A 548,648-nucleotide genomic window follows, 5' to 3' on the forward strand; every position below is an offset into this window, starting at 1 on the left:
GCCTTTAATGTATTCAAATGTGCAACGGCACTTCCCAAGAAAGGGACCAAACTAAATTTGATTCAACACTGAGCCACACAGTGAACTATTAGGACAGCTGATCAAAAGCTTGGTCAAAGAGGTGGATTTTAATAATTATTATTATTAATATTATTAGGGCGTATCTGAAGGCCAACTTCCTGTATTTCCAATTGATGCCAGTGTTTAGCTTCAAGATGACTTTTGTCTATGTTCGCAGTTCAGAATTACCGCAGTGTTACCCCATCGAAACTTTTGGGTTTCTGGCAGCAATGCAGGCATTAATCATTCACCACACCTTAATTTCATACACACACAGGCATTGAGTGGAGCACAGCTCCAGTCAGAATGGGAGAAAGGCAAGGACTGAACTCCACCCCACAAATAGGTTAAATTACTACTTGTGGGCTGCACGGTGGCGCAGTGGGTAGCACTGCTGCCTCACGGCGCCGAGGTTCCAGATTCCATCCCGGCTCTGCGTCACTGTCCGTGTGGAGTTTGCATATTCTCCCCGTGTCTGCATGGGTTTCGCCCCCACAATCCAAAGATGGATTGGCCACACTAAATTGCCCCTTCATTGGAAAAAATGAATTGGGTACTCTAAATTTATTTTTTTTAAATAAAAAAATACTGCTTGTGGGAAGCACTTGACAAACCCTGCCTTGACCCTTTTAGCAATATAACTCAATTTCTGAAATTAAGGCATGCAGAAGGAGTGAGACGGGTTTGAGGAGTGCAGACTCACATTCAGAGCCTCATCGTCCACATGAACTACCGTTCAAGAGTGGATTCCATTTGTGTGGTGTTAATTCCAAATAAATTCAGGTATCTTTTTTCAGGTTGAAAATCATTTTGAAATTCAGAGTGGGAGCTGAACATTAAACCTTTGATCAGGAATACTAAGCTTAGCCACAAATCAATAGGATCAAGGAGGTTCACAGCATTTGGCTCATTGTATGTGTTGCAGAGTCTTTGCCACGGTAATCTGAAACTACTGTCTCATTTTCTCTCCACAGCTCTGTATTCCACTCCAAATGTTTATCCGCTCTTCCCTTAAAACATGTAATCTTCTCTGTCTCGACCACTCCCTTGTTAACATGTTCCTTATTCCAACTAACAAAGAGCAATACAGCACAGGAACAGGTCCTGCGGCTCTCCGTGTGAAGAAATGTCTCCTATCCTGCTTCCCACTCTGACAACTTTTAACCCTCACATCAACAATTGTATTCATATAGCGCCTTTAACGTAACAAAATGGTAATAGAAGGATTAACCTGGGACTGAGTGCAGTACCACCCACTGGTGATGCAAGAAGACACTGGAGTAAGAGCTTAGATATCAATGTTGAGCTAGCTATCAACATATAAGGCAATGCTTGGAGTCCTCTCCATACTCGTATCCTCCACTATAAATATTTACATAGTTCAGTAATGTCAATAAAGACTTCTGTGTAACTTTACAAGAATGCTAATGGTGCTTAAGCAGTACACACCACAGGGAGCAACAACCCGACACAACAAATGTGCCCCAAGATGCTTCAGAGTAATTTCATCCTGTCCCACACCCTCACTCTATCCTATACCCGTAAACCCACCTAACTTGCATATCCTTGGACACTAAGGGGCAATTTTATCATTTCCAATCCACCTAATCTGCACATATTTGGACTGTGAGAGAAAACCCATGCAGACAAGTGGGGGGGGGGGATGTACAAACTCCACACAGTCACCCAAGGCCAGAATTGAACCCGGGTTCCTGGCATCTGTGGTGAATGTGTAACCACTATAATTCACATTACTGTACATTACTGTGTCCCTGTGGGCTCCATCTGTGAGCCGTTGCGCGGCTCTGCCCACAGGGGGAGATGAGGAGCATGTACAGGGCTCCGCCCTTGGCTCCGCACCTTCAGGAAGTATAAGTGCTGCGGTCCTGCGAGTCCGCCCTCAGTCCAGCACAGTCGCAGGCAGGCTCAGTTGTAAGCCGATTAAAGCCAGTTTACTCCAACTCGTGTCTCAGAGTGAATTGATGGTCGCATCAGCCCCATGAGGCCGTAGTGTTTTCTCAAACAATTTTGAACACCCAGTTCATTTTTTCCAATGAAGGGTCAATTTAGCGTGGCCAATCCACTTATCCTGCACATCTTTGGGTTGTGGGGGTGAGACCCACGCAAACACGGGGAGAATGTGCAAACTCCACACAGACAGTGATCCAGAGCCGGGATCGAACCTGAGACCTCAGCGCCGTGAGGCAGCAGGGTCAATCCACTGCACCACCGTGCTGCCCTGCTTCACAGTAACTTGACACCAAGCCACAGAAGGAGATATTATATCTAGTGACCACCAGCTTGATCAAGGAGGTAGTTTTTTGAATTAGTTTTAGAGTACCCAAGTTTTGTTTTCAATTAAGGGGCAATTTAGCGTGGCCAATCCACCAACCCTGCACACCTTTGGGTTTGTGGGGATGAGACCCACCCAGACACGGGGAGAATGCGCAAACTTCACATTGGCCCGGGGCTGGATTCAAACCCGGGTCCTCTGCGCCGAAGGACTGTTTTAAAGGAAGAAAGAGAAGCAGCGGGGTTTAGGAATTAAATTTCACAGTTTAAAGCTGAGGCAACCTAAGGCCCAGCCACCAATGGCTGTGCGATTCAAATCTGGCTTCCTCAAGAGGTCAGAATTAGAGGTGTGCGGATGTCATGGAGGGTTGTGGGGCTGGAAAAGATTACTGAGGTAGGGAGGGATGAGGTTATGTAGGGATTTGAAAACAAGGATGAAAATTCTATTTTTGAAGCATTGCCTGAGGAGGTCGGCAAGATCAGGGGTGATGGGTGGATGGGAGCTGGTGAAAGTTAGAACACGGGCAGCAGGATTTTGAATGACAGAAGGTAACCTGGGGGTGGGGGGGGGGGGGGGGAGACTGGGTCCTCTCCCAGCTTCAAGTACCCTGCCCAAAGGAGCCGTTGACAATTCCATTAGATTGGTCTATGTCAGGGCAGCACGGTGACACATTGGTTAGCACTGCTGCCTCACGGCGCCGAGATCCCAGGTTCGATCCCGGCTCTGGGTCACTGTCCGTGTGGAGTTTGCGCATTCTGCCCTTGTCTGCATGGGTTTCACCCCCACAACCCAAAGATGTGCAGGCTAGGTGGATTGGCCACGCTAAATTGCCCTTAATTGGAAAAAAATAATAATTGGGTACTCTAAATTTATTTTTTTTAAAGGAGTGGGCTGGAATAGTTTGGTGGGACTTTCCTCCCCTCCACAACATGCTTGGCAATAAGAACATAAGAACATAACAACTAGGAGCAGGAGTAGGCCATCTGGCCCTTGAGCCTGCCCCGCCATTCAATGAGATCATGGCTGATCTTTTGTGAACTCAGCTCAACTTTCCAGCCCGAACACTATGGGCGAGATTCTCCGCAAATGCGGAGAGTTATAAAGGCTGCCGTGAAACTGGCCGTGTTTCACGGCAGCCTTCACGCCTGTTCCCGGGGCCCGATTCTCCCCCCCCCCCCAATCGGGGCTAGGAGTGGGACCCCGGGAATCATGGCGTCGCGGCCTTAACGACCGGTGGTCGACTACAGAGTAAGGCCGACCGCCGGGATCTCTGGGTACTTATACCCCCGCCTCGGAGGCGGGGTCTACTTGCCTCTCGACCAATTGGTGAGCAGTCACATGACTAGTCCCAGCCAATCGGACGAGAGGCACATGACCAGCCAGAGCCAATGGGAAACCCATGCTCTGCACCAATGGCAGTGCTCACATTCATACCACCACAACGATACAAGGGCAAGGAGGGTATGATGAAACTTTATCTAACACTGGTTCAGCAATGATAATCAGGAGGCGGCCTGGACAGAGCAGACAGAGAGAAATTGTTCCCATTGGTGGAAAGATCAAGAACCAAAGGACACAGATTTATCCCAATTGGAGGGCGGCACGGTGGCGGAGTGGTTAGCACTGCTGCCTACGGTGCTGAGGTTCGATCCCAACCCCGGGTCACTGTCTGTCCTGAGTTTGCACGGCCTTCCCATGTCTGTATGGGTTTCACCTCCACAACCCAAAGATGTGCAGTTTAGCTGGATTGGTCATGCTAAATTGCCCCTTAATTGAAAAAAATTTAAATTGGGTACTCTAAATTTGATTTATATCGCTTTCGGCCTTTTGGCCAAGAGGAGCGTGAGGTCAGGTGCAATGCCTGGATTTGGTATGTCTCTCTTGTGGGGACCATGAATTGGATTCGATTTGAATTGAATTGGTGTTTGGAGCAGGCAAGGAGCTGGATTAGGGGTTTGCCCCGATCCACACTCAAGAGCTCCGGCATTGTAACTCTGATAAAGTAATAAAAGAGAAAAAAAAGATTTATCCTGATTGGCAAAGCAGCCAATGGTGACACAAGGGCACGGTGGCACCATGGGGCGGTATGGTGGCAGTGGTTAGCGCTGCTGCCTCACAGTGCCAGATGCCTCGGGTCACTGTCTGTGTGCTCACTGTCTCTGCGACTGCGTGGGTTTCCTCCGGGTGCTCCGGTTTCCTCCGACAGTCCAAAGATGTGCAGGTTAGGTGGGTTGGCCATGCTAAAATTGCCTTTAGGTGGCGGGGGAAGTAGGCCTAGGTAGGGTGCTCTTTCGGAGGGTCGGTGCAGACTCGCTGGTCTGAATGACCTCCTTCAGTACTGTAGGAATTCTATGGTTCTATGGAGTGTTAATGCGCTGCCTTAAAGAGTGTCTGAATAGATTCAGATCATGGCTTTCAAGCGGAAATGGGATAAACATCTAAAGGGTGAAGGAATGAGGCAAGCTGAGTTGCTATTGCAGTCAACACAGGCAAGATGGAACAAATGGCCTCTCTCTGACTATTCTATGATTCTATGGGTCTGTGATAACTCCCAGTGGCTCTTGTGCACCCTCTGCTGGTGGAACATAAATTTTTGTGTGCTCCAAATTGACTGGTCTTTCAGGAATTCGCTTAGGAATCCTTGACTGTACGCTGCAGGTTATCATGCTCCGACTAGTCCCAGATTTTTCAATCGGAGCTATCTATTCTCATCCAATTTTCCTCCTCTCTTCTAATTTGATACATTTCTGTAAGGTATCCAATTACATTTTAAATTGTTACAATAGTTTTTTTTGCCTCAATAGATACTTGGATTAAAGGCGGAGGCACAGTGGAGGAAGGCACAAGGGACAGTGTACGAACATGGTGAAAAGGCGAGTAGGATGCTGGCTCATCAGCTCCGCAAGCGGGATGCGGAAAAGGAAATTGCTGGAGTGAGAGACAAGAGTGGGAATGTGGTGCGGAAGGGGGTAGAGGTGAATGAGGTCTTCAAGGACTTTTACGGGGAACTGTACCGGTCGGAGCCAACGGAGGAGAGGGGGGGAATGAAGAGGTTTCTCGACGGGCTTTCTTTCCCGAAGGTGCAGGAGGAGCAGGTGGAAGGGTTGAGTGCGTCGATTGAGCTGGAGGAGCTAGTTAAGGGGATCAGGCAGATGCAGTCTGGGAAGGCGCCGGGGCCGGATGGGTTCCCGGTGGAATTTTATAAAAAGTTTGTGGACCTAGTGGGCCCCTTGCTGGTGCGGACACTTAATGAAGCATGGGAAGGGGGGACTTTGCCCCCGACGATGTCGCGGGCGCTAATCTCGTTAATCTTAAAGAGGGACAAGGACCCCCAGCAGTGTGGTTCATACAGGCCCATATCTCTCCTCAATGTAGATGCCAAGGTGCTGGCAAAAATCCTGGCCAGCATGATAGAGGACTGTGTGCCAGGGGTTGTACACGAGGACCAGACAGGTTTTGTGAAGGGAAGGCAGCTGAACACGAATGTGCGGAGATTGTTGAATGTCATCATGATGCCGGCGATTGAGGGGGAGGCAGAGATAGTGGTGGCGCTAGATGCGGAGAAAGCCTTCGATAGAGTGGAGTGGGGGTACTTATGGGAGGTGTTGGGGAGGTTTGGATTTGGTGAAGGGTTTATTAGATGGGTGAGGCTGCTATATGAGGCCCCGATTGGCGTGTGTGGCCACGAATGGGAGGAGGTCGGAGTACTTCCGGCTTTACCAAGGGACCAGGCAGGGTTGCCCCCTGTCCCCCTTGTTGTTTGCATTGGCAATCGAGCCGCTGGCAATGGCGTTGAGGGATTCAGAGAGGTGGAGAGGTTTGGTGCGAGGTGGGGAGGAACATAGGGTGTTGTTGTATGCCGATGACCTGTTACTGTATGTGGCGGACCCGGTGGGAGGGATGCCGGGGGTGATGGAGCTGCTAGCTGAGTTTGGGACCTTTTCAGGTTATAAACTAAATTTAGGCAAGAGTGAGGTGTTTGTGGTGCACCCTGGAGACCAGGAGGAAGGAATTGGTAGGCTCCCGCTTAGGAGGGCAGGGGAGGGTTTTAGGTACCTGGGGGTGCAGGTGGCCAGGGACTGGGTGACTCTTCGCAAACATAATTTCACCAGACTTGTAGATCAGATGGAGGAGGAGTTCAAGAGGTGGGACATGCTGCCATTGTCGTTGGCAGGGAGGGTGCAGTCCGTCAAAATGATGGTGCTTCCGAGGTTCTTGTTTCTCTTTCAGTGCCTGCCCGTCTTTATCCCCAGGGCCTTCTTTAGGAGAGTGACTAGCAGTATCTTGAGCTTTGTGTGGGCACATGGGACTCCGAGAGTGAAGAGGGTTTTCCTGGAGCGAGGGAGGGATAGAGGCGGGCTGGCGCTGCCCAACCTTTTGGGGGTACTATTGGGCGGCCAACGTGTCAATGGTGCGTAAAGGGTGATGGGGGCGGGGGGGGGGGGGGGGGGGGGGGAAGAATGGAGATGGCGTCATGTAGAGGTACGAGCCTGGGTGCCATGGTAACGGCGCCGTTGCCGCTCTCCCCTAAGAGGTTTATCACGGGCCCGGTGGTGGCGGCGACCCTAAGAATTTTGGGGACAGTGGAGACGGCATAGGGGGGAAACAGGGGGCTCGATGGAAGCTCCACTGGGTGGCAATCATCGGTTCATCCCGGGGAACACGGATGGGGGATTCAGGGGGTGGCAAAGGGCGGGCATCAGTAAATTGAGGGACCTGTTTATTGGCGGGAGGTTTGCGGGACTGGGGGAACTGGAAGATAAATTTGGGCTTCCCCAAGGGAACATGTTCAGATACTTGCAGGTAAAGGCGTTTGCTAGGCGACAGGTAGAGGGATTCCCTTTGCTGCCCTCGCGGGGGACAATGGACAGAGTGCTTTCGGGGCTGTGGGTCGGAGAGGGGAAGGTGTCTGATATCTATAAGGTAATGCAGGAGGTGGATGAGTCATCAGTGGAGGAGCTGAAGGCTAAATGGGAGGGGGAACTTGGGGAGCAGATAGAGGACGGGACTTGGGCGGATGCCTTGGAGAGAGTCAACTCTTCCTCTTCATGTGCGAGATTTAGTCTCATCCAATTTAAGGTGCTGCACGGGCCCACATGTCCGGGACTAGGATGAGTAGGTTCTTTGGGGGTGAGGACAGGTGCACCAGATGTTCGGGGAGTCCAGCGAACCACGCCCATATGTTCTGGGCATGCCCGGCACTGGAAGAATTCTGGAAGGGGGGTGGCGGGGGACGGTGTCGAGGGTGGTTGGATCCAGGGTCAAACCAGGGTAGGGACTCACGATTTTCAGAGTTGCGGTGGAGCCGGGAGTGCAGGAGGCGAAAGAGGCCGGTGTCCTGGCCTTTGCGTCCCTAGTAGCCCGGCGGAGGATCTTGCTGCAGTGAAAGGATGCGAGGCCCCCAAGTGTGGAGACCTGGATCAGTGACGTGGCGGGATTATAAAGTTGGAGAGGGTCAAATTTGCCCTGAGAGGATCAGTACAAGGGTTCTATAAACGGTGGCAGCCTTTTCTGGACTTCCTGGCTCAAAGATAGGTATCTTGGTCAATAGCAGCAGCAACCCGGGGGGAGGAGGGGGGGGGGGGGGGGGGGTTCCTTACTATAGTTTCTATATATTTTTTCGCTACGGTTATGTAACTTAACACTGGGTTAACTTAAGTTGTTGTTAATATGTTGGGTTGTTCATTGAGGAGGGGCGAAGGTTCATGATTGTTGTCATTACTGTTACCGTTGGTATTTTAGTGTGGTTTGATGTTGTTGTATAAATTCAAAATTTTTCAATAAAAATTATTTTTTTAAAATAGGTACTTGGATTAAGGAATTCCACACACAAATAACACTGGCAAACTGAATTGGAATTTTTTATATTAAAGCTACCATTACAATAGTTCTGAACAAATAACAGCAACAACAATTTGCATTTAATAATATAATAATCTTTATTGTCACAAGTAGACTTACATTAACACTGCAATGAAGTTACTGTGAAAAGCCCCGATATACCACATTCCGGCGCCTGTTCGGGTTCACGGAGGGAGAATTCAGAATGTCCAAATTACCTAACAGCACATCTTTTGGGACTTGTAGGAGGGAGGAAAGTGGAGTACCCGGAGGAAACCCACGCAGACACAGGGATTCTCTCACCCCAGGGCCGGGTCGGAGAATCGACGAGCTGGGTGCGATTCACGCGACGACGCCCTGACGCCGGTCTGCCGATTCCCCGGTGACCAGAGAATTGGCGCTATTGGCGCCGGTGCGGCGCCAGTCAGGGGCCGCTCTATGCAGCCTCCCCCGGCGATCATCCGCCCCAGATGGGCCGAGTGGCCGCCAAGAAAGCCGGAGTCCCGCTGGCGCCGTTCAAATGTGGTCTTACCCGGCGGGACCTGCGGGGGGGGCGGCCTGGTGGCGGGGGAGGGGGGTCCTCCATCATGGCCTGGCCCGCGATTGGGGCCTACCGATCGGCGGGCCGGTCTCTCCTGGTGAGGGCCTCTTTTACTCCACGCCAGCCCCTATAGCCCTACGCCACGTTGCGTCGGGGCCAGCGCGGAGAAGGAAGCTAACGCACATTCGCAAGTTTGCGCGGTCACAGCGCAAATGCACGCATTCGCAGGTTGCAGCGCGCATTTGCAGACCTGCAGCGCCCGTTGCACGCCGGTATCGGCAGCTGGAGGGGGTGAGTCGCTCCAGTGCCGTGCTGGCCTCCTGTCGGGCAGAGGATCGCTACACTTAGCGGTCCGATGACGCCGTTGTTAAACGCACCGGTTTTTATGATGGCGTCAGCACTCTGCTGTCAGAAGGGAGAATCCCGCCCAGGGAGAATGTGCAGGCTCTGCACAGACAGTAACCCAAGCTGGGAATCGAACCTGGGACCCTGGCACTGTGCATTTATTGTAGGAAACAATCCCATGAAGCATTACCAAACAAACTTTGGCACTGAGTCACGTAAGGGAAAATCAGGACAGGTGGAACAGTAAAACCTGGTCAAAGAGGTCGATTCTTTGACTCTAGATTTCCCCTGAGACTCCCAAGTCTCAGGGGGAAATCGACAATAGCGTTCTCATAGTCCTTCATGGGGTATGACTGTCCTTAAAAAAGAGGAGAGAGGAGCTAAAGAGGTAGATTTGGCACACAAGTGGTTAACCATCCATCACCTCAATCACCTCAAAACACCGACTGGTTATTACCTCCTCTGTCAAAACCAGCCATTATTTTCTGCTGGAGTGACAAGATAACCACTGGGAATCTTTCTCCTCACCAGCCATCTCCTTAAATCCTACTCCCCTGCACTTTCCACAATGCCCTTCCAAGGTGCAACGAGCTCAGGAACGTCTACAACCACTGTGTTGGAGACCATACTTTCAGCTGCTTCTGCTGCTTTCCCCTTTCTCCCGCCGAACTGATTCTGCCCCCCCCCCCCCCCCCCCCCCACCACTCCCACACCTAGACCGTCTCCTACCCTGGTTCTGAAAACAACCTCTCTCTGGATTCTTCCGCTCTCCAAACGCATCTTCTTACTCTCTCAATGCCGTCCAACTAAACTACTGAGCACCCGCTTCCCTTCCCGATCCCCATGTGAGCTAATACTGTAAATAGTTTCCCTCTCCGCAGGCACCGTCTCTTCCCTTTCCAAACCCTTCCTCACACCAGGACTGACTTATGGAAATGGTGGGCTGAGCGGAGATTGTGTTTTGGAACCTTTTCTTTCAATTGATCTAAGTGTGATATTAGTGAAAAGAAACCCTCTTCTAAGGTCTTCCTCGGTTTAAATACAACAGCAACCTGCCAATAGTTTGCATTATCGGCACATTTCACATGAGACTGGACAGTAAACACTCCCAGCTACCAGATAGTGAATATTAGCAAAACCACTTGAACAATGCTCTGTAAAACCTTCACCATTAAAAACACACACAGGTTCTCTTGTTACATTTTCTGGACTGATGGTTTATTTAGAAGCCTGTCCGGATTCACCCCAGTGCCCGACACCAACCTTGGCAACAATGGGTAAACCTGGTGGTCCTTTGCCACTCAGTGCTCCTCCACGTGTTCACCAGGGAAGAGGGTCTCCCTGCCCATCTCTGCGCTCCTCGCATAGCTGCTCCCAACTCCCATCTCCCAACTCGCACCAAGTCCGCATCTGGCCAACGACCTGTTCACTTACCTCGCTGATCTCGATTTCTTTTTTAAAATAAATTTAGAGTACCCAATTCATTTTTTCCAATTAAGGGGCAATTTAACACAGCCAATCCACCTAACCTGCACATATTTGGGTTGTGGGGCGAAACCCACGCAAACATGGGGAGAATGTGCAAACTCCACACGGACAGTGACCCAGAGCCGGGATCGAACCTGGGACCTTGGCGCCATGAGGCCGCAGTGCTAACCCACTGTGCCACCATGCTGCCCGAGACTGCAATGCTAACCACTGCGCCACCGTGCTGCCCCTTTGATCCAGATTTCTGACGGGAACCCTCGTTATTCCTGGTGCGAGTACAAAGACACGCACAGTTGCAAGGGTTTTGGATGAGAGGTGCGAGGGAATGTGAAAAATAATTTTTCTTGTGCAGCAATGGGTTAACGACTGGAACTTGCGAGGGTGGAGAAAGCGGGAGATGAGCAAGGATTCTGAAAGGAAATTGAACGGGCACCTGAAGGAAATAAACTTTCAGGAATATGAGGATAGAGAGAGGGAATGGGACTGACTGACTCCAAAATCAATAAAGATGTTCAGCCACGATGCATTTTCCTTCCTTACCCGGACACAGTTATCCATGTCATGTTGTTCCAACACCTGCTTTCTCTTCTTCAGCTCAATGGGACTGTCTTTTCTGGGTTCCACTCCAATAATGGCCTCTCTTCTCACCCACATATTCGGGAGTTGCCTATTGATACATTTTTAGCCGTCCCCTGTTCCTCATCTGGATGCTGTCCCTTGGTGAACTCATCCACAGACGAGTAGGCAGCTTCCATGTGTATGCTGATAGCTCTACCGGCCCACCTTTCCTCTTAACCCTAAACGATTTGAAGGAAAATGTAGCCGGTCTGATTAGTAAATTTGCGGATTACACCAAGTTTGGTGGAGTTGCAGATAGTGTTGAGGATTGCCAGACGATACAGCAGGACATAGATAGGTTGGAGACTTGGGCAGAGAAATGGCAAATGGTGTTTAATCCGGACAAATGTGAGGTAATGCATTTTGGTAGGTCTAACATAGAGGGATATATAAATGGCAAAACTCTTAGGAATATAGAAAGTCAAGAGATCTGGGCGTGCAGGTGCACAGATCTTTGAAGGTGGCAACACAAGTGGACAAAGTAGTCAAGAAAACATACGGAATGCTTGCCTTCATTGGACGGGGCTTCGAGTATAAAACTGGCAATCATGCTACGGTTGTATAGAACTTTGGTAAGGCCGCACTTGGATATTGCACACAATTCTGGTCGCCACACTACCAGGAGGTGGAGGCTTTGGAGATGCAGAGGAAGTTTACCAGGATGTTGTCTGGTGTGGAGGGTGTTAGCTATGTGGAGAGGCTGAATAGACTTGGACGTTTTCATTAGAAAGACGGAGGTGAGGGTGACCTGATAGATTATGACGGGCATGATAGAGTACATGGGCAGGCACTCTTTCCCAGAGTAGAGGGGTCAGTCACCAGGCAGCATGGGTTTAAGGTCCATGGGGCAAAGTTTAGAGAGATGTGCGAGGCAGGTTTTTTACGCAGAGGGTGGTGAGTGCCTGGAACGCTTTGCCAGAGGAGATGTGGAAGCAGATACATTAACGGCATTCAAAAGGCATCTTGACAAACTCATGGATGGGATTGATACAGAGGGATACGGCAGAAGGAAGTGCTGAGGGTTTTTGCAAAGGTTGGTATCATGACTGGTACAGGCTTGGAGGGCCAAAGGGCCTGTTCCTGTATTGTTCTTTGTTCTGTGCTTCTGGACAAGAGCAATTTCCTGCTGCCGCGCATCGGAAGGTTAAAACTGTTTTTCTTTTTGTCCTCCACTTCAAACTCCTTATCCTTGCCACTGACTTCCATTCCTCACCCTGGCCACTGTTGGAGCTGAGCCAACATGTTCTCAACGTTAGTGTCCTATTGAACGCTAAGCTAATGTCTGATCCCAAACCTACACCCCTATACACTGTCCATACCGCTGTCACTCTATACTCGACTGTTCCAATGCTGAAATAGCGGAGCTGACCCGAGGGGCCGAATAGCCTACGTATGCTCTTATGTCTTATGGTCTCCTGGCTGGTTCCTATCCACCCTCTCAGTAAGTGTGAGCTCATTTAAGGCTCTGCTGCCTGTATCCTAATTTCCTTTTTTTTTTATAATTTTTTATGAGATTTTCAAAAACGTATCAAAACAAAAGTACAACAAAAAAACAATATTACCAACAACAAAAAGAAAACACACGCCCCCAAACCACCCCCCCCCCCCCCCCCCCCCAGTAACTACAAAAAGAAGAAATAGATAAACACCCGGCATATTCAATAAACACATATACACATTTCTCCTTCCCCCGAACCACCCCCCCTCTCTCCCCCCTCCCCTCCCCCCCCCTCCCCCGCCCACTCCTTCCCTCCCCTCCTCTCCCTCCCCTCCCTCCCCCCCACCCCGGGTTGCTGCTGCTGCCGGCCTATTTTCATACCGTTCTGCCAGGAAGTCCAGGAAAGGCTGTCACCGCACCCTAAAGAACCCCTGTACTGATCCCTCAGGCAAATTTCACCTTCTCCAATTTGATGAACCCCACCATATCATTGATCCAGGCCTCCACGCTTGGGGCCTCGCATCCTTCCACTGAAGCAAGATCCTCCGCCGGGCTACTAGGGACGCAAAGGCCAGAACACCGGCCTCTTTCACCTCCTGCACTCCCGGCTCCACTGCAACCCCAAATATTGCGAGTCCCCAGCCTGGCTTGACCCTGGATCCCACCACCCTCGACACCGTCCTTGCTACCCCCTTCCAAAACTCCCCCAGCGCTGGGCATGCCCAGAACATATGGGCGTGGTTCGCTGGGCTCCCCGAGCACCTAGCACACCTGTCGTCGCCCCCGAAAAACCTACTCATCCTCGTCCCAGTCATGTGGGCCCTGTACAGCACCTTGAACTGTATGAGGCTAAGCCTCGCACCGGAAGAGGAGGAATTAACTCTTTCCAAGGCATCCACCCACGTCCCCTCCTCAATCTCCTCACCCAGCTCCTCCTCCCATTTACCCTTCAGCTCCTCTACCAAGGCCTCATCCACCTCCTGCATGACGTGGTACACGTCCAAAATCCTCCCCCCTCCAACCCACACCCCCGAGAGCACCCTGTCCCGTACCCCACGTGGGGGCAGCAGAGGGAACCCCTCCACCTGCCGCCTGGCAAACGCCCTAACCTGCATGTACCTAAACATGTTCCCCAGGGGGAGCCCAAACTTCCCCTCCAACTCACCCAGGCTCGCAAACCTCCCATCCACAAACAGGTCCCTCAACCTCCTAACCCCTGCCCTGTGCCAACTCAGGAACCCGCCGTTAATTCTCCCCGGGACAAACCGGTGGTTCCCCCGTATCGGGGACCCCATCGAGCCCCCCACCTCCCCCCTATGCCGTCTCCATTGCCCCCAAATTTTAAGGGTAGCCGCCACCACCGGTCTCGTGGTATACCTCGTTGGAGGGAGCGGCAACGGCGCCGTTACCAGCGCCTCCAGGCTCGTGTCCACGCAGGACGCCATCTCCATCCTCTTCCATGCTGCCCCTGCCCCGTCCATTACCCACTTACGCACCATCGCTGCGTTGGCAGCCCAGTAGTACCCACAGAGGTTGGACAACGCCAGCCCCCCCCCCCCCCCCCCCCCCCATCCCTGCCCCGCTCCAAAAACACCCTTCTCACCCTCGGAGTCCCATGCGCCCATACAAATCCCGTAATACTCCTGTTGACCCTCCTAAAAAAGGCCTTCGGGATAAGGATGGGGAGGCACTGGAACAGGAACAAAAACCTCGGGAGCACCGTCACCTTGACGGACTGCACCCTACCCGCCAGCGACAGCGGCAACATGTCCTATCTTTTAAACTCCTCCTCCATTTGCTCCACCAGCCTAGTGAGGTTAAGCTTGTGAAGGGCCCCCCAGCTCCTAGCCACCTGGACTCCCAGGTACCGAAAGCTCCTCCCCGCCCTTTTCAGCGGGAGCCTACCAATCCCCTCCTCTTGATCCCCGGGTGCACGATGAACAGCTCACTCTTACCCAGGTTGAGCCTGTACCCAGAAAAGCCCCAAATTCCCTAAGGATCTGCATCACCTCCGGCATTCCTCCCACTGGGTCCGCCACATGAAGCAACAAGTCATCTGCATATAATGACACTCGGTGCTCCTCCCCACCCCGCACCAGACCCCTCCAATTCCTCGACTCCCTCAACGCCATGGCCAGGGGCTCAATTGCCAACACAAAGAGCAACGGGGACAGGGGACACCCCTGCCTCGTCCCCCGGTACAACCAAAAGTACTCCGATCTCCTATTCGTGGCTACGCTCGCCATCTGGGCCTCATATAGCAGCCTCTCCCAACTGACAAACCCCTCCCCGAACCCAAACCTTTCCAGCACCTCCCACAAGTACCCCCACTCAACCCTATCAAAGGCCTTCTCCGCGTCTAATGCTACCACTATCTCCGCCTCCCCTTCTACCGCCGGCATCATTATAACATTCAGAAGCCTACGTATATTGGTGTTCAGCTGCCTTCCCTTCACAAACCCTGTCTGGTCCTCATGAATGACCCCCGGCACACAATCCTCTATCCTTGTGGCCAAGATCTTCGCCAACAGCTTGGCATCCACATTTAACAACGAGATCGGCCTCTATGATCCACACTGTAGGGGGTCCTTGTCCCGTTTAAGGATCAAGGAAATCAGCGCCCGTGACATAGTCGGGGGCAAAGCCCCCCCTCCCTTGCCTCATTAAAGGTCCTAACCAACAGGGGGCCCAACAGGTCCGCATACATTTTGTAAAATTCGACTGGAAACCCATCCGGCCCCGGCGCCTTCCCCGACTGCATGCTGCCTATCCCTTTGACCAGCTCCTCCAGCTCAATCTGCGCCCCCAGGCCCTCCACCTGTCCCTCCTCCACCTTCGGAAATCTGAGCCTATCCAAAAAGCGCCCCATCCCCCCCCCCCCCCCCCCCCCCCCCTCCTCCTCCACAGGGGGCTCGGACCGGTACAATTCCCCATAAAAGTCCCTGAAGACCCCATTAATGTCCACCCCCCTTCGCACCACATTGCCTCCCCTATCCGTCACTCCACCAATCTCCCTGGCCGCGTCTCGCTTACGTAGCTGATGCACCTGCATCCTACTCGCCTTCTCCCCATATTCGTACACACCGTTCCCTGTGCCTTCCTCCACTGAGCTTCCCGCCTTCCGTGGTCAGCAAGTCGAACTTGGCCTGAAGGTTACCTCGCTCCCCCAATAGTCCTCCTCCGGAGCCTCCGCGTATCTCCTGTCCACCCTCACCATCTCCCCCACCAACCTCTCTCTTTGCTCTCCCCTCTCCCTATGGGCTCGGATGGAAATCAACTCCCCTCTAATCACCGCCTTCAATGCCTCCCAAACCGTTCCCACCTGGACCTCCCCATTATCATTGGCCTCTAAGTACCTCTTGATACACCCCCGAACCCGCCCGCCCACCTTCTCATCCGCCAGCAGCCCCACCTCCAGGCGCCAGAGCAGGCGCTGGTCCCTCTCCTCCCCCAGCACAAGGTCTACCCAGTGCGGGGCATGGCCCGAAATGACTATGGCCGAATACTCAGCATCCTTCACCCTCGAAATCAGCCCCCTGCTCAGGACAAAAAAATCAACCCGGGAATAGGCTTTATGCACGTGGGAAAAAAATGAATACTCCCTGGCCCTCGGCCTCGCGAACCTACAAGGATCCACCCCTCCCATCATAAACCCCCTCAACACCTTAGCCTCTGCGGGCCCCCTGCCCGTCCTGGACATGGATCGATCCAATGGGGGATCCAGCACCATGTTAAAGTCCCCCCCCCCCAGTATCAGGCCCCCCGTCTCTAGATCCGGAATACGGCCCAGCATGCGCCGCATAAAACCCGCATCGTCCCAATTTAGGGCATAAACATTTACCAGCACCACCCGCTCCCCTTGCAACTTGCCGCTCATCATCACATACCTCCCTCCACTGTCAGCCACCACTTTTGATGCCTCAAACGACACCCTTTTTCCCACCAGAATCGCCATCCCCCGATTTTTTGCATCCAGCCCCGAATGAAACACCTGGCCTACCCAGCCCTTACTCAGTCTAACCTGGTCCGCCACCTTCAGGTGCGTCTCCTGGAGCATGGCCACGTCCGCCTTCAGCCCCTTCAGGTGCGTAAACACCTGGGCCCGTTTGACCGGCCCATTCAGCCCCCTCACATTCCAAGTTATCAGCCGGATCAGAGGGCTCCCTGCCCCTCTCCCCATAACCCATCCCCTGCCCACCCCAGGCCAGCGCCCCCCGCTCGGCCCGTTCCCCACGGCGGCAAACCCCCACCCCGGCCCCCCCTGCATACTCCAGCTCCTTCCTGGCCATTTCAGCAGCAACCCGGTAATCCCCCCCCCCATGCCCCCCCCCCCCCCCCCCCCCCCCAGGCTAGGACCCCTCCCAGCCGCATTACTCCCTCCGTAGCACTCCCGTGAGCCAGCTAACTTCTGCTGACCCGGCAACTCCCGCCACACCTCCGACCCCCCCCCCCCCAACGCGGGGCTACTCCTCTTCCCCCAGACCCATCAGCAGACCCTCCTCTTCCCCCTCCCGCTCGGGAAAAAAAGCCCACGCTTCTCAGCTCCGACCCCGCCCCCATCCACCCTCAGCGCGGGAAACAGAAGAAAAGCCCGCGCTTTTCCTCTGCCTGACCCCGCCCACGCAAAAAAGATAGCACCCTACCCGCCCAAGAACCAACACACAACCAGCTCAAAACAGCATAAAACAGCTTAAAACAACATGAAACAGAGACCCTTCTTTTTTAGACTGCGCATACGCGGCTTCCGGTTCCGGCGCATGCGCAGATGCAATTTGTAGTTTTTTGCTTGCCCGAGACTGCAAAATGTGCTCCGACGCCATTTTTTCGCGGATTTCAGCGTTTTTTTTTCCTAAAGTTGTAAGTTACCTTTTCTTTCCGATCTGGACTGGGTTTCAGCGTTTTGGCTTTGTGATAAATTCGTGTTATTTCTTCTTTTTGATCTGTACTTTTCATTCGCGATTTCTTGTTCTTTTCGTGATTTTTAAAGTTTTGCATCACTCAGTCTCTGTGCAGTTTGGCCTCTGAGCATGCCTTGCTGTTCAAATTCCTTACAGTACTCTTCGAATTTGTTTAGTATCGTTTGTAAGCTGTTTCTGTCTTCACCTTTTGAGTATTTAAATCCATTATAAACTTTCGTAGCTTCATGTCCTTCGATGAGAATTGCTATTTTAATTTCGTCTGAGGCTGCTTCTGCATCATATGCTATGATACCGAAATCGAACCATTGTTTAAACCTTTTCCAGACACTTCTTACATTTCCAGTCGTGTCCAGCAGAAGTGGGAATCCAAGGCACATCCTCCCATCAGCGATGTCTTCCCAAGTCGAATGTCCAGTAGGAGATTTCCATGCCATTTTGTTCTTTCTGTGTCTGCCACTGAGTTGTCCTGTAGTAAGCGTCTGAAGCCACTCCTGGGTACCATGTGTTGTTACTCGTGACTTAATAAAGCTCGTAGTCTCAAATGTGGAGAAGATGCTTTATTGTGAATTCGTTCTCTCTTCAGAGCTCTACCTACGGCTACCTCAAGTGCTACTAGCTGGTGTGTCTGTCCTGCTACAAGTTCTGCCTTCCGTGAAGTGTGTCCTCACTTCCTGTCCCGGTCTATTTATATGGTTCTCCCGTGCTCCCTCTAGTGTTTGCTCAGTTGTATTGCATCTAGTTAACTTGTGATCACCACACTTCCCACCAAAAGTTAACACAGTTATTTACAAACCCCCGACCCTCAGTCAGAGTCCAACTTCTCGGCCTGCACAAAGGCCCACGCCTCCTCCGGGGACTCAAAATAAAAGTGCCGGTCCTTGAAAGTGACCCACAGATGCGCCGGCTGTAACATGCCAAACTTCACACTCTTTCTGTGGAGCAGCGCCTTCGTCCGGTTGTACCCGGCTCTCCGCTTAGCCACCTCCGCACTCCAGTCCTGGTAGATCCGCACCACCGTGTTCTCCCACTTGCTGCTCCGCTCCTTCTTGGCCCACCTAAGCACGCACTCTCGGTTAGCGAACCGGTGGAACCGCACCAGCACCGCCCGTGGCGGCTCATTCAGCTTGGGCCTCCTGGCCAGTATTCTGTGGGCCCCCTCCAGCACCAGGGTGTTGCTCGTTCTGGGTGAGTGTGCTTAACACTCAATTTGGCTCTGTTTCGTTCCTTAGCTGTGGAGTCGCCAGGTATCGTCAAGATACCGTCACAAGTTTCAAGTTCAAGTTCAAATCAATAACTCCACACACCAGTTAGTAAGTTCAAACAAGACACGTTTATTATACTACAGTAATCTACTAATCATGCATATAAAACTATAAGATTAGGCTAATCCTACCACTAATAGGCCAAATACTTATCTGGATAAGGGGACTGCCAAATCAGGGAACAACGGCCTCTAGCTTTGTCCTGGGTCCACAGGCTTCCAGTAGTTATGGATAAAGGGGGTCAGGAGTGTCTACTCTCGTAGCGTGCGTTGTATGACACTTACGGGTTGGCGGCTACTGTCCAGACCTCTCCTCCTCAAGGTTCTTCTGCTGCAACGGTGTTCTGCTGGGAGGGCTGGCTGGTCAAGGAGAGGCTGGCAGAGAGAGAGAGCTGGGGTCGGGGTCTCTGTCTTATACCTCTCTCAGGGTCTGGGCGGACCCTCTATTCACTCGCAATCTATTGGGTCTCTTCCCAATCGATTGATTTGAATTCCTCAATAACAGGGCAGTTCCTTGATCCCTGGGCGGTTCTTGGGACTTATTGATTTGGACTTCTTTTGGCGCTGAGAAGTCTGGCCTTCCATTTAATGTATCGATTTGTGTTAACTTGTTTCCATTGTACCTGGGAATCACCCGGTATTACCTCATTAGTATGTTAACTTGTTCTTTGGACAGTGCTGTCTGGTTTCTGCAGCATTCAGAACTGGTTTCTGCAGTAGTCAGAATACACAAGCGCTTTGCAAGCTGCTTGCTTTTGCAACATGTCCATTTTCCCTGCATTCCTTGCAATCTTCCATTTTGTGTTGGGCAGTGGTCACCCCAGGTGGCTACACTCCCTCCTTGTGATCCTCATGAGAAATCATGAAGGATCACCCAAGTTCGGTGTCTTTGTGTTCCCTGATCTCAGCGAGTCCCATGGCCTCTACACTTTCCTCAATTATGGCACAAAATTTTTATCTAACAGTCTCTGGTTGGCGCTATGTCAAAGGGGGCATGCATTACTAGGCAACCTCTAACTATCCTTTGTAAACTACACTCCCTTACACATTGAAACATTCTATCTTCCTATCCTTAAAACATTATCATTACGTTCCATTTCTGGCTTGGCAGTCAAGCTCAGAATATTACAAAACATCAGAAAAGGTCTTTATTTACAACAACAATTCAAAAATTAAATCTGTCATTACACATCAAGGGGTTGGGGGGACTGTTGGAAGCCAAAAATAGGGGATTGTACTCTGTATATGGTCGTGGTGCAAGAGCGGGAGGCTCTTCTTCTCCACTTTCTTAACCTGAGTGTCTGTACTACGATGCAGAGAACTGCTATCGCCAAAAGTGATTCAACAACATGCGAAAGGGAGTACCAATTCATAAATATTGTGCACCAGGTCTGGTCATTGCTGTTCATTACTGGGCTTTGAGAAGTCGGTGTCTGGGAAACATTAACGGCGGGGGTCATAGGGGAAAAGGGTTTGCGTCCGCGCGCAAAAATACAAAAACAATAACTAAAAACATTCTTCATCGCGCTCTTCTTTCTTCTCTTCCTTCTCTCCTTTTGTATTGCTGATCTTGCTCTGATCCCTCCTTCGAACGTCCGAAAGCTATGGGATCAAGCATAGTATCTGTCAATGATTCGTTTAATACCTTTAATGTTAGTGTATCTGTCCTCTTATTCACGGTTAAGGGGGTGGTGTACGTGATCTCGGGTGCGCCTTCTGCGGTTGCTTTTCATTGGGTGGTGACTGGGTTCATAGGTGCGGGTGCTATCTGATCTGTGGGGGGTTGGGGCGCTTTCCTTTTCTGCTGCGCTGCTGGCACACATGTTCCCTGAACATATCGCTGCGCTGTTTCACTCAACTCCTGCCAACCTGGGGCATTTTCTTCTTCTAACTGTGTTCCAACGGTCTCTTGGAAGCCATTCTGCACAGAAAGCAGAGATTGCAGCTCCGCAATCTGCTTCCTACATTTAGCGTGGTCTACGGTGCTTTGCCTTTGCTCAGTGGTGGCAGCATGGAGTGCCCTTAAAGCTGCCTTTAGGTCGCTACACTGCTTTTTCAGTGTCTCTACCTGTTTTTCTGCTTCTTCTCTTATCAAGACTGCACGCTGCACATCTTGATAGGCTTTTTCGTACTGAACTTGAGAGCTGCTCAGATGGGCTAGACAAGACTGATGTGCCCTCTTGGCATCATCCACCTCTCTATCCTTATCTGCCAGTCGTTGTCTTAATCCTAAATTCTCTTTTTCGATGTCCCTGACATTCACTTTGCTCATTCTGTTTTTCTCCTCTAACTCTGCTCGGAGCGTCCTGACGACCTCCTCTGTGCCTCACAATTGTGCCAAGCAGGGCACAATTGCCATCGGCTTACGTGCTTTACTTAGACTTTTCTTGTGAATTTCAGACAGGTTCTCCCACCAAGTATGCCCTATACTCCAGGGACCTGTCTCCTCATTCAAACAAAACTCATTCCAAAGGGGCCATCCTTTCCCTTTGAGGTACTTCCTGAGTTCCAGCTCCCAAACGGGACACTGACCTACTCTGCTGCTGTTGGTCGCTGCGATCACGAACTGCTCTGGGTTCATGAGGCGTTCCATTGCCTGCATGGCCATTTCTTTTTCTCCTGTGCTCTCTTAAATTTGGAACGAGGGATTATAAGGTAATGCTTATAAAATACGGGTACGGCTTTCGCTATGTTCCGAATTATAAACTCCCGACAGTTTGTCGCAACAAAAATCTCTCGGTTTTACCTTACAAACCTGTTAGTTACGCATGCAAAAACACACTTCCGAATTATGAGGATTGATTTTAACTACTTGAACACTTGTGGTTTTTCCTGTTCCCAATTGGATTTCAAATTCAAATTTCTGGGTTCTCTCGGAGTGGAGGGGCCACTTCTAATCGAGTCCCGTCGGATGTCGCCACTAAATGTTGCTCGTTCTGGGTGAGTGTGCTTAACACTCAATTTGGCTCTGTTTCGTTCCTTAGCTTTGGAGTTGCCAGGTATCGTTAAGATAACACCACAAGTTTCAAGTTCAAGTTCAAAGCAATAAATCCACACACCAGTTAGTAACTTCAAACAAGACACGTTTATTATATTACAGTAATCTACTAATCATGCATATAAAACTATACGACTAGGCTAATCCTACCACTAATAGGCCAAATACTTATCTGGATAAGGGGACTGCCGGATCAGGGACCAACGGCCTCTAGCTTTGTCCTGGGTCCGCAGGCTTCCAGTAGTTATGGACTAAAGGGGGTCAGGAGTGTCTAGTCTCCTAGCGTGCGTTGTATGACACTTACGGGTTGGCGGCTACTGTCCAGACCTCTCCTCCTCAAGGTTCTTCTGCTGCAACGGTGTTCTGCTGGGAGGGCTGGCTGGTCAAGGAGAGGCTGGCAGAGAGAGAGATCTGGGGTCGGGGTCTCTGGCTTATACCTCTCTCAGGGTCTGGGCGGACCCTCTATTCACTCGCAATCGATTGGGTCTCTTCCCAATCGATTGATTTGAATTCCCCAATAACGGGGCAGTTCCTTGATCCCTGGGCGGTTCTTGAGACTTATTGTTTTGGACTTTTTTTGGCGCCGAGAAGTCTGGCCTTCCATTTAATGTATCGATTTGTGTTAACTTGTTTCCATTGTACCTGGGAATCACCCGGTATTGCCTCATTAGTATGTTAACTTGTTCTTTTCACAGTGCTGTCTGGTTTCTGCAGCATTCAGAACTGGTTTCTGCAGTAGTCAGAATACACAAGCGCTTTGCAAGCTGCTTGCTTTTGCAACATGTCCATTTTCCCTGCATTCCTTGCAATCTTCCATTTTGTGTTGGGCAGTGGTCACCGCAGGTGGCTACAAGGCGCCCCTGGAAGGACCCAGCTTCCATCAGCGAGTTCAACAAAACGACCACATATGCCCCCAGGTCTGACCCCTTGTATCCTAATTTCCATCGGTCCGTCACCCCTGTACTGCCATCGTAAGAATGGTACCCAAATTGCAAATGATTATTCCTGTGGCCTTGCCCTCCCTTAGAATATAACCACCCCCGGTACTACAGTGTTTCTAACTCTAATACCTTAGCAACCTACAGCACTAAGCATCCTCCCCTCCCTGCACCGCACAACCCCATCCTTTCCACTATGTCTTCAGTTACCAAGCTCCAAACTCCAGAGATCTCAGGCCGCTCTCCCTCACTCTCCTCCTATAAGATCCATCCTAAAGCAACCTCTTAGGCCAAGCTTTTGATCACCCCTCCCAATGTCCCATTTATTTTGATTGGAGCCCATGTTTTCTCCATGCTTCTGTCTTTTCCTGCATTAAATTTGCTGGAGAAAGGTGACAAAAGTTGCTGCCCCAGCAATTATTTGGGTCAGTCATTTGGTATAGAGAAGTTAACTGCCAAGTGTTTGTACAATTTCAAACCAGGCAGATTGACTCTGATTGGTCAAGGCATTGCGATGGGAATTAAGCAGAGAACAGCTGTTCTCCCAAGCTCTGTTTTATGCAATGAATGTTTTTGAAATGCACTGGCCAATGTTCCATGAATAAAGACATTTTGCAGATCCATTATTAAAGGCTTTGTGATAAGACCTTCTTTCAATTCGACAGGGGCAGGTTCAGTTGCAAATTTCTGTCTCATTCTGCCAAATGGCCAAGATGTTGTAACCTCCTTCCTCCTGCTGTCATGATGCACTCCTCTAACTGCACCCATTGACAAACTAGTACATTTCCACCTCCATGACTGGGCCAGAATTAACAGACAGCCGGCATCCAGCTTCCCGGAACTAAAATCCTTCAGATCTTAAACAGTCTTGAGTTTATAAGAGAGATCTTGGGGTCTATGTTCATAGATCTTTGAAAGTTGCCACTCAAGTGGATAGAGCTGTGAAGAAGGCCTATGGTGTGCTAGCGTTCATTAGCAGAGGGATTGAATTTAAGAGCCGTGAGGTGATGATGCAGCTGTACAAAACCTTGGTAAGGCCACATTTGGAGTACTGTGTGCAGTTCTGGTCGCCTCATTTTAGGAAGGATGTGGAAGCTTTGGAAAAGGTGCAAAGGAGATTTACCAGGATGTTGCCTGGAATGGAGTGTAGGTCTTACGAGGAAAGGTTGAGGGTGCTAGGCCTTTTCTCATTAGAACGGAGAAGGATGAGGGGCGACTTGATAGAGGTTTATAAGATGATCAGGGGAATAGATAGAGTAGACAGTCAGAGACTTTTTCCCTGGGTGGAACAAACCATTACAAGGGGACATAAATTTAAGGTAAATGGTGGAAAATATATGGGGGTTGTCAGAGGTAGGTTCTTTACCCAGAGAGTAGTGGGGGCATGGAATGCACTGCCTGTGGAAGTAGTTGAGTCAGAAACGTTAGGGACCTTCAAGCGGCTATTGGATAGGTACATGGATTATGGTAGAATAATGGAGTTTAGATTAATTTCTTCTTAAGGGCAGCACGGTAGCATTGTGGATAGCACAATTGCTTCACAGCTCCAGGGTCCCAAGTTCGATTTCGACTTGGGTCACTGTCTGTGTGGAGTCTGCACATCCTCCCCGTGTGTGCGTGGGTTTCCTCCGGGTACTCCGGTTTCCCCCACAGTCCAAAGATGTGCAGGTTGGGTGGATTGGCCACGATAAATTGCCCTTAGTGCCCAAAATTCTATGATTAACCTAGGACAATAGTTCGGCACAATATCGTGGGCCGAAGGGCCTGTTCTGTGCTGTATTTCTCTATAATCTATAATTATCTGACGTACAGTACTGCAACATGACACAATCGCCACCAGGTGGGGTGTAACACTGAAACACAGGCCACGAGGATCATTATGTATTTTAAAAAAATTTTTATAAATTTAGATTAGCCAATTATTTTTTCCAATTAAGGGGCAATTGAGCGTGGCCAATCCACCTACTCTGCACATTTTTGGGTTGTGGGGGCGAAACCCACGCAGACACGGGGAGAACGTGCAAATTCCACACGGACAGTGACCCAGAGCCGGGATCGAACCTGGGACCTCAGCGCCGTGAGGCGGTTGTGTTAACCACTAGGCCACCGTGCTGCCCTAGGATCATCATGTATAACAGTAAATCCCAAAATCTTTTCCAATAATCCCGTTTTCAGACTTGAAATTTTTAAAATGATAAATTTAGAGTATCATAGAACATAGAACATAGAACAGTACAGCACAGAACAGGCCCTTCGGCCCTCAATGTTGTGCCGAGCCATGATCACCCTACTCAAACCCACGTATCCACCCCATACCCGTAACCCAACAACCCCCCCCATTAACCTTACTTTTTTTTTAGGACACTAAGGGCAATTTAGCCTGGCCAATCCACCTAACCCGCACATCTTTGGACTGTGGGAGGAAACCGGAGCACCCGGAGGAAACCCACACACACAGGGGGAGGACGTGCAGACTCCACACAGACAGTGACCCAGCCGGGAATCGAACCTGGGACCCTGGAGCTGTGAAGCATTTATGCTAACCACCATGCTACCCTGCTGCCCCAATTATCCAATTATTTTTTTCCAATTAAGGGGCAATTTAGCTGGGCCAATCCACCTACCCTGCACATCTTTTTGGGTTGTGGGGGTGAGACCCACGCAGACACGGAGAGAATGTGCAAACTCCACACGGACAGTGACCCAGAGCCGGGATCGAACCCGGGTCCTCGGTGCCATGAGGCAGCAATGCTAACCACTGCGTCACTGCGTTCAGGCTTAAAAATTAATGCAACTCCAAGTACAGAGCGGTAAAGCAAAATAGTAACATTCAGTATAGAATTATTAAAGTATTACTGATCAACATGTCTGGGTATCTGAGACGACTGATTGGAATGCCGCCTCAGAACGTTGGGCAGGTCAGTTCACTTCCTCTTTTGCACTTCTTTTGATGGCTGAACAAGCCATCTCTAGAAAGGTAAAGCCTGCCACAAGTGCTGCCCATTGAGCTGTCCCTTGCCATTAGTGTGAGATTTGGTGTCACGATGTCACAGTGGTCAGCACTGCTGCCTCAACGCAGCAGGGACCCGTGTTCGATTCCAGGCTTTGGGTGACTGTCTGTACGGAGCCTGCACGTTCTCCCCGTGTCTGCCTGGGTTTCCACCGGGTGCTCCGGTTTCCTCACATAATCCAAAGACGCGCATGTTAGGTGGATCGGCCATGATCAAAGCACGGCGTCAGGGGGATGGGGCAGGGGAGTGGGCCTAGGTGGGGGCGCTCTTTCGGATAGTCAGTGCAGACCCGAATGGTCGAATGGCCTCCTTGTGTGCTGTGGGGATTCTATGATTCTATGATCTATGCTGACACCTTGTTTGCATCAATCACCAGATGGATTTCCCACTTGGCGTGATCAAAGTTGAAGATTTTCTTAACTCATTTGACAGCATCCTTGAATCAGAGCTTTGGGCGCCCTGCTGGTCTCTGGGCTCCCTCTACCTCCCTGTATGTTATATCATCGGGGATACGGCCATTTTCCATCCTGTGCACATATCCAAGCCAATCAAGTCTTCTTTACTTGATTAGTACCAGCACGTTTGGCACGTTTGCCCGACAAAGAAATCCTTCACTGGGGTCTTTTGTCTTTCCATGTGACAGCAAAGATGAAGCATGGACACCAGAGATGGAAACTATTGAAGAGCCTTGGTTTTTCTTGGTAGGTGTATGTTGCCCAGGTTTTGCTGCCATACAGCAATGTGCTGAGGATACAGGCCTTCTACATAAACGTATGTCGGTCCAGTTTGTTGTTCCTCCATGCTTGTTTTGTTAGTCAGCCACAGTTGGCGGCTGCCTTTCAAGCGGGTACGCTGAACTCTTCAGCAAGAGCCAGGTTGTCTGTCACTGCAGGTACAAGGAAGCTGAATTTGCTGACTGCTTCCCATGCTGTGTTGTTGAGTCTGATGATCGGCTGAGACACAACAACCTTCTTCCCCCCCCCCCCCCCCCCCCCCCCCCCCCCACCCCCCAGCCATAACGAAGTGTTTTCTTTTTTTTAATATAAATTTAGATTACCCAATTATTTGTTCAAGAAAGGGAATAGGAATAACCCTGGTAATTATAGGCCAGTTAGTCTTACTTCGATGGTCGGTACGTTAATGGAAAAGGTCCTGAAGGGTAGGATTAATGACCATTTGGAAAGATACAGCTTAATCCGGGATAGTCATCACAGATTCGTGAAGGGTAAGTCTTGCCTCACAAATTTGATTGAATTCTTTGAGGAGGTAACTAAGTGTGTAGATGAAGGTAGAGCAGTTGATGTCGTATACATGGATTTCAGTAAGGCATTTGATAAGGTTCCCCATGGTCGGCTCATGAAGAAAGTAAGGAGGTGTGGGATAGAGGGAAATTTGGCCAATTGGATAAGTAACTGGATTTCACATAGAAGACAGAGGGTGGTGGTGGATGAAAATTTTCAGACTGGAGACCAGTTACCAGCGGTGTACCACAGGGATCAGTGCTGGGTCCTCTGCTATTTGTGATTTTTATCAATGACTTGGAGGAGGGAGCTGAAGGGTGGGTCAGTAAATTTGCTGATGACACCAAGATTGGTGGAGTAGTGGATGAGGTGGAGGGCTGTTGTAGGCTGCAAAGAGACATTGATAGGATGCAGAGCTGGGCTGAAAAATGGCAGATGGAGTTTAACCCTGATAAGTGCGAGGTGATTCATTTTGGTAGAAAAAATTTGAATGCGGATTACAGGGTCAACGGCAGGATTCTGAGGAATTTGGAGGAACAGAGAGATCTTGGGGTTCATGTCCACAGATCTCTGAAGGTTGCCACTCAAGTGGATAGAGCCGTGAAGAAGGCCTATAGTGTGTTAGCGTTTATTAACAGCGGGTTTGAGTTTAAGAGCCGCGGGGTTATGCTGCAATTATACATGACCCTGTTGAGACCACATTTGGAATATTGTGTGCAGTTCTGGTCACTTGACTATAGGAGGGATGTGGAAGCATTGGAGAGGGTGAAAAGGAGATTTACCAGGATGCTGCCTGGTTTGGAGGATAGGTCTTATGAGGAAAGGTTGAGGGAGCTCGGGCTTTTCTCTTTGGAGCGGAGGAGGATGAGAGGCGACTTAATAGAGGTTTATAAGATGATGAGGGGGATAGATACAGTGGATGTTCAAAGACTATTTCCTCGGGTGGATGCAGCTGTTACAAGGGGCATAACTATAAGATTCAGGGTGGGAGATATAGGAAGGATGTCCGAGGTAGGTTATTTACTCGGAGAGTGGTTAGGGTGTGGAATGGACTGCATGCTGTGATAGTGGAGTTGGACACTTTAGGAACTTTCAAGGGGTTATTGGATAGGCACATGGAGCACGCCAGAATGACAGGGAGTGGGATAGCTTGATCTTGGTTTCGGACAATGCTGGGCACAACATCGAGGGCCTAAGGGCCTGTTCTGTGCTGTACTGTTCTATGCTCTATTTAACAGTACACCTGCTCTGTCTGTCTTCAGCTCCAACACTGAAAACAAACCTAAAACACGCCATGCAGCAAACAGCCTAAAACAAAAGTAAAAAGCTGACAGACAGCCCAGCACCACCCACACTCTGACATCACTGTAGTAATATGAGCAGCCAAACATTTCTTAAACACCCATTTCTTAAAGGTACTCTCACGTGACAGTCTCAACAGTCGTGAGCCTGGCGTGGTGGCTGTGGAGAGAGGGGGTGCGTACGGACAGTGTCCAGCACCGCCATACTTTGCCAACAGTTGTGTTGCTGGCCAAGGGGCTTCTGCCACGGCTGAGGGGAGTAGTGTGGGGTGGCCGGAAGGTGGACTGTGGGGTCGGGGTGGACGGGTACATGGTCAAGCACAACTGGCGCCATCTTTTCGAGCGTGATCGGTGCGTGTTTGGGTAGTATAAGTGTACACGCGGCTGTAGCTTGTCAATCCTGCGCGTGTCCAGCTGATTCTCCCATTCTTTGCGTGTTCCACGGGTGTTTCACGCACCGCTGTGCTAGCCCCTCACCGGTAGCGGAATTGGTGCGAGTCTGGCGCCGATTGTTCCATTGTGGAGCTCCATAGATCCTCGGTTGGTGTCAGCACTTAGCAACAGGAACGGAGAACCCAGCCCAAATGTATTTTCTATATCTTGTATGCCACAAGAGGATCAACTGAGAAACTTTTTGGTAGATGGCAATTATTTGTCTCTTTCTTTAAAGAGTTAATTGCTGTTGACTGTTAATTTTACTGTATAGTTTTTGTTGGGCTGTCTGTTTATTGGGGAGCAGGTAGCATTATAGTATTGTATTTTGCTTACCTGCTTCTTTCCTCTTTTGGAAGTCAATAAAAAGAATTAACAAAAAAAACATTGAGCTGTCTATTGAGTTTAAACCTTCACTAACCTGCCCAGGAGATCCGAGCTCATTCCACTTGTGGAGAAATATTTCCTGACTTCATCCGATGGTCCAGCACAATAAAGGTCCTTATGAAAGAAAGACTTGTGTGTGTGTATATATATAATATATAGCACACTTCCTGGCCTCATCAATTCCTACAGCTCTTTTTTACAGACAATAAAGACATTTTTTGCAGTGTAGTCAATGTGTAATCTGGAAAACATGTCAGCTAATAATTGCACAGCAAGCTCCTACAAACTTTTATTTTCTTTTTTTTATGAATTTAGAGTACCCAATAAATTTTTTCCAATTAAGGGGCATCTTTGGGTTGTGGGGGAGAAACCCACGCAAACACGGGGAGAATTTGCAAACTCCACATGGACAGTGACCCAGAGCAGGGATCGAACCTGGGACCTCAGCACCGTGAGGCAGCAGGGCTAACCCACCGCGCCACCGTGCTGCCCAGCTCCCACAAACTTGAATGTGATACTGACCAGTTCATTATTATTGAGATATTAATTGAGGGATGAATTTAAGCCAGCACCCAGGGAGAATGTCACTGTTCTTGAATATTGTTAAAATAAAAAGACAAGCTGTCGAAGTTTTCATCTTGCACTCATCAGGACTAACGCAAGAACACCAAATTTCTAAGAGAGCAACAATTTGTAGTGCATGGGAAAAGTGTGCTGATTGATATGACAAGTCAATTCTGATTGGTTTAGCTCTGCCATGGAGAACGGACCAGCGAACTATTGAGTCCCATGCTTTTGTTTAATTCCAAAAGATATTATGGCTGGACATGCTCCTTTTGCCTGCAGAGGACTGGTCCCTGTGGATGAATATATGAGGCATCTAGCAGTTTAAGTGACCCACATTGCAAGCCCCTGAAATTGGTTGTTAGCATAATTCTTAGCACACACGGGATTGTTCAGCAAGTCCTGCCCAATCGTGACTGACATCTGACAATAGGCATTATGTTCTAAGTTTTGCAAGGACAGACTGTTTGAGTACGATTAGTACTCTGCTTAATGTGAACAGCCAAAGGACATACTGTTTGAAATGGTCTGCTGGTTGTTTGGACTTGCAGCCTATGTATCTGGCATCACACAAGCATTGATATTCATATACCACACTACTGATTTATATAGTAAGCACAATGTATTTTTTTTTACACTGATGGTGAGGGAGAACATGACACAGGCATGGGACAGGTAATCCATGAGCCTTTGCAGTTCGTCTTCTGACTGGGCAACGAGAGTAGCATCACCAGCATACTGACATTCTCTAATCAGGACATGCCATACCTTTGTCGTGGTTTTCTGTCTTCATATGTTGAGGAGTTTTTTTAAAATCTGATTGTATGTCGAGTACACTCATTCCACGTCGGCAGAGAAGTCATTAATTTATGGGATGTAGGTGTCACTGGCTAGGACAGCATTTATTATCCATCCCTACTGCCCTTCAAAAGGTGATGGTGAGCTGCCTTCTTGAAGGTATAGTTATACCCACAGTACTGTTAGGGAAGGAGTTCCAGAATTTTGACCCAGTCACAGTGAAGGGACAGTGATATATTTTCAAGCCGGGCTGGTGAGTGACTTGGCGGGGAACCTCCAGGTGGTGGGGTTCCCAAGTATCTGCTGCTTTTTTCCTACTAGATGGTAGTGGTCGTGGATTTGGAAGGTGCTGCCTAAGGAACCTTGGTGAGTTCCTGCAGTGCATCTTGTAGATGGTACACACGGCTCCTACTGTTCATTGGTGGGGAGGGTTTGACTATTTGTGGAAGGGGTAGCAATCAAATGGGCTGCTTTGTCCTGGATGGTATTGAGCTTCTTGTGTGTTGTTGAGCTGCACTCATCAAGTGCCACTTGATCGCACTGTTGATGACTCCTTCCATCACTTTGCTGATAATGGGGAGTAGACTGATAGGGCGTTAACTGACTGGTTGGATTTATCCTGTTTCTTGTGTACAAGACACACCTGGGCAATTTTCCACATTGCCAGGTAGATGCCAGTGTTGTAGCTGTACTGGAACAGCTTGGCTAAGGGTGTGGCAAATTCTGGAGCACAAGTCTCAGTATTATTGTCGGAATATTGTCAGGGCCCATAGCTTTTGCAGTATCCAGTGCCTTCAGCTGTTTCTTGAGATCATGTGGAGTAAATCGTGATAGCTGAAGATTGATCTATGTGATGCTGGAGACCTTCAGAGGAGACCGAGATGAAACATCCACTTGGCACTTCTGGCTGATGATTGTTGCGCACATCGTCTTTTGCACTGATATGATGGGCTCCTCCGTCATTGAGGATGGGGATATTTGTGGAGCTGCCCCCTCCAGTGAGTTATTTAATTGTCCACCACCATTCATGGCTGGATATGGCAGGAAAGTAGAGATTGGATCTGATCCGTTTGTTGTGAAATCACTTAGTTCTGTTTACTTGCTGCTTATGCGGTTTGGCACACGAATAGTTCTGTGTTGTAGCTTCACCAGGTTGACACTACACTTTTAGGGATGTCTCGTGTTCCTCCTTGCTTGCGCGCCTGCACTCTTTCATTGAACCAGGGTTGATCCGCTGGCTTGGGGATAATGGTAGAGTGGGGGATGTGCTGGGCCATGAGATTGCTGATTGTGGTTGAGTACAATTCTGCTGCTGATGATGACCCACAGCACCTCATGGATGCCCAGTCTTGAGTTTCTAAATCTGTTTGAAGTCTATGTGATGGGCAGGACTTTCCAGAGTCTTGTCTGCCTCACAAACACCTGAGTTCAGAATTTCGCTCACGTTCATCGGGAACTTTCTTACAAACGGCGGGATATCCCACGACGACTATGGCAGGGCTTACACGAGATCACAGGCTACAGAGCAAAGCCAGCGGAATATCTGGGGTTGGAGCATCCCTCCCCGATGAACGGAACAAGTTCTATGCCCGCTTTGAGCAGTGAGCCTCTGCATCAGTGCCACCCATCCCAAGAGCCCTGGACACACCCATACCCACTATTACAGCCTCAGAGGTAAGAGCTGCCTTCTTGAAAGTGAATCCGTGGAAAGCGATGGGCCCCGATGGAGTCCCTGGGCGAGCACGAGTCTGCGCAGATCAGTTGGCGAGTGTATTTGGAGACATCTTCAAAACCTCACTCCTCCGCTTCGAGGTCCCCATCTCCTTCGAGAAGACCATCATAATACCAGTACCAAAGAAGAACAAGGTAGCCTGTCTCAACGACTACTGACCGGTGGCCCTGAAGTCTGTTATCATGAAATCTTTCAAGTGGCTAGTCATGAGACGGATCAACGGCAGCCTCCCAGACGGTCTCAATCCATTGCAGTTTGCCTTTTAACCTAACCAGTCCACAGCAGATGCTATCTCCCTGGCTCGAACACTTCGACAACAAGGACACCTACGTAAGACTGCTGTTCATAGCCTACAGCTCCGCCTTCAACACCATTATCCCAACAAGACTAATAACCAAACTCCACAATCTTGGACTTGACCCCTCCCTGTGCAGCTGGATCCTTGACTTCCTCACCAACAGACCGCAATCTGTCAGGATCGGCAACAGCATCTCCTCCACAATAGTCCTCAACACCGGAGCCCCGCAAGGATGTGTGCTCAGTCTTCTACTGTACTCCCTCTACACACACGATTGTGTGGCAAGATTTAACTCCAGCTCAATCTATAAGTTTGCGAATGATACAACTGTGATGAGTCATATCTCAAACGACGACGAATCAGACGACAGAAGGGAGATAAATCACTTTGTTACATGGTGTACAGAAAACAACCTCTCTTTAAATGCCGGAAAGACCAAGGAACTGATCATCGACTTCAGGAAGCGCAGCACGAAACCCCCCCACCCCCCCCACCCCCCCCCCCCCCCCACCCCGCCGGCTCCCCCCCAACCCCCCTCCCTGCATCAATGGCGCTGAAGTGAAGATCGGCGATAGCTTTAAGTTCCTGGGGGTCACCATCACCTGTCTGTCCTGGTCCACGTTGATGCAACAGTCAAAAAAGCCCAACAGCGTCTCTACTTCCTACGGAAGCTAAAGAAATTCGGCATGTCTGCATCGACTCTCACAAACCTCTACAGAAGTGCGATAGAGAGCATCCTATCCGGCTGCACCACAGCTTGGTATGGCAACTGCTCGGCTCATGATCGCAAGAAACTGCAGACTGTGGTGAACTCAGCCCAACGCATCACACAAGCTTGCCACCCTCTCATTGAGGCTGGTTTAGCTCACTCAGCTAAATCGCTGGCTTTTAAAGCAGACCAAGCAGGCCAGCAGCACGGTTCGATTCCCGTACCAGCCTCCCCGGACAGGCGCCGGAATGTGGCGACTAGGGGCTTTTCACAGTAACTTCATTGAAGCCTACTCGTGACAATAAGTGATTTTCATTTTCATTTTCATTTTCATTCTGTCTACACCTCTCGCTGCCTCAGGAAGGCAGACAGCATTATCAGAGACCCCTCCAACCCAGGCATTGCCTTCTTCCAGACCCTTCCATCAGGCAGAAGGTACAGAAGTCTGAAGAACCGCACATCCAGACACAGGAACAGCTTCTTCCCCACAGCTACAAGACTCCTCAACGACTCTCCCTCGGACTGATCTGTTCCTATAAGAACAGTATTCACGACACCCCATGTAGCTCTTGCTCATGTATTTGCTTTGTTTGACCCCTTGTTCCGCACTGTAACCAATCACTGTTTGTCGATGTACCATTTGTCAATGTTCTCTGTCGGTTATTCTTTTTTTGTCTACTATGTACACACTGTGTACATTCCTCGGCCGCAGAAAAATACTTTTCACTGTACTTTGGTACATGTGACAATCAAATCAAATCAAAATCAAATAGCTATCCTCGAACAGCTTCCACGTGGGTGCTCTCTATGTCAGGTGGATTCCAGAAAGGTGAACTTTAGGGAGAGAAGTTGCTGGCTGGTGGAGACTGAGTGAGGCAGCTGCATGGACTGGTGAATGGCCAGTGAGATGGAATACTGTCGAGTCAGTGCTAAGTTGACAGATTTCAAGCAAGACACTGGGAGGATCATCAGAATGGACCTCAGCACCTCTAGATTAGATGGGGAGGGGAGTGTGGGGGTGTAAATTAACCAGGGTCCTCACTCCCAATCACTCTGTCCTGACCTGGCTGGGAAAGTGCGAATGTTGGTTGAGGGCAAGATTGGGCTCAGCTGCGAAGACCCACATGGTCGAATAGCCGATCGAGACTGCACGCTGCGGCTCACACAGTGAATAATGAGCAGTTGGCCGAGGTGCTGACCATTCCGGTTATCCATAAACTATAGGAACGTCTGTGATAGAAACAGTGATCTGAAGACAACGGGACGTATTGGGGGGGAGGGGAGGGGGGGGGGAGTCAATGGAGTGAATGACTTGAAACATCCTTGCTGAAGCTGACCTCAAAAAAGTCACCAAGCTTGTAAACTCGCTGGCTGCCTGAGTCCGTCGCCCTCGTCACTGGAGTTCAAGCCGCTTGCTAAATAACCCAGGCTTTAAGACCCTGAGGAGTCCCTGAGTCAGGGGCAGGGGTTGGTGTGCTATCTGGAGTGTGTTTCAATCAGACTCTTACTCGGAGAGCAATTGGGGGAGTTCCAAGAAGCGGATCTGGTAAGAAAGATCAATATGTGCTGTGTGTTGTATGTATGTATGTAGTATGTATGTATGTGTGTGTGGGGCATCTTCAGTGCACCCCAAGTGCAGACCGACCACTAACTTCTGTCTAAACTTGTGTCCCTCTCTTTGTACTTTACCCTCTGATCACACCAATCTCCGACTTTAACCTCAAAAAAGGAACTGTCTTTCATATCTGCCTCCTGAATAAAGCAGAAGCTCCAGGGAGTTGTCCAAATTAAACTTTAAACGTGGAGGGAGTGGGGAAGTCAGACAGGAGGAAAGTGCGCTTTGTGCTAATTTTCTTTGTCCCAATTGGAGACGAGGCAGCAGTGAACCTGTGAGGTGTGAACTCCTGGCCTCACAAGTGCTGGACAAGTCTCACTAACTGCCCACCCAAAGCTATTTCAGCCGGCCTCGTGTAGACATTACTTTAGTGAAGTGTAGCTTTCCGAGTCGAATCAAATACTTGAGGAAAAAAAAGTTAAGTTCACTTGAAGAAGAATGCTTGAAAAAACAAACGGTCACTCAGAAGCCACGGTTCTTTGTTCTGGGCTCTTAAGAAGCCCTGGGTTGTATGTAGCTGGAGGTGGGGGAGGTGTGTGTGTGTGTGTGGATGGGGAGAGGGTTGGAGGATACAGAATAATTACACCCAGATGTGGGCTTCAGCAACTGCCAGAACACAGCAAGCCTCCTGCAGAGAAAGCTGAACTGTGAGGCTTCTAACTGACACAGAACTGGCTTGCTGCCCTGAAAGGCCCTGGAATCTCATCCAGGGATCTCCCACAGGATCAGCTAAATTTTAGCAATGGAGATGCTGCTTCTAAATCATGCCTAACGCGCATTGCCCATCATGCTGCCAACAACTGCCGTGGCACTTTTTGAGTGTAGTGAGGATGTCCCACGGTGCTTTGCAGGAGGGTTAATGAACAGCATTCGACCCCTAGTCACCTCAGGAGATATTGGGCCGGGTGACGAAAAGCTTGGTTGGTGAAGTGGGTTTTAAGAACCATTTTGTTGGAGGGTTTTAGGGAGGGAATTATAGAGCTTCGGGCAAAGGCGGCTGAAGGTCATGGCTGTCAATGGCGGATTGAAGGACACACCAGATACCAGAGATATGCACCTATCACTGCGTCAGTACTGGGTGGCACAGTGGTTAGCACTGCTGCCTCACAGCGCCAGGGACCTGGGTTCACTCCCCACCTTGGGTGACTGTGTGGAGTTTCCACTTTCTCCCCTTGTCTGTGCGGGTTTCCTCTGGGTGCTCCGTATTCCTCCCACAGTTCAAAGATGTGCAGGTTAGGTGGGGTTACGGAGATAGGGCATAGGTAGGATGCTCCTGAGCGGCACAGTGGCGCAGTGGTTAGCACTGCTGCCACACGGCGCTGAGGACCCGGGTTTGATCCCACCTCCAGGTCACTGCTCATGTGGAGTTTGCACATTCTCCCTATGTCTGCGTGGGCAGGGTAGGTGAATTGGCCATGCTAAATTGTCCCTTAATTGGGAAAAAAAAAGAATTGGGTACTTTAAATTTATAAAATAAAAGGTAGGGTGCTCTTTCAGAGAGTCGGTGCAGACTAAATGGGCCGAATGGCCTCCTGCACTGTAGCGATTCTATAATCTCCTAAACCATGCAGTTAAAATTTCACATTGATGACCTATCAAAAACAGGCACTAAAACCGGGTTAATAACAATTTTTTAAAAACAATTCTCTCATGGGATGTGGATGTTCCTGGCTGGGCCAAGCATTTATTGCCCATCCCTAATTGTCCTTGAGATGTGGCGAATCAACTTCTTGAACTGCTGCAGTCCATGTGGAGTAGGTACACCCACAGTGCTGTTAGGGAATTCCAGGAATGGTGCCAGAGGACTGGAGGATTGAGGATTGCAAAGGAAGGAGTGAAGGATAAGCCTGGCACTTATAGGCCAGTTAATGGCCATGGTGGGGAATCTTTGGGAAGCAATATTCTAGAAGAAAACAAACTGAGACTTGGACAAACAGGGACTACTGAAGGAGAGCCAGCGTGGAGCTGCAAAGCATGTCAGTCTTGATTAAAGTTGTTGATAAAGTAACAGAGAGCATGTCAAATTTTATAATGCTCTGTGAAGTGGCTTGGGGCATGAAAAGTGCTTTTTAAGTACAAATTTGATGTTGGGTGAGGGCAATGCATTTGACATTGTGCATATGGACTTGCGAAATATGTTTGATAAAACACCACAATAGAAGCTTGTTAACAAAATTGGAGTCAGTGGGATAAAAGGGATAGTGACAGCAAGGATAGAAAATTGACTAAAGGATAGAAAATAAAGTTGTTGCGAATGGGTGGGTGCTGGCTGCTTTTCAGAACCGTCAGGGTTCAGCACTGGGACGCTGCTGGCTTTGACACACATTAATGACTTGATCGTACAGAGTACTATTTTGAAACTTATAGATGTCACCAAAAAACAGGGGCGTGGAACGAAATTGAACTGCTCTTCCAAGGAGCTGCTGCAGACTCAATGGGCCAAATGGCCTGTGTGCTGTCCTACTTTGCGATCCAATGACAGATAGAGGCTTACTGAAGTGAGATGCTCTGCTGCTCTGCCACAGGATGAAGCATCACACTGTGCAGCCCCACACTGTGTGTTATTTACATCTGATACCTCTGGTTGTACGCAAGGCAGGTGGTGGTTCTGCCCAAGCCGCTGTAGCGCTTCTTCTGTGCTGTGGAGCCTGGTGCAGCTTCATTGTTGCCTGCAGCTGGTCTTGAACCATCCCTTATCCCACCCCTTCCTCGGGAATCACGTTGAACTGTTATCATGCCCGAGGCAATAGTATTCCTTGTTGATTTTGTGGTTCATTCCTTAGTAGAGTGTTCAGGAAGAAAGCAGCTTTCTTTACTTCTGAGGAAACGGGATGGTAAGCAATGGCCACAACTTGTCTTGGAGCTCCCACTCAGACAGTACAGGGGCCGTCCATAAGAAGCTTGTGGGATTTTATCGTCCAACTTGTTGGACACTGTCCGTCAGAATCCCGAAGTTGGAAAGTATAAAGGTGTAAAGTTTTCTGTGGCCACCTCTACCCTGACATAACCATGGGTAGATGTTGACTTTGTTAGGATTCAGTCCCATTGAACTGCCTTCCATCCTCACCAAAGTGTGAGATTAGACCAGAGTGTCATTGGGATTTTTAGCAGCCGTTCCTGATCAGCCAGATTTATCCACCTTCCCACAACCTCCACAAATGTGGATTTTCCAGTAGGTGTTGCTGAATAGTGATCAGGAGCAAAAACCCTGACTGATCTCACATTCCTCCCCACTCCCCTTTCAAACCTGGTATTGCTATCCTGACTGGGATTAGCTAATTCCAGCTCACTAGTTACGTCCTGTACACCAGACATACCTGTGATATCAGGGGAGCTGAAGGAGGTACCCAGAGCACCGATAATTGCGGAAATCCGGACTGTGTGCATGTGGCTGGAGAGTCAGCCAAAACATACAACCACCTCGCATAACTGGAGTAGCCTGCTGTAGAAACAGAAGCAACAACTGTGAGAGTCCAAAAAGAACCAATGCAATGAACAAGGACAGCGTAAATCCTTTCAGTTTAGAATATGAAGAAGACCAAAATACCAGAATATTGTGAAACTCTAAAAGGGTCAAATAAATTGACAATGTGCAACCCATATAAAGGGCGGCCCAGTGGGGCAGTGGTTAGCATTGATGCCTCACGGCGCCGAGGTCCCAGGTTCGATCGCAGCTCTGGGTCACTGTCCATGTGGAGTTTGCACATTCTCCCCGTGTCTGCGTGGGTTTCGCCCCCACAACCTAAGAGATGTGCAGGGTAGGTGGATTGGCCACGCTAAATTGCCCCTTAATTTGAAAAAATGAATTGGGTACTCTAAACTTATTTAAAAAAACATGGAAGGCTGTTTGTTCCCTGACCCAACCAGGTTGGCCATGAACAGGCCCGGGCAGCGGGTGGTCAAGGGACTGGTCAGACCCGATTGCCTGCTCCTCTACCACAGCTACATTCATGGCTGGGTGACCTTGGAGAGGGAATACACTCCTGGTGTCCACCGGTACACTTCAGGCCTTCTGCGACTGGTGAGCACTGCAGGGGTTGGGGTGCATCATCACCCCCAGGAATGACATTTTTGATTTAATTTACTAAGTTTTCTTTTTCTATTTCATTTTAATTACAGTGCCTCACCAGGGGCAGTCACCCCTGTAATTATTATTTAGTTTACTGATTATTATTTTCTTAAGAGTTTGATAGCCTGGGAGTACGAGGTCCAAAGATGACCTAATTCGGATTCTATTCACCAATAAGTTGCACTCAACATGCCAATTTTCTCAGTGGAAAAGAAAGATGGACACCTGGTGGAAAGGAACATTTCAAACAATGTGGGTTTGAAGAGAAAGGACTATCGTGAGTTTTTGAAAGCAGCAGTGAGGAGATAAGGTGTAAGAATTTTGCAAAGCAGTTCCAGAGAGCAAGTGGCATGTTAGCCTCTAATGACATAGCAGAGAAGAGGTTAACAACGGGAATGAGGATCAGGCTGAAGGGGTTTGCTGAGGAACAGAAGTTGGAAGTTATTTGGGACAAGAATGTTGGAGTTCATTGGTTGGGGTGCAGGGAGCCAGTAGAAACCAGTAAGAACTGGGCCAGTTGAAGGACAGGACAGAATCTTGGCACGAAAGGAGAGATCTGGTGGGGGCAGAATATGGAGCGTAGCTTGAAAATCCCAAATAGCTCTCCTTCCTCGGGAGTCTCTCTCATTCTCCCCCTATCTCTATCTTCCCCTTAAAACCCAGGGAAGGAGGCCAGGCTGTTGAGACTTCCTATGGAGATAGTACGATCAGTCTGGAAGCCCCCTGGTCTGGGTGAGGAAACTCCTTCCCCACCCCCCAACCTTATTCTTGCACAGAAAGAGGCCACTTGGTTCACTGTATTTGCAGTCATCCAGACTCAAAACATTAGCTCCGTTCTCTCTGCAGAGATGCTGTCAGACCTGCTGAGATTGTCCAGCATTGTCTGTTTTTGTTTCCGATTCCAGCATCCACAGTAATTTACTTTTATGATTGTATCTGCGCTGACTGATAAACAGGCCGCCCAGCCTATTCCCACTTTCCAACATTTGGCCTGCAGCCTGCAGGTGTCCAGGTGCATATCCTCTTACATACGTTGAGTCTTTCTGTCTCTACTCTCTTTTCAGACGGTGAAACCGTCACAACCCTCTGGGTAAAAATGCTTCTCCTCTTCTCCCCACTAGCCCTTCTATCAATCACTTTAAAGCTCTGCTCCCTTGTCACTGATCCCTCTGCTATTCCTTGCTGCAATAGTTCTGCATCAGGAAATTTCTTCTCACCTCCCTCTCTTTAGTGATATTTTTAAATTGGCGGACCCTTGCCGATGACTCACCAAGCAGTGGAAGTAGCTGTTGTATCCCTTCATATAAGCTTTTGGAGTGTGGGAATATATCATGGTTCTGCCACTGGACTAGTGCCATAGAATCAGAAAATCACTACAGGGCAGAAGGAGGCCATTCGGCCCATCGTGTCGACACCAACCCTCTGAAAGAGCACCCCACCCAGGTCCACCCCCCCCCCCCCCACCCCCCCGTAACCTAACCTGCACATCCCTGGACACTAATGGGCAATTTAGCATGGTCAACCCACCTAACTTGCACGTTCCTGAACTGTGGGAGGAAACCGGATCACTCAGAGGAAACCCACGCGGATACGGGGAGAACGCGCAAACTCCACATAGACAGTCACCCAAGGCTGGAATTGAACCCGGATCCTTGGCGCTGTGAGGCAGCAGTGCTTACCACTGTGCTACCGTGCTGCTGACTTGAGTAGACCATTCATCCCCTTGGGCTTGCTTTACTATTTAATCACTAATATCTCAGCGCGAGTTCCAATCCTGTACCAGCTTACCCGAACAGGTGCCAGAATGTGGCGACTAGGGGCTTTTCTCAGTAACTCCATACATGTGACAATAAAATATTATTATTATTATTATTAATATGGGGTGTTCGGGTTGGAAATGATTACCTTACCAGGGGTCCTTGTTGAGTACGAGCTTCCCCGCTAGGGGCAGGGGATCTCTATTAACCTTTGTATAAAAGGTCAGCCAGTAAGGCACCAAGCAGAACAGGAACTCAGTAGGGATCTATCGGGCAGAGTACATATTGTGTTGCAAATAAAACTACGTTTGTTTATTTTACTCGGTGTGGTCTCCTCTTGTCCTTATTAAAATCACCATATCAGAGGTTCGAAGTAACGATCAGGAGGCACAAAGTCAAACCCCAACATAGCAGCTGGAAAATTTTAATTCAGTTATTAAATTAGTTTTTATCTGGAAGAAAAAGCTCATCTGGGTAATGGTGACCTTGATACTAGTGTAAAAACTCATCTGGTTCGCTGAGACCTTTTAGGGAAGGAAATCTGCATCCTTACCTGCTCTGGTACTTACAGCAATGAAGTTGACTATTATCTGCCTTCTGTAATGGCCTAACAAGCCCCTCGGTTAAATCAAACCTTTACAACCAAATATAATCATCACAAAAACTCCAACGGTTCAAGAAAGTTGCTCAGCAGCATCTTATCGAGGACATGTAGGTTTGGACAATAAACATTGGCCTAGCCACTATGCCCACATCTTGTAAATTAATTTTAAAAAATAAATTAAAACTCTGTTCCATTGCTGCCTCATGATGCCGAGGATCCGGGTTCGATCCCGGCCCCAGGTCAATGTCTGTGTTGAGTTTGCACATTCTCCCCGTGTTTGTGTGGGTCTCGCCCCCACAACCCACAGATGTGCAGGATAGGTGGATTGGCCATGCTAAATTGCCCCTTAATTGGGAAAAAAAAAAGAATTGGGTACTCTAAATTTATTTTTAAAAATAAACTCTGTTCTAAATGTAATTTTCCTTGTTCCAGTGGCAGTAGTACCAATATCTTGAGTTGCTCCTGGTTACCAAAGCTTCTTAACCCTGCTGAATCTACACAACACACTTTCAATGGCTTTAATCCATATCTTATTGCACAGTACAAAGAACTTCATACAGGCACTGTAATTGTGGCCTTAGCCATTGAATGGTGCAAACTTATCATTATCGTTGCCATCCTGTTCCAAACTCCTAATTATAAAACTCAAAATATTATGTACCTTTAGATTTAGATTTAGAACAGTACAGCACAGAACAGGCCCTTCGGCCCTCGATGTTGTGCCGAGCAATGATCACCCTACTCAAACTCACATATCCACCCTATACCCGCAACCCAACAACTTCCCCCTTAACCTTACTTTTTAGGACACTACGGGCAATTTAGCATGGCCAATCCACCTAACCCGCACATCTTTGGACTGTGGGAGGAAACCGGAGCACCCGGAGGAAACCCACGCACACACGGGGAGGACGTGCAGACTCCGCACAGACAGTGACCCAGCCGGGAACCGAACCTGGGACCCTGGAGCTGTGAAGCATTGATGCTAACCACTATGCTACCGTGCTGCCCCTTTCTTATGGATTTATCTACATATACTTGGGCATATACAGCAGCACCTACAGTTCCAAAGTACTGGGCGGCACGGTAGCACAGTAGATAGCACAGTTGCTTCACAGCTCCAGGGTCCCAGGTTCGATTCCCAACTTGGGTCACTGTCTGTGTGTGGAGTCTCCACGTTCTCCCCATGTCTGCGTGGGTTTCCTCCGGGTGCTCCAGTTTCCTCCCACAGTCCAAAGATGTGCAGGTTAGGTGGGTTGGCCATGATAAAATTGCCCTTAGTGTCCAAAAAGGTGAGATGGGGTTACGGGGATAGGGTGATCTTTCCATGGGTCGGTGCAGACACGATGGGCAGAATGGCCTCATTCGGCATTGTAAATTCTATGTCTAAGTCTACTTCATCAGCTGTAAATCACTTTGAGATGTCCGGTGGTCAGGAAAAGTACAATAAACAAGTATTTTTTAAACAGTACCTGGTGTAAGCTGCAGGGCTAGGGACCATGTGCTGGAAGATGGGATTGGAAAAGGCATCTGGATGTCTATGGGTGGGCAAAAACAAGATGGACTGAAGACCCCTTCTGTGCTGTATCATTTCTATGGTACATGTATACCTGGGTTCACTGTGTGTATGTATCTAAATACAATTGTATGTACATGTCCTGTTGCTTAAAGTTCTGAAAAAGAGTCATATGAACTCAAAGCGTTAACTCTGTTCCTCTCTCCACAGATGCTGTCAGACCTGCTGAGTTTTTCCTGCATTTTCTGGTTTTATTTCAGATTTCCACCATCTCGCAGTATTTTTGTTTATTTTCTTGTTGGCAAGTCCTGTTGCACGTTCCCATGCGTTGACTTGTATGAAATTCTCCTCTACTTGTGCTGAGGACCTGGATTATTGTGTTCAGTGCAACAGGCCAGTTGGTGTGAGAGGCTCCTGTGCACCATGTACAACAGTTCCCTCGCATCGCGCGATATCCTTGTCCCTTGCATTATTTCATCGAATCGTTTAAATTCCGTAACCAAGTTCGGCCTCCCTGCCCACTGCCCCCACCCAAACCGTGACATTCCAACGATCCGAGGGCAAAAAAATGAGCTGCTTTGTGTGTAGGAAACAATTCCAGCTTCTGTTTGATGCTATTTCACAAGGGCATCGTTACACTGTGTGTATGGCAACAAAGAGGATTCGTATCCCCAGACTTGGGGGGGATGGCGGAACTTGAGCGATGAATCGTCTCCTGTAGGGGTGTTCTGTCTGCAGCTCCCTTGGTGGAGAGTTAAGCAAATCGTTCGCTTGTTTCTTTGTTGTGTTTCAACTGTAAACAGTGTGGGGGGCGGGGGGCTCACTGGGGAGCCCTCCTGTCTGATCTAATCTGTGGAACTCTCGGATATCTTCCTGCTCACGCCTCTCTATCTGTTCGTTCTCCCATGATAGTGTTCCTGGAATTCGAACAACCCCACAAACACATCTTGACTGCAGACATGGCTGCAAGAGCCGCCTGCCTCGTCTTCCTCTGTCTGCCCAGTGAGTACAAAAACATGAAGTCAAAAAGTACTTCAATGAACTGGAGTTTCTGCTGAATGCATTGCCTGTTTGCTTCCTTTAATCCTTGCCTTACTTTGCTGCTGTTAGGTGATCCTCGGTTGGCAGTACAATTGGCCTTGGGGAGTCCCAGGGTAGGTAATGAATAAGCAAGTCAATTCTGATCCAGATTCAGTGACCTGTACTCAAAAGTATGTGTGATGGGTCTAGGGCCAGGGCGGGAGCGTGTTCTACAGTAATGCCTCCTTGGTTGAACGGACGCTCCTAGATTAGGTTTATGCTTTTTTGGAGAGGGGGGGGGGGGGGGGGGGGGGCGGTGGGGAGAGCCACTGCACTGCTGGGAGTTACATGGGACTGTACCCCAAGAAGAAGTTAACATCCTCCGGAAGCAGTGATAGAACTGTTACAAATAAACTGCAACATAATATGTCAAAGGAAGTGACATTGCATGACATTCAATTACATTTCAGCTCTATCCCTTAGCTTGAAACAATCAGAGTGGTTTCCATTGTCTATTGTTCTTTGATTTGGGGCTGCAAAGCAATCAAACAAAGTTCTCTTTGCTGCATCCACATTTCCTCTTGGGAGAAGACCTCTTGACAAAGAATGTGAAGCACAGGGTTGGACCTGCAATACTCAGTCAAACAGTACAAAACCTGGGTCTTCCTAACTGGGAGAGGGGATTAAATTGGAGGAATAGCCTATGTTTTTTTTAAATAGAAAAATGCTTGATGTTAGCACACTCCTGACCAGGTGACAGGCACAGATCACCAGGATGTATCTGTGCAGTAATTTATCCGGCAGTGAACTTCATGGTCTGACTTCTGCTGCAACCGTGGCTCCATCACAGATAACATACACACACACACCAGGGAAACCAGCCTCCTCGCCTCGCACTGTGCTGCCTCTCCAGTCTGTTAGAAATTGAAGGGAGTACAAGCAGGCAGTATGGATCCAATCAGCACCCAAGGGGGAACCTTTAGTCCCGATGAGGACCTGAACATAAAGAGAATCAATGGACAGAGTGGATTCCAACGCATTCATATACAGGAAAGAGGAAGAGGCTTAGGATCAGGTATTCTGGTTTAGGATCTGGTATTCTGGTTTAAGATCAGGTATTCTGGTTTAGGATCAGGTATTCTGGTTTAGGATCAGGTATTCTGGTTTAGGGTCAGGTATTCTGGTTTAGGATCAGGTATTCTGGTCTAAGATCAGGTATTCTGGTTTAGGATCAGGTATTCTGGTCTAAGATCAGGTATTCTGGTTTAGGGTCAGGTATTCTGGTTTAGGGTCAGGTATTCTGGTTTAGGATCAGGTATTCTGGTTTAGGATCAGGTATTCTCGTTAGGATCAGGTATTCTGGTTTAGGATCAGGTATTCTGGTTTAGGATCAGGTATTCTGGTTTAGGATCAGGTATTCTGGTTTAGGGTCAGGTATTCTGGTTTAGGATCAGGTATTCTGGTTTAGGATCAGGTATTCTGGTTTAGGATCAGGTATTCTGGTCTAAGATCAGGTATTCTGGTTTAGGATCAGGTATTCTGGTTTAGGATCAGGTATTCTGGTTTAGGGTCAGGTATTCAGGTTTAGGATCAGGTATTCTGGTTTAGGATCAGGTATTCTCGTTAGGATCAGGTATTCTGGTTTAGGGTCAGGTATTCTGGTCTAGGATCAGGCATTCTGGTTTAGGATCAGGTATTCTGGTTTAGGATCAGGTATTCTGGTTTAGGATCAGGTATTCTGGTTTAGGGTCAGGTATTCTGGTTTAGGGTCAGGTATTCTGGTTTAGGATCAGGCATTCTGGTTTAGGATCAGGTATTCTGGTTTAGGATCAGGTATTCTGGTTTAGGGTCAGGTATTCTGGTTTAGGATCAGGTATTCTGGTTTAGGGTCAGGTATTCTGGTTTAGGGTCAGGTATTCTGGTTTAGGGTCAGGTATTCTGGTTTAGGGTCAGGTATTCTGGTTTAGGATCAGGTATTCTGGTTTAGGGTCAGGTATTCTGGTTTAGGATCAGGTATTCTGGTTTAGGATCAGGTATTCTCGTTAGGATCAGGTATTCTGGTTTAGGATCAGGTATTCTGGTTTAGGGTCAGGTATTCTGGTTTAGGGTCAGGTATTCTGGTTTAGGATCAGGTATTCTGGTTTAGGGTCAGGTATTCTGGTTTAGGATCAGGTACTCTGGTTTAGGATCAGGTATTCTCGTTAGGATCAGGTATTCTGGTTTAGGATCAGGTATTCTGGTTTAGGATCAGGTATTCTGGTTTAGGGTCAGGTATTCTGGTTTAGGATCAGGTATTCTGGTTTAGGGTCAGGTATTCTGGTTTAGGGTCAGGTATTCTGGTTTAGGATCAGGTATTCTGGTTTAGGGTCAGGTATTCTGGTTTAGGATCAGGTATTCTGGTTTAGGGTCAGGTATTCTGGTTTAGGGTCAGGTATTCTGGTTTAGGGTCAGGTATTCCCGGTTTAGGATCAGGTATTCTCGTTAGGATCAGGTATTCTGGTTTAGGGTCAGGTATTCTGGTTTAGGATCAGGTATTCTCGTTAGGATCAGGTATTCCGGTTTAGGGTCAGGTATTCCCGGTTTAGGATCAGGTATTCTGGTTTAGGGTCAGGTATTCCCGGTTTAGGATCAGGTATTCTCGTTAGGATCAGGTATTCCGGTTTAGGATCAGGTATTCTGGTTTAGGATCAGGTATTCTGGTTTAGGGTCAGGTATTCTGGTTTAGGGTCAGGTATTCTGGTTTAGGATCAGGTATTCTGGTTTAGGGTCAGGTATTCTGGTTTAGGGTCAGGTATTCTGGTTTAGGATCAGGTATTCTGGTTTAGGGTCAGGTATTCTGGTTTAGGATCAGGTATTCTGGTTTAGGGTCAGGTATTCTGGTTTAGGATCAGGTATTCTGGTTTAGGATCAGGTATTCTCGTTAGGATCAGGTATTCTGGTTTAGGATCAGGTATTCTGGTTTAGGATCAGGTATTCTCGTTAGGATCAGGTATTCTGGTTTAGGATCAGGTATTCTCGTTAGGATCAGGTATTCTGGTTTAGGGTCAGGTATTCTGGTTTAGGATCAGGTATTCTGGTTTAGGGTCAGGTATTCTGGTTTAGGATCAGGTATTCTGGTTTAGGATCAGGTATTCTCGTTAGGATCAGGTATTCTGGTTTAGGATCAGGTATTCTGGTTTAGGATCAGGTATTCCCGTTAGGATCAGGTATTCTGGTTTAGGATCAGGTATTCTGGTTTAGGATCAGGTATTCCGGTTTAGGATCAGGTATTCTGGTTTAGGATCAGGTATTCTGGTTTAAGATCAGGTATTCTGGTTTAGGATCAGGTATTCTGGTTTAGGATCAGGTATTCTGGTTTAGGATCAGGTATTCTGGTTTAGGATCAGGTATTCTGGTTTAGGATCAGGTATTCTGGTTTAGGATCAGGTATTCTGGTTTAGGATCAGGTATTCTGGTTTAGGATCAGGTATTCTGGTTTAGGATCAGGTATTCTGGTTTAGGATCAGGTATTCTGGTCTAAGATCAGGTATTCTGGTTTAGGGTCAGGTATTCTGGTTTAGGATCAGGTATTCTCGTTAGGATCAGGTATTCTGGTTTAGGATCAGGTATTCTGGTTTAGGATCAGGTATTCTGGTTTAGGATCAGGTATTCTGGTTTAGGATCAGGTATTCTGGTTTAGGGTCAGGTATTCTGGTTTAGCGTCACATATTCTGGTTTAGGATCAGGTATTCTGGTTTAGGATCAGGTATTCTGGTTTAGGATCAGGTATTCTGGTCTAGGATCAGGTATTCTGGTTTAGGATCAGGTATTCTGGTTTAGGGTCAGGTATTCTGGTTTAGGATCAGGTATTCTGGTTTAGGATCAGGTATTCTGGTTTAAGATCAGGTATTCTGGTTTAGGATCAGGTATTCTGGTTTAAGATCAGGTATTCTGGTTTAGGATCAGGTATTCTGGTTTAGGATCAGGTATTCTGGTTTAGGATCAGGTATTCTGGTTTAAGATCAGGTATTCTGGTTTAAGATCAGGTATTCTGGTTTAGGATCAGGTATTCTGGTTTAGGATCAGGTATTCTGGTTTAGGATCAGGTATTCTGGTTTAGGGTCAGGTATTCTGGTTTAGGATCAGGTATTCTGGTTTAGGGTCAGGTATTCTGGTTTAAGATCAGGTATTCTGGTTTAGGATCAGGTATTCTGGTTTAAGATCAGGTATTCTGGTCTCGGATCAGGTATTCTGGTTTAAGATCAGGTATTCTGGTTTAGGGTCAGGTATTCCCGGTTTAGGATCAGGTATTCTGGTTTAGGATCAGGTATTCTGGTTTAGGATCAGGTATTCTGGTTTAGGATCAGGTATTCTGGTTTAGGGTCAGGTATTCTGGTTTAGGGTCAGGTATTCTGGTTTAAGATCAGGTATTCTGGTTTAGGATCAGGTATTCTGGTTTAAGATCAGGTATTCTGGTTTAGGATCAGGTATTCTGGTTTAAGATCAGGTATTCTGGTCTCGGATCAGGTATTCTGGTTTAAGATCAGGTATTCTGGTTTAGGGTCAGGTATTCTGGTTTAGGGTCAGGTATTCTGGTTTAGGATCAGGTATTCTGGTTTAGGATCAGGTATTCTCGTTAGGATCAGGTATTCCCGGTTTAGGGTAGGTATTCTGGTTTAGGATCAGGTATTCTGGTTTAGGATCAGGCATTCTGGTTTAGGATCAGGTATTCTGGTTTAGGATCAGGTATTCTGGTTTAGGGTCAGGTATTCTGGTTTAGGATCAGGTATTCTGGTTTAGGATCAGGTATTCTGGTTTAGGGTCAGGTATTCTGGTCTAGGATCAGGTATTCTGGTTTAGGATCAGGTATTCTGGTTTAGGGTCAGGTATTCTGGTTTAGGGTCAGGTATTCTGGTTTAAGATCAGGTATTCTTATTTAGGGTCAGGTATTCTGGTTTAGGGTCAGGTATTCTGGTTTAGGGTCAGGTATTCCCGGTTTAGGGTCAGGTATTCTGGTTTAGGGTCAGGTATTCCCGGTTTAGGGTCAGGTATTCTGGTTTAGGGTCAGGTATTCCCGGCTTAGGGTCAGGTATTCTGGTTTAGGGTCAGGTATTCCCGGCTTAGGGTTGGGTATTCCAGTCTACGGTTAGAAAGTCTAGGATCAGGTATTCTGGTTTACATAGACATAGAACAGTACAGCACAGAACAGGCCCTTCGGCCCTCGATGTTGTGCCGAACAATGATCACCCTACTCAAACCCACGCTATACCCGTAACCCAACAACCCCCCCCCCCCCCCTTAACCTTACTTTTAAGGACACTACGGGCAATTTAGCATGGCCAATCCACCTAACCCCCACATCTTTGGACTGTGGGAGGAAACCAGAGCACCCGGAGGAAACCCACGCACACACGGGGAGGACGTGCAGACTCCGCACAGACAGTGACCCAGCCAGGAACCGAACCTGGGACCCTGGAGCTGTGAAGCATTTATGCTAACCACCATGCTACCGTGCTGCCCTTAGGATCAGGTATTCTGGTTTAGGATCAGTTATTCATTTAGGGTCAGGTATTCTGGTTTAGGATCAGGTATTCTGGTTTAGGGTCAGGTATTCCCGGTTTAGGGTCAGGTATTCTGGTTTAGGGTCAGGTATTCCCGGTTTAGGGTCAGGTATTCTGGTTTAGGGTCAGGTATTCCCGGCTTAGGGTTGGGTATTCCAGTCTACGGTTAGAAATTCTGGTTTAGGATCAGGTATTCTGGTTTAGGATCAGGTATTCTGGTTTAGGATCAGGTATTCTGGTTTAGGATCAGGTATTCCGGTTTAGGATCAGGTATTCTGGTTTAGGGTCAGGTATTCTGGTTTAGGGTCAGGTATTCTGGTTTAGGATCAGGTATTCTGGTTTAGGATCAGGTATTCTCGTTAGGATCAGGTATTCTGGTTTAGGATCAGGTATTCTGGTTTAGGATCAGGTATTCTGGTTTAGGATCAGGTATTCTGGTTTAGGATCAGGTATTCTGGTTTAGGGTCAGGTATTCTGGTTTAGGGTCAGGTATTCTGGTTTAGGGTCAGGTATTCTGGTTTAGGATCAGGTATTCTGGTCTCGGATCAGGTATTCTGGTTTAGGATCAGGTATTCTGGTCTCGGATCAGGTATTCTGGTTTAGGATCAGGTATTCTGGTTTAGGATCAGGTATTCTGGTTTAGGGTCAGGTATTCTGGTTTAGGGTCAGGTATTCTGGTTTAGGATCAGGTATTCTGGTTTAAGATCAGGTATTCTGGTTTAGGATCAGGTATTCTGGTTTAGGATCAGGTATTCTGGTTTAGGATCAGGTATTCTGGTTTAGGATCAGGTATTCCCGGCTTAGGGTCAGGTATTCTGGTTTAGGATCAGGTATTCTGGTTTAGGGTCTGGTATTCTGGTTTAGGATCAGGTATTCTGGTTTAGGATCAGGTATTCCCGGCTTAGGGTCAGGTATTCTGGTTTAGGATCAGGTATTCTGGTTTAGGATCAGGTATTCTGGTTTAGGATCAGGTATTCTGGTTTAGGATCAGGTATTCTGGTTTAGGGTCAGGTATTCTGGTTTAGGGTCAGGTATTCTGGTTTAGGATCAGGTATTCTGGTTTAGGATCAGGTATTCCCGGCTTAGGGTCAGGTATTCTGGTTTAGGATCAGGTATTCTGGTTTAGGGTCAGGTATTCTGGTTTAGAATCAGGTATTCCCGGCTTAGGGTCTGGTATTCTGGTTTAGGATCAGGTATTCTGGTTTAGGATCAGGTATTCTGGTTTAGGATCAGGTATTCTGGTTTAGGATCAGGTATTCTGGTTTAGGATCAGGTATTCTGGTTTAGGGTCAGGTATTCTGGTTTAGGGTCAGGTATTCTGGTTTAGGGTCAGGTATTCTGGTTTAGGGTCAGGTATTCTGGTTTAGGGTCTGGTATTCTGGTTTAAGATCAGGTATTCTGGTTTAAGATCAGGTATTCTGGTTTAAGATCAGGTATTCTGGTTTAGGATCAGGTATTCTGGTTTAGGGTCAGGTATTCTGGTTTAGGGTCAGGTATTCTGGTTTAGGGTCAGGTATTCTGGTTTAGGGTCAGGTATTCTGGTTTAGGGTCTGGTATTCTGGTTTAAGATCAGGTATTCTGGTTTAGGGTCAGGTATTCTGGTTTGAAAGAATGGTCAGCCCTCAGAATGTAAGCTTTAACTTTGCCTTGTTATGTAATTCCTGTGATCTCCATCTCACCATTTCTTTGCAGTTATGCTTCAGGGTCAGTATGATGATCTTCCAGAGACTCACCTGTACCCTCTACAGCCACAGTATGGACAATATGACACCCAGATAGGTAAGACTCTGCTCTCTTGTAGCTACAGTTTCTAAATGCTGACTGAACCTGAATATTGTAAGGTGAGGATATTCATGTTTTCACAAAGATGCAGGGTTTCTAATGAACTTGAAGCAGAGCTTCAGAGCAGCAGCATGGAGATTCCCAATCGCTGTCCCTAGAACATGGCTTTGTGACATCTCAGCTCCAATCCCTCACCACATCTGTAACTACACTGAATGTGCATCTCACTGTAACATCAGAGGGTAATGGGTTGAATCAGGTACTAGCCTAAGTCAGACTGCGTACAAATAGCCACAGAACCGGCCCAAAGCTTAGCTTCAAGTAGATATTTTCACAACTGGCCTAGAATGGAGCAGGGATAAATGCTTCCCAATACCGGAATGGGTGAGGCCTGGCTTTAACCTCAATATACTCAACAGGTCTGAATGTAAGGGCATGATTTTCCTAGACTGTTCTCAGCACATAAAAGGCACAGGAAGCTTTTTCAATCAGGCAAAACCTGTCTTGTTGCTTTCCTAATGGGTGGCACTTATCAGGTACGTGTACTCCAGCCTTCGCCTTTCTGTTGGACCTGAATGTGTAGCACTAGTGACCAATAGGAAGACTAATCTAATAGCAGTTACCAAATCTCGAGAGATAGAAGCGCCCAGTGTGGCTGCCATGATGTTGAATCTATTACACAGGGTGCTACCTAATCTCTCTCCTATTACCCACCACAGTAGAAGATGTAAGAGTCGCACCTAGCAGATGTTGTACATCCTCCAGGTTTAGCAGGGGGAGTTCAAACCGAGCTGGTCAAAAGAAAACCTCAATCCGAGTGGCCCCGGGGCCGGATGGGTTCTCCGTTGAGTTCTACAAGAAGTTCTCGGAGCTGTTGGGCCCGCTGAGAACGTTTAACGAGGCTAAGGAAAAGGGAATCCTTCCCCCGACGATGTCGCAGGCTTTGATCTCGCTTATCCTCAAGCGTGATAAGGACCCTTTGCAATGCAGCTCTTATAGGCCGATTTCGCTTCTCAATGTGGATGCCAAGCTCTTGGCCAAGATCCTGGCCACTAGGATTGAGGATTGTGTCCCAGGAGTGATTCATGAGGATCAGACGGGGTTTGTGAAGGGCAGGCAGCTGAATACGAATGTGCGGAGGCTCCTGAATATGATCATGATGCCCTCGGAGGAGGGGGGACGCAGAAGTGGTAGCAGCAATGGACGCGGAGAAGGCCTTTGGTCGGGTGGAGTGGGAGTACTTGTGGGAGGTGTTAGGCAGGTTTGGATTCGGGGAGGAATTCATAGGGTGCGTCAAGTTGTTGTACCAGGCCGCGGTAGCGAGTGTTTCGACGAACCGGTAGGGGTGCCCTTTGTCCCCCCTGCTGTTTGCCCTGGCGATTGAGCCGCTGGTCATAGCGTTGAGGGAGTCCAGAAACTGGAGGGGGTTGGTTTTGGGGGGGGGGGGGGGGGGGGCATCGTGTCTCACTATATGCGGATGACCTGCTTTTGTACATTGCGGATCCGGTGGAGGGGATGGGGGAGGTCTTGCAGATTCTTAGGGATTTTGGAAACTTCTCGGATACAAGCTAAATGTGGGGAAAAGAGAGCTTTTTGTGGTGCACGCGAGGGGCCAGGAAAAGAGGTTGGGGAAGCTACCGCTCAAAATGGTGGAAAGGAGCTTTCGGTACTTGGGTATCCAGGTGGCCTAGAGTTGGTGGGTCTTGCACACGCTCAATTTAGCACGGCTGGTGGATCAGATCAAGGAGGACTTTAGGAGGTGGGACTTGTTGCCACTCTCCCTGGTGGGCAGGGTGCAGTCCGTAAAGATGACGGTCCTCCCTAGGTTCCTGTTCGTCTTCTAGTGCCTGCCCATTCTCATCCCCAAGTCCTTCTTTAAGTTGGTAAACAGGAGTATTACGGGATTTGTGTGGGCAAATAAGACCCTGTGGGTTAAGAGACTGTTTCTGGAGCGCAATTGGGAGGGGGGGGGGGGGGGGGGGGGGTTGGCGCTGCCGAACTTGTGCAGCTATTACTGGGCAGCGAATGTATCCATGATTCGGAAATGGGTAATGGAGGGAGAGGGGGCGGCATGGAAACGGCTGGAAGCGGCGTCCTGTATAGATACTAGCTTGGGGGCACTGGTGACGGCACCGTTGCTGCTTCCGCCGACGCAGTATACACGAGCCCGGTGGTGGCGGCGACACTGAGGATTTGGGGGCAGTGGAGACGGCATAGGGGAGAGGTAGGGGCCTCAGTCTGGACCCCGATACGTAACGTGTGGGCGTGTGGGTAGGGGATGGCAGGATATCGGAAATATACTAGGAGCTGCAGGAGGCGGAGGAGGCCTCGGTGGAAGAGCTGAAGGGCAAGTGGGAGGAGGAGCTGGGTGAGGAGCTGGATGAGGGCCTGTGGGCTGACGCCCTGGGCATGGTCAATTCCTCCTCATCTTGCGTCAGGCTCAGCCTGATTCAGTTTAAAGTGGTGCATCGGGCGCATATGAAAGGGGCGAGAATGAGTAAGTTTTTTGGGGTAGAGGACAGGTGTGTGAGGTGTTCAGGGAGCCCAGCAAACCACGCCCATATGTTCTAGACATGCCCGGCACTTACGGAATTTTGGAAAGGCTTTGCAAAGGCCACGTCCAAGGTCTTGGACACTCGGGTAAAACCGAGTTGGGGGATAGCGATATTTGGGGTATCGGACGATCCGGGAGTGCAGGAGTCGAAAGAGGCCGGAGTTCTGGCCTTTTCCTCCTTGGTAGCCCGGAGAAGGCTCTTGTTAATGTGGAGGGACGCGAATCCCCCAAGCGTGGAGGCTTGGGTCAGTGACATGGCGGGGTTTCTCAGGTTGGAGAAGATAAAGTTTGCCTTGTGGGAGTCTTTGCAGGGGTTTTCCGGGCGGTGGCAATCGTTCCTTGACTTTCTCGGGGAACGTTAGGTAGAGGTCAGCAGCAGCAGCAACCCAGAAAAGTGGGGTGGGGTTGATTTCATGTTATTTGTAAGGGGTGGATGCCCCGTTTTGTTTGTTAAATTTTTTTAGTTGGTTAGAGGGTTGGGGAGAGAGCGGGTAAATGGAGTTGAAATCAACCATGATTGAATGGTGGAGTGGACTCGATGGGCCGAATGGCCTTACTTCCGCTCCTATGTCTTATGGTCTTATTGCTTTGTTCTATTTGCATTATTTTCTCTTTTGTAGTGTTTTGTAAAAATTATTGAAAAATCTGGAATAAAAACATTCTTTAAAAAAAAGGTACAGGAGGGAATTGGGGAAGGCCTGAGCAGGAACTCATGGGTGACCTTCAGTGCTCCACTGCCACCCTCATCCATCAGCATCCATCTCCTCCTCCTCATCAACATGAGACTTCACCAGAATGTCTTCAAGTCTGTACCTCCTTTTCACCTCCAGTGTTATCATCACCTTCCTCGTTGGCTCGCCATTACTCTGTTGGGTCTGCAGGGAATGAGGGTGCAAGCTGAGAATTATTTGAATATTACTACCCAGGGATTAAAGAGTTACAGGAAAGGTGTAGAATAGGGTAATTCCTGATTTCCCACTGTAACGTTCGCAGGAACCCCTGCTGAAAACGGCCAGTTCCGCCCCATTGGGATTTGGGATTTCCTCCAACATTTCAACAGCTCTTTGGGAATTCCCACCGGCTGCTGCGCGTTAAACAACAGGATTCAGTTCATATTTCACATCATTCCATCAGTGTTTTAAACAAGATCGAGGCCAATTGATAACCTGGCAATGATGACTTATTTTCTCTTTCCCTAGGTGGATCGGATTATAATCCAGATTTCGATTATACTGGTAAGGGTTGATGTTATACTTTGATCCAGATCATTTAAAAAAAAGACGTAGAGTACCCAATTCATTTTTTTTTCCAATTAAGGGGGAATTTAATGTGGCTAATCCACCTACCCTCCACATCTTTGGGTTGTGGGGCTGAGACCCACGCAGACACGGGGAGAATGTGCAAACTCCACACGGACAGTGACCCGGCTTTGATCCAGATCATGAAATAAGACAATGAACTTGGAATACTGTGCCTGTAAAAACATTCCACATATCTGACTTCCACACTCCAAACTCAATGCAGAGGTCAGGAGCAGCCTTGGGGCAAGGGGTACACTCCATAAATGTAGCTCATATAATTAATGATTTCTTTTGAAACACTTTTCTCAGCTGAATGTGGAAACCTCTGCCATGGTGGACTCATTGCCTTTGTGAAAAAATGCCTTTCTCCTTCATTCTCTCCCTTGAATGTAGGGGAGCAGTAGCAGCCATACCCAAAGGTGCGGTACCCACGTGCTGAGCAGCAGAAGCAGTATGCTATAGACAGGGCTAAGCGACCCCTGATTGGAACAAAGCATTGCAGTTCTGCCACAACCAATCGTGAATGGTGGCGAACAATTAAACAACTGACAAGAGGAGAAGGCTCCATGAATATTCCCGTCCCCAAAGATGTCAGAGCCTAGCTTGAAGGTGGAAAAAAAGACACGGCTGATGTGGTTTCCAAACATCCTCGTCCTGAAATCTCCACCATCACAGAAGCAAGATTTCAGTCAATTTGGTTCACTCCCCGTGATATCAAGAAGTGGCTGAGGTCACTGGATGTTGCAAATCTATGGGTCCTGATAACATCCAGATTGCAATGTGGAAAACGTGTGCTTTGGGACTAGCTGCACCTCTAGTCAAGCTGTTCCAGTACAGCTACAACACCAGAATCTACTCAAAAATGTGGAAAATTGCTCACAATTGCAGGCCGCAAAAAGCAGGACACATTCAACCCAGCTAGTTACCACCCCTCACCAATACTTCCAGTCATCTGCAAACTGATGAAAAATGTCAACGACAATTCAATCAAATCGCACTTACTCAGCAATAAACTGCTCACCAATACTCAGTTTGGGTGTCTGACAAAACCATTCAGATTTTGTTTACAGCCTTGATCTAAACAGGGGCCAAAGTGCTGAATTACAGAGGCAAGATAAGAGTGACTGCCCTCAACACCAACGCAACATTTCACCAAGTATGACATCAAGGAGCCCAAACTAAACTGGAGTCAATGGGGTGGGGGGGGGGAGAGATGACTCTCCATTGGTTGGCACAAAGGAAGATGGCTGTGGTTATTGGAGGCCAATCATCTCCGCCTTAAGGCATCACTGCAGAAGTTATTCAGTTTACTGCCCTAAGCTTAGTCACCTTCAGCTGTCTTCATCTATGGCCTTCCTTCCACTATAAGGTCAGAAATGGGGATGTAATTCCATTTGCGATTTGTTCTTGCCCTCCCTGAAGCAAGACCTCAATAACATTCAAACTTGGGCTGATACACGGCAAGTAACATTTGAACTACTCAAAATGCCGGGAAACGACTATCTCCCTTTGTCATTCAATGGCATTACCATCACTGGATTCTCCGTCACCAACATCCTGGGGTAGCGATTGTCATTTACCAGAAACCTAACTGGACCATCCACATAAAACTACAATAGCAGTCAGAGGCTGGGAATTTTCTGGTGTTTAAGCTCACTATCTGACACCCAAAATCATGTCCACCATCTACGAGGCACAAATCAGGGCTGTGATGGAATACTCTCTACTTGCCTGGACGAGTGCATCTCCAAAGAACAAAGAAAAGTACAGCACAGAAACAGGCCCTTCGGTCCTCCAAGCCTGCGCTGACCATGCTGCCCATCTAACCTAAAACCTTGTACACCTCCAGGGTCTGTATCCCGCTATTCCCATCCTATTCATATATTTGTCAAGACGCCCCTTAAATGTCACTATGGTACCTGCTTCCATCACCTCTTCCAGCAGCGAGTTCCAGACGTCCACTACCCTCTGTGTAAAAGAAACCTTGTACATCTCCTTTAAACTTTGCCCCTCGCACCTTAAACCTATATCCCCTGGTAATTGACTCTTCCATCCTGGGAAACAGCTTCTGACTACCCACTCTGCCATGCTCCTCATATATCTGTAGACCTCTATCAGGTCTTCCCTCAACCTCCGTCATTCCAGTGATAACAAACCGGGTTTATCCCACCTCTCCTCACAGCTAATGACCTCCATACCAGGAAACATCCTGATAAACCTCTTCTGTACCCTCTCCAAAACCTCCAAATTATTATGGTAGTGTTGCAACCAGAATTGAACATGTTTGTGGCCTAACTGAGGTTCTATACAGCTGCAGCATGACTTGCCAATTTTTATACTCAATGCCCCAGCCGATGAAGGCAAGTATGCCTTGTACCTTCTTGACTACCTTCTCCACCTGCGTTGCCACTTTCAGTAAACCCAGATCCCTCTGCCTGTCAATACTCTTTAAGGGTTCAGCCATTTACCGTATATTTCACACCTGTGTTCGACCTTCCAAAATGCATTACCTCATATTTGTCTGTATTAAACTCCATCTGCCATCTCTCCGCCCAAGTCTCCAACCGATCCGTATCCTCTGACAGTCCTCATCGCTATCCGCAATTCCAGCAACCTTTTGTCATCCGCAAACCTACTAATCAGACCAGTTATACTTTCCTCCAAATTGTTTATATATACTATAAACAGCAAAGGTCCCAGTACTGATCCCTGCGGAACACTACTAGTCACAGCCCTCCATTCAGAAAAGCACCCTTCCACTGCTACTCTCTGCCTTCTATGACCTAGCCAGTTCTGTATCCAACTTGCCAGCTCACCTCTGATTCTGTGTGACTTCAACTTCTGAACCAATCTGCCATGAGTGACCTTGTCAAAGACCTTACTGAAGTCAATGTAGACAACATCCACTACTCTACCTTCATCAATCATCTTTGGCAATTCCTCGAAAAACTCGATCAAGTTAGTGAGACACGACCTCCCATTCACAAACCATGCCACCTCGCGCTAATACGTCCAATTGCTTCCAAATAGGAGTAAACCCGACAAAGCAACCCACCTGATTGGCACCCCAACTACAACCTTACACATTCACTCCCTCCACCACCGGCACGTAGTGACAGCTCACATAGAACCATGTGCCACATGCAATACGCACTGCAGCAACTCACCTTTGACAGCACCTTCCAAACCCGCAGCCTCTGCCATCTAGAGGGACAAGGGCAGCAGACACACGGGAACACCATCACCTGCTTAAGGGCAACTAGGAATGGGCAATAAATGCTCCAGGTCAGATACCATCTTGACTTAGAACTCCATTGTAGCTGGGTCAGAATCTTGGTGCTCTCCCTAACAGCAGCGTGGGTGTACCAAGGCTGTGTGGACTTCAGCTTTTCAATAAGTCAGGTCACCACTACCTGTTTTTAAGGGCAATTAGGGATGGACAATAAATGATAGCCGTGCCAATAATACCCAATCCATGAATGCATCAGAAAATAAACTTTCCGAAGGTGCTAGACTCAAATTCCAACGCATTCACACATTTTTACTTATGAGACGAGGAATTATTAGGGCTTGTGCAGCTCCCGGTGTTTTAATAAAAATGGTACATTCCATTCCCCACTGACTGCACATCAAACAACACCAGGCAAAGAAATGAAGTAAAATTTTCAGAAACAAGGTCCAATTTTCGTACCTGTTTCCATAGTGACAAACTACTGGAGCTGGTTTTCAGCGGGCGTGTCGAAAGAACTTCTCAAAAGATGTTTTTCAAGTTGTTGGTTGGAAATCAGTGGGGGTGGGTGGGTGAAGAAGGGACACTGGGAAGGGGGGGGGGAGAAATGAGACTGGGAAATGGTAAATAGGGGAAAGCAGCGTTGGCTGATGAGGTAAGGAAAGCAGTGTGGTGGGGTAGTTACGTCCGAGACAAGAGGTGATGGGGGGGGGGGGGGGGGGGGGTGAGGGGGTGGGGGAGTTGGGGTTTGTTCGTGGGTGGAGAGTAGGAGAACTTGGGCCGAGGGGTGGAGGGGAACAATGAGAAAGGAGTGATCTCAGAGATTGAGAGGAACATTCTCGAGGAGCTGGGTATGTGCCAGCAGATAGAAGTGTGGTGCAATTGGGTCCAGCTGTTTCTGGGTTTGTATTGCTCTTTTTTTTTGTTGTTAATGGTTGTGGCATGGTCCGAGCTACATCTGGACAGCATCCCAGTTGTTTACACTATTGTCAAGCATTGCCCAGAGGAATCCTGTGTAAATGAGTGTGGAGCCTGCGGACAGACACAATGTCATGGAAAAACAGCATTAGCAATTCGCTGACCTGCCCATTGTGTGCCAATGGAACAGATTCCTGATAGGCCCACAAGGGTTGCCCCGCCTCCCCACCTTCCCTCACCCACCCCCCACCTCCTCCTATCCTGATGGAATTAAAAACACTCGGATTTTATCGTGTCTTTCACAATCTCAAGATACACCAGTGGAGTATTTTTTTGAAGCATAGTCAACGCTGTCTTGCTGGTGCGGTCTCCCTCATTGCACAATGCAGTTGAAAAAGCGGGGATAAAAATAGATGAGCTGAGCCTCGATTCTAATCGCAAAATAGAATGGAACCAGAATGTGATTCTCAACGAGAGCAACTGATGCTGGGACAATGAAGTAAGCCCACGGCCGCTTCCAATCCAGAAGAACAAAGGGAGCAGATGCACAGCAACACCACCTGCAAGTTCTCCTCCAAGCCATACACCATCCCAATTTGGATATATATCAGTGTTCCTTCACTGTCGCTGGGTGAAAATCCTGGAACTCCCTCCCAAACAGCACTGTGGGTGTACCTACACCACAGGGACTGCAGAGGTTCAAGAAGGCAGCTCACCCACTCCTTCTCAAGGGTAATTAAGGATGGATAATAAACCTTGCCCTAGCCAGGAGCCTACAACCCACAAAGAATTATAAAACAAATTCCAACAACACATTTGGGAAAGGGTGCAAGAAATGTGCCTTGAGATGGTTTGACAGGATAAACAAAAATTCAAATAGCATAAAATCTAGATTTAGACAATTTGAAGTGGAATCGTGCCTTTAAAGTTGCAAAACATCCCAAGCTGCATAATTAGACCTAAATTAGCAGTGCACCATATAGTGTTATGGGCCAGGGTTTAGAGAACCCCAAAGTGTATCATGGAATTCACCTGACCCACAACGTTTAATAGATTGTGGTTTGGGGAGCACACGGCCCACTCTACAGGTGTAGTACAGCAGAAATGGAAAAATACTTTTTAAAGCAAAACAATGTTTATTCTATGAAGTCAAGTTAACCTTTTTAAAACATACAGTGAACATCTTAGGAAGGACATCCGGTTAAAGTCACTACTGAGAGCAGTTATTAGTTTTAAATCAATAATTTAATCGTTGATCGATTTATAGTCTTTAGATTACAGAGAGAGAGACTCTAATACACCTTCTGGCTGTGACTGCAGCTATCCAGCTCTGAAAATGAAAGTAAAACACACCCTGCAGGAAGCAGCCTAAAACAAAAGTAAAAAGCTGCCAGACAGCCCAGCTCCACCCACACTCTGACACCATTGGTAAACACCCATTTCTTAAAGGTACTCTCACAAGACACCTCCCCCCAAGAAAAAAAAATAAACCATCAACTTCAAGATGGTTTCATTTTTCACCTTTTCACTTTCCTTTAAGAAATGCACACAGTAAATATACTTTTTCGTTTCAAAAAATAACAGTGGAGCAACCACGCTACAAAAACTTTTCACAAATGTCCGATCAAATCCACTCATGCCAAGAAATCGTATTATTTCCCGTTGTGTCAAGGATATCGAAAACTTCTCAAGGAAAGTGACTTGGGCTTTTCCAAATTCACTTTTGGCTAGGTTAATCACCAAACCTGCCTCCTGAAGTCGATCAAATAACTCCATAATAAGTTTTAACTGTTCTTTCCATGTCTGGCTGAAAATTACTAGATTGTCGATGTATACCACACAATTGGGTTATCCTGAAACTACTTTGTCAGTTAACTGTTGAAATCTGGCTGGGGCGTTTTTCATGCCAAATGGCATAACTTTGAATTGGTATATACCACCTGGAGTCACAAAAGCTAAAATCTCCTTCGCCCTTTCGGATAAAAGTACCTGCCCGTAATCTTTAAGTAAATCTAGTTTGGAAATAAAAGCTGATTGTCTCACTCAATGCAATTCTCCAAACATGGGATAGGATAAGAGTCAATTCTTGTAACTGCAATAACCTTTCTATAGTCCACACACAACTGTTGGGTATCGTCTGGTTTTGGTACCATCACTATGGGTGAGCTCCATTGGCTGCAACCCACTTCAATTATGCCATTTTTAAGCATACTCTCAATCTCTTTGTTAACCTGTGCCAATTTTAAAGGGTTAAGTCTGCATGGATGTTGTTTGATTGGAACAGCATTTCTCACATCAACATCATGCATAGCCATTTTAGTACTTCCCAATTTATCTCCACAAACTTGCCCATGTGATATTAATAACTCTTTCAGATCAGTTCGGTTTTCCTCTGGAGGGTAACTCAACAATTTATCCCAATTTTTAAGAACATCCTCATTTTCCAATTTAATTTGAGGTATGTCAAATTCACAGTCATCTGGATTTGGTTCATCACTTTGAGTTAGAATCATTAAAACCTCCTCCTTTTTCTCTCCTTCCCTTTCAAAGTACCCTTTAAGCCGATGAGACTCGGTGAGTCTTCCCTCTATCTGGTGTTTTTACCACATAATTCACCTCACTTAATTTCCTTTCAATCTGATAAGGTCCATAAAACCTTGTTTTTAAAGGTTCACCTACCACTGGTAACAATACTAAAACTTCATCTCCACTGGCAAAACTACGAACTTTGGATTTCTTGTCCGCGACACGTTTCATCACATTTTGTGCAAATTTCAAATGTTGTGTAGCCAATTCACCTACTCTATTTAATCGTTCCCTAAAATTTGACACGTAATCCAATAATGTAAGTTCCGATTTCTCACTCATCAATTTTTCCTTAATTTAAGTGGTCCTCTTACCTCATGACCAAAAATTAGTTCAAAAGGACTGAATTTAGTTGACTCATTCGGTGCATCCCTAATTGCAAACAGTACAAATGGAATTCCTTTATCCCAATCCTCTGGATAATCTTGACAATAAGCCATTGTCTTTAATATTTGATGCCACCTTTCTAGTGCTCCCTGTGATTCTGCATGGTACGCAGTTGATTTAAATAGTTTTATTCCTAAGCTATCCATAACTTCTTTGAATAACCTTGAGGTAAAATTTGATCCTTGATCTGATTGTATTTCTGTGGGTAGTCCATATCTAGTAAAGAATTGAAGTAACTTCTCCACAATCTTTTTAGCTGTAATATTGCGTACTGGAATGGCCTCTGGAAACCGAGTAGACAGATCCATTATCGTCAAAAGATATTGATTCCCACTTTTTTTTTAGGAAGCGGTCCTACGCAATCAATTAGGACCCTTGTAAAAGGTTCCTTGAATGCTGGAATGGGTATTAAGGGTGCTGGTTTTACCACTGCTTGAGGTTTCCCTATCACTTGACATGTGTGACATGATTGACAAAATTTAACTATATCTTTATGTAGTCCAGGCCAATAAAAATGTTTTTGGATTTTAGCTTGAGTTTTCCTTATCCCCAAATGACCTCCCACTGATACCTCATGTGCAACTCACAACATCTCCTTTCTATACCCAAACGGCAATACTACTTGATGAACTTCTGCCCACTTTTCATCCGCCTGCATATGCAAAGGTCTCCATTTTCTCATCAAGACATTACTTTTACGGTAATAACACTCTGGTATGCACGCAGATTCCTCTTCTGTGTATGCTTTCTGATACATCTGGTTTATTTCTACATCTTTCTGTTGTAACTTTGCTAATTTTCCTGAACTAAAAATATCCGCCTCATCCTCACCTGTTTTTGTTCTTTTTCAACCATCTGATCAAAAATCGTTTCTGATAATTGCACTTCAACGTCATCTTCATCTTTAATTTCTCCTCTTGTCTTAACCTGTGACTTTGCGACCTTGTTACTACACAATCCGGAAAACTCCCAGGATACTCGTCCTTCAACACTTCAGTTGTTTGATTTTCCACTGGCTTATCAACCACAGTAGGCATCACTCCCGCCTGCGATCCAGCTATATCATTACCGAAGATAAACTGCATTCCTGGACAAGATATTTTCTCCATTACTCTTACTTCCACTTCATCACTCTTCACTGGACTTTCCAACCTTACCTTATATAATGGAACACTACTCCTCTCACCCTGAATTCCACATATTACCACCTTTTATGGCAACATTCTTCCCAAACTACATAACTCCTCATCTCTTACCATTAAAGATTGACTAGCTCCCGTATCTCTTAAAATTGTGACTTATTTACCTGCTCCTCCTGGTGCACATGAGTAAACCGTGGGCAGCACGGTAGCATAGTAGTTAGCACAATTGCTTCACAGCTCCAGGGTCCCAGGTTCGATTCCCGGCTTGGGTCACTGTCTGTGTGGAGTCTGCACATTCTCCCCCTGTGTGCGTGGGCTTCCTCCGGGTTCTCCGGTTTCCTCCCACAGTCCAAAGATGTGCAGGTTAGGTGGGGTAACAGGGATAGGGCAGGGGAGTGGGCCTAGGCAGGCTGCTCTTTTGGAGGGCTGGTGCAGACTCGATGGGCTGAATGGCCTCCTTCGGCACTGTAGATATTCTTTGGAAAAAAAAATAATGTGGGTATTCCCATCAAAATACCCTCCATTTTTTCATCATTCTGTAGTACCTGCAGTGCCTGGAGCTCCCTGTTTAAGTGATTAATTGGTGGTCACTTGGATGTAGCTTTAATAGTATTCCTTTTTCACAATAGGTACAAATTTTGAAACAGAACCGACAGAGCCTGGTCCCCTTGGTGAGTAATGGAATGATTATACCTTCAGTGCTGTTCACTTTTAAGGAACTGTTGAATCTTTGTTACTTGTTCATCTCAATATATTGGGCAGCTTTGCTCTTCCCCAGACCCTTGTGGACACGGCTCACAGTTACACATCTCGGAACATGGACACTGTGTTGGCCAGTTGTGCAGGTTGCTGGTAGTAGATTTCACAATTTATAACAACATTGAAAACAATTCTGAGAAGATTTCCGCTGTTTGATATCTCAAAGGGTTGGTCTATGGCCTTTATTGCAAGGGGGATATTGTAGTCAATGAGGAGCCCCGAAAAGGTGAGTCAAAGGTAGTTTATTTCTACTCACTGGTTATAACAGATGAAGGAGGATAAAAATAGGGAGATCTTGCTGCAACTGTACAAGGCATTGGTCAGACCACACCCAGGCCAGAATCTTACGTTGGTCAGCGTGCGTGCACCTGACCTGGAAGCGCTTGAAACCGTACGAATAGACATTGGCCGCATACCCCGACATCACACCATCGCGCAATATTTAAGTTGGTGGGCGTGCCCGAGTTGGAACCGCATTCACCAACAATCAAGCAGGCAGCTTAGTCCATTACGAGCTAATTTAATGCAATTCTACGTGTCCCTCTGCTTTTACGGTCTGTGGGTGGGCCCATTAGCCAGGCGGCCTTTACGTTTCGCATTTATCCTCGATCCAGGTGCAGGTGAACTGTCAAGGATGCAATAAAATTTAAAACGTGTCTGGGGTCAGAGGCTTGTGTTTGAAAGTGCTGCCTCGAGACGCTTTTCTTCAGAAATCTTCTGCCGCTATTTATTTTCCCTGGGCCGGCAGCACCTCCACCCCCCCCCCCCCCTCTCCCTTCCCCACCGCTGAGGCAGCTCTGCACCCGCTGAGGGAGCAGAGTGGAAGTGCCGGCCCCCACAATCCCTTCTCTCTGTGCCTGCCCTCCCTGACAGTGCTCCGCCTTTCACAGAGCGCAGTTCACATTGCAAGGTTGTTAATGGCCAGCCAGCGTGAAATTGTGCTTAGGGGCAGACGGTGGCCAGGAACGCATTTCATGTCCACTTCCAGGCTGCCATGGGCCCAAAATTCAGGCCCTGGAGGACTGGGCTTAGTTTCCACTGAAGAAGGGGCCATCTTGCATTGGAGGCAATTCGGAAATGTTTCACCAGGCTGACTCTTGGGATGAAGGATTGTCTTGTGAGGAATGACTGATCATTTTGGGACCTACGTTCATTGGAGTTGAAAAGAATGCAGAATATTACCTGCATTTGGCAGAGTGCAACAGCGGGCGGGAAAAGCAGCGCTGTGTCAGCGGCTTTCTCCACAGTATCGTAAAACAAGGGGCCGGGCCCACAATGTCACGTTGATGGGCCGGTTTCTTATTCTCCTTGCCCTGCCAACAGCTTAGTAGATAGGGGCTACACCAGAGCCACCCCAGAGCTCAATGGTTCACCAGCAACTCTTCCATGCCCCCCCCAATTTGGCATAATGCATGCAGCTGTGGCCACCACAGTGACATAAAAGATACTGAAGCATTGGCGTAAGCATGGGATAGATTTACAAGGATGTTACCAGAATTATGAGGATAATTCACTCATGCAGTCACAATCAGGCACAAAGGGGGGTCTTGCAGACAGTATTGATAGACTTAAGGGAAATTTGGATGCTTCCTTGCAGGAGAAGGGATTTGAGGAAAACGAGAGTGAGAAAAGCCTAATTATAGTGGGCAAGACATGTGTGAAGTATAAACCATGGCATCAGGTCAAATGGCCAGTTTCTGTTTTGGGGATATGTAAGTGTATTTCCTGGTTAGAGACAGACTGGAAATGTGTTAGGGATGTACTGAGAGTGAAAGAACATTGATGTACTAAGGGTTAACTATTAGGAACAGGATGATGGTTAGGTGATAGTCATTGTTGATCTTTTGGGGATTGTTATGCTAGATAATTGGGTGGATAGGCCATTCTAAATTGTCCCTTAGTATCTAAATGTTAGGTGGGGTTACAGGGATAGGGAGGGCGAGTAGGCCCGGGTAGGGTGCTATTTCAAAGAGTTGCCTCCTTCTGCCCTGTAGGGATTCTATGATTCTTTGATATCTATGGTAATTTCTTTGACTTTGCCATCAGTGACATTACAACCCTTGTGAGACACAGAGGGTGGGGTTTCTAGCCCCTCCAGTCCCGCCGAAAGCTAAGGCCCGTAGGCTTTGGCGGGATGGGAGATCCCGCCGGTGGCCAATGTATCGCCACATCCACCACAGGGAAACCCGCTGCGCGTGGGGGGGGAGGGTTGGTGGGGGGAGGGTTGGTTGGGGGGTGGGGGCGCATGGAGGGAGGGTTGGGGGGGGCACCATTCTGCAAGTGTGGGGCAAGATGGGGGTCAGGCCAGGAGTGAACCCACACCATCGTGTCATTGTGCCTCACAATACAAACAGGAGGTTTCCATTAAATCTCAAATTCACTACTCCCATCTGAATCAGCAGGCACAGAAACTTGCCCTGCACAATCTCCAAATATTAAAACTGGTCCATGGAGCATCATTACTTCGGCAGCTGCATTCTGCTACAGAGTAAAGGGATTCGCTCCATTACTCTGTTGGTGACAGGCCCACTGCTGCTTCCATGCGTGACCACCAAATTCCTTTGAAGAAGTTTAAAAATGAGGAGCTTTTCATAACTATATTTGGGTAACTGGACACACACGGCCTTCAAAGCAACACTTGCCCAAACAAAGAAAGACACCAAGCAAATATTTGCCATAAACAGGCTGGTAGGATATATATAATTGAGTGTAAATATTTCACTCCCTTGATATATTCCAAACATTGGGTTGCAGGATGGGTCGCCATCCAAGCACAAGGCTATCTAATAATTTTGGCCAATAAGAAAGAACCTAGTATACAATCCGTCTTTTTTTTAAAGAAAGGTATAATCTTTTTGTCAAAATTGGATTTGATCAAACCCGAGCTGAGGAAATTGGTCATATGACACCATGAATATCTACGAGTTGGGTTTTGTTAATACTCAGTAAACTGGACAGTTTGATATCTTGCCCAAAAAGCCGACAGTTATGAAGAAAGTTACATCTAGCAGCACTGTTCTGATTAAATGGGACGTGTTTGAACATAGTATGACTATCGTTTTAACAACCGTTTGCCAAGAATCTTTGGAGCCATCCATTTAGACCCTTACATTTGTAATATTTGAACAGCTGCTTTCTATATTTTATCCCTTGCTAATAATTTGTATAATTTGGCTTCCTCGCTTTGGACCAAAGCCTCGTGTAAGAAAATGCTTTGTTTGGTGCTGGGAGTAAGAAGGTCCATTGGCAATGTTATTTCTGGCATTGCTGTTGGCTTGGCTTAGCTCTTATCTGATTGGAGAGTTCTGTATTGAGCCACTAGGTTGAAGTAGCACTCCTTCCTAACCCTTTAACTTATTGTTCGGACAACTATCTTGAAGGACTGAGAGTTGGCATTGTTCATCTCCTCCTGCCTCATTTTAAGCCACTATTGCCTGTCAAGATGCCACAGCAGAAAGATTAATGTCGACCCACTGTATTGTCCAATTCTACAACAGCAAGCCAACGATGATCATCACTGGTGCCTGGGTTGGACTTGTATCCAGGAGCCGCAATTCAAATTGAATTACATTATCAGTTCAAGGAAAGTGTAAAATAAATCAAAAAATGGTGAAGTAGTTGGCAGTTTTAATGTTCCCTTTGGACTAATGGCGTGTTCCAGTTCCTGCACTGAGTGACAAGCCAATCGACAAGCTGCACACTCCAGTCCATTTTTGTTGACCTCACACAGCTGTCAAAACGGCTCAGCCAGGAGCAACGTGGGAGAGCAGTTGTACCCATCTGAAGGCAGTTACAATTCACCCAAGCAGCTGAGATAAAGAGAGAAAAGTGGTGCAGGAAAGGAACCACTTCATAATTTGAATTATAAGACAGACAATAATGAATAGATTTATCGGAATGGAGTTTGCTGCGAAGGCAGAGGTGGATTTGGAGGCGGGTATGGTGGCAACTCCTTGCCTCTGGCTGGTGTGCCAGCCTGTCACCATGTCCCTGCTCCTGGCCGACTTGTCAGGGTGGCAGCTTCTGGGAGGTGGCGTCTACTTGCCTACCAGTGGTGCGTAGAAGCCTAATTCGGCCACTTAAGGTGCCAATTCAGGGCAGGTCACACACCGTTTAATTATCAAGACGTTGGACAGGCCGCGCCAACCTGATGGGTCTGCAGCCTGAGATGGTAACTGGTTCCCTCCATTCTGAGGGGGTTTGACAGGAAAGAGGCTGGGAGGGTGTTTCCCCTCATACCATGTAGCAGAGAACGTTCATTCCAGTCTGAGGTGAATTTGCTGATCAGTCAGGATTCTACTATCAGTTAGTCACAACATCCCCGTGCTGCATCGGGGGGGGGGGGGGGGGGGGGGGGGGGGAACAGCCCTGTTCCTACTGATCACTCCTGCATGACCCACGTTGGAAAATGTGTGCACACGTTCAGAAAGTGGGTGATGACAAACATTGGACTCTGTTGTGCTAGCCCATTGTGCAGGCTGTCCACTATCTACACACTACAAGTCAGGAGTGGAGAGTATTCTCCACTTGCCTGGATGAGTGCAGCTTCAGCAGCATTCAAAGAGCTTGATACCAGCCAGAAAAAAAACAGCCCACTCGATTGGTACCCCATCCACCGCCTTCAACATTCACTCCCTCCATCACTGACGCACAGTGGCAGCAGTGTGTACAAGATGCACTGCAGCAACTCACCAAGGCTCCTTCACCAGCGCATTCCAAACCCTGGGGCGGGGTACTCCGTTGCCCGACGCCGAAATCGGGAAATGTCATTAGCGGGCCTTCGATGGGCTGAGTTCCCAACGGCGCAGGCCACGTGTGGACTTAGTGGTTGAGAGCCTGGTGTGGTGGCTGCGGAGAGAGAGAGGTCATGCGGAAAGTATCCAACACCGCCATACTCCGCCGAGAGCCATGCCACTGGCCAGGGGCTTCTGCCAGGGCTGGAGGGAGTGGTGGGGGGGGGGGGGGGGGGGGGGGGAGGCAGGAGGTGGGGCTGTGGGGACAGGGTGGGTGGGTACGCAGTCCAGCACAGCCGGTGCCATCTTTTCTGGCACGATCAGTGGGTGTCTGGGGTGTGTATGCGTACGTGCGACCACAGCTGGTCAGCCCTGCACAAGTACAGCACGGACCCGCCGATCCTCTAACCGCCTTCCGCTGGTGTTCCACGCGGCACTGGTGCTAGCCCCTCACCTATAGCGGAATCGGTGCATATTTTGCGCCTATTTTTCCTTTGTGCAACACCAAGGATCCTCAGTTGGCGTCAGCACTTAGACGCAGGAATGGAGAACCCAGCCCGCGATCTCGGCAACCAAGAAGGACAAGGGCAGCAGATCCATGAGAACACACCACCTGGAAGGTCCCCTCCTGATCACAATCCATCCTGACTTGGAAATCTGCTGCTCCTTCACTGTCGCTGGGTCAAAATCCTGGACCTCTCGCCCCAACAGCACTGTGGGTGTACCTACACATCCTGAACTGCAGCGGTTCAAGCTGGCTCACCACCACCTTCTGAAGGGCAACTAGAGATGGGCAATAAATATGATGGCCTAGCCAGTGATTTCCATCCCCTCCCCCACATCCTGTGAAAGAATGAAAAGAGCTCCTATACATTACATTAAGAATGACGATTAGTGCGATTACTGAAGGCCACACCTCAACAAGTCTTCACCTTTAATGTTCAAGCAGCTCAATTCATTGTAATCTCTGAGTAACGAGTTCAATTCACACTGTAGGACTCAAGTGCTTAATCGAGCTTTAGTCCCGAGGGAGTGCTGCATTGCGAGAGGTGCAGTCCTTTGATTGACATGTTGTTCAGAGGTTCTGGCCAACATTCCTCCAGCAAGGAATAATAATAATCACTTATTGTCACAAGTAGGCTTCAATGAAGTTACTGTGAAAAGCCCCTAGTCACCACATTCCGCCTCCTGTTCGGGGAGGCCAGTACGGGAATTGAACCCGCGCTGCTGGCATTGTTCTGCATTGCAAGCCAGCCATTTAGCCCACTGTGCTAAACCAGCCCCACCTAAGAACACTTCCTGGGAACAATTGCTGTTTGAGATCCTACCCTGCAGCCAACGCATTTACTTGCATAACAACACTAACTGCATGTCAAAATAAATGTATTGCTAAAATGAGTTAAGGGTTTGAAGGTGTTTCTGCTGGAGGTGCGACGTTATATAAGTCTGCCTTCCTTCAGGAGAGTAAGGAGTTAAGTTTTATGTCACATTTTCTGCTCAATATCGTGGTGAAGTCTAGCTTTGTGTGGTTACTGTAGAGAGATAGTTTGATCTTTTGATTGTTTTGACGCTGGCATCAGTTCAGTCGCTGCAAGTTAATACCATCATTTATAAAATATGTGCTTTTAGTTGCACAGTCCATTTCCTCAAATGTGAATGAATCGCTGGACAAAGTCTGGATGGTGTGATTAGCCATTCACTATAATTTCAAAAGGGTTTTACATTGGACGGCTGGCTTTCCGTCAATTTAAACTTGATCTTTAGATGTTTAAAGATAAGCTTCTCAAGATTAAAGCAAAACTTATTTGACATTTTTTCACTCCCCCCCCCTATTTCTCCTTTCCTCTGCCTCGAGTCCTGACCTTTATTCGGCTATGATTCCAGAAGTTCTTTGCCAAACGCACTTTTCCATGTGTAAGTCAGACAGTGACGCACGCCCACATTGTAGAATCAGACCGCGCAGGAAGAGGCTTGTCTGGCCTGTCATGGTTCTGCCAGCTCTTTGGATGAGAAATCCAATTAGTCCCACTCCCCAGAGCTCTGCAACTGTTTTTTATCCAAGAATCTATCCAACTCCCTTTTGAAAGTTACTATTAATTACGGCCCCATCACCCTATTGGGCAGTGCATTCCAAATCATAAACAGGGTGCTACATAAAGAAAATTCTCATCCCTCCTCTTTTGCCAACAGTATACACTGGGTACCGACCCTCTCTTCTTACTCACCAGATATAATTTTGAACTTCCCGCATTCACCAGTTTTCAGTCAGTTTCATTCACTCCGGGGGTGGCACGGCGGTGCAGTGGTTAGCACTGCTACCTGCGGCGCTGAGGACCCGGGTTCGATCCTGGCCCCGGGACACTGGTCGTGTGGAGTTTGCACATTCTCCTCATGTCTGTGTGAGTCCCACCCCCACAACCCAAAGATGTGCAGTGTAACTTTCCCCTTAACTGGAAAAAAAAGTAATTGGGTACTTTAAAAATCTTTTTAAAATTTCATTCACTCCACGTGATATCAAGAAATGGCTGAAGACACTGCATGTACCCCAACAACATCCCCCAGCTGCAGTACTGGAGACGTGCTACAGTCCAGCTGCATCCCCTAGCACTGCTGCCTCACAGCTCCAGGGATCGAGGTTCGATTCTGTCCTTACATAACTGTCTGGAGTTTATACGTTCTCTTTGCCTGCGTGGGTTTCCTCTGGGTGCTCCGGTTTCCTCCCACTGTCCAAAGATGTGCAAGTTAGATAGATTGGCAATGATAAATTGCCTCTTAGTGTCCGAAGTTTAGACGGGGTTACAGGGATACGGGGATAGAACAGGGGAGAGGGCCTAGGTAGAGTGCACTTCACGCTTGATTTGGGCTCGATGGGCCCAATGGCCTCCTTCTGTACTGTAGAAATTCTATAGATTCTAATGTGAAACATTGCCTATATATATCCTGTACAGCCGGTTTAACCCAGTTGGCTGGACAGCTAGTTTGTGATGCAGAGCAAGGCCTACAGCGCGGGTTTAATTACTGTACCAGCTGAGGTTATTCATGAAGGCCCCATCTTGTCACTCTTGCCCCTCGTCTGAGATGTGGGACCCAGGTTCGATTCCGACCTTGGGTGACTGTGTAAAGTTTGCACTTTCTCCCTTTGTCTGCGTGGGGGTCCTCCGATTTCCTCCAACGGTCCGAATTGCAGGTTAGGTGGATTGTCCATGCTAAATTGCTCCTTGGTGTGTCCAATGGTTAGGTTGGGTTCCGGGAATGGGATGGGGGATTGGGCCTGGATAGGGTGCTCTTTCAGAGGGTCGGTGCAGACCCGATGTGTCGAATGGCCTCCTTCTGCACTGTAGGAATTCCATTCCATGTGGTGATCCTCAGATTAAATCACCACCAGTCAGCTCTCCCCCTTAAAAAAAAAAGGCAGGATAATTTCAACCCGGCCAATTACTGCCCCATCGGGCTGCTCCCCATCGTCGGCAAAGTGACGGAGGTGTCCTTGACAGTGCTATCAAGTGGCACTTAAACAACAGTAGCCTGGTCACTGAATACTCTGGGTTCCGTCAAAAGCAGTCCTCTTGTCCTCTTCACTGCTTTATTTCTGAGTTTCATGTCATCTTCAAACTTTGAACTTCTGTACATCCAAACCTAGGTCATCGAAGAGAGCAGTGGCCCCCAGAGCCAATCCCTTGGGGACATTATTGTACACTTCCCTCCAATCTGGAAAAACAACTGTTCACCACTACTCCCTGGTTTCTGTTCCTTAGTTATCCTTATATCCATGCAGACATTGCCCCATAGGCTTCAATTTTGCTAACAAGTCTATTATTTAATAGTTTATCAAATGCCTTTGAGAGACCAGACACAGAATAGCCACCACACTTCTGTCAACCCTCTCTGTTAATTCATCAATAAATTGAATCAACTTAAAGCTTTTGACTCCCTTATTGTGGAAGGAATTGGACACCTACTGACGCCTTGCTCTAGTAGCAAGTCCATGTGTGTGAATCTGGACCAGTAAGCATCACTGTGGGGCCATCATAAGTTGAGTCCAATCCTGTCCTCAGCTGTTAACTACATTTGTGCTCTGCCAACTGGGATTGCTGTAGAGCAACCAGGGTCAGGAACCCAGCCTTGGCTATTTGGTTTCTGTTTCCCCCATGTTGCTCCTGTTGTTTCAATTGGGAGTAGTTCATACAGCACAGGCCCAAGGATTGAGCAGGTCAGTGTGGTGAACCATTTGTACTTATTTCCGCTGGATCCACTTGCAACCATTAAAGCAATGTTCTCTGCCCATCAGATTGCCGGGAGGAGCAGTATCCATGCACCAGACTCTATTCTGTACACAGACCCTGCAAACAGTGCCTCAAGAGCCTTTGCTTTTACAGGTAAGCACACTTAGTCCTTGGCACCCACCTTTTTGGAACAGCTTAGTTTGGGTCTTAAATCTAATTCCCACTTCAACCTTACTTCTTAAGACTTTCTTACCATTGAGGCAAATTTGAATCTGCTGTAGATACCATCCCAAGATTGATGGCATCGAAGGGCAGCACGGTGGTGCAGTGGGTTAGCCCTGTTGCCTCATGGCGCCGAGGTCCCAGGTTCGATCCCTGCTTTGGGTCACTGTCCGTGCGGAGTTTGCACATTCTCCCCGTGTTCGCGTGGATTTCACCCCCACAACCCAAAGATGTGCAGGGTAGGTGGATTGGCCACGCTAAATTGCCCCTTAATTGGAAAAAATGAATTGGGCACAATAAAATTTATTTAAAAAAAGATTGATGGCATCAGACAAGGAGAAGTAGTAGGGCAGTGGGTCAGACTCATACAAGAGCGCAACTGCTTAGAATCATAGACCCATTCTCTTGTAGCCTCTGCCTGATGTTTCCATGTATAAAGCTGGGAGTGTAACGACAACAACATCCCCCTTTTCACCTATGTTGGGTACTTGTATCTCTATACGAATACTGCATCCATTCAGAGGGCAGAGAAAACAAACACTGGGTGAGACGAGGCTTGATGCAATAATTGAGCTGCTTATTTCACAGCCCGTGAACAGGCAGAGAAATAGTTACAATCAGGTTCCGTTCAATCAATCTGTGGAGTTTATGCTTGAGGAATGGGGCACAGTTCAAAGATGTGCAGGTTAGGTGAATTGGCCACGCTAAATTGCCCTTTAGTGTCCAAAAGGTTAGGTGGGGTTATGGGGATAGGGTGGGGGATTGGCCTAAGTAGGGGGCTCTTTCCTAGGATCAGTGCTGACTTGATGGGCCGAATGGCCTCCTTCTGCACTGTAATGATTTTATGATTCTTTCTGGCCCTCTTTGGATCTATAGGATGCAATAGTCACCTTCTCTCTGCCAGACCACATTGCGATGTGGAGCCTTGTGAGCTGCCCTTTGATGTCAGCTAATAGCGTGACGTCCTGGAAAATATGTTAAGACTTTTTTAAAATGGCTCTGCCCCTAACCTCAATATCAGCCCATGCTGCAGTAAGGGTCTGCTGTGGGTTATGAGTGGAAGAGTGTATGGCAATTGAATCAAAACTGAAAAGAGAGACTGTTCTGCAGAAAGGGCTTTCATTGGGAGAAACTGCTGTTGCTTGTCTTGGTTTCTGTACCCATCATTCATACTTCTCGCTCTGCAGCCTTCGCAGGGTCTATGTGGTTAACAAGGAGGTCTGTGTCCGCACTGTCTGCGCCCACGAGGAGCTACTGAGAGGTGAGTAGGAGGTCTCAGGACTACAACCAAACGGGGAGCTCCGCCGCGTTGCGGAGGTCTGGAGTCAGTATTTGTTATAATCAGAAAGTTGGAGCACCCATATTCACCACAGTGCTGCTGGCCTTGACAGGCACAGTTAGGAGTGTGAGAGGTGGGAGGTACTTTGAGGTCTCCTCGCTCTCGCTCTGCTGCAGCAGAGATCGGAACGGTCCGCGGCTCCTCTCCTCTCCAGTCTTCTTATGTTCATGTATGGCCTAAGTCTTATTTTGGCCATCACATTGGCCTTCAGTGTTTTCTAATGACACAAGAGAACAGAATGGAGTAGAAGTAGATATTTTCACAGGGAAACCGTGTGGCTTTAGAAGGGCAGTGCCAGGGAGATTGGTCTCGGCAGGGTTTTTTGTTGAAGAATCCGATTGCTGAAAATATTGTCCGATTCAGATATTGTGGTCAGTTGCTGGAAGAACATGGCTGGCAGAGAACTATTCCTCTCATTCGCTGATGCTAGCAACATTCTGGGATTTAAAAAAAAAGTCTACTGGCCCTTCCAGGGCAAGGGACGGGTGCCCAGGAGGCGGGAAGAGCAACAGTCCTTTCTGCAGGCATTTAGACGGTGCAGAGGTTTGGATCCAACATAATGTCCTGGAACGGTTGACGCTCAGTGGTACAGCTCAACGTTTGGGACACATATCCCGACTTGTATGTCTTGTGTATTTCGTAAAGAAAGAAACCGAGGGTGAAGTTCCCTGCCTTCCCTATTGCCTGTTTCTCAGTGGCGAGGGTGAAGTTCCCTGCCTTCCCTATTGCCTGTTTCTCAGTGGCGAGTGTGAAGTTCCCTGCCTTCCCTATTGCCTGTTTCTCAGTGGCGAGTGTGAAGTTCCCTGCCTTCCCTATTGCCTGTTTCTCAGTGGCGAGGGTGACGTTCCCTGCCTTCCCTATTGCCTGTTTCTCAGTGGCGAGGGTGAAGTTCCCTGGCTTCCCTATTGCCTGTTTCTCAGTGGCGAGGGTGACGTTCCCTGCCTTCCCTATTGCCTGTTTCTCAGTGGCGAGGTTGAAGTTCCCTGCCTTCCCTATTGCCTGTTTCTCAGTGGCGGACCACCTCCTGCCGCTGTCGATGGAATTTCCCATCGAATCCACTCATGCCGCCGGGAAACCTGCGGCGGGGTGCGCTGTCGGCGGTTCCAGAAGATCCCGCCAGCGTGACCAGCCGGAAGGTATCGCCCCAGTTTACTGAATGTTCACTATGGGTTCATATTCCCACATGACGAGCACCTAATCCATATCCTTTTGTTCCTCCTGTTCTCGCCGACTCCTCTTTTGCAGCTGACCTGTGCCGAGACAAGTACGCAAAGTGTGGGGTCATGGCCAACCGGGGGCTCTGCGGCCAAATGGCTTCATCGTGTGACAAGAGCTGTGGCTCCTGCTGAGAAGGACGAACAAACTGATGAACGGGCCACGCGTGGAGCCTTGGTCCAGGAGATAGAGGAATCTCCATATATATCAATAATAATACCTTAAGTAATTTAGAGGGATCATTTTCATATTTCTATAACTCTGATGGTGCTGGGAGATCTTTCATATTATCCTCTGTTCTTGATTGTGCACATAATGTCATAGGTTAATGCTGTTTGGTGGAGGGGACCACTACAATGCAGGTTACACGTGAAGCCTTGGGAATTCAGTCATTCCAGCTTTGTATCCATGTTGCCATGACGATTCGTGAACCAAAGGCCTTGCCATTCCTTCTTGGCTACACCGTGCCTGCCTGGGAGAAGGAAGGTGGATGGAGAGTACCTCGCACTGAACTTACTGTCCATCCTCAATCCATCGGCCATAGAAATACAGATTCCCTCCCTGCTACCTGTTGCTGACCTGCCTTTCGTGCTGTGTGGCTGGCCGGAACTTTCGGATTTTGTTTTTAAGTCTGGAGAAAAATTAGATATCGCGTGATGTCTCAGGGTTGGGAATGAATCAAAATCCATCCTGCAGCACAATTGTGTTTTAAAGGCTGCCTGAGCGATTCATACAGCAGCAATCAAACTCTCGAGTACACGTCACCCGTGAACATGCTTCACCTCTGGAGGGACAGTTTGTACCGCCTTTTGCATCTGGAAATTGATAAATTCTCATCTGGTCACTCTCACTATCCCTACTGTCAGGGCAAGGCAGGAGTGTGTGAACATGTCCCAAATCGATTCAAACTCACTGCACTGATTGCGCCGGCCAACTCCATTCTGACTCTTCCAAATGAGTGGCGCAGTTAGATCTTCGGCCTTGGAAGAACCGAACAAGTGTTTAAAGTGTTCTTTTTAAATCCCTTTGTCTGCTATTTGGAATAGTTTAATGCCTGTTAAAAATAACAAATGGCAAGACTTAGCAAAGCCTTTTCGGTGAGTTGTCACTTCATTTCTGGAGCCCTCCTTTCCCCTCTGCAGCCATCAGCTAACCAACCCCCCAGTCCCCCCACTGCCACTGCACCGGCACTTGGAAACACCAGACACCAACTGCTTCAGTGTGGTCCTTTCCTGGAGTGACCCAGCCACCTTTAGGGTCTCACATCCCCTCCCCTGCCCAGGAGGCCAGGTAATGTTACTGTTGGATATAATGTAAACCAATACCATGTCATTACCAGTGAGTGCACTGCGAATCACTCTTCTCTCTCTCAGTCACCACATCCAAAATAATAAAACTAGAAGCACAAAGCTGTAAACTTTGACAGAAGAAAACAGTGCAGGTTCCAGAGCATGTGACTTTAAGAGTGTGGTGCAGTGCCAGCGATTAAAATGGATCGCTTTTATAATGAGGCAATAACGGCTGGAAATGGAACCGAACATTCGGTCCATAAAATTCGCTCAATCTGTGCTATCTCTCCCTTTCCCCACCCATTTAACCTACTTCCACAGCCTGTTCCTTCACGAGCTCTCTTCCTCTCTCTCTCTCTCTCCCCCCCCCCCCCTCCCCCACCCCTCCCTTAACCTACTGAGGGTAAATTCTGTATTACCACTCGGTGATGCTCAAAGGCAATCAGACAAACACTAGAATATTCATCCAAGCTCATGTCCACATTACCTGGCCTCCTGCCCTCTCTGGACAATGTCGTTCTGCTCCTGCCCCCCCCCCCCCCCCACCTCTATATTCATGCATCCCATAGAACAATTGATAATCTCAATCTCTCCTACTCCTGTAACCTATCGTCCTGTCTAATTGGGTATTGATCTGGCTCATTTGGGAATGGTGTGAGCTTTGGTACTTATTGGAACGAAGGGGATCAGGGACAAAGATTTTGTTTTAAATAACACCACTTTCTACTGAGCATAATTAAATGTGTAAGCCGTTAGTACCTGTTCCATGTTGCAATATACATACCGCTATGTGCCACACATCTGAATCCCTTTATCCCAAACATATCTGAGTGATAATAATAGGCATATTATATGTATCATTATATAAGTGAGAGACTGTCCTCTAAGGGGTTCAATAGATGTTCACATACTGAATTTTCTGCTCATAGTTACGCTACTATTTGAATCCCTACCCATACCGGTCACCAGGCAGCCGTGTGATACACACCTGGGGCATCCCCCCTCAATCCTATAACACACTCCCAGATATTTATAACTCAATGAGCTTCACTCCTGCTGCTTTTTCAATCCTCGATATTTGTACAGCCTCATTACAGACACCTAGGCAGCTCTCTGTGTTTCAAACACATGAATCCTTCTCCGATCTAACTGGTGCGACTTCTATTCAGGGATTTATATCTATTGTAATTCCAGCCTAGACATGACTTTGGTGCAATGTTAACATTGGAATGCTTAACATGCTTATCTGATCTCCATCTGTTTGCCAATGGAGGACTAACCATGGCTGCTAAATTAGCTAAGGTGGTTCAAACAAACCTGTTCAGCATTCATATATTAATATCAGTCATTTCTCGGATGCCAAGATCCTGTTCACTGGACTAACACATTAACTAATCACTTGGTCACACTGAGACTACATGGGGTCGCTATATCTCTGTGCATTGCAATAGTTACTGTTGCACTATTGCTATGTGTGAATACAAATGTTTACTGTCAGCTGAAGCCTTCCTCTAACTCGTCTCAGGAGAGTAGCATATTAACATTCCAGACGCAGCAGTCTTTTGGGTGAAACTGCCTCAGCTAAAACTGGATCCAGAGACTTTTCCGAGGAGTTCAGGATTCCTTCAGTTTATAAAACTTGACTTTCTGGTGCATCCTATTCTTTTAAAATGGTGCTTAAATATCCCTAAACACGGGGATCACGTACAGGCAAGGTTTAAAAGTCGAAACATGCCTGTTCTGCTGTTTGTATGTTGTTGTTAAGAGGGCTGGTGAGGATGGCTCTCAGCACAGGCCTGGGAACTTTGCAGCGTCTCCTCTTCCAGTCTCATCAGTGTGCTGATTTGCCTCAACATTAATTGGCTAGCGGCCATATTCTGTGCTGCAACCAACAGCCTGGGATACACGAGGAACTATGCATCGGCAGAGTCGGAGGCTGGGGACTGGGATCCTTTACATCGCAATGTGACATTGTGGCGGGAATACCTCAGAAGCATTTTGTCAGAGTAGAACAGGATTACTTGTTTGCCGGCTTTTCCTCTCAACACTTCAATTGTTTCCCAGGACAAAATATTGCATCGGAGGTAATGAGATCCATTGGATTCAAACTAAATACAGCAGGCTTGAGGGCTCATGACCGGGGTCTAAATTCGAACCTAAAGGGTTTGCCACCTGTAGATTCCATTGTAGAATCTTAGGTCGATCCTATTTAGAGCAGATTGTCTGCTCTCGGAATCAGGGGCAGCTTAGCATCTCAAACTGGTTGGCGATTCAGATTCCTTTCCAGTAATCCAGGAAACAAAACGCTTTTTAAAAACCTGGTGGAGTAACCATGATCAGCCGCTAAGACTCTCACAGCATGCTTTTGGAAATATATATATAAAGTTACTGCATGTGTTACTGACATCCAGTGACCAAATCGATAGATATTTACTGTAATGACCCAGTTCATGCCTAATAAACGTTTTTCCTGTGAGGTTCATGTAGAACAGTCTATATTCGTTGAATCTGTTTAAACAGGAAACATTTTCAATTCTGTAGTGAAAGGACAAGGAGGTATAGCCATTGGACAGATTTTTCAGAGAACTGGCGAAGATGCGATGGGCTGAAAGGCCTCCTACCGCATGGGTCTTGGTCTTGGATTCTGACATCAGTAATCCATTGGGCACCTGGTCCAACAGTGACTAGATCAAATTAAAAAGGAAACGATAAGCGCCCCCACCCCCACCTTCCCCCTCAACAGTTCAGTTTCCATGGGCAGTATACCAGTGTGCAACTGAGATGTGCTGACCAGGAAGGTCCCCACTTCCATGTCTAAACTGTGTTGAGTTAGCCAATTCCAGCCAGGGTGATGGTAATGGGGCCACAATTGGTTTCAGCGCCTCTGGGTCGTGGAGAGGGGAAAAAGCAGCCTAGATTCAGACTCCCAACTGCAATACAGTGTAGCTCCTGCTGGAAGACCCACGTTCTGCAACATCATTGGATCGATGCCTGCCATGGTGGAATAGCTGCTGATACCTCATGACTCAGGCTGAGAAGTGAAGAATGGTCACTTGGGACAACATTCTGGAGAATGCCCAGGAGCCATGGAGCTGTAACCCAGCTGGGGGTTAGTGCCTTAAGTAGGAGGGGAGGGGGGGGGGGGGGGGGGTGAGGCAACATTTGGAGGGGAATTTTTAAAAATAAGCTGCCTCATCTCTGCTCCGATCGCCTGCAGTGAAAAAAACAAAACTTGAGACATGCTTGCTCAGAACTCCTTGGTATAAATGTTCTTGAAGTACCATTAGGAGGCGGTGCTGTATTATGTGCAATTGGGTGAGATATTTCTGTGTAATCTGATTCATACTATAACTGATATATCCCATTTTGTACAAAAATAAAGTCGCTTAAAGGAGTTGTGCTGTTCATGTTGTCCCTGTTCTTATTTCACAGGTCTCCCTTTTCATATTGTTATTCCAGTGCAAAGACTAATGGTCAGCAGTATGTTGGGTGCGACAGTCAGTCTCTCACTGAGACACTAGTCACATACAATCTGCATCTGGGCATTCCTAATGTCAGGTCGGTATTCTGAACCTTGATGTACAGTGGAGGCCAGATGTTGCCACACAGGGAGAGAACCCGCAAATGACCTGACCATTGCTTAGGACAGGGGGTTCCAAACACTGGGTCCTGATACCCTTTGTGGGATGAGATTGAAGGGGGGGGGGGGGGGGGGGGGGGGGGGGTGGACCTGAACTCCAAGCGAGCAATGGAGACCTTGAAGCTCAGACTGTTTTGACTGAATGCTCCTTTAAATAATTGTGTTACTTTTCTGTCAGTGGGCCATGGCTTGTCTATCCTCTTAAGGCCCGATTACTGCTACAACCACAACCTGTAAAAAGGTGCTTTTTTCCGCATTTATCAGGGCAAAGCCTAGCAGTTTTAACCCCCACTGCACCTTATCATCAACTCAAGAACTACCTCCCCCCATTTTTACTTGGGTGTGAGGTGGGGGGGAGGAGGTCATATGAAGTCTGGAGCCTTAAAATGGGGGTCACATCGGTTAAACGTTTGGGCGAGTTCTACTGTAATCAAACTTGGGTTTCAAATTAAAGTTTCAATATACAGCGCGACATATAATTTCTGTAGGAACTGGACTGCCAAAAAGAATGAATGAAAGCAACGACAAAAAAAATCCTCAAAGCATACAGGAGAATTGAATGTTCACTGTTTATTTTCTGAAACATCTAACACAATTCCCAAAGCAAAGTGCCCATCAGTATCTGTGGCACCCAATCCACTCCTGAAAGTGTGATAATAACGGGTTACAGTTAATGGACTCAAGGGATGGGACGGTGGTTAAAGCAATAAGACACCTACAAAAAGTAGCCACCTAATGCACTCAAAATTAGCACAAGGACATCACAGGTGTAGCAAAGGTTTTGGAAAAGCAGGGCCGGAGCCGGGTGTTGGTTTTCTGCAGTCTCTCTTGTGTGGCAAAAGATCTGCTGCATGATTGGAAAGTAAACATGCGATGGTGCGGGAGTGGCTGGGACTGCCTGCAGTGGGCCTTTGGTGGGTTTCGGCGACAATGTTGTTTCAAGGTGATCATCCCTCTGTGAAAACGATAGTCGCAACGTCCTGGATATGGCGCCGCATGTTTCTGTCCTTCAGGGATCACACCACCAGTCTGGATTCAGCTTAGTATTGGTCTGACTGACAGACATCTTTGATGCATTTTGCCCATCAGGAATGGTCCAGTACATTGGGGGGGGGGGGGGAGGATGCATTGGTCACAAATGGTTACAAGCTGGTAGATACAACACATCTTATGCATCTCTCTGCACAAGGAACAAGAAACCAGAAACAATTGGCTTTCTTGTTCAACTTTAAATGTTGATGCCGGATCCGACCGCACTAAGCTACTGGAAAACATCAGGGAAAAAAACTAGGAGACAGCGAATTGTTTTTAAAAAAAAGAACACACCAAAAAAATAGATATTTTAAGCATTTGTATCGATTTCTTCTTTAGATTATGAACAATAGATCTCCTGTGATTTTAAATCTATTTTCAGATAAAGTGATGCTTTAAAAAATTATGATACTCTAGCTACGTTTGAAAATCTATTCATCCAGGCAGATGGAGAACGGATCTGGATGAGACAATTCGCTCCAGTGAGCTCTGATAAAGTGTCTACGTTTCACTATCTACAGCATACCAAAGGTAAAGTCAAACAATTGGGGCTGGTGTATTTAGAATCCAGCGTTTCACATTCATTTCACAAACACAGTAATCCTAAATGTACAGCAATGTACAGCATCTCAAAATTCAGTGCTGGTTAATAGTTCAATTCTGGAGAACTGGTCTAAACACGGACTTGCAAAAATACATCCAGATGCATGCAAGGGGGTGAACATTAGCTGCCTCAAACAATCAGTGTTTGGTCTCGTCAACTGCTGGTTATTGCAATACTTTAGAGTAAATTTGCTTCGTGGACAGACATTCCAAGAGAAGCTGCTACAATAAATCCTCGGTAATTATAGAAAAAGAATGAGTTTTGAATAATGGGCAATTTATTCTCCTCAGACCAAATTTATCACACAAATCTAGTTGAACCTGGGTGAGCGCTTCTGTGCTACTGTCAGAGTCTCTGATTGTACAGCGACTCCTTGTGCGCCAGTGTCATACTGTGCCACAAAGTCCATGTGGGTGCCACATTAGAACATGGGTCAGAGTTGACTCATCTTAGTTGGTGAAGTGGCGAGTGAAAGCAGCCAGGCTTCCTGCTCCTGACCACTTACCATCAGCTCCTGCCACCCCATGCGCGCTGGTGTGGATTTGAACCAGAATCAGGCTCAGTTATGACGTCCTCCTCCCTCCTCATTCATATGAAAAGCCACTTGGGAAAATGACCAAAGGACTGTCAGAGGAGCAGAGCCTCCCTCGCCCAAGGACACCGAGGTCCCAATTAGCACCTGGCTGAGATCATACAACTCATCGCAAGTGAGGAACAAACCTGAGGCCTTCAAGTCTGAATGGCTCACTACCATTTTTACCCACGGAGGGCTCATGGGAAGCTCTAATATTGCGCAGGTAAAAACACTGGCTGCTTGTGAATGCAGTCTGACCTGTCAACAAAATCCTGTCGCAATTTTTTGATTTGAAAAATCCTTTCATTTCTTGAATAAAAATCGATCTCCTGGGCCTGTCTTCTCCTGCTAATCTGGAGCCAGGTTTCCCCACTTAGTGTAGCACCATTGTAACCTATACTCAAAATACAAACACAATCTATACGATCACTCAAAGAAATAGTCACTGCTGGCGAAGAGGCCAACATTGCATATTCCAGGGACGCTGTCAGAATAAAATGGCAAAGCAAAATGGGAGAAAAGCACAAAACAGAACCAAAATCTTCCTCTCCTTATTCCCCATCACATGTTGTGTTCTCATTAGCGGAACTTTACATTTTCCTGCAAATTGTCGGCATTTTCCTCCATCTTGATCCCATGACACGAGTTGGTCCAGGTTCCAGGGGCTTTTCCCCCCTCCCGGTACCTGGACCAACCTTCAACCCTTGGCCAAAAATGATGTGGTCATTGCCACCTTGCTGCGTGTGGGACCTTGCTGTGTGCAAATAGTCTGTCCTGTTACCTGCATTACATTGGTGACTCTATTTCAAAGGTACATTGGCTGTACAATGCCAAGGGAGGACCCGAGTTGGAAATGCAAGTCTTTCTTTCCTTCTTTGATGTAGATTCATTGGTGCCACGGACTCTCCCTCCGAGGCCCAGTGTGGTGTCCTGGCAACGTGGACCAGGAAAAGAAAACAAGCTGATTCATCGGTAGCACACAGCAGTTCCAAAAGTTTAGCCTCAGGCGAGTTTATTAAGATTGGCTCCTGTTGCCAGTCAAAAAAGATCAGTGGCAGAGAGTGAGGTTGGGGTTCCCTGTTGTGATGTTTGCCTTGCAGTTGATGAAAATACTTTGAAAACCTAAGTAACTACTATCAGCTCCACAGTGCGAGTCCCCACAGTGAAGAGATGTTTTAAAAATCCAGATTCAGTGGCCGTTTTACACCTCCACAGACTTGAATAGGGCAGTTACCACGGTGTTCATTACAGTACCCGTACGCAAACTGAACTCACAAATGATCCCATCTTCTGATCCCTACGACTTGCTTGGACATGAGGATTTTCTGTTTTGTGTCAGTACGATCTGTACCGCCAGCAGAATCTTTCTTTACATCTATCACCTGATGCGCTTAGCCAGTCAGAGGCTCCCATTATAAAATGCTGACAGATTGGCAAGCCTGGAAAGTCAGCAAGCCAAGCCTGGTGCAACAGGCTGTGGATGTGAAAAAGTGGTGAGCCAGGGTGCAAAAGTGGTGATTGTTGTTGGACGTGTTGTACGGGCCAGTGCTCTCAAATCACATGGAAAAGATGATACCCGCAGTCAATGATGAACAGAACATAAGAAGGATTGAGAGAGGTAAGCCGTTTGCAGCTAGCACAATTAGATGTGGAAAGGATCAGAGTTTGCCTAATCTGTAACTTATGGTTCAGGTTGGCACCGCAGAAGGTTCTCTAACTCATTCAGACAACCGCTTGGAGAAGGATTATTAAAAAAAAAAAAAATCCAATTAAGGGGCACTTTAGCATGGCCAACCCACCTACCCTGCACATCTTTGGGTTGTCAGACACTGGGAGAATGTGCAGACTCAACACGGACAGTGATCCAGGGCCAAACCCGTGTCCTCGCTGCCTTGAGGCAAGAAGGAGAGAGATTTAACCCTCGCAGACCTGTGCTTCAGACGCATGGGAAGTTTAACCTTTTGGGACCAATGTTCAGGAGTTTAACCATCTCCGATCAGCATGTCTAACCCTCTCGGGGCTGAGAATCGATTTAAAATTTTTTAAGTTTGTTGCCATTTTTGTTATTAAAATAGGAAGAGGGGGATACCTAAAAAGTATCCCTATGCTTATTTCAAATAGATTAGATTGGCCCAGATTCTCTCTAAAGGTGTCAAAGGCATTTTATGCTGACCATTTCCCCAGGCGCATTGGCAACTCATCCACACAGACCTTATAGAAGCTGCGAAAACCTGCATCTGGAACACAAGCGCTGGAGAAAGATAGGAATTGTACATGAAGCCTGTCCTGTAAAAATGTCAGAGTCTCTGCTGGCGATTCCTCCTAACATTGGATTTGGTTGTTGCGGTGATGATTTGGACCAGATGCTGCTGGTGTGTGGGGGGGGGGGGGGGGGGGGGGTGAGTAAAGGGTGTGCTATGACTCTGCTGTCATTAGAGGTTCTGTGCCTGTTGTGGTTGATCACTGTTTTACAAGGGAATGAAGGCTGCCACATAGACGCTGCCAAGTGCCAGCAATGGAATTAGTTTCCAGAGAGGATGGAGTGGGAATACTGAGGTTGGCGTCTCCGGAGTTCCTGCTGCAGTTGGTCCTTCAGTGTCGAAACCTGCAGCACATAACAAACAAAGACAGAGTAAAACCACAGGACAGAATACCAAGCGGAGCCAGATGCCGATTCAAGACCAAACAGCCCGAGGGAACTGGACCTGAATTCACCTCATGCAGGAGACTGGCTGAGATAAAATGCACCTGGGTGAATGGGATTTGCCCCACCAACTCCTGCCAACAATCATTCTCCCTCCCATGTGCCAAATGCCTCGCTATTAATGTATTAATTCCTACCCATCACGTACTCCCACCCCCTTTCAGACGATTCTGGAAACATTTAACACTTCCACAATGTGGGACAAAATGTTCCAGTCTGTACATTCGACTCGTTATCAATCTAGCCCTCCCTAGGCTCGAGTATTTAGAATTTCTGCCAGAAATAAACAGGCTCCCATAAAAACAGCCGGACGTGAAAACTTGAGGGAGGTCTATTCCTCAAATTTAAATAGAGAATTTAATTGTTAATTATCCAGGGTAAAATTAATCACAATTATGAAGCAGGTTTATTTACATACACACAACCAGCAATGTTGACTAAACAAATCCAGATGGGGTTGCCATCCATTACCCTTTGAGATGGTACACCACCCTGATGCAGCACGCCACACAGAGATCATAGAATGGATACAACAGAGAGGCCATTCGATCCATCGTGTTGGTGCCAGCTCAGCCTTTCTCCACCGAGCCCCATAAATTGTTTTCTCTTCAGATAATTATCCAAGTCACTGTTGTAAGCCGCCATTGAATCTGCCTCCACCTCACTCACAGGCACTGCATTGCAGATGCTAACCAATCGCCGCTTCACAACGTTTCTCCTCATTTCACTTTAAATCTGTGCCCTCGCGTTCTCAATCCTTCCACGAGCAGGAATAGTTTCTCCCCGTCTACTCTGTCCAGTTGCCTCATGATCTTGAACGTCCCTATCAAAACTCATCTCAACCTATCTCTTCTCTCAGGAGATCAGGCCCAACTCCTCCAATCTATCCCTCCCAGTCCCTCATCCCTGGAACCATTCTCACAGTACACTATCCCAGAATGGTACAATGTTGTAGCGAGATGGTACATTGTATTGATGTGGTATTCTATCAGAGGTGGTAGAGGTGTCCACTGTAATACAGTACCCTGACGGAATACGCATTCCTGATCGACGCTGTCCTGAGGTTGCACATTAGCTGTACGGACAGAAATTGATGCAATAGATTGCACTACGTCCCAAGGCCAACACAGCTGTTTACAGAGTGGCTGCCTTAAGTGGCAGAAGTATTCACTCACCAAGCTAATGTACAGCATGGTGTGGTGCCAAGCAATGTATAACCACCAGTCTCTACCCTGGTCTGATTCCTGCTCCTTCTGATCCTATACAATAGCTCCGGGTGAGTGTGAGTGAAGAATGTGGCTAGGACCAGGCTTGCCTGTGATCGACTAACAGGTCAATTTTTTTTTTTTTTTGCTAAACTCAACTGTTTATTAAATAAAATACAAATTAGGAAAGAGCCGGTGAAAACCTCAGCCTTTCCCATCTCAGACGTGGAGAAGCAAAAAACAAGAATGTTAGCAGGTGATGTGTACAATGGCCTTTCACTACGATACAGCGAGTCTTCAGATACTTTAACATAAGTTGGAACGCTTGTAACTGGAGAAAGTAAACGGATCTTTTTAATAAAAGGGGCTGGAGTTTGTCAAGTCTTTGCTATTTGAATAAACTCTTCAATTAGAGCTGATGAGAAGGGGGAAGCAGATTGGAGTGGAGTTCTGAAGACACTGCAGGGCTGCAGACTGATTCCTGCTCCTTCAATTCAGTGGCCATACTTCTGGAATTCCCACTCCCTGTTGTCCAGAGGGCAAACTTGTCTAGTCTTCAGCCAACATGAAATGCAGTGGAAATGGAAAGCATGATTACACCCCCCCCCCCCCCCCCCCCCCCCCCATGCGATAGTGTATTCCTCTGAAGTTGCGGAAGCTTGGTTTGCCTGACATTCTATACACAGGTCCATGATGTGAGTTCGGCAGATGGCGCGGTTATCTACCACAATGTCCCAGGCCCACAGGGCGACTGCATTCCACTTTTTAACCTCGAAGCGCTTCTTGCCGCCGGCGTGTTGGCGGAACTCGGGGCGTCCACATCCATCGCCGTCGCCATTTTGTTAGGTTGACTAACAGGTCAATTGCACGGAAAATGGCTACTTTAAAATAAAAAAAAAATTTAGATTACCCAATTATTTTTTCCAATTAAGGGGCAATTTAGCGTGGCCAATCCACCTACTCTGCACATTTTTGGGTTGTGGGGGTGAAAACCCACGCAGACACAGGGAGAATGTGCAAACTCCACACGGACAGTGACCCAGAGCCGGGATCGAACCTGGGACCTCAGCGCTGTGAGGCAGCTGTGCTAACCACTAGGCTACCGTGCTGCCCTGGAAAATGGCTACTTGACTGAGAAAGCAGAGGGTGATGCCTCCCATTGAATGAGACTCCAGTCACTTTGTTACTTTCAAGGAAGGAGGAGAGGAAACCTGATTTTTTTTACCTGTTCCTCAAGTCCTTTCACACGCTGTCGATGAGCCCGTTCCCGTGCTTCCAGCGTCCTCTCGGTCTGCGACTGAACCGTACGCAGTCGTTCCGTCTCTTTCTGGAGCTCCTGTCGGTGGCGGGCAGCAGCTTCGATCAGGCTTTGGGAGTGAGACTGCTCTATGTCCGAAAGCTGAGCCTGAAGAGGGAACAGCAGGAGTCAGGGAAGGTGGGGGATGAGAATTCAGCCAGGGGAAAAGGGGCAAAGATCTGCTCTCACCAAAGACCATCAACTATTAACAGTTTATGCGACCTGTGTGGGCACGAGCCTGGAGACGCTGGTAACGGCGCCGCTGCCGCTCCCTCCAACGAGGTATACCACAAGCCCGGTGGTGGCGGCTACCCTCAAAATTTGGGGGCAATAGAGACAGCACAGGGGGGAGGTGGGGGCCTCGATGGGGTCCCTGATACGGGGGAACCACCGGTTTGTCCCGGGGAGAATTGATGGCGGGTTCTTGAGTTGGCACAGGGCAGGTGTTAGGAGGTTGAGGGACCTGTTTGTAGACGGGAAGTTTGCGAGCCTGGGTGAGCTGGAAGGGAAGTTCGGGCTCCCCCGGGGAGCACCTTCAGGTATATGCAGGTAAGGGCGTTTGTCAGGCGGCAGGTGGCGGAGTCCCCTCTGTTGCCGCCGCGTGGGGTCCAGGACAGAGTGCTCTCGGGGGTGTGGGTTGGAGAGGGGAGGATCTCGGCAACGTACCAAGTGATGCAGGAGGTAGACGAGGCCTCGGTGGAGGAGCTGAAGGGTAAATGGGAGGAGGAGCTGGGTGAGGAGATTGAGGAGGGAACGTGGGCGGACGCCCTAGGAAGGGTGAACCCCTCCTCTTCTTGTGCGAGGCTTAGCCTCATACAGTTTATGGTGCTGCATAGGGCTCACATGACCGGGACAAGGATGAGCCGGTTCTTTGGGAGCGAGGACAGGTGTATTAGGTGCTCAGGGAGCCCAGCAAACCATGCCCATGAGGAAGTGAGCAAACGAATATGAGGGACAGTAGGACCCCGAGGTTAATGTGTTCACAGACAGAGAACAAAGAGGAGAGCAAAGCATGGCTCGGGGGATGGTAGCCTCGTGGAGAATAGTGAAAAGGATGCTGGGTTAAAAATGTGCCCAGGATAAAGAGAGCCAATTAGGATATAGGGCCAGGTCAGGAGGTGTGTAAAATGACCAATGGGAAGTTTGTATGCGAATCTTGATGTAATTTAAAGTATATCTCCAGAGTCCTTTTGTTTGAGAGTCTCTTAATCCTGGAGGCTGCAGAAGACAGTATGTGTGTCCTGTGGCTCTATGGATTAAGTCAGCCTTGCAAGTTAGTTATCATTAAATGACATGATACCTGCAAATCTATCTCAGATTTTATTGAATCTAGACTGACAGCAAATTAACCAGGAATTAACACCCATATGTTCTGGGCATGCCCAGCGCTGGGGGAATTTTGGAAGGGCGTAGCAAGGATGGTGCCGAGGATGATAGGATCCAGGGTCAAACCAGGCTGGGGGCTCACAATATTTGGGGTTGCAGTGGAGCCAGGAGTGCAGGCGGCGAAAGAGACCGGCATCCTGGCCTTTGCGTCCCTAGTAGCCCAGCGGAGGATTCTTCTTCAGTGGAAGGATGTGAGACCCCCAAGCGTGGAGGCCTGGGTCAACGATATGGCGGGGTTTATTAAATTGGAGAGGGTGAAATTTGCCCTAAGGGGATCAGTGCAGGGGTTCTTCAGGAGGTGGCAGCCTTTCCTAGATTTCCTGGCAGAACGGTAGAAATAAGGCCGGCAGCAGCAGCAACCCGGGGGGGGAGGGGAGGGGGTGGGAGTGGGAGGTGTCCCTTTGTTTTGGGCTGAAGGGACATGTATATTTGTTTTTTGCTAATGTCGGGCGTTAATTTATTTCTTCTTTTTTGTATACGGGGGGGGGTTGTTCTTTCTGTTCTTAGTATTTTCTATTATTGATATTTTGTGAAAATTTGAATAAAAATTTTTTAAAAACCAAAAAAACAGTTATGCGACATGCCTCTCAGCAAGTTCCAGCTCAAAGTCTGACCGTGTGCAAAACACAGGAAAAGGTTTTCTGCAGAGTCATTGCTGACCTGTGGCAGAACTGGGAGAACCATATGGAACTGTACAACACTCCATTCTCAACTCTCAGAATAACATGAAAATCACAACCCTGTCATTATTTTTCTTTCAGCTTTTAAGTGGCTCCGGAGTCGATTCATCACTGTCTATGATCGACCCTCTGGGCTCTCTTCATGGCTAAGCTCAGGGTGGATGGAGAGTGAGGAGGATGAAGCTGTCGCTTGTTCCAGGAGGTGCTGTGCCCTTGGGCGGCAATTTGGCCAACACCACCACGTGACAGAAACACTTCTTTAACCTTTAACCCGCATCCCTCTCGCCACTCAGAATCAAAGGGGTACAGTTTCTTACACAAGAGGTCAAACATTTACTGGAAAAGGTCATGTTATAAATTGTGCGCGGCATTTAACCACTGACAAGATGACTTGCAAAGGCTGGGTACTAATGGAGCTGGGTATTAGCCAGGCTGCTGTCTAGCAGATTATAATTCTGTCTAAATTCACTGATAGAGGTCCGCTCGGAGCAGCAGCAGGCATCGAATGGCAAAGCATGATCTTGGGTGCTGGTTCTGCTGTCATGCCATCATCTACCACAATAGGTTTGAAAATGATTTGTCAAAAGCCAAGCTAGGGGGTTCCCAACACAGACCTGAACTTGTTCATTTTACTTTTCTTGGATTATTCCCAAATCTTGCTTCTCCCTGGAAAAGCAGGCTTTTTCTTTTGACTTTGTGAAAGGTAAGAGAGACTCCTTCGGAGGTCCGTCATGCCAGAGATGGAGTAGGTGAGGGATGGGGGTGAGGACTGTCTGCATACCCGTAAGGGAGCCCACTAAAGACTGAATTCTGGTGCATGGTCAGCTAAGGTAAACCAGAGGCTCTAACAGGGAGATGGTGGCATAATGGTTATGTCACTGGGTCAGTAATCCAGGGGCCCCAGTCTAATTTTCTGGAGTTCAAATCCCACCATGGCAGCTGGTGTAATTTAAATTCAGTTAATAACATCTGGAATTGAAAGGTAGTCTCGGTAATAGAGGCCATGAAACTAGTTTAAAATTCCAACCGGTTCACTCTTGGCAATTCGGGAAGGGAATCTGCCATCCTTACCTGGTCTGGCCTACATGCGACTCTGGACCTACAGCAATGTGGGTGATTCTCAAATCCCCTCTGAAATGGCCGGGCAATAATCCAATCTCAGTTCAAGGGCAATTCAGGGCCTTACCCAACGATGCCCACATTCCATCAACATTTTTTAAAAAAAGGATGCAGGGAGGGTCACACTGGCTAGAAATTGAGAGGGGATGCAAGGCAGAAATATGCCCTGGATACCGATGCCCCCTGTAAATTAGATGTGTGCGAATGACCAAGCAACATGGAAGGCACCGTGCAGGCTGCACCCAAGCTGACCCCTTTAAGACTCAGGGCATGCACATCTGCGCAAAACCATGTGAAAATACTGGGCGCGATTCTCCGCAAATGCGGCGAGTCGTAAAGGCTGCTGTGAAACTGGCCGTGTTTCACGGCAGCCTCCGCGCCCCCTCCCGGGACCCGATTCTCCCCCCCCCGGGCGGGGCTAGCAGCGCGGCCCCGTGAAGCACGGCATCGCGGGCTTAGCGACCGTCGCTAAGCCCGCGCGCCAAGCGTCACGGCGGCTGACGCGCACGATGACGTCACCCTCGCATTCGCGGGTTGGACGGCTCCAACCCGCGCATGCGCGGATGACGTCATCACGCAGATGCGTCAAACCCGCGCATGCGCGGGCCGTCATGCCCCTCAGCCGCCCCACGGACTGATCCTGCGGGGCGGCGGAGGAACAAATAGTGCGCGGGTATCGGACCCGCTGCCCGTGATCGGTGCCCACCGATCGCAGGCCCATGCCACCCTTGGCACGGCCGTGCCAATCGGTGCCATGGTTGTCCGGGACGGCACTTTGCGGCCGTTTTCACGAACGGTGAGAGCAGGTGTGATTGCGTTCATGAAAACGGCCGTAAAGGCCTGGGAACTCGGCCCATCGGCCTGGGGAGAATCGCTGCTCGCCGTAAAAAACAGCGAGCAGCGATTCGTGTCGTGGGGCGGCCGTGGGGGGTGGGTGGGGGGAGAATAGCGGGAGGGCGGGAAAAATGTCAGGAAGGCCCTCCAGCTATTCTCCGACCCGTCGTGGGCAGCGGAGAATCGCGCCCACTGTGTACCAAAATAAATAGGTCGGACAACAACAACAGTTTAATGGGGGCATCATTGGCCACATAAAGATGACCAAAGTTTTGGGCAATATTTCAATGATACTGAAACTGTTTTGAATATGACTTGTGTATTTTTGGCTCCTCTATGGCTGAACCTTCAAATTCTTTAAGCTGTGACTCAAATTAAATAGGCAGAATCCAGGAACACCCATGCATACATCCACACAAGCTTGACTTTTGGGCATCAGGAATGAGAGATTTCTTTTTTTTATACTCACTCATATAATGTTGTCAAGGAAGGCATTTATTTCTCATTAAAAAAACATTTTTTTTTTAGGGTACTCAATTTGTTTTCTTTTCCAATTAAGGGGCAATTTAGCGTGGCCAATCCACCTAGCCTGCACATCTCTGGGTTGTGGGGGTGAAACCCACGCAGACACGGGGAGAATGTGCAAACTCCACACGGACAGTGACCCAGAGCCGGGATCGAACCCGGGTCTTAGACGCCCTATGTACTTAGGGAGAGAGTTTCCGATTCAGTGATGTTGAAGGAATGGCATCAGATTTGCAAGACACCATGGATTGTGACTTGAAGGGGAACTTGCAGGTTGTGGCGTTTCCATGCGTTTGTTGCCCTTGTCCTTCTCAGCGACAGAGGTTACGGGTTTGGCCCTTACCTAACGCCCTGCTGGCATGACAAGAACCTCAGCACAAAGAGAAGCCATGTTTGAGACATTGGCACTGTCTGTCAAGACAGAGTCTGTTCCAAACATGGCAGTCACACTTACCAGGCTATATAAAATCTTCTTCCTAATAATCTGTAAATCCATCTTCAACGATCAGCAGAGAGTGGAAAGAGAAAAACCGACTAGATAATATTTTAACATATTTCTCAATCAGCCCTTCACAGGCCACCACTGACAGACACTCGGACCTTCCATTCATCACTGCGACCATTTTCTCATTAAAAGCCAACATGCCCAACAAGACCAACCCCTTCTTTTACAGATTAACCACACCTCTCGTTATAACGCTTAACCTCGATTCTTAACAGAAACACATCCAGTCTTCTCTTAAACCCATTTGCAAGGCCCATCTCACAAACCCTTCCCCAGTAGCTTATTCTCTGACCAGCAGGCCTAGCACATCTCTCTGGCCGCACTCTTTGGAGTGGCTCATCCTGTATTGGTCCTCACCTACACCCAGATCTCATCTGTGGTTCCAAGTAGTCATTTGCAAGCGTCGGCAGCCATAACCTGGTGAACTGTTTCAATAGCCTGTCAAACCAGATAGGGTAACCATTGGGGCCCGTAGTGACTAAAGGACTGGTCTACCCTGACAGGTGAAGACCTATTCCGGCAGTCTGGGTGGATTGAGACTAATCTAAGTTCTAATGGTCTTGAAGGTGGGTCAGCACCATGTTGTGGAATATATAAGAGCTCGACAAAACTCAGAAGATGCCCTGGTCACCCTGTGCGTCTGGATCTATTTCAAGCCACCTTGACCTGTCTTGCCACTGGACCATGATAGGTCAAGACAAGAGAGTGAGGCCAACGATGCACAATTCTCCCTCACTATCATCCAACTCACACGAAAGTCACGTTCGTCTTCTTTCTATCATCTGTTAGCTATCATCGATCTGTGTGCAGCAATGGGTGAGTGACACAGCAGTAGGTGTGGATTCACTGGGAGCTGCACACAGGGCCCTTTTTCACTGGCAGGAAGCGGGTGGAACTCGGCAGTCGCCTGAGCGAGTGAACAGCCATTTTCTCACACTTCTCACCACCCCACTATCAGGAAGGGGCTAGAAAAGGTGGCTAAATGTAGTCCACTTCACCTTCCTGGTCAACAGACCACAGTTAGTAGGGGTCCCGTCAATGCGGCCGTATGTTAATCTCAAAAAAAGATAAAGGTGACACTGGTCACCATTGGCACATGGAATGTGTGGACCCTCATGAGTAATGTCACGGCCGTCAGAGCTGAGAGAAACTGTTTTTGTCAGTGGAGAACTGGTTAGGTCCAATCTAGCCATTTCAGCCAACTCCAGCATGATGCCACCACCAAGCATATCTTTCCTTCATCCCCCCAACAGCATTCATTCTGTAGTGAGTGTTCCCTTTGTGAAACCCTGGTCCACACCTCCATCACCCATAATTCCCCATGCTGATGTAGCACAGTGGGCTAAGACAGCTGGCTTGTAACGCAGAACAAGACCAGCAGCGCGGGTTCAATTCCCGTTCTAGCCTCCCGAACAGGCGCTGGAATGTGGCGACTAAGGGCTTTTCACAGTAACTTCACTGAAGCCTATTTGTGATAATAAGTGATTATTATTATTATGCAATCGCAAAAGATTGCCCCTTTAGTCTCTCCTCCCCCTCACCATCTAAGGCCACCGTCAAACACTCCTTTCAGGTGAAGACACTTGCACCTCCTTCAATCTGGTCCATTGTGTCCGCTGCTCCCTATACTGTCGCCTCTACCTTGGAGAGACTGAACACAGGCCGGGTGATCATTTTACGGAACACCTTTGTTCTGTTCGCAAGCATGACCCCGACCTTCTGTCACTTATCATTTCAACTCACCATCTTCCTCTCATGCCTATATGCTTGGCCTGCTGCAATGTTTCAGTGTAGCCCAATGCAAACTGGAGGAGTAGCCATTTTACAGCCTTCTGGGGGTTTTTTTAAATTATAAATTTAGAGTACCCAATTCATTTTTCAAATTAAAGAGCAATTTAGCGTGGCCAATCCACCTACCCTGCACATCTTTTGAGTTGTGGGGGCGAAACCCATCCAAACACGGGGAGAATGTGCAAACTCCACGCGGACAGTGACCCAGAGCCGGGATCGAACCTGGGACCTCGGCGCCGTGAGGCAGCAGGGCTAACCCACTGCGCCACCGTGCTGCCCACAGCCTTCTGGGTTTAACGTTGAATTCAACAACTTCAGACAACTTCCCTCCTTCATCCTGACCCTTTTTAAAATCCAACCCTTTGGATCACCTGCTAAGCCCCCCCCCCCAACTGGGTCATCGGTCATTGATCTTAACTTTTGCTTTCAGAGCGCTGCCCATTGTTCTGCTCTTAAAACATTCTCTCATCTTACCTTTGTGCCACTATCAGCACCTTCTTTAGTATTTAATACCAACATTAACACTCCCTTTATCTTGTGTTCCATGGCATCTTTGTTAAACTTCTCCTTAGCTCCCACCTATCCCTGACTTTCTATTTTGCTCCACCTTTTGCAAGCCCACTTAGCAGTAAAAGTCAAATTTCTCCCTCACTTTAGCTCTGAAGAATCAGACAGACTCAAAACGTTAACTTGGTTTCTCTCGGGCAGCACGGTGGCACAGTGGTTAGCATTGCTGCCTACGGCGCTGAGGACCCGGGTTCGAATCCCGGCCCTGGGTCACTGTCCGTGTGGAGTTTGCACATTCTCCCCGTGTCTGCGTGGGTTTCACCCCCACAACCCAAAGATGTGCAGGATAGGTGGATTGGCCACTCTAAATTGCCCCTTAATTGGAAAAAATAATTGGGTACTCTAAATTTAAAAAAAAACTTGGTTTCTCTCTCCACAGATGCTGCCCAGGCCTGCTGAGTTTCTCCAGCATTTTCTGTTTTATTTCAGATTTCCCAAACCCGCAGCATTTTGCTTCTGTACAACGTTCAGTTCGCTGCCCTCAGTGAGACTCGTCCACCTATAAGAGTTGTGACAGTAATGGTCTGTATTTGCTAAGATGTGGAGATGCCGGCGTTGGACTGGGGTGAGCACAGTAAGAAGTCTTACAACACCAGGTTAAAGTCCAACAGGTTTGTTTCAAACACGAGCTTTCGGAGCACGGCTCCTTCTTCAGGTGAATGGAAAGGCTTGTTCCAGAAATGTTTATATAGACACAGTCAGAGATGCCCCGGAATGCGAGCACCTGCAGGCAATCAAATCATCAAAGATGCAGAGAGAGAGGTAACTCCAGGTTAAAGAGGTGTGAATTGTCCCAAGCCAGTTCAGTCGGTAGGCCTCTGCAAGTCCAGGCTTGTTGGTGGGGGCCGAATGTAATGCGACATGAATCCCAGATCCCGGTTGAGTCCGCATTCATGCGTGCGGAACTTAGCTATAAGTTTTTGCTCAGCAATTTTGCGTTGTCGCGTCTCCTGAAGGCCTCCTTGTAGAATGCTGACCCGGAGATCAGAGGCTGAATGTCCTTGACTGCTGAAGTGTTCCCCAACTGGAAGGGAACAGTCCTGCCTGTTGATAGTCGCACGATGCCCGTTTATTCGTTGTCGCAGTGTCTGCATGGTCTCGCCAATGTACCACGCTTCGGGACATCCTTTCCTGCAGCGTATGAGGTAGACTACATTGGTCGAGTCGCACGAGTATGCGCCGCGTACCTGGTGGGTGGTGTTTCCACGTGTAATGGTGGTGTCCATGTCGATGATCTGGCATGTCTTGCAGAGATTACCCTGGCAGGGTTTTGTGGTGTTGTGGTTGCTGTTCTGAAGGCTGGGTAATTTGCTGCAAACAATGGTTTGTTTGAGGTTGCGCGGTTGTTTGAAGCTCGTGTTTGAAACAAACCTGTTGGACTTTAACCTGGTGTTGTAAGACTTCTTACTGTGCATTTGCTGAGGTTGTGCTGAACCTGGGCTCTCAATCACCAACACAGCTTTCCCTCTCCCTAATTCCGTCGAGGCATCTTTGGGTCTTTGTCTGCACCCCATTCTATGCCTTGTCACCACCACTCAGGACCGTAGAAAGGAGGAAGCATAGAATCCCTACAGTGCAGAAGGAGGCCATTCGACCCTCTGAAAGAGCACCCTAGCCTCAGCCCACTCCCCCGTCCTATTCCCGTAACCCCACCTAACCCTTGGGCACTAAGGGGAAATCCAGCATGGCTGTAATGAACTCCAATTGGCTTTATTGGTTGGCCAATTGGAGTATGAGCTCCCTCAATGATAGCTCATTGAGGGGGCCCATATAATCACCTGTGCAGGCTTTGTGAGCCAGTCTTAAGTTGACTGGACTGCTAGCAGCACTGTTTGGAGCTGCTCCTGTAATATCGTTATTGTAAATAAATATTGGTGTGGTGACGGAACTCCTGCCTCCCGTGGATTACTACAATGGCCAAGCCACCTAACCTGCACATCCTTGGATTTGTGGGCCGGGCCAGTTTCTAGCGAGATTTAGAACAAAAAGACGAGCACAAAAGATTGTGAGAACTCAACGTACGCTTAAAATTCCGCCATCTCTTGCACCGGATTAGCCAATTTGGGCACATTGCGCTGAGGGGAATAGCGCCGCCTGGTGGAAGATCCCGGCCATTGTCTTTTCTGACAGAATTTTCAAATCGGAGAGAAGCAGCCTCAACCACCGGTGCTGGTGCCGGAACTCATGAATTTGGAGTCGGTGAAAACGATCGAGAATTCGGAGCAACAAACTGAACCCAGCTGTCACAATCTAGGTTGACGAGCCAGCCAACGGCCAGTATGACGACTGGACTCGAGTCGAAATTAAATAACCGGTAAAGTACATGGAGTCTGGTGGATGGATTACATTGAGAAGTGAGATCGGAGAGCCCTATGGGCGAGGCAGACAGCTACCATAAACAAAGCACAGGAACCTCTTTCTGAGAACCGTCTGGCTCAGTGGAGGATTCCATTTAAATTAACTGTGATTCAGTCATTACTTACTTTGTCCAGGAGGCTTCAGTTTGAATTTCAAAGCTGCACATTGTCATCAATCATATAATTTATGGGCTTTGAGGATTGAGGTTAGAGTTAATATTGCGGTTGAACCCAGTTACAATGGCACTGACTGAATTATTACCACATCTGGATGAAATAATGTTCGTACCTCACTTCCCCACTTGGCAGAGACCCAGCCCAGCTCTCCAGAGACTCCGACTCCAGACACAACTTCCTTAGAGGCTCAAGTGGATGAAAATTCACCTCCTCAGGAACTCTTGGAAACAAGTAACAATCCCCGTACTCTTTCAGGCATTCAGACCATTAAACATTCACTCCAACACTGTCAGTGGCTTCACCCCGCCGACTCCAGCAGGTTTCCAGTTCTGTTTTAAAATGTGCAAATCCAAAGCTACAGTCTGGATGGACTGACCGGTGGGACAGATCCCTAGGTCATTATTAACTTTTAAGTTACCACAGTAGGATTGTTTACTGGGTTACACATGAAGGACTGAAGGCGTCTAACCAGGCTTCATCATCCTCTGGACTAGGGAGCCATAGATCGGCCAGGACCCCCCCCCCCCCCCCCCCCCCCCCGTCTCTGCATCACTCCCTGGGATAGGGCGTCAGGATCAGACAGGAATACACGGGGCAGCACTGTGGCACAGTGGTTAGCACTGCTGCCTCGCTGCGCCGAGGTCCCGGGTTCGATCCCGGCCCCGGGTCACTGTCCGTGTAGACTTTGCACATTCTCCCCGTGTCTGCGTGGGTTTCACCCGCACAACCCAAAGATGTGCAGAGTAGATGGATTGGCCACGCTAAATTGCCCCTTAATTGGAAAAAAATAATTGGGTATTCTAAATTTATTTATTTTTAAACAGGAATCCCCCCCCCCCCTTATCCACGATCCAGTGATTACTGATATAAAACGTGTGGGTGTCAGGTTATGTTTTGACATGATGCTCTCCTCAGTCTGGGCACAGAATGAAGAACGGCAATCTAGGGGAAGTTCTTGATAGGGGAGGGAAAGGTTGCCGATAGTAACCAGCAGGCTCGGAACCAAATCTCAAAATGACGTAATGCCTTCCAGAATGGAAGGGAGAGAAATTGGACCAGGGAAACACCAGCAAAAATCAAGTGTGTTGACGGTGGTGTATATGGAGTTAAGACCTGTGACAATGACAAAGATTTATTTCTGGCTTCACTCCCTTACCCATCAATTCCTCAAGGTGGAGCTTAATAGAACATGGTAACTGAGTGCTCCTAATTAAAGGTGCACTTCAGATTCAGACATGGGTCGTAGATGCTGGGGTTTTTTTTTCTGTACTGTCGTACACTGTCGAGATGCTGGCTCCAGTCTTTAGCCATGCCAATGTGATCCCCTGCTCCACATACTAGGCCTCTACCTGTGGTTCCTACCTGCAGTTGCTGGGTCTGTCTCTGAGCTTCCACAAGTTCCTGTTCCACTGTTGTGAGTGAACGATCCAGGCGGCCTTTCTCTGCAGACATGCGCATGCTATCCTCCTCCGACCGCAGTCTCTCACGCTCCACCTACAACCAATGGGATGAGACATTACGGCTGAAAACGCGATGTGCCGCAACACGTGATCAAAAACAGGAGGCAACATGAGGAACGCTAATTTTACACGGCAAGTTGTTCCAATCTGGAAATCTGAAAAGCATTGGTGGAAGCACATCGAGTAGAAAGCAACATTGGACAATTGCATAAATGCTTGCAAGGGAAAATATTTACGAATAATAATAATCTTTATTAGCGTCACAAGTAAGTTTTCATTAACACTGCAATGAAGTCACTGTGAAAATCCCCTAGTCGCCACACTCCGGCGCCTGTTCGGGTACATGGAGGGAGAATTCAGAATGTCCAATTCACCTAACAAGCACGTCTTTCGGGACTTGTGGCAGGAAAACGGAGCCCCAGGAGGAAACCCACGCAGATACGAGGAGAACGTACAGACTCCGCACAGACGGTGACCCAAGCTGGAAATCGTACCCGGGTCCCTGGCGCTGTGAAGCAGCACTGCTAACCACAGTGCTACCGTGCCACCCGTACAGTGCTATGGGGAAAGAGTAGGGGAGTTGGGGTAGTATAATGGGCTGAACGGCCTCTGTCTGTACTCTATTATTCCATGATTCTATGAACACCAGGCTGAAACCAATTAAAACACACATTGCTATTGCCAAGGCCCCATATGTACAGCTGAGCTGAGCAGATCAGTCTTATCGTTTGTAGGCTGGCTAGCTTAGAATTGTGAAAAAGATTTAAAGGGAAAATGCCCAGTTCATTGTGCCCACCTTCCTGTGTCAAGAAAATGTCGCAAAGCACGTCATACCATTAATCACAGTACCAGGACTTTTGCTACAAAGGGGGAAAGGGCAGCTATTCAGTGCCTGCAAAATCCCACGAGCAAGAAACAGGAATGACCAGAGAATCTGTTTTGATGTTTGTTGTGGGAAGAATGTTGTTCTGTATATCGGAGGTGGAATCTTTCACATCCGCGTAAACCACAGGAGCACAGGGCTTGCTCCATCTGTAAGGCCAGCACTGCTGAAAATGCAGCACAACAACAACAACAAAGATGCTGTATTTACATACCACCTTTAACACAATGTAATGTCCTAAGGTGCTTCACAGGAGTATGACAGAACAAAGTATGACACCGAACCACATAAGGAGGTTATTAGGTCAGGTGACAGAAAGCTTTGTGAAAGAGGAACGTTTTGAGAATACCTTAAAGGAGGTAAGCGAGGGAGAGAAGCAGAAAGCTGCAGGGAGGGCAGCATGCGGCGCAGTGGTTAGCACTGGGACTGCGGCGCTGAGGACCCAGGTTCGACTCCCGGCCATGGGTCACTGTCCGTGTGGAGTTTGCACATTCTCCCAGTGTCTGCGTGGGTTGGACCCCCACAACCCAAAGATGTCCAGGCTAGGTGGATTGGCCATGCTAAATTGCACCTTAATTGGAAAAAAAATAATTGGGCACTCTAAATTTATAAAAAAAGAAAGCTGCAGGGAGAGAATTCCAGAATTTGGGACCTCGGCAACGGAAGGCACGACCACCAATGGTGGAGCAACATTGATTGAAAAAGAGGTCAGAATTAGAGAAGCACAGATATCTCGGAGGGTTCGAGGAGATTAGAGAGATAGGCAGGAGCAAGGCCATGGGGGAATTGAGAATGGATGAGAATTTTAAAATCAAAACGTTGCTCAACTGGGAGCCAGTGGAGGTCAGTAAGCACATGTGTGATAGGGGAGTGGGACTTGTTCAGAGTTAGGGCATGGGCAGCTGTGTGACCTCAATTTTATGGCGGGTATAATGTGGGAGACCAGGCAGGAGAGCATTGGAATAGTTAAGCTGGATTTTCATTCTCGAGGCGGATAGCAGAAGATGGAAATGTTCTTCCACTTCAGTGCAAAGTGCCAGGCAAGGCAGAATTTTCACTGTTGTGCAGGAGGTGGGGGGGGGGGGGGGGGGGGGGGGGGGGGGGGGGGGGGGGGGGGAGGAGTGGCTACTGTGTGGGCTCCAGTTGGGTGAGTCAACCTGGGAAAGAGTTCAGAGGCAAGCCGGGTGCCAAGGTGAGCTGTTTAAAAGGCCTCACTGTGCATTCTTGGCTGAGAAGCAGGCATCAATTAGAATGTTGAAACACCTGAATCCAAGGGAGGGCAATGCTTGATTGACAGCTCTGATCTCTCCTGTCAATTACACACTGTGTACTTACACATGATACACGGTTTCATGTGCTTGCAGTTTCTGCTATTGGCACTTCAAAGGATCTGGATGATTGATACATTGGTTCTACAGTGTACCGTGTGTGAAAGGGGATGGGAGTGCTATACCTTGGCATGGGTCACATGGGGGCATCATGGGGCGGTGGATGCATACCTTGGCATGTAGGGCATGATCTTATCTTTCAAAAGGTTCCTTCATGCAGACTATGGTTCATGACACCACTGAGGTGTCGTAAACCATGGCTCTTTCAAAGGCTGGCCCAACAGCATGTAAATTGCAGAGGATTAGTATATGCCTATCCCCACAATGGAGCCAGCCAGGTCAGGAGTGCAGGATACAGGCTTGTGACCCAAGCCAGCCTGCAACCTTCAAAGGCACTCCTGATAACCGAAAAAACCTAGGAATGGGGGTCAGGAATCCTGGAATCAGGTGCCAGCTGCCATTTTCAGCCCTCCACAGAGTCTCTCTGACTCCATGGAAATCCAGCCCGTTGAGTCCAGAGATAACAAAATCATGAATGAGGGTCTCAGCATCAAATGAGATGAGACAAGGCGAACTCTGTCAGTATCTAATCTGTTCTGTTGTTGGATGTTAAATACCGAGTGGTTGAAGGTAATAAGGTGAACAGGAGTTGGGTTTTGGTTAATTCATTATACTCGGGTGTGTATATAAAGAAGCACTAGCCAGCACTGGAGGAGATTATATTAAGACTGGACAAGTAGGCTCTGCAATAAACAGCCTTCACCAAAGGATCCTAGTTTCAGTGTCTTCTTTGTGGCCAGACTTGGGATATCAGTCGATTAAACTCAAGTAATGTTAATGGAGGTGGAACTAGGTGATCGTAGAGATGGCATGAATGTGAATACAGCACTGGGGTTTAAACCAACAGAGTTTGAGTTCTGCACTAGGACATTTAGAAACCTGAAAATTCCAAAAGCCCAAGAAGGAAGTTAAATAATGGATCTCTGAATTCCTTCTTCCTTCCAACAACTTTCAGGCATTCTAAACCCAACTCTTTGTGCCCCGACGTCCTGATCACCTCTCCTACCTTCCCCAACTTTGGCATCTCCTTTGGTTTCTCAATTTAAAAGAAGCATTACCCGCGCCCCAAGGATACATTTCCACCCCGATGTCACTTGTCACCCGCTGTTTAATCGGGGCAGGTTCTGATTGTGTTTCAAAGCCCCGATATTTCAGACCCACCTTGTCCAGCGTCTTTTTCAGGGCGCTTTTATCCTTCTCCAGGCGGATTGATGACCGCTCCAGCTCGCGCTTCTCGTTCTCCAGCTGAGCGATGGCGCGTTGCAGGACAGTCAGCCGCTCCTGGAGAAGATGTTTCTCCTCCTGCAGTTTCTGAACACTCCGCAATGCCAGCTCGTCACCTTCCTGATGCTGCTGCAACATCTGAAGGCAGGACGGAGAACGGCAGGCAGTGTTTAATCTCCAATGAAGACAATGGGCGCGATCCAACGTCCCACGCTGTGCCCGAAAAGCAGTGCGCCGCAGCGCTGATAGAAGCCGGGAGACCCCGCGATCACGCGAGACTTTGCGTATGTAAATCCAGCCCACACACATTTTAACAAATCCCACTCCCCCACCCTAGCCCCGTAGCCCCACCTAACCTACACATGCCTGGACACTCAGGGACAATTTAGCGTGTCCAATCCACCTAACCTGCACATCTTTGGACTGTGGGAGGAAACCGGAGCACCCGGAGGAGACATGGGACGAAAGTGGAAATACCACACAGACAGTGACCCAAGGCTGGAATTGAACCCGGGTCCCTGGAGCCGCGAGACAGCAGTGCTAACCACTGTCTCACCGTGCCTGCATGGTAACCTTTTATGATTCATGTCGCAGGATACCCAGATCCTTCTGTGCCTCAACTCTGCAATCTCATTGCGCAAGAATAATATATTGCTAATATAGTACCTGTGTATCTGTGCTTGTACTAATACTGTACAAAATTCAACACTGAAAAGGAAAGTAGCACATTAGAGTACAAGGCTCTCACCTCCTGATGTTTGCGCAGTTGACATTCCAGCTCCACCTGCTGATGCTCCATGTCCTGCTGTTCATTCTGGAGGATCTGGACCCTGTCAGACAGTGAAGTTTTCTGTTTCTTTGTCTCGCTAACAGCCTGACGTGCTGCCTCCAGACGCTCCTGCCAAAAGACAATTCAACTCTCAGCGTCAGTCATACTCAGGGTCCATCCACAGGTTAGAAGTAAATTATTTTTTAAAAAAAATTTAGAGTACCCAATTCATTTTTTCCAATTAAGGGGCAATTTAGCGTGGCTAATCCACTACCACACACATCTTTGGGTTGTGGGGGTGAAACCCATGCAAACACGGGGAGAATATGCAAACTCCACACGGACAGTGACCCAGAGCTGGGATCGAACCTGGGACCTCGGCGCTGCGAGACAGCAATGCTAACCACTGTGCCACCGTGCTGCCCCAAGGTTGGAAGTAAATTAGATGGAGGTTTCCCAGGTATGAGATTCTTTGAGATGCCTGGCTCTCACTCTGTGCAGAACCCATCTGATACCCCAACAACGCCTGCTCCCATTAACTTTGCTTGATTTTCCCCCTCCCTCTGAGAAGAGTGGGGTGCAGGCCCACTGCACAGTCCACCTCTGATACCTGATCCAGGCGATTGTCGTATATGCTAGTGATGGGTAACCTAGGCTAGTGAGTGGGCCTCATGAGTGACCTCCTTATCTCAGTGGGCGGCAAGATTGAAATCAGACTTGTTCACTAACCACGACCCCATGAATAAGAGTAAATAGATTTAATACATGCCGAATATTTCATAATGAGTTATAGAAATGCTTACTTATTTATACAGTATTATTATATAGTTTTATTACTATTTATGTAGTAACAATCATCACTTCAAATGTGTAAAAACAAAATAGATATTTACAACGTTGGACACAGAGTCAGCGCACGGCTCTCACAGTCAATGTTGTGAGCAATCAGCACGCACCTCACTTCACTCGTCCTTGCTTTATGTGCGAATCACGTCAGTGATACCGGTAGAAAATAAACTATCAACCGCAAATCCACCCCCCCCGCTTACTTCTCGGTGCCTCAAGTCCAGCTGCGTTCAGGAGGGAAGAGATTGAAGACAGCACAGAAAAACAGGGAAATAAGGGAATCTCCAAAGATGGGACATTGTGCCAGAAACACTGTGTAGTCATCACCACAGGTGGCCACTACAGACAGCAACAGAACAGTCTCAAGTATATTCCACCTCCACAATGCCAGTGCAATGGCAGAGGGATGTCAACATCTCCTTGAATGGCAAGGGACTGAATTACAACAACATACCGTTTATCTTGGCGTTACCCTTGACTGAATGTTGACATACAGAAAACATGAAATGAAATGAAAATCGCTTATTGTCACAAGTAGGCTTCAAATGAAGTTACTGTGAAAAGCCAATTGTTGCCACATTCTGGCGCCTGTTCGGGGAGGCTGGTACGGGAATTGAACCGTGCTGCTGGCCTGCCTTGGTCTGCAGTAAAAGCCAGCTATTTAGCCCTGTGCGAGCAAGGCAGCAGCAGATCAAAAGGCGAAACAACCTCCTCGACAAACTTGCTGCCACTTTATGGGGTGCCAATGCTTTAGCACCTCAGCTTTTGCCAGTGTCTATCTGACTGCAGAGTACTGTGCACCAGTATGGTACTGCACATCCCACATCAGTCTCGCAGATCCCCAGCTTAACACAACAATGCGGATCATCTGGGGTATCCTCCGACCAACTCAACTGTCCCTGGCAGCCAGTCCTGAGCAACATTCTGTCCCCATCACCCAATGAGCGAGATTGCATACAAGGAAAGCTCCTGGATGAGGTTTACATCGACCCCAATCCTGCAGCTCCCACAAGGACCGTCCCAATCCCATCTGTTGCTCGCCTACTCCTCATCACCTAACCTGTATGGCTAAGACCACCGTGGCAGGGAATAATTGCCGAGGCCCTATGGCAGTAGGATCCAACGATGTTGCGGGTTAGGTGGATTGGCCATGCTTAATTGCCCGTAGTGTCCTAATAAAAGTAAGGTTAAGGGGGGTGTTGGGTTACGGGTTATAGGGTGGATACGTGGGTTTGAGTAGGGTTGATCATGGCTCGGCACACATTGAGGGCCGAAGGGCCTGTTCTGTGCTGTACTGTTCTATGTTCTATGAATGGAAGCAACCCACCACCATTCAAAACCACTTTCTATCACAGGTGCGCACCTAGCTTCAAGCAGTCACGCCAACATTGGGCATTCCTCAACCATTTCTGCAACTGGCCAAGGACTTTGTGCAGCAAATCGGCATAAGTGCGCGCCTTGCGGGAACCCGGACTGCAGCTATAATTGCAGCTATATTGGACCCCAAACAGTGACTCCACATCACTGAAAGAATGCCCCCCTGATAAAGTCAGCATAGAGAGCTCCATTTAGCCACTGCAAGAAGCCAATGCCTGGCTTGGTGATTACTGCACACACACTAAAAAAAAAAATCACAATAGGTGTAACTTTGTCTTGTAAACAACGTGGACCTCCCATTCAGTGGAGTCTCCGCCAGTCTCCCAATTGTACCTCCAGAGTAATCCCCTAAAAAATGGTTCCTGGGAGTTTCCGCAGCGACTAGTAAGAGGACGGAACTTCCATCAACCTTTTACAAGGCCAAATAAGAGACCAAAGTAGAACCAAGGTGGCGAGGAGGCTCTCAGTCCAGACAATTGCCCCAAAGACTTTTACCTAACATTGTACCAGATGGGCCCCTTGCTCACAGGACCAAAGGCTGGGGGTCAGATACTCGGGCAACGTGTGGGCACAGGGCAGGCACATGGCAGAGATGCACCAGTTGTGGCACCTCACACCCACCATGCTTATAAGGTATGCTCGCACTGATACTGAAAACTGGCAAGCAATTTCAGGGCAGTGCATTGTAGCAAATTGCGAAATTGTAGCAATAATGAGAACAGAGTATGTTACAAATACTGGAGGATTGGACATTTTGAAACTCTCCCAGTATCTTGTTTGCCTTAAGGGAAATTTAGATTTGAACCATTTTGCTCACTTGCGGCAATCCAACGTGAATCTTGATCGGACTGGGCATGTTGTATCAATTACCTTGGCTCAGTGGCACAGTCTCACCTCCGAATCAAAAGTGACTTGAACAGGTAATTGAGGCTGACATGTTGCAGGGCAGTACTGAGGGAGTGCTGCATTGGCAGATGCCCTGTCTTTCGGATAATATGTTAAACTGCTCTGCCACTGAATATAAAAGATCCCCTGGCATTGTTCAAAGAAAAGTAGAGGTGTCCCCAATGTCCGAACCAACATTCACCCCTTCAAGCAACACCTGAAAAAGATTAGCTGGTCATTTATCTTATTGTTGTTTGTGGGAGCTTGCTATGCATGAACTGGCTATCTTATTCTCTGAAATTACCGCAATGCCCACACACACTTCAAATGTAATTCATTGGCTTTGGAATTTCACGAGGCTGGGAAAGGTGCTATATAAATGCAAGTCCCGTCTTTCTTTCACAGGTCTGGAAAATATCTGTGTCCATTCTTGCTATAATGTTTGTTTGTTTCTGTTGTGAATTTCCCCGAAGGCCACCCACACACTGTTTCTAAAGACTAATGTGGAATGGCTGCATTAACTGGGATGAAATTAACAATCACTGCAATGGTGGAGGACCAGAAAGCCGGGGCAACCTCGTCGCAGACATTTCCGGGAACTCTGCTGTAATTCTATATACTTCAGGCAATTATCTGCCTGCCATCCGGCCTTCTGTTCCTTCAACGGCAGAGATCCCACCTCCAGGATCTGCTGGCCAATCGAGGAGCTGGCAGATCTTCAGTCCCAGCAGCGCCACTTGGAGCAAAGGCCACAGCTGGGATTGCGGTTGGGCAGGACCAGCAGCCATGAAAGAGTGGAGGTAAGGGCACTCCAGAGCCACTCCATGTGGGAGTGGGGCGGGGGCTTTCTGAGGGGGCCAGCTCTTACCACCAGGGGGCCTTGGCATGGCCACAGGGTGCAATCAGGAAGGTTCCCTCCCCTCCACCTACCTTAAGCCAACTTTTACTGGGCAGCCTCCACACTGTATGTCCACCCCACCTCTAATAGAATACCAGCCATGATGGGATGAGGCCCTTAAATGGCTCTTAATTAGCAACTTAAAGAGTTTTAATTAGCCCCTGGGTGGGAAGGCCATTTGCAAACCTTCCCATCCCTGAATTAATTTTGGGAAGTCAGGAAGGCGACACGTACTCCATCACCCACCTCCGTCCCCACCCGATTCTTTAGCCCATCCTGCTTCCCAGTCCCTTCCCAAGGGTGGAATTACACTCTGCCCACTGTGTTGCTTGGCCATCCTTTTGTTCCTTTCTCACTCCTCAGTTCTTCCTTGTTTAAATCAGCCTCCTTTACATTCCCAATCCCCTTATCTCTTACTCTCCCCATCTCCCTCACTCAGCTGCTCCCTTTCTTGCTCTATTGTCTCACATCCCATCCAACGTTCCCTCTTGGTTGCGGATCTGCAGCAACCTCCGGAAGCCATGGCACAGAGGCCATGCACAAGCTGTCCCATTTCAGAGGCTTTGTGTGCACAGCCGTTTTTCAAAGGCATCCTGCATCGAAATGAACAGACCATGGACAATGCAACAAAATAATTAGAGGGAATTTTGATTCCACCCCGTCCGTTTTTTTAATATGCGGGTGAGGTTTGCATTTGTAAAGATGCATCTGGCGAGGAACTCTCTGACATGCAGCTAACGAGGAAGCAGACACTGGAAGCTCACTGTGAAAAAAAAAATGAAATGAAATGAAAATCGCTTATTGTCACAAGTAAGCATTCAAATGAAGTTACTGTGAAAAGCCCCTATCGTCGCATTCCGGCGCCTGTTCAGGGAGGCTGGTATGGGAATTGAACCCGTGCTGCTGGGCTGCCTTGGTCTGCTTTCAAAGCCAGCGATTTAGCCCTGTGCTAAACCAGCACCCTGTGGTGGGTGCAGTTCAGTTTGTCTCTAATTACCACGGCCATTGTACTGACTGGGACATTAGAGTTTGACACACACACACACACACACATACATACACACACTCTAGCAATTCTCAGTTTTTACCCAACTGTCCGAAGTCCATCGAGTGTACCTCGGAATAACGTGAAACAGGTTTGGCCAGCCCCCAGCTTTCTCCTGGGCTCCCAGCCAGGCTGTGTGTTGTTACAGGCCAGGGTGAGAGGAAACACGTGTGTGACTAGCTGAGACATCGGCACACGTTCAGGGTGTAACAAGATTTAAGGGGTCAACAGTCATGAGAGGTAGTGTGAAGGAGAGGAGAACAAAAGCAGACATTGTGAGACCCAGCTGTTTGGAACTGCACATTCATCTCAACTATGGGGAAGAACGTCAGAAAATGAAATGAAGAATTTACCACACAGAAGGAGGCCTATGGCAGAGTTTATTCTCGATGTGATCTTCCTCCCACCCTGTTGCATCTAATCCTGTCTGCATATCCAACCAGATCCTTTTATTTGGCACCTTTCCTGATGTCCAATGTCTCACAGTCAACGATGGAATCTATTTTTAAATAAATTTAGAGTACCCAATTCATTTTTTCCAATTAAGGGGCAATTTAGCGTGGCCAATCCACCTACCTGCACATCTTTGGGTTGTGTGGGAGAAACCCACCCAAACACGGGGAGAATGTGCAAACTCCACACGGGAAGTGACCCAGAGCCGGGATCAAACCTGGAACCTCGGCGCTGTGAGGCCACAGTGCTAACCGCTGCGCCACTGTGCTGCCCTCATTGTGGAATCTTTTTTTTATAAACATTTTATTGAGGTATTTTTTGGTATTATAACAACAACACAATAAACAATGTACATGAAACTATAAACATGGTGCAAAAACCCTCTCCCTTCCTTACAGGTCCCACCTTTATTAACTCCCTACTCTAAGCTAAACTAACCCCCCCTTTTCTGATGACGATTAATTTTCCGCGAAGAAGTCGACGAACGGTTGCCACCTCCGGGCGAACCCTAACAGTGACCCTCTCAAGGCAAACTTGATTTTCTCCAAACAGAGAAAGCTAGCCATGTCCGATAGCCAGGTCTCCGACTTCGGGGGCTTTGAGTCCCTCCACGCTAAGAGTATCCGACTCCGGGCTACCAGGGAAGTAAAGGCCAGAATGTCTGCCTCTTCCTCCTCCTGGATTCCCGGATTTTCTGACACCCCGAAAATCGCCACCTCTGGACTCAGCGCCACCCTTGTTTTTAACACCATGGACATGACGTCCGCAAACCCCTGCCAAAATCCCCAAAGCTTCGGGCATGTCAGAACATGTGGACATGGTTCGCCGGTCCTCCCGCACATTTTGCACACCTGTCTTCCACCCAAAGAATCTGCTCATCCAGGCCACTGTCATGTGAGCCCAGTGAACAACCTTGAATTGTATCAGGCTGAGCCTGGCACATGTTGCGGACGTGTTGACTCTATTCAACGCGTCCACCCATAGACCATCTTCTATCTCACCCCCAGCTCCTCCTCCCACTTGTGCTTCAGTTCCTCGGTCTGCGTCTCCTCTGACCCCATAAGCTCCTTATAAATGTCCGAGACGCTCCCTTCTCCTACCCCTCTGGAAACTACCCTGTCCTGAATCCCCCTTAGCGGTAGGAGCGGGAAGGTGACACCTGTTTACTTAGGAATCCCGCACTTGCAGATGCCTCAATTTGTTTCCCTCCAACCCAACCCAAACTTCCCCTTCAGCGCCCTCAAACTCGGAAAGCTCCCTTCTATAAATATATCCCCATCCTCTCAATCCTGCTCTCCGCCATATCTGGAACCCCCATCCATACTTCCGGGGCAAACCGGTGATTATTACAGATTGGGGACCAGACCGATGCTCCCTCTGCTTCCACATGTGTCCTCCATTGCCCCAGACTCTCAGGGCCGCCACCACCACGGGGCTGGTGGAGTACCGTGCTGGCGGGAACGGCAGAGTCACAGTTACCAATGTCCCAAACTGGTGCCGTTGCATGAAGCCGCCTCCATACGCTCCCATGCCGCCCCCTCCCCCACCACCCACTTCCTGATCATGGCTATATTCGCCGCCCAGTAATAGTTACTGAAATTCGGCAGCGCCAGCCCGCCCTCTCCCCGACTCTGCTCAAGCATTACCTTCATTACCCGCGGGGTCTTGCCCGCCCAAACAAAGCCAGTGATCACTTTGTTGACCCGGTTAAAAAAGGACAGCGGAACAAAGATGGAGAGACACTGAAACACGAACATGAATCTCAGGAGGACCGTGATCTTCACCACCTGCACCCTCCCAGCTAATGACAACGGGAGCGCGTCCCATCTCTGAAAATCGTCCTTCATTTGGTCTACTAGCCGGGCCAGATTTAATTCATGCAGCCGGTCCCATTCCCACGCCACTGAATCCCTAGGTACCTAAAGCTTCCCCTACTAATCTAAACGGCAGCTCCCCCAATCGCCTCTCCTGCCCCCTCGCCTGGACCGCAAACGTCTCACTTTTCCCCATATTTAGCTTATACCCCGAAAACCGGCCAAATTCCCCCAGAATCCTCATGATTTCTTCCATCCCCTCTAATGGGTCCGATACATACAGAACCAGGTCGTCTGCATAGAGTGAGACTCTCGTGCTCAAACTGCGCCCCCCCCCCCCCCCCCCCCCCCCCCCCCCCCCCCCCCCCAGCAGCTCTATTGCCAGCAGCTCTAGAGCTAGCGCGAACAACAGTGGGGAGAGAGGGCATCCTTTCTCGTCCCCCGGTGCAGTCTAAAATAGTCCGATGTTGTCCTATTCGTCCGTACATTTGCCACAGGAGCCTGATACAGTAACCTGACCCAGTCAATAAAGCCCCGCCCAAATCCGAACTGTACCAGTACCTCCCACAGATAATCCCATTCTATCCGATCAAAAGCCTTTTCTGCATCCATTGCGACCACTACCTCCCCCTCCCTACCTTCCGGGGGCATCATGATCATATTTATCAACCTTCTTTCATTGGCCACCAACTGCCTACCCTTAACAAACCCAGTCTGGTCCTCCCCAATAACGTCCGGAACACAATCCTCGATCCTGGAGGACAAGATTTTGGACAGCAGTTTGCCGTCCACATTCAACAGAGATATTGGCCTGTAGGATCCACACAGCTCTGGGTTCTTGTCCAGCTTCAGAATCAGCAAAATCGTGGCCATGTGACATCGTCGGGGCAGCACCCCTCTTTCCCTTTGCCTCATTGAACATCCTCATCAACACTGGCCGCAATATCCCAGAGAGCTTTTCATAAAACTACAATGAGTACCCATCCGGCCCCGGGGCTTTACCCGCCTGCATGGCCTTCAGACCCTCCACTATCTCTTCCAACCCGGTCGGGGCCCCCAGCCCTTCTACCAGCTCTCCGTCCACCTTTGGGAAATTCAGTCCCCCCCAAGATGTGCCTCATCCCCTCCGGCCCGGTAGGGGGTTCCGACCTGTACAGCCTACTGTAGAAATCCCTATGGTCTGAGATTGTGGGATACAATCCCGGCATGGTCTGAGATTGTGATCGCCGAGTACCCCGTGTCCACCACTCCTGCCAGTAAGGCCCTGCTCAAAATGAAGAAGAATTGATCCGGGAGTACACTTTATGTGTGGTGTGAAGAAGGAGAACTTCTTTACCCTCGGCTGCCCAAATCTCCATTGTTCCACCCCCCCATTTGCTCCATGAAATTGCCATTGCTGGCACCCTGCCCGTTTTCGAGCTTGACCGGTCCAAGCCAGGGTCAATAACTGTTGAAGTCCCCTCCCATGACCAACCTGTGCGAGTCCAGGACGGTATCCTCCCCAGCATCCTCTTTATAAACTCCACATAATAATAATCATCCCAATTTGGCTCATACACATTTACTAATACCACCTATACCCCCTCCAGTTTCCCACTGACCATAATGTACTGACCTCCCACGTCTGAAACTATTCTACCCGTCTCAAACACCACCTTTTTATTGATCAGGATCGCGACCCCTCTAGTCTTTGAATCCAGTCCCGAGTGAAAGACCTGACTGACCCAGCCTTTCCTCAAACTAATCTGGTCAGTTACTCCATGATGCGTCTCCTGCTACATTACCACATCCGCCTTCAGTCCCCTAAGATGCACAAACACACGTGCCCTCTTGGCCAGCCCATTTAACCCTCGAACATTTCAGGTGATCAGCCTAGTTGGGGGGCTTACTGTTCCCCCCCCCCCTTCGCCGATCAGCCATCCCCTTTTTTGGACCCGCCTCTAGCCCATGCTCCATGCCTCCACCGGCCCTCACCCAGGCAGCCTCCGCCCCCAACCTCCTCTCAGTCCCTTGGCACAAGTCCTTCCCTCGTCAGCAGAACATTTTCCTCCCTCCCTCCCCTAGTAACAACACTGTAACCCAACCCCTTTGATAAACCGAACATATGCACACCCCCCACTGTGCTTCTGTGAGCTAGCCCGCCCAGCTAGCTTGGTGGCCCCCGTCCCTGGTGCTGAATAGTCTCACACCTATTGTTCCCGCTCCACCTCCCCACCACCCGCTCATACAAACATACTCCAACATCAAACAGTCGCCACACAATTGCCCGACAGAAAAACACCAAAATCTAAACAAGCACGCCTCCATCCCCCAACAGTGCAAATGAAAACCTTAACTCACTCAGCTCTGCCAGTGGTCCCAAATCAATACAGAAGGCATTACAAACAGCTTCCACAAAACAAAAAACGAGAAACTTTTTTTAAAGAACAGAGAAACAAAAAGAAAAAAAAACATGAACGTTGCAGCAAAGTTCAAAAGTTCTCAGTCCACCACCAGTCCCTTCCTTTTCACGAAGTCCAGCGTGTCCTCGGGCGACTCAAAATAAAAGTGCTGTTCCTCAGAGACGTGACCCAGAGACGGGCGGGTATAACAGTCCGAACTTCACCTTTTTCTTAAAAAGGATCTACCTGATCTGGTTGAAGCCTGCTCTTCCCCTGGCCACTTCTACACTCAGGTCTTGGTAGACCCGCAGGATGCTGTTGGCCCATTTACAGTTCCGTGTCTGCTTGGCCCGCTGTAGAATGTGCTCCTTATCCAAATACCTGTGGAATCTCACCACATTGCCCTCGGGGGGATCTCCCGTTCGTGGTTTCCTCGCACGTGCTCTGTGATGTGAGCCTTGTCCACCTCCAAGGGTCGGGAGAATGCCCCATCCCCCAGCAGCTTCTCAAACATTTCTGCTATATATGCCCCAGCGTCCGCTCCTTCGGACCCCTCTGGGAGCCCAACGATTATCGAGTTCTGCCGGCGGGGACTATTCTCCAGGTCCTCCACCTTCTCCAGGAGCTTCTTCTGCTGATCTCTCAGCATCCCCACCTCCAACTCCACAGCAGTTTAATGTTCCTCCTGCTCAGCCAGCGCCTTCTCAAAATGCATTTTGGAAGATCAAATTCAAGAGCGGACTATATGGTCAATGGAAGGGTCTTGGGGAAAATTGATGTGCAGAGAGATCTGGGAGTTCAGGTCCATTGTACCCTGAAGGTGGCAACGCAGGTTGATAGAGTGGTCAAGAAGGCATACAGCATGCTTGCCTTCATCAGACGGGGTATTGAGTACAAGGGTTGGCAGGTCATGTTACAGTTGTATAGGACTTTGGTTCGGCCACATTTGGAATACTGCGTGCAGTTCTGGTCGCCACATTACCAGAAGAATGTGGATGCCTTGGAGAGGGTGCAGAGGAGATTCACCAGGATGTTGCCTGGTATGGAGGGTGCTAGCTATGAAGAAAGGTTGAGTAGATTAGGATTGTTTTCGTTGGAAAGACGGAGGTTGAGGGGGGACCTGATTGAGGTCTACAAAATTATGAGGTATGGACAGGGTGGATAGCAACAAGCTTTTCCCAAGAGTGGGGGTGTCAGTTACAAGGGGTCACGATTTCAAGGTGAGAGGGGGAAAGTTTAAGGGAGATGTGCGTGGAAAGTTTTTTAAGCAGAGGGTGGTGGGTGGCTGGAACGCTTTACCAGCGGAGGTGGTAGAGGCGGGCACGATATCATCATTTAAGAAGCATCTAGACAGGTATTGAACGTGCGGGGAACAGAGGGAAGTAGACCTTGGAAAATAGGAGACAGGTTTAGATAAAGGATCTGGATCGGCGCAGGCTGAGAGGGCCGAAGGGCCTGTTCCTGTGCTGTAATTTTCTTTGTTCTCTTTGTTCTCCACCTTCTGGATAGCCTGATCTTGGGCGTCCAATCTAAGCTCCAGCCGCACAATCTACTCTTTTATCGGGTCCAAGCAGTCCCGTTTCTGCTTAGCAAAGCCTTCCTGAATAACTTGGATCAGCTGCTTCATTGACCGCTGGGTCGACAAACCAGAGGTCTGGTCCTCCGCCATGCTGCCTCCCGCTGCAGCTTCAGCCCAAGCCTTCTCTGTCTTTCTGTTTCTGCCTTTACGAGGACTTCTAGTCCTTCTCTCCATGCACCGATGTGGGAATTCAGTACACAATTGCCTCTGTCTTCAGTTTTACAGTCCAAGTCCGGTAGAAAATCAAGGGAAAAAGTCCAAAAGTCCGACCTGAGTGGGAGCCACCAAATGTGCGACTTACTCCTTCATAGCCGCCACTGGAAGACCCCTGCACACGTTGTTGCTTTGGAAGCAAACATGGTGACTAATTTGCATATGGTATGGTCCCAGAAATAGTAACTTTGATGAATCACTAGACAAACATTTTGTTGTTGGAATTCCTTGAAGAAGGGGTGCTTAACTAATTATTTTACATGCCCAATCAAAATATAAACAGCTACCGCCCCGCCACCCTGACTTTGTAGAGCCACAAAAGGTATGGAATCGGATAGAAGAGAAAAAGGAGGTGAGGATAAGATGGATAAAGACGATAATGATGGAGAGGGTGTTCACCATGGAGTAGGAAGGAGAGAATGGAGGGGGAAGAAAAGATGGAAAGGAAGAGAAGGGTTAGAGGGGAGAGAGAATAGATGGTGAAGAGAAGAAAGAAAAAGTGGGACAGTGTACAGTGGTTAAAGGGGATGGAAATGAAGAGATGAACTCATCAGGCACAGGAGAGTCTGGAAGGAAAGGTCTCTGAAACTTCCCCTTGAAATGGAAAAGAGGCTCCTTTATAAATAAATATTAAAGATCACAGCTAGTTCTGGAGCAGGTCAGACTGTCAGTGGGAACTCAGTGGGTTTATGTTAGCTGTAACATAACAGAGGTGTACCGAATGGTGTAAAGAGTGAGGATGCTGCCAGGCCGACACTCACATGAAGGATGCGACGGTCATGCTCACTGCTGGTCAAGGCTTTCTGCAGCTGGGCCATCCTCTCCTGCAGCGCAGAGACACCAGCCGTCCTGTCGGACAGCAACAGCGACAGGCTCTGCACTTTGTCCTTCAGCTGGCCCTCCCCCTCCTCCGACTTGGTAAGCGAGGAATTCAGCCGGTCCACCGTCAGCTGCAGGCTGTTGGCCTTGGCCTGGCTGTCCGACACCTGCCTCTGCAGCGTGTCGATCCGCTCCTGCAGCACCTGGATCTCAGTCTCCCGGTCACTGGCGACCAGCTTCATTCTCTGCAGCTCTCCCTCCAGCGAGCGGCGAGCGAGCTCCAGCTTCGTGGCACGGCTCTCGGAGGCGTCGAGGAACTCCTTCAGTTTACGCTTCTCGTTCTCCAGCTTGGCTTCATCTGCTTTCATTTTATTCAGTTTGTCCTGCAGTAGAAACAGAAGCAGTGAAGAGATTGATTGAAGGTGTTTTGGGGAGTGTGGGGGGGGTAACAGTACTGCTTTTGACCTCACTATGGTTCAATTGGTGTAACCCGGGGCTCAGTGGGCAGCACTCGCGTCAGGAGGCTGTGGGTTCAAGCCCCATCTCAGAGGTGAGAGCACAGAATCTAGGCCGACACTCCAACAGTGCAGGAATAAGAGGGTGCCGCCTTTCGAACGAGCCGTTTAAACCGAGGGTGGTGGTTATATAAAAAATATATCACAAAGCACGGGCTTCGAGGAACAGCAGAGAAAACTTTCTCCAGCGTCCTGGTCAAGAATTATCCCTCAACCAACGTCACCAAAGCAGATGATCCGGTCTTTAGCAATGTTTCCATGATCTTGCTCTGTATAAAATGACTGCCTCATTTCCTACACTACAACCATATCTACAATCCCCATTGGCTGTAAAGCACTGTGGCGACACAGAGTTAAAACGTTAACTCTGTTTCTCTCTCCACAGATGCTGCCAGACCTGCTGAGGTTTTCCAGCATTTTCTCTTTTTTGTTGCAGATTCCAGCACCCGCAGTATTTTGCTTTTATTGTGGGGCATCCTGAGGTCATTCAATATTCGTTATGATTGCACGGTCCGAAACCCCTTTCTGCCATGTTATGGGCTCAGTTAAGTGCAATGGGATAAAAGGGAGGTCCTCTGCTCCCTTACTCTATGTAAATTAAAGAATGGAATACCACAGGCAATGCATATGCATCGACTGAGGTTCACTTTCAGTGGGAATGGTTACAGCACTGGGAAAGCTGAGACTGAAAATTAGCCCCTAAACGTACTAAAGGAGGAGACTCTATTGGTGCCTCAGTTGGTAAACGCACTGCCTGGGATCGCATTGAGCCTTGGTGCTGGATTCTTGCAACATAGGAATATAGAACCATAGAATCCCTACGATGCAGAAGGAGCCCATTCAACCCATTGAGTCTGCATCAAACCTCTGAAAGGCTGCCCCGCTCTATACCCATAACCCCACCTAACCTACACATTTTTGTACACTAAGGGGCAATTTAGACTGACCAATCCACCAACCCCACACATCCCTGGACTGTGGGAGGAAACCGGAGCACCCGGAGGAAACCCACACAGACACGGGGAGAAAGTGCAAACTCCACACAGTCACCCGAGGCTGGAATTGAACCCGGGTCCCTGACGCTGTGAGGCAGCAGTGTTAACCATTGTGCCAGCGACATGAATAGACCATTCATTCCCTTGGACTTGTTCTGCTATTTAATCAGATTATGGTTGAGCTGCACCTCAACTCCATTCACCCACCATTGTTTGGTAGCCTTGATATCCTAGCCTAATAAAACACTCAGGGCGCATTACTGCCCGCATTACACCCAAATGGGAGCGAAACGCAGCCAGTAGGGCTTGCGAGATCTACCCAGATAGGTAGTCAAGAAGGCATACGGCATGCTTGCCTTCATTGGCTGGAGCATTGAGTATAAGAATTGGCAAGTCATGTTGCAGCTGTATAGAACCTTAGTTAGGCCACACTTGGAGTATAGTGTTTAATTCTGGTCGCCACACTACCAGAAGGATGTGGAGCTTTAGAGAGGGTGCGCAGAAGAGATTTACCAGGATGTTGCCTGGTATGGAGGGCATTAGCTATGAATAAACTCAGTTTGTTCTCACTGGAGCGACGGAGGTTGAGGGGCGACCTGATAGAGGTCTAAAAATTATGAGAGGCATAGACAGAGTGGATAGTCAGAGGCTTTTCCCCAGGGTAGAGGGGTCAATTACTAGGGGGCATAGGTTTACGGTGCGAGGGGCAACGTTTAGAGGAGATGTACGAGGCAAGTCATTAACACAGAGGGTAGTGGGTGCCTGGAACTCACTGCCGGAGGAGGTGGTGGAAGCAGGGACGATAGTGACGTTTAAGGGGCATCTGGACAAATACACGAATAGGATGGGAATAGAGGGACCCAGGAATTGTAGAAGATTTTAGTTTATACGGGCAGCATGGTCGGCACAGGCTTGGAGGGTCGAAGGGCCTGTTCCTGTGCTGTACTTTTCTTTGTTCTTTGGTTTTGTAGAGCTGGAGTGCTGGCAGTAACGCAGATTGGATTGTGATGGTGTGCACTATACTCCAAGTGTGGCCTAACTAAGGTTCTATGCAGCTGCAACATGACTTGCCACCACTCTGTGGAGTGCCAGGGTTACAGGTCAATGTGGAAGTGAGACTCAATGCGGAGGAACATGCATTTGGTTTTGAGGCAAAGGGCATTCAAATAGGGATGTTCCATGGACCTCTGACTAAAAAGGAACACAGTCAGGCTTCAGTAGTGCTGGGTTAGGAAGGCTAAGGGCAGTGGGGTGGGGGAGAGGAAAACGAGCCAGGGTGCCCGCTGATCTGGTACATCCAGCAGGAAACTACACAGGGAAGATAGGTGAGCGAGGACAGGGTCAATCAAATCAACAGGTCTCCAGCTCCTTTACCTCAAGCACAAACTGTGTACGTCAACATATTGTTCAGTGCAGGAGATTACAGCCTCTTTAAGCCATTCTAACACTCCACCTTAATGGAGTTATTGAGGCGGAACTGGGGCTGGCCCCACTGTATCCACATGCTCTACTAGTCCGACAAACACTCCATCTCCCAAGTCCCCATATTAAATGAAGCATAAACCAGACAAAGTAAAGCAGTCTGGATCCTAGCACTGTGAGAGCTAGTTTAAGGCAAAAAGCGTATGTGTTCCGATTTGGCAGGTTCAAGAGACTTGTTAATCAATGAAAAACTGTTTTCACTGGCTTTTATAAAATCCCAGTTAACGAGTTCAGGGTTTGATACTTCCTAGTGCAGTGTGGGGCAAGAGTGTGGTCGTTGTGGTTTCTGTGATCTCCTACCGGGTTGAACTCCACCGTGGCTCCGAAGGTCAGTGCATTTCCCAGTGTAGCACTGAGAGCCAGCCAGTTCAGGTTCCTGGTCTGATCCCAGCTTGGGCAACAGTAAGAATGTCACAGAACTAGGATCTGGGGAAGAGAAGTTAAGGGGGAAGGGGTTGGGATGTGGGACATTCAATCAAAACTTAACTCAAGTGATGCATGCTGAAAAAGTTGTGAAAAAAGTAAGGATGAAGTCGGACTCAGATGTGATTCCCTCCAGAGTCCAACAGCCACCCTACACTGTCCAGACTCACATACGAAGACTGGCCATTGTGCTAGCTGTTGTCGGCGGTACTACTCTTGCTTGACTCAGAGGTTATGGGTTACAGCCCTACTCCTGAGACTTGAGCATTGTGCTGTCGGAGGTGCCATCTTTTGGATGAGACATTAAACCAAGGCCCAACTGCAATCTGCATGGTGTCCAGCTGCTGTCACAGCTGGACAATCTCCATGCTGTACCAGCTGCTGTGTCAGCTGGACAATCTGCATGCTGTACCAGCTGCTGTCACAGCTGGACAATCTGCATGCTGTACCAGCTGCTCTCACAGCTGGACAATCTGCATGCTGTACCAGCTGCTGTGTCAGCTGGACAATCTCCATGCTGTACCAGCTGCTGTCAGAGCTGGACAATCTCCATGCTGTACCAGCTGCTCTCACAGCTGGACAATCTGCATGCTGTACCAGCTGCTGTCAGAGCTGGACAATCTCCATGCTGTACCAGCTGATGTCACAGCTGGACAATCTCCATGCTGTACCAGCTGCTGTCACAGCTGGACAATCTGCATGCTGTACCAGCTGCTCTCACAGCTGGACAATCTCCATGCTGTACCAGCTGCTCTCACAGCTGGACAATCTCCATGCTGTACCAGCTGCTGTCACAGCTGGACAATCTCCATGCTGTACCAGCTGCTGTCAGAGCTGGACAATCTCCATGCTGTACCAGCTGCTGTCACAGCTGGACAATCTCCATGCTGTACCAGCTGCTGTGTCAGCTGGACAATCTCCATGCTGTACCAGCTGCTGTCACAGCTGGACAATCTGCATGCTGTACCAGCTGCTGTCAGCTGGGACAATCTGCATGCTGTACCAGCTGCTTTCAAGCTGGACAATCTCCATGCTGTACCAGCTGCTTGTCACAGCTGGACAATCTCCATGCTGTACCAGCTGCTGTCACGCGGACAATCTCCATGCTGTACAGCTGCTGTCACAGCTGGGACAATCTGCATGCTGTACCAGCTGCTGTCACAGCTGGACAATCTGCATGCTGTACCAGCTGCTTTCACAGCTGGACAATCTCCATGCTGTACCAGCTGCTCGCACAGCTGACAATCTGCATGGTCTGTACAGCTGCTGTCACAGCTGGACAATCTGCCATGCTGTACCAGCTGCTGTCACAGCTGGACAATCTGCATGCTGTACCAGCTGCTGTCACAGCTGGATAATCTCCATGCTGTACCAGCTGCTCTCACAGCTGGACAATCTCCATGCTGTACCAGCTGCTCTCACAGCTGGACAATCTGCATGCTGTACCAGCTGCTGTCACAGCTGGACAATCTCCATGCTGTCCCAGCTGCTCTCACAGCTGGACAATCTCCATGCTGTACCAGCTGCTGTCACAGCTGGACAATCTGCATGCTGTACCAGCTGCTGTCACAGCTGGACAATCTGCATGCTGTACCAGCTGCTGTCACAGCTGGACAATCTGCATGCTGTACCAGCTGCTGTCACAGCTGGACAATCTGCATGCTGTACCAGCTGCTGTCAGAGCTGGACAATCTGCATGCTGTACCAGCTGCTGTCACAGCTGGACAATCTGCATGCTGTACCAGCTGCTGTGTCAGCTGGACAATCTGCATGCTGTACCAGCTGCTGTCACAGCTGGACAATCTCCATGCTGTACCAGCTGCTCTCACAGCTGGACAATCTGCATGCTGTACCAGCTGCTGTCACAGCTGGACAATCTGCATGCTGTACCAGCTGCTCTCACAGCTGGACAATCTCCATGCTGTACCAGCTGCTGTCAGAGCTGGACAATCTCCATGCTGTACCAGCTGCTGTCACAGCTGGACAATCTCCATGCTGTACCAGCTGCTCTCACAGCTGGACAATCTGCATGCTGTACCAGCTGCTGTCAGAGCTGGACAATCTGCATGGTGTACCAGCTGCTGTCAGCTGGACAATCTCCATGCTGTACCAGCTGCTGTCAGAGCTGGACAATCTGCATGCTGTACCAGCTGCTGTCACAGCTGGACAATCTCCATGGTGTACCAGCTGCTGTCACAGCTGGACAATCTCCATGCTGTACCAGCTGCTGTCACAGCTGGACAATCTCCATGCTGTACCAGCTGCTGTGTCAGCTGGACAATCTGCATGCTGTACCAGCTGCTGTCACAGCTGGACAATCTCCATGGTGTACCAGCTGCTGTCACAGCTGGACAATCTCCATGCTGTACCAGCTGCTGTCACAGCTGGACAATCTCCATGCTGTACCAGCTGCTGTCACAGCTGGACAATCTCCATGGTGTACCAGCTGCTGTCACAGCTAGGACAATCTCCATGCTGTACCAGCTGCTGTCACAGCTGGACAATCTGCATGCTGTACCAGCTGCTGTCACAGCTGGACAATCTGCATGGTGTACCAGCTGCTGTCACAGCTGGACAATCTCCATGCTGTACCAGCTGCTGTCACAGCTGGACAATCTCCATGCTGTACCAGCTGCTGTCACAGCTGGACAATCTGCATGCTGTACCAGCTGCTGTCACAGCTGGACAATCTGCATGCTGTACCAGCTGCTGTCACAGCTGGACAATCTGCATGCTGTACCAGCTGCTCTCACAGCTGGACAATCTCCATGCTGTACCAGCTGCTGTCACAGCTGGACAATCTGCATGCTGTACCAGCTGCTCTCACAGCTGGGACAATCTGCATGCTGTACCAAGTGCTGTCACAGCTGACAATCTGCATGCTGTACCAGCTGCTGGTCACCGCTGGACAATCTGCATGCTGTACCAGCTGCTGTCACAGCTGACAATCTGCATGCTGTACCAGCTGCTGTCACAGCTGGACATCCTCCATGCTGTACCAGCTGCTGGCAGCTGGACAATCTCCATGCTGTACCAGCTGCTGGTCACAGCTGGACAATCTCCATGCTGTACCAGCTGCTGTCACAGCTGGACATCTGCATGCTGTACAGCTGCTGTCACAGCTGGACAATCTGCATGCGTGTACCAGCTGCTCGTCACAGCTGGACAATCGCATGCTGTACCAGCTGCTGTCACAGCTGGACCATCTCCATTGCTGTACCAGCTGCTGTCACAGCGGACAATCTGCATGCTTGTACCAGCTGCGTGTCAAGCTGGACAATCTCATGCCTGTACCAGCTGCTGTCACAGCTGGACAATCTGCATGCTGTACCAGCTGCTGTCAACAGCTGGACAATCTGCATGCTGTACCAGCTGCTGTGTCAGCTGGACAATCTGCATGCTGTACCAGCTGCTGTCACAGCTGGACAATCTGCATGGTGTACCAGCTGCTGTCAGCTGGACAATCTGCATGCTGTACCAGCTGCTGTCAGAGCTGGACAATCTGCATGCTGTACCAGCTGCTGTCACAGCTGGACAATCTGCATGCTGTACCAGCTGCTGTCACAGCTGGACAATCTGCATGCTGTACCAGCTGCTGTCACAGCTGGACAATCTCCATGCTGTACCAGCTGCTGTCACAGCTGGACAATCTGCATGCTGTACCAGCTGCTGTCACAGCTGGACAATCTGCATGCTGTACCAGCTGCTGTCAGAGCTGGACAATCTGCATGCTGTACCAGCTGCTGTCACAGCTGGACAATCTGCATGCTGTACCAGCTGCTGTCACAGCTGGACAATCTGCCATGCTGTACCAGCTGCTGTCAGCAGCTGGACAATCTGCATGCTGTACCAGCTGCTGTCACAGCTGGACAATCTCCATGCTGTACCAGCTGCTGTCACAGCTGGACAATCTGCATGCTGTACCAGCTGCTGTCACAGCTGGACAATCTGCATGCTGTACCAGCTGCTGTCACGCTGGACAATCTGCCATGCTGTACCAGCTGCTGTCACAGCTGGACAATCTGCATGCTGTACCAGCTGCTGTCACAGCTGGACAATCTGCATGCTGTACCAGCTGCTGTCACAGCTGGACAATCTCCATGCTGTACCAGCTGCTGTCACAGCTGGACAATCTGCATGCTGTACCAGCTGCTGTCAGAGCTGGACAATCTGCATGCTGTACCAGCTGCTGTCACAGCTGGACAATCTGCATGCTGTACCAGCTGCTGTCACAGCTGGACAATCTGCATGCTGTACCAGCTGCTGTCAGCTGGACAATCTGCATGCTGTACCAGCTGCTGTCACAGCTGGACAATCTGCATGCTGTACCAGCTGCTGTCACAGCTGGACAATCTCCATGCTGTACCAGCTGCTGTCACAGCTGGACAATCTGCATGCTGTACCAGCTGCTGTCACAGCTGGACAATCTCCATGCTGTACCAGCTGCTGTCACAGCTGGACAATCTGCATGCTGTACCAGCTGCTGTCACAGCTGGACAATCTCCATGCTGTACCAGCTGCTGTCACAGCTGGACAATCTCCATGCTGTACCAGCTGCTGTCACAGCTGGACAATCTCCATGCTGTACCAGCTGCTCTCACAGCTGGACAATCTCCATGCTGTACCAGCTGCTGTGTCAGCTGGACAATCTGCATGGTGTACCAGCTGGACAATCTCCATGCTGTACCAGCTGGACAATCTCCATGCTGTACCAGCTGCTGTCACAGCTGGACAATCTGCATGCTGTACCAGCTGCTGTCAGAGCTGGACAATCTGCATGCTGTACCAGCTGCTGTCACAGCTGGACAATCTGCATGGTGTATCTGGTCAATATTAATCTCTCAAGCAACAGCATTAAAATAGATCATCTATTCTTTATCGCAGTGTTGTTTGCGGGAGCTTGCTGTATGTAAGTTGACTGCCGTATTTCTGATATTTCAATGGTGACTACACTTCAAAAAGTACATAATTGGCTGTAAAGAGTTCGGAGATGCCCTGAGGTTGTGAAAAGCCCTACATAAATGCAAGTCCTTCTTCCCTCAGAGGAGTCCGTATCCCAGCTATTAGCCAACACCTTCAGTAGAGGAGTGAAGAAAGAGCTGGAATCGGAAAGAAATGTGGTGTAGCCTGTGGGAAACAGGCGTTGGTAAACGGAATCGTTCATGGTCAGCCTTACCTGCATAGTTCGCTTGTCACCGTCACCTGACTGGATGGCTCTCTCCAGTGTTGCAATCTTATCAAGCAGCGCTTTGCGTTCTCGCTCATTGCGACGGATTGCCTCCTCCTGCAGCGTAAGTGCGGTTTGAGTGCTGGCCAGTCGCCCATCAACGCCCCGCTTCCCTAGAAACACAGGGCGTCATCCATGACCTCTCAAGTCTTTCACTCCTATTGATATCTTGGCTCAGTGAAGCAGAAACACGGGGCAGTGAACTATTATCTTGGTCATCTGCTCCTTGTCCGGCCTTTCAGGTTGGAAGGAACAGAGGAACGGGAGAAGGCCATTCAGCCCTTCAAGTCTGTTCTGCCATTCATACAGATCATGGTTGGTCTGCATCTTAACTCCATTTGCTCACCCGGGTTGAGTAAACTCCGAAAATGCTTTCCTAACCAAAATTTATTCGTTATAAAATCAAAAGGTGCTGCATCAGTGGAGAGAGGATCAGAGATAACATTGAGTCCAGGATGACACTTTGGAACCCTATCTATTAAACCTATTAATTTCATTTCAAATTTTTATACAGCATTTTGGCAATTTTCAGTCACGCTGGTGTCTAGAAATGCGTTCTGAAAGTCTGATTGGAGAATGGCTGTCTACAGTGCAGTGAGGAATAAGTCATCAGTTAACGTTCCTTATAATAGCCCAGGCTTAAGTTTACACTGGGGTGAATCAGGCTGCGACACTTAGAAGGGATGAGCGTTTCATACAATTTCAAGCCTGAAGCATTCCAAATTAATAATAATAATTATATAAATAATAATAATTATTATTATTCAATTAGAAAGTCAAAACCAAGTTGGAACCTTCAGGAAACCCCATAATCGTAGCTTCACTTTATTCTCAAGCAACTAAACTCTTTCAATTTGGCAACCAATCTCTTGACCTGGACAACCGTCAATACACTGGGATTTCAGCTCTGGGTTCAAATCCAGTCCCAGTTGACTCTCCTCTCTCCAGCTGCCTGTGATTCCCAGAAGCAATGAGGATGGGGCAGTCTCACCGAGCTCCCAACAGTGAAAGGGATCACAGCTCAGAACTGCCTCCTAATCGTCTCTCAATTGTCAGATTCAGAGGAGCCAAAGGATGGTGGCTGCAGGAATTGGAAAGTTTCACACTGGCTCAGGGTGGGGATATTCTTAGAAGGTCAGCGTAGACAGCTTTACTCTGTGTTTGGGAGCAGTGTGGTGGGTGTGTTGCCCCCTGGACTGCACACTGAGCCTTGGGAGTACTTGCTGCTACCACTGGGTACCTGAAGTTCCATTGCCCACTGCTGCCAGCCCTCACCAGGATAAACTCCTGGTCAGAATCTGCCCAGCCTATCACAAACTCCAGGTCCCACATCAAAGGTGCAGGCAACGTGAATTGGAGTTAATCTCCCTCCCAACCCCCAGAAAAACAACACAATAGGTGAGATTAACTAAGGACCGACCTTCCTCACACTCGGACAGTGATTTCTGGAGCTGCTGTAAGCGACTGTTGACACTGTCCCGATCAGCGTCCATCTCTCTCAGCTGTCTGCTCAGGTTTGAAACCTGAATGCGCGCTTCATCCTGTGGGGGAAAGATGGCATAATTAGCTTGAGAGGCCGCGTGCTGAGGGCAGCCCCTTGAGAAAGGGGAGCAAAGAATAGACAAATGATGATTGTGGTTGAATATTCTGATCAGTACAGTAACAGGAAATGCACAGCGGCCCGATTAGCTTCTGAAAGAAGGGTGAATGTTTCGGCTGTAGGTTGTCATGGCTCCTCTGACGCAGAGACATACTGATGACGAGTGTTACCCCACCTTTCCCTTTCACATATTGATGAAGTTTTGTGCGTTTTGTAAGGGGAGGATTTTCAGGGCTCCACCTGGCACACTGGGAGGGTTGCAGGTAAAAGTAAAGCCATAGTCCTGGTTGACCACAGGCTGCTTTCCCCCCTTTGAGGGGGAGAGCTGACTGGTGATGTTTTAACCTGAGGATCACCACACCTCCGGTGAGGGGTAAGGTTGAGAAGGCGGGACCTTCATGAATAACCTCTGTCCTCAGTGTGTGATTCTCCGCATGTACCTGCCATTCCGTGAGTTTCTGGCCTGGGCGTGAGGTCTCACAACATTTACCCTCGAGTAGTTTCTTTCCAAATTTCCAACATTAAGTGAAGCGCTGTCATTACAATTGGTCACCCACTAGGTCTCATGGGCTACAGGCTTGACTCACCTCTTTGTGGAGGTCCTGTATGTACTGCGTTGCTAGTATCTTCCTCACAACTTTACAATGCATTAATTTTAGATTTAGATTTATTGTCACTGAGGTACAGTGAAAAGTATTGTTACAGTCCAGGCAGATCGTTCTCTACACGAAAAACATAGGACGTACGATAAATACACAATGTGAATACGCAGACATCGGGTGAAGCATATGGGGTGTAGTACTACTCAGCAGAGAGGATGTGTGGAGAGATCAGTTCAGACCATAAGAGAGTCATTCAGGAGTCTGGTAACAGCTGTTTCTGAATCTGTTAGTGCGTGTCTCAGACTTTTGTATCTTCTGGAAGAGGTTGGAAGAGAGAATAACCCGGGTGAGAGGGGCTTTGATTATGCTGCCCGCTTTCCCGAGTAAGCGGGAGATGTAGGCAGAGTTAATGGATGGGAGGCGGGTTCGCATGATGGACTGGGTGTGTTCATGACTCTTTGCAGTTTCTTAGGTCTTGGGCCGAGCAGTTGCCATACCAGGCTGTGATGCAGCCCAACAGGATGCTTTCTGTGGTGCATCTATAAAAATTGGTTAGAGTCAATGTGGACATGCCGAATTTCCTGAGGAAGTATAGGCGCTGTCGTGCTCATGTCAGAATGATTTCCACACAATTCCATTTATCCCGATTTTGCCCCAAGGGTGACTGGATCTCTGGGTTTCAACTGGATTGTGTAGTTTTGGGGATGTCCGCCGAGACCTTCGATAATTAACAGTGGGACAGAGGATAGCTGATTTGGCATTACTGTATTTCGACAAACACAAAGTGCATAGGGCGAGCCACATTCAGAGATGCACAAGCAGCTTTCTGGTTCTGGTGATTGTTAAAGTCTAGTTGTCCAGGTTTGTTTATACTTGGGAATGAGTGGAGGCAGCAATTCCCCCCCAGTTAGCACTCACTGGCTGAGAGCAAGTTAGTGGTCAGCTCCCAGGTCTGTGTTGGTATTGCTCTTCAGAAGAACATGTTCAGAAAAAGGCCATTCAGCCCCTTGAGCTTGCTCCGCCATTCAGTAAGATCATGGCCAATTAGATTGTGGCTTTAACTCCATTTTCCTGCCTGCCCGCCCCTTCTCCCACCCGAATCCTTAATTCCCTTTTAGATCAAAAATCTATCTCAGCCTTGAATATATTTAATGACTCAGCTTCCACTACTCTCTGGGGAAAATAATTCCAAACACAAGCAACCCTCTGAGAGAAGAAGTTCCTCCTCATCTCTAATAAAGGAAGACCGTTGATTTTTAAACTGTGCACCCAGTTCTAAATGTCCCCAGGAGGGGTAACACCCTCTCAGCATCTACCCTGCCCTGCCGATTCAGAAGGGAGGTGACCTTCCTTCCAGCTCACACCGGAAAAACATAGGACGTACGATAAATGCACAATGTGAATACACAGACATCGGGTGAAGCATATGGGGTGTAGTACTACTCAGCAGAGAGGATGTGTGGAGAGATCAGTTCAGACCATAAGAGGGTCATTCAGGAGTCTGGTAACAGCTGTTTCTGAATCTGTTAGTGCGTGTCTCAGACTTTTGTATCTTCTGACCGATGGAAGAGGTTGGAAGAGAGAATAACCCGGGTGAGAGGGGCTTTGATTATGCTGCCCGCTTTCCCGAGGAAGCGGGAGATGTAGGCAGAGTTAATGGATGGGAGGCGGGTTCGCGTGATGGACTGGGTGTGTTCATGACTCTTTGCAGTTTCTTAGGTCTTGGGCCGAGCAGTTGCCATACCCAGGCTGTGATGCAGCCCAATAGGATGCTTTCTATGGTGCATCTGTAAAAATTGGTCAGAGTCAATGTGGACATGCCGAATTTCCTGAGGGGGCCTGTCCACCATCCCAAAAATCCTGACGGCCTTTGGAGTGCCCTCAATTGGCACCTTGAGTGACTTAAGTGGGTACCTGCAGCTACCCACTGCTGTTAGGCAGGTCAACGCCACCTCCCAGAAGCTGCCTCCCTGAGCGGATTGTGACTGACTCTCTAATTCCCTCATAATCTGAACAAAGAGGAATTGCACCAGATGATGGAACCCTTTGCAATATAACACATTGGCTCAGCAGGCAAAGTAACCAAAGGGTAAATGATGAAATATCTCCTCCACCATCATCACTGGTCATTGGGATGGAGCCCCATTTGAAATCAATCTTCCCATATGGTCCTTTAGTCAACTTGCAATGAATCTCACAGTATATATAAAAACATTCATAGAAAACAGAAGCAGGAGGAAGCCATTCAGCCCTTTGAGCCTGTTCCACGATTCATTATTGTCATGGCTGACCATCAAGTTCAAGACCCTGATCCCGCCTTCCCCCCAATTCCCTTGATCCCTTTAGCCCCAAGAGCTCTCTCTAATTCCTTCTTGAAATCACACAACATTCTGGCCTCAACTACTTTTTGTAATAATAGTAATAACCTTTTATTGTCACAAGTATGAAGTTACTGTGAAAAGCTCCTAGTCGCCACATTCCGAGTAGTGAATTCCACAGATTCACCACTCTCTGGGTGAAGACATTTCTCCTCACCTCAGTCCTAAAAGGTTTACCCTTATTGTCAAATTAGGACCACTAGTTCTGGACTCCTGCACCATCGGGAACATTCTTTCTGAATCTACCCGGTCTAACCCTGTTTGAATTTTATACATTTCTAGGAGATTCCCTCTCACTCTTCTAAACCCCAATAAATATAATCCTAACCGTCTTAGTCTCTCCTCATATGACAGTCCCGCCATCCCAGGAATCAACCTGGTAAACCTTCGCTGTCTCCCTCCATAGCAAGAACATCCTTCCTCTGATCTCACCAAAACTGAACACAATAGTCCAGGTGTGGCCTCACCAATGCCCTATACAATTGCAGTACAACATCTCTATTCCTACACTCAAAAATCCCTATGAAGGTCAACATGACCCTTGACAGCATGGGATTTAATTTAAGCATATTAAATGTGCTTAAAAGTGCCTTGTGGCATTATATTGAAAGTGTTTTGGAAATCAAGTAGATGTCAGCTATGGAATTGCCCATTCCACCATTTTAGTCATGTCAAATAACTGGATCAGGTTGTCAAACCTGACCACTGTTCACTGAAGCTGCACTGAATATGTCCACATTGACTCTTACCAACTTTTACAGCTGCACCATAGAAAGCATCCTATCGGGCTGCATCACAGCCTGGTACAGCAATTTCTCAGCCCATGACCGCAAGAAACTTCAGAGAGTCGTGAACAATGCCCAGTCCATCTCATGAACCCGCCTCCCATCCATTGACTCTGTCTACACCTTGCGCTGCCTTGGGAAAGTGGGCAGCATAATCAAAGGCCCCTCCCACCCGGCTTACTCACTCTTCCAACTTCTTCCATCGGGCAGGAGATATAAAAGTCTGAGAACACACACTAACAGATTCAAAATCAGCTTCTTCCCCGCTGTCACCAGACTCCTAATGACCCTCTTATGGACTGATCTGATCTCTTCATACATCTTTTCTACTGAGTAGTACTACACTCCTGTATGCTTCACCCGAGGCCTTATCTATGTATTTACATTGTGTATTTTATGTTTCCCCCATGTATTTCCTTTTCATGTACGGAATGATCTGTCTGAACTGTACGCAGAACAATACGTTTCACTGTACCTCGGTACACGTGACAATAAACAAATCCAATCCCTGTCAAGCCAGAATTCTAGCTATCATTAATAACTCCCTCATGAGGTTTTGCCCCAGTTTTTCCACTACAGATGTTAAAGCTCTATAAAATGGCAGAATATGTTTTTAAATTAATCTTTACAGGACGTGGGCTTCCCTGGCTAGGCCAGAACTTGTTGCATATCCATAATTGGCCGTGAGAAGGTGGTGGTGAGCTGCCTTCTTGAACCGCTGCAGCCTGAGGTGTAGGTACACCCACAGTGCTGTTAGGGAGGGAGTTCCAGGATTTTGACCCAGCAACAGTGAAGAAATGGTGATACAGCTCCAAATCAGGATGGCGAGTGACTTGGAGGGGAACTTCCAAGTGGTGATGTTCCCATGCATCTGCTGACCTTATCCTTCTAGATGGTAGCGGTTGTGGGTTTGGAAGGTGCTGCCTAAGGAACCTTGGTAGGTTACTGCAGTTCATCTTGTAGATGGTGCACACGGCTGCTACTGTTCATCGGTGGTAGAGGGGATGAATGTTTGTGGAAGGGGTGCCAGTCAAGCGGGCTGCTTTGTCCTGGATGGTGTTGAGCTTCTTGAGTGTTGTTGGAGCTGCACTCATCCAGGCAAGTGGAGAGTATTCCATCACATTCCTGACTTGTACCTTGTGGATGGTGGATAGGCTTTGGGGAGTAAGGAGGGGAGTTACTTGCCACATGATTCCTCGCCACTGCCCTGGTAACCACAGTATTTATATGGCTAGTCCAGTTCAGTTTCTGCTCAATGGTAACCCCCAGGCTGCTGATATCGGGAGATTCAGTGATGGTAATGCCATTGTGTGTCAAGGGGCAATGGTTTGACTCTCTCTCATTGGAGATGGTCATAGGTGGTCATTGCCTGACACTTGTGTGGCTTGAATGTTACTTGCCACTTGTCAGCCCAAGACTGGATATTGTCCAGGCCTTGCTGCATTTGCACGTGGACTGCTTCAGTATCTGAGGAGTTGTGAATGATACTGAACATTGTGCAATCATCAGCTAAAATCCCCCACCTCTGACCTTATGTCAGAAAGAAGATCATTGATGAAGCAGCTGAAGAGGGTTGGGCCTAGGACACTGCCCTGAAGGACTCCTGCAGCAATGTCCCAGGACTGAGATGACTGACCCCAACAACCACAACCACCTTCCTTTGTGCCAGATATGACTCCAACCAGTGAAGTGTTTTCCCTCTGATTCCCACTGAATCCAGTTTTGGAATGTCACACTCGGCCAAATGCTGCCTTGATGTCAAGGGCAGCCACTCTCACCTCACCTCTGGTCCATGTTTGAACCAAGGCTGTAATGAGGTCAGGAGCTGACTAATCCTGTTTTAAGTCCTTTTAAAAATGTACTTCTCTTTAATTACCCAGCTCTACTGTGGTACTCTGCAAAATATTAAAAATATTTATTACTAAAATTATTTACTTCCAACAACCATTTATTTCAGTGCCTTAGGCAAAATTAGACAATCCTGTACTTGTCCACCTCTAGCCCCTTTAATTTAGTTTGTACTGTTTCTCTGGAGATGTCTGAGCAACTCAGCTTAGATTCTGTTTTACCTGGTATGCCTGGTATGGCAACTGCTCGGCCCAGGACCGCAAGAAAGTCAGAGAGTCGTGAATACCGCCCAGTCCATCACACTAACCTGCATCCCATCCGTTGACTCCATCTACACCTCCCGCTGCCTGGAGAAAGCGGGCAGCATAGTCAAAGATCCCTCCCACCCAGCTTACTCACTCTTCCAACTTCTTCCATCGGGCAGGAGATACAGAAGTCTGAGAACACGCACAAACAGACTCAAAAACAACTTCTTCCCCGCTGTCACCAGACTCCTAAATGACCCTCGTATGGACTGACCTCATTAAAATACACCCTGTATGCTTCATCTGATGCCAGTGCTTATGTAGTTACATTGTATATCTTGTGTTACCCTATTATGTATTTTATTTTATTCCCTTTTCTTCCCATGTACTTAATGATCTGTTGAGCTGCTCGCAGAAAAATACTTTTTACTGTACCTCGGTACACGTGACAATAAACAAATCCAATACAATCCAATCGAACCTGCTTTACAGGGCCTAGCCCGCTCACAGCTAACTATATAGATACTGAGCATCTGTAATATTCTTTAACCGTGCCCTTGTCAGCATTCTTATATCCTCGGTCACTCTGCTATGGTCTTCTCTAGCTGACCTCTGACTCCGAATATAAACAAAAATGCTTTCCCCATTACATTGAGATTGCCATTACATCCCCAGAGTGCGGAAGGAGGTCATTTGGCCCATCGAGTCTGCACCAACCCTTCAAAAGAGCACCGTACCATGGACCACGCCATCGTCCCATCCCTGTAACACCACCCAACCTTTTGGACACTAAGGGGCAATTTATCATGACCAATCCACCAAAACACTAAACTGCACATCTTTGGACTGTGGGAGGAAATCGGAGCTCCCGGAGGAAACCCACGCAGACATGGTGAAGAAAGTGCAAACTCTACACAGACAGTCACCCAAGGTCAGAATTGAACCTGGGTCCCTGGCGCTGTGAGACAGCAGTGCTAACCACTGTGCCAATATGTTGCCCTTGAGCGAAGATGCGGATCTGGATCCGGATCTTGGAATTTATTTATTAAAGGATCTGTTAACCTTGGGAGTTAGGGTGACTTGACTTATTTTAAAATTGAGAATGTTGTTGGTTATTTTAATTTAGAATGTTGTTCATTATTTTAGAATGCTGTGGATAGTCTCAGCTGCAGTGGTGCAATTTGTCACAGCAGTGAAAATGTGAGCAGAGTTTTCGGAGCAGGTTGTTGGAGGTGGATTGGCCTGATGCCTCCTCGGTGAGATGGAAGATCGTAAAAAGATTTATTTTTGTGGCATTACAGTGACAAGGTATCAATCAGGCAGAGGAAAGCCTCAAGGAAGAGCTGCATAATTGTAATAATGTTGAGTCAACACAGCGTGGTAGAGGTATGCACTGTAATGAGGTATGTACTTGTCTCTTGTTCTTATTGGATTTATTAGTGATTAACTTATATTGCGTCCTCTAGTTTCTGACCTCCCTAGATATCTCTGTATCTACCCTATCAAATCTCTTCATAATTTAAAAAACTTCTATTGGCTCAACCTTCTCTTTTCTACAGCATAGAGCCCTGAGTTTTTTTTTCAGTCTTTCTTGATAGCTATAATCTATCTATTCTGGTATCATCCTTGTCCATCTTTATTTAACCTTCTCTGTCCCTCTAATCAAACACTGGTTCCATTCCATCCTTAACCAAACTCACTCACTCACTACCCATTTTACAGATCCCACCTCCCCATCCATGGCCCCTCTATTCCTCCTTGGTCTCGCTCAGTACCAGCGAAGATGATCCAATTTCCATCCTTACCCGGTCCCTCTGTGTGTCTCTCAGCTCCTGAAGGAAATCCCGCAGCGCTGCTCGAACCACTTCCGGGTCAATGTCGGTCACAAGTTGCTCATTGCGAGTCGGGGAGAAGGAGTGTTCAGGAGACGCAGAGCGGGATCTGATGCTGTGTTCAGGGGTCCCGGTCTGAGGAATGGGGCTGCCATGGCCCCCGTCCACTGCGGTAGTGAAGGTGCTGCCAAAACCTAAAATTCACACAAGATACAACAGGCGTCAGTCATGGTTCACTGGGTGGTTCGCTTGCCTCGGAGTCAGAAGGTTGTGGGTTTAATTCCCAGTCCAGAGGCTTGAGTACCTGACTCAATCTGGCACTCCAGTCTAGGGTTAAGGGAGTGCTACACTGTTGGAGGTGCCATCTTTTGGCTGAGGTGTTAAACTGAGGGCTGCCCTCTTAGGTGGCTGTAAAAGAGCTCGATAAAGAGCAGGGAAGTTTGCCGCAGCATCCTGGACAATAAACATTCCTTAACCAACATCACAAAATACAGATCAACTCCTCATTATCACATTGCTGTTTGTGGGTATTGAAACCCCAGGAGCTGTGTCAGAAATCCTTTCTGAAATATGTGCCTACCTTTTGTTGGAGACTGTGGTCTGTGGGGTGAGCTGCTGTGTCCACGGATGGCGGGACTCTGTGTGCGTCCAGTCCGGCTGATTCCCAGAGTGCGGCGGAGGGCAGAATGCAGACTCCCCAGCTTGAACTCCGTGTCCCGTTTCATCCCCTCCACCCGTGCTAACTCAGCCTCCAGTCCGGTTACTCGGCCCTCAGCGGCGCTCAGCTTCAGGCAGAGCTCGTGGATCTCACAGTGAGCTTTCTCCAGCTTCAGCTCCAGGTTGCGCGCGTTGTCCAGAAGCTTCTTCCCGTTTCCCTGGGCCTCCTCCAGACTGCCCATCAGCTCTTTCTCCCGGATGCGGAACTCCTGCTCGACCTCTGCCATCTTGCGCTGAAGGTTGGTCACCTGCAACGACAGGACACCTGCTGGAAATCCCAGTGCTGGCGTGACAGGAAAACCCTCCGAGGCTTCTAAACCCTGCTTGATTCTCCCCAAGCCCATTCACAGCACCTCAACAACACAACAACAGTCAGTTTGTTTCTGGTTGCAATGCAGTTGATAAACCAGATAGCATCAACAGTAAGCAAACAAACATGTTTGGAGGCTTCCTCCGATGAATAAGTTTGCTTATCTAGTGAGTGACAGAACCGTACATTTCAGGAAAATCCTTGTTCCCATTCCATTATTCCCTGGATGAACTCAAGTGAGTGGTTTGGACAGTGTAAATAGGGAATAACTGTTTCTACTGTCACGTGGGTCCGTAACGCGAGGACACCAATTAAAGGTAATTAAACAAAGAACCAAAGAAGAGATGGAGAGAAGTTATTTCTTGCAGCGAGTTGTTTGATCTAGAACGTACTGCCTGACGCAGTGTTGGAAGCAGATCCAATACCGACTTTGGAAAGGAAATTGGATTAAGAGGATTAAAGGGTTTACAGCAGGGGAAAGCGACTAACTGGGCACCTCCATCAAGGAGCTGGCACAGTCTCAATGGGCCAAAAGGCCTCTTTCTATTCTTTATCATTTCAACCTGGTTCAGTAGGTTTATTTTTTAAGATCCATTTCTTGTGCAGGATGTGGGCGTCGCTGATTAGATCAGCATTTATTGCCCATCCTTAATTGCTCTTTAGAACATGGTGGCGAGTTGCCTTCTTGAACCGCTGCAGTCCACGTGGTGTAGGTACATCCACAGTGCTGTTAGGGAGGGAGTTCCAGGAATTTAACCCAGCGACAGTGAAGGAACGGCGATATATTTCCAAGTCAGGATGGTGAGTGACTGGGAAGGGAACTTTCTGGTGGTGGTGTTCCCAGGTATCTGCTGCTCTTGTCCTTCTAGGTATTTCCGATATTGGGTTTGGAAGGTGCTGCCTAAGAAGTCTTGGTGAGTTCATTGGCTTTGGCGACCCTGAGCTTTGGGGGCTAAAGTTATTCCAGGTTCCGACCCCAAACCCCCCCCTGCTAGAAAATGCAAATTGGGATGTCAGGTGAAGATAGGTTGGATTTGGCTGCGATTTTGGCCACTTTCAGTAGATACAGGACCTGGTCCCCGAGGGAGGCAAGTGCCTTTGGGAGAAATGGCAAGAAAAGTGACAGAAAAGAGGGAAAGTGTAACCGGTTTTGCAACCTTTTCCCAATTTCCCACCTCTGTTCCAATCACGGCGACTGCCCCACAGGAACCAGAACCATCCACACAGGCACAGGATCTTTTCAAACCAGTCGGCTCAGTGCAACACAGAGCAACACCTGGACGCACAAGTGATTGGGGGAAACTGCACCCTGCTTTGTATGTGGGTCACAGCCTGGTAAGTGCTGAAGGTTAAGATAATTTCTTCACCTCTTTCCGAGCGGATTCGCGGCTGGATTCAATTTGCACTATTTTCTGTTTTAGTTCAAATGACTCGCGCCGGCTCTCCTCCTCTCGCTGCTCCTCCAGCGTGACGCGAGCCTGGAGCTCCAGAACCTCCTTACTCTTCTTTGTGTTTTCACTATCCAACATCTTCACCTGCAGAATCAAAGTGAGAATGGTTAAAGGGATAGAAATAAAATACACGCTACCTCACCGTATCCGAGTGCTGGGATGAAAGGACTGCGATGGAACGCAACAACCCTCAGGAATGGACAACAAAGTCTTACTGCAGTAAAGGGATACAGCACTGTTGTTATGGAGCGCAGGGTCCTCACTGCACTAAAGCAAAGGGACTTCTGTGGTTGTAAAGTGCTTCAGAAAGTCCTGAACTTCTGAATGGTGTGAGAGAAATGCATGCCGTTCTTCCGTTGGTCAGTTTTCAACACGGTAAACCATTTGTCTTATCTTCTTGTCTACTCTTTTCAAACGTGCTGGTGTCCTCCACTGTAGGCCCCTTCATCTGAATTTATCAGGACTAAAAAAGTATCAGCTGCCAAGCAGCTAGGTTAATTTAGTGGTCTCTGGCTCAGGTGTACCTCTGCCGGACGACAGACAAAATGTTAAGATAAACTGCGGGAGGAACAACGAGGCCCAGTTTAACAGGGCATCAAGTTGGCCTTCAATCTAGGCGGGATTGAACGGGGCACTGAGCTGTCGCCCATTCCAAGCGAGACTCAATGGGGCATTATGATGGCACTTAATCCTAGCTCAGGTAAACAGTTCATCGAGTTGGCATTCAACTGAAGCAATGGTTAACATGGCGTGGTGTACAATTCAACCTGAACAAGCAGAGAACCCACCAGCGAAGGACCACATTACAAGTAGCCTGAGACTCAGGGGGTGTGGAAATATTTGTGTCACAGGCTGGATTGTGGGCAGTGGGCTATGGTAGAAGGACTTTTAAGAAAACTAAAAAGTCATTGAAACCCAACAAGGTTGCCTCTGTTCCACAGATCAGCAACACCAACCCACATTACATCATATCCCTTAATCCCTTCCCTCTCTCAAGATGTGTCTTGAATCTATTTATACTACAGGCTTCAACATTCTTCTCTGGTTAATTATTCCACATTCCGATTATGCTTTGGGTGTAAATTTCCATCAATATTCTTAATCGGAACGTCCTCGTTTGTCTTTACTTTTGTCATGTGGTTTTTGAAACTTTCCCCCATCTTTGAGCTATTTGTCTTAGTCAATTTTATCAACTCCTTCCACAATCCTGAAACTTCAGTTCGGCCACTTCTTCTCAGAAGGAAAAAACAAAGTGGGTACCACTCTCAGCCCATGATGCTTAGAGAAGGTGGCTGGTTAGCTGGAACAATGCATACTCTTCTCATTTTAAATGCTCTCTCATACTGAGATTTGCAGGACCCCTGAAAACTCCATTAAACGTCTCCACATAGAAATTCCCGAAAGTTCCTAAATTCGCCTTGTTGAACCTCCCTTGACAATTGCTACCTGTCGACGCAAGTCCTGAAGCTCACGTCGCGCTTCTAGACGGGACTTCTCGACCTCTCGGAGACTCGCTCGAAGATCGGCCGACTCCTTCTCACCGTTCACCTTTGCCTCCTCCAGCACGGACAACCTCTGTTCCTTCTCCTCATTAGCTCGTTTCAAACTGAAAACACAACAGATTATAAGAAGTCGGTGGGAAAAGGTCCTCATTAACAGCTCCAGCAGCCGAAGCGCCATTATTGTTTGCGCCCCTCTCCTGAAGGTGCTTTCTCTTGTTGGGATAAAGCTCCAGTGACACCAGAAGCCCTCGGTCACCTTGGGTGAGCTATCAGAAGTCAATGGCATCCATGGGCCATCCCTATCCCAGGCACGAGCCAACAGCTTCGGGAGAGTAAGGGGATAACTGGAGCTGGAGGAAAATATATTTGCACTTCTTATTCAAACTCGGCAGGATCATTTGGTCCCGTCCGCCCCCGCACCTGATCCTTTCGCTCTCCGTTTTCTTGATGTTGCATCTCAGCTCCTGGTTGGATTGTTGAACAGCCTCCTTCTCCTTCACTTCGTCAGTAAGTGAACGCTTCAGGTCCACAATCTCTTTGCGCTGCACCTCCTGGGTCTCCTGCTGCTCTCGGATCTTACGGTGAGCTTCGATTAGGTCGCGCCGGATGCCATCACGGGCATCTTCAGCCACTCGAAGCTGCGTCTTTAGCTCCTCCACCTGCAAAAGAAAGTTGGCGTTTACTCCAGTGTGCAGGCACAACGGGCCAGTTAGACTATAAACCTGAGGGAAAAGGAGGTGAGCCTCAACTGCACTGTCCCCCTACCCCTGCTGTCCCGTGGTTGTGAGAACCGGGAACATTCAGGACTAGCTGATTGGGCGCAGCAGCGACTCATGGCCAATTACAACTTATGGTGTGGTGCGGAGCCAAGAGATGCTGGCAGGCGGGTCATGTGCGCAATCTCTAGTTTCTACTGAGTGAACTAATCTGAGTAAGGACAGAATTAGCCTCAGTGCCCTTGGGCGTGAGAGTGGAAAACAATCAGCCAGATCTCTCACTCTTCATCATGATCCAGCAGTTGCGAAGTGGAGAGGTTTAGCTATTGGGCAAGGTCAGGGTTGGCTTTAATTCTGATTCCTACCTAGTTCACTGAGCAGTTATCAGCTGACCACAAGTCCATCAAGCAGTGGTCGACACCAGGCATTGTCAAACTCGGGGGCGCGACGGCAGGTGTTGGGAGGGTCGTGGAGCCGACCGTCGTGGCTCTCCCGATCGCGCAAATCTGCGCGCAACAGCCGGCTGTTAAGAATGCCGGCTGCAAGCAGCCTTCAAAATGGCCGCGAACATGTAAATAAAATGCGGCCGCACTGTGCATGTGTGCCAGATCATCGGCGCGCATGCGCAAAACTATGCGCATGCCCGCCGATGATCGGGCAGGCATGCGCAGTGCGGCCGCTTTTTTTTTTAAACGGTCACAGCTTTTTGTTTTACAAGTTCGAAGAGGTTTTATTAATTTTATTTATTTATTTTATTCATGTAATTTTTATTTTTTTCATTTATTTTATTCATTTTTTTTTTACAAGTTCGGGGGGGGGGGTTTTATTTGATAAACTTTTACAGGAAGAAAATGCAGAACTTTGGACAGATGGAGACTCCATACTTTCCGACACCAGAAGGCTTCACCTCCATCCAACAGGTCCCATTGGAGGAGCGTGTACGAGGGCCAAAGGGACCCAAAATCATTACCTCCATTTTTGTCAGCAGCAAACAAGGTCAGAGAAAATGGTGGGTCGCGCAGGTCGGCCGGCGTGGGTCACAAAGGTCGGCCGGCGTGGGTCGCGAAGGTTGGCCGGGTTGGTAAAAATGGGTCCCTGGAAAAAAAGTTTGAAGAACACTGGTCTACACGAAACGTCCTCAAATCCCTGAGGGAAAAGGAAGTAGCGGCAGAGTGGGTTAGCACTACTGCAATACAGAGCCAGGGACCCTGGTTCAATTCCGGCCTTGGGTGACTGTGTGGAGTTTGTACTTTATCCCCATGTCTCCATGGGTTTCCTCCGGGTGCTCCGGTTTCCTCCCCCTGTCCGAAGATGTGCAGGTTAGGTGGACTGGCCTTGATCAATGAGCGGGGTTATGAGGATAAGGCAGGGGAGTAGGCCTAGGTAGAGTGCTCTTTCAGAGGGCCAGTGCAGGCTTGACAGGCCAACTGGCCTCCTTCTGCACTGTCAGATGGTTCCCTGAGCAGACTCTCAAAAGTTATTTGGCAGAATGCCTCATCACCAGAACCTTCAAAGAAGCACCAAGACCGAGCTTGGCTGGGGTGAGAATGGCACTCCCTGTCAGATCCTTCCATCTTTAAAAAAAATCTAGAGGGACGGCACGGTGGCGCAGTAGTTAGCATTGCTGCCTCACGGCGCCGAGGTCCAAGGTTAGATCAAGAGTAAGTCATAGATCTGGGAGATAACCAGCCCTGTGTCATTGATCGTGTGGAGTTTGCACATTCTCCCCGTGTTTACGTGGGTTTTGTCCCCACAACCCAAAGATGTGCAGAGTAGGTGGATTGGCCACGTTAAATTGCCCCTTAATTGGAAAAAAAAAATGAATTGGGTACTCTAAATTTTTTTTAAAAACTAGAGTACCCAATTATTTTTATCTCTTTCAGATATTTTATGAATAAAGTATATTTTAGCAAAAGAATATCTCCTGCTTTAGCTGAAAAAAACAGAATGGCTGCTCGGTGGAAAGGTTGGAGTCTGGATAATGGGACTGCCACTGCTCCCACTGTAAGAGTCAGAGCCTTGAGGAGAGCAGGGAAGAAGATAGTTTGAAAAGAAAGGGCTGATTGACAACAATAATGGAGAATCAAATCAGAGATCAAAAGAAAATTTGTCTGCAGTGGTTCAAAATTAAGAGGATTCGAATCGGGGAAATTTAGAAAAATTATTTCCACTGGTGGACGAATAAGTAATTAGAGGCCATAAATAAATTTTTTAAAAAGCGAAGGGAGAGCATTTTTTAGGCAGAATGTTGATGGAATGCAAACATCCCATCATTAACAGTGCTGGATTCAGAATCTATTAAAGTATTTAAAAATGTATAAATATAAAGGTTTTCTTCATTAAAGGTCATGGGGGCGAGCAAAGGAATAATAATCTTTCACAGAGCCAGACAAACACAATATGCCAATTGGTCCATCTTGTCTTGTAAAATTCTGCCATTCTATGTGGTGAGGACACAATGAGGAGAGCCTAGGTTGGGCCTTACCTGCTTTTCATGCCCCTTTCTTTTGATGCATGTAGGCATTGCTGGCTATTTCCCTTGAGAAGGTGGCGGTGACCACTGCTGTCCCTGTGGTGTAGGCACACCCACTGTGCTGTTAGGGAGGGTGTTCCAGGAACATTGACCCAGTGACAGTGAATGAACGCACTTGCCACTGTTCGTCGGTGGCGGTGGGAGTGAAAGGCTACCAGTCATAGCGGGGCAGCTTTGTCCTGGATGGTGTCGAGCTTCTTGAATGTTGTTGGAGGTGAGTGGAGAGTATTCCATCACACTCCTGGCTTGTACCTTGCAGAAGGACAGGCTTTGGGGAGTCAGAAGGTGAGCAGGATTCCTAGCCCCTGACCTGCTCTTGTCATCACAGTATTTATAAGGCTGGATGTCACTGTGTCACTACCTCTGCTGGGACATTATCTGTCAGGTATGATTCGGTGAGTATGACTATATCAGGCTGTTGCTTAACTAGTCTCCCAATGCAGTCCGTCAAGATGACGGTGCTCCTGAGGTTTTTGTTCCTGTTTAAGTGCCTTCCCATCCTTATCCCGAAGGCCGTTTTTAGGAGAGTTAACAGGAGTATTACAGGATTTGTATGGGCGCATGGGACTCCGAGGGTGAGAAGGGTGTTTTTGGAGCGGGGCAGGGATTGGGGAGGGGGGGGGTTTGGCGCTGCCCAACCTCTGTGGGTATTATTGGGCTGCCAACGCAGCGGTGGTGCATAAGTGGGTAATGGACGGGGAAGGGGCAGCATGGAAGAGGATGGAGATGGCATCCTGTGTGGGCACGAGCCTGGAGGCGCTGGTAACGGCGCCGTTGCCGCTCCCTCCAATGAGGTATACCACGAGCCCGGTGGTGGCGGCTACCCTCAAAATTTGGGGGCAATGGAGATGGCATGGGGGGAGCTTGATGGAGTCCCTGATACGGGGGAACCACCGGTTTGTTCCAGGGAGCATTGATGGTGGATTTCTGGGCTGGCACAGGGTAGGTATTGAGGAGGTTGAGGGACCTGTTTGTAGATGGGAGGTTCGTGAGCCTGGGTGAGTTAGAGGGGAAGTTTGGGCTCCCCCCAGGGAACATGTTTAGGTACATGCAGGTTAGGGCGTTTGCCAGGAAGCAGGTGGAGGAGTTCCCACTGTTGCCCCCACGTGGGGTACGGGACAGGGTGCTCTCGGGGTGTGGGTTGGAGGAGGGAGGATTTTGGACGTATACCACGTAATGCAGGAGGTAGACGAGGCCTTGGTTGAGGAGCTGAAGGGTAAATGGGAAGAGGAGCTGGGTGAGGAGATTGAGGAGGGGACGTGGGCGGATGCCCTGGAGAGAGTGAATTCCTCCTCTTCTTGTGCGAGGCTTAGCCTCATACAGTTCAAAGTGCTGCAGAGGGCTCATATGATCGGGACGAGGATGAGCAGGTTCTTTGGGGGCGAGGATAGGTGTACTAGGTGCTCGGGGAGCCCAGCGAACCATGCCCTCATGTTCTGGACATGTCCAGCGTTGGGGGACTTTTGGAAGGGGGTAGCAAGCACAGTGTCGAGGGTGGTAGGATCCAGGGTTGAGCCAGGCTGGGGACTCGCGATATTTGGGGTAGCAGCTGAGCCGGGAGTGCAGGAGGCGAAAGAGGCCGGTGTTCTGGCCTTTGCGTCCCTAGTTGCCCGGCGTAGGATTTTGCTTCAGTGGAAGGATGCGACGCCCCCAAGCGTGGAGGCCTGGATCAATGACATGGCGGGGTTCATTAAGTTGGAGAGGGTGAAATTCGCCCTGAGAGGGTCGGTGCAAGGGTTCTTTAGGCGGTGGCAACCTTTCCTGGACTTCCTGGCGGAAAGGTAGGGAAATAGGCCGGCAGCAGCAGCAACCAGGGTGGTGGGGGGGGGGGCATTTCAGAGGCATTGGAGAGCTAATCACATTGCTGTGGATTTGGAATCACATGTCGGCCACACCAGGTAGGGTCAACCAGATGGGTTTATGCAACAGTGGTTTCATGGACTTATAAGTCCACATTTTCATCTATTTCAAATTCAACCACCTGCCGCAGTGGGATTCGAACCCAGATCCCCGGGTCTCTGGACGACCAGTCCAGCTACAATACCACTGTGCCACCACCTTCCCTCCTTCCCTGGTTGATTATACCAACCTCGCGGAGTGCAGCCTCACGCTGTTTCAACAGCTCCTTGGCCTGCTCGCTCTGGGTCTTCATCTCCTGCTCATGAGCAGTGACAGCTTCTTCAAACCGGGCATGGAAATTCTTCAACTCCGATGTCAAATTATTAATTTGGTTCTGCAGGAAGCGAAAGACAGAATGGGTCACAGGTTGAGTGCAAAGGACGAAGCACAGGATAAAGATGAGGAATTCCACACGTGGCCTTCCCAGAGACACAGAATGATAAATGGAAAACACATTGAACAATCCACTCCTCCAGCATACATGAAGCATGAGTAAACTCCGGCAGTTTCACACACTTTCTGAGCTCAAAATAGACTAACCCACCACCACCTGCACCTCCTCACTCGTAATATTCAACAGCGTAGCTTTGCCTCATACATTGACAGAAATTCTGCAAGTCCCTTTCTATATGTTTGAATATTTTTAAGGCAGCTGTGGATAGATTCTTGGACAGCATGGGGGTGAAAAGTAATTGAGTGTGGGGGGATGCATATTTGAGGTTACCATCAGATCAGCCATGATCTTATTAAATGACGGAGCGGGTTTGAGGGGCTGAATGGTCGACTCCTGCTCCTTGCTCGTAGCTTAAGTTTGTTTGTGAGTGGGTGTCCATATCTGTCTGCTTGTTCCTGTGTCTGTCTGTTAAAGTGTTCATGTGTGTGTGATGAATATTTTTTTAAAAACAAATTTAGAGTACCCTATCCAATTAATTTTTTCCAATTAAGGAACAATTTAGCATGGCCAATCCACCTACCCTGCACATCTTTGGGTTGTGGGGCAGCATCACTGCTGCACAGTGGTTATCATTAACCACTGTGCCACCGTGCTACCCGTGTGAGTAAAAATATATGTGTGTCATGACCTGTGTGCATGGGTGTGTGTGTACCTGTGTGTGTGTGTCTGGACTTGTGTATGTGTGCGCATGTGTGTGTCTCTCTATCTGTGTGTGTATATGCATCTGCATGTGTCTCTAATTGTATCTATTTGTCTCTAGCTGTGTGTGTGTATCTCGATCTACGTGTGTGTGTATGTGTGTGTGTGTCTCTATCTGTGGGCATGTCTCTATCTATATGTGTGTGTGTGTTTATCTCTATCTATCTATGTGTGTGTCTCTATCTGTGTATGTCTCTATCTATGTGTGTATGTATCTGTGTCTCTATCTGTGTGTGTCTATGTATGTATGTGTGTGTCTCTATGTGTGTGTATATATCTGTGTGTCTGTATCTGTGTGTATGTATCTGTGTGTCTCTTTTTATGAATGTATGTATGTGTGTCTCTATCTATGCATGTGTGTGTGTATCTGTGTGTGTCTCTATCTATGTATGTCTGTGTCTCTATCTATGTATGTGTGTACGTATCTGTGTGTATCTACCTATGTATGTATATGTATGTATCTGTATGGCCTCTATGTATGTGTGTGTTTCTATCTGTGTGTGTACCTGTGTGTGCCTTTATCTATTAATGTGGGTGCGTACCTGTGTGTGTCTCTATCTATGTGTGTCTGTGTCTCTGTTTCTGTGTGTGTGTGTGTGTATCTCTATCTATATGTGTCTGTATCTGGGTGTGTCTCTATCTATGCGTATGTGCGTGTATCTGTGTGTCTCTATGTGTGTGTGTGTGTGTATTTGTGTGTCTCTATCTATATGTGTATGTATCTGTGTGTGTCTCTATGTGTGTGTATCTGTGTGTGTCTCTATCTATATGTGTCTGTACCTGTGTGTGTCTCTATCTATATGTGTCTGTATCTGTGTGTGTCTCTATCTACGTGTGTGTATCTATGTGTGTCTCTATCTATGTGTGTGTCTATCTGTGTATGTCTCTATGTATGCGTGTGTGTGTATGCATCTGAGTGTGTCTCTATCTATCCTTGTGTGTATGCATCTGTGTGTGTCTCTATCTATCCTTGTGTGTATGCATCTGTGTGTGTCTCTATCTATCCTTGTGTGTATGTATCTGTGTGTGCCTCTATCTTTCTGTGTCTCTATCTATGTGTGTATATCTGTGTGTGTGTGTGTGTGTGCACGGATGTGTGAAAATGTCCTCTCCCCACAGATGGTGGTTTTCTTTTGTACTCGTAACATTCACTCCTCAGTCCCTCAACTAATCTCAGCTCGGATATCCCGAGCCTGGTTCTGAGTTAAGTTCAACACTGCATGAAATCACTAGCTCTGCTGTCCTCAAAAGGCTCCGTTTCTGCATTAAGTTTATCTTTTCAGCAGCCAAGCGGATGGAGAAGACAATACGCACTCGGTCCTGCTCATGACGGCTGCCAGTGTCCCGTCTCAGCTGCTCCATATCCATTGACACGGTGCCAAGTTCCCTCTGTGTGTTGGTCAGCTTCTCGGAGAGAATTGCCTTCTCCGACTCCTTCAATGACAAGATCTGCAAGAGGGACTGAATGGTTAGGACTATGTGGCAGGAATGAATCTGGAGCAGCCACCACTCAGTCTGGGCCTCTCAATTAAATCAGCCCGAGGCCAAGGACTAGTGGACACAATGACTTTCAATTTGGGAGGCCAATGCTTAATGCCCTTTATATTTAAGAGGGCTGGAGTATAAGGACGCAGAAAGTATGCTGCAGCTTTACAAAACCCTGGTTAGACCCCACTTGGGAGTCACTGTGAGCAGATCTGGGCATCCCACCTGGGCACCTAGTGGTAATGTCACTGGCCGGGTAACCCAGGGACCCAGGCGAATGCTCTGGGGACACGGGTCCAAATCCCACCTAAGTGGAATTTAATGAATAAATCTGGAATTGAAAGCTAGTCACGGTGATAGTGACCACGAAATTATCATTGGTCATCCTTAAAACCCATCTGGTTCGCTCATGCCCTTTAGGGAAGGAAATCTGCCATCCTTACCCGGTCTGGCCTACATGTGACTCCAGAATCCACAAAGCAATGCGGTTGACTCTGAACTGCCTGCTGAAATGATCTAGCAACCAACCCAGTTAAAGGGCAAATAGGGATGGGCAATAAACGCTATCCCAGCCAGAGACCCCCACATCCCATGAAAGAATAAAAAAATATATTTAACACGTACCCATGACATGAGGCTTCAGACAAATCGAACCTGCACTGCCGTTGATTTTGAGTTCAAATTGAAAAGTTGAAATCGCTGAGAAACCATAGCCAATTTCCCCCAGTTCCTGGGACATCAACAGCCTGTGTTGTTAGTGATTGGCTCCAGTGAGAAGATGATAAAAATAATAAACATAGAGAAAAAGCCAGGGCCGGATTGAGCAATGGAACCGCAGACCATTACACCCTGACAGAGAGAATCCCAAACGGCCACTGCCAGTGACCACCCCAAACCCTTTACATTGAAAAGAATCCAAGAGGTGAGGGTGGGTTTGAGTGTGAGTGGATTGATTGATTTAGGCGTGGGGCCTTCTTTTCCATACCTGCTGCCTCTCGTTCTCAGCCAGCAACAGAGTCTCATCTCGCTCCTGCTGCAGGGCCGTGATCTCTTCATTTAATTCTTCCCTCTCAGCTTCAAACCGGGCGCTGAGTTCCTCGCGCTCCTGCTTCAGCTGATGGATGAGCTCCTGACGCTCCTCTTCCAGCCCCAAACGCAAGGTTTCCTGCAACAGTGAGACAGACACAGCCTCTCAGCTCAGGGCCCCCTTACATTGGCACAGTGTGTGACATTCCATGGCATTGGTTGACCTCTGGTGCTTCACCTAAGCGGTCATTCATCATGTGTGAGCCTGGGCTGGAGGTGCCAGAAGGCTATTTGACTGTAGAAGGCAGCATAGCAAAGCACAACCCTGTCCTCGTCCGCAGTTCCCCCACATGCACTTTGTACGAGCAGCAGCTGCTGCCGCTGATCAGTAGGGGGAGCCCTGGATGACCTTCCTCCACCAGCCCATGGGTCACAGCTAATTACAATGCCTCAGCTAACCTCTGGCTAGCTCAGAATTAGACAACAGATGGAACCACAGGTTGCCCTGGTCTGTGTCTGAGCATTTTCTAGTTTCTGCCTGGAGAGACCGGGGGAAGACGCTGGACAGGTCCGCCACAGGACCAGGCAGCGGCGATCGACAACCCTCCCGATCTCAGGAGGCCTCACAATACTCCCAACCACTGACCTCCCTGTTACCTTCTCTCGCTGCAGTCGATCCACATCCTCCTCATGGGCCGTCTGCTCGTTTTTCAGAGAGACGTGTGCTTCACGTTCAGTTTGGGAAAGTTTCTGCATGAGCAGCTCCTTGTCTCGCTCTGCATTGCTCCACTCGACCTGCATATCCTTCTGCAAGCGGTTACTCGCTCCTAAGGCACAAACAGAATCAATCGAGAATCACTACAGAGCACATTAGGATTCTCAGCATCCTGATGAACACAAGATGAACAACAACAACAACATGTCTCTCTTTTCAGCAATACTGAAGCTACTGATCCAGTTACCTCAGTGGGAATTTTTTTTTAAGTTCTCTCATACGATGTTGTCATCACTGGCTGTGCCAGCATTTGTTGCCCATCCCTAATTGCCCTTGCGGGCTGTTAAGATTCAACCACATAGCTGTGCATCTGGAGTCACATGTAGGTCACACCAGGTAAGGACGGCAGATTTCCTTCCCTAAAGGGAATTTGTAAATCGGATGGGTTTTTACCACAAGCAATGATTTTTTTTTTTTTAATTTAGATTACCCAATTATTTTTTCCAATTAAGGGGCAATTTAGCATGGCCAATCCACCTACTCTGCACATTTTTGGGTTGTGGGGGCGAAACCCACGCAGACACGGGGAGAATGTGCAAACTCCACACGGACAGTGACCCAGAGCCGGGATCGAACCTGGGACCTCAGCGCCGTGAGGCGGTTGTGCTAACCACTAGGCCACCGTGCTGCCCATCCACAAGCAATGATAGTTGTCATGGCCACCATTGAGACCAGCTTCACATTCCAGATTTTACTAAATCAACTTAAAATTCCACCAGGAGCTGCGCCGAGATTTTAACCCATGTCCACAAAGTCTGGATTTCTCGCCCAGTGTTACTATCACCAAGCCACCATCTCCCCTAGTGGAGAGTGTGGGCTATGGGGCATGAGCTGGTGGCAATGAGTCGGAGCCAGCAAGACTGGAACGCAGGATATAGGGCATTAGAGTGGCAAGAGCTAAACACGGAGCAGTGAGTCGGGTAAAATGCCTCAGGTCTTTCCCCTCTTCCCTGAATACACTGCTCTGTGTTTAGTAATAGGGAAGCGCTTGCCACTCTGACGCCCTATACCCTGCGTTCCAGTGTGCGTGAGGGGAGTGTGTGTGAGGGAATGTGCGTGAGGGGAGTGTGCGTGAGGGGAGTGTGCGTGAGGGGAGTGTGCGTGAGGGGGGTGTGCGTGAGGGAAGAGTGCGCGAGGGAAGAGTGCGCGAGGGAAGAGTGCGCGAGGGGAGTGTGCGTGAGGGGAGTGTGCGTGAGGGGAGTGTGCGTGAGGGGAGAGTGCGTGAGGGGAGAGTGCGTGAGGGGAGTGTGCGTGAGGGGAGTGTGCGTGAGGGGAGAGTGCGTGAGGGGAGAGTGCGTGAGGGGAGTGTGTGTGAGGGGGGTGTGCGTGAGGCAAGTGTACGTGGGGCAAGTGTGTGTGAGGGGAGTGTGCACGAGGGTAGTGTGCACGAGGGTAGTGTGTGTGAGGGGAGTGTGCACGAGGGTAGTGTGCACGAGGGTAGTGTGTGTGAGGGTAGTGTGCGCGAGGGTAGTTTGCGTGAGGCAAGTGTACGTGGGGCGAGTGTGCGTTAGGGGAGTGCGCATGAGGGCAGTGTGTGTGAGGCGAGTGTGTGTGAGGGAAGTGTGCGTGAGGGGAGTGTGCGTGAGGGGAGAGTGCGTGAGGGGAGAGTGCGTGAGGGGAGTGTGCGTGAGGGGAGTGTGCGTGAGGGGAGAGTGCGTGAGGGGAGAGTGCGTGAGGGGAGTGTGTGTGAGGGGGGTGTGCGTGAGGCAAGTGTACGTGGGGCAAGTGTGTGTGAGGGGAGTGTGCACGAGGGTAGTGTGCACGAGGGTAGTGTGTGTGAGGGTAGTGTGCGCGAGGGTAGTGTGCGTGAGGCAAGTGTACGTGGGGCGAGTGTGCGTTAGGGGAGTGCGCATGAGGGCAGTGTGTGTGAGGCGAGTGTGTGTGAGGGAAGTGTGCGTGAGGGGAGTGTGTGTGAGGGCAGTGTGTGTGAGGGAAGTATGCGCAAGGGGAGTGTGCGTGAGGCGAGTGTGCGTGAGGGGAGTGTGCGTGAGGCGAGTGTGCGTGAGGCGAGTGTACGTGAGGGGAGTGTACGTGAGGAGAGTGTGCATGAGGGCAGTGTGCGTGAGGCGAGTATGCGCGAGGGGAGTGTGCGCGAGGGTAGTGTGCGTGAGGCGAGTGTACGTGGGGCGAGTGTGCGTGAGGGGAGTGTGCATGAGGGGAGTGTGCATGAGGCGAGTGTACGTGAGGAGAGTGTGCATGAGGGTAGTGTGCATGAGGCGAGTGTACGTGGGGCGAGTGTACGTGAGGAGAGTGTGCATGAGGGTAGTGTGCGTGAGGCGAGTGTACGTGGGGCGAGTGTGCGTGAGGGGAGTGTGCGTGAGGCAAGTGTACGTGAGGGGACTATGCGTGAGGCGAGTGTATGTGAGGGGAGTGTATGTGAGGGGAGTGTGCGTGGGGGCAGAAGGTATCCATATGTCTGGCTCACTCTCAGTGTCAGGGTTCTCACTCACCTTTATCGACACACATCTTCGTGTAATCCCCTCCACTCTCTCACTGGCTGAGGGGGATTGAGTGAACATCCTGAGCCTGGGAGTGAGTCGGAAACTCACACTCTCCTCCTACTACAGTCTGTTACTCATCTTTATACATTACTCACGACCCCCCATGCCGGGCTGAATGGCCTCCTTCTGTCCTGTAACCGTTCTCGGATTATATTTAATTAGCCTAGTTTATATTGTGCTTCCGCTATTTCCTTCCTGTAATGGTGGTCTTACCTTGGAGAGCCTCCTTAGCCAGCAGCAAAGTCTGATTCTGTCCTTCAAGTTGCTCCTTCCGAGCTTCCAGCACAGCTAGCTGCTGCTGGGTGTCGAACAGTGCAGTCTCCAGGGCCTCCTTCTCAGACCTGACACAATAAAGATACAGTCAGAGAGGTGTGTGCGACCACCAGCGACTTAGCATTAAAGAGTGGGTTTCTTTTGCCTAATTAATCATACTCATGTTCATCGTAACCAAAACAAAACGCTGGAAAATCTCAACAGGTCTGGCAGCATCAGTGAAAGTTGGAAATATTTATACTGTGGAGTGAGAATGAAAGATGAGCCATAGCTACAGAAACCCAGGGAAACGGGGTGCAAAGGTAGTCAAGAAAGCATACGGAATGTTTGCCTTCATTGGACGGGGCATAAAGAATAAAAACTGGCAAGTCATGCTGCAGTTGTATAGAACCGTGGTAAGGCCGCACTTGGAATATTGCACACAATTCTGGTCGCCACACTACCAGAAGGAGGTGGATGCTTTGGAGAGGGTGCAGAGGAGGTTTACCAGGATGTTGCCTGGTCTGCAGGGTGTTAGCTATGTGGAGAGGCTGAATAGACTCAAACTGTTTTCATTAGAAAGACGGAGGTTGAGGGGTTATCTGATAGAGGTCTACAAGATTATGAGGGGCATGGATAGACACTCTTTCCCAGGGTGGAGGGGTCAGTCACCAGGGGGCATAGGTTTAAGGTCCGTGGGGCAAAGTTTAGAGGAGATGTGCGAGGCAGGTTTTTTTACGCAGAGGGTGGCGAGTGCCTAGAATGCGTTGCCAGGGGAGGTTGCGGAAACAGATACATTAATGGCGTTCAAAAGGCATCTTGACCAGTTCAAGGTAGTCCACAGGGCCCACATAACAGTAGCGCGGATGAGTAGGTTCTTCGAGGAGATGGAGGACAGATGTGGGTGGTGTGGGGGTAGCCCGGCCAACCATGTTCATATGTTTTGGGCATGTCCAAAACTGAGGGAAGTCTGGCAGGGATTTGCGGATGTTATAGAACATAGAACATAGAACGATACAGCGCAGTACAGGCCCTTCGGCCCTCGATGTTGCACCGACATGGAAAAAATCTAAAGGCCATCTAACCTACACTATGCCCTTATCATCCATATGCTTATCCAATAAATTTTTAAATGCCCTCAATGTTGGCGTGTTCACTACTGTTGCAGGTAGGGCATTCCACGGCCTCACCACTCTTTGCGTAAAAAACCCACCTCTGACCTCTGTCCTATATCTATTACCCCTCAATTTAAGGCTATGTCCCCTCGTGCTAGCCACCTCCATCCGCGGGAGAAGGCTCTCGCTGTCCACCCTATCTAACCCTCTGATCATTTTGTATGCCTCTATTAAGTCACCTCTTAACCTTCTTCTCTCTAACGAAAACAACCTCAAGTCCATCAGCCTTTCCTCATAAGATTTTCCCTCCATACCAGGCAACATCCTGGTAAATCTCCTCTGCACCCGTTCCAAAGCTTCCACGTCCTTCCTATAATGAGGCGACCAGAACTGTACGCAATACTCCAAATGCGGCCGTACTAGAGTTTTGTACAACTGCAACATGACCTCATGGCTCCGGAACTCAATCCCTCTACCAATAAAGGCCAACACACCATAGGCCTTCTTCACAACCCTATCAACCTGGGTGGCAACTTTCAGGGATCTATGTACATGGACACCGAGATCCCTCTGCTCATCCACACTACCAAGAATTTTACCATTAGCCAAATATTCCGCATTTCTGTTATTCTTTCCAAAGTGAATCACCTCACACTTCTCCACATTAAACTCCATTTGCCACCTCTCAGCCCAGCTCTGCAGCTTATCTATGTCCCTCTGTAACCTGCAACATCCTTCCGCACTGTCTACAACTCCACCGACTTTAGTGTCGTCTGCAAATTTACTCACCCATCCCTCTGCGCCCTCCTCTAGGTCATTTATAAAAATGACAAACAGCAACGGCCCCAGAACAGATCCTTGTGGTACGCCACTCGTAACTGAACTCCATTCTGAACATTTCCCATCAACTACCACTCTCTGGGGCAGCACGGTGGCCTAGTGGTTAGCACAACCGCTTCATGGCGCTGAGGTCCCAGGTTCGATCCCGGCTCTGGGTCACTGTCCGTGTGGAGTTTGCACATTCTCCCCGTGTCTGCGTGGGTTTCGCCCCCACAACCCAAAAATGTGCAGAGTAGGTGGATTGGCCATGCTAAAATTGCCCCTTAATTGGAAAAAATAATTGGGTAATCTAAATTTATAAAAAAAAACTACCACTCTCTGTCTTCTTTCAACTAGCCAATTTCTGATCCACATCTCTAAATCACCCTCAATCCCCAGCCTCCGTATTTTCTGCAATAGCCGACCGTGGGGAACCTTATCAAACGCTTTACTGAAATCCATATACACCACATCAACTGCTCTACCCTCGTCTACCTGTTCAGTCACCTTCTCAAAGAACTCGATAAGGTTTGTGAGGCATGACCTACCCTTCACAAAACCATGCTGACTGTCCCTAATCATATTATTCCTATCTAGATGATTATAAATCGTATCTTTTATAATCCTCTCCAAGACTTTACCCACCACAGACGTTAGGCTCACCGGCCTATAGTTACCGGGGTTATCTCTACTCCCCTTCTTGAACAAAGGGACCACATTTGCTATCCTCCAGTCCTCTGGCACTATTCCTGTAGCCAATGATGACCTAAAAATCAAAGCCAAAGGCTCAGCAATCTCTTCCCTGGCTTCCCAGAGAATCCTAGGATAAATCCCATCCGGCCCCGGGGACTTATCTATTTTCACCTTGTCCAGAATTGCCAACATTTCTTCCCTACGCACCTCAATGCCATATATTCTAATAGCCTGGGTCTCAGCATTCTCCTCCACAATATTATCTTTTTCTTGAGTGAATACTGAAGAAAAGTATTCATTTAGTATCTCGCTTATCTCCTCAGCCTCCACACACAACTTCCCACCATTGTCCTTGACTGGCCCTACTCTTACCCTAGTCATTCTTTTATTCCTGACATACCTATAGAAAGCTTTTGGGTTTTCCTTGATCCTACCTGCCAAAGACTTCTCATGTCCCCTCCTTGCTCATCTCAGCTCTCTCTTTAGATCCTTCCTCGCTTCCTTGTAACTATCAAGCGCCCCAACTGAAACTTCACGCCTCATCTTCACATAGGCCTCCTTCTTTCTCTTAACAAGAGATTCCACTTCTTTGGTAAACCACGGTTCCCTCGCTCGACCCCTTCCTCCCTGCCTGACTGGTACGTACTTATCAAGAACATGCAATAGCTGTTCCTTGAACAAGCTCCACATATCCAGTGTGCCCAACCCTTGCAGCCTACTTCTCCAACCAACACATCCTAAGTCATGTCTAATGGCATCATAATTGCCCTTCCCCCAGCTATAACTCTCGCCCTGCGGGGTATACTTATCCCTTTCCATCACTAACGTAAAGGTCACCGAATTGTGGTCACTGTTTCCAAAGTGCTCACCTACCTCCAGATCTAACACCTGGCCTGGTTCATTACCCAAAACCAAATCCAATGTGGCCTCGCCTCTTGTTGGCCTGTCAACATATTGTGTCAGGAAACCCTCCTGCACACATTGTACAAAGAATGACCCATCTAATGTACTCGAACTATATCTTTTCCAGTCAATATTTGGAAAGTTAAAGTCTCCCATAACAACTACCCTGTTACTTTCGCTCTTTTCCAGAATCATCTTCGCCATCCTTTCCTCTACATCCCTAGAACTATTAGGTGGCCTATAGAAAACTCCCAACAGGGTGACCTCTCCTTTCCTGTTTCTAACCTCAGCCCATACTACCTCAGAAGAAGAGTCCCCATCTAGCGTCCTTTCCGCCACCGTAATACTGTCCTTGACTAGCAGCGCCACACCTCCCCCTCTTTTGCCCCCTTCTCTGAGCTTACTAAAACACCTAAACCCCGGAACCTGCAACAACCATTCCTGTCCCTGCTCTATCCATGTCTCTGAAATGGCCACAACATCGAAGTCCCAGGTACCAACCCATGCTGCCAGTTCCCCTACCTTATTTCGTATACTCCTGGCATTGAAGTAGACACACTTCAAACCACCTACCTGAACACTGGCACCCTCCTGCGAAGTCAAATCTGTGCTCCTGACCTCTATATTCTCAATCTCCCGTACCCCAAAACTACAATCCAGGTTCCCATGCCCCTGCTGAATTAGTTTAAACCCCCCCAAAGAGCACTAACAAATCTCCCCCCCAGGATATTGGTGCCCCTCAGGTTCAGATGTAGACCATCCTGTCTATAGAGGTCCCACCTTCCCCAGAAAGAGCCCCAGTTATCCAGAAATCTGAATCCCTCCCGCCTGCACCATCCCTGTAGCCACGTGTTTAATTGCTCTCTCTCCCTATTCCTCATCTCACTATCACGTGGCACGGGCAACAACCCAGAGATAACAACTCTGTTTGTTCTCGCTCTGAGCTTCCATCCTAGCTCCCTAAAGGCCTGCCTGACATCCTTGTCCCCTTTCCTACCTATGTCGTTAGTGCCAATGTGGACTACGACTTGGGGCTGCTCCCCCTCCCCCTTAAGGACCCGGAAAACACGATCCGAGACATCACGTACCCTTGCACCTGGGAGGCAACATACCAAACGTGAGTCTCTCTCGCTCCCACAAAATCTCCTATCTGTGCCCCTGACTATTGAGTCCCCAATTACTAATGTTCTACTCCTTTCCCCCCTTCCCTTCTGAGCAACAGGGACAGACTCCGTGCCAGAGGCCCGTACCCCATGGCTTACCCCTGGTAAGTCGTCCCCCCCACAAGTATCCAAAACGGTATACTTGTTACTCAGGGGAACGACCGCAGGGGGTCACTGCACTGACTGCTTCTTCCCAGTCCCTCTTACAGTTACCCATCTATCTCCAGTCTTTGGTGTAACTACTTCCCTGAAGCTCCTATCTATGACCCCCTCTGCCTCCCGAATGATCCGAAGTTCATCCAGCTCAAGCTCCAGGTCCCTAACACGGTTTTTGAGGAGCTGGAGTTGGGTGCACTTCCCACAGATGAAATCAGCAGGGACACGGACGGCGTCCCTCACCTCAAACATTCTGCAGGAGGAGCATTGTACTGCCTTCCCTGACATCACCTCTAGATTTAAAAAAAAACAAGAAAAAGAAAAAGAAAGGAAGAGCTTACCTGATATTACCTCAAACCCTGCTCCCGCTGAAAGGTAAGCAAATTTAAAGGCACTCACTCACCTTCACGACAGGCCCCTGCTCCCGCTTCCCAACCACCGTGGGGTGGGGGGGTTGGTCAGAAGTCCTGGAAGGTAGGATAACTCCGAGTCCAGAATTGGCAATATTTGGGGTGTCGTAGGATCTGGGGGCAAAGGGGGAGATGGAGGCCGATATCCTGGTCTTCTCCTCCCTGGTAGCCCAGAGACGGATCTTGCTGAGATGGAGGGACTCGAAGGCCCCGAAGTCAGGAGTGTGGGTCAGCGATATAGTAGGGTTTCTCAGTCTGGAGAAAATCAAGTTCGCTCTGAGAGGATCAATACAGGGATTCGCCCGGAGTTGGCAACAGTTCATAGATTTCTATTTGTTGTTCTTTTAGGGGGTATTTTGTGCGTCGACCCGTGCGGTTGTTTTAGAAATGTCAACATGTTAAATTGTGAAAATTACAAATGCTTCAATAAAATATTTTCTTAAAAAAAAAGGCATCTTGACAAACTCATGGATGGGATGGGAATAGAGGGATACGGCACTGGGAAGTGCTGAGAGTTTTGGCAAAGTTTGGTATCATGACCGGTACAGGCTTGGAGGGCTGAAGGGCCTGTTGCTGTGCTCTATTGTTCTTTGTATAGGAGGGAGTTACAGCTAGGGTGTGAGTTATATGAGGGAGTTACAGTGAGGGGTGTGAGGTATATGAGGGAGTTACTGTGAAGGGTGTGAGTTATATGAGGGAGTTACAGTGAGGGGTGTGAGGTATCTGAGGGAGTTACAGTGAAGGGTTTGAGGTAAATGAGGGAGTTACAGTGAGGGGTGTGAGGTATATGAGGGAGTTACTGTGAAGGGTTTGAGGTAAATGAGGGAGTTACAGTGAGGGGTGTGAGGTATATGAGGGAGTTACTGTGAAGGGTTTGAGGTAAATGAGGGAGTTACAGTGAGGGGTGTGAGGTATATGAGGGATTAATGTGAAGGGTTTGAGGTAAATGAGGGAGTTACAGTGAGGGGTGTGAGGTATATGAGGGAGTTACTGTGAAGGGTTTGAGGTAAATGAGGGAGTTACAGTGAGGGGTGTGAGGTATATGAGGGAGTTACTGTGAAGGGTTTGAGGTAAATGAGGGAGTGTAACATCGAAGCTGCACATATCGCTGATGTAATCTATATGTTTTCTTTTGCATTGATGAATTTGGGGCAGCTTCTCTTTATCGCGAGCATCACGCGTATGTTTGCTCCCACCTGAGAGCTGCTCCTTCGTCTGCCAAGGCCCTGTTCTCTCGCTCGGATGCTGTGAGCTGAACCACAAGGTTCGCCTTCTCCCTGGTCAGTTCTTCCTTTTCTTTGGCCCCGCGGAACAGCAACTCACTGTTGCGCTCGACCTCACAGCGAGCCTCAACGAGCTCCTCGTTCAGAGTGTTCCTCTGCCGCGTCACCTGGGTGGAGAGAGATGCAAGATTCTCAGAATGTTGTCCCAAAGCCCACGCGTTGCATAATATGTGTCTGTTCATTCAGCAGGGAGAAGGGCGACTTGCTGGGTAACCGTGCGGAACTGCTGCTTGTTCAGTGGGGGTTAGGGCAGTTTCTCTACCTGTCCCAGCTGACCCTGCAGCTCTCCCTTTTCCCGCTGGTACGTCATCAGGTCCTGCTCTAGTCTCTCCCGGCTCTGCTCCACGATCTGCAGGGAGTGATCCAGGCCGTGGCGCTCAGTGTGCAGGTCCAGCTTCTCTTGTTCCAGCCGGACTAACTCATCACGGATCGAGGCCTTCTCCTGTTCGACTTCTTTCTTCTGACCCAGCAGCGTGGCCTTCTCATCCTCCAGCTACAAGACAGCAGAGAGTGAAGGAGCCTAAACAAGCATTGGCACGGATTAGCTTACACATCAGTCTGCAGTCTCACAGGGAAATGGCTGCATTGTGGGAATGCCACTGGGTGGGTAATCCAGAGGCCCGGGATCTGGGAAACACGGTTCAGATTCAAATTTAAATTAAACTGATTTTAAATTTGATTCATAAATCTGGAATTATAAAGCTAGTCTCAGTAATGGTGACCACAAAACTATCGTTGATTGTTGTAAAAACTCACCGGGTTCACTATTGGAAGTCTGCCATCATTGCCCAGCCTGGCCCACGGCAATATGGTTGACCCTTAAACTTCCCTCTGAAATGGCCTAGCAAGCCACTCAGGTCAAAGGCAATTGGGGAAGGGCAACAAATGCTGGTCGTGCCAGAGACGTCCACACCCCCATAGTAAAAAATGCAAGTTACTTGGACAACTTCCTGAAAGAGCTCCTCCAGTGGCTCAGTGACTAGCTGCACCCCTCACTGTGGAACTTAGGGAGGGGAAAATAAGCCGGGATCCCTGCTTCTGATCACTGTCCTGTGACCCTGCGGGGAGGACTTGCCTGGACAGAATGGAACTGGGCTGGGATGCTGACCACGATCGAGGAGCTCAGCATGAAGGCCGCACACCAGGAATGGTCAACTTGTTGAGGGTACTGCAGGGCTACCGGCTCCTCTGGAAGTGTATTCCAACAGGATTCAGCACGGGAGAGGGAGGGAGCGGGTGAGCGTGCAGAGGGGAAACTTGAGGCTCAGCTTTTCGCTTCCTTACCTCCAGGATGATTTTGTTCAGCTGCACTTTATCCTGGGCCAGGCCCTCATTGAAGGCGCTCATCTTGGACAAGGAATCCCGGAGAGAAGCTTGTTCCGTCCTCAACTTGTTGAGGATGAGCTCCATCTCGGCGTTTGCAGTCTCCACCTTGGGAAGGAACGAGCAGTCCCATCACTGTTCTGTCTGGTGAACCCCCCCACCCCACATCCCACCCCCCCCACCCCTCCACCCACACCCCACCCCCCAAAGCCAAATGTTCCCCACTTGATACTATCGCTTACTCGCTACAAAAGTGGCAAGCAGAGGGGAATATTCCATCTGCTCATCACAGGCGCAAATGTAGACAGGTGACGTCAGGGAACCATCTGGGCTCTGGGCGCGAGTTTGTTCCTCCTCTCTGTTTGGTGCCAGGTGTAGGTGTGGGGGCGAGTGGGACCCTGCTAACAACCTGCCTCTTTCTATCGTGTCCATTGTCACAGCCTCCTGGGGAGTGCACACTGTAGGAAGCTGCGCGAAAACAAACACGGACGATAAACATTTCTCGAAATGCTTCGCGGTGGGTTGGGCCCAAACATCGAGGAGGCTGGGAATATTCGTAGGAAATAGGGAATCACCAGAACAACGTTTGGAAATGTAAGACAAGCCACTGTACGTAGCCCTTCCCTCAACGTGACCATGACCCCCGGCGGACAGATGAGCAACATCTCTGCTTCCAGCATCATGGTTTGACTCCAGTACGTGGGAATGGTATTAGGACAGGAAAATCACAGACAGGAATGAAGATGCCGCAGTTTAGGAAGGACGTGTAACCATTAGAGACAGAGAGAGCAGAAAAGATTCATGAGAATGGTTCTGGGGATGAGGAAATACCATCACATACAAACATTCAAAATAGGAGCAGAAGCAGGCCATTCGGCCCCTCGGGCCTGCTGCGCAATTTGGCAAGATCAGGGCTGATCTGCTTACGCTTCAAGTTCTACATTCCTATGTAGCCCCCCCGGTAACCTTTGAACCGCTTGCCTAACGAGAATCTATCTTAGATACATCATGTAGATAGAAGGGAGAAGTTGGGACTGTTTGCCTCGAAGGAGAGAAGGTTGGCAGGACTATACAAAATTGTGATGGGGCTGGGCAGCGAAAACGGGGAGAAAAGGTTTTCATCGTTGAATGGACTGAGAACCAGGGCACGCACACACAACGGGCTGAATGGTCGGTCTCCCGCTGCACTGTGATAAACCTGTGGGAAAGTCTGAAAGCTCCCCCGGTGCTTTAGTTGGTAAACACTTTGTCACTCGGCGACATACAGAACCCGGGCAGATCCCAGAGTCAGTTCCTGGCTTGTGCTGTGTCACCAGATCTCGTCCAGGGTTTCGAGAAATGGGAACAGTAGCTCAGGGTTAGAAAGGGAAAAAAAATCAGCCAGGGTTCCTGCTCCTGTTCACCAGTGAATCACTCCTTCTACCAGACCAGGAGTGCGGATATTTGGTCGATGACACGATTGGGCGCCGGTCGGCACGGTGGTTGGCACTGCTGCCTCACGGTGCTGAGGACCCGGGTTCGATCTCGGCTCTGGGTCACTGTTCGTGTGGAGTTTGTACATTCTCCCCGTGTTTGTGTGGGTCTCAACCCCACAACCCAAAGATGTGCAGGGTAGGTGGATTGGCCACGCTCAATTAGAAAAAGAGAATTGGGTACTTGAAATTTAAAAAAAAGGATTGGGCTCCAATTGCGATGGCCCCCTCCCCTGTTCTGCTGTCCGGATACCCACCCCTTCCTCACCCCCCCTCTCTCCACTCAAATGTCCTGGCAACACTCATGGTCATCGGCCACACATGATGACCGGCTGTTTGGACAGGTTACCAAGGATACCCAGCGCCTGTGAAAATCCACTGTGACTTCAGTTGGCATCTTCTGGAGAGGTAGATGAAAACTGAAGTGGGAAAAAAATGTCACATTTCCTGCCCGGTTCTAGTCTAGCGGTGTGATTCTTCCTCGCTTTCCGGGTTTACCTTGTTGAGTGCCTCCTCAATTCCAGCCTTCTCATTCTCCAGTACCTCTCTGTCCAGTGCGGCCTTGCTCAAGGCTTCTTTGACTAGTATCAACTCCTTTTTCATGCTTGAATTCTTCACTTCCATCTGCTCGAGCATCTTGTGGCTGGTGGGGGGGGTGTGGGGGGGGGGGGGGGGGGGGGAAGAGAGCACACACATCATTCAGGAAGGTTAGGCTTCAAGGCAAGTTGCAGGCCTCACTTCAATCTTGAAGCGCCACCCCTCCCCTAGCCCCCACCGTCCCACTCACCCTCGCTCAATCTCTTTCTGCGCCCTCTCCTTATCCTTCAAGATGTCCTCCTTCTCGTCTTCCAGGTTGTCTCGCTGGCGCTGGAATTCCCCGTTGGCCAACTGCAGTTTCTCGTTCTCCTGCTGCAATGTCTCGATCTGTTGCTGGAGGGACTGAAGGGACTTCTCCAAGTTTGATTTCTCACTTTTAGAAAGAAAAAACAGAAGATGGACCAGACCAATTGGGGTGGGGCGGGGGGATCAGTTAAGGTATTAAATTAAACCATTGCCAAATTGCCAGTTCCATTTTTAGCACCCAAAAAGCAGAATAATAAATTGGGGTCTAAAGAAAGTTTGGTAGCTTAGAGTAAGCCATAAAATTTTTAAAAGGCAGTATTTATTTGGAAAGATTAAAACATTCACCTTCCTAGCAGGTCGGCAGAAGAGCGGAAACGGTTAGCGTCGCGCTTGGCATCATCCTTGGCTCGCACCGAGTCCTCGGTCTCCTCCCTGAGCTGGAGGTTCTGCTGCTCTAATGCCCGACGATCGTTCTCACTGTCGCCCAACTGCTTCTTCAGGCTGGCCAGCGAGTCCTGGGTTGCCTCGTACTTTGCACGGAGATCCTGTCGAGGGGAAGAAAGAAAACGCACAAAAACGCTTCAGGATTAACTGAGGATTGAACACGAAAATGGGGTTAATAGACAAAGGTCAGAGGGCGTGATCCCAGGCCACTACCTCTTCCTGGGTCACTAGAATGGGGGCCATTAGTTGGTAACATAAGCATTACAGAGCTGGGCCAGGATTCTCCCCTACACGGCGGGGTGGGGGGTCCTGGTGGGATGCAGTGACGTGAACCACTCCGGCGTCAGGCTGCCCCAAAGGTGTGGATTTCTCCGCACCTTTAGGGACCAAGCCCTAACCTTGAGGGGCTCGGCCCGCGCCGGAGTGGTTGGCGCTCCGCCGGCTGGCGGGAAAGGCCTTTGGCGCCACGCCAGCCGGGGCCGAAGGGACTTCGCCGGCTGGCGTAAGACCGCGCATGCGCCGGAGCGTCAGCCGCTGCTGACATCATCCCCGCTCATGCGCAGGGAGGGGGTCACTTCCGCATCCGCCATCGTGAAGGCTATGGTGAACGCGGAAGGAAAAGAGTGCACCCCCCGGGGCCAGATCGCCCCCCCCCCCCCCCCCCCCAGGACCCCGGAGCCCGCTCGCGCCGCCTGGTCCCGCCGGTAAGGTAGGTGGTTTGATTCCCGCCGGCGGGACCGGCATGACAGCAGCGGGACTTCGGCCCATCGCGCCCGGAGAATCGCTGGGGGGCGGGGCGCACCAATAGGTGCGGCGCGATTCCCGCCCCCGCCGAATCTCTGGTGCCGGAGACTTCGGGAGACGGCGGGGGCGGGCGGGATTCATGCTTTCCCCCAGCGATTCTCCGACCCGGCGGGGGGGGGGGGGGGGGGGGGGGGGCAGAGAATCCCACCCCTGAATAGCCATTGAGAGGGTCCAACGTGCCCAGGGCACAACACTGCACTGGGCCCCCAATGAGACACCAAATCCCAGACTTGATGGTCTCCTGAATTGAATTTCTCTCACAGTGCGCCACACGTGTAAAGATTAGAACACCAATAAAGTCTCAAATGAACCATCTGGAAACAGAATTACCAACTCTCGAGAGGCAGGTGGTCCCATTCCCACGTGTGTCAGCAAGACCCTAATGTAGGAAAAAGATGGCTAAGCAGGTCTTCAAACGCAATGCGCTGCTGTTCTATTGTCAGCACCATTGGTGATAACAGCACTTTCTGAGACCAACTAAACCAATTCCAGCTCTCACCTGTGCCGAGTTGGCTTTTCACGGCCAGGGTGGTACATGTACACATGGCCTTTATGTTCTGCAGGCACAGAGGGGGATTTGGACCGAGGTTCCTGCTCCTCAACCCTGCTGGGAAGTGCGCACCAGGATGGCGGGCAAGACAAGAGGAGGCTTAACCAGTGAATACTCACCGTCCAGGCTCAAATGGATATTTGGGTGAAATGTGGGGAAACGATCTGTGCCTCCAACAAGAGTTATAATCTCACTGAATAGCAGAACAGATGTGATGGGCCGAAGGGCCTACTTCTGCTGCTACATCTTATGGTGAACATCTCCAGGAGGCAAAATTGGGCACAATAAGCCAGAGGCAGCTGCTAAACGGAATTAAATTTATTTCAATCCTGCCATTTGTTGCTCTAAGGATATTTTCAGAGGGTGCTATTACTGCAAAGGTGGTCTTGTGGCTCAAGTGATAATGCTCCTGCTTCTGGATCAGAAGCTCCGGGTTCAAGTCCCATTTCCCCCCATTCATGAACTACACGCGAACGTGGGAGGTAAGATCAGTAGGTTGACGGATGACATGAAAATTGGCAGTGTGCTAAAGAGCGAGGAGGAAAGCCTTAGATTACAGAGTGTTATAGACGGGCTGGTCAGATGGGCAGAACAGTGGCAAATGGAACTTATCCCTGAGAAGTGTGAGGTGTTGCATTTTTGGGAGGACTAACAAGGCAAGGGAATATACAATGAACAGTGTGATGCTAGGAAGCACAGAGATCTTAGGGTGAAGGCAGCAGGACAGGTAGTTAAGATGGTTTTTAGCCGAGGCATCGAATACAAGAGCAGGGAGGTTGTGATGGGGCTATATAAGATGCTCGTTAGGCCGCAGCTAGAGTAACATGTGCAGTTCTGGTCGCCACACTATAGGAAAGATGTGATTGCACTAGAAATGGTGCAGATGACTTTCACCAGGGTGCGTTTCAGCTCTGAATAGAGGCAGGTTAGGCTGGAGTCGTTTTCCTTGGAGCAGAGAAGGCTGAGGGGGTGGGGGGACCTGATTGAGATGTACAAAATTCCAGAGGGTGGGGGGGGGGAATCTGGAACTTTCTGTCTGAAAGGGCGGTAGAGGAGGGAACCCTCACAATGTTTAAGAAGTGTTTAGATAAGGACTTGAAGTACCATAGTGTACAAATGGACCAAGTGTTGGAAATGGGATTAGGCTAGTTGGTGCTTGATGGCCAGTGCAGCCATGATGGGCCAAAAGGCCTCTTTCAGTGCTGTAAGGCTCCATGACTTTATGGTCATGGAAGGTGTATTTATAATGTGGCTGAACAGGTTGATTATTAGCCTGTAAATCCTTCCAATATGCCTGACGGCAGGTGAGAAAGAGCCAGAGAGTTTCCTAGGCAGCCAGAGTGCAGAAGGCAACGGCAAACCACTGCAGTATTTTGTCAATCACAATCATGGACCCAATCTGCTGGAAGCCTATAATTGCCAATGGCCTCTTAGGGTTGCCTCCTGAAGGAGGAGGCTGTTACTACAGCAGAGGGTCAATCTGTCTGGGACTCGTCATGGATCGGGGATGGCACGGTTGTACAGTGATTAGCACTGTTGCTTCACAGCGCCAGGGTCCCAGATTCGATTCCCACTTGGGTCACTATCTGTGCGGAGTCTGCACGTTCTCCCCGTGTCTGCATGGGTTTCCTCCGGGTGCTCCAGTTTCCTCCCACAGTCCAAAGATATGCAGGTCAAGTGGATTGGCCATGCTAAATTGCCCTTAGTGCCCAAAAAAAAAGGTACGGTGGGGTTACTGGGATAGGGTGGAGGTGTGGGCTTAGGTAGAGTTCCCTTTCCATGGGCCGGTGCAGACTTGACGGGCTGAATGGCCTCCTTCTGCACTGTAAATTCTCTGATTCTACGACCTCACAGTTTTCAGCGTCTCGCTACCTGAATCAGGAGTTGCCTCTTCTGCACAGCAACTTGAACAGCCGAGTATATGGAGTCGGAGAAGGCGGGCGAGAGGTGTCGCGGTGAATGACTGTGGCGCGGAGAGGTCCGTCGGCGTGGAGATGGCGTGCGCAGGCTAGACGGGATGCCCAAGGAGCTAAACAGAGAGGACTCAATTTCTGTGATGTCGCCAGTCCGTTCGGAGGCTGTGAACTGAGCTCCACTATCGGCATCAGAGAGAACAACCTATGAGGAGAAAGTTTGATGGCGCTGGTTACCATGGCCACTAACACCCAAGACAACCCTCTGACAATTCGGATTTTGCAAAGTATCACACCCACTATACAGATTAATAACTAATGGGCCACATTAAAGTACCCACCATAGAGTAACCAGGTTACACAGGTCTCCCCCATGGAGCGCTTACAATGGTGAAGGATTTTTTTACATTAAATTTCCCATGGGATGTGGGTATCGCTGGAAAATCTAACATTTTCTGCCCATCCCGATTCACCTGATGTAGCTTGTTGGGCCACTGCAGCGAGCAGCTAAGAATCTGTCGATAGACAGATATTATTATAGATCTGGAGTCATAGGTCAAGAAAGGACAGAGGATTTCCTTCTTTATTGGTGAAGCAGATTAATTTTTATGACAATTGAGGATAGTTTCCTGGTTTTCAATTCCAGATTTATTAGTTGAATTTAAATTCCACCAGCTGCCAGGGTGAGATTTGCGCCCCCCCCCCCCGGCCCCAGGGCATTAGCCTGGGCCTCTGCATTACAAGTCCAGTGACATTCCTATGGCAGCATCCCCCCTTGTTACAATTAACATTGAGAGAAGCAATCAACCAAACCCTCTCACAAATAATTACCTCCTCCCCTCATTTTCTGTAGGTAATGACCAGTGTTGATGCTTTCTAACTGAGGAGATGGCAAGTTTAATTGTAGCCACCCTATTACTGTCCTGACTGAGACAGGTTTTCAGCAGTTGACTCGATCGGCGGTACGTTTATTGACCGAGGCACTGGGGGAACTATGATGAGTGTTCTTAAAGTCACCACACAGCCTAGCCAGACCAAACCTGTACAAGCCGTGCCTGTCGGCTGCTCCAGCACCCTCACCTGTGTGATGTCTCTCAGTATTTGGTGCAAAGACTCCACTTCTACTTTCACGGACTCGATCCCGGCTCCGTCCTGCACATCCTGTGCCTCGGCTCGGCTGGACTCCTGCAACAACAAGGGACCCATCAACCAGCGCCAGGTAGGCACCCATCACTTGGTACCCGGATCCCAGGATGACTGCCTTAGCACGGCGCCCACTCAGAAACAAGAGTCCAATAAACCCTTGCTTCGGACCAACCAAATAGTGGACTTGGGATCGAGGGGCTGAATGGCCTGCTGCTGTTCCTGTGGACCAGGGTGCCACCTACCTGATTTTCGAGTGGGGCATCTGGACATGAAGATGAGGAATGGGCACGAAAGAAAAGTCTTGTAACACAAAAATCTTTCCCTTTTTCAAGTGAAACAATTATATGGAAATATTATTAACGCTTTTGGTATACATTTATCGGCAACTTTGAGGCTCAAATACCCACCCACCCCCCTCCCTCAAGCCATTTCCCATTGTTCACCCACCAGGTTCTCCACGGTCTGGCTCAGAGTGATGATGGTCTTCTCTTTCTCATGATTCTGGGCTGTCAAGCGTTCGACAGCCACCATCAGTTCCGTAATCCTGGAAGAAACATTTATATTCACATCATGTTTGACCAATAAGTCTCAAGGTGTTTTGCACACTAAAATTAATCTCTGGAGACACATTGAAATTAATTATATATGATGATTCCTACGCTGTGGCTGGGCCAAAGGCCTGGAAATTCTTTCCTAACAGCGCTGCGGGTGTACCTGCGCCAGACCGTCTGTGGTGGTTCAAGAAGACGGCTCACCACAACTTTCGCCAGCAATGCCCACCTCCCGTGAAAGAGTGAAAGGAAATAGCCGCCCCAAAGTTGGCGTTGGTGGGATACCTGGTGCCACTTGGCGAGCTGGGACTGGAGTCCAACTAAAATGGACCGTGGGATTCGAACATCCCGACATTCGGTCGGAGGGGTGGGGGGGGGGGCTACTTTAGCGAGTATCACACTTGGGGCTATCAGATATATCAGTGTTAAAAAGATTTTTTTTAAAAGGCTTGTATTTTTATCACAACACTCGGCACTTAAGGGTTTCCCAAAGTGCTTCACAGCCAATAAAGTACTTTCAAAGTGTCGTCAGTCACTGATGTAACGTAAGAAATGGAGTGAAGCAAGTATAATTTTGCCACCCAGTTTCATTATCCTCTGTGCTGCACCAGCGAGAAAATTGCCCCTCTGTGAGGAAGTCGCCCCATTTCCTAACCTGGTTTTAAGCAACTGCATTGGGCCTATGAGGCTGAGAGTGAGCGTCATACATTAGTTACCCTGGTGCCATGCTCAGTGAGGCCGCTTGACTGCTGCCTGCCCGACGGGAAGCCATGCCTGACAATCTGGCTGGTTTGTGGGCAGGAAACCTGTCAGGGCCAAAAGCTGCATTCTGGGGAGTTAAAATTCCCCATTGCACCAGAGGAAAGCTGGACTTCCGCACATCCCCATGGGCTACCAGATCTCTGCTCCCAGGCCATCAGCCAGTAAAACCTTCCCTCCTTAAACCTGTTTCTCTCTCCTCCAACACTGCCAGTGTTGCTGTTTCCCAGCATCTTACGTTGCTATTATTTCAAACTTCCAGCCTCCAGAGTGTTAGCTTTTATTTTTGTTGAGATTTTTTAGATCATTATAAAATAATCAATCTGGAAGACTGCCAGGATCATTCGAAGCCAAACCAGTGGCACTCAATAATCCACCCACACTCAGTCTGTCCGGACAGATCTGTTCCCTTCTCCAATATTCCCCTTTATTCTCTTGGGGATGCTGATTCTCACTGGGATATGGGACTCACCGACAACAACTACTCTCTTTGCTGCCCCAGCCAGGAAAATCTCCTTGTGGGACATAGACAAGTGCCAGCAAGAACCCCCCACCCCATTACAAGCATTGCTCCTCTCTCCGCCACAGCTACAGCACAAGCAACGGGCCCCTCCCCACCTCCCCCACACTGCCAACATCAGGCCACCCCCCTTTTGCAGGCGTCAGAGCGACCACCCCACCACCTCAGTCTCGGAGGCACTCTCCCACCTCACAGACATAAATCCTCCCGACACACACAAAGGGAACCATGGGGCTCCCAGAGGGCCCTACCCTGGCACTGTCCCCAGCAAGGATTGGCACTGCCAGATTGGCACTCAACCTGCCATATCTACCATGGCGTCCTCGGGGGGGAATCCCCTCCACTGTTTCCCGTCTTCACAATCCTGTTATAAGCCTCGCCACATATTGAGGGTGGATTGTGCGGCCGGGAGTTTGTTAATTACGTTAAAATGCATTTGAATGTATTACAATGAGGCTCTCACCCTTTGTGGGCCAGATCCACGTTACACATGGACGTAGGAAATCGCCAATGGGATCGCGTTTCCCGACTCTTGTGATATTTCTATCGCTGGCGGCTAACGTGGGCGCAGAAATCTGACCCTCAGACTGTCAGGGTGAAGTCACTCTTCAGCAATCTAAATCTGATGCTGATTTCCCTCTCCCAGCCTGGGACGGACTGTGATGATAGATTTGCAGCGGGTCTAACCTACGCTTGGGTTGACAGCAGCCAACTGAGTAACTAACACAGCATCTGGCACTTTCCTGGTCTGTCTGCCTCAGTGACAACCAGGACCACTGGGGAACCTAGGCAGGTTCTTTATTCACCTATTTTTTAAATCTTTTAAACTCGAGCCACTGTGATTGGTGGCCTAACAAATCTGGAGGAGCCCAAGGGGGCACAGCGCAAGGCAGAAATGAAGGGATGGTGCTGATTATTCCTTCCGAGTGAACAGACAGGGGCTGAATTTAGTGTTTCATTTGAAAGATAATGCAGCACTCCCCGAGTCTTACACTGAAGGTTTAGATATTACAATTAGAGAAAGGGGCGGTTCAGTGACACAGTAGTTAACACTGCTGCTTCATGGCGCTGAGAGTTCGACCCGAGCTCTGGGTCACTGTCCGTGTGGAGTTTGCACATTCTCCCCTTATCTGCGTGGGTCTCGCCCCCACAACCCAAAGATGTGCAGTGTAGGTGGGGATTGGCCACGCTAAATTGCCCCTTAATTGGGAAAATTAAAACAAAAAATTGCAGTGAGACAAATTTGTATATTAGAAAAGGATTAGGGGTACAGGGTATATTAGTGTAATATTGAGGGACTTAAGAGAGTGAGTGGCAGGGGCTATATGAGGGCGTTACACAGCAGCCGTGGGATGTATCAGTTATGCAGAGAATTGTATAAGAGAGAGTGTTACATAGAGGATTATATTATCAGAGAGTGTTATACCGAGTATTATATTATCAGAGTGTTACACTGAGGATTATATTATCAGAGAGAGTTACACTGAGGATTATATTATCAGAGAGTGTTACACTGAGGATTATATTATCAGAGAGTGTTACACTGAGGATTATATTATCAAAGAGTGTTACACTGAGGATTATATTATCAGAGAGTGTTACACCGAGGATGATATTATCAGAGAGTGTTACACTGAGGATGATATTATCAGAGAGTATTACATTGAGGATTATATTATCAGAGAGTGTTACACCGAGGATGATATTATCAGAGAGTGTTACACCGAGGATGATATTATCAGAGAGTGTTACACTGAGGATTATATTATCAGAGAGTGTTACATTGAGGATTATATTATCAGAGAGTGTTACACCGAGGATGATATTATCAGAGAGTGTTACACCGAGGATGATATTATCAGAGAGTGTTACACTGAGGATTATATTATCAGAGAGTGTTACATTGAGGATTATATTATCAGAGAGTGTTACATTGAGGATTATATTATCAGAGAGAGTTACACTGAGGATTATATTATCAGAGAGTGTTACATTGAGGATTATATTATCAGAGAGTGTTACACCGAGGATTATATTATCAGAGAGTGTTACACCGAGGATGATATTATCAGAGAGTGTTACATTGAGGATTATATTATCAGAGAGAGTTACACTGAGGATTATATTATCAGAGAGTGTTACACTGAGGATTATATTATCAGAGAGAGTTACACTGAGGATTATATTATCAGAGAGTGTTACACTGAGGATTATATTATCAGAGAGTGTTACACCGAGGATTATATTATCAGAGAGTGTTACATTGAGGATTATATTATCAGAGAGTGTTACACTGAGGATTATATTATCAGAGTGTTACATTGAGGATTATATTATCAGAGTGTTACATTGAGGATTATATTATCAGAGAGTGTTACACCGAGTATTATATTATCAGAGAGTGTTACATTGAGGATTATATTATCAGAGTGTTACACCGAGTATGATATTATCAGAGAGTGTTACACTGAGGATTATATTATCAGAGTGTTACACCGAGGATGATATTATCAGAGTTACACCGAATATTATATTATCAGAGTGTTACATTGAGGATTATATTATCAGAGAGAGTTACACTGAGGATTATATTATCAGAGAGTGTTACACTGAAGATTATATTATCAGAGAGAGTTACACTGAGGATTATATTATCAGAGAGTGTTACACTGAGGATTATATTATCAGAGAGTGTTACACCGAGTATTATATTATCAGAGAGTGTTACACCGAGTATTATATTATCAGAGAGTGTTACATTGAGGATTATATTATCAGAGAGTGTTACACCGAGTATTATATTATCAGAGAGTGTTACATTGAGGATTATATTATCAGAGTGTTACACCGAGTATGATATTATCAGAGAGTGTTACATTGAGGATTATATTATCAGAGTGTTACACCGAGGATGATATTATCAGAGTTACACCGAATATTATATTATCAGAGTGTTACATTGAGGATTATATTATCAGAGAGAGTTACACTGAGGATTATATTATCAGAGAGTGTTACACTGAGGGTTATATTATCAGAGTGTTACACCGAGTATGATATTATCAGAGTGTTACACCGAGTATGATATTATCAGAGAGTGTTACACTGAGGATTATATTATCAGAGAGTGTTACATTGAGGATTATATTATCAGAGTGTTACACCGAGTATGATATTATCAGAGAGTGTTACACTGAGGATTATATTATCAGAGAGTGTTACATTGAGGATTATATTATCAGAGAGTGTTACACCGAGTATGATATTATCAGAGAGTGTTACACCGAGGATGATATTATCAGAGTTACACCGAATATTATATTATCAGAGTGTTACATTGAGGATTATATTATCAGAGAGAGTTACACTGAGGATTATATTATCAGAGAGTGTTACACTGAGGATTATATTATCAGAGCGTTACACCGAGGATTATATTATCAGAGTGTTACACTGAGGATTATATTATCAGAGAGTGTTACACCGAGTATTATATTATCAGAGAGAGTTACACTGAGGATTATATTATCAGAGAGTGTTACACCGAGTATTATATTATCAGAGAGTGTTACACCGAGTATTATATTATCAGAGAGTGTTACACCGAGTATTATATTATCAGAGAGTGTTACACCGAGTATTATATTATCAGAGAGTGTTACATTGAGGATTATATTATCAGAGAGAGTTACACTGAGGATTATATTATCAGAGTGTTACACTGAGGATTATATTATCAGAGAGTGTTACACTGAGGATTATATTATCAGAGAGTGTTACACTGAGGATATTATCAGAGAGTGTTACACTGAGGATATTATCAGAGAGTGTTACACTGAGGATTATATTATCAGAGAGTTACACTGAGGATTATATCGAAGAGCGTTGCATTGAGGATTGTGTCGAAGAGTTTACACTGAGGATTATGTTGATGGGTTTACACTGAGGATTATGTTGAAGGGTTTACATTGAGGATTATATTGAAGAGTGTTACACTGAGGATTATGTTGAAGAGTTTACATTGAAGATTATGTTGAAGAGTTTACACTGAGGATTATATCGAAGAGCGTTGCATTTAGGATTATGTTGAAGAGTTTGCATTGAAGATTATGTTGAAGAGTTTACACTGAGGATTATATTGAAGAGTGTTGCATTGAGGATTTGTCGATGCACTTACATTGAGGATTATGTTGAAGAGTTTACACTGAGGATTATATCAAAGAGTTTACACTGAGGACTATGTTGAAGAGTTTACATTGAGGATTATATCGAATAGTTTACACTGAGGATTATGTTGAATAGTTTATATTGAGGATTATATCAAAGAGTTTACACTGAGGATTATGTTGAAGAGTTTACACTGAGGATTATATTGAAGAGTGTTGCTCTGAGGATTATGTTGAAGAGTTTACACTGAGGGTTATATTGAAGAGTGTTGCACTGAGGATTATGTTGAAGAGTATACATCGAGGATTATATTGACAAGTGTTGCATTGAGGATTATATCGGTGAATGTTACACCAAGGGTTACATCAGAGACTGTTGCACTGAGGGCAATGATGAATGCCACCTGCATGGGTTTCCTCCGGGTGCTTCGGTTTCCTCCCACAAGTCCCAAAGATGTGCTGTTAGGTAATTTGGACATTTTGAATTCTCCCTCTGAGTACCCAAACAGGCTCTGTAGTGTGGGACATGGGGCTTTTGACAATAACTTCACTGCAATGTTACTGTAAACCCACTTGTGACAATAAAGATTATTATTATAGTAGCCAACAAAATGAAAACTCCCATCATTCAGCTCACAGGAAGATGGAGCTGCCCAGATCAGTTAAAGCCAGTCTTTCGACGCCATCTGCTGCCATGTTTGATAACTGCAGCATCAAGTGCACGGATCAAAATCATTTTTAAGGTTGCATTTGTAGAACAAAATGCAGCATCCGGCAAAACTTGCTTTGCAGCCTCTAGCTATTGTGAATCTGTATACATAGTCAGGGCTCATCCTGAAGGGGACAGTTTCACTTCATTTTGCTTCAAAGTCAAGTTAGACCCTTAGCTTCGACAAACAACCGCACAGGTTTAATATTGGTGTCCGAATCAATGAATTGTGTAAATGCACCCTGAAAATTAAAGTGGTAGGACAACAAATGAATCTCGGAATCTGTACTTGCTCAGTGCAGTCGACTCAATAGGAGGAATTTATTAAAAGATTGTTAACTCCCCAACCTGGACCATACTTTATTTGACTATAAGGCCACCCCTCCTGGACAATATCCAGGTTTGGGAGCTATTGCCCTTTTAATTATTTCTCTCTCTCCTCTCATGGAAGGCTTCTTTACGGGATAAATCACGCACCTCCAATACCTCATCCATCAGGCCTGTTCATCCTGGGAGAGGTTCACCGATCAGCATCAACAAGTTATTCAACCATGGAAGGAATCATGGCTACATCCTCAGTCGACATCCTTGTCCACACACTTGCCAGCAGGGGTCACTGTATAGCACCCAAGCAGCAGGCAGCAACACTGAATGACTCAGAGCCACACTCTATGGTAAAACTACCCATTGAGAAATCAGGGGAGCATCAAGCTGACTTGGCATTTAAGTGTTTTTACCATATCCTGTGAGGCGAAGTGACTGACTCTTGAGGCAATTGTGCTGCACACACCTGACGTTCTGTTCGGCCTTTTCCCGGTCGTACTTGGCTTGATGCTGGATCATCTCCCGCACCTTGTCCCGGAGCTGCTCCTCCAGTTGTGCCAGCTGGCTCGACCGCCGCTCCAGCGCCACAGTTGAGCTGGTCTCCGACAGGCACAGGTGGCCGCTCAGGTTCAGGCACGAGGCGTGAATCGTGCGCGATGATTTCGCCAGGTCATTCCTCAGTTCGGAGAGATCCCTGGAAAGATCACAGACCGTTTCACCTCAGGCGAAAGAGCCCTCCCAAGCCGCCACTCTCCCCACCCCACAGGTCAGGCACAGGAATACATTTATTACCTTCGAGAGCATGGCCAACCTGCCCCCCCCCCCCCCCCAGTGCTTCCAAATTAAAGGCTCAATCTCAATACGCCAGCACACATTTCTTTTTCTTTTCCAATCAAGGGGCAATTTAACATGGCCAATCCACCTACCCTGCACATCTTTGGGTCGTGGGGGTGAGACCCAGGCAGACACGGGGAGAATGTGCAAACTCCACACGGACAGTGACCCAGGGCTGGGATCAAACCCGGGTCCTTGGTGCCGTGAGTCATCAGTGCTAACCACTGTGCCACCGTGATGTCCCCCCCTCCCCCCACAACAACACACATTTCAATCGCACCCAGTTATTTACAGCAGGATCAGATCCTCAGTTGAGCTTAAACAAGGTTGAAAGGATGAACTGATGCCCAACATTTGAGCCTGTCTTGGTAATTCTCCTTCCCCATGATTGTTCTGATTGACATTGGGCTCCAGAGTCTACAGGGAATAGCTGCTCATTGGTGTGTCACACAAATGGCCATTCCTCAGCTGTTAACCTTGGCAGAAACATTGTACGATATACTTCAGAAGGAGGCCATTGGGCCCATCCTGCCTGTGCTGGCATTGATAGTAGACATAGTTCTAATTCTGTCTCATATAGTTTCATCCCCATTTCTTCACGTGTCTATATAATAAGATCTCTGCTTCAACAACCAACTTTAATCAATGAGCTCATGGGGTTTACCAGCACATTCTGACAGCTGAATTTTGGAATAGAGTTTGGACTCTGCTAACATAACTATTCCCAATATATTTAATCTTCTGCAGCATCTTAACTCCATTTAGCCAACATGGCTTTGCAACACCCCATGCAATTACCCAATGAAAATCTATCAAATTCAATTTTAAACACTTCATTTAGATCACCTCTCAAGCACCCGCACTGTTGGTTCAGTACTCGACCAAGTGGGTGCATCCCGTTAAAGCTGGCCGTTTTGGACATCACACCGCACAGATTATTGAGAGAGTTGGTGGACAGTGATTGGGAGCATGAACTCGAGTTGACTTCCCGCCCCCCCCCTCCTTTAGATCTGCCAATTGTAGCCCCTTCCAACACAGGATGGAGTGGGATGATGTTATGAGTAGTATAAAATCCTGAGCTCCGCAGGACAAGGCCAAACGTCAGTAAACCCAAACCCGGAGAGTCTTCCGGCAACTCCCACCACCCGACCCCTCATCACCAAACGCTGTGTAAGCTACACCGCTGTGTCTCACCGTTCACTGGCCGATTTTATCTCGCAGAAGTGACGCCTGAAGCCCACGACCTGCCTCCAGAGAGTCAGCAGGCGGTTGTGTTCATTGCTGAAGTATGTGTTAAAGGACTACAAACAATCAAAGACACAGAAAGGTTAACGCACTGATTCACTGACTCAGGATCCCCGAGTGGCATTAAAGCCCACAAGGAATTCAGGTTGGTGGGGAAGGGTTATCAGAGAGTGATACAGTGAGAGGACTGGGGGGTGCAATGATGGGAATGGGATATATCAGAGCTTTACAATCAATTACATACAACAGTGATTACACTTCAGAAAGCAACAAAGCAAATGTGGCAGCTAATTTGAGCACAAAAGATCCCACAAACATATGATAATGATCCAAATTATGTTTTTATAATGTTGATTGCAGCGACACAGTAGCACAGTGGTTAGCACAGTTGCTTCACAGCTCCAGGGTCCCAGGTTCGATTCCTGGCTTGGGTCACTGCCTGTGCCGAGTCTGCACGTTCTCCCTGTGTCTGCGTGTGTTTCCGTGGGTGCTCCGGTCTCCTCCCAAAGTCCAAAGAAGTGCTGGTTAGGCGGATTGGCCATGCTAAATTGCCCTTAGGTTAGGAGGGATACTAGTTTACGGGGATAGGGTGGAGTGGTGGGCTTACGTGGGGTGCTCTTTCCAGGAGCCAGTGCAGACTCGATGGGCCAAATGGCCTCCTTCTGCACTACAAACTCTATGATTCTATGATAAAGGTTGGCCGGGGCACCATAGCTGACTCCTCAGTTCTTCTACAAAATAATGGCAAGGGATTTTTCAGATCGGATCAGAAATGGCATCACAGAGCAAAGACAGCACCCCTGACTGCCTGCCAGAGTGCAGTAAAGAATCAGTTCAGATTTACAGTGAGAAAAATGAGTATATTAGACAGTGCTACGTGAAGGAGTGTGGTGCATTTCATATTACAGTGAGGACCGGAGGGTATATTACAGAGGTAGTACTAACAGTTTATTTGTGCGTGTTAAACTGAGGGCTGTATCAGAGAGTTACACTGAGGGCTGTATCAGAGAGAGTTACACTGAGGGCTGTATCAGAGAGAGTTACACTGAGGGCTGTATCAGAGAGTTACATTGAGGGCTGTATCAGAGAGAGTTGCACTGAGGGCTGTAATAGAGAGAGTTACACTGAGGGCTGTAATAGAGAGAGTTACACTGAGGGCTGTATCAGAGAGTTACACTGAGGGCTGTATCAGAGAGAGTTACACTGAGGGCTGTATCAGAGAGAGTTACACTGAGGGCTGTATCAGAGAGAGTTACACTGAGGGCTGTATCAGAGAGTGTTACACTGAGGGCTGTATCAGAGAGAGTTACACTGTGGGCTGTATCAGAGAGAGTTACACTGGGGGCTGTATCAGAGAGAGTTACACTGTGGGCTGTATCAGAGAGAGTTACACTGGGGGCTGTATCAGAGAGAGTTACACTGAGGGCTGTATCAGAGAGAGTCACACTGAGGGCTGTATCAGACAGTTACACTGAGGGCTGTATCAGAGAGTTACACTGAGGGCTGTATCAGAGAGAGTTACACTGAGGGCTGTATCAGAGAGAGTTACACTGGGGGCTGTATCAGAGAGAGTTAAACTGAGGGCTGTAATAGAGAGAGTTACACTGAGGGCTGTATCAGAGAGAGTTACACTGAGGGCTGTATCAGAGAGAGTCACACTGAGGTCTGTATCAGAGAGAGTTACACTGAGGGCTGTATCAGAGAGAGTTACACTGGGGGCTGTAATAGAGAGTGTTACACTGAGGGCTGTATCAGAGAGAGTTACACTGAGGGCTGTATCAGAGAGAGTTACACTGAGGGCTGTATCAGAGAGAGTTACACTGAGGGCTGTATCAGAGAGAGTTACACTGAGGGCTGTATCAGAGAGAGTTACACTGAGGGCTGTATCAGAGAGAGAGTTACACTGAGGGCTGTATCAGAGAGAGTTACACTGAGGGCTGTAACAGAGAGAGTTACACTGAGGGCTGTATCAGAGAGAGTTACACTGTGGGCTGTATCAGAGAGAGTTACACTGAGGGCTGTATCAGAGAGAGTTACACTGAGGGCTGTATCAGAGAGAGTTACACTGAGGGCTGTATCAGAGAGAGTTACACTGAGGGCTGTATCAGAGTCTAACATGGCCCCGCCTAACTGGAGTGGAGTTTGCACATTCTCCCTGTGTCTGCGTGCGTCTCACCCCAACAACCCAAAGATGTGTAGGGTAGGTGGATTGGCCACACTAAAATTGCCGTAATTGGAAAAAAAATATATATAGATATTCATTGTTCCACATTAGGTCTGCCTTATATATGTGCCTTCTGGTCTCCTCTATATCTCACTGTTTCCCATATGCTTCCTCTGTAACCCACTTCCCCTGTTATTTATGTGATATTTTGAAGGCCTTGCAGTGCCCGGACAAGATCAGCAGCAGCCGGGTCTGACTGTCGTACTCAAATATTATAAATGCTTGGGAGTCATTGCACTGTAACTCAGTGTACCTCTTCTTCCTGTCTCCATTCCAGCTCCTTCTGCTCGAGTTCCTCCCGTGCCTTAGTCCAGTCGGCTGTCAGTTTGCGAATGTCCTCACTCAGGGCAAGGTTAGCTGAGTTTGCCTGGTCCAGCTGTTCCCGGAGCATGGAGTTCACTTGGGCCAGGCTGGCACTTCTGAAACCAGAGCACAGATACATCAAACTAAACCTGCCCACTCAGTGCTGCAAAAATACTAAACATAATTTCCGCAAGTGTTCGGAAAAACTTGACGGAAGGTCATCGACCTGAAACGTTAACTCTTGTTTCTCGCTTCACAGATGCTGTCCGACCTGCTGAGTATTTCCAGCATTTTCGTTTTTCATTTCAGGTGAAGTATCATCACTCCACAGGTATTACGAGGGCCCCTGGGATTGTAGGAATATTTACAGAGCATTCCTGAGATTGTGGGAATATATCTACAGGGCTTCCCTGGGATTCTGGGAATATATCTACAGGGCTTCCCTGGGATTATGAGAATATTATTTTTTCTTTATTCATTGATGGGATGTGGGCATCGCTGTCTCAGTCAGCATTTATTGCCCATCTCTAGTTGCCCTTCAGAAGGTGCTGAGCCGCCTTCTTGAACCGCTGCAGTCTCGTGGTGTAGGTACACCACAGTGCTGTTAGGGAGGGAGTTCCAGGAACATTTTAAAAATATAAATTTAGAGTACCCAATTCATTTTTTCCAATTAGGGGGCAATTTAGCGTGTTCAATCCACCTACCCTGCACATCTTTGGGTTGTGGGGGAGAAACCCACGCAGCCATGGGGAGAATGTGCAAACTCCACACGGACAGTGACCCAGAGCCGGGATCGAACCTGGGACCCCGGCACCGTGAGACTGCAGTGGAGTTCCAGGTTCTTGACCCAGCGACAGTGAAGGAAATGAATGAAATGAAAATCGCTTATTGTCACGAGTAGGTTTCAAATGAAGTTACTGTGAAAAGCCCCTAGTCACCACATTCCGGCGCCTGTTCGGGAAAGCTGTTACGGGAATCGAACCGTGCTGCTGGCCTGCTTGGTCTGCTTTCAAAGCCAGCGATTTAGCTCTGTGCTAAACAGCCCCGTGGGATACATTTCCAAGTCAGGGTGGCGAGTGACTTGGAGGTGAACCCCAGGTGATGGAGTTCCCAGATATCTGCTGCTCTTGTCTGTCGAGATGGTAGTGGTTGTGGGTTTGGAAGGTGCTGCCTAAGGAACCTTGGTGAGTTTCTGCAGTGCATCTGGCTGCCACTGTTCATCAGTGGTGGATGGATTGAATGTGTGGAAGGGGTAACAATCAAGCCGGCTGCTTTGTCCTGGATGGTGTTGAGCTTCTTGAGTGTTGTTGAGCTGCACTCATCCAGTCAAGTGGAGAGTATTCCATTACACTCCTGACTTGTGCCTTGTAGATGGTGGACAGGCTTTGGGGGGTCAGGAGGTGAGTTACCTGCCACAGGATTCCTAGCCTTTGACCTGCCCTTGTAGCCACAGTATTAATGTGGCTAGTCCAGTTCAGTTTTATGATCAATGGTAATCCCCAAGATGTTGATTGTGGGGTATTCAGTGATGGTAATGCCATTGAATGTAAGGGGCAATGGTTAGATCCTCGCTTGTAGGAGATGGTCATTGCCTCGCACTTCTGTGGTGTAAATGTTACTTGCCACTTGTCAGCCCAAGCCTGATATTGTCCAGGTCTTGCTGCATTGGGACATGGACTGCTTCATCACCTGAGGAGTCGCGAATGGTGCTGAACATTGTGCACTCATTTACGAACATCCTCACTTCTGACCTTATGATGGAAGGGAGGTCATTGATGGAGAAGTTGAAGGTGGTTGGGCCTAGGACACTACCCTGAGGAACTCCTGCAGTGATATCCTGGAGATGAGATGACTGATCTCCAGCCACCACAACCATCTTCCTTTGAGCCTGGTATGATTCCAACTAGCGGAGCGTCTCCCCCCCACCCCCAATTCCCATTGACTCCAGTTTTGATAGGGCTCCTTGATGCCATACTCGGTCAAATGTTACCTTGATATCAAGGGCAGTCACTCTCACCTCACCTCTGGCATTCAGCTCTTTTGTCCATGTTTGAACCAAGGCTGTAATGAGGTCAGGAGCTGAGTGACACTGGCAGAGCCCACACTGAGCATCCGTGAGCAGATTATTGCTGAGTGCTGCTTGATCGCACTGTTGAGGACTCCTTCCATCACTTTGCTGATGATGGAGAGCAGACTGATAGCCTTTCCAGTATCCAGTGCCTTCAGCCGTTTCTCACGCGCATTGAGTTAAATTGTCTGAAGACTGACATCTGTGATGCTGGGGACCTCCGAAGGAGACCGAGGTGGATCATCTACTCGGCACTTCTGGCTAAAGATTGTTGCGAATGTTTCAGCCTTGTCTTTTGCGCAGATGTGCTGGGCTCTTCCATCATTGAGGATGGGGATATTTGTGGAGCCTCCTCCTCCAATGAGTTATTTAATTGTCCACCACTCACTCGTCATGGGATTTTGTTGCAATTTGGTTGGATTGCGCCCAATACAAAGTTTACACCTGCTGTGGTGGGATCGGAACCCAGGTCCCCAGATCCCACTGTCACCAGACTCCTAAATGACCCTCTTATTGACTGACCTCATTAACACTACACTCTGTATGCTTCAACCGGTGTCAATGCTTGTGTAGTTACATTGTATATCTTGTGTTGCCCTATTATGTATTCTCATGTATTTTCTTGAATTTTGTTTAATTCCCTTTTCTTCCATGTACTGAATGATCTGTTGAGCTGCTTGCAGAAAAATACTTTTCACTGTACCTCAGTACACGTGACAATAAACAAATCCAATCCAATCCAATAGTCCAGCGGCAATATTACTACATCACCGCGTATATTTACAGGGCTTCCCTGAGATTGTAGGAATATTTACAGGGCTTTCCTGAGGTGGTGGGAATATTTCCACAAGTCCATGAGATTGGGATAATTATAAAGGAACCTGGTGTGGATCAACACACACACAAAATTTGAAACTCCTGGTTTAGGCAGGACCTGGGGTCAGTTCTGGAAAGAGGTGATGGTTGAGTATATGGTTCAATGTTTTTTTCATTGCAGGGGCAGTAATTCCCCCCCCCCCCCCCCCCCCCCCCCCCCCCCCCCACATTAGTCGAGGGTTGTGCGGAGTTTCTTCTGACAGACCTGCATAGAAAAATCCTAAATAGATTTCCAGGTAATAGGTTTAGCATTTTGCTACATGTGGGAAACCCCACTTCAAAATCCCCTGGGTCATATTAATGTTGTCCACCCACTTGCCTTTGCTGTTCTTCCTCCAGACGGATTAGGGTGTTTTCCAGTTCATTGCTCTGTTCCTCTTCAGACTGCCGCAGTCGTGACTCTGTGAGGTCCAACTGGCTCTGTGAGGAGAGTACCGCAGACTTTAATTAAAACCAAGCGCACAGAGACGTGGGATATGGGCTGCGCTTTATGTCATGTCATCGTACGGGGAATGCGCTCAGGGGGATTTCCTCTGTGTTTCTGCGCTTTGGATAGCAGCAGGAATGTCCAGCAGGGAAAAAAATCCATGAATACACTTGCTACTTTTCAAGCAAGGCAATTCATCCCCTCACAGTCTGATCTAGACCCCAGTTGGAAATTGGGAGTCAGGTGTGAGGTATCTGGGGGAACCAGGTAAAGAAGTGCTGCAGACGTTAGTAATCCTCACATTCCTTTGGATATCTGTGATGGAGTCAGATCCTAGAATCTAATCCCATTAAAAAAAAAAAAATGTGAACCTTCACTGTAGTGAGATTATTGCATCCCTGGGGTGTCAGGCTCGTTTGTTATATTTTAGAAAAGGAAAATAAAACACCAGAATGCTTATTTATTTTTTAACAATTAAAGGCACTTTTTGACAATTTAAAATCAGTGCCATTGCCCGCTGTCCTCAGGGTAGTTAGGGAAGAAACTGTCACCCCGTCTCCTTCTGGAATGGGTGTTTGCGTGCAGCAATGAAGTGTCGCTTGTCGAGGTTCATCTCGAGCAGCTCTGTAATCCTGCACCCTGGCCTTTAATGACAATTCCCAAGTATGCACACCGGGATAAACATCAACTAATGACTATTCCCATAAACATCAACTAAACATCAATGACTATTCCCATAAACATCAACTAAACATCAATGACTATTCCCATAAACATCAACTAATGACTATTTCCATAAACATCAACTAATGACTATTCCCAAGTATGCACACCGGGATAAACATCAACTCCTGCTGGAGGACCGTCAAGTCGGCGGAAGAAGCTCCTTTGCTCCACCCAATGCAACTTCAAGGACCAAGTCTTGTCGACAGGCATATTCCAAGGTCCAGGGTTACGTGCTGAACAATGCACAGAAACGCAGGACAGCTGTTGCAAAGGTTCAGTTTAGGGCCCTCCATCATACACACAGAGGGTCTGGAACCAGTGTAAAACCCCTTGAACTCATTTATCAGAATAATTTTAGTGCAATACTATTCTGATCACAGGGGTCCGGAGAAGGAACTAAAATCAATGGTTTGTTAAGTAAATGAATGCAAGGCCGCAACGCGGTGGACAGTACATCCAGTCCCAGCCGAAGATGCTGGTTCCCATCCAGGCTGACTTTTATCGGTCTGTTTTAACGAGCCCCGCTGTTAGGCCTCTGCCCCTCAGCGGGGGAGCTCATATTCCACAAGCCCCATGGGGAGATCAATTGGTTCGTCCCTGTGGGTCTCTTGTGGTTATTACAAATACAGTGCATTGGAACCCTGGAGTGCCACATGATGTATTTACCCAAAAGGACCTGTACCATGCTGTGTATACTTAGGACTCTTAAAATGTACTTTTACAAATACTTTTACATATACATTTTTGGATAAAAAAGTTCAATGTTTGATCTATATCTAAAAAGTTTTCATGTTAATGAAGTAGCAATGATACATTGATTGAAAACAATGGCCTGAATTCTCAGGATGGCAAGCAGTCGACATCTGGGCAGCACGGTAGCATAGTGGTTAGCATAAATGCTTCACAGCTCCAGGGTCCCAGGTTCGATTCCCGGCTGGGTCACGGTCTGTGTGGAGTCTGCACGTCCTCCCCGTGTGTGCGTGGGTTTCCTCCGGGTGCTCCGGTTTCCTCCCACATTCCAAAGATGTGCGGGTTAGGTGGATTGGCCATGCTAAATTGCCCGTAGTGTCCTAAAAAAGTAAGGTTGTTGGGGGGGGGGGGGGTTGTTGGGTTACGGGTATAGGGCGAATGTGTGGGTTTGAGTAGGGTGATCATTGCTCGGCACAACATCGAGGGCCGAAGGGCCTGTTCTGTGCTGTACTGTTCTATTCTATTCTATCTGCTCCCAGGTCCCTGAGGGGAGGGTTTCCCAAATCTGAAGAGACCTTTAAGTGGCCATTAAATGGCTACTGGACTCTATCGGGGCACGGGTGGGCTTCCTGTCTGAGGCCCTGTCTGTCCTACCATGAAATTATGTTTGGGTTCAAGTAGGTGGGACCCTGGAGAGAATCCCATCCATGCAATTTTACGCAGTTTAAAATTTTGGCCAATGACAATGTGCTTCTATATTGAATTATGGCAGACCAGGCTCAGGAAAAAACTTCCGTACAATGGATTAACTCAGATAGGTCCCATCACCATGGTAACCACCCATCTCTATTTAACAGGCTCATTCTATGGTAAGACAGCAGCATTGTAATAACACACAATGTCTTGGGTACTTTGCATAGTATTTTAGGGGGTGGGGGGAAACATTTAAAGGTGATTTAATTCATTGGAGCAACCTTTCCAGCATGCACTTACAGAGAGTCGGTGCTGTTCCAGCTCTGTGGCCTTTTCAATCAGTTGCTGCTCCGCCTCGCCACATTTCTTCTTGTACTGAAGCACCTGCCGTTTGAAGCAGCACAGTCAGTCCCACAATGCACAGGTACCACTCCTTAATGCACCAACTCAATCCCATAATGCACACTGCCAACCCACAATGCACAGCAGCACCACCACCCTTCCCTTTCATGAGCAGAAACTCACAAGGACAAAATAGACCTGGTTGAAGAAGGTCATTTGGCAAACCTACACCCATCTATCTCAAAAGGCTGTACAGTCACTCCCAATATACCATTCTTTGTGTCAGTAACCTCTCGATATCCATCTTAAATTTGCTTTTCCTGGCTTGAAAATGTTTTCCTGTGAAAGTAGCAATGCTAGCTGAATTAGAGTAATAGGTCACTGACTGAGAAAAGTGTTCAAATACCTGCCGTTACAAATTTCAGTCAAAATTACCCCCCTTTCGTACACACCCTTCAATTGATCCCTGATTACTATGTGATCAAATGCGGTTAGCATCAATTGGAAATCACAGGAAGCTCTCCATGCTTGAAAGAAGGGTTGAGACAGACAAGTCAAGCTTATAGACACACCCTGACAGCTGTATCTCTTTACCTTAGACTGAAGCTTCTGAACCAGTTGGGCCTGTCGCTGCTGGCCCTCCTGGTAAGCCTGAAGCTTACGTTTATAGGACGCCTGTTCCTCCTCCAGTCGCCGGCGTAGCTCGATGTTCTGCTGCGCCAGGCTCTTGTTTTCCAGACTTTCGCGCTCTCTCTCCCCTGTTTCTAGCTTCAGGGCCTGCTCCAGCTGTGGAGGGAGAGAGAAGAGAGCAGGCTGGAGCCATCAGTCAAGGCTGGAACATGTACACATCGGACTGTTCCATTTTCTACTTACAGACAGATCTGGTTCAACAAGATTGCTTACTGGTCCGTTATGTCCCGTTGGTCGAGTATTAAAGCATCCTCTGCAAGGTGGTGACTCTGGGACGAGGTACGGTGCCACAGGTCCCACCTGCCCTCTGCTGCCTTGCCTAAGTCACCAGATCTTCCTGCCTGGGTCTGGACAGCAAATGCTGGCTTGCTGCTCATGTGTGGGACAAAACGGATAAACCCAATCCTGATCCTCGCCTAATGCCCACTTTCCACCCGACGTCCGCCCCCGCTGCTGCCCATGCTGGAGATCAGCTAATTCTGCACAAAACGGTCCCTAGGGCCATAAACCACCAAACTACATGCGGCCCTAATCAGAGGCACAAACTCAAGACAATCAGAAAAGAGAATAAGAGAGCAACAACTGAAAAATTCTTGGCAAAGATGATTAGAATCTGGAATTCCCTGCCCTGCTGGTGTTTGAAACAAGAGTCCGTAAATCCCTTTAAAGGGATTAGAAAACAACTTGAAGAAAAATAAATAGAGGTGAGCGACCAGGAGACCGGGGTGAGACGGTGCTTAATACAGAGAAAAACACTGATTTTCTTTTTTATAAATTTAGTGTATCCAATTAATATTTTTCCAATTAAGGGGCAATTTAGCGTGGCTAATCCACCTACCCTGCACATCTTTGGGTTGTGGGGGTGAAACCCACGCAAACACAGGGAAAATGTGCAAACTCCACACAGACAGTGACCCAGAGCCGGGATCGAACCTGGGACCTCGGCGCCGTGAGGCAGCAGGGCTAACCCACTGCGCCACCGGTTGCCCCTGAGAGAAAAACATTGGTGTTGAATTAATGGACCAAATAAACTGTATGCGGCTTCAACATTCGAAAATTCTAAAACAAGAACTCCATTCAGGGAACTGGAAGGTCATAAGGTCATCTGGTGAAATATTGTGTCTACTATAGACTCATTAGTGTCAGTATAGTGTCTACGACTATGAAAACAAAGCATCTATAACAGTATTACTGCTAGTGTTTGCTTGATGTTGGTGAAAGCATCCACAGCTAATGCATGTGCCGGGATTCTCCGGTCCGCCAATCCCGGGGGGTGGGAGTATCCGGCTGAATTCTGCAGATGATTCCCGGTGAAGCCCCCTTGCAGGTCAAACATTGCACAAACTATGGGGTCGCCACACTCAGGAACTCTCCCTGCTGGTGAAATATGCCTTATTATGAAGGTTGAGATAATCCCCCCCCCCTCCAAGGACTCATGCTAGGGTCCTTGAGGGAGGAGTATTTGGTAAAACAGGATTTTGGAATATCTGATATTCAAAAGCAGGCTCCGTCCTCTTAGAGTTTCGCTTTAAGCTTAAATTCAAGGGGAAAGAAGCCGATCTCTGCCTGATGTTCACACGCTTCCAAGTTGGAATTATACTGCACCATCAGGGATAGTTGCTGAAGATATTTCTGGCAGTCCAAACTGCAAAGTATATTGTACTAAAAAGTCTGGGCGGGATTCTCCCAGTCCCGCGCCGGGCCGGAGAATCCCCGCAACCGTGCCATGCCGCCCCGATGCCGGCACGCAATTCTCTGGGCTGGACGGGCCGAGCGGCCGTTCTAAAAAGGCAGAGTCCCGCCGACGCCATCCACACCTGGTCGCAGCCGGCGGGAACTCTGCACGCAGAGTCGGGGGGGGCTACGACCCCGAGGGGTGCCTCCGATGGGGCCTGGCCCGCGATCGGTAGGCTGGCCTCTCGCTCCCCGGGCCTATTTTCTTACGCCCCTGAACTCCCATGTTGCGTCGGGCCCAGCACATTGAGGGAGGCCACGTCGCATGCGCGGGTTGGCGCGGCGCACAGGTCGCGCCGGGATGGGAGCCTGGAGAGCCGTGAACCGCTCCAGTGCCGTGCTGGCCCCCTGCAGGACCAGAATTGGTACTCCCAGCGGCACGTTCACTCTTCCGCCGAATGGGAGAATCCCGCCCTCTAAGTCCAACAGTGAGGATGTGAGGGCAGGAGCGGCTGCGTTTCCGCGGGCTTCAGTTCTGCTCATCTTTTAATCCGTCTTTTCATCCTTGTGCACATTTCTTTTTTGTCTTCTCTTGGTTTAGAGTTTATATTATGTCTGTTGAACTGTTGGTTGGTGTCTCTGCGTGATAGAGCCGAGGTGGAATGTTTAAATCCTTGCTTGCTCCTGGTGGTTGGAAGGAGCTGGGTTGGGGCCCTGCCTTAAGTGGCGCAGTTGCTTTTGAGCACGTTCCCGGCCGGCCAGGCAGTGTGGCGTGCACCGACGGATGATGGCTGCCTACAAAGAAGCTGTTTTGGCCAGAGATCTGAGCTCTGAGGTTGTTGGGGCCCAATTTTACGAATCGAGGGATGCTTTGTGGAGGCCATGAAGATGAAGCACGAGGAGGTTCGTGCAATGGAGAGAGCACTGTCCCAGGTGGGAGCCCACCTCCGCTCAGTTAAGTTCCTGCTACACGGCCTGCTGTTCATCCTAAAGGAGTCGGGAGAGAAAGAGAGGGGAAACAGGAGAGGAGTGCAGTTCAGCCCAGTCCTCGAGGTGAGGCAGTGGAAATTCAGAGCGGAGTTTGAGAACTGGGTGCCATATTTTGGGAATCTCGATCTGGAGGCTGGGCAAATTAGGTTCGATGGAGCACATCTCATCCTGTCTACGAGGCCCGATGTTCCAGCCACTTGTCCTGTGTTGTCCGGTTCTGTATGTCGGTCATGAGGGGTTGGAGGTGGCTGAGCTGATCGAGTCATAGAACTCACAGTGCAGAAGGAGGCCATTCGGCCAATCGAGTCTGCACCAGCCCTTGAAAAGAGCACCCCACATCAGCCTATGCCTCCACCCTATCCCCGTAACCGCGTAACACAGTAACCCCACCCAACCTTTTATTTGGACACGAAGGGCAATTTATCATGGCTAATCCACCTGACCTGCACATCTTTGAACTGTGGGAGGAAACTGGAGCACCCGGAGAAAACCCACGCAGACACGGGGAGAATGTGCAGACTCCGCACAGACAGTGACCCAAGCCGGGAATCGAACCTGGGAGCCTGGAGCTGTGAAGCAACTGTGCTAACAACGGTGCTACCGTACTGCCCCACTCTTTCGGAGGGTTGGTGCAGACTTGATGGCCTCCTTCTGCACTGTAGAGATTCTATGAATTTAAATCCTTTGCTTGACCTGTTCGCCATCTCTCCTAGCCCCTGTCAAACCCTCCGTTGTTGCAACATCAATTATCTAACTTTTAACATCTAAAGGCACAGGAGAGGTACCCACATTCGGGGCCATTGTGCCTCTTTGCTCTTCAAGCGCAAAGGCTTCTCCAGGGCTGTGACAGAAACAATGAAAACAGCAAAGTACTGACACCTCACATGTACCTCGACAAGAGTACAATCATCGAACATGCATTTTCAAGCTCTTTAATGACTCTAAGCTAAAGTAACTGCCTGCCCCCTTCCCAACCACAGCTTCACTAATGTTCTTCGGGGAAGGAAATCTGCCATCCTTACCTGGTCTGTCCTACATGTGACTCCAGATCTACAGCAATGTGGTTGACTCTTAATTGCCCCTCGAAATGGCCTAGCAAGCATTCAGTTTAAGGGCAATTAGGGATGGGCAATAAATGCTGGCCTAGCCAGCGACATCCATATCCCCTGAATGAATTATGTTTAAAAGGGGAGTAAGATTCACTCCACCATGTGAACATAATTCAGTCGGTTTCTCAACCAGCAACACAGTCAGGTTTCAACCTGTACTCAACCAAAGTTCCCACATGAACGTTCTGACAAGGGTTAAGGAACCAGAAAGAGGATTGGTTACCTAGGCAGATTGCTCGTCTTCCTAACCCAGAAGGGCAGATGTTAAGCCACTATTTAATTATAGGGATTTTTAAAAATTCCTTCATGGGATATGGGCATTGCTGGCTGGGTCCGTATTCAATGCCCGTCCCTAATTGCCTTTGAATGGAGTGGCTTGCTAAGCCATTTCGAAGGGCATTTAAGAGTCAACCACATTGCTATGGATCTGGAGTCACATGTAGGCCAGACCGGGTAAGGATGGCAGATTTCCTTCCCTAAAGGGCATTAGTGAATCAAATGGGTTTTTACGACGATCGACAATCACAGTCATCATCAGGCTTTTAATTCCAGACTTTATTGGATTCAAATTTCACCATCTGCCATGGTGGGATTCGAACCCAGAGCATTATCCAGGGTCTCTGGATTACTAGTCCAGTGATAATACCCACATCACTGCCTACCCTGTTCTGGTTTGTATGGTTCCACATCACATTACAAGAGCCAACGCTTTAACCAACTGAGCCACTGGAATTGTAACCCCCCTCCCCAAGTCTCAGGACTAACAAACACCGCACTGAGCTTCGTAACCTTGCCACCCCTTAGCCAGCATATCAATCCGAGGTCTGGGAATGGCCCAGGTAATAGTCCGTTTGCCAGGAAACTTCACAGTAAAGCACAGGGGTAACAGTCAGATAGGGCCAAATAATTGGGAGCCACATGGAGATCAGAGACAATGCACAAGAAAAAGACACTGCAAGCAAGGCTATGGAAGGAAGGGTAACTGGAAATTAATACTAAAGGACAAACAGATATTTTAAAATTAAACCGATTGTCAACACAGTTTCGGACGGGATTGATGGGTCACTTTAGAATAAAGCTCTGCAAATCAAGTTCCATTGTTAGGTGTCGGGCTAGATTGTTGTGTGGTGGTTGGGGCCACATTACTCGAGGACTCTCTCTTTACACTGATACACCGCCAATCACAGGCCGACCCTTTAATCACTGCCAGACTCATGCTGACATGGGATGTAATCCAGTAAACTCGGTTTCCGTAGCAACGCCCAGCACCAAATTCTCCATTTCAGACCCACCTCCTTGCCTGCATAACCCTCTTCTTTTAAAAGAAATATTCATTAGCACCAGAATTTATTGCCCCTCCCTGGGGGCATCCACGCGTGAACCACATTGCTGTAGGTTTGGAGTTACACGTAGGCCAGACCCAGTAAGGATGCCACATTTTACTCCCTAAAGGACATTAGTGAACTGGATGTTTTTTTTACAACAATGGTTTCATGATCATTATTAATTACAGATTTGTTTTCTCCCCATTGAATTCAAATTTCACCAGCTGCCATGATGGGATTCGAACCCGGGTCCCCAGAGCATTGCCCTGGGTCTCTGGATTACTAGTACAGTGACAATACCACTAGGCCACTGCCTCTGCACCTTCACATGCAGGCCGAGGGTGCACAGACATTCAGATGGTGTCGGGGGTTCAGGCTGCTCCTGGGCGAGTGAGGGGGATTCAGACATACTTACAAAGCTGCAGCGTAGCTCTCTTGTCTCTATGGTAACTGCTTAGGCAGGCAGTCCCTTGGTGTTGCTCTCAGAGCTCTAATTGTAAACAAGCTGACAAATTTAACCTTCCAGCTGCTACCTCACCAAGCTCGAGACTACTCCGACGGTACTCGGCCCAGTCCTTGTCCAACTCAGTTACTGAGCGAGACAGCACTAACACACCACTGGAAAAATGTTAAAGTCTTCAATGACAAACATTCTTCCTTTCCCCCTGCTGCAGGTATTGTTTTCTGTGGTGTTTAAGGTTCTCCAGACACCATGTTGGGGGACAAAGTGGCGCAGTGGTAATGTCGCCGGACTAATAATGCAGAGGCCCAGACTAATGCTCTGGAGATGTGGGTTCAAATCCCACCATGGCAGGGTATAGAATTTAAATTCTGTTACTAAAACTGGAAATGAAAAGTAGTCTCAGTAATAGTGACCTTATAACTATCATCAATTGTTGTAAAAAAGCTATCTGGTTCACTCATGTCCATGAGGGAAGAAAATCTGCCACCTTACCCCGTCTGGCCCACATAAGACTCTGGACTCCATAACAATGTGGTTGACTCGTAACTGCTCCCAAAGGCAATTAGGGGTGTGCAATTAATGTTGGCCGTGCCAGTTTCCAGCTATGCCCACATTCCCTGAAAGAATAAATAAAACCCAAGTGACCATTCTTCGGTTCTCCAGAAAGGTGCCATTTTTCTTTTTTTGAAATGAATCTAGAGTATTAAGGGGCAATTTAGCGTGAGGCGCTCTGTCGCGGGGCTCACTTGTGCCTGACACTGTGTCACCCATCTGGAGGACTCCCGGAATCTGGCACATCATAATCAAAGGTTCTTTTGTTTTTCTGTCTCTGTCGATAGTTCAGGCAGTGCCCTATTGCCCCCCCCTCCCCCCCAACACTCCGACTCCCGCCCTCCCCGCCCACCCTCCTTTCCCCTCTCTCCCCACCACCCCCCTTCCTTTCCCTTCTGTTGGTACAGAGGCGAGGGTATGGGGTCTCTCCAGGGCAAAGTTTAGTGCTTGTCCCATTTGTTTTTTTTTGTACATATGTGTTATGAACTGTTTTAATAATCAGAGTATCCACACACCCCTCCTCCCCGTACATTGGTACTGAGGGGAGGGTACCCTGCTTCTCCAACACAAAATTAGTGTTTGTACCATTTGGCCTTGTATATATTTTTTTATTGTTTTCATAAAAAGATATGGCCAATTCATCTACCCTGTGGGTGTGAGACCCACACAGACACGGGGAGAATGTGCAAACTCCAATGGACAGTGACCCGGGGCTGGGATCGAACCAGGGCCCTCGGCCTCACGAGGCAGCAGTGCTAATCACTGCATGACTTTCGCCCACCCACCCCTGTCATTTTTCAGCAGTTGTGTAACAGCCAAGGCTGGAAACATGTGTAGGTCCACCTGATTCCGCTTACTGTTTCTGAAAGGAGAGTCAGGTGGCATAAAATGTGCCCGCCCATATGCGAATGACCTTGGACAAATGACACGCCAGTGAGGGAAAATGGGGGTGTTTCCTGCCGTTTGTCTGGCTTGGGAGCTTGGGAGCTAGACTCAGGGAGCTGCTTGGCACTGTTCAGGTTTCATTCATTAGCAGAGGAAGCCTTGAAAGATATCACTGTGGAGGGGCTTATGTAAGGATTCACAGATGGCAGCCGTGAACAAACTCTAGCAGGAGAAATTAAAACAATGTTATTTTCCTCAGCACCTGTCTCCCAGTCTGGCTCCAATCCCTTGAAGGATCCCCCCCTTCCAGCTTTGCAAATGATCCTGGAACCCGAGAGATGGTTCGTTTCCGTGGCACAGAGAAGTCACAGTCCAACATGGAGTTGCCCCTATGTGGATACCCTAGGCTGGAGGCCAGTAACACATCACAGTGGAGCCTACTCCAGGTCCCACACACTGATTCCCACGGCGGCGGTGGGGATTACGGAATCACAATGCGGACTAAATACCTTGCCAATTTTCCCGTCCCTCAGCCAGGCCAGGATTTTCCGGTCCTGCCGTGCCGGGGACCGCCACAGGCGATGTGGCAGGCCAGCCGAAGGCCCACTGACGTTCTGCGGGCCGACGAAACCCCTGCCCCAACACACCGAGGTTGACAGCCAACACCGATGTCAGCAGATTAATAGCCTCTGAGCAAATACCCACAAGGGCCAAACCTTTTTAAAAATAAATTTAGAGTACCCAATTCATTTTTTCCAATTAAGGGGCAGTTTAGCATGGCCAATCCACCTACCCTGTACATTTTTGGGCTGTGGGGGCGAAACCCACGCAAACACAGGGGAGTGCCCAAACTCCACACGGACAGTGACCCAGAACTGGGATGGAACTTGGGACCTCGTCGCCATGAGGCAGCAACGCTAACCACTGCGCCACCGTGCTGTCCACACAAGGGCCAAACCTGAGACCTTCCTGGTCCATTTGGTTCAAGTTACTCACTGGGTAAAACTCGATGAGCCACTGCAAAGGGGACAATATTAATACTTATTTGTTCTCGTTGCCACTCGATTCTCTCATTTTCTTGTCCTTACTCCCTTTAGGTCTCTCCTGTTAATCTTCCTCTTCAAGGCACTGGAGTTTGGTTGCACAGGCAGTGCAGTGGCTTAATATCCAGGCATCAGGGAAATCCGTGCCACGTCCCTCAAAGTTGAATAGGAGCTCCCCATGTAAGAGGCGGAGATACACCACCTGGGGCTCGTCAGACTAGAGGATAAAAGCAGGCTGCAGTCAGGTCTGTCCTCCTAGTAGGGTCTACACTGGGAGTGAGGTGCAAGAATAACATCTAACTGGCGATGAGGGCCCGGGTTCGATCCCGACCCCAGGTCACTGTCCGTGTGGTGTTTGCACATTCTCCCCGTGTCTGCGTGGGTCTCACCCCCACAACCCAAAGATGTACAGGGTAGGTGAATTGGCCACGGTAAATTGGCCCTTAATTGGAAAAATGAGAATTGGGTACACTAAATTTTAAAAAAAAAAATTTTTTTTAATTTAAAAGAAAGAATAAATTGTAACTTGTATATATGTAAATAAATCTAGTTACTGGGGCAGCACGGTGGCGCAGTGGTTAACACTGCTGCTTCACGCCACCAAAGACCCGGATTCGATCCCAGCTCCGGGTCAGTGACCGTGTGGAGTTTGCACATTCTCCCCGTGTCTGCGTGGGCCTCAGCCTCACAACACAAAAAGATGTGCAGGGTAGGTGAATTGGCCACGCTAAATTGGCCCAGACACGTTACGGTTAAACTGTTAACATATGCTGCAATCTGTTAGAAATTCAAGATCTGACTTTGCCAAATGCCACAGAAACAACAAAACCATGGGTTCCCGCAGACTGTGCTGGGGGATGTGTGGGGGGGGAGGAGGAGGCGTGGATAGATTCATAGTTATTTTTGTCAACTCATTCCCCTCCCGTCTCTGCAGGCCCAGATGGTCCGCTCTTTCAATATTGCTGTCTTCTAGAAATTTCCATAGCAATAAGACTCCGCCATTCACTGGAACGTCAGTGGCCTCCCCGAGTGGCTGCCGCCATGGCAACTAAGCTAAGAATTGTGTTGTTCTCGTCAATGTGAATAGTCTGGGGTGGTGGTTGGGGGTGGGGGGAGGCACGCTTGCGCGGCTGCTGTAGGAACTGGAAGGAAGTCAACTGATTGCTGGGAAATACCAACAAAGCCGGGATAAAGCAAAGGGCTTGCAGCTTTCTGCCAGCCCCGAGGGAAGGGATTAGAGGGAATTAATATCCTGAAACTCAGTGTCTCCCAGGCTGGATCAAGCAGAGACAAAGAAACAATCAAATATTTTCTTCAAATGAGGGAAACAAATGTACAGAGCTGTGGGGAGTGAGTGGGGCAACCCCCATAGTCCTAGATTGCTCTGTGGAGAGCCAGCCTGGATTTGATGGGCTGAACGGTCTCCTATGCTGCAATGACTCTGCGCCCAGTTTCCATCAGTAAAATACAACTTGCTTTATCTCCCCCTCGAAGCACACTGAACTCAAACTCTATTGTGGGGAGCGGGTTAATGTCATTGTTGCGCGCAGCTCGAAATGTCTCGTGAGACGTCGTGATCTGGATCGCGCTCTCACTGGGCGAGATCCGGATCAGCATATTTAAATGAGCCTAATGCATTCACCGGATTCTCCCGCCACCCGGGACCCAAGGGCCTTGCTTGGGAGGCCGCACCAGGACACATTTAATACATAACAGCACCTGGGGGGGGGGGGGGGGGGGGGGGGGGGCTTCCAGGCCATTGGAGACCCTTGGGCGGTCAGACACAGAGCAGGGTGGCACCCTGACACTCCCCTGGACCTTGGCACTGCCATCCTTGGCACTTCCAGGCTGGCAGGGGCATTCCATGGGGTCATGGTGGCGCTGCCAAGGGTCAGAGCCTGAGGGGGGGGGGGGGGGTGAGCCATACCCATTAAAGGGGTCGTTGAGATGTTTTAAAAGGGGGAGGGCCTCAGCAACCCCATGGCGGTGTGCCTCACTTGGGGGGTGGGGGGGGAATGCCCATGTGTATGGGTGTGACATTTCCCATGAGTGGGGGTAGCTCACTTAGAGATTGGGGCACCCCTTCAAAGTAGCGGCCCGATCTCCGAGGAGCCAGTCTAGCTGTCGGGTTAAGCTCCCCAGTGATGAAAAGTTTCTAAGTGTGGGCTCCCGGAGAGAAACTTCCCAAGGCCCCCAAAAAAATGTCTGAAGTGTGGGTGAACACTGGTGTAGATCTCACCCAAAAAAGCTGCCAGGGAAAACCCGCCAAACCCAGCCGAAATGACACTTAGAAATGTTTTGGTTGATTTCTGCATCTTTTCAGGGTCTTTGTTTTTTTTTGCACGGTCCAAGTTTCTTCCCTCCACTGCTGAAAGTGAAAATCGTCAGCTTCACAGGCACCAGCCACCCTCTGGTACCCAACCCACTGGCCCTTCTCCAGGTGCTTCTTTGCATGAACCAAATAAACAAAATCAAGAAGCTGTGGAATAAATATAAAATGCAGTTCCTCAAAGGGATACTGCATCAAAGGAAACAAAATCTCCAAGGAAACTTAAAACATCAAAATAGAATGCGATTAAAGAGGTCGATAATACACCCCCACTCCCGGTGGTGCGCAGAGGATATGGAAAGCCTCGATGGTGCCGCCAGACACCGCGTGCTCCCTTTCCAGCTACACCTGGCATCAAATATAGCTGCGGAAGAGAGGCAGACTGGCGGATCAGGCGACCCCTTCAACCACCCGCTGCCTGGGCCTATTAATGGCCAGCTTGGATAGGCCCAGGAGCTGGCCCACAAGGAGGTCTTCCTCCCTCCATGCCAAGTGCTATTCTCCTTGTGTGTGTGCACTGACTGTAACAGTGGATGGGATGTTAGACCAAAACATTCCTTACGGTGAAGCCCCAATCCTGGTCTCACTCGATGCCCCCGTGGAGGTACTTCCTAGCTAAAGTTCTGAGATAGTTAGCAGGTGCAGGAGCTGGGCTGATTTCCCCTTCTCCCTAATCAATCCACATGCAGAGGCTCATTGGAGCATGGTATGTTTTTGCTGAGGCAGATTGCATTTTTTAAGGGAAAACTGGATATATATTTGAAACAGAGGTTAATACAGGGCTGAGAGGGCAGCACGGTGGCCTAGTGGTTAGCACTGCACCCCCACGGCGCCAGGTCCCAGGTTCGATCCCGGCTTTGGGTCACTGTCCGTGTCGAATTTGCACATTCTCCCTGTGTTTGCGTGGGTTTCACCCCACAACACAAAGATGTGCAGAGTAGGTGGATTGGCCATGCTATATTACCCCTTAATTGGAAAAAATTAATTGGGTACTCTAAATTTAAAAAAAATACAGGGCTGAGGGGCGAGAGTAAGGCAGCAGGATTAAGCATGGCTCCAGTGAAGCATTTTATCACAGATATGATGGGCTGAATGGTCTTCTATGCTGAAAATTGCTGTGGTTCAGCCTCAGATTAAACGAGGCGGCAAAGTGGCACAGTGGTTAGCACTGCTGCCTCTCGCGCCAAGGACGCGGATTCAATTCCGGGTTTGGGTGAATGTCTGTGTGGAGTTTGCCCATTCTCCCCGTGTCCGCGTGGGTTTCCTCCGGGTGCTCCAGTTTCCTCCCACAGTCCAAAGATGTGCAGGTTAGGTGAATTGGCCGAGATGAATCGCCCCTCGGTGTCCAGGGATGTGCTGGTTAGGTTGGGTAGTGGGGCTACAGGGATAAGGCAGGGGAGTGGGCCCAGGGAGGGAGCTCTTCCAGAGGGTTGGTGCACACTCAATGGGCCAAATGGCCTCCTTCTGCACTGTAGGGATTCTATGGTTCCATGGTTTTTTTAAACGGACATAAAGTCTAACTTTGTGCTAAAGTATTTAAGAACAAATGCATGCTTGCTCAAATCAGAACCACTTGGCCAGCACGGTGGCGCTGCAGTTCGCCTCACAGCGCCGACGTCCCAGGTTCGATCGCGGCTCTGGGCCACTGTCCGTGTGGAGTTTGCTGATTCTCCCCGTGTTTGCGTGGGTTTCGCCCCCACAACCCAAAGATGTGCAGGTTAGGTGGATTAGCCACGCTAAATTGCCCCTGAATTGGAAATAATGAATTGGGTTGTCTAAATTTAAAAAACAAAATCAAGGAAACACCTCAGGTTTTCGGGAAATATTTTATGGCTTGGGCTCTCTGACTATGTCGGCAACAATCTTGTGATCCAGAGGTTTGTGAGAAGTCTTAAATTCCACCGCATCAGCCGGGACTCTCTGAATATGTACGGCTCAACACCCCGCTGTTTAATGCAGCGGCCAACTGAGCTCAATGGGAAACCCGAAAGTGAAACCTAAAGTTTATAAGCAGTCAGGCCTTTAACGCACGGCAGCAGCTTGGAATGTGAGTGTGTGGCTTTAAATTGGTAATAATCAGCAATGCTGACTCTCGGGTCTAATCTACGGCGTGTTTAGACATGCCAATGAGTTACTCAAAAGGAAAGGCAAGCCCGGGCAGGTTGACTGCTGCTGAGCCACTGCCTCCACTCGCCAAGGCTGTGAAACCCAAGCACATTCCTCACAGGAGATGAATCCGTGGCAGCCGCATAAACACACCCGTCAATCCCAAACAAGGTGTCTGTGCCAAGTCATGGGGCAGCCACACCAGTGGGAGCACAACCAGTTACTTTCTACAATGAGCCCTCGAGTCAGCAGAACGAAAATCAGGCTGAAGGGTCAGAAATACATTTCTCGAGTTTGGTTATCATATTTGGAGGGGAGAAAAATTCAATTATTCAGCACCTTTCTGGAGCTCATGATGTCCGAAAGCGCTTTAGTTTACAGCCAATGAAGCACTTTTGGAAATGTAACCACTTGTTGTAATACATTATAACAAGCCCGGCAGCCAATTTGTGCACAGCAAGCTCCCACAAACAGCAATGTGATGCTGACCAGATAATGGCTCGTTTTGTTTGGTCGAGCGATAAATATTGGCCAGAGCACTGGGGAATAAGGTCCCTCGCTCTTCTTTGAAATTGTGCCATAGGGTTTTCACGTCCACCCCCTTGAGCAGACATGACCTCGGTCTAAAATAGCTGCCAAAGGACAGCACCTCCAACAGTTCAGCACGCCCTCGGTATTGCACCAAGATGTCATTCTAAATATCCTGAAGTGGGGTGTGAACCGTGTTCTTCTGACTTAGAGGCGAGAGGGAAACACACTGAGCCACATCTGACAGTGTATACCATCCCCGGGACACGATGCAGCAACTTTCCAAGGCTTCTTTGGCAGCACCTTACAAATGCATGCCCTTCACCACCGTGAAGGGCAAGGATGGCACCATCTCCTGATCCCCCTCCAGGTCTCACACTGATCTTAGACACATAATCACACTGCCGCTGGGTCAAAATCATGGAACTCCCATACCAAAGAGCACTATGGATTCCTTCCCCACATGGATTACACTAGAAGGTGATCCACCACCAACTAAAAGACAGCATGAGCCCGTTGCTTAGTGCTACCATGAACCAGTCAGATAAATGCCTTGACTACAGCAGGTCAGAGGCTTGGTATTCTTTGCGCTGAATATTTTGAAATCACACTGCCTAACTCGCCTCCGGTACAAAGTTGTTTCTTTCAGGCTGCGTCAACCCACAGGTGCTTTTGGTTCACTCACCCGCTCGCTGATGGCGTTGTATTTAATTGCCAGCTCATCTCGCTCTGCTCGGCTCTGAGCCAGGAGATCCTCAACACGGGATAACTCCTGCTGCAAGATACGATTCTCCTCTTGAAGAGGCAGCACAGACGTCATCTCCAGCGGCGATGCTACAGCACAGGGAACCAAGAAAACATCAAATCCTGCTAAACGTCAACTGGCTACTTCGAACGATTCCTGGGGATGTTGAACACAGATTGGTTATCCAATGTGTAACTGTGGTTAAGGATAACTCACCACGCTACTGTACAGAGTTATTGTTAATAGTGGAATAAGGCTCACTCCCTATATAACATATAATGTTATTGTTTAGTCAGCAGTGCACGGATCACCCCTCCTGTTACTGTGCATTCAGTGGGGCAAGGATCACTCCCGGAGTTACTGTATATTCAGCAGGGTAAGGATCACACACTGAGTTGCTGTGCATTTAGCAGGGTAAGGATCACTCATAGAAGTTACAGTGCAAAAGGAGGCCATTCGGCCCACTGAGTCTGCACTGATCCTTGTAAACAGCACCCTACTTAAGCCCATGCCTCCACCCTATCCCCGTAACCCAACCTAACCTTTTGGGCCCAAGGGGCAATTTAGCATGGACAATCCACCTAACCTGCTCACCTTTGGACTGTGGGAGGAAACCGCAGCACCCGGAGGAAACCCACGCAGAGACGGAAAGTGCAAACTCCACACAGACAGTGACCCAATGCCGGAATTGAACCCCGGATGCTGGAGCTGTGAGGCAACAGCGCTATCCACTGTGCCATCATGCTGCACCCACTCACGGAGTTGCTGTGTATTCAGCAGGTAAGGATCGGCCCTCCAGTTACTGTGTATTCAGCAGGGTAAGGCCCAGTCCCTGAGTTGCTTTGTATTCAGCAGGGTAAGGATCACTCCTCCAGTTACTGTGTATTCAGCAGGGTAAGGCCCAGTCCCTGAGTTGCTGTGTATTCAGCAGGGTAAGGCCCAGTCCCTGAGTTGCTGTGTATTCAGCAGGGTAAGGCCCAGTCCCTGAGTTGCTGTGTATTCAGCAGGGTAAGGCCCAGTCCCTGAGTTGCTGTGTATTCAGCAGGGTAAGGCCCAGTCCCTGAGTTGCTGTGTATTCAGCAGGGTAAGGCCCAGTCCCTGAGTTGCTGTGTATTCAGCAGGGTAAGGCCCAGTCCCTGAGTTGCTGTGTATTCAGCAGGGTAAGGATCACTCCTCCAGTTGCTGTGTATTCAGCAGGGTAAGGACCAGTTCTCAAGGCAAACTTTATCTTTTCCAGCCTGAGAAACTCTGCCAGGTCACTCACCTACACCCCCGGTTTCGACTACCCCCGCCCCCACCGAGTCCCTCTATTCTTTTTTTTTTAATAAACAATTTTATTGAGGTAGTTTTTGGCTTTATAAACAGTTACAGACACCATCAGAAAGGAAGCAAAAAAGGCAAAAATGTGCAAACATCCACGTACTTTCAATACTTCCATCGTAACATATTGCACAAGCCCGCTCCCCTCCCACCGGTACTACCCGCCATATTTTCCCTCCTACTCTACTCTACCCCCCCCCCCCCCCCCCCCGAGTCCCTCTATTCTGACAATATCCGTCTCCAGACTACCAGGGAGGCAAAGGCCAAAACATCGTCCTCTCCCACACCCTGGTATTCCGGGTCTTCTGACACTCCAAAGATTGCCATTTCTGGACTGGGGACTACCTTCACCTTCAGGACCTCTGATATAATGTCGGCAATCCCCTGCCAGAATCCCCCAAGCTTTGGACAGGCCCAAAACATATGGACATGATTCACAGGCCCACCCGCGCACTGTCTACACCTATCCTCCACCCCTTCAAAAACCCTGCTCATCCTGGCCATCGTCATGGATGCCCTGTGGACCACCTTAAACTGAATAAGGCTAAGCCTAGCGCATGACGAGGATTCATTAACTCTCCTCAGAGCCTCCTCCTACAGCCCAGCCTCCAACTCCCTACCCAAATCTTCCTCCCACTTACGCTTCACTACCCCTATTGGGGCCCCCTCCCAATCCATCAGCTCCTTGTAAATTTTTGACACATTACCCTCCCCTACCCCTGTTCTTGACACCACCTTTTCCTGCAGCCTCTGGGGCAGCAGGTGAGGAAAGGACGGTACCTGCTTCCGGGCAAAATCCCCCACCTGCAAATACCGGAACCCATTCCCGGTGAGCAAGTCAAACTCCTCCACCAACCCCTCCAAGAACTCAAACTCCTCCATCAACTCCTCCAAGCTTCTGTCCCTACCTAATTTCTCCTCCAGCGTTAGGTTTTTGGTAACAATTTCGCGTATTTTGGCAGGAAGACAAGTCAGGGGTGAATCCTCAGTATTTCCTCGAAATAAAAATCCTTTCCCGTTCTCTGCACTCTGCACTGTGCTCTGTAATGTCTGCGAAAGAGATGGGAAGAAACATGTCAAAGTGACGCACTAGAGAGACCCCGAGGTTAACGCACAGTGAGTCTGGAACTTCAGCCCTCCTTAAAGTTGTTGCTAAATCCGACATGGGGCTAATACTCAGGGTTAATTTCCTCCATGCAACCGAGTTCCTATATCATAGAATCCCTACATTGCAGAAGGAGGCCATTCGGCCCATCGAGTCTGCACCGACCATCTGAAAAAGCACCCAACCCATGCCCACTCCCTTAGCACCGCAACCCCACTTCACCTGCACATCCCTGGACACTAAGGGGCAATTTAGCATGACCCAGTCCACCTAACCTGTACATCTTTGGACTGTGGGAGGAAACCGGAGCATCCGGAGGCAACCCACACAGACACGGGGAGAAAGTGTAAACTCCACACAGACAGTCATCCAAGTCTGGAATTGAACCCGGGTCGCTGGCGCTGTGAAGCAGCAATGCTAACCACCGTGCCACCCTAATAGGATCCAAGCAAATACCAACTGTGCTTCCCCCGACTACACAATTTGGTACATTTATCTTTTGTGTAACATGGAATAGACCCCGATATCACAGGTTTGCTTCTGGTCTGTGCTGGCTTAGCAGATCTGGACGGGGTGTCAGGGAAATAGACCAGGGTTCCAGCTCCTGATAGCTACATGGTGCCTTGTTATGGAAAGTCTTGTCAACGTACGAGACTTGATTGTCATCACCCTCCAGTTGGAGTCTCTTGGTACTCACTTTGGGGGCTTACATGATGAAAAGTCACTTGCGCGAGATTTATAAAAAATATCTGACTGGAAAATCCCGAGGGCCAATCTAACAGGCTCCAGTGTCCAGGATACATCATGTTGCATGATATCCCTCCATTCATTTTCCCTCTAAAATCATGTATTTATCTAACTTTCCTCCCTCTTGAATGAGCGAATAATATCATCCCCAATGAGTCCGTATAATAATCTCTATTGTCACAAGTAGGCTTACATTAACACTGCAATGAAGTTACTGCGAAATGCCCCTAGTTGCCACACTGCGGCACCTGTTCAGGTACACTGAGGGAGAATTCAGGATGTCCAAATTACCTAACAGCATGTCTTTTGAAAATTGTGGGAAGAAACCCATGCAGACACGGGGAGAACGTGCAGACTCCGCACAGACAGTGACCCAAGCCGGGAATCGAACCTGGGACCCTGGCAGTGTTTCACCTATTCATCATCAAGCCCCCGGTCCACCCACGTTTATGGCTATGTCCTCTTGTCGGACCTGTGGAGCTGCATTAAACAGGCTGGTGGATTTCATCTCTGTATTTTAAAATCTTGATGGTTTCTATAGAAGTTGGGAGCCGGTGTAGCTCAGTTGGCTGGACAGCTGGTTCACAATGCAGAGCGAGGCCGACAGCGCGGGTTCAATTCCCGTACCGGCTGAGGTTGTTCATGAAACACCCCCCCCCCCCCCCCCCCCTTCCCAACCCTGCCCCTTGCCTGCGGTGTGACGATCCTCAGGTTAAATCACCACCAGTCAGCTCTCCCACCCCTCAAAGGGGGAAAGGACTGTGCAAGTAGCTGATGTAAGGTCAACCTGAGTCTTCCTCCCCCAACCTGTGTAATTACCTCGTGGTCGGACCATAACCAGGAGAAGCTGTGGAGTCAGGGAGAGGAGGCAGGGAGAAACTGGGCTGACAGAGGATCAAGCCAGTCCCTGCCCCGTGCTGGGCCACCCAGTTGGCATCAGCTAACTCACCACAGGCCAGGGACGTCTCATTCCTTTCAACTGACCGACGGCAAAACTCCAAAAGGGCGGGAGAAGAAAATGGAATGGAAAGCAGACCTGGATCACCGTTTCCAGCTTCTCCTCGGCTACAAAGTCTCCTCCACATGAGCTCATCGGGAGGTGAGGATCGCACTGAAGAGAAACTTTCCCAGCGCGGAGCTTCCAATCTGCAGCCTGGAGAACAGCTCAGGGGGGTGGGGGAGGGAAGTGGGACTCGATCAGCCCCCTCCCAAGAACCGATCACAATATATCTGCCGGAAGGTTGCAGACTCTCCTTCCATTCATTCTTCCCCAGGCTTTTGTCCTTCCCTCTCTCTCATCAACTACTCGCTCACTCTCTGCAAACACCTTTCAGAGGCTCAGATGCCTCCTCCTTGTGTGTTTATCATTAGACGGCATCCTCAGAGCTGTTGTTCCTTTTTATTCCCGCCCCCTCGGGCTCACAGCAGTCAGACCCGGGATTAATTTAAATTCCCTCAACCCCCCCACCCCAAACACAGGGTCCATGTGACAGACACTGTGTGAGTGACAAGGTTCATCCGCCTGGAGCCCGCGAGGTCCTAGTGTCTGAGTCGGTATGGGCATTGATTGAATCACTGAGGAACATTCAGGTGCTTTGCCAATTGTACAAGGGGAAAGTTCAGCAATGATCTGACCCAAGCACAGATTGGGGTGACCTGTGACTGTGCTTGAACCTGACCGGGCACAGACCATTCGGTGTGACCACCCAGTCTCTTTCACGCCATCAACATTCCCCCCCACCCCACTCACAGGAATGTTAAACAACATTTCACACCGAGGCAATGGACTAGATGTAGACATCAAGCCCCTCCCCTCCTCCTCCACCCCTCCCCAAGCCCCCAGTACCACAACCGAGATCACCACAGATCGTTCAGCGAGGCAATGCTGCATTGGCACTGTTGCCTTGGCTTGGATGAGATGCTAAACCGAGACACTGTTTTTGCCCTCCCAGGGTGATACGAAAGATTCCATGGCAGTATTTCATAGATGAGTGGGGGGGGGGGGGGGGGTTATGCTATCACCAGTGTCCTCAGTCAATATTTATCTCTGTCAACATCACAATAACAGATTGCCCATTATCACATTCCTGTTTGTGGGAGCTTGCTGTGCACAAATTGATTGCCATGTTTCTTACATCACAACAGTGACAGTACTTCAGAAAAGTACATCATGGACTGTAAAGCATTCTGGGACATCCTGTGGTTATGAAAGTCACTAAATAAATGCAAGGCGTTCTTTCTCACTGCACAGTCTGCTCTTCTTAGGCAGTCCCTTCGTATTAAGGATTACTTGATCCCACTCTGGTTCTCAGATGGCTGGTAAATTGAATGTGCGATCGGCAGACCCTGTCACATGAGGTGGTGCTTTAAGGGTCAGGTAGACGAGTCCTTTGGAGGTTTGTGTGCTCTCTTCGATGTCTCGACATTGCCTCTTCATGCTCCCGATGAAGTTGCTTGACCCGATCTGTGCCTTCCCAAATAAATCTTCTCCATTTTGATCAGTCACAAGCCAGAGACTTGCATGAGTTAGTGGGGTATATTTGATCTATTCAGTGATTTCTATTCTATTCTTTGAGGACATCCCTAAAGCCTCTGTCCTCCTGACAGTCTCCTGCAGGGAAGTAGAACAGTTACTTTGGGAGACTGGTGCCAGGCTCGCGAACACCATGTCCTGCCCAGCAGAACTGGTTTTCCGTGATTAGTGACTGGATGCCGGATATGTTGACTTGGGAGAGGATGTTGCTGTTGGATTGCTTTCCTTACCACTGATTTGGTAGAAGTCTAGACACATGCTGAGACATACATAACAGGTCTTGAACAAAGCATTTGCCCCACATGCGCAACTGCATCTTTTGAATTGAATGCAGATCACAACATGCCTTACCTATTCTATGACGCAGTTGATAATGCTTCATTCCTTTGGTACTGAGCGATGCAGAGCAGAGAGATTTCATCCCTTGTTTGTGCTGAGTTAACTGGCAACTGCAAATGACTTTAACGCCCAGGGTTAGAGATGGAACAAATCCACCATTGGCATTGTCTAATGATGTCTGCTGGAAGGTGTGGGCCTGGATGCAGGGTGAGCACTTGATCAATTTTAGCTGTGTTGCCCCCACGGTTGAATATCCAACTAATATTGCTCTGGCTCCCATCTAGCTACTTGTGTGGTATGCTAGTGGGTCCCTGGAATCTCTGGAACCTGGACTCCTGGTTCGAGAAAGCAATATGTCCAGGGGTTGAGGGGGCGAGTTGGTGAAAACAAAAATGTGCAAAAAGAGGGAGTTAGAACCATAAAATAATGACATGCAGAAAGGCAGGAATATAATTGACAGCAGAACAGAGCAACGGGGGATGCAATGCAGTGTAGTTCTGTGCAGAGTCTGCACGTTCTCCCCATGTCTGCGTGGGTTTCCTCTGGGTGCTCCGGTTTCCCCCCACAAGTCCCCAAAGACGTGCTTGTTAGGTGAACTGGACATTCTGAACTTTCCCACTGTGTACCCAAACGGGCGCCAGAGTGTGGCGACTAGGGGCTTTTCACAGTAACTTCATTGCAGTGTTAATGTAAGCCTACTTGTGACATTAATAAAGGTTATTATTATTAACAGGGTCTCTGAAACGAGGGATAGCTAGAGCCACCTGTGAGCTGCGTTCAGCCTTCACCAGCATCTTGAAGGTTCTAGGACCCAGCAGACACTCTGCAGGCGAGGATGCTTTAATTTCCTCCTAGCAACTGCATGCGTCTGTCTCCGTGGTAACTGTACGCCAAATGTTGTTTGCTTCCTGCCACCTGCAACACTTGCTGTGACCATCAGGTGGCCTGGACTGCCTTTGGAGACTTCATATGGCACCATGTTTACATAATACAATATTAATATTGTGTCCCTGTTCTGTAATTGTCACTTGGTGACTACACTGTGCCCTTGACAGGACCCTTCCCCACAGCAGCGGCAACATAACTGTCCACTTCTAGCAGCAAAGCTGCCTGGCGCAGGTGAAGTAGGGGTGATTACAAATTCAGAGACACAGTTTGCAGCAGTTATTGGGTTTACACCGGACATAAAAATCCTACTTTCCTCTCTCTTCTACCTTGGAAGAAAGAACTTGCATTTGTACAGCTCCTTTCAGGGCCCAATAAACAAACACCTGTAATTATCGGAAGAGGGGGCTGCGTGATTTGTTTCCATCGCAGGTTTGCCACAGGTGTAGGGGGCCATCGGTGGCACTCATGTGGCTCTATGCTCCTCGTGGCATCAGGGAGTCCTGTCTTTTAACAGGAAGGGGTTCCACTCACTTAATGTGCAGCTGGTGTGTGACCACCAAATGTGTGCATGTTTCCCAGGGAACGTGCATGAATGCTTCATCCTTGGGCAGTCTCAAACTCTTGGGGTCACCCCATGCTGCAGGGATGGTCCGTTAGGGATAAGGGATACCCGTTGAGGCCTTGGCTGAGGATACCTGTGCGGTAGCCTGAGGCTGAGTCCCGTTATAACGAGGCTCACAGTGCCACCCGGTCTGTGGTAGAACAGTGCATCAGGCCACTGAAGCAGAGCCGCTGCGGAGCCATGACTCAGAGATTAGTCCCTGAAGACCATGGCTGAGGGCTTCGAGATCATGGTGCAGACAATGGCGGGCCTCCAGGACTTGAGGTTTCTGGTGGTCTTGCCTCAGCAGGTCTGGTGGAGTCCTGCAGTACAGTCCCCAGAAAGCCTCCAGCATCGCTGTTGTCTGCTAAGCCCTCCATAACTTAGCACAGCAACAGGGCAGCACGACAACGCAGTGCTGCCTCACGGTGCCGAGGCCTCGGGTTCGATCCTGGCCCTGGGTCACTGTCCGTGTGGAGTTTGCACATTCTCCCCATGTCTGCGTGGGTCTCACCCCCCACAACCCGAAAAGATGTGAAGGGTAGGTGGATTTGCCTGGCTAAATTGACCCTTAAATTGGGGAAAAAAAAGAATTGGATACTCTAAGTTTAGATATTTTTAAAATAACAACTTAGCGCAGCAATGGGGCGACGTCCTCGATGAAGAAGACGAGGAGGAGTGGAATGTTCACTCTGATGAGGAGGAAGCCCAAGAGGTGGTGGAGGGAAAGGTCGAAGATGAGTCGGAGGATGGAGGCCAGGCAGGTGTGAGGGTTCCCATCGATAGGAAGACCAGGGTCGTCGTGGTCACTTCCCGGTTCGCAAACTAAGGCCATCATGTTGGCCGGCAGCTCCAGAATCACCCCTCTCGACCTCGTGACCTCCTCCACCACCATGGGTGGGCCTGGGGAGCCCTTGTGCATGCTTAGCATGTCAATGGAGGAGGATGGTGATGACTTGCAGTGGGGAAAGCTCTGATGCTGGTCAGCTTCTGCTTATATCGGACTCCTATCTGTCTGTTGCCAGCACGCTGACTCCCTGGCTAATCCCTTTGTCCTATTGCTCTCGGGGGGGGGGGGGGGGGGGGGGGGGGGGGGCTAAGAGGCTCGGGTCCCAGGTTCACTGAATAATTGGAGAGTCCGTCCAGGATGTATGTTACTCTTTGAGTGACCCTCACCATTTCCCTCACTTAAGTTACTGCGGGAAAAGCTGTGTCCAGATGGGGTGAGGACATATCCCAGTGGGAGGAGAGTCAAAGAGAGTGAGGCTTTAATGTTGTGAACAACAAGAGGTTTTAATAAGACAACAAGTGCAATTGTGCCAATGATTATAATCCACACCCATCAGGCCTAACTTTACCCACTCTGTGCCCCTAAAACTCCTTCATCTTGCGAACCCTCCCACGACATCTAGGTGTATTTCCAAGGTGCACATCAGAAGCGGGCCTTCCACGCCCTGTCACTGGAGATGCCATTGGCGGGTGTCCTCTGGAGAGTCTGGAACTGGAGGGCCCCAGGTGAGTTTCAGCTGGCACTAATGCTATTGCGTCATCCTGTTCTGCCCATTGCCCCTGTGAAGGGCTGGTATCAGGACTGGGGGATTCAGAAGACCTGGTCACTCCAAGGATCTCGTGGGTGAAAGGTCCAGGATGTGCTCTAGCACCTCCTCCTCCCTCCAGATGCCCGTGGGCTCCTGGATTATTCCACAGGATGGAGTGGCAGCTGGAATGGGCTCCAGAAACCTCAAGTCTGGAAGCCCGCCATTGTCTGCACCATGATCTCGAAGCCCTCAGCCATGGTCTTCAGGGACTAATCTCTGAGTCATGGCTCCGACGTCCAGCCCCTGGCTTTCCATTGTGTCCACCATCGATGCAGTGTTGGTCTGGGTGCCATGCAACACTGCCAACATTGCCTGGGGTTGAAGACTTTGGGACTCCTCCATGTGGCTTTGCAGTCACAAAAATATTGCTGACAACCGCTCCTGGTATTCCCGGCTCACCTTTGCTTCTCCAGCAGCTGAGGGATGAATGTGCCCAAAGGCATGGCTCTTGGCTGGGGCCAAGCAGGCCTCAGACTGTCCGATCCCTGGGATGCTCCTATTTTCGCCTGATGTGCATCAGATGCAGTGTGGTGCTCACCAGAAGGTAACCCAGATGCCTAGCTGCTAAGGTCACCCACCAACGTGCTTGTATCTGGGATGGTGCGGGTAATAGCTGTGGCGCGTCATCCGTGTCCTCCTCGGAGATCACCTCTGAAGTTCTGTCAAGGGTAACTGGTGGGGCACTGCTTGTTGATGGGCCAGGCTCTTCAGTTGCTGTTCCTATAAGGCAATGGACATAGTTTCAATACATGACATGGTCAAATGTCTCACTTGAGACTGGCCATCTGGATGAGTGTTGACTGGCACCCCGCTGTTTTGTCACAGGCCAAATTCAGTGTCTGTGCAGGCCCACTTCTAATTTTCTTCTGCGTGCTCCATGGACCTCTCTTCAAAAAGAATCAAGATCCTTATCTTGGACATTCCTCCACCCATCTTCTCTCCCTCTCTCTGGTCATGGGCTACCTTCTCCTGCACAAAAGGGAATATTGTTAGTTGCATGCCTGGGGGGGGGTCAGAGTTTGAGGATAACAGGCATGTGTGGGCACTGCACTGAAGCAGGGAGGGGTTCTGATGAAGAATGTCAGGGGGAGGGTTTGAGGATGATGCTGGAAGGTCGGGTGTTGGGAGCCTTCGAGGTGGTGGCACGTGGGTTCAAGGTGAATGCCGGGGGTTGACGGAAGTGTTGATTTCTAAGAGGAGATAAGAGGACCTTGCCTTGCAGATCGTAGGTGGTCATTCAGCATTTTTTCTGCACTGAACTCCATGCCCTCTTGGTCAGGTTGCTGGAACTGACCAGTGCTGTCACTGTTCCCCTGGCAGGATTGGTGACCTCGCTGAAGGGCCTCTTGCCAACCCATGGGTAGATTCCGGCCTGCCTCTCCTCCTCAGAATCCAGCAATCAAGTGAGGGCCCACTCTTAAAATCTGAGAGTTGGTCTTCTAGTTTTCATCCTCCTGTCATGAATGGGGGGTGAATGGTGTGCAGCCGTCTAAATGCATTGCCCTCTTCATTGAAGCTCCCAGATGATCCTCAGGTGCGGCATTTTTCATGTGGGGAAAACATTTCCCCCCCCCCCCCCCCCCCCAAGTGGATTCGAATTAATTTCCGTGCCAAAAATGTCACTTTAATATTTTGCCAGAAAATTTTGCCCAGCATTTCCGACAGCGCAGTCCTGTCACTGCTGCACTGTGGTTTGTGCTCAAGTCTTTGAAGTGGGACTTGAATACATAATCTCCAGAGAGCTGCACACTGACTGACCAGTTGTGAAACCTCCACGTCCCCTTTTTAATCTTGGCTTCATGTCAAGACATGTAGCATTGTGATTATGTTGCTGGATGAATAATCCAGAGATCGGATCCCAGCGTTACAACTGGGGATTTTAAATTTAGTTAATAAATAAATCTGAATGAAAAGCTAGCAAGAATAATCCTGACCACGTCACTACTGAATTAATTAAAAAATACATGCCTGGTTCACTAAAGCCCTTTGGGCTGGAGATCTGCCCTTCTTCTACTGGTTTGGCCTGTATGTGATTCAAGATGCACAAGGTGGTTCACTCAGCGGTTCAAGAATGCAGCTCACCAGCATTTTCTGAAGGGCAATTAGGGATGGACAATAAGAGCAGCACAGTGCCGCAGTGGGTTAGCCCTGCTGCCTCATGGCGCCGAGGTCCCAGGTTCGAATCCCAGCTCTGGGTCGCTGGCTGTATGGAGTTTGCACATTCTCCCCGTGTTTGCGTGGGTTTTGCCCCCACAACCCAAAGATGTGCAGGGTAGGTGGATTGACCACGCTAAAAGTGGTTCTGAATGAAATCCCACAAAATCGACATTCTGGACAGATTTCAATGTCATGCAAGAGGCTTCAGACTCTGCCAGATATCCCACACACCCAACAAAGCAGTGCACAACAGCAGAAAGATTATCAACCGAAGTCACAGCAGGCACCCTATATCAGGAATCTCCTTCTCCTTCTCTCTTCCCCCCCCCCCCCCCCCCCCCCCCCCCCGGTTTACTCCTCTCCATTAACCCTTGCTGAGTTAAAGAACGTCGGAAAAATGACAGAATTTTGTCCCCGTCCCTAACTCAAGAGGTGCGGAGGCCAATTGTGGCTGAGCACAGACGCAGGATAAAGGTGGGACCTTCTGATCTGTATGCCTTGATGCTAGACTGAAGGGCTGCATTTCTACAGCACCTTGCGTGCCTTCAGCACATCTCAAAGCACTTTATACGTATTGAAGGGAAGTTAATGTGAGGATTAGTTGCCCGCTTAGAGAATACATTAACATTAGTGGCTGTTAAAGAAAAGGCACTTGCTAAAGCTTGAGGGGAATGCTTGACTATATTTTGACACTGCTTTTGAACAAAACTTAGAAGGTCGGGTAAGGTAAAACAAATACTGCTCAGAAACAGTATTTTGGACTTGGTCTTATTATGATGACGAGTTGTTTTCGCAAGGGCAAAAAATACAGACTAGATAATGAACCAAGAGCATTCTCAAGATGTGTTTAACATAAACACAGCCAGGGCAGCACGGTGGTGCAGTGGGTTAGCCCTGCTGTCTCACAGGGCCGAGGTCCCAGGTTCGATCCTGGCTCTGGGTCACTGTCCGTGTGGAGTTTGCACATTTTTCCTGTGTTTGCATGGGTTTCGCCCCCACAACCCAAACAAGTGCAAGGTAGGTGGATTGGCTATGCTAAATTGCCCCTTAATTGGAAAAAAATTAATTGGGTACACTAAATTTATTTTAAAGAATAAACACAGCCAGCCAGATGCGGTTTACTTCTTTAGTTGTTTATTTCAGACTATAACGATATGGTTTCTGCTGGGTAAGTTCAGAGTGCTGTGAAGTGGCTATTTGGCTACTGCAGCCTCTCCACGATATTGTGTTAATAAAATCCTAAAACGAAGCTCGAAGCCTCTGTCTAATCATTACTTCCACGACAATAGGCAACAAAGTACTTGAATTGCAGACAGACATTGTTGTAACCTCGGAGCCTTTGGCGAATACAGGGATTTTTATCTGAACTCTATTTGATGATGTTGCTCTCCTAACCATTTTAAAACAAGATTTCCATAGATGGTTAAACCAGATCAGCTGAATGGCTTCCCTCATATTTGTGTGATGTTAGAATCCTACAGCACATCAGGAGGCTATGTGGCCACCCTCTCATTGAAAGAGCTATCCAAATAGTCCCCAATCCTCATTTATTTCCCCATCGCCCTGCAAAATATAATGGTCAAATATATAACCAATTCCCTTTTGCAAGGTCCTATTGAATCTGCAACCTCCACCTTTTCAGGCAGTACATTTCAGATCATAATTCACCACATAAAAACTGGTAAATTTTGAAATGCATTGAGGCGACCAGCAGGATGTTATGCGACAGACAGTTGCTCCTAATTTATGCTCCAAAGGCCGATGAATGTTATCAATAAAACTCAGGGTGACCTTGCCCTGTGATATCATGCATTACCCAGACTTTCACCTATGTCAGCAGAGCAAAAACACAGTCTCAATAATGGTTTAATTTTTGACAGAGCAACAACAATCTCGATAATAATTCAAATCCTACAGTTACCTTATCTCAGGCAGAATGGTGAGCTGGACTACAGTTAGCCTCGCAAAGAAAGACTTGCGTTTATGTAGCACCGTTAACACCGTCAGGATGTCACAAAGCCCTTTACAGTCAATTAAATACTTTTGAAACGCGGTGTAATTCAGGAAACGTAGCAGTCAATTTGCCCAAATCAAGCTTCCATAAACAACGATGTGAGAATGACCAGATAAATCTATTTTTGTGATGTTGATTGAGGGATAAGCATTAATAAGGACACAGGGAATCTCTCCCCTGCTCTATAGTACCAGGAGATTTTGTAAATCCACCTGAAAGGCAGACGGAGCCTCAGTTTTAACATCTCAGTCAAAGACAACACCTGCAACAATCCTTCATTATTGATCTGGAACGTCAGCCTTGATTTTTATGCTCAGGTCCTGGAGCGGGACTTGAACACACAGCCTTCTGACTGAGGTACAATCACTGGGGCACAATTGACACCGTGAGTCCACACGTTGCCCGGGGGGGGGGGGGGGGGGGGGGGGGGGGGGGAAGAGGTGAGGCAAAGAAGAAATGTTGAGCAAACATGGGGCTGGGGTTAGCTGTGAAGGGTCAATAATCCATTATCAGCCATTATCTGTCTGATTGCTCGGTGGTGAATCTTACCGAGTTGGAGGTCGGCAGCGCCGACGGGGGTCTTGGCGTGGCTGGGGGATTTGTATGAATTTTTTTAATTGGAGACGATCAAGTTCACTCTCATGGGGTTGGTATGGGGGGTTTTATTTTCGGTGGAGGCTTTTTCTATCCTTATTTGAAGCATGGTAGCATCGTGGTTAGCACTGTTGCTTCACAGCTCCAGGGACACAGGTTCGATTCCTGGCTTGGGCCACTGTCTGTGCGGAGTCTGCAAGTTCTTCCTGTGTCTGCGTGGATTTCCTCCGGGTGCTCCGGTTTCCAACCCACAAACCCCAAAAGACGTGCTGTTAGGTGAATTGGACATTCTGAATTCACCCTCAGTGTACCCGAATAGGCAACGGAGCGTGGCGATTAGGGGATTTTCACAGTAACTTCATTGCAGTGTTAATGCAAGCCTACCTGTGACACTAATGAAAATGATCTATTTGTCACCAGCGGATGGGGGTCGGAGTGGGGGTGGTGTTGGGAGTAGTTTAGGGGAGAAAAAAATGAGTAAAGTGACAAACTGCTCAAATCATATTTATATGGGGATATTTTTATTAATTTTTTTACGTAGAATTTACAGTGCAGAAGGAGACCATTCGGCCCATTGAGTCTGCACCGGCTCTTGGAAAGAGCATCCTACCCAAGGTCAACACCTCCACCCTATCCCCATAACCCAGTAACCCCACCCAACACTAAGGGCAATTTTGGACACTAAGGGCAATTTAGCGTGGCCAATCCACCTAACCTGCACATCTTTGGACTGTGGGAGAAAACCCGGAGTACCCGGAGGAAACCCACACACACACGGGGAGGATGTGCAGACTCCGCACAGACAGTGACCCAAGCCGGGAATCGAACCTAGGACCCTGGAGCTGTGAAGCGATTGTGCTATCCACAATGCTACCGTGCTGCCCCGTGTTTGTTACTGATTGAGTTTGGAATAAAATATTTTTTAAAAACACTCATTATCTGGGCATGTCTACTTTGATGAGATGACAGAGGCAGACAGAACAAAGTCTAGCAACAGTCAGTTTGTGAGAAGGGAAAAGGGATGCGGGTGGGGGTTGGGGGGTTAATTTCTGGGGAGGATTAAAACGCCTGTTGCTCTGAATGAGGTCCTAGTGATTGGTAAACCACATGCTCATATCAAAGATCTTACACACAACCAGTTTTCAGCCACAACCATCCAAACAAATATCAAAAGGACCTGAAGGGCTGCAACCATTTCAGGGAGCAGTGAAACAGATACCATCAGTGAAAGCTGCAACTGCTTCAGACAGCAAATCAAATCAAACAAAGTGGGGTCAAGAGGTAGGGTGGGCCACTAGAGAAGGCAAAATAACAACAGATTCTTTAAAAACTGGAATATTCAGTGTACAACACCAGAAAACCCCATCTCCAGGTCAGAGCACGCAGCAACATGAGTAGAGTATTGAAAGAAAATTGCACCATCCTCGTCGCCAAACTTCCAATTTCACATCATCGTGGGCTACAGTATCATTATCTGCGTGATTGATATTATTGTTTGGTTGCTTACATTGACGTGAGATGAATAATGTAATTTTCCCTTGTTTTGGATTCCAGACCACACTTAATAGTAATCTCTGAAGTCCCATTATTCAATCAGGAAAGAGCTGCCCAAACAAAAATGGGAGTTCAAAATACTCTCCACCCCACCCACCCAATATTCTTCCATGAGGAAAGGAAATCTTAGGAACAGGAGCAGGTCATTTGGCCCATTGAGCCTGCTGCCCCATTCAAACAGATCATGGCTGATCATCTTAGGCCATTTTTCCAACGGGAAACAAAAACTTAAGGCATGATAAAGACCCAGTCTCTACATTTAAGATACCAGGCCAGCCCCCAACCTTTGTTAGGATATCGGACAAGAAACTCCAAACAATTTTCAATTTGTAAAACTTTAAGGAAAGGATACTTCACCCAGGGGTGATGACTCTGACCAATAGGCATCTTTGATGTTAAAACAAACTTTAATTTAAACACAGAATTAACGACATTAACATCAAAGAAATGGCTTTACAATTAACAGTTAAACAGTTCTGAAATAAAAGGGAAAACCTTATTTTATTATCCACACCTGACACTACATTCCAGCCAAGCAACACCAATACGTTCAAATTCCACTTATAAATAAGGTTAACAAAATAAGTTTACTTGTGGGCCTCTGTCAAGGCTTTTGGAGAAAGAGATCCTTTCAGGAACAACCTGAAAACCCTTCTGACTTGTCAGACTCTTTCTGCCCAACCCAACAGCTTTTGGCAAAACGGCAAATTACTGGCTGACCTGGCTCCTCCCATTCATCACATAATCTGTATCCTGCTAAAACACCCCATCACCTGCTTAGCTAGGACTAAATACAACCCCACATAAATTATCTCCTCTCCAGGGAATCTCCAGCAATCAAAACAATATCCCATGAGCCAACTCTCAGTAAACACGTAAATGGTTAAAATCAATCATTGTGGTTAAAATCAATCAGTACCTCACTTTTTATGACTCCTTAATTACAGCTTTAGTAGACACACTACCTATATGTATTTTAACCAGGATTTGTATATCACATTGCTGCAACAGATATAAGTTATAATATATAATAATTCCTACATTTATCACACAACCCACTGAACGGAGCAATGACAAAACTGGCCTCAGTTTAGGGCAGCATGTGCACATCTGAATTTAGAAAAAGTCGAAACTAATGTTGGTGCAGTTTTAGACGGCGGGCCTAAAATCTAGGGCTTTATTGATCCTGACATGCAGCTGGAGACAAACATTTGCACATCCATGACTTGAAGTACAAGGAGATAGCTGTGGAATGGGGTTGAAGAGGTGAGGAGGTAGAGCCAGGTGTAATCCGCATGCATGTGGAAGTCCTCTGGACCCCCTCTGATCGGAAGGGACAACCATTGACACCAAACTGGCTGCTTTTCTGAGAAGGGCCAATGTTCCACCAGAAAAGGCTGGGAGCCATTGCAGGATTAGAGCACTGGCTACTCTGTATCAGTCACCACTCCTAAATCAGTGCAAGTCAAAAAGGACCTGCAAAGATGGAACACACTCCCACTCTCCCCGCGGGGGAGTCCAGACGATCAAAATGAACGTACTGCCCAGGTTCCTCTTCCTGTTTAGATCCATTCCGATCTACATCCCCAAGGCCTTTTTCAAAGCGCTGGACAAACTAATCATGGCGTTTGTATGGGGGGGGGGGGGAAGGGGGGGGGGGGTAAAAATGCTAGGATCCCAAAGAATGTCCTACAAAAAACAAAATCCAGGTGGGAGCTAGCCCTCCCAAACCTACAATTCTACCACTGGGCGGCAACAGCCAAGCGAGTAAGGGGATGGATCCAGGAGCCAGAGGCCGAGTGGGTGCGTGCGGAGGAGGCCTCCTGCATGGGGACCTCCCTCCGGGCCCTCGCCATGGCAGCACCCCCATCCCCACCCAAAAAACACTCCAGCAGCCCAGTGGTGACAGCCACCCTCCATACCTGGAACCAACTGCGGCAGCAATTTGGCCTGACCAAAATGTCGGACAAGGCTCCCATCTGCAACAACCATAGGTTCACACCAGCACTGACTGACGCCACCTTCAAAAGGTGGAGGCAGCATGGAGGGACGCTGACAGTCAGGGACCTATACACGGACGGCAGGATCGCAACACTGGACGAACTGACAGAGAAATTTCGGCTAGCCGGGGGAACGAGCTACGGTATCTGCAGCTCAAAAACTTCTTACGAAAGGAGACATGGACGTACCCACAACCGCCACTACTGGAAGACCTACTGGACGCAAGTATCCTAGATAAAGGGAACTGTAGCAACACGTATGACCGACTGGTAGAAAGGGCCGACACCGTACTGGACGCAACAAGAAAGAAATGGGAGGATGACCTGGGGATTGAGATAGGGTGGGGACTCTGGGGCGAAGCACTGCATAGGGTCAACTCCACCTCCACGTGCGCAAGGCTCAGCCTGACGCAACTAAAAGTGGTACATAGAGCCCACTTAACAAGAAACCGTATGAGTAGGTTCTTCCCGGAGGTGGAGGACCGATGTGAACGGTGCCAAAGAGGCCCGGCCAACCACGCCCACATGTTCTGGTCTTGCCCCAGACTTGTGGAGTACTGGACAGCCTTCTTCGAAGTTATGTCCAAAGTAGTGGGGGTGAGGGTGGAGCCATGCCCGATAGTGACGGTCTTCGGGGTTTCAGACCAGCCAGATCTATTCCTGGGGAGGAGGGCGGACGCCCTTGCCTTTGCCTCCCTGATCGCCCGCCGTAGAATCCTGTTTGGCTGACGGTCAGCAGCACCACCCAGAGCTGCAGACTGGCTGTCCGACCTCTCGGAATCTCTCCAAATGGAGAAAATCAAATTCGCCATCCGAGGGTCAGACGACGGCTTCCACAGAACGTGGGAGCCATTCATGCAATTGTTCCGGAACCTGTTTGTGGCCAACGAACAAGAGGAAGAATAGTCGGGTGGCCAAGAATCAGGGGGAAATGGACGGGAATCGGGGGAAGATAGCGGGGGGGGGGGGGGGGGGGGGAGGGCTACGGGTTTGTTATGGGGTTTTGTTCTCATGGTTTTATGCTTATTTCTTTTTCTTGTTAATTTATTGTTTTTGTATTGGAGGGGAGGAGTTACTGTTTTTCTCTGTTGTGATAAAATTTGTTGTTGAAAACTTGAATAAAAATTATTCCAAAAAAAAAGGAAGGACAAAGCCGCAAGTGATAGTCTGATGGCAAGCTAAGGCCCAAAACCAAATTGTAAATAAATGCCTATAAACATGTGCTTCGGCCATATTGGGGAATGTAAAATATGTATGCCGGTTAAAGGGGGCGGCCACAGTTGTTATTATGAAGATGCTTACCTGTAAATATACATGTTAATTTTTGCGTGTTTTTTTTCTAATAATTTGTAATTTGTTGGATATAAAATATGAAAACTCAATAAAAAACATTTCCAAAAAAAAAAAATCAGTGCAAGTCTTAAACTTGCATACACCTTTAGACCAAAACAAATATTGAAAATAAAATAAAACAGAAAATGCTGGAAACGTACAGCAGGGCACCCCACAATCATAACCTGCAATTTGCAATTTTAACCTGCGATTTTGCTGGCATTTATTTGGCATCCATATTGTGGTGTCCCAAATCGGGAAGAAGTTGAATTAGCAACAACAAAAAGCACATGTTCCGAGACCCGTGTGGCAAACAACAAAAACGCGCGATCCACAAGGACTAAGATTTCTCTAAAATTGCTATTGTAATGTTCGCCCAAGCTGTTGGTCAGTTTGAGCTGGTCTCCTGGTTACCGTTTCCAGGTCACACAATAATCTGCATTAAATTCCGTCTTCCACCTTTCCTGCTTCTTGTTCTTTGTGCTGTGAAGTCGCCTCCTACCCGCCTCCCGGGCACTGCTGCTCTCCTACCCGGAGGGTCAAGCGCTGTTTCCGGGCTGCTGTCTTCAATCTCAGCCGCTTCCTCCTCCGATCCCGAGTACCGGTTGCTGCTCTCTCCGGAGCCGGTCAGAAGCAGAGCGGTTCACTGCAACCGAAACTGGGTCGAGGCTTAGCTTAATTTGCGTGCGATGCAAGACATACCCGGGTTAAACCTGCAGCGTATGCATAAGGTCTGGCATGGGCTAAATCTCCCTGGAGTATACAAGGTCTGCCCCAAGCTAAATCCCCCTGCGATACACAAGATCTGACCCAGGCTGAATCTCCCTGGGATACACATGGTCTGACTCAGGTTAAATCTCCCTGGAGTATACAAGGTATGTCCTAGGTTAAATCCTGCAGTATATAAGATCTGACATGGGCTACATCTCCATGGAGTACACAAGGTCCGACCCAGGCTAAATCTACCCCGGGTACAGAAGAATCCCTACCGTGCAGAAGGAGGTCATTCTGCCCATCGAGTCTGCACCGACCGTTTAAAAGGGCACTCTACCTGGGCCCAACTCCCCTGCCCTATCCTCATGCATTGATCATGGTCAATCCACCCAACCTGCACATTTTTGGACTGTGGGATGAAACCACAGCACCCGGAGGAAACCCGTGCAGACACCAGAACGTGCAAACTCCACGCAATCACCCAAGACCTGAAATGAACTTGGGTCCCTGGCTCTTGTGAGGCAGCAGTGCTAAACACTGCAATCCAGGACTGACCCAAATCTGCCTGGGGTAGATAAAGACAGTGCCAGGCTGAATGGGCAGTGTGTACATGCCGACACAGATTTAAATTCGTACTGATCCAGGTTAAAATTGCAAATGGCAGTCACTGATCCGGTTAAGCCTCGGCTGTGCACACAGGTCACTGACCCCGACCAAACTTACAACCATGCATGCGCAGATTAAACTGATAACTCCATTCTGAAAATAAAACAGTAGCACCTGGTCTGAAATCGTAAAGAATCGTAGAGGAAAATTACCAGTGCTCCAGAATAAATGCGATGAAGTTGAAAACATGAAAAATTCCGATCGGCATCAGAACAATGTAGGAGGGGAAATGACATCGGCTTAGAAACGTGAATATTATTTTTTAAATACAGCTTTTTTCGGTTAAAGTGAACTGCAGCATGTTTAGAGTTTGTACTGTGCTGTCTTTAAACCCGTGTCAGAGTTCAAACGGCATTAAATGCTGCAGGGTTCAACAGGGTATCAAGGGCAGGGACTAGTATCAGGCATAGCAGTCTTACTCCCACTGCTCAGAGCGCCCTCCCCCTGCTGTCTGCCTGTTAAATGTTTGGAGGGAATTTTCCCAACCCACGTGTTGTCAGAGATTGTTAGCATTGGCCGAGAAACTGCCCCTTTACAGCTGGAACTTCCAGATATGTTTCCGTTTTAAGCAGCTCTCACATTTCCCCTTTTGCCATCTCGTACACTGTAACCTCCCGGTTTAAACAGCACACAGAGGCCAAGTTTCTCCAGGCATTCTTCACATCTCTGCCCTCACGCTCAGGATCAGTCTCCCGCCCCTTTGCTGTACCAACTTGCGGAACTTGATTTTCTGCTGTATATCTCAATCCTGTTGCAGCCTGCAGCCGTGAATACCTTCAGCACGGGGTCAATGGGTGGAACTGCTCTGCCATTTAATAGGATCATGGCTGATCTGATTGTAACCTCAACTCCACATTCCTGCCTCACCCCCTATAACTTTATCTACCACTGCCTTAAGAATATTCAACGAACCTGCCTCCACTGCCCTCCGCAGAAGAGTTCCAAAGACTCACAACCCTCGAGAGAAAAAAATCCTCTGCGTCTGTTTTAAATGATGTGGAGATGCCAGTGTTGGACTGGGGCGAGTACAGTAAGTTTTCTTACAACACCAGGTTAACGTCCAACAGGTTTGTTTCAAACTCAAGCTTTCGGAGCACTGCTCCTTCCTCAGGTGAATGATCAATCCATTCACCTGAGGAAGGAGCAGTGCTCCGAAAGCTCATGTTTGAAACAAACCTGTTGGACTTTCACCTGGTGTTGTAAGTCCGTTTTAAATGGGAGACTCCTTCCTTTTAAAACTAACCCCCAGTTCTAGTCTCTCCCACAAGGGTTAACGTTCTTGCAGCATACACCCTGTTGTGTCCCCTCAGGATCTTATGTTTCCATAAGATCACCTCCCATCCTTCTAAACTCCAATGGGTACAGGCTGAACCTGGCCAACATTTTCTCATAAAATATATAACCCCTTCATCCCAGATACAGTCGTCAACTTTCTCTAAACTGCAGGTTCACAAATAGCAAAAGTTATTGAGGTATAAATGTTATCCAGGGCACCAGAACTCCTCTGCTCTTTGTTGAATAGTGCTGTGGGATTTACACCCACCTACCTCTTCGGAGTGCTAGCACCAAAAACAGCACAACACTCCTTCTGTATTCCAAGTAAAATCTAGATTATGTACTCTGAAGACTGGGCGGCACAGTGGTTATCACTGCTGCCTCTGGCACTGAAGACCCGAGTTTGATCCCGGGTCACGTCCATGTGGAGTTTGCACATTCTCCCCATGTCTGCGTGGGTTTCACCCCCACAATCCAAAGATGTGGTTAGGTGGGTACTCTAAATTTATTATTTTAATTTTTTTAATTTTTTTTAAACGTACTCGACGGAAGTCTCAGGTATAGGGATTTGTGCGGGGTTGAAATACACAACTGTCTGACTCTCAGGCAACAATATTACCACCCGTCAGTCATGGGTGATCAGTTCTTGCTTGACTGATAATGGCTGAGAATAAGGAGTTCCTTTTTTTTGGAAAATATATATATTTTTTTACAAGGGATAATTTAGCGTGGCCAATCCACCTACCCTGCACATCTTTGGGTTGTGGGGGTGAGACCCACGCAGACACGGGGAGAATGTGCAAACTCCACAGTGACAGTGACCCATCGCGCCAACCCACAAGGAGAGTTCCTAACACAAGTATAACGCCCCACGAATCAATCTCATGCAGTTCTGCAACATAACGTTTTTCCAGATGTGATTGTGAACCACAGCAAACCATAGAGTTAAGCTGATAAATGCACTGTGCAGTTCCATAAGGAGACAGAAAAGTGACAGGTTCCATCACTCACATCAGCTGGGGCAGCAGAAAGGAAGATGTAACTGGGCAAGAGAAATCAATTTCAAAATGTTCCTGGACAGTGGGTGAGGCTGATTAAGAAACCCTCCTCTCTCTATGCTTACTGCCTAAATTCACAGATGATAAATTAAAGATGGCACTCAAAAAGTCAATATAACTCTATCCCTGCAAATAAAAAAGGCGCTAGGTAGGGGTGGCACAGAAAACTGAAAGGAGATACCGTTTATAAACTGGGCAAGCAATTTGGACGGCTTGGTCTAAAGTGTGAGAAGTTATTTTACATTCAAAACTGTTCTTATACACAATTTTAAAAAGAGTCAACGGTTCTGAAATAAATACCAGTCAAGCTTTCACAGCAGCTCACAAGTGAAGAAAAGTTCAAACCATTCGCCAGATACGTATCAATTTGTTTGCCATACCCTGGCCTCAGGAATAAATGGACACACCAGCAAGTGCAATCTTTTTATAATCTTTAGGATTTGGAGATGATTCAGACTGAAGACTTCTGCTTGAAATCATTTAGGAATTCAGCCAGTTTGATGGTTAGCTATTTCAAACCCCCAAATATTTCTGCTTTTGTATGTAAAGTATGAAAACAAACTGTTTGTTAAATCCTACAGTAGCCATCACAAGTTAATCATTAATCAGGAATAGTCAGTACTTACAACATCAGCAGTCAGGCAAACAGTGGGCGATCCCTAGCTGAGCTGTTGTAGTCAATGTTAGGTGAGATTTCACTTTTAGCGTCCCTGGGGCGGGGCTTGTTGTAGAATTGCTCTCTTTTATTTAAACTGGTTATCTGAGCCAGTGCGGGGGGGCAGACCTGGCCAGAGACAGAGTCTTTGTTCTGGAGTTGTGGTGGCAGGTAACCAATAGCAAACTCCTCCCCTAGACGCTAACAAACCATAATTCAGCTTCTGCTTAAACACTTGAGATTTAGGAACAATATGTTTTAATATGCACCTCTTCAGTATACTAGTAAACAAATGCTTCAGTAACAGGCGCGTCACCAAGGTAATAGCGGAATTCCTCCTTTCACTGGTGTGTAGATTATTGTACCTTTTTTCATTAATGAAATCAGAGGGGTCATCTGTTCCTTTGAAGTACTGCTTTTCTTATGTTGGCCTGGCTCAATTAGGAACACATTTGGCTTGGAGTTTCTGATTTTGAGCACAATCTAGGCTGACCCGCCACTGTAGTAGTGATGGCAGTGCTGCATTTCTGAAGGTGCAGCCTTCTGGAGCTTGCTATTCCACCGGGCACAAAAGGTCCCATGATGCCATCCGACGAGGAACATGGAGCTCGCCAGATGTCCTGGCCAAAGTTCCTTCCCGCAACCAAACAGTCCAAAAAAAAGTTGTTGGTCATTAAACTCGTTCCTCCTTGTGGAATCCACACACGTGCAAATCAGCAGAAAAACTCAAACATTTCCAAATAGAAATAATTTCAATAAACATTTTTTATTTAGAACAAAGAAATTCCCTGATTTTAACCCAGAGTTAACATTATCAGCTCCCAATTTTCCAACTCCCCCCCCCCCCCCCCCCTCCCCCCCCCCCCCCCCCCCCCCCCCCCCCCCCCCCCCCCCCCCCCCCCCCCCCCCCCCCCCCCCCCCCCCCCCCCCCCCCCCCCCCCCAACAATTGCAGATTGCAGGATTTCGTCCCTCCAATCTGTATAAATACTGAAATAGACAAACTCTTATTTACAGACACAAATAGTTCACAGGTCAGCCCAAAACTGGCCAAAGCAGACAAATATTGTGGAAAAGAAAAGCAGATAGTATTTAGAGGCCTAGTCTTCAGCTACCATATATCACGTCCATCACCACCCACATCAATCTGTCACTGATTACAAATCCACCACTTGGAAGGAACGTGCTGCACGCCTGTTTCCTCGTGTGATTCAGTGAATCATAGTGCTTTGCTCTTTAAGTACAAATCAGTCCTTCACAGTACCCACCCCCCCCCCCTCACCCCACTAGCTGTTACAATGGAAGATTATCACACATGGAATGGAAATCTACTGAACACAGTGCTTGTGTGAAACGATGTGATGTGTTTAAGGAACGCTTCAGAGTTAAGACCATTATTACACACAACTCTCGTATAAAAAAAAAATCAAAAACTTGGTAATTCCTTTTTGATATACATTTGTGTCCCATCGGCCTTTTATGAAATGGGAGTCCAATCACTTTTGAAGCAAAAGCACTTCTACATGGGCTCTTGCGAACACCGTGGTTACAAGGATGGGACTGATGTTTTGGTAGAGATGCACTATTAATGGAAATGAAAATTCCAAGGCGGCAGCCTGAGCGTCCAGAATCCAGTTTGCTCTGGCACCACGAACCCCCAGTTACTTCCATCTCCAAAAATCCATTCAAAAAAGAAGTGTCAATCATGGTCTCAATCAAGGAGAAGGGTGCCCCATGTCAAAACTGAACCCAATTGGTGCTCTGGGCGACTTGGTTTGTAGAAGAGCTGAAGAACAAGAAAGTTAAAAATTATCAGAAGATATTTTGTACAAATTTAAATAAACATTAAAAAAATCTTTTTTTGAAAATTCCAATTAAGGGGCAATTTAGCTTGGCCGATCCACCTACTCTGCACGTCTTTGGGTTGTGAAGGTTAGACCCATGCAGACACAGGGAGAATTTGTAAACTCCACACAGACAGTGACCCGGGATAGGATCAAAGCCGGGTCCTCAGCGCTGTGAGGCACCGTGCCACCATGCGGCCCCTTTAGAAAACTTATGACGGTGTCAATTCCTGTATTGTCCCAGTGGCAAAGAAAACTTTCACCTAAAGTCTGTGATAGGTTCAGACCCAGGTTCCAGAGTGAAAGGACAAAATCCAAACAACTCATTCAACATCAGAATCCTGGAATCAGAGCAGCACGGTGGCGCAGTGGTTAGCATTGCGGCCTCACGGCGCTGAGGTCCAAGGTTCAATCCCGGCTCTGGGTCACTGTCAGTGTAGATTTTGCACATTCTCCCTGTATTTACATGGGTTTCGCCCCCACAACCCAAAGATGCGCAGGATAGGTGGATTGGTCAAACTAAATTGCCCCTTAATTGGAAAAATGAATTGGGTACTCTAAATTTATTTTAAAAAAAGAATCCTGAAATTTATTCTATAGAAATTATTTTAAATCTAGAACAAGAAGCTGATTTCATCCAGAATCCATGCATTCGATCACTTTCTCTCTCTGCCACACTTATATTTCATAGAATTTCATAGAATTTAGTGTGAAGGAGGCCATTCGGCCCATCGTATCCATACTGGCACTTTGAAAGAGCACCCTACCCAAGCCCACATCTCCACCCTATCCCCATGACCTAGTAACCCCACCCAACACCACGGGCAATTTTGAACACGAAGGGCAATTTAGCATGGCCAATCCACCTAACCTGCACATCTTTGGACTGTGGGAGGAAACCGGAGCACTCTGAGGAAACCCATGCACACACGTGCAGACTCCGCACAGACAGTGAACCAAGCCGGGAATCGAACCTCGGACCCTGGAGCTGTGAAGCAATTGTGCTAACCACCATGCTACCCGTACTTCCTAACCACCATGCTACCGTGCTGCCTGTACTTCTTAACCACCAACAAAAATTTCAAAATCACACTGTTCATTTTTCTTTGAAACCTTTCCCCCCTCTTTAATATAATCGATCCAAATCTTTTGAGAAGTAAAGATTCACCCCTTTTGTGCATGTCCACAGTCTTTTAGAAACAAAAGTTTTGCCTAATCTTTCATCTCCCTCAATTGATTTTCAAAAACTTGCAGTAGCTATTTAGCACAATGTGTAAAACCTTTCGAAAAGTGCAACTAAAATATAAACAAGAGGGTGGCATGGTGGCTGGCATCGCTGCCTCACGGCACCGAGGACCCGGGTTCGATCCCAGCCCGGGGCACTGTCCGTGTGGAGTTTGCACATTGTCCCCATGTCTGCGTGGGTCTCACCCCCACAACCGAAAGATGTGCAGGATAGGTGGATTGGCCTGGCTAAATTGCCCCTTAATTGGAAAAAGAAAATGAGTTGGATACTTTAAAAGTAATGTTAAAAAATGTAAATAATTAATTTAATAAAAATAGGCTGGTCTAACAGCTTTGACTCACACTTACACAGTAACAGGTCTATTCTCATTTTAGAATGGTTCTCTACCAATATTGTATCCTGACTCCCCAGCAATTACCTTATTAATTATTTAATGTAAAACCCGTGGTAACTGCTGGTTATATCATGCACTAAGTAAACACAACCATAGTTGTTTTGATTTTGCAAACATTATGCACATTCCGTACACCTATCCCTCACATAGTATGGCAGTGTTCCTGAAAAAAACACACGCTAAATAAAAATATGCCCTTCACAAGTGATTTTTCCATAATAAAACATACAATAAGGGTGGGTTACATTCCTAACCTGTAAATTTTAGGTTAATCTTTGAGCAGAGCCCGTTGGACACTAGGATCTTCTGTCTGTTCGCTTGGTCGTAGAGAGTGGTAAATGGTCGATAAGTTACTGCACCTCAGCCCTGGCAACATGCTGCTGAATGGCGGTTACACGGATGCAGAAACAGGGAGGACTGAGCACCAGACTGATTGGAGACCTAGATCACTACCAGGCCCAGAATTCCAACATCAAGCAAAGTTCCAGGAAAGTTGGACGCTCAGCTCTGGCTGAAGTTACAGCTGGTATAGTCCAGGGCGGCTGCAGGTACAGCCCAAGCCAGGGGACAGGAACAGAAAGATCCTTCCCCACTGGTAGAGGCCAGAAGCTGGTCCCTTTCCCATCAGGATAGCCAGGGAATCATTCCCGTTCATCTAGCAGAGACTGGGAATGCATCTTTGTCCCATCATCAGAGGTTAGGGGGATGAGTCACCATTCACCAGAAGTTGAAATATTTGACTGTCCACCAAGACAGACTGGAACATAGATATATAAGTAACAAGAGCAGTCCAATCAGTCCCTTCAGATTTACCAACTGTGCTAAACTGAAAATTGAGCTTGTAGCTGGGAGCCCTATGTGAAAAGATTCCCTTATTTGAAAACTGGTCCAGAACAAAAAATGGTTTTAAACAGGGGATTAATAGAATTTGTTTTTAACCATTTTATCTGTACTGATATCAGGTTTAAAGTGGATATGTCACAAACCTGGTTGCCGTTGCAAAGTCTCCCCAAACATCAGTTGCAGCAGTATGAGAAGCCAAAGCGGGAGATGGTTTTGGGGCATCAAAGTCTCCTAGTATTTCTGCAGAAATTATAGAGCAAATGAATAAATGAACCAACTAATCCATGAAATCTGTATTCACAGAGGCAGTGCGCACCAAAGAGATCAGGATGAATCCAACAAGACCACGACTGCAAAACTAAACAAATTGCAAATTGGGCATTTGCAACACAACTGTCTCCATCTTCTGAATATAAGCACTACAATTATAGACTTTAATGCATCTGTAATGTTCAACTGCTAATACAGAACTGCGCTGAACCTGGGTTATTTCTTTAAAGCTAATGCTCAAGCAATCTCTTTGAGGAAGTGATCTAATAAACAAATCTAAGCAATTCTAGCTGTGTATAAACTCAGAGGTCAATTACAGCTACTCAGATTATACCTTCAAGTGAACAGAACCCAGCATGAAATATCCAGGTCTTTCCCTTTCAGATTATTTTACCCAGAGAGAAAATGAGTATCATCCAGGTTAAAGTTATAGTTGCCATAGTCCCAGATGACCATAGGCTGTTTTCCCCTTTGAGGGGGAGAGCCGACTGGTGGTGATTTAACCCGAGGATCATCATACCTCCGGCAAGGGGCAAGGTTGAGAAGCCTGGTCTTCATGAATGACCTCAGCCAGTATGAGAATTGAATCCGTGCTGCTGGCCTCGCTCTGCATCACAAAACCATCTCTCTAACCAACTGAGCTAAACTGGTCCCCATCCAGGATTCCGGTTAACAAGACCGCAGTGAAACTCTCAGTTTTCTGCTGGAGTACTATACCTGTGGAAGATGTCTGTGTAGGCTCTTGCATCGTGCCCTGTGACCCTGGTGGTGGCAGCAGGAGTGGCATTTTAGCCCCTGGAGGTGGTGGGAGTAGGCCTATTCCAGTACCTGGTAAACGAGGCTTAGTTGATGAGTTTTCCTTCCGTACATTCTGAAAATGTGTTGGAAATGGTTTTGATTAAGCTAAAATTACATAAACAGCAAACAAACATGAAAGATGGCAAGTTCCAATTTTTTTCCTTCACCCTGCAAGCAGATGCTGGCTTAAACTGCAGTATTGTCCCATGGTTGCCAGATGTCTCTTTATTCTTGGCCCTTACAAGCAATGTAGACTATTTGTCCAATTCTGTCCTCATTGACATTGATATATGTACTTTCCAGAAATCTCTTTGAACAGTAATCAGGATCACTGATTAATGTTTCTTTTCCTTAGCTCAAGGTCAGTGTAGTACCCCTATTGATATCCCCATTAATAGCAGTTAACTCAGCACGGACAAGGTATTGAATCTAGTACGTTCCTTATTTATTGAAAGCTTTTAGGAGGTGCGCATTTGCTCCTCACCCCCATTCTCCTCACCTCAAGTGAAAACAGATCATATTGTTGTACATTTTATACTTGCAGTTATCGCCAACCGTACCACAGAAATATTTTGTCTGAATTCTACTTACAAAACTCTCTGCCCTATCATATTACTGTGACATAACTTGTGCATACTAAAGTTCTTACTTGTGTTAAAACCACAGTTTCTTGCTGCACGAGTTTTCTAATCTGCCCCTCCATACCACATTTTTCACCAAAACTAATCTGTCCCCCACACAAACACTCCCACTGAAGGATCGTCCACCCTATTCTTATTGTCTCACTGAAATGCATCTCCTCAATACTCAGACTTCCCACCGTCACCATTTCTTGAACTCTCCCTACTGAAGTCCCACCTCTCCAATATCCAAGTTTGTTCTGTATACTGAAATGTGGCAGGCCTGGTATCCTATAGAGTATCCAATTCATTTTTTCCAATTAAAGGGGCAATTTAGTGTGGCCAATGCACCTAGCCTGGACATCTTTGGGTGTGGGGGTGAAACCCACGCAAACACGGGGAGAATGTGCAAATTCCACACGGGCAGTGTCCCAGAGCCGGGGTCGAACATGGGACCTCGGCACTGTGAGGTATCCCATACATTTATCATATGTTGTGCGAAGAAGTTCCTTCTTGTATCCAATTCAAATTTATTTTATGGTGTTTAAATTTTTGACCTCTGGTCACATAATTGTTTTTAAATTTAAAGTACCCAATTCATTTTTTTTTCCAATTAAGGGGCAATTTAGCATGTACCATCCACCTACCCTGCACATCTTGTTGTGGGGGTGAGACCCACACAGACTCGGGGAGAATGTGCAAACTCCACACAGCATGTGACCCGGGGCCAGGATCGAACCTGGGTCCTTGGCGTCGTGAGGCAGCAGTGCTAACCACTGCACCACCACCCTCTGGCCACATAATTTTGTCTTATTTTAAATAATAGATGCTTCTGCTGTGCCTCACCCCAATGCTTAGCTTGATGGTCTGTCCCTCTTTAAATCCCAAGTCCAACTTGGGTCCGGAGTCTGGATTCTGAGCTTGTTTGGCGAGTTCACTCTGTTGCTTAACCCATCTACAAAAAAAACACAAAAATGCAGCATTTTGTTGGGAATAGTTGAAGCTATGTAAACCAGAATTTACAATAAAAATTAGATCTTTTAAAAAATAAATTTAGAGTACCCAATTCATTTTTTCCAATTAAGGGGAATTTATTGTGACCAATCCACCTACCGTGCACATTTTCTTTTGGGTTGTGGGGGCGAAACTCATGCAAACATGGGGAGAATGTGCAAACTCCACACGGACAGTGACCCAGAGCTGGGATCGAACCTGGGACCTTGGCGCCGTGAGGCAGCAGTGCTAACCACTGTGCTGCCCATAAAAATTAGATCTTAAACAAAAATAAGAAAAATAAATCAGGATATTTATTTAGTTACACTACCTTCATCAGTGACTTGAGACACAAAATTTGTTCCAGGGTGCCCAAGTGTTGGTCTATACATACTTTCAAGATTCCAAAATGGAACCATAAGATTGCTGTAGTTTCTGCCATTAAAGTTGAAACATGGGAATATGATCTTTCTTTAGTGATTAAGAATATATTACGGCAATTTGCTCCATGGACTTAAGACGGGACTTGCAATTCCTTGATCTAGACATTCAAACCATCTGTTCAGAAGTTGTTAATCAAAATTTGTCTGGACTACAATGCCAAGCAACTTACTTGAAGTGATCCTGGAGACCAACATTAAAATCAAAAGCATCGCCCCGGTCAACAAATCCAATGCCGATGAATGCGCGTCGCCCTGGAAAATGAAACAGCTTTTGTCAAACGATACATTTACAATTTCACATTTTACGCATCCTCTTTCCAGCCAGTAGAGTGGACATATCAATGTGATCAAGATACAATATTAAAGTACCAGTCATAACGTTTTGACTCATAAGAGACTAGTGAGCCATCCAGCCCCTCCAGTCTATTTCAGCTTTTAATTAGATCCTAGCTGATCAGTACTTTCAACTTCAATTACATGCCTTTGCTCCTGATTAACTGAACCAGAGTTTGAGAATTCAGATTCCCACCACCTTGTGAGAAAGTAGTTCCTGATTTCACTTCTTTTTGGCCGAGCACTAATTGTATGATTATGTTCTCTTAATCTGGATTCACTCATCAGAGGAAAGTTTCTATATATCAACCTACTTAATTCCTTAATCATTTTAAATATCTTGATTAGATCATCCAACTGTAGGAGCTTGCTGATATAAACCTGCAGCTTGCTGTTTTTGGGAGGTCACCAGTTATACAATACAAATTGAAGCGTATATGCAGATACAGGTTGTGTAATTGACAATAGCTCAGTATTTAATTTTCATATTTTATGTGTGCACGGGGGCTGCAAATTTCACAAATTTAAATTGCCCTAACCTAGTTACACATTGGGTTCCCTTCTGGCTTTGAGGGTAAAGTTACCTGCTGTAACTATCCACAGGTTAAATCTTTGGTGATTTTAGGCACCAAATCTGTTGATCATCGTCTGCAAGGGATGAAAGGGGGGGGGGGGGGGGGGGGGGGCAGGCAACGGTAATAGGAACACAATTGGCCTCAGTACCCCGAAGCTAGGGAAGGAAAAACAGAACTAGTGGATGGCAGATCTATTCACTGATATCTGAGAAAAGGATGGAAATGTGAAGTTATCTTGTTTTCCCCCTCACATCCATTACTCAAAGTAAAGTAACAGTTAAAGCTTCGTTTACAATGCCTTAAAATTACAACCTACAATCTAACTTAAAATTTCCATCGGAATCATAGAATTATAGAATCCCCATAGTGCTGAAGGAGGCCCATCAAGTCTACAGCTAACCTCCAAAAGAGCACCCAAAAGGCCCACTCCCTTGCCCTATCCCCGTAACCCCACCTAACCTGGGCACTAATGGGCAATTTAGCATGGCTAATCCACCTAACCCGCATACCTTTGGACTGAGGAAACCGGAGCACCTGGAGGAAACCCACACAGACATGGGGAGAACATGCAAACTCCACACAGAAAATCACCCACGGCCAGAATCGAACCAGTGTCCCTGGTGCTATGAGGCAGCAGTGCTAAGCACTATTAATATATTAGTTTTCTCCTCCCTTTGAAGTTTTCACATTAACTTGCAATGTTAATGTAAGCCTACTTGTGATACTAATAAAGATTATTATTATTACGGGTTTGTATCACACTCCAGGTCTTGAATACACATCCTAGGATAAGGTAGGGCTGCAGTACTGTAGAAACCACCCTTCAGTTGGGTGGTCGAGGTTCTTTCTGCCCATTCAGGTAGACATTAAGAAACCCATGGCACTATTCCAAAAAGTGCTGCAAGCTCCTGGACAACCAAGAGGCAAATCAGATTAGCCAATCTTACTATTTGAGGGATATATGTGCAAAACTGTTACTGTCTTCACATACAAATAGCTGCAGGAGTGCGCAATTGCAAACGAGTTACATCAGGGCCAAATTGGTAAAACCCTTTAATATGCAGGTTTGTGCAGACTCCCGGCGATTTAAAAGAGACTATGCGGTGCAACAAATAAGCTCCACAATGCGGAGGTTTAAAAAAAAATTTAGTGTACCCAATTGGTTTTTTTTTCCAATTAAGGGGTAATTTAGCATAGCCAATCCATCTACCCTGCACATCTTTTGGGTTGAGACCCACGCAGACACGGGAAGTATGTGCAAACTCTACACGGACAGTGATCCAGGCAGAGATTGAACCCTGGTCCAGTGCTAACCACTGCGCTACTGTGCTGTCCCAAATGGATGATTTTTAAATGCCCTAGGAAGTAATATTACTTTAAAGTTAATATAAATACAAGATGTTGTTATTGAAATTAGAGGGAACGTTGGTGCACATCAAGAAAGAAAGCAATTTATTGTGTGAATCATTCAGTGACGCTCAGGCATCAATAAGGCGCAATATAAATTCATTCTTTTATGCTTGAGCTCTTTATTGTTTATTGTGTGATTTCCCACATGTAATCACAAGTCATAATACAGACCATCTTATATTGGAGATAGAAGAATAAATTAATTGATATGTTGCTGAAGATGCCACGAATCATCTTCGGCAGCTGAAGCCACATAATGCAACAAAAGCATTCGCAAGTTACCTTGAATGCCAAAATCATGCAAAAATCCATGTCCTTTAGTACATTAGTGAAATGCTAAAGAGCTAAGAGCTTCAGACATCAGGCCTGAATAACCCCTGCCCGGTAAAATTACCGTTTCCATCTTCTATGCGAATTACAAAGTATCTGCTTGAATCGACAACACTTTCCACTGCAATCCCTGGAAACTGGTCCACTGGGGACTGTGCAAACAACTCTCCTGAGGAGAAAACAAGCCAAAACAAGGTTAAAATAAAAGCAAAATGCCACAGATGCTGGAAATCTGCAACAAAAACTGAAAATGCTGGGAAAATGCAGCTCGTCTGGCAGCATCTGTGGAAAGAGAAACAAAGTTAAGGTTTTGAGTCCTTATGATTGTTCTTCAGAGCTGATGAGAGGGAGAAATGTGTTGGCTTTTATACTGATGAAGAGAATATGACAACATAAAAAAAACACATTTCTACCTCTCTTCAGCTCTGAAGGACAGACATGAAAAGTTAACTGTTTCTCTTCACAAATGCTGCCAGACTTGCTGAGTTTTTCCAACATTTTCTGTTTTAATATAAGGTTAAACACCATTACAACCAGCATCTCAGCAACAACTGGTGTCACTCTCAAGTCAATTTTCTACAGCGGTTAGTGCGGTCTCCGATGCTCACCACAGAGATTGCTAAATACACGTTATCAAAACGCACCCATCAGGAAACAAGTACTTTCCCATACTGCTGGGCCAGGCAACTTTAAAAATTGCATTATAAAAAATATTTTGATGTCAGGAACATAGACATTACCATTTCATTTGAAGATATTATGGGGCAAGTACTACAATAGGAAGCACGATGCTCCCTTGCTGCATGTTTAAATCATGGTGATAGCAGCCTCTGCTCCTATTCAAATAATTTGATATCGACAGAGAGCGCACACCTTTATTGAGCTTACCTTCCTGAATGTAGCATGAACAGGGTGCTCCGTTTGGCCTGAACAGTATAATACTTATTTTTTTTAGGATGGTGGGAGAAGGCTTTCTGCAGAGGATTCAAAGTTTTAACTGGGCTCTCTGAACTGAACACTGATCATCTCACAGGCAATTTGAATGTCTGAGTTGCAGCGAATACCTGAAATCCTGTCTTCCAACTTAATGTAGGCAATATTTCCTTTGGCTGTTATCCGGAGTCTCCCAGTCCAGTCAGGTTGGTCCAACTTCCAATCTGCAGCTCTAAGCAGGAAAACGGGACAGTCTTACAACAAAGTTACTTAGAAACAAAACCCCCTCTGCACATCAGTGCTAACGTGTACCCCGACATACATTGAATGGCAGATAGCATCAACTCCAATCACATTCAGTGGTAATGCATTCACATTAGTCAGCCCTTCACATTTCTGGCACACAAGTGCACTCGTAGGTTTATCTCTCGACAACTGAATTTTTTTGGAACTTTAACATAAATGTAAATTGTTATTCTTAGGCATGTTGGAGTACGAGGCAATAAGCTGAGGCGAATGCCTGCACCACTAGTCAGGGTGAACTTAGGATGGAGTTCACAATAAAAGCACATCAATACTTTCTCCTACCACATAACGTGAGTTTTCAAAACAGTCAGACTGGCCCAGATATAACGGATATGTGTCGCATACATTGTGATGAAACGTCCTTGCAATTACATTTCATCCCTCTAAGGAAGAGGCATGTATGAGTCCTTCCTGCTTATTTTGTTTGCTCCCATTTCTTTTAATTTATTATTTGGTCCGTGGACCCATAATCAGAAGTGCCTTTAAGCAGAAGATTCAAAGTTGAGAGCCTGCTTGCCAGAAAAGAAGAAGCCAGACTCTTTGGCACCGAGTGGATCTTAGGAACCAGCTTTGGAGGGAATCAGTTTGATTGGTTAACCGGTGGGTTGGCTAGGGACAGTGTTCTGCCTGACAACGGTTAGTGATTGATTCCTGCGTGATGTTTTCTGAGAGAACTCAGCAGCAAGTGTTTAGACCCTGGAAGTGAAAGGAACTCTCTCTCTCTCCTGCTTGCTGAAGTAAAAGAACTACTCCATCGTTCTGAAAGCAGTGAGTGCCTGGCACATCCTTTGTTGTAAACCTGAAATAATATTGAGTCTGCAGAGAAAGTAGACCACCGTGCCAAATAAAACTTAGAAGGAAGAAGTACCAAAACAAAAGCCTGAACTTCAGAACGACATTGACTGGAAGTCATCCCAGTGCAGCAAAGATCCTTATCCTTTTATTCTTATCAATATTTTATTTCCATTTCCACCACCCTTTACCCTCTGTTTGTCAGTATAGAGTGGGGCGAGTTAGGAATGGGGGTGGTTTCAAAAGGGGTAGTAGATAGTCAGTTATATTTTCGGTCCGTTTAATTATAATACTGTACATAATAAAGGTTGCTTGTGTTTTAAAGTTACAAACCCAGTGACTGTAGATATTGGGCTCAACAAAGGTCCTCGGGTATTTTAAAATAAAATCTAATTTCACCAGTTGTGACTGCGGGTCAAGTGATGCTGGAACTGACCACGCACTAGCCTAGGGTGTTGTGACACTGTGTATAGAATTATTGACAGGCCTACATCTGAACACTTCAGCATTCCATTATGTCGTTCACGATCTTAAACAACACTATGGTTTCTGTTGGAGGTCAATTCACATTACAATGTTTCTCCCGCCCAAAACCTGTTTAAGAATAACTTCAAGTACTTGATGTGATCATCCAGAGCAAAACGCAGGAAAAGTTTGAACTTTCCAGTGTGAACATCCTCCATGATTGCATACTTATGATCTTGAGACACTGATTCATTGCTGCATCCTGTGCCACAGGCCCTGGCAGTCTCCAAATATCTCAGACAAGAGGTCATTATTCATATACAACTCTAAATAACATTGCCAGTTTATTCCAACAATGAAAGACATAACAGCCAAGTTTCACCCAGCCCTTCTCAAATGTCCACATGGGTGCATTTTCCAGGAACCTTCATTAGATACTAATCAGAAATCCTGGCTTCGTAGAGCTAGGGATGTCAAATTGCTGCCTTGACCCCGATCAGAGCACTAAGCAATGATTAGGATCAAACCTGGGACCTTGTGATTCATGTTTGGCTCAATTTCTTATGAAACGTGTATAACAAGAGTTTGAAAAATCCCATTGTTGCTTCTCCAAACAATGCAGTTCGGGTAATGTTCTTAGGACCCATGGATTTGTGTGCTTCGGTTACTGAAGACAAAGACAGAAACATAAGAAGGGTTGGCAGTGTGCCAGGTTGATTAATTTTCAGGAGCTTGCACTGTTAAACAATTGCCTTCACTCTGCAGAAATATCTCAAGGTGGAAGATCTTCAAGTGCTGGTTATGATTTTCTTTTGCCAGGTAATGAAGCTATGATCAGCAGTTCCTTTTCACCAAGTTGTATGGTGCACATGTAGCCTCATGTGGCTTTCCGATCTTTTTATCAAGATCTTATCATCTCTGGAACATGATTATATTCAGAAGAATCTTTTCTGTCAAAAGAAATGGCTAGCTTCGGTCAGCAGTCATGCCACAATCAACACCTCTGTGTAGCTCGCTTGAGCAACATATAGGTGATGGAACAGAATGCCCAGGCAGAAGCATGGCATAATGAATGATAGCGGAGTAAAAGTTTATGTCGCCTGAACCGTGATGTCCAGGTGCTGTACCCGAACTGTGTCAGGAGGTTTTTGGAGAGATCCTACCCGATTTGCACTCGGTTGGGTGAAGTTTCTCATTGGCGTGGCGCGAGGTGTCAAAACCTCATTCAGGTGCCGGTGCTCTACTACTTCAGCTACCTCAAGGAAACTACTCCATCTATTCCACAGGGGTTTCCTGTACAGGCTGTTCATGCACATTCTCCACTTCCTTACCATCTTTCTCCATCCAGGGATGTAATTTTTCTGACCAACAGCAGCCCCAATGAAGGACTTTTATTACAGGAATCCAATCATGCTCCAAGGGGGAATCTGGGGTGGAGTGTGTTACATGGAACAGTGACGTGCAACCATTTTGTTTAGAACACCTTCATAGATTCCAGGTAGTACTTGATTTTTGGTAGCTCAGGAGTCCATGGCCCAATGTGCATATCCTATTTGACAGATCACAGACCCTGTATAGTTTACCTTTAGGGGTTGCTCTTTAACCTTTAGTTACACTTCAAACCCCGCCCCGCCCACAACCCTCAATCTATGGTTGCGCTTTGCAGAATGATTAAGTTTTTAAAATAAGACCCAATCCAAAGAACTGTACTCAAAATCTGGACTGACATTCCAGTGCAGTAGAGAGGAAGTGCTGCACTGTTGGAGATACTGTCATTTGGATGACTACACTTCAACCGTACTTCGCTGGCTGTGCTCCAGGATATCCTGAGGGAATGAACGGTGCTTTTTTTTTTTTCTTTTAATATTTGCAGCTATTAAAAACCAATATCACTCCGGGCGGCATGGTGGTGCAGTGGTTAGCACTGTTGCCCCACGGCACTGAGGACCCGGGTTCGATCCCAGCCTCGGGTCACTGTCCGTGTGGCGTTTGCACATTCTCCCAGTGTCTGCCTGGGTCTCACCCCCACAACCCAGAGATGTGCAGGTAGGTGGATTGGCCACGCTAAATTGCCCCTTAATTGGGGACTCTAAATTTATTTTTAGAAACCAATACACAGACAGGCAATTCCTGCACCTTGTCACAAAAACCTCTACCCACAACTCGTGAGGATGCTGACTATGGTTCAATGCATTGCAATGTTGAGCTGCATAATTTTATATTAAAATCTCTCCTGAAGACAGTGATCCTTTCAAGATGGCCTCCAGGAGACTGTTTAGGCCTTCACTCTTCATGCATGAACCTGAACCAGTTATTTGACTGTAATGAAAGAGAACCAAGCCTAATCATCATGTCTACAAAAAGGAAGAATGAGTGGATTATAAACAGGAGCAGGATGTTTGGCTGATTTCTCCTTTCCCATCCAATTGTCACATACCTAACTTCCACATTGGCGGTGATCTATAACAGTGCCCCTCCCCTCCAATATATGCTTCAGGAAATGAAATGAAAATCGCTTATTGTCACGAGTAGGCTTCAATGAAGTTACTGTGAAAAGCCCCTAGTCGCCACATTCCGGCGCCTGTCCGGGGAGGCTGGTACGGGAATCGAACCGTGCTGCTGGCCTGCTTTAAAAGCCCGCGATTTAACCCAGTGAGCTAAACCAGCCCACAGACAACCTGCAGCAGGCACCACAAACCCATAGGAGAATGCAAAATTCTCCAAATCTGGCAGCAAGAAAGGCAGTCCAACAGCAGCGTCTTCTCCCAGGCCAACATATCCAAATTGCTAATCACTCAAAACAGCTCTGCTGGGCAGGACAAGGCATTTGTATGCCAGACAGCAGACTCCTGATGTTACTGTTACACTGGGAACTCAGTCACTTCAGGAGACTTCAAGGAAGACAACAGAAGTGCTTTAGGGATGTTCTCAAAGTATTGCTGAAATGTCATGGTTAGCCCATGGGTGTCCCTGGCCTGAGTGACCAAAAGCTTCATTCAGGAAGACACCAAACACAGAGGGCGAAATTCTCCCATCCGGAGACTAAGTGCCGACGCCGGAGTGAAAACCGGAGTGTTTCACTCCAGTGTCGGAGGCCGCTCCTCGCCCCCTATTCTCCCACCCCCAGGGGGCTAGGAGCGGCGCCGTGTCAATTACACGCGGCCAGCGCCGCTCAAATGACGTCACCCACGCATGCGCAGGTTAGCCGGCGCCGGCGCGGGGCGGCGGAGGAAAAGAGTGCGTCCTTTAGAGACGCCGGCCCGCCGTTCGGTGGGCACCGATCACGGGCCAGACCCCTACTGAGCGCCCCCCTGGTGCTCGATCCTCCCTCCCCCCCACAGACCGCACACGCAGCGTTCGCGCGCTGTTCACGCCGGTAGCGACCAGGTGTGGTTGGCGCCGGCGTGAACCCGTCGGATTGGGCAGGCCACTCGGCCCATTCGGGCCGGAGAATCGCCGCTCGCCTGCTACAAATGGGGAGCGGTGATTCTCCGAGCGGTGTGTCATGAAACGCGGCACGCCGTTTTTGAGGGGGGGGGGGGGGGGGGGGGAGGAGAAAGAGAGAGAGAGAGAGAATCGCGCGCGGGTGCCAGGGCGGCGTGGCGGGAATCGCCCCGCACTCCTCCCACCCGGCGTGGGGGTCGGAGAATTGCGCCCAGAGACTTTGTCGGAGAGACTAGAGGTGAACACACAAACCTCCCAACAACCAATCTTTTTGACCAACCAGGCAGCATCTGCTCCGCATGCGGCAGTCAACAGATCACATGTTGGACTACCAGCCATTTCAGAACTCATGGAACTAGAGTGGAAGCAAATCATCCTCAATCCTGAGGGACTGCTTAAGAGGAAGAAGAGAACCTGGAATTTCTGTGGTCTGTATGGCTCACTTCTATCTTGGAGACTGAATCGAGCAATTGAACCAGTGGTGAAATCATCAAGAAATGTCAACGGTAAATGCTTAGTTACAGTGACCCTTCAGACATGTTCTAATTGAATTGCAGAACAAGCTTTGGGTCTGAATGGTTATTTCCTGTTTCAATATCACTGTCCTGCATCCTAGAACAGAATAAAGAATTGTTTCACACAGCTTCCAGTCTGTGTCACGTATAATTATTGATGTTAACTGTGCAAATTATGGGGAGCCACGGTGGCGCACTGGTTAGCACTGCTGCCTCACAGCACCGAGGCCCTGGGTTCGATCCTGGCCCTGCGTCACCGTCTGTGTAGAGTTTGCACATTCTCCCCGTGTCTGTATGATCTCGCCCTCACAACCCAAAGATGTGCAGGGTAGGTGGATTGGCCTTGCTGAATTGCCCCTTAATTGGAATTTTTTTAAAAACAACTATGCTCAATTATTTATAACTAATATTTTTTAATTGATTTTTTCATTAAGTTGTTATCTTGTTCTGTTCCGGAGTTTACAAATTGCTTGCACACTCTACTTCTTGTTAGATATTTCCTTCCTGCATTTGTTCCAATTCTTCCTCTAGATCACAGTTCTCTGCTCATGTGAAACAGTTGGCACGCACCTCCAGCATGGTTCAGACGGATTTCACCTTTCTTGGTAAAACCACGTCAGCAAATAATCTCATAATTTATTTGCTATTCTAGACGGAGGCTAGATTCAGCAAATAAATTTGCAAAGTCGACATGCTTTAGGAAAACAAAGTGTCTAATAGCATAAATTCTACACCACCCAGTAAATGGACACTGCAAGTATGATACCGAACCATACGGACTAGGGTTAGCATCCTGGATGTGCAATTAACCCCAACATCTCTAAATTTGACTGGAGAGGGAGAAATGAAACCAGCCAAGGTTCTCGCTCCTGATTGTTATCCAGAGATCTCTGCACACACAAGGACATTAGGCAAGCACAACAATTTACATTTATGTAACTCCGTTAATACAGAACATAATTCCAAGAGCTGCAAGGTGGTGCAGTGGTTAGCACTGCTGCCTCAGAGTGCTGAGGACCCGTGTTCGATCCCTGCACCGGGTCACTGTCCATGTCAGAGTGAAGACTGCACATTCTCCCCATGTGTGCATGGGTCGCAGCTCCACAACCCCAAAAATATATGCTGGGTGGGTGAATTGGTGATGCCAAATTGCCCCTCAATTGGAAAAAAAATATTTAGGCAACTAAATTTTTTAAAAATAAATAATTCCAAAATGCATCACAAAGGTACAATTAGCCACAAATAGGTGCAGAGCCAAAGAATATATGCTGAAGAGTGGGCACAACGATTTTGCAGAGGCAAAGGTGATGACAGGGGAAATTTTACTAAAATACAAGCCGACATTTTTTCGAATGAAGGGGCTGGAAGCAAGATCGTTGTTGAATAAGCTGCCAAGTTGTGTGCAGTCTAGTTGAACAAAGACAGTAATCAGGGAAAAGACTAGAATCAGTGGCAAGGATACCAAATTTACAACAGGAGCTTCAAAAATGGTTTTGACCTTTCCAACATTTAATCAAAGGATTGAACAGGTCACTTAAACTGGACGTAGGACTGACGGTGCAAAAAGGCAATGAAGGGGTGAGAACACAGGTGGAACTAGGTGTTGTCAGTGTCCAAGGAGAAGCTGTTCCTACATCTTTAGATGATGTTGCAAAGGCAGCATATAATTAGAGGACATGGACAGGTTTTTAGGGAACCCAGAGATAACAGCGCAGCTGCCAGATGCTAAGCCCGGGCTAGACAGGCTGTGACTACCCCAACTCACTTCTTTGAGAGGGACACTATCCAGCCCAGATGTTGGGGCCCATGGGACAGTCAAGTGATTTCTGGACCAGCTACAGGGAGTGGGGGGCAAACCCCTATCACATTATTGGAGTCAAGACATACTGTATCATAGAGACACCGCTGAATCGACAATGGAGCAATTACAGGAAGAAAGGATTGATGCATCAGTTTGAATGATAAACAGAATTGAAACAAAGGAAAACATTAACAGTACATGTCCAGCAGCAGCAGCAGCGATGGCACAGAGTCTGGCCATCTCTCATGCGCCCAGAAACATATGCTCTGTGGTTTCACAGAGGGATCAACAGCGTGATTTAACCAGCTGGTGTGGCAAACCGTCTGTGAATTCAGCTGACAACTGTCACTTCCGATTAGTACAAAACTAATGGGATTCTGCACATCATATAATATTTGCCTATGTATAAACCAATCGCTTTATACATTTTTGAGACTATGTTTTTTGCCCATGGTATTTTTCTCACCCAGCAACATTCCCCAGCTGGGAGGATCAGTGGCTTGAGTGCAACTGAAGGCATAATGATGCCAGCAATGGAGATGGGGAAGCAGAAGCATAGTGTGAGGGATTAATGCAAGAGAGGTTTGAAGTCTCATCACAATAACCTATTAGAATATCTAGTTTGTAGTTGCCCAGACTACTTCCCCAATGTATTACCAATTGACAGAAGTACAGGAATGAAGGCAGTAACTGACATTTAATTTCAGCATGGCAAGAATTCTGTTTCCCTATAAAAGTGACGTATAGTGCAATTTGCCTCTTCAGTTAATTTGCACCAAGCATTTCACACACATGCAATTAGATAGCGTGCAATTCAGTAAATATTTTCAGCCACACAAAGCTTACAAATAAAACTCGCAGAGTCTAGCTGGGATTTCCAAATCTGGCACTGACTTCCTAAAACGCAATCAATTCCAGACCCTGTGTTTTATTGGAACCCATGCTGTTAAATTACTCCATGACAGACCTATTGTGAAAAACATAGTATCTTGTGTGGAAGTTGGTAGCTTTATAAAGAGAATCCTCATTTCATTGGAAACTTTATCTACTGAGGCTTGGAGGATCATATTCCTCAGTAGCAGGTCACGTGGCAAAACAAGTCAAACTGTATTTGCATCAAAATAAGAGTTTCTTTGCAGGTTTTCACAACCGTGACTATTTCAAGACACTCCTAGCTGCCCTTCCATTTTACACCCTCTACAAAATTATGAGAGGCATAGACAGGGCGGATAGTCAGAGGCATTTTCCAAGGGTGGAGGTGTCAATTACAAGGGGCACCGGTTCAAGGTGAGAGGGGGAAAGTTTAAGGGAGACGTGCAGAGAGTGGTAGGTGCCTGGAATGCACTGCAAGAGGAAATGGTGGAAGCAGGCACATTAGCAACATTTAAGAGGCATCTGAATGGGTACATGAATAGGGAGGAAAGAGGGAAATGGACCAAGTAAGTACAGATATTTTTTTAAAGTTAGGGCATCATGATCAGCACAGACTTGGAGAGCCGAAGGGCCTGTTCCTGCGCTGTACTTTTCTTTGTTCGCTTTGTAAACTGAAGCTCACATAAAATTCTACAGCCCGTATCCTAACTCATACCAAGTCCTGTATACCCATCCCCCTGTGCTCACTGACCTAAAATGGGCCACAGTTGAGCAACATCTCGATTTTAAAAAATTCATCCTTTCTGTCAAACCCCTCCATGGCCTCGCCTCATCACTTCCAGTCCTACAACACCTCCAATTCTGACTTCTGTTTTAAAATAAATGTAGAGTACCCAATTTATTTTTTTTCCAATTAAGGAGCAATTTAGCGTGGTCAACCCACCTACCCTGTACATCTTTGGGTTGTGGGGGCGAAACCCACACAAACATGGAGTGCCCTAATATCGCATTCAGTGCCTGGTGCCAAATTTGGTTTGACAAGATTGCTGTGAAGCACCTCGCTCGGGGTGCTTGTGTTAAAAAGGTAGAAAATAAATGCAAGTTATAGTTGCTAATACATAGTCTGAATCCAAACCCCATTCTTACACTTGTACTGAGCCGTTTCCTGTTGCACACCCTATGTTCTGAGTGATTATTGAACCCGCCGCCAGTGGGACTTTGCACAAAGTTCAAAATCCAGATTCTATAGTAGCAGCATCCTGTATGACAATGTGAAACATTTCCTCCAAGCACCACACTCAACAACAAGATCAAGGTCAGTTTCTGTGTACACCAACTGCTTTTTAAACAAGAAAAGGTACATTCTATTATCATTCTTTAGACCACAAGCACTCCTCCAATCCGGTAAATTCTGCACTGGCCTACTAACCTGGCAACAGCTATCTCCATCTACTGTTCCTTTTATGCTGCTGTCTAAGCTTCCCCAAAACCAATCAGTCCCATCTCCCTTTGCAGCATTTTTTAACTCTTGTACCACACCTATTTCTAATGCCCTGATGAGATTTTTTTCCTTTTAAATAACACAAAATTACAGAAAGAGTCGGGCAGTCATTTATAGCACAGATGGAGTCCATGCCGGTCATTGATATTACTGGAAAATGTTGGGGTTAAACAACCAATGATTATTGCCAGTATATGGAGGTAGTTTCTTGCCAGAAACCTGACAGTCTAAGGGTATATCTGGTTGAATGTACTTCAATTAATTTAATTGTTGAATGCTTACAATATAAACTGTTGAGATGTGATAGCCATTGAATCTACTAGCACAGGTAAAATAGGTCAGTATTTTTACATGCAATTTGGAAAATGCAGGCTGTTTTAACAAGCAGGCAGACCATAAATGCAAGATGTCATCAATATATGTTCCATTCTGCCAGTTTCTCAATACTGTCTGCACATTGTTCGTTGCCCTATTTACAATAGCACCTCCGTTTTGGACTTCTGTGGCATAAAACTAACTATTCAATGTCACTGCTGCAGCAATAATTCAACACAAGTAGTTCAGGTAGAAAAAACACTTTTAATAAGAGTTTCAGGGCAGCACGGTGGCACAGTGGCTAGCACTGTTGCCTCACTGCGCCAAGGACCCGGGTTCGAACCTGCCCCGGGTCACTGTCCACGTGGAGTTTGCACATTCTCCCTGTGTCTGCCACCCCCAAAACCGAAAGATGTGCAGGGTAGGTGGATTGCCACACTAAATTGCCACTTAATTGGGGGAAAAAAAGAATTGGACACGCATAAATATAAAAAAAAGACTAAACAAGAGTTTCAATGTGAACCTTGAATAAGGGGCACATAATCCAGAGCATCTGTCCACATCATTCCAAACACAACAGATTGATTCCAATGACTCAGGCTGGATATCATTTTGGCTTATTCACAGGGTCCTTCCTTATTCTTTGGCTGGTCATGATTCTGAATTTGCCATTCTTAGTGATCAACAAATAGATCATTTCCAACTAATGGTCAGAATCTTAGTAATGTTACTTTAACAATGACCAAAACAAGAAGAATATGAACCCCTTTAAGTCCCATATCTTATTCAGCAACGTTTTGTGGTACTGTGGATATTTTCGCAAAAGGGAGGCACTAATAATAATAATCGCTTATTGTCACAAGTAGACTTCAATGGTTACTGTGAAAAGCCCTTGGTCGCCACATTCTGCCTTCTGTTCGGGGAGGCCCGTACGGAAATTGAACCTGGCTGCTAGCGTTGTTGTGTACTACAAGCCAGCTGTTTAGCTCACTGTGCTAAACCCGCCCCCATTGTAACAGCTGTCAGAGCTGAGGCACAGCAGGGAAGAAAATGAAGCAAATCCTGCACCACACTATCTCGTGGGACATCCTGCCTCATGTACCCGAAGATCTGCGGATCGACAATCGGCCCTTTGAGCCACCCGAAGACCCACGGCAGAAACTGGCGACCCTGAAGTAGACATCATCGTCGAGTTGAACCCGACGACGACGTCTTCAGCTACGGAATTAACAACATTGTTCACTAACCATTCAATATGTGATTACGGCAGCAGCTATGTACAAAGTGATAATATTCTCCCAATTGTCAATGCTCCAGATTCCAGAGCATGTCAGTCCTTTCGCCCCCTCGGGATTGTACACATATCACACTCCCATGAGGATCCCTTGAGGTCCTCTACAACTCCCCCGCCCCGGTTTTCCATCTATCTTTTTCCTCATTCTTCGATCCTGACGTTATTCTGCTGTCTCTCTCCTCCCTCAGTCAAACTCTTACTCGGGTCTTACTTCCTTCATCGGAAACGGGAACTTCCACTATCACTTCGACCGGGGTTCATCACCAATGCCAGATGTCAGTCCGCATCTCCCGCGCAGCCCCGCCGTACCTGTAGCCTCGGTTCGTTGCCCTCGGCGGGATCCTGTAAACGTGAATCTCCGGCTTCACACAGAGCACCGACTCATAGTCACTTTCCGCCATCTTACTGCCCGCCGCACCACCGACCACAGGAGGACCCAATGCAGACGCACCCAACAATCGCGGGGCATCACGGGATATTGGAGGAGGCGCCGCCCGCTGCATCACGGGCTCTTGGAGGACGCCCGGCCATCGTCGGCTCCCGCGGCATCACGGGATACTGGAGGTGGCACGGTCTCAGTTTCCCGCGGCTCCTGCGAGAGAAGGGGATGAGGTTGTGGGCAGCCTGTGTGCAGACCAAAAGCCCCCAAGCGAACGTGTAAAGTGATGTTTTGTACGTTTCTCACATTAGGAAATTGATCTATCTCAGGTTATAAGAGATGTAGTAGAGCTACATCAACAGGAGCAAGATAACCTCACAATAAATAACAGATGCGGATTTTTTAAAAATTCGACCATCAACAATTTCAACACCCACAGAGCAATAGTACAGAACTTTCTTCAAGTTCAACTATAAGGTGGAGGATTTGAGTATAAGAAAATTAACGTCGCTTCCCCTGAAAAATTAAGGAAACACAGCATCTGTTTAAATGTTTTACTGGAGGTGGATATACACCTCAGACACACTATGTGATTTGTGCACAAGTACTGTCCAATTACACATTAAAGCCCACCAAATTAAAATTACCAAGCATGAAATCTGTAACAGACGAACATTCATGTAATAACACCCAATGGCCACCTGAGAGCAGGCCCCCCATAGAGCCCAGTGGGAGCCCCCCATAGAGCCCAGTGGGAGCCCCCCGCCCCCTCTCCCCTCCCCTCCCATAGAGCCCAGTGGGAGCCCCCTCCCAGAGAGCCCAGTGGGAGCCCCACCCCCCCTCCTATAGAGCCCAGTGGGAGCCCCCCCCCCATAGAGCCCAGTGGGTGCCCCCCCTCCCATAGAGCCCAGTGGGAGCGCCCCCCCCCTCCCATAGAGCCCAGTGGGAGCGCCCCCCCCTCCCATAGAGCCCAGTGGGAGCGCCCCCCCCCCCCATAGAGCCCAGTGGGAGCGCCCCCCCCCTCCCATAGAGCCCAGTGGGAGCGCCCCCCCCTCCCATAGAGCCCAGTGGGAGCGCCCCCCCCCCCCCTTCCATAGAGCCCAGTGGGAGCACCCCCCCCCTCCCATAGAGCCCAGTGGGAGCACCCCCCCTCCCAGAGAGCCCAGTGGGAGGGCCCCCGCCCTCCCATAGAGCCTAGTGGGAGCCCCCTCCCATAGAGCCCAGTGGGAGCCCCTCCCCCTCACATAGAGCCCAGTGGAGCCCCCTCCACCCCGGCCCCCAGATCACCCTCCACCCCGGCCCCCACCCTACCGGCTTTAGTTTAACATCTAATCCAAAAGATGGCACCTTCAGTAGTGCAGCACTCCCCAGTGTCAGCCGAGATTTTTCTGCTGGTGGGCCACACTAACTCAAACAACAAGTACTAGTCAGTACAGTACTATGCTAATAATGACATGCTCCACCATCTACTGGTAAAATGCTTGCAATCGCATCCTATTGATCAGGGCAGAAAATTGCTACAGCGAAAGTGAATATTTTACAATTACTGCAAAGTTGAAAATAAATGAACACATCAAAAAGGTAAGTGCCAATGTGTCATCATGTCATATGAGCAAAAATATTTGGAGCAAGAGTGGACTGCACAACACTTTTCCCACCCAAGTTGAGACCTCATCAAAAATAAAGATAAAATTCCACCCAATGTTACGGCTTTATACCATGCCAAGCAGGTAGATGCTACTAGATACATTGTGCATTTCCCACAGAACGGATTACTTAGGCCTGAAAGCTCTAGACGTTCTTCCTGAACCCCTTTCACCTCTCCCTCCTTTAAAACACTCCTTGAAAACATATTACCTGTCCTAATAGCTCTGAGCTGGAGTAAATTTTTGTTTGACTATTGCTACGAAGTACCTTGGACTTTTTACAATGGTTTGTACTGTTGCTTCACAGTACCAGGGTGCCAGGTTCAGTTCCCAGCTTGGGTTACTGTCTGTGTAGTCTGCACATTCTCCCTGTGTGGGTTTCCTCTGGGTGCTCCGGTTTCCTCCCACAGTAACTTTATTGCAGTGTTAATGTAAGCCTACTTGTGACAATAAAGATTCTTATAATTAAAAGCTGCTACTTAAATTGAGAACTGTTGTGTTGCTACATTATTGACACCTGGGAATAGATCTTACTCAAAAAGGAATGGGGAGAGCATTGAACTCAGAGAGATGTTTGGGGGGGGGCAAGAGTTTGGAAAAAAATTCAGAAAACAGGTTCCAAAAGCACATATATGGAAATGACAAAATGAGGCACATCTCATTTTTCTTTCCTGCCAAATGCATCCAAGCACAACAGCTGAACACATTATAACTACGCTCACTGGTAACGATCTTCCTTGTGGTAGTGGCTGGACCTTTGCTCATTTCTCCACGGCTTGCGTTTTCCTCTTCAATTCTTCGTAGGTGCTTTCCATTTTCAATTCTTTTTTTTCTCCTTTTGCAAATAGTATTTGGGATGCAGACCAAGTACTCCACTGAATTCAGACACGGCAACGCACAGTTGAAGTGGAAATGCTGGATATCAAATAGAGAATGCTCGAAATGTTTTCAGCATCAAAAAGACAAGCTACCATTTCAGACCGACCCATCAACAGAAAAATAAAGTGTTCAGAGTTCATGTTTATTCCCTTTTCATTCAACTGCATCAGACCTGATAAGAATTGAACCTATAAAGGCTTTAAACCAAGGAAGGAAATTAAATGATTGAATTATTCTGAAGGTCTAAAATATGAGAGAAAGAGCCTAACAAGTTAAATGTACTTTTCCTATTCCTACAGCCTTGGCTTCCTTATGAAATCTCTCACACTGTTCTACTGTCACAGAAAAATATACTGGAATCAGAGAACTTTGATGATTGACTTTAAGAACTAGGGCTGCACGGTGGCGCAGTGGCCTCCTCACAACATCAAGGACCTGGGTTACTGTCCGTGTGGAGTTTGCACATCTTCCCCATATCTGCGTGCGTCTCACCCCCACAACCCAAATATGTGCAGGGTAGGTGGATTGGCCACGCTAAATTGCCCCTTAATTGGAAAAAAAATTGGGCACTTCAAATTTAAAAAGAAATTACAAGATTTACTTTAAGAAGTCTACCTCAGATAAGACAAAGAGCAAAACACACCAAAAATCAGGCCAAACTGTTGAGGCTAAACTTATAAAATTTTACTCAAAATATAGTTAACTTTGCCAGTCAGTTATAAACAGAAGTTGTACAGATTATGTCCAGCACTCACAGACCAGAACTTTCCTTTGCTGAACACTAAGAAAATGCTGCTTCAAGAGATCCAGGTGATTTTGCAGGATAAAATATAAAATTATAAAAGGACAGTAGCAAGAGCATCTGTTTGTTGATAAAGATGTTAAACAGGCAATTAAAAACAATATTTGCACATCTTTCCCAGCCTTCATGCAAATGGAAAGGACTATAATAAATTCAACCAAACAGCAGCTGTTAACACTGAATCCTACAAACGTTACATTGTCAGTAAATAAAGACAAAATACAGTGATAGACATCTTACCCGACAGTAACCTGCTGGTCAACACATTCAAAGCATGAATTTACTTTAGATTGTGTGACTGGTATCTAGCAATTGTTTACATCGTTAACCATACGGCACACAAGCGTATGCCACTTTCATCGACTGAGTGCAACAGCATGCAAGAACCTGATGGACAATTTCACAAAGCATTATGCAAGCTTAAATAGGGGCAGTTTTTTCATGAAGTACTCCAAGAAACTGTCTTTGTTTGGTGACAGAGAATGGCCATTCTGATCAAGCATACCACTTGAAACATTTACTTTCTTTCAGATGTTGACTGACCAATTGTGCATTTCATTTAATGAGATGAGCATTTTTTTTTTGTTGGAACAAGGTCACAGATGAGCGACCTCAAAATATCTTTGCATCATATGCCCAAATAAACAACGCATTTTTCCCCCCCCAAAGAGAATATGCCCTTTAAGAAGTCCCAAACGATACTGTAGTTTATGAAATAAATTGAGGTTAAATAAATCTCAAGATCCACGTGAAGTTCCTACCACTCCTGCAATATACAACATTGTCTCACTGAAGTGCAAAGACAGCATCTTTTCAAAGTACTGATTTGCAACCGCAAGTGTGTAGCATAACCATCCACATGGACTCACCAAGACAATAAAACATTCAAAAAAGTCCAAATGAATGGACAGCATTTTTTTTTGTAAAAATCTATATATAAAGGTCAGGTCTGTTGCAGCTTTCACATAAACAAAAAATAACTGTGTCTGCATTTATAACTAAGGTGCAAACTTAATAATCAAACCACAAATCCATGCAAACCAAGCCTGGTTCCTAACTCTTCCTCTTGAATCAGGGCAACTCTTAAGATGTGTCATGTTCCCAGGTGTAGCAGCTGGACCTACTTGGAAATCTTCAAAGGGGAATTTGAGGGGAGGGGGGGGGGGGGGGGGGAAATCAGTGCTGACAGAAGGGTGATATTTTGCTAAAGTTATGAAAAAATAAACTGCATTGATAGCATTAAAGCTGCATACTCCCAGCATAATCCTCATTATACAAGCATAGCAACAAGCTTAAATGTAATTTGTGAATGTAACAGGCTTGACATACATCCTTTGTCCTTTTGCTGGCCTACACACTCAACTTTAAAGAACCACCATACATCAGGGAAACCTTTGTTTAAAGAGACAGATTTAGAACATTCAAGTTACTCTCAAGTTAAGACCAGACACTGATTGCGCTAAGCCAATAATATAAACCAGAATGAACTGTGCACAAAAGCGATTTTGTACATAAGTCAAGCCTCTCTACGTAACTCTAGAATTGCTCAGTGATCTATGCTAATATATCTGACTAGTTGGTAAATGTTTTCAGTTTGTTTTTCTGTCTCCCCCACCCCACCTCCATTTCCCTTTCTGTCCCCTGCCAAGTCAGGAGTACATAGTTCATACTTGGGCAAAAAGCACATTCTATGCAACACCTCAAATTGTTCCCCAGGATGTTTACTTGATTGATGAGAGGCTTCCTGGTAAGTTCCCATTTGCTCCGACAGATTGCATATGAGTGGCATGTGTCAGAGTTCAGATAACACGGGAATCCACGTCATGGGTCCAACAATTCAATGTCTCCGATACTAGGCTGATTTCTCCATGCAGCAAGATATGCAAACTACAGTGTAATGGAAATCATGACCCATTATTATTGCTTACAAACTGAACCTATCAAACAGAAGAGTGGAGAAGCTACTATCTACATGACCATCTGCCAGTGATAACCAGGACATTTGAAAATGGTCTACAAATCATCTTTACATTCAATAATCATCCGATAGACCCATTTCAGTTAAGGGGTGGTGTGGTTCTCGTTAGCCATTTTGCCATGCACTTTTTATGTAGTAGCCCAGTAGCAATATTAATACTGACAGCCAATTCTGTACAAATCCAAATTTCAGTCTACAGCATTCTCTGTAGAATTAAAAAAAGGTACGTCAAAGCACAATTCATAATTCAGTTCAAAAAGTCAACTGGCTGTATAGGCCCAACCTTCTGATTAGAGTCTAACATTGGTTTTGGGGGCAGGAGGGCAGTGAAAAGGGATATCAATGCCATTTTATATTTAAATTAGGTACACCTACATCTTCCCCAGAAAACATGGCAACTCATTGCTTCAAGTTACATTCTACCATACAATAGAAAAAGGGCAATGTGATTTTGTTTTCAAAAATTCCCGAGATACTTGGAAGCAGGTGAAAAGGTGCAATGTAACCAAGGAGTTTTAACGTTCTTTAAAAGTAACTTCCAAGTAATATACCTGTCACTTACAATCACTGTATTGTTCAAGCATCTGTAATGTCAACGATAATCACAGAAGGACATTTAGTGTCCCTCATGACATTATTGAAGAACCCCAAGCATTTTCACTAGTTTACAAATTCCACACATATCACATTCCATTATAACCACTGAAGCAAAGCGGTTTTCTGCTAACACCCATTTCACACAATTCAGATGCAAGTTGTCTTTAGATGCTATATAAATAACCTTTAAATCAACTTTGAGCACAAATTTCAACATCCCCGTTCACTTTGTTTTGCCATTTTGCTAAATTTACTTCTGAGCTTGCCAGTTTCCTAGAAAAGAAAGAAACTCTTGAACCAACTACTTCCAGAGTAAAGTCAAGTTTGTTGAGAGTGCTGGTATATCAGCAATATCTGGCTGTTGGTGATTAAAGTAAATTGCAATGGGAATTAAGATGAAGGTAACTAGCTTGCTGTTACACAAAAGAAAATGCATAAAGCGCAATCTCCAAATAACTGGTCAGAAAATCCAGTAATTGGACATGGCCAAAGATAAAATTCAGCTTATTCAGTAATGAAAGTGGCCCTCATTAAGATGCATTAATAAAAAGGCCCCACGACTCCGAAAGGTCTGGAACACAGTTCAGAGCACTTGGTGATCTCACAACGGAACTGGATTTTGTCACAAGGTTTGCAAAGTAACTGGACCATTTTTGCACCTCTGCAATAATTTCATGTTTTTTTTAATGATATCTGTGGCAGTGAACAGGTGCACTGAAATGACAGCTTACATTAGAGATCAGTATCTGAAAACTGACCCCTTACTCATTTATCATTATTGCTCGATATTTATCCTTTATCCACTAGCTGTCAAACCAGCCAAATAGGATTACAAACCAGCCCAGCGACCATACTATGCTCCAATCACCATCAATATTGCCGTAAATTGTTCACGTCACTGATTTTTATATACTCTTTCCTAAAGATTCCTGAAATTCTGCATGGTACTACAAGTTGGCAACTCTATCATGTACAGGTATGCGGCAATTGCAAACTTAATAAAAGCCTGATCTCAGCAAAGCTGTCTGAAAAAGGTAGAAGGGCAAGGGATAGTTAATAGCCCTATTGAGGGGAGGCAGCACCATCATTCTGTAGTCTCTGGATTAGCAGAAATCAAAATGTAAATAATTTTGCATAGCAGGACAATCTTTGTGCAGACTTATTTCATTAAAATGAGTTTCATTCAGCACTTTGACAAAGACTTTCTAACATGCAGACAACGGTAACAAGATTCCCATCTCTGTATAATCAAAAGTCTTATTTAGCTTTACTGAACATGCCATTTCCCCAACACACTCCCAGCTTTTTTTCTGCATCCCATCCACAACCAACACTAATCTATTATGGAGCTGAAACTGGTCTTCAGCCATTCATTGCCCGCTACCATTATGCCAAGTTGATCCGGATTTTATTTAGTATACCAAATTCGGTACCTGTGGCTATTTATCTTTTGTTGAATAATGGAAAGGGTGTACAATGTTCTTCAAGCACGTTTTAATTCATCCAGTCCAAACTGAACAGGGCAAATTGGCAACTATTCCACAGTCCTGTTCACAAGGCTAGTTTTGACACTGCTACTTTATTTCACTACAATACCAGTGTTTCAAACACATTTCCTCCTTGACAATGACTCTCAAGCCCAACAGGCCCCAAAATGCTGCACAATTTATGCCAGTGCTAGCTTTCAGCTGTAATCTACAAGTTTGCTCTATTTGTAAACTATTGCCATTTGGCTTACCATTAGATACAAGGGCTTTGAAATCACTAACTGCAAGAGGAAAAAAAAAGCTTGATTAAAAAAAAATAGTTGCCTGATTGTAATTCTGGCTGGGAAACAAAACAATTACTTGCTTGATTAACCCAACTGTGCTTTAGGTCCATAAATACTTATACTTTTGCCTTTGTAGAAATATAAATCCCCCAATCCAGTGATTACCTCAGATTTTCCACCTCCACCTTCCCTCTCCTGAAGGCATTTAACTCGGGCTTGGGTACAGTTCCACAGACAGTACCTCATCCAAGTGTGCGAGCTGAACAATGTGCATCGGTAGGTTATTTGATTGGAGTAGGGAGAAATGAGGGGAATCAAAAAGGAAAAGCAGCAGGACTAAAACTGAGCCTCTGCCCATTCTTAATAATTGCTGAATAACTACATAGAATGAAAAATCTGCCTAGATTTCCCCCCCCCCCCCCCCCCCCCACCCCCCCACCCTCCCAGAGCACAGAGGTCACTTGTAAGAGCCACCACTGGCTGGCTGATTTGAGATTAGATTAAAACCACGACCTTCCTGGTGGTACATACACCACATCACGCAGCATATTAACCCAAAGAACCAGCAGTGAGTCAGCTGTTTTATTGTTTACAGAACAAGTATATTCTGAAGAGTCTGAGGCAATTGTTCCAGTTGTGCCAAGTTCATAAACACCAGAGATCAGGTTGTGTCAGTCCACTGACCAAGTGAAATGCTAGGTAGTGCGAAAATAACTCACCAACTGACAACCCAAACCTGGGGACAAGATATGCAGGAAAATAAAAGATGACATTAACAATTGCTGGGGAAGCACTTTGAATATTATTCAATATAAAAGTTAAAAAATCTTCCAGGGCCTGACATTTTACAGTTTATCATCATGACCATGGACAGCATTTGAAACCCAATCAACCGCAGTACAAATCAATTCAGTCATGTTTTATGCCCCAGACAAATAATTTGATGGCTGGTGTATGGAGAGGCTGTGCTAGCAGCTGTACAGGAGTGAGGCGGCTAATATTATTTTCTCCCCCCCCCCCCCCCAAAAAAGCACTGATTGAAATTCACCAATCTTCATTAATTAAACTACACTCCACCCCATCCTCCCCACACAGAAGCAATATTTTGTTCGCAGGCAGACACATATACAGAACACACACGTACACAAACACATGCGCATTTGCGCAAGCACAAGACAGATGATTCATGTGTGAGCCACACAAAAAGAAATTACATCCATGCCCTTTTTAACATTAGATGGACCTAGAAACAGTTTTTTTTTGAGATTCTAGAAAACAAAGGCATTGCCTTGAAAAGTACTAAGAGTATGTACTAGTGATGGGCAGTAACTGGAAAACCTCGCTTTTGTGACAGACAGCAGGGCACAGAATGCACACAACCATCAGAAGGGAGACAAAAAACTGTACCAAAATCTCAGGCTCCACCACTTAGCCTCAAACCTTTCACCTTCTCGAAGCAACATATAATTTCATTGGAACCATTTTATTTCCCTTTTTATTTAAAAAAAAAATTACATTTCTTGTCCTTCTCTCTTCCTCTAACTTCTCCCCTTTGTAAAACTGGAAAAGTTCCAAATAGAACATGTTGAAAACCTTCCCAGTTTCGGAGAGCAATACTGCTCTGTACTGACCCACAATGGGAGCAGCATTAACTACAGACATGGCCTTTGCCGAAACATCCTCTTTTACAAAGAGATTTTCTACCACTGCAAGTTATACTTATCCTGCAGTTTATACCATCATGCACAAAGCATAGCTGGTGAATTTGAGCATAAGGCAGTGCTGGAATAAGATCACGGGACCACAGCATTATGCAGCTAGCACCTAAGTGCTACCCTAGTACGCCATTTAAAAAAAAAAATCCCACCACCGTATTAGTTTTTGATATAAAAAATAAAATCCTGGTGGTCAGCTGGGATTTGGCCAATGCAGCTAACCACATTCAGGTGGATGAGATACCGCAACATTCACGGCCACTTTTTGAGCTTCTCTCTTTTCCTACCCCACAGCGCTCCCGCCTCAACTAATTCTCCGGTAACCAACGGACCTGCTCGCTTCCTATGGATGGGAGGACAGGAATTGGTTGTACAACAGACCACTTGCACTACTGAACACAACCGCTGTGCGCCCCTTGGCTTGCTGTGCCAAATAGCCCAAGTATGGGCACCACATTCCTGTGGATCATTTCATGTTTTTGGCATCTTTCTCCAGATAAGATGTTTTGAAAACATTTATTTTAAATACAGCCTACAATAAATAGCTAAAGATGAGCCAAACTTAAAATGGGTGCATTTCTGATGGATATTTTGACGTTCTTCGCTTAGTAAGATAATTACCCTTGAAGGGCTATCTCATGGCATTGGGACAGGTGGGAAGAAACCAAAACAATCCTGTGAAGTGTGGGCTGAAAAAGGACAAACAGCATCCATCACTAATACATAGTCAAACTCTTTTCTGAAATTAAAAGATAAACTATCAAACATTCTTAAACAGTATTATTGCTGGAGCAAATTTCTAGTTAGAAATGGCACACAATGTATTCTTGGCCAGTCTGATTGCAAGAAACCTCCCCTTCACGGTTTCCTTGGAGAGCTCACAGCAGTGTGCCAACCACAGTGGGTGGAGCAGGGGTCACAGTGCGCAAGGAGAAAAGTCACAGTGGGCGGAGCAAAGGGGGATCACAGTGCAAGAGAAGCAGATCAGGTCCTCTGCTTGAGTCCGTTCTCTCTGTCCAACACTGCACGCTCGGTCCTGGAGAGTTCTGTTTTACAAAGCGCACTCGCTGGCCCACGTTTATCTGCGCTGTTTGAAGCCTGGTGTACCATCAGGGCCATGGGGCTGTCGAATTGCACAACTCTGCTGCCTGATCTCCTCTGACTGGGTGATTCTGGTCGGCCTGAAAAATAAAGACAATTAGCTTTTGCTGGAACCAGTACTGAGCTAGTGTTGAGAATGTCAAGTTCTTAATCATGCATATTGTTACAGATATTTACAAGATGGCATTTATCCCAAAATTATTGAGGGTTAGACGCTGCTATGTCCTGGAATGCTTCAAGTATGTTCTGTTCACAAATAAGTACGATTCTGTACACCCAAGTGTGATAGCAATGCATAATATACAAAAAATATGAAGTGTTCAACGTGAAGTTTTTCTTTATTATTATTATTGTCACAAGTAGGCCTACATTAACACTCCGGCACCTGTTCGGGTACACAGAAGGACAATTCAGAATGTCCAATTCACCTAACAGCACGTCTTTTGGGACTTGTGGGAGGAAACCGGAGTGCCTGCAAGAAACCTACACAGACAGTGACCCAAGGCAGGTACCGGAGCCAGAGTCGTGGAGCACAGAAAGAGGCTCTTCAGCCGATCATGTCTGCACCGGCTATCACACACCTATCTATTCTAATACCATGTTCCAGCACTTGGCCCACAGCTGTCCAGATGGCATGCCACTGGCTTCATCGTTCAAACTCAGATATCTAGGTGGGTTGAAAGACACATGATTCTTCTTTCTCTCAATCGACAAGCACCCCCAAGGAGTTTCATTTTCATGGAACAGGAAAATATTTGCTTTAATACGCCACAGTGAAAGAGAAGGCAATCTTAAAAAGGAGGCACTTTTGATGGAACATGAGCCAACCTCCTGAAGCAGACATGAAAACTGGAATATGAGCAATGTGTATTCAGAGCAAACAAAAGTTTTTCATTTGTGCCCAAAATGGCAAACACCAAAACAGAAAACAGCTAGAGGAAGGGGTGCAAGCTGTAACTTGATTATTACAAAACACTTTTAGCTAACAAGATGGTGTAAAAGGATAAATACAAATATATCCATTGTGATGAATGTAGGAAATTTTTATATTGTATTACATGTCTGTTGCAATAATGTTGTTAAAAGGACTTAGGTTAAGGTATCCAGGTTATATGTCTGCTAAACCCATAATTAAGGGGTTAACAGCTAGACAAGCTGTCATGTCACTCATGGGAGAGGCTGGTTCTATCCTTAGTTTCACTTTTAAGGTTCTGAGAAAAGTTGCGTTTCTCTGGCTGACTTCTAAAAGCTTCACTCCAAGGACTTTGTGAATAAATCTGTAAGCCACGAAGTGTTAACTGTACTAATAAGGGGCATTTGGCCTGATTGTGGATTTTGCTTAATTGAAATTTTAGAAGTAGATGGGAAAGTAAGCTCAAAGACCTGTATTTTTTCCGAACGGTTTAACTATTAATCAATAAGCTGCTTTTTCGACGGCACGGTGGTGCACTGGTTAGCACCGCTATCTCACGGCGCCGAGATCTCAGGTTTGATCCCGGTCCTGGGTCACTGTCCGTGTGGAGTTTGCACATTCTCCCGTGGATCTCACTCCCACAACGCAAAAGATGTGCAGGGTAGGTGCCCCTGTGCCCCTTATTGGAAAAAAATAATAATAATTGGGTACTCAATTTATTTTTTTTGAACTTTGCAAAAAGCCGCTTTTTCCTTGGATGTTAATGAGGTTAATCATCTGCTAATAATACAAAGAACAAAGAAAAGTACAGCACAGGAACAGGCCCTTCGGCCCTCCAAGCCCGTGCCGACCATGCTGCCCGACTAAACTACAATCTTCTACACTTCCTGGGTCCGTATCCCTCTATTCCCATCCTATTCATGTATTTGTCAAGATGCCCCTTAAATGTCACTATCACCCCTGCTTCCACCACCTCCTCCGGCAGAGAGTACCAGGCATCCACTACCCTTTGTGTAAAAAAACTTGCCTCGTACATCTACTCTAAACCTTGCCCCTCGCACCTTAAACCTATGCCCCCGAGTAATTGACCCCTCTGCCCTGGGGAAAAGCCTCTGACTATCCATTCTGTCTATGCCCCTCATAATTTTGTAGACCTCTATCAGATCGCCCGTCAACCTCCATCGCTCCAGTGAGAACAAACCGAGTTTATTTAACCGTTCCTCGTAGCTAATGCCCTCCATACCAGGCAACATCCTGGTAAATCTCTCCTGTATCCTCTCTAAAGCCTCCACATCCTTCTGGTAGTGGCGACCAGAATTGAACACTATACTCCAAGTGTGGCCGAACTAAGGTTCTATACAACTGCAACATGACTTGCCAATTCTTATACTTATGCCCCGGCCAATGAAGGCAAGCATGCCGTATGCCTTCTTGACTACCTTGTGTTGCCCCTTTCAGTGACCTGTGCACCTGTACACCTAGATCTCTCTGACTTTCAATACTCTCGAGGGTTCTACCATTCACTGGATATTCCCTACCTGCATTAGACCTTCCAAAATGCATTACCTCACATTTGTCCGGATTAAACTCCATCTGCCATCTCTCCGCTCAAGTTTCCAAACAATCTAAATCCTGCTGTATCCTCTGACAGTCCTCATCGCTATCTGCAATTCCATCAACCTTTGTGCCGTCTGCAAACTTATTAATCAGACCCGTTATATTTTCCTCCAAATCATTTATATATACTACGAACAGCAAAGGTCCCACCACTGATCCCTGCGGAACACCACTAGTCACAGCCCTCCAATTAGAAAAGCACCCTTCCATTGCTACTCTCTGCCTATGACCTAGCCAGTTCTGTATCCACCTTGCCAGCTCACCCCTGATCGAGTGTGACTTCACCTTTTGTACCAGTCTACCATGAGGGACCTTGTCAAAGGCCTTACTGAAGTCCATATAGACAATATCCACTGCCCTACCTGCATCAATCATCTTTGTGACCTCTTATTAAGTTAGTGAGACACGCCCTCCCCTTCACAAAACCATGCTGCCTCTCACTAATACGTCCATTTGCTTCCAAATGGGAGTAGATCCTGTCTCAAAGAATTCTCTCCAGTAATTTTCCTACCACTGACGTAAGGCTCACCGGCCTGTAGTTCCCTGGATTATCCTTGCTACCCTTCTTAAACAAAGGGACAACATTGGCTATTCTCCAGTCCTCCATGACATCACCTGAAGACAGTGAGGATCCAAAGATTTTTGTCAAGGCCTCAGCAATTTCCTCTCTAGCCTCCTTCAGTATTCTGGGGTAGATCCCATCAGGCCCTGGGGACTTATCTACCGTAATATTTTTCAAGACGCCCAACACCTCGCCTTTTTGGATCTCAATGTGACCCAGGCTATCTACACACCCTTCTCTAGACTCAACATCCACCAATTCCTTCTCTTTGGTGAATACTGATGCAAAGTATTCATTTAGTACCTCGCCCATTTCCTCTGGCTCCACACATAGATTCCCTTGCCTATCCTTCAGTGGGCCAACCCTTTCCCTGGCTACCTTCTTGCTTTTTATGTACGTGTAAAAAGCCTTGGTATTTTCCTTAACCCTATTTGCCAATGACTTTTCGCGACCCCTTCTAGCCCTCCTGACCCCTTGCTTAAGCTCCTTCCTACTTTCCTTATATGTTGTTTCTATACAACAATCCTTATTTGTTAGTGGAGTCATTCCTGGGAACGGGTGAAGTACCCTTTCCTCAGTTTAAAAATTGAAACATTGTTGGGGTTTCTCATCCAGTTTCCTAATATTTATTAGGGGTCTCTTCCAGTATCATAGCACCATCTTGAAGGGTCTTATTCATTGAGACATGGTGCTCCCTACATACAAAACAATTCTAATCTAGCAACACACAAGTTTGGTTTTAGTCTGGTTGAAAATAGACAACATCCTGTCCAATTGCTGCCCATTTAAATATATATTAAGCTTAGAAGAACAACTTTCAATATGGCATAGATTTTCTGTAAGCAAGCAAATAACGCAAGTGCATTTACTTTATAATTTAGCCATTTTCCATTTGTAAGCAGTACACTCTGGTATAGGTGTTTTATAAAGAAAAAATTCACAACTTTACAAACTGACTGGTTCTATCAACATGAGGATCTTCTACCCAACACAACTGGTATCCCATTTCTGACCAATAAAGCATCAGGATATAAAGATGGAGTAGTGATTGCCTGTGATAGGTGCAAATTAGCCAAATGTATCATGGGCTCTTGCCATGGGAGTGTCTATAGCAAACAATTCACCCGGGGTTACAGCTACTTGTAAAAATTAATTCATGAAATACAGGTGGATGTCACTGGCTAGCCAGCATTTATTGCCCATCTTTAATTGCCCTCGAGAAGATCCTGGACTGCCTTCTTGAACCACTGCAGTCCCTCGGTGTAGGTACACCCACAGTGCTGTTAGGGAGGAAGTTCCAAGATTTTGACCCAGTGACAGTGATATATTTCCAAGTCAGGGTGGTGAGGGGCTTGGAGGCTAACGTCCAAGAGGTGGTGTTTCCATGTATCTGCTGCCCTTGTGCTTTAGATAATAATGGTTGTAGTCACTGGCTGTCATCCTGAAAAATACCCCTTTATCCCCCCACTGCCTTCTGCCAATCAGCCAATCCTCTATCCATGCCAGTATCTTATCCATAACACCATGGACTCTCCCTTTTAGTATTTTATGTACCTCAATCAGTTCCCCTCATCCTTCTAAACTCCAGTGAGTAGAAGCCCAATGCTTTAATCTCTCCTTAGGAGGTCCCCAAAAGACTCCCTACTTGGTCGGACCCACAAGTAAACACCTCGCAGACCAGACTCCCTTAAGTTTAACTATAAAAATTCAGTATAATGGTAAAGGTACGGTAAAGTCGCCATAGTCCCAGATGACCATAGGCTGCTTTCCCCTTTGAGGGGGAGAGCTGACTGGTGGTGAAAAATCCAATATAATTACCCACGGTAGGGTAGCACGGTGGTGCAGTGGTTAGCACTGGGACTACAGCATTGAGGACCCAGGTTTGAATCCCGGCTCTGGGTCACTGTCTGTGTGGAGTTTGCACATTCTCCCCATGTCTGCCTGGGTTTCACCCCCATAACCCAAAGATGTGCTGGTTAGATGGATTGGCCACGCTAAATTGCCCCCGAATTGAAAAAAATAATTGGGTAATCTAAATTTAAAAAATAAAATTACCCAAGGCAAAGCTGCCACCACTTGAATAAGGTATACCACATGACGTCTCCAACTCTTACTGCTGTGGAAAACCAGGAAACCTTCAGAAACAAGTCTGCTTTTTTTGCAACCCAGGACTTTTCTGGTTTGACTGGGTGGATGATGTAACTTACTTCTCCCGGCCCAGAGCTGCTTCCAGATCTTCCCTGTGTAGCCACCTGGGTTGGCCACTTACCGACTTTAAAATGGAGATTCGCTAAGAACGCAGGGAAAAATGGACAGGTACAGGGAAGGAAGCAGAATGCCAAGGTTCCTGTATATTAGACTCGCAGAAAAGCAGACAGCACTGAAACTGACGACCATCTGCATATTGATGAGCGATCCCCGGGAACAATAGCAACAGTTAAGATAGTCAAGGCAAAGCCAGACTCCTCGGCGCCAGCAGGAGCCAACACAAAAGAAGCCAACGGACGCTTAGGAACCTCCCAGCAATCAGGGATCGGCCCCAGTATTGGGGAAATCAAACCAATCGATTGGAACATGGTCCAATCAATTGGAACCAGGTACGGGGTCCGTCCAAAAGGGCGCGAAGCCCCTGGGGACTATAAATTAAAGTTCCCAAGTTCAATTCGGTCTTCTTGGCAGGGTCTCCCAGCAGCTCGAAACAACCCTTGACAGAGACCTGCCTAGCAGCTGCACCAACAAGTAAGTGTCCAGTCAACGCACGCTACGAGATAGGCGCTCCTAACCCTTAGTCCACACCAGCTGGAAGCCTGCAGCCACAGGATCGAACGAGAGGCCATTGTTCCCTGACCCAGTGGGTTCCTTTTCCAAAGATAAGTATTGGCCTGTAGTGGTAGAAATAGTCTAGTTCTGTAGTATTTTATGCATGAGTAGCGATTGACTGTGTATATAATAAATGTGTTTGGATTTGAACCTTACTAACTGGTGTATTGAGTTATTGATCAGCACTTGAACTTGAACCTCGTGGTGGTATCATAAAGATACCTGGCGACTCTAGAGCAAGGTTATAAAACAGAGCCAATTAAGTGTAAAGCACACTTAGCAAAACGAGCAACACCTGCACAACCAACAAATAAGCTCTCCACCGTAACTCGAAAATACCGTTCCTCCCTTTCATCTCATTGTTCTCATACCTCAAACTCACATTTTTCCAAAGATAACATTTTTCATGTTTCAAATGTATTTCTGCTTTCAGGGCAACAAAAATATAATATACTCTCTTCTGTTTACTCATGGAAGTAGTGTAGATTGCAAAATGCTTATCGATACCTCTGGCTTAACTTTGATTTTCAAAAGAACTCAACTTATCAAAAATTGCAAATGTTAGATCCAGCCTATTTACTTGCTCCAGAAACCCACCAACTGTACTCGTTGGAATTTAGAAGGATGCGGGGGGTTCTTATAGAAACATAAAATTATGAAGGGAATAGATAGGATATATGTGGGGAGGTTGTTTCCACTGGCGGGTGAAAGCAGAACTAGGGGGCATAGCCTCAAAATAAGGGGAAGTAGATTTAGGACTGAGCTTAGGAGGAACGTCTTCACCCAAAGGGTTGTGAATCTATGGAATTCCCTGCCCAGTGAAGCAATTGAGGCTCCTTCATTAAATGTTTTAAAGATAAAGAGAGATAGTTTTTTGAGGAATAAAGAAATAAAGGGTTATTGTGCAGCCGAGTCCACAAAAGATCAGCCATGATCTCATTGAGCAGGCTCGAAGGGCCAGATGACCTACTCCTGCTCCTAGTTTTCATGTTCTTATAATATCTGATTAAAAATTCACAAACCAAGGCAACATCATGGCGCCGAGGACCCGGGTTCGATCCTGGCCCTGGGTCACTGTCTCTGTGGAACATAGAACAGTACAGCACAGAACAGGCCCTTCGGCCCTCGATGTTGTGCCGAGCAATGATCATCCTACTCAAACCCACGTATCCACCCTATACCCGTAACCCAACAACCCCCCCCTCTCCCTCTTAACCTTACTTTTTAGGACACTACGGGCAATTTAGCATGGCCAATCCACCTAACCCGCACATCTTTGGACTGTGGGAGGAAACCGGAGCACCCGGAGGAAACCCACGCACACACGGGGAGGACGTGCAGACTCCACACAGCCGGGAATCGAACCTGGGACCCTGGAGCTGTGAAGCATTTATGCTAACCACCATGCTACCGTGCTGGAGTTTGCACATTCTCACCATGTCTGTGTGGGTATCACCCCCACAACTCAAAGATGTGCAGGGTAGGTGGATTGGCCAAGCTATATTGTCCCTTAATAGGAAAAAAAATGAATTGGGTATTTAAAATTTTTTTTTAAATGCACAAACCCAACACCTCTTTCCTTTTATGTCTTAAACCTCCCAGACAACTTGTCTCTTGTAATCTTTCCCCAGCTTAATTATTTACACAAAACATGAACCTGTTAAATTAACCTGTTGGAACTGGTCCATTAGAAAGCTTTGAAATCAGGTAATTAACACAAAGATAGTGATGAAGAAAGATTTCGCAAACTAATAAAACTTAAAAGAAATTTGCTAGAGTGTGCCCCTTGCAGTCACACTAGGATATTTATCCATGGTTTCAATCCGCGGAGAAATGCATTTATTGAAGCAACATGAAACTTCAGCAAAATCCTATTGTGTGGATGAAATTTGCCACTTCGAAGCAAGGATCCTGGGGCAGCAAGGTGGCGCAGGGGATAGCATTGCCACCTCATGACGCTGAGGACCTGGGCTCGATCCCGGCCCCGAGTCCCCGTGAGTCTCTCTGTGTCTGCGCGAGTCTCAACCCACAACCCAAAGATGTGCAGAGTAGGTGGATTGGCCACGCTAAATTGCCCCTTAATTTTGGGGGGGGGGGGGGGGGGGGGGGGGGGGGGGAGAGGAGAGAGAGAATTGGGTACTCAAAATTTATAAAGTAAAATAAAAAGGCAAGGGTGGTTCAAGTTTGTCTCAATCAACATCTTCAAAATGTGACTGCCAAAAATGAATTAAAATCTACCTCTGCAGTCAAGTTCAGCAGTACTGGCCAGGGTTAGATAGGTCTCAGAGCTGGGATGTCTTCTTGAATAATGAAGCAACAGGTTATTTAAAGTAATAAATCCTTCCATTGGAAATTGAATTCCACTGCTCAGTTTCTTTGTTGGGACCTTTATTGGTTCCATTGGCTAAAACGGATAGAAACGGTTCCCTACTGAGTTACTTTTGAGAGATGGGACAAGTGGCATCATAGAACAGTACAGCACAGAACAGGCCCATCGCCCCTCGATGTTGTGCCAAGCTTGTCCGAAACCAAGATCAAGCTATCCCACTCCCTGTCATTCTGGTGTGCTCCATGTGCCTATCTAATAACCGCTTGAAAGTTCCTAAAGTGTCCGACTCCACTATCACAGCAGGCAGTCCATTCCACACCCTAACCAGTCTCCGAGTAAATAACCTACCTCGGACATCCCTCCTATATCTCCCACTCTGAACCTTATTGTTATGCCTCCTTGTAACAGCTTCATCCACCTGAGGAAATAGTCTATGAACGTCCACTCTATCTATCCCCCTCACCATCTTATAAACCTCTATTAAGTCACCTTTCATCCTCCTCCGCTCCAAAGAGAAAAGCCCTAGCTCCCTGAACCTTTCCTAAGACCTATCCTCCAAACCAGGCAGCATCCTGGTACATCTCCTTTGCACCCTTTCCAATGCTTCCACATCCTTCCGATAGTGAGGTGACCAGAACTGCACACAATACTCCAAATGTGGTCTCACCAGAGTCATGTACAGTTGCAGCATAACCCCACGGCTCTTAAACTCAAGCCCCCTGTTAATAAACGCTAACACACTGTACTATAGGCCTTCTTCATGGCTCTATCCACTGGAGTGGCAACCTTCAGAGATCTGTTTGTTTCTAAATTGGGTCATTTATGTACAATAAACTGGTCAGAAATTACTGCCAGGATTCAAATATCTGGGAATGAGTAGAACCACAGGTACTGGCAGGCTGTTTGACTATACAGCATTACAGGCAGATCTAATTCTGTTTACGTTCAGTATTCAGGTAAGTACACTTTCCTTCAGAAATTACAAGTTTCACTTATCCTACGTTTCAGTGGCACTGGTCACTCCCATTGGTGGCCTTGGGTTCAGATACAAAGACTATCCAGTATACAAATCATGCAATTGTATATTTAGGACAGCACAGTGGTGCAGTGCTTAGCACTGCTGCCTCACGGTGCCGAGGACCCAGGTTCGATCCTGGCCCCGGGTCACTGTCTGTGTAGAGTTTGCATATTCTACCAGTGTCTGTGTGGGTCTCACCTATGTGCAGAATAGGTGGAATGAACACGCTAAATTGCCCCTTAATTGGAAAAAAAGAATTGCGTACTTTAAATTTCAAAAAAACTTCCAATTGTATATTTGGAACAAATCTAGAATACATAAAAGTTATCTTCTTAAAGGAGACCTGCCAGTCTACCTCTCTGCAGACCTCACCAACTAACTGACTAACTATATACAGGGTCTTTGCCATAACATTTTTGTTACGTCTGACCATGTGGGAAGGCTCTCCCCGAAAAGCATTCCTTCGATTCAACAGTCAACCAGGTTACTTTCCCTCCCATTATTATGTTTTTTTGAGCCGAGCATGTGATGCCTGCTTTATGAAAAGATGATAAAGTGTTAAAAATATTTTAAAATAAATTGAAAATATGAATATTTGTAGGAAGTATGAGGCAAGACAATGGATTAGCTAACAATAAAAAAAAGAAAGGCACTGCAGAAACTGGAAATCTGAAATAAGAACAGAAAATATTGGGAACGTTCCAGTGGTGGCCATGGTGTGAGTGGTCGCGCATTTGGCAGCTCCCGCTCCAGGCTGTTTGTTTGGCAGGCGGGAACTGAGCGGATTGGGAGCCTGTTTGTGCAGGACATCTTTTTGAGCTTGGAGGGGTTGTTCGAGGAGTATGAACTGCCCAGCGGGAATAGGTTCTGGTAATTACAGGTTTGGGACTATGTGAGGAAACAGGTGCCGTCCTGTCCGGAGCTGCCGCCCCCAGGGATGCAGGACAAGGTAGTGTTGAAAACAGGGGTTGCTGAGGGCAGGGTGTCAGAGATTTATAAAGAATTAATGGACTGGGAGGGCTCCCCGATAGAAGACGTTAAGCGGAAGAGGGAGGAAGAGCTGGGGAGGGTGCTGGAGGCTGGGTTTTGGGAGGGGTCTCGGAGGAGGGCGAGTGCATCCTCTGTGTCCTAGGCTTAGCTTCATTCAATTTAAAGTAGTTCACTAGGTACATATGACGGTGGCCAGAATGAGCAAGTTTTTTGAGGGAGTGGAGGATAGGTGTGGGCGGTGCACCGGGGGGAGGGGGGCCGCGGCGGCACAAATCATGTCCACATGTTTTGGGCCCGTCCGAAGCTGGAGGGATTCTGGCGGGGATTCGCTGATGTGATGTCGGAGGTATTGAAGATGGTCCAGAGTCCAGAAGTAGCAATTTCTGGAGTGTCGGAAGTCCCGGGAGCCCAGGGGGCGAGAGGCGCTGCATTTTGGCCTTTGCCTCTTTGACAGGCCGCAGCCAGATCTTGTTGGGATGGAGGGATGCCGAACCCAGGGATGTGAGTGAGCAACCTCGCGGAATTCCTTAGGTGGAAACAATCAAGTTCGCCTTGAGACTGTCTGTGGAGGGGTTTGCCCGGAGATGGAATTTCTTCAATGACAGGCTTAATAAAAACATTTTGGAAAAAAAAAATATTGAGAACAACTCTGTATCAGGTAGCATTTGCGGACAGTGCATGGACGAGCACAAGATTTGAGTTAAAGTCTCAACCTTCTCTCAGAACTGCAAACGGTGAGCATGGTGGTAGAGTGGTTAGCACTGCTGCCTCACGGCGCAGAGGACCCGGGTTCAATCCCGGCCTCGGGTCACTGTCCGTGCGGAGTTTGCACATTCTCCTCGTGTCTCACCCCCACGACCCAAAATGACGTGCAGGGTAGGTTAACTGGCCATGCAAAACTGCCCCTTAATTGGAAAAAGAATTGGGCACTCTAAAATGTTTTAAAAAGAGAACTGGCAAATATCAAGAGTTGTAACTGCTTTTAAGTACAAGGGCAGGGAGAACAAAATCGTGATGGAGTGGAAGGCAGAGGATATTAAATGTCAAAAGAGATGATGGTGCAAGCTAAGAGGAGATGATGGGACAATTAAATGGAAAAAAAAGATGGTCTGGAGGAGGTGTAAATGAGATATCCTATCACCAACAATTGCCACTGAATCAATTACAGTAGGTACAGTTTAGTGCGAAATTGGTAAACCCATACCCGGTGAATGACTAAATGGCTGCTACTCTCAACTGGAGTCAGTTACTGTAAAGGAACATAATATAACGATGGTAGTCCAATCCTTTGTCCTGTCATTTACCTTTCTGTATTAGTTTTATCTTCTTCTTCAGGACTTGCACTCCCCAGGATACGTTTCCGTGCTTCTGCGTATTCTGCCTCTCTCTGGGCGAGTGACTTGACCTGTGGAGGTGGTCTTGTCGCAGAGTTCGGTGTGCTGACCACTCCGTTACTCGTCGGTCTTTTCAAAATGCGAATCTGTGGGGTGCAGGGTGTTGGATGGAGATCATCCTGTATGACGATGGGAAGTTTAGGCGGCAGCTTTGATTTCCTGTTTAAATACAAAAACATTATGACAGACTTTCTGGAATGCCATTCTCCCCAAATGCTGTGCCAAACACAAAATCATGCGACAGCATCCAACTGGACACCTGATCAGGAAGGGATTATGGCAGAACTTGAACAAGAATGTGCTGAGGAAAAATGGGAGTGTACCTCAGAGTCGTAAAGTAAAAACTCGGCTGGTTTAGCACACGGCTAAATCGCTGACTTTGAAAGCAGACCAAGGCAGGCCAGCAGCACGGTTCAATTCCTGTACCAGCCTTTCTGAACAGGCGCTGGAATGTGGCGACTAGGGGCTTTTCACAGTAACTTCATTTGAAGCCTACTTGTGACAATAAGCGATTTTCATTTATACAGGGCTGGTTTAGCACACTGGGCTAAATCGCTGACTTTTAAAGCAGACCAAGGCAGGCCAGCAGCACGGTTCAATTCACATACCAGCCTCCCGAACAGGCGCCGGAATGTGGCGACTAGGGACTTTTCACAGTAACTTCATTGAAGCCTACTTGGTGCAATAAGTGATTTTCATTTCATTTTCATTCATAAAGGGAGGGCGTAGTGCACTGCTGGCTTTTCACAAGCGTGTGTGGCACCCTTCTTGGCAGGCTACGCTGACAAAGGGGACTGATTTATTTTTAAAACTTCCATAACAAAATAGGCAGGCCTCTTCAACAGCTCACTTGACGCACAGATTCAGAAGGTCTACGCTGAGCCAGCCATCTAGTACTGCAACGTAATCTTTCTGTTGTGACTTCCCAAAGTCGAAGTGAAATGGCAGCTTCCAGACCACATTTAATACACCGTGAACCTTGATTACTGGCATTTGTTAATTTTCACTATTACAAACAATGACGGACAGGGAACGATGCTCTGCTCCATGCAGCCTGTCCCATTAAACGGACACAGCTTGTGAATCTTAGAAAATACACTCCCCACCCAAAACCATGTGATCTAAAGTAATTATCTCAATTGTCGGCAGCAATCATTTGTCGGTAGCAGTCATTAAATGTACGGCAGCAGAGATAGAGGAAGGGAGTGGAATCAAAAGCGATCAATCACTTGTTGCAACTGGTTACAGACTTTTGGTAAAACGTTTATGATGAAAAATAGTTTTCTACTAGGGAACAAACAGATTTTACCTTGCAATTCAGGATGAGATGGACAATACACTATTATAAAGGACAGGACTTGGAATTTGCACATTCTCCCCGTTTCTGAGAGTTTCACCCTCACAACCAAAAATGTGCAGGGTAGGTGGATTGGACATGGGATTTGGGTACTCTAAATTAAAAATAAATAAATAAAATGAAATAAAGGACAGGCTGCCACACCGCAAAATTTCATGCCATAGAACGGAAATAATGTTTTTTGGATTCAATGCACAAGCACCATTTTGTAAACATGGGGTGAGATCAAAGTTTAATTTCTCTTTGTGCTGCAGAATCCCAACATGCTTTTAATTGCTCTTGGATTTTTAATTTATCTTGTATTACTGGCATTCTGGTTCTTCTATCATTCAAGATATATTTGATCGATGGACGAATATAGAGTGCAAATAACTGCACTGATCAGTAATACATAACATTCTATTTAGGTCACTATCCTTATTTGGTGGCCCCATTCAGTGACTCACTTGCAGTTGTACACTTCTACTCCAAAAGTGCAAGAGTTACCAACCTCAGGTCATGGCATGGCATAGCATTTACGTGAACACTTTCAGCACAAAGCATTCCAGATCCTTGGACACATGATCTCGTCATCTTTTCCTTCAATTTCTCTGCCCAATCCTCCCACCTCTAGAGTTACTGGAAATTCATACTTTGCTAAACCCTCCAGCAGCTAAGCAAAACGTCATTGTTCATGAACAGGTATAACAACAAAACTAAGCAGGTTGTTCCCTCTCTCCCCACGTCCCTGCGCTGCACCGCACCCCCCCCCCCCCCCCCCAAAGAGCCAAGTCCAACTGAGTCTCCTGTCCCATTCCTAGAATACATTTTCAATCAGATATATGTCCATCTGTCAGATTTCTTTATGTACTTTATGTTCCTATGTATCAATAATAATTACCTGCAGTTGTACAGAACTATTTTCTTTTCGACATCATTTGGAAGTGGGAACAGAAATCTTGTCAATATTGGAAAGCTATCCTCTGAACAGACGAGCTTGAAAAGCACTCGTTCATAGCAGATCTGGGACTTGTGGTGGTAACATGCAGATAAAGGTCACACATTAGGTGGCTCCTGCTAGAGATCTGGTTTTTGGACTTTTATGCTCGGTTTCAGGGGTAGTATGTGAATGAGTTAGTATGGGAAGTCATAGGAGGCCGAGAATTAGAACATAGAACAGTACAGCACAGAATAGGCCCTTCGGCCCTCGATGTTGTGCCGAGCCATGATCACCCTACTCAAACCCACGTAACCACCCTATACCCGTAACCCAATAACCCCCCCCCCTAACCCTACCCTATTAGGACACTATGGGCAATTTAGCATGGCCAATCCACCTAACCCGCACATCTTTGGACTGTGGGAGGAAACCGGAGCACCCGGAGGAAACCCACGCACACACGGGGAGGACGTGCAGACTCCACACAGACAGTGACCCAGCCGGGAATCGAACCTGGGACCCTGGAGCTGTGAAGCATTTATGCTAACCACCATGCTGAAGACATGAATGTTGAAGACCCAGAAGAAGGGTGCTGGAAAGAAGGAAGAGGGTGGGTGAGTGAAAGTCTGCATCGAGTGAGGTTGAGAGTCCTGCAGGAAGATGGCGGGTGCAAGTTCAATGGGTGGGGCCGCTCCCCTCACGGTGGAAACTCTTTTTTAAAAACAAATTTAGAGTACCCAATTAATTTTTTCCAATTAAGGGGCAATATAGCATGGCCAATCCACCTACCCGACACATCTTTGGGTCGTGGGGGCAAAACCCACGGAAAGACGGGGAGAATGTGCAACCTTCACACAGAGAGTAACCCAGAGCCAGGATTGAACCTGGGACCCTGGCGCCGTGAGGCAGCAATGCTAACCACTGCGCCACCGTGCTGCCCTCTCATGGTGGAGATTCTGACCACGGTGATGTTGGTGGAGTTCGGGAGGCTGTTTTCCAAGCACATGGAGGTGCTTCGAAGGGAGATGACGATTGCGATGAAAGAGTGGGTGGAGGAGGCAATTGCCCCGGTAAAGGTGATGATGATGAAGACGTCAGTCGAGGTGCAGGAGCAAGGAGAGAAGTTGAAGGGGGTGGAGGAGGCATTGCTAAAACACAGCAACCAGGAGGTGCGGAGGGTGGCGGAGGCCAACAAAGGACTCAGAGACAAGGTGGAGGGGAGCGCGAGAACAAGTCGAGGAGGCAAAGCTGAGAATCTGTGGGTCTGCCTGAGGGGGTGGAGGGCCTGAGTACTTTGTAAAGATATTTGTGGAGTTGATTGGGGGGGGGAAAGAACCCTCCTGCTATAGTTGGACAGGGCCTAAAGCGAGAATGAGCCACCAAGGGTGATTACAGTCTGCTTTCACAGTTACCAAGTGAAGGAGAGGGTTTTGTGCTGGTGAAGCAGAGACGAGAGGTGAGGTGGGAAGGGGTTGGTATACGTACATACTAAGACCTGACAGTGGAACTGGCGAGAAGGCAGGCAGCCTTTGGACGGGTGAAGGCAGCATTGTATAGCTGCGGAGTGAGATTTGGAATGGTCTACCCAGCGAAGTTGAGTGTGACTCACAATTCGAGGGATTTTTATTTCAAGATGGTGGAAGCGTTCATTAAATCTGAACTACTGGGACTGAGGTAAGAGTTGGGAATTGGACTTGGTTGATGGGGATGGGGATGTTTTTCTTCTGGAGGGTTTTCTATTTGATTGAGGTTTTGCTTTTCTATTTCTTGAATGGGGGTTGTGTACATGTATTTTGGGCTTTAGTTTTCATTTTTTCCTTATGGGTGCATTTCGTATTGTTCTTGCACTGGCAAACGTAGGTTGGCTAGTGAACGGGAGTGTGTGTGTGTGTGTGTGGGGGTGACGATACTGGATGAGGTGTCTGCAAGAGAAACTGGATGGGTGATGCTGGGATGGGGTGTCGACGATGACAAAAGGATGGGGAGGGCCTGGCCGGATGGGCAGGTGATGGCAGGAAGGGTGAGAACCCCGATCAGAATAGTGACATGGAACCCGATGGGGTTGGGGGACCGGTGATGAGACTGAGTGTTTTTGTGCACTTCAGTTTAAAAGTTGATGCAGTGATGCTGCAGGAGACCCATTTGAGGGTGAAGGATCAGGCTTAAGGACAGTTGAAGGAATCAGGTGTTTCATTCGGGGTTCGAGAGTAGGACTCGGGGGCGGCGCAATCTTGGTGAGCAAGAGTGTGAGGTTTCAGATGGAGACAGTGGCGTTTGATCAGGGGGTTAGGCACATGATAGCGAAGGGTGTGTTGGAGGGGAGGTTGGTGGCGCTGGTGAGCATATATGGCCCCAATTGGGATTATGCGGGGTTCATGAAGAGAGCATTGGGTGCCGTCCCACATCTGGATGTTAGTGTGTGGGGGGGAGCTGGCTGGGCTCATGACAGAGGTGGGGGAGTGGAGATTTCTACACCGAAGGGATTGAGTATTCGCTTTTCTCCCTGGTTCACAAGGTGTTTGAGGATTCACTCTTTTGTGGTGGGAAAGGCTCTGTTGGCCGGAGTTAAGAGGTCGGAGTACTCAACAATTGTGATCTCTGATCACGCTCCACATTGGATGGAAATGGTTTTGGAGAAGGGGGCAGCCCAGAGGACGGGATGGAGAGTGGGTGTGGGATTTTGGCACAGGGTCATCTGGACTCAAAATGTTAGCTCTCATCTCTCCCTACAGATGCTGTCAGTCCTGCTGAGATTTTCCAGAATTTTCTCTTTTGGTTTCAGATTCCAGCAATTTGCTTCAATCCAGTGAATGTGGGGTCACTGGCAGATTGGAGCTTCTGTGACAAGGTAGGGAGGTGATTGAGGAATATGTGGGGTTTAATTGCATGGGGGAGGTTTCAGGGTAGGTGATATTTAAGGATAGGCTGGTGCCGCTGATGGTGAGAATGGTTGAGGGCGCGACGGTTAGGGGTGCCTTGCCGCAAACAATGGAGCAGACCTCCATCTCGCTCTTGCGAAAGAAGGACAAGGATCCGGTGTAGTATGGGTCATATAGGCCTTTATTGCTGCAGAATGTAGACGGCAAGATATTGGCAAAGGTGTTGCGTTTAAGGTTGGAAGGGTGCCTCCCAAAGGTGATTGAGGAGCATTAGACAGGGTTCGTAAAGGGAAGACAGTCATCCTTGGATGAGGAGGTTGTTGAACGTGGTGCTTTCTCCGGCAGAGGGGACGGAGACGAAGGTGGTGGTGGTGTTGGATGTGGAGAAGGCGTTCAATCGGGTGGAGTGGAGTTATTTGATGGCAGTATTGGAGAAATTTGGGATTGGGCAGAAGTTTGTGGGTACAGCTTCTATACAACGAGCCGATGGCAAGCGTGTGCACAAACAGTATGAACTCAGGATATTTTGCATTCCCGGAGTACGAGGCCCCATGTCCCCCCCCCCTTCTATTTGGATTGGGTATAAAACCCTTGGTTATTGAGCTTCGGAGCTTCGGGTTGTGGAACGGATAGTTTTTTTTGGGGGGGGGGGGGGGGGGGGTTGTCCATGAAGCGGTTACGGTGAAGTGGGAGGAAGAGTTGGGAGTGGTGCTGCGGAGGGCAAATGCCTCGACTTTGTGCGCGAGGCTGATACAGCTGAAGGTAGTGTCCAGGGCGCACCTTACAAAGTCTAGGATGAGCTGGCTGTTTGAAGGGGTTGAGGATGCATGTGAGCGATGTTGGAGGGGCCCTGCGAATCATGTAGATTCATGTAGTTTTTGTCCTGCCTGAAGCTGGAAAGGTTTTGGAGGACGGTGTTCAGCACCATTTTGGGGGTTTTACATGTGGACGTAGAGCCCAGTCCCCTGGAAGCCATATTTGGGGTGTCAGATTGGCTGGAGCTGCAGGCCGGTGTGGGGGCAGATGATTTTGCCTTTGCCTCGCTGATTGCTCGTAGGTGGGTATTGTTGGGGTGGAGGTCAGCTTCGCCACTCTGTGCCTCGGCATGACAGGGGGAGCTGCTGGAGTGTCTGACCCCGGGAATGGCGAAATTTGCTCTGAGGGAGGCGAGTGATGGTTTCTACAATTTTAGGGGGTTTGTTCATCAAGCATTTCCGGGAGTTGGTTAGCATTAACAGTTGGGAGGGGATGGGGGTGTGGGGGGGGGGGGGGGGGGGGTTTAGGTTGTTTTGTATTCTAAAATTGTTGAAAATTTGTTGAATATAAATACTTTCAAAAAAAAACATTCAAAGCAGATGTGGGGCAGGTTGTTGGATAACGAACATGATTATAAATCCCCAGCAAGTTTTTTGATCTCTGAAACAGAAATTCCCCCGTTCTCATGGTTGTTCTGAAGTCAGAAGTTCTCTTACAATACAGTGGCTCCTGTTTTGCCATGCACTTTCACATTCTATCAGAAAGAGAGTCCAACTCAGTTTACAAGGCATTGTAAGGATGCAAGCATTACTACCTCCCCATGTCACTGGCTGCAATGTTACTTCAAAAAAATTTGATTCTTCTAACCTAATTTATACGTGTGCTGCTAGATACCAAGTCTACAATATACCTTGCACCACAAGGTCCATGTTTGTTACTCAGTACATCAGCACACCCCTCAAATAATATCTGCACTTACACAGTGCTTCATCACCTCAGACCTTTCAAATTATTTTACACAATTACTTTTGTAGACATTGGGTGAAAGCAGCAGCCAATTTGTCTGCAGGACCCCCCCCCCCCCCCCCCCCCCCCCCCCCCCCCCCCGCCCCCGTAACTGCGATAAGTGCCTTATTCACAGTTTTTTGGTTGGATTGACTGGAGATGTTGGTCCAGATAATGGAAGACAACATTGCTGCCTCTACAACACTCCCTAACTTCCAGTTTGGGAAAAATAAAGATGCCTGTTTTCCTCAACCTTAGTCAAATTGAAGAACATTTTTCCATACAATTTCCACCCCCTTCCTTCAAATGTGGTGACAAATGCTGAGTTGCAGAAATCAAACTCAGGCAATCATTCTTAATCTGCAAGTATCAAAAGCCATACTGGAAGAAACATTTCACCTGAGCGTAATCTCATCATTAATGTTGATCTACACATTCCAGCAGGAACCATGAGATAAATGATTAAAAAGTACTAACTTGGTCTGATTTCCCTCGCACCATTCCCAAGCGCAATTCACTGCTGCCGCATTTCATTTTTTTCCCCCAATTAAGGGGCAATTTAGCGTGGCCAATCCATCTAACCTGCACATCTTTGGGTTGTGGGGGTGCAACCCACGCAGACACAGGGAGAATGTGTAAACTCCACACAGACAGTGAGCGGGGGCCGGGATCGAATCCGGGTCCTCAGCGCTGTAGGCAGCAGTGCTAACCACTGCGCCACCGTGTCGCCCTTGCTGCCACATTTCAGATTAATAACCCACAAACTAATGATATAAAAGAAAATCATAGGATGGTTACAGCACAGTGCATTGGTTCACTGACTCCCAAGATGCCAGTCCATTTTGCGGCCTTGTGGATTCCGTGGATCATGCCTATGTAGTTTGTTTTAGACTGCACCCCCTTTTCAGTTACTTAAAAAAACCTTTTTGAAGTTTTGTTTACACGCTCCTGATCTAAGGGCACGTGGTGCAGAGAGGAGTAGGGAAAGAGGAGGACCTCCCTGCGAGCCTGCTCCAGGGCCTGACCAAACCTATCAACTGGTACAGGCAGAGGGCAATCGAAGGGATTGCAAACAAAGCAATCGACAGACCTGACTGTCTGCCCCTCTGCCGTGGATACAATCACGGTCAGGTGTCCCTGGAAATGGAGCATGCAGTGTCTACTGGCAACGTTGAGACCTTCCGTGCCATTGGGGTGCTTTATTGGCCCCTCTAATCACATATTGGTTTGGTGTTTTAAGTCTCATTTGTGATTTGCTCTTTGTCCCTTTAATTTGTCCCTCAGTTTATTTGATTTAGTTTACATGGTTATTTATGATCAAAATAGTTGGAGATCATTCAGCCCAGTGTGTCTGTGCCAACTCTCCAAAAGCAACTCAGCTAGTCCAACTCCCTGCCTTTTCCCTGTGGGGCCCGTCAAATTTATTTTTTAGAAAATCACAATTCTTTCTTAAAAGCTTCAATTGAACCTGCCTTTACCTGGACAATATCCATCCTTGGGTTGACAAGTGGCCAACAACATTCATGTCACACAAGTGCCAGGCAATGACCATCTCCAACAAGAGAGAATCAAACCATTGCCCCATGACATTCAATGGCATTACCATCGCCAAGTCCCCCATTATCAATACCCTGGAGATTCCCATTGACCTTACTGAACTGGAATAGCCATATAAATACTCTGGCTACAAGAGCAGGTCAAAGGCTAGGAATCCTGCAGTGAGTAACTTACCTCTCAACTCACCAAAGTCTCATCATCATCTACAAGGCACAAGTCATGAATGTGACAGAATACTCTCCACTAGCCTCAATGAGTGCAGCTATAACACCTCAAGAAGATTGACACAAAGCAGTCAACCTGATTGGCTTCCCATCCAGACATCCACACCCTGCACCACTGACCCACCATGGCAGCAATGTGTGCCATCTACAAGATTCACTACAGCAACACACCAAGGCTGTTTCCTTCCAAACAACTACCATCTAGAAGGATAAGGGCAGCAAATTTATGGGAACAGCACCTACAAGTTCACCTCCAAGCCACTCACCATCCTGACTTGCAAATTTATCATGCTTCCTACACTGTGGCTAGGTCAAAATCCTTGAACGCTCCTAACAGCACCGTGGATGTACCTACACAGACTGCAGTGGTTCATCACGGCAGCCCACTACCTTATCAAAGGAAATTAGGGATGGGCAATAAATGCTGGCCTAGCCTTTGAATGAATTCCCCATTATATTATCAAGTATTTTAAAAGAGGGCAGAACTATACTTTGCAGTACCTTATAAAAGGCCTTTGAAAGTCCACCAGATTACTATGACTTTCACCAAATTAACTTTGTCTACTTTTACTTCTTAAAAGAATTCAATGAAGTTGGTTAAGCATGGCCTTCCTTTCTGAAAACTTTGTGAACTGGGATTAGAATAAATAGGGGTTTGATGGCCAGCATAGACACGATGGGCCATAGGGTCTCTTTTTGTACTGTAAACTTCCATGACTCTATAACTGATCCAAGTCCCTGGATTTGTTTGATCTTCCTTTTTTGAAAATTGAAACATCAGCTGTCTTGCAGCCCTTCAGTGTGTCTCCTCTCTCTTGCTTAGTGTAATCCCCTTAGACTCTCAGTTTTAGTCGCTCTAAGTTTAGTTTATCAACTATCATTTAAAATGTCTTGATATTAGAAAAAAGATAAAAAAGGTCATGTTCCTTCCAAAATCTGTGACAAACAACACAAAGAAATTGGGAGCATTTTAAGTATAATTGTAGGGCTAAAGTTAGTCAAATTGCGCCAGCTTCACCTATAGTTAGCCGTGTCATTCTGCTGTGCTCCATGTGCCTATCCAATAACCGCTTGAAAGTTCCTAAAGTGTCCGACTCCACTATCACAGCAGGCAGTCCATTCCATACATAACCACTCTCTGAGTAAAGAACCTATCTCGGACATCCCTCCTATATCTCCCACCTTGAACCTTAGTTATGCCCCCTTGTAACAGCTTCATCCACCTGAGGAAATAGTCTATGAACGTCCATTCTATCTATCCCCCTCACCATCTTATAAACCTCTATTAAGTCGCCTCTCATCTTCCTCCATTCCAAAGAGAAAAGCCCTAGCTCCCTCAAGCTTTCCTCGTAAGACCTATCCTCCAAACCAGGCAGCATCCTGGTACATCTCCTTTGCACCCTTTCCAATGCTTCCACATCCTTCCTAGTCAGGTGACCAGAACTGCACACAATACTCCAAATGTGGTCTCACCAGGGTCATGTACAGTTGTAGCATAACCCCACGGCTCTTAAACCCAAGCCCCCTGTTAATAAACGCTAACACACTATAGGCCTTCTTCACGGCTCTACTCGAGTGGCAACCTTCAGAGATGTGTGGACATGAACCCCAAGATTTCTCTGTTCCTCCACATTCTTCAGAATCCTGCCGTTGACCCTGTAATCCGCATTCAAATTTTTCCTACCAAAATGAATCACCTCGCACTTATCAGGGTTAAACTCCATCTGCCATTTTGTGGCCACGCTCTGCATCCTATCAATGTCTCTTTGCAGCCTACAACAGCCCTCCACCTCATCCACTACTCCACCAATCTTGGTATCATCAGCAAATTTACTGACCCACCCTTCAGCCCCCTCCTCCAAGTCATTGATAAAAATCACAAATAGCAGAGGACCCTGTGGTACACCGCTGGTAACTGGTCTCCAGCCTGAAAATTTTCCATCCACCACCACTCTCTGTCTTCTATGTGATAGCCAGTTACTCATCCAATTGGCCAAAATTCCCCCTATCTCACACCTCCTTATTTTCTTCATGAGCCGACCATGGGGAACCTTATCAAACGCCTTACTAAAATCATCAACTGCTCTACCATCATCTACACTCCCAGTAACCTCCTCAAAGAATTCAATCAAATTTGTGAGGCAAAACATACCCTTCATAAATCCGTGTTGACTATCCCGGATTAAGCTGCATCTTTCCAAATGGTCATAAATCCTATCCTTCAGGACCTTTTCCATTAACTTACCGACCACCGATGGAAGACTAACCGGCCTATAATTACCAGGGTCATTCCTATTCCCTTTCTTGCACAGAGGAACGACATTGGCCACTCTCCAGTCCTCTGGCACTATCCCCGTGGACAGTGAGGACCCAAAGATCAAAGCCAAAGGCTTTGCAATCTCATCCCTTGCCTCCCAAAGAATCCTTGGATATATTCCACCTGGCCCAGGGGACTTGTCGACCCTAAGGTTTTTCAAAATTGCCAATACATCCTTCCTCAGAATATCTACCTCCTCCAGCCTACCCACCTGTATCACACACTCATCCTCAGAAACATGGCCTCGCTCCTTGGTGAAGAAAAGTATTCATTCAACGCCTCTATCTCTTCTGACTCCATACACAAGTTCCTACTACTGTCCTTGACCAACCCTAACCTCACCCTGGTCATTCTTTTATTTCTCACATGAGTAAAAAGCCTTGGGGTCTTCCTTGATCCGACCCGCCAAGGACTTCTCATGCTCTCTCCTAGCTCTCCTAAGCCCTTTTTTTTAAGCTCATTCCTTGCTACCTTGTAACCCTCAAATGACCCAACTGAACCCTGTTTTCTCATCCTTACATACGCTTCCTTTTTCTTCTTGGCAAGGCATTCACCCTCTTTTGTGAACCATGGTTCCCTCATACGGCAATTTCCTCCCTGCCTGACAGGGACATACCTATCAAGGACACGCAGTATTTGTTCCTTGAACAAGCTCCACTTTTCATTTGTGCCTTTCCCTGACAAGTTTCTGTTCCTAACTTATGCTCCTAATTCTTGCCTAATCGCATCATAATTACCCCTCCCCCAATTATAAACCTTGCCCTGCCGTATGGCCCAATCCCTCTCCATTGCAATAGTGAAAGACACCTAATTGTGGTCACTATCTCCAAAGTGCTCTCCCACAAACAAATCTAACACATGGCCAGGTTCATTACCCAGTACCAAATCCAATGTGGCCCCACCTCGTCGGCCTATCCACATATTGTGTCAGGAAACCCTCCTGCACACGCTGTACAAAAACTGCCCCATCTGAACTGTTCGACCTATAGAGGTTCCAATCAATATTTGGAAAGTTAAAGTCACCCATGACAACTACCCTGGGACCTCCACACCTATCCATAATCTGTTTTGCAATTTCTTCCTCCACATCTCTACAGTAGTCCCCCTTTATAACGCGGGTGTTGGGGTCCAAGACAGCCACCCGCGTTGCAACCGAGCCGCGGATATCCACGATGGGGGTTTTAAATTTATTTTAAAATCTATGCTAGCGCTTCCCATTGAGAGTCTATGGGGGGGCGGGGGGAGAGGTCAGACCCCCGTAGACTCACAATGGGAAGCGCTAGCATAGATTTTTAAATAAATTTAAAACCCCCATCGTGGATCTAATTAAAACAGTGTCAATTTCAGCGGCCGGCTCACTTTGATCCGGAGAGGGAAGCTGCTCTCTCACTGAAACAATCAGCCGGCCGCTGAAATTGACACTGCCCGCTGCTCTCTCCCTCCAATCCAACTTTTAAGTTTTAATGTTTCTGATTGGAGGGAGAGAGCAGCCGGCAGTGTCAATTTCAGCGGCCGGCTGATTGTTTCAGTGAGAGAGCAGCTTCCCTCTCCGGATCAAAGTGAGCCGGCCGCTGAAATTGACACAACTGACAGTTGGGGTCCATAAGCCCCCCTTGATTAACAATGCTACTCCTCCACCTCTTTTACCACCTTCCCTACTCTTACTGAAACATCTATTCCCCGGAACTTCCAACAACCATTCCTATCCCTGTTCTAACCATGTCTCTAATGCCCACATCGTAGTCCCAGGTACCAATCCACGCTCCACGTTTACCGACCTTATTCCGGATGCTCCTTGCATTGAAGTAGACACACTTCAACCCACCTTCCTGTCTACCGGTACACGCCTGCGAACTTGATGCCCTCCTCAATAACTCACTACTCTCAACACTGGCTTCTGGACAACAGCTCGTTTTCCCATCCCCCTGACAAATTAGTTTAAACCCCTTCAAAGAGTCGTAGCAAATTTCCCTCCCAGGATATTGGTGCCCCTCTGGTTCAGGTGCAAACCGTCCTGTCTGTACCTTCCCCAGAATGTGCTCCAATTATACACATAACTGAAACCCTCCCCCCTACACCATCCCTGCAGCCACGTGTTTATCTGCACTCTCTCCCTGTTCTTCACCTCGCTAACATGTGGCACCAGCAACAAACCAGAGATGACAACATGGTTTGTCCTGGCTCTCAGCTTCCACCGTAGCTCCCTAAATTCCTGTTTTAAATCCCCGTCCCTTCTCTTACCGATGTGTACCATGACTTGTGACTGTTCCTCCTCCCCCTTAAGGATTCTGAAAACACGGTCTGAGACTTCGTGGACCCTGGCACCCGGGAGGCAACATACCATCCGTGAGTCTCTTTCGTTGCCACAGAACCGTCTATCTGTCCCTCTAATCGAGTCCCCAATAACTATTGCTCTCCTTCCTTCCCTTCTGAGCCACAGAGACGGACTCAGTGCTGGAGATCCGTTCACTGTGGCTTACCCCTGGTAGGTCTTCCCCTCAACAGTATCCAAAGCGGTATACTTTGGACACTACAAGGGGCAGCATGGTAGCATAGTGGTTAGCATCAATGCTTCACAGCTCCAGGGTCCCAGGTTCGATTCCCGGCTGGGTCACTGTCTGTGTGGAGTCTGCATGTCCTCCCCGTGTGTGCGTGGGTTTCCTCCGGGTGCTCCGGTTTCCTCCCACAGTCCAAAGATGTGCGGGTTAGGTGGATTGGCCATGCTAAATTGCCCGTAGTGTCCTAAAAAAAAGTAAGGTTAAGGGGGAGTTGTTGGGTTACGGGTATAGGGTGGATACGTGAGTTTGAGTGGGGTGATCATTGCTCGGCACAACATCGAGGGCCGAAGGGCCTGTTCTGTGCTGTACTGTTCTACTTGTTACTGAGGGGAACGACCACAGAGGATCCCTGCACTGACTGCTTCCTCCCAGCCCCTCTCACCGTCACCCATCTATCTTGATTCTTCAGAGTAACTACATCCCTGAAGCTACTATCTAGGACCACCTCTGCCTCCCGAATGATCCGAAGTTCATCCAGCTCCAGTTCCCTAACGTGGTTTCTGAGGAGCTGGAGATGGGTGCACTTCCCACAGGTGAAATCAGCAGGGACACTGACGGCATCCCTCACCTCAAACATTCTGCAGGAGGAACATTGCACTGCCTTCCCTGCCATCCCCTCTCGATAACGAAAGAACTTACCTGATATTCGCTCAATCCCTTAGGTTAGAGGAGGTGGAAGGGTGGGGGACACTACAAGTGTAGTGTCTCAGGTGTAGGAACTGCCCAACTTAAATACAGATAAAAATAAAACACTTAACCAGCAACCACTGCACCCTGCACGATAACAGCAATCAGCTGTTATGGGCCCATGCAAAGAATTTAAATCTTTACTCCTTACCCAGCAGTCACTTTGTCTTCACTCCGACCGCATTCAGCTGGAAACCGCCAACAGTAAGTTTTTGAAAAATTCATTCCCCTTAGCAAGCACTCACTCATCAACCACTGCGCCCCGCACGATTGCTTACATTACAACACAGTCCTGGAGTTGGGAGCTACCTTATGTCGTCGACTATATTAGGGCTATCGCGGTACCTAGGTGGGATGTACCTTATACTGTAGTACGAGTGGAAGAACCTGCCTGCTGGTTCCGCCCAGCAAGCGGAGCATAAGAATCTGTGTTTCACCCACAGCAGTCATTCTGTACCGGAGCTGTTGGGGTAACTATTTGTTCATTAAAGCCTTCAATTGGACTACAGTCTCGCTTCAGTAGTGATTGATCGTGCATCAATTTAATGAACAAAATTGAAGAATGGCTGCTCTCCACATCAAGCCAGAGAGTGTCTACAAATCAACCCCCAAGCGGCAAATGCAGCAACTTTTAAACATTGGCTGGCATGTTTCAACAGGTACATCAGGACTGCCCCGACTACCCCCACGGAGGAACAAAAAATACAAGTCCTCCACTCAAGTGTGAGCCCAGAAATCTACACCCTTATCGAAGACGTGGACGTTTTAGAGGACGCAATTACTTTGTTAAAAGAGCACCATGTCCGTGAATCAGGTATACGCTCGGCATCTTAAAGCTACCAGACGGCAGATCCCAGGGGAATCACTGGACGATTTTTACCACGCATTGTTAGTGTTAGGTAGAAACTGTAACTGTCCACAAGTCTCAGCCAATGACCACATCAAACTCTTAATACGGGATGCTTTTGTTGCGGGCATGCTGTCCTCTAAAATCCACCCACGACTGCTGGAAAACGACACCCTAGGGCTTAAAGAGGCACGGAAATTTGCGCACTCCCTAGATGTAGCCTCCTGCAATGCCCAGGCCCACGTTCCCGACCATGCGATACCTGCATGGACAGGGTAGACCCCACCCGCAGCCGATTCCAAAGCACCACTAAATTCCCCACAAGCTTGTGCAGTGCGGCAGCCAGGAAACCCCGGAAGGGGGGCCCGATGCTATTTTTGCGGGCGAAACAAACATCCCCGGCAATGCTGCCCGGCCCGATCGCATTTGCAAGGGCGGCGGGAAGAAGGGGCACCTCGTGGCAGTATGCCAGGCCCGGTCGGCCGCCGCTGTCTCCACAGGTGAACCAGGCCCGCTGCCATTCCTCTCCTCACAGGCCATGTGCTATTCATGGGGGCAGCCATCTTGGATGAAATCTCAGGACCCCAACTCGGCTGGCCATGTATCGCCTGATGAGATCGCCCAGCCGGCCATGTGCGATTCATGGGGGCAGCCATCTTGGATGACATCTCAGGACCCCGACTCGGGTGGCTGTGTATCGCCCGACGGGATCTCTCAGCTTCAGCCACAACTTGCCTCAGTGACACTGGACCAGTCTCGGCCCCGAACGCTTTCAACCGCTACGACGTCAGTACTCATCAATGGGCACGAGACATCCTGCTTGATCGACTCTGGGAGCACGGAGAGCTTCATCCATCCCAATACGGTAAGACACTGCTCCCTCGCTGTACACCCGATTCAACAAAAGATCTCCCTGGCCTCTGGGTCCCACTCTGTGGAGATCCGGGGGTACTGCATAGCCAACCTCACGGTCCAGGGCGTGGAGTTCAATAACTTCCGACTCTACGTTCTCCCCCATCTCTGCGCTGCCACACTCCTGGGACTGGACTTCCAGTGTAACCTGCAAAGTTTAACGTTCAAATTCGGCAGCCCCATACTGTCTGCGGCCTCGCAACCCTCAAGGTCGACCCGCCTTCCCTGTTTGCAAACCTGCAAACACATCGCCACCCGGAGCAGACGGTACAGGTTTAGCTCACTGGGCTAAATCGCTGGCTTTAAAGCAGACCAAACAGGCCAGCAGCACGGTTCGATTCCCGTAACAGCCTCCCCGGACAGGCGCCGGAATGTGGCGACTAGGGGCTTTTCACAGTAACTTAATTGAAGCCTACTCGTGACAATAAGCGATTTTCATTTTTCATACAGTGCCCAGGACCGGACCTTCAATAGGTCGGAAGTCCAACGGTTACTAAAGGAAGGCATTATCGAGGCCAGCAACAGCCCCTGGAGAGCTCAAGTGGTGGCTGTATATACCGGGGAGAAGCATAGGATGGTCATAGACTACAGTCAGACCATCAACAGGTATCACAGCTCGACGTGTACCCTCTCGCCCGCATATATGAAATGGTCAACCAGATAGCGTAATACAAGGTTTTCTCCACAGTAGACCTTAAATCAGCCTACCACTAGCTCCCCATTCGCCCGGAAGACTGCAAGTACACTGCATTCAAAGCAGATGGGCGTCACTACCACTTTCTAATGGTTCCCTTTGGTGTCACAAATAGGGTCTCGGTCTTCCAACAGGAGATGGACCGAATGGCTGACCGTTACAGTCTGGGGGCCACGCTCCCGTACCTCGACAATGTCACCAACTGCGGCCACGACCAGCAGGACCACGACACCAACCTCCGCAAATTCCTCCATACCGCAAAAATCCTTAACTTAACCTATAACAAGGATAAATGCGTGTTCAGCACCGATCGCCTAGCCATCCTCGGCTACGTAGTGCATGATGGAGTCATAGACCCAGATCCCAAACGCATGCGCCCCCTCATGGAGTTTCCCCTCCCCCACTGCCCAAGGCCCTGAAACGTTGCCTGGGCTTCTTTTCTTATTACGCCCAGTGGGTCCCCAATTATGTGGACAAGGCCCGCCCACTAATCCAGTCCACGATTTTTCCCCTATCGGCAGAGGCCCGCCAGGCTTTCAGTCGCATCAATGCAGACATTGCCAGGGAGACGATGCACGCAATCGATGAGTCCCTCCAATTCCAAGTCAAGAGCAACGCATCAGATGTAGCACTGGCTGCCACCCTCAATCAGGCGGGCAGACCCGTGGCCTTCTTTTCATGCACCCTCCACGCCTCAGAAATCCACCATTCCTCCGTCGAGAAGAAGGCCCAAGCCATCATCGAAGCTGTGCGGCATTGGAGGCATTACCTGGCCGGCACTCTCCTCACTGACCAACGGTAAGTAGCCTTCATGATTGACAATGCACAGCGGGGCAAAATTAAGAATAAGATCTTAAACAGTGGAGGATCAAGCTCTCCACCTATAATTACGAGATCTTGTATCATCCCGGGAAGCTCAACGAGCCTCCTGATGCCCTGTCCCGCGGCACTTGTGCCAGTGTAGAAGTAGACCGACTCCGGACCCTCCACGACAACCTCTGCCACCCGGGGGTCACCTGGTTCGTCCACTTTGTTAAAACTCGCAATCTGCCCTACTCCATCGAGGAGGTCAGGGCCGTAACCAGAAACTGCCAAATCTGCGTGGAGTCAAGCCGCACTTCTACAGGCCAGAGAAAGCGCACCTGGTGAAGGCTACCCGCCCCTTTCAACGCCTCACGTGGATTTCAATGGGCCCCATCCCTCCACTAACCGCAACACGTATTCCTTATACGTGATTGATGAGTACTCCCGGTTCCCTTTCACCATCCCCTGTCCCGACATGACGGCTGCCACCGTCATTAAAGCCCTCCACAGCATCTCTACCCAGTTCGGTTTCCCCACCTACATCCATAACGATAGGGGGTCCTCCTTCATGAATGACGAGTTCCGTCAATTCCTGCTCAGCAAGGGCATTTATTCCAGCAGGACGACCAGTTACAACCCCCGGGGAAACGGGCAGTTAGAGAGGAAGAACGGGACGGTCTGGAAGGCCGTCCTACTGGTCAGTAAGTCCAAGAATCTCCCAGTGTCCCGATGGCAGGAGGTCCTCCCCGATGCACTTCACTCCATCCGATCACTACTGTGCACTACTACCAACGAAACACCTCATGAACGTCTCCTTGCCTTCCCTAGGAAGTCCTCCTCGGGGACCTCGCTCCCAAAATGGCTGGCAGCCCCCGGACCCGTCCTACTCCGCAAACACGTATGGGCCCACAAGTCGGACCTACTGGTCAAGAGGGTACATCTCCTCCATGCTAACCCCCAGTACACCTATGTGGCGTACCCCGACGGCCGACAAGACACGGTCTCCGGCCCCCGCTGACCCCCTCCACCAACCTCAACCATTTTTTCACCGGCGCACACCACTGCAGCCCTCTTCCCAGGAGGATCCGTCCTCCCTTTGGCCCCATCCAGATGCGATGAAGCTGAAGACGACACACTCCCAGAACCACGGACGCCCGAGCCGACGCCAGCATCACCGTCGGGACTGCGACGATCGCAGAGGACGACCAGGGCCCCCGACCGGCTGATAGTTTCATTGTAAAATGAACTTGCAATACACATATTTACAGACAATTATTTACATGTAAAGGCACCGAAGGGTACCGCTATAACCTCTACCACTGTAAAAGCAAGGCGACCACCCCCGCCGGACTCTTTTAAACAGGGGGTGAATGTAGTAGGCTATATTAGGGGTATCGCGGTACCTAGGTGGGATGTACCTTATACTGTAGTATGAGTGGTAGAACCTGCCTGCTGGTTCCGCCTAGCAAGCGGAGCATAAGAATCTGTGTTTCAGCCACAGTAGTCATTCTGTACCGGAGCTGCTGGGATAACTACTTGTTCATTAAAGCCTTCAATTGGACGACAGTCTCGCTTCAGTAGTGATTGATCATGCATCAGTCTTCCCTCCTAATAAGCATCAATTCTAATTCCTGGATTGTCCAATTCTTGGGAGGGTTGATGCAGACTCGATGGACCGAATGGCCTCCTTCTGCACTTTTAAGGATTCTATGATTCTCAGGCATTTCCATTTCCATTAGAATCAGAACGTTCTTTCAGGAAACCACCTTTGGAAAATCATGAGTCTTTCTAAAGCATTTTCCTTTCCCCAATGTCTGCTAGTGGGCTACAGTTCCATTGGCAACATCCACCCTGCGACGCAAGTGTTGACAGTTATAAAGTTACAACCACAGTTGTAAAGACCACCACAGCCAAGCTGATCGTAGCCTCTCCACACGGTACATGTGGTCATTGAAAGCGATCAGGCACCCGAACCGCGATCAGCCAGTTAAAAGGGAACAATGAAACCCAGTACTTCAAAAGTTAGGGAGCTCAGCCCAAGGACTAAATTATGAAAAAACATTTAGGAAGAACAACTTTAATTAAAAGATGGATAAATGTCTGGAATAATCTTCTAGAGGAGGCCGTCATAGCAACGCCACATTTGGATTCAAGTTGGCTGTGATGGAAGATTTGGGAAATTGGTGGGATGAACTTTGAAAAGCTAAAATGGTGATTTCTCACTCCTGAATGTATTATGACAGTATGGAATCGGGACTTCCTTCAATTCTACAGAGTGGGGTGCATGCCAATCAATCAAGTCATTAAGCAGAGCCAAAAACAAACCATTAAAAATTTTTTTTGGAGTACCCAATTCTTTCTTTTCCCAATTAAGGGGCAATCTAGTGTGACCAATTCACCTACCCTGCACATATTTTCATGTTGTGGGGGGGGGGGGGGGAGACCCACACAGACACCGGGAGAATGAATGAACAATTTTTAGATCTTACTTTTCTTTTTGTTGGATCTTCAGTTTTGCCTCCAGTCGTCGATCAATTTCCTGTAAGAAAGGAAACACAAATACATAACAGTACATGCACAGATCCTCTATGAAACAATATTCAAGCCATGTGCAAGGTAATGATTAACCCAAGTAGATTAGCTGGATTGCAAATACATTAAGCGGTCTGGTAAATAGGATGGCAGAGCGAAAGCAATCAAAATAAATTTCACCAAATAAAATTGGAAAAAACAGAATAGGCAAATGCTAGTTCAGTGCACCACAAATCATGTATTAATTGAAACTGAAACCTCACAAAGTAGGATTTAGAAATATGGCAGATGTGACAGAAGGCACATTGCCTTTTGAATTATGGTCATTTTAAAATAGAAAATGAAAGGCATTGGGGCGGCAAGGATGATGCAACATTAGCTGTATCACTAGGATTGGTAAAACGCTGTAGGCTTCCTTTCGGGGACAATAATTCCCGTACCAGCCTCCCCGGACAGGCGCTGGAATGTGGCGACTAGGGGCTTTTCACAGTAACTTCATTGAAGCCTACTCGTGACAATAAGCAATTTTTTTTTTTTTTATTTCTCTCCCAGAAAGGCATTTGGCTGGATGTGCATTCACACTTCACAACACCACTTTTAAACTTGCAAAATGATAGGTGATGTAAAATCAGATTCCTAAGTGAGGTGGAGTGGGACTCCTAGGATTTGCACTTTGCTTAGTTTTAGAATTAGCTCATATACAGCACGTACAGTAACTACTGCCTCACAGCAACACTGCAAAGTGCATATGTTCCCTAAAAATATGTTATTATTATGGCAGTCACAGCAAGACACTAAAAAAGTAACTTTGAAGTATAAAATATCAGATGCCAGTAAACCATTTAGAAGCAAATTCACTAATGCATCAACAATCCATCTGCATCTCGCCAGTTATTCAGTTGGGGTTTGCCAAGTTAAACCTAATTCTTCCCTTGCTCAATATCTGCACATGCATTGCCCTCTTCAGATCCCAGAGGCTCAAAGGCAAATCAAGTGTTTCCTTACATGCAAGGACGCTGCAAGTCATCGAAGAGTTTCGATTTCAAATCTATCGTGCACATTACCATTACGTTTAATATTTAAACTGCATGGGTCTGATCTATGCTGAAGCAAAACTATTAAACAGTATTGAATTTGGAGTTTTGGATAAAAACAGACAAATCTGTCTTAACCAAAACCAGTTATCCTGAACTAGCCTGCTGTCAAGAAGGCCTCCCTTCCTGGTAATACCCAGGCATTAACACTACTGTATCATACAGTACAAATCTTTTGGCAACTTAAGTTTCCTTCCCTTGCTTGGGTGCAGTCCCAAGGGGGCAGCACGGTAGTATTGTGGATAGCACAAATGCTTCACAGCTCCAGGGTCCCAGGTTCGAATCCCAGCTTGGGTCACTGTCTGTGTGGAGTCTGCACGTTCTCCACGTGTATGCGTGGGTTTCCTCCGGGTGCTCCGGTTTCCTCCCACAGTCCAAAGATGTGCAGGTTAGGTTGATTGGCCATGATAAATTGCCCTTAGGGTCCAAATTGCCCTTAGTGTTAGGTGGGGTTACTGGGTTATGGGGATAGGGTGGAGGTATGGGTTTGGGTAGGGTGCTCTTTCCAAGAGCCGGTGCAGACTCGATGGGCCGAATGGCCTCCTTCTGCACTGTAAATTCTATGAAACACGGATAACCCCCTCTTACCTTCTTAACCTATTTTTGCCATGTATTCTCAGCTGTCTGGTAGCAGAGGATACAGTACTGTCATACTTTTGCTACTGAACTTTTAATCCAGAGGACTGGACCAATGATCCAGAGTCCAATTCCCCAAAAGCCAATATCAATAATGGTGACCATCCAATGAGGTTGCCATAAAAAATAATTCAATGATGTCCTTTAGGGAAGGAAATCAGCTGTTCTTACCTGGTCAAACTTATAGTATGTGACTCCAGATCCACATCAATGTAGTCAACTCAACAGCTTTCTAAAACGGTCAAGCAAGATGTAGGAACATACAAAATAGGAGAAGTAGGCTATTCAGTAAGATTGTGGCTGATCTGTTTTGTGTTTATTAGAGTTCCACAAAACCCATCAATGTTCCTCCACCCCACCTCCCCTCCTCCAAAATCTTTGATTGCCTTGCCCAATAAAAGGCGATCAACCTCCATATTCCGAGGCAGGGTAGGGAGTTCCAAACTTGCACAACCCTCTGTGGTTAAAGGCTTCTCCTCATCCCAGTCTTTTAAGGGTGACCCTTAATTTTAAAATAGTCTCCCCCCCCCACTAATTCTGGACTTGCCCACAAGGGGAAACATCCTTTCCACATCCACCTTGTCAATTGTCAGGATGTTATATACTTAAAGTTACCATTCCCTCTTCTAAACTCTAATGGAACCAAGCCGAGCCTTTCTATCCATCCTCGTGAGACAACCCGATCATTCCAACAAGGGGCTGGTTTAGCACAGTGGCAAAACAGCTGGCTTGTAATGCAGAACAATGCCAGCAGCGCGGGTTCAGTTCCCGTACCGGCCTCCCCAAACATGCGCCGGAATGTGGTGACTAGGGGCTTTTCACAGTGACTTCATTGAAGCCTACTCATTACAATAAGCGATTATTGTTCTTAATTATCTAGCAAACCTCTTCAGAACCTGCTTCCAATGCATAAAAATGAGACCAAAACTGCACACAGTATTCAAGTTGTCTCGCCAATGCCTTGTATAACTGAAGCACAACATTCTTACTTTTATGTTCAATTCCTCTCATAGCAAGATACTCAAGGCAACAATTCAACACCACCTTCCCAACAGCAACCAGGAATGGGCAACAAATGCTGGCTTTGCAGTGATGTCCATGTCCTGCATACAAAATTATTATATTATTATTAAATTGAAAAAAGTTTCACTACGTGTTCACTTTCTCCTTTCCATTAACCCAATTTCACAAGGACTCTTATCAGTCTCTTCCAAGCATCATGCAACCTTATCCATTCTTCTGTTAATTCTGCTCTACATTCCATTTCTTGCTTATTTCAATTGTTAAGACACAGTTTCTGCATGTCTATTGCAAGTTTAACAGCAGCTTTCATCTGTTCACACTCTAGGTCTCATTAGCTTGCAAAGCCCCAAAGAGTCGCCCCTATGGAAAAATAAACACATCAGGGCAGACGTAGGCAAAATAATGTGAATGCTGAAAATCAGAAATAAAAACCATAAATACTCAGCAAGTCTGGCAGCCCCTCCGCAAATACAGAATAAATATTTCAAGCTGATGACCTTTAATCAGAATTGACAGTTCGCCAGTTGTGTTGAAAGATCATTGACCTGAAACATTAACTCCACAGATACAAGGCCAGAGTATTTCCAGCATTTCCTGTTTTTAATCAGGGCAAACCTTGTGGACTAAACAGACAGTTTTTATGTGATCGCCTTTTCTGCTGATGCGTTTTCCAAATAATTTGGTCACAACTTTCATGCCAAACTCCTTTGCTGTCAACAGCTCTTTAGTACCAACTTGATTCAACAGGCGCACTCGCCACAGATTCATAAGCTTGGAAGTTCAAGGCCCACTCCAGAACTCGAGCGTACCTAGTACTGATTTGCTGACACAGCAGTGAAGGAGAAGCTGCACTGTTTGAGATGCTGTCCTTCAGTGAAAGCATTAAACCAAGAGCAGCAAGCTGTCGGTATCCTGGCCAACATCATTCCCTCAACCAACATCGCCAAAAGTAGATTAACCATCTACTCATCCAATTCAATTATCCCTTCTCCCCCCCCCCCCCCCCCCCCCCCCCCCGCCCCGCCCCCCCAGGGGTCACTGTGCAGAGTCTGCACGTTCTCCCTGTGTCTGTGTGGGTTTCCAGAAAATACTGGCATCACTAACTTAATCAGCATCTCTGGAAAGAGAATTTACTGTTTCAGAAGTGCAACCTTAATAGTTGTCAATCAGTCCAGAATATTTCCAGCATTCAATTTTTATTTTATAATCAGCTGCCATCTTCTGCAGACATTGCACTCTCGGGGTTTCACCAGTGTAACTGAAAATCAAACTATTTAATCTTCCAGAGTCCAGGTAACACAGAGCTCTACATTCCAGGTACAAGTAATAGGAATACAACTGGATAACTTGTATATTAAATCAACTTGTAGGAAATCATGGTGCCATATTCGCTTTGTATCGACCTTGTTATGTCTATGGTGGAACCTCAATTATCTGCTACACTGAGCAAATCACTCAAGCAGATAATCAAGAATGTTGAAAATTAGGTAGACCGCTTTGGCACGTCCTTGCCTATCCACACAAGTTAGACCACGCCAACAGAACTTAGCTCCTGACAGGATTCTTTGCAGCAATGGCTAATTATCCAGCTCCACTTCCTAATGCACTCAGTAACACCATCAACTCTCGGACGCGAAATCAAAAACATTCCTCCAAAATAAAACATTGGTTCTCCTCCCCAGCTACAGGAATAATTTTAAAAGCAGCATATACTCATGCTGGCAGCCACTACAGTACCATTCTCAGCAAAGCTGCCAACTTTAAAACCCATATGGAGCAATCTCGGGAGTACATTTAATCAAGCAGACTCTGTATTGATTTTAAAGCTGGCAGCTCTACAGAGATCTTGCTGGCAAGATCACCGAAGGTGAACACATACTCCTGTTAGCACTGGGCTTAGTAACTGGGGCACCACGACTGCTGTTCGGAGAACAAGATCAGCCATCATACTCTAGTTGATGTGTTTGGCAAATTTTATTGCTCTCTCTAGAAATGTGAAAGAAAATACTCATGAATAATCAATGTGACATTGCACATTAAAACACAATCTGGCATATTTAGCCCAAATATTTTCTTCCGGGGTCTCATAACTTGGAACTTTGTACCTCCTGTTCTTTCCCTTTTTATAAATTCTAGCCTCTGCGCGATGAGCCTTCAGCCTTAATCTGGGCTTCTCAATTCAGAAAAAGCATTAGCCACTGATAGCATTAAATGGGCCTTCCATAATATTCTTTGGACTGGACTAATAACACAGGCTGATGAGAGGGATCTCAAGGAGTGCCCTGTACTAGAAAATAATTCTGCTGTATTTTTATTTTAATGCTACAAGATAGAATGATATCCAGATAAGTTTAGAACTTTCAAATAATTGTGACCACCACACAATATTCTTAAGCTATATTTTGGTTTAAAATTGGTAGCGTAACTATCTCAAAATATTACTTTAAAAATCTTTAATTTGCCAATTTGTCGGGTCATTGACGTCAGAATTCAAGTCTATGACTAGAAAGAGGCTTGTGAATTTCTTGGTTCAGTTACCTTTCTGTCATTTGAAGAATGTATAAGTTTTGATCAATATTTAAATAGGTGCACGGTGGTACAATGGTTAGCACTGCTATCTCACAGCACCAGGGACCTTGGTTCAATTCCGGCCACTGACTGCATCGATTTCCTCTGGGTGCTCCAGTTTCCTCCCTCAGTACCCAGCAATGTGCAGATTAGATGGGGTTATTGGGATAGGGCAGGGAGTGGGCTACGGGAAGGTTCTCCTTCAGAGGCCTAGTGTAGAATTGATGGGCCAAATGGCCTCCTTTTGCATTGCAGGGATTCTATGAACTATATTCTATGATCTTCGACAAGGGTTTTTTTTTAAAAAAAACTGAACTGGAAAATCTGAAGGGTCATAAACTTTGTGCAACATCACTTGGCAATGGGTGCAAATTATTTCAAAATAGGAAAGTCTGCATTATGAAAAGTTCAATTTCTAGGCTCCCAGTGCTAAAATATTGGCCTCTTCTGGAGGCTGCTGGGTAGAATTTTGACAGTGTCAACAATAATTACTTTTTTGGGATGTTGAAGCAGGGGCTGATTTCATTGACTTGCCCCCCCCCCCCCCCCCCCCCAAAACAGTGCTTACAAATAAGACATTTTTCTGTACTCTCATCCCACTGCAGAAACACAATTACTGTTCCATTTGAAAAACCATGCCAGAAAACTTAGGTCAGGAAATAATGTTGAGAGGGGAACGGGTAAAATAAACTTTGCGGGAGGTACTTGGTTTGGAATTCAGAGAGCAGAGAATGCTGACTTCAACCAAGTGAACCACAGGTTGTTCCACTATGCCCCAATTTTAAAAATATCCCAAAGCCCACTCTTTTGAAATTTGGGGCTCAAAGGCCAAATGGAACAAGAATGGTGTTCCTGCGGTAGGAAGAGTGTACCAAAAGAATGACTCATTTGCAAGCACATTTGGAAAGAAATCAATGTTAGCAGTCTATGCTTTATCCAGAAGTATTTATTTCTCTTCCAATCATTTTCATTGGAAAAGTCATCAACAGTGTCCACCCCCCCAAATGAGGTGAGAGATCAGCCTGTCCACTTCAGAGAGTTGGCAAAGACTGCACCTCTCCTTGGTAGTGGATATATTACCTCTGTCGCTCTGGAATCCGCATCACTCACTCCCAATGCCTTTTCTGGTCATGTTAGAGTATTTAGTCTCCCTCCTGCTGCCAGCACCGACTCCTACGTAGAGTGTGTCTGTTCTAAGTTACTCTAGACCTAGGCCTTGCCCTGCTCTCTTGCCCTCTCTCTCATGCCGCTCCCTTGCTGCCTAACCCCACACTTGTGGCCGATACTCACTGTGAACCCTTTAACTGTTGCACACTCCACTCCTGCTTAACTCTCGGACCTTGCCAAAGCTATTTAGCCGCGTCGACAGACCACGAGGCCTGTTTTGGAGAAGCCCCAGCCTCTCCGTGGCTTCATCCGCCGCACCTTACCCCACTATCGGCCGCTTCCTCCCAGTTATCCGCGATTTCCTCATCTTCCATTTTAGCTTCTCGGCTCACTCGCCCCCCCGGCGGCCGCAAGGCGCACGCGTACAATCCTCTGCACGCAGGCGCAGGACGCCGCCGGCAAGAAGCGCGCAGGCGCCCGTCGCGGCACCAGGGTGCCGGGGGGACCGCGGAGTCGCGCATGCACGGCGTGGCGGCCCGGCTCCGCGGCGCACGCGCCCTGGTGGGTGCGGGAAGCCCCGGCTATAGCAATCGATCTGAGAGTGAAAAGATGGCGGCGGCAGGGCCCAACTAGCCCGAAGCAGCGGCACGGCGAGCGCCACAAACCTCGATAGCAGGCCCAAGAGAGGGCGGGGAAATCGAGCCTGGACCCAGCAACCGCCCGCGGGGAGAGAAAGGTGAGGTTTAGACTGGAGCGGGGAACTGGCAGCGCGCCTCAGAGAGTAACTGAAGGAAAGGGCGCTGTGAGGCAGAGCGGTCGATGGAGGCCGCGGACTCGCCTCCCGCCGCCATCATGGAGACGAGGCAGGGTCCGCCAGGCGCGCTCAAACAATGCATGGATCAATAGATACAGAGAGGGTTAATGGAGCCCAGAGACGTCAATACACTGATCAATTGATAGACAGCCAATAAACAGAGGGGCAATAATGGAGCAACACCAGGTTACCTCTGCAGGAACGAAAGAACAGATGATCAATGATCAGCGAAACACCAGGGGAAGGAGTGACAATAAGGAAACATCAGGGCTGTGTGTCGATAGACAGGGAAATATTTGGATAGAGTTCGGTAAATAGACCGGCATGAGGGTGGGGCGAGCCTATAATCGGGATGCCCTGGAAGATCAGGGACAATTAAGAGAAACACCAGGGCAGACAGGGAGGGAGGATAATATACAGGGAGGTACCAGCAGAGGGAAAATTAATAAACACTAGCGAAGAGAGAATGATAGATGTGATTAATGGACATACATTTGGAGAGAGAGGGCAATAACAGACAGACGAGAAGAGGAGAGGAGGCTAAATATACGAAGGTACTGATCTGTGAGCTGCTATATCTAGGACCATTAGTATTGAGATAACAAGTATGTTATGAAAACTTGAGCCTTTAGTTAGGAGTGGTTAAGAAGAAACTGCCATCTCCAACCTGACATTATATGTACTGAGGAAAAACTTTCATCAGAGTCCACAGCAAAGAATAGACCAGCAAAAATATTCCTGGCCACAGCAGATGAGTTTTCCGCATTGAAATAAAATATCCTGCCGTCAACAGTAGGTTATGGTTATTGCAGGTCAATCATCTCAGTCCAAGACATCACTGCAAGTGTTCCTTAGGGTAATATCCTATGCCTAACCATCTTCAGTTGCTTCATCAATACCTTTCCTCCATCATAAGGTCAGAAGTGGGGATGATTGCACAATGTTCAGCACCATTCACAACTTCTCAGATACTGAAGCATTATCCATATGCAGTAAGACCTGGACAACATTGGGCTGATAAGTGGCAAGTTACATTTGTGCCACATGTACCAGGCAATGACCATCTCCAACAAAAGAAAATTCAACCATCGCCCCTTGGCATTCAATGGCATTGCAATTGCTGAATGCCTCACTATCCACTGCCTGGGGTTGTCATTGACCAGAAACTGAACTGGTCCAGCCATATAAATACTCTGGTCACAAGGGCAAGTCAGAGACTGGGGGATTTGTGGCAAGTAACTCTCCTGACTCCCCAAAGTCTGTCAACTATCTACAAGGCACAATTCAGAAGTTTGATTACTCCATTTGGCTGACGGAGCACAGCTCCATCAAAACTCATCATGTGAAATATTTTTTTTAAAATAGGAGATTCTGTTTTTTTGCCAAGGCCTGAGCTAGACTTAGGGCAGGGCACAGCTACAATGTTTGTTGCTGATGAAAATTCATTGAAGATCTCAGTAATCTCTGATCTATACTGACATACAAAAGCAAATGGGGAAAATGTATTTTTAGTGTGATTTTAATGTTTTAAAAACTTGAAACGGGCCTCACACCACACCATGTATTGTGAAAAGTTTTAACACTGAAAAGTGAATATCCTAGGCATTGTTATTCCTGAGTGTTATAAGAGCTTTGTCTAGGTTGAAGTTGACATCAGATCATGATATGAGTCAATAGTAGAAATAGATATTCTTGTATCTACCAGTCACTGTCTTTGAAATTCCCACTTCACTCCCACTGCCACCATTTTTTTTTTAATTCATGGGATGTGGGCCAGCATTTATTGCCCATCCCTAAATCAACCACATTGTTGTTGGTCTCGAGTCATAATGTAGGCCAGACTGGGTAAGGATGGCAGATTTCCTTCTCTAATGACATTAGTGAACCAGATGGATTTTTAGGCCAATTGGCAATGGTCATCATTGGACTATTAATTTCAGATTTAAAAAAAACATTGAATTCAAATTTCACCAACTGCTGTGGTGGGATTCAAACCCAGGAGCATTACCCTGGATTTATCCTGGGTCTGGATTACTAGTCCAGTGACAATACCACTATGCCACCACCTCCCTCTCATCACACTGATTAGACCATTGTTTAAAATGGTGGTTATAACATCTGATAAATGCATTAACAACATATTTAAGAAGAAGAGCATGGCAATATCATCAGAAATGTTTGCAACATGCACTCCAAATAAAGAGATCAATTAGGATGATTGACAGTGGACACCTTTGCCTCTTGCAAGGGAGGTAGCTTTGCATGAATGTTGTAGCCAGTGTAAACATCCAAGATTGATTATAGGCTTCTCCTTTGTTTCCAGCTTCTTCACATGGGTTATTAGGTTGAAATCTTTTGAAAATCATAGGAAGTGAATTGCCCCTAAACCTTTAAATATTTTTATTTATTTATAAATTTAGAGTACCCAATTATTTATTTTCCAATTAAGGGGCAATTTAGTGTGGTCGATCCACCTACCCTGAACATATTTTGCGTTTTGGCGATGAGACCCATGCAGACACGGGGAGAATGTGCAAACTCCACACGGACATGATCTGGGGTTTGGATCGAACCTAGTCCTCAGAGCTGTGAGGCAACAGTGCTAACCACTGCAGCACCATGTCTCCCTTAGATATGTTTATTTAAAGCAGAGTATACATAAACATGAACACAATCTTTCAAAAACATACCAAAATATCCTCAGGTTGACATTTTTTTCCTTTTTTCTCCCCTTAACCCCACCCCTGCCCCATTCAAGCCTGCCTGCCGCTTCGGCTCCAATGCCTTGGTATATTCTGATCCGCTAGCCCTTCTAACTGCAATCTCTCATCATCCTCGCCCACCTCAAGTCCTCTCCCTCATCTGGAATTAATGCATTCTTACCATCATTGCCCCCGGCGGCTCCCTTGCTCTCGGCCTCTGTCTTAATTTTATCTTTAACTTTAGAGTACCCAATTCTTTTTTTCCAATTCGGCAGCAATTTAGCGTGGCCAATCCACCTACCCTGCACATTTTTTGGGGTGTTGGGTTGAGACCTACACAGACACGGGGAGAATGTACAAACTCCACATGGACAGTGACCCAAGGCCAGGATCGAAAGCGGGCCCTTGGTGCCATGAAGCAGCAGTGCTAACCACAGCGCCACCGTACGACTCCTGACCTCTGTCTTAATTAGCGATGTGCCCGGTCCACCTCTGGGACCATCTCACCCACCAACTTTGACAACATCTTCGAGACATAGGCCATGGCACTCATTCCTTCCACCCCCTCCGGCAGGCCTACAATGGGTAAATTCAGCTCCTTGCAGACAGCTTCCAACATCGCCACCTCCCTCCAATTCCACAGTTCAATCACTGTGGTCCGTGACCGACATTTCCACCTCTTGGATCGTCGCACCATGCGACTCCAGGCGCTTCTCCACCCGCTCCATGGCTCCCGCACGAAGAAGGGCTACTGTTCCCTCATCCTCCTTCAACCAGTCCTCTTGCATCTATAGCTGATGCTACCAAAGCTCTCCCATAATCAACCCCATCAGCTGCTCCACTGGCAATGGGGCCGATGACAACGACGCTCCTGCCATTGCCATGCCTTCTGTTACTGCATCACGCAGATTCTCCATCTCTGGAGCCATCGACTTCTGCCAGGTGCAGGAAGCCGCTGACATTCCACCTCAGAGGAGAATTCAATTCCCACCACTTATTTCAAACAATTTCCAACCAAATAGCCCATTAGTCAGGCAGAAACGGCCAAAATCAAAGCCTTCAAGCAGGAGCCATCCTTTGTTCGACCGATCAGCGCATGGCGGCAACCGTATGTTTGAATTGCCCCTAACTCTGACAACTTGCTATGATCATGAATAAAGATGTCACTTGTGCTTTGCAGCCCTCAAATATTTAATATACATGGTGTGTGATAACCCTGAGAGCTATTGATGTCACTGAGATTCCTTAATGATTTTCAGGTTTGTTACATCACACTTGTTCTGGTACATTGTGGGCATGTCCTCAAACAGAATCACTCATTCACCCACTTCAGAAGGGCAACTCCAAAGTGAGTTGGTGGTTCTAGTATGAGAACACCTGCTGAATGTCAACATTTAAAGGAACCTAGGAAGTTAGCGTGCAGGTACAACAAGCAATCAGTAATGCAAATGGCATGTTGACATTCATTGACAGAGGATTGTAATATAATGAAAATGAAAAAATGAAAATCGCTTTATTGTCAGGAGTAGGCTTCAAAGAAGTTACTGTGAAAAGCCCCTAGTCGCCACATTCCGGCACCTGTCCGGGGAGGCTGGTACAGGAATCGAACCGTGCTGCTGGCCTGCTTGGTCTGCTTTAAAAGCCAGCAATTTAGCCCAGTGAGCTAAACCAGCCCCTGATGATAAGAATAAGAATGTCTAACTGCAATTGTGCAGGGCTTTGGAAAAAACAGATTGTGTGCAGCTTTGGTCTTTCCATTTGTAAGAAAGAATATACTTGCATTGGAAACAGTAGAGTAAAGGTTCATTAGATTGATCTCTGGTATGAGAGTGTTGCTATGCTGAAAGACATATTGGATCTATATTTCAATCTTCAGCCCAAAGTGAATAATCTCAGACTTACTAACATTGTACTCCATCTGCCACCTTCATGTGCACTCACTTAACCGGTCTCTATTTCTCTGCAACTTCTTTATGTCCTCCTCACAGCTTGCATTCCCACCTAACTTTGATTCAACAGCAAGCCTAAATACATTATTCTCTGTCTCTTCATCTAAGTCATAATATAGATTGTAAATAGCTGAAGGCCCGATTTCAGTGGCCATGCTCTTGGATGCGGCGGCTAAAGAATTTAACATACAATTTAATATATACTTTCAGAGGCAGTGGAAGTTGGTCTCAGAGAGATTATGCAAGTCGATTGAGGAAACATTGGGCCCGGTCCGGTCCCACAGTTGCTTCAAAGTGCCAGGGTCCCAGATTCGATTCCCAGCTTGGGTCACTGTCTGTGTGGAGTCTGCACGTTCTCCCCGTGTCTGTGTGGGTTTCTTCCGGGTGCTCCGGTTTCCTCCCACAGTCCAAAGATGTGCAGGTTAGGTGGATTGGCCATGCTAAATTGCTCTTAGTGTCCCAAAACGTTGGGTGGGGTTACCGGGATGGGGTGGAGGTGCGGGTTTGGGTAGGATGCTCTTTCCAGGGGCCGGTGCAGACTCAATGGACCGAATGGCCTCCTTCTGCACTGTAAATTCTATGATTCAATGAACTTGATAAAGCTGTCGTGGCACTGAAAAAACATGGTGAGATTCTGCAAGGTGTTGGGGGAGGTGCTCACAAGGCATGATAAGGAGCTTGTGTCGTTAGAGGCCGAGATCAGTGGTGGTCTCTGGAAAGAGCACCCTACCCAAGTTGAAGGTGAATGTCAACGACCTGGAAAATTGTTTAAGGAGGCAGAACGTCCAATTTGCGGGGTTGCCGGAGGGGGTGGAGGGCCCGAATTCCACCGAACATTGGGCCCGGATGGAGGCAAGTTCGTGTAAGGGAAAAAGTCTCTGGACTCTAGTGACGGCGCCCCTCCCATTCTCTCCAATGAAGTATACCTCGAACCCTGTGGTGATTTCTACTTTGAAGATATGGAGGCAGCTGAGTGCCATGTCATTATTGGCCCCTGTGTAGCGGTAACAATGTGTTTGCGCCATTGGGTTTGGATTCGACTTTTACGGTATGGGAAGAGAAGGGTGTTAGATTGCCTTAGACCTGTTAATGTAGGTACGGTTTGCCAAATGATAAGGGGTTTTGGCAAAATTCCAACTATCTTTCAATCTAACACACCTCTTCCGATACTTTCCATTGCATGATGTAGTTCGTGTAGCTTGCCCTGCTTTCCCCTTAGGACCACAGCCCTCTGTGCTGGAGTAAATCTTACAGTTGGCGAGGGTTCGGGGGCATGGGGGGGGGGGGAGAGAAGACTTTGAATATCTATCCATGAACAGACCATCTCATCGGAATCTGCGCCACTTGATCGAATGAAGGCGAAATGGGAGGAGGAGTTGGGACCCGTCCTCGATGAGGATGTGTGAATGAGGCCCTTGGTAGGGTGAATTCCACCTCTTGTGCACGGCTCAGCCTGATCCAACTCAAAGTGGTACACGGAGATCATCAAAGCGGGTTCTTTGCTGAGGTGGAGGACAGGTGTGAGCGGTGCTCTCTCGTGGGCCCGCCAATCATACCCACATGTTCTGGTCATGTCCAAAGATGGTAAGCTTTTGGGTCTCCTTCTTTAGCAGCGTATCAGCTGTTCTTATCATCGATCTGGAGCCTTGTCTGTCGGTGGCCATTTTTGGGGTATCGAACTTGCCGGTGCTGTGGAAGGGGTAAAGTCGGATGCTCCACTAATAGCCCGGAGGTAAGTTCTGCTGGGATGGAGAGCTTCTGCTCTGCCTAGTGCCTCAGTCTTGTTGGGTGACCGTATGGACTTTTTATACCTGGAAAAGGTCCATAGACCATAGAATTTACAGTGCAGAAGGAGGCCGTTTGGCCAATCAAGACTGGACTGGCCCTTGGAAAGAGCACCCCATGTAACCCAACACTTCCACTCTATCCCATAACCCATCTAACCTTTTTTGGACACTTAAGTGCAGTTTAGCATGGCCAATCCAACAAACCTGCACATCTTTGGACTGTGGGAGGAAACCAGAGCACCCGGAGGAAACCCACGCAGTCACGGGGAGAATGTGCAGACTCCACACAGACAATGACACAAGCCGGGAATCAAACCTGGGACCCTGGAGCTGTGAAGCAACTGTGCTAACCACTGCTACCGTGCTGCCCGTACATCGTTAGGGAATCGGTGGAGGGATTCTACCTGAGGTGGCAGCCATTTATCTCCTACTTCATAGAGTTAATAACCATAAGTGTACTTAGACATAGAATTTACAGTGCAGAAGGAGGCCATTCGGCCCATCGAGTCTGCACCGGCTCTTGGAAAGAGCATCCTACCCAAGGTCAACACCTCCACCCTCTCCCCATAACCCAGTAACCCCACCCACCACTAAGGGCAATTTTGGACACTAAGGGCAATTTATCATGGCCAATCCACCTAACCTGCACATCTTTGGACTGTGGGAGGAAACCGGAGCACCCGGAGGAAACCCACGCACACACGGGGAGGATGTGCAGACTCCGCACAGACAGTGACCCAAGCCGGAATCGAACCTGGGACCCTGGAGTTGTGAAGCGATTGTGCTATCCATAATGCTACCGTGCTGCCTACTTGGGACAATAATAAAGATTGTTATTATCTGCCTTCTCGACTGGACATAAAGATTTCATGGTAGTGTTCGAAGAAGACCTGAGGAATTCTTCCCGGTCTTCCCGTTAGCACTTTGGTTAACACTGTTGCTTTGCAGCACCAGGGACCCGGGTTCGATTCCTGGCTTGGGTGACTGTGCGGAGTCTGCATATTCTCCCCTTATCTGTGTGGGTTTCCTCCGGGTACTCCGGTTTCACCCACAGCCCAAAGATGTGCGGGTTAGGTGGATTGGCCGTGCTAAATTGCCTCGTAGTGTCCAAAGGTCCGTTGGTGTTACTGGGTTGCGGGGACAGGGTAGAGGTGTGGGCTTTGGTGGGGTGCTCTTTCCGGGGCCGATGCAGACTCGATGGGCTGAATGGTCAATATTTATTCCTCAACCAACGTTGTTAAATTGCTGAAAGCAGATTGGTTGATTGTTATCTCATTGTTATTTGTGAGATCTTGCTGTCTGCATATTGACTGCTATATTTCCTACATCACAACACTTCCTAATACATAATTGGCTGGAAATATCATTGAGATGTCCCAGCATGTAAAATGTTGCTATCTAAATGCAAGCCTTTGGTTTCTACAGAACAGAAAGAATATAGTCTCAGGGTCCATTTTTCTGTTGTTGGCAAGCCTTCACTGACAGCCTAACTCCAACTCCAACTTTCATATTTCCCCAGGGTGGCCATGTACCTTTATTGGGAAGGGCTGCCTTTGATCAATATACTCGCAGATTTGAGCTGTCCATCGAGAAGCAAACCATTTTAGAGAGCAACAGTTCCATTTACTCAGAGAGTGGTTAGGGTGTGGAATGGACTGCCTGCTGTGATAGTGGAGTCGGACACTTTCGGAACTTTCAAGTGGTTATTGGATAGGCACATGGAGCATACCAGAATGACGGAGTGGGATAGCTTGATCTTGGTTTCGGACAAGGCTCGGCACAACATCGAGGGCCGAATGGCCCGTTACGTGCTGTACTGTTCTATGTTGTATTTGTCCTGGGTTCCTATTCCCTCCCTCTCTCCTCTCCATTCCCTCTCTCTTCCTTTCTCACTGCCCCAATAGCATTGACATTTTGTGTGCCGATTTAGAAGGAGCACAATTCTGTTTCTATGTGCAGATTCTTAGCAGGTAAAATGCTGTGAAGAAATAGATTTTCCTGGTGCTGTGATTTTTTTTCAAAGCAAGGGATGTTGCTGAGGAATGGAATATTTTCCATTTTGGGCACCAATGACAGCATCAAGCACTTAAGTTAGCAACAAAGTCCCCGTGTTTACGTGGGTTTCAACCCCACAACCCAAAGATGTGCAGGGTTGATGGATTGATCACGCTAAATTGCCCCTTAATTGGAAAAAAATGAATTGGGTACTCTAAATTTTTTTTTAAAGTTAGCAACAAAGTAAAGCTCTCTCTACAGTGTCCCACCAAGCAGTTGTACATGAGCAAGGGATAGAAGCAGGGTAAAGATTGATTGGGCCCCACCTCAGAAGACAGTCCATTTCTTACATCATTCATTCAGTGGCCTCTCTTCGAGAAAGCCAATTTGATAAAAAATTAGGAATATTTTATTCTGTGGAACCTGTTCAAATTTGAAATGCAGTGAAAAAACCTGCCAATTGCATATATAATTCATCCAGTGAAAAAAATTCCAAATCCCTGTTGCAGACATGATCCTTGGTCAGCTGAAACATTTGCTGTCAGAAAATTGATTCATTCACTGCAAGCCAACCAGGTAGCCAGATGTGAGTGTCATGAACCAATCTAAGTATCCTGAATTGATGTAGATGTTTCTTGCTTTGTCTAAACTGGGACATTTCCTACAATCTTTTCAAAATCAGTACACTAGGATGGCACGGTAGCACATTGGTTAGCACTGCTGCCTCACAGCGCTGAGAACCAGGGTTCGATCCCAGCCCCGGGTCATTGTCTGTCTGGAGTTTGCGTAGTCTCCCTGTGTCTGCGTACATCTCACCCCCACAACCCAAAAGATGTGCAGGGTAGGGCAGCACGGTGGCGCAGTGGGTTAGCCCTGTTGCCTCGCGGCGCCGAGGTCCCAGGTTCAATCCCAGCTTTGGATCACTGTCCGTGTGGAGTTTGCACATTCTTCCCTTGTTTGCATGGGTTTCACCCCCACAACCCAAAGATGTGCTGGTTAGGTGGATTGGCCACGCTAAATTGCACCTTAATTGGATGAAATGAATTGGGTATTCTAAATCTATAAAACTAAACAAAAAAAAGAGATGTGCACGGGAGGTGAATTGGTCCTGCTAAATTGCCCCTTAATTGGAAAAATAGAATTGGGCAATTTGAATTTAAAAAAGAATCAATTCACTAATTAACCATGGTGGCATAACCCAAATGTCATGCCGTTCAACGGGACCTATTTTGTGACTCCAGCTGATTTTGATTTCTCCTTGTTTAGGGATGGATTTTCCACAGCACAGTGACCAGGTTTTGGAGCAATTGAATCATCAGAGGCACCTTGGGCTGCTCTGCGACTGCACATTTGTCGTGGACGGCATTGACTTTAAGGCGCACAAGGCGGTGCTGGCCGCGTGCAGCGAGTATTTCAGAACGTTATTCCTGGACCAGAAAGATGTGGTGCACCTGGACATCAGCAATGCAGCAGGTGAGAATCTGACAGGTGTGGGAGCTCGTGCTCACAGTGTAGAGGAGATGTAAAGCCATTAGCGTGAGCATGGATTAAAGCCAATATCACTTTCATAGATTTATCTAGAACATACAGAGCAGAAGGAGGCCATCCGGCCCATCGAGTCTGCACTGACCCACTTAAGCCCTCACTTCTATCTCATCCCCATAACCCAACAACCCCTCCCAACCCCTTTGGTCACTAAGGGCAATTTATCATGGCCAGTCCACCTAACCTGCACGTCTTTGGACTGTGGGAGGTAACCGGAGCACCCGGAGGAAACCCACGCAGACACGGGGAGAACGTGCAGACTCCGCACAGACAGTGACCCAGCGGGGAATCGAACCTGGGACCCTGGCGCTGTGAAGCCACAGTGCTATCCACGTGCTACCGTGCTGCCCTGTGCCTTAATTCACGTTGATCATTCTGAACCAGGGGTCTATTTAAATTCCCCTGTTCTACTTCCGGAAGGATGTTATGATTCTCTGAGTATATGCATGCTGAGACTGAGCTCCACAGGCTAGAAAAGAGAGTTAAAAAAAAATATAAACAGAATCTTTTATAAGCACAGAACATCCCAACGCTCTTCACAGCCAATTAATTCCTTTTCAAGTGTAGTCACTGTTGAAATGTAGGAACTGCAGAGCCAATGTTCACACAAAAATGCTGCACAAATACAAATTAAATAAATAACCAAGTGGTATGTCTTTGTGGTTGATTTAGGGATAAATATTGGCCAGGACATAAAAAATACTCCTCTGCTCTCCTTTGAGGAGTGTCATGGGATGTTTTCGCATTCATCTGAGAAAGCTGACAGGACATCAGCTGACTGTCTCATCCAAAATGCTGCACTCTCTCAGTAGTGCATGGACGTGGGGGCCTTGCATTATGGCCTCGTGTTTGATCCCATAATCTGACTGAAGTTGGCCAATCTCAACCCATGTGGGAGTGAGGATGCTGTATTTTGCCTCAAAAGCTCAGGTTAGGTTGGGGGGAAAATAACACCAGCCAGTTTCCTAACCCTGGTCACTATCCAGTCGGTCCCAATGAAAGTACCTACATTTGGGCGTCAGATAAGAACAAGATTTAGTTCTGCTTTGGTGTCTTCATAGATGAATGTCAAACCGTGTCATATATATATATATATATATATATAAATAATATATATATATATGTATGTGTGTGTGTGTGTATGATAAGCAATCACTCGGATGAGGAAAGCTGACACACTTGGAACTGTTCCCAATCAAGGGGGGAGGGGAGGGGAAGCGAGGGAAAATATCGAAAGTGAGATTGCATTTACGAAGTGTGCTGGCAGCAATGTGAAGAAAGAAAAGTTTATGTTGACGAGCTGGGCAGCCTGGGAGGTCTTCATGAGCTACCAGGGGTGGACTGAATTCCTCAGTGGTAATAGCGTGCAGTGATGTGAGATACTTTCTCATAGGTCTCGGCCAGGTGTTAGAATTCATGTACACGGCCAAGCTGAACCTAACCTCGACAAATGTTTTCGACGTACATTCAGTGGCTGGCTTCCTTCATATGCACAACATTGTCAGCACCTGTGCCTCTTTCATCGAAGGTAAGTCCTGCACGCCATCCCAGGCTATCACCAAAGAGGAGCCTTCTTTTTCAGCTAGTGGTATGTATGAAAGAGACAAAAAGGTCAGAGGCATTTTAAACCCTTATCCTGTTCATTCGTCGGGCACAAATTCTTAAAACTATTCAAAGAGCGAGTAGAAAAAATTTGTACCCGTCCTCTAACTGCACCAATCCTGTCTCACAAACAGGGCTAGAGACTCAGAGCAGTGATGGAAAACAGGAGAAATTGCAGGTCACAGAAAGCCCTGAAAAGGAAAAGAAGGACCCAGCTGATGAAGTGAGGGAGGAAGAGGCAGTGGAGTCAGAAGACGATGACACAACGATGGAGTATGAAGATGATGAAGACAAAGATTACAAGCCTGGTCAGTCAGTGCCCCCCTCCATAGGCTCGTACATTTACTGTGTTTCTCCTATCGCTGCCATGAACTTTTGACCCCAGGTAGTTCGAGGCTGTGGGTGGAAGTCTGTGATCAAAGTTCATGAGTATCTGCGAGAGAGATCTAGAATGATTCAGTAATGCTCTGCTGCACATGCTGAGTCTTCATGCTGTTCAGGTTCATGAGCTAACTGGCTTTGAGATCTCTGTCTCACTCACCTGAGACAAAAAATAAAACTAAATGGGGGCAAAAGCAGCTGTTTTAAATCTATATTGTATTAGAAATGAATATTAAACTTGCAGCTACACTAAATTATATTCTGCTGTCACTCAGTGTTGAAAAAGCCCATACAGAGCCTTGCTTCCCCACATTCCAGTAAACACTCTCTCTGCCATGCACCATTTATGGGTGGAGAGGTCTCTGCCAGGAGAGTGTTGTACGGTGCAGTCCCTTCAATTTCCTTGCTGTTCTTTCTCAATGCCCCTGCCCCATTAGCGCAAGAATGACTTGCATTTATACAGTGCTTTTCACAACTGCTGGACATCTCAAAGCACTTTACAGCTAATAAAGTACTTTTTAACATGTAATCAATGTTATAATGTAGGAGATGTGGCAGCCAATTTGCACTCAGCAAACGCCCATAAACTTCAATGTAATAACGATTAGATAAACTGTTTTTTCTGACATTGAGTTCAGGATAAATCTTGGCCAGATTACTGGGGATGGGTCCTCAGCTCTTAGTCAAAATATTGTCATGGGATCTTTTAGAAGAACCCAATCTGCCTCGGTTTAACATCCAAAAGACGGCCCCTTTAACACTGCGCCACTCCTTCAGGGCTGCACTGGAGTGTGAGCCTTTCTGTGTTCAGACTCCATAATGAAACTTGGACCCAGAACCTTGTGAAATGATTAGGCTGTGTCTCGGAGCCCAGCATCAAGGTTTGTAACACTCTGCACAGTTTAATGCATCAATGCCACTGTGCTGCCAGCCAGTCAAATTCATGTTTTTTTTGGCTTCTGCCATTTGCACTTCCAACTGATTTTCGCCTTGTTGAGGATGCGGCTGCATGTAGCTTACTTCTCTCTCTGTGACTCACCTCTGGTGATGTTTCCCAATAGGTGACATGGTGAAAGATGCCGTCTCAAAGATATATGGTAAACGGCGACATCTTCCTGCCAGGAAAAGCACTTCAAATGACACCAAAGAATGCAACACTTCAGAGAATCCTGAAGAAGGTATGGTCTTCGGTCTGTAATGCCAGCAGTTGCGTTCTAACCTTTTTGGATGGGCGCAGTGTCATTTTTTTTTTTTAAATGTGCCCTTTCGTACGATAACTCTCCCTGATCTGGACTACTCAGGTGAACACGATAAATCTGAGCTCTTGACTGTTCAGTGAGACCCTCTTGTCTGTCAATATTAGATTGGTATCAACCAGTTAGACATTCAATGATCGCCATGCTTACCCAACAATTAATCTGTTTCAATTTTTAAGAAAGAGTAGGTGGATGGCAGCACAGTGGCGCAGTGGTTAGCACTGCTTCCTCACGGCGCCAAGATCCCAGGTTCAATCCCGGCCCTGGGTCACTGTCCGTGTGGAGTTTGCACATTCTCCCCTTATTTGTGTGGGTTTCGCCCCCACAACCAAACATGTGGAGGGTAGGTGGATTGGACACGCTAAATTGCCCCTTAATTGGAAAAAATGAATTGGGTACTTTAAATATTTTTTAAAAAGAAAGGGTAAGAGGGAGATAAACAGTGAGCCAGTGCATGGAAGAGATGTCAACTTTACTTTTCTTTTTATTCCCAAGCAATGTCCCTGTTTCTCTCCTTGCTGATTCTTTCTGGCTTATAGTTACATAGGCACCTAATCTAACTGACCATTCTTTATATGAAAGCCTAAACAGTGCGTGTTGACAGATATCAAATGGTAGGTGGTGTTCAAGCCTGATTCTCTTCTTGCACAGCATATAAACACCCACACCTTCCAAAAGGAGTCACTGAATGGAGATCAGGGGTATGAACCAAATGTTTCCTTTCCCTGCCCCAAGGCAACTGAGGCAGATGAGATCAGCTAACATAACACAGACCAGGGGTATAACCTACAATTGTACGACTGGGCAGCTTATTTAAAGTGCTCAATTTTTTTTTCCAATTAAGGGGCAATTTAGTGTAACCAACTCACCTAGCCTGTACACCCATGGGTCGTGGGGGCGAGACCCACTCAGACACCGGGAGAATGTGCAAACTCCACACGGACAGTGACTTAGAGCCAAGATCGGGATCAAACCCGGTTCCTCGGCGCCGTGAGGCAGCAGTGCTAATCACTGCGCCACCATGCCGCCCTATTATCAATCAATTTGAAAGAATGTTGGTTGTTACCATGGTCTAATAAGGTTACCCTATTTGCGATAACGTGCCTCCTGGTTTTGTTTCTTTCCACAGAGGCAACAGAAGATGAGCTCAAGGAGGCAGATAAAGAGGAAGATGATGATGACACTGAGATAAAAGAGAATGGGGAAGTGATGGCAGACAGTCACAGAGACAGTAAGACACACTCTGAGCTCAGTGAGAAGCTAGATGCTCCCTCAGAGTCAGAATCAACATTGGAGGATCAGGATGGTGCTGAGGATACCAGACGTCGCCGCTTTGGACCGTACATCGACCGCACGGAATCCCGTCCTTATGGATCAATAACACACAAGTGCAAGGCAATGGTTCACTTTAGTTTGAAGTTCTAAGTTTCACTTGTGACTTGTTTTTGTTTAAGGCAGTATCCTTTTATGGGGCTGCCCCATTCATTTTTCCCTCAGTTTCCTTGATTTATTTTAATTGGTTTTAACCCAAAATAGGGTAATAGTTCACTGCGAGGTACTTACTTGTGCAGGTTGGGTTCTTTCCACCTTTAGAATACGTTTTACCATCTGGCCCCTTTATGTTGGAAGTCTTGTTGCAACCTCATCGACAGGACATGCCGGTTAACTGACTTCTTTAGTTTCCACTCGCCCTTTCCTCTCAACCACCACAGTCTGCTGAAGATGCTGAATCTTCTGCTCAGTCTTGTCGTTAACGATTACTTTCCTGCATCTGAAACAAGTAATGATTCTTTCAGGCTTATCCCCTGGGCGATGACACTCCATTTGGCCTGGGCAAGCATTGTGGCCAAGGCTGTTTTTAATAATATTTCAATAATCTTTATTGTCACAAGTAGGCTTACATTAACACTGCAATGACGTTACTGTGAAAAGCCCCTATTCGCCACATTCGAATACACAGAGGGAGAATTCGGGTTCGGGTACACAGAGGGAGAATTCAGAATGTCCAAATTACCTGACAGCACGTCTTTTGGGACTTGTGGGAAGAAACCGGAGCATCCGGAGGAAACCCACGCAGACACAGGGAGAACACGCAGACTCCTCACAGATAGTGACCCAAAGTGGGAATCGAACCTGGGACCCTGGCGCTTTGAAGCAACAGTGCTAGCCATTGTGCTGCCGTGCCACCCTATATGCTCACCTATTCATGTTCATGTGCTCACCTGACATGTACATACATATTCGCAGCCACTGTGTGCCGGGCAGCTTATAATCAATCATTTTGAAAACATATTGGTTGCTACAGTGGATGGATGACTACCCTATTTGGGATGTGTCTCCTGGTTTTGTTCCTTTCCACAGAGACAGCAGATGCATGACATACACACACTCAGTATTACAGCCTTGTTAACCCATTTGTGTCATCTTTCTTGTAGGACTGTGGGAAAGAGTTTACACACACAGGAAACTACAAGCGACACGTCCGCATCCACACTGGAGAGAAACCTTTCACCTGCAGGGAGTGCAATAAAGCATTCTCTGACCCTGCTGCCTGCAAAGCACATGAGAAAACACACAGGTATGAAAGAACCATGGCGACTCATAATCAATGGGAATAATTCCTGAGATGTTTAGACCTGGATGTTTATTAGATCAGAGGAACAGGAAGAGGCCATTTAGTCCCTCAAACCGGTTCAGTCATTCAGTGAGGTCATGGCTGATTTGCAACCTGACTCCACATACCCACCTTTGCCCCTTATTCCTTAATGCCATTAAATTACAAAAATCTATTAATCTCAGATCTAAAATATACAATTGATCTGGCATCAATAGTTGTTTTCAGAAGAGGATTCCAAACTTTTACTGCCCTTTGTGTAGAAGTATTTCTTAATTTCACTTCTGAAATATCTGGCTCTAAAATTTAGACAATGGCTCCTAGTCCGCAACTACCCAACTGGTGGAAATAGTTTACTTTTTTTCAGTGGCCGGGAGACACAGATATAAGGTAAATGGGAAAGGAACCAGAGATGACATGAGACATTTGAAATTGAGAATTCTGAAATGGATAAGCTGAGGAACAGAGAGCCAGTAAGGTTTGGCAGGAATGAAAATGAGGTGATAGGACATAGTTTGGGATGAAGTTGGATTTATGGAAAGAGGAGTTGCGGGGGGGGGGGGGGGGGGGGAACGGACACACATTTTCAGCTGTATAACACATGGCAGGTTACCACTCACTAAGGGCTGTAAACAATTGGACGAAATAAATGAAGGTGCAATTTTTGAACGTGTTTGCATCAGGGCATTGATTAAACTTCAGTGACAACAATGAAATTGTCGATGATTAAATACAATTCCCTATGAAGCCAAGAGCCAGTAACCATATAGTGTGCAGCCTGCACCTGGAGTCCTGTGCTGACTATATTTGCTCTCCACACAGTCCTGTTAAACCTCACTCCTGTGAGGAATGTGGGAAGAGCTATCGGCTGATCAGTTTGCTCAACCTGCATAAGAAGCGGCACACAGGTGAGGCCAAGTACACGTGCGACGACTGCAGGAAGACGTTCACCACCTCTGGCAATCTGAAACGCCACCAGCTGGTTCACAGTGGGGAGAAGCCTTACCAGTGCGACTACTGCGAGAGATCGTTCTCTGATCCCACTGCCAAAATGAGGCACCTGGAAATGCACGATGCTGACAAGGTTCACAAGTGCCCACACTGCGAGAAACGTTTTAATCAGGTAGGGCAGAATCCCCTTTCTCTTCCCCCTCCTCTGAGTAGGTATGGTGTCCTTGTTGGAGCACAGTTCCTATAGCCCTTGTCAATCTGTGTTACTTGGCCAGTGTAGATATCTAGTTATTGAGTGTCTGCAGGCTATTGGCCAATGAGGGGCATCACAGGAGATTCTGTGATATGAGTGCACCAATGTTTCTTTCAACAAGAGTCACTGGGCTGCGATTGGGAGTGGGGACCCTGACTGATTCTTTAACTCTTACATCCACCCCAATCCCTGGATCTATTGTAACAGTCCAACTACTGCCCTGGCTAAGTTCAGTGAACTCAGCCTAGAATGGGGCTGGTATCTAAATATGATCCCCAATCATGATACTAAGCAAGTAAGACCTTATTCCAGAGTCCTTGTCATGAAGCTACAAGATGAAGCTAAATTGGCACCTCAAGCCTGAAAGTGCATTTTCAAAAAAAAAAAATGATTTGGATTCTCAAATCTGTGTGGTGGTGAGAATACCATGGAGTGAATTGTTCTGAATGCTTACACAGCTGCTCAGTCACTACCACAATAAGCTGTCACATACCTGATGCCACGAGCAGCATCAAGAACACTTAAAAATGAGGTGTCCATCTGGTGAAGCCTCAACATAGGACGACTTGTGTGCCCAACAGCATAAGCAGCAAATAATATTCAAAGCTAAGCAATCCCAGAACCAACGGATCAGATCCAAGTTCTGCCATCCAGCTGTGAGTGGTGGTGGTGGACAATTGAACATCTCACGGGAGGAGGAGGCCCCATAAATATCCCCAAGCTCAATGATGTGGGAGCCCAGCACATCAGTGCAAAAGATAAGGCTGAAGCATTTGCTGCAGTCTTCAGCCAGAAGTGCCAAGTGGATGATCCATCTTTGCCTCCTCCAGAGGTCCCCAGCAGCACAGATGACAGTTTTTAGCCAATTTGATTTGCTCCAATTAATATCAAGAAACGGCTGAAGGCACTGGACACTGCAAAGACTGTAGGCACTGACTATTTCGACAATTGTACTGAACACTTGTGCTTCAAAAGTTGTCGGTGTTGGCGAAGATCTTGGCCACAAGGATAGAGGACTGTGTGCCGGGGGTCATTCATGAGGACCAGACGGGGTTTGTGAAGGGAAGGCAGCTGAACACCAATATACATAGGCTTCTGAATGTTATCATGATGCCGGCGGTAGAAGGGGAGGCGGAGATAGTGGTAGCATTAGACGCGGAGAAGGCCTTTGATAGGGTTGAGTGGGGGTACTTGTGGGAAGTGCTGGAAAGGTTTGGGTTCGGGGAGGGGTTTGTCAATTGGGTGAGGCTGTAATATGAGGCCCCGATGGCGAGCGTAGCCACGAATAGGAGATCGGAGTACTTTCAGTTGTACAGGGGGATGAGACAGGGGTGTCCCCTGTCCCCCTTGCTCTTTGCGTTGGCAATTGAGCCCCTGGCCATGGCGTTGAGGGAGTCGAGGACTTGGAGGGGTCTGGTGCGGGGTGGGGAGGAGCACCGAGTGTCATTATACGCAGATGACTTGTTGCTATATGTGGCGGACCCAGTGGGGGGAATGCCAGAGGTGATGAAGATCCTTAGGGAATTTGGGGGCTTTTCTGGGTACAGGCTCAACCTGGGTAAGAGTGAGCTGTTCATCGTGCACCCGGGGGATCAAGAAGAGGGGATTGGTAGGCTCCCACTGAAAAGGGCAGGGGGCAGCTTTCGGTACCTGGGAGTCCAGGTGGCTAGGAGCTGGGGGGCCCTTCACAAACTTAACCTCACTAGGCTGGTGGAGCAAATGGAGGAGGAGTTTAAGAGGTGGGACATGCTGTCGCTGGCGGGCAGGGTGCAGTCTGTCAAGATGACGGTGCTCCCGAGGTTTTTGTTCCTGTTCCAGTGCCTCCCCATCCTTATCCTGAAGGCCTTTTTTAGGAGGGTCAATAGGAGTATTACGGGATTTGTATGGGCGCATGGGACTCCGAGGGTGAGAAGGGTGTTTTTTGGAGCGGGGCAGGGATTGGGGGGGGCTGGCGTTGCCCAACCTCTGTGGGTACTATTGGGCTGCCAACGCAGCGATGGTGCGTAAGTGGGTAATGGACGGGGCAGGTGCAGCAGAATGGAAGAGGATGGAGATGGCGTCCTGCGTGGACACGAGCCTGGAGGCGCTGGTAACGGCGTTGTTGCCGCTCCCTCCAACGAGGTATACCACGAGCCCAGTGGTGGCGGCTACCCTTAAAATATGAGGGCAATGGAGACGGCATAGGGGGGAGGAGGGGGTTCAATGGAGTCCCCGATACGTGGGAACTACCGGTTTGTTCCAGGGTGCATCGATGGTGGGTTTCTTGGCTGGCATAGGATAGTTATTAGGAAGTTGAGGGACCTGTTTGTGGAGGGGAGGTTTGCGAGCCTGGGTGAGTTAGAGGGGAAGTTTGGGCTCCCCCCGGGGAACATGTTTAGGTACATGCAGGTTAGGGCGTTTGCCAGGCGGCAGGTGGAGGGGTTCCCTCTGCTGCCCCCACGTGGGGTACGGGACAGGGTGCTCTCGGTGGTGTGGGTTGGATGGGGGAGGATTTCGGACATATACCAAGTGTTGCAGGAGGTGGATGAGGCCTCGGTGAGGGAGTTGCAGGGTAAATGGGAAGAAGAGCTGGGTGAGGAGATTGAGGAGGGGACGTGGGCGGATGCCCTGGAAAGAGTGAATTCCTCCTATTCCTGTGCGAGGCTTAGCCTCATACAGTTCAAGGTGCTGCATAGGGCTCATATGACCGGGACGAGGATGAGTAGGTTTCTCGGGGGCGAAGATAGGTGTGCTAGGTGCTCGGGGAGCCCAGCGAACCACGCCCATATGTTTTGGGCATGCCCAGCGCTGGGAGAGTTCTGGAAGGGGGTAGCAAGGATGGTGTCGAGGGTGGTAGGATCCAGGGTCAAGCCAGGCTGGGGACTCACAATTTTTGGAGTTGCAGTGGAGTCGGGAGTGCAGGAGGCGAAAGAGGCCGGTGCTCTGGCCTTTATGTCCCTAGTAGCCTGGCGGAGGATTTTGCTTCAATGGAAAGATGCAAGGCCCCCAAGTGTGGAGGCCTGGATCAATGATATGGCGGGGTTCATCAAATTGGAGAAGGTGAAATTTGCCCTGAGGGGATCAGTACAGGGGTTTTTTAGGCGGTGGCAGCCTTTCCTTGACTTCCTGGCAGAACGGTAGGAAAATGGGCCGGCAGCAGCAGCAACCTGGAGGAAGGGGAGGGAGGGGAGGGAGGGGAGGGAGGGAGTGGGAGGGGGGGGGGGGGGGGGGGGGGGGGGTTTGTTGCGGGGGAAGGGAGAAATGTGTATATGTGTTTATTGAATATGCCGGGTGCTTATCTATTTCTTCTTGTGGTTTTTCTTTTTGTTGTTGTTACTACGGTTTTCTTGCTGTTATTTTATGTTTTTGATATGTTTTTGAAAATCCTAATAAAAATTATTTTTAACAAAAAAAGTTGTCGGGTGCCTCGCCAAGCTGTTCCAGTACAGCTACCACACTGGCATCTACCAAGCAATGTGGAACATTTCTCAGGTATGTTCTGTGCACAAGAAGCAGGACAAATCCAACCTGGCCAATTACCGCCCCATCAGTCTACTCCCAATCATCAGTAAAGTGATGCAAGGGGTCATCAACAGTGCTAACAAGAGGCACTTACTCCCTACAAGTTGTGGGCCCTGGAAAGTTGCCCAAGGATAGAGCAATCACCAACAGAGAGGTGAGGATCCAGTACCCTTTATCCACAAGACCTGTCTCAAGTGAGTTGTTCGTTTCAGACAAAATGATCCTTCCCTCTCATTGACCACATGTCCATTGTCTTGCAGGATCTCCATCTGATGAGGATGGGCCACCTGCGGTCATCCCTGCCCGGCATCCAAGAGACCACCTCGGAGGAGAGCTCCAAGGAGACCACTGGCGGGGCATCACTGCAATCACCTGAAACTTCCACCAGTGCAGAGGCACTCACTTTGGTGGGTGATATTAGTGGACAGGCATCTGATGAGCATAACACAGTTGCTGATGCACATCAGGTGGAAGCAGGAGCATCCAAGGGAGACAGCAGTCGAAGATCCGCTGGATCCCAGGACAAGCTGGGTGCTGGCCAGATGCTGGGCCTCTAAGTGAGTACATAGCTGATTGTAGAAGTCTCAAAGGCTTCAGGCGCAGGAGATGGTGTCACAATGCGTGGCACCGAGGCCAACACTGCGGGGGTAGTGACTGCAGTGGAAAACCTGGAGCACGACTTCCGCATGGCGTCCAAGGCATGGCTCAATATGTGGCAACCATGACTGAGGGCCTCAACATCATGTCCCAGTCACTGAGGGACATGTCTCAGAAGCAGGTGGACGCTCCGAGGCACTACAGAGCTTGGGCGAGTCATTGAGGACCATCGCTGAGATGGTCAGATCATGGAGGACACAGCAGACTACCACAAAGCGGGAGACCCTCTGGGGGGTGTACTGCAGGGCACCACAAGAGTCATCAAGGCATCAAAACCGCATTTTCAGCAGCCCGAAGCACCACTCGATGACAGCATGGGTGGCAACGTGGGCCGCATTGTATCGAGTCTCTGCCTCAGTCTCAGGCCTCTGCACAGTAGTCATCAGCTATGACCTCAGCGGGTATCCCTTTTCCCCCACGAGCCAACCCGTTATCCTGGGGTGATCCTCGAAGACACATTCGAAGTGCCCCAGGATGCAGCTGTCATGCACACTGCCAGGATAGCGGACACACATGTGCATGATTTGGAGGTGATGGCCGCACAGGATCTGTACATTCAGGGGGTGGAACCCCTTCTTGTTAATATAGGGCATTCCCTGATGCCCTGGCACTCGCAGGGCAACATGCATGCCATCGATTGCCCCCTGGACCTGGGGCACCCTGTGATGGTGGCAAATCCTGCAGCCTGGACATCTTGGGCCTGGTCCAGGTCAAAGGTGATTTAGTCTGATGCCCAGGTATACAGAGCATCAGTCAGCACACGGATGCGCCTGTGGGCGGAAGATTGGGAAATGCCACACAGGTACCCGCTCGAGCCCTGGCATGGCCTGGTGGCATAGAGGCTGAGGACTGCTGTGACCTTCATGGCCTCTGGGAGCGGGTAAACCTCCTTCACTGGGTGCCATGTTGGCAAGGACGTGGCACAGGTGTTGTACTGTCTCTGCAGAAATTGAGTCTTTTGCGGCATAAGGTGTCTGTCAGCTCATGGAATAACCAACGAAGCCTGTACACTTTGGGCCGTTGCTAGCCTCCCCTTCTGGCTCCCTCCTCAGCCTAATGGGTGGCCAGGTCTTCAGGGTGTGGGGCGGCCTTCTGTAGATAGGATGCCGCCTCCAGTCTGCGTTGTCACTGCTGACGTCTACTGCCTGCCTTGGTTGTCACATGCACAGCGAGGGCAGCCTCTGTGGAATCCACACCAGCAAACATTGTTTTATACGGAAGGAATTGGAGATGGAGAGACACCGAAATCCGTTGTGGCTTCCATCTGAAATCTGACCAAGCCTCCCACACCCTTACCATGACTGCCCTGCCTACTGTCGGAGTACCATCCAGTGAGCCAGTTGCGCTGGCAAATCTTGATTTACTCACTCAAACACCCCAACCAGATCAGGAGACCCCAGACCTCTGACGGGAACACTAGGGAGGCTGTGCTCAGCTGCCGTCCACTCATCCAGACACTACCTTTGGCCGAAAGATGATCCCCAGTGGTGAAGCCCTGCTCTTTACTATTTAATTGTTAGCAGCAGCCTCTATGGTGCTGACACTCCCAGAGTGCAGACACACTGTTCAGGCATCAAAGGTTACTGGACATGGAATACAGTAATCATCCTCTGAGACATGGCACCTGAAAGGTGAGAATATTTTGTTTATAAAATGATCAACAGTAACAAAGATTTGAAAATCAACTGCGTAACATTCCACATATCACACTAACCATTAAAAACCAAGGAAACATCACCATTCCATATTGTATCAATACAAAGCTATGTCACCTAATTTTCACAAAAAAAACAAACACGTGGTATCATTCTTCGCAGGTTCCTCAGTGGAAATGGAGGAAAAGCCTGAGAATGTGTTATCATGTCCCGAACCTTGTCGTAGGAATGATCTGTCCATCAATGTGTGACTTGTTCCACATGTCAGTGTCATTCTCCGTCCAGGAGCTGCAGCTGTGCAGGCCCACCCACACAGTCCAATCTCATCGGAACCAAATCCTGGCAGCGGCATATTCCACTGGTGCTCAAGGTGTAGTTGAGCATCCTTGACTTCCAGTGTATTTGACCGCGGTGATGTGCCAGTTACGTGCAGCACTCACCACAGCAACAACAAAAGCATCAGCAATCTGCAAAAGCATTTCTTCAGCGGCTTCATCAGGTGGCTCACTTGGATCAATGTCGTGCACCAGGTTCCGCAGCGTCTTCTTGCTTCAAACTGGATTGCCTTCTGGACACGTCCCTGTGAGCCCGGTGTTCCAGGACCCAGGTATCTTAGAAAAAATTGTCCTTTTTTCCGGCTACAGTGAAGGAAGGAAACAGCAACAGCAGCCTCCAGGCATCTGCAGCCACCAGCAGGAAACACAACCCGCTGCTGTGAAGTGCTCTCACAACTAACAAGGCTAATACCTCATTTAAAATAGCTTTCGGCTGTGAAGCTAGAGGCTGGTCACTGTCAAGGGGAGTTAAACTGACCGTCAGCGTATAACCAAGAACCGGGCTCTGTCCTGGAGGTTTTTATTAGGACAGACAAGCAGCAACTGTAATTGCCCGTTATCGATCTCCACAATATTTAAAGATGGCTTGAAGGTTTCACAGATGCAAAGCCCCCCCACCCAGGGGTGACCCCAGAGCTAGAATGCTTCAGCCCCTGAATCGAGCCCAATCCCCTGAGTACTGGGGCAGCAGCTCTGGTTCCCTTGAGCTACATGCCGGAAAATGGAAATGGCTACTCACCTCCTCACTTCCCCTCAGTAGCCAATGCGCCAGCTTCACGTTTTTGAAAAGGAGTACTAAACGACACCCGTGTGACTTCCCACTGGGGAGTCAGGTAATTCAATTGCATTCGACTTCAATCACGTTAATGAGATTGAAATGAATGCAAATGAGGATTAATGATATTCTCGCCATTTTTGGGCGAGATCCGGAACCTACCATCGTGAGTGAGCCGGATGAATTGCAAAATGGTTTGCGCCTGGCGTAAATCTCGATTTTGCCCTTTCCCGCTATTCACCTGCTGTACCCTGATCTGCGCTGGGCGCAACATGGTCAATGATCGCACCTTTAGTCCTTATCAGAACCTATTTTGCCCTGATCCCTTGCCTCCCAACCCTCAACTTGTTTATTTTATATTGTGCTCACGCTTTAGATTTCTCTCAGCAATATACGAAGGTTCTGCTGGTGAAATTACTGCTATTGGATTTGGTCATTTCTCATCTGGAAACTCCGCTTTCCTCTACCTGAGGCCAAAGTCAGAATTGGCCTGATGCTCAGGATCCAGGCCTACTTCAGTGTCGGTGGACTGTGCCAACAGGGGGCCATTTTATTCAGTTTCCAGATGGCAGGGAGGCATTAGAGCAGGAGTGTTGTCATCAATCGCACTTGTTGACTTGGGTGGTTTGTTCTGGACCCTGATTACTAATACTTGCTGCCAAAATCTTCAAAACCGCATTGGTTGGTAACAAGGTTTGTAGTCACTTTATCTGTTTTATAGCTGGGGAACCTGAAAGCCCACCTGAAGATTCACATCGTGGATGGACCCTTGAAGTGCAGGGAATGCGGGAAGCAGTTCACCACTTCAGGTGAGAACTGGGCTCGCTGTGACCGTACACCGACATTGTAAATGGTGTAATAAAACACTAGGAGTTCCCGAATGTCTTGGCCAGTTGCAGCTGTAAGTAGTCAAGTGATCAAGAAAGATGGTCAGTTCCATTTTTAGCTGAAAGCCAGGATGAGAAGGGTGGGGCTGCAAATTGACTTTTGTGTGCCTGGGTTGGAGAGTGACAAACTGGCTAAATTCCCTTTCAGTAGCGGCATTCTCCCTTCTTGAGTCAGGTGGCTCTTGGTTTAAGCCTCACCTGGGAGACTTGAGCACATACTTCAGGCTGACACTTCACAGTCGTGCTCAGTGAGTGCTGCACTTTCAAAGAGATTTTTGGAAGACATTAAGCCAGCAGCACTCTTAAGGTGGATGTAAAAGATCCATACACTATTCAAAGAGGATCAGAAGTGGTCTCCTGGTGACAAAAGCAAGTTACTGCGGATGCTGGAACCTGAGACAAAAACAGAAAATACTGTACAATCTCAGCAGGTCTGACAGCATCTGTGGAGAGAGAACGGAGCTAATTTGAAATATTAGCTACCTTCTCTCACCACAGATGATCTCCTGGTGTCCAGGCCAATATCCCCCCCCCAACTAACATCATTAAAACAAATTATGGTTATATTGCTGTTTGTGGGATCTTTCTTTTCTATTCCTGTCCACGGCTATGAGCTATACTGTATCTTTCCTGGATTTGCAACCTGCACTGTGCCTCTCTGGGTCTGCGATCTGCACTGTGACCCTCTCTGGGTCTGAATCTGCACTGTGCCCCTCTCTGGGTCTGAACCTGCACTGTGCCCCTCTCTGGGTCTGCGATCTGCACGGTGCCCCTCTCTGGGTCTGCGATCTGCACTGTGCCCCTCTCTGGGTCTGCGATCTGCACTGTGACCCTCTCTGGGTCTGAATCTGCACTGTGCTCCTCTCTGGGTCTGAACCTGCACTGTGCCCCTCTCTGGGTCTGCGATCTGCACGGTGCCCCTCTCTGGGTCTGCGATCTGCACTGTGCCCCTCTCTGGGTCTGCGATCTGCACTGTGACCCTCTCTGGGTCTGAATCTGCACTGTGCTCCTCTCTGGGTCTGAATCTGCACTGTGACCCTCTCTGGGTCTGAACCTGCACTGTACCCCTCTCTGGGTCTGCGATCTGCACTGTGCCCCTCTCTGGGTCTGCGATCTGCACTGTGCCCCTCTCTGGGTCTGCGATCTGCACTGTGCCCCTCTCTGGGTCTGCGATCTGCACTGTGACCCTCTCTGGGTCTGCGATCTGCACTGTGCCTCTCTCTGGGTCTGCGATCTACACTGTGCCCCTCTCTGGGTCTGAACCTGCACTGTACCCCTCTCTGGGTCTGCGATCTGCACTGTGCCCCTCTCTGGGTCTGCGATCTGCACTGTGCCCCTCTCTGGGTCTGCGATCTGCACTGTGCCCCTCTCTGGGTCTGCGATCTGCACTGTGACCCTCTCTGGGTCTGCGATCTGCACTGTGCCTCTCTCTGGGTCTGCGATCTACACTGTGCCCCTCTCTGGGTCTGAATCTGCACTGTGCCCCTCTCTGGGTCTGCGATCTGCACTGTGCCCCTCGCTGGGTCTGAACCTACACTGTGCCCCTCTCTGGGTCTGCGATCTGCACTGTGCCCCTCGCCGGGTCTGAACCTACACTGTGCCCCTCTCTGGGTCTGCGACCTGCACTGTGCCCCTCTCTGGGTCTGTGATCTGCACTGTGCCCCTCACTGGGTCTGAACCTACACTGCGCCCCTCTCTGGGTCTGCAATCTGCACTGTGCCCCTCTCTGGGTCTGCAACCTGCACTGAGCCCCTCTCTGGGTCTGCGATCTACACTGTGCCCCTCTCTGGGTCTGAACCTGCACTATGCCCCTCTCTGGGTCTCTGATCTGCACTGTGCCCCTCTCTGGGTCGGAACCTACACTGTGCCCCTCTCTGGGTCTGCGACCTACACTGTGCCCCTCTCTAGGTCTGTGATCTGCACTGTGCCCACTCTGGGTCTGAACCTGCACTGTGCCCCTCTCTGGGACTGAACCTGCACTGTGCCCCTCTCTGGGTCTGCGACCTACACTGTGCCCCTCTCTGGGTCTGTGATCTGCACTGTGCCCCTCTCTGGGTCTGAACCTGCACTGTGCCCCTCTCTGGGTCTGAACCTGCACTGTGCCCCTCTCTGGGTCTGCGATCTGCACTGTGCCCCTCTCTGGGTCTGAACCTACACTGTGCCCCTCTCTGGGTCTGAACCTGCACTGTGCCCCTCTCTGGGTCTGCGATCTACACTGTGCCCCTCTCTGGGTCTGAACCTGCACTGTGCCCCTCTCTGGGTCCGAACCTGCACTGTGCCCCTCTCTGGGTCTGAACCTGCACTGTGACCCTCTCTTGGTCTGCGACCTGCACTGTGCCCCTCTCTGGGTCTGAACCTGCACTGTGCCCCTCTCTGGGTCTGAACCTACACTGTGCCCCTCTCGGGATCTGCGACCTGCACTGTGCCCCTCACTGGGTCAGTGATCTGCACTGTGCCCCTCTCTGGGTCTGAACCTACACTGTGCCCCTCTCTGGGACTGAACCTGCACTGTGCCCCTCTCTGGGTCTGCGATCTGCACTGTGCCCCTCTCTGGGTCTGCGATCTACACTGTGGCCCTCTCTGGGTCTGTGACCTGCACTGTGCCCCTCTATGGGTCTGCGATCTGCACTGTGCCCCTCTCTGGGTCTGCGATCTGCACTGTGCCCCTCTCTGGGTCTGCGATCTGCACTGTGCCCCTCTCTGGGTCTGTGATCTGCACTGTACCCCTCTCTGGGTCTGTGATCTGCACTGTACCCCTCTCTGGGTCTGAACCTGCACTGTGCCCCTCTCTGGGTCTGCGATCTGCACTGTGCCCCTCTCTGGGTCTGCGATCTGCACTGTGCCCCTCTCTGGGTCTGAACCTGCACTGTGCTCCTCTCTGGGTCTGTGATCTGCACTGTGCCCCTCTCTGGGTCTGCGACCTGCACTCTGCCCCTCTCTGGGTCTGAACCTACACTGTGCCCCTCTCTGGGTCTGCGATCTGCACTGTGCCCCTCTCTGGGTCTGCGATCTGCACTATGCCCCTCTCTGGGTCTGAACCTACACTGTGCCCCTCTCTGGGTCTGTGATCTGCACTGTGCCCCTCTCTGGGTCTGCGATCTGCACTGTGCCCCTCTCTGGGTCTGAACCTACACTGTGCCCCTCTCTGGGCCTGTGATCTGCACTGTGCCCACTCTGGGTCTGAACCTGCACTGTGCCCCTCTCTGGGTCTGAACCTGCACTGTGCCCCTCTCTGGGTCTGCGATCTGCACTGTGCCCCTCTCTGGGTCTGCGATCTGCACTGTGCCCCTCTCTGGGTCTGCGATCTGCACTGTGCCCCTCTCTGGGTCTGCGATTTGCACTGTGCCCCTCTCTGGGTCTGTGATCTGCACTGTACCCCTCTCTGGGTCTGCGATCTGCACTGTGACCCTCTCTGGGTCTGAACCTGCATTGTGCCCCTCTCTGGGTCTGAACCTACACTGCGCCCCTCTCTGGGTCTGCGATCTGCACTGTGCCCCTCTCTGGGTCTGCGATCTGCACTGTGCCCCTCTCTGGGTCTGCGATCTGCACTGTGCCCCTCTCTGGGTCTGCGATCTGCACTGTGCCCCTCTCTGGGTCTGAACCTGCACTGTGCTCCTCTCTGGGTCTGTGATCTGCACTGTGCCCCTCTCTGGGTCTGCGATCTGCACTGTGCCCCTCTCTGGGTCTGCGATCTGCACTGTGCCCCTCTCTGGGTCTGCGATCTGCACTGTGCCCCTCTCTGGGTCTGAACCTGCACTGTGCTCCTCTCTGGGTCTGTGATCTGCACTGTGCCCCTCTCTGGGTCTGCGATCTGCACTGTGCCCCTCTCTGGGTCTGAACCTACACTGTGCCCCTCTCTGGGTCTGCGATCTGCACTGTGCCCCTCTCTGGGTCTGCGATCTGCACTGTGTCTCTCTCTAGGTCTGAACCTACACTGTGCCCCTCTCTGGGTCTGCGACCTGCACTGTGCCCCTCTCTGGGTCTGAACCTACACTGTGTCCCTCTCTGGGTCTGCGACCTGCACTGTGCCCCACTCTGGGTCTGAACCTACACTGCACCCCTCTCTGGGTCTGCGACCTGCACTGTGCCCGTCTCTTGGTCTGCGAACTGCACTGTGCCCCACTCTGTGTCTGAACCTACACTGTGCCCCTCTCTGGGTCTGCGACCTACACTGTGCCCCTCTCTGGGTCTGCGACCTACACTGTGCCCCTCTCTTGGTCTGCGATCTGCACTGTGCCCCTCTCTGGGTCTGCGATCTGCACTGTGCCCCTCTCTGGGTCTGAACCTGCACTGTGCCCCTCTCTGAGTCTGCGATCTGCACTGTGCCCCACTCTGGGTCTGCGATCTGCACTGTGCCCCTCTCCGGGTCTGCGGTCTGCACCTGCCCCTCGCTGGGTCTGCGATCTGCACTGTGCCCCTCTCTAGGTCTGAACCTGCACTGTGCCCCTCTCTGGGTCTGAACCTACACTGTGCCCCTCTCTGGGTCTGCGATCTGCACTGAGCCCCTCTCTGGGTCTGTGATCTGCACTGTGCTCCTCTCTGGGTCTGCGACCTGCACCGTGCCCCTCTCTGGGTCTGCGATCTGCACTGTGCCCCTCTCTGGGTCTGCGATCTGCACTGTGCCCCTCGCTGGGTCTGCGACCTGCACCGTGCCCCTCTCTGGGTCTGTGATCTGCACCGTGCCCCTCTCTGGGTCTGCGACCTGCACCGTGCCCCTCTCTGGGTCTGCGATCTGCACTGTGCCCCTCTCTGGGTCTGAACCTGCACTGTGCCCCTCTCTGGGTCTGAACCTGCACTGTGCCCCTCTCTGGGTCTGCGATCTGCACGGTGCCCCTCTCTGGGTCTGAATCTGCACTGTGCTCCTCTCTGGGTCTGCGATCTGCACCGTGCCCCTCTCTGGGTCTGCGATCTGCACTGTGCCCCTCTCTGGGTGTGAACCTGCACTGTGCCCCTCTCTGGGTCTGAACCTGCACTATCCCTCTCTCTGGGTCTACGAGCTGTAATGTGCCTCTCTCCACGGCTGTGAGCTGTAATCTGGGGTAGGTGATGACATAGTGGTATTGTCACTGGTCTAGAAACCCAGTGTAATGCTTTGGGTTCAAATCCCATGATGGCAGCTGGTGAAATTTGAATTCAATAAAGAATCAGGAATTCAAAGTCCAATAATGACCATGAAACAGTTGTTAATTGTTGTAAAAAAAACATCAGGTTCACTAAAATCCTTTTGGGAAGGAAATCAGCCACCCTTGCCTGGTCTGGCCTACATGTGTCTCCAGACCCGCAGCAATGTGGTTGACTCTCAAACGTTCTCTGTAATGACCTAGCAAAGCTCTCAGTCAAGGACAGTCGGGGGTGGGCAATACATGCTGGCCTAGCCAATGACACCCACACTCCATGAATGAATAATAGAAAAATGTAACTCCAACTGGGGCTGGGAGCCATAAAGTGCCTCTCTCCAGGCTGTGAGCGGCACTGTGACTTTCCTGGGGCTAGATCCCATTTGTCCTGCAGATTACTCAAGCTCTTCTTCACTAAATGTATCTACTTTACAGGAAACCTTAAACGTCACCTGAGGATCCACAGTGGGGAGAAGCCGTATATCTGCCCACATTGCCAGCGAGCGTTTTCCGATCCTGGAGCATTGCAACGTCACGTGCGTATTCACACAGGTAACAATCCGATATATCTGCACATGAGGATCATTGCTGTTCAGAAAGAATCCTCCTGTGCTCACGTGGTCAGCACCTCTATATTAAAAAAAAATAGGATTCAAAATCGAGCTTGAAACTTTTGTGGGAATTGCATTGTCTGTTAATGGTGCCTCTTGTTGACAGAGGCCTCAAAGGCTGACTGTTAATTGTCGGTGTACCAAAGCAGCATTTTGTGAATCATAGGAGGAGCTGCAATGCCAATTAGAGTATCGATGTAGTCGTATTCGAGGTTGCTCTTCCCTGGGGGCACAGGGAACGTTCCTTTGTGGTTATGTCAGGTCTCTGTGTCTGTTTTTTTACCCTGTGAACCTGTGCAGCTAGCTCTGGATCTATATCTGCCAAGTGTCAACTGTGGATTCTTTACTCTTGTTTTTCTTTTTAAATTGTTTCCCACCCCACCCTAAACCACAGTATCATTTTGGTGATTCTGGAATGTTTGCACAGTAATTAAAGACAGCACATGCATAGCTGCACCCAGATCCATTTAGGTCCCAGATTCAATCTCCGGAGTTGGCTGGAGTGGTTGCTGAGATGCTGCATTAGGCTCCGTGCCCCAGGGAGGGGATAAATCAGCCACATCTCTGCCCCCTAATCTCCTTGTCATGTGATCACTGCCAGAAAATGCTCGTGTGAACATCGGGCGAAGACAGGATCAGGATTGACTTGGTTGCCATCCGTGTTTGCCGTAATGTCTTAGCACTCACTGTCTCAACTCATGGGTGAGGGCCTGTGCCTCTCGGGAAGAACTGGCACTTCCTGGAGAGGAGGGTGGAAAATTGGTGGCTTGTTTGAAGGCCTGTGGTGGGAAAGTAGGGGAATGGGTGAGAAGCTGAATTGTCCCAGCACTGCTTTTGGTAAATTATATATCAGACTTTTCTCTGTGATTTCTTGGCTACATAAAATGGGATGTTTTGCAGGTGAGAAGCCTTGTATCTGCATCATATGTGGGAAAAGCTTCACTCAGGCGAGCTCTCTAATTGCTCATATCCGGCAACACACGGGGGAGAAACCATACGTCTGTGATCGCTGTGGGAAAAGGTCAGTAACAGAGATCAGCCGCTGTGAAGAATTATCTATTTGGATTACGATTGTGAAGTTTGAAAATTCTGGAAAAGTCCCAAGATCAATCAAGGACTGGCTGGTGACCAGACTGAAGGGAGCATTAAATGTTGTGATGACCAGGGTGAGGGGTTATATTGAATTAACCTGTATGAAGACTTATACAGAGGTGACCGGTTCTGAAGGTTTTTTAAAATAAAAAATACATTCTGCTCACTTTGTTCATGGAGTCTTTCTGTTCCCTCAGGTTTACCCAGTCCAGTCAGTTGGCCAATCACATTCGGCATCATGACAACATCCGGCCACACCAGTGCCATATCTGTAACAAGGCGTTCGTCAATGCCGGTGACCTCGCCAAACACGTCATCATCCATACCGGTGAGCAGTGGCGGCTTGCTCTGATCTCCACCTGTCTATGCTCAGGACTGGCAGATGTTAGTGGTTGAGATCTTTCAGGGAATTTAAGTGCTACGTGGAAGATTCCTCTTTATACCATCGATGCTGTCAGAATTACTATTTTCAATATTAATACTAAGATAATACCTTGCAAGTGAAATATCGATTCACAGCAATCGATTGGGCTGGGCAAAGTGATTTAGTGGTACTGATACTGGACTAGCAGCCAAGAGGTTGATAGCACCAGCATCAGGAGGAAAGAAATATAATGAAAGCTGTGAATTAGTGCAAAGGTCCAACTGGTTCCCTAATGTCTTTAAGTGAAAGGGGCAAACCCCTAACTACTCGTGCTGTCATGTGATTCCAGGCTGACGTTTTGTGGTTAATTAAAGGTAATCAGGGCACCATGTTGGCAATAAATAAATGTCAGCATTCCCCAAATCCAAACAATACATTCTTTTTAAGAACCAATGCAGTCAATCTGCAACTCCACTCTGGGACCGACATAAATCATGTACCTGACTCGGCCACGAGAGTAGGACTCGAGGCTAATCGTTTCATTTCTGGAACTGGAAAGAACTCCATAGATGTGTGGCCCTTATATGCCGAGATTGGATTAACCTCATTTGACAAAGTATTTTTTGGAGCTTGGCCCAGATATAATCTGGAGCCCGATTGATGAATGTCATGTATAATTTGAAGCCTGTTTGTGAAATATCGAGGATAGCCTGAGGCCTGGTTAATGCATGTTGGGTATAACCTGGCACTTGGTTTAAGTGTGCCAGGTACAATCTGGGTTTTGGTTAAAAATTGTTTGGTGTAATGCTTGATTAATGCATATTGGGTATAATGCAGAAGCTGGTTAAAGTTTGGCAAATGCAATGCGGGCCTTGTTAATGCTTGTTGGGGATGTACTGAGACCTGGGGCGCGATTCTCCACTCTCCACGCCGGGTGGGAGAATCGTGGGAGGGCCGGGCGACTCACGACACGCACCCCTGGCGCCCCCCGCGATTCTCCCACCCCCCGCTCGGAAGAATCGCCGCTCGCCGTTTTCCACGGCGACCGGTGATTCTCCGGCCCGGATGGGCCGAGCGGCCTGCCGTTCCCGACTGGTTCACGACGGCGGCAACCACACCTGGTCGCTGCCGTCGTGAACATGGGCGCCAAATGCTCGTTTGAAGCCTGTGGGGGGCAGAGAGGGGAGTGAGCACCACGGCCATGCTCGGATGGGGACTGGCCTGCGATCGGTGCCCACCGATCGTCAGGCCGGCGTCTCAAAGCGACGCACTCTTTCCCCTCCGCCGCCCCGCAAGATCAAGCCCGCCATGTCTTGCGGGGCAGCGGAGGGGAAGACGGCAACCGCGCATGCGCGGGCTGGAGCCGTCAGCCCTCGTGACATCAGCCGCGCATGCGCCCACGCATGTGCGGCTGACGTCACTTAGGCGCCGCCGTCGCGTCATTCTCGGCACGCTGCCTTGACGCAAGCGTCAAGGCCCGGCGGCCGAGAGTTACGGAGCGCCGCTCCTAGCCCCCCGGGTGGGGGTGAATAATGTGAGAGGACCGGCCTCTGAGGTCGTCGTGAAACTCGGCCGAGTTCACGACAGCCTTCTCGATTTTTCGCGGGAGCGGAGAATTCCGCCCCTGGTTAACATATGTCAGGTACGATCTGGGGCCTGGTGAAATAATCCAATGGCTAGTTTAGGTATGTTGAGTATAATCTGCAGCCTGCTGAATCTATTATGTGTTCAATGCTGGTTCTCTCACTTCCTACACAGGTGAAAAGCCCTATCTTTGTGACACATGTGGACGGGGCTTTAATCGCGTTGACAATCTGCGATCGCATGTTAAAACTGTCCATCAGGGAAAGATCGGCATTAAAAAAATCAAAACAAAAGATGAGGATGATGAAGAAGAAGAAGAAGAAGAAGAAGAAGAAGAAGAGGAAAGGAATATTGTCACTGTTACAACGGACACCATGGTTACCTTAGCAACTGAGGCACTGGCTGCTACTGCAGTGACCCAGCTGACAGGTGAGCACTGCTATTATTGTCACTGCCAGTCATGTGCAGAGCATATAACCAAAATAAAGGTAGATTTTAATTTATGTATTGCTCTTCACGACCTCGGGATGTTCCAAAGTGGCTTGGAGCCAATTAAGTACTTTTTGAAGCGTAGTCGCTGTTGTAGGAAACACGGCAACCAAATTGATCCCATAAACAGCAATATAATGATAACCCGTTTGTCTGTTTTTGTCATGTTGACTGAGATAAATATATTGGCCAGGGCTTAGAGGGGAACACCCCAGTTTTCCTTTGAAATTGTGCCGTGGGATCTTTTCTATCCATCTTGTGGAAAGCAAACAGGGTTTTGGTTTAACATCTCATCCAATAGTGCTGCATATTGCTGTGGAGTTTCGGACTAGATTTTTATACTCACATCTCTGGACTCAGAGGCAAGTGTGTTACTGCTGAGCCACTGCTGACACCCATTGTGCATGCACGCATCTATATAAATGTTCCTTTGAAACAATGCAGGCAGCAAACAAAATGTCAACGGGTGACTTGAACTGTTGAACAAACTGTGGCTTTACAATGAAGCGATGAATCATTTTACTGCATCCAACATGGCTGGTAAATCTAGAGCCAACACTTAAGTGAACATTGATCTAAAACAGCGATCAATATGGTTGAGTCATGTGGGTGTAAATGTCGGCAGTCTAGTTGCAGCCGTGTGTGCTCTAATGTCTGTGTCTTGATCAGCGAATGCCTTTTTGAGATCCACTTGTAATGTTGTCTCTGTATTCTCAGTGTCAACTGTTAGCTTTGTTTTGATTGCCATTTTATCTTGTTTTAGTGGTTCCTGTGGCAACAGCAGTGACTGCAGATGAAACTGAGGTCCTAAAAGCGGAGATTACGAAGGCGGTGGAACAGGTTCAGGAAGCAGGTGAGGATCACACTGACTATCACATGGGGCGATATGTAGTTTATTACTGGAACCTCAGCACAGAAGCTTCCTTGACATTGAGATCATGTTCTGCCAAGCAAACAATTTAACCTACAATGAAAGCAAATTACTGCGGGTGCTAGAATCTGAAACAAAAACAGAAAGTGCTGGAAAATCTCAGCAGGTCTTCCAGCATTGGTGGAGAGAGAATACAGCTAAGGTTTCGAGCTCGGATGACTGTTTGTCAGAATTAGAAAGAACTGGAAATAGGATGAGATTTATACTGATTGTGGGGGGAGGACGCTGACGGTGGAGTATCGGGCTGGATAGAGGGCCAGCGATAGGTGGAGGCTGGGGAGTGATTGACAGAGATGTTGTGGACAGACAGACAAAGGGAATGTAAATGGTGGTGATCATGGCTAAGAAGGGTGCCGATAGTGGCAAATGGTGAGATGAGAATGTTTTTTTTTAAATTTAGAGTACCCAAATCATTTTTCCAATTAAGGGGCAATTTAGCATCGCCAATCCACCTACCCTGCACATCTTTGGGTTGTGGGGGCGAAACCCACGCAGACACGGGGAGAATGTGCAAACTCCACACGGACAGACCCAGAGCCGGGATCGAACCTGGGACCTCAGCGCCGTGAGGCACAGGGCTAACCCACTGCGCCACCGTGCTGCCCTGAGATCAGAATGTTTTAATGGCAGAATAAAAGAAAGAGTGTGTCAAAGGCAAACATAACCTTCCAACCTAACTCAATATGTTCTTTGCTCTATCTCCTTTATATTGCCCTGCTCCCCACTTTGTCTTGCCCATATCTATGTGTCCTCCATTGTATCTTCTTTCTTTCCCAATCTTTATATCCATTTCTCATATTGTCTGCTTCATAGCCTACTTTTCTCTCCTGTCCCGTCTATGCCCTCTCCTAGCTGTTTTATGTCTGACTATACTTTCCACTCATTTAAGGAGTTCCCAATTTAAGTTGTCGATTTTAAGGAAGCTCTGAGATTGGAATACTCTCTTCCACCACTCAGGTCCCTGTTGTCCTTTAGCCAATCGGAAAATAACACATCACCATAAATAAAAACATACTTGTATTTATATAGTGCCTTTCATGACATTCTGAGTGCTTTACAGAACCTTTGAAGGGCAGTTACTATTGCAATGCAGAAAATGTATCAGCCAATTTGTGCACAGCAAGCTCCCACATACAACAACTAGAGAAAGACCAGAGAATCTATTTTGGCGATGTTGATTGATGGATAAATATTGGCCAGAAAACAGAGCATCCCCCATGCTCATCCATCCCCCATGCTCATCGTCCAAGTTGTGCCATGGGATCTTCTACATGGCCTGAGACAGAGAGCATTGGTTTAATGACTCATCTAAAAGATGGCATCTCTGAAATACCTTTTTTTAAATTTAGACTATCCAATTATTTTTTTTTTCACAATTAAAGGGAAATTTATCGTGTCCAATCCACCTACCCTGCACAAACTTTTTGGGCTGCGGGGGCGAGACTGGGCTGCGAGGGTGAGACCCACGCAGACACGGGGAGAATGTGCAAACTCCACTCAGACAGTGACCCAGGACCGTGATCAAACCCGGGTCCTCGGTGCCGTGAGACTGCATTGCTAACCATTGCGTCACTGTGCTGTCCTAGTACCTTTGAAAATTCAGTATTGAACTGAAGTGATGGCCTAGATATTTATGATTTATAGTTGCAAAATTGAATAATAAACACGTACAACTGAAAAAGAGCGATACTGTCAAAGGTTTATGTCTTGCACTCATCAGAATAGATGCAAGAATGCTAAATTTCAAGGGAAGCAACATTTTATACTGCATGACGAATGGATGCTGACTGGTTGGCAAGTCAACTAGTTGGGCTCACAATGTGGCTCACCTACACTTACTAGAAGCTACTATATCCGTAAGCAGGGACCTGGCCTCCACAAACAAAAGGAACATGTTCAGGAATTGCAATTTTTTGAAATTAAAAAAACGTATGGGGGGGAACAATAGTTTCCAGATGTGTTCTCCACGGCAACGCCTTAACCAATCAGCATCCTTTGTCATGCAGTATAAATTGTTTCTCCCTTTGAAATTTTGCATTCTTGCATCTGTCCTGATTAGTGCAAGATGGAAAGCTTTGAAATTGTGTCTTTTTTTTAGCAATACTCAAGTCTTGTACTACCGAACTATTAATAAACCTGTAATGTTGCAGGATGCGGGGATCATATCAACCATCCGACTTACTTAATTTAGTATTGGCAGCATTGGTTAATGGCATCTCTAACGGCTGCTTTCTCTTCTCAGATCCCAATGCACACATCCTGTATGCCTGCGATTCTTGTGGGGAGAAATTCCTGGATGCCAATAGCCTGGCACAGCACGTGCGCATCCACACAGCCCAGGCCCTGGTTATGTTCCAGGCCGATACAGACTTTTACCAGCAATACAGCAACGGCAGTTGGCAAACTGAGCATGTCATCCAACCAGGAGAACTCCTGTTCCGAACACGAGATGGGACAGATCTCCCGCCCGCTGTCGCCGAACAAACTCAAGTTGAGAGCTGCCAGAATCCCTCGCAGTGAGGGCATTATATACGCACGCCAGACACATTGTGCAAAGATATGTAGCATAATAACATAGAAATGCACTGCCGTTACATCAACCATGCTGAATGCAACCATTCAGCTGTGACTTGCTCATTAAAGAATAGGAAGCTGCAAGACTGACTCCGTAACTGACTCCACTACTACATTTGAAGAGATTGTGCATTTCTCAAATTGAAACACATTGTCAATCGAAAATTAACACGGGCAACAACGCAGAAAATTCACAGCTGGAGGACTGTGACAAAACAGGACGATTGAAACTGACAGCACTTGCTGTTCAGCTGGACAGGGTTGTCCTGTTACAAAAACCTCTGATTTTTCTTCACTTTCAATGCACTAGGTCCAGCCCAGTGAGGGTTGGTGGTGGAGGGAGGAATTTGAGGTTTCAATACTCCTTGGGGTTTGGACCCACAATTGTGAAGCTGAAGTCAACATTATGCACTACATAGATCAGTCTAATGTATTGAGATGAGTACTAGGTGAGAGTACATTGTGTTGGTCACTCCTACGACTGCCAGCTCCTACCAGAACTCCAGTCCCCTGGTTGCCTCACAGATTGTGCAATGTTCTCCTGTGCTGGAGGGCTGAGCCACATAATATGTGTCGGGAAAGAAGTGGTTCTGTATTGTGGGGCAGCCCAGCTGATGGCCCATTTTAAGAATAAAAAGAAAATGTGGAGAGCATACATTTGGCATCAGCTTCTCTTGCTGGTTTAAAACAAAGCTGTCCAGAATCCTCCTAAAGCACTTCAGTGATTGGAACCATGTTCTGCAAAGCAGATGTGCCATTGGCACAACTTACTTGTTTAAAGAAAGACACTACTCTCCAACAATTATCACTGGCTTGGTATGCCAGTGCTGCATCGGTGATGTTTCAATCTTGCAGTTGCAGTAAGCTCTTATGTGATCTTCAAAACAAGTTCTGTGCTGCTCTGAATCTGGGCCTGAAAGTTGACACCACCTGGTATTGGCTGCGGGCGGGCTGTTAAGTGTGGGAAGAAAGTTTGTTAGTGATTCCCTCCTGCCACCCACCTATCCCAGCCATCAAACCTCAAACCAGTTGTGAGTCACTGAAACTGGAGTGACTGCTTTTCAGCACGCTTCAAACTATGCTCCGATGTTAACGTTTTTAGTTAGCATTAGCGTTTATATTCTTGGAATATAAACTGCCTATCTCATTAAGAGACTTTTCCCTTCTAAGCCACGTGATTTTCTTTTCTTTGATCGCGCAGATGAACTGCCATCTTTCTTTTTTCCCACCTGTTGCTATCATTCACTGTGGTTTTCACACTGGTTGGAATTCTCTCACCTTTCCAGCACTTGGGCTCTCAAACCATTACTTATTTAACAATATCCGAGAGCATCATTAGACCCAAGTGTTTGAGGTTGCCTCAGTTTCAGAGGGTCATTTCTGTTGTATACCAAGTGTCTCTGTAATGTCTCTTGGCCTGAATGTTGACTATGAAGTGGTGGAGACGTTTGATGCTTCAGTGAATTACCACAGCTGAATCTGAACAATGCAGGGATTTAAATCATGGTTCATGGTTATGAGATCCCAAGTCATTAATTTCCTTCCATTTGCACACATTAATCAAGCAGAACAAAGGTTGGCATGGGCCGTGTGTTGATTCCACCGTAAAATTCCTATTCTTAGGGGGCCAAGGCTTCTGGAAAGACTCTCTCTGAATCTGCGGTGTTGGCTTACCTCAACTAGTCCCTGTGCCTGACTCTGTTGTACACCTGTCTGTTGTATGTTTCCTCACCAGTCTAAGCGATATGTAGGAATTTTAAGATCTCTTGTGGGTTGCATGCTGGTGTCTCTGGCAATCAAAATGTTGATTGTCATTGCCTAAACTTGGTGTAAATGCTGCAAGAAGGAATGAGATATGAATGGTATAAACACCCCTTAAAAGCCTTTAGGTAATTTCTCTCTCTCTTCCCCCACCCCACGTCATGCAGGTTGCAGTGACTCATGTACATGGTATTATATCAAACTTATTTGAAAACTGACAATTAACTCAAGATGAATATTCAGTTCTCCACTCGCTACCTGTCTTGAGCCTTTCCTCCCATCGGAATGGGCACTTCTGTTTCTGTAAATAATTTTTAAAAGTTTAGATCAATTCCAAAAATATATAATAGATAAAAGCGATGCAGTTTTGTGAGTGAAGGTGTCAGGGTGCATTTCCTTTTCTCAATTTCCAAACTTTCTGGCTGCCTTATTTCATGTTATGGTCATCGGTTTCCCAGAGGTACTGCAGTTCCAGCTCCAACAATGATTTTCCTCTGACTTTTCCAAGCTGTGTAATTTACTGGGCCCAAGTTCACAGTAACTTTAGTTGGTTAACCCTATTTTGAACAGGATTCCAAAAGAGTTTAACTGATTACTTCAGGACTCCTCATGTTGTCTCCCTCATGGTGTGGGCAACTTCATTTAGTATATTACCTAACAGGTGGGGCCTTTGGAATTTCTTGCGACTCACAGTGGATCTAATACAGATTCAATTATTGAATATGGATCCGAATTAAAACAGATAATTGTTGCTAGCACTGCTGCCTACAGTGGTGAGGACCCAGGTTCGATCCCGGCTCTGGGTCACTGTCCGTGTAGAGTTTGCACGTTATCCTCGTGTTTGCGTGGGTTTCGTCCCCACAACCCAAAAATGTGCAGGCTAGGTGGATTGGCCACGCTAAATTGCCCCTCAATTGGAAAAAATAAATTGGGTACTCAAAAAAAATTTTTAAAGGGACAATTTTGCAGGGCTATAAAGAGGAAAGTCAGAGCCAAATTGCCACCTTCTGTGTTGAATGATTGTGAACTTCTTCCAATCAAAATAGCTCAGTGGCCAGATGGTGGCACTGTTACACAGTATGGAAAAGGACACACCAAAACCTTTGGGAAGTTTCAGAAACTAGGAGCTTTGTAGATTTAATGATCAGATTATCCTTCGACTATGGGGTAGCTAAATTCATTTACAAGTCTTCTATCCCTGAAGGTAACACATCAGAAATTAGGCACTAAAAATGCCTAAAACAGGCTTTTAATTCTGGGCGTGTCTGATTACTACTCAAACTGTGGTGAACAGAAACAGGTATTTTCCAGCAGTGAAACACATCCCCGTACAGACAGGAGATATCCCACATAATGACTTAATCTGTTTTGTTTCTGTGCAGTTAATGTAGTCTGCTTGTGCTGTCCCTTTGTTGCCACTGGTAGATGCTGCAGGACAGGATTTCAATGCATTCTGAACTGGCAAACATCACACGCAGCCGGGGCTATGTAACAATTACAAGAATGAAATGCAGATGACACAAAAATTGGCCGTGTAATTGATAGTGAAGGGCATAGCTGTCAACCCCAGAATGATATCAATGGTTTGGTTGAATGGGTAGAGAAGTGAAAAGGGGAATTCAATCTGGAAAAACGTGAGGTATTGCATTCGGGGAGGGTAAACAAAGCAAGTGAATGAATACTCAATAAATGGGAGGATAGTGAATGGGGTTGAGGATGTGAGTGACCTTGAAGTGCATGTGCACAGGTCCCTGAAGGTGGCAGGACAGGTGGCCAAGAAAGCATATGGAACACTTTCCTTTATTGGGTGAGGCATTGAATACAAAAGCAGGGATGTAATGATGGAACTGTATAAAACGCCGGTTAGGCCACAGCTGGAGTTCAGTGTATGCTTCTGGTCACCATATTACAGGGCGGACATAATTACTCTGGAGAGAGTGCAGAGAAGATTTACAAGAATGTTGCCAGGGCTTGCAAAATTGCAGCTATGAGGAGAATGGATAGACTAGGGTTGTTTGCCTTGGAACAGAGGCTAAGACATGATCTAAATGAGGTGTACAAAATTGAGAGGCCTAGACAGGAAATAACTTGTTTCCCCTAACTGAGGGGTTAATTACCACTGGGCATAGATTTAAGTTGATTAGTAGGAAGATTAGAGGGGGCATGAGGAAAAGCTTTTTCTCCCAGAGAGTGGTGGGCGTCTGGAATTCACTGCCTAAGTTGGTGGTTGAGGCTGAAACACTCAATTCATTTAAAAGGTGCCTGGATCTGCGTTTGAAGTGCTGTAACATGCAACGCTGCAGACCAGGTGCTGGAAAATAGGATTAAAATAAATAAGCGGCTAGTTTCTTTTTTCTCATTTGGTGGGCACAGACATGGGCTGAATGACCTTTTTCTACACCATGACCTATCTATGGTTCAGAGGAGTTTACCACAGCAAGGCTTTTAAACCTAAATGCTGTTTCTACAGAAATCCAAGGACTATCAGACAGAGTGCTTTATTAACATTTTTCTAATCTTGGAGGACTGAGAACTTTACTGTCATTGGTCTCGGACACTGATGTTGAGAGTCTGTACACACACAGTTTATTCCTGTATACTTATTACTGGGAAGGGTTTCAATACGGAACAATACCTCTCATATTGGAGAGCTTTTATTGAAAACAATAGTGCTGCACCTGTGTTTGGTTTACATCTTTAGATTCATATCAAAGATTAGATGTGCTCTTACGTCAGTGATTTGGTGCATGTAGGTCTCAAATGGCGCAACAATTGGCTCATGCAACAGTTTGACAACTGACCTCAGATTGGTGGCATCTGCAGCAGGGTAGAGATGAAAAGCAAAACTGTAAATGTTAGATTTTTGCACAGCACGCCAACCCGCACCTTAAAGAGAAACGCAGGCCAGTTGCAGCTGGGGACCTTTCATCAGAACTGCAAAGGGAATAAATGTCAACAATAACATCAATTAAAAGAAAAATAAATTTTAATCTCATAACGGCCTTCTCTGGTGGCAAGTACTGGAAACGTTACCAGGCATGCGAAGGTGCTATTCTGGCCATAGAGATTCTGATGACTTATTTTAAACGAACCTTTAGAAATTCCCCATTGTATTATGTAACCTGATCCACGGTAGGTAAAGTCTTAAATACACGTAATGGCACTTAAAAAATTCAAACATTTTTGTCTGAATTAATAAATCAGTGTTTGCAGATATAATAGCCATAGTAAATCTGCCTCCTACCTAGTAATTGTTTCCCCCAGAATCAGGCAAATTATTCTGGCATCCCAAAGAGTAGCCAATGTCTGGGAATTTTTTTGGGGGGGGAATGAATCCCTTGCTTTCTTTTATTCGTACATTGCACGAACTGTGCAATTGATTGTTTGTAAGATCTCTAACTTGTCAATGTTTCAATCCAGTACTCATTTAGTTCATCGGCCAAACAAATGACTCATCAGTCTGCTCAGGACAGCAATGTGTTAAGAAGCCAAACAGTTCATCTTACACAACTATCTATACTGGTAAGAATCAGGATAATTGATGCAGTGGGTTATCTCTATTTACTATTACGGAGCTTTCAAAGCCAAGTGCAAAACTGATCAATTTAGTTATTCTTAAAACCGTGCAGGACCTGGATCTAGCCAAACTAATTTGGGCCCAAATTAATCTAATGCTTGGTGCTGACGATTTCTCTGAGCTAGTGTGAAAGTCTGACTTTATGTGATTAGATTGGATTGGATTTATTGTCACGTGTACAGAGGTATAGTGAAAAGTATTGATCTGCGTACAGTCCAGACAGATTGTATCGTACATGAAAAAACATAGGACATGCACAATGTAACTACACAGGCAATGGGTGAGCATACAGAGTGTTAGGGCAGCACGGTGACTCAGTGGTTAGCACTGCTGTTTCACGGCTCCAAGGACCTGGGTTCGATTTCAGCCCTGGGTCACTGCCCGTGAGGATTTTTCTTTATAAATTTAGAGTACCCAATTATTTTTTCCCAATTATGGGACAATTTAGCACATCAATCCACCTAACCTGCACATTTTTGGGTTGTGGGAATGAAACCCACGCAGACATGGGGTGAATGTGCAAACTCCACACGGACAGTGACCCAGAGCAGGGATCGAACCCGAGTCGTCAGTGCCATAGGCAACAGTGCTAACCACTGGGCCACCCTGCTGCCCCCTGCCCGTGTGGAGTTTGCACATTCTTCCCATGTCTGCATAGTTCTCACCCCCACAACCCAAAAAGATGTGCAGGGTAGGTCAATTGGCCATGCGAAATTGCCTCTTGAAGTGTGTACAGTAAATTAAAAAAAGATTGTCATGAGGTATTGCATGTAAAATCCTGTTTATTAGCGTGAAATTATATATTGTCCTCTTCATTTGTATTAGTTACTTCCTTGTTAACCTCTTCCCCCCACTCCCACACAGTGGTAAAAATGTGGTGCAATTTGCAGTCTTACAGACCAGGAAGCTCACCTGTTCAATGGAAGGTTATTGCTGTTGATTGATAGTCCAAGGAATACAAGAAGTGGTAAGATTGGTCTCTATACCTTGAGGCCACAACTTATTTTCCTGATCACCATTGAAGATCTTGCGTCTGATATGTCATGAAGGCAGCAGATGGTTTAACTAAAATGGCCTCCATTGAATTGCAGTACTAGCACTCACCACACAGGGATATAAATATGTATGGCTACGGTTGCAAAGATCCGCTGTCACATGGAGCAATGTGCCGGCACGTTCCTGTCTTCAGGAAACGATGTATAGGGAGGTACTTAAGAAAGAGAGGAGCGGAAAATACCCTTTTATTGGTCTGTGCGAACTCTGGATTGTTACTAGCCAGCTGCTCAAGATCAAGTTTGGTACCTGTTGATAAAGATCTTCCTACCCTGCCCTGTTCGAGTGATCTGTAATTGTGAATGGTAGAACTTATCATATCAAAAATTAGCTGAAGCTGGTGTTTCAGAATTAGGACTGACCAGCATGCCCCCTTCAGAGACTGCGTTATCTACCCCCACAGAGACTCTCAGACAATTAATTTCTTGAAAAAGTAAGTTCTTAACATTTTCTGGCACCAAATGTAATTACAAAAATCTATCTTATTTTGGGAAGGAGAGTAGGGAAGGAATCTGAACGGAATTCTGAACCCCTACAATGCATCAACGTGTTTTTGAAGGTTGCATGGTCAAAACTGCCCTCTGGAATTCTCCAAATGGTGCTGCTCTTGCCCTGGAGCACATCCAAGTAACCACTTTGCACACGTAAATCTAGACAATGAGATGCTGGCAATTTATGTCCCCAGCATGATATCCATAATTATGAGCTTTCTAGCAGGTGTCATTGGTGGTGATCAGGATGAACAGTGCATATTTCATTCCTTCTCTGCTTTCCAAGCCCAGCGACAACACCGAGGCCGACCGACCGGAACACTTCCACTCAAAGCAGCTTTCTACAGAAGTATGGACCAATACTTAGTCTTTCATGCTCCTTGTGACTAAGTAACACTAAGCCATGCCTTTACCTAATGAGCTAGCGAGGAAGCTCATAACAAGATCATATCAGAATATCATGAAGGCGGTAAGCAGACATCACCCATCAATCTGTAATCGTTGTCCTCCAGTGGCACCAAATTCACCAAAGCCTCGTTTTAAAACTGCCATCCTGGTGATCAAATCTCTTCATGTTCTCTGTCCTCCCAATCTCTCTAACCTCCTCCAGCCCGACAATCCTCCGAGAACTCTGCATTCCTCGAATTCTGACTTCTTTTGCAACATTCAGCTCACTTTTCCTACTACGAGTGACTCATGCTGTCATCAGTCTAGGCTCTGAAATTAACCACTTTACTCTCTTAACAAAGAACAATACAGAACAGGAACAGGCCCTTCAGCCCTCCAAGCCTGCGTCGACCATGGTACCTGCCTAAACTAAAACCGCATGCACTTATGGAGTCCGTATCCTTCCATTCCCACCCTATTCATATTTGTCTAGAGGCCCCTTAAATGTCACTATCGTACCTGCTCCATCACCTCCCCAGGCAACACGCTGCCAATATTTACCACCCTCTGTATAAAAGAAATTGCATCGCACATCTGTTCTAAACATTTCCCTACGCACTTTAAACCCATGTCCCCTAGTACTTGACTCTCCTACCCGAGGAAAGAGCATCTGACTATCCACTGTCCATGCCACTCAATCTTGTAGACCTCTATCAGGTCATCTGTCAACCTCTGTCATTCCAGTGAGAACGGACCAAGTTTATCTAACCTCTCCTCATAGCTAATGCCCTCCATACCAGGCAACATCCTAGTAAACCGCTTATTTCCCCTCCAAAGTATCCACATCCTTTTGGTAGTGTGGCGACCAGAATTGTGCACCATATTCCAAAAGAGACCTCACTAAGGTCCTGTACAGCTGCAACATGACTTGCTAATTTTTATATTCAATGCCCCAACTGATGAAGGCCAGCATGCCGTATGCCATCTTGACCACCTTATCCACATACGTTGCTACTTTCAGTGATCAGTGGACATGTATGCCCAGATCTCTCTGCCTGTCAGTACTCACAAGAGTTCTACCAGTTATTGTGTAATTCCTACATGCAATGGACCTTCCAAAGTGCATTACCTCACACCTGTCCATCTTCGACCAGCAACCAAGTTCCTAGGACCAAGACCAGGAATTCTGCCAAAGCTACTGAAATAATATTCATCAGACATTGACTTATTGGACTCGGTTTCCATTAAACCATCATTCTTATTTTTATAATGGTCTTAATAATGATAATATTTATTAGTGTCACAAGTAGGCTTACATTAACACGGCAATGAAGTTACTGTGAAAATCCCCTAGTCGCCACACTACAACACCTGTTCGGATACAGAGGGAGAATTCAGAATGTCCAATTCACCTAACAAGCACGTGTTTCGGGACTTGTGGGAGGAAACCGGAGCACCTAGAGGAAACCCACGCAGGCACTGGGAGAACATGCAGACTCTGCCCAGACAGTGACCCAAGCCGGGAATCGAACCTGGGACCCTGGTGCTGTGAAGCAACATTGACACATAAAACATACAGTGCAGAAGGAGACCATTCGGCCCATCAAGTCTGCACCGACCCACTTAAGTCCTCACTTCCACCCTATCCCTGTAACTCAATAACTCTTCCTAACCTTTTTGGTCACTAAGGGCAATTTATCATGGCCAATCCAGCTAACCTGCATGTCTTTGGACTGTGGCAGGAAACCGGAGCACCCGGAGGAAACCCACGCAGACACAGGGAGAAAGTGCACTCGGCACAGACAGTGACCCAGCGGTGAATCAAACCTGGGATCCTGGCGCTGTGAAGCCACAGTGCTCTCCACTTGTGCTACTGTGCTGTCAACAATGTTAACCACTGTGCCACTCCGCCTAAGGCACAGGTTAAAACATAATTGACAAAGATTTTGGTCACCTGTTCCAATATCATCACATCCTTGACTTGGTCAATGCCTCTACAGCAATGCAAGTTGACCACACTGTGGGAGTTGAGAATGCTGACCTGGATTTCCACAAACAGCAAAGGATCGCTACAACTTGTATTCTCACCTGTTGTACATCCTTAAAAAGAAACCTAAACATGGTTGTTTCACAGGTCAAGCTCTGAAAAATTAAGGAAATATTGTGCTCTGTTGGCCTTGTTGACAGTCACACTTGGTGAATGCCTGAGCCTCTGAAATTCAAAACCCTCTGTAATTCAAGCTTCAGTTTCTTGGCTGTTTGTGCAAAGTCTGAGTGACTGAAAGCACAGTGTACGCATTGTCTTCAGACCAATTACTGGCTTTCCGCCAAGAATCCCAGCTACACAGCATTCTTTGTACCAAAATGATTCCAGAGTGGATCCAGCTGTGGCATACAGTTCAACAGCCTTAAAGAGTCATCGTCACCCCATTAGGGAACAGGAAAACATGGTAACAGCTCAGACAGCAAATCAGCATAAGCCAGCACGATAGGAGATTCAAGCATTTCTCCTGGAATCTTTTCATTGAAACACCTTGAAATCCTGCTAAAAGTTAAAAGGATTCCATTGTTCAGAAAATGCTAGACATTGTGTGATTGAAAGACCCAGGTTGACGCTATACCAGATGCCATATTGAACAAGAAGGGAGATAATTGAAATTCAGAAATTTACAATAAACAAAACAATCCCCAGAACAATAATGATCCCATTATCCAGATATTTCTGCACAAAACTCCAAGTTGCTTCAGAAATACAGGACTTTTTTCTTTCTTTTAAATAAATGCTGAAACCATTAGCCTACCATTAAAGCAGGATAAAAACAACTGGACATGTACTTGAACAGGATTCATTTGCAGGGCTATGAGGAAAGATGCCATGAGAAAAATACACCATCTGTGGCTAACTAAGAAGTTAAGAATTGTATTAAATTGAAAGAATAAATGTACAAAAGATTAGCAGTAAGCCAGAAGGTTGGAATCATTTTAGAAACCAGAATATATCATAAACTAAAGAGGGACACGAGGCATCGAGCAAGAAATATAAAAACAGACAGAAAAAGCTTCTACAAGAATATGAAAAGAGAGTAATGAAAGTAATCACTAGTCCCTTAGCGACTGGGGATTGAATCATGGGAAACGAGGTAATGCAGAGACTTTGATCAAGTATTTGTATCTGTCTTCACAGTGGACGTCACAGGAAACATCTCAAAAATAGTAGACAAAGAAGAGGCCAAAGAGGGGAACTTAAAAACAAATTACTGACACTAGAGAGCAAGTACTATAAAAACTAATAGTTAAAGACTGAAAAATCCCCTGGACCTGATGGCCTGTATCCTGAGGTCTTAAAGAAATGGCTGCAGGTATAGTGGATGTATTGGGTTGTTCTTCCAAAATTCATTTTATTCTGTAAAGATCCAAGTGGATTGTAAAATGCCAATTCCAAAACCACTAGGGAGCCAGAAAGCAGTAAACTATAGACCCGTTTGTTTGATATCCGTTATTGGGGAAATGCTAGAATCGATTATTAAGGAGGTAGAATAGCAGATTAGAATACAATCAGGCAGTCAACAGTGTTTTGTGAAGGAAAAATTGTTTGACAAATTAGAGTTCCTGGAGGGTGTAATAAGCAGAATAGATAAAGGGGAAACAGTAGATGTAATGTATTTTTGATTTCCAAAAGCTCGTGATTCCAAATAAATCTGTTGGACTTTAACCTGGTGTTGTAAAACGTCTTACTGTGCCCACCCCAGTCCAACGCCACATCACAGGAGAGGTGCCAGAGGTCTGGAGGACAGCAAATGTGGTGCCATTATTCAAGAAGGGAAGTAGGAGTAAACCAGGAAATTACAGGCCAGTGAGCCTATTTGCAGTGGTAGGGAAACTACTGGAAAAAGGTCTGAGGGACAGAAGGTGTGGCGACGAGGGTAGTGCGGTTGATGAAGTCTACATGGACTTTAGTAAGGTTTTTGACAAGGTCCCACATGGGACAGTGATGAAGAAGGTCAGAGCCCATTGGTTCTAGGGCAATATGACAAACTGGATTCAAAACTAGCTTAGTGTCAGAAGGCAGAGGATGATGTTGAAGGTTGCTTTTGTGACTGGAAGCCTATGTCTAATGGTGTTCTGCAGGGATCGGTGCTGGGTTCCTTGTTTGTAGTATACATTAATGATCTGGGTGTGAATTTAGGAGGTATGATAAGTTTGCAGATGACACAGGAATTGGTGGTTTGGTAAATAGTGAGGAGCAAGGCCTCAAATTACAGGACAATATCGATAGGCTGGTTAGATGGGCAGAAGAGTGACAAATGGAATTTAACCATGAAAAGTGTGACATTATGCATTTTGGGAGGACTAACAAGGCAAAGGAATATACAATGAATGGTCAGACCCTAGGATGTACAGAGGGTCAAAGGGACCTTGGTGTGCATGTTCACAGATCTCTGAAGACAGCAGGGAGGTAGATAAGGTGGTTAAAGCCTATGGAATTCGTGCCTTTATTAACTGAGGCATTGAAGGCAAGATCAGGGAGGTTATGCTGGAGCTGTATAAAATGCTGGTTACACCCCAGATGGAGTACTGTGTGCAGTTCTGGTCACCACATTATAGAAAGGAAGTGATTGCACTGAAGACGGTGCAGAGGAGATTCATCAGGATGTTGCCTGGGTGGATCGTTTCAGCTATCAAGAGAGACTCCCTGGAGCAAAGGGGGTGGGGGGGGGGGGGGGGATGGCATGATTGAGGTGTATAAAATTATGAGGGACATAGATAGAGTATCATAGAATTTACAGTGCAGGAGGCCATTCGGCCCATCGAGTCTGCTCCGGTTCTTGGAAAGAGCACCCTACCCAAGGTCAATGCCTCCACCCTATCCCCATAACCCAGTAACCCCACCCAGCACTAAGGACAATTTTGGACACTAAGGGCAATTTATCATGGCCAATCCACCTAACCTGCACATCTTTGGACTGTGGGAGGAAACCGGAGCACCCGGAGTAAACCCACGCACACACGGGGAGAATGTGCAGACTCCGCACAGTGACCTGAGCCAGAATCGAACCTGGGACCCTGGAGCTGTGAAGCAATTGTGCTATCCACAATGCTACCGTGCTGCCCAAAGGTGGACAAGATAGGGTGGACAAGAGGTACATTTCCCCTTAGTGGAGGGATCAATAACTAGGGGCATAGATTTAAGGTAATAGGCAGGAGGGTGAGGAGCGGTGAGGAAAAACCTTTTCATCCAGAGGGTGCTGGGAATCTGGAACTCACTGCCTAAAAGGGTGGTAGATGTGGGAACCCTCACACTTTTAAGAAGTATTTAGATGAGCATTTGAAATGCCATTGCATAGAAGGCTACAGGCCAAGTGCTGGAAAATTGGATTAGGATAGGTTCTTGATGGTCGGCACAGATGCAATGGGCCAAAGGGCCTCTTTGCATGCTGTAAGACTCTATCAGGGATAACATCTTACCTGCATCTACCCTGTCTATCCCTTTAAATATTATGTAGGTTTCAATGAGATAACCTTGCATCCTTTGAAACTCTCCAGAATACAGGCCAGCTTCCCAATTTCTCTTCACAGGACAGACCTACCATCCCACGAACCTGTTTGTGAACCTTCATTGCAATCTATGAAAACATCCTTTCGAAAGGGACCAAATTTGCACACACTACTCCAGGTGCAGTCGAACCAAGGTTCTATATAACTGAAGCCAGTGTTTGCCATTCCTGTACTCAAGTCCCTGTGATAAAAGCTAACATACCATTAGCTTTCCTTAGTTGCTTGCTCCACCTACATTTTAGCGACTTATTGATGAGGACACCCAGTCCTTTTGTACATATACACTTTCTACTCTGTCACCATTTAAGAAATACCCCGTTTCACCTACCGAAGTGGATAACCACACATCTTTCCACATATGTACCATCTGCCATGTTAAATCTGGCAAAATTCCCTTGAAGCTGTTGTGCACCTTCCTCACAATACACATTCCAACCTAGCTTTGTGTCATCCAAACTTGGAAATATTACACTTGGTCGCCACATCCAAATCATTGACATACATTGTGAACAACTGGAACGCAAGTATTAATCCTTGCATACCCGACTAGTCACAGACTGAGAATGCAAGGATGACCAGTTTACTCATGCTCTCTGATTTCTGCCAGTTAACCAATCCTTAATCCATGGCAGTATATTATCTCAGATCCCATATGCTATAATTTTGCGGGCCAATCTCTAGTTTTCAAAAGCCTTGAAAATCCAGGCATATTATGTGCCCGTTATCAATTCTGTTAGTAACGTCCTCACAAAACTCCCCAAGAGATGTCAAGCATAATTTCCCATTCATAAATCCATGTTGACTATGCCCAATCAGATCATTATTATCCAAATGTCCATTCATCACATCCTTTAGAATAGATTCTGCCATTTTCCTCACTACTGATCTAAGACTAGTGAACTGTAGTTTCCTGTTTTCTCTCTTCCTCCTTTCTTAATAATGGGGTGACATTTTCTACCTTCTAATCTGCAGAAAGTGCTCTAGAATTTTGGAAAATGATCACCAATGGATCCACTATCTCCATAGGCTACCTCTTTCAATACTCTGAGATGTAGATGATCAAGTCCCAGGGACTTATCAACCTTCAGTCCCATTAATTTCTCCACTACAACCATGTAACTAATAATTTCCTCAATTCCCCATTTTCCCTAGTTCTTTCTGGGAGATTTCTTGCATGTTCCTCAGTGAAGACAGTCACAAAGTAAGCATTTAGGCTTCTTTCTCTATTCCCCATTATAAATTCTCCTGACTCTGCCTGTAATGGACCCACATTTGTCTTTTTATGTACCTATAGAAGCTTTTAGTTTGTTTTTATGTTTGTTGCTAGTTTACAATCATATTCTGTTCTCCCTTTATCGGTTTCCTGGTCCTCATTTGCTGTATTCTATAATTCCCCTAGTCCTCATGTTTACTACTATTTACAAACATTTGAAATAGGAGAAGTAGGCTATTTGGACCTTTAAGCCGGCTCTGCCATTTGATAAGATCATGACTGATCTGTTTGTGTTTCAAGTTCTACACCCCATCTATCCCCAATAACATTTGATTCCCTTGCTAAACCTCTTCATTAAAAACATTCAATAACCCCACCTCAACCACCTTCTGAGGCAGGGTTCCAAAGTTGCACAATTCTCAGAGAAAATAATTCTCGCCTCCGTACTAAACTTAATTTTCTGAACTCACCTACAAGAGGGAACATCCTTTCCACATCCATCTTGTGGATCATACAGAATCTTGTGTACTTCAATCAAGTCACCCCTATTTTAAACTCCAGTGTAAATGAACCCAGTCTTTCTAATGTTTCCTCATAAGACAACCCTCTGGCACTTTATAGACCTTTTCTTCTAACTTTACACAATCTTCAATTTACTTTGTTATCCACAGTTGACTGAGTTTACTTTTTGTGTTTTAGTGCCTTGAAGGGATGTATAGTTGCTGTAAACTGTGTAATAATCCTTTAAAGACCATCCATTGCCTTTCATACCATCATAATTTCCTTTGTTCAAATTAAACACCCTGGATTTAGATTGAACTACCTCATTTTCAAACATAACAAAATTCTATATCATGGTCACTCATCCCTGAAGGTTCTTTTACAACAAGATTATTAATTAACCCTTTCCCTTTACTAGATATAAAATAGCCTGTTCTAATAATAATATAATCGCTTATTGTCACGAGTAGGCTTCAATTAAGTTACTGTGAAAAGCCCCTAGTCGTCACATTCCGGCGCCTGTTCGGGGAGGCTGGTACGGTAATTGAACCCACGCTGCTGGCATTGTTCTGCATTACAAACCAGTGATTTAGCCCACTGTGCTAAACCAGCCCCTCATTGTTTCCTCAACATACTGCTCTATGAGAACATATCAAGTTTACCCAGTCTAAGGGCAGCACAGTGGCGCAAGTGGTTAGCATGGTTGCCTCACGGCGCCGAGGTCCCAGGTTCAATCCTGGCTCTGGGTCACTGTCCGTGTGGAGTTTGCACATTCTCCCAGTGTTTGCGTGGGTTTCATCCCCACAACCCAAAAGATGTGCAGGGTAGGTGGACTGGTCACACTAAATTGCCCCTTAATTGGAAAGAATGAATTGGATACTCTAAATTTATAAAATGTTTACCCAGTCTGTATGCAGATTGAAGTCACTCATGATTACTGTATTACCATGCTACATGCTTCTCCAACCACCTGATTAATACCATGCCACACACTACCACTACTGTTTGGTGGCCTAAAAACAAGGCCTACCGATGTTTGCTGCCCCTTGCTGTTTCTTCCAATCTATTCCTGCTCCTATTTCTTATGAAAAGGTTGGGGTGTCGGACTAAACTGGGTAGCTCTTTCATACAGGCATGGCAGGCCAAATTGGCTTCTTTCGGTGCTAGATATGACTCCAACCAGCGAAGAGTTTGCCCCGATTCATATTGACTTCAGTTTTGCTTAGAGTCCTTCATGCCACTCAGTTAAGTGCTGCATTGATTCAAGGGCAGTCATTCTCACCTCACCTCTGGCGTTCAGCTCTTTTGTCCATGTAGTGGTTATGTTAGTGGACCCCATGGTAATTTGACAATTTGAACTCAATGTTAAAATTTCTGAACAAGAAGCTGGTATCATTAATACCCCATATAGAACATAGAACAGTACAGCACAGAACAGGCCCTTCGGCCCTCAATGTTGTGCCGAGCCATGATCACCCTACTCAAACCCACATATCCACCCTATACCCGTAACCCAACAACCCCCCCCTTAACCTTACTTTTATTAGGACACTACGGGCAATTTAGCATGGCCAATCCACCTAACCCACACATCTTTGGACTGTGGGAGGAAACCGGAGCACCCGGAGGAAACCCACGCACACAGGGGGAGGACGTGCAGACTCCACACAGACAGTGACCCAGCCGGGAATCGAACCTGGGACCCTGGAGCTGTGAAGCATTTATGCTAACCACCATGCTACCCTGCTGCCCCTTAACTGCTGAATTGTCATAAAAACATAACTGGTTCATTAATGTCCTTTGGGAAGAAATCCTTACCCAGTCTGACCTATATGCAATTCCAGTCACACCCAATGTTGTTGGCGCCATTCAGTTGTATCAAATCAGCCTGTGGCTCTAGAGACCTAACCACCTTCTGAGGGCAACTAGGAATTCTCATTCACCCACATGAAGGATGACGTCTTTTAATAATTGGAATTCATTAGTCACAATATTGATAAGATGTTTCCATAAAATTGACACGTGTTCTGACTATTGGTTACGCGAGAATGCAGATTTCATTTTAGAAGGAACTAGTGCAGGGATACGGACGTGAGATTGCACAAATTAAGACAACTTCAGTGGCTGTTGATCTTTGGACTGATCACAAGGCTCCTGGCACTGCCTCACGGCATCAAGGACCCCGGGTTCGATCCCTGTCCCAGTCACTGTTCGTGTGGAGTTTGCATATTCTCCCAGTATCTGCGCGAGTCTCACCCCCACAACACAAAAAGATGTGCAAGGTAGGTGAATTGGCCATGCTAAATTGCCCCTTAATTGGAAAAATAATTGGGTACTCTAAATTTATATTTAAAAAAAGAGATTCCTGGCATTAATTAAAGCAAAACCATGTGATCTCAAATTCGATATGGAACGCATCAGGCTGAGAGGCAACAAGTGAAGGCAGTAAATAGGATAACCCCATTGCCAAATTTGTAAATGTATATGGGTTGGTGGAGGGCATTAAACTATCACAGCCCTAGTAAAAGAATGATGAGTTTTGCTGCCAGTATCACTTTAAGATAAGGGTAAAACAGCTAATGATTGTAATGGAATCTTTCACAGTACATCAAATAAAAAATAAATCAGGTCGAAATGTAAATATATCAGTTACAAAAACAGTGGTAAACCTTGGGCGATTTAGATGGAGAAAAAAAAGTGACAACATCCTGACATTACCAGGAACCAATAATCAGATCCTCTTACGATCCATTTGATTTCAATGTTTATCCCACAGATGTACTTCCTTCTTCATGGAAGTGTTAATATGGTTTGGTACAGTTCCACTGATACAGGCAGCCCTCCAGTATATTGCTCCAATGGCCAATCTTCATTGAGTCGAGTGTATTGAGAGGCTAGTCGACAATAATGGGCATCAATTGAGCTGCAATTAGCTAACTCAGCACAGACCACAGATCGCCCTCTGCTATCTCTTCCAAAGAGGTGTGAGTTCTGATAATGAGTGGCCGTAGGCTAAGCAGGGGCTTGCATAGTTAAGTCTTATCCAACATTTACACATTTGTACACATGCTTTTAAAATTCATTTTACGGGTTGACGGTTGTTGGGTAAACCAACATTTATTGCCCATCCTTAGTTGCCCTTAATGTGGTGCTGAGTTGCCTTCTTGAACTGCTGTAGTCCCTGAGGTGTAGGTACACTCACAGTGCTGTTAAGGAGGAAGTTCCAGTATTTTGACCCAATGACAGTGAAGGAGTACCGATATAATTACAAGTCAGGATGGTGAGTGGCTTAGAGGGGAACTTCCAGGTGGTGGTATTCCCAGGTATCTGCTGCTCTTGTCCTTAAAGATGGTAGTGGTCGTGGATTTAAAGGAACCTTGGTGAATTCCTGCAGTGCGTCATATAGATAACACACACGGCTGCCACTGTTCGTTGGTGATGGAGGGGTTGAATGTTTGTGGATGGGGTAGCAGTCAAATGGCTGCCTTCTCCTGGATGCTGATAAGCTTCGAGTGCTGTTAGAACTGCACTCATCCAGGCAAGTGGAGAGTATTCCATTACAGTCCTGGCGTGCGTCTTGTAGATGGTCGACAGGTTTTGGGGAGTCAGGGGGTGTTACTTTCCACAGGATTAAGCTTTGACCTGCTCTGGTAGCCACATTATTTATATGGCCGGTCCAGTTCAGTTTCTGGCCAATGGTAATCCCCCAAATTGCTGATTGTGGGGGCTTAGTGATGGTAATGCCATTGAATATCAAGGGATGATGGTTAGATCCTCTTGTTGGGGATTGTCGTTGCCTGGCACTTGTGTGGTATGAATGTTACTTTCCACTTGTCAGCCCAAGCCTGGATATTGTCCAGGTCTTGCTGCATTTGGAAATGAACTGCTTCGGTATTTGAGGAGTCCCGAATGGTGCTAAACATTATGCAGTTATCAGCGAACATGCACAACTTATGATAAAAAGAGGTCAGTGATGAAGCAGCTATCGATGGTTGGGCCTAGGAAACTACCCTGAGGAACTTCTGCAGCGATGTCCTGGAGCGGAGACTCTAATGACTCTAACCAGTGAAGAGTTTTCCCCGATTCCCATTGACTCCTGAGTTTTTCCTCAGGCTCCTTGATCCCACAGTCAAATGCTGCATTGATGTCAAGGGCAATCACTGTCACCACACCTCTGGCATTCAGCTCGTTGTCCATATTTGAACCACGGCTGCAATGAGATCAGGAGCAGAGTGACCCTGGTGGAACCAAAACTGAGCGTTCATGAACAGGTTATTGCTGAATAAGTGCTGCTTGATAGCACTGTTGATGATCCCTTGCATCGCTTTAGCAATGATCGAGAGTAGATTGATGCAGTGGTAATTGACCAGGTTGGATTTGTGCTGTTTCTTATGCACTGGAGGTAGCTGGACAGCTTTCCCATTGCAGGGTAGATGCCAGTATTGTAGCTGTACAGGAACAGCTTGGCTAGGGACACAGCAACCTCTGGAGCACAAGGCTTCAGTACTATTGCCGGAATATTGTTAGGGTATACCCTTTGCAGTGTCTGTTGCCTTCAGCCATTTCTTGAAATCACATGAAGTGAATCAAATTGTCTGAAAACGGACATCTGCGATACATGGGACCTCTGGAGGAGGCCGAGATCCACTCAGCACTTCTGGCTGAAGATTGGTACGAATGGTTCAGCCTTACCTTTTGCCTTGATGGAGGGTATCCTCAATGTGAAGATGAGGCCGTGTCTCCATAAGGACTGTATGGTGATCACGACTACCAGTACTGTCATGGGCAGATGCATCTGAGGCAGGCGCATCTGAGGCAGGCAGATTGGTGAGTATTAGGTGGAGTATGTTTTTCCCTCACCACCGGTCGCAGTCCCAGTGCAACAGCTATACCAATTAGGACCCGGCTTGCTCAGTCTATGGTGGTACTACCGAGCCACTCTTGGTTGTCGACACTGAAGTCCCCACCCAGAGTACATTCTGCACCCATGTCAGCCTCACTGCTTCCTCAAAATTGAGCTCAACAGGGAGGAGTACTGATTTATCAGTTGAGATGGGGATAGTACGTGGTAATCAGCAGGAGGTTTCCTTGGCCATGTTTGACCTTCTGCCCTGAGACTTCATGGGGTCCAGTCAATGTTGAGGACTCCCTAAGAAGCCCTCACCCCTGCCGGGTCTCTCCTGCCAGTGAGACAGGACATACCCCTGAATAGTGAGGATGATGCCTGGGACATTATCTGTAAGGTATGATACCGTAAGTATAACTGTGCTTGACTAGTCTGTGGGACATTTCTTCCAATTTTGGCAGAAGCCCCCAGATGTTGGAAGGAGGACTTTGCAGGGTCAACAGAGCTGGGTTTGATGTTGTCGTTTCAGGAGCCTCGGTCGATGTCAGGTGGTCCGTCCATTTCATTCCTTTTTGTTCCATTTGTAGTGGCTGAATACAACTGACTGACTTGCTAGACCATTTCAGAAAGCACTGAAGAGTCATCCACATTGTGAGAGTCTGGAATCATATGTAGGCCAGACCAGGTAAGGACAGCAGATTTCCTTCCCAGAGGACATTCGTAAACCTGCTTTCTATGGAGTAACTGAATAATAATCAGCAGTAGGAACCCTGGATGATTACCTTCTCTGAAACACAACTACTGAAGTCTATTGTACAGTTCTTACAATCGTCTCACTTGAGGTTAACTCAGCACTGATTAGAGACTGAAGATGGATCCCTTCCTGGATTATGTGGCTTGTTACTCAGAAATAAATCCACTGAACTATCAGGGAAACCCGCCTCCAACTTGTGTTTTGTTTTAAAAGTATCGTAATTTGATCCAAGGTAGGTTTATTTGCTAACTGATACCCAGTTTTATGGTACCCATCAAGAATTTAAACAAGACTTTAACGGAATTTGCGGAGGGTCACGGCCCCAGAACATGGTTCTATCTTGTAGAGGCCACATGATCTCAACATCCATTTATAAATTTAAAACGCCCTTGTTTATGGCTGTTCCTAGTAACTGTCTGTCAAACAAAGATATATACAGTACAAAATGTCCTGATGTTACAGGAGTACACATGGGCCGGCTGTTCCAGATTTGCAAAGATAATATGCATCTTCAAACACCAACTGTGTAAATTATTCAAGCACAAGTTTTTTTTCACAACTTTTTCTGAACAGAGATAACCATGTGTTTCTGAAGCTGCTGTGATGACTCAGCCCAGTAATAAGATAACCAGAAATATCTAATTCTTTCAGTTAGAGAGGTAAATAGACTTGACCTTTCTGAAACCCATTCAAGCTTAAACAATGATTTTATGACAATTGTAAATATGATAATAAACCAGAATTAGAGAAATGCATAAAGCACCTTGATTATTATAATTATTTAAATTAAATTTAAAAATTTAAGGGCAGCACAGTGGTCAGAACTGCTGCCTCATGGCGCCACGGTCCTAAGTTCGATCCCAGCTCTGGGTCACTGTCCGTGTGGAGTTTGCACATTCTTCCTGTGTCTGTGTGGATTTCACCCTCACAACTCAAAGATGTGCAGGTTAGGTGGATTGATCACGCTAAATTGCCCCTTAATTGGAAAAAATGAATTGGGTACTCTAAAAAATGTTAAATTTGGGTGATGTTCCATTTTAGGTTTTGGGGACTTCAAAAATTCAAATTAATTATTAGTTTTGTAAACTAGCGCGTTGCCCTAAATTCTCAATTTTAAAAAAACCCTGTTAAATTGCAAATTAAATTGTGAAATCATGTTGAACATGTAATGGTGCATTTGCTGATAACTTTTCATGATAAAGATAGCAGACTACCAGAGCAACCCCAATGAGGTGTTTCCACTCCTATATAAAAGGGAAAATGAATTAGTGGTTTCCTTGCCAATATATCCAATTAGAAGAAAAGGTAAGCAGTTAAAACCAGGAAAGAAACACATTTCTTCAATTAAGCAAATTAGTACTTCTTTCTCCTCTGGTTACTCTCAGTGCATTAACAATATAGTTATATAAGCACATCATAACATACAGCCATAATGTCAGAATTAACACATCCATTACTAGTTACACCTTGAAAAACCTTTAGAGGAATCAATGGTCACAAGGTCATTCTAGAAGGTGCGGTTACCACAGTTGTGTGGAGTATAAAGGCTAAACCAAGTGATGTTGACGAGACACTCATTTAAACATCTTAACAATTATCTATTCATCAAAAAGGTAATTATTCCTTTAAAGCCCACCTGAACAAGTTGGCCATCAAGGGACTAAACGTGGCCAGCTGGCGGACTATTTACATGCTCAGTACAGAGAGAATGCTGCCATAAATTCTATAATGTGCTAAGATTTTTATTCTGTGTATCAAAATTATAAGTGCCTTCAACATTACCATGAAAGAATTGAGTTTTACAAATATTTACAGCACTGTGTAACACGGTTCAAGTCTGGGGATTTGGGATTTCCTTTCTTTTTTACACAAGTTAATCAGATCAGACCAAAGCACAGAATTCCAAAAGTACTATGTACAAACGCCATTAAAAAGTACAAGGAGACTGCTTGCTGCCGGTAGGTAGTTACAGCATTCGTGGCTGGCTCAGACGGCGCAGCCTGTTTTCTTGGGAGTACCAGTCCCCTTGCATCCCCGTCCTATTAGGAGTAGGGGGGCTTGTTCACTGAGTACCAGTTTTTGCTGCGTATTGGAGACCATTTTTCACCACATTGGCTTAAATCAGACTCGGATCGCTCCAAACAACAAAGGATTAAAAAAACAAAGGAAAGACTGTGGAAAGAATTTATAAATTAATCAGACCGAACAGATGTCCTGACAAGCATAAAATACTCTCACATCTTGAAGGGCAGCGTTAGGGAGTAGTGAAGCGCACTTAAGAATGAATGAAAGTACAAAGTCCGCATATGAAAATAAGATTTCTCTGAAAATGCATTTTGGCACAGGTAAAATTGTATGTTTTTTCATCTCAGTAAAGTTTGAATTCATGGTTCCAAGGATTCAGCATTTCCCACCAGCTTCATTTCCCTTTTCAGCTTAAACTGTTCATCCCTCTTCTCTCAGCAATCAGCCCATTTGATTCCTTCTCGAAGAAAAGAGATTTACAAAAGGAAAAAGTTGATCATTACAACTGATGGTGGGGTTGAAAAGCATCCCAACTCTGGCCCTGCTGATACAGGAAGGGATTCTGAGGTCCTGCCTTCAAGTCCATCAGAGGGGATCCAGGATGCTACCATGATAAGATCCATAGCAATCTACTGCCATACAGTCACCAAGTCACTAATATAGTGCAATGGTAATCCCAATTCACATAAACAGGAATCGCCGAGAGTGCAGGATTACATAGAGGGGTTTCCACTCTGCCACTGGAGCCCACCAGTTCGCCCAGGGCTGGAAACATTGTAAACACGTAGCTGCCCATTGTCCAAATCGGGCCCTGCTTGGAAGAAGATTGGCAGTTGGCAGTGTAACGGAGTCCAAGAATAAAAAGGAGAGCAAACCAAATGCTCACACTGAAGCAATGACAATCATTAGGTGAGGGGAGATGTTGGAGATGCTGGCGAGCAAATCTGGGGCTAGACGGGACAGATGACTTTCAGAGAATTCACAGGGTGGGAATATCTGAAGAACATAAGCTGGCTGCAAAGAGAAAAGGTACAAGATCAGTGGGTGCAGCCTCCAAAACATAAAACACATTGGCAGGTTTTCTGTAGAATAACTACTAACACAAAAGGTTTCACTTTCAACATCACAGAATAATTCCCAACAAATTTCAAATAATGTTTCATTTTGAAATATAAAAAACAGGTTTACTAAGAAAGATTTAATTTTAATTACTTAGGGGCGTGCAACAACAGCTTTATTCAACCACTCACCCATATGCTGGAAACCTCAAAAAATGAAACCCTCTCCTTTGATCCATCAATATCCACAATTGCTACACTGACCAAATTCCTCTTCTGAAACTCAGTTCACTGGAAAAATCGTATGATGGGGGGGGGGGGAGGGGGGGAGGGGCCTTCAGTTCAAACTGTTCAAGAAAAGATGGCATATTTTAACAGAAAAAATGTAAAACTGCTAAATTTTCATGAGGGAAGCGAGTGAGGAAGGAAATAGTCACCTGTCTTTTGCTATGGAATGCCTCTGCCTGAAGCACACCATTTCTTACAGCATCCCACACCTATATGGAAATAGCCAATTCCTACAGCCCACTGGAACAGTTTACATTCCTGTGATGCTGCTTGGCTGCATTCCAGATTTATTTTCGCTTGCTGGGGACATCAGGGTATTTCCAGTTGCTGCAGTAAAGCTAATTCAATTTGATAGCATTGATACAACACACAAGACTAGGTCAGAGGGGAATAATCTGTCATTCCTAGGTGATGATATAACCTGTAACCTAACCTGTATTCATATCCTGTTCTGCCCTCATGATGTACAAAAAGCATGCAACTGAATTTTTGTTTGATCTGTTGTGGGCCAGGATTTAGAGAACCCCAAAGTGTATCATGGAGTTCACCTGACCCACAACTTTTAACAGATTGTGGTATGGGCAGCACACGGCCCACGCTACAGGTGTGGGGTACAGCAGAAATGGAAAAGTATTTTTTAAAAGCAAAACAATGTTTATTCTATGAACTCAAGTTAACCTTTTTAAAACATAGTGAACATCTTAGCAACCATTCATTCAAATACAACCCCCAAAGAATACAACTCCAAGTAATCCTTTAAGCTTTCCTTTTAACATCCATAAGACTTCAAACACCTTTCAACAGAAGCACATTAGGTTTACATTCACTACTGAGAACATTTATAATTCTGAATTCACCGAATGATCAAGAGATAGTAGTTTGGTGGCAGACAGAGCAGCAGTACACCTGCTTGGTCTGACTTCAGCTCCAACACTGAAAACTAAACTAAAACACATCCTGCAGCCTGCTCAAAAAGGAAAGTAAACAGCTGACAGACAGCCCAGTTCCACCACTCTCTGACATCACTGCAGTAGTAAACACCCATTTCTTAAAGGTACTCTCACAACAGATATTTATATACACAGTCATTTATAAACACCCATTCTGAATGGTACTCTCACATGACAGATCATATACCTGATTTGAGCCAGGATTTGGAACATTGATGATTCCAGCAGCTTGTTTGAGTTGTAGATAGCTAATAAAACCAGCCTTCAATGACTCTGTCTGACTTACTACATCCTCCTGATCACGACCACATGGTAAAGCCAACAATAGGCAGTAATCAGTTTCCACCTAGAAAACAGAAACAACCATTATTTCCAGCCAGTTCCTTCCCAAATTACAGCCATGATGTTTAAGACACTGTTTTTAAAAGATTAAGGCATTCACTGCCCTTCAGCAGGTCTACCCCTTATAAGGTCACTTACTGTCATTCTGCGTGCCACACCTTCCAGCTGTGTTGCCTCCAGCCGCATGCGCTGAGCAATTCTGAGAGGAGGCCCGCCCTCAGGTGCTGGAAGTGACCGATGGGCAAGCACATTGTTGCCAGACACAAAATGTAGTTGCACTGCAGCTGTGTCATTCTTCAGAGCTAGCAGCCCCTGCCACACAATAGGGTACTTCTAAAGGGATAAACATTTTAAAATGTAAATCACACTTAACCGTCCTTTAATCCTGCAGCATTTCAGTGCTATCCATGCAAATTCTCTAAAGCTGTGACATCTTCCCTTCCCAGAATTAATATAAAAGGGCGGCACAGTGGTTAGCACTGCTGCCTCACGGCATTGAGGACCTGGGTTCGATCCCAGCTCTGGATCACTGCTTGTGTGGAGTTTGCACATTCTCCCTGTGTCTGTGTGGGTCTCACCCCCAAAAACCCAAAGATGGGCAGAGTAGATGGATTGGCCACGCTAAATCGCCCCTTAATTGGAAAACAATAATTGGGTACTCTATTTATTTTTTTTAATGATGTGAAAGCCTATGAATATGATGGGCCTTTGATGAACTGTTATATGGACAGCACGAGTGAGAGAAACCATTGAAATGAGAGCAAATAGTTAAGGGGATATCCTTCAGCTACACATGACGGATTACTCACCTAGAATCTTCCTCAATGTTTCACAGAAGTTTTCAGTTAAAAGCAGTTTATTCCTCAAATTCAGTCACAAGTTAAAAGGAATAAAAATGTTTTGGAAACATACAAAATAAAAAAACTAGATGAACGTATGAAACCAAGTGGAGCAGATGAGAAGCAAAAGGATTATAAAAGTAAAGCCTGGTGTTAGAAGTAGATAAGGGACCAGTTCCAGCCAAGGGGAAACATGGCAGCACGGTAGCATTGTGGATAGCACAATTGCTTCACAGCTCCAGGGTCCCCGGTTCGATTACGGCTTCGGTCACTGTCTGTGCGTGTGCGGAGTGTGCACATCCTCCCCATGTGTGCGTAGGTTTCCTCCGGGTGCTCCGGTTTCCTCCCACAGTCCAAAGATGTGCAGGTTAGGTGGATTGGCCATGATAAATTAGCCTTAGTGTCCAAAATTGCCCTTAGTGTTGGGTGGGCTTACTGGGTTTTGGGGATAGGGTGGAGGTGTTGACCTTGGGTAGAGTGCTCTTTCCAAGAGCCAGTGCAGACTCGATGGGCCGAATGGTCTCCTTCTGCACTGTAAATTCTATGAAACAGACACTTAAGTCACTTTTAATCAACTCTATCGTCAAATTCGACATTTTACAAATGTTTTGACAACCTTGGGTTGATATAATTTAAACTTCTCTTTACATTGATAAATGCAAGCTAGTTTTTATAACTGATCCAATGGAGTTGATGCTTACTGTTAGAAGCTGCACCATGTCCACGGGTCTCTGTGAACCTGATGGCGGCTGTGGTTCCTGCTTTCCTGTAGTTTGAGGATCTGCCCTGGACATCACAGGTGGTGGGGCTGCTCCTGGTGTTGAGGATTGTGTGGTGATAAAAGATGGTTGTTTTGGAGTTGGGGGTTGATGTGGTGAGGATAGTTCATGTTTGATTGGCATAGACACTCCAGTTGGAGAAGGATAAGAAGATGGATTAGCTTCTGGTTGTACCCTCTCTCTCTGTAGGTGCTGCAGGTGAGGTGAGTGCAGTTCCATCTGCCCTGGTAGTCTGGTGATAGATACATGATGAGGATGCTCAGGAGCTGCCGATCCCTTGGTTTCCTGGGATATTTGTGGAGTTTTACTTCTCTGGCCGGGGTGTACATGTTCCCCTTCTGAAATACCCTATTAAATAAAAGGCAGTTTACACACATAGCATTGAACATATTCCTAAATCCATCCCCATTTTTTTTTTTAGATATACGTTAAGGTTGATAGGATTTATGACCAGGACCTCCAAATCAATCTGAAAAATGCTCTCAACAAAAATAAAGAGAATTTTCCGAATTCCTCAAATCATCTGAGATTTGTCTTTTCAGACTTAATTGTTTTGTGTGCACTATGTATAATAAGAATCTTTATTAGTGTCACAAGTAGGCTTACATTAACACTGCAACAAAGTTACTGTGAAAATCCCCTAGTCGCCACACTCGGCCGCCTGTTCAGGTACACAGAGAGAATTCAGATTGTTCAATTCACCTACACGAACAGGTGCCAGAGTGTGGCGACTAGGGGCTTTTCACAGTAACTTCATTGCAGTGTTAATGTAAGCCTATGAAGGCCTATAACACTAATGAAGATTATTATAAAGATTACTATGTTAAGAGATAGCTTCAATCGCACAGATCTTTGGCGCATCTGAGTTGGAGCATTCAAGAAGTATATTGTAATAATTTTACACTGTGTGGAAAAACTAGAATCAGATCTTTAATTGATAATTCCACAGAAATGCTTCAGAACAGACTGACATAAACTTGCAGATACCCAGACTGATCTGATGGTATTCTGTTACTGAGGATGGTATGCCATTTCAAGTTGTGACATGGCTTGCTGAGGTTAGGAGTATGGCAGGGGAAATTTTCAAAGAAAGAAATGTAGATGGCGACATCATCAAGGCTTTGAAAAGCCATTGCGGGTTCAGGGGACCTTCCAGCACAATATTTCTTACATATCTATCTATAAGACGGAATATAAAATATAAAAGCGCATGCTAAGAGAATGTGTCTATGCAAGAGTCACAAGACATTAGTGATTTGAAGTATTTAAGTCTTATTTGTTGAAGACCGATTTTGTTTGTGTTGAGGGTAAAACTTCAATGGAAGTAGATTGACAATGCTTCCATCAATCTTACATGTAATTCAGGGCAGCACGTGGCACAGTGGTTAGCACTGTTGCCTGCAGCGCTGAGGATCCGGGTTCGAATCCCGGCCCTGGGTCACTGTCCGTGTCGAGTTTGCACATTCTCCCCGTGTCTGCGTGGGTTTCGCCCCCACAACCCAAAAGATGTGCAGGATAGGTGGATTGGCCACACCAAATTGCACCTTAATTGGAAAAATAATTGGGTACTCTAAATTTATTTTTAAAAATTAAAAAAAAAATCTTACATGTAATTCAGCATAAATAAAACAACAAATACCCAAGATCCTCACAAGAATCCTGTGGTTGCAGCTTGACACGTATGAAGGAGATAGGGCAATGAACTACATCTTCAAGGGGTGAGGAACAGTACAAATAAAAAACACAGCATAAAAAGTAGGAAGAACATGTGGGAGATGAGGGAAGGTCTAATTTGCTCAGTTGTTTGCAGGAATATATATGCAATAGGATTTGTTCCAGAAAGGTGTAAAAGTTAATGTTTGTGAAAGTTCTCCAGCTTGGAATGTCTTACTTGGAATGTCAAAATTAGAGTGCGGACACAATTCTAATGGTCAATTTTAAATCTATTGGGGGCATGCTCCAATTAAAAAGAAGTTCTGGGGCAGCACGGTGGCCTAGTCGTTAGCACAACCGCCTCACGGCGCTGAGGTCCCAGGTTCGATCCCGGCTCTGGGTCACTGTCTGTGTGGAGTTTGCACATTCTCCCCGTGTCTGCGTGGGTTTCGCCCCCACAACCCAAAAATGTGCAGAGTAGGTGGATTGGCCACGCTAAATTGCCCCTTAATTGGAAAAAATAATTGGGTACTCTAAATTTTTTTTAAAAAAGAAGAAAAAAAAGAAGTTCTGCAGAGAAGCAGGCAAAAATACAGGCACGGATTTCTAATTGGAGCAAAAATAATAAAGCACTCCAGTAAATAAATTTGCTGATAAACATGCTCAAAGTCAAGACGACATTCAACCATTCTAAAAATCAGTTCATTCTAGGCCAATTTATTTTAAAATAGCTAGTCTTATAGGGAGATCAGAATTTAAAATACTACTGACAAGTGGAAGCTATATCTGAACGTCGTGGTGGGGGGAAGCAGATCACCTGACAAGACAATATCAAACTTTGATGGGATCATTATTTCAGCTCTCAGCTCCTTCCCTCCCCATCCTAGGTGAATTGACATCCCTATATCCAAGGGCAACTACAGATTCAATGAATGGGCAAGATGTTGTATTTTGACATTTAACTCAAGAACAAAACTGTTCACAATCGTCCCCACTTCGACACAATGACAGAATATGACAAATTCCAACTTGCTTGTATTTGTGTTCAGGGACAGAATTCAAAAACAGGATCTTCACAGTATCAGCCAAAAAATGCCTGGCAGTGGCAGAGATTTTAAAGATATGAGAAAAACATAAATTGATACAAATTAGTCATCAAAGCTACCTTCAATTCAATAACTTCCATCTACATAATCCTCTGGTCACGAGTAATCACAAAACACTCGATTTCCCCATGATGAGACATTACGCAACAGGGATTTACAGCGCTGCCAGCACTTAAGTGGCAGCTTTGGCTTACTGATAGCTCACGACTCCGAGTCAAAAGGCCATGGGCTCAAGATCCACCCTGAGACATGAGCACCTAAACCAGGCTCACAGTTTGATACACTATAGAGCAAGTGCGAAACTGCCAAAGGTGCCACCTTTCCAACGAGAAAAACTAAACCAAAGCCCTGTAACATCATCTCAAGTGAATGCGAACTATGCCAAGATTCTCTTCCAGGGACAGCGGGGGTCATCTCCCTGGTGTCTTGGTCAATTCTTATCTTATCCCTCAATCAACATCACTAAAACAAGGGCAGCGCAGTGGTTAGCACTGCTGCATCACGGCACTGAGGACCCAGGTTCGACCCTGACCCTGGTCACTGTGTGTGGAGTTTGCACATTCTCCCCGTGTCTGCGTGACGTGGGTCTCATCCCCACAACCCAAAGATGTGCAGGGTAGGTGGATTGGCCACGCTAAATTGCCCCTTAATTGGGAAAAAAAGAATTGGGTTGTTTAAATTTATTTTTTAAAACATCACTAAAACAGATTATCGATCATTATCTCATTGCTGTTTGGCGACGCTGCTGTGCAGCAATTGGCTTCTAGATTCCAAACATTACAACAGTGGCTACATTTGAAGAGTACTTCTATGGCTGTAAAGCACTTTGAGACCTCTGGTGGTTGTGAAGGTGCTATACAAATGCAAGTCTTTTGTTTCCAGACTGGGTGAAATATCGGGGCAGAGAGGGAGGAGAATTTGCCAAAGTGCATTGAGTACATTTCTTTTTTTAAAATAAATTTAGAGTACCCAATTAATTTTTTCCAATTAAGGGGCAATTTAGCGTGTTCAATCCACCTACCTTGCACATCTTTGGGTTGTGGGGGCGAAACCCACGCAAACACGGGGAGAATGTGCAAACTCCACACGGACAGTGACCCAGAGCCGGGATCGAACCTGGGACCTCAGCGCCGTGAGACTGCAGTGCTAACCTACTGAGCCACCGTGCTGCCCTTGAGTACATTTCTGACCCAATGAGAAAAGGGGCATTGCTGGATCTGATTCTGGGGAATAAGCAGGGTATAGGGGATAAAGTGACAGTTGGGGAACACCTAGGGAACGGTGAACACAGGTTTAGGCGAGGTAGTAAATGGTACTGAAACTTAGGAAGGAGGTTACGGCATTAGAAAGTGTGCGGAAAACATTGAGGAGAATGGTTCCAGAATGAGGGAATTTAGCTGCATGGATAGATTGGAGAAGCTGGGGATGTTCTCCTTAGAGCAGAGATCATTCAGAAGTAATTTAATAGAGGTTTTCAAAACAATGAGGGGTCTGGACAGAGCAAACAGGTCGACACTTTCTGTTGGTTGAAAGGTCGAGAACCAGGGATAGCGAGTTATGGTGAATAGCAAAAGCACCAACAGCGACGTGAGGAAAGATGTATTCATGCAGCGTGTGGTTAGGTTCTGGAGTGCACTTCCTGAGAGTCTGGTGGAGACAGAATCAATCATGGTTTTCAAAAGGTAATTAGATAATTATCATAAAACAATTGCAGGTCTATGAGAAATGGGGAAGGGAGTGGACTGAGTTGCTTTTTGAGAAGACCACCATGGTCACGACAGGCCAAATAGCCTGCTCCAGTGCTGTATCCATTCTATGCTTCTACAAAATTAGGGTTCAGCTTTAAGAAGATGTCGCCAAGAGACAGATGAGATATAAGATGGCCAAGCATAGATTTGGGGCATGGGGGCTCCAGGGGTAACAGTGTATGAGTTGGAAGTGAGGCATGGATCACAAAAACAATGAAGTTGTGCTGACTCATTTTAAATTATTAGTAGGTCCCAGCTGGGTTATCATGTCCAATTCTGCGCAACAAACTTTAGGAAGGATGTTAAGGCTTCTGAGAGAGTGCAGAGGGTTTAATCGAATGGCAGACTAAAGCAGCTGGAGTTCTCCTCTTTAAGGCAGAGAAGGTTATGTGAATATTTAATAAAGACATTCAAAGTCATGCAGAGGTTCGATACAGTAAACGTTCTGTTGGAAGAATGCTTGGTAATCAGGGGGACAAAGGTGTAACATAATTGGCAAAAGAGCCAGAGGTCAAATGAGAAAAAGTTATTTTAAGTAGTAAGTTATGATGATCTGGAATGTACTGTCTGGAAAGGGTAATGGAAGCATTGAATCCATTACCTTTATCAAACAGCACAGTCCAAATCATCATAACTAAACAAAGGGGAGAAATTGTAGTTATGGGGCAACAGCAGAGAACTGGAACTAATTGGATTGCTCTTTCGAAGAGCAGAACGACACAGGCACAATGAGCTAACTGGCTCCCTTCTGTATTTTACAATTCTAAAATTCTGTTGAAGTAAACTAGGCGCACGAACTCACACATCTTCTTAAAAACGTAATAAAAAAGTGGCAGTGGCAGAGTCCCAAAAGTTGGCTGACATTATGACTTTTCAACGGGGAATGATGAGCATGACGAGAACTGATGAATGTAGCCAGTTTAAGCAGTCATTGTTCTTTATGGATTATTTCACAAGTTGCATTGCATTCTGTCACACACTTCCCTCTCCAGCAAAGTACCACAAATAAGAGTTACTTCAAAACAAAAATGTTTCATGAGAGAAAGATGAGGGAAAATAAATTGCTGCATTTACCTGAGGTGTCATACTGCGTGACGGTAGGCTTATTCCTCCAAATTGTGGATGACTAAGGTGAGACGGGTGGAAGTTCCGCAGTTCTTGATACACACGTGGATAGTCATGGAAGGAGCTAGGGACTTGATGCATGAGTTGAACACCATGGGAGACCATTACAGACTGAGACATGGGCATTCCAGAGGGGACATTGATCAATCGGGCTTCATTGTGGGGTGATTTTGCCATTTTCACTTCAGATGCTTTCGGGGCTTCTTTTGCTGGCTGAGGGGTTTTACTAGCAGGAGGAGTTTTAACAGATCCGTCAGGGGTCCTTGCTTGTCTGCCCTCATTGTGGACATCACCTACAGCTGTCATAGGTGGGTACATCATTCGAACATCGCGCAGCAGCATCTCCTGGGGGACGTTGTATTGGTCCAGTCGCAAACCCCCGGGGTGAATTCTGTAGTCTGGCTGCATCACAAGGACATCAGGCTGTAATGGGCCTGATCCTCTTCTAAGTCCATGATAATGGAGTAATTCTTCCTCAGGTTGATGTTGATTGGATATCTGAGGCATACACAAGTCCCTGATAACTGTTGACTGTGGTGTGTTTGATCGCTGCGAACGAAGTTCCATCTGAGGTTGCAGAACAGCTCTAGGGGAGGGATGGTGAGTATCAGGCCTTATACCATATGGAATACCTGGTACTGAAGGCGCATTCATTCTTACATCACCCTGAGAAAGATGGCCTAAGGAGACCACCTGAGTCTGCGACACACTGTGAGGAGGCATAATGACTGACTGCTCCGGTAAATGGACACTGGGAACAAACTGTTTCATAGTGAGACCAGCATTCAGAACCATGTTAGCATTCATTGACTGGGAAACAGTTGAGTTGCTACTCGGCTGACATACTTTGGGAAATGGAGATGGCGAATGAACAGACGTGCGTGGAGAGTGGGGTTCCTGTTTAATGGAAATTGGCAGAGGCAGACCTCGCTCTGTTGGGGTGCCATGCCCAGAACTGATGTGGTTAGTGTCTGGTTGCATCTTACTTGACATAGCAGCATGATGAGAGCTTATTCCTGGGCTCAGGGTTGACTGCTGTGTTACTTTAGCACCTTCAATTTTGGGAACAACTGGCTCACCACCTTTTTTGTTAGTAGACATGATGTTCGACGCAATATTGTAGACAATTTTAACTCCTCCTGGCTGAGAGGCAGTTGGTGTACCAGAATGGATAGCAGATTCAGATTTTTCAAGGATTGGGTGCTCTTGTTTAACACTTGAAATCACAGGTGATGTGTTATAAGGCTGAGAACCGGCATGTCCGGCAAGTATGCTCGAGGAATGAGTTCCAATCACATTGCTGTAACCTGATGGAGTTTGTGAACTCTTTGTCACAGGTTGCAATTGTGAAACTGGCTCTGGTTTGGCTTGTGACTTGGACACAGATTGTTGAAATTCTATATCCACTGCACTAGCTGGTGGAATCTGGCTGATTGGAGCAGTTATTCTTTGAGGACCTTCTGTTTTCTGGCCTGAGTAACTCAATACCACAACCCCTTCAGAGGTATTTACTCTCAGGCGTGGACTTGATCCCTGGTTTAATGCAATATTGTCTACTGACCGAGATTCATCTCCAATGAATGCCACTGTCCCAAGCTTGTACCTGCTATTTTCAGTCAAGTTTGATCTATATTTCGGTTTGGTCAGTGACAGAGTTGGGAGACTCGGTGACTGAGAAGGAAGGTTGGCAGGGCCTCGGCTATTTGCTGTCACTTTTGTAATTTCCTCTTGGTCTGAACTTGGTGGCATTCTGCTTATGACAGAAGTGGCTTTGGGCGAGATCAAAGAACTTATAGGTTTTTCTTTCTCATTAAATGTTGATATTTCTGCCATTTGTTGCCCTCCAGTACTGCTAGGAGGAACTGCAGGCTTCTCATCCAAGACCAGCTTGTTAACTTCACCTGAAGGGAAGGCTTCTTCTGTCCGAACTGAAGTCAGTGGCTCATTTATAGCTGTAGTAACAAATGTGGTAGTAACACCTGTAGCCGACACATATTTTGGCTCCATGAGAATTTTCCTCAATGTACTGGAGTTGGTGTCAAGGTCAGAAGCTTTGGTATCTGGGGGAGGAGCAGGAGGGGGTGTGGAACAAGCATGAGATGCCTCATGCCTTGGCATCCAGTCTGGCACAGCCCCAGGACTAATATGTGTAGTTCCCAAAACAGTTGTGGGTGTTACTGAAATCTTTGCAGTAGTAGTAGTGGGGAAAGCATTAATAGCTACTCTTGACATGCTTTGTTTTGGTTGAGTTTCAGGTGCAAAGTCACCGGGGTGTTGCTTTAGTTTAAAATATGGAGGACTTTTGTTATCTTCATTACATGCTGAAGAATGCAGTGAATCATGTGGTGAAATAGCTTCAGTTGTTGAATCCTTATCTGATTCAGAGGCCTTCATACCACCTGGTTTACCCTCTTCTGATCTAGTCACGTTGTCTGTATCACTCTTGGAAACACAAAGGGGCTCCACCACTGATTTTTTTGTACATTTTTCTAAAATGGTTTCTGCGATAACACTGTTTTGTTTTATCTCAGTAGAAATGGGCACTGGTTCAGGCTCAGAGCTGTTGCCATCTGCTAGTTCCCCCCTTCTGCCAGCACTCCCTCGCCTATTACGCCGTGTCATTCTAGGTTTTGAACGGCCTCTACGACTTGAAGTCCGTGGGACCTCAGCAGGTTCTGGCAATGGAAGACTCTCTGTTTTCTGGGAGATATTTGCAGACTGTTGAAGACACACGTCATCATCCTTTGCTTCAGCCACTGTAGTCAATAAAGTAGATCTGGGGACTGAACTGACTGAAACTGCCGATTGACTGTCCACAGCTAGAGTTTTAGAAGCCAAACTGTCGGAGGACAGAGTTGGAGAAACATCGTCTGTTGAGATGGGATTTTCAGGAACCACGCTGTCTGTTGAGATTGGAACTTTAGATATCACACTCTCAGCTGAGACAGGAGCTTTAGATATCACACTCTCAGCTGAGACAGGAGCTTTAGATATCACACTCTCAATGGTAACAGGGGCTTTGGATATTACACTTTCCATTGAGACAGAAACTTTAGAAATCACACTCTCCAATGGGACTGGAGCTTTAGATATCACGCTGTCTGTTGAGGCAGAGTCGGCTGATGCAGACGTTTCAGAAACTGCATTGTTTGTTGAGGTAGGAGCTTTAGAAATCATGTTGTCTGTTGTGGTGGCAGCTTCAGAAACCATGTTTTCTACTGAAGAGGGAACTTCTGTAACCATACTCTCTGCTGAAACAGGAGATTTAGAAATTGAGCGGCCTGAAGCTGGGGCTTTAGAAACCAAACGACCCGAAGCTGGGCTCTTTGATACTAAGCGGTTTGACGGTGGAGCTTTTGCCATCAAGCGGCCTGAAGCACCAACATCTGTAGTGGACTCCAAAGTATTCACAACTGCCTGATCAGTTTCGGGTTGCAAAGTGTCTGGGGGTGTAGGAAGGGCTATTTGATCTTCAGGAATACCTGCCACAGTTTGATCAGCAGGGTATCTTGGAGCAGATGGGAAGCTATCTGGTTCTGCTGATTCATCTGCAATGATGGAGTCAATGGCTGCTGCAAGTTCAGTTTCACTAGCAAGATGGGCAGGCTTTTCAACTTCCTCCTCTGGTCTAACATCTGGCTCATCTGTAGTCTCTTTGTAAGGATGTACTGTTGGGATTTCTGTTAATTTAGCAATGTTCTCCACAGCTCTTTCAAGTTCTATCTGCTTAGCACGTTGTACAGCTTCTGGTGAACACTCAGGTTTTGCTATTTCTTTTTCAGGTGATTTGGGAGGTTCTGAAAATGGATCACTTGGTTCTTCTTTAATGAGCTTGGGTGACTGACTTTCATTTTTCAGTGGGTCTTTCTTTGTTGTCCCAGTCACCTCTCCATCACCTGACTGAAGAACACCTTTTACTTCTTCCGAACTAAGCCTTATTTCCAAATTTCGTAGACACATTTTGTCTTCACTAACTTTTGCATTTCTCCCTCTGCCACATTTTGACTTTGATCCTTTCTCTAAAGATCTTTTCTCTACCATCTCACCTGGATTGTTAGTTGAAGGACACTTCTCTAATGTACCATCATTTTTGTCAGGCTTTTGGTCACTTGTTACGTCATTTCCCTCAGGCAAGGCTTTGATGATATTCTCACTTGTTGAACTTTGCTCAACTGAGGGCTCTGCAACATCATCTTTATGTTCAGCACAAACTTCAGCTGTTCTTAGTTCTGTTTTTACTCCTTTTTTCCCAATGTGGCTTGGAGCAGCTGATGAGTGACTCAGTGCCGCTTTCTGTGATCGAGGTGACTTCCACCCTTCAACAGGTTTCGCGCTTTCAGTGCTGTCTTTAGTTTCTATTTCCTCAACCTCTTGTTTCATCTGGTCAGCTTTAAAGCATGGCACCTCTTCCCCAGGTCTGCGACGGGACTTTGGAGGTCTTCCCCGTCGTGGTGGAGTTTGTACATTTGGCGATTCCTGAATTTCCTTTTCAGCCCTTTTCCTTGTTGAACGCAATGTATCTGTTGAGTCTTTCATTAGGGATTGGCCATCATCAATGGTAGCATAAACTGACCGCACATTTCTGCGTCTTGTTCTACCTAAAGGAAGACTTGGCTCTGAGGTTTCTGACTCGGGGGCAGAACTTGGAGACTTTGCTGTGTTTTTGGAGACCTTTTCTACATCTAATTTCTGTTCCTGAAGTTTCTGAATATCGCCACGGGGTGATGATGATCGTTTTAGTTTTTCACGGTCTATCCTCTCACTTTTTCTGGTGACCGGCTTTTCTATAATGGTTGTGACTGCTTGAAGTGGAGTCTTTGTTCTTTTACTTTTTGATGTCTTTTTCTCTCTTAAAACTACAGGAGGCTCAATATCTATTTCATTGTCAGAAATCAGAGGATGGATCTCCGAATGCTCTTCTTTCTGGTTGATATCCAGTTCAGCACTGATAGGAGGACTCTTGTTATCTTTGTGCTCCTCTGGTACCACCTCTTTTGGGATAGTTTTGGAGGAGACTGCATTGACCTCTCGTACTTCAGGTTCTGCATTTGTGCAGATTTCTTGCAGATCAGCCCCCCCTGGAGTTGGTGGCTTGGTATCCAAATAAGAAGTATGCACTCTGACCATTGATTCTTCCTCAGTAGCCACTGGATCTGAAGTAACATTTGCATCTAACTTCTTGCCTACAAGAGGTTCAATTTCTTCACAGGGGCTCACATTAACAATGACAAGTTTTGGTGCATCAGCCACAGGTGCTGATTCTATACGATTCTCCCCTGAGCTGGACACGCCACTTTCTGCTACCAATGCATCAGTCACTATTTTATTATGAACAGTTTCTTGCTGTTCAGGTGGCACTGCCTGGAAATGTGTGGTAGGTGGTGGCAGCGGCGGTACTATAGTTCTAAATAGAGGCAATGTATTCTTCAAATCTGATTCTTTCAATTCAGATACAGGCTCTGGTGTTTTAGGTTGAACTTCTCTCTCAATTTCCCGTCGCTCAAGTTCCTTTGGTTTCTGATCTTTTTCTTTTTCCTTCTGTTGCATACGTGTCAATTCAATGAACCGACTGTGAAACAAGACCACAGGTTCCTGTATGAAATCTAGGGTATTACTGGAGCCATCTACAGAACCCTGTCTTCCAAATAATCTACCAGAAATTATATCCAGATCATCTTCCTTCCTTTCAAGGTGCTGTAGACGCTTCGAATCCTGCTCAAATATTGAGCTATGCAGAAAGCGAGATGCAAATAGTTCCTGTCTTTCCTGCTCATCTTCCTTATGATCGTCTTTCTTTTCATCTATTTTGCCTTCAGAATCTGTTCTAATTTTTTTCTTTTTCATGTACCAAGAAGGGATTGGCCTTGGTGCTGATTCAACCTTTTCCTTATCTTTGTCTTTCCTAAAGCTGGCAAACCTTGAATCCCGATCTAGAAATGACCAATTTTCTTCTCGGGATGAAGAGAGAGACTTTGCCCTTTCAAGCAAAGCCTTGGTGTCAGGGGTAATTGTTTTGTCAAGTGCAAATGAGTAGAACTTATTCCTTTCGAGCGAGCTAGAAAGCTTTAAATCTGATAGCTTATCTTCCCTATTTCGTAGGAATAACGGTACTCTAGAACTTTCAAAAGATGTTGAAGCTTTAGGTGAATGAGATTTATGTTCATTATCCTCATCAGAATCAGATGGTACCTCACCCGGTTCCAGCTCACGCACAGAACGCTTGCGAATGCTATCTCGCTTTATAATGCTACTGGGAAAGCTAACATCAGCCCTACTTGCATCTAGTTTTAGACGCGTTTCCCAACGAGGCGTTTCTTCTTCAGAGCTCTGAGACGTTATTTTAAATCTAGCTACATCCAGTATTTGTTCTCGCTTACTTGACTCATAAGCATTGCATTTTAAAGGCTCTTCTCTAACAGGAACCTGAAAGGTGGAGTCTAGTTTTGGAGAATCTTTAGGTTCTTTTGGTGTCGGTATCAATGTCTGATGTGGGAGATCGTTGTTATCATCCTCATCCTGATAGGACAGAATATGTCGAAATCCAGGGGAAAGGACAGTTTTCTCGGAATCTTCACTCAGCTGACGAGAACTTCTGTAATTTCGTTCTCGCTTCAAGCTAATTTCAAAGTCAAACTGATCAGTTTTTCTCCGTTTAACTGGAGGGGAGTCATCCGTGACATCCTGAGGTGGCTTCCCCACTTCATGGACCAAACTTCTTCTCTCAAATTCATCTGCATTTTCTTTCCTGGGGCTGTTATATTTTTCCGATTTTGCCATCTCCATTTCCTGTTGCTGTTTAAGCCTGCGGTTCTGTTCCATCTGTTTCCTATAACTCTGAGTGTAATCAATATCAATCCCAAGTTTCTCATCTACATCAGTGGTCTGTAATTTTTCATGGGTGGACTTATTGTCATTTGTGTCCTCAGGGGTACCACTGTATTTTCTTTTACGGTCCTCTCTTTTAATCTCTACATCCCCTGGAATCTCATCAAGGTGTGGGGGCAATGGATGCACAACTACCTTATTCGGAGGCTTTGCTGCATTCAGCTTTTTCAATCCAATTTCTTGAATTTCCACTGGTTCTTCAGATGGCTCGCTTAATCTGCACTGTGCTTCTATGCTGGGCCGCAAGCCAATCCCTACAGAAACACTGGCAGACTCCTGTCCTTCTCTGGGGCTGAATGCTGAAATTAGTTTTTCTTGCTTGACTTTTCTGTGATCCCTTTTCAGTAATTCTTTCCGTACAGGCCTTCGGTCCAAATCTCCTTCTTTACCCACTATTGGCAATTCTCTCCAAGCAGCCAGCTCAGGTTGCTTTCTTAAACCTAGGCGCAGTTCCTCTTCCTCTTGACTGCCTCGCTTAACCTCTAACTTCTGCCTGTCTGTTCTTAAAGCTGGATCTGCAAATCGCCTCTTCCTAGCCTCCAGTTTGTCGATATCCATTGCATTGGGTACTTCAGGACACGGTTCTGGTTTGAGGTTCTTTTTATGCTTAATTTTCACTTCCTTATCCACAACCTCTATTTGGCTGGCAAGTGGTTTCTCTTTTGGCACTTTTGGCCTGGCAGGTTCTAATTTTGACAGCTCTGTTTTTGTCTGGTCAAGTCTATTTAACTGTACTTTATTCTGTTCTGCAGACGGAGATTTGATAGCGTCATTCTCTGGCTTTCCTCTTGGTTTCTCTACGACCAAGGGCTCAATCACTTTTGCCTCTCTCTCCTTTACACGAGTTAACACCACGCAAGGAATTAAATCCAACCGATTTTTTGAAGCTCCTTCTTTCTCTGCTTTTTCTTTCCCTTGTTTTATTTTACTTTTTAGTCCATCAGGGTTTAGATCCCTATCCACTTCATGATCAGTTTCAGAAGACAGGGAACTTGGAGATGGAGGTTTTACCTTCCGTATTTTCAGCTTCTCAATTTTCTCCTTCTTATCCGGTTTCTCCACTTCAGATTTTTCAAATTTTTTTGTTCTTTCCAGTTTCTCTACCTTGTCTTTTCTTTGGGTCCGTTTGTCAGCTCTTTCAGGTTCAAACAGCCGGTCTTTCTCCTTTTCATTTTTGTCATAACGGTCTGGTCGTATTTTGTCTGGTTTCTCTGTTTTATCGTAGCGTGGTGGTGACAATGAGCTACAGCTACCACTACGGTCTGAGGACCGACTGTATATCCTGCGTTCAGAGTCCATGCTGTCACTCTGGTGCCTCTCAGACTGTGCTGGTGATGCACTGCAACTCTGAGCTCTTCTCGAGTGGGTTGGGCTTTGGCTTCGTTCACACGTTCGCCTTTCATGATCTCGTTCTCTATCAGATTCATATCGTTCTCTTTCTCGTTCCCTTTCTCGCTGTCTGTAACTGTACTCCCTTATGTCCTGTTCATACGGATCTCTATAGTCTCTATATTCCCGTGGATCTTCATAGTAGCGAGGATCATAATAATCACCTTGGTAAGGATCCCACTCAGTATAAAAATCTCTACTTCTTGCACGGTAGTCCCTACGAGGGTCTTCAGGAAATACAGCAGCCGGTCCTCTAACTGCATCAAAGTAAGCACGATCTGCAGTATACTCGTGATATGATCCTCTCCGGTCCTCCCTGTTAATAAAAGAAATAAAAAATGTAGTTTTTTCCTCCAACAAATCAATGGTTGCACAAAATAAATGTTGTATCTGTAAGAGTAAGAATGTGGGAAGCTGGTTCATTCAACTTTTTATTATAGATCGTGGGGAATTCCATTACCTGGGCACATAGTGAAATCAAAGATTCCAGATTTGATCCTTTTTTTTTTAAATTTAGATTAGCCAATTATTTTTTCCAATTAAGGGGCAATTTAGCGTGGCCAATCCACCTACCCTGCACATTTTTGGGTTGTGGGGGCGAAACCCACGCAGACACGGGGAGAATGTGCAAACTCCACACGGACAGTGACCCAGAGCCGGGATCGAACCTGGGACCTCAGCGCCGTGAGGCGGTTGTGCTAACCACTAGGCCACCGTGCTGCCCCTAGATTTGATCCTTGGTCTGTTCGCTAACATCAACTGAAGTAATAGCAGATGCTGAACAACTAAATCCCTTTAGTGATTTTGGCTTACATAAATATAACTTTGTCAAGTTAAGAGGTTTTCTTCCGCAGGGCTAGATGGAACAAATTTTAAATGGGATTGGAACGCGTAAAATAACTTTTGAGGTGTTGTTAATCCTCGCTTTAATCACTATTCCGTTTCCAAATGAGAACGTTTACCATATGGAAAAATATTGTTTGTTCGCTTGTAAACTTATACTACAAAAAGATATCGAAGATGCATTTTAGGCCCCACAAGTAGAAAACAAACCAATTCTACTAAAAATGGATCATCTTCCTTTCATCTTTGAATGATAAATTTGCCACCCGCCATAGAAGACAAATATTGCTTGACTGGCTCTGGGGATTGACATTTTTCTGAGTCTCATTAAACTGCACTGATAAATAGGATGGTTCCCCCCTTGGAAGAATCAAAATTATTTTGCATTTTCCCTGACTGAGTCAGGTGCTTTGCACAGGTGAATCATGAAAAATGGCTAACTGCAGGTGCCCGTGTTTATTGTGACCATGACTCAAAATACATGACTGCTAGTAACCTAGTGTTTCTTTTGCTGGTCCTGTTTCTCAATTTTGCCGTGAATAACATGAGTTACACGCTTTAGTTGCTCTTTTAGGGGCCAACATCAACAACTCACGGCAAATGTGACAGGCAGAGTGATATGTTCCATAATAGGCATTTATGTCCCAATTATGCTCATCAACAATGGTGAATGAGTAGTGCATTTCACAATTTATTTAAGACTTTTGACAGAGGTTGGTGTCGATATATTCTCCCAATGTGTGTGTTTTTTATGATGTAGGCAATACATATCATGGCTTACTGCTGCTAGACATACCAAATAATAGCCCAGTTTGAAGATGACAGTTAAAATTACAATTTTTACATCAACCCCCCTGACGTTTGTTTTGTTTTTGTTCATTTGTTTTTCCTGCTCTTTTGGCTCTCTCTGCAGCTAACTGAAAAGCTGGTAGCTTTTACCATATAATTTGAAACACTACTGCATGCAGCTAAATCTGTAAACTGGCATCAATTTGATATTTCCCCCCTAACTGTTTGAAATGGACAGCGGTGCTTCAGTGATATTTGCACTGGACAACCAGTAAATTCCCTATTCCAGGATAAGAATCTGAAATGGAAGAAAACAAGGACTCTGAAAACAGAATACACTTATAAACTACATTTAAAGAACTAGAAAGACTAGCCCTAATCTAATCTATGTGGCTCAAGGATCAAAGAACAAATCTTTTTAGTTGGGGAAATACAAAGTGTTTCAATGTTGACCTTTTATGGTTTTATATAACACAGGAATAAGGAGACAACATGGAACACTACCTCGCTACATCAAAATATCTTACATGAATGACAAGCACAAGGTTTTGCCAGAACCAAATAAGAAAGCCATATCTTAATGACAAACGCCTGAATCAGTACAACTCTTGAATAAACCAATTCCATGACAGCCCATGTCACGCTGACCATCTCGTAAGTGGTCAACATCGAAGCTAGGCAATCAAGTAATGCTCCACAGAACCTTAACCAGTCATTGTTGACTAAGGAAAGGAATGATTAAGCTACAAATCAAACCGGTCACTTTGAAATGTATTGGTTTAACTTATAATATGTCATTTTTAAATAACTTTAGAGACTGAACTACTTTTACACAGTTGTGGCTTCAAAATAGAGTCCCATCATTAGTAACTTTCTTCAAAGTTTCTGTCTTAACAGTAGAAGACTCTTAGTTTGATGGATACAGTTAGGATATTCATCAGGTAATTGGAGTAAGTTTATCTTTAAATCCCATTTGCTCTTAACTACATTATATCAGGTATGGCTGTAAAAGTTTAAAATGGTATTGTGTATGAGTGAGCGCAGTCAGAAACCCAGCTGAAAAAGGCTGTATGGAGTTTTTAGTTTTAGATAATGCTATTAGACAAAAGAAACAAGTTTATAATACAGAAAACATTTCTTTTCCTCAGACTGTATTGTATTTATCTTAATTTACAAGTCACAATTGCTTATTTGTTGCCAAAGTTAACTGACATTCCTGGATTAACCAGTTGTAACAAATCATTTAAACGTTACTGAATTCCATGTATTTAATTAATCTATTATAAAAAACTGACACCATGACATTACAGTTATCATTTGAGAAGCCGTTGTCTTAAAAAAAATATTTTTCACTTGCCTTCTCTCAGCAAAGATTTCATATAAATCTCTGATATCCTGCCCAGAGACTTCCATAGAACGATAAAACGCCAACTGACTCTCCCGATTTGCAAAATCCACCTACAAGGGAGAAGTCTCATTGTTAGATATGAAGAGATGAGGCAACGCTTACTAAACAAGGGAAAAACATACAATAACAACGGGATATTTGATTGCAAAGTTGAACTGGCAGCAAATGGTGTTTTTTTAAACATGCTTCTGATCCTTGCAAGGCATTAAACTGTTTTTCCAGTTTGCATGCCAACCACAATACACTTTGAACTGCAGGATGCCAATAAATGCTGCTTTTTAACATTGCAAAATGCTAATTTTAACTTGCTGGGTTTTTTCTTCAGATTTTAACTTTCCAATCCCCTTCAATACTTGCTACTATTTCATGCTCTGGTTTTACACAGAATGCATCTAGTCTTTTATCTCATGTAATGCCATGGAATTGGGGGAGGGGGTGGGAAGGGATGTGTGCCTGAGAAGATAGGGGATATTGCAATGTATATGTACCTGTGCAGAGAAAGAGTGTGAAAAAAAAGAAAAGGTATAGAAGAGTGATGAGAACAAGAAGTGCACTGTTAGTATCCCCATGAACTCTCTCATACTAACCTTTATTCTATTTCCTCCAATCTTCCTGCCCTTGGTCTCCTGCACCGCTGTTTGTGCGCATTCAATTTCATCGTACAACACCAGAGCCATTCCTTTCTGACGATCCAACACAATCTGTCCCAGGAGGTAAAGAAAGAAGTCAGCTAGTTCCCTGAATAGGAATGGCAAGTAACTGATAGATATACAGCAGAACCTTTCTAGAGCACTGTCTTGGGGATCCTTATAAATGAGTTATCATGAGAGGGATAAGTTACTAGATGGAGTTTGATATAATTTGCCTGTAAGCAAGAGAGACATAAATAGAGTGTGCTATCAGAGGTATTATCAATAGAGATGCTAGTGAAGGGTGTACTGTCAAAACCATTGCTTTATGCAGTTGGTGTATCATGAGGAACCTGTAATAAAATCTGTTATTAGAGAGGAAATGTATCAGAAAGTGATATAGAAAATGGCAGATCAATAGAAGGGTCATAGATGTAGAGAATGCTCTATTGTGTAGTTGGTCTTTTCAAACCTTTGAGCTGTTGATGTGAAAAATACATTTTTTGAATAAGACTCCCATGCTAGCTTTTCATTTCCAAATCCTTTTTATAAACTATTTAGGGTGATTATTGTTGTTCCAACAGTCAATTTTAAAACTTACAATGCTGACAGCCAAGACCAAAGAAGCCCTCTGACATTGCCCAACACAGATTAGAGCCTTAACAGCCTTCAGTTCCACATCCCCACTTCAAACTATGAAATGGACGGATGACAAGCAGCTTCACACTGCACAAGTTCATCTTCTAGGAGGACCTAGATTACTTTTTGGTAAAAACAGCAGAATTGTTGGAAACATACAATAGGTCAATCAGCATCCAAAATGGGAAACAGTCGCTCAATGCTTCAAGTGGGAGCCTTCATAAACATTGTGCTTTGAGGAAGAATCTGCACCCAAAACACTGAACTGCTGCATTTCCAATGTCTTCAGTTTTCATTTCAGATTTAGAGTATTTGAGCTGTCCTTTTTTGAAATGTGGAGGATAAAAAGATTAAGAAATAGGCTGTTTTGAGAGTGACATCACAGAGGTTGACGGATGTATCTGCTTTCAGCATTCTAATGTTTAAACTGCCTAAGGAAACACATATAATCTGAAAATGGAACTAAGTGTTTAAAACAGGAATTATAAAGTCATCCGAAGAGATCATATTCAAGTCCTAAGATTAAAATGCTATTTTTCACAGGAGGTTCTTCGTATATAAAGTTGAAAACTAACCAGATTAGTATGTTCATGGCTATGTACTGGATGCCATTTTGTCTCATCAGAACATGAAATGTATTGGAGTATTTTGGAGAGGAAAATTGAAATCATAAATCTTCTCAAAACCCTCTTAGCTGCTGAATTTTCAAAGATAAATTTGAAAATTATGAAATTTTTGCTGCCAGCTGTTAATAAAATGTGAAATATAAATGAATGTGTGCAACAAGGCACTTACTTTGAGCACAGGTCCATAACGGCAGAAATGCCTGGATAAGTATTGTTCAGTAATGTTTGAAGACAGACCATCCAGCCATACACAGTTAGTTGGCATGCTCTTTCCAAATCCCAGCTAGAGGAAGAGAGAGAGAGGGAGAAAATGGTGTATTTTAATTGCAACAAAACTCACTGACCTGAATGCAATAGAACTAAGAGGTATTAAAGATTTTCACATATGTTTAACAAAATCTACTAAACTGACTTAGGCCCCAAATTTCAAACTACTACTACTAGTCTTCGCAGAATAAACTAAATGAATATCTTCACAGGTGATAATTGGTACAGAAACATGATGCAATGCTGTACATAATTTATATTGTTCTTTCACCATCTTATTCACCTCACTTCCTTTCAGGTATCTTTGGATTATTCATTATTTAACAGCTGAAACAGAGCTCAGCTTTTCAACGTTCCTCTGGAACTGGTTTTTAGGAAGTGCATGAGTTGATTGGGAAAATATTCCAAATTTCCCTCATTCAATTTGGGGATGTGTTTTTCCGATCTACCAGAGCTGAAATAATTGCTCACGAAGTATTGACACAAACCCATGATCAATAACTCCAAGACATAATGTTCTGAAGCACTAACATGCAACAGTTTGATCTGAAAACATTTTTACATTTGTACAGAAGACCAATATAGTTCTAACAGGATAAATGGTAGATATTCACACAACTATAACAGTACTAAGAAGATTACTCAAATTGATTTTGTACTTGTAATTAATTCTTCTTTATATAAATTTAGAGTACCCAATTTTTTTTCCAATTAAGGGGCAATTTAATGTGGCCAAGCCACCTACCCGGCACATCTTTGGGTGGTGGGGGTGAGACCCACACAGACACGGGGAGAACGTGCAAACTCCACACGGACAGTGACCTGGGGCCGGGATCGAACCCGGGTCCTCCGCATCACGATGCAACAGTACTAACCACTGTGCCACCGTGTCGCTCCTGCTTGTAATTAATTTTCCTTCAAAAATTACATGATATCAAGTTCTGTTAAGTAATTGAATATCAGTAAATATTTTGGTCTATGCCTATCATGTGCCCTTGGTCTGACTGAAAATTAACTGATATTTTTATTAAGCAAGTGCTCAGTCTAGATTCCATATCAGCAGAATTATAGTCTAACTTGTAGTCACCTTCTGTATAAGATAATTCCATGACTAGACATTCTTACAATCTACCCTAACCCAGGTTCATCAGTTATAGAAATGCAAAATGTGCATCCCACTGATTAAATCTTTGCTTTCAATTGTAGTTGCAAAAATTCAAGAACGGTCACTGCACCATGTTGCAGGACATGGATTGTTTCTCCACAATTCTCCACATAGTGAATTCCCAATTTCAGCCAAACTGCCAGTTAAGGAAAAAAGCAATTTTCCAAATGGAAGTGAGAAACTGAAGCATGAATTTAGTGGGATCACTCTAGTACATCACGAATTATGTAGATGTTTCAATCGCAGATGCCTGGGAGAAATTAATTTGCCACGGTTGGCACATCAGCCGCAGGATGACCTGGGGTGAAACATAATCCGCAGGGGAGAGGAAATAGAGCAGACCAATCCTACAACCTAGATCAATTAATTCTCAATCAGAAGAGACCAGTTTCAGGTAACAATTGCACTTGGGCTTCTCCCAGGGCTCAGTTCAACTTTGCTTGTCTCAACCCCATCTGTGAGAAGAACAGTGATGCTTGCCTTCACACACTGCTCAAACACAGCCCAGGTTGGACGACCAAAAGTGGCACTGATCACATCCACAGAAACATCTCTGCAGGTTGGACATTCTATCTAACATGCCATGGAGAACAATATTAAACTTGGAGGGAGGAAAGAGAGAAGTAACTCAAGAAAACAGAGGGGAATATTACAAAAGTAAAGTTACAACAAAAAACAGTATACAAGAAATTGTTCAACAGAAAATTCTTACTAATATTTCACTGTGAATTCCTGATAAGTGAATATTCCTGATAAGCAAATGACTGTATTTCTCCTTCCTGACCTTGAGCCGATTATTTCCTAAGTACTCTCCGTCCATTTTCTTGATGGCTTTGCAGACACTTGCAATGTCACAGTACTGTAGGAAGGCGTATTGAGGAACCCCATTTACCTTCTTGATGTCAATATCCTGTCGTTTTAAATAAAAAAACAATAGCATGGACCTTTTGACTGTGCCTCACCACAAAAAACACTTGTCAATTTTTAAAGATTTCTATCTTAATTATTTTCTGCTTTCCCCATTTAAACAAATAGGGGAGCGAATGTAACATTTTAACTTTAGTTTAAACACCTTATATATATTTAAGTATCACATTAGTCCATAATCATTTCTAATTTCTGAGGGAGCAGAGAGAAAAATGAGACTGTTACTTGAGGAAATGCAGCTCTACACCTGAATCACAAGTGGGAATTATTTCCACGAGTATCGAGACATCTGCTTGGATAGTCACTGTGTATTTTCCCAACTGGTTGCTGTTCATTTGAGCAAGAATCAGCCTCATTACTTTTGGATGGTGGTGCTTTAACACATGTCAAAAACGTAGCACGAGTTAGGGCACAATATTAAACTAATTTAATTATTTGACCCATTTGGCATTTATGCTGTCATTTGGAAATAAATAATTTTATACTCTGGTGCAATTCAGTTTGCAAATTATGCTTCAAGTTTTCATGCAGCAAACTGTACCAGGTCAGTTGTCATTAGTAATAAAAACAAAGTGCTGGAAAAACTCAGCAGATCTGAAAGCATCTGCGGAGACAGAAACAGAATTAATGTTTTGAGTCCAAACTTCAGAACTAGAGAGATGTATAAGTGTGATAGGGGTTCTATGCTATTGAAAAAGGGGAGAGGACCAGGGGGAACTAAAGGTAGGTCAGAGATGGGTTCGAGGATGGGAGGATTAAATACCTAAGATACCCTGGAACAAACGATAAAGGGAATGGTAATGGTTGTGGTAAAGAAACAAAGTATATTTCTACAATAAGTGTGGATAGTAGAATAAAGGTCAGCTCAGCTTGAAAGCAAGCAAGATACAGAGTGGCACTTGGCAAAAACAAAATTTAAAATGGCGGACAAGGATCATGGTCCAAAGTTGTTTAACTCAATGTTGAGTCCAGAAAGCTGTAAAGTGCCTAATTGGAAGATGAGGTGTCATTCCTCCAGTGTGTGTTGGGCTTCACTGGAACACTGTAGCAGGCTGAGGGCAGAAACAAGAGCATGAGAGCAAGATAGTGAATTGAATTAGCAAGTGACTGGTAGGTCAGGGTCATGCTTGCTTTGCTGACTGAGTGGCGGAGTTCCGTAAAGCAGTCGTCCAGTCTGCATTTGGTCTCCCCAATGTAAAGGAGACCGCATTGTGAGCAGCGAACATTAATTGAAAGAAGTGCAACTAAGTTGCTGCTTGACTTGGAAGGAGTGTTTCGACAATGAGGAGCGAGGAGGTAAAGGTGTTACACCTCCTGCGATTGATTGAAAAGGTGCCTTGGGAAAGGCGGAGGTGTTGGGGGTGGTAAAGGAGTGAACCGGGGGGGCTCAGGAATGGAGTATTCCCTTTGGAATGCTGACAGAGCAGGCAACGGGAAGATGTGTTTGGTGGTGGCATCATGCTGGCGATGGCAGAAATGGTAAAAGATAATCATCTGAATATAAAGACTGGGGGGGTGGGGGGGGTGGAGTGTAAGGCACTGGTTTGGGAAGGGGGGGGGGTTTGGAGAATCCTCAGTTAAAGAGAAAGGAAGACACGTTGGAAGCAGAAGCACCATTGTTGATATAGCATCATCAAAACAGATACAAGAGAGCTGGGGAAACTATGAGAGTGGATGGAATCCTTACAGGAAGCAGGGTGAGAACAAGTGTAGTCTAGGTGGTTGTGGGAGACGGTGAGCTGGGAATGAATCTTCGAAGACTCTATATCCAGAAACGGAGAGCGAGAAGTCAAGGGAGGGAAGAGGAATATTAGAGATGTACCATGAAAGAAGGGTGGAGATTGGAAACAAAATTGATTAATTTTTCCAGTTCCGAAGAGAGCAGGAAACAACTCTGATGGTCATCCATGTACTAGAAAAGAGAGCTGTGGGAGGGGGCCTGAGTAGGTCTGAAATAAGCAATGTTTCACATGAACCACAAAAAGACAGCCATATGGAGGTACCCATAGCCACATCTTTTATTTGAAGGTATTGAGTCAAGTTAAAGAAGAAGTTGTTCAATGCCAGGCGGAGGAGCATGGTGGTGGACGGGGACTGTTCGGGCCTCTATTGAAGGAAGAGGTGGGGAGCCCGCAGATCAGCTTGCTGGGGTATGGAGGTGTAGTGGGATTGGATGTCCATAGTGAAGAGGTTGTGGTTAAGGACAGGAAACTGAAAATTGTTGAAATGATGTAGGGCACCAGAAGAATCATGCATGTAGATAATAATAATCTATATTATTGTCATAAGTAGGCTTACATTGACACACAATGAAGTTACTGTGAAAAACCCCTAGTCACTACACTCCGCCGCCTGTTCGGGTACACCGAGGGAGAATTCATATTGTCCAATTCACCTAAGAGCACGTCTTTTGGGCCTTGTGGTAGACATGGGGAGAACGTGCAGACTCCGCACAGTGACCCAAGCCAGGAATCAAACCTGGGCGCAGTGAAGCAACAATGCTAACCACTGTGCTGCTTCCCATGGGAAGAGAGTGGACAAGGGGAGATAAAAAATGAGTCAAGATCGGAAAAAATCAGTTCAGCGGGGCAGGTATAGGCTGAAACAATGGTCTGCTAGGACAGTTCGGTTTGTTGATTTTGGAAAGAAGGTGGAAATGTGCTGTTCGGGGTTGGGAGACTATAATGTGCAACGCTGTGGAGGGAGGACCTCTGGAGGCGATGAGGTCCATGATAGTTCTGATGGCTTGATGTGCGGCAGTGGAGTCATGGTCCAAGGCAAGGTATGAAGGTGTGTCTGAGAGTTAGTGTTCATTAGTATTTGGTAAAATCATTTAAGGGTGAAATAGATATCAACACAATCTCTTCAAAAAACTCTGCTGCCCATGTGTTTACCCACACCAAATCCTACTCCACTCATCAGTCTGCTCCCCGCTCAGCTCCATTGGTTCCTGGTCCCTTTGTGGTTAAATCCCTTCACGGCCTCAACTGTTCTATTTTTACCCTTCTAGATCCTATTAACAAATCAGGCTGTTTGAGAAATCCTCAACAATGCCCTGGAATATTGCTGACCTGCCTAGCTCAGGTATCTGGAGTCTGCCAGAGTTGACTGAGTTTCGTCCTTCCATCGTCAAGCACATCATCTCGACCCTGGTGATCACTTTTACCCACCCCCAGGGAGGAGTCACTAGGACGGTCATTAGATAATTAGAATGAAGACAAACACAAAATAAACAACAAATGCAGGTTATTCACCAAGAGAAAAAGAGATGAAATACAAATCAGTTGTGCAATAATGTAATATTTTACACAAGGCCTTGCGCTGCAAAAATTTTGAAAGATAACCAAGTTGAAGGATAACCAAAATGTGGGTAACAGATGTCTTTTTAAAATGTTCAGCTTTAAATCATTTATACTTTGAAGTGGAGGGATTCCTAGAAGGGATGAAATTCTGTCACCTCAATAATGACCAATCCAAGCAATGTACATACCACAATCTCCCCAAAGCGTTCAAAAATATTTCGAAGATCTCCATAGGTTGTGGTTTTCTCCAGATTCCCAATAAATAATGTTCTTGTGGCCTTGGGATGAAACTCATCTATTCGGTCATCCAGTGGTCGAAATTCATTCTCGCTTTCCGTTTCTGCAAGGGGTCCCAAACAAAAAAAAAATTCGAAAACATATTATGTCACCAGAACACTGCTCTGCTTATTTTTCAAACACTCTTCAATTTGACTCTATATTAAATACATATTTTAAAACTACTTTGGTATGGTCATGCAGTCACTGCGAACTCTTTCTCCAATCCGCAATCATTTCAACAACAAAGGGTCTAATTCACTAGATAATACTGTGCCATCCAATTATCAAATATATTGACCGATTCTAGTTTTACAGTAGATTTCAGGAAGTCAAATAAAGTTAACATTCACAGAAGTCATTCAGGTCACTGGTACTTGTAATATAACTTGTGGACCATTTGTAGGCCTGTCCCCTTCATCTGTGGTTCATGGCAGATCTTTTACTGTTTTGCATGTATCTGGACCACCATTAACATCCTCCCCCTGCTGTGAAATGTTGCTGGAGCAAAGACTCAGGCGCTACTTCCTACACTTTTTCTGTCAAGTATGAGAAAGTAAGGAAACGCATACTTGTTGCAGAATGCATAAGGCAAATGAAAATCGTTCAGAATAATAGATATCAGTTTAATCGAAGTACTGATTCCATGGCCGAAATTCTACAGCCATTTTCTGGCAGCAGGATTCACTGGTCCCACTGGCGGCACATCCCTGCCTGCGGGTTTTCCAGCACCGTGGGGTGCCTTCAATGGAGATTCCCATTGACAGCGGCGAGAGCAGAGAATCCTGCCGTCAGTGCATGGCACGCTGCCTCCCTCCGCTGTGAAACACACGGCTGGGAGGCCAGAGAATCCCGCCCCACATTTCTTCCACCCATCAAGTCCAAACAGTAATTTCTTATTAAGCCAGGATTGAAACCAGGAGCTCAATATGTAGGGAATTATGAACACTCATTCACAACTCATCACCCTGCGGTGCATTATCAGAATAGTCCTTCTGCAAGACACTCCCATGAGCTATAATAAGGCAGTTCATGCAAAACATTAGGGGCAGCACGGTAGAACATTGGTTAACACAACTGCTTCACAGCTCCAGGGTTCCAGGTTTGATTCCCGGCTTGGGTCACTGGCTGTGCAGAGACTGCACGTTTTCCCTGCGTCTGCGAGGGTTTCCTCCGGGTGTTCCGGATTCCTCCACAGTCACAAAGATGTGGTTAAGTGGATTGGCCATGCTAAATTGCCCTTAGTGTCCAAAACGATTAGGTGGAGTTACAGGGATAGGGTGGAGGTATGCGCTTAAGTAGGGTGCTCGTGCCAGGGACTGGTGCAGACTTGATGGGCCGAATGGCCTTCTTCTGCACTATAAATTCTATGATTAATCTTAAATCAATGCATTTCTCATCTCTTCAGCAAGACAGTAGACAATGTACAACTGCTGTGTAAATCTAAAAACTTTTGCAAGATATAATTAATTTAAAACACAGATATTCCTTATTTTTGTCAAACTTTTGCCATGATATGAATTGTAGTGCTACATCCTCACACTCAAAACTATGCCGCTGCTCAGTAAACACCTACCTGGGCCTGTCCACGCAGTAACTTCAATCTGCATACCAAAAAATAACTTTCCCTTTGACGCATTCATAGCCTTCTCTTGGTCTTCCTGTTGTCGAAAGAATACAAGACCATAGCGTTCTTCAGATGCACCATGGATTTGCACAGATGTTACTTTCCCATATTTCTTAAATTCATGGAAAAGACCATCCTTAAGGCTTGTGTCTAAAAGAAAAAAATGAAAGCTTTCAGTGCAAAGTATTCATGTGATGCAAGATATTTTTTCTCCAATTTCGTGAGTAATCAACAGTGATTTCCAATTTCAAGTACACTCTTCTGAAATGGTTTAGAAGGTTCTTCTCTTGGCTGTCGGGGATTGTAAACTGAGAGCTACCAAATTCTGAGAAAAGGATGAGCACTGGACATTGCTGCAGGCAACAGACAATGACAATCTCTGTGAAACTAATTGGGTGGGAAACTGACTGAGCTGTCCAAGAGATGATTTGATTTGCTACATGCGACCAATAATTATAACTGCTGGACTTCCCTCAATTTCAAGCCAGATCCCTTCTATTCTCTTCAATAAGGGTTAAAGAAAGTTGGAAGAGTTAAGAAATACAAAGAGTTCAAGTGTAGTGAGGATCCAGATCTCCAAAAAGAATTATGGCCAACTGTGATATTGTAAAAGGTGTTGTTCCGGGATTAAACAAAGCAGACAGCTCCCATTGAGTGCTCCTGTTGAAAAGAAGCAAAGATAAACTTTGTGAGCTCTTATCCTAACTTCTATACATGGACGTTGACCCAAATATTCGCAATTTAAATTCATTCACAAAATATTTATATCGCAGATAAATGTACGTCTTCCGTTTCTCAAAGCCTGTTTTTCTTAAATAAATTCTGGACTGTGAAATTAAAATAGAGTATTCAGCGAAATATTAACTGTCTTCGGGATAGAATTCTGGACTTTCAGCATTCACAGAAAATTCAACTCTAATCATTATATAATCTCACATCCCAAACTTTTGAGTTTAAGTTTGGCAGTTTCGCACTTTAGTTTTGTAAAATTGATAGTCCCGCTGAAATGCGTGTGAACAGGAAACAAAAAGTAATCAAATAGCAATTATTTTTAAAGTGTGCTATGCCTAAAGTATATGTACTATTTGTTCTTTCCACATTTCTTGCTAACTTTCTCCCCTCCACGGCAGAAAGTACTTATTCCTCACTGGGGTACAAGTCTATGGGTGACCTCTAGGACTTGAATAAATGGCCATTTTTCAAGTTCACCTCAGACAATGAATGCTGGCAGAACATTCAATAATGATAAGTATAGATGTAGATCAACTATGGCCACCCTAGCTAAGATCGACTAACAGAAACTGGGGACTGTGACCTCTATAATTTGCAACTGGCCTGACCTTCAGTGTGTTCCTGCCTAATGTATTCATAATGACACCTCCTAATAAACTGTTCTGGTGTCACTTTTGATTTTTCAGTGTATGCCTGTATCAATCAGAGAAAAGTTTGATGTATGAATCGGGAAATGTTTTAAAAATCAACCAATAATTAATTTTAATTTTTATTTTCATTTGTGTTGAGGGCACATTAGACAGGTTGAAATGCTTTTATTCAGATGGGTTTCCACATACAAACTGAAAAATCTATTTACTTCTTCACCCCCATCATTTCAATCAAATTTAGATAGCCTTATTTTTTTCTCAAGAAATGATATCCAAAGCAGTAGATTATCCAATTTTCACATGAAGGATTGAAGAAGTCACACTGAATAAAAATAGCAGAGAAGCTGCCATCTGTTAATTTAAATGGATTAATATGACAGATTTAAAAATTGAAAACCATCTCTGCCATGAAATTAAACTGAGGAAGGAGCAGTGCTCTGAAAGCATGTGTTTGAAACAAACCTGTTGGACTTTAACCTGGTGTTGTAAGACTTGTTACTGTGCTCACCCCAGTCCAACGCCGGCATCTCCACATCATGAAATTAAACTGTTATTAATGGCACATAATGAACTTCATGTATGTTAAATATTGCATACATGATTTCTAAATGGAACTTGCCAGCCTTTTTTCAAATTTGTCAGATGTATTCCAGAGACAGAGTCCCAAGTCTATCTGAACATAACTGGAAGAAACTTGGATTCCCAAACAGATCAAATCTCTTGATGCATTTACTCACCAGTAGAGCGGACAGGCAAATTTTGGACTTTGATTCCATAGCTCTTACGTGGTTCATCCTTTTCCACAGGTGTTAGGAGTTGGACCGGTGGTGCAGGGACTGCAGCAGATTGGACTGATCTTGCTGGAGATTCATCACTGGAACTGCTGCTAGAATCGCTACTATAGAACAAAAAGGCCACTGGTTAGAAGAATGAATTGACTGACTGCACCGCTTGATATCTCTAGAGTCATGAGCACAAGACAGGGGATCTCCTGTTTGTACACTGGAGGATAATTTGGTCATGTGTCATACAAAAACTGTATACTTGAGAATGTTTCTACCATCGCTGTAAAACAGATACCCTCCTTACAATCTCAATCCTGATGCTATGAGGAGCCCTGACATTGCCCTGGTGGTAACTTGCTGCAAATAAAAACTAATTTATCGCCTCTTACAGTCAAATTTTGAGTAGCACCAACAATGATCTATAAATAGGTTGCCTATCCACTCAGATACAAATGTTGCCTTATGCAGGAAGGTCACAGATGGGATAAGATGCGCCATGTAAGGGCGGCATGTGGCGCAGTGGATAGCACTGGGACTGCGGCGCTGAGGTTCCGGGTTCGCATCCTGGCTCTGGGTCACTGTCCATGTGGAGTTTGCACATTCTCCCCATGTCTGCGTGGGTTTCACCCCCCCCAACCCAAAGATGTGCAGGTTAGGTCGATTGGCCATGCTAAATTGCCCCTTAATTGGAATAAAAATGTATAATTGGGTACTCTAAAAAAAAATAAAATTTATTTTTAAAAGATGCACCATGTAACATTATTACATACGTACTGCACACATACATATGTATTGCTATCTTGAAATGTGGGTCCCACTCTCAAACGGTTTACCTCTAAAATAGGGGTTACAATAATCTTTCAAACTATGATACTTTATTCCAAGAGATCAATAAATAGTACCCATGAAATGAAGCTTGGTGGGTTTCACATCAATATTATTCAACTATTAGAATGGCTTTCCACAGTTAATACTCTAATAGTATGTAAATTCTACAACATACTATGGTGTACCTTCAAAAGTATGCAGCCCTTGTGTTTAAGGAATACAAAAAAATATATTGTGGCGCCCTTATGAATTGTCTTCGTGCAAACCATCCATGCACGCTGACTATATGAATCACATGCAACGTGGCGGTTCGAGCTTTGGGACTTTACAATTTATTCAAGTTAATAATTCTTAATACCTTGGTGACCAGCTAACAGTTTTTGTTTTAATTGCGCTTGGATTGGATGGTTAAAAAATGCTACCCAATGTAGTCAAAAAATAATTTAGAAGCTACACTCCAGTAAGTTTAACATTTTCAGTGAGGGAAATCTTCAAAAATGCTAAGAGGCACAGGCATGTAACTATGCGAGGGATGTTTAACCTATGCTGTCCATGTACAACTTGAGGGTACAGGATAAAAAATAATAAGCCACATATTCAAGTATTAGGCATATGAAACTCACTACCAACAAAAGCTGATGTTGTGTGAATCAGTTCCTTCAAAAAGGAGATGGACAAATATCTAGTTGGTAAGAGGATTGAAGGCTAGAGATAAATACCAGACTGAGATAATATTTTATGGCCACAACTGTTAAAATGGCACATAATTTGGAGAAGGGTACGGAGTTGAATAATACATATGGAAGACAGCAGAGCAGGGTTGAATAGCAAAGCTGTGTGATTGAATGCATGTTATGGAGATTTATATCTTTCAGGTTCAGGGAATACACATCGTGCACTCAGAATACAAAGAACGGAGCACAATTTACTTTGACTATGAAAAAGACAAGCCCAGAGGTGCCAAGAGCTTTTTGCTTAATGTTCTTGTTTTTTATATCTTATTTTTGGTGTTGTTTTAACATTGCAACAATAATTAGGGGTGAAGAAGAGATAGTTGGGCTCGAGGAACAATGGGGTCCAACAGTGTAATAGCCAAATATACTCAGCTAGAATAAGGTCACTGAAAAACTGCATCAATGACATAGTGTTGACGTTATTTCTCCTTCCAAAGAGCTCCCCAATGTCAGATGTATTTCTAACAGAAAAATCAGATTCGAGGAGGCGAATTCGTAAACAGGTGTCAACCTTCCCGCTCCTACTGCTAAGGGGGATTCAGGAGAGGGTAGTTTCCAGGGGATGGGTAGAAGGGAGCGTCTTGGACATTTATAAGGAGCCTATGGGGGTTGGAGGAGCGCAGACCGAGGAACTGGAGCGCAAGTGGGAGGAGCTGGGAGGCGAGATAGAGGATGGTCTATGGACAGACGTGTTGAGTAGAGTCAGCGCGTCTGCAACATGTGCCAGGCTCAGCCTGATACAATTTAAGGTTGTTCACCGGGCTCATATGACAGTGGCCCGGATGAGCAGATTCTTTGGGGTGGAGGACAGGTGCGCAAAATGTGCGGGAGGACCAGCGAACCATGACCACATGTTTTGGACATGTCCAAAGCTTAGGGGATTTTGGCAGGGGTTTGCGGACGTCATGTCCACGGTGTTAAAAACAAGGGTGGCGCTGAGTCCAGAGGTGGCTATTTTCGGGGTGTCAGAAGACCCGGGAATCCAGGAGGAGAAAGAGGCAGATGTTCTTGCCTTTGCTTCCCTGGTAGTCCAGAGACGGATACTATTAGCGTGGAGGGACTCAAAGCCCCTGAAGTCGGAGACCTGGCTATCGGACATGGCTAGCTTTCTGTTTGGAGAAAATAAAATTTGCCTTGAGAGGGTCACTGTACGGGTTCACCCGGAGGTGGCAACCGTTCGTCAACTTCTTTGCGGGAAATTAATCGTCAGCAAGACCAGGGGGGGTCAATACGGGTGGGACCTATACGAGAGGTAAATGGCTCTTGCACTGTGTTTATGGTTTCATGTATATTGTTTATTTTGTTGTTGTCAATATACCAAAAATACCTCAATAAAATGTTTATTAAAAAAAAAGAAAAATCAGATTCATGCACACTAAATGAAAACTACTGTACTCATATCATTTTGAGTCTCACACATTTTAACATTAATTTTGGCCCTTACTGTAAAATAACCTTAATTGTGCATGTATTAATCTGCATTCTAGAAGAACATTTGAGAGATGACTTTGGGATTCATTCAGTTAACTACAAAGCAAAATTGATCCAGTGACATTCTTAAGCAAAAGTAATTACTACAATCACATAGTCATGATGTGGAGATGCCGGCGTTGGACTGGGGTGAGCACATTAAGAAGTCTCACAACACCAGGTTAAAGTCCAACAGGTTTGTTTCAAATCACTAGCTTTCGGAGCACTGCTCCTTCCTCAGGTGATTCATCTGAGGAAGGAGCAGTGTTCCGAAAGCTAGTGATTTGAAACCAACCTGTTGGACTTTAACCTGGTGTTGTAAGGCTTCTTATTGTACAATCATACAGAGTGATACTTAAATCCTGGAACTCCTTCCCGAATAGCATTGTGGGTTCACATTCATCACATGGACTGCAGTGGTTCAAGAAGGGTGGCTCACCACCACCTTCTGAAGGATAATTCGGGATGGGCAATAAAAATGAAGGCATAACTAGAGACTCCCATGACCTGTGAAAAATAAAAATGATCTAGCATTGATGTAAACACAGAAATAATAAATGGAAGCGTATTTTTTCAAATGTTAACTATTGACTGGAATCTACACATATGATGTTTAATGGGTCAACTACGAGAAGCCTATGAAGGTTACTAGAGGCAAGGACATGCTGCTTAAAAATAGCTTTGGAGTGAATAGAAGATTTTCAATGTATCATCAGCAAGCAAGAAATGGAAACTAAAAGTCAACCACATTGCTGCTTGTGGAACGTAAGCAAGGAAATCATGCAGTATGTTCCTTGTAAACATGTGCCTGGCAATATTTACAAAAGAATAACGGACAATCTCAACAGTTGAACTTTTCAAACTGAAATCATATTCTTATTCAGTGGGAGCAAAATTAATTCAAATGAACTAAACCAGATTTTCTGTTTTACTTGCATTTCAATTCTATTCACAAATGTCCTTCATTGCATGGTCATGTATTGTAGGTTATGAAATATTATATATGTAATACAAAACAGCAGATACTGGCAGAACAAATAATAAATAAAAATAGCAAATTCTGGAAATCTGGAACAAAAATATAAATGCTGGAAATACACAAGTCAGTTGGCATCTGTAACAAGATGACAGGTTGATCCAGTTTCAATTCTGCCACTCAACACCTAAATACCCAAAGTGTTAAATATGTTCTCTTTACTGGCAGATCTGCTGTGTATTTCCAGAATTGTATTTCAGATGACAATCTTATGCATTTATTGTATTGTTCTTGTTTTATTGTCACGTGTACCGAGGTACAGTGAAAAAGTATTGTTCTGCATACAGTCCAGGCAGATCATTCCATACATTAAAAAAAAACATAGGGCATACAAAATTATACAATGTAAATACGTAGACACAGATATCGGGTGAAGCAGTACTACTCGGTAGAGAAGGTGTGTGAAGAGATCAGTCCGTAAGAGGGTCATTCAGGAGTCTGGTAACAGCTGTTTTTTAAATCTGTTAGTGCATGTTCTCAGACTTTTGTATCTCCTACCCAATGAAAGAAGTTGGAAGAGTGAATAACCAGGGTGGGAGGGGTCTTTGATTATGCTGCCCGCTTTCCCAAGGCAGTGGGAGGTGTAGACAGAGTCAATGGATGGGAGGTGGGTTCGCGTGATTGACTGGGCTGTGTCACAACTTAGTTTCTTACGGTCTTGGGCCGAGCCATTGCCATACCAGGCTGTGATGCAGCCAGATAGGATGGTTTCTATGGTGCATCTGTGAAAATTGTCAATGTGGACAGGGCTGAATTTCCTTAGTTTCCTGATAAAGTATTAGTGCTGTTGTGCTTTCTTTATCATAGCGTCGATGTGGGTGGACCAGGACAGATTGTTGGTGGTGTGCACACCGAGGAATTTGAAGCTGTCAACCATCTCCACCAATGATGCAGACAGGGGTGTGTACAATACTTTGCGTCCTGAAGTCAATGACAAGCTCTTTAGTTTTGCTGACATTTATTGTCCATTGTGTAAATTCAGACAACTTTCTTGTTGGTGAAATTTTGATCGAGTTATCGGTCAGAATTTTCTAGAATCATGTCCTCAAAGGTGCTGTTTGACCAGTATCAATTAGAATAAATGCATTCCAAACGAAGGAGTCTCTCATGTGTCTAAAAATAAAATAGCAAACCACTCTTCGAATTCATAATGATCTTCCTACAATCCATGCATGCAATTCAACAAAAAATAAATAAAAAATAGTACGCTCCATTCAGCTCGACTGAGTTCCATCAGAGACTCTCACTGACTTTCAGCAGTGATGTCATATTATATCCATTGCAGTAACACAGTCTGGTCACATTAGCCTGCTGATACCCTAAACCAGGTGGAAGATTATTTCCCAAGAGCTATAAAAGTCAAACAGCAAATTGTTTTTGTTGCCAAGAACAAAATGGTGTGCAGTGAGAAATTTTGGGAAATTTCTACCATGCAGACATTCCATAATAAGCTTGAAAACCAATAGCTAGAACTAATTCCTTAACATCTTGCTTTAAGAATGCTTATTGCAGTACTCATTTGTTTAGAAGCTTTTGGAATACATTTTTATTCATTTCATCTCTAGGTTGATCACATATATTGTGCTAATTTGCTAAGAAAATTAACGATCTATTATTCTAATAAAATGTCATGCAATGTATAATCTCCAAAACTACACATATTCTTCCAGTTGAAAAATAATTGTTGGAAAAACAGAATCTGCACATATGATGTTTCACGGGTCATATACTGCAGGTTGTCCACTTTAAATGCATCTGCTGATATAAGCCCATATTTCACAACATGGGTTCAAAACAGAACAATGTAAAAACTCACCCCGCCAAGCAGAAACCCGCACTTTAAAGTTATGAAATATATAGTACAATTCCCTTATTAAAAATCATCCATATATCAAACCCTATCGAAAGCATAAATACTTCTGCATTAAGTGTTTAAACTTAACGGGATGTCAAAACCTACACATGGTATATTTTTCTGTTTTTGTTTTAGGATAGTTTCAAAACCAGTCTGATTTTCAATGGCAAATCAGGGGGATGGAACAAGGGGTTGCCTTTATGTTTCATTACACATGAAGCTGCAAAACCTATATATTTGATAAAGCAAGAGGCACAGCCTCATTTCAAAACACATGTCTAAAGTGGTTCTCCAACAATAACTTCAGTCTAGAGAAAGGCTCCCTCTAATTTTAACTATAGAAGCTTCATGAGTAACCTAATTAGATACGCACACTCTGCTTTTAGATCCAAATAGATGTAAAATCAAATTAGGAGTACTCAGCAGGAAGTGAGGCATTCTCTATGCCCTGATGACAATCAAAGGGTTCAAAGCAAATGGCCGTAATAAGAGAAGTCAGTTGATGGCCGCATGTTGAACTCTGCTGATTCAGGAATCTGGCATATCAGATCTGCAGTCTGGGATCAAGCTGCCCTTTTGAAAGCCTCACACTTTAGAGTATCTCAATAGCTGAATCAGGGAACTGATTTAGTTCTTGAATCAGCACTAACTGGAATGACAAATGGCTGGTGCAGTGCAATCAACTACAGCTACACTGAATTCAGATAAACACATACCTCACACACATACTGAACCTCCCATTCATTTGCAATAAACAAAAAACAGAATGCTGATCAAGCAGAAATGTTCCTGGCAAATTAGTTATATATTTATCAGTATTGCAGCATCACACTGAATGTTCAACATTTTGGGACTCAACAGCTCGCCATTTAGCACTTGCAATGAGAATGTTCTCTTAAAACCATATAATGAGAATGAGAATAAATTACTCTGAAATGTATTTGGCGACGGACAAATGTCAATATTTCATAGTTCATTCCTTCCAAAAATAAATTTATAAAAATAAATGAAGCTCCAAGTTTCCGACAAAAAAAAATCTATGTAGAGACTTCCAGTGGCGGCCATGGAGTGAGTGGTTGCATATTTGGCAGCTCCCGCTCATGGTGGTCTTTACTCCTGCTTGTCGCAGGAATTTTGAAGGAAAAATTTTAAACCCGAAACACTTCGTGAGTGTTTCCCACCCTACCTCCTCCTCTAACCAACCCCCCCACCCCACGGTGGTTGGGAAGCGGGAGCAGGGGCCTGTCGTGAAGGTGAGTGAGTGCCTTTAAATTTGCTTACCTTTCAGCGGGAGCAGGGTTTGAGGTAATATCAGGTGAGCTCTTCCTTTCTTTTTCTTTTTCTTGTTTTTTTTTTAAATCTAGAGGTGATGTCAGGGAAGGCAGTACAATGCTCCTCCTGCAGAATGTTTGAGGTGAGGGACGCCGTCAGTGTCCCTGCTGATTTCATCTGTGGGAAGTGCACCCAACTCCAGCTCCTCAAAAACCGTGTTAGGGACCTGGAGCTTGAGCTGGATGAACTTCGGATCATTCGGGAGGCAGAGGGGGTCATAGATAGGAGCTTCAGGGAAGTAGTTACACCAAAGACTGGAGATAGATGGGTAACTGTAAGAGGGACTGGGAAGAAGCAGTCAGTGCAGGGACCCCCTGCGGTCATTCCCCTGAGTAACAAGTATACCGTTTTGGATACTTGTGGGGGGGGACGACTTACCAGGGGTAAGCCATGGGGTACGGGCCTCTGGCACGGAGTCTGTCCCTGTTGCTCAGAAGGGAAGGGGGGAAAGGAGTAGAACATTAGTAACTGGGGACTCAATAGTCAGGGGCACAGATAGGAGATTTTGTGGGAGTGAGAGAGACTCACGTTTGGTATGTTGCCTCCCAGGTGCAAGGGTACGTGATGTCTCGGATCGTGTTTTCCGGGTCCTTAAGGGGGAGGGGGAGCAGCCCCAGGTCGTAGTCCACATTGGCACTAACGACATAGGTAGGAAAGGGGACAAGGATGTCAGGCAGGCCTTTAGGGAGCTAGGATGGAAGGTCAGAGCGAGAACAAACAGAGTTGTTATCTCTGGGTTGTTGCCCGTGCCACGTGATAGTGAGACGAGGAATAGGGAGAGAGAGCAATTAAACACGTGGCTACAGGGATGGTGCAGGCGGGAGGGATTCAGATTTTTGGATAACTGGGGCTCTTTCTGGGGAAGGTGGGACCTCTATAGACAGGATGGTCTACATCTGAACCTGAGGGGCACCAATATCCTGGGGGGGAGATTTGTTAGTGCTCTTTGGGGGGGTTTAAACTAATTCAGCAGGGGCATGGGAACCTGGATTGTAGTTTTGGGGTACGGGAGATTGAGAGTATAGAGGTCAGGAGCACAGATTTGACTTCGCAGGAGGGTGCCAGTGTTCAGGTAGGTGGTTTGAAGTGTGTCTACTTCAATGCCAGGAGTATACGAAGTAAGGTAGGGGAACTGGCAGCATGGGTTGGTACCTGGGACTTCGATGTTGTGGCCATTTCAGAGACATGGATAGAGCAGGGACAGGAATGGTTGTTGCAGGTTCCGGGGTTTAGGTGTTTTAGTAAGCTCAGAGAAGGGGGCAAAAAAGGGGGAGGTGTGGCGCTGCTAGTCAAGGACAGTATTACGGTGGCGGAAAGGATGCTAGATGGGGACTCTTCTTCTGAGGTAGTATGGGCTGAGGTTAGAAACAGGAAAGGAGAGGTCACCCTGTTGGAAGTTTTCTATAGGCCACCTAATAGTTCTAGGGATGTAGAGGAAAGGATGGCGAAGATGATTCTGGAAAAGAGCGAAAGTAACAGGGTAGTTGTTATGGGAGACTTTAACTTTCCAAATATTGACTGGAAAAGATATAGTTCGAGTACATTAGATGGGTCATTCTTTGTACAATGTGTGCAGGAGGGTTTCCTGACACAATATGTTGACAGGCCAACAAGAGGCGAGGCCACATTGGATTTGGTTTTGGGTAATGAACCAGGCCAGGTGTTAGATCTGGAGGTAGGTGAGCACTTTGGAAACAGTGACCACAATTCGGTGACCTTTACGTTAGTGATGGAAAGGGATAAGTATACCCCGCAGGGCAAGAGTTATAGCTGGGGGAAGGGCAATTATGATGCCATTAGACATGACTTAGGATGTGTTGGTTGGAGAAGTAGGCTGCAAGGGTTGGGCACACTGGATATGTGGAGCTTGTTCAAGGAACAGCTATTGCATGTTCTTGATAAGTACGTACCAGTCAGGCAGGGAGGAAGGGGTTGAGCGAGGGAACCGTGGTTTACCAAAGAAGTGGAATCTCTTGTTAAGAGGAAGAAGGAGGCCTGTGTGAAGATGAGGCGTGAAGTTTCAGTTGGGGCGCTTGATAGTTACAAGGAAGCGAGGAAGGATCTAAAGAGAGAGCTGAGACGAGCAAGGAGGGGACATGAGAAGTCTTTGGCAGGTAGGATCAAGGAAAACCCAAAAGCTTTCTATAGGTATGTCAGGAATAAAAGAATGACTAGGGTAAGAGTAGGGCCAGTCAAGGACAGTGGTGGGAAGTTGTGTGTGGAGGCTGAGGAGATAAGCGAGATACTAAATGAATACTTTTCGTCAGTATTCACTCAAGAAAAAGATAATATTGTGGAGGAGAATGCTGAGACCCAGGCTATTAGAATAGATGGCATTGAGGTGCGTAGGGAAGAAGTGTTGGCAATTCTGGACAAGGTGAAAATAGATAAGTCCCCGGGGCCGGATGGGATTTATCCTAGGATTCTCTGGGAAGCCAGGGAAGAGATTGCTGAGCCTTTGGCTTTGATTTTTAGGTCATCATTGGCTACAGGAATAGTGCCAGAGGACTGGAGGATAGCAAATGTGGTCCCTTTGTTCAAGAAGGGGAGTAGAGATAACCCCGGTAACTATAGGCCGGTGAGCCTAACGTCTGTGGTAGGTAAAGTCTTGGAGAGGATTATAAAAGATACGATTTATAATCATCTAGATAGGAATAATATGATTAAGGACAGTCAGCATGGTTTTGTGAAGGGTAGGTCATGCCTCACAAACCTTATCGAGTTCTTTGAGAAGGTGACTGAACAGGTAGACGAGGGTAGAGCAGTTGATGTGGTGTATATGGATTTCAGTAAATCGTTTGATAAGGTTCCCCACGGTCGGCTATTGCAGAAAATACGGAGGCTGGGGATTGAGGGTGATTTAGAGATGTGGATCAGAAATTGGCTAGTTGAAAGAAGACAGAGAGTGGTAGTTGATGGGACATGTTCAAAATGGAGTTCAGTTTCGAGTGGCGTACCACAAGGATCTGTTCTGGGGCCGTTGCTGTTTGTCATTTTTATAAATGACCTAGAGGAGGGCGCAGAAGGATGGGTGAGTAAATTTGCAGACGACACTAAAGTCGGTGGAGTTGTAGACAGTGCGGAAGGATGTTGCAGGTTACAGAGGGACATAGATAAGCTGCAGAGCTGGGCTGAGAGGTGGCAAATGGAGTTTAATGTGGAGAAGTGTGAGGTGATTCACTTTGGAAAGAATAACAGAAATAAGGAATATTTGGCTAATGGTAAAATTCTTGGTAGTGTGGATGAGCAGAGGGATCTCGGTGTCCATGTACATAGATCCCTGAAAGTTGCCACCCAGGTTGATAGGGTTGTGAAGAAGGCCTATGGTGTGTTGGCCTTTATTGAACATAGAACATAGAACATAGAACGATACAGCGCAGTACAGGCCCTTCGGCCCTCGATGTTGCACCGACATGGAAAAAAAAAAAAACTAAAGGCCATCTAACCTACACTATGCCCTTATCATCCATATGCTTATCCAATAAATTTTTTAATGCTCTCAATGTTGGCGAGTTCACTACTGTTGCAGGTAGGGCATTCCACGGCCTCACCACTCTTTGCGTAAAAAACCCACCTCTGACCTATATCTATTACCCCTCAATTTAAGGCTATGTCCCCTCGTGCTAGCCACCTCCATCCCCGGGAGAAGGCTCTCGCTGTCCACCCTATCTAACCCTCTGATCATTTTGTATGCCTCTATTAAGTCACCTCTTAACCTTCTTCTCTCTAACGAAAACAACCTCAAGTCCATCAGCCTTTCCTCATAAGATTTTCCCTCCATACCAGGCAACATCCTGGTAAATCTCCTCTGCACCCGTTCCAAAGCTTCCACGTCCTTCCTATAATGAGGCGACCAGAACTGTACGCAATACTCCAAATGCGGCCGTACCAGAGTTTGGTACAGCTGCATCATGACCTCATGGCTCCGGAACTCAATCCCTCTACCAATAAAGGCCAACACACCATAGGCCTTCTTCACAACCCTATCAACCTGGGTGGCAACTTTCAGGGATCTATGTACATGGACACCGAGATCCCTCTGCTCATCCACACTACCAAGAATTTTACCATTAGCCAAATATTCCGCATTCCTGTTATTCTTTCCAAAGTGAATCACCTCACACTTCTCCACATTAAACTCCATTTGCCACCTCTCAGCCCAGCTCTGCAGCTTATCTATGTCCCTCTGTAACCTGCAACATCCTTCCGCACTGTCTACAACTCCACCGACTTTAGTGTCGTCTGCAAATTTACTCACCCATCCTTCTGCGCCCTCCTCTAGGTCATTTATAAAAATGACAAACAGCAACGGCCCCAGAACAGATCCTTGTGGTACGCCACTCGTAACTGAACTCCATTCTGAACATTTCCCATCAACTACCACTCTCTGTCTTCTTTCAACTAGCCAATTTCTGATCCACATCTCTAAATCACCCTCAATCCCCAGCCTCCGTATTTTCTGCAATAGCCGACCGTGGGGAACCTTATCAAACGCTTTACTGAAGTCCATATACACCACATCAACTGCTCTACCCTCGTCTACCTGTTCAGTCACCTTCTCAAAGAACTCGATAAGGTTTGTGAGGCATGACCTACCCTTCACAAAACCATGCTGACTATCCCTAATCATATTATTCCTATCTAGATGATTATAAATCGTATCTTTTATAATCCTCTCCAAGACTTTACCCACCACAGACGTTAGGCTCACCGGCCTATAGTTACCGGGGTTATCTCTACTCCCCTTCTTGAACAAAGGGACCACATTTGCTATCCTCCAGTCCTCTGGCACTATTCCTGTAGCCAATGATGACCTAAAAATCAAAGCCAAAGGCTCAGCAATCTCTTCCCTGGCTTCCCAGAGAATCCTAGGATAAATCCCATCCGGCCCCGGGGACTTATCTATTTTCACCTTGTCCAGAATTGCCAACACTTCTTCCCTACGCACCTCAATGCCATCTATTCTAATAGCCTGGGTCTCAGCATTCTCCTCCACAATATTATCTTTTTCTTGAGTGAATACTGACGAAAAGTATTCATTTAGTATCTCGCTTATCTCCTCAGCCTCCACACACAACTTCCCACCACTGTCCTTGACTGGCCCTACTCTTACCTTAGTCATTCTTTTATTCCTGACATACCTATAGAAAGCTTTTGGGTTTTCCTTGATCCTACCTGCCAAAGACTTCTCATGTCCCCTCCTTGCTCGTCTCAGCTCTCTCTTTAGATCCTTCCTCGCTTCCTTGTAACTATCAAGCGCCCCAACTGAAACTTCACGCCTCATCTTCACATAGGCCTCCTTCTTCCTCTTAACAAGAGATTCCACTTCTTTGGTAAACCACGGTTCCCTCGCTCGACCCCTTCCTCCCTGCCTGACTGGTACGTACTTATCAAGAACATGCAATAGCTGTTCCTTGAACAAGCTCCACATATCCAGTGTGCCCAACCCTTGCAGCCTACTTCTCCAACCAACACATCCTAAGTCATGTCTAATGGCATCATAATTGCCCTTCCCCCAGCTATAACTCTTGCTCTGCGGGGTATACTTATCCCTTTCCATCACTAACGTAAAGGTCACCGAATTGTGGTCACTGTCTCCAAAGTGTTCACCTACCTCCAGATCTAACACCTGGCCTGGTTCATTACCCAAAACCAAATCCAAAGTGGCCTCACCTCTTGTTGGCCTGTCAACATATTGTGTCAGAAAACCCTCCTGCACACATTGTACAAAGAACGACCCATCCAATGTACTCGAACTATATCTTTTCCAGTCAATATTAGGAAAGTTAAAGTCTCCCATAACAACTACCCTGTTACTTTCGCTCTTTTCCAGAATCATCTTCGCCATCCTTTCCTCTACATCTCTAGAACTATTAGGTGGCCTATAGAAAACTCCCAACAGGGTGACCTCTCCTTTCCTGTTTCTAACCTCAGCCCATACTACCTCGGAAGAAGAGTCCCCATCTTGCATCCTTTCTACCACCGTAATACTGTCCTTGACTAGCAGCGCCACACCTCCCCCTCTTTTGCCCCCTTCTCTGACCTTACTAAAGCACCTAAACCCCGGAACCTGCAACAACCATTCCTGTCCCTGCTCTATCCATGTCTCTGAAATGGCCACAACATCGAAGTCCCAGGTACCAACCCATGCTGCCAGTTCCCCTACCTTATTTCGTATACTCCTGGCATTGAAATAGACACACTTCAAACCACAGACCTGAACACTGCCGCCCTCCTGCGAAGTCAAAACTGTGCTCCTAACCTCTCTACTCTCAATCTCTCGCACCCCAAAACTACAATCCAGGTTCCCATGCCCCTGCTGAATTAGTTTAAACCCCCCCAAAGAGTACTAACAAATCTCCCCCCCAGGATATTGGTGCCCCTCAGGTTCAGATGTAGACCATCCTGTCTATAGAGGTCCCACCTTCCCCAGAAAGAGCCCCAGTTATCCAGAAATCTGAATCCCTCCCGCCTGCACCATCCCTGTAGCCACGTGTTTAATTGCTCTCTCTCCCTATTCCTCATCTCACTATCACGTGGCACGGGCAACAACCCAGAGATAACAACTCTGTTTGTTCTCGCTCTGAGCTTCCATCCTAGCTCCCTAAAGGCCTGCCTGACATCCTTGTCCCCTTTCCTACCTATGTCGTTAGTGCCAATGTGGACTACGACTTGGGGCTGCTCCCCCTCCCCCTTAAGGACCCGGAAAACACGATCCGAGACATCACGTACCCTTGCACCTGGGAGGCAACATACCAAACGTGAGTCTCTCTCGCTCCCACAAAATCTCCTATCTGTGCCCCTGACTATTGAGTCCCCAATTACTAATGTTCTACTCCTTTCCCCCCTTCCCTTCTGAGCAACAGGGACAGACTCCGTGCCAGAGGCCCGTACCCCATGGCTTACCCCTGGTAAGTCGTCCCCCCCACAAGTATCCAAAACGGTATACTTGTTACTCAGGGGAACGACCGCAGGGGGTCCCTGCACTGACTGCTTCTTCCCAATCCCTCTTACAGTTACCCATCTATCTCCAGTCTTTGGTGTAACTACTTCCCTGAAGCTCCTATCTATGACCCCCTCTGCCTCCCGAATGATCCGAAGTTCATCCAGCTCAAGCTCCAGGTCCCTAACACGGTTTTGAGGAGCTGGAGTTGGGTGCACTTCCCACAGATGAAATCAGCAGGGACACTGACGGCGTCCCTCACCTCAAACATTCTGCAGGAGGAGCATTGTACTGCCTTCCCTGACATCCCCTCTAGATTAAAAAAAAACAAGAAAAAGAAAAAGAACGGAAGAGCTTACCTGATATTACCTCAAACCCTGATCCCGCTGAAAGGTAAGCAAATTTAAAGGCACTCACTCACCTTCACGACAGGCCCCTGCTCCCGCTTCCCAACCACCGTGGGGTGGGGGGGTTGGTTAGAGGAGGAGGTAGGGTGGGAAACACTCACAAAGTGTTTCGGGTTTAACTGTCACTTGCCAACAGCCCCTCCACAAACCACCTTCAACTTAGGCTGACCGCACTGCACGTATGCAAATTTCCCCAGAACAGCTGATCAGTAGCTCTGCTCTGCTGCCCTCTGCTGGTTGCTTGCCTTTATTCAAACTCCTTGGGTCTTCTTCGCAGGTTCACCTTCAACTTAGGCTGACCGCACTGCACGTATGCAAATTTCCCCAGAACAGCTGATCAGTAGCTCTGCTCTGCTGCCCTCTGCTGGTTGCTTGCCTTTATTCAAACTCCTTGGGTCTTCTTCGCAGGTTCACCTTCAACTTAGGCTGACCGCACTGCACGTATGCAAATTTCCCCAGAACAGCTGATCAGTAGCTCTGCTCTGCTGCCCTCTGCTGGTTGCTTGCCTTTATTCAAACTCCTTGGGTCTTCTTCGCAGGTTCACCTTCAACTTAGGCTGACCGCACTGCACGTATGCAAATTTCCCCAGAACAGCTGATCAGTAGCTCTGCTCTGCTGCCCTCTGCTGGTTGCTTGCCTTTACTCAAACTCCTTGGGTCTTCTTCGCAGGTTCACCTTCAACTTAGGCTGACCGCACTGCACGTATGCAAATTTCCCCAGAACAGCTGATCAGTAGCTCTGCTCTGCTGCCCTCTGCTGGCTGCTTGCCTTTATTCAAACTCCTTGGGTCTTCTTCGCAGGTTCACCTTCAACTTAGGCTGACCGCACTGCACGTATGCAAATTTCCCCAGAACAGCTGATCAGTAGCTCTGCTCTGCTGCCCTCTGCTGGTTGCTTGCCTTTATTCAAACTCCTTGGGTCTTCTTCGCAGGTTCACCTTCAACTTAGGCTGACCGAGGCAGCACGGTGGCCTAGTGGTTAGCACAACCGCCTCACGGCGCTGAGGTCCCAGGTTCGATTCTGGGTCACTGTCCGTGTGGAGTTTGCACATTCTCCCCGTGTCTGCGTGGGTTTCGCCCCCACAATCCAAAAATGTGCAGAGAAGGTGGATTGGCCATGCTAAATTGCCCCTTAATTGGAAAAAAAATTGGGTAATCTAAATTTATAAAAAAAAACTTAGGCTGACCGCACTGCACGTATGCAAATTTCCCCAGAACAGCTGATCAGTAGCTCTGCTCTGCTGCCCTCTGCTGGTTCCATTTGGTATCCATATTGGTAGAGGGATTGAGTTCCGGAGCCATGAGGTCATGTTGCAGTTGTGCAAAACTCTAGTACGGCCGCATTTGGAGTATTGCGTACAGTTCTAGTCGCCTCATTATAGGAAGGACGTGGAAGCTTTGGAACGGGTGCAGAGGAGATTTACCAGGATGTTGCCTGGTATGGAGGGAAAATCTTATGAGGAAAGGCTGATGGACTTGAGGTTGTTTTCGTTAGAGAGAAGAAGGTTAAGAGGTGACTTAATAGAGGCATACAAAATGATCAGAGGATTAGATAGGGTGGACAGCGAGAGCCTTCTCCCGCGGATGGAGGTGGCTAGCACGAGGGGACATAGCCTTAAATTGAGGGGTAATAGATATAGGACAGAGGTCAGAGGTGGGTTTTTTACGCAAAGAGTGGTGAGGACGTGGAATGCCCTACCTGCAACAGTAGTGAACACGCCAACATTGAGGGCATTTAAAAATTTATTGGATAAGCATATGGATGATAAGGGCATAGTGTAGGTTAGATGGCCTTTAGATTTATTCCATGTCGGTGCAACATCGAGGGCCGAAGGGCCTGTACTGCGCTGTATCGTTCTATGTTCTATGTAAAAAGGTACAGAAGTGAGAGCAGAACAGAGTGGCCCCTAGTTTATGGAGCTGCGATCCAGATGTGCCCGGGTAAAAACGAACCAGTTGATTGAGGCAAGTGAGGTACGGACAACACACGCGGAGATGGCAGACAGGTAGGGTCTTGCCCTGCTGTCTCCGTGGTCAATGGACCAGTTGGTGAGCTTCTTGAATGAGAAGTTCACCCAACAGCGAAAGGAGCAGTGGACTTGATCAAGACGGTAGTTGACCGTGTGGAGATGAGACTCGAGACCCATGGATAGGCGATCAAGAGGCTGAAGGAGCAGGCGGAGGAGCATTAGGAACTGTCCACGTCGATGGCAGCAGAGATTAGGCAGAAGCAACTGCTGGAGATAGTAGAGGACTGGAAAACCGTTCTCGGAGGCAGAACATCCAGATCGTGGGTCTGCCGGAAGGAATCGAGGAATCGGGTGCATATGTTGGGGGGATGCTGGAGAAGCTGCTTGGGGAAGGTGCGTTCGACCGGACGTTGGAGGTGGATCGGCCCACAGGGCACTGATGCATAAAACCCAGGGGGGCGAGCCGCCGAGGCCGATGGTGCTGCGATTGCATCGCTTCCTTGATAAGGAACGCATCATGAGGTGGGCCAGGCAGACGAGGCGATGCACTTGGGAAGATGTCAAGATTCGGGTGTACCAAGACCTTGGAGCAGAGTTCGCGAAGAGGAGGGTGAGTTTTAGTAGGGCCAAATCAGCCCGGTACAAGAAGGGTGTAAAGTTCGGACTGCTGTACCCGGCTCGACTATGGGTGGACCTATAGGGACCAGGAGTTGTATTTTGGCTCCGGGTAGGAGGCAGCGGACTTTATGAAGGAGAATGGACTGGCAGGAGATGGAGGACCTTGAACTTTGATTGAGGAGAACTGAACTATGTTGTGAAAAACTTTGGGTTATGTTGTTTGGATTTCTTTCGTTTTTCCCGCTTTTCGGTTTGTTTGGGGTTAGGCCTGTACACAGTGCTTTGTTAAGGAATGAGAGTGGGCCTGTGTTCGGACCTTGGGAGGGATTGTTAGTTTTTACTTCTTGCCTTTGTTTTGACCGTTTTCACTGAAATTGGGGACTGAATGGGCCAGTCAGAAGAGTCCGTGTGTTCGCGTACTTGAGGCAATGAAGGCGGACGTGGCCATGTTGCAGGAGACACATTTGAAGGTGGGGGATCAGATTAGGTTAAGGAAGGGATGGGTTGGATAGTTGTTCCATTCGGGGTTGGACTTTAAAACGAGGAGGATGGCGATCTTGGTTAATAAGCGGGTGGCATTCGAGGTGGGGAATATAGAAGCGGACCCGGGGGGTGGTTTGGGGGGGGGCGGGGTAGATATGTTATGGTTAGTGGGAAGCTGGAGGGAATGGCCATGGTATTGGTCAATATATATGCCCCGATCTGGGATGACGCTGAGTTTGGTACTGGGGAAGATTCCGGAACTAGATTCACATCGACTGATTATGGGGGGAGATTCCAATATGGTCCTGGAGCCAAGGCTGGACAGGTCGAGTTCCAGATCTGGGAAGGTATCAGCTATGGCAAAGGAGCTGTGGGGGTTCATGGAGCACATGGGGGGGGTGTCGATCAGTGGAGCTTTGGGAGACCAAGGAGTAAAGAGTTTTCACTCAACTCCCATGTACATAAGTGTATTCCCGGATAGACTTCTTTGTCATGGACAAAATGCTGCTGGCTGAGGTAGTAGATGCTGAATATTCAGCAATAGTGGTGTCGGACCACGTCCGCACTGCGTGGACATGCAGATTAGCAAAGAAAAGGCCCAGCGCCCGCAATGGAGATTGGATGTGGGGCTGCTAGTGGAGGAGACGACATGTGAACAGATGACGGAGGCCATTCGGGAATATATAGGGTTCAATGATACGGGTGAGGTTTTGGCAGGGGTGGTTTGGGAGGCACTGAAGGCGGTTATTAGGGGGGAATTCATCTCAATTCAGGCCCATAAGGAGAAGGCTGAGCGGGTGGAGCTGGACAGATTGGTAGGCAAAATTTTACTGATGGACAGGAGGTACACGGAGTCTCCAAATGACAGGCTTTTGAACGAGCGTCAGAGACTGCAGCTGGAATTTGGGCTCCTGTCCACAGGATATGGCAGGGGGGTGGGGGAGGAGGGGGAGGATAGTATGAAGTGATTTTGGGGGGGCTGGAGTTCCTGATGATAGATGAGTTGTTGGAGGACTTGGGAGCCCCAATTGGGTTTGGGGAGGTTATAGATGGGTTGGGAGCGATGCAATCGGGTAAAGCCCTGGACTAGATGGATACCCGGTTGAGTTTTATGAAATGTTTTCCAGGCTGTTGGGGCCGCTCCTGGTAAAGGCGTTTAATGAGTCAAAGGAGCGAGGAGTGCTCCCCACAATGTTATTGCAGGCACCGATTTCCATTATTTTGACGCAGGATAAGGATACCGAGAGCTATAGGCCAACCTCCCTGCTAAATGTGGCTGCAGAATTGCTGGCAAAGATCCTGGTCACACGCATAGAAGATTGTGTTCCGGGGCTAATAGGGGAGGAACAGACAGGATTTGTTAAGGGACGACACCTGACGTCCAACATTAGGCAGCTCCTAAATGTAATAATGATGCCTGCGGAGAGGCGCGAGGTCGAGGTGGCCATGGATGCAGGAAAGGCCTTTGATCGGGTGAAGTGGGTATTTGTCGGATGTCCTTGGAAGGTTTGGGAAGGGATTTGTGGATTGGGTCCGGTTACTATATCAGGCACCGGTGTCAAATGCAAGGACAAATCGGGCTTGATCAGAATATTTTAGTCTGTGCCAGGGGACGAGACAGGGGTGTCCACTCTCCCCACTACTGTTTGCTCTGGCCATAGAGCCGTTGGCAATGGCGCTGAGAGCATCGAGCATTTGGCAGGGGATAGTGAGAGGGCGGATGGAGCATAGGGTCTCACTCTATGTGGACGATTTGCTCCTCTATGTAACAGACCAGTTGGGGGGGAATTACAGGAATTATGGGGATACTGGAGGAATTTGGTCGGTTCTCAGGTTACAAACTGAATATGAGCAAGAGTGAGGTTTTTGCGATCCAGGCAAGGGGACAGGAGAGGAGACTGAGGGAGATGCCGTTCAAAGTGGTGAGAGTTTAAGATACTTGGGGTTCAAGTGGCAAGGGATTGGGGTCAGCTTAATAAACTAAATTTGGGCAGGTTGATTAAGCAAATGAAAGGGGACTTCTGTAGGTGGGACGTGCTCCTGTTGTCATTTGCGAGGAGGGTACAGACTTCTTCAAGGTGAATTAACCGTCACCAGGGGGTGGGGGAGAGGGAAAGGGGAGGCATGAAGTGACGAATAAGGGCAGGGAATCAAATGTATGGGTAGTCAGGGTTTAGGGCTGGGGGAGTTGGGTATGTTATTGTGGGGTTTTTTGCTTGTGTGCTTGATCTCTCCATTGTTATTTAAAATGTGAAAATGTTAAAATTATAAATGCCTCAAAAAAAAATTTCTTTAAAAAGTCTAATGAAATGAGGCAAGAAAACAGCCATATGTCTACATATCAAACAAGACATCAACTTTTAAAATTAGCGATGGCTGAAATTAGGTAGATATAGGCACAGATAAATTAATTAATTCAATTCTAAAATAAAGTGCTGACAAGTGTCCAATGTTGTGGAAGACTCACTTTTGCTCCTTACAGGACCAGTATTAAAGCCAGCTACTTCATCTTGGTGCTCACTAAGAAACATGAAAACAGGTAACCCTTCACAAGAAGGTTAAATCTTCACAGCGATTAATTTCTCTATCATTAATTACATTTACAATCTGCCTCCCAACAGGAACCCATGTTTTTCCTCAAATGCACAAAATGCCAAAATGTGAGAGAGGGAGATGAGATAAAAGGAAAAATTGAATGAATGACGTCAGGATGATTTTGCATCAGTACTTCCCAAGGAAATGCACCAAGTGGACATACATTGGAAGATGAGATAAGAAATGAAATGACTGCAGTTAAAATAAAGTGGAGAAATATTAAATAAATTAATCAATCCCATGAATATAGAACTTGCTACACAGGGTGAATAGTTCAAATGCATTTAAGGAGAAGGAAATAGAGGGTTATAAAGAGACAGGTAACGATAAGTGGAGGTTTCATTCAAGCATAAACGCCAACATGGACTAGTTGGGTTGAATGGCCGATTTCTGTGCCACATATTCTACCTAATAATTCATTCCCACCATGTTCCCACAGTCTTATAAATGCTATTTTCTGATAAGCCTGGATCTTTGTTTAAATAAAAGATTTTAACTTTGTGGTCATCTTCGAATACACATAGGGGCAGCACGTGGCGCACTGGTTAGCATTGGGACTATGTCGCTGAGGACCCGGGTTAGAATCTGTCCATGTGGAGTTTGCACATTCTCCCCGTGTCTGCTTGGGTTTCACCCCCACAACCCAAAGATGCGCATGTTAGGTGGATTGGCCGTGCTAAATTGCCCCTTAATTGGAAAAAAAAGTAATTGGGTACTCTAAATTTATAAACAAAAACAAAACAAAAAATCTTTGAATACACATTAGATATTGAAGAATAATCCCTCTGCTCTTACTGTATGCAATACAGGAAGAATCTGCAACTCTGTAAAGTCAATTACATCCTGGTAGTGAGCACAAACTCGCTTAGGAAATCAGAGATTAACATTTAACCTAATCTAGTGGTTACTGTGGGCATAAAGTATGCATTCTAATGTATGTGAACAGAATACAGAATGTTTCACTGCAACATGTTTAGAGTGATCCAGGGAGATGCCAGGTCATAGAATTCCACAACAGATGCAAAACTACGCTTCTTAAAAGAAACGCATTTCCCATTTATTTTCTATTAAAACTTGGAACCAATGTGAGGTTCATATATATCACACTTTCAGGAATCCTAGTTTCAAGGTGCCACCAGAGATAGCAGCACAGTTCTAGTGCAGCTCAATGATAGCTATTTATGGGTAAAATATATAATTACACAGTATATGTTGGCAATGATTTGACACTAAGTTTTAATCAGTTAAATAGGTTAATAAAGCGGCTGATGGAAAGGAGAGTGGGATATGGGAACAAAGCAAGCACATGGTATTAGGACTACTGTTTAAGTATAAACATCAGCATGAACTAGGAAGAAATGAATTAGGAGCAAGATAGGCTACTTGGCCCCTCGAGTCAGCTCCACCAATCACTAAGATCATGGATGAACATCTACATCAATTCCACTTTCCTGCTCTATCTCCAGATGCTCAAAAATCTATTGATCTTAATCTTACATACTCATTAACAGCATCCACATCCTTCCATCTACCATCTTCTTGTCCAATCACTTCACTGGTCAACATTGTTTTGCGGGGGGGGAGCAAGGTTGGCACAGCGGTTAGCACTTCTGCATCACGGCACCAAGGACCCAGGTTTGATCCCGACCCCGTCCGTGTGAAATTTGCACATTCTCTCAGTGTCTGTTTGGGTCTCACCCCCACAACCCAAATGTGGTTAGATGGACTGGCCATGCTAAATTGCCCCTTTATTGGAAAAACAAGAATTGGGTACTCTAAATTTTAAAAAATACATATTGTTTTGCAGTGCCTTTATGTCCTCCCCAAGACCTTTCCCACATGCCTCTGCATCATCAACTAGTCATACCCCACCATCTTTAATCTATTCTAATAGATTACTGCATTCTGTGAGCTCTAATCTTGGCAATGCCTGCTGAAAATTCAAATATGCATCCAGTGGTTCCTACGTTTCAATCTAGCTAGCTATTCCCCGAAAAAGCTCTACTAGATTTGTCAAGCATAACTTTCTTAAAGGTCTTGTTGATTCGGCCCAATCATGACATAATTTTCCAATTGCCCTGTTACCAAGTCCTCAATGAAAATTTCCAGCATTGTCCCTACTACTGTTGAGAGGATAACTGGCCTATAAGTTCTCTGTTAGAACATAGAACAGTACAGCACAGAACATGCACTTCGGCCCTCGATGTTATGCCGAGCAATGATCACCCTACTCAAGTCAACGTATCCACCCTACACCAGTAACCCAACAACGCCCCCCCCCCCCCCCCCATTAACCTTATTTTTTAGGACACTAAGGGCAATTTAGCATAGCCAATCCACCTAACCCGCACATCTTTGGACTGTGGGAGGAAACCGGAGCACCCGGAGGAAACCCACGCACACACGGGGAGGACGTGCAGACTCCTCACAGACAGTGACCCAGCCGGGAATCGAACCTGGGACCCTGGAGCTGTGAAGCATTTATGCTAACCACCATGCTACCGTGCTGCCCTGTTCTCTCTTTCCTTTTCTTGAACAGGGTTACACTGGCTACCTTCTGATCTAGGGAATTCTTCATGATCAAAAGCAATGCAGCCACTTCTTTCAGAACCCTCGGAGGTAGAGCATAGGGTCTAGGGGATTTCTTGGATTTTAGTCCCACTAATTTCTACAGTAATTTTTCTTTACTGATATCAAGTTCTTCATTCACACTGGGCCCTTGGTTCCTCACAGTTTCTGGTATGTTCTGTCTCTTCTACTGTGAAAATGCTTGTTTAACATTTGCCATTTCCCTATTCCCCATGATAATTTTTGCTTCTTTTGTGAGTCTTTTCATTTTACGTACTTGTAAAAGTTGTTACAAAGCGTTTCCAATGTGTTCTTGCTGATCTTCTCTCAATGCCCTCTTGCTGATCTTCTCTCAATGCTTTCTTTTGTACTTTTAAAATCACTTCATTGGTCATCTTTTGCTGTTTTTTAAAATCTTCCCAATTCTCAGGCTTACTAAACTTTTTGATAGCATCATAAGCCTCTACTTTCAATCTTATACTATCCTCAACACTGCTAGTTAGCCACTGATGTGACACTTTTCCAATGGGAGTTTTTATTCTTCAAAGGGATCAACATTCATTGAGAAGGAATTATTTCTGCTATTGTTTATCTACCTTCATTCCACCCTTTCATCTAATTTCCCCAAGCTACCTCAGTCAACACCACCCACCTCCCCCGTACTTCTGTAATTTTTTAAATTTAAGACACTTGTTTCATACTTAACCACGTCACTCTCGAATAGATATGAGGTTTTAACATATGATCAGACTTCCCCAGCAGATAGTTTACTATTAGTCTACAAATTAATTCTGTTTCATTTCATAATACTAGATCTGAAATAACCCTGTCCCTAATTGGTTCCATAGAATTTTGTTCTGGGCAATGATCGCGAATGCATTCCTTGAAACCACCCTCCAAGTTACTTTCGTCACTGGTTTGACCACGTCTACATGAAGGTAAAAGTCAGCATATAAAGATGTGCGAGTTGGCCATGCTAAAGTGGTCCTTAGTACCCAACGGCTTAGGTGAGTTACTGGGACAGGTTGGAGGCATGGGCTTAAGTACGGTGCTCTTTCCAAGGGCCAGTGCAGGCTCGATTGGCCAAATGGCCTCCTTTGGCACTGTAAAGTCTATGATATGAACTCCCATAAACTAGCTATTATTAGCACAGTTTAATATAACTGTGTCACCGTGCTGCCCTCACACACAGTAACCCAAGATCAGAATTGAACACGGGTCCCTGGCACTGTGAGACAGCAGTGCTAACTATTGTGCCATCGTGTCAGTGACATTTCTATAATGTTCAGCAAAAAGCATTGTTTAATCTAACATACAGCTCGAAAAATAAAAATAAAAATAATTTCTTCTTTCGAGACAGTGGGCTAAATCCTCCAGGAAAAATAGTGGAGATTCATAAACTATGCAGTTATTAATGTACTAAGCAACAGAAGTTCAAACAAAGAAATTCGCTGAGTTTCAATCTCGCGAACCTGCTAGTTGATTTCCACCGCTTGCCTTGGACAAGCAGCTGCTTTCCCACAATCTCCCCGTAATTTTTGAGAACTTGCTGGATTTGCACATTAATCGGCCATTAAACAGGATGTTAGGAAACATATTTAATACTGCAAGTACCTTCTTATTATTTTTAAAACTATGGTGTCTCTTTCCTACGGGTATTAATTTTTCTTAGACATTTAAAATTATAATGAAAAATGTACTTTAAAAAAAAACTTTCCTCTCAGTCGCTCCTGTAATGCAATCTTTCTTTACCTGATTCAATTCTAAATTACCCAATCTAATTCATCCTCCTCATCCCCCGTTCTTCTTTGTCTATCCTTATATGTTATTAAGGACATAGACCTTTGGTCTTGTTCCCTAAAGTTCCACATACCCCATTGTGCTTGCTACATCGTTACATACTCACACTTCAGCAAGCTTTGCTCCAAATTATATTTGAGCTGAAAGATGTAAGAAAAAGACCAAATAATGGTGCATGCCATAAGATGTGCTGTGACTGCAAGGTTTCACCTAATGCATTCAAATTTTAATCTATGATCTCATGGAGAATGCATTTTGCCCAAATGGTGCAAATCGAGAAATCACCTGCGCAATTTGTTAAACAAGATTTGCCTAGATTGTCCAAACTGGTAGTACTTTACATCCTCACAGTGAGCACAAATTGTGCTATGGAATAAGTCCTGCAATACAGTGTTTTAATCTACCCACATTAAACAATAGGAAGGACCTATCTAAAAATAACCGACCCCGAGTAAGGTTACAAACAGATGCATTTAAGGGAGGTTTGACAAACAGATGAGGGAGAAAGGAATAGAAAGTCAGATCAGGGACCAGTGCAACTTCTTTTACCAGGGAAGATGTATTTGATCTAATCAAAAAAATTTGACAGTAATAACTTTAGGCCTCAACAACAAAAACTTGCATTTATATACCTGCAGTACTTTTAACAATATTCCACGGTGCATCCACAAGTGTGCTAATCAAAATATTTACAAAAAAACTACAGAATGAGATATAATAATAATCTTTATTGTCACAAGTAGTCTTACTGCAATGAAGTTCCTGTGAAAAGCCCTAGTCGCCACAGTCCGGCACCTGTTCGGGTACACAGAAGGAAAATTCAGAATATCCAAATTACCCATCATATCTTTCGGGACTTGTGGGAGGAAACCGGAGCACCCGGAGGAAACCCACGCAGACCCAGGGAGAACGTGCAGACTCTGCACAGACAGTGACCTAAACCGGGAATCGAACCTGAAACCCTGGCACTGTAAAGCAACAGTGTTAACCACTGTGCTGCCGTGCCGCCATATTAGATATTAGGATAAATGTTGAAAAGCATGGTCAGTGATAGACATTTCCACAACTGCAATAAACTGCAAATTAACAAAAAGGTTCTAGTCCCAATATACCTAGACAACTGAAATTTTGAAACAGAACAAAAATGCATTTTTATTAACTGGATTGTTTGCGGTGGGCATGCACCTGGAGAAATCCCCATAGTACCCTATGTCACTTGGGAATTGGATAAATACTAAGTGGGGCTTATGTAAAACAGAGAACTTAACAACAGATCATATACCACAGCAAGCAGCAAATTTACAGAATGAGCTCTCTATTCTTCCCATTCCCCTTTGTCACTTCTTCTCTAAGTCTCCTTGCATTCTAAATGAAAAGGACTTAAGACTTCAACACATCCAAAACCTTATCCACATCTGTTTATTCCATATCTTTACTCATTTTCCTGTTGTGACTTAAAATTGCTGTTCTTACTAATCATCTTCAACCTCTTAACTTTGACATACTATTTGTCATTTTATCTTCGTCTTCATCTCTTCTCTGCAGCTGCCTCATTGGTACTGCTTTCCACTGGCCTCATATCAATGCCGACAACATATTCATCAGTTTCTCTCATCCATACATATATGATCGCTGTTACCACCCTGTTTGCCCTTCAACATGATCTACATGCTTGCCTTCGAGACATCATTCAAAATGACGGGATGCGGTTCTATCTGTTGGGGTGTGGCACCCATTTTCGCCTCTTTCTCTTCCCTTGGTTTCATGGTTGCTGCTAAAATTTCTGACATTAAGATGTCTTGAATAAAAGTTGTTTATGTATTATTATTGCCTGGGTACAGCAGTGATTTCAGTCACCCTACAGATGCTGCAACAACAAAAAAACAGTACTGTGGTTTTGTATATAGCCAGACTACAAATTTGGATAAATTGTTGAACAAACAACAAAACAGCATGCTATTTAGAACAAGAGATGAATTAAACTTCAGTATTTGGGTTCTTACAAAGTTTTAAATAAAGTTCTCTCTTAATATTCCACATATACAGTCTACTTTCTGCAGGCATTGCTGCAGTGAATCTAGTAAGCAACAGCCCAATAAAATAAACACCTTCCCATGCGTAATTGGATTCAAAAGGACTCATGATTCCCCTATTTCAAGTGTCTGAATTGAATCCTGTCGGGGAACAAGACAGCTCCAAAAGTGTTTGTGGCAACTTCGATTTAAATTATGTATGTCCACATCATGGTGAAAATTGCAAATATTGATTGAAGGTTTATCTGAATTCTATATGTTACCTTTTCAGGATCCATAGGAAAATGATAGTTAAGATGCATTCAGCTGGTAACAAGATGATGAGCAGAAATGCTGTGGAGTGACATGATTTGGTAAAATAGGCTATGGCCTAGGGTAGGGGTGCAAAAAGCTGATGGGATACGGTTGCCTTAAGAAGTGGGGTTCTTGGGTGTCATAGTGGGAAGCAAAGGTTTGGGTTCTGTTAGTAATAGGAGTGATATGCAAAGGTGGTGATGGTTTACCAGCATTGCACAGCAGTGGTTTGTGGCCGTCTTTTTGACGAGCAGGATGAGGTCAGAAGCTCAGCTCAAGAGTACAGAAGTTGTAAGCAGTCTTGGTTCAGCCTGAAACAGTGGTTGAGCAGAAAGACGACGTTGGTGACATAACTACAGAGCCTTCCCAGTGCTCAACTTTGGGGACATTTAGGCTCATCAAGATCGTCAGGCTCAGCTTGATAGCACCAAGATAGTGGAAGCGTTGAGAAGATTAGTGAAAATGTAGAGTTGGACGCAGTGAGGGCTAGGGGCTTTTCAGAGTAACTTCATTGAAGCCTACTCGCGACAATAAGCGATTTTCATTTCATTTCATTTCAGTGAGGTTATAGGTGCAAACTGACCCTCAAAGTTTTGGACGATGCCAGCCAGAAGGATCATACAGATAAGGAAGAAGGGTCAAAGTTCAATCTTTGGGAGATTCAAGATTTGACAGTCTAAGCTGGAAGAGAAACCATTGCTAGAAATGTCCTGGCTATGAACAATCAAGGGTCGTGCCACAGAGCTGGCTGAGGTAAGAGAGACACTGGTAGAGCAATTCTTCTATCTCACCTACTTTTCAAAAACACATCATTACAACATTTTTGAATTAAGCAATTCTATGCACTCAGGTCACCCTCAGTGTCTCACATAATCAGTTAGTCATGCTTCATGTGCACTATACTAGAGCATTGGAATAGACAAGCCTAACAAAGGTAGAGATGAGGGTTTTATCAGTGGATGAATGGGTTGGTGCGGGGTCAGAAATCAGCAATAACACAGAGATGAAAGTAGACAGTCTTAGGGTCACCTTCACCCTCCGTTCCCACCTATTACCTATAATCGTGTTTTCTCAGCCTGCAAAATTCAATATGCTTTCTTTAAAAATAAACACCAAATTAGAATTTACACATATACCTTTCTCTCTTCTGCCTTGTCTCATAAATGGTTAGAATTTTTTGCACAAGTGGAAACCATTAATATTAACCTTTTCCAATTCTTAAGAAAACACAGGTGAAGTAATTAGCAAGCTTCCAAATTCTTCTTTTTACATTGAACTAGCATTACCCGAGGAGAAAAGTGACTTTCTACCCTCATCTTCTTTTCAGTGTCTATTTCTTTCTCTGCCTTTTCCCACAACCAAAAGGAATTCTATGAATTTTATCCCAGTACCACTTTTGGAATTGGTCCATGGGTTAATCTTCAAGTAATTCTGAAAAACCCGAGTGAAAACAGTTAGAAACTCTAAAGACAAATAATCCAGTAGCACAGTTTACTGACAATACGGATATATCCTGAGAATACACTGCACATGCTGAAGGCTTCACCATTCTAATTCACCTCACAATATCACAGCTCTGAGGCTGAGTATTTATTTTAAACTCCTAATTGAAGGCTTTAGAGGACACAAAGGACAATTCAACGGATAGATTTTGCTGCATTGCGAAATCAGTACTTTTTAAAATGTTGGTTACACTTTTTTTTGGTCGTCAAAATTTCAATTACAGAGGGGGAAGAAATGGCTTTTGACAAAATATTCTATAATTCGTTGTCAGAACATGGCCAGCCAGACTGTGCAGCCCAGTAGTCAAACTGAGCAATCAAGAGTGACAAGTTTACAAAGGCAATTTCCATTATACATGTGGGCATGGGAATTTATGGTAAAGTTAACACAGAAAATAGTGACAACAGAAAGTCAAATGACCCATACAAATAGTGCAAGCAGACACAACATCTTTAATTTATTTTAGATAGATAAATAATTTTGGTTTCTGAACAAAAGAAAATGGTAAAGTTTATTTGTTATTGTGCAAATTTATTTCAAGTAGCCACAAAGTTAAGCTCACTAAAGAAAGCAAATAAGGGAATTTCCACAAGTGTGTAGAAATTTACACTTGCCATTTTCCTGGGAATATTTTCAGTCTAATACTTGTACAACTGAACACAGCTTCTAAAGGTACTGACAACTTTTTATTCTATCTGCTGTGGAAAAAGGAATATTTTACGTGCTCTAGAAGACCATTGATGCGGCGGGGGGGGGGGGGGGGGGGGGGGGGGGTGTGGAGAGAAATAATTTAGTGCAGGAGGCAAAAGGAAAGCGGCTGAAAGGAGCATGGAAGAGATAGGTTTGCTATATTGCAAGAGCAAGTTCAAAGAATCAAATACAACAAAGGAAAAGGATAACTTGTATTTTCAAAGCACATTTAACATAATAAGACGTCCCAAGGCACTTCACAGGAGCGTTATGAAGCAGGATTTGATACCGAGCCACAGAAGGGAATATAGGGCAGATGGCCAAAGCTTGGTCAAAGAGTTGGGGCTTACGGCACATCTTTAAAAGAGGAACGACAGGAAGAGAGCTGGAGAGGTTGAGGGTACAAATGTCAGAATTTGGGACCACGGCAGCTGAAGGCATGGCCATCAATGGAGAGAGTTAAATCAAGGTCACTCAAGTGGCCAGAATTAGATGTGTGCAGATATCTTGGGAGAGTTGTGGGACTGGAGAAGAGTATATAGATAGGGAGACAGCAATGGAAGATTTGAAAACAAGGGTGATTTTTTTTTTTCAAATTGGGGCATTGCTTAACTGGATGCCAGTGCTAGTCAACTATCATAGAAGTCATCGTAAATGGTATTTTGTGCAATTAAGGATTTTGGATGACGTCCAGTTTACAGAGGGCAGAATGTGGGAGGCAGACAAGGAATGCAAGACAAAGGAAACAAGCATGAAGAGAAATGTGACAACTCTATACAGACGTTTATGAAAGCAAGTTATAAAAATGAACGAATCGGGTATACACATATATTTTTTTTTTAAATTATATATATATATATATACATACATACATGCATACATACATACACACACACACAAATTAATATATTACTAATGACTATATCATTGACTTTGAAGCTGACCAATGCGCTTTAGAATTGCTAACACAATTAGCACTTCCAGCCTTGTTGAACAGGGTTAATATGATGCTGGAAGGAATTTAGTAGAGTTAGCAGAGCCCTTCTGCAAATTATGCAATTACTTTAAATGGCCCTGTAAAGCATTTTTCAGGGAGCCAAATTAACTCCATACTAAAACACCGCATCTATACAATGCGCATGTCTATGTGTGAAGGCTGATAGCAGGAATAGACAGGAACCTTTTCATGGCAGTGTAAAAGTTCCTGTCTCTGTGCTTATTTTGCAAAAGTGCAGTAGTGGGTTAAAAATGGAGCAATGTGCACGATGACAAAAACAATTCATCTCGATTGCACAACAGGAACTCACAGATGATCTTTTCAAGTGCTATCTTTGGAAGAGGGTAACAATGGGAGCTTCAGAAAAAAAATACAATTTAATTAATGAATTTAAATATAATTAGTTCTACAGGAATATACCAATGTATTCCACATTGTTTGATAAGTCACCTAAAGCCACAACTCCTATCTTTAACGCTGTATAAAGCATACTCAACAAGTACCTAATATAGTATACTTGAAAATCTTTTCAGCCAAAAGTAAAGAAAATGGAAGAAAAATTCTTAAATTCAAAAATAACATGCAAGGTTTTTCTAAGTTACAACATGCCCAGCTGTTGGAAATCCCTCATAAAGGCATTTAATCTCTGAAGTCATTTCCAGAGCACTCAGCCACTCTCCCCCACGTCTGCTCCACTTCATCGGGGCAGCAGTAACATCTGCAAGTTAATTGACAGGCACTTCACAGTCCACTGGCTGAGAATGTAACTCCTCCTCCCTCTTGGTTAACCACAGACTCCTGCCCGTCACAAGTCTCCTCCCCTCTATACTTTCCCTCTGTACCACAAGGACTCCATCAGAGAAGGAAGTGAAGCTCATATTACCACTGTAACATGGCCAGTTGCCAAGTCAAACTGGATATTTCCAGTTCAAACTAGCTCTGAGAAGCCAAACAGGCAGTTCTAGCCTTTGCTATATTCAGATGCAAGCTTTTCAACCAATACACATGGAACAGTTTGCCAAAAACAGCCTCCTCAAGATGGTATCCAGTTACACAACGTTACTATTATGTTTCTTAATTGGTGACATTCCCCTTTCACTCACATATATTTTAAAATTAAAATAAAAAATATTACAGCATTCTGGTTTACAATCCACTTCCCCCACAGTACAGCTCTTCACCGACACGGACTAATCGCAGAAATCAATCGCTTCCCTTGATGATCTGTAGCTCACAAGTCTTGCCTCTTGTTTTAGACTTTTCATTCATAAACATTAAAAAAAACTACAATCTCGGCATGTCGATGAACCTGGAGAAACAATAAAAGTATGCTGAATCTATTTTCTGCAGTCTGCAACAAACAGCCTTATTTTGCACAAAGTTCATGTGACACACCAGCTTTCTGACAATGATCCACATGGGCTTTTATGTACAATGTTTACCATGTTTAACTAAATCTCCAGGCATTTAAGCATATTTAATCTGAAAGCCAGATGGGTTCTCTTTATCATGCAGTACTCACATGGCGACATAGTAAAATGCAAATATATTGGACCAAAAGGGGCAAAGCACTTAAGATGTTGTGACTGTGTTTTCCACATTTGTGCGCTTGAATTCAGAGATAGCTTTATCGGACAGTTCAATTGACCAGCCACACGAGCTGGCTGTCCGAGCAGCCAGTGAATGACGTTTAACTGACCAACCTGGGGCCTCTCAGCGCCAGGGACCCGGGTTCAATTCCGGCCTCAGGTGACTGTGGAGTTTGCACTTTCTCCCGGTGTCAGCTTGGGTTTCCTTCGGGTGCGCCTGTTTCCTCCCACAGTCCAAAGATGTGCAGGTTAGGTGGATTGGCCAGGCTAAATTACCCTATAGTGTCCAAAAGGTTTGGTGGGTTTATGGGGATGTCAGGATGTGGGCCTAGGTAGGGTACTCTTTCTAAGGGTCAGTGCAGACTCGATGGACTGAATGGCCTCCTTCTGTACAGTAGAGATTCTATGATTCTATAATGATAAACATTTTCTTGAAATAAATGGCATAAGATATCGTCTGCTTTGATCTATAGGGACCAAATAATTACTAAACCCTCTCCATGTCCTTAGCTATCTTGGTATATGGTGTTATTTTCTGTTAATTCCACTTAGAATGTTTTTGTTTTAAAATATGGAAATTAAGTTAGAACCATAAGAGTCCTACAGAAGGAGGCCACTTGGCCCATAGAGTCTGCACCGACCCTCTAAAAGAGCACTCAACCTAGGCTCGCTCCCCGGCCCTATCCCTGTAACCCCACCAAACCTGCACATTCTTGGACACTAAGGTGCAATATTATGAACAATCCCACTTAACCCTCGCACATCTTTGGTCTGTGGGAGAAAACCAGAGCATCTGGCGGAAACCCACCCAGACACGTGGAGAACGTGCAAATTCCACACACATCACCCAAGGCCGGAATTGAACTCAGGACTATGGCGCGGTTATGCAGCAGTGCTAACCACTGTGCCACCATGCTGCCCATAAGAACCATGCCTTTCATAGTCCATGGATGCACTCATGTGTGCACTATATAATCAAATTTAATTTCTGTAGATAGTTTAGCAATATTGAATACTTTCAAATTCTAAAATCTGGTTCAAATTTGCTTGCTTTCATCAAGAAAATAGCTTATTTCCAATACTCTGTACTGTCCTTTTATAGAGGTACAAAATTCATTAATGTAAATAAGTACATCAACCACTAAGTTATTCGTCCCCCATATTTTACAATGGAAGCATAATATAGCATTTGTTTCCCTGTCCCTGCTTTATGTCCACATTATGTAATGCATCTTCCGAGCATTGATCATGGAATAATTTTAATAGGTTTAGAAATTGAAACAAACAGAAAAGGTACATTGGCAATGTAAATTGGTCTTCAAAAACAAAAGGAATTTCACTGAAGACGTGCTGCACATTAAAAGATCCAGACTCTTTGCATCAGAACAAGGTGGCTCGGCCAAGTTCTTACTTTATAAGAACATAAGAATTAGGAGCAGGAGTAGGCCATCTGGCCCCTCGAGCCTGCTCCGCCATTCAATGAGATCATGGCTGATCTTTAGTGGACTCAGCTCCACTTTCCGGCCCGAACACCATAACCCTTAATCCTTTTATTCTTCAAAAAACAATCTATCTTTATCTTAAAAACATTGAATGAAGGAGCCTCAACTGCTTCACTGGGCAAGGAATTCCATAAATTCACAACCCTTTGGTGGGTGAAGAAGTTCCTCCTAAACTCAGTCCTAAATCTACTTCCCCTTATTCTGAGGCTACGCCCCCTAGTTCTGCTTTCACCCACCAGTGGAAACAACCAGCCCACATCTATCCTATCTATTCCCTTCATAATTCTATATGTTTCTATAAGATCCCCCCTCATCCTTCTAAATTCCAACGAGTACAGTCTGAGTCTACTCAACCTCTCCTTGTAATCCAACCCCTTCAGCTCTGGGATTAACACAGTGAATCTCCTCTGCACACCCTCCAGCGCCAGTACATCCTATCTCAGGTAAGGAGACCAAAACTAAACACAATACTCCATGTGTGGCCTCACTAACACCTTATACAATTGCAGCATAACCTCCCTAGTCTTAAACTCCATCCCTCTAGCAATAAAGGACAAATTCCATTCGCCTTCTTAATCACCTGTAAACCAACTTTTTGCGACTCGTGCACGAGCACACCCAGGTCTCCCTGCACAGCAGCATGTTTTAATATTTTGCCATTTAAATAATAACCCCTTTTGCTGTTATTCCTATCAAAATGGATAACCTCACATTTGTCAACATTGTATTCCATCTGCCAGACCCTAGCCCATTCACTATCCGAATCCCTCTGCAGACTTCCACTATCCTCTGCACTTTTTGCTTTTCCACTCATCTTAGTGTTGTCTGCAAACTTGGATATATTGCCCTTGGTCCCCAACTCCAAATCATCTATGTAAATTGTGAACAATTATGGGCCCAACACTGATCCCTGAGGGACACCACTAGCTACTGATTGCCAACCAGAGAACCATTAATCCCCACTCTTTGCTTTCTATTAATTAACCAATCCTCTATCCATGCTACTACTTTACCCTTAATGGCATGCATCTTTATCTTATGCAGCAACCTTTTGTGTGGCACCCTGTCAAAGGTTTTCTGGAAATCCAGATATACCACATCCATTGACTCCCCGTTATCTACTGCACTGATAATGTCCTCAGAAAATTCCACTAAATTAGTTAGGCACGACCTGCCCTTTATGAACCCATGCTGTGTCTGCCCAATGGGACAATTTCCATCCCGATGCCTCGTTATTTCTTCCTTGATGATAGATTCCAGCATCTTCCCGACTACCAAAGTTGAGCTCACTGGCCTATAATTACCCGCTTTCTGTCTACCTCCTTTTTTAAACAGTGATGTCACGTTTGCTAATTTCCAATCCGCCGAGACCACCCCAGAGTCTAGTGAATTTTGGTAAATTATCACTAGTGCATTTGCAATTTCCCTAGCCATCTCTTTTAGCACTCTGGGATGCATTCCATCAGGGCCAGGAGACTTGTCTACCTTTAGCCCCATTAGCTTGTCCATCACTACCTCCTTAGTGATAACAATCATCTCCAGGTCCTCACCTGTAATAGCCTCATTTCTATCAGTCACTGGTATGTTATTTGTGTCTTCCACTGTGAAGACCGACCCAAAAAAACTGTTCAGTTCCTCAGCTATTTCCTCATCTCCCATTATTAAATCTCCCTTCTCATCCTCTAATGGACCAATATTTACCTTAGCCACTCTTTTTTGTTTTATATATTTGTAGAAACTTTTACTATCTGTTTTTATATTCTGAGCAAGTTTACTCTCATAATCTATCTTACTCTTCTTTATAGCTTTTTTAGTAGCTTTCTGTTGTCCCCTAAAGATTTCCCAGTCCTCTAGTCTCCCACTAATCTCTGCCACTTGGTATGTTTTTTCCTTCAATTTGATACTCTCCCATTATGCACCTTCAACAATGTATTTCAAAGAATGTTCATTTAAACTATAGATTTCTGAATGTCTGCATTTCAACTTAATTAGTTGCTGTACAACTTCACTACTCAACTCTCAAGCACACATGAAGTATCATCACCCGAGGACTAAAACTCATTTTTTAAACAGGTAATTGACATGATGTCAAATGAAAAGGTACAGCACGAAAGGGAGAAGGACTAAATTATTTGCTGAAATGTATTATTAGCTATTCAGGTCAAGCTCACTTTGCTGAAGAACTAAAGGTCAGGTACAAAATATTTTCACATACAAAATCTGTACTATCATAGAAACTTCGCTGCAGAATGAAGTTCAACTTATTGTTAGCTCCAATGCTAGTCAGTTACAGTCATCTATCCATAATCCTTCCATTTCCCTTCTTTATCCTCATGCCCGTTTACAGTTTTCCTCTGCAGTTTTCTTTTGCAAGTGCAAATTGCTTGATAAAAGTAATGAAGGGATACAGCTTTAATCAAAGCAGTATGTTCTATATTCTATGTAAGGTACCATTTGACAGATGAGACATTAGATTGAGGCCTAGTTTCCTGTGTTCAGATGCATTCATAGCATTACTGGAATATTCCGGCCAACGTTTGTCACTTAAACAACTCCACCAAAAGAGATGAAGTTCTTTTGGATTTGACCTTACTGCTGTGTGCGAATTGACTGTTACATTACCCTGTAGGAACGAGGTGCCAAACTGTTGGACAAAGGAAGTTTTACAGGTATTCCTTTGGGTTTTTAAAAAAAAAAAATTTTTTAATAGCATTTTCAATTTTTTATAAATAGTTACATTGTGTTTGATATGTACAGTACTTTCGACATTTTTTTTTTTAAAGGTGATCCTTTCTTAACCTTATTTTTCTATGTATCCAATATCCCCTAAAGATGCATAAATCTACATTAAATAAACTATAAACCAAGATTACAAATAAAAGATAGATACTGTAGACACACTGCATAACATCCTTTCTCAAAGGATTCACACTTAAGCTGCACTGATATTGTTCGAGTGATTCAGTTTCTGGGAGGGTGGTATCCAGGGGCTGACTCCCAGTATGTTTGCTATGAAATCATTTTCCATAGTTCAGTGTCAGATCCAGAATTTGTATTACAGTATAAGTAGACAGGCAGGCTTAGCTAGCAAATAAATAATACAGAAGACAAAATCTTGGTGAACCACCTTGCTCTCTCATCTTAAAAAAAGTCAAAGTATGCTTTCCCCACCAGCTATGAAGAAACCTGTTCTATGATCTTTTAAAAGTTTAACACTTTATAGAAAATATTTCCTGGGATATATGCGTTGCTGGCAAAGGCGGTATTTGTTGCCCATCATTATTTGCCTTTGAACTGTGTCTTGCAAGGGCATTTCAGAGGACATTTGAGAGCATTAGGTGAGGCACGGATGTCAAATTTCCTTCCCGAAAGTGTATTCGTGAACCAGCTTGGTTTTTACAACAATTCAATAATAGTTGCCATGGCCATCATTACTAACGACTAACATATTAATTCCAGATATTAACTGAATTTAAATTCTGCCAGCTGCCAGGATGGGATTTGAACCAGGTCTCCAGAGCATTAGCCTGGGCCTCTGGATTACTAGTCCAATGACTTTGCCACTACACCACCATCTCCCCACTTTACTACCAAGTAGTAGACTTTCAATTAGTCTTTTCAGTCATTTATTATTGAGCTTATGCGCACACCTTTGCTAGATTCAGTCAAGACATGGCCGTTCTGACTCAGGCATGGTTTTTTAAAAAGAGAGAAATAATGCAAACTTGAAGACTGCTCGAAGCACCTTCTTCTGTATATCTACAATTTTTAATATTCAACATTGCTCAAGGATCAAAGGACAATTGTTATAGAAAACTACTTCAATAAAACAAAGACTTAGGAACTTCGAACCTTACGAATAGCAATTATCCATCAATAAGAAAATTGTGTTGGGAGCACAGGACAACCAAGAAAGTATGTTCAAGAAAGAGGTGATGGATAAATGGAGTAACTGTAATTACTCTCAGCTGTCGGCAAATTCTTAGAATCCATGACAAGATAACATTTAAAAAACTCAAAGTGAGGCTAGTTTAGAAATGTATTGGTTAATCAACGGCAGTTAGCACAGATCTGTTAAAAGCACGTGAGGCGGGATTCTCTAATCCCGCGGCAGAGTGTCCACACCGTCGTAAACAGCGTCACATTTTACTACGGCGTGAACGGGCCGACCCGACAACTAATTCTGGCCCGCAAAAGGGGCCAACACGGCACTGGAGCAGTTCACGCCGCTCCAGCTGTTGATACTGGTGCAAACTGGGCGCCGCGGGGATCTGCGCATGCGCAGTGGCTTCCTTCAACACACTGGCCCCGACGCAACATGGCGCAGGGCCACAGGGGCCAGCGCGGTAGAAACAAGGCCCCCAAACAGAGAGGCCAGCCCGCTGATCAGTGGGCCCCAATCAGGGGCCAGGCCACATCGGAGGCCCTCCCCGTGGTCGCCCCTCCCCGTGGTCGCCCCCCCCCCTCCCCCCCCCCAACCAGCCCTTCCACGCCGAGGTCCCACCGGCTGAGAGCAGGTGTGAACGGCGGCGGCAGGACTTGCCATTTTTACGACGGCCGCTTGGCCCATCCCGGGCCGAGAATCAACGGGCTGGCCGCGTAGAGTGGCCCCCGACCGGCGCCGCACCAATGGCACCGATTCTCCACTGTGGAGAATCACGTGCCGGCATGGCGCAATTCGTACCTGTCGCGGCCCTGGGCTGAGAGAATCCTGCCCATGGTATTTGGCAGATTTAACATTGCATGACGAGATGCCTAACGATAATGCAGAATCTGTAATGTACAGGATGTTCAGAAGATATTTGAAATGGTAGTTTCCAGGAGGCTTGCTTTAAAAAAATCCCAAGGGCAGCATGGTAGCACAGTGGTTACCACTATTTCATCACAGTTCCAGGGTCCCAGGTTCGATTCCCAGCTTCGGTGACAGTGTGTGTGGAGTCTGCACGTTCTCCCTGTGTCTGCGCACGTTTCCTCCGGGTGCTTCAGCTTCCTCCCACAGTCCAAAGACGTGCAGGTTAGGTGGACTGGTCATGCTAAATTGCCGTTAATGTTCAAAAAGGATAGGTGGGGTTACAGTATTACGGGTGTAGGTGTGGGCTTAAATAGGGTGCTCTTTACAAGGGCCGGTGCAGACTAGAGGGGCCGAATGGCCTCCTTCTGCACTGTAAATTCTATGACTCTACGATGAGACAATTTGCTGGTGGTCAGGGAACAAAGGGCAAGGGATGTGGTCAAGATTAGAATGGGCTGGGACATGACATTGAAATTTGCAGATGCCACTAAGTACGGAGCTTGGCAAGCAACAAGGGTTGTAAAATACTTCAAGGGCAAAATCTTGGAAAACCCTCCCCATCAGCACTTTGGGTGTATCTACACCATATGGACCCGATAGGTCAAGAAGGCAGCTCACCACCACCTTCTCAAGGGCAATTAGGGATAGGTAATAAATGTTGGCTTAGCCAGTAATATCCGCATTCCATGAATTCACTTTTAAAAATTAGCAGGATACATGGATGCAATTTGATGTGGGAAGTGGCAATATATTTTGGAAGGAAAAAGAAAGAAAGAAAGTACAGTCAGCACAAGAACTGAATGAACAGAAAGTCTCCTGTAAACTGCCATTTCAAATATCTTCTCAAACACTTCTGAGGTTCAAATGCAACATGAAAATACAAGTGTGCAGGTAGATGAAACCATCTAAACGGTCAATATAATTTTGGATTTTATAAACATAGGGAAACTCCTGTGACCTGTCAATGATGATAAATTTGCACCTGGCAATGGTTAGGTCACAAGTCAAAAACACTGAAGCCTTGGTCACCCCATTACAGAAGAAAGGACATTAAAGCTATTTGTGAGTATACAGCATATATTCACCAGATTATGAGAGGTAATGGGAAACTACATAGTTATGAGAAGATATTCAAGATACCGCAACTCTTTCCACTGGAGCAAAGAATGTAAAGAGGAAGTTCAATAGAGGGTTTTTAAATTAGGGACCGTTTTGATAGGATCAATGAGGAATTACTTCCTCTGGTTGTGAAGTCAGTGACGAGGGCTTATCTAGTTTACATTATCACTAGTTTTCTGCCGACCACTTTCAGAGGTTTGTTATTTTCTCCATAGCATAAAATTAAGTACAATCCCATGGCACTGCAGTTTCAATGGGAAGAACTAACATGATGTAATGGAAATGTGAAGCTACTTCAATTAAAGACAGCATCTAATAGAAGAGACTAGATTTATTTGCACAGAAGGTATCCAAACTTTAGTGGATCACCAGGAACCTTCAGAGGAGATCCAGTTTCCTGTTACCACAAATTCACACTTGTCTAAATCTTTTACACAACAGATGCAAACAATTTCTATCAAGCACCTATAACTATCCGTAGTCTATTTTTTATTCCAAAGAAAATAGAGCTAGAAATCCCCCCAGAACTGTTCACCTCAATCATTTAACTCAGAAAATTAGTAACAGTAAAAAAAAGTCATAAATCAGATTAGCAAAAACAGAAAACAAATGCATTAAAACTTGAACCACACCAGAGTGGTGTTGGAAGTACAGTCAATAAGTTTGCAGATGACATCAAAATCATGCAACGGTTAGGACAGTAGAGATGTGCGATCAAATGCAGATTTCCACCAGGAAAGTGGACCTCACAAGGCAAATGACAGTCAATCTAGATAAATATAGTGGCGCTCATGTTGGTGGGATGTAAACCATTATTTGCAGGGATCAATACTGAACGAGATTGAGATGAAATGTTTAGTCATGATGCCATTACTGAATAGCCTATTTGGGGATAGCCCAAATGGATCAACTGATCTTTCCCTTCCTGTCAACTATGCAAGTTCAAAAGGCTGGATATTATGGAGACGCTGTAGCCCCAGCCACCGGCTGAAAGATTTTTTGGCCAATCCACCCACCCACACAGACAAGGGGAGAATGCCCACAGTGACCCAGGGCTGAGTTCAAACCAAGTCCTCAGCACCTTGAGGCAGCAGAGCTAACTACTGCACCACCGTGCTGTCCTATTCACTTCCCAGCCCTAAGCCACTTTTCAGTTCCAGAAGAATTTCAGTTTGGAACTCAAAATGTAAAATACTATTTTTTATTATTTCTCCAATTTTATTTTAAAAGTCTGGCAGTTGACTGAATGCAAGTAACTTTTAACCCCTATTATTCTATACTAAACAACAAATTCTGCACAATTCTGGAATTGCGATTAAATTTTATATTTGGATTGTTGGGCTACAGTAATGAGTTGTAGAGTGTCATATCTTATGAATGGAATAAATAGGATAATCTGCTCACTTTGTAGGTGAATGGGGCAGCACTGTGACACGGTGGTTAGCACTGCTGCCTTACAGCGCCCAGGACCCGGGTTCAATTCCGACCGTGGGTGACTATCACTATGGAGTTTACACAGTCTCCCCATGTCTGCATGGATTTCCTCCAGGTACTCTGTTTTCTTCCCACAGTTCAAAGATGTGCAGATTAGGTGGATTGGCCATGCTAAATTGCCCCTAAATTTCCATGGGTTAGGTGGGTTATGGGGATAGGGTGGGGGATTAGGCCTAGGTAGGACGCTATTTCGGAGGGTCAGTGCAGACCCGATAAGCCAAACGGCCTCCTTCTGCACTGCAGGGATTCTATGATCTTGCTTCACATACTCAAGGTCAACTAACAATTTCCCTTATTTTAACCAGAGACTGGAATGATTAAAGTACATGAAGCATTTAGACTGCTTACTTTCTTGCAGAGATCACTATTATTTAAAGGCTTTGGCAATACCATGTGTAAAAACCACAATTCAGAAGAATGTGAACATGATTGATCCTGCACCTACAAAAATACTAATCTATATTAAATGTATACATTTTTGTAATATATTAGATAATATATTTACAAACACATGTTTCTAAATTTAGTTCGTTTTTCATTTCTAATCTTCTTTGGGTGCAACACCGCATACACCGGTTGGTTTGCAGTGCCTTACCCAAGTGGGCCATTCTTTACACAGTCTGAACAATGAATGTTATGGCTATTTTATCTTGGACAGCAGAACAGTTAATGTTCAGCCACAATCCATGCCTAACAGCAAGAGGTCATGGGAAGTATATAAATGCATTTTGGCAAGGATTAGCTAATTCATGACTGGCCAGAAATCAAACCTGTGGACTTCCTAGTCTGGATGGCTTGCCAATTTGCCATTTTAACCAGCTGCATAATTGAAGGAGTTACAGAATTAATTGTTCTGCCCTAAAAAAAAATTTAAGTACAATTACTTTTTAAATACAATTACTTAAACAACGGGATCCAACACCAGTAAAATATTGAAATATAAAATACCTGCTCAATCATTAGATTTGGATATTAAATCCAAGTCATTAAACAATTTAGGACTATTTGTATTTTTGAAACTGATGTATTGACGCATTGGGTCTTGGGTGGGCATCTATGACCTGAAATTAACTAACACCATATAACTGCTCTTATACTGGCCAAATTAGAAGCAGGTACAATGAGACTCTCACTCCTGCCTTAGCAATAACCAGGAAGAAACAAAGCACACAGGCAGCTTTGGATCTCACTCACATTACTTGCCAATTCCTCAGTGTGGGTGCTCAGTAATCAGTTTTGTAAATTTTCCACTATATGAAAAAAAAGAGAAACTTCTGAACATCAGATCCTGCTTTACATTAATGGTTGAACAGAGGCTACACATATCAACAGTACTGATTCAAACTGAATGTACTTTAATACCACCAATTTGACTTATAATATGAATAATTCTAAATGAGACTTTCTCTTTGCCATTAACATGATACTTAAAACAATGAAATAATTTATTTTTTTAAATAAATTCAGAGTACCCAATTCTTTTTTTTCAATTAAGGGGCAATTTAGTGTGGTCAATCCACCTACCTGCACATTTTTGGCTGTGGAGGGTAAGACCCACACAGACACGGGGAGAATGTGCAAACTCCACATGGACAGTGACCTGGGGCCGGGATCGAACCCGGGTCCTCAGTGCCGTGATGCAGCAGTGCTAACCACTACAGCTCTGTGCTGCCGCACAAATCATAGGTAATCTAATTCTGTATAGGGTTTTAGCTCAGAGTTGGTTTAAACATTTATTTAGAGAAAGGCTGGGATAAAGGAAACTCCCATTGTGGTTTCTGAAGTTGAAAACTGTGGATGCCGAACAAGAGGCCAAATACAGACTGCAATGTAATAAAGGCCATACATGGTTACCTCGTTAAAGTAGTTCATTTTTTTTAAAGGGGAATATCTGTTCTGCTTTTTATGGAGTTTGGTTATGCACATGCAAGGACTTCTGGCCTCTACAACACAAGAGTGTGCTCCTTGAATGTACCAATTTATTTATTACCCAATCAAAAGCCACTTAAAATTGTGCCAGATTCTTGTAACAATTAAAAATATTTAGTTTCACAAAACAACAAAATATCTAGCGTTGTTGACAAAAGCAAGTGGGAAAACAATAACTTGTTATGAATATTCTCCATGGGCAGGGGAAGGCTTGGCTTTGAAATAACACAACACAATTTTGACAGAGGAAATGAGGCAAGATGTCCAATTTTTATTGAATAAATGTTTTATTCTTTCAGAATTTATTTGTTTTAATTAACCAAGTTACCATTCATTGAACTATCAATGTAGCCAAACTTAGATGGCCTGATGACCAGCGGTCTGAGTAAAACAACTCACTGTAAAACAAAACCACAGGATAGAGAATCTCCTAATTATTCTTCACAATCTGGTTCCGGAATGGAAGCCAAGTTTATCCAAAAGGAAGAGGGGATGACTGGTGGGCAATTTATTTCCAGATTGCTCATATAACTTTTCAAAATTGAACAGATAGTGGAATGAGCAAAGCTTAGGTCACCTGGCTAACCTCTAAAAAGGTTAATGACAGGAGGCAATTGAAATTATACAAAAAACACTAAAGCACTTTGTTGGTAACAGCATGAACACAAAGGTCAAGCATGGTAAAGAAACATGTTCCTCTGGCAATGTCAGGGAGATTTGCACCAATTCAGAAACTTTATGAACAAAGTGAGTGAACTGCACAATTCAATTAGGTATACCCATTATAAATTGAATATTTCTTGATAAATTAGTCTCTCGTCAAACCACCAGTGCCTGTGCCTTTAGGCACTTGGGTATTCCCCCACATGAATCCTCCTGCCCATGTACCTTTTAAGACCTATTTTGAAATTCATCCATTTGATCAAGCTTTTCTTCTATCTCCTCAGAATAGAATCACTAGTGCAGAAGAGGGCCATTCAGCACATCGGGTCTGCAACGACCCTTTGAGGGTACCCTACCTAGGATCAAGCTCCCACCCTATTCCCTTAACCCAGTAACCCCACCTAACCTTTTTGGACACTAAGGGACAATTCATTATGGCCAATCTGCCTAACCTGCACATGTTTGGACTGTGGGAGGAAACCGGAGCAGCCAGAGGAAACCCACGCAGACATGGGGAAGTGCAAACTCCACACAGTCACCCGAGGCTGGAATTGAATCCGGGTCCCTGAAGCGGTGAGACAGCGTGCTAACCACTGTGCTGCGCCCTTGCAGCAAGACCTGGATAATGTACAGGGATTCTTTGGCTAGCACTGATTTATTCCCAAGCATCAGTGAAGTGCCATGATATGGGCCGGCACAGTAGCACAGTGGTTAGCACTGTTGCTTCACAGCGCTAGGGGCCCGGGTTCCATTCCCCACTTGGGTCACTGTCTATGCGGAGTTAGCGTGTTCCCCCAAAGTCTGCATGGGTTTCCTCCCACGGGTCCAGAAAGGCATGTTTATTAGGTGAATTGGTGATTTTGAATTCTCCCTCAGTGTACCTGAATAGGCGCCAGAGTGTGGTGACTGGTGGATTTTCACAGTAACTTAATTGCAGTGTTAATGTAGGCCTACTTGTGACACTAATAAAAATGATTAGTTTTCTACATTAAATATTATTTAAATGAGTGTTGTTCTTGTTTATCGAAATTCTACTGTGCTAACAAAAACTGCATCTGCCTTGTCAATCCAGAGCTGCGAGTTGCTAAAAAGAAATGGGCAGTAGGCCAATAAACAGATATTAAAAGTGAGTATGAGTGCATCACGATTTAACCCTCTTTACCCCGCAAGGCCAAAATCAAGATTATCCAATTTGCCGGCAATCTCATATCTTTTACCCTCACTAGTGTCCTCACTGTATAAAAACTGCCAACTCATAAAAAGGACTGTGGCTTCGATCACTGCAAAAATAAATTATGTATGCTAGAGATTGACACCTGTTTTTTCCGACTGTGAACCTATGGGTTAGTGACATGGCTGGGTTTCTCAGGCTTGAGAAAATCAAGTTTGTGAGATGTTCATCATTAGGGTTCATTCGGAGGTGCCAGCCGTTTATCGACTTCATCGGAGAAAATTGAACCGTCAGCAGATTCAATATAGGGGTTAGGGAGCAAGGGGGGGTTAGGGAGAGGGAGTTAGAAATGGTCGGTCTAGCTTAGGCGAGAACTGTGGGAGATGGAGGGGTGTGTTAGGCATTGAACTATGTTTATGTCTGCACTTGTGTCTTTTATTATAAAACCATCAATGCCTTAATAACATTTTATTTTTATTTTCAAAAGAATATATTACACCCAGGGTACCATGTCGCAAACTTACAGATCATGAACAGCAATACAGGGATGCAAATTTAGATGATGTTGTAGCTGTTTTTTTTATTTTTTTTTTATTTTTAAAATTTAGAGTACCCAATTTTTTCCAATTAAGGGCCAATTTAGCGTGTTCAATCCACCTACCCTTGCACATCTTTTGGGTTGTGGGGGCGAAACCCACGCAAACACGGGGAGAATGTGCAAACTCCACACGGACAGTGACCCAGAGCCGGGATCGAACCTGGGACCTCAGCGCCGTGAGACTGCAATGCTACCACTGCGCCACCGTGCTGCCCTTTGTTGTAGCTGTTTTAAGAATATCATGCAATGCCTTAACAATAACGATAAGGATTGACTCCGAGAATATTATCCCATATTCCAATTCTGATTAAGAAAGGTAACTGCATTTGTCAGATCTTGTCAGATAAACAGCCCAGACACTGTAATTTACACTGCAGCAGGGTTTCATCCATAGGGGTGGACTTGAATCCTGAACCTCTAGTGAACTTGCTTAGGTATGGGATTGATTAATCAGTCAGCCAATAACTGACAGAACGCATACAAATCTAACCCCAGGACTGGTGATAGCCATCATACAAACAATGGAATTACCAACATAATCCATATGTTGTGCGTCATAACTTACTCTTGGAAAGGGCAGCTTGGTAGTGCAGTGGGTAGCACTGCTGCCTCACGGCGCCGAGGTGCCAGGTTCGATCCCAGCTCTGAGTCACTGTCCTTTTGGAGTTTGCACATTCTCCCTGTGTTTGCGTGGGTTTCGCCTGCACAACCCAAAGATGTGCAGGGTTGGTGGATTGGCCACGCTAAATTGCCCCTTAATTGTAAAAAACGAATTGGGCACTCTAAATTTTTTTCTAAATAATAACTTACTCTTCGAAATCTGAAGTTCAGTCAGAAGCATGCATTAAAAAGTTCAATATTTGCATAACATTTTTCAATTTCACATCTCACGGGAATTGACCATATTCTGTCTATTTTTAGATCCATAAAAGTAATGACAAATTGATTTTAAGACTACCCTAAAATTCCCATAAATTCAGAGCAGAGAAATAGTGTATTTGCACATATAGCATGAACCCAGTTACTGGCCTGCATAAAGCACTTAAATACAGGTTACTTAATCAGTTCGTATATCATATAGCTATATTTCCGAAAAACACTTTGAAAAGCAGTGTCAAATGGTGAAAAGAATGCTTCCTAAACATACAAGAGATCTCTGACAAAATATGTATGCTCTGCAAACAAAGCATGGGATTCATTTCTAGAGGAATAAAATTTAAAAGCAAAAAGGTAGGTTAAACTGATAAAACAGCTTCAGTAGATTTAGTAGAGTACCATGCAGGGTTCTAGGCTCCATTATTACAAAAAGGATACAGAGATATTAGAAAGATTCCAGAAAGAGTTTTGGCATTTGGTAGATAAATGAGAGGTTGCAGATTTGAGCTCTATTCTCCAGAAAAGAAAAGTTTGAGAGATAACTTTACAGAGGCCTTAAAAACTATTAACCGGTTTATCAGGGTAGCTAAAGAGATTATGTTTCTACTTGACGGGGGAGTCTAAAACATGAGGACACAAAAATAGCCACTAATAAATGAACACAAAAAACAGGAAATATATATTTGAGGCAACTAGTGTGCATGCAATTAAGGGGAACTTAGATAATTACACGAAGGAGGAAAGAAGGATATGCTGATGGGAGTTAGATAAAGTAGGCTGGAAGGAGGATCACGCGGAGCACAAGCGTCAGCATAGACCTGTTGGGCCATATGGTCTCTTTCTATGCTGTAAATGCTATATAATTCAGTATTATAGCGATATAATATACTTATCACTGGAAATATTAGGTTGAGGCTTTCTTGTTCTACAATCTATGCTGTGCAAAACCATCGTCCCCATTTTTAACTCATTTTGTTTTATGTTACAACGTTATTTCAATATTACACACACAATGAATGACATACAATATTACAAATAAAAACATTTAACTGGCATAGAAAATGCAAGTATTTTTAAAATTGTACTTGTTTCATAGAGAATTTTATTAAAAACATTAAAAATTAAACAAAAAAAGGGGGGACTGGTTTAGCACAGAGCTAAATCGTTGGCTTTGAAAGCAGACCAAGGCAGGCCAGCAGCACGGTTCAATTCCCATAGCAGCCTCTCCGAAAAGGGCCGGAATGTGGCAACTAGGGGCTTTTCACAGTAACTTCATTTGAAGCCTACTTGTGACAATAAGCAATTTTCATTTCATTTTATTTCATATCTTTATTATCACGTTGTGCTCTATTACCATCCCAGACCAGACTGCAACTGTAGCTAGGATACTGGACCGCAACCCCAATATTTTAAGTTTATTTGAAAGACTGCGGGAAGAATGATTCACTCCAGGAATGATTACATAACAAAATAGGGCTTGGTTATTTTTGAAACAAAACTTTATCATGACTATAATATTAAACTTATTAACTTCACACCCGGAAAGAACAGCTTAGTGTAACACTACTACTTAATTTCACATTAAACAACAAGAAAAGAAACATAGAGATCTCAATCTATATAACTGTGGGAGAATTGTGGAGTCAGCATGAGGCAGATCAGAAGGCAACTCCTCTGTCCAAAGTTTCACCACCAACTGCCTTGAATGCTTTCAAAATGTCTCTCTGCCTTCCTTGGCTTCACCCAGCAATGACCTAATCTCCCCAAGCTGTAAAACAACTTATCTCTGCAGGTTACAAAGCACATTAACTCCCTGGGAACATCCCCAGGCAAACCACTATGCATGAGCCCAAATTGAAAAACACGTTCTTCTGTCAATTTCATCTGCTGGTTGATAAAACCATCCAGGACCTGCAGAACAGAATTATTTTTAAACTAACACATTCTAACCCCAGGCTTTTAATTCTTAAATTGCCCACTACATTTATAATCCAATTTTCCTAACATTTTCCAAATATTAGTTTGATCAGGTTAATCTCTTGATTAATAAGGGGATATGGGGAGAAGGCAGGAGAATGGGGATGAGAAAATATCAGCCATGATTGAATGGCGGAGCAGGCTCGATGTGCCGAGTGGCATTATTCTGTTCCTATGTCTTATGGTATTATCACACCTCCCCCTTAAAAAAATAAACCAGCAATTTAAACAGATGGCATCATTTTTCTAAAACCCTTTCAACGGTAGGCATAAAGATGATATACAACTTGTACTCTATGTGATATATAATTTCACATTTTTAAACTGGCAAATACCAACATGAATATAATTCATTTTAATCTTCTCACATGTTATAGTCGTGATCGTAAATTTATACACTTCTTCAAGCGAGAGATTTCCAAAGATCCGGACGGGCTCCAAGATTGCGCCATATTGTTACAAAACAAAACCCTGATCAACAATTCAGTTATATGTAGTTGCCTGGCCCTGTCAGCAGAATTCCTCACTTGATAGGAAGACAGGTTGTTGTCAACACTGCAGCATTCATCATCAATTCTTCGCATTTATCAACTGTTTTGTATTCTTCTTCCTTTGGGGTCTGTTGACGATAGCCAAAAATAATTGGAAACAGCCGGTGCATTCAGACAGAGCAAGACAACAGTCATTGTATGCTGTAAGTTTGCTGAATATTCTGGCTATATTTGTAGCAGCTCTTCAGCCTCCGGATTCAGCATTCCACCACCGAAGATGCTCTCTATGAAACGGTGACAGTTCCAATCCTTCATCTGTCCCTCCTGACCAGATTCTAGAATCATCACCCTGTGTCTCTACCATGATAGGAATTTGACTGCTCTTGCAGCTCCACAGTTCCTGCATCTTCTTTCATTGCAACCTGTTGGCTTGTGATTAATTCCCTCTCTTGTTGAAGTTGTTGTTGCTCTTCATTTAGCTCATGCAGGCGACTGCTGGCATGTTGGAGTTCCTGTGCAATTTGATGCTGGATCTCAATTTTTTCCCAAATCTGCCTTTCCAAGGTCGAGGAGTTCTGTCTGGCTTTTACATAAATCGGCCATCTCTGTTTGCACCTGTGTTAACTTTAGTGGATTGAGCCTGTATGGATGTTGTTTACGGGAATATCATTTCCTATACCTACATAATGCATAATTACTTTCATACTTCCTAATTTTTTCCCACATACAGCTCTGTGTGACTGTAGTAACTCTTTTAGGTCATTTTAATTTTCCTCCTCGATTATTGAGGGTAACTCAATAATTTATCCCAATTTTTAAATACTTCCTCATTATTCAATTTAATTTGAGGAATGTCAACTTCAGAAACGTCTGGATTTATCTCTTCTCCCTGAGCTACAATGACTAAACACTTCCTCCTTCTTTCCTTCTTTATCAAAAAACTTTTTGAGAATATTAACATGACATTCATAGAATCCTTATGGTACAGGAGGTCATTCGGCCTATCCAGTCTGCACCAACCATCGAATGAGCACTCTGCCATGCCCACTCCCCCGTCCACCCCTTAACTTAACTTGCACATCCCTGAACACTAAGAGCAAATTATCATGGCCAATTCACCTAACCCGCATCTTTGGACTGTGGGAGGAAACCCGGGCACCCAGAGGACACCCACACAGACATGGGGCGAATGTACAAACTCCACAGAGTGACTCAATGCCAGAATTGAACCCAATGCCAGAATTGAACCTGGGTCCCTGGCGCTGTGAGGCAGCAGTGCTAACCACTGTGCCTCCATGCCGTCCTGCCATATGACTAAAAAATTCACACTGAGTTTTCCTTCTGTCTGGTGTTCTTATCAAATAATTCAACTCACTCAATTTCCTTTCACTTTGATAATACCCACTAAATCTTGCTTTTAATAGTTCACCTACCATTGGTAAAAATACTGGTACTTTCTCCACACTAATAAAACTACAAATTTTTGATTTCTTATCTCTCTTTTTTTCATTACCTGTTGTGACAATTAGAAATGTTTCCCAACCAACTAACCAGCCCTAGTTAACCTCTCCCTAAAGTTTGCCGCAAATCCCAACAATGTAGTCTCCGACTGCTAACTCACCAATTTCTCTTTGATCAATTTAAGTGGTCTTCTCACCTCATGACCAAAACTCAATATAAATGGACTGAATTTAGTCAATTCATTAGGTGCATCCCTAATTACTTATAGTATGAATGGAATTCCTTTATCCCAATCTTCTAGATAATCCTGACTATGTGCCCTCAACATGGTCTTAAGAGTTTGATGCCATCTTTATAATGCTCCTTCTGATTCCAGATGATATGCCATTTAAGTTAAATTGCTTTATTCCTATCCATAACTACCTTGAGCAACTTAAGACATAAAATTGGATCCTTGATCTGATTGAATTTCTTTTGGTTGTCCATGGGCCGGATTCTTCAATTTGCTGGCGCCAGGGGGTTTCCCGATGGCGTGGGGTTGCCCCACAATGGGAAACCCCATTGACCGACCGGCGTAACGGAGAATCCCACCGGCGGGTCGGGGCAGAAATGTGGCGCAGCGGGGCGGAGAATTCAGCCCCATATCTAGTAAAAAGAAAATGGCTATCTCCTCTACAACCGTCTTAGATACATTTCTTGATGGAATTGCCTCCGGAAAACTAGTAATAACAATAATAATCTTTATTGTCACAAGTAGGCTTACATTAACATTGCAATGAAGTTAATTTTGAAAAGCCCTAGTCGTCACTTTCTTCCTGTTCGGGTACACAGAGGGAGAATTCAGAATGTCCAAACTACCTGACAGCACGTCTTTCGGGACTTGTGGGAGGAAACCAGAGCATCCGGAGGAAACCCATGCAGACACAGGGAAAACTTGCAAACGCCACACAGACAGTGACCAAGCTGGGAATCGAACCTGGGACCCTGGAGCTGTGAAGCAACAGTTCTAACCACTGTGCTACCATGCCAAGCCCATACATGTCCATTATGGTTAACAGACACTGATTCCCACTTTTGGTTTTAGGCAGGGGTCCCAAACAATCAATTAGTCAAAGGTTCCTCAAATGTTAGAATGGGTATGAAAAGTGCTGGTTTGATTACTGCTTGAGGTTTCCTATTACCTGACTTGTGTGACATGTACAGCAAAATTCAATTTCAGCCTTATGCAGTCCAAGCCAATAAAAATATTTTTGTAATTTTGCTCGAGTTTTCCTTACTCCGACATGACCCCCTACTAGAACCTCATGCACTACCTGCAAAATCTCCTTTCTATAACCCACCGGTAATACCACTTGATGAACGTTTGCCCAAGTCTCATCTGCTTGAATATATAAGAGCTCCATTTTCTCATTAATACATTATTTCTAATGTAATAACACTCTGGTATACACTCAGATTCCATTTCCGTATATACTTTCTGAAATAACTGCTTTCTCTGAATCTTTCTGCTGCAATTCAACCAACTTGCTTGAACTAAAGATATCCCCTTCTTCCGCCACCTTGCCCTTTCCTAACTTTCTGATCAAGCATGGTTCCTGACAACTGAATCGCAGCCTCCCTAGCGGTACTCCTCAAGTTCTCTTTCCCCGTCTCAACCTGTGGCTTTGTGATCTGGTTACCACACAATCAGCAAACACTTCCGGGTATACTTTCTGCAACATCTTGGTTGTTTGACTTTCCACTGGCTTTTCAACCACAGTAGGTGCACTCCCACCTGTGATCCACCTGTATCATAAATTGTACCCCTGAAAAAGGTCATTTTTCTATTACTCCTGCTACCATTTCACCACATTCACCAGACTCTCTAACCTTACCCCTTACCTCACATTGTGGCACACACTCTCATCACTAATTGAACATATTACCATCTTTAAGGCAATACTCCTTCCAAACTACTTATCTCCTTACCTCTCACCATTAAAGACTGACGTTCCTGTATCCCTTAAGATTTTAATCTGGTCACCTACTCCATCTTTTACACAGGAGTAAACCTTTACCGTCACAAATAAAATCCTTAAAACCCTCTGGTGCCTGCTTATCCACCAACCTCTGAACCGGCTCTACACTCTATTGCACCTCTTCCGCTGGGACAATGGTTTTTCCCCCACTGTAATAAATCACTCCGGCTATCCTGTTTTACTGAGGCGGTCTTCCCAGTACTTTTCTTAAGCCACCAACACTGTGACATCACACGTCCAACTTTATTACAATGAAAGTTTTCTTAGCTCTCTATCACTATCATGGGTTTCCTTTTTGCTCTGAAGCACACTTTCCTAACATCACCAACAAAACCGCCTTTGCATTGGCCACCTTTAATTCCACATTTCCCCAGTTTCTATCCTTCACAGACTGAAATTGATGTCTAAAACCAAACCAATACTACCCCCACATGGTCTTTGGCCATTTCAATTGTTTAGCCACTTTCTCAAATGAAATGAAAAAGCCTTCCACATCCTTCTCATCAAATTTTGGCAATGCTTGAATATATTTACATATATCCCTACTATGCTTTTGACGAGGATTTATTTCTTCTCCCTTTAGGCCTTCCTCAGCTTCTGCCTTTAACTCCAACCTATCAAGCTGATGCTCTCCTTGCAGTGCCAGTCTCCGAAGTTCAAATTCTCTCTTTTTCCTTATCCTTTTCTTCCTTTGCAAATCTTTCCATTTCTACTTAATCTTCCTCTTTTCAATTTCCTTTTGAATAACCCTCTTTTTCCGCCATTGCCGATCTCTCCTCTTCTTTGCTTTCTGCCATTACCAATCTCTCCTTTTCTTCTGCCATTGCCAATTTCTCGGTTTCCTTTGCTTCCATTTCTAATTTCTTAATTTCCTTTTGGAATTGAATTCTAGCTAATTCTAATAATTCAGGCTGTGTCTCCGGCAAATTTAAATATTGAGCTATGGTTTGTATTATCTCTACCTTCCTCACCTCTTTTGATAAGGTTAACTGCAGCTTCTCCACCAAACCCAAAAGCTTTGTCTCCTTTTGTAAACCATCCCGAATAATCGCTTCCATACCCAGGAAAACTTTGGCAACTTAAAGAGCTTTCTCCTGTCACTCCCTATTTAAATTTCAAAACCTGAAAAACTGCAATCATTCCTCACACACTCACTGTCTTTAACTTCAATAATCCCAAGTCAAACAAGGAATTATACTTAAGAATCCAATCCTGATCCCGGACAAGCCCCCAATTTTATGACGATTCCAGACCTCAACAGTAGTTAGGACACTGGACCGCAATCCCAATATTTTAAGTTTATTTGAAAGGCTGCAGTAAGAATTATTAATTCCAGGGGTGATTACATGAAGAAATAGGGCTTGGTTATTTTAAAAACAAAACTTTATAACTACAATGTCAAACTTTTTAACTTAACACCCCAAAAGAACAGCTTACAACTTACACCTTAAACATTATTACTCCATTTCACATTAAACAAGAAAAGAAACATACAGTTCTCAATCTATTTTATTATGGGAGAATCGTGGTCTTAAAATCAGGCAGATCAGAAGTCCAGAGTTTCACCACCAACTGCCGCTCGATTGCTTTCAAAATGTCTCTCTTACTTCCTTGGCTCCATCCAGCTAAGATTTTATCTCTCCAAGCTGAAAAATAACATCTCTGCAGGCTGCAAAGCACATTACCTCCCCAGGGACTTCCCCAGGCAAACCACTATGCATTAGCCCAGACTAAAAAACACATTCCTTTGTCAATTTCATCTACCTACTGCTAAAAGCACCCAGCCTCCAGAACAGAATTATTTTTAAACAAATACATTCTAACCCCCGGCTTTTACCCCTTTAAAATTTCCCACTATATTTAGAATCCAATTTTCCTAACATTTTCCAATCGTCACAGCTCCTAGCACCTCCCCAAAACAGGCTACTTCTGTGTAGTTTATTTCTCATTGTGAATCAACAAATTGCTGCCATGCATGTAGTGATGACAAAGTGTTGCTGTTGAAAATGGCTTCATAGCTTATACACAGTGTATGAAAATGCAATGTTGCTCTCCTGCCACTATCTGTATATCCTGCAGTAGATTAAGTATGGTGTTTCATGATGTTATAAGCACAAAACATGGAATATCACATATTATCTTCAGTCCAGAAGTAAATGGGTGCATTAACAGATATAAATTAAATAATGCTAAGCTATTTTTCTAAATAGATGCAATACCTGAGTGGAGAGCTCACCCTGAACGGAACATCATTCATCTGTGGCAAGGGCCCACAATCAAGTGTTGCCAAACTTATTGGTACCAAACTCATGGGATGGGGGGGGGGGGGGGGGGGGGGGCTTTGTAATTATCTTTCCACCTCAAATGGCTCTCCACCAGTAATTCATCCTAGTGTGTATAAAATTATCCCCCAGATGCAACTAATTTTCAAAAGGGCAACTGTACTGCTAAATGCTTTCCACAGTTCAGTTGTAAGTGCATGGAAATATTCTTCATTACACAGGTACATTGCAAGTTTTGCTACGGCAGGCTTTTATGCTATTTTGTCCCATTATTTAATTACACAATTTTCAGAATCTCTCAGGGAAAAAATGATTAAAACAAGAATTTAGCAGTATAAAAAACAGGCAATAACAATCAGTGTTGATTTACTGACTTGTACAGTTCACCTTTTCCAATGACTGGTAAAAACAATATCCACATGATTCCCTTTGCTCTGATGTCATATTGTGGGAACTATTGGGTTATGCTCCTCTCCACCTACCTGTCACTGCTGGTACTACTGCTGCTGCTGACTGAATCACTGCTTGATGACCTACTCCGGGACCCACTGCCACTGGGAGAACGCCGTGACCTTGATGCTTGACTAGATCGCTGTGGGGACTGGTTTCCCGACCGTGAGGAATGTGGGGATCGACTCCTGCTGTGCTGATAATTTTTTTCCTGTCGTCTCCCTCTTACTTCCCGCGTAATATCTTCCCTGTAGAGGTCTCGGTGCACTACACTTGATATTGCAAACTGTTCCCTCCCTCTTTGTTCATAACGTGGATCATGAGCTTCAAATCGAGTTGGACTTCGACTTCTTGACCCATAATAAACTCCATGTTGTATAGTTCGATCTCGAGGATCTCTATAGTAATCCTGTTCATAATGTCTGGGGCGATCAAACCCTGCTGCTGTACGATCGTGGTGTCCATAGGCACTGTGATCATAAGTACGCTCCCTGTTATCAGAAGCCCTGTGTTGTGTTTGGGGTGGGGAGGAGGAGGAAAAAATAAGAATCTGTCAAGCATCAGCAAGATAGCAAAAAGTTCCCCAAACTGCCCCCTCTAAGCTCTGGGAAAATAAGCATTTGGATTTTAACTAAAGAGCAAGAGAAACAATAGAGAAATTAGCAATAGCGATGTATTCAATATCTTTCCAAATAGTTGGATCAGGTTTCTTTTTAACTTTTTAAATTAATCATCTGTGGGAGTTTGTGTTTCCAATTCCCAGCGCTTACAGACAATAATATATGTATTATACTTTAAGCTTTTGGTATTTGTACATTAAGAATTCTCCCACTGTCTGTTCCTTCTGCCCGATCAATTATTTTAAATTACACAGTTGATCATTTAAAAACTGTACAGGAAGTCCTTACATTTTTTAATATTGTGCCATACACCAAATCAATCCATGGGGCTCTGACAATCAAATCCCAAACTACAAAGATTAAAAAAACATCTTATAGCCAGTATTTAACTGGAAAACTCTTGTTTGGAAGAAAGCAGGCATTCAGCAGCAGCAGTTGTGCTGATTATGTATACTAAATGTTGGTGCTTCAATCTTATAATATTCAAATTGGCTAAACCTCTGTAATCACTTTAACAAGGACAGGATCAGACTGCACTTGCTGAAAGGTGAACCTCTATGCCCAAATTTCCAAGTGAAGTCCTCAATGCAGAACATTGAAAGTTGTACCAAAAGTAACGTTGTTGGTTGCTTGCCACGGACTTATGAAGTCCAAAAGACAACAAAAGCTAGCCTGATTCACTCTTCATATTTGTTAAAGAAAAGTTTTTTTTAAATCAACTGCTTTCTTCCAATGTTTATCCTATACAGTTAAGCATTTACTTCCTCACTATCAAATGCAGTGATACTTGTTTAATTTTATTTAGCTAATCGTATTTCCTAATTATCATGTGTTAAGGAGTGACCAGAGATTGTTAAAAGATAGTCTGATTCAACATAGGCAAAATATTTTGCAAATTAATTAGTCTAACAATGTGCTGCCTACGTAAAGAAATGAGGTCATTTTAATTTCTGAATTTTACATTATTCTACACGGTGTTATTAAATTACTTCATTTTCATTCTGGCCATTTTTGTCCCTATCCACTCTACACGTCTCTCACATAAGCTGTTAAACATTTTTTTTAAACATTCTACAGATTCAGGAAACACTGAGCAGCAAAGCACTAAACTACACATAGTGTCAACTTGACTAAATTTTATAAGCTACAGTTACAGAACTGAGCTTACAACATACTGTGGAATCATTTTACACTGACCTTTCAGCAATCAGAAGAAGCAAGCTGATTCCAAAGCGTTATTGCCATCAGCTGACATACAAAAAAATACAAACTCCTAATTCATGAAAGACACAGAGACAAGCAGAGGAGCTAATAGAGCTGTAAGTAAGTGAGATTCTATTGGCTAAAGTGCTGTTTGACTTTCTAGCAGTGCTAATGACTACTGGAGTTAGTGGAAAGGAAGGGTTGACTGGGTTAGGAGAGGGGCTAAGATATACATGGCAGGACATACCAACCTTTTTAGACTGCAGTAAACACGGCCTAAATCCCAATTAAATCTAGGGAGAGAAAAGTGTACAAATATTCCCAATTTGGTCCCCTCTTAAAGGGGTAATCCAACTTCGGATAGTGCTAGTGCCGCATTGATTTGGGGATTGTATCAAGAAAATTGAACGCCCAAGAAAGATAAACTTCCATTGCCAGTGTTAAGTGCATTCGCCTGAAAACAGATAGCTCCCAAAGTTAAAAAGTAACTCCCAAACCCCAAGACCTTTCTGAGATGGCGAAGTGCATTCAATTTGATGCGTGTCAGTAGATAGATGTATCCCAATTCGAGTTGATATTAAGCAACTATACCCGTTATTCCCAGGGCACAGTGTTTTCTTCTAGTAGAAGGCATTTATTCTCCATTTTCTAGCAGTCAGTAGCCATTCAATTCTTATGAAAACTTTTCACATTTGATCTGGAAATTAAAATATGACGTATCCACTAACAGTTTTCCCTTGTTTGATAGTCCATTGATACAATAAGGTAGAATCAAGAAGTGTGTCAAACACAAACCAGGTAATCCATTCTGCCATACAACTATTTAAAGGTGCAGAGAATCCAATGTTGAAGAGATAATGATCTCTGTTCCATTATACGGGTAAAATGGCATTCCAAATGTTTAAAAAGTTTCTAATATTTTATCTTTAGCCCATAAATATCCATAAGATCCAATCAGGGAGAATCAAAATAAATAGTACAGATTTGTAGACCCATGACAACTGTATCTGTTACGTCCTCGTTCTTCAGTTTTCCTTGCATGTATTCCTGTTGAAAATCATTGGCTGTAATATCCTTCCAGGAAATAGTAGATCACAAGAATACTTCATAGACGTATTTCATATCCAAAGAATGTGCATCAATACTTTATGTTTAAACCAAAGCCAAATGTAATACTGCAGAAAAGTCTTCAATGTACTTCAGTATTGCCTCAAAATGTAGGTCTGGAAATCCCATAATATTCCTCGGGTTAGTTGTACCAGACAGTAATAGTATAGCCATTCGATTGAAGGGATACATCCAGAGGGAACTGCTTGCAATCCAGGGAGAAAAAGGAAGCTTATTACGAGGGTTAACTCCATATTAACTGACAGAAACCTTCCATCAAACTAACCAAACTTATCCCAGGAGTAGTCATCCAGCCAGCTGCAGGATAGATCCACTGCGAATAGGCCAGAACTGCTACTGGTTTCAATTCTCTTCCATATCCAACAACGGCACGAATGTACAGATTTCCTCAATAAATCCATCTGGGGAACCTATACATGAGTTGCTGCTTCTCACCACACTATTTATCAAAACCCTGCCTAGAGAAACCTTGGAACTTACCCATCAAGTCTCCGTTCATAACGTCCTTCCCGTCCATGTAGTGATGGTGGTGGTCCATATGTTGGCCCCCCACCACCTCCCCTGAACCCTGAAACCTCTCTAGTACGTGTTCCTATAGGAACGGTATCATCTAATCCCCGAGCAGCACTGGGAATAGTGCCAGGCTCATTGTAATCCGTTCGCAGATCCCTGTCTCCCATTTTGTTGACAGAATTGTGCGCTTTCTGCGCACTTTTGATGTCCACAAAATCCACGAAGGCTGCCACTCCACCTTCTGAGCCCCTTTTGGGAAGAATTTTGACACTTTCCACACGGCCATATCTGAAAGAATAAGAAAAGAAAAAGAATTAGCATAACTATTTTAAATGTAAATAAGTTATATTTAACTGTTCAAGGATACAACCATATATAACATACATAGTATAAACCTGCCAGCACATGATACAATTGAAGATTTGTAAAATAATCTGCAAATTCATATTGTATAATTTTTATCTTTTTATTTTCTACAGTAGAAAGAAATGTGTTTGCAGTTTTACAGTGCATTCTATATTGCCAAAATTTCTAATGGAAATACATTGTGTATCTAGCACCTGAAGAGCCTTCAATAAAGTTTATCCAATATCATAGAGTGAGCATCATTTTTGTAGTTCGAGAGTGTGTTGGGAGATGGGATGGTTGAAGCTGTTCTTAATATCCAGTTCTTGAATACACAGCAAAATAGTATGCCTGACCACCAGAATCTGGACTTTTATACTGATATGTAATATCGTTGCATAAAGGAACATCTACCATTTCCAACTGTGCCACTATAAAATGTTGGATTTACATTAAGTTGATGTAAACTCTTGTTTAATTAAATTAATCTATGTATGGATTCTTCTGCGGACAAAGTTAGGCATGAGGCAGAAAATTGATCAAAGAGCATACCAGCAATGGCCAGATATGATATCCAACATTCACTAAAGTGCATTACATGATCTATTCATCAGTTTACTTACTTTGTCTGTTCCAATTTTTTTTTTAAACTAATTTTGGTCAAAATATTATACTTTTTTTAAAATTATACAAAAAAAGCATTGATAAAAAGGAACAAACTTGCCATTGACTGAATGAATGCTATAAATAAACATGATCTCTAAACAAAGTGATCAAAAAACAGAAAACCTCATAACCTATATTACTACAGTACATCATAAATTGTAATTGTCCATCATATCTCTATATCTACAGTCATTTGTAAACTGTAGTCAATCGTCTCCTTTCTTTCCCTGAAGGCTTTCAATTTTCATATTTCTTGCACATGTCAGCCATGGGTCAGTCATAGCACATTCACTTGTGGGAGAAAGATTTGGGTTAGGCTTAGGCACAAAATTAAGACTGATGCTCAAGTAGAGTACAGAAGGAGCATTGCACTGACAAAGGTACCACCTTTTAGATGAGTCTTAAACCAAACATGTCTTCTAAAGTGATAAAATAGTGGGGAAGTTCTTCCCGGTGTCCTGATCAACATGTATCCCACAACTAGATTAAATTAGATTATCTGGTCCTTGTTGATTGTAGGACTTGATATGCACAAACTGGCTGCCATTATTCCTATATTGCAATAGGGACTATACAGTCAACTAGGTATTAAGTGCTTTGACATGTCCTGTGGTTGTGAAAGGTGCAAGTATTTCTTTCTTTGGGTGCTGATTGCTCTCTGATGCTTCATTCATATCGCAGGAGAGCTTGATTTTATTCTGCCCTGATAACAACACATAGACTATTTTGACACTGGTCTGCTAGGGCCACTGGTTCTCAAAATGTGTGTCTTATACAGCCGGTGACTACGCAAAGTAAATTTGCTAGATTTGCAGAATCTGGCAAGTTAATTTTACAATTGAGGTTGTTTGCACTAAATCCACATGTTTGGAGTCCAGGAAAATACCACATATCAATAAACTAAAAGACAGTTATATGTAGGAGGAGTCATTCCAGCAGGAGTCATACGGTCAACAAAAAGGTAAACAAATTTCACCATCCAAACCCAGATGATGATAACCCAACTGCTCCCCATTAGCTGAGGTTTTTTTTTTCATTCTTTCATGAAATCTGAACTTCACTGGCAAGGCCAGCATTTGTTGCTCAATTGCCCTTGAGAAGGTGGTGAGAAGACACCATGAACCACTGCAGCCCATGAAATGTAGGCACACCGACAGTGCTGTTAGGATTTTGACTCAGCAACAATGAAGGAAGAGTTCTAATTCAGGATGGTGTGGGGCTTGGAGGGAAACTTGCACGTGGTGATGCTCCCATGCATCTTGGCACTTATTGGTGGCTAAAGTCAAAGGTTTGGAAGGAACTGTCAAAAGAGCACTGTGTTGGTGGTGGAAGGAGTGAATGCTTAAGGTGGTGCAGTGGTTGTTCATCAAGTGGGCTGTTTTGTCCTAGATGGTGTTGAGCTTGGAGAATGTTGGAGTCGTGTTCATCCTGGCAAGTGGTGAGCATTCCATAATATTCCTGACTTGTGCTTTGTTGAAGATGAACTGGCTTTTAGGGAGTTAGGAGGTTTGTTACTCACCATGGAATTTATGCCTCTGACCTACTCTTGTGTGAGGCAGTATTTGCATGGTTAGTCTAGTCAAAATTTCTGATTGATGACAAACACCTCCCAGCCAGGGAGGGCACAATGATGCAATAGCACTGTTAGCACAGTTGCCTCACTGCGCTGAGGACCCGGGTTCGATCCAGCCCCTGGGTCACGGTCTGTGTGGAGTTTTCACATTCTCCTCGTGTCTGCGTGGGTCGCACCCCAACAATCCAAAGATGTGCTGGGTAGGTGGATTGGCCACGCTAAATTGCCCCTTAATTGGGAAAAAAAGAATTGGGTACTCTAAAAAATGTTTTAATTAAAAAAACAACCTCCCAGCCATTGAATGCCATGGGGAAATTATTTAATTCTCTCTTGCCAGAGATAGTCATTGCCTGGCATGCATGCAAGGTGGATGTTACTTGCCTCTTATCAGGCCAAGCATGAATATTGTCCAGGTGTTGCTGAATATGGACATGGGCTGCTTCAGTATCTGAGGAGTTGTGAATGGTACTAAATACTGTGCAATCAATTACCAAGTCAAAACAGACTTGGGACTTAACTGATCCGTGAAGTTCAGCTGATCACTGAATAAACTCAATTGTGTTATTGGGGTTGCCATTTCAAATGAAAATTACCATGGTTAAAATTTGCCGTCCCCTCCCACCTGGGCGTATTTGAAGGCGGAGGATAGCACCTAAAATGAAACATGTGCCTAGTCCACTGCGTTCCGGCCCATCTAGAGCTATTCCCCCGTATTACAACGGGCTGATAAGGCATCAACCAGCCCATGCACCCTTAGGTTTACTGAATTCCTTAAATTACCAATAAAAGGCCACTTACAGGACTCTTTCTGCCTCCACTTTCATACGGGAAGGGTAAGGAAAGTAGTCTGCTACTTTCTCAACCAGTGGTTAAAGGCGGAAGGAGGAGAGGGGTCCCCCCCTCCCCCGCCACGGGCCATACCAACCCACTCCTCTGCTAGCATACTCAATCCCTCCCTGACCAAAACACCCACATTTACCTCAAAGTCCTATAACCATGGATTATCTTCTTGGGATTCCTTGTAGTCCCAGCAGCAGCCACTACTGCATTTTAGCACTGCTGGGACTACACAGCTGCTGGCCAATCAGATTAACTGTCAGATCTCAAGGATGGGGTTTCCTGATCTGGAGGGGCAGAAGTCTCACTCTCACCTGTTACGGCTGTCCCACCATATTATTGCTGTGGGTCAGCTGGTTTTAAAGTCAGTGGGCTCAAGGCCAACATTCCTACTGAGAGTCGAGCAATAATCCTCCCACTCCAGCCTCTGTAAAATTCACCCATCTACCCATTTTTCACACCTCTGTGCCCAGTTAATATGTTGTAACTTAAAAAGACCAATTATGATAATGTTTTAAATGTCCCAAATTTAGTATAGAAATCACCCCGGTATAAATGCTAGCCTTGTTTTGTACATTTGCATTCAGCTTCTGTTGATAGTGCAGGAAATTAGTGATATGGAAAATACACGACGGAAAACTAAAGCTTAATTGTTACAATATTTTGCAAAACCACCATGAAACAATCCAGAAGGTACAAATGGAAATTGTAGCTTGGTGATGGCTTTAAGTGTTCAAGATATGTACTAAACAACACCTTAATTTGTAAACAGTAGGTATTTTATCAGACACCAAATTCCAGAAATGTGGTTGAAGTTTGACTCCTCCTCCCCAAAGCAAAACTGCCAAATACCGTATTTAAGAGTGTTACATTTAGCACACCCTTCCTTTGGTGTCAGTTATTTCCTGGCTCACCCAGAAATACTATTGATATTCCAATTTCTGGTGAGCAACGCCATGGAAGAACCGAAAGACAGATACGTGCTTTATTAACGATACTTTTGCAATTAAGTTGTGAAATATTATTTAAAGTTCCAGCTATAATGCATGGTTGCAACACACGGCAGCATAACCAAGAGGGGACAACATTGATCAGCATAGTTAAAATCTGTTTTACCATCGCTGACCGTGAAAACCGCAAACCGTCCCTTTCACAAACATGTCCGTGAATGCTGCTATCTAATGTATTTTTTGTTTGAACCTTCATGAAACACAAACGTTGCTATCTGTTTACAGGCCTGTGTACACTTTGAAATGTCACGGCCGTTTTAACAAGAGGCTGGACTTTGGAGGAAATGCTGGAGAGCAACTGAGCGTGTTTTCCCTCAATGACGAGCTGAACTGGACACACCTTGTGGCTGCCTTCCAAGTTCTCTAGTTGCTGCAATCTCGCAGCCGACTGGCGGCGCAATGCTGTAAAATGGCGGGACACATCACAAGGATCGAAAGGACCCATGTAATGGCGGGAGACATCGATGAAAAGGCTTGAAATGTTAGCCGAGTAAATCAATAATAACAAAAACAACCTGCCAGGTTTATAATAAATTGCACAATTCGGCGCTAAAGTGTAACCTGATTTTCCCAAAATAATCTTCTGTTGTTGCTGCTACACGATTTTCATTATTTCAAGGACATCAGCCCGAGTAAGGTTCTCATTGGACGCAGTCATCAATTAATTTACCTTTCATAAATCGGACGGCTCGAGCAGCAGTATCACATGATCTACTGGGAGTGTAGCAGGATTTCAATGCGGTATGTCCTAATTTGTAGATTTCTGTCTACGTAAATATAAATCAAAATGGTCCTTCCCCATTTCTGAAAATAGAGAAGTATCTTAGGTTTCCTACTGCTATCCGATACGAATGTTTTGCACAATGATCTCTTTAAATGCGATTTTATTTAATTAATTTGCGGTGGAATTAGCACGTGGATTGAGCTGCCGCATTTATTCTGGGCAAGACTCTTGAGAGAAATTAATATGTAATTTTTTACACCGCAGGGCTAAAACAATTCGGTTTTTCTATATGTCCGCGATCCGGATAGCTTTCGCTTACTACACTACCCCCAAAACCTTTACTAACGCAGTTCCATTTTTTTGCAACGAAAAAAGATCGAAAGGAAACCTTACCCAAAGTACGATAGAATTTTATTGTACTCGGGGCTGGGATCAACTACCGACACAGCCGGTCCAAACTAAAATGGATCGGGGATGTCAAAATGACAACTATATCAGCCTATCGTAGCAATTTAATGTGTGAAATTATGTGTATATATCAAATATATACGTGGAGGACTCTACTTCAAAACGATAACACGAGATTTATTTTAAATACAGGCGCAGAATGGAGACTGCTGCGATTATCCACCACAATTTACAAGCACAGCCATTGGAGCGACTAGGTACAACTCCACAGTGATCATATTTGTAACTCAAACAATCAAAGAACAAAATCGCTGCTCAATATAGCATATCATTTAAGGCTCCAATGTTTTCTTCCTTAAAACAGAAGGCCTAATAATATTTTACTTCAAAACAAAACTAGTATAATCTAGTTTCAAAAAAATACAATTATAATTTGTGCATTTTGTCCACATAGCCCTTCTAAATACGTTTCTGGCTGAGAGCATTTTGTCCAAATTAAATTGATTTTGGGTCAAATAAACTTAGTGTCATAAACTTTAACTCTAAAACTGTTTAAAATTGAAGCATGTTGGTTAAATAACCTGCAAACACAAATATTCACAAATGGAAATATTCACTTCTAACCTATAGAACATAAAACAGTACAGCACAGAACAGGCCCTTCGGTCCTCGACGTTGTGCCGAGCATTGTCTGTTTCTACGCGTGTGCTTCAATACCCAGCTGTCCTTTTCCTCACCGCTCTTGATCCCTCCTGTCTTCAAATTGTCTAATTTTTTTTGCCTATTGGTTGATCAGGAATTTCCCCCAATTCAATAATGGAAGACAACGGCCATTGTCTTCGCTCTCCATCACAAACTCCATTGCTTTGCCACTTACTCCATCTTAATAGCCATAGGTCTGCAAACTTTGCATTAATTGCTGCTTAAAGAATAACAGCAGCACACTCAGTCACAGTTATACAAATACAGGCTTTTTTTGTTAGTTAAATATCATGAACTGAATATTATCTACAAAACATTAGCCCTTAAACATAATGGCAAACATTTGAAATCCATAAATGTGGCAAACGCATCCCATAGTCAAAAAAAAAACAGAACAATTCCAATGAACCAGTAGACAAGTTAACTTGTCAGTAATAGAAACAAAGAGAATGGAACCATCACTCAAAGACGGAACAGAAAAATATACAAGAGCATTTAAAGTACCTTCGATTTTAAAAATTGGAGAATGAGAGTGAAGGAACAAGTAGCAGAATGGATAGCAAACTGGCAATAAAACAGAAACTAGAGAATAAAAGTTTAAAGCAGTTGTTCAGACTGGTGAGAAATGGGAATGTAACGATCAAAGAAAAAAGAGCAATCCTTATGGTCATCAATAACCTGGCATGTAACATTTACAAAGCTATAGAAAACTACCATCTTTCATAAGTGGGATGGCTGAGTCACATGCACTGCAGTCATCTTAATGACATCTTATACAGCACAAAATTGCTCAAGGCTAATCAAAAAATAGATCACTGATACATTAAATAACTTACATCTGACAGTTCTTACCAACTTTTTCATAACATAACTGACTAGACTTCATAAGTAGAATTCAATGTGAAGTGGTGAAACAAACTATACAAATGTATATTATATTTTTCCTTCTAAATGTGGGCATAAGCTCATGTAAAATTATTCTCCTCAATTAGACCCTCACACCAGTGGTGGCATTATATATATCTAATATATTATAATAATTAGTGACCTCAAGATTCTAAAAATACTGCACCAGTAGGTGGGGCTGTCAACATAACATAATTGAACACATCAATATCAATGTGAACTGGCCTAAGATTACATAACAACCCAAACATGCATGCGTCTCATATATTCTCCCCTCAATGAACTGAGTATTTGGCTCCACAGGGATCATCAGAAGAAGTATGTTCTACAATCCAAGATTATCTGGTCACGTTTCCATTAAATCATACTTTAAAAAAGAATCAAAAGCAGTAAGTTTTCATAAAGAACAAAAAGAAATGACACGGTCTGCAGCCACAGAGAAAATGTCAAACATGAGCCAAGAACAAGTTGCCCGGTGAGACGGGGATCAGGACGGAAGCTGTAAATGAAAAGATTTAAAAGCAAAATAAACTCTTGAGCATGAAAGACGATGCAGCAGAGGATATGCAGAAATTGAAGAGCCATGGTCATGTGATGAGCACGAGAGTCTGACCCCCTACTAAGCAAGACAATTGATCCCTTCTGCTCCACCCCAACCCACTATATTCCCTGCTGAACTATTTATTAGATTGCCCTCTCATACTGACAGTGAACTCACCCTTCATCCACTTAATGTTTTTTTTCCTCTGGCCTTATTTATATTGCCTGAATTGCTGTTTACCAATCCTTCTGTTAATCTGTAGACTGATGCCTAGTAATTTTCAAATTATATTTTATCCTTCCTCCATTTTGAACATTTGCTAATATTTATTATATCAATACCAAGTTGAACTCAAACTTGTTCAAATTACCAACAGCACCATTGAACAACCGTGCTATTCCAGTAGAAATCAAACTGGAACTGCCAATCCGAGTCAAGCCAGAGACCAATTGTAGCACCCCAACTGCAGTGGGTTAGCCCTCCTGCCTCACGGTGCCGAGGTCCCAGGTTCGATCCCGGCTCTGGGGAGTTTGCACATTCTCCCTGTGTTTGTGTGGGTTTCGCCCCACAACCCAAAGATGTGCAGGGTAGGTGGATTGGCCATGCTAATTTGCCCCTTAATTGGAAAAAATGAATTGGTACTCTAAATTTTAAAAAAGAGATTGATTAATTTAAATTAACCTGATCAGAAATAAAATTTGTTGAGTTCCTTTAAATGGCCTCAAGGTTGTAAACACTTGCGTAATCATTGTGACAGACCAACTACATATAAAACTAAGTAGGACAAGTGGTTAATTGCATGATTATTAAAAATGTTCAAAAACTTTACACACTTCATTAATAACTACAATACTTTGAATTGCACATCATGGAATATGCGTGGTTTTAACAAAAGGATTTTTATAATATTCACACATAGTATTTTCCATCCTAGGATTATTTTTAGTAAATTTAGCAACATTATCTCGAAACATGGATGACATTTTGGTATATGGCAAATCACAGGATACACTAACTCCTTGGATTCAGATTCCAAAACAACCAACATTACAATGCCATAAGTGGTCAATTGAATAGATTTTAGAATGTTCCATATAATACATCTATTTCACTACCTTCATCAACCCTCTGTTAGATCAAATAACTCAAATTAGGTCAGTTAGACACCACTTCTCAAGAACATATCCCTTGTCCCTTATTAATCCATGCTTCTTATGAGAACACATTTTGAGAAAACTATTCAATTGTAAAATTAATCAGAAATTCAGATCCAGAATGAGCAAATAACCTAGGTTAGTTTTTCTAGTTGTGATTTAGTTGCATTTATTCTTGGCAATGCTTCAAAGTGGGTTTATCTTAAATATACTGAAACATACTCTAAATATTAAATTGTAGTTGTGTTTACATGATATATTATTTACAGTATATTCAGGTGGTTACATTAACTAGAGGCATCTTTATTGAATTTTACATCACTGACTTTTAATGTAGTACAGTATAGACAGGCTGAGGTAAACAGATCAAGTAAAATAATACAAATCTACTAAAAGTTATCTAGTTACGGTATCAGCAGGATAAAGTTACCCAAGTGCTAACCAAGAACGCCATGAATATTAGTCAACCTACAAAATACTATTTTAAAAAATTGCAGGTTAAGATTGCTTGACATAATCGCCTCAAAGTTGAATGGCCCAAAAGGGCTAACTATTGTTTGTGCAGTTACCTGCTTGCTGGATTTTGAGATTTAATATTACAATGTCAAATGCATCTCAAAATAGTCGATTCAAACCTCAAATAGGTTTTTATCGTTTGTTAACTGTATCTCCATAGATACCATCAGATTACTAGGAACATATAGCATTTTCTGTTTTAATTTCAGATTTCCAGCATTCACGGTATTCTGCAGTTGTATTTTTTAAATTAGTTTCAATTAAAACATTAAACACACACAAGGCAGAAAACTGCCAATTTATCAACAGCACAAGATCAACATGAATACAATGGGGAAAGATGGGAATTAACTAATTACTCTTCATAATAAAGGAGGGAAGTCTTCTGGTATGGCGGGTAGAAACCCTGCTAGAAGCATTTGCATCCCACTTCAGGACTTGATGTAAAGGAAGATGTGTTCATAATGCAACCAAACAAGTTGACTGTCACCTGCAAATCCTTCTGACACAGGCCAATGACAGGTGGTAAGTGCGGGAGATATTACTGGTCAGCCATGTGATGTAAAGAAATTTGGAGCCCTGCTACCATCACGATCCATAGCTCCAGATTACAACATGGACGTAAAAGTGCATGTTTCCGCAACAATTTGGACTCGGTGATCTGTAATACATCACCATAATGCAGGCAATTGCGATGACAAGCGGCAAGTAACATTCATCCCACATAAATGAGAACTGATGATCAACTCTAACAAGACAGGGTTTTTCTACAACGCCTTGAGATTCAGTAACATTACTGGTATATCCCCAAAAATACCACCAGCTGAGGGTTCACCACTAATCATGAATTTAGCTAGACAGCCATTTAATACTGCAGCTCCAAGAGCAGGTCAGAGGCAAGGTATTCTGTGGTAAATGACTCGCTTCCTACCTTTGAAAATGACCAAGTTAGGGACACAGCAAGTTATATAGATGGGAACAGGAAGTCACAACAGCAAGAGCAGACTGAGTGGGCAAACTACAGCAGATGGAGTACAATATGGAGAACTCATTCACTTTGGATTTGAGAAAGACAAGTCAGAGTATTTTCTTAAATCAGGACAGGCTAGTTGTGGAATGACAATGTTCAGACATCCCAGTAGATAAATCACTAAAAGCTAGTGCACAGGTACAAAAAGGCTGATGGCTTATTTCAAAAGGAGGTGGAATTCAAAAGCAAGGAAGTGATGCTTCACTTGTACAGTGTAAGTCATGGTCCATCTGGAGCACTCAGTTTTGGCCACCTCAGGAAAAATATATTGGCCGTTGGAGAGATATGACACAACAACACCGTATGTTTATAAAATGCCACAATATAACAAAACATCCCATGGCCCTTTACAGGAACATTACCAAACAGAATTTGACACTGGACCCCACAAGATTATATTAAAGCAAGTGACCAAAAGTTTGCTCAATGAGATAGGTTTCAAGGAACATCGTAAAGGAGGAAGAGTGGTAGAGAGATGGAGAGCTTTAGCACCTTGGCAGCTGATGGTACGGTTCCCAACAGAACAAAGATCATTACAGCACAGGAACATGCTATTCGGCCCTCCAACCCTGTACCGGTCATGATACCAACATTTGCCAAAACCCTCAGCACTTCCTTCTGCCGTATCCCTCTGTACCCATCTTATCCATGTGTTTGTATCCCTCTGTACCCATCCTATCCATGTGTTTGTCAAGATGCCTTTTGAACGCCGTTAATGTATCAGCTTCCACAACCTCCCCAGGCAACGCCTTCCAGGCACCCTCTGTGTAAAAAAACCTGCCCCGCGGACATCTCCTCTAAACTCTGCCCCACAGACCTTAAACCTATGCTCCCTGGTGGCTGACCCCTCTACCCTGGGAAAGAGTGACTGCCCATCCACTCTATCAATGTGCCTCATAATCTTATAGACCTCTATCAGGTCACCTCTCAATCTCCATCTTTCTGATGAAAACAGTTTGAGTCCATTCAGTCTCTCCACGTAGCCAACACCCTCCAGAACAGGCAACATCCTGGTGAACCTCCTCTGCACCCTCTCCAAAGCCTCCACATCCTTCTGGTAGTGTGGCAACCAGAATTGTGTGCAATATTCCAAGTGCGGCCGTACCAAGGCTCTAAACAACTGTAGCGTGACTTGCCAGTGGAGCAATTAATGAGCCAGAGACCAGATTGGAGGGGAGATCTGAGGGTCGCAGGCCTACAGATTCACCAAAATTATTCCAGTAATCAAAAAGTTAAATTATGACAACACGTTCCTAAAGCAGCAGCATATCCACTTGATTTTAGAAGCAGGCAGAGCCATCTCGTTGAGATGTATAAAATGTTTAAGCAATTTGATAGGGTAGAGGAATCATCAGTAGAATGAATCAGAATTATAGCACAGAAAGAGACTATTTGAGGGGTGGCACAGTGGTTAGCCTTACAGCGCAGAGGACCTGGGTTCAAACCCAGGTCAATGTGTGGAGTTTGTGCATGCATTCTCCCTGTGTCTGGGTGGGTCTCACCCTCACAACCCAAAGATGTGCAGGGTAGGTGGATTGGCCAGGCTAAATTGCCCCTTAATTGGGAGAAAAAAAGGAACTGGGTACTTTAAATTTAAAAAAAGAGGCTATTTGGCTAATCCTGTCTATGCCAAACCTCAACAAGAATACTTCAGCTAGTAGCCCCCTCCTCTGCCTTTTCCGCACACATTTCACTTCTGTTGCTTATTCAGTTCCCCTTTAAGTCATGCCTGAATCGGTCTCTCAGGCAGTGCATAAAATATGTTTTTAATATATTTTTATATGATTCATTTTAAAATTCAACGTTATCTGCACCATGCTGAGAATTTGATTTGGCAGTTAAACAGACAAATAAGATAAATAATCTTCATTAGACTAAGCATAAGGGACTCTAAATTACCTGGGAGACTGGAAGAGAAAAACCATTTTACTAGTGTCCTGCTGTTGTGCCAAATGCTTTTGAATCAAGTTCCCAGACAATTTAGTAACCACAGGAACTATAATAGTTCAAACGTATATATAGACAAGCAGAGCACAACCAGTTTACCACAATACAATCAGCAAAAACTACATATTTTCTGCTGGGAATTGCTCAATAGTTAAAATACCAAACATTTGCTGGAGATAGTTATCTTTTTCAGAATACGTGGAATTCTGTTATTTACACTGCAGCCAATAGTAATTTAGGTGCAATATCCAAAAGACTCATGCTATTTAAAACAATACCCACCATCTGAGCTGATCATCATGAAACAAATGAAATCCATAAATTCAAAACATCTGCACTACTACTCCATATCTACACTTTTATTTGTCAACTTTCAACATTTTAAAATGGTGTTTTTCATCTGTGTGCACAACATAGTGAGAATACTTAGCAAGCACACACTGGATGCATTTATTCAATAAGCAGACCCAACATCAAAACACACTCATGACTGCATTGTTCAATCTGTCATCAGATAAGTATTGTATCCAACATCTCAAATTGTTTATATGCTCTATAAAAGGGCCCAAGAAAAAGTGCTTCAGAAAAATAATTATGTTTCAGCCACAAACAGCAGGGTCTCATTTGCTCAGGTAAAATTCGTAACTATTCTTGTTCTTGCCCTATTTAAAATCTAACTATAATCCTAATACTAGAGAATATCAGACCTGTAACTTGTTCAAAGGACACATGAAAAAATATTAAAATAATTTTCTATTGTTCAAAACTAGCCAACTGTATTCCCATTATATATTTTAAGTGTTGGGTTAAAATCAGCAGTTTCTCATCATTGTTGATAGTTATTCCACGTAAAATGGTAAAATAATATGTTTATTATAAATAGATTGATAGCTTGCAAGAAGCATTTGTGAAGAGAAATATGATTTGTATCAAATTGCATCCTGGCCTCTTGTACGTCTCCAATTTTAATCCCTCCATCTGCTGTGCTTTCATCTGCTTAGGACCCAGGTTTTAGATACCTCTCTAACTCCCCTTCCCCCTTTAAGGCACATGTAACGCATATCTATTTATCCAGGCGTTTGGTCACATATCCTAGTATCTCATTGTGTAGCCCAATGACAAATTTAGTTTGATAATGCTCATGTGAAGCATTTCCCGTCTTAAAAGTGCTCCATGCAAGTTGCTGTATTTCACCCAGCATCTCATTGCACTAGGATACTGGATGTGTCAATGATACCCAGGCCCTCTGCATTTCATGTAACTGACCGGGGCAGCACGGTGGCGCAGTGGTTAGCATTGCTGCCTCACGGCGCCGAGGCCCCAGGTGCGATCCCAACTCTGGGTCATTGTCCGTGTGGAGTTTGCACATTCACCCCGTGTTTGCGTGGGTTTCGCCCCCACAACCCAAAGATGTGCAGGCTAGGTGGATTGACCACACTAAATTGCTTGGCCACACTAAATTGCCCCTTAATTGGAGAAAATTAATTGGGTACTCTAAATTTATTTTTAAAAATTCATGTAACTGAAGGTATTTTCAGATTCTCAGATACCCTAATATAATGACAGATCTGTCCAAATTTGTCCTAAAAGTCAAAGAGTGCAAGAAAATCTTTTTTTCATCCACCAAATCTTAAATCAGTAAATTCTCTGCCCAATATGAAATTTAGTCAGAAGACTATTAAACGACCCTCTTATGGACTGACCTGATCAATACTACACACCTGTATGCTTCACCCGATGGTGGTGTCTATGTATTTACATTGTGTACATTGTGTTGCCCTATTTTGTATTTTCTTTTCATGTACGGAATGGTCTGTTTGGGCTGCTCGTGGAAAAATACTTTTCACTGTACATCGGTACGCATGACAGTAAACAAATCCAAGATCCCAAGTTTGTTCCATGGTTGTTGATCTCAGCTGGTGGCACATTGGTCTCAATACATCTGAACCTTGTGGGGAGTGCAGTAAAGATGATGAAACTGCCAGGATTCCCTGTTCTAATTACCATAGGACCATTGGAACAGGAGTGGGCCATTCAGTCCCTCAAGTCTGCTCCGCCATTCAATGAGATCATGGCTGATCTGTGGCCTAACTCCATTCACCTGCCTTTAGCCCATGTCCCTTAATACCGTTGCTTAATAAAAAATTATCTATCTCAGATTTAAAATTAACTAAACTAGCATCAATTGCCATATGTGGAAGAGTTCCGAACTTTCCACCACTCTTTGCATGTAGAAGTACTTCCTACATCTCTCCTTAACAGTCCCATAGTTCTAGAATCTCCAACCAATGAAAACATAGGGTCATAGATGTTTACAGCATGGAAACAGGCCCATCAGCCTAGCTTGTCCATGCTACCCAGATTCTATCACTAAGATAGTCCCACTTGCCCGCATTTGGTCCATATCCCTCTATACCCACCCTGCCCATGTAACTGTCTAACTGCTTTTTAAAAGACAGAATCGTACCTGCCTCTACCACTGCCTCTGGCAGCCCGTTCCAGATGCTCACCACCCTCTTTTGTGAAGAAATTTACCCACTGGTCTCTTTTGTATCCCTCCCCTTAAACTTACGCCCTCTAGATCTAGACTCCTCCACCTTTGGGAAAATATGTTGACTATCTACCTTTAACTATGCTCCTCATTATTTTATAGACCTTCAAAAGATCACCCCTAAGCCTCCTGTGCTCCAGGGAAAAAAGTCCCAGCCTATCCAGCCTCTCCTTATAACTCACACCATCAAGTCCTGGTGGCATCCTCGTAAATCTCTTCTGCACTCTTTCTAGTTTAACAATATGCTTCCTATAATATGCTTCCTATAATCTTAGCAACCATCAATTCAAGTACAACCGCCAAAGAATACAACACAAAGTAATCCTTAATAACTTCCCAAACAACATCCAGAAGACAAAATAAACATCTTTTAACAGAAGAACATTAGGTCTGCTACTACTGAGAACATTCTGACTTCTTCAAGAGATAGTCTTTTCATGGCAGAGATCAACAGTACACCTGCTCCATCTGGCTTCAGCTCCAACACTGAAAACAAAACTGAAGCACACCCTGCAGCAAACAGCCTAAAATGAAAAAAAGCTGACAGACAGCCCAGCTCCACCCACACTGATAAACATGGATTTCTTAAAGGTACATTTCTTAAAGGTACTCTCACATGGCACCTCCCCTCCCCCCCCCCCCCCCCCCCCAAGAAAAAAAATTAATCATCAACTTCAAGATGGTTTCATTTTTCACCTTTTCACTATCCTTTAAGACAGTGTTCTTCAAACTCGGGGGCGTGGGTCACGTGTGGGTGTCGGGAGGGTCGCGGAGCCGTTGTGCGCGGCGCTCCCGATCGCGCAAATCCCCGCGCAGCAGCCGGCTTTTCATAACGCCGGCTGCAAGCGCCCATTAAAATGGCCGCAAACATGTTAAAAAAAAAAATCGGCTGCATTGCGCACGCACACCGATGATCATGTGCGCATGTGCACTGCGGCCGCTGTTTTTTTTGGTGGGGATCTCAGTATGACGGTCTCTCCCTCCCTCCCTGGTGGAAGCGCGCTGTTGGAGGGCATTGTTTGAAGTGGTGACGCTGCAGCGGGCTGTGTGAGGCAGGGTTTGAAGCGGGGAAGCTGCCTGGGGAGTGGGGATGGGGCTCCGGCTGCAGTTTGTGGTGAGCAAAGCCTCGGCGCTCAATTGTTTTGGTTTGTCCCGGGCCCGGGGGCGCCTCATCCCGGGGCCCCGCTGCTCCCCCGCCCCAAACACACTTGCCTCTCGGCGGGGCTGCGCCCCCTCTCTGGCCGGATCAGCCACTCAGCCCGCGTGGAATTAAGGACCCCCCCCCAGTGTGCCCCCTCTCTCCCCCCCAGTGTGCCCTCTCCCCCCCCCCCCCAGGGTGCCCATTTTGGTGCCCGGCTCCCTCCCTCTCTGTGACTCCGGCCCCTCCCGTGCCGCTATTTTTTTTAAACAGTTGCAGCGTTTTGTTTTACAAGTTCGGGGGTGGGTTTATTAATTTTACTCATTTATTTTATTCATTTAATTTTTATTTCTTGCATTTATTTTATTCATTTTTTTTAAAACTAGTTCCAGGGGGGTTTTATTCATTTATTTTATTCATTGAATTTTTCTTTTTTTCATTTATTTTTCTTTTTCTCTTACAAGTTCGGGAGGGGTGAGGTTTATTTGATAAAATTTTACAGGAAAAAAATGCAGAACTTTGGACAGATGGAGACTCCATACTTTCCGATACCGGAAGGCTTCACCTTCATCCAACTGGTTCCATTGGAGGAGCGTGTACGAGAGCCAAAGGGACCCAAAATCATTTCCTCCATTTTTATCAGCAGCAAACAAGGCAAGAGAAAATGGTGGGTCGCTCAGGTCAGCCGGGTTGGGTCCCGACGGTTGGCCGGTTGGTAAAAATGGGACCCCGGAAAAAAAGTTTGAAGAACACTGCTTTAAGAAATGCACACAGTAAATATACCTTTTTGTTTCAAAAAAACAATACATGCAAACAGGTATAATAATATAGTCCATTTTTTTCGTTCTTCTTCCTCCAACTGAAATCCGTCTCGATTGACAGTCTCTTTGAACAAGAAGGTCACGGCACGATCCATCCATTCCTCTACGCCTCGGCATTTCTCTTCAAAGTCAGATAATTTTGTTCAATCTGATCACAGAGTCCCTTGCAATTCTCCAACACAGGAGCATTGGTTATCGCAGCTTTCAGGCAGTCAGATACCTGTTGAAAGTCCACTGTCCACTGAAATTTTCGACGTGTCTTCAGCAAGTCCATCAGTGGAGCAATCACGCTACAAAACGTTTTCACAAATGTTCGATCAAATACACTCATGCCAAGATATCGCATTATTTCTCTTCGTCTTGAGGGTATCGGAAACTCCTCAATAACTGTTGGTTTCACATCCCGTGTGATCATTCGACCCTGTCTGATTGTATGGCCAAGGAAAGTGACTTGTGCTTTTCCAAATTCACTTTTGGCTAGGTTTATCACCAAACCCGCCTCCCGAGGTCAATCGAATAACTCCATCAGATGTTTCAAATGTCCTGTCCATGTCTGGCTGAAAATGACCAGAATGTCGATGTATACCGCACAAATAGGTAATCCTGAATCAACTTTGTTAGTTAACCATTGAAATGTGGCTGGTGCGTATTTCATGCCAAATGGCATAACTTTGAATTGGTATATAGCATCTGGAGTCAGTAAAGCTGAAATCTCCTTCACCCTTTCGGATAAGGTACCTGCCAGTAACATTTAAGTAAATCCAGTTTAGAAATAAAAGCTGATTATCCCACTTTCTCAAAGCAATCCTCCAAACGTGGGATAGGATAAGAGTTTGTTCTTGTAACTGCACTAACCTTTTTATAATCCACACACAACTGTTGGGTACCATCTGGTTTAGGTACCATCACTATGGGTGAGCTCCACTGGCTGCAACCCACTTCAATTATGCCGTTTTTAAGCATACTCTCAATTTCTTTGTTATTTTTTATAAATTTAGAATAGCCAATTATTTTTTTTCCAATTAAGGGGCAATTTAGTGTGGCCGATCCTCCTACTCTGCATATTTTTGGGTCGTGGGGGCGAAACCCATGCAGACACGGGGAGAATGTGCAAACTCCAGAAGTACAGTGACCCAGAGCCGGGATCGAACCTGGGACCTCGGCGCCGTGAGGCAGCGGTGCTAACCACTAGGCCACGGTGCTGTCCAATGTCTTTGTTAACCTGTGCCAATTTTAAAGGGTGAAGTCTGTATGAATGTTGTTTGATCGGAAATGCCTTTCCCACATCTACATGACGTATAGCCATTTTAGTAGTTCCCAATTTATCTCCACAAACTTGCCCATGTGATATCAATAACTCTTTCAGGTCAGTCTGTTTTTCCTCTGGAAGGTAACTCAACAATTTATCCCAATTTTTAAGAACATCCTCGTTTTCCAATTTAATTTGAAGTATGTCAAATTCCATGCCATCTGGATTTGGTTCGTCACTTTGAGTTAGAATCATTCAAACCTCCTTTTTCTCTCCTTCCCTTTCAAAGTACCTTTTAAGCATATTCACATGAAACATTCGGTGAGCCTTCTATCTGGTGACTTTACATGGGCTAGTTTATTACAGCGAAAACATTTGAAACTTTTCATGTCTGTTCCACGTTCCTGGATTTCTTTTTTAGTCTGAGGTACACTCTCCTTATTATCTCCCATCAGATCACCTTTACCACTTGAGTATTTCTCATGTCCCCAGTTTCTATTCCTCACAGGCTGAAACCAAGCTTTGATTTATGAACTAATTCATAATCATCTGCCATTTCTGCTGCTAATCTCGTAGTTTTAACCCTCTGCTCTTCCACACGAGTTCTCACTACATCAGGAATTGAATTTTTAAACTCCTCCAAAAGTGTAATTTCTCTGAGAGCTTCATACATTTGGTCTATTTTCAAAGCCCTTATCCACCTTTCAAAATTACTCTGTTTGATCCTTTCAAACTCCATGTATGTTTGACCAAATTCTTTCCTTAAATTTCTAAACCTTTGTCAGCTTCAGGCACTAGTTCATATGCACCAAAGATGGATTTTTTCAGCTACTTATACGTCCCAGATACCTCCTCCAGTCGTGATACAGACACTTCACTAGCCCTACCTTTCAGATTTGTTTGAATCAGTAATACCCACATGTCCTGTAGCCATTTCATTTGTTTAGCCACCTTCTCAAATGAAATGAAAAAGGCTTCTACCTCCTTCTCTTCAAACATTGGCAATGCTTGGACAAATTTAATAGATCCCCACTAAGCCTTCAACTATGATGCTCTTTCTCACTATCCTCATCACTATCATCCAACTGTACGTACCCCTTTACGTCTGCCAATTTTAACTGACTGTCATGTTTCATGGCCATTTTCTAAAGTTCAAACTCTCTCTCTTTATCTTTTTCCCTGATCTGTATCTTCCTTTCTCTTTCTTTTTGTTCTGCTAGGACTATTCTTTCTCTTCTCCTTTTTCCTCTCTCTCTCTTTTTCCTCTCTCTCACTCGCTCTTAGGGGCTGGTTTAGCTCATTCAGCTAAATCGCTGGCTTTTAAAGCAGACCAAGCAGGCCAGCAGCAGTTTGATTCCCGTACCAGCCTCCCCGGACAGGCGCCGGAATGTGGTGACTAGGGGCTTTCCACAGTAACTTCATTGAAGCCTACTCGTGACAATAAGCAATTTTCATTTATTTTCCCTCTCTCTCTCTCTCTCTTTCCCCTCTCTCTCTCTCTCTCTCTCTCTTTCCCCCCCTCTCTCTCTCTCTCTTTCCCCCCCCTCTCTCTCTCTCTCTTTCCCCCCCTCTCTCTCCCCCCTCTCTCTTTCCCCCCTCTCTCTCCCCCTCTCTCTCTCTCTCTCTCTTCCCCCCCCTCTCTCTCTCTCTCTCTCTCTCTTTCCCCTCTCTCTCTCTTTCCCCTCTCTTTCATATTCAAGCTGCTTTCATTCTTTCTGATGTTCCATTTGTGTAAGTTGTAACTGAATTTTTGCCATTTCCAATGAGTCAAACTGTATCTCAGGCAACTTGAAATGCTTAGCCACCACCATAATTACCTCACCTTTCCACATTTTGCCAGGTAATGTTAACTGCAATGTTTTTGCCAAAACTAACAGTCTGCTTTTAGTCTCTGTCCGTAAGGTACTGCGTGTGACTGTCTCCACCCCCAAAAACTTGTGAGCCTCTGAAAGACCCATTGTCCACCACACACTTAAACTGAAATACCACACCTGAAAAGCAACCACAATATGCTTACCCCTCACTGTCTTTAAGTTCACAAAGCCAATCCAATAGATAGACTTTTGTCCTTTTCGAGCCCCAATTTGTTATGGGCCAGGGTTTAGAGAACCCTAAAGTGTATCATGGAGTTCAACTGACCCACAACTTTTAATCGATTGTGGTATGGGGAGCACACGGCCCACTCTACAGGTGTGGTACAGCAAAAATTGATTTTTTTTTTTAAAAAACCAAAACAATGTTTATTCTATGAACTCAAGTTAACCTTTTTAAAACAGTGAACATCTTAGCAACCATCAATTCAAACACAACCCACAAAGAATACAACACCAAGTAATCCTTAATAACTTCCCAAACAACATCCAGAAGACAAAAAAAACACCTTTTAACAGAAGCACATTCGGTTTACATTCACTACTGAGAACATTTATAATTCTGAATTCACCAAATGATCAAGAGATCGTCTTTTCATGGCAAAGAGATCAACACTATACCTGTTCTGTCTGGCTTCAGCTCCAACGCTGAAAACGAAACTAAAACACACCCTGCAGCAAACAGCCTAAAATGAAAGTAAAAAGCTGACAGACAGCCCAGCTCCACCCACACTCTGACATCACTGGTAAACATCCATTTCTTAAAGGTACATTTCTTAAACACCCATTTCTTAAAGATACTCTCAAATGACACCAATGTCTTGTACAAATTTAACCAAACAGTTTATCTTAGGGCAGCACAAGTGATTAGCACTGTGGCTTCACAGAGCCAGGGTCCCAGGTTCGATTCCCTGCTGGGTCACTGTCTGTGCGGAAACTGCATGTTCTCCCCGTGTCTGCGTGGGTTTCTCCAGGTGCTCCGGTTTCCTCCCAAAGACGTTCAGGTTAGGTGCATTGGCCATGATAAATTGCCCTTATTGACCAAAAAGGTTCGGAGGGGTTATTTGGTTACGGGGATAAGGTGGAAGTGAGGGCTTAACTGGCTCGGTGCAGACTCGATGGGCCGAATGGCCTCCTTCTGCATTGTATGTTCTATGTTCTTGATCTATCCTGTTTTTTCCTGTTACTATCTTGAAGACTTTGATCAGATCAACCCTTAACCTTCTAAATTGTAGAGAAAACAGGCCTAATTTGTATAATTTCTCCTTATAACTTAACCCTTGCAGTCCGGCTGTCATTCTTATAAGCCTACATTGCACTCACTCCAAGGCCAAGATATCCTTCCTAAGGTGTGGTGCCCAGAGCGTCTCATAGTATTCCTTGTGGGGTCTAAATAGGGGTTATGTAAAGCTGCAGCATAATGGCTCTGTCCTTATACTCCAGTCCTGATGATGTAGCTAAATCCATCTCTGTAAGGAGAGGAATACGTAAATTATAAAAGAGGTAAACTTCCTGATCAATATTTTGGACATACATTCCTTTATCATCAATTTCAGTCTATTTTACCGTACTGGGATTCTGTCTAATCCTTTGTGGATTAGTGAGCTCTGTTTTAGTGCACAAAAAATTGTGGTGTAAATCAAATTATCGTAATCCTGTTTCATAAAGATTGAAAACCATGATGTGGAGATGCCGGCGTTGGACTGGGGTGAGCACAGTAAGAAGTCTTACAACACCAGGTTAAAGTCCAACAGGTTAGTTTCAAACACGAGCTTTCGGAGCGCGGCTCCTTCCTCAGGTGAAAAATACTCCAGAAACTGAACTTTATTTAAAAATCTTTTCAGCCACAAAACAGTTGTAAACATTTTGTCCCTAATAAAAGGCATTTCTCTGTGATCATTAACAGAACGTTATCAAATAAAGAATTTGCAGTTACATCTTTGATGTTCCCTGGATGCACGAAAGTGCTTCGCAGCCAATAAATTACTATTTAAATATAGTCATCATTGTAAAGTTGGCCAGCAAATTTGTGCACAGCAATGTCCCACAAGCAGCAACTCCATAAACATCCAGTTAATCTGTTTGGCAATATCGGTAAGACACTGAGAACACCATTTTCAAAAAATAGGAAAACTTACATTAATTTAAACAGACAGTTCAGTCTTCAGTTTAACATATCAAAATGTTGCAGCATTCCTCCCTCAATAGCATAGCAAGGTGACAACCCAAGTTTCAGATTTTCAGCATCCGCAGTACTTTGCTTTTATTATATTACCCAAGTTACTGTCTCACATTGTACACTGCAGATTGAATCCATTGACCTTCTGACTCAAGAGTCAGCGGCAAACATTGGGGCAGCATGGTGGCACAGTGGTTAGCATTGCTGCCTCACGGCGCCGAGGTCCCGGGTTCGATCCTGGCTCTGGGTCACTGATCGTGTGGAGTTTGCATATTCTCCCCGTGTTTGCATGGATTTCTCCCCCCACACCCAAAGATGTGCAGGGTAGGTGGATTGGCCATGCTAAGTTGCGCTTTAATTGGAAACAATTAATTGGGTAGACTAAATTTTTTTTTTTTTTTAAAGAGTCAGTGCCAACACTAAGACAGGGGTTTTAAAACCTAGGATCCCATACAAAGTAAATAATATACATTTTCAAATGCCTGAATTTTTCTTCATAACTGCGAATAGATTATTTCAATGCAAGAACCAGTGGTGCTCTTGCATTCTGGTGGGAAATATTTCCCATGTATGAAACCAGCAACTCTGTCACTCAAGAAACAGCAGCCAGGAGCAGCTGGCACCTTTATTGCCTATTATGCCAATAAACCTCAACTGGTTGGTTGGAGTCAACACATTCGGACAAAAGGGTCAAGGTTCATTATTCATCATTTGACTGTTACCCATGCAATGCCAAAGCCAAATTTGTCATTTCACTATCCTATGAATAGTTGCCTTGATTGTCGCGCAACTGGAATATGCACAGGGGTTAGAAATACAGATAAAATGATGGTGGATGCCAAATTAATTTTTTTTAAATAAATAAATTTAGAGTACCCAATTATTTTTTCCAATTAAGGGGCAATTTAGTGTGGCCAATCCACCTACTCTGCACATTTTTGGGTTGTGGGGGCGAAACCCACGGGGAGAATGTGCAAACTCCACACGGACAGTGACCCAGAGCTGGATCGAACCTGGGACCTCAGCGCCGTGAGGCAGCTGTGCTAACCACTAGGCCACCGTGCTGTCCAAATTAATTTTTATTGGCTCACATCTGGTGACCAAATGTTGTTGACGATCACTCTGAAGAAGTTAATGGCTGCTATCACAGAGATGGAAACAGTCCAATTTGAATTTGGCTTCAAATTCAGTCAGGGCGTTGAAATGTGGATCATACAATTTAAAGGACGAAAATGTCTTTACATTATAATGGTACTACTTCCACAATCTATGTGTGAATCTATTATTGTGTTAAAATTTCTCTTATTAATACAACTGGAACTGAAAAAGGCTATCCTGATTATAAATTGTTTTTTTAAAACAGAGTATGCAACTTCCTTGGGGTTATCGAGGAGCAAGGAAGATGAAGTTTTATACTTTTTTGCAGCAGAGGGTACAAGATAAATATGACAGCTGCATTCCTGTGTCTACCTGATCTGAACCCATGAAACTAAGACCAATTTGGCACACAAAATTTGGTTTACAGATGTCAAATTTGGCACATTTCTGGTCCAATTTAATTTTCCCATATCAATATAAACAATTAATTAGTGTTAATATAATCAGAATGGGGCAGCAGTCTATGCACTAAGAGCAAGTCTGTTTCTTAAATATTAGAAAAATAATTGCATCAAAACCTTAGAAAATAATAGTTTTCTGTGTAAAAAAGGTGGGCTATCTAGCACCACCTATTTATTACACAATGTGATTTGCCATGGAAGTAACCAAAATACAAACCCTGACCATGAAAGTGATTTCTACTAGTCAATTAGAACCCATTTTAGTGTATCATTTCAAATTCCTCCCCTTAGACTGATAGTTAAACATGACTCAATTGCACTATTTTCATTTAAGCAGGCTTACTTCAATAAAATAAAATACAGATCACAAGGAAGGCACGCCCTACCCACAGCCTCCGACTACTGTTTCCATGCACAAAAATGACAGTACGTGGGCAAGAAAATGTAAGCAATTTTAAATGTCTCTGCCACACTTCTTCCTTTTGCCCTAAAAAAGGAACCCGACTCCTGTTACTGAAGCATCCAGTTACAATGTCCTAACTCTGGACAACACACAAAATGCTTACAACAAAAGAAGAGAGCATCGACCCAACATCTCAATGTAAAGAGGTTCAAGGTATGCCAATGATTTCCTACTCAATGTTACAAAATAGGCCAACCTGAAATGCAATTAAAGTATACTGAATATTGTAGCACTAGATGAATTTTAGTTCACAATCTATTAAATTTATTTGGACATTTTCCTTGAAGTAAAATAACGTTCCAGATCATTTCTATCTGAAACCTACTGCACCCTCCCCGTTGCGTTTCTCTCTCATTCTCTGGTGGGGGAGGGGTGGGAACTTGCTTATTTGCATTTCAAACTGGTACAACAGAAATACAGACTTCGCCTATGATTAAATATAGCAATAGATTCTACCAACCGCAAATCACTCTCAATTCTTGCAAACCACCATGCCAATTATAAAAATATATAAAATGTTTTTAATAATGCAGTTTTCTTCTAGTCACAACCTTGTTCAGGAAAATGCTAATGGTGGAAACATACTTTCCTTCAAAGAGTCTTAATAAGTATCTCCATTAATAACTTGGTTACAAAAAATCTTAACACTATTTCCATGCATGCTCTTGTTTCACTCTCATAAATTAGATAAATATCCTAATGTTAAACTTACTATATATGTGTTTAAATATTAGTATATTGATGACATGCAAGTTACTGGGCAACAAGTAGAAACAATTTAGAAAATCTTTTCATAAAAAGGTGTATATTGATCATCAGAAATGTACGCTTGCAAGTGGGACACAATGCGGAAGTTTTTCTCCCAAACAGCCATAATCTGAACAAGCACAGCGTAAGGTTTATACAGGACTTTCGCCAAATATAAACAAGATCTTACTTCAGACACTGACAACTTAGAAAGTTTTTTTTACAAATCACCAAGCAACAGTAACTAGGCAACTCCAACACGCAACCTAAAAGATAGGAGTCTCTCACTAAAAGCTTTATTTCCAAAAATATACTTAATCTCCACATTATCATTTGTGTTAAATTGAACAAAAGTGTGACTTTCAAATATTGAATCTATTATCAACACTACTCCTGAAGTGCAATTTTAAATAAATTGGAAACAATTTGATAAGAGATGCTACGTCAATATATTTGTTCCTTTTTCCAATGCTTTATTAAATTCTTTACAGCATAAAATATCAAAATATAATGATTTTTTTAACACGGTGACAACATTTTAGACGCAAGGCAGAAACTTTACTATAATCCCCAAATTTGGTCAGATGTGTATAGATCTTCTGGTCTCTTACTTTGGTTTTAAACATTGATTGACAAGCCCAACATATAACGTTCAAAACAAAATATATTTAATATGGTGAAAGGAATCAAAGCGAAATTCTGAACATGTTTGGAATTCATAAAACTGTTTGTGTGCTTGTCCTGGGATATAATGCATGAGTTTTTCCCAGTATTTAAAAGTATCTCTAAAAGACAGAACTTCAAAATTCACGATCAATCTTCCATCACTTCTGCCATGCCTTTATATTTCAAAATGCAAGGTAAAAAAATTTTTAAATTAAGTATATTGATCTGTTTTTCAAAACAACATACAAGCAGTATTTTGCAATCACAAGAATCTGGAGGACGCGTAATGCTCTTTAAAGCTATTAGAAATACGAGATATGGTAAATCAGGTTTCGTTACACATCCTTTGACGGGTAGGTAGGTACAAGTGCATGCTTCAAATGCCAAACGTGAGGCTTGATGCTGAGAACGAGTCCGCCATTTTACTCACGCTGAGCACCCACCACACGCTACGCTCAGTATCCCTATTATTTCCTTTTTGCATCAATACCTAATTTTAAAAAGATCCCTTCATCTCCCATGACAAATATTTTGCAAACTCGGTAACTTCCTTTCACCATTTAAATTACGTTTTATACAGCAAGCTCGAAACATTTTTCAAATATCACCCGTTCACTACACGATGCTTTGCACCTCGGATCGCTGCTTCCTGTCTAGGATATAAATAAACTTGTGCAAAATTCAGCAGCAATACCTGAAAATCAGAATTTCTCAGGGAAACTAAAGCACTTTGTAAAGGTATGGCATCTTAAGTTGTTTCCCTCAAGTAATTGATTTAAATGAAACGCTGCATAAATTGCCCTGCGAATTTAAGTCTTTCTTGTGCCTGTCTTTTTTCCCCCTGCTGTACAAGGCCAAGCAGTATCTGATCGCAGATGAGCGCCAGTTTGGACCTTTGCTATCAGTGAATGTGTTGAGTTCCCCTCCCCCAGCTCTATTTCCCACAGACAGCCCCTGTCCTCCATTACAGCTCCCATGTGTCTTAAAACAGTCAGATCTTCACATCTCTCCCTCCTGGGGCTGCAGCTTTGCAAAACCACCAATATTTACAACGTTAAGACGAAACAGTCGCAAACTTTAGGTCTGAAAAAATTTAATGCACGGTAGTTTTTTTTTTTAAAAACATGCCCGGGATTCCCACAATTAAATTTAGCCAAGTCACGGGCAGGAGCAAAAATGGGAAAAATGTGTTTCGCGTTTCGTTTCCCTTTTTTAAAACAAAATAAAGTAAACGATCTTCCTGAGCGATTGAAAGCTTTTGGGTTGCATCAGAATGGAAAATCGAGCAGATCGACCCGAGATCGTAGCAATGCCACACAACAATAGGAATACTGTAAGGCAGCCAGTGACCCCTTTTACGGAGTGAGGGATGTGAACTTAACCAGCAGCGTGTGTGTGAGTGTGTGTGTGTGTATGCGCGGTCTCACTCACACAGCTGCAGGAGAAGCCGGCACTTTCTCCGGTTTCAGTTTACCCTGGCCGGGCCTCGAGGCCGGGCCCACACAATAATACGCTCAGGAGTGTTTACCACACACGGTGCGGTCCAAACTTACCGTTTAAAATGCTCGATAATCTTGTCTTCGCGCACATTTTCCGGCAAATTCCCCACCCAGAGGTGCCTGGTTTCTCGTACCATCCTTAGCGAGTCATAGGGCTCTTTTCCCGTGCGAGTAAAAAGTCCGGTTTTGCCGTGGCCCGGGGGGGGGAGGGCTCCTGTCGGCCCGGGTTAATCCTTGAGGTAAAATCCCACCATTAGGCTAACGCACACTCCCTCTCTCTCCCTGTCGCTCGCGCCGCCCGACCTGACGCGGTTTTTTTTTTTCCTCGAGACGCTAACAGTTCGTCCCCAGACCCCGAAATTGAACTACATTGCGCACGCGCGGGATCCGTCGCCGCGGGCGCGCAAGCGCCACGAAACCCCGGGTTGCCTCGGCTCGCCGCTGCAACACGCACGCGCGGAGGAATCCTCGCCTTCCCCTCCCCCCGTCCATCCATCCCCTGCCGCCGCCACTTCCCAGCCGAAAGGAGGGACTCGAACTGCGCTTGCGTGACACCCGCTGGGCATTTCTCCACTCCCAGGGCGGATCGTGCCGCCTGCGCGTGCGCGGAAAATGCGGCACGCTGCGTCGCACAAAGGTCCCGACCGCAGCAGGAGCCGCGAGGAGAAACGCGCGTGCGCAGAAAGCGGTTGGGCGTCTTTTCTGCGCAATCGTGCAGAGTTGGTATTTAGCTTACTACAGTGACTGGGAGGAAAGTTCTCGAAAAGCTGCTGTCGGTGCAGGAGCACGATGAATAGAGAGGAATCTGAGAAAGCGCAATTCCAGGGATTTCCACTATTTTATTTAAAGAGTAGATCTGTTTAACCTGAATATAAGTGCCTCCTTCGACTAATACTAAATTCTGGATATTCTGAACGATATGGGAAGATTTTTAGATGGCTTGAACGCCGAAATGACCGATATGAGGAAATACAACTTTCGAAAAACTTGTTGCCAATAACTTTTTCTTATCAGAAAGCGGCTGTGTGTTCGTTCAGAATGGGGTTTTCTTAGAGGAATATCGTCATGCCACCATTCTCGGCCCTCTTTGTCCCCGTCTCTGCTTCCCCTCCCCCTCCTTTTTCCACTCGGGCGCCATTTTAAGGTGATGGAAAGTTCTGGAGAGTCCGCCATTTTGTGGCCAGCAGTAATTGCCCTAACAGGGAGTGCTGCTCATATACACTGCTGGAATACCAGAGATGTAGACTACCTTGTGGCTTAAAATAGTGGAATAACAAGCAATTAATAGCCCATCTGATCTAAAAATCTGGTCTTTCTTGGAAGATGCTATTTCGTTTAGTAACAGCACTAAATAAAAACTGGCTTTCCGTGCAACCTATACAGATCAACTGATACAAGTTCGCTTTAAAATAGTAGGATATGTTAAATTTATAACAGATTGGAGAGAAGGAAAGAATTCTCTGGGGAAAGAGCAACAGTTTGGTTTTGGTTAGTGATGCCATTATACAGTAAGTGTTTCAGAAAGGAGAGAAATTAATATTTTTAAATCTTGCATTAAAGTATCTACGTCACCATTCAAACATACATCTGCAATCATAAGTGCCCACATAGCCTGGTGGATCACATGTTTCTCACGTTCTTGTTTAAATTTGTGTCTTTAATACACAAAGGATTCCAGAAATTTATGTAAAAATCGAATGCTTGTATGGCTCGATGGTTTCTGGTGAGCAGCTCTGTACTTGGATAGGGGCCATATTTTTCTTTAAGTGTTGACTGAAACTGCAAATTATGATTCAATCCAGTTGATTGTCAGTCTAAAGTGGTGAATGTGATGCAATAACCAAATGTTGGTAATTGCAGAAAGACTAGTATTTCAACAGATCCAATTTTATGGAAATTTGTATTTTGAGTATAAAATGTATTTTTGTATGCTGGAAATTATCAACCAATTACAAAAAAGCAACCCTTGATCAAGTCGGTAATCTTTATCACAATTTACTATTCATCTGTTAAGGGTTTATAACAGCAGAGGGTTAAACTCCGTTCTTGAGGTTGTGAAATTTAGGGCCAACACCCATGGTGCAGAACGATTGCGAAGGCATGCTAAAAGTGGATGACTCTTTAGCTTGGCTTTTAAATGCTTGTAATTACATTGAGTTCTGAAAACAACACACTCGTGATGTGGATATGTTCTTGAGGTTGCTCTTTGTCTCTTGGTATGAACCCAGTATGTTTATTCACTGATTACATAAAGGCTGCACTGGTAACCAGGGTAATTCTGCATTCTGATTAGTGCGGAAGTCTGCATATAAAATCTATTCTTGGAACGTTTAATTTCAGTTTCTTAATGGATAACAAATTATTTTTGAACTGTTATAAATGGAGGATTGTGATATAACTGATGGTCAATATCGTACTCCATGGCTATAATTCATTTTCAGAAAACATAAAGAACACTGCAGAGAACACTGGGTTGATGGGGTCCCTTTTCAACTGCTATTTTGCTTCACTGCATTATCTACAGTAGAGCTTGTTTGGAGATGAGAATCGGAAAAAGTCGTCTTATGCAAAGGTGCATATTTTGAGAGCTGAGGGAATAATTGTTTCATTGACCTTATTTTTTTTAACTGTTTGCCTTATAAGGCCTCAAAATGAACTAAATGGTAATGCAAAATTGAGTGTGGCATTGCAGAATTTCCTGTTATGTGGCAAGCATTTTGCATTTTAAGGTATTTTTGTCCATTGCAGTCATAGCCTGTGGAACTCAAATAGTATGCATCATTGCAATTTTGCACCTCTTATTTAGATAACATCTATCCTTTGTTAATGTATTTTACTTTTCACGCTGTTCTGGCAGTGAATTATGCTGGAATATCTTTCAGAAGCTACCAAAGCAAGTAACTTATAGAATCGTTCAAAGAGCAAATTAATATGTATAGTCTCTTGAATTGTAAGCTTGTGATTATGCTATTCATACACAACTGAATTTCAGCTTCATAGTGCATTTGACTAGATCATGTAGTTGATCCAATAAGTGTTTCCCAGCAACTTGTGTTGTGGAAACTATGTACTTAGTCATCACTGGCTTTCACTTTGTTCTTCACTACAGTTACATGCAACATGTAAACATTTAGTTACTATACAAAGTTCTGCATTGTATTTTGCATATGTTATGGGTTATGGGAGCATAAGTGGATAGCACTGTGGCTTCACAGCGCCAGGGTACCAGGTTCGATTCCGTGCTGGGTCACTGTCTGTATGGAGTCTGCACGTTCTCCCTGTGTCTGCGTGGGTTTCCTCCAGATGCTCTGGTTTACTCCCACAGTCCAAAGGTGTGCAGGTTAGGTGCATTGGCCATTATAAATTGCCCTTAGTGACCAAAAAGATTAGGATGGGTTATGGGGATTAGAGTGAATGCTTAAGTGGGTCAGTGCATACTTGATGGGCTGAATGGCCTCCTTCTGCACTGTATGTTCTATATTTTAAATCTTTGAGAGTATCCTACTGAAATTTATTGATAACTCATTCTCCTGTGCGACACGCTGGACTGGTTAGCACTGCTGCCTCATGGCACCAGAGACCCTAGTTCAGTTCTGGCCCTGAGTAACTGTAGAGTTTGCACATTCTCCCTGTATCTGTTTCCGTTTCCTCCCACAGACCAAAGATGTGCAAGTTAGGTGGAATGGCCATGCTAAATTTCCCCTTGTTATCCCAACGGTGTGCAGGCTAGCTGGATTGGCCATGATCAGGTGTTACGAGGATAGGACGGGCCTCAGTAGAGTGCTCTTTCAGAGGGTCGGTGCAGACTCAATGGGCCCCTGCACCGTTGGGATTCTGATTGTGTGCCCCCAAAATTGTGTAAAATTACCTTGAACCACTGTCCAGTGCTTGAGATCATGCTATTTTCTTCCAGGTTGCATGGGATTAATAAAATAATTTGCACAGGAACCTATTACAAAAGTAGAACAATATCTGTCGTTTTTCAAAAATAGGAATGGTTTCAAAGGTGGATTAAATAGCTTTATTTCTCATGGAATGTCTTCATGTTTTCAGCCAAATGAAAATGCCAGTTGAGAGCAGAAAGAAGAAGGAACGATAAGACTGACTCAGAACCCTAATGGGAAGAAATTAGTTAAATTATTAGTTTATGATTTCAAGGAAGTTGAGAGTCCAACTTGGGAAACATGCTTGATGCTACTTGGAACCAGGTGCAAGAGACATTGAAGCAAAACTGCAGACAGTCAACTGGCCCAGGGTCTTGGCAGCAGGATAACTTGGCTTTTTCTTCTCCATTCGTTCATGGGATGTGGTCATTGCTAGCTGAGCCAGTATTTATTGCCCATCCCGAGAACGTTTTAAGAGTCAACCACATTGCTGTGGATATTCAGTCACTTGTAGGGCAGACAAGGTAAGGAGGACAGATATCCTTCCTAAAGGACATTGGTGAACCAGGTGGGTTTTTTGACAATGGTTTCATGGTTATAATTAATTATTCTGGAGTTTAAAAAAAATAAATTTAGAGTACCCAATTAATCTTTTCCAATTAAGGGGCAATTTAGCGCTGCCAATCCACCTACCCTGCACATTTTTGGGTTGTGGGGGCGAAACCCACGCAAACTCGGAGAGAATATGCGAATCCACATGGACAGTGACCCAGAGCCGGGATCGAACCTGGGACCTATTAATTCTTGAGTTTAATAAAATGCAAATTTCCCCATCTGCCACGGTGGGATTCGAACCCAGGTCCCCAGGGCATTACCCTGGGTTTCTAATATCACTAAGCCACTGCCTTCTTGGTGGATTATAGATTGAGAATGGTTTAAAGAAACATGCTACTTACCTATACTATTAAAATGTAGAAATCTTGCAGGTTGCAGTCCTAAAAGCACTTGACCTATCAGAAATATGTAGCATATGGGCGGCGTGGTAGCACAGTGGTTAGCACAGTTGCTTCACAACGCTAGGGTTCCAGATTCGATTCCCGGCTTGGGTCACCGATTGTGGAGTCTGCACGTTCTCCCCGTGTCTGTGTGGGTTTCCTCCCAGAAGTCCCGAAAGACGTGCTGTTTGGTAATTTGGAGATTATAAATTCTTCCTCTATACCTTAAACAGGTGCCAGAATGTGGCGACTCTGGGCTTTTCACAGTAACTTTAATGCAGTGTAAATGTAAGCCTACTTGTGACAATAAAGATAATTTTTATAAAAATTAGCACGACACAGTGTTGCACTGGATTTCTTTGTTTTGCATACTTGTGCATTTCGCTGTTCTGACTGCTTAATTTTCAGTCTGCTGTTGGGTTTTAAGTTAAGTTTATTCAATATGATGTCTGTAAATGCAGTAGGACTGATGCCCTGATTAAGTGAATTTATTTTCATCCTATCTTTTATTCTTGTGCAAGGGGGGGGAATTATTTTACAAACTGATTTTTACCACTTGCTCTGAAGGCATATGGAAATGAACATTTTAGGAAATTATACTGCTTCTCCAAACTATTGTGCCATTTGTTTCTTTCCTGAGAGTGATGACTTTGCTAAAGTGCTGACATTCTTTTATTCTTGCCAATCTTGGCCATTCTTTTGATGTCCATGCTCTTTGTCCTGGAGTGCTTCATATTTGAACTTGGTCTTGGCAATCCATGTGCATATAGTTTATTACGGGTAGTTGGTTGGCAAATAGTTAATTAGGCTATTTTTTCCATGACACACGGCTGCTGTGGCTAATTATAGCGCAACAGCTGCCCAGTTTTCTGCACCATCTTTACTGTGTCTTACATTTTCCACTTGAACCAAGTGCCATAGTACTTTCAAAAATAGTTGTGCATTTGTTTCTACATCTGAGTGGTATGTTTTTAACTTAAATCTGCACGTACTTGGGGGTTCTCTTTGGTCCAAAGGGGCAAGAGAGAAATTAACCTAAAAGCCGCCTCCATTTAAAACTGCAGAATTCCTGTAGGATTATCCTGTGGACCTTGGGATCCTCCAAAACGTGCAGTTTTTGGAACCTGTTTTGCTAAAGACTTGACAGTGGTAACTTCATTGGGGTTTCCATCAGACTTTTGAAAGATGGACGGTCATTCTAAAAATAAAATAAACTTTCACAACTACTGGACATCCCAAAACCCATAACAGCCAATGAAATAATTCTGAAGTGTAATCACGGATGTAGGAAACTCAGCAGCTTTGTGTGTGGGCAGCAAACCTTCACAAACAGCAAGTGAAAATTAGCAGATGATCTGTTTCTGTAGTTTTGAGCAGGGCAAAGGCATAGACGTTGACCAGGGATAATTATCCACTGGCTAAAAGCAAATTACTGCAATGCTGGAATCTGAAACAAAAGAGAAAATGCTGGAAAATCTCAGCAGGTCAGGCAGCATCTGTAGGGGGAGAAAAGAGCTAACATTTTTTGTCAAAGCTAACAGACAGAAAGTGGGAAATATACTGGGGAGTGAGAATGAAAGATGAAAATTACCCTCTTCAAAGTAGTGCCATGGGATCTCTTGTGCCCGCTGCTGAGGGTGGATGGAGTCTGTTTTTGCATCCCACCCAGAAGAAGTGTAGCACTCCCTCAGCTGCACTGGCTGTTGGTGTTTGTGCACAAAGCCTGGAATCATAGAATCCCTACAGTGCAGAAGGGAGCCATTCAGCCCATTGAGTCTGCACCAGCCCTTCAAAATAGCACGCACCAGTATAACCTACACATCCCTAGACGCAGGCAATTTATCATGACCAATCTACCTAACCCATACATCTTTGGATAGGAACTTGAACTTGGAATTTCTGATATAGAAGTGTGTGTTTCCAGCTGAGCCACAACTGACGCTGTTTTTTTTAATGTAAGATTTTACATTAATAAAATTAAATACATTAAATAAAATTTCACATTGCAGAATTGTTATGCAGGAGGCCATTCGGCTTCTTGTGTCTGTACTGGCTCTCCAAATGAGCAATTCACCTAGTCTGGTTTTCTTGCCTTTTCCCTGGAACACTGCACATTCTTACTTTCTGGATAGTAGTTGATTGAACCTGGCATGCATGCAGTACATTTCAAACCCTGCATTTTTTTTTAAAGTTTCGTCTCATATCACTTATTTTACTAATGACTTCAAATTTGTGCCCTCTTGTTCTGGATCCTTTTATAAGTGGGAACAGTTTCTCCAAATCTACTCTGTCCAGACTTTGATTTTGAATATCTTTAACAAATCTCCACTCAACCCTTTTTCCATAAGGAAAACAGCCCTAACCTGTCCAATCTAGCTTCATACCTGAAGTCCTCATCATGAATCTTTACTGCACCCTCTTAATACCTTCACATCCTTCCTAAAAGTGTGGTGCCCAGAACTGGATACACTACTTTACTCAAGGCCAAACTAATGACTTGTACAAATTCAACATAACCTTCTTGCTCTTGTACTCTATTTCCCTATTAATAACACCAGGATACTGTATGCAATAACTTCTCTAAATTTGTACTGCCATCTTCCAATGTTTTATGCACATATATACCCAGGTTCCTCTGCTTCTGTGTCCCCTTTAAAGTTGAACCCTTTTGTCTCTGCATGTTCTTCCTACCAAAATGACCCACTTCACAATTTTGTAATGTGATTGTTGCTAAAAGGACAAATTTTATGCGAAAGCAACAATATGTTATGGATCTTGTGCACCTCTATGTGCTTGGAAACTATTTCCAATGTAATTTTGACTAATTTGCATTTGAAACAAATTGTAGTCTATTGTATTTGATTGTTAAATGACCAAGTAGAAATATGCTATATAATGTCCTTAAATATTTGTGATTAAGTATTTCTAATGTATTGTGGCTAGCTTATGGGGCAATTAGCTGTAATTCAATTAAATATAGGCAACAATCTCAGCTGGAAAATACATGGGTGTAACTGACGGGTACAAATGTTGAAAGGTCCTGGGTTGGATCTATAGTCCATGCTAAGCTGAGGGATCAATGATTGAATATTAGTTTGAAGTAACAGTTAATCTTGTATTCCTCGGCTAGAGAGGGGAAATGTTCTCACACTAGGTTCATGTGTGAAGACTGGTCACATGGAATTTATTGGAGGGCCTGTTGTTTCTGGTGCAGTATCTCACCATGAGTTGTCACATTAAAGCCCTGGATGGGGAAGAATATTAATTAATTACTAATCTTTATTGCCACAAGTAGACTTACATTAACACTGCAATGACGTTACTGTGAAAAGCCCCTATGTAGGAATTGTGCACAGAAATTGGGGTGTTTCATTGTTGTCCAATAGTATTCTTCAATTATTTTTTTTCATCTGTTGGAAACATTACCATCTATATGCTACGCAGATGGTGAATGCAATGCTACGTTGTCTTTTTTAAATGTATTTTGCAAACATGTATCAAAACAGGTTACAGCAAATCAACACCCCGGGAAACACATTTCCCAACAATCAACTAAATAGCCTGTACAGATCCTCCCACCGCCCCACCTCCATGAGATGAACAGCTCCTCAAATAGGGCCACAAACATCCCCCACCTTTCTCAAACCGCCCCGCTGAGCCCCTTAATTCATACTTTTATCTTCTCGAACCATAGGAAGTCGTACAGGTCACCCAACCAAGTCGCTGCCACTTTAGCAGAGTTCACCGCTGTGCAATCAGGCGAAGGCCATGACATGGCATCGGCCTTCCTCCTCTCCATGAACTCCGGCTTCTCTGAAACTCCAAATATCACCGCCAAAGGATCCTGGTCCACCACCTCTTCCACTACCCTGGCGAAGACCGCGAACACTCCCGACCAGAATCTTCCCAATTTTTCACAACTCCCAAACGTGTGCACGATTTGCTGGCTCCTGTCCACACCTCTCTCACTCATCTGTTACCCCCTGAAAGAACCCACTCATTGTCACCCGAGTCATATGCATCCTGTGCAGCACCTTAAACTGTATCGAGCTCCTCGCACAAGAGGAGGTCCCGTTTACCCTACGCAGTGCCTTACTCCAAAACGATCTCCCCTCCCAACTCCGCTTCCCATTTCTCCTTGATCTTCACCACCCGCTCACCTCCCTGCCCTGCTCCCCCAGCCACTTATGTTTATATATCCCCGATTCTTCCCTCCCCTTCCACATCCGGAAGTATGGGTGCATCCTGGCAACCTCAGGAACCCCCTCCAGACCTTTTGTGCAAAGTGCCTAACCTGCAGATACCTGAACTCTCTCCACTTCGGCAGCTCTACCCTCTCCCTTAGCTCCTCCAGACTGGCAAACCCTTCCTCCAAATACAAATCCTTCAGCTTGACTAGCACCACTTCCTTCCACCTCCTGTATACATCCATCCATCCATTTCCCACCCCAGCTCAAACCCATGATTATCGCACAGCGGTGTTGGCACTGACATCCCTTGCACCCTAAAATGCCTCCTCAGCTGATTCCATATCTTCACCGTGGACTGCACCACCGGGCTCCCTGAATACCTACTTGGAGCCATTGGCAACGCTGCCGTCACCATAGCGCTCAAACTAGACCTCTTGCAAGATTCTTCCTCCATCCTAACCCACTCTACCGTTCTCATTTCCACCGCTGCTGCACCTTGTCCACATTCGCAACCCAATAATAATGATGCACGTTCGGCAACAACAACCCCACCACCCCGTGCTGCCTTTTCCTCTAGCAGGGTCCTCCCCACCCTTGGCACCTTCCCTGCCCATACAAAGTCCAAGATGATCGTGCCCACCTTTCAAAAAAAGGCCTTTGGTATAAAGATTGAGAGAGTCTGAAAGATAAGCCAGAATCTCAACAAAATATTAATTTCCACCACTTGGACCCTCCCCACCAACGTTAAGTGCAGTGTATTCCACCTCCTAAGATCTTCCCTGGCCTCCTCCACCAGCTTCGTTAAGTTCCACTTATGGAGCCCCGTCCATTCCTTCGCTACGTGAATCCCTGAATACCTAAACCTATCGCTTGCTACTGTAAATGGCATCCCCCTAAATTAACCCGCTGTCCCAACTAATACTTTGCTGTCTGAGGTTGTTGGTTTGCTTTGCTGATGTGTTGTAATGAAGATAAAGAAACTTCAAAGAAGTATGTAAAAGATCTGTGATTTGTTTGGAACTAAAGTAACATTTGCATTCTTGTGTGTTTGGCTGTGTAATACATGTGGGGTCACCTTAACACAAATTAGGAGTCAGCCACTCGCTTGTGTGCGTCCCCCACCCCCAACGAGCCTGCTCCATTCTTCAATAAGATCATGGCTAAACTGCACTCCACTCTACATTCCCACCTTCCCCTGAGAACTTTTCACCCCCTTGCTATCTATCTAGCCCTGCCTTTAAAATAAGACTGCTTCCACCGCATTTTGAGGCAGAGTTCCAAAGACTCATGACCCTCGAGAGAACTTTTCTCATCCCTGTCTTGAATGGGGGATTCTTTATTTTAAACAATATTCCCTAGTTATAGATTATCCCACAAGAGGAAACATCTTTTCTACATTCACTATTCATGCTGTTCTTTAAGCAATTGCTTATATTGCATATGGTTTGGTTGGGTTTCTGAAGTGTAAATTGTGATTTTATATTTTTTTTAAGATATTTAAGTGCTTCATCAATGTTTTGTACCCATTTGATATTCATACAATCATTTATTCAACTGGAAATCTCCAGGGACAATCTGTTTTCCAGATTTGCTTTCCAGCAAGTAATGCTGATTTGCCCCCCCCCCCCCCCCCCCCCCCCCCCGCCACCCACCCCCCTTCACTCTAAGGAGCACCGAAGCCAATTGTAGCAAAATCCAGACGAGCCAAACTTTAAAACTGCTGACTCGTGTTAGCTTTGATAATTGAACTTGGTGCCTTCTACTATACAGTATTCTACATGAAGAATAAACTTTGGTATGGCTTGTGTGTGTAATCATTTGCTGTATTTGCTTGTGTTTACTTTTTTATATGTTTCAATGTAAAGTAGTTACATAACTTCTCCGCTCTAACGGATCAATAATGTCAGCACAGTCCCTCAAGCATTGGATAAATTGTAACTTACTGATTACACAAGTATGTTTTCCTATTTTGGGAGGTGGTGTCGTTGGAGGTCAAACAACTATTTAAGTTGTGGAATGGATATCGCAAGAAAAAAGGGAACACAACAGCCTGTGCTGTAGTGTAGGTTCACAGCTTTGCAATACCATGGCCATGTGTGGATTCTTGGGCATCACAGTGGGTTAGCCCTGCTGCCTCACGGTCCTGAGGTCCCAGGTTCAATCCCAGCTCTGGGCCACTGTCCGTGTGGAGTTTGCACATTCTCCCCGTGTTTGCGTGGGTTTCGCCCCGACAACCCAAAGATGTACAAGGTAGGTGGATTGGCCAGGCTAAATTGGCCCTTAATTGGGAAAAATTGGGTGCTCTAAAAAAAAATTTTAATGTGTGAATTCTTCACGTATGGAAAAGTGTAATGGGATATCCAACCATTTTGACTGTAGCAGGTCCAGTACAGCCCTAGGGGAGTTTAAAAAAAATAAATTTAGAGTACCCAGTTCCTTTTTTTCCATTAAGGGGCAATTTAGCATGGCCAATCCACCTACACTGTACACCTTTTAGGTTGTGGGGGTGACACGCAGACACTAGCAGAATGTTTAAACTCCACACGGGCAGTCACCCGAGATCAAACCATGAGGCAGCAGTGTTGACTGCACCGCCACGATTTCAGTCCCTCTCGATTTTTGTCCCCAAGGCCTTATTTGCGGAGGGTGGATGCACTAATTTCAGAATTTGTGGGGGCAGGGACAGTGCCGAGGGTGAAGAGGGCTTAGTTACAGAGGCGGGAAGGTGGTTAGCGCTCCCAAACTTGTTGCCCTAGCCCTCATGAATTCTAGATGTCGGAGCACCTGGCAATTAGGTTTTCTGGGATAGATGTTTGGGGCTAAAGGAGGTAATGGAGTGTATTGGCATGAGGCAGTCAGGTAAGGTGCCACGGCTGGATGGTTTCCCGGTGGAATTGTATACACAGTTTGCGATGGAGCTGGCCCCCATCTTTTGCGCTTATTTAGTGAAGCGGTGGAAAAGGGGGAGTGGTACAGGTGTCGATTTGCTGATGCCGAAAAAGGGGGAAGGAGTGCAGGTCCGATAGGGTCATCTTGCTGCTAAACACGGATGTGAAAGTCCTGACAATGGTACTGGCGAGAAGGTTGGAGGGGTGTGTGCAGGCAGAGGTTTCCAAGGACGAAACGGGCTTTGTGAAGGGGAAGCAACTCTCCGGTAATATTAGGAGGTTGCTGAATGTAATTCTGACCGTCACAATCCCCTGTCAGGAGAGTGAGTGCCAGAGGTGGTTTTAGAGGACCAAGCAGGCTTTGTGAAGGGGAGGTAACTCTCTACTAAAATTAGGAGGTTGCTGAATATAATTATGACCACCACAATCTGCCGTCAAGGAAGTGAGTGCCGGAGGTGATAGTGTATCTGAGATTTTTGGGCAGTTTGGATTTGGTTTGTGCCGTGGTTCTGGTTGTATGTGTCCCCCATGGCAAGTGTGTGAACGAATGAGACAAATTCGGGGTATTTTGGGTTGTGCTCCGGTTTCCTCCCACAGTCCAAAGATGTGCAGGTTGGGTGGATTGGCCATGAAAAATTGCCCTACGTGTCCAAAATTCTATGATTAACCTAGGATAAAAGTTTGGCACAACATTGTGGGCCGAAGGGCCTGTTCTGTGCTGTATTTCTCTATGTTCTATGTATGGGGGACAAGGCAGGTGCCCAATGTCGCCGCTGTTGTTTGTGTTGGTTATCGAGTCCTTGGCGATGGAACTTTGGTTGTGGTGGGTGATTGGCAGGGCGCACAAGGTGGCATACACTGATAACGTGTTATTGTTCATGTTGGATCCTTTGGAAAGTATGGATTGAATCATGGGCTTACTGGAGAGGTTTGGGGCTATTTTGGGAAAAGTGAGGTGTTTTCGGTGAATGTGAGTGGTGAACCTGGGGGCTCTGCCATTTATGGTGCCGAAGGAGAGGTTTCGGTACCTGGGGATCCAGGTAACACAGGAATGAGCCACAATGGACAGGTGGAACATGACTGGGCTGAGGAGGAGTTCAAGGGGGACCTTAAAAGGTGGGATATGCTGCACCTGACATTGGCGGGGAGGGTGCAGGTGGTGAAGATGAACGCGCTGCCAAGATTTCAGTTCCTCCTAATTTTTGTCCCCAAGGCCTTTTTTGCAGAGGGTGGATGCACTAGTTTCAGAATTTGTGTGGGCCGGGACAGTGGCGAGGGTGAAGAGGGCTTAGTTGCAGAGGTGGGAAGGGAGGGTTAGTGCTCCCAAACTTGTTGCATTACAATTGGGCTGTGAAGGTGAGATGAAATGAAAATCGCTTATTGTCACAAGTAGGCTTCAAATTAAATTACTGTGAAAAGCCCCTAGTCGCCACATTCCGGCGCCTATTCAGGAGGCTGGTACAGGAATTGAACCCGCGCTGCGGGCCTACCTGGGTCTGCTTTCAAAGCCAGCGATTTAGCCCTGTGCTAAACCAGCCCCTGATGATGGTGGGAAGGGTGGACTGGGTCAGGTTGGAGGAGGAGTCTTGTAAGGGTACAAGCCTGTGGTGACAGCCTTGTTGCTGCTCGCTCCAAGGAAGTATAGCGGAAGCCCAGTTGTAGAGTCGGCTATAAAAAATGTACAAGGGGGGCAGCACGGTGGCACAGTGAGTTGCACTGCTGCTTCACAGCGCCGAGATCCCAGGTTCGATCCCGGCTCTGGATCACTGTCCGTGTGGAGTTTGCACATTCTCCCCGTGCTTGCATGGGTTTTGCCCCCACAATCCAAAGATGTGCAAATAGGTGGATTGAACACTAAATTGCCCCTTAATTGGAAAAAATGAATTGGGTACTCTTAAATTTATTTTTTTAAATCTGGAACCAGCTGAGGAGGCACTTTAAACTGGGTCACATGTTGGTGTTACACGATTGTGTGGGAATCCTGTGTTCAAGCGGGGGCGAAGATGCGGCAAATGGATGGGATGCATAGGCAGTGGAGGGAGGAGGTGTTGGGGCGTGATAGGGCCATGTTTTCTGAGCGGAGTTTCGCTGGGCTAGAGGAGCTGTGGGAGAGGTTTGAGTTACCGGGGGAAGAGGGAGAATGAAGTGGGATGGCAGGATTGTGGATCTAAGGGCAGCACGGTGGTGCAGTGGGTTAGCCCTGCTGCCTCACGGCGCTGAGGTCTCGGGTTCGTTCCCGGCTCTGGGTCACTGTCCGTGTGGAGTTTGCACATTCTCCCCGTGTTTGCGTGGGTTTCACCCCCACAACCCAAAGATGTGTAGGTTAGGTGGATTGGCCACGCTAAATTGCCCTTAATTGGAAAAAAAATAATTGGGTACTCTAAATTTATTTTTTAAAAAGGGGTCAGAGGAGGGCTTTGAGGTGCAGTGGAGGCTGTTCATGGCTGTTTGAGGAGATATTTGTCACGGGATTCAAAGGGGAAAAAAATACAAATTGTATATTTTGGATGTTAACCCTGTGTTATTTTAGGGCAGCACAGTGGCACAGTATTTAGCACTGCTGCCTTGTGGACCTAAGTTCGATCAGTCCGTGTGGAGTTTGCACATTCTCCCCCTGTCTCTGGGTTTCACCCCCACAGCCCAAAGATGTGCAGGGTAGGTGGATTGGCCACGTTAAATTGCCCCTTAATTGTAATTTTTTTTTTAAATGAACATAAAGCTTGTTATTTTGTTGACTGTGTTTGGAATAAAATATATATTTTTTAAAGTTCTGGGATGTGTTCAGGCTGCTGACTTAATATTTTTTCTTCTTGACCCAAGTAAAGCATGCTATTGCCACCCTAACCTCAATTAACCTACTTGGCATAGACCAGGAATTGAATTTAGATCATTCTGGGCGATATGATTCAATATCGTGCACTGTTTTTTGCGACTGTTTCACGGAGTCATACAGTATACATCTTAAAGGAGATGAACAACCCGTGCTTTCAAAGACATACTTGTCAGATGGTATCAAATAACACATGACTGGCTTTGTAATCTAACGCACATTATGTTGGATCTGCTAGCTCTATAAACTGAAAACCTAAGTCACGGTGAGAAGTAGTGTATCATTTAAGGAGGGTGCGTATGTATCATCAGTTATACCCAGATGTTGAATTTGAAGTTGTGCATAATGTCATTCTTGTTGGGAAATTGTAAAGATTTCTAAATTTAAATTGATATGTAACATGTAAAACCTTTGACTACTGCTACATAGTAAAAATAATCGTGGTTAGTTTGTAGAATTTGTAACCATAGACTTAGGGGGAATGAATGGTTAAAGGAAAAACCATAAAATACAAATTTTAATTTAATGTAATTCTACAACATAGGCCATTCAGCCCATCATATCTTGCCCTACTCTTTGGAAACACACTCCTGTGTTCTCCTTCAAGTATTTATCCAATTCCCTTTGACAGTTTTTTAAAAAATTTAGATTACCCAATTCATTTCTTCCAATTAAGGGCCACTTTAGCATTGCCAATCCACCTCTCCTGCACATCTTTGGATTGTGGGGGCGAAACCCATGCAAACACGGGGAGAATGTGCAAACTCCACAAGGACAGTGACCCACAGCCGGGATCGGACCTCGGTGTCGTGAGGCAGTAATGATAACCACTGCACCACCGTGCTGTCCTACTTTGACAGTTATGTAATATGCCCCACCACCCTTTAAGACTGCGCACTCCTAATCAATGACTCACTAGGTATTTTTCCTCTTGTCCATGAGGCAATCACCTTAATTCTGTCTTTTGCTTACCAACCCATCTGCTACTGTATCGGTTTCCTTCATGATTTTGGATACCTGTTTACATTTTCCCTTAATCATCTTTGGTCTCAGGGGGAGAACCCCAATTTCTCTAGCACCTTTTTGTTTTGTACCATTTTAGTAAATCTCGGAGCTGGTAAGTCCTTGACATCCTTTCTAAAGTGTGATGCCTATAATTGGTCACAATATTGCAGCCTCCTGTTCTATCAGCAGCTTCTGTTGATACTCAAAATGAACGGTTAATATTTTCTGGTACGGGATGAGGGGTGAATATTGAGTTGCATAGACCCTCTTATCAGTGGGCAGTGTAATTCAGCAATGGGTGAAAGTTTATACAACTGGTACGGATAGATGGGGATCAATGTAAACAGCCCTGATTTCTCTTCTGCCCATCCATAGAGAGAAAGGTATTTTTAATTTTCCCCCTTTTAGAAGAGGTTCCACAACCCTTCAGCTTTGGAGTGATCCAATCTTCTATTAATAACCCCACGGCAGAGACGAGGTAAAATAAGAGGGCTGGTTTATTTTAGACACGCACAACGTGAGAAGAGATTTTGCAATGTCTTTTTTGCATTTGTGCAATTAAAGAGGGATTAGAGAAAGTAAATTCAGGCTGGGTGACTCAGTGGTTAGCCCTGTTGCTTCACAGCACCAGAGTCCCAGGTTTGATTCCTGGCTTGGGTCACTGTCTGCGCGGAGTCTACACGTTCTCCCGTGTCTGCATGGGTTTCCTCCGGGCGCTCTAATTTCCTCCCACAAGTCCCCAAAGACGTGCTGTTAGATCATTTGGACGTTCTGAATTCTCCCTCTATGTGCCTGAACAGGCACTGGAATGTGGCGACTAGGGGCTTTTCACAGTAACTTCATTGCAGTGTGTTAATGTAAGCCTACTTGTGACAAAGATTATTATTATTGATTAAGGGGAATGTAAATTCAGCCAAGATACTTGCTACTGATCACAATTAAGTTTCGCCAGTGGTATACTGCATGGCAAATTTTCTTCGGTATTGAGCAGTGAAAAATGTGAACATTCATAACTCCGGTCGTGATGTCAAAAGTATACATAATGAGAGGTATTGTCCAAAGCTAAATATACTGCTTGGTTTCCGGAAGAATAGGAGAGTTCTAGATTTGGTTTCTGGAAGAGTAGGAGAATTCTAGAGTCTAGATTTGGTTTCCAGAAGGGTAAGAAAGTTCTATGTTTGGTTTCTGGAAGAGTGGGAAAGTTCTAGATTTGATTACGACTCAGCGTTGACATTCTGTAATGGTGATACCTGTATCGCTGCTTTGCTGCAACTCAAATGGTTACAGTGCACACACCATTGATTCCCAAATTTGAGTGGGCCATGTTCTGTTCTTGAAAAAAGTACTAAACAATTAAAAGTAGAAAATGAATTTGCATCAAAAGTGGTGTCTGCTAACGAAATAGATAGCAGACCATGACAAAAAAGTAAGAAATGAAAGTAGACGGGAAGATCATTGTTTTCTTTCTTTTTAAAACATCTTTGCAAAGAAAACTTCAAAGCAAGGTTTGTAGCCTTTGATCTTCTGGAAAAGAATAACAATTATTAAGTGTTACTACAGTGGTTAAAAATTGTTAGGTCGCATCTAAAGGTTCCTGCTTCATTTTGAAGGCTCAGTGGTATTAGAGACGGAATTGTCTTGAGCTTTGTTCTATTGATGGTGCAACTTCACCAGAAATATCACTGACGTTAAACAAGTGGTGGTGAGGGAGGGATGGGGGGGAGACTTTTAAGACCTTGCTGCTGTACAAACCATAAAACATTTGTGCCATGATCACATGAAAGGAAATAGCTTTCACAAAATGTAGCTGCAATGGGGCAGGATTGGCAAAGGTAAAACCTATTTGAATCACTAGATCATTCCATAAATGCTTTTATTATTACCATTTGAGAGTTCATTTTCTTACTCATCCATATTTATATGCAGGCAATAAACCAGTTGCAATGTGCTAGGCTCTTCCACTTCACTGCCTGCATAAGGCTTCAATTGCATTTCGGTTAACCCACAACCATGAAATAATGTTACAACAGCACAGTGTCACAACAGGAATGTAATTATATGTGAGGTGGCATTACCCCAACCCTTCTGAGGAGCATGTTTAACTGCTGCCAAGACGACCCACTAGATTTTTAGCCACTGCTGCTCTATCCAAGGTGACCACTGACTCCACAAAACCAATACCATGAAAGCCAACACCAAAGATACACATTTAAAGCAGATTTAAATAGATCATCCTTTGCATTAGAGCAAGGTGAGGTAAGGTCAAAGAACCAATTACTCTCAGTCTGGTCCACCACAGATTCTCCAATTTGTTTTTCTTGCTATTGTTTAGATCAGGCTATTTTCCAATAAAAACATGATGAGAATTGAAAATAATTCTTCAGTTTGTGAAGATAACAGCAGTAGAAGGAGCAAAATAGACACTTTTGCCAATGGTGCTATAAGAAAACTTAATCTTCTGCCAAAATACAGTTGCACAGGCACCAGTTGCTTTCTGTATGTTGCCAAGTGACCACTCTTCGTATGTAAGCTAAGACGATGAGTGGAAATAGGCTAATCAATGCAGGACATTGCAATCAGATCCACTAATGGTCTTGCTGATGTCAAAATATGTTTATGTCAATAGAAATCACAGTATTCAGGAGTGGGTACCTTGATTAATTTTAGCACTACTTTCCTTAGACAAGGAGCCTTAAGCATAATTATACAGTCCATACCAGTGATCCCAGGAGAAATCATTGTTTTGTCAGAATAAAACCTGATTTGCATTTGGGAGGTTTCTACAGTAAACTACACCCTGTAAGGAATAATCTTTCAGAGGTGCAGGGTTTGGATGTAGTCCATTGGAAATCTTCATATATGGACCAGGATAAATTTGTTATAACAGTAGAAATTACATAGTTCACAAACTGAAATAATTTCAGTTCTGCTCCGATCTAGAATCTTCAGGTACGGGAGCTGATACTCCACATATGGCAAGTCTTGCAAAGGATCTGCTTGTTCAGAGGGAAGCACCCTTCTTCGGTTGGGTCAGGAGATAAAAGAATTCCACATTTCTGTAACAAAAGACCATATGGAACACTTAATTTAGAGGGCGAGTACACAAGGCATTCCAGAATGTTCACTTGGTCATAATATGCCAACTTTAGCAACCACCTTTGTAATCCCATCCATTCCAACGTTAGTGATAGGGCTAATAGCAACTGACTTCGTAATCCCATCCATTCCAACGTTAGTGATGGGGCTAATAGCAACCACCTTCGTAATCCCATCCATTCCAACGTTAGTGATGGGGCTAATAGCAACCACCTTCGTAATCCCATCCATCCCAACGTTAGTGATGGGGCTAATAGCAACCACCTTCGTAATCCCATCCATTCCAACGTTAGTGATGGGGCTAATAGCAACCACCATTGTAATCCCATCCATCCCAACGTTAGTGATGGGGCTAATAGCAACCACCTTCGTAATCCCATCCATCCCAACGTTAGTGATGGGGCTAATAGCAACCACCTTCGTAATCCCATCCATCCCAACATTAGTGATGGGGCTAATAGCAACCACCTTCGTAATCCCATCCATCCCAACATTAGTGATGGGGCTAATAGCAACCACCTTCGTAATCCCATCCATCCCAACATTAGTGATGGGGCTAATAGCAACCACCTTCGTAAACCCATCCATCCCAACATTAGTGATGGGGCTAATAGCAACCACCTTCGTAATCCCATCCATCCCAACATTAGTGATGGGGCTAATAGCAACCACCTTCGTAATCCCATCCATCCCAACATTAGTGATGGGAAGAGTTCTATCAAACAGTTGGAGCAGACTAGAAAGAGTCCTGCTCTTCATATCACTCTGCTATATCTGATCTGGGAGTGTCTGAAATGGGGAAACGTTTCATTTCTCAGAACCAAAATCCCTCACTGTGGTGAGTGCAAAAAAAATGTGGATGATAATATTCCACCCACTTTGCCCCTTCTTAAACCTCTAATCTATTCCTGCTGCTTCAGTGAAACACTTCCACACTATGATAGCAATGTGCATCATCTTGCTGTGCAGCTTGTTGCTAATGTTAGGACATTAACTTCATTAATTTCACAATGACAAGATACGTGTCACTTATTGTGTAATAGTTCACATTTTACATAGTGCAGACAACAGTCCATCTATTACAGCTTGTGCACATTTCACACTTGCCATTCTCCAGATAGCAGTTTGCGGTCAGTCATGCAGTACCAAAATTCACCTCCACCTGCTATTATAATAGCATTACATTTGGAATAATGGATTTAAATGTGCTGGCATTGCCTTTCGGTGGCACAGCCCAGAATGAAAAAAAGGCAGTGTGCACCATTTTTTTGTTATTTTGTACAATGTACATCATATCAACCAGTCCAGGAAGCAAGCAGCAAAGAACCTGTAATTTGTCAAAGCCACTTGCATGAGAACCTAGACTAAATAATTGGTGGTGTTTGATATGCATCGTAGTACTTTATTAACAACAGTGATTAGCATACCTGAAGTTATCCTGCACAGATCTCTCTCCATTCTTGAGGTAGATGTCCATCATAGCTTATGAGAGAGCTATGTGGCTGAGACAGCAGCTTCTAGTATTTCGAGGTTAGGTTCATAAGCATGTGCTCGAAAATCAAAGATTTTAGTACCTATTATGATTGGGTTTCAGAGAAGGAACCAGTTGCTGCTCACATACATCCAAACTCTCTTTTGGTAAGTCTTTGTGTATCCTTACTACTGTCTGGAGTATATGGCTTTGCACTTTTAAAAATATTACTCAGGAGGAATTCTTAGTGCTTGCTGTCTATCAAGGAGGGTCTCAAGTTTGTCAGTTGTCTAATGAGTAACTAATGATTATTCTTTAAGGCAAAATGTGCTTTGAGGTTAAAATAACACACCTGGTAGAGCCATAGACATTTAGAGCATGGAGGCCAATTGCCCAATCCTTTCCCCTTCATTGTTTTAAAAAAGCATGTTACTGTCTGCACTTGTCTCACCCCCACAGCCCAAAAAGATGTGCAGGGTAGGTGAATTGGCCTTGCTAAATTGCCCCTTAATTGTAAAAATAAAGAATTGGGTACTCTAAATTTATATTTTTAAAAATAAAGAAATAACATGTTTTTTAAAAATAAATTCAGAGTACCCAATTATTTTTTTTCCAATTAAGGGGCAATTTAGCGTGGCCATTCCAGCCAACCTGAACATCTTTTGGATTGTGGGGGTGAGACCCATGCAGACACTGGGAGAATGTGCAAATTGCACAAACTCCATCTGCCTGTGTGAAGTTTGCACTTTCTCCCTATGTCTGCGTGGGTTTCCTCTGGATGCTCCGGTTTCCTCCCACAGTCCAAAGATGTGCGGGTTAGGCTAAATTGCCCCTTAGTGTCCAGGGATGCGCTGGTTAGGTTATGGGGGTAGGGCTGGGTGAATGGTTAGGGTGCTCTTTCATGGAGTTGGTGCAGACTTGAGTAGGTAGCATGGTGGTTAGCATAAATGCTTCACAGCTCCAGGGTCCCAGGTTCCAGGTTCGATTCCCGGCTGGGTCACTGTCTGTGCGGAGTCTGCACGTCCTCCCCGTGTGTGCGTGGGTTTCCTCCGGGTGCTCCGGTTTCCTCCCACAGTCCAAAGATGTGCGGGTTAGGTGGATTGGCCATGCTAAATTGCCCTTAGTGTCCTAAAATGTAAGGTTAAGGGGTGTTGTTGGGTTACGGGTATAGGGTGGATACGTGGGTTTGAGTAGGGTGATCATTGCTCGGCACAACATCGAGGGCCGAAGGACCTGTTCTGTGCTGTACTGTTCTATGTTCTATGATGGGCCAAATGGCCTCCTTCTGCACTGTCGGGATTCTATAAAACCCAAATTCTGTTTCCAGTTGCATGTGTACTTTCAGGGCATTATGTATTTGAACTGGTTGGTCTTGTTCATCAACATACCAGTATTTTTTCATTGAGTGTATCATCCCATTTCAAAATTTATTACCTCACACTTAACTACACTAAATTATATCTTCCACCAAATGTCAATTCTCTAACCTGCCGGGCAGCACGGTGGCACAGTGGCATTGCTGCCTACGGCGCTGAAGACCCGGGTTCGAATCCTGGCCCTGGGTCACTGTCTGTGTGGAGTTTGCATATTCTCCCCATGTTTGCGTGGGTTTCACCCCCACAACCCAAAAATGTGCAGGATAGGTGGATTGGTCACGCTAAATTGCCCCTTAATTGGAAAAAATAATTGGGTACTCGAAAAAAAAAAAAAATTTTTAATTCTCTAACCTGCCAATGTCCTCCTCAGCATCTGCCAATCCACCTCAGTTTTTATTATGAATAAATTGAGATTCCATTTCTGCCCAATTCCAAATGATCTCTTTATATATCAATATAAATAATTAAATGCAACCGCTGCAGGCCATCGCCATGCGCATGCGCAGCCACGGACCCGGCAATTTTCCCGCCGTTTATTTCATGAAGGCTGTGTGTTTTACGTTGCGCAGCTGCTAGCCCCTCACCGGTCGGAGGGTCGGTGCTGGGACCTCGCCAAATTTTTTCATCTTAAAACTAGACACTTCCTCCGGGATCTAGCCTCCTATCTCTCAACCAATCTTACCCATCCTGCTACAATTCTCTTTGTACCGTATGCTTGATTTTTTGTCTATCGAGCCTCCAGGTGACATTTTGGCAAACATCCTCCAAATATTTATGGCACTACATATACTACACTGCCCTTATCTATGCATTCACCCAATCAAAAATACATTTAGTCGTTTGGTAGTGCAGAACTTTGAGAATTATTAATACATTTGGAAAACACAGCTCCTACCGGAGGATTTGAACCAAGGCATTTGTCTGGCAGTTCCAGAAATTAGCCACCTAAGCCAGGCAGATGTGCGGTATCCTAGATACTATTTATGATTGAACACCTAGCCTTTGTTGGTACATGGAATGACATGGTGGGGCTGATATACTTGCTACTCAAATCTAAATCCTATAAAAGGATAGGTTCATGGATAAGATGACTCCAGCAGGACGAGCAACATGTTGTTAAAGTGTCTGGCATCTGGTTCCTTCACACACTTCGAGATTCTTAAAGCTTGACTTTTATCAACTTGCGTTTAGGTTGGATGGACTGAGGGGTAGCTGGTGTTTCCCTTGCGTGAAAAGGGTTTGTGTCCAACGTGTAAAAAGAAAATGTGTGGATTTCTCAGTTTTCTAATGAGCCAGCAATTTCTTTCAAAATAAAAAGCTAGTGTTGTTCATTGTGACGTGATTGTTGAAGCAACCCATCTGGGGCACTGATCTCCTTTGGAAAAGGAAATCTGCTGCTCTTATCTGGTCTGGCCCATGTAATACCCAGAGCAACATGGTTAACTCTTCATTGCCCTATACAGATACACCTCATTAGGGACAGTAAATGCCAGCCTGGCCGACAAAGCCCACACCCCTTGAGTTAATTTTAAAAACCGAGTTTGACAGCACAATATTGTTTATGCAGAAATAGTACAGCAACTTCAGAGGACGAGCAGATGCTCTGCTCAGTACAGTGCAGCTCTGTCGAAAGCTTTGCAAAGACAACATTTTGCCCCACCAATTAGCTACATTGAATGTCGTGAAATTGCATGATTGCTGTATTTGCAGGGTCGATGCAAACAGAATCGTCACAGTGGTTTCATCATTAGCATAAGTACCTTATTGACAACATGATAATGGTTCATTACTACCAATCAACCACCGGCACTGAAAATTAATTAAGAGTGGCATCTTATTCCTTCAGATATTAATGGTTTGTCATTTTCACATTTTAAAAAAATGTTTACACTTTGGTCTCACTCTCTCCCAATATTTCCCCCCCCCCCCCCCCCCCCCATTTAATTTTCTGTAGAAGATTTGAATTCACATTCTAACCAACATTTTTTTCTCCGTCCTTTCTCTGTTTATTTCTTAGTCCTTCAACCTGGTTTAGGATAGGCAAAGTTTGTTGTCCTGTTTCCCTTGCTGTGCTGTTAGCTTGCACTTTGAATCATCCACAAAACAAAAAATGAAAAAAACCTAAATGTGTTATCAGCAGACACCTTTTAGATGCATCATATTGCAAAATCTGAGTTAAGAGGCGAATAGAACTTAATCCGACACCAGGGGAAATTGGTGAGCAAAGACACACGTCTTTGCAGCAATTGAGCATGTATTGATTATTCTGGTTTTGCTGCCAGCCAGCACACTGGTCAAAGTTAGAGCAAAGGAATGGAATCCAATTAAGCAGTTCTGTTCTATGAATGGAATGAAATGTGGTTGACTGTTCCCCTTGTAAGAGATGCCTTCCTGCTTAAACTTGAAACACTAATTCTGGAGCAATGGATGCCACATAAGCAGATCATCCAAAAATAAAGTATAGAGTGTTCGAACAACCCGTGACAGGGTGTAACTCTGGTGTTGTTTACTAATACTTACAGACAGAATTTAAATAGATTGTTTGGATTTAAAGGCTTTATTTTTTTTCACAGAAATTGTCAACATGTTGATAACAGGGTGAAACTTGATAGCAGGGCAAGACACTCCAATGATCTCCATCTGACTGTACATGGAAAAGCCGACTTAAGTGAGCGTCAGTTAAATAAACTGACTTTAAGAATTCCAATCCTTTTGCCATTAACTCAATTTTAGGAATGACTCTATTCACAGTATATAGGAGTCTAAAGGGAACATTAGATTCCAAAGAGGAGTTTAGCATTATTCCATAAACACATTGTGCAGAAAAAAAGACAGACTTGCATTTCTATAGTGTCTTTCATTATAGATGATCCAAAGAGTTTTTTTTTACAGGCAGTGCAGTACTTTTAGGAGTATGTGCACCGTTGTAATGCAGGAAAGGCAGAAACCAACTTGTGTACTGCAAGCTTCCACAAATAAAAATGCAGCAACGCCGAGAGATTCAGTGACGTTAGTGAGGGAGAAGTATTCGTTAGGACACTAGGGAGAACTCTCCTGCTCTTATTCAAAATAGTGTAATGGAACACAATAGAACATGGGCAGGAGTCGGATATTTAGCCCCTTGGGTCTCTTCCATCATTCAATGAGATCATGGCTGATCTGTGACCTCTATTGCCTTTTCCCTCTACCCCTTAGTGCAGTTGATAGAATTTTGCTGACGTGTCTTGGATTTAAAATTAGCAATTGACCTCGTATCAACTATTGTTTGCGGGAGTTCCAAACATCACTGCCCTTTGCATTTGTAAATATTTACCTGAAAGATCTTGCTTTGATTTTAAGACACTGTCCCCTGGTCCTAGCCCCCCCAACCATGGGATAATTTTCACTCTCACACACCCCTTCCCCCCCCCTCCCTCCCTCCCCCCTCCCTCCCCCCCCCCCCCCCCCTTCCCTCCCCCCCCCCCCCCCCCCCCCCCAACCCCCAGCAACTCTGACAGCACCTGCTGCAGTAAAATGGGAAACTAGATTTGGTGCTTATTTCTCTGGAAGGGAACTTGAACTCAACAGGCAGAATTCTCCCATCCAGCCCTCAGCAGGCAGGAATGGGGATGGTCGGAAACCTGACGGCATAAAAGCAGGTTGTAAGTCTCCCAATGGCAGGTCCGTTCCCCTGCTGCCTGGTCACGCGAATACAATTTGCATCTCAGGACTACTCATTAAAACTGCCAGAGCATTGCACCACTCCTATTGTGCTGAATGTCACTATAGTGAGGTAGACCAGTTTGTGCCCTCCAGGTCCATGCCAAGCTGGTCTTTATGGACAGTGCTGTGTTGCAGGACTTGCAGATCCTGCAGTCCCAATGGTCCGAGGTGAGCAGGAGTGGAGGCACTGATGAGGGGAGGGGGGGGGGGGGGGGGGCATTGTGGAAGGAGGGCTGGGCAAGGATGGGTTAGAAGGATGAGCAGGTACAACGGCAGATAGAGGTGCAAGGAGTTGGATGAGGATAACTAACCATGGAAGACAAAGCGAAAGACCAAGGGGACGGAAGCTGGACCCGACAAGGCTGTATGTAATGCTCACAAAGGAGGTTAAATGGATACTACATTGGTTACAGGAAGGGGATGCACAGAATGGGGTGGGTATAGGTCCACGTGGGGTCTGGGCACCTCACAGGAGATGGGATGACCCTGGAGGAAGGTTGGTTGAACAACAGATTTCTTCTTGAGGCTGCTAGCCCTTTGTCTCTCGGCTCCGGACATCCTGCATGGCCTCAATCAGGTGGGCTGGAGAAAGAGTGATACGAGTGTGCTGGACTGACATTCATATATTGTGCCCAGACCAGGGTGGGGCGCATGCGGAGTGAGCACTAGTTGATAGCAGGTGGATGAATCAGCTGATGGCCTGGTGATTTGGAGGGGAACTAGCCTGTGCATATTTAATTAGCTTCCAAGAGCAGGATCCCACCATTCTGGACAATGGGAAAAGCACTACCAGAGCCCCCCCCTCCCCCCCACCAACCATTGTGCTTAAGTATCACACATGGCAAATTCCACTCAACCATCTGTCTCAAGGGGGGAAGTATGAGGTATTGCAGTGGGTATTACATCTACTTCCAAATAGTTAAGCCTGATCCTGCCTTCAACTGCCATCCATATTACAACAGGAGATTATTGAACGTGAGTGGGAACAGAAACATTTCTTCCCCCTTCCTGAACTCTCGAGGTCTATTGTATAGCCCTAACAGTGTGTCATCCAACTCTGCAGACTAGTGATGGTACTTTCCTGGTCTGTATGACTCATTACCATGTGTGCTCTGTTTATTCACTGAGCTCTTGCAGTTTGTGCACTTTGAGCCCTAGATGTTTAGCTGATACTGCACCTCCTCATGTGACATTGACTCCAGTCCAAGGGTTGCTGTGCACTCATTTGAATTGATTAATCAGTGCAGACTGAGCAAAGACTACTAATGCATAACAAATTACACAAGCAAGGCTTCAGCAATGCATAAATGCTGCAAGTGAGTGGGCAACCACCACAGCATTTTTAAAAATAAGCCTGTATTTATATAGAACGTTCTCACATTTAATTGTGAAAAATTGAGATTTTTCAATAATTTGAAATATTGTTTTTAGAGGCAAATGCAGCAACCATTCTGTAGCTCCAAAGTTCATAACACACCAGTTGAATGAGCAACAGTTAATTTGTTTTTGGCGGTGTATTAGAGGGAGGAATTTTTGACAGGACACCAAGAGAACTCTGTGTCCCTCTTTAAGTAGTATTAGTGATAAAGTCCATCTGAACAGGCAGTTTAAGAATATACAAATTAGGAGCAGGCGGCCACTCAGACCTACTCTGCCATTCAGTAATGGCTGATCTGATGGTAACTTCAGCCCCACATTCCTACCTACACCTGATAACCTTTCACATCCTTGTTAATGGAGAATCTATCTAGCTCTGCCTTAAAATTATTCAAAGACTCTGCTTCCACTGACTATGAGAGTTCCAGAGATGGACAACCCTCAGAGAAAACAAAAGTCCTCCTCTGTGTCTTAAATGAACAACCCCTTATTTTTAAATAGTGACCTCCCCCCTAGTTCTAGGTTCTCTGTCAAGAAAAACATCCTCTCCACATCCACCCTGTCAATACCCCTCAGGGTCTTAAAGGTTTTGATCAAGTCGCTTCTTACTCTTCAACCCTAGTGGATACAAACCTAACCTCTTCAACCTTTCCTCATAAGACAACCCACCCATTCCTTTTATTAGTTTGGTGAACTTTCTCTGAACTGCTTCTAATGCATTTACATCTTTCCACAAGTATGAAGATCCATACAGTACAGAGTACCAGATGTGGAATTGCTCATCTGAAGGATTCCACTTACAACAAAGCAGAAACCTCCATATGGATATCAGCCTAGATTACAGGAATGAATTTTCCGCAAGGGTTCTCCAGATTGTCTGGTGAAACTTTGACACGAGAGCTTTGGAAACCTTATAAATGGCACAAATATAGTTTGTATTATTTCTGCAGTGCTTCTGTAGTTATAGCGGATGAACAGGAGAATCCCTACAAAATTAACTCTAAGCTACAATATGGTTCAAATCCACAACTTCCTGACTTGGAGGTAACAGCCAAGCTAACACTTTTCATTTTTATGTTCTCTCTTCCAACCGCAAATCTTTATTGACCCTTTCCTGTTTGTTAGGCAACTCCTGTGCACATTTATTGCCATACTGCAGTTGAGGCAGTTTTACTCTGTGATGTTGACACTAAGATTGCACCACCCCATCATTGAGGAGATTAAATTCTACTAAAACCTCTTCTTTAATAGCACAGACAAATTTGATGGACCTGCACTTCATGGATTAAAAGGAAAACATGCGGTGTGTCTCACATTAATACAAACAACTGGAATATTTGACCCAGTTAAATGTCCTCAGCTAGTAAATCTGAAGAGACAATAGGCAGTATTGCAAGGATCATTTTGTCCAGGGTTGCACTAGTGAGTGGGAACCAAAAGAGGGCTGGAAACTACTCAACTTTCTGGGGTCATCACAGTTTAACCCGATCCTGTCTTCATCTAATCCCCATACATGTGCTTTGCTGGAAGTGTCACTGGAGAGTGACCAAAGTGGGAATGGATGTTTTCCTTCCTATATTTTACATTGCCCCGAGTCACAGCTTCAGCTGAGATTAACTATCAACACAGACAGGAAATCAAAGCTGGTTCCTTCACGGTCTGTCCAGCTCAGTTACTCATCCACTTAACCAACATAACCAGTTCTAGAAGTGCAGTGAAGCAATGACAATGACCGTTCGCACTCAGAATCTATTTCCCTGAATACAGGATCTCACCTCACATCTATAGCAGTTGACATGAAAGTGGAGCCCGAAGAGTTCAATGTTGAGGCATTCCTCCTTGACAGTTTCTGGTATAATTGGCATATTGCAGACACAACATTGCGGAGCATATTTCCTGTGAACACAATAAACAAACATCAAAAAGTGCCCAGATATTAATAAAAATGATTATTTCCAGAAACATGTGGCAAGATTTAGAGACGTCGTTTTGACCCCACTAATTTTCTCCCAACCTCGACTTGGGAGACAGTTCTATCTGCACTGACAGCCCCTTGCATCTTGACACATATCTGTTCTTCATACCCAGATATTGCACATCAGCAAATTCTCTTGTGAGTCAAACCTGATGTTGCCTTCACTCTGGATCTTACAAATACTTTTTAAAAATAAATTTAGAGTACCCAATTATTTTGTTTTTCCAATTAAGGGGCAATTTAGTGTGGCCAATCCACCTAATCTGCGCATCTTTGTGTTGTGGGGGTTGTGACCCAAGCAGACACGGAGAGAATGTCTAAACGCCACATGGATAATGGCCCAGAGCTGGTATTTAGTTTTTAAAAATATTTTTAAAAATAAATAAAATTCTATTAATAATTTTTTGCAGCCAGTTAACACTGAGAATCCAATTTGTGATTGGTCTGTACAGCGGTTCCAAAATGCAACAGCGCCACATGCTGATGGAAGATGGTGTTGCAGTCTTGTGCAAGATTCCCAATGAAAACTGGTCATGATTGTGAGTCACCTTGAATATTAAAGGCAACACAACCATTATTTACTACACTGACCTTTCTTGAATGCCTTCAATAAGACTGTACATTGGTTTAGTGGAAATGGCAAGTATAGGAGAGATTTCTTCCCAAGTGTTCCCTTTGGATGTAAGGCTGAAACCATTGAGTTCTTCATGCAGAAGGCAGTCAACACCAGGAATGGACTTCTGGGCAGGGGTGGAGGCAGAAACCCTGGATGCCATTAAGAAACAGGTAGGTGCAGTAATGGCCTGACTGAAGGACGGGTGCTTCTGAATGAATGTATCCCAGCAGAGTGGCAACTAGGTGCTTTTCACATTAACTCCATTGCAGTGTTAATGTAAGCCTACTTGTGACAATAAAGATTATTATTATTAGTCAAACCTTATTAAATGTCCATGCCTATTTCTTTACAGTAGGGATCCCAGAATGTTTCCCTTAATTGTCCAGGGATGCCGAGTCCAACAAAAGCATCTAATTTGCCTGTCTGAAAGGCTCAGCTCAGAGGAGGGATTGAGAGCAGCACCATGCCACATTGCATATGTATTCACCAAACCATCTCACAAACCAGGGAGTGTACAAGAGAGTTTAACTAATTTTGCAGTACCTCAGATAGGCATGAGTGTGCCTGTGACTAACTTGGAGCTGAGAATCTACACAATGCCCTCCCTGAAACACAATATTTTAAGCACTGTAGAGGAATGCTGGAACCATACCTCTGGAAGTCTTCGAGACAGTGAATCTCATTGCTTGTGTTCACTCCAAAACGCTCACTTCCAATAAGCCGGTTACAGACGACACAGGTGAAACACTCAGGGTGGAAAACCTTGTCCATGGCTCGTATAATCTGCTCTTGTATTGGTTTTCTGCACTTCCTGCATTTCTCCATGGTATCCTGCAATATAAAGAGGCACAAAAGGCTCAGTAAGCACACTACGCAATAGGAGAGGGATATTGATGCACCATATTGTGCACATTGTAACAGATCAGGCAACTTTGCTGAGATTTGTTTTATTAAACAATTTTTTTCCTTTCTCAAAGGATGACACGGTGATTTGGTGTAGGACAGTGTTTTCCAAACTCTTTTGCTCGGGACCCATTTTTATCAACTGGCCATCCTTCGGAACCCACACTTCAACCGTTGCAACCTACACCAGCCAACCTTCATGACCCAGGCCGGTCACAACACGGTAGCATGGTTGCTTCACAGCTCCAGGGTCCCAGGTTCGATTCCCCGCTGGGTCACTGTCTGTGTGGAGTCTGCATGTTCCCCCCGTGTCTGCATGGGTTTCCTCCGGGTACTCCGGTTTCCTCCCACAGTCCAAAGATGTGCAGGTTAGGTGGATTGGCCATACTAAATTGCCCTTAGTGTGCAAAGGTTAGGTGGGGTTACGGGGATGGGGTGGAGGTGTGGGGTGCTCTTTCCAGGGGCCGGTGCAGAGTCCATGGTCCGAATGGCCTCCTTCTGCATTGTAATTCTATGATTCAATCCACGCCATCTGAACTTCGCGACCCACCATGCATATATCACACAAAGCACTGCTTTGTCCTGCTGTGGACTCTCCTGGGCAGCTCTCTCCAGCACTGCTTTGTCCTGCCGTGGACTCTCCTGTGCAGCTCTCTTCAGCACTGCTTTGTCCTGCTGTGGACTCTCCTGGGCAGCTCTCTCCAGCACTGCTTTGTCCTGCTGTGGACTCTCCTGGGCAGCTCTCTCCAGCACTGCTTTGTCCTGCTGTGGACTCTCCTGGGCAGCTGTCGGAAGCTGATTTAGTTGTGAGATCCTGGCCTGTTTGTGTCTCTAGCTCTCTCATCCTTATTACAAAAGAATCCATTTTAAATACTTCAGTCCTGTTTGCTTTCTGCTTACAAAATGGAGAAATCTCTCTTCAGCCTAGGGCACATGAAATCAGTGTACGGGAAGTATGACCTGCTCTCTGCCGCTGATCCAGGCAGGAAGACTCCATCTATTTAAAAAAAACAATCTGCTCCTGGATCAGCGTGCTGACGTCAGAAGGAGGCAGTCTGTTCCGTTGGGCTCAGGGTCTGCGCCCTGCTGAAGGGATGTGCGTGCATGGGATAGCCGGCATTCTGAAAGCCAGTCGCAGCTGGCATTTTGTAAAAGCCGGTCGCAGCCATTGGGCAATACTTTTCGCGATTGGGAACGCTGCGAAGCATGGCTCCGTGACCCTCCCAACACCTGCCTGCGACCCACCCGTGGGTCATGACCCTGGGTTTGAAAATGACTGGTATAGAAGCAAAGACCTTATATGGAAAGGGCAATCACCATAATGCATAATGCATACCCCAGTTTGACCTTTTCATGTTCACGCTGCAGCTGACCTGATATTTCATCTTGCTGAGGTTATTGAATGGAAGAGATTTTGAGGAAAAAATTAAATTTAAGTTCTCCATAGTTCTGAGGGAGGAATGATTTGATTGCTGGGGAACCTAGCAGTAAGGACAAGATGAAAATCTGGGATATGCCACCTCCAGTCCACCTTCAAGAGGGTATCTAATATGGAAGAACGACAAAGTGTCGCACTGGGAGACTGGCAACCATTATGGTCGGTCACCGTCCTTTCTCTTGTGCATATTGTGGTGTGAACTAAAGTGTCCATCGAGTAGGAACAGGATCGGGTTCAACAATGATGTGGCCGTCGTTCAAATAACATCCCAGCACTTGTGTTAAATGAGATAATCTGTACTGTACTAGTCTGTGATTCTGCGACCTGTATCACAACAAGAATCAGTGCCTTCGAGAAAGAAAAGGGGAAGAGCAGGAACTTTATAAGCTGTGCCATATGAAAGAAAAAGCTGCTAATACCTGATAGCAGGAGTCACAGTGAGGGTTGTCATTTAGATTGTAATACGTTTTCCCCACCAGTCCGCTCTGACATTTTCTACACTTCAAGCAATCCTCGTGGAATATTTTCTTCATGGCCACAACAGCGGGTATATTTGGCGGAACCAGCTGGTTGCAAAATGCACAGATATCTAAGGGACAGAAAAAAAAACCATGAACCCGGAAAGACCATGATTCAGAGATTTATTGCATCCCAGCCAGACCAGGACTTGGGGTCTAGCATGTCAGAGGCAGGCCAGGACTCCCACAGACTAGCCGGTTCCTAATCAGATCAAAATCCATGGAGAGTAGCACATTCCAGATAGGCCGGGATTCTAAATAACTTACAGGTCCCAATCTAGCCACGACACACAGAAACTAGCAGGCCCCTGGGGTAATGACCACTGTTGTGTATATTAGGAGATGTGTGGTAAGACCCTGTACTACAGGTACGGGGGTAGTCCCTGCCTGCTGGCTCCGCCCAGTAGGTGGAGTATAAATATGTGTGCTCCCTGTACAGCAGCCATTTCGCCAGCTGCTGTAGGAGGCCACACATCTTAGAGTAATAAAGCCTCAGTTGTATTCAACTCTTGTCTCTGTGCAATTGATCGTGTATCAATTTATTACTCTAAGATTTTCAGAAGATGGACCTCCGCATCGAACCGGATCACCTGCAGCTGGATCCGCAATCAAGCGAGGCCAAAAAGGACTTTGAACATTGGCTAGCTTGTTTCGAAGCTTACATCAGGTCTGCACCAGACCCAATTCCAAAGCTCAGAAGATCCAGATACTCTACTCGCAGCTGAGCTCCAACGTATTTCCTCTTATCCAGGACGCGCCGACCTACGAGGAAGCCATGGCGCTACTGAAAGTGAATTACGCCCAGCGGACGAACACGCTCTTCGCCAGACACGTACTCTCTACTCGTGCTTTAATTCCCCTGGTCAGAGACTGTGACTGTCAGGCCGTCACGGCCACGGAACATTCGAACCTCCTCATGCGGGACACTTTCGTTACGGGGATAGGGTCAGACCTCATACGCCAGCGACTTTTAGAGGGGGCCACGCTCGACCTCACAGAAACCAAAAAGCTGGTGCTATCGATGACGGTCGCCTCGCGCAATCTTCAGGCCTACACCCCCAGCCGCGCGGCCCACCCCTCCTCCACATCATGGACTCCACAGTCGGCCGCCCCACCAGGGACCCCACTCAGCCAACCCTACGCCTGTGCCACGTGCCAGCCAGCCAACCCCAGGGGCCCCCGATGTTACTCCTGCAGGCAACAGAAACACCCCCACCAACGCTGCCCGGCCCACAGCGCCCTTTGCAAGGCCTGCAGCAAAAAGGGGCACTTCGCTGCGGTGTGCCAGGCCCGTGCAGTCGCCGCTATTGCCCCGACCCCCCTCGCGTACAAAGAGTGGGCGCCGCCATCTTCCCCTCCTCAGACCACGCGCGGCCAGTGGGCGCCGCCATCTTCCCCTCCTCGACCACGTGCGGCCCATGGGCGCTGCCATCTTTGTCAACCCCGACACGTGCGGCCCGTGGGCGCCGCCACTTTTCCACCCCAAGATCATCAGGCACTGCCATCTTGTCTCCCCCACGGCACATGGGCGCCACCATCGTTCCAGGACCTGTGCCCCCCGGGCACCCCATCGTTCGACACCAGCGATGACCAGCCGCGACTCGCCTCGGTCACAATTGAACACACAATCTAGCCATCGCCTCGACAAGCGTGAAGATCGATGGGCACGAGACCTCTTGTCTGCTGGACTGCGGGAGCACCGAAAGCTTTATCCATCCAGATACGGAAAGGCGCTGCTCCCTCGTGGTATACCCCGCCAACCAGAGAATCTCCCTGGTCTCCGGGTCCCACTCCGTGGCGGTCCAGGGGTATTGTATAGCCACGCTCATGGTCCAGGGCGTAGAATTCAGTGGCTTCCACCCCTAAGTCCTCCCCAACCTCTGCGCTGCCCTGCTATTCGGCCTGGACACCCAGTGTAACCTCCAGAGCCTAACACTGAAATTCGGCGGGCCCCTACCACCCCTTACTGTGTGCGGCCTCACGACCCTGAAGGTCGACCCACCTTCCCTAGTCGCAAATCTAACCCCGGATTGCAAACCTGTCGCCACAAGGAGCAGACGGTACAGCACCCAGGACAGGACCTTCATCAACTCCGAGGTCCAGCGGCTGCTTAGGGAAAGCAACAGCTCCTGGAGAGCCCAAGTGGTGAAAACTGGGGAGAAACACCGAATGGTCGTGGACTACAGCCAGACCATCAACAGGTACACGCAGCTCAACGTATACCCCCTCCCACGCATATCTGATATGGTCAATCAGATTGCACAGTACCAGGTCTTCTCAACTGTAGACCTGAAATCCACCTACCACCAGCTCCCCATCCGTAAGGCGGACTGCCCATACACTGCCTTTGAGGCAGATGGCCGCCTCTACCACTTTCTCAGGGTTCCCTTCGGCGTCACCAGCGGGGTCTCGGTCTTCCAAAGGGAGATGGACCAAATGGTCGACCGGTACGGTTTGCAGGCCACCTTTCCGTACCTAGATAATCTCACCATCTGCGGCCACGATCAGCAGGACCACGATGCCAACCTTGCCAAATTTCTCCACACTGCCTCTCTCCTAAACCTCATCTATAACAAGGAGAAGTGCGTATTTAGGACGAACGGCTTAGTCATCCTCGGCTATGTGGTCCAGAACGGAGTTCTGGGGCCTGATCCCGACCGCATGCGCCCCCTCGTGGAGCTTCCCTTCCCCCACTGCCCCAAGGCCCTCAAACGTTGCCTCGGGTTCTTTTCTTACTACGTCCAGTGGGTCCCAAACTATGCGGACAAGGCCCGCCTACTCATCCAGTCCACCTTTTTTCCCCTGATGGTCGAGGCTTAGAGCCTTGTATTAGAGCCGATATCCCCAAGGCCGCGATGCACGCAGTTGACGAGATGTTGCCCTTTCAAGTGGAAAGCGACGCATCAGACATCGCTCTAGCCGCCATGCTCAATCAGGCAGGCAGGCCCGTGGCATCTTTTTCTCCGCACCCTTCCTGCCTCCAAAATTTGGCACTCCTCCGTCGAAAAAGAGGCCCAAGCCATCATTGAAGCTGTGCGGCATTTGGAGGCATTACCTGGCCGGCAGGAGATTCACTCTCCTCACTGACCAACGGTCGGTAGCCTTCATGTTTAACAACACACAGCGGGGCAAGATCAAGAACGATAAAATCTTGAGGTGGAGAATCGAGCTCTCCACCTACAACTACGAGATTTTGTATCGCCCCGGTAAGCTCAACGAGCCCCAGATGCCCTATCCTGAGGTACATGTGCCAGTGCACAAGTAGACCGACTCCGGACCCTGCATGACAACCTTTGTCACCCGGGAGTCACACGGTTGTACCACTTCATAAAGGCCCAAAATCTGCCCTACTCTGTCGAGGAAGTCAGGGCAATCACCAGAGACTGCCAGGTCTGTGCGGAGTGCAAACCGCACTTCTACCATCCGGACCGCGTGCGCCTGGTGAAGCCCTCCCGCCCCTTGAAACGCCTCAGGGTGGATTTCAAAGGGCCCCTCCCCTCCACCGACCGTAACACGTACTTCCTCAGTGTAGTCGATGAATACTCCAGATTCCCCTTCGCCATCCCGTCTGCCACCGTCATCAAAGCCCTCAACACAATCTTTGCTCTGTTCAGCTTCCCTGCCTACATCCACAGTGACAGGGGATCCTCATTCATGAGCGATGAGCTGCGTCAGTTCCTGCTCAGCAGGGGTATTGCCTCCAGCAGGACGACCAGCTATAACCCCCGGGGAAACGGGCAGGAGGAGAGGGAGAACGGGACAGTCTGGAGGGCCGTCCAGCTGGCCCTACGGTCCAGAAATCTCCCGGCCTCCCGCTGGCAGGAGGTCCATCCTGATGCACTGCACTTCATTCGGTCGCTCCTATGCACTGCGACTAATGACACACCCCATGAACGTTTCTTTGCCTTCCCCAGGAAGTCCACATCCGGGGTGTCGCTCCCGACTTGGCTCGCAGCTCCAGGACCCGTCCTCCTCCGTAAGCACGTGCGACTCCCCAAGCGGACCCATTGGTGGAGAGGGTGCAATTGCTCCATGCTAACCCCCAGTATGCCTACGTAGCGTACCCCGATGGCCGCCAGGATACTGTCTCCCTCAGGAACCTGGCACCAGCAGGTTCCACACACACACCTCTGGCCCGGTGCTACCCTCCCCTCCCCCCGCGCATCCAGCAGCCCCCCCCCCAGGACCATCCGTCCTTCCCCTGCCCACGCCCAAGGATGAAGAGGATTTCGGCACGCTCCCGGAGTCACCGAGGATCAGACCACCACCGGAATCGCCGCCGCCACTGCGTCGCTCCCAATGTCACATCAAGGCCCCGGACCGGCTAAACCTGTAATTGGTTTGGGACTGTTAAAGCACCTTGTACTGGACTTCAAAAATGTTTTTGCCTCTGTATATTAAACTTGCTCTGCATATAGTTCTCCGCCACCCCTGCCGGACTCAGTTTTAACAGGGGGTGAATGTGGTAATCACCACTTTTGTGTATATTAGGAGATGTGTGGTAAGACCCTGTACTACAGGTACGGGGGTAGTCCCTTACTACTGGCTCCGCCCAGTAGGCGGAGTATAAATACGTGTGCTCCCTGTACAGCAGCCATTTCGCCAGCTGGTGTAGAGGCCACACATCTTAGAGTAATAAAGCCTCAGTTGTATTCAACTCTCGTCTCCCATCAGCCCCAACCTCATCAGGACACTCCCGAAGAAGCCAGTTGAAATAATCCCTAGCTGCATCATTTCGTGGTTTTACTTTTCCTTTCAGTTATTCAGGTCCCATGCACGACATTTCTCCCTCTATCGTTCTACTTCCTACAGCCCTCTTGAAATCTATCACTTTGGCCAAGCTTTTGGTAATGCTTTTTAAAAATAAATTTAGAGTACCCAATTCTTTTTTTCCAATTAAGGGACAATTTTGGTTGGGAATGGAGATCAACTGGGGTGTATGGAGTGAGGCACTGTGTAGGGTAAATGGGACCTCCTCATGTGCAAGGATGAGCCTGATACAGTTTAAGGTGGTGCGCAGGGTTCATATGACTCAGGCGAGAATGAGTGGGTTCTTTCAGGGGGTAGCAGGTGAGTGTGAGAGGTGTGGGCGGGGGCCAGCGAATCACGTGCACATGTTTTGGGGTTGTGAAAAATTGGGAAGATTCTAGGCGGGAGTGTTCACAATCTTAGCCAGGATAGTGGAGGAGGAGGTGGATCCGGACCCTTTGGTGGCGATATTTGGGGGCTCAGAGAAGCCGGAGACCATGGAGAGGAGGAAGGCTAATGTCTTGGCCTTCACCTCTCTGATTGCACAGTGTCGAATTTTGCTGGAGTGACGTTTGGCATTGCCACCTGGGGTAGTGGCTTGGTTGGGTGACCCGTACGACTTCCTGCAATTAGAGAAGATAAAGTAGGAGTTAAGGGGCTCAGCAGGGGGGTTTGAGAAAAGGTGGGGGATGTTTGTGACCGTGTTTGAGGGGCTGTTCGTCATGGGGGATGGGGGTGGGGGGGGTGAAAAAGAGGAAAAGTCTGGTAAGACTGTACAGTTGATTTTAGGGAAGCATGTTTCCCGTGGTGTTTGTTCACTGTAACCTGTTTTGATACACGCTTATAATAAAATATAAAAGGGGGCAATTTTGCAGGGCAGCATGTGGCACAGTGGTTAGCACTGCTGCCTACGGCGCTGAGGTCCCGGGTTTGAATCCTGGCCCTGGGTCACTGTCCGTGTGGAGTTTGCACATTCTCCCCGTGTTTACGTGGGTTTCACCCCCAGAACCCAAAATGTGCAGGTAGGTGGATTGGCCATGCTAATTTGCCCATTAATTGATAAAGAAAATAATTGGGTACTCTAAATTTATTTTCTTTTAAATTAAGGGGCAATTTTGGTGTGGCCAATCCACCTACCCTGCACATCTTTGGGTTGTGGGGGTGAGACCCATGCAGACACAGGGAGAACATGCAAACTCCACACAGACAGTAACCCGGGACCGGGATCAAACCTGGGCCCTCAGCGTCGTGAGGCAGCAGTGCTAACTACTGCGCCACCGTGTCGCCCCTGATTATGCTACCTAATATCTTGGCTTGAGATCATTTATCCCCTTGTACCTCTAGGAAGTCCTCCAACATGTTTTTCATTATTTTAAGGTGGCATATTAATGTCAGTTATTGCTGCATTTGCTAGCAACACACGGTGCCACCAAAGATGAGTGATTTTTCACCACAAATTGTGGACACGATTAAAATTCCCATGCAGACGATACTCCATGAATTGAGATTATACACCCAATGACTGTGTCTATTAATCATGCTGTTAATCATTTTATTTACTATACCAGTCACATCTCAAGTCTCCATTAGCCACATTTGGCCAGTGGCTAATGTGCTGGTCACATTTGTCTAATCCGCTATATTGTCCAGTATCTCCACCTAAAGTATGATTTACAAATTCGTTGCAGCAGTGTTGTGAGATTCTTTCTCAGGACATTTGTGTCAAGTTTTACCCACTCCAGCCACAAAATTGGTAATTGATTCTGAGGTGTTGGCTTAAAAATGTTCCAGCAATTCAAACAAAATGCGGATCGTGGGGCTGCACGGTGGCACAGTGGGTTAGCCCGAATGCCTCACGGCGCCGAGGTCCCAGGTTCGATCCCGGCTCTGGGTCACTGTCCGTGTGGAGTTTGCACGTTCTCCCCGTGCTTGCGTGGGTTTCGCCCCCACAACCCAAAGATGTGCAGGGTAGGTGGATTGGCCACGCTAAATTGCCCCTTAATTGGAAAAATTAATTGGGTACTCTAAATTTATTTTCAAAAAGAAAACAAAATGCAGATTGTGAGGTGACAAATAACACAACAGAGGTAAGATAGAAATCAGTGGGTTGACCGCTGAATTCAAACCTCTGAGGAGTACCTTAGAACCAGAGGGTGGGTGAATACATTATTTGTTATTTACAGCATTGAAGGAGGCCATTCAGTCTATCATGTCCGCACCGGCTCCCAAAAGAGCTACCAGCTAGTCTCTTTCTCCAGTCCTATCTCCGTAGCCCTCTAAATGAATCCCTTTCAAATTGTATATGTCAGGTAGGCCACCTACCTGGCCCCGAATCTGGTAAGCGATTCAGCTTGTCGTTCACACTTTGAGTCAAGGAATCGTCCTGTTTAAATCCCACAGGTGGATCTCTGTCACATTTGGAGGATGCAGAGAATTCCTGGTACAAGGAAGGAATGCATCAGAAACAGCGCAAGTTCAATCACTTATTTGAATCCTTTTTCTTTCAGGTTTTTCTCTCATCTTTTGAAGATTAGAAATTAAGATTGTGCGTGGCTGTGATGCCCCTATAGAGCATTTTGTGCTCTGTCTGTGTTCACATATCAATGGTTTGCAGGCCTCCGAGGATCTATGTCCTATTGTGACTCAGGAATTTCAAGATAGAGCACGGTGGCGCAGTGGTTAGCCCTGCTGCCTCACGGCGCCAAGGTCCCAGGTTCGATCCCTGTTCTGGGTCACTGTCCGTGTGGAGTTTGCACATTCTCCCCGTGTTTGCGTGGGTTTCGCCCCCACAAGATGTGCAGGGTAGGTGGATTGGCCATGCTAAATTGGCCTTTAAGTGGAAAAAAATGAATTGGGCACTCTAAATTTATAAAATTAAAAAAAAAGGAATTTCAAGACGGGAGGATGAAGAGGAATTATTTTTTTTTTTACAAGGAAATTAACTTTATACTGGGGGGCGGGGCTGGGTGGGTGGGGGGGGGGGGGGGGGGTCATCCCCTACTTTTCCGGTCACATGGCAGCTTGGCATTCCCGAATATGGTCGCAAAAAGGCCACCGAGCTGCCAGATCAAAGGGAACCGCCGTCTGCAGCTTTCCAATCCCAACCTTGTGGTTAAAAACATGACAACAACCTGATCGCTTCCTCGCGCCACGCGCAATTTCCCTCTCCTCCGCAGTCCCATACATTCTGCTAAATGCAGCACAATCATCTCCTTAATTCCCATAAAAAGCTCTGCAATGAGGTTCCCGCAACTACCGATGAAGAGGAATAATGAAGTTTGCAACGCCTACCTGCTGTTTTGGACCTGCTCCAACCTGTGATTTCCGCGGCTTGCCTTGGTTGGAACGGATGGAGGATTGGACTGGTCTCTCACAGCTTTGCAGAAGCGGAGGTGGAGGAAGTGGTATCTCATTGGAGTAAAACGCATCTCCTGTGTTCACTGGAGCAGGGGGAGGTGGTGGGGGGAAATCTGAAGAAATAAAATCACATAATATGGGTTGTGAAGGGCAAAGTAGTACAGTCCCAGAAATCATCCATGCCAAGCTGATGTGACTCATTCACTCTCCTCTCCCTCTTTTGCCATGTAAGCAGGTTATCCACACGGGGCCTGGCGATAGATTTCCCAACAGTGACCTGATTAGACAAAATAAACATGTCTGTTTGTGGCAAAATGATAAATGTATAAAATTCCTTTTAAGTAATTTTGGAAATTTCAAGATTGATATTTCACCTTACTGTGGAATGCGGTGGATGCTGGGACAGTGAATAAATTTAAGGAGGAGTTAGACAGATTTTTAATCAGTAATGGGTTGAAGGGTTATGGAGAACAGTGCAGGACGGGGGAGTTGAGGCCAGGATGAGATCAGCCATGGTCGTATTGAACGGTGGAGCAGGCTCGATAGGCTAAATTGCCAACTCAAGCACAAATCTGCTGTTCTTGATGAATAAAGGGTTTTCTTGATTAATAAGGGGACCAGGAGTTACGGGGCAAAGACAGGAGAATGGAAATGAGGAACATATCAGCAATAATTGAATGGTGGAGGAGACCTGATGGGCCGAATGGCCTAATTCTGCTCCTATATCTTATGGTCTTACTTAGCGAACACAATTTTGAACTGTTTGGAAAAGCCAGGTAAATTATTTATCAATTTTCTCCCCTCATTTGTAGACTCGTTAGCTTACCCATATAAATACCAGCTTACCTTTTTAGCCTTCACTAAAGCACTGATTTTTCACATGAACAGGTTTTCATAGAATTTACAGTGCAGAAGGAGGCCATTCAGCCCGTTGAGTCTGCACCGGCTCTTGGAAAGAGCACCCAACCCAAGGTCAACACCTCCACCCTATCCTCATAACCCAGTAACCCCACCCAACACTATGGACAATTTTGGACACTAAGGGCAATTTAGCATGGCCAATCCACCTACCCTGCACATCTTTGGACTGTGGGAGGAAACCGGAGCACCCGGAGGAAACCCACACACACACGGGGAGGAAGTGCAGACTCCGCACAGACAGTGACCCAAGCCGGAATCGAACCTGGGACCCTGGAGCTGTGAAGCAATTGTGCTATCCACAATGCTACCGTGCTGCCCTTTTTGGCAGGACGTACTACCGTGAAGCTATCCTAGACAAGCCCACTCCTGTATTCAGCTAATGTCTCACATACAAGCATTTTACAGCAGCAATCACTGAATAATGGCCAGGAAGGAGCATAAATCCTAGTTATTTTCTTTTCTTCAGGGCATAGAGGTTAAGTACCAATCCTCCAAGCACCACTTTGTGAGATTGGCAAATTCAGCATTGCGAAGGAATTGAACTGGGACTTTTTTCGCCTCTTTGGTTCAATAACACAGCAAGTAATGCATTTCTCCCCTATGTTATTCAGTAGCCTTACAATCAAATCCTGTAGTGTCCTGTCCCTTGTTTGCTTATTTTCTCCTGCCTCTTCACCATATTGCTTCTCAAACAATCCCAATATGGACAGTTGTAGTGGCAGCATTGCTTCCAGCTGCATATCCAGAGAGCTCGCTGCAATTTATCGCATTTAACACTGTCACTGTTGAGAATCTAGTAACTGAACCGGACAAAGGACCTTTCTTACCTTCATCAGCAGAACTCAAGGCTGATGGAATAGTCTCTATCATTCCTTTCACCCCCTTGTTTCCACATCCGTTTGGATAGTTCCCAGTCTTGAGCATTGATGGAACTGCTTTTTGATGTACACGATTGTCTGCCCTTGAGGCTTCAACAGATTTGTACACCTTTGGAGTGTTGACTCTCCCAGGAGCAGCGAGTTGAATGTAAACTGAAGAGACCTTCTTTATGTGAGACATCGTTCATGTATAATACCTGAAAGCAGAAACAATGCAATGTGACAGTAAATTATTAGTGTGCATCCACCTGTCTGCACTATCCTAGGTATTGCAAAGGTGTTGAAAATAAATGGTGTCGGCTGGAACTGGATGAGGATGGTTGATGCTACTGGTAAGTAAGAATCAAGAGAGCATCACTGGTACCATGCCCCAGAATAAAGGAATGCATCAAATTCATCCAATTTCCAATCTCAGCCAGCCAGCTGGCAGGAAGCTTTGAGAGAAGCTATAAAAATAATCTTTATTAGTGTCACAAGTTGGCTTACATTAACACTGCAATAACGTTACATGGAAATAGACCCTGCCCTTCCCAAGTCACACCTGCACTTTGTCGTGGAAAATTATCGATAGACTTCAGTAGAAACCTGGGAGGGAGCGACCAACCTTCGATCTTTGATAAGCGATATTGACGCAAGTGTTTCCTTGGCAGCTGAAGAAATAGTTTAAAAAAACAACATCCTGGAGTGAATTGCAAACAATAATTCCATTCATAGAATCTCTACTGTGCAGAAGGTGGCCATTCGGCCCATTAAGTCTGCACTGAACATTTTTTTTTAATAAACATTTTATTGAAGTATTTTGTGGTTTTACAACAACAATAAAATAAACAATGTACATGAATCTATAAACATAGTGCAAAAGCCGTCTCCCTCCCTTACAGGTCCCACCTTTATTAACCCCCTACTCTAATCTAAACTAATCCCCCCCCCCCCCCCCCCCCCCCCCCCCCCCCCTACTGCTGACGATTAATTTTCCGCAAAGAAGTTGATGAACAGTAGCCACCTCCGGGTGAACCCTAACAGTGACCCTCTCAAGGCGATTTTCTCCAAACAGAGAAAGCTAGCCATGTCCGATAGCCAGGTCTCCGCCTTCGGGGCTTCGAGTCCCTCCAAGCTAATAGTATCCGTCTCCGGGCTACCAGGGAGGCAAAGGCCAGAAAGTCTGCCTCTTTCTCCTCCTGGATTCCCAGATCTTCCGACACCCTGAAAATTGCCACCTCTGGACTCAGCGCCATCCTTGTTTTTAACACCGTAGACATGACATCTGCAAACCCCTGCCAAAATCCCCTAAGCTTCGGACATGTCCAGAACATGTGGACATGGTTCGCTGGCCCTCCCGCACACTTTGCGCACCTGTCTTCTACCCCAAAGAACCTGCTCATCCGGGCCACTGTCATGTGAGCCCGGTGAACGACCTTGAACTGTATCAGGCTGAGCCTGGCACATGTTGTGGACGCGTTGACTCTATTCAATGCGTCCGCCCATAGACCATCCTCTATCTCTCCTCCCAGCTCCTCCTCCCACTTGCGCTTCAGCTCCTCAGTTTGCATCACTTCTGACCCCATAAGTTCCTTGTAAATGTCAGAGACCCTCCCTTCTCCTACCCACCCTCTGGAAACTCCCCTGTCCTGTATCCCCCTTGGTGGTAGGAGTGGGAAGGTTGAAACCTGCCTACGTAGGAAGTCCCGTACCTACAGGTACCTGAATTTGTTTCCCCTCACCAGTCCAAATTTCTCCTCCAGCTTCCTCAAGCTAGGAAAGATCCCCTCTATAAACATATCCCCTATCCTCTCAATCCCGGCTATTTGCCATCTCCGAAACCCACCGTCCGTCCTTCCCGGGGCAAACCGTTGATTATTACAGATTGGAGACCAAACCGATGCTCTCTCTGCTCCCACATGTCTCCTCCATTGCCCCCAGACTCTCAGGGCTGCCACCACCATGGGGCTGGTGGAGTACCGTGCCGGTGGGAACAGCAGAGGCGCCGTTATCAACGCCCCTAAGCTGGTGTCCTTACATGAAGGCGCCTCTATACGCTTCCATGCCGACCCTCCCCCTCACCTCCCACTTCCTGATCATGGTTATTTTCTCCACCCAGTAATAGTTATTAAAATTTGGCAGCGCCAGCCCGCCCTCTCCCTGACTTCGCTCAAGCATTACCTTCCTTACTCGCGGGGTCTTGCCCGCCCAAACAAAACCAGAGATCAGTTTGTTGACCCGTTTAAAAAAGGACCATGGAATAAAGATGGAGAGACATTGAAACATGAACAGGAATCTCAGGAGGACCGTCATCTTCACCGTCTGCACCCTCCCAGCTAATGACAACGGAAGCATGTCACATCTCCGAAAATCATCCTTCATTTGGTCCACTAGTCGGGCCAAATTTAGTTTGAGCAGCCGTTCCCATTCCCACACCACTTGGATGCCTAGATACCGAAAGCTTCCCCATACCACCCTAAACGGCAGCTCCCCCAGTCGCCTCTCCTGTCCCCTCGCCTGGACCGCAAACATCTCACTTTTCCCCATATTTAGTGAAAAACCCCGAAAACCGGCCAAATTCTCCCAGAATCCTCATGATTTCTTCCATCCTCTCTAATGGGTCCGATACGTACAGGAGCAGGTTGTTCCCATTGCAAAGCGAGACTCTGTGCTCCACCACCCCCCGGACCAGCCCCTTGAGGCTCTCAGAGCAATTGCCAGCGGCTCTATAGTTAGCGCGAACAACCGTGGGGAGAGGGAGCATCCCTGTCTCGTCGCCCGGTGCAGCCTAAAGTAGTCCAATGCTGTCCTATTCGTCCGTACGCTCTCCACAGGAGCCTGATACAGCAACCTGACCCAGTCAATAAAGCCCCACCCAAATCCGAACTTTCCCAGTACCTCCCACAGATAATCCCATTCTACTCAAAGGCCTTCTCTGCGTCCGTTGCAACCACTACCTCCACCTCCCTACCTTCCGGGAGCATCATGATCACGTTTAACAGACTTCTTACATTGGCCACTGTGGTGATATGCATCACTGTAAATACACAGGGGGTTAATGTAGATACACTGGGACTAAATAAACACTAGAGGGAGCACCAGAGACATCATGATACACAGACATTCAAATACGTCAGTAAGATAGGACACGACCAATGGGCAGTCAAGACACACCCAGAGGTGGCACTACCACAAGGGGGCTACCCATATAAAAGGACAGGGCACACATGCTCTTTCTTTTTGCATAGGCGACACTCAGAGAGACAGGGGCAGATCAAGGAAGCATCACACCCACCGCATGGATTAGAGCAGACTGGTTAGTTAGATCGAGTTACTATAGTAAGATTAGCAGGAGAATCGAACCCAAGTGGGAGAATTGTTAACTGTTCAATAAATGTGTTGAACCTATCTCCAAGTCTGAACCTTCCTTTGTCAGAGTATACATCAAGGAAGCCGCTTATGCTACGTGAAGAAGCATAGCACAACAGCCACCAATTGCCTTCCCTGAACAAACCCCGTCTGGTTCACCCCAATAACGTCTGGAACACAATCCTCAATCCTAGAGGACAAAATTTTGTTCAGCAGTTTGGCGTCAATATTCAACAGGGATATCAGCTTGTAGGACCCACACAGCTCCAGGTACTTGTCCAGCTTCAGAATCAGCGAAATCGTGGCCATGTGACATCGTCGGGGGCAGCACCCCTCTTTCCCTTGCCTCATTGAACATCCTCATCAACACTGGCCCAAATATCCCAGAGAACCTTTTATAGAACTCCACTGGGTACCCGTCTGGCCCCGGGCCGTTACCCAACTGCATGGCCTTCAGACCCTCCACTATCTCTTCCAACCCGATCGGGGCCCCCAGCCCTTCTACCAGCTCCCCGTCCGCGTTTGGGAAATTCAGCCCCCCTAGGAAGTGCCTCATACCCTCTGGCCCAGGTGGGGGTTCCGACCCATACAGCCTACTATAAAACTCCTTAAACACCTTATTCACCCCTGCTGAGTCTCCAACCAGGTTCCCATCCCCATCCTTTCCCAATCTCGCTGGCTGCCTCCCTCTTTCTAAGCTGCTGTGCAAGCATTCATAAATCGCCTTTCTCAGCTGCTCCACCGCTCTCCCTGTGGTTAACAAGCAGAACTCCGCCTGTAGCCTCCGCCGTTCTCTTAAAAACCCTGCCTCTGGGGTCTCCGCATACCTCCTGTCGACTTGTAATATCTCCTTTACCAGTCAGTCCGTCTCTGCCCTGTCCACCTTCTCCCTGTGGGCGTATCGAGATCAGCTCCCCTCTAACTACCGCCTTCAATGTTTCCCAGACCACCGCTGTTGAAATTTCCCCCGTTGACTTCGTCGTTGTTGACTTCCAGGTAGTTCTGAATACATTTTGCACTGAACATTTGAAAGACCACCCGACACAGATCCAATCCACGCCCTATCCCTGTAATCCCACCTAATCTTTGGACACTTGGGGCCAATTTATCATGGCCAATACACCTAACCTGCACATCTTTGGACTGTGGGAGGAAACCGGAGCACCCGGAAGAAACCCACGCAGACATGGGGAGACAGTGCAATCTCCACACAATCACCCGAGGTCAGAATCAAACCCAGGTCCCTGGTGCTGTGAGGCAGCAGTGCTACCCACTGTGCCATTGTGCTGCCACTGTTCAGGAGTTCAAACAGGGCCTTTAAACACCATGACTGTCTGTAATTGACCTCATTGTGTTGAATTATCAGAAAATACCAGAAAAATTCCTTGTAATACATTTACCATGTCTGATCATGTAGTAACCAAATCTAGCCTTCGCCTCACTGTGATGTTTATGTTTTTACAGAATTATAAATCCAAATCAGTAGGAGTGTTTTAGCGGAAGGTTCTTAATGCACAAAGTACAGACAAAGTTTGCTGGGATAGGGTGTGTCCTTTCATATTGGTGTCAACTGTTCCTTCGAAATGAACTGCATCAAAGAAACTTTCACTTTCAAGACTCAAAGAGCAAATTTAAAGCAATTGTACACCCGATTCTTCTGTCGCCACAAGCTGCACCAGACCTCTGTGGTGCCAGTTCAGATATATTTTTGTTTAAAATGTCAAGAAGCGACAAAATCCCCAGTTCAATTCCTTCGCAATGCTGAATTAGCCAATCTCACAAATTTTAGACAGAGGGTAGTGGGTGCCTGGAACACGCTGCCGGAGGAGGTGGTGGAAGCGGGGACGATAGTGACGTTTGAGGGGCATCTTGACAAATACACGAATAGCATGGGAATAGAGGGATACGGACCCCGGAAGTGGAGAAGATTTTGGTTTAGACGGGCAGCATGGTCGGTGCAGGCTTGGAGGGCCGAAGGGCCTGTTCCTGTTCTGTACTTTTCTTTGTTTTTTGTTCTTTTATGGCAGGTACTGTAATTAAACACCATACTTGTTACAGTGAGGCCCCAAACTGCTCGGTTCTCCCTACAAGATGTGATTAATTTCAAGATCATAGTCGCAGCTGCAGCCCTCGATACATAAAGACAAATAAAACATTTTGTACCTCATGGTCCTTACTTCGTGACAATAGATAGGATTTAGGGTCAGTAGAAACGGACCAAAGTATATGTGAGCTATATGGACCTATCAGAAAACGTTGCAGTGTAATTAACCATAGATGTCAAACATCTACTAAATCTCTCCGTGTAATGAAAAATGAAAAAAATGAAATGAAAATCACTTATTGTCACGAGTAGGCTTCAATGAAGTTACCGTGAAAAGCCCCTAGTCGCCACATTCCGGCGCCTGTCCGGGGAGGCTGGTACGGGAATGCCCCACCCAGTATTGAACATACAGACTAGGTACACCCCAAGACCAAATCCGGGTATCCGCTGTGTTAGCTGCTGCAGTTGGCGTGGTGGAAGGTGGCAACTGGACTGGTGTTGGGTGGGGGAGATAAATCGACTAGGATTCTCACTTTTGATCCAAGTCCAGTGACATGCGCTGCAAGCTGCATGTTTGTGGATATCAGCTGAGGAGAAGGCTCTAGTGACAATCAATATTATGGGCTCGTGCATGAAGAATAACCATATGAATGAGGTGCCAGAGGATGGTTGGAGCCTGTTAAGCCGTAGCCCAGTAATTGGCAGCATATTCAGCAAAGGGAGGTGTAAAACATGACATTCGCATAGAACTCCCTACAGTCATACAACACATGTTCAAATCTGCCTGCCAGTACCCCAGCATATAACTTCCTCTATAACTATTCTACTGACTAAAGGCTGATGTCTAAATATCCATTTCATTCACAATTCACTGGAGCACTTACCAGAGGTAGAGTTTTGATGTCTAAGCCTTGTTGGTTTTGTTCCATTAGCACACCCTCCTGCAGAGCCTGCAGACTAAACCATACTGAGCCTATACAGCTTCTGCTCATCTCACTCCCTTACTCAGGGATGTGTGACCGCCTACCTCTGCTTCACTTTACCATAAAAGGAAAATGAATTCCTGGGGCATTAGTACAGCAAACAGGAAGTTGCTCCCTAATCTTCCCCCTCCACACAGACTAATTTCCATGCAGTCACACACTGTCGTCATAAATACATTTTACAGTGACTCTAAGATAAGATTAATTTATTTCAAAGTTGGTTGGCAGAGGACATGTCTCTGACAAGAAATGGCCTGCTCTGCTGTTGGTTTTGCAAACTGCTCCAACGAAATAATGGTTATCAACTGAGAGTTACTCCTATCCCAATTTAAACTTGTGGCTAATTTTATTTAAAGGGGAGGAACAATCTGAGCTGAACAATTTGCACAGAAAATTAACCTTTCACCCTCCTTAGAATTTCCTTTCCTTTAAATTGATTACCGGCTGGGGATGAGAAACAGCAGTTTGATTAACCCTTTGAGTGCTGGAAGCCCTTGTCAGCTCTTTGTTTTAAGAAACATTCTCCCATTGAGGACAAGTCTTTGATGAGTTTCTTCAGAGGAACATAGGAAGTAGGAACCATAGCAGCTGTGGCCTTTTCTGGCTAGGCCAGCATTTGTTGTCCATCCCTAATTGCCCATGAGAACATAGAACAAAGAACATAGAACATCCAGTGCAGAAGGAGGCCATTCGGCCCATCAAGTCTGCACCAACCCACTTAAGCCCTCACTTCCACCCTATCCCCGTAACCCAATAAACCCTCCTAATCTTTTTTGGACACTAACGGCAATTTAGCATGTCCAATCCACCTAACCTGCACGTCTTTGGACTGTGGGAGGAAACCGGAGCACCCGGAGGAAACCCACGCAGCTACGGGGAGAATGTGCGGACTCTGCACAGACAGTGACCCGGCGGGGAATCAAACCTGGGACCCTGGCGCTGTGATGCCTCAATGCTAGCCACTTGTGCGACAGTGCTGCCCGGTAGTGGTGAGCTGTCTTCTTGAACCACTGCAGTCCATGTAGAGTAGGTACACTCACAGTGCTTTTAGGAAGGGAGTTCTTGGGGGGGGGGGGGGGCATGGTGGTGCAGTGATTAACACTGCTGCCTCACAGTGCTGAGGCCCCAGGTTCGATCCAAGATCACTATTGCACATTCTCCCCATGTTTGTGTGGGTCTCACCCCCACAACCCAAAAGATGTGCAGAGTAGGTGGATTGGCCACGCTAAGTTGCCCCTCAAAAGAAAATTGGGTACTCTAAATCTATAAAAAAAAGGGAGTTCCAGGATTTTGACGCAGCGACAGGGAAGGAACGGTGATATATTTCCAAGTCATGGTGGTGAGTGACTTGGAGAGGAACGTCCAAGTAGTTGCCATATGTCTGCTGACCTTGTCTTTCTAAATAATAACTGTTGTAGGCTTGAAATATGCTTCCTAATGAAGCTTGGTGAGTTCCTGCAGTGCATCTTGGAGATAGTACACACGGCTGCTACTGTTCATCGTAGGTGGAGGGAGTGAATGTTTGTGGAAATTTTGCTTTGTCCCAGCTGGCGTTGTTGGAGCTGCACTCAACCAGGCGAGGTGGAGAGTATTTGGCCACTCGAACCTGCTCCACCATTCAATTAGACCATGGGTGATCTTCTCAGTGCCAGAACTTTCAATGAGGTTGTCTCTTATTCTTCTAAACTCTAGGGAATGCGGACGCAGTCTCCTCAATCTCTCCTCATAGAACAATCCCACTAACCCAGGAATCTGTCTGGTGAACCTTCATTAACCTCCCTCCTTGGCAAGCATATCCTTCCTTAGGTAAGGAGACCAAAACTGTACACATACTCCAGTCTCACCAAGACTCTACACCAGTGGTTCCCAACCTTTTTCATATAATAGCATACTTTTAGACTAGAAAACCTTTTGAGGCACATCTCCTATTTTCTCCAACTGAACTGCCCTCTCACTTTTATCTCTAAAACCTCCTAAAACATGTCAAGCCGCCGTTTAATACAATTTTAATTAGTTTAAGAAGTTTATAATGAAAACCTGACCTTTCTTAACTTACATGTGAAATACAATATTGGACCTTGTTTCCCTTTTCTTAACTTTTTTGGTTCCTGTTTCTTACCTCTATCTTCTTCCCTGACTGGGAACCTCTTTTTAAAACTTTTTCCTGTCTACTCTCCTATTTTTCCCCAACCTCTCCCTGTCTCCCTTGCTTCTTCCAGGCTTTTACCCCTTTTTGCGTTTTGTTTTTATGCGCAGCCACACGGGGCCTTTGTCTTCATCTCTGTGGTTGACATCCCCAATTCCCAAAGAACCTGAGATCTCCCATGCTTGCATCAGCCAGGAAAGGGCTGCACAGGCGCGGTTTGGAATGTTTTATGTTGGTTATCCAAACCGTGCATACGATTACCGGAAAGGGCCACGCATACGCAGTTCTGTTTTTTCACAACGGTTCAGCCCATGTGTATAACCAATGTTAAAAATTCCGAACCACGCATGTGTGGCCAATTCCCAGCTGGTGCATGCACGGTTTCGATTTCTAACATAAAACATTCCGAACCACGCATATGAGGCCCATTTCAGCGGACACATGTGTGGAAGACCCGAAATACATCAGAGTTTGGAGATGCCGGCCATGGACCTGAAAACAAAGATTAGATTTAGTTTATTTCCATTAATGTACAATAATTTTAAGGGAAAGCACGGTGGTGTAGTGGTTAGCACTGCTGCCTCACGGCGCCGAGAACCCGGGTTCGATCCCGGCCCCAGTCACTGTCCGTGTGAAGTTTGCACATTCTCCCCGTGTCTGCGTGGGTTTCGCCCCCACAACCCAAAGATGTGCAGGGTAGGTGGGTTGGCCACACTAAATTGCCCCTTAATTGGAAAAAAAATAATTGGGTACTCTAAATTTATTTTTTTTAAAGGGGTCAAAGGAGGGCTTTGAGGTGCAGTGGAGGCCGTTCATGGCTGTTTGAGGAGATATTTGTCACGGGATTCAAAAGGGAAAAAAGTACAAATTGTATATTTTGGATGTTAACCCTGTGTTATTTTAGGGCAGCACAGTATTTAGCACTGCTGCCTTGTGGACCTAAGTTCGATCGGGCCGTGGGTCACTGTCCGTGTGGCGTTTGCACATTCTCCCCGTGTCTCTGTGGGTTTCACCCCCACAACCCAAAGATGTGCAGGGTAGGTGGATTGGCCACGCTAAATTGCCCCTTAATTTGGAAAAAAAAATTGGACACTCTAAATTGTTTTTTTAAAATGTGTAATTGTTTTGAACATTATTTTACAGCAGACTTGTGGGGCCTTCACAGCAGGTCAGTGCGCCGCAGAACACCCGTTGGGAAACTCTGCACAACACAATTGCAGCAAGATATCTTTTTGCTGCACTCAAATGCTCTTGCAATAAATTTTTTTTAATAAATGTTTTTTATTGGATTTTTTGAACAGAGTATATTTGCCGTGATGGACACAGGATATGATATATAAATATATAGGTAGGCATCTGTTTATGCCGTCCACTCTTGCAATAAAGATCATGTAGATCATTTGCCTTTCTAATTACTTGCTGCATCTGTGAGCTAGTGTTCAGTGACTCGGGAACAAGAACACTTTGAACATCAACACTTCCCAATCTCTCACCATTTAAAACAAACATTGCATTTTATACCAACGTGGAAAATTTCACATCGAGGGCGCAACTTACCAGCCTCGTCGTTCCCGACTTGGAGAGGCCTCTCACGAGATTTGCCTCGCCTTGCAGGATCTTTTTAAAATTTAGAGTGCCCAATTCATTTTTTCCAATTAAGGGGCAATTTAGCATACCCTGCACATCTTTGGGTTGTGGAGGCGATACCCACGCAAACACGGGGAGAAACTCCACACGGACAGTGACCTGGGACCTCGGCGTCGTGAGGCAGCAGTGCTAACCACTGTGCCAACCGTGCTGCCCGTCTTGCAGGATTAAACCAAACTTTGTGAGACTCATTTAAATATGACGATCTGGATCTCGCCCTTGCTGGACGAGATCCAGATCATCATATTTAAATGAGTCTTATGGCTTCTTTAATATGTCTGCGCAGGATACACCTGGCACCCAGGAACTAACGAGGCCTTGACCAGCATCGTTTAGTATTGGTCCACACAAACGTGGGCCAGGCATAAAAACACCTCGGGGGGGTCTCCCAGGCTATTGGAGCTGATGGTTGGGGACAGGGCAAGATGTGCCCCGGCTCTCCCTCTGGCACCAGGGCACATTGACACTGCCACCCTAGCATTGCCAGGGTGCCCGGATGGCGCTGTGTTGCAACCTGCCCGATCCTATTGGCTGGGGACAATTGGTTGACAACCCCATGTTGCTTGAGGAATTATGAGCTCCCCTAATGAGGAGGGGGTGGGGGGGGGGGAGCAATCATCAGCAATGCAGCTGTATAAATAGAGCTGGCAGGTGTGGTATCAGCTAGAGAGGGAAACAGTAGTGAACTGCTGGCCCTGTGTACATATTGTTGTAAATAAAGTTACTTTTTGTTTAACTCTACAAACTCGTGGTGGATTCTTCATGACCCTCACAAAACACTTCCAGCCTGGCAGAGGGTCTGCTGCCAGGGTGCTAGGTTGGCAGTGCCAAAATGCCTGGGCACCAGAGTGACACTGCCATGGGTCAGGGCCTGAGGAGGGCCATGCCCATGAATGTGGGTGAATGTGGGGGTTATGAAGGGGGGGGGGGAATCAAGGGCGGGTCTGAAGGGGTCTCATAAAGGTTGGGGGGGTTAAGGGTGGGTGTACTGAAAGGGTGGGGCACCCAAAAAGGGAGTTGAGAAGGCCTGGAAAAGGGGCTCAGCGACCCCATAGCAGGGTGTCCTCACTTGTGTGTGGGTGGTGACATTGCCTGTGAGTGGGGGTTATCGGGGGCCGTCTCGCTCCCTTTGAGATCTGGGCAGCCTTTCAAAGTGGCGGCCCGACCTCTGAGGAGCCGGTCTGGACGGCAAGTTCGGCTCCCCAGTGATGAAAACATTTCAAAGTGTGGGCGTGACACTGGAGAAACCCCCAAAGCCTCCAAAAAATGACTAAATGTGGTTGAATACTGGTCTGGAACTCACCCAGAAGGCCGGCAGGAAACACCCTGCCAAACCCGCCCAAAATGACACTTTGGGCGCGATTCTCCAGCTGAAACGAGGCTGGTGAATAGTGGGAGAGGCCAAAAATCAGAACCATGCCAGGCGCCAAATAGCTTGTGATGCAACCGGCTCACTCCCGTCGGCAAAAATCGGGATCTCGCTGTAGCGTGGTGACTTAAGTACAATTAACAAGAGCCACCCCATATCCTCCCATCATTTAGCGGCCTCCCCAGCAATTGTTCACACTGGCGTCGATTAGTACTCCTTTTTAAAAACATGAACCTGGCGGAATGGCTTCTGTGGGAAGCTGAGGAGGTGAGTATCCATCTTTGCTCACAGGCAAAGAGCCCGGGGGTGCTGGGCTTGCCACCCCAGTGCTCGGTGGGGGCAGTGGGGGACCTTTGGCTAGGGGTGGGGACCCTCCTCAAGGGTGGGCCATCATGGGAGGGTGGGGGAGTGCGCTGGGGGGGGGGGTCAACCAGAGGCCAAACCACTCACGGCACCACCATGCCAACCTCTGGATCGTGTGTACCCGTTCTTGGGGCAACCCTTGTCCCTGCCTGTCTGCCCCACCAACCACCCATAACCCCCACTGACTGCCGAGGCCTCTGGTCGTGCAGCTGAAGACTGTTGCTCATAGGGAATTGACAGTCGTGGTTAAGTGAGCACGTTGCACAATCCAAGTGGATTCGCGTGGGTGGGTGGGCCATGTAGCATGTGGAGCTCATTGCCTAGTGTGTGGGAGTCATTGCCTTGCATCCCAATCAAACCTTGATGCCTGGACACTGTGCTGAAAGCTGCGGGAGGCAACACCACACATGCAGCAGCCAACATTCGAAATTCCAGGGGATGGGACACAGCTCCGGGGACATGTCCACGGCCGGAGGGTGGGTGGGTGCCATGGGGAGGGAGAGATGCCTGGAGAGATGGGCGAAGGGTTCGTGGGTTGGCCCATACTGCGGAAGAAGGTGACAGAGGCATCATACTGGTTGTGCACAAAGGTGTTAATTGTGTGTGCCAAGAGGGCAGCACGGTGGCACAGTGGTTAGCATTGCTGCCTACGGCGCTGAGGACCCAGGTTCGAATCCCGGCCCTGGGTCACTGTCCGTGTGGAGTTTGCACATTCTCCCTGTGTCTGTGTGGGTTTCACCCCCACAACCCAAAGATGTGCAGGTTAGGTGGATTGGCCACGCTGAATTGCCCCTTAATTGGAAAAAATAATTGGCTACTCTAAATTTAAAAAAGAAAAAAAAAATTGTGTGTGCCAAGTCCCCACTCTCCCAATAGTGCTGCCCCAACCCGCAGCCCCCTCACCCCCTACCTTCGGATCAGCTGTAGTGTCGCTGATATCTCCCTTTGAATGTCCCAGCTGCTCCCTATCGTCTCCATTAGCTCTGGGTAACTCTGTTCCACAGGCTCAGCATCAGGCTGGGATCCAGCTGGGTCCTGGGATCCAGCAGCCCTCTGACTGCTGTCTCACCCGGGGGTTTCTGCCTCCCCCAGATGTACATCAGCGTCGGTGTGGTGCTCATCAGGTTCTGCCCCAGAAGCCTGACCACTAACATTTCCCACCGAGGTGTGTGTATCTGTGCTGATAGAGGGTGGGGATGGCAGCTGTGCCGCAACTATAACAGTGGCATCATCGAAGACTATAATGGTGGCATCGTCGGAGACTATAACGGTGGCATCGTCGAAGACTATAACGGTGGCATTGTCGAAGACTATAATGGTGGCATCGTCGAAGACTATAACAGTGGCATCATCGAAGACTATAACGGTGGCATCGTCGAAGACTATAACGGTGGCATCATCGAAGACTATAATGGTGGCATCGTCGAAGACTATAACGGTGGCATCATCGAAGACTATAATGGTGGCATCGTCGGAGACTATAACGGTGGCATCGTCGAAGACTATAACGGTGGCATCGTCGAAGACTATAATGGTGGCATCGTCGGAGACTATAACGGTGGCATCATCGGAGATCTCCTATGAGGTGGTCTCCTGGGAGTCAGGAGAGGGGACCACTCAGGATGGGCTGACGGCATCAGCTGGAGGACCTATGGAAGATTGGACATGTGGTCAGTGGGAGGGATGGGTCAGTCAGTAAGGCAATAACATAATAAATTGGTGTTGGGCTGTGGAAATGAAATATGTTCCATTACAGACACTCAGGAGGTATTTTTAATAAAAATAATTTTAGAGTGCCCAATTCTTTCCAATTAAGGGACAATTTAGCATGGCCAATCCACCTATCCTGCACATCTTTTGGGTTGTGGGGGTGAAACCCGCGCAGACACGGAGAATGTGCAAACTCCACACAGACAGTGACCCAGGACCGGGATTCGAACCCGGGTCCTCAGCGCCGTAGCCTCAGGGAGGTATTTAATGGAGGCAATGGGAACCTTGTCCACTGGCTGGAGAGTCACAGAAGACCATCAACATTTCCGATGGGAGGCCTGCAGAATTTTTTTTTTTGAACTGTATGAGTCTAAGCCTCGCACAGGAAGAGGAGGAATTCACTCTCTCCAGGGCATCCGCCCACGTCCCCTCCTCAATCTCCTCACCCAGCTCCTCTTCCCATTTACCCTTCAGCTCCTCCACCGAGGCCTCGACTACCTCCTGCATTACACGGTATATGTCCGAAATCCTCCCTCCTCCAACCCACACCCCAAGAGCACCCTGTCCCGTACCCCACGTGGGGCAGCAAGGGGAACCCCTCCACCTGCCGCCTGTCAAACAGCCTAACCTGCATGTACCTAAACATGTTCCCCGGGGGGGAGCCCAAACTTCTCCTCTAACTCCCTCAGGCTCGCAAACCTCCTATCCACAAACAGGTCCCTCAACCTCCTAATACCTACCCTGTGCCAGCCCAGAAATCCGCCATCGATGCTCCCTGGAACAAACCGATGGTTCCCCCATATCGGGGACTCCATCGAGCCCCCCACCTCTCCCCTATGCTGTCTCCATTGCCCCCAAATTTTGAGGGTAGCCGCCACCACCGGGCTCGTGGTATACCTCGCAGGAGGGAGCGGCAACGGTGCCGTTACCAGCGCCTCCAGGCTCGTGTCCACACAGGACGCCATCTCCATCCTCTTCCATGCTGCCCCTTCCCCGTCCATTACCCACTTACGCACCATCGATGCGTTGGCAGCCCAATAGTACCCACAGAGGTTGGGCAGCGCCAGCCCCCTCCTATCCCTGCCCCGTTCCAGAACACCCTTCTCACCCTCGGAGTCCCTTGCGCCCACACAAATCCCATAATACTCCTGTTAACTCTCCTAAAAAAGGCCTTCGGGATAAGGATTGGAAGGCACTGGAACAGGAACAAAAACCTCGGGAGCACCGTCATCTTGACGGACTGCAACCTCCCCGCCAGTGACAGCGGTAACATATCCCACCTTTTGAACTCCTCCTCCATCTGCTCCACCAACCTTGTGAGGTTGAGCTTGTGCAGGGCCCCCCAGCTCCCAGCCACCTGGACCCCTAGGTACCTGAAGCTCTTTCCTGCCTGCTTCAGTGGGAGCCTACCAATCCCCTCCTCCTGATCCCCCGGGTGCACCACGAACAACTCGCTCTTGCCCAGGTTGAGCTTATAACCAGAGAAGCCCCCAAATTCGCTGAGAATCCTCATCACCTCCGGCATCCCCCCCACCGGGTCCGCCACATACAGCAGCAGGTCGTCCGCATAAAGCGACACTCGATGCTCCTCCCAACCCCGCACCAGGCCCCTCCAGTTCCCTGACTCCCTCAACACCATGGCCAGGGGCTCAATTGCCAACGCAAAGAGCAAGGGGGACACCCCTGTCTCGTCCTCTGGTACAGCCGAAAGTACTCCGACCTCCTCCTATTCGTGGCTACACTCGCCATCGGGGCCTCATAAAGCAACCTCACCCAACGGACAAACCCCTCCCCAAACCCAAACCTTTCCAACACCTCCCACAGATACCCCCACTCAACCCTATCAAAGGTCTTCTCCGCATCCAATGCCACCACTATCTCCGCCTCCCCTTCCACAGCCGGCATCATAATGACGTTGAAGAGCCTTCGTATGTTGGTATTCAACTGCCTTCCCTTCACAAACCCCGTCTGGTCCTCGTGAATGACCCCCGGCACACAATCCTCTATTCTTGTGGCTAAGATCTTTGCCAGCAGCTTGGCGTCTACACTGAGCAGCGAGATCGGCCTATATGACCCACACTGCAGAGGATCCTTGTCCCGCTTAAGGATCAAGGAAATAGAATCCCTGAAGGTGGCCATTTGGCCCATCGAGTCTGAGAGAGCACTCTACTCATGTTCGCTCCCCCCGACCACCCCACCCTATCCCGCACAGACCTGGATACTAAGGGGCAATTTATCATGGCCAATCCACCTAACCTGCATATCTTTGAACTGTGGGAGGAAACCGGAGCACCCGGAGGAAACCCACGCAGACACAGGGAGAAAGTGCAAACTCTACACAAGGCCAGAATTGAACCCAGGTCCCTGGTGCTGTGAGTCAGCAGCGCTAATCACTGTACCATTGTGCCCTTGAACGAGAGAGAGCCCCCACCACCCGGGATGACATGATTTGCTTTTAGGGATTCCTGCATAGTGAGTCACTGCCTGCTGCTGGGTCAATGCCAGCGGCAGCACCAGCAGCAGCGGTATGAGCCCCGTCAGTGGGCATTCACTGCCCGTTTAAGGGCCTCAATTGGCAGCGGGGTAGGGAGGACATCCGCGAGCCTGCCTGACCCACTTAATCAAGGCAGAGGCGGAAAGGCAGTCGGGTCCCCTTGTGCTTGCCTCCCATTCGATTAAATGCCTCCGTCATCAAACTCACCCTGGAGTAAGGCACAAAATTCTGCCCTCATTGTCCCATTGGGAATTCACAAGTCAGATGCAGCATATGTTATATGCAGCGTAAGGGTTCCTCAATACTGCTTCTCTACACCATTGAACACTATTCGATCAGCGAAAGCACAGATTATATACAACGGTCAACCTCCTTCTGCACTGCTCCATCAAACGCTCATAGATCAGGTACACAGGGGGTTGGATACAGAATGAAGGTCACTCATTCCATCTCAAGCACGTCAGCCCCAACTTCAGAAGCTAACACCAGTGTGACAATGTCCCATTTCCCATACCAGCCTTCCTTTGGGCCCTGCACCCAAAATATTGTCAGCTTTGACTCAACACTATCACCCTCCCTTCTGAGTCAGACGATCGTAGTTCAAAGCTTCACCACAGAGACTTAAGCAAATAATCTTGCTGACACCAGTGCAGCACTGAGGAAGTGTCTTTTGGATGTGATGTTTAATCCAGGCCTAGTCTTCCCTCTATAGGTGGATATAAAAGACCCAAGTGGGCCCTGAAGACCAAACCCTCATTTTTGTCTCATTTCAATATCAAACCGAGATCTCAAGGTAGTATGAGGAAGAGCTGGGAGGTTTCCCCAATATCCTTGCTAACATTTATCCTGGTGTGTTGGGTAAGCTGGGTCGATGTGGACTGCGTTTGATGCAGTGTAGCGAGAGACAGACTTCCAACACTTGATGAGATGCAACACGATTTTATTTAACATCTAACTATTTTACATGTTCAACTGTGGGTTGACACTATGTTGACTTGGCTGGAGACCTGAGGCTAGCCTGACCAGACTTACCGACTACCACATGGTGTTGGCACTGGCTGCTGCTCACGGGCTCTGACTGTCTCAGAGGCTGGATCCCGAGAGAGCGGGAAAACTGGTGCCCTCTGGCTTTATAGTGGTCGTGTCCTGTCTGGTGATTGGCTGCTGTGTTTGTGTGTGCTTACTGGTCATCCTGTGTGTCAATCACTGCCTGTCTGCACTCCATCATATACTTGGATGTATATTATGACATATCCCTCAACCAACACTGACCAAAATATGGTAGTTTATCTCATTGCCTTTTGTGAGTCTTTTCAGGATGCAAATTGGCTGCTGTGGGTTCCTATTATTGTTAGACTACAGTGACTACATTTCAGAAACACTTGAGTGGCCGCAAGAGTCTTTGGGATGTCCTGAGGCTATGAAAATTGCAACATAATTGCAAAAACAAAAGCCCCACCTTATTTGATGATTACACTCAGAATAAATCATCGAACTGGAAGGTCAGGCAGCAGCTGTTGAGAGACCCAGATTTAGCATTTCAAGTTGATGATTTAGCTTCGGAAGTTCAGCGGACCAAACCCTTGTCCGTGCCTCATTTGAATATCAAACCCAGGTATCCTTTTCTGCAGAACTATCTCTCCCAGAGAGCAATTCGAGCGTGAATGTTTGATTTGCCACAGTGCTGTTCTCAATGTAAATTTTGAATCAAAACATCAATGCTTTTGGCTTCATACGAGCATACCCTTCGGATCGTCACAGCAATACTGTTTCCCATCAACACTAAGCTGGTGGCTGCAGTGCAGTGTCTCAGACACTGCTCCACAGGTGTTGATCAGGAACATTCGAAGGCAATACCCCCACCTACTTTCTTTATATTCACCAGAATGGCTGGTTTGAAACTGGCTGTCTCACTGATATCCACACAATTCCCTATCTTCCTTTACTTCTCATCCATCCCAATCTTGTGCCTCTCAGTGATTCAATCCTCAGCAACAGCAGCTCTTGGCCCTGTCTGCTTGGCCATGCTCATCTTAGACAGATACCGTGGGGTCTTGTCTGTTTCTGATTTCTGGTGCTATTTGTTCGACGCTCTGAGCAATGCCCACCCTCGAGTGTGTTCATTGTCAGTGGCATCATAATCGTTCCGGTCACCGTCTGCCCCTCAATGCTATCTCTATCTCTGGGCTATGTTGCTTCACTAATTTTCAGTGATGTGTGAGACATCCTTAAAATCAACAGCGTATCCAAAAACCTACCACCTCAGCAATTAACCGCATCTGCGAGCTGAATGAGTTGATCTCTACAGTTCCAGTTGGTGCTCACTGGAGCAAAGTCTTGTTATTATCTAATACAGTGACGACTATGTTCAAAAGGCCGAGACAATCTACACTTTCCCCAGAAGACAGGCAACCTCTGTACAGTCTTGTTTATGCTTGCAATATCTTAGTAGCAAAGCCACAGCTGCCAGGTCCCGTTTGTGGTTAATCAAAGCAATTTTGAAAATATAATTAATTTGAATGATGTCAGACAGGCACAGGCAAGAGCAAAGAAATAGCACAAGATAATCAGAGATGAAGAATGCCATTCGCCCACCTTAATTTATTCCATTTAACATGGTAGCACGGTAGCATTGTGGATAGCACACTCGCTTCACAGCTCCAGGGTCCCAGGTTCGATTCCGGCTTGGGTCACTGTCTGTGCGGAGTCTGCACATCCTCCCCGTGTGTGCGTGGGTTTCCTCCGGGTGCTCCAGTTTCCTCCCACAGTCCAAAGATGTGCAGGCTAGGTGGATTGGCCATGATAAATTGCCCATAGTGTCCAAAATTGCCCTTAGTGTTGGGTGGGGTTGCTGGGTTATGGGGATAGGGTGGAGGTGTTAACCTTGGGTAGGGTGCTCTTTCCAGGAGCTGGTGCAGACTCGATGGGCCGTATGGCCTCCTTCTGCACTGTAAATTCTATGTAAACATCTTATTGTTGCTTAAATTATTTCAGGGCTTTTTGCCTTCATTATTTTATTTATTTCAGCTGTCAATAATAGCACTGTTTCTCATGAATCAGAATTTCATGGGTTTGAGTCCAACTCTGGGATTTGAGTATTTAATCTAGGTTGATCATTCACAGCAGGACTGAGGGATTGTAGGTGCTGTCTTTTAGATTAGATATTACCCTGCACATCTTTGGGTGGATGGGGAGAAACCCACGCAGATATGGGAGGAATGTGCAAAATCCACAAGGACAGTGTTCAATTCCCATTCTGACCAATGTTATTCATGAAAGCCTGGCCTTCTCAATCCTACCCCTCACCAGGGCGGCACGGTGGCGCAGTGGGTTAGCACTGCTGCCCCACGGCGCCGAGGTCCCTGGTTCGATCCCAGCTCTGGGCCACTGTCCAGGTGAAGTTTGCACATTCTCCACGTGTTTGCGTGGGTTTCGCCCCCACAACCCAAAGACGTGCAGAGTAGGTGGATTGGGCCATGCTAAATTGCCCCTTAATTGGAAAAAATGAATTGGGTACTCTAAATTTATTTTTTAAAAACCTGCCCTCGCCTGAGGTGCTGTGGCCCCAGGTTATATCACAACCAGTCAGCTCTCTCAAAGCTCTCTGGGACTGTAGTGACATTTACGTTAACCCAAAACCAGCTATCTATTTAAATGGATCAAAAGTCTACAATTTGAAGACAAACGGGCATTGGCCTAGTTGATCATTATTCCTCAAACAAAACTACCAGCTTAAATAGTGGTGAACACAGCCCAGTCCATAACGCAAACCCGCCTCCCGTCCATTGACTCTGTCTGCACCTCCCACTGCCTTGGGAAAGCGGGCAGCATAATCAAAGACCCCTCCCACCCGGGTTATTCACTCTTCCAACTTCTTCCATCAGGCAGGAGATACAAAAGTCTGAGAACAGGCACTCACAGATGTAAAAACAGCTTCTTCCCGTGGTTACCAGAATCCAGAATGACCTTCTTATGGACTGAACTGATCTCTTCACACATCTTCTCTATTGAGCAGTACTTCACTCCATATGCTCACCCATTGCCTGTGCCTATGTATTTACATTGTGCATTTACGTATGTCCTATTTTTTTTTCTACGTGTGGAATGATCTGTCTAGACTATGCACAGAACAATAATTTTCACTGTACCACGGTGACAATAAAACAAGTCCAATCCAATCCAAATAGTCAGTTACCTTTTTGCTCTGTGTGGGGCCATGCTGATTCTTGACACATGAAACTTGATATTGAAAGATTTTTTTTTTAAATTTAGAGTACCCAATTAATTTCTTCCAATTAAGGGGCAATTTAGCGTGGCCAATCCACCTAGCCTGCACATCTTTGGGTTGTGGGGGCGAAACCCACGCAGACACGGGGAGAATGTGCAAACTCCACACAGACAGTGACCCGGAGCCGGGATCGAACCTGGGACCTCGGCACTGTGAGGCAACAGGGCTAACCCACTGCGCCACCGTGCTGCCCTATATTGATCAGATAACCTAATCCTGTCTCGCTGGATTCCAGCAGTGACACTCGCATGTTTCCAGCAGAACCAAAACCATTCACTTCATAAGGCATTTAATTATTGATGTACCGTCAATTCACCGAGAGACAGAGAGAGCGAGTGAACATTAGGCTTTATTAATCATGAACTTGCCCACCCAGAGTTGGTTGTACAGATGAGTGCCACGCACAGGCGGCCAGTCTATATATGGCCCCGGTGAGGGCGGAGCCAACCGGGGTTACAGTACAGTACCTGGAAGTAGCTCGTATCACCACTTCCAGGTCATAGGTTACAGTATCATACAGACAGCTCATACATTAGGTGAATACGTTCACCACATTCACCCCCTGTTAAAAAATCAAGTCCAGCAGGGGTGACGTGGGGTCATTATATATTCAGTCTATCTGGAGGCCGGATCGTTCTCTTAGACCTCCTCAGCTCTGGTGGTGCGGCAGGCACTGTTGTGCAGGTGGTGACTCCAGGGGCGTTGTGTCTGGAGCTTGAGCTCAGTCTGGCGTGTCGGAAACGGTTGGGGTGTGGGGGTAGGCAGGGGGGTGGTGGGTGGCAGCAGTACCAGTGCAGGACGATATAGGAGACCCAGGGGGGCGTATGGGGCGCTGGGGGTGGCGGTGGGCAGCGGAGAGGGGGGCCCGTTGGCAGGGGAATCAGCTGGCCCCAGGTCTCCTAGGGAGACCGTATCTTGCTGTCTGTCCTGGTGCGCGACGTAGGTGTACTGGGGGTTGGCATGCAGCAGCTTGACCCTCTCGACCAGGGGGTCGGTCTTATGGCTCCTCATGTACCTCCGGAGAAGGACAGGTCCCAGAGCTGTCAGCCAAGATGGAAGTGAGACCCCGGAGATGGACTTCCTGGCGAAGACAAACAAACAGTCGTGAGGAATCTCGTTCGTGGCTGTGCAGAGGAGTGATCTAATGGAGTGGAGGGTGTCGGGAGGACCTCCTGCCAACAGGGGGTTTGGAGACTTCTAGACCAGAGGGCCAGAAGAACGGCCTTCCATACCGTCACGTTCTCCCTCTCACCTGCCCGTTTCCCTGCGGGTTATAGCTCGTAGTCCTGCTCGAGGCGATGCCTTTGCTGAGCAGATACTGACGTAGCACATCGCTCATGAATGATGTGCCCCGGTCGCTGTGGACGTCAGCAGGGAAACCGAACAGTGTGAAGGTGCTGTGCAGGGCCTTTATCACAGTGGCCGAGGTCATGTTGGGGCAGGGGACAGCGAAGGGGAAGCGGGGGTACTCGTCGACGACTGTTAGAAAGTATATATTACGGTTGGTGGAAGGGAGGGACACTTTGAAGTCAATGCTTAAGCGCTCAAAGGGCCAGGAGGCCTTTAGGCAAGCCTTGTCTGGCCGGTAGAAGTGCGGTTTGCACTCCGCGCAGACTTGGCAATCCCTGATCATTGCCTTGACCTCCTCGGTGGAGAAGGGCAGATTGTGGGCCTTAATGAAGTGGGTAAGCCGCGTGACCACCGGGTGACAGAGGTCATTGTGGATAGCCCGAAGTCGGTCACCTTGCGCGCTGGCGCATGTGCCGTGGGACAGGGCATCTGGGGGCTCATTGAGCTTCCCAGGATGATACTTGATATCCTAATTGTTGGTGGAGAGTTCAATCCTCCACCTCAAACTTTTGTCATTTTTTATTTTGCCCCGTTGTGCGTTATCAAACATGAAGGCGACCGAACACTGGTCGGTGACGAGGCTGAACCTCCTACCGGCTAGGTAGTGCCTCCGGTGCCGCATGGCTTCCACTATGGCTTGTGCTTCCTTCTCGACCGAGGAGTGTCGAATTTCGGAGGCGTGGAGTGTCCTAGAGAAGAAGGCTACTGGCCTGCCTGGCTGGTTGAGTGTGGCGGCCAGTGCGACGTCTGACACATCGCTCTCTACCTGAAAGGGATGGACTCGTCCACCGCGTGCATTGTGGCCTTGGTGATATCAGCCTTGATGCGGCTGATGGCCGCGCGGGCCTCATCCGTCAGGGGAAAAATGGTGGTTTGAATAAGTGGGCGGACTTTGTCCGCATAGTTGGGGACCCACTGGGCGTAATAGGAGAACAGCCCCAGGCATCGTTTTAGGGCCTGGAGGCTGTGGGGAGAGAGGAATTCTGTGAGGGGGTTCATACGGTCGGGGTCGGGCCCTAGGACTCCATTCTCCACGACGTAGCCGAGGATGGCCAGTTAGGTAGTGCGGAAGATGCACTTTTCTTTGTTGTATGTGAGGTTGAGGGATTGGGCAGCCTGGAGGAACCTCTGAAGGTTGGCGTCATGGTCCTGCTGATCATGGCCGCAGATGGTCACATTGTCCAAGTACGGGTATGTAGCCCGCAAACCGTACTGGTCCACCATTCGGTCCATTGTTCTCTGAAAGACCGAGACCCCATTAGTGACGCCGAAGGGGACTCTCAGGAAGTGGAAGAGTCGGCCGGCTGCTTCAAAGGCAGTGTAGTGGCTCTCTTCCAGGCAGATTGGGAGCTGGTGGTAGGCCAACTTCAGATCGACCATTGAGAACAGACGGCACTGCGCGATCTGGTTGACTATCTCCACAATGCGGGGCAGGGGGTACGCATCCAGTTGCGTGAACCGGTTAATTGTCTGGCTGTAGTCCACAACCATCCGATTCTTTTCCCCGGTCCGGATGACCACCACTTGCGCTCTCCAGGGGCTGTGCTCCCGGAGTCGAAGAGACAGAGGGTCTCGTGCCTGTTGACCCGGACGACCATCATGGAGTTTTTCAGCTGTTTTGGCTGCGACTGGTCGAGGGTGACTGCGCCCAGCTGCAGGTAGCCTGAGTGGTCGGTGGAATCACAAGATGGCGACGGTGGTGTCCATGAGGGGTCCATCGGGCTGCTGGGAATGCACTGAGGCTCTGGTAGGCCACCTCTAGCGAGGTAGCTATCTTTACTGTGTCCCGCAGGTCAGAGGTCCCGTTTTCCAGCAGGCGCTGCCTGAAGTAGTTCGAGCGGACCCCAGCCACGTAGGTGTCCCGGATCTGTAAGTTCATGTGTTCCTCCGCCGTCACATCTCGATAGCTGCAGTTCCTGGCGAGTAGAGTCAGGATTTCAAAGTACTCGTCCAGCGATTCTCCGGCACGTTGGCGGTGAGTAGTGAGGAGGTGTCAGGCGAACACCTCGTTTACGGGCTTCACAAACTGAGCCTTGAGGGTTTCGACCCCCACTTTGTACGTGGCCGCTTTCTCGATCATTACTGCGATTCGATGGCTCACCCAAGCGTAGAGGAGTCGCAGCTTGAGGATCTCCGTGGGAGGTGATGTGGAGGAGTCGAGGTAGGCCTTGAAGCTTTGAAGCCAATGTTCGAATATCTCCTTGGCTTCTGACACGCGCACATCGAGTTTGAGCCTGTCTGGCTTTCGAGTGGCTTCCATGGTGTTGTCTATGATTAATAAATTGATGTACCGTCAATTCACTGAGAGGCAGAGAGAGCGAGTGAACATTAGGTTTTATTAATCATGAACTTGCCCAGCAAGAGTTGGTTGTACAGACGAGTGCCACCCATAGGCGGCCGGTCTATATATGGCCCCGGTGAGGGCGGAGCCAGAGGCAGAGCCCACCGGGGTTACAGTACAGTACCTGGAAGTAGCTCGTATCAACCACTTCCAGGCCATAGGTTACAGTATCATACAGACAGCTCATGCATTAGGTGAATACATTCGCCACAATTATCTTGATACCTTTCAGCCTGAAGTTGCTGACTCGGGCTGGCTGAGATCGGCTCCACAGAAACAGTACACCACCTGGTACCTCAACCAGCTGACCATTCTGTTTGAGATAAATGAAGATCCCAGTCTGCTTCCCTGTTGGTGTTCTGGAGTTTTACTCTTTCTAACTCCGCCACCATGCACATTTCTTCAAATGTACCCAGTAGTCACCGTGACAATAAGGAATGCAATCGGTGCAGTCGCTTGATTTTCTTCAAAAAATTATTCACTTTTTAAAAAGTTTAGAGTACCCAATTTGTTTTTTTACAATTAAGGGGCAATTTAGAGTGGCCAATCCACCTACACTGCACACCTTTGGGTTGAAGGGGCGAAACCCACGCAAACACGGGGAGAATGTGCAAACTCCACACGGATAGTGACCCTGGGCCGGGATCCGAACCTGGGTCCTCAATGTTGTAGTCCCAGTGCTAACCACTGTGCCACCATGCTGCCCAAAATCATTCACTTTTATTTATTTTTAAAAAATAAATTTAGAGTATCCAATTCATTTTTCCAATTAATGGGCAATTTAGCGTGGCCTATCCACCTAACCTGCACATCTTTTGAGCTGTGGGGACGAAACCCACGCAAACACGGGGAGAATGTGTAAACTCCACACGGACAGTGACCCAGAGCCGGGATTAAACCCGATTCCTCGGCGTCGTGAGGCAACTGTCTAACCACTTGTGCACCATGTTGCCTGTTAAAAATCATTCATTACACTTTGCTCACAGTATTTCTGAATATTAGCACTGATGATTTGCCAGGCTATTTCCCTGGACTGGTCACCCTGATGCCTTGCCTGTTATTTTTAGATGCTTATAAACAGCCTCCTGATATTTGAGAGTCCGGTTCCATCATAACAGCACAGAGCAGCTCAGCAGCGAAACATATTTTGCAGACCGTGGCCACTTCAAATGACAACTAAACTAAACAATGATCATGTGGTGAAGGAGGCCTATGTAATGTCACAGGATTACCTCAGGTACGTGACTGGTAGGACATCAAAGCCAGCTCCCAGCATGGCCGCAGCAGCCCTGAGGCATGCAGGGAATGACCTTCTGGAGAAGTATCCCATTTTCTTCAAGCGCTGGCCCCGGGTTTTCAGGGAGGTTTGCTCTGACAATGCCTGTGACTATTTATTCACGATGCTGGATGAGCATTTCCAGCCAGAGAAACCCTGGCAGAAGAAGACACTGACCTGGAGTGGAATCCTTTCCATTTACGTGCTGGCAGGGCAGCTGGCTATATACTGCCAGAAAAATGGCATGGAGTCCGTGCTGGAGGAGTTGGAGGTCCGATTGGGACAGTACGTGGAGATAAATGTGTGTCCGAACATTAGAGAAAAGGGAGGATGGGTGAGTGTGACAGGAATAACCGGCCTTACACAGTGGCTCTAAGGCAATGCAATCAAAATAGTTTCAATGTTCGAACTGGCATGTAAGCTATTGCCCAGCAACAGTGGTGTTCTGAAAAGCTGCACCAATCAGTGTATGAGTGGTTTGGTTAACCTCCAGGCTGCACTTTCTACCTTGATTCTGCCTGACTCCTAGCGAGGTGATATCTGCACGAGCTGGAATGATCTGCATCAAAGCAGACAAAATCACTATTTTCAGATCGGAGAATCCCTACAGAGCAGACTCGGTCCATTGAGTCTGCACCGGCTCTTGGAAAGAGCACCCGACTTAAGCCCATGCTGCCACCCTAGCCCCGTAACCCAGTAACCCCACCTCACCTTTTTTGGACACTAAGGGCAATTTAGCACGGCCAATCCACCTAAACTGCACATCTTTGGACTGTGGGAGTAAACCGGAGCACCCGGAGGAAACCCACGCAGACACGGGGAGAAAGTGCAAACTCCACACAGACAGTCCCCTGAGGCCAGAATTGAACCCTGGTACCTGGAGTTATGAGGCAGCAGTGTTAACCACTGTGCTACCATGCCGCCCAAATCATTTGATCACTAGTTCTCTTTTTTCCCCAGTAACGGAACCTGATCAATACTGTATCTTTCGTAAAGGATTTTGTGTCTATCGTGACCATCAAGCCATGGGTCAATTTCCTTTTTTTTCATTGGTCAAGTATTTTAGTCCTCCGCTGCATAATGTATTTTTTAAATATAAATTTAGAGTACCCAATTAATTTTTTCCAATTAAGGGGCAATTTAACGTGGTCAATCCACCTATCCTGCACATGTGGGGGCGAAACCCAAGCAAACACGGGGAGAATGTGTAAACTCCATACGGACAGTGACCCAGAGACGGGATTGAACCTGGTACCTCGGCGCCGTGAGGCTGCAGTGCTAACCCATCGCACCACCGTGCTGCCCCCTGCTGCACAATGTTGTGCAGAATGTAGCAGACCAGCACAATGTTGGAGACATTCCTGGGGTTATATTGGAGAGCCCCACCAGAACTGTCCAGGCATCGAAAGCATATCCTGAGCACGCCGATACACCGCTGAATGAAGCTCCTGGTTGCTGCATTGGCGTCGCTATAATGGGGCTCCATTGTGGGCAGCATGGTGGTGCAGTGGTTAGCACTGCTTCCTCACGACGCCGAGGACCCAGGTTCGATCCCAGCTCACTGTCTGTGTGGAGTTTACACATTCCATGTCTGAATGGGTCTCACCACCCGCCCCCCCCCCCCCCCCCAACCCAATCCTCACCGACTGGCTCCTGCTCTTCTGGGGCAGGCTCCTGTTGTGCAGGGTCCTGCCCGGGCAGGCCCTGTGCCCCCAGCCTCCGTGCATCCGTAACGGCAGCTGCGGCCAGGTAGACAGCAAGCATTGATGGCTGTACGCTGAAATTCATTCTCCACAAGGGGAGAACAGACCCGGTAGCAAGATGAGTATTCCCTTGCCGTGCAAATCCAACAGGCTACATGGTGACCCTGAGTTATACTTCAGCTCCACCCTCCATATGCCCCCCCCCCCCTCTGCCCCAACCCACCCTCACCCCTTCCCCCCCGATATGTTGCCGTCCGCATCCCCACCAGTGAGTGGCACCAGATCTGTGATGTGGGGAATCTCTATCGTCACCACCCATTCCTGTCAACAGGGGTACCAGTGACTGCCGCAACCCATGTCAGCGATAGGCTGTGCAGCCCCTGTTCTGTTTCGCCAGTGGAGTCTACTGTGGGGGTGCTTCCCGGGTGGGCATGCGTTATCCTGCCAGCAGGGCGGCACCTGGGTTTGTGGTTGGGAAGGTGACCTTGTGCCACCGATCGCCCCCATGCTTCGAGGCTTGTGCGTTCGCACGTCCCACAGATGGGGGTGAGCCAGGGAAGTGTGTGTCTGCAGGGAGGGTAGCTGCAGTGTGATGTGGGTCCTGGATGTGACACACAGATTCTGACAATCTGTCCGGGGTCAGGATGAATGGAGCAGGGGTGCAGTGAGCAGGCAGGGCTTGGAGACCGCTGGTCCTGAGGGGTGGAATAGCTGATTGTGTCACTGGTGAGGCCTCTGCCTTGAGAGGGGCAGTGTGCCACGGTGCATGTGTCCTTAGTTTGAGGTGAGCTCTGCTGTTCCCCTGCCTCCCCTGCAGTGGGGCAGCCCTTCTGATGAGTGAACTGAGGAGCGATAGCACCTGGTGTGTCACTGATTGAGCTTGGCCACGCCCATCCTGTTGATGGATCAGCTGGGGTCTGAGGGTTTCCAGTCGGGCAGCTTGGGTGGGCTCCCAAATGACCAGAGGCTCTGTGAACCTTTACAGGACACAGTGTGCAGTTAGCAGAGTGAGCAACCAGGGGCCTGTAACTTGCACCAAATGGATGCGTTTTAAACTATACTTCAGCAATGCCAGCCTGTGACAGGTCACCCCGATCCTGAGGGAGACACCCCGAATTCACTGACATATCACCAAGTCGCTCAACGCTACTCTCCCTGGAACAGGCAGCCACCCCATAGCAAGCTCAACAACTTTGAAGACCTTTTGGGCAGCACAGTGGCACAGTGGCTAGCACTGCTGCCTCACGGCGCCGAGGACCCAGGTTTGATCTCATCCCCGAGCCACTGTCCGTGTGGAGTTTGCACATTCTCCCTGTATCTGCGTGGGTTTCACCCCCACAATCCAAAGATGTGCAGGGTAGGTGGATTTACCAGACTAAAGTGCCCCTTAATTGTAATTTTTTTTTAAACTTTGCAGACTTTTTTAAATTTTCCTTACCTTCTTGCTCCCCCTCAGCCTCCCTGGAGCCCAGTCCCCATTTGTAAATGCTTGTAGTAATTCATGCCCACTTGATGTCTGCCTAAGAGGGGCGGAGCATTATGGAAGGGCGGAGCATACTGTGTCCAACCAGCTAATCAGATTTAAATGCATGCACATGCCGGTTTTGCATGTCTCTGCTGGCGCGGGGCACAAACCTAATTTTTGCCACCAGGGTGGGACCGGAGCATAGTGCCCACATAGGTGCCCGCTGCAAACCTAAACATTTGCAGGAAGTCCAATTCTCCGCCTGATCGCGATTTGTGTTCGCGAGGCAGCGAATTCAACCCAACTTTTCAAAATCACCTTGAGACCTCTGAACATCCTCCTCACCACTCACGCTCCTATGTAGTTTTGTGACGGCAGCAAACTTGGGAATATCACATTTGGCTCTCTCATCCAAATCAATGATATATATTGTGAATTGCTGAGGCTCAAGCCCCGTGGTACACCAGTACTCTCAGCCTGCCACTTTGTAAAAGAACCATTCATTCCGACTCTCTGCTTCCTGTCTGCTAACCAATTCTCAATTCATTCCAATATATTACCCATAAGTTTTGCACACTACCCTCTTGGGTGTGATTCTGTGATCCTGAGGCTAAATGTTGACGCCGTCGGAAACTCTGTCGCGTTTCTCAACGGCATCAGCACGGCCTCAGGATCAGCAATTCTGGCCCCTACAGGGGACCAACACGGCACTGGAGCGGTTCACGCCGTTCCAGCTGCTGATCCTGGTGTCAACTGGGCGCCATGGGATCCGGTGCGGTGCCAACGCGCGCATGCGCAGTGGCTTCCTTCAACGCGCCGGCCCCAACGCAACATGGCGCAAGACTACAGGGGCCAGCGTGGAAGGAAGGAGGTCCCCAGCCAGAGAGGCCGGCCCACAGATGGGTGGGCCCCGATCGCGGGCCAGGCCACATCGGAGCACCCCCCCCCCCCGGGGTCGACCCCCCCCCCCCCACAGGCCCTTTCACGCCTAGTTCCCGCTGGCTGAGAGCAGGCGTGGACGCCGCCGGTGGGACTCAGCTTTTTTATCCTGGGCCGAGAATCAGCGGTCCGGCCGTGTAGAGCGGCCCCCGATTGATGCCGCGCCGACCAAGCCGGCGCCAATGGCGCTGATTCTCCATTCTGCGGAGAATCGCGTGCCGGCGTCAGACGGCATGGCGCGATTTGCGCTGGTCGCGGAGATTTTGAAAATCCAAATACACCACATCTCCTCATTCTCCCTTATCTAGTCTACTGGTTATGACCTCAAAAACTCCAGTAGGTTTATTTCTCTTTCATAAATCCATGTTGGCTTTGTCTAATCCGGTTAATATTTTCTAAGTATCCTGTATCACACCCTTCATAATAAAGTCTAGCATTTTCCCTATTACTGAAGTTAGGCTGACTAATCTGTAATTCCCTGTTTTCTCCCTCCCTCCTTTTTATAAATAGTGAGGTTACATTTACCATTCTCCAATCTGTCAGGATTGTTCCAAATTCTACAGAATGTTGGCAGATGACAACTAATGCATCCACTTTTTCCATGGCCACCTCCTTTAACATCCTACGATGTAGATTATCAGGCCCTGGGCAATTTTCAGTTTTCAGTCCCATTAATTTCTCCAGCACTATTTGTTTACTAATACTAATTTCCTTAATACCTTCTTCCCACTAGACCCTTTGTTCCCTAGCATTTCTGGGACGTTATTTACACCTCATACTCCTCACTGTAATGCACCCACCACTGCTCAAGACATTCTGCCTGCCACACAATTCAGCAACATTGTCTATAAATTTCAGTGCCAGTGTGATGCCAGTTACATAGGCTTGTTAGGATCCCAGACGATTAACCCAACAATCTGCAATTTGTAAAATTGTAACGAAAGTATATTTCACCCCAGGAATGATACCACTGACCAATAGGTATATTTTATGCTGAAACAATTTTTTTGTTTTTTTTTGTTTTTAAATTTGAAGTACCCATACCCAATTTTTTTTTTCCAATTAAGGGGCAATTTAGCGTGCACAATCCACCTACCCTGCACATCTTTGGGTTGTGGGGGTGAAACCCACGCAGACACGGGGAGAATGTGCAAACTCCACATGGACAGTGACCCAGGATTGAACCCGGGTCCTTGGCGCCGTGAGGCAACAGAACTAACTGCTGAGCCACCGTGCTGGCACATGTTGAAACAAATTTTAATTTAAATCACACCCATCCATCCTTGTGGGAATCGAGACATCATTCCCCCCTCTTCCCCAAGTGAGCATACCCTTTCATGGGGCCGCTAAGGGCCCCCCAACTTTAGGGCTCCCCCTCCTTTCAGGACTCTCCTTTAAGCCCCTCACCCATTCATACCCCCTTCACCCCCCCACCCTTCATACCCCCACTTTCTTTTGTTTAATAAGTTTAGATTACCCAATTAATTTTTTCCAATTAAGGGACAATTTAGCGCGGCCAATCCACCTACCCTGCACATTTTTGGGTTGTGGGGGCGAAACCCATGCAAACACGGGGAGAATGTGCAACGGGGAGGGGCCTCACGGTAGCATGGTGGTTAGCATCAATGCTTCACAGCTCCAGGGTCCCAGGTTCGATTCCCGGCTGGGTCACTGTCTGTGTGGAGTCTGCACGTCCTCCCCGTGTGTGCGTGGGTTTCCCCCGGGTGCTCCGGTTTCCTCCCACAGTCCAAAGATGTGCGGGTTAGGTGGATTGGCCATGATAAATTGCCTGTAGTGTAAGGTTAATGGGGGATTGTTGGGTTACGGGTATACGGGTTACGTGGGTTTAATTAGGGTGATCATTGCTCGGCACAACATCGAGGGCTGAAGGGCCTGTTCTGTGCTGTACTGTTCTATGTTCTATGTTCCACACGGACAGTGACCCAGAGCCGGGATTGAACCTGGGACCTCGGCGCCGTGAGGCAACAGGGCTAACCCACTGAGCCACCGTGCTGCCATACCCCCACTTTCAATGCCATGGGCCCCCTGAGACCTCGCCCCCTTAGCAGTGCCAATGTGGCACCCTGGCACTGCCCTGACACCCTGGTAGTGCCAACCTGGCACCATGGCTTATGGAGACCAGTACTAATTGACATCTCAGTGAGGCTTTGGTGATGCAGCCAGTGATTTCCAAGAGCCGGGAGAATGTGGCCTCAATCTAGCCGTGCATATTTAGATGGGCATAATGATTTATTTGGATATAACGTTTGATAAAGTACTGCATGAAAGACTACTCAATAGAATAAGAGCCCATGATTTTTGGGGTCGTGTATTAGCATGAATAAGGATTGGCTAACTACTAGAAGAGCGTTGGGATAAGAGGGGCCATTTTCAGGATGGTAAACTGTAACTAATGGAGTCCCACAGCAATCAGTGCTGGGGGCCACAATTATATACAATATTTATTAATGTCTTGGACAAGGGAAATGAATGCACTATTGCCAAGTTTGCGGATGACACACACAAATAGGTGGGAAGGGTGAGGGTGACACAAATAATCTACAGAGAGAAATAAACAGGTTCAGTGAATGGACAAAAAAAATGGGTTTCATCTGTATTGTAACTATTCTATGATTCCACGTCACAAAGACAAAATAGCTGGTCTCAGTTTCTGTGGATTTAGCCATTTGCAAATTTGACATGCTCACCGAAGAATGAATTCCCGGGCAGCACGGTGGCGCAGTGGGTTAGCCCTGTTGCTTCACGGCGCCGAGATCCCAGGTTCGATCCCGGCTCTGGGTCACTGTCCATGTGGAGTTTGCACATTCTCCCTGTGTTTGCGTGGGTTTCACCCCCACAACCCAAAGATGTGCAGGGTAGGTGGATTGGCCATGCTAAATTGCCCCTTAATTGGAAAAAAATTAATTGGATACACTAAATTTATTTATTTATTTTTTTTTTTTAAATTTAGATTACCCAATTATTTTTTCCAATTAAGGGGCAATTTAGCGTGGCCAATTCACCTAACCTGCACATCTTTGGGTTGTGGGGGCGAAACCCACGCAGACACGGGGAGAATGTGCAAACTCCACACGGACAGTGACCCAGGGCCGGGATTCGAACCCGGGTCCTCAGCGCCGTAGGCAGCAATGCTAACCACTGTGCCACCGTGCTGCCCACACTAAATTTATTTTAAAAAAGAATGAATTCCCTCTATCTTGCACACCCCGCTCAACCCCGTTAACTGCAAAGTGTTACATTCTCCCTACTGGTGAAATGGGAGGGTAAAGTTCATATATAATTTATATATTTATGCAAGGGGCTATATGCCACATTGAATGGGTGCAGGCTGTGCCAGGAACTCAGGAAGAACTGAAGAATTAAAAAAAAAATTTAGAGTACCAAATTTTTTTTTTTTCCAATTTAGGGGCAATTGAGCCTGGCCAATCCACCTACCCTGCATATCTTTGGGTTGTGGGGGTGAAACCCACGCAGACACGGGGTGAATGTGCAAACTCCACATGGACAGTGACCCAGGGCCGGGTTTCGAACCGAGGTGCAGATGCTTGATCAACTTTTAGTGCTAAAAGGCCCAGGCGGATGGTAAACATTCCATGACATTGTTTGAAAGAGATCATAAGAGTTCTCCTGGTTCACATTCTTCCTTGAACTGAGAGCATGAAGAACTGACAAACTGGTCATTCATCTCATTGCTGGTTGTGACACTTTGGTGGGCACTAGACGTTTTTGCAACATGCGAGAAGGCAATATATAAAGCAAGTATACTTTCTCATTTCAAAATGTGCTATCTTCTTTCTTTCACAGTCTGGCTTCATAGAGCGTTATGCTAGAAAGGAAGAAGCTGAACATACTATCATCCGAGGTTGCTGCGGAGTGTTACTCTTGCTGGGAGCCATGTCACTGACTTATTACATTTACAGGAGGAGATAATACTGATGGAATTGGCCGCAAACCTTTTGAGACATTCACCATTGGTCTGTTTCGCTCCATTCTCTGCACGGCACAAGCAGATCATCTCAGATGCCATCTGTTACCAATCTTAACTATTTCCTGCCTGGCGTGAGCTGTTCCAGCATAGTACGTATGTGCTCCCACACAACATGGTCACTCTATGTCCCACACCAAATACATATATGTGATCAATTAATTGGTTGAATTATGTGCTTGATCCTGAGAGGATAATGGAACCGTTGGATAATATAACCTCTGCTCTCTATCAGCCTTTCCATGTAACTAGATTGCGGGATAAGAAAGTTTCTTACATTAAACAATGGCCACAATTCACAAGTAGTGTTTTGACTCCAGGGCACTTTGGTGTTCTGGGTTGATGAGAAACATGATACAAATGCGAGTTTATCTGTGGCAACTTGATTTATCAATAGGGAATTTACTCTAGGTCTGATCCGATTCATTATCTCAACCATTTACTTGTGTAGAATTTTAGTGGTGCGGATTTTTATCTGTTCCTTTCTGAGTGCAATGCAGTTGGGTCTGTAACAGATAAAAACAAATAAATGAACCGTGGGAATCTGACTGAAGAACACAAAAAGCTGGAAATAGAGACCTTCGGAAAAGAATGAGAACAGGGTAATGTTGCATTGATGGAGGATTCCATTAAAAACACAAAGATGTTTGATTTTCTTGCAGGTGTGAATCTGTTATGTTTCCACAGCATTCTCTGCTTTTCTTTTCTTGTTTGGAGATACAACTTTGTCCAGTTGCTCTTTTCTACCCTGTATGTCCATTACAGACAAGTCTGCAGGAAATATAACAGTGCGTTTTTGTGAATAAATAATGTCTCTTTTTCCATTTGGTGTCATCTTGTCCCAGCCTTCCTATACTTTACCATCCTCGGAGCGAGGGAAATTGGAAAAATGACAAGTAATATTCCAACAAAATAAAATCGAACTGAGTCAGCCCCGCCACCCAGTGGACGCAAGGCATCATTACTATTGATCCCTGCTGGAACATCCATGCACCTCCGAACATCATTAGAAAAATTCAAAATGATAACACATCTGCTCTGACGCTGGTCCCGATTTCTCTGGGGCCCCCAGTTGGATTGTCCAACCTCAGTCTGCGGGAAACTGAGACATAAACACACAGACCGAGCTCCCACAGAACAAAACGAAAATCAGCATTTATGAGGCAGCCAAATTCTTGGGTCTGCTGAGTCGCGTTCACCTGTGTCGCAAGGTCACTGCGCCAGACAACCTCCGGAACCAAGTGGCCTTTCCTAATTTGTGGATTTTGATACTGAGCATCCACAGAACACCTGACCTGTCAGCATCACAGCTGGGGGGGGGGGGGGGGGGGGGGGGGGGGGCAGCACGGTGATGCAGTGGTTACCACTGCTGCCTCACGGCAGGTTCGATCCTGGCTCTGGGTCACTGTTCGTATGGAGTCTGCACATGGGTTTCGCCCCCACAACCCAAAAACGTGCAGGGTAGGTGAATTGCCAACACTAAATTGCCCCTTAATTGGAAAAAAAAATGAATTGGGTACTCTAAATTTATTAGAAAAAAAAGCCAAAAAAAAAGCATCACAACCAGTAGATTCAGCTCCGCCTGCACCTGATGTCCACATGAACCTCCAGCAGGGGTCATAGTCCTCAGAAGTGGGAATAATCAGATTTTACTCTCTCAGTTCAGACACGGAGGTCAGGTATAGCACCTATACTGCCACCCCAGCTGAGACCAGAGGGTGGCGCAATACCCACTGCTGGCAGAGAACCTCCTGAGATCATATTTGACTCATTCCGCCTCATCCATTTACAGCAGCATGTCTGTTGCTGGGGTAATAACGTTGACCATGCAGTTTTTCCCTCTGACAATATTTATTGACTGAAACACTCGCAATTAACTTCATACAGAATGTGACAGAAACAAACTGGAGATGATCACCAATATTTAATGGGCAGGTTAACAGACAAAGTCACTTTAAATCACTTACAGGTGCCGCATAACTGAGTTCACAACTTTTCCATCTAATTTTCTCCCTTCCTATCCTGAATGTATCAACTGTTTAAAAAAAAAAAATTTAGAGTACCCAATTATTATTTTTTTCCAATTAAGGGGCAATTTAGCGTGGCCAATCTGCCTAACCTGCACATCTTTTAGGTTGTGGGGCTGAAACCCACGCAGACACGGGGAAAATGTGTAAACGCCACACGGTCAGTGACCCAGGGACGGGATTCGAACCCGGGTCCTCAACGCCGTAGTCCCAGTGCTATCCACTGTGCCACCGTGCTGCCCTGAATGTACCAACTCTTGCCCGGTTAAGCGTTTCATAGGTTCAAGGCAATTTCCAGTGATCTCCTGGTTTTCACCTTTACACGGAGACCTTAGGCATTGTTCCAGCAGAGTTTATGACTCTGGGGAGAATGAAAACGCAGCCCAAACCCATCCCTCACCCTACGTCCAGCAGCAAGGTCTCTGGCAAATTTATTTCATCCCTGCGCTAATTGTAGCCCCTAGTACCACCCCAACTGAAATCAGTGAACCCTGCACGGGTCAGGGGATCAAACCTGGGATCTTCCTGTCTCAGAACCAGAGCCCTCATTCACGGAGTAGGGTTGAGGCGATGCTCAACGTTTAAAAATTACCCTTAAGAAATAAATGGGAAGCTGCAGTCAGCCCCGCATTCTCCCCCCCCCCCCCCCCCCCCCCCCCCACCCCACAGAAACATGTGCCCAGTTTACTAACCACTGTGAGGGTTCCAGATGTTACTTCAAGGAGAAATGTC

General features: G+C 46.2%; 8 protein-coding genes, 1 long non-coding RNA gene and 1 pseudogene across 31 annotated transcripts; 4 read left to right on the top strand and 6 right to left on the bottom strand.

Moving 5' to 3' along the window:
- The first annotated feature begins 34,508 nt into the window (after positions 1–34,508).
- Positions 34,509–80,408, top strand: mfap2 (microfibril associated protein 2). Its single transcript, XM_038821914.1, has 8 exons — positions 34,509–34,759; positions 43,687–43,776; positions 51,027–51,113; positions 54,870–54,905; positions 63,863–63,904; positions 73,014–73,101; positions 74,358–74,431; positions 75,755–80,408. Exons 2-8 carry the CDS (start codon positions 43,734–43,736, stop codon positions 75,856–75,858), a joined length of 474 nt encoding a protein of 157 aa, XP_038677842.1. The 5' UTR covers positions 34,509–34,759; positions 43,687–43,733; the 3' UTR covers positions 75,859–80,408.
- A 795-nt stretch (positions 80,409–81,203) lies between these two features.
- LOC119950617 (rootletin-like) lies at positions 81,204–217,819 on the bottom strand. 8 transcript variants are annotated; one of them, XM_038773206.1, is made up of 37 exons: positions 217,544–217,819; positions 199,458–199,599; positions 197,170–197,351; positions 183,385–183,576; positions 182,749–182,832; positions 180,232–180,332; positions 176,919–177,084; positions 174,391–174,497; positions 172,829–173,056; positions 165,781–165,877; positions 165,268–165,372; positions 164,147–164,392; positions 160,822–161,021; positions 160,421–160,603; positions 160,132–160,276; positions 158,123–158,269; positions 157,101–157,331; positions 156,752–156,945; positions 150,258–150,385; positions 147,426–147,595; positions 146,728–146,907; positions 145,572–145,706; positions 143,295–143,438; positions 138,377–138,615; positions 137,901–138,060; positions 136,371–136,538; positions 134,557–134,941; positions 133,950–134,170; positions 126,107–126,227; positions 124,636–124,799; positions 115,987–116,427; positions 103,714–103,863; positions 102,903–103,103; positions 99,373–99,504; positions 93,068–93,109; positions 87,998–88,177; positions 81,204–85,468 (listed from the first exon to the last, which is right to left on the bottom strand). In XM_038773206.1, exons 1-37 carry the CDS (start codon positions 217,625–217,627, stop codon positions 85,385–85,387), a joined length of 6,279 nt encoding a protein of 2,092 aa, XP_038629134.1. In that variant the 5' UTR covers positions 217,628–217,819; the 3' UTR covers positions 81,204–85,384. The 8 variants fall into 8 exon arrangements, with proteins under 8 accessions (XP_038629134.1, XP_038629138.1, XP_038629137.1 ...); XM_038773210.1 differs by lacking the exon at positions 217,544–217,819 and adding an exon at positions 216,471–216,951 and having other exon boundaries at positions 197,170–197,318; XM_038773209.1 differs by lacking the exon at positions 217,544–217,819 and adding an exon at positions 216,426–216,951 and having other exon boundaries at positions 197,170–197,318.
- Positions 86,906–87,736, bottom strand: LOC119950620 (annotated as a pseudogene).
- LOC119950621 lies at positions 217,298–225,260 on the top strand. Its single transcript, XR_005457375.1, has 2 exons — positions 217,298–217,639; positions 225,008–225,260. It is a non-coding gene; the product is annotated as an uncharacterized LOC119950621 (long non-coding RNA).
- LOC119950618 (adaptin ear-binding coat-associated protein 2-like) lies at positions 221,823–243,211 on the bottom strand. The gene is made up of 8 exons (XM_038773212.1): positions 243,025–243,211; positions 231,541–231,641; positions 230,541–230,645; positions 227,999–228,080; positions 227,239–227,347; positions 225,692–225,845; positions 224,848–224,944; positions 221,823–222,163 (listed from the first exon to the last, which is right to left on the bottom strand). The coding sequence occupies exons 1-8, from the start codon at positions 243,114–243,116 to the stop codon at positions 222,115–222,117; spliced, it is 789 nt and encodes a 262-aa protein (XP_038629140.1). The 5' UTR covers positions 243,117–243,211; the 3' UTR covers positions 221,823–222,114.
- An 8,124-nt stretch (positions 243,212–251,335) lies between these two features.
- Positions 251,336–292,223, bottom strand: szrd1 (SUZ RNA binding domain containing 1). The gene is made up of 4 exons (XM_038773256.1): positions 292,026–292,223; positions 285,232–285,281; positions 265,137–265,385; positions 251,336–253,663 (listed from the first exon to the last, which is right to left on the bottom strand). Exons 1-4 carry the CDS (start codon positions 292,221–292,223, stop codon positions 253,561–253,563), a joined length of 600 nt encoding a protein of 199 aa, XP_038629184.1. The 3' UTR covers positions 251,336–253,560.
- Positions 292,224–292,289: 66 nt separating this feature from the next.
- On the top strand, positions 292,290–330,778 carry zbtb17 (zinc finger and BTB domain containing 17). 2 transcript variants are annotated; one of them, XM_038773253.1, is made up of 15 exons: positions 292,290–292,438; positions 302,216–302,422; positions 303,888–304,082; positions 304,231–304,404; positions 305,539–305,655; positions 306,863–307,128; positions 308,169–308,311; positions 309,170–309,470; positions 317,196–317,283; positions 322,914–323,030; positions 323,990–324,110; positions 324,379–324,509; positions 326,304–326,558; positions 327,382–327,471; positions 329,792–330,778. In XM_038773253.1, exons 2-15 carry the CDS (start codon positions 302,218–302,220, stop codon positions 330,067–330,069), a joined length of 2,481 nt encoding a protein of 826 aa, XP_038629181.1. In that variant the 5' UTR covers positions 292,290–292,438; positions 302,216–302,217; the 3' UTR covers positions 330,070–330,778. The 2 variants fall into 2 exon arrangements, with proteins under 2 accessions (XP_038629181.1, XP_038629183.1); XM_038773255.1 differs by having other exon boundaries at positions 303,888–304,022.
- Positions 330,779–351,983: 21,205 nt separating this feature from the next.
- On the bottom strand, positions 351,984–470,604 carry spen (spen family transcriptional repressor). 9 transcript variants are annotated; one of them, XM_038821633.1, is made up of 15 exons: positions 470,303–470,603; positions 443,114–443,434; positions 439,715–440,188; positions 385,067–385,224; positions 382,897–383,097; positions 381,233–381,396; positions 377,528–377,725; positions 375,553–375,666; positions 374,077–374,190; positions 373,439–373,539; positions 362,125–370,765; positions 356,466–356,891; positions 355,064–355,258; positions 354,771–354,929; positions 351,984–353,301 (listed from the first exon to the last, which is right to left on the bottom strand). In XM_038821633.1, exons 1-15 carry the CDS (start codon positions 470,383–470,385, stop codon positions 353,170–353,172), a joined length of 11,481 nt encoding a protein of 3,826 aa, XP_038677561.1. In that variant the 5' UTR covers positions 470,386–470,603; the 3' UTR covers positions 351,984–353,169. The 9 variants fall into 9 exon arrangements, with proteins under 9 accessions (XP_038677561.1, XP_038677564.1, XP_038677562.1 ...); XM_038821636.1 differs by having other exon boundaries at positions 377,600–377,725; positions 381,233–381,384; positions 385,067–385,227; XM_038821634.1 differs by having other exon boundaries at positions 381,233–381,384; positions 385,067–385,227.
- Positions 447,454–546,811, top strand: bcl2l16 (BCL2 like 16). Of its 6 annotated transcripts, XM_038821654.1 has the most exons (8): positions 447,454–448,318; positions 448,902–448,966; positions 464,804–464,889; positions 467,370–467,489; positions 472,690–472,820; positions 499,448–499,823; positions 537,568–538,110; positions 545,709–546,811. In XM_038821654.1, the coding sequence occupies exons 7-8, from the start codon at positions 537,670–537,672 to the stop codon at positions 545,832–545,834; spliced, it is 567 nt and encodes a 188-aa protein (XP_038677582.1). In that variant the 5' UTR covers positions 447,454–448,318; positions 448,902–448,966; positions 464,804–464,889; positions 467,370–467,489; positions 472,690–472,820; positions 499,448–499,823; positions 537,568–537,669; the 3' UTR covers positions 545,835–546,811. The 6 variants fall into 6 exon arrangements, 3 of the variants coding, with proteins under 3 accessions (XP_038677582.1, XP_038677583.1, XP_038677584.1); XM_038821655.1 differs by lacking the exons at positions 464,804–464,889; positions 467,370–467,489; positions 472,690–472,820; positions 499,448–499,823; XM_038821656.1 differs by lacking the exons at positions 447,454–448,318; positions 448,902–448,966; positions 464,804–464,889; ... (1 more) ...; positions 472,690–472,820; positions 499,448–499,823 and adding an exon at positions 468,565–469,487.
- Positions 487,895–518,854, bottom strand: LOC119979428 (filamin-binding LIM protein 1-like). Of its 2 annotated transcripts, XM_038821647.1 has the most exons (9): positions 518,694–518,854; positions 512,959–513,067; positions 512,367–512,614; positions 510,553–510,731; positions 509,584–509,698; positions 502,414–502,583; positions 500,306–500,484; positions 498,838–498,958; positions 487,895–489,096 (listed from the first exon to the last, which is right to left on the bottom strand). In XM_038821647.1, the coding sequence occupies exons 3-9, from the start codon at positions 512,596–512,598 to the stop codon at positions 488,986–488,988; spliced, it is 1,107 nt and encodes a 368-aa protein (XP_038677575.1). In that variant the 5' UTR covers positions 512,599–512,614; positions 512,959–513,067; positions 518,694–518,854; the 3' UTR covers positions 487,895–488,985. The 2 variants fall into 2 exon arrangements, with proteins under 2 accessions (XP_038677575.1, XP_038677574.1); XM_038821646.1 differs by lacking the exon at positions 512,959–513,067 and having other exon boundaries at positions 518,694–518,844.
- Positions 546,812–548,648: the final 1,837 nt, after the last annotated feature.

The sequence above is a fragment of the Scyliorhinus canicula genome, chromosome 16 (assembly GCF_902713615.1).
Source record: "Scyliorhinus canicula chromosome 16, sScyCan1.1, whole genome shotgun sequence".
NCBI lineage: Eukaryota > Metazoa > Chordata > Chondrichthyes > Carcharhiniformes > Scyliorhinidae > Scyliorhinus > Scyliorhinus canicula.

Bases quoted from the DNA above. Each gene is read 5' to 3' on its own strand.
- mfap2 (XM_038821914.1), top strand. From the start codon at position 43,734: ATGGCTGCAAGAGCCGCCTGCCTCGTCTTCCTCTGTCTGCCCA. The intron at 63,905-73,013 runs GTGAGTAATGGA...TCTGCCCATCAG, and splicing joins GACAGAGCCTGGTCCCCTTG to ATTGCCGGGAGGAGCAGTAT. The intron at 74,432-75,754 runs GTGAGTAGGAGG...CCTCTTTTGCAG, and splicing joins CCACGAGGAGCTACTGAGAG to CTGACCTGTGCCGAGACAAG.
- LOC119950617 (XM_038773204.1), bottom strand. From the start codon at position 201,494: ATGAGCTCATGTGGAGGAGACTTTGTAGCCGAGGAGAAGCTGGAAACG. The intron at 156,946-157,100 runs GTAGAGAAACTG...CTCTCCACCCAG, and splicing joins TGCAGGGTCAGCTGGGACAG to GTGACGCGGCAGAGGAACAC. The intron at 103,864-115,986 runs GTGAGTGTCGGC...GTCTTTTGGCAG, and splicing joins ATGACCGTCGCATCCTTCAT to GAGCGTCTGGAGGCAGCACG.
- LOC119950618 (XM_038773212.1), bottom strand. From the start codon at position 243,116: ATGGCGGAAAGTGACTATGAGTCGGTGCTCTGTGTGAAGCCGGAGATT. The intron at 230,646-231,540 runs GTATTCGCTGCA...TTTTCTCCTCAG, and splicing joins GTTGGAAGACAGGATTTCAG to GAGAGTTGTTTGCACAGTCC. The intron at 225,846-227,238 runs GTGAGGCACAGC...ACACATTTTCAG, and splicing joins CCATCAAGCTAAGCATTGGG to AATGTACGGAAGGAAAACTC.
- szrd1 (XM_038773256.1), bottom strand. From the start codon at position 292,223: ATGCGCGACTCCGCGGTCCCCCCGGCACCCTGGTGCCGCGACGGGCGC. The intron at 285,282-292,025 runs GTAAGGTGCGGC...CCTTTCTTACAG, and splicing joins AGGAAGCGGCCGATAGTGGG to GAAATTGATCGACGACTGGA. The intron at 265,386-285,231 runs GTAAGATCTAAA...GTATTTAAACAG, and splicing joins AAGATCCAACAAAAAGAAAA to GAAATCAAAGCTGCCGCCTA.
- zbtb17 (XM_038773253.1), top strand. From the start codon at position 302,218: ATGGATTTTCCACAGCACAGTGACCAGGTTTTGGAGCAATTGAATCAT. The intron at 305,656-306,862 runs GTATGGTCTTCG...TTCTTTCCACAG, and splicing joins TTCAGAGAATCCTGAAGAAG to AGGCAACAGAAGATGAGCTC. The intron at 324,510-326,303 runs GTGAGCAGTGGC...CTTCCTACACAG, and splicing joins ACACGTCATCATCCATACCG to GTGAAAAGCCCTATCTTTGT.
- spen (XM_038821632.1), bottom strand. From the start codon at position 470,385: ATGGTACGAGAAACCAGGCACCTCTGGGTGGGGAATTTGCCGGAAAAT. The intron at 370,766-373,438 runs GCAAGTGAAAAA...TTTTATTAACAG, and splicing joins GAAATCTTTGCTGAGAGAAG to GGAGGACCGGAGAGGATCAT. The intron at 354,930-355,063 runs GTAAGTGACCTT...TCTGTTTTCTAG, and splicing joins GTGTGGCACGCAGAATGACA to GTGGAAACTGATTACTGCCT.
- LOC119979428 (XM_038821647.1), bottom strand. From the start codon at position 512,598: ATGTCTCACATAAAGAAGGTCTCTTCAGTTTACATTCAACTCGCTGCT. The intron at 510,732-512,366 runs GTAAGAAAGGTC...TTATTTCTTCAG, and splicing joins CTTGAGTTCTGCTGATGAAG to ATTTCCCCCCACCACCTCCC. The intron at 502,584-509,583 runs GTAGGTGGCCTA...TCTGTCCCTTAG, and splicing joins CTTACCAGATTCGGGGCCAG to ATATCTGTGCATTTTGCAAC.
- bcl2l16 (XM_038821654.1), top strand. From the start codon at position 537,670: ATGACAACTAAACTAAACAATGATCATGTGGTGAAGGAGGCCTATGTA. The intron at 538,111-545,708 runs GTGAGTGTGACA...TTTCTTTCACAG, and splicing joins TTAGAGAAAAGGGAGGATGG to TCTGGCTTCATAGAGCGTTA.